The 501,332-nt window shown below is 47.7% G+C and overlaps 19 protein-coding genes, 2 long non-coding RNA genes and 1 other non-coding gene across 36 annotated transcripts; 11 read left to right on the top strand and 11 right to left on the bottom strand.

Annotated features, from left to right (window-relative positions):
* The first annotated feature begins 21,218 nt into the window (after window positions 1-21,218).
* LOC144935834 (stannin-like) lies at window positions 21,219-35,473 on the top strand. Its single transcript, XM_078862629.1, has 2 exons — window positions 21,219-21,519; window positions 35,042-35,473. The coding sequence occupies exon 2, from the start codon at window positions 35,134-35,136 to the stop codon at window positions 35,431-35,433; it is 300 nt and encodes a 99-aa protein (XP_078718755.1). The 5' UTR covers window positions 21,219-21,519; window positions 35,042-35,133; the 3' UTR covers window positions 35,434-35,473.
* Window positions 35,474-39,800: 4,327 nt separating this feature from the next.
* On the bottom strand, window positions 39,801-86,760 carry TXNDC11 (thioredoxin domain containing 11). Its single transcript, XM_078862644.1, has 13 exons — window positions 86,540-86,760; window positions 82,648-82,864; window positions 81,615-81,712; window positions 80,631-80,760; window positions 80,111-80,204; window positions 77,010-77,122; window positions 75,814-76,020; window positions 67,610-68,237; window positions 66,838-66,998; window positions 57,018-57,130; window positions 53,955-54,035; window positions 43,783-43,939; window positions 39,801-41,573 (listed from the first exon to the last, which is right to left on the bottom strand). Exons 1-13 carry the CDS (start codon window positions 86,692-86,694, stop codon window positions 40,830-40,832), a joined length of 2,898 nt encoding a protein of 965 aa, XP_078718770.1. The 5' UTR covers window positions 86,695-86,760; the 3' UTR covers window positions 39,801-40,829.
* Window positions 86,761-88,100: 1,340 nt separating this feature from the next.
* On the bottom strand, window positions 88,101-123,952 carry LOC144935820 (zinc finger CCCH domain-containing protein 7A-like). The gene is given in 24 exon segments (XM_078862608.1): window positions 88,101-92,073; window positions 93,341-93,501; window positions 94,549-94,697; window positions 95,788-95,896; window positions 99,969-100,074; window positions 100,737-100,870; window positions 102,498-102,580; window positions 102,948-103,129; window positions 104,324-104,424; window positions 105,231-105,442; window positions 106,012-106,179; window positions 107,049-107,154; window positions 107,793-107,836; window positions 109,096-109,152; window positions 110,079-110,589; window positions 110,740-111,325; window positions 111,327-111,477; window positions 112,565-112,616; window positions 113,684-113,761; window positions 115,452-115,610; window positions 116,627-116,824; window positions 118,679-118,718; window positions 119,902-120,006; window positions 123,935-123,952. Coding segments are annotated over 23 exon segments (3,636 nt in total). The 5' UTR covers window positions 119,970-120,006; window positions 123,935-123,952; the 3' UTR covers window positions 88,101-91,892.
* A 21,018-nt stretch (window positions 123,953-144,970) lies between these two features.
* On the top strand, window positions 144,971-157,108 carry NAGA (alpha-N-acetylgalactosaminidase). The gene is made up of 9 exons (XM_078862593.1): window positions 144,971-145,199; window positions 147,982-148,139; window positions 149,208-149,382; window positions 149,864-150,041; window positions 150,885-150,979; window positions 151,714-151,875; window positions 152,579-152,776; window positions 153,961-154,104; window positions 154,658-157,108. Exons 2-9 carry the CDS (start codon window positions 147,985-147,987, stop codon window positions 154,853-154,855), a joined length of 1,305 nt encoding a protein of 434 aa, XP_078718719.1. The 5' UTR covers window positions 144,971-145,199; window positions 147,982-147,984; the 3' UTR covers window positions 154,856-157,108.
* Window positions 157,109-159,013: 1,905 nt separating this feature from the next.
* On the top strand, window positions 159,014-182,127 carry WBP2 (WW domain binding protein 2). The gene is made up of 8 exons (XM_078862621.1): window positions 159,014-159,120; window positions 171,030-171,138; window positions 173,250-173,385; window positions 174,666-174,758; window positions 175,953-176,135; window positions 179,589-179,666; window positions 180,740-180,807; window positions 181,451-182,127. Exons 1-8 carry the CDS (start codon window positions 159,062-159,064, stop codon window positions 181,496-181,498), a joined length of 774 nt encoding a protein of 257 aa, XP_078718747.1. The 5' UTR covers window positions 159,014-159,061; the 3' UTR covers window positions 181,499-182,127.
* Window positions 182,128-184,784: 2,657 nt separating this feature from the next.
* Window positions 184,785-215,153, top strand: SPSB3 (splA/ryanodine receptor domain and SOCS box containing 3). The gene is made up of 8 exons (XM_078862567.1): window positions 184,785-184,888; window positions 201,974-202,176; window positions 205,858-206,020; window positions 206,963-207,150; window positions 209,092-209,194; window positions 210,829-210,954; window positions 212,029-212,105; window positions 213,511-215,153. Exons 2-8 carry the CDS (start codon window positions 201,991-201,993, stop codon window positions 213,844-213,846), a joined length of 1,179 nt encoding a protein of 392 aa, XP_078718693.1. The 5' UTR covers window positions 184,785-184,888; window positions 201,974-201,990; the 3' UTR covers window positions 213,847-215,153.
* Window positions 215,154-220,177: 5,024 nt separating this feature from the next.
* On the top strand, window positions 220,178-229,724 carry DHRS7B (dehydrogenase/reductase 7B). Its single transcript, XM_078862581.1, has 7 exons — window positions 220,178-220,397; window positions 224,507-224,694; window positions 225,060-225,157; window positions 225,377-225,596; window positions 226,780-226,872; window positions 227,076-227,228; window positions 228,587-229,724. The coding sequence occupies exons 2-7, from the start codon at window positions 224,520-224,522 to the stop codon at window positions 228,793-228,795; spliced, it is 948 nt and encodes a 315-aa protein (XP_078718707.1). The 5' UTR covers window positions 220,178-220,397; window positions 224,507-224,519; the 3' UTR covers window positions 228,796-229,724.
* A 15-nt stretch (window positions 229,725-229,739) lies between these two features.
* Window positions 229,740-240,548, bottom strand: LOC144935795 (structure-specific endonuclease subunit EME1-like). The gene is made up of 11 exons (XM_078862554.1): window positions 240,408-240,548; window positions 239,686-239,777; window positions 238,632-239,169; window positions 237,591-237,836; window positions 236,732-236,868; window positions 234,925-235,017; window positions 233,984-234,105; window positions 233,111-233,240; window positions 232,843-232,958; window positions 231,547-231,736; window positions 229,740-230,485 (listed from the first exon to the last, which is right to left on the bottom strand). The coding sequence occupies exons 3-11, from the start codon at window positions 239,125-239,127 to the stop codon at window positions 230,309-230,311; spliced, it is 1,707 nt and encodes a 568-aa protein (XP_078718680.1). The 5' UTR covers window positions 239,128-239,169; window positions 239,686-239,777; window positions 240,408-240,548; the 3' UTR covers window positions 229,740-230,308.
* Window positions 235,314-235,479, bottom strand: LOC144936881 (U1 spliceosomal RNA). Its single transcript, XR_013637503.1, has one exon. It is a non-coding gene; the product is annotated as a U1 spliceosomal RNA (small nuclear RNA).
* Window positions 240,549-243,654: 3,106 nt separating the features above from the next.
* Window positions 243,655-262,995, top strand: LOC144942213 (protein HID1-like). Its single transcript, XM_078868996.1, has 19 exons — window positions 243,655-243,804; window positions 244,540-244,719; window positions 246,001-246,117; window positions 246,671-246,777; window positions 247,449-247,562; window positions 248,140-248,374; window positions 249,508-249,564; window positions 250,652-250,792; window positions 251,201-251,291; window positions 252,022-252,173; window positions 252,511-252,589; window positions 253,440-253,604; window positions 254,287-254,408; window positions 255,638-255,731; window positions 257,781-257,824; window positions 258,782-258,847; window positions 260,410-260,501; window positions 261,862-262,020; window positions 262,935-262,995. The coding sequence occupies exons 1-19, from the start codon at window positions 243,655-243,657 to the stop codon at window positions 262,993-262,995; spliced, it is 2,226 nt and encodes a 741-aa protein (XP_078725122.1).
* A 1,758-nt stretch (window positions 262,996-264,753) lies between these two features.
* Window positions 264,754-283,878, top strand: NSMCE1 (NSE1 component of SMC5/6 complex). Of its 4 annotated transcripts, XM_078862534.1 has the most exons (9): window positions 264,754-264,941; window positions 265,790-265,930; window positions 266,575-266,696; window positions 268,534-268,611; window positions 269,455-269,601; window positions 270,425-270,538; window positions 271,154-271,295; window positions 273,525-273,614; window positions 283,673-283,878. In XM_078862534.1, exons 2-8 carry the CDS (start codon window positions 265,807-265,809, stop codon window positions 273,569-273,571), a joined length of 774 nt encoding a protein of 257 aa, XP_078718660.1. In that variant the 5' UTR covers window positions 264,754-264,941; window positions 265,790-265,806; the 3' UTR covers window positions 273,572-273,614; window positions 283,673-283,878. The 4 variants fall into 4 exon arrangements, with proteins under 4 accessions (XP_078718660.1, XP_078718651.1, XP_078718643.1 ...); XM_078862525.1 differs by lacking the exon at window positions 283,673-283,878 and having other exon boundaries at window positions 264,754-264,919; window positions 273,525-274,924; XM_078862517.1 differs by lacking the exon at window positions 283,673-283,878 and having other exon boundaries at window positions 273,525-274,924.
* LOC144954475 (radial spoke head 10 homolog B-like) lies at window positions 279,225-288,778 on the bottom strand. Its single transcript, XM_078885236.1, has 13 exons — window positions 288,541-288,778; window positions 287,974-288,040; window positions 287,571-287,639; window positions 286,388-286,561; window positions 285,679-285,764; window positions 285,061-285,181; window positions 283,613-283,789; window positions 283,370-283,493; window positions 282,108-282,241; window positions 281,215-281,404; window positions 280,448-280,559; window positions 279,969-280,048; window positions 279,225-279,232 (listed from the first exon to the last, which is right to left on the bottom strand). Exons 1-13 carry the CDS (start codon window positions 288,744-288,746, stop codon window positions 279,225-279,227), a joined length of 1,548 nt encoding a protein of 515 aa, XP_078741362.1. The 5' UTR covers window positions 288,747-288,778.
* Window positions 288,779-291,133: 2,355 nt separating this feature from the next.
* CEP131 (centrosomal protein 131) lies at window positions 291,134-312,872 on the top strand. 3 transcript variants are annotated; one of them, XM_078862502.1, is made up of 17 exons: window positions 291,134-291,365; window positions 292,083-292,218; window positions 293,713-293,933; window positions 294,716-294,856; window positions 295,372-295,497; window positions 296,848-296,973; window positions 297,365-297,481; window positions 298,475-298,577; window positions 300,132-300,333; window positions 301,785-301,892; window positions 302,053-302,170; window positions 303,217-303,291; window positions 304,345-304,487; window positions 306,563-306,740; window positions 307,169-307,365; window positions 307,862-307,922; window positions 312,736-312,872. In XM_078862502.1, the coding sequence occupies exons 2-17, from the start codon at window positions 292,086-292,088 to the stop codon at window positions 312,775-312,777; spliced, it is 2,091 nt and encodes a 696-aa protein (XP_078718628.1). In that variant the 5' UTR covers window positions 291,134-291,365; window positions 292,083-292,085; the 3' UTR covers window positions 312,778-312,872. The 3 variants fall into 3 exon arrangements, with proteins under 3 accessions (XP_078718628.1, XP_078718613.1, XP_078718621.1); XM_078862487.1 differs by lacking the exon at window positions 312,736-312,872 and adding an exon at window positions 308,178-309,062; XM_078862495.1 differs by lacking the exon at window positions 312,736-312,872 and adding an exon at window positions 308,178-309,062 and having other exon boundaries at window positions 292,072-292,218.
* LOC144935765 (uncharacterized) lies at window positions 309,756-312,068 on the bottom strand. Its single transcript, XR_013637346.1, has 3 exons — window positions 311,811-312,068; window positions 311,443-311,581; window positions 309,756-310,699 (listed from the first exon to the last, which is right to left on the bottom strand). It is a non-coding gene; the product is annotated as an uncharacterized LOC144935765 (long non-coding RNA).
* Window positions 312,873-313,531: 659 nt separating the features above from the next.
* On the bottom strand, window positions 313,532-320,271 carry LOC144953504 (regulator of G-protein signaling 9-like). The gene is made up of 7 exons (XM_078884396.1): window positions 320,195-320,271; window positions 319,620-319,685; window positions 318,767-318,790; window positions 317,584-317,645; window positions 316,595-316,708; window positions 314,836-314,951; window positions 313,532-313,623 (listed from the first exon to the last, which is right to left on the bottom strand). Exons 2-7 carry the CDS (start codon window positions 319,638-319,640, stop codon window positions 313,532-313,534), a joined length of 429 nt encoding a protein of 142 aa, XP_078740522.1. The 5' UTR covers window positions 319,641-319,685; window positions 320,195-320,271.
* A 763-nt stretch (window positions 320,272-321,034) lies between these two features.
* LOC144942143 (uncharacterized) lies at window positions 321,035-322,894 on the bottom strand. The gene is made up of 3 exons (XR_013639326.1): window positions 322,840-322,894; window positions 321,923-321,981; window positions 321,035-321,111 (listed from the first exon to the last, which is right to left on the bottom strand). It is a non-coding gene; the product is annotated as an uncharacterized LOC144942143 (long non-coding RNA).
* A 30-nt stretch (window positions 322,895-322,924) lies between these two features.
* On the bottom strand, window positions 322,925-327,607 carry LOC144952559 (regulator of G-protein signaling 9-like). Its single transcript, XM_078883354.1, has 5 exons — window positions 327,297-327,607; window positions 324,486-324,582; window positions 323,933-323,983; window positions 323,509-323,612; window positions 322,925-322,939 (listed from the first exon to the last, which is right to left on the bottom strand). Exons 1-5 carry the CDS (start codon window positions 327,312-327,314, stop codon window positions 322,925-322,927), a joined length of 285 nt encoding a protein of 94 aa, XP_078739480.1. The 5' UTR covers window positions 327,315-327,607.
* Window positions 327,608-328,795: 1,188 nt separating this feature from the next.
* CLEC16A (C-type lectin domain containing 16A) lies at window positions 328,796-363,600 on the top strand. Of its 3 annotated transcripts, XM_078862469.1 has the most exons (24): window positions 328,796-329,144; window positions 331,528-331,656; window positions 333,152-333,285; window positions 334,367-334,515; window positions 335,740-335,845; window positions 336,819-336,942; window positions 338,327-338,507; window positions 339,450-339,500; window positions 340,453-340,566; window positions 342,144-342,378; window positions 343,394-343,520; window positions 344,413-344,513; window positions 346,218-346,340; window positions 346,967-347,076; window positions 347,828-347,872; window positions 349,425-349,475; window positions 350,500-350,628; window positions 351,683-351,803; window positions 352,617-352,768; window positions 353,797-354,001; window positions 354,288-354,455; window positions 356,277-356,513; window positions 357,023-357,082; window positions 361,336-361,350. In XM_078862469.1, the coding sequence occupies exons 1-23, from the start codon at window positions 329,065-329,067 to the stop codon at window positions 357,037-357,039; spliced, it is 2,889 nt and encodes a 962-aa protein (XP_078718595.1). In that variant the 5' UTR covers window positions 328,796-329,064; the 3' UTR covers window positions 357,040-357,082; window positions 361,336-361,350. The 3 variants fall into 3 exon arrangements, with proteins under 3 accessions (XP_078718595.1, XP_078718588.1, XP_078718604.1); XM_078862462.1 differs by lacking the exon at window positions 357,023-357,082 and having other exon boundaries at window positions 361,336-363,600; XM_078862478.1 differs by lacking the exon at window positions 361,336-361,350 and having other exon boundaries at window positions 357,026-357,082.
* Window positions 363,601-364,942: 1,342 nt separating this feature from the next.
* On the bottom strand, window positions 364,943-407,813 carry TECPR1 (tectonin beta-propeller repeat containing 1). Of its 3 annotated transcripts, XM_078862454.1 has the most exons (25): window positions 407,760-407,803; window positions 393,976-394,344; window positions 393,259-393,441; window positions 392,338-392,460; window positions 391,452-391,574; window positions 390,722-390,896; window positions 389,848-389,948; window positions 388,376-388,477; window positions 387,614-387,786; window positions 385,757-386,118; window positions 384,425-384,546; window positions 383,943-384,101; window positions 382,671-382,820; window positions 381,892-382,043; window positions 380,719-380,846; window positions 379,423-379,516; window positions 378,336-378,432; window positions 377,107-377,186; window positions 376,312-376,368; window positions 375,174-375,351; window positions 373,442-373,592; window positions 371,732-371,824; window positions 369,747-369,853; window positions 369,059-369,178; window positions 364,943-368,002 (listed from the first exon to the last, which is right to left on the bottom strand). In XM_078862454.1, the coding sequence occupies exons 2-25, from the start codon at window positions 394,204-394,206 to the stop codon at window positions 367,901-367,903; spliced, it is 3,363 nt and encodes a 1,120-aa protein (XP_078718580.1). In that variant the 5' UTR covers window positions 394,207-394,344; window positions 407,760-407,803; the 3' UTR covers window positions 364,943-367,900. The 3 variants fall into 3 exon arrangements, 2 of the variants coding, with proteins under 2 accessions (XP_078718580.1, XP_078718581.1); XM_078862455.1 differs by lacking the exons at window positions 364,943-368,002; window positions 373,442-373,592 and having other exon boundaries at window positions 369,058-369,178; window positions 407,760-407,813; XR_013637332.1 differs by lacking the exons at window positions 364,943-368,002; window positions 369,059-369,178 and having other exon boundaries at window positions 373,442-373,584; window positions 407,760-407,813.
* Window positions 396,509-406,355, top strand: LOC144944621 (neuronal pentraxin-2-like). Its single transcript, XM_078872990.1, has 5 exons — window positions 396,509-397,021; window positions 401,043-401,259; window positions 402,309-402,556; window positions 404,106-404,285; window positions 406,131-406,355. The coding sequence occupies exons 1-5, from the start codon at window positions 396,509-396,511 to the stop codon at window positions 406,353-406,355; spliced, it is 1,383 nt and encodes a 460-aa protein (XP_078729116.1).
* Window positions 407,814-414,744: 6,931 nt separating the features above from the next.
* LOC144935624 (uncharacterized) lies at window positions 414,745-474,239 on the top strand. Of its 6 annotated transcripts, none has more exons than XM_078862449.1 (17): window positions 436,533-436,676; window positions 438,020-438,083; window positions 441,369-441,429; window positions 442,272-443,380; window positions 452,339-452,493; window positions 452,998-453,138; window positions 454,837-454,920; window positions 457,388-457,515; window positions 457,902-457,969; window positions 458,092-458,760; window positions 463,359-463,525; window positions 464,598-464,667; window positions 465,810-466,502; window positions 467,311-467,625; window positions 468,125-468,243; window positions 469,105-469,221; window positions 471,175-474,239. In XM_078862449.1, the coding sequence occupies exons 2-17, from the start codon at window positions 438,029-438,031 to the stop codon at window positions 471,583-471,585; spliced, it is 4,362 nt and encodes a 1,453-aa protein (XP_078718575.1). In that variant the 5' UTR covers window positions 436,533-436,676; window positions 438,020-438,028; the 3' UTR covers window positions 471,586-474,239. The 6 variants fall into 6 exon arrangements, with proteins under 6 accessions (XP_078718579.1, XP_078718575.1, XP_078718573.1 ...); XM_078862447.1 differs by having other exon boundaries at window positions 457,854-457,969; XM_078862448.1 differs by lacking the exon at window positions 436,533-436,676 and adding an exon at window positions 436,731-437,389 and having other exon boundaries at window positions 457,854-457,969.
* Window positions 474,240-487,203: 12,964 nt separating this feature from the next.
* LOC144942087 (tektin-3-like) lies at window positions 487,204-499,195 on the bottom strand. The gene is made up of 9 exons (XM_078868810.1): window positions 499,029-499,195; window positions 497,963-498,087; window positions 494,665-495,136; window positions 492,872-492,955; window positions 492,019-492,089; window positions 491,268-491,411; window positions 489,885-490,107; window positions 489,334-489,488; window positions 487,204-488,320 (listed from the first exon to the last, which is right to left on the bottom strand). The coding sequence occupies exons 2-9, from the start codon at window positions 498,073-498,075 to the stop codon at window positions 488,104-488,106; spliced, it is 1,479 nt and encodes a 492-aa protein (XP_078724936.1). The 5' UTR covers window positions 498,076-498,087; window positions 499,029-499,195; the 3' UTR covers window positions 487,204-488,103.
* Window positions 499,196-501,332: the final 2,137 nt, after the last annotated feature.

Below are 501,332 nucleotides of genomic sequence, written 5' to 3'. Positions count from 1 at the left end.
TCGATTGCGACGTCGCTTTAACAGGCTTTTTTTTTGTTTCATGAATGTTTAAAGATTAGCAAAGAGTGTACCTTGAGATTGCAGTGCACGTGTTTTGAGCAGGTTTGAAAATCTCAATAGCCTCGTCTGAAGAGGTGCATTTTACATGGGCTCCCGACCCTGCTTTTAGTATGTGATGTATAGAGCACTACCGCATGGCATAGCCTTTGGCTGTACATAAAAAAAAAGTTCCTTCACCCCGTTTTGTGTGGAAGAGAGTGAGTGGGTGGTTTTGTACCCTGTTTTGAACTGCTGGAGTGGAATCGCATGATTGAGTCTGCAAGGCTGTTCGGCCCAGGTCTGTAAAATACCACTTGTGTCCAAAATTTAATGATAAATTTGGCATTTTTTTGCCCAACTGGTTTTGAATAACAATGTTCCATGTGACGATGACATGTAGAGCCGACAACTTTGGGTGCCAGAACATCTCTTAGAGACAAGATCAAAGGTATGTATAATAATGGAGCAAAAGGTGTTCTTCAGTAAATGCTCATGGGATTCCTGCTGCGAGTGTGAATTGCATCTCTCGTGTACAGTGTAAGTTGTAAAAAAAAAATTCTGTCCTTTCAAATCTAACATAGTTCCCACGTGTGTAGGGGAGGGGAGAGGAGAGGTTCACAAGTGTACAGGAGGTAGGGCGGGCGGCACGATGGGTAGAGACCGAGAAAGGAGCATTTCTGTGGATGTTGGATCGTCAAGAGGAGCACCCCGACGTGGATCGAGGAGGAGGAGGGCTAGGAATGTGCTAAATGGTATTGGTGGTGGTGGGGGGGGCACCAATCGCGTTATGTTGGCTCGCGCGAACGATCGCCGCGTGTTATTACGTTTTATCCCCCCCCCCTCCGTTGCGTTTTTGTATGGGTGTCGGTGCCACTTTAGCGTAGCGTGTTTTTCGCAAGTCACACAAGATGCACATCGCCTGAAGTGTTATCTTGCAACTTTCTCACGGTCCTATAAATGCTTGACATCTCCAATACGCATCCTATATTGACTTTTAAAAATAAAATTTCTTCTTTTTTTTTTTACCTCTCCACCTCCTCTGTTCAGCTTTTGACCTGGCCCAACTAATGTAACCCCCCCCCCCCCGCTTTTGTGCGTTGTTAACAAGAGGATCGCGGAGACCTGCCGAACCTAAACGTTGCATCCCTGCGGTACTTGCTGTTTGCGTTACCGAAGGCCTCGCTCCCTTCCCCTCATCCACCGCCCCCTCTAGTTTTATGCCACAGCCACATGAAGCTAAAGTGTAGACATTTCATAAAAAAAACAGGTTAAAATGCCAAAAAAAGTTTTAGAGAGGGAAAAAACAAAAAAAATCTCAGCTGTCATTGGCAACATTTTAAGAAGTGTAGTCTTGAGTTTCACACCATGTTCTTAGTTTTAGCGCTTTGAGACAAGTGGCAGGGCAGATGTAAGTTTTGGAGCGATGGAGCTGACCAATAAAATAATTACTTTGCTGCACCTTGTTTCCTCTCTCGTGGGATGATGTAGGGCGGCGACTCGTGTTTACTCGGTTGCATTTTTTCCAGCTGGAAAAAAAAGTCGTGTGTTTGTGGAAGACGGCAGATTTTTCTAATAAAATTAGTATAATGTTAAAAATGTTTTTGTTTTCCTTAACTGTAAATACAGTTACAGTCTATTGTGCAGTATGTCCGTGCGTAGGTTGCTCCGTGTTGTTGCGGGCAGCATGCTGCTGCTGCTGCTGTGTAATACAACATGCAGTCTGTCGGCAAGGTTGCTAGAAACTGCAACAAATAAAGTGAAGAAATGAGGACAACTCTGTTTCATTCTTTATTGTAATGCCGTTTAGTAGATCAATCAAAACTCCCAATATCTAAACATTAAGGATAACATTCTAAAAAGCTAGCTTATTTAGGTGTGCTGTAGAATAGGTTTAAGGTTCTGTTCCTAGTTAAAAAAAAGCTTCAAACGTGTGAATTATCTGGGTCAAAGTATCGTCAAGAGCTCTCCGTATTGAATCTTTAAAATGCAATTGGTACAACACATTCCTGCGGAGGGAGCTGGTAGGAACGTTGGGTTGCTCGGTCAATGGCCAGGGTCAACGGCGGCGTGGTGTATTCCGCAAATATGCCCGACTGTGAGGGCGGGCACAAGCCGGCGTGAGTAGGTTAAACGTTGAGTTATATAAGAGCACCACGGGGTGACCAGCCCCTCCCTACCCTCCCCTCCCCACCCAGCCCCATCCTCCCCACCCAGACCCTCCCTGCACGACGGACACAATAATCCCCTGTGGGCTGGTGTAACCAGGAGGTTCCTTCCAGTAAAAGCGAATACTCTCATTGACAGTATTGTAGGTCCATACTCTAGATGATATTTGATTAATTTCTAGGTGATATAACGGGACCAACAGTTTTGCGCGTAGTGTTCCATCCTTGTTGGATATCCGTGCTGCTGTTGAAATTCCGTTCAATTGGCATCTTTTCGCCCGTGACAGCTGCAGCCTTGAGAGAGGAAATGCCACACGGGCCCCTGCCTTTAGCGAGAGGCAGCTGTGATTGACCTCACGGCTGTCACCACTTTTTTTTTCTCCACAATCCGCACTGCTTCTTGTTGTCACGGCTTTCCGCCAGAACATCGCTCCTACGTGAATGAGGCCCCCACTAACCCTTTCATGCTGTTCAACATCCCAACCATGTTACCCCCAATACACGTGCCAACGATGAGCCCGCAGTGCCCTGTTTAACCAAGACTGACCCTACAGTAAAGTGTGCACATTTGCGAACCGCCTCGATGGGACAGGCGCCCAATTACACTCTTGGACATCGCTTATTGAACGAGGCAGTTGTCGTGGTGTCATCTAAAATCATCAACCCCATTCCATTTGAAGAGGTCCGTCCCGAAAACGCGATCGTCTGCCCTGGCGCTCTCGGTGCGACCCTGACGATGTTTGTGTTCATCCGTATTGCTGCCACAGACTAATTCCTACCTGGTCAAACCGGTCGCGCGCTGCTCCCGTCATCCACGCGTCGAAATGATTATCCCCACGCCGAGCAAAACAACCGCCCACTTTGACATCGTCGTCCCGCGCGTGGAAAGGGGCTGGGGGCTGACCCCAATTTAACTCGCGGCGGCTTCACGAACGTGGCCAGGTTGCAGCAGCAGTAGCTGCGTGCAGTGCAAACGTTGAGGTCGACGTGAGGAGTCGCGCTGCCCCTTGATGTGTTCAGCCTCACGGCGGTTGTCATCCCCCTCCCCCCCGTGAGATGTATGCACGAATGTAGAGATGAAACCACTGCATGTTTAAAAAAATTGTCAGCCAGATTCAATCCGAGCAAGAAACTTCCCAAGGCAGGGTGGGCGTGAGCGACTTTTCAAGCTGATTAAATATGGCCCGAGAGGGATTTAAAACCAAGCAATGTTTAAATAATTATTTGGTGATGTTGCTGCTGTGTTGGAAGTGGTGCAAAAGTGCAACACAGTAGCCCTTAAAAAAGGACAACCATCGATTCGCAACGTATCGTGGCAATGTCCCGTCTTCATAGCGTGTCAAATTAGCATTACAATGTATGAAAGGCCATTGCCCGAAACGTCTTCTTTAAGGCCACGGTTATTGACGAATGTGTGGTTGTTATTTACGCGTGTGCACCGTTGCCAACGCAGCACCAACAGCATCACAAAATAATTTGTTCAGTCGTAAACCTTTTTTTCCACCAACACAGCATCCATATAAACTCCCCCCTAGCATCGTGGACGCAACTTGCACCGGAGAAGATCATGTCCTCCCTCGCGAGCTGCTGTTGTATACACGCCTGCCGAGCATTGCGGCCCATCGGAAGCGTTGTTGATTGGACTCCCGGTTGGACCCAGCACATGGGTGGCCCAGACAGACAGAGACAGAGAGAGATCGGGGGGGGGGGATGGTGGAGTGGGACCCCCTCCCCGCAGGTTTGCCGGTCGGTGGTCGATGACTGTGCGTCAGGAATGGGGGTGGCTCGTGTCTGGACATGCGCTATCCACATTCTCCAGAGGAGTCGATGTGGACGTGTCCCAACGTATAAAGAAATGCGAAAAACAGATCCAGAATTAAGAGGGGGGGGGGTTGTTTTTTTTGGCCAAGATCGCTTAAATTTAAATGTCGTGAAATCCGCCCCAACCCGACAGCCAATTAGTACGGTTCGTCACCTAAACAAAAACGTGCCAATGTGTTACTACTTCAGCAGAGGAAATGTCCCTGACCACGTGATCCGTGGCTCAAACAAATCGCTCGAGACATCGGTGCATGACGGCAAAGAGCAGTTTGAGCGGACCGCTTGTCGCAAGAGGTCACACGTTTGACGGCAGCGGTCCTTCGCTGTCCGTGCGCAATGAATGAATTGCACGTGATGAAGACATCGCACACGACACTCCGACAGAGTTGCTACCGCCTCCCGTCATGGTACCAGCCGCTGCTCTGCCACGTGGGCCGATAGCAGAAGCCCTCTCGGTCGCCGTGATGCGGGTTGGCGCGTGTCACGAACAGCAAGCGCCGTGCTAACTTTTTTATTTTAACTTTGGTTTTTACCAGGTAAGGCCTGCTGAGTTCAGAATCAAAATGTGTATTTATACTGGAAGAATCCGATGAGCTGTGAAGCAATTTTTTTCACAGTTGTCCAGTGTCGAGACAGGCCAGAACTTTACAACAACACAAAAACACGAATAGAGTGCAACATATAGGGCAGGTAAACAAATAATTTAAATATACAAGACAACAACTTTTTTCTCTTACGAGGTAAAGCCCACAGTTATACTGTATATCTCTTTTTTCATAAGCGACTTGGACACAAATGATAGCTGAACGAAGTGGCTTATCACGTGGCAATGTACAGCAGCCAAGTACTCTGAACGCGTGATGTCCATTCTAAACGTGGAAGAAAAAAACCAGAAGACCCGGAGAAAAATCCACGCGACTCCGGGGAGAACATGCAAACTCCAAATACACAGCAGCAGGCGTCAGGGTCGAGATCGAACCCACGACCTCCTGCACACCAGGCGAGGTAGCCAACACCCCAGACGACACGCGTGTCCCAAGAGCTTGGCTCACGACGCCTCTCGCCGGTGTCTCCGTGAGTCGACGGTGACGAATGCTGACCGTGCTGAGGCCTGGCACCAGAGAGGAGGCCCAGGCACAGGACATCTTTATCGCTCAACGGGGTACTCCAGTACAAATACAGATCCCGAATCTGACACCAGCCATGCTTACTCTTCGGTTTGTCGGTAAAGTCACGTAGGTAAAAAATTAATAATAAAACATAATTGAAATAATAATAGAAATACAATAATAAATCACGACGTTTCGGAGGCAACACAAGTCTCCGTCATCAGGTGGGACCGTCACAGCCAGATTTATTGTCTCAAGTGAGGATCTAGCTGTAAATCTAGCTTATTGATTTACCTTAGACACGACTATCATGTGTTTTGTACTGTTTGTTGCGATGTTCTTTACCCGCCCCTACTGAACATCTGTGAAAAAAAGCTTTATAGCTCATCGGATTCCTCCTCCAGGATGAAAACATCCTGATTCTGTTGGCGTGATGCCACGACGGCGAGTGTGCACCGCGCAACGCGGACGTGCCCGCCCGGCTGGCATGGAGCCCACGGTCGTCACTTGAGCCCAGCAATCTCCAATCTACGTGCTGGGAAGTTAAAGGCCGTTTAAATATATATCAGGGTAGGGGTAGTGGTATGGGTAGGGGTAGTGATAGGGGTAGTGGTAGGGGTAGTGATAGTGATGGGGTAGTGGTAGTGATAGGGGTAGTGATAGGGGTAGTGATGGGGTAGGGGTAGTGATAGGGGTAGTGATCAGGGTAGGGGTAGGGGTCGTGGTAGGGGTAGTGGTAGGGGTAGTGATAGGGGTAGGGGTAGTGATAGGGGTAGGGGTAGTGGTAGGCCTGGCCGTAGCTGGGGAGTGGGGTTGAGGAAGTAGCAGTCGCAGGATGGGCGAGGGGATAAGAGGTTGGTTTAAGGGAGGATCAAGGCTCATTGCCCGAAACGTCGCATATTATAAAAAAAAATCTAAGGCCACGCAGTGCTATCAACGTGATGAGCACACCTCAGCATTGGCATTTATATTCCTTCTAAACAAGTTTCTCAGAGGGCCTGGGGGAAGTTGGTGCTCGCTCTGCGTGGGTTTGAGGGATTAAACAACAAGAACGCGCTACGCTTGCGGGAATCAGATCCTCATAACGTAAATACAACAAAGTGTTCTTACACTTCAAAGGAACCGCGTAGAATAATAAACAGCGCACAATATCTTCTTGGTTCTTTCGTCGGTAAAGTCACGTAGAAGGGAAATAATAAAACAATAAAAATAAAACATAAGAAAATAATTCTCACGACGTTTCGGCCACAACGCAAGCAGCCGTCCTCAGGTGAAGAACAGGTCTGTCGGGGAGACAGCGTCTGAATGAAACACCAACTACGCTTGGAGCGTATATTTAAGCTGGGTTGGAAGGGGGGAAGGGCGCCTTGACAAAATAATTTGCATATCTCTCGCCGGTGTTTACAACGAGGCGATGTTTCTCGAATCGTCTCCGCCGCGAGAGTGCTTCTCAGGCTGCGGGGCCCATCACAGATCGTGAGCGCGTCAGCCCAAGACGGGCGCTCACTTTTAATTTGAATCGCAAGACGTTACTCACCACCCTCGCCACCCTCACCACACTACAGCCTGACACTCACCACCCTCACCACACTCACCACCCTCGCCACCCTCACCACACTCGCCACCCTCGCCACCCTCACCACCCTCGCCACCCTCACCACACTACAGCCTGACACTCACCACCCTCACCACACTCACCACCCTCGCCACCCTCACCACACTCGCCACCCTCGCCACCCTCACCACCCTCGCCACCCTCACCACAATACAGCCTGACACTCACCACCCTCACCACACTCACCACCCTCACCACACTCGCCACCCTCGCCACCCTCACCACCCTCGCCACCCTCACCACACTACAGCCTGACACTCACCACCCTCACCACACTCACCACCCTCGCCACCCTCACCACACTCGCCACCCTCGCCACCCTCACCACCCTCGCCACCCTCACCACACTACAGCCTGACACTCACCACCCTCACCACACTCACCACCCTCGCCACCCTCACCACACTCGCCACCCTCGCCACCCTCACCACCCTCGCCACCCTCACCACACTACAGCCTGACACTCACCACCCTAACCACACTCACCACACTCGCCACCCTCGCCACCCTCACCACCCTCGCCACCCTCACCACACTACAGCCTGACACTCACCACCCTCACCACACTCACCACCCTCGCCACCCTCACCACACTCGCCACCCTCGCCACCCTCACCACCCTCACCACACTCACCACACTCGCCACCCTCACCACACTCACCACCCTCGCCACCCTCACCACACTCACCACCCTCGCCACCCTCACCACCCTCGCCACCCTCACCACACTACAGCCTGACACTCACCACCCTCACCACACTCACCACCCTCACCACCCTCGTCACCCTCACCACACTCACCACACTCGCCACCCTCACCACACTCACCACCCTCACCACCCTCGTCACCCTCACCACACTCACCACCCTCGTCACCCTCACCACCCTCGTCACCCTCACCACCCTCGTCACCCTCACCACCCTCACCACACTCACCACCCTCACCACCCTCGTCACCCTCACCACCCTCGCCACCTTCGCCACCCTCACCACCCTCACCACACTCACCACCCTCGTCACCCTCACCACCCTCGTCACCCTCACCACCCTCACCACCCTCACCACCCTCGTCACCCTCACCACACTCACCACACTCACCACCCTCGTCACCCTCACCACACTCACCACACTCGCCACCCTCACCACCCTCACCACACTCACCACCCTCGTCACCCTCACCACACTCACCACACTCACCACCCTCGTCACCCTCACCACCCTCACCACCCTCACCACCCTCGTCACCCTCACCACCCTCGTCACCCTCGTCACCCTCACCACACTCACCACCCTCGCCACCCTCACCACCCTCGTCACCCTCACCACACTCACCACCCTCGCCACCCTCACCACACTCGCCAACCTCGCCACCCTCACCACCCTCGTCACCCTCACCACCCTCACCACCCTCACCACACTCACCACCCTCGTCACCCTCACCACCCTCGTCACCCTCACCACCCTCGTCACCCTCACCACACTCACCACACTCACCACCCTCGTCACCCTCACCACACTCACCACACTCACCACCCTCGTCACCCTCACCACACTCACCACCCTCGTCACCCTCACCACCCTCGTCACCCTCGCCACCCTCGTCACCCTCACCACACTCACCACCCTCGTCACCCTCACCACACTCACCACACTCACCACCCTCACCACCCTCGTCACCCTCACCACACTCACCACCCTCGTCACCCTCACCACCCTCGTCACCCTCGCCACCCTCGTCACCCTCACCACACTCACCACCCTCGTCACCCTCACCACCCTCACCACCCTCGTCACCCTCACCACCCTCACCACCCTCACCACACTCACCACCCTCACCACCCTCGTCACCCTCACCACACTCACCACCCTCACCACCCTCACCACACTCGCCACCCTCACCACACTCACCACCCTCACCACCCTCACCACACTCACCACCCTCACCACCCTCACCACCCTCGTCACCCTCACCACACTCACCACACTCGCCACCCTCACCACCCTCACCACCCTCGTCACCCTCACCACACTCACCACCCTCACCACCCTCACCACCCTCGTCACCCTCACCACACTCACCACCCTCGTCACCCTCACCACCCTCACCACCCTCACCACCCTCGCCACACTCACCATCCTCACCACCCTCACCACCCTCGTCACCCTCACCACCCTCGTCACCCTCACCACCCTCGTCACCCTCACCACCCTCACCACCCTCACCACCCTCACCACACTCACCACCCTCACCACCCTCGTCACCCTCACCACCCTCGCCACCTTCGCCACCCTCACCACCCTCACCACACTCACCACCCTCGTCACCCTCACCACCCTCGTCACCCTCACCACCCTCACCACCCTCACCACCCTCGTCACCCTCACCACACTCACCACACTCACCACCCTCGTCACCCTCACCACACTCACCACACTCGCCACCCTCGCCACCCTCACCACCCTCACCACACTCACCACCCTCGTCACCCTCACCACACTCACCACACTCACCACCCTCGTCACCCTCACCACCCTCACCACCCTCACCACCCTCGTCACCCTCACCACCCTCGTCACCCTCACCACACTCACCACCCTCGCCACCCTCACCACCCTCGTCACCCTCACCACACTCACCACCCTCGCCACCCTCACCACACTCGCCAACCTCGCCACCCTCACCACCCTCGTCACCCTCACCACACTCACCACACTCACCACCCTCACCACCCTCGTCACCCTCACCACACTCACCACCCTCGTCACCCTCACCACCCTCGTCACCCTCGCCACCCTCGTCACCCTCACCACACTCACCACCCTCGTCACCCTCACCACCCTCACCACCCTCGTCACCCTCACCACCCTCACCACCCTCACCACACTCACCACCCTCACCACCCTCACCACCCTCGTCACCCTCACCACACTCACCACCCTCACCACCCTCACCACCCTCACCACACTCGCCACCCTCACCACACTCACCACCCTCACCACCCTCACCACACTCACCACCCTCACCACCCTCACCACCCTCGTCACCCTCACCACACTCACCACACTCGCCACCCTCACCACCCTCACCACCCTCGTCACCCTCACCACACTCACCACCCTCACCACCCTCACCACCCTCGTCACCCTCACCACACTCACCACCCTCGTCACCCTCACCACCCTCACCACCCTCACCACCCTCGTCACCCTCACCACACTCACCACACTCGCCACCCTCACCACCCTCACCACCCTCGTCACCCTCACCACACTCACCACCCTCACCACCCTCACCACCCTCGTCACCCTCACCACACTCACCACCCTCACCACCCTCACCACCCTCGTCACCCTCACCACACTCACCACCCTCGTCACCCTCACCACCCTCACCACCCTCACCACCCTCGCCACACTCACCATCCTCACCACCCTCACCACCCTCGTCACCCTCACCACCCTCGTCACCCTCACCACCCTCGTCACCCTCACCACCCTCACCACCCTCACCACACTCACCACCCTCACCACCCTCGTCACCCTCACCACCCTCGCCACCTTCGCCACCCTCACCACCCTCACCACACTCACCACCCTCGTCACCCTCACCACCCTCGTCACCCTCACCACCCTCGTCACCCTCACCACACTCACCACACTCACCACCCTCGTCACCCTCACCACACTCACCACACTCGCCACCCTCGCCACCCTCACCACCCTCACCACACTCACCACCCTCGTCACCCTCACCACACTCACCACACTCACCACCCTCGTCACCCTCACCACCCTCACCACCCTCACCACCCTCGTCACCCTCACCACCCTCGTCACCCTCACCACACTCACCACCCTCGCCACCCTCACCACCCTCGTCACCCTCACCACACTCACCACCCTCGCCACCCTCACCACACTCGCCAACCTCGCCACCCTCACCACCCTCGTCACCCTCACCACACTCACCACACTCACCACCCTCACCACCCTCGTCACCCTCACCACACTCACCACCCTCGTCACCCTCACCACCCTCGTCACCCTCGCCACCCTCGTCACCCTCACCACACTCACCACCCTCGTCACCCTCACCACCCTCACCACCCTCGTCACCCTCACCACCCTCACCACCCTCACCACACTCACCACCCTCACCACCCTCACCACCCTCGTCACCCTCACCACACTCACCACCCTCACCACCCTCACCACCCTCACCACACTCGCCACCCTCACCACACTCACCACCCTCACCACCCTCACCACACTCACCACCCTCACCACCCTCACCACCCTCGTCACCCTCACCACACTCACCACACTCGCCACCCTCACCACCCTCACCACCCTCGTCACCCTCACCACACTCACCACCCTCACCACCCTCACCACCCTCACCACACTCGCCACCCTCACCACACTCACCACCCTCACCACCCTCACCACACTCACCACCCTCACCACCCTCACCACCCTCGTCACCCTCACCACACTCACCACACTCGCCACCCTCACCACCCTCACCACCCTCGTCACCCTCACCACACTCACCACCCTCACCACCCTCACCACCCTCGTCACCCTCACCACACTCACCACCCTCGTCACCCTCACCACCCTCACCACCCTCACCACCCTCACCACCCTCGTCACCCTCACCACACTCACCACACTCGCCACCCTCACCACCCTCACCACCCTCGTCACCCTCACCACACTCACCACCCTCACCACCCTCACCACCCTCGTCACCCTCACCACACTCACCACCCTCGTCACCCTCACCACCCTCACCACCCTCACCACCCTCGCCACACTCACCATCCTCACCACCCTCACCACCCTCGTCACCCTCACCACCCTCGTCACCCTCACCACCCTCGTCACCCTCACCACCCTCACCACCCTCACCACACTCACCACCCTCACCACCCTCGTCACCCTCACCACCCTCGCCACCTTCGCCACCCTCACCACCCTCACCACACTCACCACCCTCGTCACCCTCACCACCCTCGTCACCCTCACCACCCTCACCACCCTCACCACCCTCGTCACCCTCACCACACTCACCACACTCACCACCCTCGTCACCCTCACCACACTCACCACACTCGCCACCCTCGCCACCCTCACCACCCTCACCACACTCACCACCCTCGTCACCCTCACCACACTCACCACACTCACCACCCTCGTCACCCTCACCACCCTCACCACCCTCACCACCCTCGTCACCCTCACCACCCTCGTCACCCTCACCACACTCACCACCCTCGCCACCCTCACCACCCTCGTCACCCTCACCACACTCACCACCCTCGCCACCCTCGCCACCCTCACCACACTCGCCAACCTCGCCACCCTCACCACCCTCGTCACCCTCACCACACTCACCACACTCACCACCCTCACCACCCTCGTCACCCTCACCACACTCACCACCCTCGTCACCCTCACCACCCTCGTCACCCTCGCCACCCTCGTCACCCTCACCACACTCACCACCCTCGTCACCCTCACCACCCTCACCACCCTCGTCACCCTCACCACCCTCACCACCCTCACCACACTCACCACCCTCACCACCCTCACCACCCTCGTCACCCTCACCACACTCACCACCCTCACCACCCTCACCACCCTCACCACACTCGCCACCCTCACCACACTCACCACCCTCACCACACTCACCACCCTCACCACCCTCACCACACTCACCACCCTCACCACCCTCACCACCCTCGTCACCCTCACCACCCTCGTCACCCTCGCCACCCTCGTCACCCTCACCACACTCACCACCCTCGTCACCCTCACCACCCTCACCACCCTCGTCACCCTCACCACCCTCGTCACCCTCACCACCCTCACCACCCTCACCACCCTCGTCACCCTCACCACACTCACCACACTCACCACCCTCGTCACCCTCACCACACTCACCACACTCGCCACCCTCGCCACCCTCACCACCCTCACCACACTCACCACCCTCGTCACCCTCACCACACTCACCACACTCACCACCCTCGTCACCCTCACCACCCTCACCACCCTCACCACCCTCGTCACCCTCACCACCCTCGTCACCCTCACCACACTCACCACCCTCGCCACCCTCACCACCCTCGTCACCCTCACCACACTCACCACCCTCGCCACCCTCGCCACCCTCACCACACTCGCCAACCTCGCCACCCTCACCACCCTCGTCACCCTCACCACACTCACCACACTCACCACCCTCACCACCCTCGTCACCCTCACCACACTCACCACCCTCGTCACCCTCACCACCCTCGTCACCCTCGCCACCCTCGTCACCCTCACCACACTCACCACCCTCGTCACCCTCACCACCCTCACCACCCTCGTCACCCTCACCACCCTCACCACCCTCACCACACTCACCACCCTCACCACCCTCACCACCCTCGTCACCCTCACCACACTCACCACCCTCACCACCCTCACCACCCTCACCACACTCGCCACCCTCACCACACTCACCACCCTCACCACACTCACCACCCTCACCACCCTCACCACACTCACCACCCTCACCACCCTCACCACCCTCGTCACCCTCACCACCCTCGTCACCCTCGCCACCCTCGTCACCCTCACCACACTCACCACCCTCGTCACCCTCACCACCCTCACCACCCTCGTCACCCTCACCACCCTCACCACCCTCACCACACTCACCACCCTCACCACCCTCACCACCCTCGTCACCCTCACCACACTCACCACCCTCACCACCCTCACCACCCTCACCACACTCGCCACCCTCACCACACTCACCACCCTCACCACCCTCACCACACTCACCACCCTCACCACCCTCACCACCCTCGTCACCCTCACCACACTCACCACACTCGCCACCCTCACCACCCTCACCACCCTCGTCACCCTCACCACACTCACCACCCTCACCACCCTCACCACCCTCGTCACCCTCACCACACTCACCACCCTCGTCACCCTCACCACCCTCACCACCCTCACCACCCTCGCCACACTCACCATCCTCACCACCCTCACCACCCTCGTCACCCTCACCACACTCACCACCCTCGTCACCCTCACCACCCTCACCACCCTCGTCACCCTCACCACACTCACCACCCTCACCACCCTCACCACCCTCGTCACCCTCGCCAACCTCGTCACCCTCACCACACTCACCACCCTCGTCACCCTCACCACCCTCACCACCCTCACCACCCTCGTCACCCTCGCCACACTCACCACACTCGCCACCCTCACCACCCTCACCACCCTCGTCACCCTCACCACACTCACCACACTCACCACCCTCGTCACACTCACCACACTCACCACACTCACCACCCTCGTCACCCTCACCACCCTCACCACCCTCGTCACCCTCACCACACTCACCACCCTCACCACCCTCACCACCCTCGTCACCCTCGCCAACCTCGTCACCCTCACCACACTCACCACCCTCGTCACCCTCACCACCCTCACCACCCTCACCACCCTCGTCACCCTCGCCACACTCACCACACTCGCCACCCTCACCACCCTCACCACCCTCGTCACCCTCACCACACTCACCACACTCACCACCCTCGTCACACTCACCACACTCACCACACTCACCACCCTCGTCACCCTCACCACACTCACCACCCTCGTCACACTCACCACCCTCGTCACCCTCACCACACTCACCACACTCACCACCCTCACCACCCTCACCACCCTCGTCACCCTCACCACACTCACCACCCTCGTCACACTCACCACACTCACCACACTCACCACCCTCGTCACCCTCACCACACTCACCACCCTCGTCACACTCACCACCCTCGCCACCCTCACCACCCTCGTCACACTCACCACACTCACCACACTCACCACCCTCGTCACACTCACCACACTCACCACACTCACCACCCTCGCCACCCTCACCACCCTCACCACCCTCGTCACCCTCACCACACTCACCACACTCACCACACTCACCACCCTCGTCACACTCACCACACTCACCACACTACAGCCTGACACTCACCACCCTCACCACCCTCACCACACTCACCACACTCGCCACCCTCGCCACCCTCACCACCCTCACCACCCTCGTCACCCTCGCCACACTCACCACACTCGCCACACTCGCCACCCTCGCCACCCTCACCACACTACAGCCTGACACCACCCTCACCACCCTCACCACACTCACCACCCTCGTCACCCTCACCACCCTCACCACACTCACCACCCTCGTCACACTCACCACCCTCACCACACTACAGCCTGACACTCACCACCCTCACCACCCTTACCACACTCACCATCCTCGTCACCCTCACCACCCTCGTCACCCTCACCACCCTCACCACCTTCCCCACCCTCACCACCCTCCTCGTGTGCCGTGCCGGCCTTCCATAGGAGCACTTACCCCACCAAGTCTATTGAAGGCTATACGGGAGAGGGGGTGTCTCTGTCTGGGTGTGTATCTCCACGAGGGATACACAACAGCAATGAGAGTGTGTAAGTTGCAGTTGTATAATTAAGATGCAACCTTAAGAACTGTGATTGTGTTAAAGTGCTCTGCACGTGCTGCGTTTCGCCTGCATTGCATCCCTGTCGACCCCTTATCAGTGCCCTACCTTATTACTGACCAATTCACACCGTATTGGTCACCCCGTGCCGTTATAAATCTCAACGTCCATCTTACAAGGTACCATCACAAGCAAGAAACACGGACAGATAGACAAAATAATGTGCCCGTATTGAAACGGATGGACCTGAAAACTCAATTTCCCTGTTTGGTTCTTTCGGTAAAGTCACGTATGAAGATAAAATAATAAGATAAAATAATAAATTAAATAATAGCATACTATTATTTACTTTATTATTTTATCTTTATACGTGACTTTACCGAAAGAACCAAAGAGTAATTCCTGCAGTCACGAAAGTTCCAAATTTAAGATCAATTTCCCTGCACAAGAACACAGGGTAAACCGTGTGGGTTGACACGGTGTGTGGCATTGTAGGCAATCTTGAGATACAGGCGCATTTCCATGTTTGACACGTGCACAGAGAATTGTGCGAGTGAAGGTGTTTTCACTTGTGTTGCGTGCGTTGATCTGTCGGTATATTGTCTTACACTATCAGATGTGTGTGTGTGGTGTCGGGCGTAGTCAGGGGTATTTCTCTGCTGTGGTCGAGTGGGATAGATTGAAAGCTATTGAATGGTTTTGCTCCTCTTGACATGAATGGCAGTAGACCCTCGTGTGTCCTGCTGGGATCGCTTTTGTCAAGCGACATGCCTTGTTTATCGTTGTAAAGTGCATTTACAAACGCTGTGCCGAGACTGAAATGCACTGCCAAGGGTAGTGGGTGATGGAAGCTCCAAGATTCGCGATGTTACAGACAGAAAGTGAACACCCTCCTGGGAATCAAGGACGCGTTCAACTACCGTACCACCGATTAGTCCGTACGTACATTGAACTCCATTCGCACCATACACTAACCAACCGCGCTAATCGGAGGTGCGGGGAGACGGGCAAGACAACCAAAAACGAAAAGCAGTTCTAAATAAATGAGTTTTCAATCTAGATGTAAAAGTGCATTGCTCGCAGTTGGCTTCTTAATGTAGGAAGGAGCCAAGAGCGTTCCAGACGGCCACAGAAGCGCACCTGAAAGCGCTCGCGATGCGGTGACCGCCGTTTTTGTTCGACGACCAGCCACAAGCAGCCGCTGCTGCTTCGATGAGCCAAAAGCAGCTACGAGGAAGAGAAGGAACCCTACCCAGTCCAGTCTAAGTAAACCCACAATATACGGGGTGTCCCATAAGTCTGGAATCATAGGGGGGGATAACTCATTCATATTTGTGTTTGTTCCTGCAGGCCCAAGATGTGTCTGAGCAAGGAAGAACGAGTCCAGATAATTCTACTCGTAAGAAATCGGAGACTGTTGAATTTAACCGACTGCATCCAGACCACCGGCCAATGACACAGAGCTGTGTTAGCAAACTTGTTGCAAAGTTTATGGAAACGGGATCCATACAAGATTAACCGCGCAGTGGACCTTCGGAGAGTTGTATATCACGAACAACGGTGGACACATTGAGCACGTTCTGTGAATAAAGTCGTTATTATTGCCTTTTTTGTATTATTTTCCTATGATTCCAGACTTATGGGACACCCTGTATATATATACCGTGCACTCGCTCAGTATCAAACAGTGACAATGCAAACGGAAACATGGCTTTGATGAAACTCTGCACCGTGCAAGAATCCCGCTTCATAATAAATAATAGATTTCTCACAGCCGTATACAGTACGTAGACTACGCACATACCCTGGGTCTAGTCGGATTACCCATCTCCCACGGTCACGCACATGACCTAATACTCTCTAACACCACAATGAGTGTTCGTACACCCTCTGCTTCAGCACATTTAGACGATCCGAGGGTCATGCCACGCTGCGTCCGCGTCTCCCGACTTCTCGATCCGCGACATCTGTGCGTGTCACCAAATTAATTGTTGATCTTATTTGATGGCTTTTTCCATCTCTGGGCCTTTTACCCTCTCATCGCCCAAATCTCGCCTTCCCTGAAACTCAACATATTTCTGTCCAACGAGTGTAATGCCCCAATGTCTAACTCCAAAAAACTCTCTTGACCTTCTCCGCTCACTTCTTCCGTCGTACGGCTGCTGATGATGTTAGATGCAGAGCATCGACTACAATTTCACATTCAGGTGGTCAAGCACAGACAACCGCGCTCGGAGCAGCAGCAGCAGCGGAGTCGTGTAGCATCGCTGTGACGTGTCCTTCGTGTTTGTGGATCGGGGCATCGCGTCGTTACACGTTGTCTGTTGTGGATGACCACAGTGCCACACTGCTACCGGAGAGTTTGAAATGTTCCCACTGATGTATCTCCGTGATGCCTGTGACCACATTGCACGAACGAACTCTCAGGTTTCAAAGACCCGAGGGAACATCTCGCAATGCATGGTCACATTACGGATTTTGGGAGAGCATTTTTAAAATCTCTACCGGTCTCAACTAAATCCACATTCCTCGAATACTAACCTCCACAAATACATTTTTCCTTTGTATTTCTGCTGTTGCACAAGATGAAAATGCTTATCTGCCAATAATTATATTTTCAACAACATTTCCTAGTCCCACCTAAACCATGCATGAGGGTGTAGGAAGCTTTGCACTTTTAAAGTTAGATTGAAAATAATTTCTTTAGCACTGCTTTTTGTGTTTAGTTTTCTCGCCCCCCCCCCCCGCACCTACGATTGTCACAGTTGGCAACGTACGGTGCGAAAGAATTTCAACATACGGTACATACACACAGGACAGTGTCGCTCGTGCAGGATCAGCAGACCGGGGCTCTGGTGTGGCCTGCAGGATGCGTGGCCCTGGCGTGCGTGGGCACACGTGGGATTCACATCGCTGAAACTGGGTTAAGTGCGCATCCGCAAAGCCCCAAACTGAGCTTGCTTCCTCCACGTGGATTGTTTGCCGAGTTCGAGGAAGCGGAGTGGTGGGTGGGTGGGTGGGGAGTGCTCCCCATATGCAGGATGCTGGGTGTAGATCTCGTACAGAGAAGAGGGGGCATTGTGATTAACACCGGAGCGGGCATCCTGTAAGCTGCCGCCGGTGTACTGGTGAATACGTTGATCTTGCGATGCGGACGGCGCCAGTGCAATCTCCAGGCGCGGCAGCTGAATAAATGGGGAGAAGTTCCTTAAATTCCACCGCCTCTGTCCACCGAGCAGCGTTCTATTATTTATTTTTATTATTTCACCTTTAATACACTGTCGTTTATTTAGCACGTCCTACTTTATTACAGAAGGGGTTGCTACTCTACGCCTACTGTTATTAGGTAACTATTCGTATGCCAATTAAGAATACACGGGAATCAGAAAGCATGCTTTAAAATGTAATTGTCATGAGGGCACCATGGTTTTAAGTTGCCAGGTCCAATTATCCACTCAGTGTGCCCCATGTATGGCCCATGAAGAAGGGCCCCTTTCCCGTAACGTCACCCATTGTACGTGTTCCTATGAATGCCACACGGGCGCGGTGCTATTGTCGAACGGATTTCAGTTTCTTGTGCTTGGGGTCGTCCATAAATGACGTCACGCGATTTTTGACGATTTTTAAACCCCCCCCCCCCCCCCTAGGTGCGTGACGTCATTTATGAACGGCCCCTTGTCCAGCAGTGCCAACTCAACATCATCAGCAGCAGCATTACGATTTGATTTCTGGTCTATATTTATATTTTTTAATTTCAAAGTACGATCGCAGCGTTAGTGAAATGCAGCGTGTGCGTGTCGTGCCCCTTCCTCGGCTACGAACCCGTGGACCGGAGTTCGATTCCCGCTCAGGGCCACCAACACATGCGACTGCGATTATCTGAACCGGTCCCGGGCCATCCCCTAGGTCGATCTCAGCCTCAAATGAGTACTTGGTGCGGTGTGTAAAACATCGCCACTCGGGAGACAAAGGCGGCCGGGCGTGGTGCCGGGCGTGGTGCTGGCCACCCAACCCCTCGTGTGCCACAGTGCCGGCCTTCAACAGGTGCTTGCTACTCGCGACGAACTTGCCCCACTTGCCCCAATATTATTTGCAGGCTGCACGGGGGCTCTTTGTCTTTGTCCACCCGACACAGCCACGTGACGAACCCCTCCCTAGAACAAGGAGAGGAATCGGTGACAGCTTTTGCCTTTGCAGCAGCGGCAGCCTTTTGGAACAACTTCGTTTCCTCCCTTAACACCGTTAACATCTTCTTTCAATAAATACCCCGAAGCAGGAGATGAGTGCTGGTCACACGGAGGCCACATTTGCAAATGTGATTGGCCACTTTGATCCTTTAACTGTGGAGGTATCGATAGTTTGAGTGTTCATGTGCCATGCTGCTGTGTGGTGTTGTCTCGGTGTGGTCTGGGACTGTGTTGTTGTTTAATGATAGGTTTTTACCCTTTCAACTAGTACAAAAACTGACACCTTTATACAAGGCATCATGTTTGCAATAACCACAACACAAGCAGTCAAAATGCAAACAAAAAGGAACAACTCTGATAATGATAATGATATGCACTGTCCTTGAAGTTGATTGGTCCACACCCGAGACAGCTTTTCTTAGAGCCTAGTCTCCATTGGTGTTGGACCAGATGACACCAAAAGGCGTACAACTCAAAAACAGCGCACTATCAGAGTATTGAGAGCTTGGGGTAAGCATTTACAGTTGAAAGGGTAAAAACCTATCACTATATTTTGCCACTGATAAAGGAGGTCTCATTGTGTGTGTTGTTGTTGTTGTGTTTGCTGCCTTGCGCAATCTGGATTAATCCAACTTATGTAATCAATTAATCCATTACTTATTTATATTCGGTGACTTGCTGACCATTTTCTAGATGTTGCACTCCCAGCGTTGTCTGTACTGCTTGCCGTTGTAACTTTCTGACACGTGCCCCCCCACGGAACATCTGTGACAAAGAGCTTCACAGATCTTCGGATTCCTCCTCCTGCAGTCTCAAACCGCATCCTTCTAGATTTGAAGCTTTCGTGACTGCAAGGATTCACACTCTTAGGGTGTTTTCGGTAAAGTCACCTAGGTAAAAATAATAATATTATAATAATAAATGAAAATAAATAAATTACATCACGACGTTTCGGAAGCAACACAAGCCTCCGTCATCAGGTGTAACTGCTCCAGTAAAATTACTGTAGCGTGTGATTTTACTGGAGCAGTTACACCTGATGACGGAGGCTTGTGTTGCTTCCGAAACGTCGTGATTAAATTTAGTTATTTTCATTGATCATTATTTAATTTTATAATTATTATTTTACCTACGTGACTTTACTGAAAAAAACTGAGTAAAAAACCCATCCTGACCCCCCCCCCCCCATTGTGAAAGGGGGGGGGGGTTCACGGGGTACGCCCCCCAATCCGCACCCCTCTCCCTGATCACGTGACGCGCAACCCCTTCCCACCCAAACCGCGTCATGTGATCAACCCCCCGCCTCGCGCTTTCCCAACCGAGGGGGATGGGGGAGGCTGTATCGATTCCCGATTGCAGCTCCGGTTCTTAATCGATCAATGGGGAATCAACTTAACCGACGATTTAATTTCGTGAATGTTACATCGATAATAGCTGCTCCGTCGTCGCGAACTAGTGACGGACGTGCGGACGTTGTGTGTGGAATGCAGAAGAATCGATCGTTAACCCGCGCGACGCAGCGCTGCAGGGCGCTTGCACACGCGAACGCGAGAATCGAACGCAGCACTAGACGGCGCAAGCGGATCGATTCCTTCCCTCGTCACTTGTCGCGAGGGGTGGTGATAGGGATGGTGTGTGTGGGGAGGGGTTGGGGTTGGCCAGTGCGCATGCGCGGCAGCGATTTGCTACGTCACGCGTCGGGGTCTATATAAGGGAGGCGAGATCCAGGCCCGCCCACCACCACCACAGAGCCGGCGGTGAGCGCGTAGTCGAGAGCGAGTAGCGAGCGAGGCTTTAAAGAGCGAGGGGGGCGAGGAGGTGCGGCTGAGTCGAGGCTTGAACGGGGGTGGGTGGGCCCTCCACCTCTTGCTGTGCCACCGCAGCGGCCGTAAGGGCCATCGGTGAGAGAAGAAACAAGAACAACTAAAAATCGTCTTCGGATCGCGCGTGGAAGTCACCGAGGCGGCGGCTGCTGCTGCTGCTGCTGCCCCCCGCCAAGAGAAACAAAAGAGTCGAGGAGGAGGAGGACGAGGTGGGTAGCGCTACGGCAGCGGTGGTCGCAAGTGGCGGACCCTCGTGGTCCTTCAACTGGTGCGGTGGCGGTGCTGCGGTGTCTCCACAGACTCCGACTCTGTCTCGAGTCTGTGGAGCCGATGGCCGCGTCGAGTTAGAGCCGTGGGCCCAGCTGATTGGGGATGGCGACGGCCGCGGTGAACGTGTGTGTGTGGGGTGTGTGTGGCGTGTGGCGTGTAGTGTGATGTGTGTGTGATGTGGGATGTGTGTGGGGTGTGTGATGTGTGATGCGGTGTGTGTGATTGTGTACTTGTGATGCGGTGTGTGTGGTTCGGTGTGGTGTGTGTGGTGCGATGTGGTGTGTGCGTGGGGTGTGATGCGGTGTATGTGGTGCAGTGTGTGTGTGGGAGGCATGTGGTGTGTGTGTTTTGTGCAGTGCGTGGTGTTGTGTGGTGCAGTGTGATGTGTGTGGTGTTGTGTGTGGTGCAGTGTGATGTGTGTGGTGTGTGGTGCAGTGTGATGTGTGTGGTGTGTGGTGTTGTGTGTGGTCCTTCATCCAGCAGTGGATCGATCGCGGCCGATTCCGATCGCCGGCGCGCTCTGCAGCGGGGCCGTGGTCGTCGCCATTGAGAAAATCGTCGCGATGTGTTATTATTCAGGCTGCAGGAATCCCATGAGCTACACACGATCTTTGTATTAGTTGTCCAGTAGAGACCCCTTGAGTCATCACCACCGTCTTCACTGTTACGCATCTCTTAATAATTTCTCGCCTTCTCCCATATCATCTCTCACATATCACCATCTTCTACTCATTTCCCATTCATCATCGACATCTCCCACTCATCATCATCTCTCACACATCATCATCATCTCTCATCATCATTATTTCTCAATCATCATCATCTCTCACTCATCATCATCTCTCACTCATCATCATCACCATCTCTCACACATCATCACCATCATCTCTCACACATCATCACCATCTCTCACTCATCGTCATCACCATCTCTCATCGTCATCACCATCTCTCACTCATCATCACCATCTCTCACTCATCATCACCATCTCTCACTCATCATCACCATCTCTCACTCATCATCACCATCTCTCACTCATCATCACCATCTCTCACTCATCATCACCATCTCTCACTCATCATCACCATCTCTCACACATCACCATCTCTCACACATCACCATCTCTCACACATCATCATCTCCCACTCATCATCACCATCTCTCAGACATCACCATCTCCCAATCTTCCATCATCTCCCACTCATCATCTCCCGTGCCCCATCCTCGTCGCTTCGTCTCTCGGCTGTGAGACGCGGGACATCTCGTGGCTTAAACGAAGGCGGCTCACAGTGGCACGCGGGTGTCTCCTCGTTTCCCTGGGAGAGAGGAGATCCATCTGTGCGGCGCTCGCTTGGATTTAAAAGATTCCGTCACGTAATATCATTCGTTAGTCGTTCCTCTCATTTCTGAGATCGACTGGCCCCTGTCGTAGGAATGTGGAATTCCATACCCGTGGGCCTGGTTGAGTGGTTGCACATGACTTGATTAAAGCAATCCATTTAAATGTGTAACCAGGTGATAGAGCTCTATCGTTCATCACTACAGAACTACTACGACACGTGTGTGCCAAGGAGACGGTAGTGGGTGCGTGGTTAGTGAGACTGGCCCAGCCGTGACGATGTCCCCTTGCATTGCTGTGAGCCAGCGGCTCTGCAAGGACTTCGCTGCGGCTCGTGAAAAATATTGAGTTTTTTTGACCGAATTCAAGAAAGTCTCTTTGTTATGTTGGTTGCCGACATCTGACCATGGGAGGCCAGTTTACCATGGGAGGCCAGTTCACCATGGGAGTCCAGTTCACCATGGGAGGCCAGTTTACCATGGGAAGCCAGTTTACCATGGGAGTCCAGTTCACCATGGGAGTCCAGTTTACCATGGGAAGCCAGTTTACCATGGGAGTCCAGTTTACCATGGTAGACCAGTTTACCATGGAAGGCCAGTTTACCATGGGAGGCCAGTTCACCATGGGAGTCCAGTTCACCATGAGAGTCCAGTTTACCATGGGAGACTATGGGAGGCCAGTTCACCATGGGAGACCAGTTTACCATGGGCAGGCGTTGGCAACCTGCGGCTCATTAAGGACTACTTCGTGACATTGTTTATTAATTATTTTTTAAGGACCACCACCGTCTCATGCACATGGCATTGCGGCTGATGAAATATTGTGTGTTTTGGGCACATTCGAAACAAAATGTCTCTCTTTTGTTGCCGACCGTTGCTGTGAGCGAACGCCCGGCGCAGCAGTAGGCACATTGCTGATGCTGCTGATGCTGCTGATGCTGCTGCGTGTGTGTGTGTGAAGCGCGATGCTGGGGGTCGTCGTGGGATGAGGGCGCACGCCGAGTTCATGAGAGATTCGGACAAAAACCGCGAGAGAACGTGAGATGTGCTGGCAGGTCTCGCCCCTACCACTACACCCACGTTGATGTTACTCCATAGCATCGGCAGTGCATTCATGTGCACAGTTTCAGAAAACGTGAAATATAAAAATGTTGTGCAGCAGACCGAGCGTGGTGAAATTTGGTCGATTAACCCCCCCCCCTGCCACGACCCGCATTGGCCCTGGGAAGCACTCATCCAGCAGTGGATTGACGAGGGGCACTGCTAATAGTTGTAGTGAAACTGCGTGCACCCACGCATGTGCTGAGCTTGTTAATTGTGCGATTTGATTTGGGTTTTTATCTCAAGACCGATGCGTAAAACATTAACTGTAAATATTACGCAGTGTGATCCACTGGGTAAAAATTAAAAAAAACTCTACTACCGTCAGACAATTGTAGATTATTCCATCGGGGCAAAGTGCTCCTAAACAAATATATCCCTGAACCAGTGGTAAACATTTTCCACGTTCCTGTGGCGGGCACCACGGCACCAAGTGGTACCGGCTGTATAACTCGACCCCTGCACCAGGTTCTAGAATTCGCAACCTTTCCGTTAGCGCTTTGCGAGTGTGGCGCCCCCGTGCCGGGCGCCAGACCATGCCTGTCTGCCCCATACCGCTGCTGCTGCAGGCGCCCCTCTGCGGTAAGTGGTAAGCTTGTCACTACACGGCCGTGCCAATGCTCTGTGTGTGTGACACCTAAATGTGCCCCCCCTCAAGACAAGTGACATCCATGGAACATGTCGTACCGTAGTACGCATCGCAATCGCCATCACCCCGTCGCGTAAAACCCGCGCCCGATCAATTAGCATCGCAGTGAGCAGTGATTGGGCCGACTCGTGGGAACGCATTTGCAAACGGACGCCGCGACCCTCCATTCGGTCGTTACGCACCACGGTCGGGGCATTTATTTTCGCATCTCCCCTGCGCTTGTTGGCGATGGTCTCCCGTTACGGAACCAAGCCTTTGACGCCTGCCCGACATGTGGTTTTAAGTCGATACATCTCCCCCAGCGCCACCCCCAGCCAAGGCTTTTGTGTACGTTTTGAATTGGGCAAGCGGAAAGGTTGGGCTTACCCAGTGATGTGGCACTTAAAAAAATATATTTTACCAGGTAAGGCCCACTGAGATATATATCTTTTTTCAGAAGCGACCTGGCACAAACGACAGCTTGACGAAGTGGCTTATGGTGTGGAAATTTATAGCGGCCAAATACTCTAAACGCTTGTTTATTATAAATGTGGAGGGAAAAATCCATGGTGGCATTTGTCTTTTCTACTGGCCTCAACGCTTTAACGTTGTCCAACGCCGAAGCGTCAAACTCCATCTGAACAATAAGCTTGGCTGTACACAACACGGCAGCCACAAATGCCTGGCATTACCGCACTCGGTGTAAATTACGTTCCCTGGGTAAATGTGATAATTTTGATAAACGTGAGAAAACATGATATTAGTTGCAGGCATCATTTAGGCAGTGTGGGAGGTGGTGGGGGCGGGCGGTGTGACACCACTCGTGTGCATTGTAAACATAAGGTCCTGGGAAACAAATTGTCAGATGGATAATTATTGAATCCCAAAAAGCTGATATCCATTTGTATGTATGTTGAACTTCTTTCGCACCGTACGTAGCCAACCGTGCTAATCGGAGGTGTGGGGGAAGAACAACTTACTAAACACAAAATGCGGTTCTAAAGAAATTAGTTTTTAGTCGAGATGATATAAAAGTGGATTGCTCCAGTGGCTTGCTAATATCAGAGGAGCATTCCAGACGGCTGCAGAAGCTCATCTGAAAGTGTGTGATGCAGTGACTAAATGTCTTAATACCTTAGTCTAAATGGCCTTTTCCATGTTAAGCTGATTTGACGCCAGGGTGATTAATTATATTTATATAATGAAATACCTATATTATACCTTGTTGAATGTATGCATTATTGTATTGGTATTGGGCTCTAATTTCTATTTAAATCAAAATGGCCGCAAAACCTGCTAGAAAATTTGCCGCATTGCCGGAGATTGAGAGATTGGCACAGTTTTGGCAGAAAAATGCGACTCGCCAAAAAAACAACAACAACCGAAGACCCCTTTTTCTCGCGCAAAAATCTGCCCAGCAGTGCGAGATGGTAACGTGGTGCGATGCTCAACTGCGCGACCATCCCCATCGATTGCTGTCGGTGTCTCCCCGTGAGATGTACCCCCCTCGCAGTCCACTCGTGTCCAAGGCCCACGCGGTGTGGCCAGTCCCTCTGAGACATCCGCACTCACTCTGATATGGTCGCAGTCGCCCTGAAACGTCCACAGTCTCCCGGAGACGTTTTCCGTCTCTCTGAGACGTCTGCTGTCGCCGTGAGGTGTTTGCAGTCGCCCTGAGACATTTTCAGTCGCTCCAAGACTTTGGCAATGCGCCCTGCGACTGGCGAACGGTGCAGTGACCCCGGGTCGTGTTTGAGTGGCTTCCTCTCAAGGGGCAGCCCGACCTGCACCATGCAAAAAACTAATAATTAATTATTTACAGACGTCTGTCAGCCCCAGTGCTGGGTGAAGGCCTCCCGACCCACACAATGGAGCTCATCATGTGTGTTGTTTGACCACACTTCACGCTGGTGAGTTGGTTGGTGAGCGGAGAGGCCCGGGACCGGTTCAGATACCACTCGCCACCAATGCTAGCAGTGGCTAGGAGTCAAACTGGCTGCCAGGTTTGTCTTGCGGCGCATTAACTACTACAAAGACAAACATCCCCGTGTAGCCTGAGCAGACTTTTGGGGAAAGTGCTGTTAGCGAGCACCTATGAAGGCCAGCACGGCACACGAGTGGGTGGTTGGCTAACACCATGCCCCACCGCCTTTGTCTTCCTAGTGGCGATGTTTACACACCGCACCAGATACTCATTTGAGGCCGAAAAAAGCCTCGGGGAATTCCAGGGTCGGTTCAGATAATCGTCACCGGTGTATGGCCGTCAGCAGGCATCTAACTCTGGTCACTGGGTTCGTAGCGCAGCGCATATACACACATGCACATGCATGTGCACATACGTACACACACACACTCTCGCTGCTGTGGGACCCAGAGTGTGCTTGGAGACCACACAAGGAACGAGTGGGCCCTGTCATGGCCCTGCGGGTTTGTGGTTTGTCGTCGCTGCTGCTGCTGCCGCCGCCGATTCCGACAAGCGTCGCGGTTCCCAGCTCGAGTCAACACCCTGTCACACAAACAGCCGCCCAACCTCTGTGGCGCATCCCGCAGGAAGTAGCGAGCGAGTGAGCGAGCGCGGAGTGGCCCATTAATTACGATGCGCGCGGGCGTGCTGCTTGCGCGCGTCAACGGCAGACGGACGTGCCTGCGTTGTGGAATGCTTCAGCCGAGGGGACCAGAGAGCGGGCGGCCTGGGAGAATGGCGGCCGAGGTCGATGGATGCCGTTTTTCGCCGGCAGCCGGCCACGGCCGCTGGCTCCGAGGAGCGTGCGGCCCCTCCAGTCGGTTAAGGCTATACGGGGGATCTTTGTTGAACCTCATTCGCACCGTACATAGCCGACTGCACTAATCGGAGGTGGGGGGGGGAAGGATAACAAGCTAATTGCAAAATGCAATTCTAAAGAAATTAGTGTTCAATCTCGATTTAAAGGTGCATAGCTCCAGTGGCTTGCTAATGCAAGGCAGGGGAGGGAGGGAGCACATGCGCAACACTTTCTCACTGTGTCCCTGTCGTAGCTTTAAGCATCTGATGGTTGCTGAATAATAATAATTTAGTATCAGGTGTTTTTTTTATTTCACAGCAAACCCAGCTGAGGAATGTGTATTTATATATATCATCTTGTGGTTGTGAAGAAAATGTTCTTTTTGTTGTTGTCCTAAAAGAGTTGACAACGATCGAGTGTGGACGTTCCTGTGAGTAATTGAGTCTTCTACAACACGTCTCGGAATGTGCGAAACGTGTACATGTGAGCACCTCCCCCGTAAGCCGCTGCTCCCAAAGGAAGTGGGGGGGGGACGTGCAACGAGCATTGGACGAGAGGGGGAGGGGGGGGAGCAGTGGTTAGCGCACAGCGCTGTGAACTTGGCGACACGGGTTTGACTCCCGACCAGTGGCTAGCGATGTCTCTTCTTGAGAACTGCTTTTTGTGTTTTGTTTGTTGTACCCCCCCCCCCCCCGAAACCTCCGATAAGCACGGTTGGCTACGTATGGCGCGAAAGAAGTACTACATGCACGAGTCAATGCTGGCCCTTTCTTTGAGGAATCGGAATCTTTATTCGAACCGGCGGAATCCGATCCGCTACAAAGCTCCTTTTCACTGACCGGCACGGTGAAGTATGGTCAAGCGACGTACAAATTCCCGACGTTACATCGAGGCCTCCGTATAGCAGTGGATCGACGAAAGGGGCTGCGTGTGATCATTTTTTTAGTTTTACGCGGCAGCGGGCTGTGTCGAGGCTCGGGTTGCGCTTGGCGGTGGTGCCTGTGGGCGCCTGCTGTTGAGTGACAGCCCGCTGCGGCTCACCGACACGGGGGGGAGGGGGCTGGGGGGGCCCGGCCCGATCCGGTTTCGCTGACCGGAGCCGTGCCGTATGGCCGACTCGGCTCGGTGGTGAAACGGCTCCAAGCCCCCTTCCCGCAAGCCAAACGCGACGTGAAGACGGCGCGCGCGTCAGCGGTTTTCCGAAGGGGGAAGGCCGCACTTGGTCCGGAGTTCGTGCACCTGAGGTGGATTAATGGCGGCGGGTTCGCCGTTTGTTCCCCCCCCCCCTCTCCAGCGAAGTGCCGTTTTGTGGCCTTTTTCACTTGGTGATGTGAAGATGTTCCTATTCGGAACGCTCATGGCGAGCGGTGGACCCATCCTGTGTCGTGAAAATCGGCCCCCTGAAGAGGTCTACTTCTGAAGTCGCTTGCCCCCCCCCCCCCCCATGCCTCCGGTCCGCACCGTTTTTGTGTGCTCCCTCGCGAGCGTTCGCCTTGCGTCAATCTGACCGCAATGTTTTCTATAGATAGTCGGCATGAGCCGGGAGTAATTGGAAAGTAACGGTCACTTAGAAGCCGGTTTAATCGCAGGCGGCTGAAACCGAAGTTGGAAGCTCGGATCTGGGTGGCGGCCGCTCCACCTCAAACCCCAGAGCCGGCCACTTTCCTCTCTCCCGTCCGCCTGAGCAGTGAAGATGCCGCTTGCGCCGCGTGAGCTTGCCGCAGAAGACCGCGCGTGCTCGCTTGATGCCGCGTTAATGCGGTCCATACCCTCTCATCCCGATTGCGCTCTGAAAGCTGTGTGTGACGTGAATAAATAAAGCTTTTGTAATTCCCACTCGTTAAAATGCCGTGCCACTGGATGAACGGTGCCTGCACGCTGGACGCGCTCCAGGCTCGATGGGCCTCTGGTCTAAATAAATGGCCGTGGGCGACAGCTGCGGCCGATACGGGATGCAAACTGAGCCTTTGTCCCCCCCCATCTCTATCCCAGTGAAATGCTCTGCATTCTTTCTGCTGGTTTGGGGTGTTTGAAGTTGGGGGGGGGGTGGTTAAGTCCCTGGTGTGGGCAGCTTCCTCTTCGCAGAACAGATGCAGCTTTTTTTCCCCGTGCGACCAGAACTGGTGATGGGAACTCATCTCTGCGCGAGTTGAGTAATTTAATCGCAGTTACAGATAGTGTACCCAGATAAAGAAGAAAAGTCACGGGGCGTTTAAAAGCCGAGATTTTAAGATTACCAGCTTGCATAAGTTTGTTGTAAACTGCACGTAAAGAATTGCAGAAAAGCAATTTAATAAATGCGGGACAATTTTGATCCATTTAAATCAACGCGGCTGCAGTGCAGTGGCTTATTAACTCGACTTGCGGCAATTTCTTCGTAACATAATTTGCGTAGTAACAAGGTGAACGTGTTGCGATCATTCGCAGCTGAAAATGTCACGCTTCGGAAATAATTGCTTGCTGCCGTGCAGTCTTATCTGCAGTTGGGGTGCCGTTGTGCTCGTGAATAATCACGATCTCGGCATGCGGTGGTTGCGATTTGTCCCACCGCTCGCTCGGCGGAGAGACGAGATGGCCGTGCGTTGCACAGTGGTGTATTTAACAGCGGTGTATTGAAGTAACCCGCGAACAGTTGAAGTTAAATTTTGTGGGCGCTTAATTAACATGCACCGCGGTCCTCTGCCGGGGATAATCATTTGACGTTTCCTGCCATGCTGGAATGAATGCATTGATTGCATTCCTTCACTGGCGGCAGCGAGAGGCCATTTAAAAATTCATCTCTCTGCCGGGGGAGTCCGCGCACTGCAGGAGCGTTGCGCGTTACTACGCTGCAATAAACGCGAAGTGCTTGAAAATGAAGGCGGCGTAAGCCGTACGCTTATTAAACCTCCTAGATGGTCCCATTAGGGCGCGTTTACAGCGGTTCTCAATGTCCACAAGAAGTAATCTTACACGGGCCTCTTACTGCTCTTGCCTCTCTATCTTTAGAGACGGATGCCACTGCCCGCCCAAGGGCACCCGTGCGTCACGTAGGACCCATCGCATGGTGCACAGTGCGCGCGGCTCACCGCAGCACGCCTCTGCGTGTACGTTTGCACACGCACAAACTTGCGTGTACAAGTGCGGAAGCAATTCCAACGTTTGGATCGTTGTAAATGGGTAGCGCTTTGGCTGCTATCAACAGCAGCAAGATTGAATGTTCTCAGCCCTTTGAATACGGAGACGCTTGGCGCCCTGCACTGACCAGCGCGTGGTGACGCACGGGCAAGTCGCCACGACGATCCGCACGGCGAGCAGAGGGGGTCGGCTCTCATCCAGCAGCGGATCGACGCGCGAGCCGTAACGCGCGTGGACACACGGAGCGGGACGCGCCGCACCGCACAGTTCCCCCACCCCCCCTCCATTTGTGTGCCTCGCTCGTCAGCCGGCGCTCTCCGTGCTTGGGTGCGACGCCCCCCGCGGGGGATGAACGCCGCAGAATGCCCCGGCGGCGCGTTGCGAGTTGTTGCGCGGGCAGCATCCGCTCGTGTCTGCTGGTGAAACAAGGATCTCATTGTGCGCCGTTCGAAGCAGTTTGCTGGTTTTGCCTGTTCAGTGCGGAATGGTTGCAGAGCTTCGCTGCGGCGTCAGGAGTCGGGGGGGGGGGGAGAGAAAACAAAACGAACCAACTCTCGACGAGTAGCGACACGGCCGCCCCCCTCCCCCCTCCCCCTCCCCAGAACGGTCCCGACGCGATAAATCGAATTGAGGGGCGTGAAAAAAAACCCACCGCTACACTTAGTTGTGGCTTTAATTTACTCGCAATTATTTATCTTGCCATTGGAGAATTGGTTTTGCTTGTCAACTCGGTCGTCCGCTCGGCGGCGCAAGGAAGATGCACGGAGGGTGAGGGTGGGGGGGGGTGCTCGCTTGTCAGTGAGGTCCGAGCCGCGAGATTTCCCTTGGAAGGTGCAGGAGGGAGAAATGTTCTCGCAGAGTTGTGCAACGCGTGTGTCCCCCCCCCCAGCGAGACGATGCAGCTCAGCGCCGGCAGCGTTGCGTCAGCCCCCCCCCCACCTCCCGCGTTGTGGCGTCGCTTCATTTGCGCAACGCCATTTTCGGACCCGACGAAGAACGTGAGGCTGCCCGAGCCAAGGCAGACACGTTTCCGGGACATTTTATCTCCCCCAAAGAGGTCCGCTGTGGGTACGTTAGATCGGAGAAAATTTAAAATGGTAAAAGTCCAACATTTTAAATGTATTTGCAGTTATTGCTTTGCAATACGTGTTTCCATAAAACGGAGATAAAGTTGTCCCATTTGTGCAATGGGTTGGTGCTCATTTCGATCTGCCACATTCTTCAATGCGCACGCCCCATTATCCCTGGCTGTCAAAGTGGCCTTCCTGCTCTGGCAGGTAATCATGAAGTCTCATTTCCTACTGACATCGAGCGATCTGGGCAGCAAATCCCTGACAGAGAACACTGCGGTGTGGCGGTGTGTCACTGTTTGAGCCCGGCTCCCCCCCCCCGCTTCCCATGACGTCAACTCGCTACTTGCGAACCCGTTTAACCATGGGCGGCTGTAACACGGATTTAAAAGTCGATTCTTGGCGGTGTCCGGCTTGGCACCGTCCTCTGAGGCACCTCCCAGGCCTCTTTATCTCCCTTCTGTTTATAATTTTATCTTCTGGAAACGTGCCGTGCCGTTCTAATTGTTTGTCGCAGCAAGAAATGCATGATGGCGAAATAAAAGATTACGAGAGGAATGCTTGGTTCATGGCCCCTCGACGTTGTCAAACGTAGAGGAATGCTGACCGGGGGATATCCTTCGGGCAAAACCGTTGGAGGCAAACTTAAACGGAGCGTGTTATTATTAATGTCTGCATGTTCTTGTCGTCCGTATACTTTAATATTTTACCACTAGTTGGCTCCCGGTTGTGCTATTGCAACCAAAGAAATGAGATGAAGTAGTCGGTCCTTCCGAAGCCACTATTTTTGGCAAAGGCCACACTTAACTGACCCCAGAGGGTCACAGCAGACGTGCGCTGCTGCTGCTGTTAATAAACCGGACCCTTGCACCAACAGCCGGTGATGCTTCATGCCATGCGGCCCTGGCAGAACGCGCCTCGGATTCACGAGTGACCTGCGTGGAGGATGCAATCGGGGCGCCGCGGTAGAGAGATGTTAACTACCTTGCCTGGTATGCAGGAGGTCGTGGGTTCGATCCTGACCCTGACGCCTGCTGTACATTTGGGGTTTGCATGTCTCTCCCCGTGATCGCGTGGATTTTTCTCCGGGTCCTCCGGTTGTTCCCTCCACATTTAGAATCAACGTGCGTTTCTAGTATTTGGCTGCTATACATTTTCCACACGAAAGGCCGCTTCATTGGGCTATCAATTGTGGCTTCTGAAAAAAAGAGCCGCATAGCTCAGCTGGCCTTAGCTAGTAAAATAAAAAAAATAGTTTTAATCCCCTAAATGCTCGCATTTCCGGCCGCAAGCGTGGCGGTGGCGGCCTACCAGTGGCACGGTGAGAGGCGCGCGCCAGGCCAGCCGAGCGGGGACGCGAGCGAGCGGTGCTGCGAATGCGAAACCGCCCGCGGCGTCTTCACGGGGTGCCTGTGTCGCGTTGCCGGCGATTGGGGGGGGGGGGGGGTTTGAAAATGAAACCAAGTCCAGCCCTCAGTGCAGGGGCTCTCTTCGCAATTAACCCCCAGCCTCGACGCACAAGAAGTCCCCCCCCCAGCGCCGAACTCGATCCTCTGACCCTGCCGTCTGGGCGCCCTGCTGGTGAAGGCGGCCGCCCCCACCAGAGCGGCCGCCCCCACCAGAGCGGCCGCCCCCAATATCACATGACCACTACAGGCCTGCGTAGCGGAGGTGCCAATTGAAGCCGATTGCTAACTTAATCACGTGCGAGATAATCGAAACGGGCCCTCATCATTTAGAAAAATTATCCCCTCTCGTAGCGTTTCCAGCGTTCGACACTTTATGCCGGAGACGAAGATAAACTACGAAAGAAATGGGGGGGCCTGCTTCAGCCGCAGTGGGGAGTCCGCCCCCACCCGCCCTTCGCTTGGCGCCGCCGCTTTCGCACGTCGTTGGGGGCGGATTGAGATCTCTCGCTGCGGTGCACCGCGCCGGCTTCCTGTTCGACTCCCCGCTGCGGCTGAAGCAGGCCCCCCCATTTCTTTCGTAGTTTATCTTCGTCTCCGGCATAAAGTGTCGAACGCTGGAAACGGGGATAATTTTTCTAAATGATGAGGGCCCGTTTCGATTATCTTGCACGTGATTAAGTTAGCAATCGGCTTCAATTGGCACCTCCGCTACGCAGGCCTGTAGTGGTCATGTGATATTCAGTGGTGGGGGTTGGAGTGGCGGGCGGGGGGGGAGCACTGTTCACACTGGTATTTTATTATTTTTCTTTAAGCGCCGCTTTCTAATCTTCCCCCAGTATATCTCGGTCCTTCGAGTCCCGTCGCCATTGCCCTCGTTACTCTGGACCATCTTGCACGTCCACCTCTTGTCGACACCTGTCATCACCCCTCATGTCTGCGTCTCTGGCATCCTCCGACACCTCTCTCTGTGCCTTGTCTCACACTTGTCGCTCTCATCCATTCTTATCGGATTCGCTCGTCTGTTGACTTCATCTCTCGTATGAAAAGCAATTTAGCTCTGGCTTCCAGCCCTTTGCTCCGATGTTGTTCTGGGTCTGACGCAATGGTAAAATGTGATATTCAGGCCACCCCTTGTAATCACTACCTCTTTAATCGCCGTAAATTATTGAGGCTTGGCAAACAAAAATGCCTCCCAGTCACTGTCGGTTGACAATGTAATCCAACACGGATTGAGTAAAGATGTTTCCAATGGATTATTTATAATGTGGCTATTTGCATGCGTGTACATATTTAGTTGACCAATCGTGATGTGGCCGAAACCTAAGATGTAGATTGCCGGTCATTCGGGTTTTATACAAAGCAGTGTGGGTTTTGCTCACGCTAATACACCTGTTCCTTGTGGTAGTGGCTGTGGGGGTCATGGAAGTGGTAATTTGGAAGAACTGTCTTATTATTAAACATTTTTAAAAACATCATTACTGCAGCAGCCCGACGCCAGCGGTGACAATTCCACATTCTCGTGGTTTTTGGGGGTCCAGCCTTGTCCACAAGATGGCGGCTGTCGAATTCCCGACAAGTGGTGCCACTTGTATATACTCGCTTCAAAGCTGATGCGCCGAGTCGGCCCCCAGCGGGAAATTCAACGGGACACTTTCCGATCTCGATTGAACACCTTTGTCCGCAGTGCCACCCGCTCGGGGTGAAGCACGGGACCCCCCAGAACTGCAGCAGCCGCCAAACTGCCGCTGCGCCGTTGCCCCCAGTAGGTCCGCTCGCCGCTCTGTGAGACACCAAGGCTTTATCCGAGACGCAGGAGCGCCAACTGTGGCAATCTGGGCCTTCGTGCGTTTCGCTTCCCGTTGGTTGACTGTGCCCACCAAGCTTGCTGTTTGTCCGTGCCGGGAGGAGGAAGCCAAGGGAAGGGCCTTCCACCACCTGGATTGAAGGGACCCTTGTGGGTTGACCTTGGGAGGTGCATGCCGCCGCCCCCCACACTGCTCCCGCACTAAACACGTTGTTGTTGTCGTCGTGCGCAGGCTCGGAGCGAAGAGGAACGAGCGACCGAGGGTCTCGCGATCGAGAAGCGGACGCCCCCGGCGGGAGTCCGTAGCACTCGCACCAGAGAGCCATGACGGTGCTGGACCACAGCCCCACGACGGGCGTCGTGACGGTGATTGTGATCCTCATCGCCGTGGCGGCGCTCGGCACGCTGCTGCTCGGCTGCTGGTGCTGCCTGCGCCTGTGCCAGCGCGCCGAGCCGGCCGAGGACGAGGAGAGCATCGTGGGCGGCGACGGCGGCTACGTGACGCGCAAGGAGCCCTTCCTGCGGGGGCCGGGGGCCCCGGCGCCCGGAGAGGGCCACGGAGGAGAAGGTCCCCCGCGCTCCGCCTCCAAGACGACGCTCGTCGCCAACGGCGTCAAGAGCTGAAGAGGCCGGATGGGCGATGGGGTGATGTGGGGGGGGGGGTGATGGGTTGATGGGGGGGTGGACTCATGGTTGAGCGTTGGGGTGGGGGGAAGCCTCGCACGGCTGCGAGCAATCGATGAGATCAGAACGAGAGGGCGCTGTGCATGCCACTCCATCTTGCCTGCGCCTCGCACACGCGTGTGTACATTTTGACGGGTGCATTTTTATTTGCGTTGGCAGAGGTAGGCGTAGCGCCATGTTGCGGTGGTGTTGGTGTTGCTTGTGGTGTTGTCGTTAGTGTTGATGTTGCTACTAAAAGTGTCGGTGTTCGCATACAAAAAAAGTGTGTGCCAGTGTTTAATGTCGTTGCCGTAACATTAATAGCGAAATAGTCTGGGATTTGCACGCAAATCGGGCCGACACGGCCACGCGCGATGGTCGCCCAGCGGATGGTCCAACGGCTTCCCTTCGCACGTTGACGCTGCAGGGACGGATAGGAAAAGCCAGCGCGGCTGCGCCAATGAGGGGGGGTGGGACTCCAGTGGTGGTAGGCGGTCGCAATGGGACGCGACCTTCACAGGGATCGCAACCGCAGAAGCCCGGACCAGGCTGAGCAACGAGCGCCAGTTTTCCACGGTGCCCTTCAGAGCGCAATTGTTGATTTCTGTACAGGGTCTGCGAGGTTTCCGGAGCCAGTGTTGTAAGTCCCTGAGAAACTGAAAATTATTTTTTTTGAATACCACTTCTGAGTGTGCGTAGTAAATGGAAAATAACCGTGCAATCATTTCACATCGTGCTGTGTCGTAAGTAAAAAAAAAAATAATGATACTTTTTTTCGTATCTTATACCGAGTTACCGTCTTTCACAAATGGATTAATGGACAAATACATTTCGGACTATTGATGACGCTGCATGAATTGATCAGGGAAATGAAGCACATGTTAAAGTGCATTCAAGAGAACGAATGTGTCCGGTCCCAGGATGAATCATCGCGAGTCACCCTTAAAATTCCTGTTGATGGTTCAGTTGGCTGTCAGGATGTAGTGTGCAAGAGTGAACTCGTGTACGCTGCTTCACAGTAACCCCCCCCCCTCCCACGTCGATCGCTGCGCCTCCGTGCCGCAGAGAAGCGAATACGTTTCGCAGCGCGAGCATCGTCACTGACAAAGTGGGCAGCTGGTGAAATGCGAGGGGGGGGGGAAACAATCGATTTATCTGCAAGGGTGTAAAGTATGCGTGAGCCTTGTTTGCATTGTCAACCTGCAAAACATTGGCGCTGACTTTCATCGTTTTCATTCTTAATTAGTGCGTGCAGTGCAGGGGGGGGGGGGGTTGAAGGCCACCCATTCAGGCCGTGGTCACCAACCCGGCCTTTCAGAGCAGGTCACGGCAGTTGGCTCTGCTGGGCCTCACCGCGAACCCCATGAGGCTGGGTCAGCAACACGAGTTTATTTTTATGTTCGCTCCTGTGGTATCTCCCCCCCCCCCCACTAACTTTAAGGGCCCCGATTTTTTTAATGCACAAGCCGCTAACGAGCGTCTCGCCTGACGACTCGGGATCTAAAATGTGAATCGCTCCGACCTTGACCCGCTGGCCATCCCCGCCCCCCCAACCGCCCACTGCAGGAGAGTGGTGGTGCCGCGGTTGTGGTTTGCTTTGCCCTCACGTTTACAACGATAACCATGTGACTGTGAATGGGGGTGGCGGTGGGCCGGCGTCATCCACCACAACCTCTTCGTCCGCGCGTTGCGAGTGCTTTGTGCGATTATTTTTTTTTTGAATTAAAAAAAAATTTGGATTTGACCGATGAGATCCGTAGATAAGTTTATAAATCCGATTCAGATGGGGCAACACCAGGATCTGTAGGCAGGCACGCCCGCCCGCCTGCCCACGTGAACCAGCACGCCAGCCTCCTGCTTGCTGAACACCCAGGGTCACGCTTGGATTCACAGTGGCCCAAGTTGCAGCTGAAACCCGTTTGCTAATTGGGTAATGTGGGTTGTTTGACCATACTTCACCACGCTGGTAAGGGCTGGTTGGTGAGAGTTGAACTGGTTCGGATATCGCCCGTCACTGTCAGCTGTGGCCAGGAACAGAACTTGGGTTGCTGGGATCATGGTGCGGTGCCCGAACAGATGAGCCGCCAATGGCATTTAATGTCAAATTCTGCTTTTTATTTCCACCCCCCTCCCACCCCCCCATTCACTTGCCCCTCACCCCATTGGCTTCTGTCCTTGGGCCAGTGCACACATTGGTCCCACCTGAGATAGGAAAAATGCAAAGTGCTACCAATTTATATGGCCAGTAAGTTAATTGGTGATAACACTCAATGATCATCACATCCCCGTGCCATCTCTGGCCAGACACCAAAAACAACAAATTTCCGCAGTTTTTGCCGTCTCAGGTGGCACCAAGTGACTCGTCTGCTCCGTGCCCACGGGCTGCACAGTGCGCTTCACTCCGTTGCTTAAAACGCGAGGGATCGGGAGCAGGTTGACCCGCGGCGTAAACAACCAGCGCCCGTGTCCGGCGCCTCCACCTTGAGCGTGCGTCAGTATTACGATCCTACTGCCAGTGCTGTTCGCTTTGGGTTCTTGTCATGGATGCGGTTTGCTGGAGGCCGTCTCTCTCCCTCTGTAACCCTCTTCACAGCGGGTGAAGATGGGGGGGGGGGGGGTGTTCAACAGCCAGGGATGAATGGCACGGCTCTGAAATGTGTGCAGCCTCTGCTCTGGAGGTGTGGCAATGGGAGGCGGCCACTCCTGGCGTTGGTGGGTTGACATTGAAAGCCGCACCTGATGCGAAGAGGACCGCGGTTGAAGACGACCACTTGGCATTCACGGAGACTTGTTGCGTACATTCTGTTTGGTCACTTATCTCAAGTAGCTTCGATGGGGGAAAAAATGTGGGTTCTGTTTGAATGCACGCTGTGTGTGTGCGCTACACCGAGTCCCTGCTGTGTCTCCTGTTGTGCTTCCTGTGAACCGGATTGGCCGCGTGGACGCATGCTGGGCGAATCGTTCAATAGAACCTCGTCGCTGGACTGGGATATCATGGGTTTCGGTTTCCAGTCTTAACCAGCGAATTTGAAAGCGGTGCATGTGATGGGCATAAGGTAGCGTATTATAAACTCGCTTTGTTGTAATGAGATCCGTTGTGTGTAAAGAATGAACATTAACCCACGCGGCACGCGCATAGAGCTCGAGGTCATTGCTTTTTAAGGTGACTGCTTGGTTGGTTAACAATTCGCAAACTCGCCGCGACGTATCCGCGGCTAAAGTGGATGTTCAGGGGAGATGCCTGCTTGAGGGCTGCTTGATCCGAGCATCTGTTGTATACAAAATGTGTCTCAGACCCTTCAATGCTTGTAAGTTGTTGTGCATGAAGTCGTCCATGCTGTAGAGATGGGAGGCGAAGGTCGTAACACTTCGGCACTCGCCATTCAAGTTCTAGTGAACGATTTGTTTGTGTCACACTTGTGCATGTGTGAAGCAGTCTCGTGATGGCTGCGGGGGGGGGGGGGCATGTTATTAGCTGGACGTGTCTTGAATGGAAAAATCACTTTCTGCATGAATCTGTGCATGTTGCTCGCGTAAATAATTGAACGGGGCGGACGAATCTCGAGACTGCCGCACGGTTTCTGGGGACAAATCTGAATGGATGAATCCGATTTGGGTGGTCGAGCTTGGCTGTGATCGTGTCCGTCCCTGTCATCCCCGCGAGGAATCTGCCCGGAAGTGGCGTGTTCAGAAGCCAGCATTTGAAGGGCAGGCGACAGGGGCAGCACTGGAGCTGCTCGACTCCACCTGTGACTTGTCACGTGGTGCGTGTGCAAGTCGATGTTGTGCTCTGAATCCCCAGCGTTGTTGCCGGGCCATGTGAATGGAGGGTCCACTGAAGACTTTTAGCAATAAAGGGTCACGCGAGACGGAGGCTGGCCATTGCTTTTGAGGCAATGAACTTGTTTTATGATCGGTAATTATGAAATAAAATCCCCAAGTACCGTCAAACTGGCTTGTGTACTTATTTTATTCTGCACAATTCCCTGAATCAACATCTTGGAACCTTGTCCCCTTCTGTAAAGTATGGCTTCGAGTAAGAAGCAGGAAAAAAAAGCTTTTAAACATCGGGGTGGATTAGCACCACAGGCTGTGGTGTGCAGTGACAGGAATTGGAGGCAGCAACTAATAGTTGCCCCCCCCCAACCCCTTTGACAAAAAGAAAACGGTTTAAACATTAAAAAACACCTCCCCATCGTTACTGCAGTGTGTCCCTTTCACGGAAAGATTTTGATAAATCTCTACGACTCAACCTTGGCACGCTGGAGTTGCGTCCTCCTGCGGGGTCCCTTAGCTGTGCCACAACTCGCAAGCTGGGCCTTGTGGAATGTTTCCTTCTGCCCCACCCGGCTTGGGGAGGGGGGGTGCATGGTGTGGGCCTTGCGTGCCTAACGAGTCGAGCACAGAAGTCATTCCCCTCGTGTTTACACAAGGAAATTTGCATTTGTAGTGTCAATGAAACTGCATATGCACTACTGGCTGTACAGAGCTGGAGGTCGTACCAGGCAGTATGTGAGTGATTAGGAGGGGTGGGTGTGTGTGCAGTTGGGGCAGCAGCAGTGATTTTAGAGGTCAATTGCCATACAGCACAAAGGCAGAGAAGCTCTGGAAGGTCTTCAGCTTGGACATCGTTGGCAGGGCGTGGGAATTCCAGCAGCAGCAGCAGGAACAACATCCCACCGCTGGGAAGCCACTGATAATTGCTGGAGCAGAGTTAACGAGGAGAGAGAGAGGCCCCGCGGGAGATGGCCAGTGTGGTCCATGGAGGATTTGCACACGGGCGTGACGCACCTTGCAATTGATCTGGAATTAAATTGTGAGTCAAGACTGGACATTTGCGTCATGCGTGTGCCCTTTGGGAACTGGTCCACTTGAAGCCACTTCACTCTGTGTGCATACACAACGAAAATCCCCTGTATAGCCTTAACAGACTTTTAGGGAAAGTGCTGTTAGCGAGCACCTATCAAGGCACGGCACACTAGCGGGAGGTGCCAGCACCACGCCTGACCACCTTTATCTCCCCAGTGGTGATGTTTACACACCTCACCAGGTACTCATGAGGTTAAGACAGCATAGGAGAGGCCCAGGACCAGTTAAGATAATCGTCATTTGCTCATAAAACTGAGGACTTTCAAGAAAATATATAAATAAACAGTTAAGGCATCCGTTTAATCGGCCACATAAATTAGCATTCGGCCCCATCGACTCAATAGGGCCCCTTTCTGTAAATGATCGTTACTTCATTACGGCAATGAACAGACGCCAAACCTGTTTGCTAATTACAGACTTCCTGCTGCCGCCACGGAGGAGCAATTATTCCCCGAACTCGCGCGTGCACTCCGAACCCCTTGACACATTCAAGCACCGTCCAGTGGCTCGACACTTCTCTGCGCGCTCTCAAAATCCTCAGCGCCGCACTGCCCGGCGGTGTCTCTGTCCATCGAGCCGAGCAAAGACCCACGCCACTCGCCGGGGTCGCCGTCCTGCGACTCGCAAGCGTCCTGCTCCTCCTGCTGCTCCTCCTGCTGCGGCTGCTGCGGCTGCTGCTCGTGTCGGCTGCGGCAGTGTTCCTGCCGATCTTTAATTTCCTGCCAACGCCGTTCGTAATGATTGCGATGTTCGTCCTGCCCACGCGGCACCTGCTGCTGGGGTTTCTGCAGCTCTTTTCGTTGCTGCTGCTGCAGCTGCCGTTGATGCCGCTGGTAATGTTCGTGAAAGTGCTGCCGTTTGTTCTGCCGCCGATCGCCTTCCTGCTGCTGCTGCCGCCGAGCGAGGAGGGCGGTCACCTTCCTCTCCAGGGCGGCGATGTAGAGCTTGAGGACCGAGTTCTCGGCCGACAGGGCCCGCACGGCGCTCTGGAACGCCAGCGCCGGGTCCCCTCTGTGGAGGTCTCCGCGGAGGTCTCCGTGGCCCCGCAGCCCCCCCCAGCGTTGCCGCAGCCGCTGCGCCGCCCGGCCCAGGTGGCGCACGTCGCGACGCAGGCGGCCACGCTCGCGCCGCAGCGCCGACACGCGGCCTCGCAGCCGGGACTCGGTGGCCGCGAGCGCCCGCGCCGACTCGCGCAGGCGCCCGGCCTCGCGCTGCTGCTGGTGCAGCTCGGCCTGCGGGGGGGGGGGGGGGGGGCGACAACACGGAGAGTCGCGGTTGGAGACGGTCGGTCGCCAGATTCCGTGACTGTCGCAGGCCACAGCCCTCGCAAGGACCTCAGGGTGCCCCCGTCTCTCCCCATTCTCATTATTAATGAAGCAAACACTGCGGTTGCCATTCTAAGCGTTGCTGTCCCATGTTCTGCAGTGATCGCTCAGCCCGGTGCAACGCGCTGGCCTGTGTGTGTGTGTGTTCCATGATGCGGGGGCGACCTGCAGCCCAAGAAACGACGAAGGCTCTCCCTGCATCTTGGATTGCGTCTTCCTTTTAAGTGGCTGGGGGGGGGGGGTTGGGGCTTGGTAATGTCCAGGAAAGCGGCGAGGCTGGGCCACGCACGGTTTGGGAGGCTTCGGGTGCTGCCGCAGAGGTGCCAATGGATTTCAGCGGAGATTTCCTGCTCCGGTGATGTCCTGTTTACAGCCCTGAGCCAGTGCTGGAAATTCCACATCCCCTATGGCAGAGATGAGACCATCCACAGGACGATCACTGTCACGATAGCGAGAGGGGCGCCACTGTGGCTAGGAGATGTTAACGACCTCGCCTGGTATACAGGAGGTCGTGGGTTCGATCCCAACCCCCGCTGTATATTCTGAGTTGGCGTGTCTCTCCTCGTTGTAGTTTAGATTTTTCTCCGAGGCCTCCGGTTTTTCCCTCCACATTTAGAATGAACGTGCGTTTGCATTTGGCTGCTATAAACTTCAACATGACAAGCCACTTCGTTGAGCTATCATTTGTGATAGCCAAGTCGCTTCTGAAAAAAAAGGTACATAGCTCAGTGGGCCTTACCTGGTGAAATAAAAATGGTTTAGTTTGAGTGTGTTTTTTTGTTTACTTCCCAACAGAGAGCAGTACCTATTTTGTTGACCCAGGAGAGATGATGGGCTGAATTAATATCCAACCGGAATTTGACGTCGCGACCGGCTCGCTCTCACCCGTCACGCTTACTTACCTGGCCTTTTAAAATCCATTGCTACCACCGCAGAAGGCCACAGAGACTGTATTGCCAACATCGAATCATGATCCCGGATCGTGGCAACTCATTGAGAATGGCAATGCGGTAAAAAAAAAACAAGTCACTGGAAAGACAAACGAAGGAATTCCAAAGCCTGAATTTAAATGACGGGGACAGTGCAAAAGGATTAACCTCCCATTGAGCGGAGGTTCATTGGGGGTGTAGATATAAGCCCTTGGTCAGAGGACATGGCGGATAGAGAGAGATGAAACGGGAGATGGGATCTCGGAAGATCATGAAACATTAATTATCGTGCCACCAAGCCGAGCAGCTTCGGTTCCCCCGTGAGTTGCTCACCTCCTGTTTGCGGTTTTCGAACGGAGCAATTTGAGCCGAGTCTAAACAGCTCGAGGAGAAACGGGGCGGTGATTTATGCGCACGCAAAAAGAGCCGTGGGCACCGACGGGATAATGGCCGCGCTGATCGCCGCACGCGCAATGGAACAAGAATGGCCTGCGAGGCATTCAGAATAGTGGCGCATTGTGAACGCCCCCCCCCCACCCACACCCAGCCCCCGCTCGATTCATTAGCCGCCGGCCACAGGGCGCTCGAGGCTGTGAGAAGCTGCCCTGGCCGCACTGCCCTGGCCCCCCGCCGCACTGCTTCTCGTGTTCATCAGTCACTGAGCGTGCACGATGTCTCGTGGGTCCAGCGCGTCATCGGTATTCCATTCGACATGTGCGGAGGCCACGCCAAGTGCTGGGGAGTGAGGACCAGAGTTTGAGACGCTGCCATGTTGAGGAATCCTAACTTATGACCGACGTCCATGTGGGAGGTCCGCTAGATTACGTCCCCGGGTGTGAGGGGGGGAGCGTGTGAATGAGAGTGAGTGAATGAGAGCGAGTGAATGAGAGCGAGTGAATGAGAGCGAGTGTGCATGAGTGAGAGAGTGAGTGGTATTGCAAGCTAGTGCTGCGAGCATTGTCGAGAGTGTGAGTGGCGAGTGCTGTGTGAGCGAGTGAGTGCGGGTGTGGTGCAAGTGAGTGAGCGAGTGCTCTGAGTGGTGGGAGTGAGTGAGTGGTGCGAGTGAGCGAGTGCTACACGAGTGATAAGAGTGGTGCGAGTGGTGCGAGTGAGTGCGGCCTGAGTGCGGTGCGAGTGATTGTGGTGCGAGTGGTGAGAGCTGCGAGCCGTGCGTGTGGCGGCCGTGCCTGCTGCTGCTGCTGCTGCTCCCGCTCCCGCTCCCCGCTGGACGTGGAGGCCGCGAGCCGCTCACGCGCCGCCCCGCTCGCGTGCCGCACCAGGAAGCGGCCGAGCTCGGGCAGCGAAAAGGGCGCCTCGTCCGGGTAGCGCACGCTCATGTCCTTCCTGTGGGGACCACGGCACGGGGAGAGGGGCGTGAAGTGGGGCAAGAGGAAACGGGGAAGGGCAAGGCAGAGAGTAAGGCGGTGGCGGCGGCGATGGAACGGCTCTCGATCGGCCGCCGAGGGGACGTTCGCCGAAAAGCCGAGTTCACTCTCACCCCGTGACCTGCGAATGGAAAACAAGCGCGCCCGCTAACGCGCTCCACGTGACGACTCGCGTGGTGTTGCCCTCGTCGCGCGTTTTGCTCCACAGCTTTTGCCAATTATCTGTAATCACAAGCGCGGGCACGGGCGGGGTTGGCGGGGCAAGCCGGGCCGGGTGGCGAATTGCGCGAGGAGATGCCCACGCTTCACCCCACCCCGAGCTCTCCGCCACGTAGAGTCGTGGAGTCCACCATCCCACCCAGCCCCCCCCCCCCCCAGTGCCCCACTCCCCCGGGCCGCTGTCGACCGCAGGGGAAGTCTGCTATGCGAGAGTTTAGCTGTGGGTTCTGTGGATTGACGTGTTGCCAGCCACTAAACAACAGCTTTTCAACACTTTTTATCCGATTTAGTTTTCCCTACAATAAACACGTGGGCGTAAGTAAAGATTTACACTCACGTCCGTGTCACGAGTGTGTGTGTGTGTCGAGTATGTTTGGGAGCAGACGTTCATGTGCGCGGATATGCAGATTTATATCTTCTGCATCTACGTGCATGGCCAGGGGCTGATTGTGCCCATCATTCCTTCAGGGTCAATTAAATTCAACATCCGTTGTTTCATGGAGAGTCCGGCCTCTGCCATGGTGACGTGGAATTTCGACTGCTGGAGAAGAGTGCTGCTGGAACCTCGTTGGAATACGGCGGCGCCGTGATTCGGTTTGGAACGCACGATCAAAACCAGCGGCGAAAATAATTGAAGATGAGAATATCAAACTAAGTGACGATACAAGGCCCCGCTTCATGCGTGGCGTTCACACTAAAACACGTGTTTGCTATGACGCGGCTCTTCCATTCGGGAACACTTTCGCACAACGCACACCGTTATAGCGTGGAACGCACGCCGTTATAACGGGGAGAGAGAGACACGCAAACTCCGAATATACAGCATGCGTCAGGGTCGAAATCAAACCCAAGCCCAAGCCCTCCTGTATACCAGGCGAGGTAGTCAACATCTCCTAGCCACACAACTCACTTCATCTGCACCTATCCCACGACAGTCTCGCGTCCAATCACAGATTTGGCGTCCACGTGCCCCTTAAAATCGCACACTTGCAGCCACACTCAGCAAAGTCTACGGGAAGTGGCCACACCGAGCAACGGTAACTCGCTGGTGCCAGATCGCAGACCACGCCAAGCAGAAAATAAGTCTCTAAATAAATACGTACACGTTGCACCGTTCTTACAACGCCAGGGTTGTCACGTCAGCAGCGCTATGGTTAAGCTTCGTCAACGTATGTATCAATGTACATCGAACTTCTTACGGACCGTTAGGAGCCAACCGTGCGAATTGGAGGTGCGGGGGAAGGGCAACAAACTAGACACATGAAGCAGTTCTAAAGAAATGAGTTTTCAATGTAGACGATATAAAAGTACATCATCGCTCCAGTGGCGTCCTGCAGCTATGCACTTTTCCTGAATGTTTCTGTCTTCAGTCTACCATCCCCGGCTCGGCGGAAACAAAAACCAAAATCCACGCTGCAAAGAAACCCCCCCCCCCGGAGCCTTCTTCAGCGAGAGAGGACAGCGCAAACGCCACTCGTGCGAGTCGTTTGCGCGGTGCGCATTTCACTCGGGCGGGGCGAGCGCGGTGGGCACCGTGATTCACTCGCACGGGACGCACGGCTCCTCGGCGGGCGAGACGCGATCCGGGAGGAGGCCCTGGGACGCGTTGCAATCATCCCGAGAGCGAGCCGCGTGACGTCAATGAGAGTGGAGCGCGCTCGGATTACAGCGGCGGCGGGATTTGCGGCCGAGATTCGGTTGCCGCGTTTGGCTCCGTACGGAAGGACACTCGCTGCGCTGTGCCAGAGCGCTGCACTGTGACGGAGCGGCCACGTTGAGCGAGCGAGTGGCTGTGTATACAGCAAGGTGGGCAACGCACCGCCGTGATTTCGAGATTGTGGCAAACGCCGAGAGTGAAACCCCGAGCGAGGAAGTGCGAGTGGGAAGTTGTGGCGTGGTGCGATAGTGCACAGAGCCTCTCCCCCCTGGGTCAACTGAACCCGAAATCAGTCACAAAATAAGCAGACAATGCCTCACTGCTGTATGTCTCGCCAGATTAATCATACGTGCGTTCTAGACACATCCCTTCTGGGAGTGCCTCTTTTCAGCTGCAGTGGTTCAAAATAAGCAAACACTGGAACGGTTTCGATATTCAGTGTCTCATCAGCAGTCGGGCTTGCTTCAACTGAATGTGGGCGAGTTGCCTGATGTTTAAAGGCGAGGATCTTGTTAAGAACATGGGTCCTAGTTGGATGCAAAGCTATGGAATGCACAGGACTAAGTAACAACCAAGCGTCAGTTTTGGGCTCGGTCTGCAATCGCAATGAAGAGACAACAATGCAGCAAGGCGTAACCGTCAACTCGGTGACCTCTGGATAGCTGCGAGAATGACAAATGCCCTGCTCTCTGCAGAATAAGATTACAAGTCTCACTAAAGAATACGCCTGGATGTGTGTCTGCAAGGGGGAAGGGAGCGTAGCGGTTAGCGCACTGCGCTTTGAACCTGGCGACCCGGGTTGGATTCCCACTCATGGCCAACACCGGTAACGATTATCTGAACCGGTCCTGGGCCTCCCCTGAGGTCGACTCAGCCGCAATTGAGTATCTGGTGAGATGTGTTAACATAGCCACTGGGAAGACAAAGGCGGTCGGGCGTGGTGCTGGCCACCGACCCCCTCGTGTGCCGTGCCGGCCTTCATAGGTGCTCGCTAACAGCACTTGCCCCTACAGCCTGTTGAGGCTATACGGGGGATCTTTGTATTTGCCTGCAGTGTACGGGTCTCCTTTCTATTGGCCTAGCATCAACGCAATAATTCTTTGTTATTAAACACTGGTATGGGTCTGTGAGCAATGCTAATTTGCCGATTGAAAACACTGGCACACTCGGGTAAACAACGTTTTGATTTCACGACATGTGATCATTCGTAGCACACACACTGCAAATTAGATAATTGCCAACAGATACACACAGTTGTTTTTTCACTTAAAACTTTTTTTTCTGAAACCACCAAATTTGCTGCGTACCCCAAACGCCGGGGCCAGCGTTGGGAAAGCGGCCTGGCTCGGCCTGGCTCGGCCTGGCTCGGCCTGGCTCGGCCTGGCTCGGCCTGGCTCGGCCTGGCTCGGCGTCCCGGCAAAAAGCCTCCCTCTCCACGAGGCTGCGGGGAGACGCTGTCGCAAGCCTCTGACCGGCGCGGTTTGTTTTTATTGTAACACGGTCGCTGCGCCTGCTGAACTTTTCGCACCGTAAGTCGCCAACCGTGGCTATTTAAAAGGTGCATCATGGGGGGGGGGGGGAAGGACAATAAACTAAAGACAAAAAGTAGTTCTAAATAAATAAAAAGTAGTTTTCAATCAAAGTGGTTGTGATGGACAAGAGTTGAATTGAGCAAGGTTGTACGTATGTTGAACTTCTTTTGCACCGTACGTAGCCAAGCGTGGCTGCGGGAACATTGTTTTGATGAGCTATCTGGACTTGCAAAGGGATAAATACTTAAAAAGGTCCGCACAGATGGGTTCACAAGCCCGTTTGTCACACTCGCATCTCCTGGCCACCACCGCCGTTCAGTCGCTTTCGGAGCGTCACAGACATCGCGATCCGCCAACCCCTAGCGTCCGTGCGCTGGATGATCGGTGACATACTTGGCAAGCGCTCACAGTGCAGGGACCAGCTCGCAGAAGCAGCAGCAGCTGCAGCAGCGGCGTTAGCGGACACTCGAGTTTCCAATTCCCAAGAACCGAACGTTTTAGAAGCGATGCAATGTAGTCCCACATTTCACATTTCTAAATTAACAACATCAAATTGCATCGTTGCCTTCAACGACTGCCTTCACGTTAACTTGACTGATGTTCGGTTGATTTGACCTCAGACAGTCTGACCGTTCCCTGGTTGGAGCTTGTGCGGCGGCGTGGGTTCGGAATCGGGCCTCTCTCTGATCGCCGATGTCACCTCATCGCGCGACATCAAGTCCCATCAACATGCTGATGGTACACAATTGTCCACCGCAGTGAGGTCAAAGTTATATTCGGAGAGCCTCGGTAACCGCGACGATTGCACGCGAGCGGTGCACGTGCTGGTTTGCGCAATACGAAATGCTGCTTAATACAGAACAACGACACAAAAATGGGAGATTTTGCTGGTTGGCACTCGGGAGAAAACATCTGCGGGAGAATCAGGCATGGCGGTCGCGGACTCTAGACCAAAACACAGACCGGCTGCTGTGGTCCTCTCAACGGTCTACGCTACCGACTATTGGAAACCATTTTTTTATGATAAAAAAATCATACAAGTCGTAAAAATCAATCGATACATTCCCAGTGACGGTAACTTGATTAGATGCTACGATAGGATTACACAGGATTACCGTTGTCTGCCATTGGTAATCCGATTACAGTTGTGCATTACTTGTAACATATTACTCCCCAACACTGTCTTAAGTGTTATTATATTACACAGGGGGTTCTCGTAACTCGCAAAGCCACGAACCACAGAGAGCAGACTGATAGGTCAGAGCAGTGTGCAACTCAAGTGATATCTGAACCGATTCTGAGGGCTCCCCTTGTACGCATGTTCAACTTCTTTCGCATCGTACGTAGCCAACCGCGCTAATCGTAGGTGCGGGGGAAGAACAACAAACTAAACACAAAAAACAGTTCTCAAGAAATGAGTTTTCAATCTAGATGATTATTTTAAAGCACACAGCTCCAGTGGCTTCCTAATATCGGAAGGAAGAGCGTTCCAGACGGCCGCAGAAGCGCATCTGGAAGCACAAAAAGGCAGCACACTGACCGGCGTGGTGCAGTTAAACACTGCACCACGCCGGTCAGGGAGGCCGTTATCCAGCAGTGTACCGACAACGTAAAGTTTTGCAAATCGCCGAGGTTGATTTACGAAAGCAAACGCCGGAGCGTAGGCGAGACACGGACAGGTCGATTGTAGCGGACCTTGCAGTTAGAAGCAAAGTGCTCTCTGATATTAGCGCCCAGCCGCTGCCTGCATTGACGGACAACCGCGTAATGGTTCTGAACCGTCAGCAAGGCCACAACGCTTCTAATAAAACTGGGCGCAGAAATGCAAACGATTTTTGTTTAGGCAAATAATTTCGAACTCTGATCAAGTTAAGAAAATCCGTACTGATGAGAGATGACCAACAGGAAATCAATTCCTAAGAGGCCCCCCTACAAATATTTTCCAGGCCCATTCTCACGAGATTGAAATAAAAAAAGATTGCTTGGGTCAACATCCTGCCCCATTCTCCCTCCTCCGAGGACCGGTTCAGATAACATGCACACACAACTCCCACCCAAAGATCCCCCATATAGCCTGTAACACTCTTGGGGCAAGTGCTGTTAGCGAGCACCTATGAAGGCCGGTACGGCACACAAGGGGGTGGGTGGTGGCCTGCACCACGCCCGGCCGCCTTTGTCTCCCCAGTGGCGATGTTTACACACCGCACCAGGTACTCATTTGCGGCAGAGTCGACCTAGGGGAAGCCCAGCACCAGTTCAGATAATCGTCACCGAGTGTTGGGGGAGTGAGTGGGAATCGAACTCGGGTGGCCCGGATTTGTAGCCACCGTCTTGTCCACGCCACAGGCCTCACGGAGGTGGAGGCTGTGGGCCACGTGGGTGGGTGGGTGGTGGTCTGGGGTAAGTACGGCTTGATGACCCGCGTGGTGTTACCGTGTGTGCGTGTGTCTCTACACGTTTGGCATAATAACAGTTTCCCAAAACAGCAACTGGCATTCCACGTGGCCCCGTTAACACATGCAGGAATGCAGCAACTGCTCTCCGAGCCTCTTGTTTTCAAAAGGCCTATTCACATTCACAGACGAGTGCACCACAATGGGTTAGATTACACATTCAGGGCACTCTCACACCACAACTCAAACGCCTTTTTGTTTCGGGGGAAACCCGATTAAAACGCTACAGGGAGAAAATCTGCATATGAACTTATGGAAGAAAAAAAACCACTTCTACCGTAGATGACTCATTGTATCTAAGCCAGTCCATCATCCGATAGCACCCAGAATCCACACATCCTCTTCTAATATATTCAAGGCTCTCTCTGTAAACACCAATATTTCCGTAAGAAGCAAAATATCGACACCTTCCATTCTACTCCGAGAGAGTAGACGAAAATGCTGCCATTATGTTCCATTAACCTGTTGTTTGAAAGGTTAAGGTTCGGCATATCGTGATATCAACAAGCAGTATATATATTTTATATAAACGGTGTCACGCTCGTAAAATCTACGACGTGGACACCGTATTCCGTCACCGCGGCACCCGAGTGCGGAGTCTCTCCTCTCGTGAGCGAGGCCTCACACTTCCCGTGGGACGGCCCCGGACAAAAGGGCCAGGGGGCCCCCACACGGGAGCCGTCTCCTCCGCCTGCGGCTGCCCCTCCCTCCCGTTTGACAACCCACTCGGCACAATCGTCAATCGCACGGCGCACGCGACCTTAAAAGGACATAAATCGGCGACATTTCTGGCAACGGCCCTTCTTCATAGCACGTGAATAGAGTCCCCGGTAGAGAGACAGCGTGGACGATAAGAGTTTGAGACTGCACTTGCTTACATCGTCAGAATGTATCCTGATGACCAGATTTTTATATTCATACGAATAGTTACCCAATACACAAGTATCTATTTTGGCTGCCCATGAACTAAAGACGGTCACCGCATCGCGCGCTTGCAGATGCACTTCTGCAGCCGTCTGGAAAGCTCTTCCTTCCGACACTACTAAGCCACTGGAGCTATGCGCTTTTAAATCTCGATTGCAAACTCATTTCTGAGAGCAGTTTTTTGTGTTTAGTTTGTTGTCCTTCCTCCGCACCTCCGATTAGCACGGTGGGCTACGTACGGTGCAAAAGAAGTTCAACATACATACATATTGAATAATAAACAAACCCCGTTCAATCATCAAAACGTATTACTCCTAAATATTTTATATAAACGATAGTATTGTGGGAAGATTTGTTCACATGAGCACAAGGCACCATCCACCAGGGAGTGCATTCCTGGGCCGAGTCACCATCTCAATGCAAGGGGTTTAACTTTCCTACTTTCTTTGTTACGGTGTACGGGGTCAGGCCTACGGGGTCAGGCCTACGGATTCAGGCCACGCGCTGCAACACGATGTGCGTTGTTGGTCTGCGTATAGCGTAACGCATCACCATGAGATGTTCAGCCTTGCCCTGTATCTGTGTGAGGTACGTGTAGGGGTAGGCGAGTGTCCGTGTGTGCGGTACGTGTAGGGGTAGGCGAGTGTCCGTGTGTGCGGTACGTGTAGGGGTAGGCGAGTGTCCGTGTGTGCGGTACGTGTAGGGGTAGCAGAGTGTGTGTGTGTGGTACGTGTAGGGGTAGGCGAGTGTGTGTGTGTGGCACGTGTAGGGGTAGGAGAGTGTGTGTGTGTGGTACGTGTAGGGGTAGCAGAGTGTCCGTGTGTGAGGTACGTGTAGGGGTAGGCGAGTGTCCGTGTGTGTGGCACGTGTAGGGGTAGGAGAGTGTCCGTGTGTGCGGTACGTGTAGGGGTAGGAGAGTGTCCGTGTGTGCGGTACGTGTAGGGGTAGGCGAGTGTCCGTGTGTGCGGTACGTGTAGGGGTAGGAGAGTGTCCGTGTGTGTGGTACGTGTAGGGGTAGGCGAGTGTCCGTGTGTGTGGTACATGTAGGGGTAGCAGAGTGTCCGTGTGTGTGGTACGTGTAGGGGTAGGCGTGTGTCCGTGTGTGAGGTACGTGTAGGGGTAGCAGAGTGTCCGTGTGTGCGGTACGTGTAGGGGTAGGCGTGTGTCCGTGTGTGAGGTACGTGTAGGGGTAGGAGAGTGTCCGTGTGTGTGGTACGTGTAGGGGTAGGCGTGTGTCCGTGTGTGAGGTACGTGTAGGGGTAGGCGAGTGTCCGTGTGTGCGGTACGTGTAGGGGTAGCAGAGTGTCCGTGTGTGAGGTACGTGTAGGGGTAGGCGAGTGTCCGTGTGTGCGGTACGTGTAGGGGTAGCAGAGTGTCCGTGTGTGCGGTACGTGTAGGGGTAGGCGAGTGTCCGTGTGTGCGGTACGTGTAGGGGTAGGAGAGTGTCCGTGTGTGAGGTACGTGTAGGGGTAGGAGAGTGTCCGTGTGTGCGGCACGTGTAGGGGTAGGCGAGTGTCCGTGTGTGCGGTACATGTAGGGGTAGGAGAGTGTCCGTGTGTGCGGTACGTGTAGGGGTAGGCGAGTGTCCGTGTGTGCGGTACGTGTAGGGGTAGGCGAGTGTCCGTGTGTGCGGCACGTGTAGGGGTAGGCGAGTGTCCGTGTGTGCGGTACGTGTAGGGGTAGCAGAGTGTCCGTGTGTGCGGCACGTGTAGGGGTAGGCGAGTGTCCGTGTGTGCGGTACGTGTAGGGGTAGGAGAGTGTCCGTGTGTGCGGTACGTGTAGGGGTAGCAGAGTGTGTGTGTGTGGTACGTGTAGGGGTAGGCGAGTGTCCGTGTGTGTGGTACGTGTAGGGGTAGGCGTGTGTCCGTGTGTGCGCTACGTGTAGGGGTAGCAGAGTGTCCGTGTGTGTGGTACGTGTAGGGGTAGGAGAGTGTCCGTGTGTGCGGTACGTGTAGGGGTAGGCGTGTGTCCGTGTGTGCGGTACGTGTAGGGGTAGCAGAGTGTCCGTGTGTGCGGTACGTGTAGGGGTAGGCGAGTGTCCGTGTGTGCGGTACGTGTAGGGGTAGCAGAGTGTCCGTGTGTGCGCTACGTGTAGGGGTAGCAGAGTGTCCGTGTGTGCGGTACGTGTAGGGGTAGGCGAGTGTCCGTGTGTGTGGTACGTGTAGGGGTAGGCGTGTGTCCGTGTGTGAGGTACGTGTAGGGGTAGCAGAGTGTCCGTGTGTGTGGTACGTGTAGGGGTAGGAGAGTGTCCGTGTGTGCGGTACGTGTAGGGGTAGGCGTGTGTCCGTGTGTGCGGTACGTGTAGGGGTAGGCGAGTGTGTGTGTGTGGTACGTGTAGGGGTAGGCGAGTACCTGTGTGCGGTACGTGTAGGGGTAGGCGAGTGTGTGTGTGTGGTACGTGTAGGGGTAGGCGAGTACCTGTGTGCGGTACGTGTAGGGGTAGGCGAGTGTGTGTGTGTGGTACGTGTAGGGGTAGGCGAGTGTGTGTGTGCGGTACGTGTAGGGGTAGGCGAGTGTGTGTGTGGTACGTGTAGGGGTAGGAGAGTGTCCGTGTGTGCGGTACGTGTAGGGGTAGGAGAGTGTCCGTGTGTGCGGTACGTGTAGGGGTAGGAGAGTGTCCGTGTGTGTGGTACGTGTAGGGGTAGGAGAGTGTCCGTGTGTGTGGTACGTGTAGGGGTAGGAGAGTGTCCGTGTGTGTGGTACGTGTAGGGGTAGGCGTGTGTCCGTGTGTGCGGTACGTGTAGGGGTAGGAGAGTGTGTGTGTGAGGTACGTGTAGGGGTAGGCGAGTGTGTGTGTGGTACGTGTAGGGGTAGGCGAGTACCTGTGTGCGGTACGTGTAGGGGTAGGCGAGTGTGTGTGTGGTACGTGTAGGGGTAGGCGAGTACCTGTGTGCGGTACGTGTAGGGGTAGGCGAGTGTGTGTGTGTGGTACGTGTAGGGGTAGGCGAGTGTGTGTGTGTGGTACGTGTAGGGGTAGGCGAGTACCTGTGTGTGGTACGTGTAGGGGTAGGCGAGTGTGTGTGTGTGGTACGTGTAGGGGTAGGCGAGTACCTGTGTGTGGTACGTGTAGGGGTAGGCGAGTGTCCGTGTGTGTGGTACGTGTAGGGGTAGGCGAGTGTCCGTGTGTGTGGTACGTGTAGGGGTAGGCGAGTGTCCGTGTGTGTGGTACGTGTAGGGGTAGGCGAGTACCTGTGTGCGGGGAAGAGCAGCAGTGTCGGATACCGCTCCACCACAAACTCCCAGGGCAGGTCGTTGGTGTCACCGTTGATTCTGCAAAACAAAAGCAGCGACGTCACAACTCGACAGCACAACAACGCGGCATGGGGACAGCGCCGTGGTATCGTGGCACCGGCATAGCGCAACGCCAACGCCAGACAGCAGCACAACAACAACAACAACATCATTATGAACATAATCAACTACAACAACTTCAAACAACAACGCCGCCACGACCACAAACGTAACGCCACTACGCACGCGAAAAACACCAAGGCACAATGCGCGGAAATCCCCAATATCTCCGCCACGTCGCGGCCACTCGCCCTGCGTCAAGGGCGGCACGGTGGCAGCGGTGCTGCTCCGGCCTCGCAGCAAGAAGAGCATGGGTTGGATTCCGATACCTGTCAACCCCTTATCAGTGCCTACCTTATTACAGACCAATTCAGACCTTATTGGTCACCCCGTGCCCTTATAAAGCTCAACGTTCATTCTACAAAGTCCCATTACAAGGGAGAGACACAAACAAAGACACTTTTTTTGTTGTTGCCCGTATTGAAACGGCTGTACGCCGTATGGTCCTGAAAACTCAATTTCCCTGTACAAGAATACAGGGTCAAACCGTGTGGGTTGACACGGTATGCATTCCTGACTCTGACGCCTTAATGTACGGAGTTTCTGACCCCCGACTCCTGACCCTTGACCCCTGACCGCGTACCCTTGTTCTGCATGGGGGTCCCTCCAGGTTCTCTGGTCACCTCCGTACACATCTAGAAACGTGCGTTTAAGAGTATTTGGCTGCTGCTACACGTTACCACGTGGTGACGAGCCACTTCGTTGAGCTATCATTAGTGATAGCCCCAGGTCGCTTCTGAAAAAGCACCTAACCTGGTAAAATAGAAAATAGTTTATAGTTTTAGTTTAATGCTGAAATATTAAATTTCGATTTAAAGCTTTCGTGACTGCAGGGGATTCATATTCTTGGTTCTTTCGGTAAAGTCACGTAGAAGGGAAATAAAGCAATTATTTTATTATTTCCCTTCTACGTTACTTTACCGAAAAGACCCAAGAAGCTGAAATATTACTTGCAAATTAGTACTCAAATGGCATGACACACTGCAGCAGCAACATCGCCCCCTACTGCTACAAACATGGCAGGACCCTCGTGACTAAAGAGTCTTGAGACTGAGACTTTCTTGGGTAAACAAGCGTAGTAGTAATAATAATTGTTTTAAATAAAAAAGATATTTTTTTAAAATAACGTCACGTGAGAGAAACGTTCCATGGTAAGCGAGCGTCGTGTTGCCATCGACTCGCTCGCACATTAATAAAAGCTCTGCTACGTTTGAGCCCCAAAATTGGAACATGACAAATTAAATTTACCGTATCATTTGAAAATTAAGTAATAAACCATCAACATTTAACGCTTACCATACATGACGAACCATAGTGCAAGACCCCCCCCACCCCACAACCTATGATATCACCTTATTATAACCACATAGTTGAAATCACTCACTCACTCACTCCACTCAATCACACAGTCCTCTCTCGCTCTCTCTCGGAGCATGCACACATAACCCCCCCCCCCCCCCCCCAAAGACAACAGCCTTAACAGACTGTTGGGCCAAGTGCTGTTAGCGAGCACCTATGAAGGCGGCCGGTACGGTACACGAGGGGTGGGTGGCCAGCACCACCTTTGTCTCCCCAGTGGCGATGTTTACACGCCACACCAGGTACTCATTTGAGTCCGAGTCTTCCCAGCAGAGGCCAAGGACCGGTTCAGATAATCGTCACCAGTGTTGGCCGCCGTGAGAGGGAATCGAACTCGGGCCGCCGGGTCCGTAGCGCTGTGCGCTAACCGCTGTACCACCGCTCACCCCACCCCTCCCGTCGCCCACCCATTGCACAGTGCCCTCCCCACAACCCCCCCCCCAATCACACGGCGCTTTCCCAGCGCAGCACAGCTGGAAAACAAACAGCTGCGGGCCCGCTGGTGCGCCCCGGGACGGATTTGATCGATCGGTCCCCCCGCTCGTTACGCGAAAATTTGCTGTTTTCTTTGCGAACAAATTGGGCTAAATTCAAATTGCTCGTTGTATAGGGAATAAAACTAACGCTCGTTAAGCGAGACACGCCTGGGGTTTAATAAAAAAAAGAGTTTAATTGTCCGTGAAATGACCTCACTGCCGGCCGGCGCCCAACATCACGCTCCGTTCATCATCGTCGTCGTCGTCAATGCCATCATCATTTATTATTTACACCGCACCTCCCATGCAGCACGACTGCAGGCGGCAGAGCCGCGGGGCGTTTGAGATAATTGCTCGGTCAAGAAAGGATTGCAGACAGAGTACGATGTTCAAAAACAATGCGGTACGGAATGAGCGCAGCTGGAGAGCTAAACACTGCTCGAGACGCCTTTCTTGTGTGCACACCTAAACTAAAACGAAAACAACTATTTATTTATTTCACCAGGTAAGGGCCCACTGAGCTACCTGGCTCGACACTGCGCAAGTGGAGGCAGTAGCGAGCAAAGCGGGACACAGATGTATGTGAAGCCTGTTCCCCTAAAACGCCGCGTGTTGTGTTTATAAAGCTAATTGAATGTAACGCTATGAATGTATTAGGCAACATGTTTTTTTACAACGCGAATGCGAACTAGGTAGAACACGATCGAGTGAACGGAACTACGTCGCGCGAGTAGGAATAAGCGGCCGTACGGCTGCCTCGGCGTAGCATCACGCAAGGCGTCGGGATGCTGCTGGATGCTTCTAGATGCTACCCACGCGCCTCGGTCTTTGTTCGGCCTACCGACACATATCACGTGTCATCGCGGACTGTTGCTCTAACCCCAGAAAAACATAATATTTATGACAACGCGATTTTTCCACGACGAGGTGTTGTTCAGGAACGCAACTACCAGCGTTATAGGAGAACGAACTGTACACGAGTACGTAGAACTTCTTTCGTGCCGTACGTAGCCAACCGTGGCGTGGGGAGAGGGACGCCGATGGCGCTGTGTGCGTGCCCGCTCACCGGGCGATGCGCAGGTGCCCGTTGTGCCGCAGCTGTGACGCCAGCTGCAGGTAGCGGTGGCTCAGCGTGGAGCAGAGGCCGCACCACGTGGTGTAGTACAGCAGCAGCACATCCTGCGGGGGGGGGGGGCACACGCAACGCAACACGCGGGGCGGACGGAGGAGTCAGGCCGTGTTGCAGATGGAGACCGTGGCCAATAGGCAGCAGCAGAAGAACAAACTCCCCCCCTCCTGAATCCCCCAGACTCAGCTCACAGGGGTCACAGGGGTCGCGATTCCATTGTTAAAAAAAAACTTTTTATTTTACCAGGTAAGGCCCACTCAGCTATACGTCTCTTTTTCAGAAGAGACCTGACCACAAATGATAGCTCAGAGAAGTGGTTAATCACGTGGACATTTATAGCAGCCAAATACTCTAAACGCACGTTGATTATAAATCTGAAGGGAAAAACCGGAGGTCCTGGAGACAAATCCATATGAGAGAGAGACAGACACGCAAACTCCAAATATATCAGCGTCAGTGTCGGGATCGAAGCCTCGACCTCATGCGTACCAGGTGAGGTAGTTAACATCGCCCCGTGAGGATGGGGCGGCGCAACACCATGGGGCACTCCCCACCAGCTCCGCGCTCGTGCTGGGCTGCTGCTCTCAAGACCCCGGGCCCAGCGGCGAGCGATGTAAACATGCCTCCGCTAACTTCCTGCAGACGAATGCCCGCTTGCGGGCTTGGTGGCGAGTCAAGCTTGCGCTGCACGGGGACAGCTGCCACTGAGGGTGCTCTTCGAATGTTTGAGATGGGACGCAAGGCGCTTTGGAGTTGTTGAGGACTTTAAGCGCCATATAAATGCAAAAGATGATTATCTTCTTTGTTATAAAAGTTATTTTGCAAAGCATGCTGGGATTTCCTGCTCAGATGTTGTTGTCAAAAACACCGTTACCGACATATTATCATCGTGCACCAACAAAAAATTAATCAAATTGGCCCTTTCTAATGCGAAATTATTTGTTAACAATAAGACTGCCATTCACCAGTCTTGGAACCGTGCCACCCAAAGTCTAAGGGGAGCCCAGTTGCTGTGCGGAACAGCGCCGACACCACGGCTGCAATGTGCATAGGCGTGCCAGTGCAGAGGACACGCTCCATGTAAAATGGTTACAGCTTCATGGCGGCACGAGAAAGTGCATTAGCGTTCAGCAGAAAAGTGACCCAGGTCAAAGGTATCATGTAGAATCAGGTGTCCCTTTCCGCCCAGGATGAACATCCAGCACATTCCGAGCCTGGCATCGATACGACTCGATACCGACGGTACGAGTCAAGTAATAGACGTGTGTCCAGTCACGTAGGCAGCACTACACAAGAACGGCACAAACATGCAAAGACGAAAAAGATCCCCCGTATAGCCTGTAACAGACTCTGGGGGCAAGTTCTTTTAGCAAGCACCTATGAAGGCCAGCATGGCACACAAGGGGGGTGGGGTGGCCAGCACCAAGCCCGGCCCGCCTTTGTCTCCCCAGTGGCGATATTTACACACCGCACCAGGTACTCATTTGAGGCCTATTCAACCTAGGGGAGGCCCAAGACCGGTTCAGATAATCGTCACTGGTGTTGGCCGTGAGCGGGAATCGAACTCGGGTCGCCAGGTCAGACGGCGTCATATCTTCATCAGCTGCGTAACTGTGTGGAAACTACCTGGTCTGTCACTCTACACGAAGCGGCGGGTCTTCCTCGGCCACAGTTATGCCCTCCCTTATCTATGCTTGTGAAACGTGGACCCCTCTAATGGAACATCTGCACCGGTTAGAAACATTCAGGCTGGCCTGCCTAACCAGGCTGGATTGTGTAAAGAGTTCACAAATCCTTGAAAGATCTGTACACATTCCCATCGGCAAGATCTTCCAGCAGGCAAGGCTGTGTTGGCTGAGTTATGTAGCCCGCATGCCTAGCCAGCGCATGCTCAAGCAGCTTCTGTTTGGCAGATAGAGGGGGCTAAAACGGGCATGACACCTGCTAGAAAAGAGATGGTCTGATGCGGTACAGCAGGATCTAGAACTGAGTGGACTTGCCCAAGAATGGTACCAGCTGTGTCAAGGTCGGCCTCTATGGAGGAGGGCTCATGAAGGACGCTACTGGGCAGTTGGTGGCAGTCACCCTGCAACAACAACGGGGGGCGGAGGAGCGACGCTCACAAGAACCAGAAGAGCACCAGGAGGCTACAATGCAGCAAGTTGGCACAGTAGGGGGCAAAGCTGGTGCATCTGCCAGTCATCTCAGTCAGAATCATCATCAGAATCAGAAAATGTATTTCTAATGGAGGAATCCGATGAGCTCTAAAAGCTCTTGTTCAGAGATGTCCAGTAGGGGCGGGTAGGAAGGTCACAACAACAAACAGTACAAGAACAATTCATGGCACCTGGGTCTGTCCCGTGACCTCCTGTCAGCGAACCTTCGACAGACCTCACGTGGCCTCAAAGTGCACCTGGCCTGGCACAGGCGCGCTGGTGATGTGACCGCCACTTAGGTGGCGAATGGCGGCTGTTGTTCTGTCTGTGCACGTCTGTCTGTGTGTCTTGACAGTCATGGAAATGATAATACAAATTATGGGAGAAAATTACATTTTGTTTTGGACAAAAGTATTTTTTTTTCTGCTAAAAAATAAGCCGTTCATCTCACGTCAGACTGGATCCACAACGGATGCGGCGTCGCCTCAATCACCCGGCTTGGCTTGGCAGCAGCATGATCAGCCACTGCCATCCACAGCTGCTATGTTTATTTTTGCTTTACGAAATTCTTCATTCAGGTTTTGGAAAACAGCGTTTCCTATCCAAGTGGATCACTTACAGAGTTTAATATTCCGACCGCGTGCTGCGCAAATTGAACGGGAGAACGTGTTAGTGGCCAAATGCCACGCTTACATGGTTACATAACTTAAAATAACTTCCGTGGGATTAGACCGCTGAGAGCCCTCGTCCAGAGTCAGGTCAGAATCTGTGCAGATTAACGATCCGCTGTTCCCCCGGTCCAGATAGACACGGGTAACGGGCGAGCTATTTTGCTCACAAATAATGTGCGGCACGTCCAATTTGCTTGGGGTCAGGCATGGGTCAACGCAGCGGTTTGGAAACACGGTGTTCGCCTGCTGCCGTAACTTGAGATCCTCAATTACCTGAACCGCTCGTCACGACCGAACCGAGGGTTCAGGTGACGCCTCCAAGCCAGGTTCACGTGACCTCCGCAGCAACTGGAGCCACAACAATTCACTACTATAGAGAACAATATAAAAAGATTGATTGTTTGAACCAAACTGTGAACCTGTATCATGACGAATCGAATGGTCGTTTGTCGGGAACCCAATTTAGATTTAGCTATCCTTACTCATTACAGTAAAACCCAACGGCACCGCACACGGCACACAAGCACGGCTCCAGGGACTCTGGCTACCTCCGGCACTCCGGCTATCTGCACGATCGTGGCACTGCGGCACACAAGCCCGAGGGAAACATTTATCCAAAAATGACGTCACCGACGCTCGCCAGGGGAAACACGCTCGTGGTTTATTGTCAACAATGCAGCCCGATGCTACTTCAAGGGCCGAGTGTTTAAATGTGGAATATTTGACAATGTTTGATTTTGTAATTCAGAAATTTCACAAATTCTACTCGAATTGTGCCGTCAGTGTCACGTCAGAAGACCAGGGAGCTTTCCGCATTAAACTCTCGCAGCTAGCAGTGCACCATCCTGTGTTCACACAGCGGTCTCTGGAAGATGAAGTCACATGACTCGTACCCACACGCCGCTGCCGCCGCCACAGAGCTCACCGCACGGCAAACATCCGACGTGTTTTTGTCCTCGCGGCTACAGAAGAACGATTAGGTTGGCAAACTAAATTTTCCATCATATCTTTTATGCAGTTATTTAATGGGCAACTGGCTGAGGGCCATGAAATCACCACACTGGAGAATCCAGTTAAACTAGGAGCGCTGGACCACGTGCTCCGACACAGCAACAACCCTCTGCGCCACCCAGTCCAACCCCGGTCACTAAAAGAGTCTCATTGGCTAATGCACCCCTGCAGGTGACGATTCTCCGGCTCGCGATTTGACAAATAGTTACAATTCAGGGTCACGGTTCGATTCGAGAATCAGTTGTTTTCAACGCAGTGGATGCAGCCGCCTTCTCTTGTTTGGAGAGGTCACACGAACCCAATTACACGCAACGCGTTACGAATAAATTTTTTTTTAATATGTTTTCATAAAAAATACGTGTTACTGTGCGTACAACTCGATACGCACATAGCTAGCGTAAGAATTGGTTTTAAGCGACGAATCAGAGCGTCCGTTACCTGCTGACCCCCCATGGCCTCTCGCCGGCCTCGCGGATTCGTGGAACCCCCCCCCCCCACGGCGGCGCCCGTTAATGGCGACGCCGCTCCTAATGAATGAACCACGAGGAAATGATTAGCGATGGGCAGCGGGGCGCGTTGAGATCACGACTCGAGATTTACTCTCACCTCGTGCGGCTCCAGTGGAAGTTTCCACCGGTAAGCAGGGCTGCATAAATTACCGACTCCTCCACTGCCTCTCACCCGAGATGATCCGCGAGGGTCTCTCCCTAAGGCAAGCCCCACATTCGCCGGGACTTTTAGAGGGAAACAAAAACGAAATCTTGCTCTTTTTATCCATTTGTCCAAGATATTGAAATTGTTAAAAACGTCATGAACACACCTTAATATAAACCGTCAAAACGGCTACTTTCTACAAAATGTATGGCCCCATTCACAAGTTGGGCATTGCTCACTTTCATATATTGTTGGACAAAATGAGATCTCCACAATATCAACGGTGGAGAAAACTCAGGAACACGGCGTGAATCTGGACCCTATCTTCTTTTTCTTTCGCACCGTACGTAGCCAACCGTGGCTAATCGGACGATCGTGCAGCATACCACTTTATACCACTTACTCCTCACGGCAAATCCAATGTTCGGACCTATTCTTGCCGAGCCAACCACCCTCCAGAGGTCAACCCCAGTAATGCCAGCAGACTTTGCCAATGCCAGCGAATACTGCCAGCCATTGCTTCCTTCTACGCGACGGATCCTGCAGCGGTTGCGAGGCGAACTCCCGACCTCCATGCTCTGCTCCGTCGGCAGTGGCCTTTGACCGCAAGGCACTGCCCTCCCCGCTCGGTGGGCGACCTCTGGGAGCCACTGCCGTTCATTCGCTCGCAATTTATAACCCCACGATGTATTTGAAACCACCGTCTAGCCGTTTCGTGAAGAATGATGATCCGTGTGCCACTCGCTGCAACGCGTCGCAGTATTTATATTGCCGATGTTTGGTCAATTATTTCCTTTTAATAATTATAATGTCAATTAGTTTTAAAAAATTGCCCACAAAAAATTATTGCGTAATAACATTTCGGGGGCTAATTGGCGAAGCCACCGGATGCAGGAGAGAGGCTCAGCGGGTAGCGGAGTTTAGAAAATCACGGAGCGCGGCACTTCCTGCCTTCCAGGACCATTAAGGCGCAAGAGCCGCACGCTGTAAACCGGGGACGGACAACACGCGGGGAATACGCCGCAGCAAGTCGTGACAAAAATAATAAAAAAATTGCGGAAGCACAATTTTCTATTTTTCTTTTTGTACAAAATTTGAAAAGACCCCGGGAGGTAGCTCTGCAAGATCCACTTCCGTGGGTCGGTGTCCAACACCAAAGGGTTGCACGACAGAGCCGAATGGATTATTCGTCTCATGACGTGATGCCACTTAGCACAATCAGGATATAATTGCAGGTACACATTTTTTTTCCATGTAAATATAACTTTTAAACCGATATGTTCATTAGTCATGGTGATGGCATGCTGGAGACAGGGAGGGTGGTGGCACGGTGGAGAGGGGGAGGGGTGGTGGTGGCGGTGGAGACAGTGAAGGTAGAAAATAATCATCTGGTTTTCAAAAGTGTCCACCGGCACGCTCTGCATGGGCACCTTACCGCCCCCCCCATCTCCCTCCTGTGACAGTCTCCTGGCTTTGTTGGGAAGTTGGGACTGTGGGTCTGGGATGTTGAGACTCCATGGACTCATGTCTTTGTCGCGAGAACTTTTTGATGTCTGTGCTTTTTGTTTTGGTGCCAGTTCTGAATAAGTTTTACTTTTTTTTTCGTTAGTAGGGTTTTCATTTACTTGGTAGTGGCTGTATAGAGGATTTGGGTCCTGTGGGATTCTATTAGCATGAATGACGCTATATAAATGAAAGCTTTATTATTAGTAGTATTACCCGGACTGTGAAAGTGACCGCCTTATGACCTAACTACGCTTACCACGGACTGAACGTCTAACGCGGTAACACAACGCACGCAGAGGCAACGAGTGTCTCCGGAAATTGATGATTGGTTTTCTTTTTCGGTTTTGTCGAGTGGCAGTGAAGTGAGAAACGAATCCCTTTGGAGCGTTCTCAGCGCTCGCAACACCACGCGCCGTCGGCAACGTGCAGGGGGACATGCGAGTGCACGCACGAGTGCCTGTGAGGCACAGCCGTTTCAGACAAGCGGTCTTCATCAGCTAAGCCCAAAGCTGCGACGCGCGCACGTCACGCGCACAAACCCATCGGCACCGCGGCACTCCTCCCCCCCGCCAAGCCGTGCCAGCGTGGCGCACGACCGACTCTCCCCGACCGTTGCCCGGCCTCGCGTGCCACGCAGAGCTACGTCCGGTTGGGTTAACGTGTGACGACGACGACAACGACGACTCAGCCACCCGCCTGTCCGCCGTGCCACGCAACGAGATGTCACTCCACTTGGACGGAAACACTCAAAGCGAAATGTAAAAGTGAAATTGCTGCCAGAACGCGACCGCACGTGGGCCCGCCCGCGCTCAAACTGGTGACGCTGCTCACGCATCGTCGTCGCGGTCAATGATGCCTGTCCAGGAGGCATGGCTCGGGGTGATGGATCACAACACACGGAGGAATATTCATTCGAAATGGCTCCATCATGGTTAAGCAACCACTGCTCCTACGGCTGGGAGTGCAAGTACTGATAAGCACCAAATATGCCAATGGCTTTGCAGATGCACGATGAAAATATACGTTATCCGTTCAATCTAAATCTCAATTAAATTTTCATTAAACCCGGATCGTATCGCTTCATCTGCACTGAGCACTCTGCCTGTGTCAGAAGAACCAGATGCACACAGTGGCTGATTTATTTATATATTTTTCATTTTAGCCGTATTCGAGATATGTAAACATTCATTATAGATGTAACATAAACCATTTCCTGATCATCTGTCAGTTGAAACGTTCGGCCTTTCTTGCCTTTGAGCAATCCTATGTTTATGGACCAATTTTAAATGCAAAGGACTATTTACTGAAGGAGCAGGTCACTTGTTTTCCTGTATATTTATAGAATTGGGGAGAGTGGTGGGACAGTGGCAAGCACACGGTAAACACCCATAAATTGACCGAACACATCTTGATGTGGCAGGACCCTGCTGCACAACGAGTCCTTGGACTGAACGTAGCTCTCCTGAATAAATAATTAATTCTCATTATTATAAGTGTGAGAAACAGTTACGCAAGCTTTTTATAAAGTCTACTCAAACCATCAATTTAGCCTCATTAAATTAATGACGCAGAACAAACAAGATCACGGACAGGGCTGATACTACAAGTGAGACGGTACACGAACGAGACAAAAACATTCATAAAAGATTCATTGTTGAATGGGTTTGTGACCCTGTATTTAAATTCATTGAATGGGGGTGGGGGGGGAGATGATTACATGCCCCATGGGGGGACGTTTTGGCCAAACTCACAAAGTGCTCGCCACAAATGAACCACAACGCCTTGCTGATCTCAAGGGGCATAAACCATCGTCATGCAAACTCCGGTCCATCCTCACAGCAACAGCGGCTTTTGGCTGGCCATCGAACAAAGACGGTCACCGCATCGCATGCTTTCAGATGCGCTCCCGCGGCCAGTCTGGAATGCTCTTCCTTCCGATATCAGGAAGCCCCTGGAGCCATGCACTTTTAAATCAAGATTGAAAACTCGTTTCTTTAGAACTGCTTGTTGTGTTTGGTTTGTTGTCTGTCCCCTGCAAATCCGATTAGCACGGTTGGCTACGTACGGTGCAAAAGAAGCTGAACACACATACACGTACATACACACTCGCACGAAGGAACCCTTCAGGCCAAGGCATGAACCGCGCCCATTCTCGTAGAATTGAACTCTTCACGACTGTACAGGGAAAGCCTTCGGCCTGCGTGTGCCCCGTTCTTTATTGTGGGGCAATGGCTGCATTCCTAAACCCCCGCACCACCGATTAGCGCAGTTGCCTACAGACGGTGCAAAAGAAGTTCAACGTACATACATACATCCACGCCTCTCTTGAGCCCGAGTGCCAGCCCCTGTCCGGATATGCGTCTTTTTGTTTGGATTGCCCTACGACAACAAGCCTTGCCCCAATACTGGCACACTGCCTGCGCCTGCGGATTTAATTCCTTCCTGTATTTTTGGGGGAATTTTTGTTCTAGTGCCACCAGGGACCTGGCATAAAGCAGCAGCAGCAGACCCTTCCCACAGCCCAACTTCCGCAAACCCTGACCCCCGAAACCCCGGCTTCGTCACCCAGCAGCGCCGACGGCGACTTGTCAAAACACGTCGGTCATACAGCTCGTCACCACGGCACGTCCCAGCTTGTAACAACCAGACTGAAGAGTTTTCGAAGGGAACACTTTGTCTATTTGTAGACGCAGCCAGGTGGACTTGCCAGCGTTCTCAACTCATGATCACGAATTGAAATATCAGCCAGGAACCGACAGCCCTTTATAACTCCAGGGCTGATGATGCGACCTACCACTGTGAGAAGTCAAGTGGGCGGCTGCCTCATTAATAGACTGACCCCTGCCCCAGTAATGTGGAAATTCCACCCGTTGGCTCAGAGCGGCCGGTGCAGCACTCCGCGCTCGCTTGAGCAGCATTGGGATGCGGAGACAGCTGAGAAAAAAGCGAGGAAACCGCTATACAACAAACCCTTGATATTCGCGGGTTTGGCGATTTCAGTTTTTGGTATTCGCGACTAATTTATTGGAGCGCGATTTGAAATGGGCGACGTTGCATTTTAAATATTTCGCGGCCGGTGCCCGACTGGACACCATCGAATCGCTGAGCCCGAGAACCCGGTTTAGTCACAGCTGCCTGCCTGGATTCGAACCCAGGTGTCAGCGGTGCCGGCTCGGCACTTATATTTGACAATCAGTTTGATTAAACTGCTCCGAGGTGAAACACATCAATCGTACATCTTTGCCCGCACCTCCGATTAGCACGGTTGGCTACGTACGGTGCGAAAGAAGTTCTACATACACACGTATATACAAATATTATCTGTCCTCATGCTCACACGAACCCCTGCGCAGGGCTCACCCCCCAATCCGGAGCCGGCGACAGCCACTCCACATTCCTGTGGCTGGCAGCGGCATCTACGCAATAGCAACCTCAAGGAGCATAAACCACCACCACGCAAACTCTGGTTATCCTCGCAGCAGCAGCTTTTGGCTGGCCATCTAACAAAGACGTTCACCGCATCGAGCGCTTTCAGATGTGTTCCTGTGGCAGTCCGAAACGGTCTTCCTTCCGATATTAGGAAGCCACTGGAGCTACGCACTTTTAAATCATCGAGATTGAAAACTCATTTATTTATAACTGCTTTGTGTTTAGTTTGCCATCCTTCCCCACGTACACACACACACACACATAACGTACGAGACCGGTGTTAAAACTCAGGGCGTAAGCGCCGGCGCCGGCCATGCCGCGGGAACCCACCTTGGCCGGGTCGAGCACCAGCTCGCGGAAGGTGGTCGTCGTGACCTCGATCACGAGGGGCGGCCGCGCTGAGGTGGGGGGCGGCCGCGCCATGCCGCAGCCGGAGCTCAAGTGCCGCTGGAGGTTGCTGTGATGGCGGCTGAACTGCTCGACGAACTCGACTGCCGGCGACACAATCACCGCGGGCGACGCAATCAACGCGGGCGACGCAAATGCGCATTAAACCTCCGCGCAGAAGTGGACACACCCAGATGTTGTGGCTGTGATCCAGGCACGGGTTGGTGGATCACAGCCACGATTTGCGTAACTCCTAAACCCACTGGGCTGCCCCGAGTGGGCCGAGAAATGGCAGTGCGGCAAAGTGGGCATCACGAACCCAGAATGCGGTCCCCTCTTATGCATGGGCATTGCAACTTACAGGCCCCCTGCGCCAATGCAGCAGAGCACTTCGCAAGGCTCCTCCCCAGTCTCTGTCTCCCATAACAGGTCGGGCCACTACCGAGGCCCGAGTACAGAAGATGCTCGCAAAATCGGGCAGGCGCCGATTCTAGCGAGATCTGAAATGAACCTAAGAGGATAGGATGGAAACCTGCAAGTTCCAGGTGATATTGTGGCTGGGGTGCGGAAGGCAGGGATTGAGTGGTCAGGTCAGTCACCCAGCCGAGAGCAAAGAGCGTGTGGTTGTGGTACGGTTGTGGGGCAGTTGTAGGGCGGTTGTGGAGCAGTTGTGGTGCCACTGTGGTCGAAGAGAGATTGCGAAGCAGCTGCTCACCCAGCTGCGTGCGGTTGACCGTGTGATTGTGCCGCAGCACGTGGTGCTGCTCCTGCTCCACGCTCACGATGGTGACGAACGTGAGGGGGAGGGAGGGGGCCGGCGGCGACGGCGCCCCCAGCCGCTCCGCAAACTCCCAGTGCAGCTCCGAGTCCATGGCGTAGAAGCGCAGCGTGCGGTTGGTGCGGCACCGCAGGCCCCGCAGCGCCGCCACCGCCCCCGCGCCGTCACACGAGCCGCCGCCCAGGCCGCCGGCGAGAGGACCCGGCACACTGGTCTGCGACCCCGGCTCGGCGCGGCCAAGCTGTCGGCAACACAGGCTGAACCTCCGCGTGCCGTAGCCGTCCTGGGCCCGCAGGCCGTCGCAGGTCGCGCGGCCTCCCGCGGCGGGCGGCAGGGTCGCCAAGGCCGGGAGGCTGACGGGGCAGGAGGTGACCGGCGGCAGCGCGCACAGCTCGCACGCGACCAGGGGGCACCCCCACGGAGGCAGCAGGCAGCTGCAGCAGGGAGCCGAGGTCGCGGGCGGCTCCGGCTCTGCGCCGCGCTGCTTGCCGCGCAGGTGCCTCGTCAGCAGGGACACGGCGTCGCTGCACTCGCAGTTGTGGTACTCCAGGGCGAGCTCTTCTGCCTGGGACCACCACCACCACGAATTAATTAACAACACGGCACCAATACCCGCCCATTCGGCAACGAGCAACGGCGACGCCACCACGGCGCCTGTGCCAGGCCAACGACAGCACCACCACCGCCGCCACCAACATTTCTCAAAGATTTGTAATCTCTCAACTCATTCAGGGTTCTTGATCAGGTTTTGTACATGACGAATTTGAGGTGACCACACGGGAAGAAGCAAAATAGATATTGATAATCCATAAGAGGTTTTTGGGTTAGATCGCGTAAATGTGTCGTTAAAACCTGCCACCACATAACTAGTAAGGGTTGTCACGTAAACAGAACGTGGCCAATTCGTCACCAGTACAGCACACCGGTGTGTTGGAGAGCCAAGCCACAACATTTACAATCTGAGTACGACGTTTCGCCAGTAATTACAACTAGCTTCATCAGGCGACAGCCAGATTTGTGGTCTTACTGTTTCGTTCCTTATCTAGAGAGACGTAGATGTGTTGACCACGCAGCTGCGTACTTGCACAATGTGGTGGGGGGGTGATTACCGAGGCAACGTACATTATTGCGAGCCCTTTGAACGTGTCCTTCCTGTCTATTGTGTTTATTAAAACACATTCCTGCGGAGGGAGCTGGTAGGAACGTTGGGTTGCTCGGTCAATGGCCAGGGTCAACGGCGGCGTGGTATATTCCGCAAATATACCCGACTGAGGGCGGGCACAAGCCGGCGTGAGTAGGTTAAACGTTGAGTTTTATAAGGGCACCACGGGGTGACCAGCCCCTCCCCACCCAGCCCCACCCCTCCCACCCCCCATCCAGCCCCACCCTCCCCACCCAGCCCCTCCCCAACCTCCCCTCCCCACCCAGCCCCTCCCTCCCCTCTCCACCCAGCCCCACCCCTCCCATTTTTTGATGCACGACAGACAGACACAATAATCCCCTGTGGGCTGGTGGAACCAGGTGGTTCCTACCAGTAATAGCCCTACCAACGGTCATCCCTATTGAAGTACGCTGCAGCACTAAGACGATAGCTATCCGAACGGTTAAAATTATTTTGATTTCTTTCAATTTCGATAGATTCTCTAATTCGTCTTGGCCAGTAGTAGCTAGTTTTGCACGAAACTTTATCAAAATCAATTGAGTGTCCTTGTTGGCACACGTGTTCTGCTACTGCTGACAGTTGCATTTGGGAGTATTTGTGCCAAATTCGACTGGGATGCTTTGTTTTTCCAAACATCTGGCTAGTTTATCAGTTACTCCCGCAATGTACGGTATTTTGATCGTTTTAATTACTTGGGCAGTTTCAATGCCCTGGTTAGTTGATTTGTTTTTGGTATTCAATGCCCTGTTGATTTGTGCATCATTGTAACCGTTAATTTGCAGCGCTTCTTTAACATGTTGAATTTCACTTCTCAGACTGTCACCATCTGACACTTTCTTAGCTCGATGAATGAGCGTCTTGATAAGAGCAGATTTCTGTGCAGGGTGATGGTGTGACTCTGCATTCAGATAGGCGTCGGTATGCGTTCTCTTTCGGTAAACACTGCATGTTATTTTACCATTTCTACCCCGTCCGAGCAGAATACGTGACAACCCTTACTAGTTGGCTGTGTGGGGTGGTGGTGGGTTTTAACGACACATTTATATATTTACGTGATCTAACCCAAAAACCTCTATTATGGATTATACTGGTCGTGAAAGCCTACGTGTTCAACAGATATTGATAACAGATAAAATATGAACCGAAAGAATAAACAAGAAAACTTTTAATGCCAGTGTTAAAATATAACCCTGTGGCAAACATTCCATGAAGACATAAGTCAACTGACATGTGACAAAAATTGAACCAACATTATACTGAACTATAAAAAAAACTATTCAAAAGTTTGTTTTATTTTAACAGGTAAGACCCACTGAGCTATATAGCTTTTTTAGAAGCGACCTGGCTACAAACGATAGCTCAACAAAGTGGCTTATCGTGTGGAAATATCTAAACGCATTATTCTAAATGTGGGGGGGGAAAACCGGAGGACCCGGAGAAAAATCCAAGTGATCAAAGGAAGAGAGAGACACACAAACTCCAAATAACCAACAGGCATCATCAGGGTCGGCCTCAGACCCACGACCTCCTGTATACCAGGCGAGGTAGTTAACATCTCGCCACCGTGGCGCCCAGTAATAATATCTGCGGGAGATGAATAGATGGAAATGTGAAGGTCACAACTCCCCATGTCGCTGCTGGAAGCACAGTACGCCCTGCATCCGTCCTCCCGCTGAACCCTGCAAGTGTCGGAGTCAACTCCAGACCCTCTCCTAAGGCTACTTGCACTGAGAGAACACGACATGAATATTTGATGAAAGGGGAAAAAAAAATCGCACCAAGCGGGACAGTTCTTATAATAGCCTTTGCCAAGGAATTTTCAGTGCTTGCATTGGTAGGACGAGTTATCATCGTGACAGCCCATCAAAAGGGAATGGTTGTCAGCTACGTGATTTAGGTTAGAGTTGACAGCTCAAGTGGTTTGTGCTGTGGAAATAAAGCGTCTGGGCAGAGGTTGGGCCCAGTCATAGGCAGCCTCAACAGGGTCCCAGACACAACGAGAATCACCGATAAAGATGTCACGTGAAAAAAACAAATGTCATTAAAAAATTTTAGGTTGTATATTTGCGATAAATTTATATTATTGTAGGTTCTTAAGTAAACGCAATGGTTTGTCGTTAGAATCACGATACGTGAAGAAACATCCAAGTCTGTGCTCTCGGCTTGCCTGGGTGAAAATTGGTTGGGGTTCTGCCCTCGGTTTACCCCACGTGACTGGCTCACAGCCACCATCAGACTCGATTAACAGCCTTGGTTTTTTTTGATTTTCACAGGAAGACGTTCAACTCCTGTACGATGTTAGAATGTCATCATCTATCATACCATGACGGTTTGACGGGCAGAGTCCCCCCCCCCCCACCTACGGGCGTGATGTTATAATTGCAACTAACGTGATCAAAAAGCAGACGCGGCACGAATCCACACGCCTTGGTGCGTGGATGCTGCCGTTTGCGCCGTGCTGCATTGCAGCTCTCCCGAGGCGGCGCACGCACGCAGGTTTACCGATTGGTCGCCACCGCCGCTGCTGCTGCTGCTGCTCCTCCTCCTCACTCGTGGATGGGGTCAGCGAACTCGGCGGACCCGCGTGGCAACAAGCAAGTGAGGATGTCGGCACGGCGACCGCTCACTTAAACCGCACAATAAAAAATACATCGCGTAGCGATTCTCACGGATCGGAATCTTTAGCAGAATCGGAGTGTCTTTTTTTTTTATCCTGGAGAAATCCAATGAGCTACGAAGGCTCTTCTTCACAGATGTCCAGCAAGGGGCGCGCGCGGTCAAAAAGTTACAACAAACAATGCAAAACAACGATGCGAGCGGAAAGTATAGGGAAGGTAGGCAAATAAACATAAATATACTCAAACTAAACTATTTTTATTTTACCAGGCAAAACCCACCCACCCCCAGTGACAAGCTATTCCGTTTGGTTGAATTTCCACGGGGGGGGGCAGGGTGAGGTGGTGGGGGGGGGGGGCAGGGTGAGGTGGTGGGGGGGGGCAGGGCGAGGTGGTGGGGGGGGGGCAGGGTGAGGTGGTGGGGGGGGCAGGGTGAGGTGGTGGGGGGGACACCCCCACTCTGAATCCCTCCCCTCTAACCCGCCCCCTGTGAAAACAGACTCCGCCCCCTGTGAAAACAGACTCCGTGCAGCAGTGTCGAGGCCTCTCCGCGGCATCTCCCTCCCTCACATCTCCCCTGAACCCTGTGCCCGTCTCTCTCCGTTCCTTTTCCTCTCATTCACCATTCTTTCTCTTCCCTCTCCCGTTCTTTGCTCTTCTTCCCGTTCATTAATCTCCTTGACTCAGCTCCCCTCCCTTCCTGTGGTGCTGCCAACAGGTAAAATGTTGCTAGTTTAAGCCATTCAAGTTTTAAAACAACACGCCCTTCAGAGATATGCAAATGCACCGTCAGCCAAGGTGACTGAAGAACCGCACGATGCAGCATTAACCAATTGCCTGGCTAAAGTTCCGCTCGCAACGCCTCCCCCTCTGCAACGGGCCACGTCCCTCTTCTGAACGCAGCCGCTCAAAAGTGTGAATAATGAACGGTGTCACGACTCCGCTGGCAAGCGAACTTCGGGCGCCGGGAGACAAATTTTCGTCTCTTGCACGAGGCGGCGACGCTTCCCTAGTCGACAAGAACGCAGCGGCGTCCACGCGTACGGCTCGGACACGAGCGTCCCTCGCAAAAGGGACGCGACACTCCGGCGCGGGGGCCTCTCGCGCGACTCAACGTGGACGGGCTCGTCACGGTTCTCGTCCGAGACCCCGCCAGACATTGGTGAAAAAAAATTAACCCGTAAAAACAGAGTTTTTCACTATAAATCCTTTATATGCGTGGCGGCTAGAGTCCTTTCGTCCTCTGGCTTGAGATGGCTGCCACCTATGGGTCAGATGATTGCGTGCCACCATTAAGCAATTGGTAATTAAATATATTTTTTTTTTTCCTAAAAAGTGTAAAGTTATGGAAAAAAATTTTCACGAAAATAAATTGTCACGCACAACGAGTCTGTGTGCAAAATGTCAGCTCGATTGGATCACGGGAAGTGGGTTAAAAAACGACCGAAATATTTGCACGGTCGTAAGCGCGCAAGCAAGCAAGTGAACTTAATATAAAGGATTTCAAAAGCTTTGTAGCGCGTCTGATTCCTCCAGTCTAGATAAATAACTCCGATTCCGATCCTAGGCTCGAGGAGCACCAGGCGAATCGCAGGGTCACTGGTGCCAAACCCCAGCGGGAGGGTGGGAAGTAAGTTCACCGGGTCCATCGTCACGTCAAGACGAGAGCCTGACCACTACGTAAGGCGGGGGGGGGTGGCATTACATTTCCCCGACCCACGGAGGCTCAGACTCAGGGGAGACAGCCTGCGACGCACGGCCTTGTGTTTTGTGGGTCCGAGTCTTCCTCTGGAGAAATCAAAAGAGAAACAACCGCGACCCCCATCCGCACGCACCAGCGCACGCGACGGTGTCCGAGCTGACGCGCGTCCGGGAAGTGGCAGCTGCACGTCAGGATGTCCTCGCGTGGCCTTCAAGGCCACATCCTTCCGTGCCGCCACCACCACCACCACCACCCCTCTACATCTCCCTCTGTGCCACCACCACCACCCTCCCTGTCTCCTCTGTGCCACCACCACCACCCCTCTACGTCTCCCTCTGTGCCACCACCACCCTCCCTGTCTTATCTGTGCCACCACCACCACCCCTCTACGTCTCCCTCTGTGCCACCACCACCACCACCACCCTCCCTGTCTCCTCTGTGCCACCACCACCACCCCTCTACGTCTCCCTCTGTGCCACCACCACCACCACCTTCCCCGTCTCCTCCGAGGGGGCAAGATATAATCAATATTGACTTTTCAATACAGATTTGACTCGAGTCCCATCAAGAACTTTCCGCGATGACTGGTGCTATTTCAGCCGCAGAGCTTAGCGAGACCGAAACACAATCCAGCGCGTGCTGGGAGACGACACGGGCACGCATCGCCGCCGTGCGACGCGGAACATTTTCTGTGCACGCACCCTGCTTGGACGTCGGATGCGTTTCCAAGCACCCCGCCAAATCGCGCGCAACCCCAAAATAACCTCGCTTATGCCCCAGTGTAACCCCCTCCCCCGCCACAGCAGCTTGCTGCAGCATGGCGACGCATTCCAGCAAGACCGGGAACGACTCGGAGGCGCCAAGAGGAACCGCAAAACAAGCGGGGAGGGCAGCCATGCGGCGAACCGGCATCAAATTCCCTCCCAAACTCTGCCATCCTCAATATGCACGTATGTTCCGTACGTAGATAACCGCGCTAATCGGAGGTGCGGGGGAAGGACAACAAGCTAATCACAACAAGCAGTTCTCAATAAATGAATTTTCCATCTAGATGATTTAAAAGTGCACAGCGCCAGTTGCTTCCTAACATCGGAAGGAAGAGCGTTCCAGACGGCCGCCGAAGCACATCTGAAAGCGCGCGATGCGGCGACCCACCGTCTTTGTTCGATGACCGAGCCAAAAGACGCAGCGCGTATTTACATGTGGGAGGAAACCAGAACACGCGGTGAAAACTCTCGCGTGCCAAGGGGCAATAATTAATTCCATACAGGTGGAACAGACGTAGTCCACGTTCTGCTACACCGCCCTCTCCAGGCGGGCTAGGGCATAGTACCTGAACGCCCACGGGAATGGAGCTTTACAACACGATTGCGATCCACCAAACCTCAAGTGACGGTGGCGGCAAGAGATGCAAAAAAAAGAGAATGCAAAGATGATGATGATGATTGTGGAAGCCTCCATTTGGGGACGACACAAGTGGGCGTGCCGACCCACTCGCCCCACGCCTTGTCAAGGCCTCGCTGAAAAGGAGTCCTCGTCTCTAATGGACCACAGAGCAGTACTTAGATTGCGGATTTCGGGGAGCCATTCTCTCTTCATTTAGTCGCCCGGATAAAGTCAAGTGCTGAGTCGGCCCTTCGTTATCAATGTTGGTGCGGGAAGAGCGGGGGGGGGGGGGGGGTCATTTCCACCCTCCTCAACCCCCCCCCCCCCCCCCCCAATATTATTAGTGTCAGCCAATCAGTGAACTCGGTAAAACATTCTTTTTACGCAGGCAGTCCCTGGGTGACGGAAGGGTTAGAGGTTCCCGAGAATGATCCATAAACCCGAATTTTCCGCATGTCGGAAACTGAACAATTTTCCCCCAAAATGAACGATAAAATCCCATAGCCGCAAATAGCCGATTACCGTTTTCGTTTTCCCTCAGTACTGCATTGCGCTATTGTCTATTTTCTATCACGACCTGTATCATATCGCTGTACATATGCTGTGCACTTCCTACAATTCTTTCATTTCTTCGAATATATACCCTAACACTGCTCATAATTAAACTAATGGAACGTATACTGTGTCCAATTGTTTACGAATTAAAACACATTTTTTTTTATATATTAATTGTTAACAGAAAGCAGTCACTTCCGAATGCCCATTTCCCGTGCATTCAGCTGGGCCTAGACTTCTCCAATCGCTGTTGCTGGAGACCAGAAGCAATCGAAGTGTAATTGTGTTAAATATAATACATTCGGTAATTAAATCTTTACTTAAAGCTTTCGTGATTGCAGGAATTCATATTCTTTGGGTCTTTCGGTAAAATCACGTAGATAGGTTAAAAGAAAATAACAAAAAAACAAAAAACTACGACGTTTCGATTACAACACAAGCGGCCGTTTGTGTTGCGATCGAAACGTCGTAGTTTTTTGTTATTTTCTTTGAACCCATCTACGTGACTTTACCGAAAGACCCAGGAGAATCTTTAGGTGGAAACCGTTGCCGAAAATTCCCCATCGTCCGCGACTGGAATCGTGCCGATAACCATGCCACCTACTGGCCAGCACACAACACGAACAGAAGACAAAACCGCACAACGATCGGTGTCGCGGTGGGGAGCCGGGGGGCGAACGTCCGCCCCGCACGGGCGCGTGCGCGAACGAGCGGCGGTTACCATGTGCAGGAGCTCGTGGCCGTCCGAGCGCAACGGCCGGAAGGGCAGGAAGAGGATGAGGGCGGGGCCCTTGCGCAGCTCCGTGTTGAGCAGCAGGCTCTTGCGCCCGCTGGGCCGGAGCCACTGCAGCGGCGGGGGCTGGCGCGCGCCAGCGGCCCAGCGGTACAGCGTCTCGGCCGTGGCGCCCGCGCCAGTCTCGGTGAACACCTGCCCGGAACGCAGAAGCCCACCGTGACGACGACGACGGCGGGGGAAGCACTGGCGGACGGTGTGTGTTGAAGCCAACCGTGGTAATTCGAACAAAAACTAAACGATAGCCTCTTCTTGGTTCTTTCGGTAAAGTCACGTAGAAGGGGAATAATAAAATAAAAACATAATAAAATAATTCTCACGACGTTTCGGCCACAACGCAAGCAGCCGTCGTCAGGTGAAGAACAGGGCTGTCGGAAAGACAGCGTCTGACAGACCTGTTCTTCACCTGAGGACGGCTGCTTGCGTTGTGGCCGAAACGTCGTGAGAATTGTGTTTTATTATGTTTTATTTTTATTATTTTATTATTTCCCTTCTACGTGACTTGACCGAAAGAACCAAGAAGATGAATCCCTGCAGTCACGAAAGCTTTAAATCCAAATTTAAACGATAGCCTATTTTTTATTTTTTCAGGTAAGACCCACTGGGAAATTAAGCTTCTTTTTCAGAATCGACCTGGCCACAAATGATAGCCCATCGAAGTAGCTTATCACGTGCAAATGTATAGCAGCCAAATCCTTTTCAACGCGCGTTTATAAATGTGTAGGGAGGACCAAAAGAAAAAAACCACGCGACCACAGGGAGCGATACACGCAAACTCCAAATATACAGGCATTGTCAAGGGTAGGGGTCGAACCCACGGCCTCCTGTATACCAGGCGAGGTAGTTCACATCTCGCCACCGTGACGCCGGGGCCATGACCGGGACTACTCGCCACATGGCAGCTACAGCCTCCTGACCCATCTGTGCAAAGCTTTGAGTGTCAATCCTCAAAATGCGCCGGTTTTTTTTCCCACGTGAAGCCAAACACTCCAGTACGGAAAGAACTAAACCAGCCAATGTAGGATCCTCTTATTTAGGGCAACTTCTAAACATATGCTACAGGCCCCGCACTAGCTTAATCCGGCACTGGTCCTGGGCCATGTGACCGAGGCTGGGGGGCTCACCGCGGTGGAGTTGAAGAGGCGGGGCATGCACACGGAGCCCGCTCGCACGAGCCCCGCAAGCTGGGCAACGCCGCCGCTCGTCAGCACGCCGAACCGCATCGGCGCCGTACCGTCTGCCCGAGAGAAACAAAACCCGAGCGCAGCAGCGGTCACGCAGAGTGCGCACGGAACCCATGTGCAGCGGCGATCACACCCAGTGCAGGCACTCGCCATCACATGGTTTTCATTTTACACCCGCCCCAAACACAATTTAAATACACGTGAAAATTCACCGATGACTAAATCACCCGAAATTCAGCCGATCTCATGAGATCTCGGCAAACTAAGCCGGGTTGCGCCTGGTTAGTACTTGAGATGAGAGGCTGTGTGGGGAATACCAGGCGGCGTTGCAGTTGCCTTCGTCGTTAAAGTGGTCATTTTGAGCTTTTCATTTTACTTGGTCAAAACAGTGCAACCAAGCACGAGGGCCCCATTTGAGTCGGGGAATTAGTGCGGCGTGCGGCGATCAGCCGACCAAGCAGGACACCCGAGACTCGGACGGGGATGGGGGGGGCGACAGCAGCGTTCTTCATCGCAAGGCCCACCGCGGACCACTGGCGGCCCCTGGTGGCCTTGAGTGCGGCCCGTGACAATACACACAAAGTGAAAATACCCCCCCACCCCATCATCGTGCTGCTGTCAAACCCGCAATGGTTTCAAATGTGTGGCGGTCCTCACACTGATGATGTCTCATTGGCGAAACTGACTTCCCCCCCCCCACCTCTGAAAATTAGTGAAGAACACTGCTGTAGGATGAGACCATAGCGGTCAGATTTCAACCGTGAAACAGCCGCCGAATTTATCAGAGGCGACCAAGAGGTGCCTCTTGGTCGCCTCAAGCGTTGACGCGACGCGGCGGTGAATGCGATCCTGTTTACGGCTCACCGCGGTGACTCTGAGAGCGCACCCGATAATCCGCGCCAATAAATAAGCAGACGTCTCCGTCGCACTCCTGTCTTGACGTGAAACATGCCACCAGTTCTGACTCAACCCATCAACAAGCCACGGCTTTTTGGGAGTGCACAACTTCAGCAGCGTTGCTTCAAGTCAAGCAAACTCTGGACCAGTATTGTGTCTGATCAGCAGTCAGGCTTGTTTAAATAAATGCTGGTGAAGTAGCGATCTTACAAACAAGGAACCCTCCCTTTATACTATGAGGTCCTGTTTCATAAGAAAGTATATATAAAATAAATAACATCAAATAATCATTCACGTCTTTGTGGACAATATAAAAATATGGGCATCCCTCAATATTGTCGCCAGGTCGCTTCCGAAAAATAACGAATAGCTCAGTGGGCTTTACGGGACAGCTGCACGTTTGGCAGAGGTCGCAAGCGGGTACCCGATACCCGTACCCTACCCGATACCCGGCTACCCGTACCCGGCCGGGTACGGGTACGGGTAGGCCGTGAGTCACTGGTGAGTAGCCGTTTGTCACTCATTTCGGGTAGGGTACGGGTAGGGAACGGCTACCCGTACCCGGCTGGGTACGGGTACCCATTTGCGACCCTGGTGCGGCCGGGTACGGGTAAGGAATCAAAACCCATTTGCGACCTCTGACGGTTGGGCACGTGTGAACTTACGGCCGGTGGCGCCACCTAGCGGACTTGAAAACAATTAAAATCTCTACAGCTTTAGAACACTTAGCCCAGGGGTGTCGGCGACCAAAAATAACAAGGGGAATACACGACGGTGGTCGCCAATAAGTAACGTAGCGGAGCGCTCCTTCAATAGCCGGCGTGCGGCTACGGAGCCGCAGGTTGCCGACCCCTGATCTAGGCGATCAGGCGTCTCTCCACCGATGTGGACAAATCGCCTGCCCGAGTAGATGCCACAGTGGGTTCGTCCCCAACCCTGACCGTCTGCAGTGTATGTGGAGTTTGCATGTCTCTCTCTCTCTCCCCGTGGATTTTCCTCCAGGTCCTCCGGTTTTTCCCTCTACATTTATAAACATGCGTTTAAGAGGATTTGGCTGCTATACATTTCCACGTGAGAAGAAGCCACTTCGTTGAGCTATAATTTGTGGCCATGTCGCTACTGAAAAAAAAGCTGCAAAGCTCAGTGGGCCTCACCTGGTAAAATAATTTTATTTAATAGTTTTGATAGATTCTGTGTGAACTGCATTTTAACCCCGACCCCACACGCAGGCTCTTCTCAAGAGGTGTCGAGCCGGAGTTGGGAACTGGAATGCAGCTTGAAGACGTCCGAAGACCAGATGATGATTTCCTGTATAGATGTGCCATGCCTTTCCCTTACTCTCCATCTCCGAGAAGTGAGAGAAGGAGCATCACCTCGTGTGGCTAAAGCAACTCTGGAGTAGTCCTGTGACCTCATCTTCCAGAGCTGCCCCTTCTCTAACGTGGCCTGGTGCTGAGACATCTTCCAGACAAGATCGTTGGTATTCTGGATTTTCTGTTTGTACATAGTCACATAGTCACTTTAAGATGTTTTCTTGTTCATGTTTTGTCTTTTGTTTGTTGCGGTTGCACCCGATTCAAGAGCCGAATGGCTCACAGGGCTATACCTAATAAATGCAACTCAAAACTGAAACTCGGCGTGGTGCGCTGCTTTCTGCAAGAGCTTCTTGTGGAAGCATCTCACGACGCGACCCCAAACGGCACAACTGGAGTAAGAGTGGGACGGAGTCTCGTTGCACAGGTGGAACGTCGGGGCCACGTTTGCCGCGTGCTTCCCCCGTCTCTCCGCACACCACCACGTGTGTGTGCGCGTTGTCCCCGTCTCTCCGCACACCACCACGTGTGTGTGTGTTGTCCCCGTCTCTCCGCACACCACCACGTGTGTGTGTGTTCTCCCTGTCTCTCCACGCACACCACGTGTGTGTGCGCGTTGTCCCCGTCTCTCCGCACACCACCACGTGTGTGTGTGTGTGTGTGGTCCCCGTCTCTCCGCGCACCACCACGTGTGTGTGTGTGTTGTCCCGGTCTCTCCGCGCACCACCACGTGTGTGTGTGTGTTGTCCCCGTCTTTCCGCACACCACCACGTGTGTGTACTTGTGTGTGTGCGTGTGTGTACTTGTGTGTGTGTGCGCGCGCTGTCCTACCTCTCTGTAGTGACAGCAGGGCAGCACGGTAGAACTCCAGGTACCCCGGCGGTTGCGGAGATGCATTGAACTCAAAGAATCCCAAGATACCCGGCTGCAGGGGACGCAAACACAGACACAGGTATTCTAAAGACTACTCATTTGAAGCCGAGTCGACCTAGGAGAGGGCCAGGACCAGTTCAGATAATCGTCACTTGCGGTGGCCATGAGCGGGAATGGAACTCGGGTCACCGGGTTTACGCACACATACATTGCCACAGACAACAGCCATCATTCGCCACGTCACCACAGTGCATGTGTCACGTGAGGTGCCCCGTACAACAAATTAAACAGAAAAAGCAGTTCTAAACAAATGAGTTTTAAATTTAGATTTACAAGTTCATAGCTCCAGCGGCTTCCTCATATTGGAAGAGCCTTACAGTTGGCCAAAGAAGTGCATCTGAAAGCGCGCAATGCAGTGACCGTCTTTGTTCGATGGTTAACCAAAAGCCGCTGAGGGAGGGGTTCTGCCAGTGCTCACCTCCGACGTGGCGAGAAAGTCGAGGAGGTGGTGCGGCGTGGCAACGTGCGTGACGGGCACCATCACGCGCTCCACAAACGCCTGCAGGTAGGAGGCGAGCAGCGGGCCCTCGTAGGGGATGGGGCCGAGCCTGCGGCACGAGGAGCCACTCGCTCACGGAGTCACGACACTCTCCCGGAATTCTTACAGCGGCCGCCCGCCCGCCCGCCGCGGCAAAACTCAGGAGGCGTCACCATAACACGGATGTGTGTCGAGCTTGTACATAGCCAACCGTGCTAATCGGAGGTGCTGGGGAAGGACAACTAATGAAAAAAGCAGTTCTAAAGAAATGAGTTTTCAATCTAGATGATTTAAAAGTGAAAAGCTCCAGTGGCTTCCTAATAACGGAAGAGCGTTCCAGACGGCCGCAGAAGCGCATCTAAAAGCGCACGATACGGCGACCGTCTTTGTTCGATGGCGGAGTCAAAAGCTGCTGCGAGGATGACCGGAGTTTGCATGACGGTTTATGCTCCTTGACGACATCATTTGTGGCAAGCACTTTGTGTGTAATTAGTACGACCTGATACTATAAATGTATTCGTTCAGCAATGGGAAGCCAATGCAGCTCGGCGAGCACTGGACAGACAATTCGTGTTCCACCAGAGCAGAGTATTTTTGCTCTGGCCGAACAAGCCATGCATCAAACAGCACTTCAAACTCTCGGCTGTGACGAGTAACTGGTGCGGTGTCAACATCACCAACGGGGAGACAAAGGTGGCCGGGCGTGGTGCTGACAATCCACCCACTCATGTGCCGTGGCGGGCTTTCATAGCTGATCGCTGACAGCACTCGCCCCACAAAAGTGTTCAGGCTAAAACAGGGGATCTTTGTCAAAGTTGGTGCTAGCTGCAGCGTCGATGCTCCGTGCGTTAATTGTTGCTGTGCCACACAGGCAGGCCTCAGGGCCGAGATAGTGTGGACTACGGGGGCGGCTCACCGCCTTACCCGGTGTGGTAGATGTGGATCGCTGGGAAGAAAGAGAAGCTCATCTCTCGCCTGCATCTCCCTTTGGGCCACCAGCAGTTCACTGCAATAAACAGCACCTGAAAGCAGAGGTGGATGGGAACGTTCCAGCGCAGATTCTGATGTTGAGTTTATTCCCTCTAGTAACTCACACACTCACAGTGAACACTTTCCCGTTCTGAGATGTCTGCAAGTCCCAGGGTGGAAAGGGTTAACAGTGGTTACTCTCTCCTCACCTAAAATATCGCAAAGGGACCACCAAAGCCAGCCCAGTTGAAACAACAAATCACTTTCCCCATCTCCACAACAACTGCTGCCAAGCTGCTTGTTTTATGCCGGCATTAAATTATTGTAAAATGCTGCTTTGATCGAAGCCATTGCAGACGATTATCGTTAATCGCCTGCAATCGCCTCGTGCCAAATGATTAAGCGCCCAGCACCAATATACAGGCACATTGTTGTTGTTGTTGTTATTATTGCTGCTGCCATTTACAAAAAGCATGACGGCGTTTCGATTTTTTATTGGCGCGACAAGATACGTAAAAACCACAAATAAAGTTGACAAAGCGTACAAATTGTGGAAAAGAAATGTTACTGCCTGGCAGTCATTGTAAATGTGTCATAAAACCCAACTCCACCCGACGCAGCCCATCTGTAAGTTTTGTCACGTGAACAAAACGTGCCAATGGGTTACGACTTCAGCACACCGCTGTATTGGAAAGCAAACTCACGGCGTTGACAATATGAGGGCTGTGACGCTGCGCTGGCGATTGCAACCAGCATTGTCAGGCTTACGACACATTCACATCTCCGCGATCTCACCCAAAGGAAAAAAGCGTTGTTGCGAATAATATTGGCGGCGGAAACCTACGTAGGGGGCATAGCGCTCTCACCTGCGGGGGGCAAGGGGGCTCTCACCTGCGGGGGGCAAGGGGCTCTCACCTGCGGGAGGCAAGGGGGCTCTCACCTGCGGGGGGCAGGGGGCTCTCACCTGCGGGGGGCAGGGGGCTCTCACCTGTCCGGCGAGGGCATGTGCCACGCGGTCCACGTGCGGCACGGCGCGCACGCAGCGCGCGCACCATGGCGCGTACAGCACCAGCACGCAGACCTCGGCGTCGGCGCGCAGGCGCTCCGCCCAGTCCAGCTGGCCCAGCGGCAGGTCGACGACGCGCGACGCCCCGCGGAACAGCGGCGCCGCCGGCCACGCCTCCCGCTCCACGCTGCCCCCTCGGCTACGCGTGGGGCGCACACGCGGGGAGAGACGGAGGAGGGCAGGAATGCAGTAGGCACGACCGCTTGGGCACTACGTCGCTTTATCCCTGGTTCGACGGTCCGCTCGATGCCGCTCCCGCCGGCTAGGAGCCAGAATCGAACAAAGACGGTCAAAGTGCATCGTGCTACTTCAGATGTGAAGTCACGGCCGTCTGGAACGCTCTTTCTTCCGATGTTAGGAAGTCATCGGAGCCATAAATTTTTAAATCTACGTTTAAAACTATTTATTTTGAACTGATTTTCGTGTTTAGTTTGTTGTCCTTCCCCCGCACCTCTAATTAGCACGGTCGGCTATGTACAGTGAGAAAGAAGTTCAACATACATACCGTGTTGCCTGGGCAGGATTAAGTTCTCATATCTCATCGGTCTCCCGCATCTTATCTTAGATTTATATAGCGCCTAATTCCAAGGAACTTCACAGCCATTAAAAATTGTACATATGATAATGGTTGACATACAAAGCGGGGTTATTAAAAGTAGTGGTGGTGCAGTTACGGTCATGGTTTGGAGAACTGCTCGGACGGCAAAGGAGGGGTAGGGGTAGCTATAGGGGTTGGGGTAGCGATAGGGGTTGGGGTCGTGATAGAGGCAGTGATAGGGTTAGGGGTAATGACAGAGGTAATGATAGGCCTGGTCATAGCTGGGGGGCCAGGACAGGGAGTAGGAGTGGCAGGATGATAGGCTGGGGGAGAAGAGATGGGGGTTGTTTAAAGGGAGAAAGGTAAGCAGGTTATCGTGAAGATTATTGTTTTATGTGCAGTGGGAGTTGGTTCCATTGAAGGGCAGGATGGGATGGGACAGAGTCGTGAGGTACAAGAGAAGCATGAGAATGTGGGGCAAAACCATGGAGGGATGTAGACTCGAGTGAGACATTTAAAGAGACCACGATAGCACACAGGGAGCAAGTAGAGCAGAATTGTGGGAATTAGGGATGAAGGGTGTGGTTGAAAATTATTCGGGCTGGGGCGTTGTGCATCTGTTATTGGAGAGGAGTCAAGGCATCGGGCAGGAAGGCCGACAAGACGAGAGGTGGCAGGAGTCAAGTTCAGTGAAGACGAGGTAGTGAACCAGGAGTTTAGCAGCAGAGTGAGCTGAGGTCTAGAGGAAAGCAGGGATAAACACATTCCTGCGAAGGGAGCTGGTAGGAACGTTGGGTTGCTCGGTCAATGGCCAGGGTCAACGGCGGCGTGGTGTATTCCGCAAATATGGCCGACTGTGAGGGCGGGCACAAGCCGGCGTGAGTAGGTTAAACGTTGAGTTTTATAAGGGCACCACGGGGTGACCAGCCCCTCCCCAACCAGCCCCACCCCTCCCCTCCCCACCCAGCCCCTCCCCACCCTCCCCACCCTCCCCTCTCCACCCAGCCCTACCCCTCCCATTTTTGGATGCATGACGGACGGACACAATAATCCCGTGGGCTGCTGTAACCAGGAGGTTCCTACCAGTATAATCCTGAGGGGGTGAGAACGTCACAACAACAAACAATACAAAAACACGACAAGAGTGCAAAGTATAGGAAAGGTAAATAAATCACTACAAAAACTATTTAGTTTTTACACCAGGTAAAGCCCATTGAGTTACGAGCTTATTTTTCAGAAGCGATCTGGCCACAAATAATAGCTCAACTCAGTGGCTTATCATCGTGCGGCAATGAATAGCAGCCACATAATCTACATAACGATCTAAAGGACGCATGAGTGGAGGTAAAAGTGAAGCAGGGATGGGTCCAAGGGAGGAGGCTGTAGGGTGGGTAGGGCTTGGTTGTTTAATGATGAAAACTCGATGCGAGTGTTGAAACTATTAAAACATTTTATTTTATTTTACCAGGTAAGGCCCACCGATATAAATAGCTCTCGATTTTGGAAGCGACCTGGCCGCCACAAATGAAGTGCCTCATCACGTGGACATTTATAGCAGCCAAATACTTTAAACGCGTGTGGTTTCGAAATATGGTGGGGAAAAACCGGAGGACCTGGAGAAAAATCCACGCGACCACACGGGGGAGCGAGACACGCAAACTCCAAATATCCAGCAGCAGGCGTCAGGGTCGGGATCGAACTCACGACCTCCTGTACACCAGGCGAGGTAGTGAACATCTCCTAGCCACCGTGGCGCCCGAGGTGGCGATGTTGCCTGGCACGGCACCATACGGGGCAGGAGGAGGAGGAGGGGGAGGGAGAAAGCCCGGCCACCCCTCTGCTCTGTGGTGTCAGAAGCCACGTTTCACTCCTAGGGAGACGCCGAGGATGGACACGAGAGGCGAGCCAACCCCCCCCCCCCCCACCGTAGTAAGCAGACTTCAACGTCAATGCTTACTACCTCCTTCAAGCGGCCACTAAACAGAGTATTGAGTGGAACACTTGATGCGGCTGGGCAGCAGAGTCGAGATCAAACTTTTGCAAACAAAATCAATTCATCGGCTGCATGGGGGTATAAAACAAATAAACTAATAAACTAAAGTGGAATGACATCAGGGACGGGGGGAAAACCCCCGGCGGGCTACTCCTGCCGACAACCACCGTCAACTCCGCTCATTCGTCAAGATCCTGAGGACGGAGGTCCATGAACGTCGCTGGAACGTCGCTGGAACGTCGAGGCGGTGCGGCTGCTAGGAGGGAGGGGGGGAGGTCACCACGTACGGACCGCTTCTGTGTCAAAAGTCAATAACTCCACGTGGCCATCGCCAAGTCGTCCACCCCCCACGCGCCTGCGGTGCGGGGACCGGGACGCGACACCGCCGGTGACGATCATCCGAACCGGTCCCTGGGCCGCCTCCTGCCCCCTAGGTCGACTCGGCCTCAAACGAGTAAACGTCGCCAGTGGGGAGACAAAGGCGGCCGTGCGCGGTGCCGGCGGCACGTCATGACGATTCGCGTCGGTCTCCCTCTCTCTCTCTCACTCCACAAAGTTTCTCCCCCTCCTGTCTCTCTCTCCCCCACGTCTCTGTCCCTGTCCGTGTCCTTGTCCTGGCACATTTCCGTGTCTCTATCACGTCCCGTGGCCCCCCTACACCTCACCACTTCCTCTCCACCACCCCCCATGCAAACCACGACTTGTGTCCATCTGTGCGGCTACAGCCGTCCACGTGGGCTGGCGAATTCCACGCGAATTCCTCGCTCTGTCAAAAGCACCTCGGCACAGCAACCCCCCCCCCCCGTGTCACTGCGACCCGTGACTGCAGCTGGCGGTATAAAGTAAAAAGTACCCCCCCCCCGATACAATCGCGAGACGGCGCAAACTCGTGACCCACCAACCCTGACCCTGACCGATGGAGCCGTGACCCCGGTAGCGCTGCCGGCTCCCGTCATCACCCCCAGGTTCCGTTCGGACTGATGTCCATACCCACGGCGTACCTATCGCGTTCTCCCGTCTCCCCGTGCTGATCACCCCCCTGTTGCACACCTTGTGCACCCCAGTACCCCCACGTGTACCCCCGTGTACCCCCATGCTCAGGTCTCCCCGCCTGTGCCCCCCACCCCGCCAACCTCAGCCTTTCTTCCAGTGCCCCTCACCTGTGCACCCCTGTTGTACACATCTTCTTGTGCACCCACCCCCCCCCCCCCCCGTGGGCCCCCCATCTCCCCGTGACCCCCCATGCTCAGGTCTCCCCGTGTCTCAGTGCCCCCCCCCCCCACCTGTGCACCACAGCGAGCAGCAGAATCGCGGTGGCGGCTGCAAGCGCGGCGAGGCCGCAGAGCGCGGGGCCGCCCATGCGACTCCACAGAGGCTCCTCGGGCCCCGGCTCCACTCGCAGCTCCACTCGCTCCTCGGGCCCGGCTCCAGCGCGCATGCCGAGCGCGGTGGTGGCGGTGGTGGGGGGGGTTGACCGGCTACTAACCCGCCTCCTCCAGTCCCCTCCTCCTCCTCCCCTCTCACGACTCTCCCCTCTTTCCTCCTTCACGCTCACGCCTCTCTGGGGGGGGGCTAGAAACTAGAGAATCGTCGCCCCACGTGTAAGGGCGGGCGGGCGGGCGGGCGAGCGAGCGAGCGAACACGTGCGCGCAGCAGACGGCAGCCACGTTGGGTGAGGAAGCCACCGCGCGCGCCGCCTGCCCGCCGCTTATATAGCGAGCGGGCGGCGTGACGTCATCAACACGCCGGGCACGGCTTCCCCGCCCCGCCCCCACCCAACGTGGCCGCCCGCGAGTCGCGCTCGCCGATTGGAGGAGCCCCGCATAAAAACAACAATATTTACATATTCTTGTTTCTTTCGGTAAAGTCACGTAGAAGGGAAATAAGAATTATTTTATAATTGTTTCCCTTCTACGTGACTTTACCGAAAGAACCAAGAATATGAATCCCTGCAGTCACGAAAGCTTTAAATCAAAACAATATTTACATTCCCCGACTCCTGGCGATTCGGCAGCTTCCCATTGGACGAGAGGCGCGAGGATCGCGACAGCCAATCACGGAGCGCGCGAGCGAACACCCTCCCCCCCCCAAAAAAGTGGGCGGGGCGTGGAGACAGGTGACGCCCCCTAGCCCCCTCCCCCGCCGCCGTGACGCCACGTTGTTCAACTGCCCTCTAGTGGCAGATTTTAAGAATACAACTCTGTCTTCATTTGTGTTTATCGAAAGAACCAGAGTTGTTACTACAACTCTGATGATTATCTTGGCTGTCCGCCTGATTGGCTTGCGTCGGGTGGTTGCGGGTTTAACGACACATTTAAATTTACGCGATCTAACCCAAAAACCTTGACTATGGTATGGATAATACTGGTGGCGTGTTAAACTGTTTGTAAGTAGTTGCTCGGCTCGACATGACCCCTGCCAGCAGTCGGTGCCCACACACAATCTATGCCGAACTTCTTTCGCGCCGTACGTCGCCAAGCGTGCTAATCCAGGGCCGCCCTCGTTTAATGCGGTAGATGCGTTCCTGAACAGAGCCACGTTAAACGGAAATAACTTCCCAATAATGTAACGATAACGTTTGGCGAGATACGAAGCGAGGACGCGCACACACAGCGAGATGGCGGGACAAATATCGTCAGCGTTGCTTTATCAGCTGTGCAGCTCAAGGAAGTAGTTCGTCGTCGACCGCTCAGAAACCGCGTTATAGCGGGGCGAGTTCCGCGTTATAACAAAGCGCGTTCCGCATGGTGCAGTGTTCCCGAATGTTAGAACCACGTTCTTGCGAAAACGCGTTGTGAACGCCACGCGTTAAGCAAGGCCTTACCGTACATTGTGTCAAAACTGTAAATTTCAGCCAAAAGTTTTATTGTTTGTGAATGTTACATATCACACAAATCCATCATATATTACGATTAACAAACTCATTCCAAAAAGACAACCTTAGAAAACAGCTCATCGCAGCCCTGGCACTGGATAGGGTGGCGATCAATTTCCCCGTTGCTGGCCGAACATATGTTTACATTTTAACTTTCTAAACAATCAATACCTAAAACGGCAGGTTTTCACATGTTATTTTTGCTTCACTGAATTCTGCCAATTTAACTGCAAGAAATTAAATCGCATCATTCATAATTGATGTTTGGATTAGGCCACAATCGGTGTGGTCGACCCTCCACCACCCGACATATCCAAATTAATTGGCAAGTTAACAATCGTTTCGCGTGACAATTATTACTTTTACTTACGTGGCCTAACCCAAGAAACAATCACGTCAATCATAGTGTCTACAAAAACCTACGCGTTAACTGTAACCATAATATAATGCACATTAGTTAGAGCAGCCCTTGCCTTGTTGATGTGTTGTAATACTTAAGAGTTCACCAGGACGGGTCTTTAACGACGACCCCAGTTGAGATAACCCTTGCCTCGCTATCCTCGTTGATGCATTCAGAGTAAATAACATGAACATTGTTTCTGACAAGTGTGATTTTTGTTTGGGTTTATACAGTTCACTTTTTAAAATTATCAATCCGCTGCTGGATGAAGGCCTCCCCAGGCCGTCACCACCTCCCACAATCCACCTAACACCGACACACGGTCCTGAATTGACCACTCCATCTCCACGGTGGACGTGATTCATCCCCCTCCCTTCGCTGGTACTCTGTAATTATTCTTGACCATTGTCCATGGTCTCTACTAGCGACACTTTCCTGCGTTATAATTGTCTTCAAACTTCATGTTCTCTGATCCCATGTGTCCCATCATTCTGCCATGTAATTCCACGCATGTGTATCGTCTGTACGCGCTTCTTTGCACAATTTCCAAATATTCATATAATTTTCTTTACTGTCTATGTTTCTACCCCATGTCTTACTTGTCGTGGTAGTACGCATTGGTTAACACTTACTTCTTTAGGCACATTGGTATGTTGCTTCAAAATCAAGGTCAGCTCTCGTCCACCTATTTATTTCATAATTTTGGCTGCGGTGCACTTTCAATACCCTAGGTATATAAATATTTTGCTGTGTTTTCAAGTTGCGTCCCTCCAATAGATATCACCGATTCTTTAGAAACGTATTGTACATGTTCATGCGAGGCTTTTTGGGCGAGATCGCGTAACTTTAAATGTCGTACACCCACCTCCAACCTACACAGCCAATCAGTCAGGTTGGTCACATGATCTTTTGTTTAGTTCATATTAATTTTGAGCACAACTTCGTGTAAATAGATCACACTGCTGTCAATTAATCCTACCCAAAGCTATTGAAGAATGACAACAGTTCCACACCATTGCAATATTCAACTTCTAGATGCATAATCACAGCTTACAACCAAGCACACAGCCAAAGAAACAGACCGTGAAAAACTCCTAAAAGATGCACAACCATAAAAACATTAAACAATTCTACCAGCTTTAAAATAACCATGAAGGCTAAATTATGTGAATTAAAAACAATACAATCAACCAAAAAAGTAAACATGCTTTGGTCAAAACGAGAATGGCATGACATGTTTCTGCCATGTACTCAAACGATTGTGTAACGAGCACCTACTAAACCCATGTTTTAGACTAATATTGGCATGATGAGAACAAGGAAGTTCCATTCACAACTCTCACAGTGAGCAGTTCCCATCGAGGGCCACCGTGTCAAAGCACGGCCCACATGGTTACATCACAACACGACTTCCAATTCCCTTCAATAGATTTCATTATACACACTCGAGGTGTACGTTACATTTCCTGCGAGTGTTCATAATATATCAATACAAATTTTTACTTCTCATAGAATAAGCTTCATTATTTAAAAAAAAATGTAGTCATTGGTGACTGGACTGAGATGATAAACTCACTTAAGTATCAGTTTAATCACAGGTGACTATGTATGTTGAACTTCTTTCGCACCGTACGTAGCCAACCGTGCTCATCCACGGTGCAGGGGAAGGCCAACTAAACACAAAAAGTAGTTAAAAAGAAATGAGTTTTCAATTTAGATTTAAAAGTGGACAGCTCAAGTGGCTTCCTAATTTCGGAAAATAGAGTGTTCCAGACGGCTGTAGAAGTGCATCTGAAATCATGCAGTGACCTTGTTTGTTCAATGGTGAGCCAAAAGCCACTACTGTGAGGATGACCGGAGTTGGGGTGATGGTTTATGGTCCTTGACAAGATGTATTGTGGTTTACTTGTGGCAAGCACTCTTATGTGTGTAATGAGTACGAACTCAATATTCGAATTCCGGACTTCATTGGTGCTGCTCGTCCCATCACCCTTTGCTTCACCGCCTTCCCCCACCAACCCATGAATAACAAAAAACAAATGTTCTCTTCCAAAAATGAGTTTTTCGTTTGAACCAACTATAAAACGTTTTATTTTACCAGGTATGGCCCACTGAGCTGCATAGCTCTTTTTCAGAAGCGACATGGCCACAAATAAGTATTTGGCTATGTCTACGTGATAAGCCACTTCATTGAGCTATCATTTGTTACCAGGTCACTTCTGAAAAAGCAAATAGCTTGGTGGGCTTTACTCGGTAACATAAAAGTTTATTTGTATTTTTTAGTGATTTGCTTACCTTTACTATACCTTCCACTCCTATCGTGTTTGTGTATTGTTTGTTGTTGTTAAGTTCTGACCCGCCCCAAATGGACATGTGACAAAGAGCTTTATAGCTCATCGGATTCCTCCAGTATAAATACAAATTCTGATTCTGAATCGCAGCAGGTCTGGAGAGGCTACTACTGCTGCTCCTGGGCTGTTGATGGGCAAGCACGGAGGGGGAGGGGGGGGTCCAGTTTCTTTCCCAGGCTAGGCCGCTTCTGGTACACCTCCGAGTGGGCATGGAAACGAGGCGTCAGGTGGCAAGCCGGTGTGCGCGAAGGCTAATCTACCGTACACAGTTCACAGCAACCTATAGGGCTGGTGAGCAAGTTCAACTTTTATTTTCTGTAAGAGGGGAAAAGACGTAAATACCGTAAATAAAAAATAAATTGGTGCCCTGAACAAGCCACGAAAGCAAATGAATATTCGCTTTTGCGACCAATATTGTCCAAAATAAAGGGTTTTTTTAAGGATAGATCGTGGAAGTGACAAACCTCACTAATTAGCTGTCACGTGGTGGTGGCGGGTTTAACGACACATTTATACTTGCGTGATCTAACCCCCCCCCAAAAAATAACTTTATATCACGGTGGGGACATGGCACCATGCTCCAAAACAGGCGCACGCACGCAGGCAAGCAGCGCGCACATGGCACGAGCTGACGGGAGCCGGAGCGTGAGTGAAGTGCGGTGGAGATAAGCCTCCCAGGTCCATAATGCAAAATGGCAATCACACATTAAACAAATAAACTATAATTGTATATATCTCAAACGGCTTGATACGGAAATAAATCCACACGGATCGTTGTGTATTCTGCCAAAGTAATTCTGCCACGCGATTTCTTACCAGATAAAGTTCCCATTACTTCTTAGCCCAACCACCCGGTTCAATCTTGCATTTGAATACATTCTCTATGCAAAGCAAGATTAAATATTATATTACAATTAAGCTGTAAATATTGTCATCATTTCACTGATTGGCATGAAATAAGATGATATCCATTAACAATTTTAACGGGGGGGGGGGGTTACAAGCGAATACTATTTTGTTAAAAAGCTGTATTTTCCGAAATCCCCCCGCTCATCAATGAGCTTGTCGTTGATGGCCTTGGCGAGTTTGGACTTGAGATAATCCCGTCGCTCGATCCACTCCTGGAGCTCGGCAGCACCGTGCGCGTACTTGCACTCACTCTCTTCGGGACAAATGTTCCCGTGCTCAATCCTGCGGGGAGGAGAGTGAGCAGCACAAATGGTGTGGATGACAAACAACAACAAAAATTAATCACAAACCTCTTTTTTTTTTACAACAAAAAATAATCGTCGGCGCGGTGCAACGCATTTGATGCCCTGTTCTGTTACAGCAGTAGCAATTTTAACTATTAAAAAATGATAATACGCATTGGCAGATGTGTGGTGTGATCGACACATCCGTGGTTGACACAGAAGTGCAACAAGAACAAAGGTTAAAAGGTTACAAGGAGTGTACTTTCAACAATTAAGCGAGTTCACAGCAACAGATTAACCCTCGTTCGTTCGTAGGTGTTTAAAATGGTCGTGTTTGTGCATTGTATGAAGAATTAATAAATAAGTAATCAGGTGACATCCTATACTCATTAGACCTGGTTGCCAATGCCTTCCATGTTTCCACAGTTCAACAAAATTACTTGAGAAAAGCACGTTAACATCTTATATATCAATAAAAGGGAAATTTGTGATTATGTGTCTGTTCAAAATATTCAGCATACTTCCCGACATGCAACAAACTTGAAATTTGCCATGTGGGTACTTTCCAGACTGTACACCATGCAAAAATGATAAAAATACACTTTGGTATTTTTTTAGGGGGGGGGGGGTGTGCAATAATGCATATTTTTTGCACGGCAAGTGAGCTGTGACATCACATCTGTCATGTGACCCGCGCATGCATAGTGCTTCGCGCGCTGCGCTACGAACCCGGCGACCCGAGTTCGATTCCCGCTCACGGCCACCACCGGTGACGATTATTTGAACCGGTTCTGGGCCTCCCCTAGGTCGACTCAGCCTCAATCGAGTAACTGGTGTGGTGTGTGAACATCGCCACTGGGGAGACAAAGGCGGCCAGGCGTGGTGAATCCAAGTCCCGGGCGAAGTCGGGTAGTACAGCTAGTTAACAATAAAGGAATGTGTTTTATGAATGAGTGGTGCGAGCAGCGAGGACGAAGTGGTTCTTCAGGGGGAAGGATAAAGCCTCGCAGCGGACAGACCAAGTGCACCTGAAGGAAAGCATCCAGAGAGTAATCGTTTCATCCGGGTCAGCCGCTACATTCTACATTACTAGAGATGGGCAGATACTTGTGAAGGGAGAGCTTTCCAAGCAAGTGTGTTGCTGGATGGTGGCTATGCACCATGGATTGGTGTGTGTGTGTAGGTTGCTGGGTGGTGGTTATGCACCACGAGCCAGTGAGTGCGAGCGTGTGTGGGCTGCTGGGTGGCTGTGTGTGATCACGCACAACGGGCACAGAGAGAACTCCCCAGCAGGGAAGCGATGCTGCCAATTCTGCCCATCATCATCCAGGAAGACACGGTCGCGGTGCCGCTCCGACGTGATGTGCTGCTGCCACTGCTTCCCACCGTTACAGTTCTTGCCGCACAGCCAACAGTGGAAGCCGGTCTGCAGGCGTGGCACACAAGCAGCAGCAGGAGCAGCAGCACACAGCCACGCACACGGCATGAGCGCACCATGCACAACACCACATACGATACATACCTTCACGATTCCCAACAACAATAGCCGCAATTGGCTACCAGGGGGCTGTGACGTCACCACGGTGCCTGTACCAGGCCAGGTGCACTTAGAGGCCATGTGAAGTGTCGAAGGTTCTCTGACAGGAGGTCACCGGACAGGCCCAGGTGCCATGGGTTGACTGACTGAGAGGGCTGGCAGATGAATCAGCTGTGCCCCCTACTATGCCAACTTGCTGCGTTTTAGCCGCACGGGGCCCCGCTCGTTGTCGTCAGAGTCGCTCCTCTGCCCTCCGTTGTTGCTGGAGGGCGACTGTCTCCAACTGCCCAGCAGCATCCTTCACGAGCCTCCAATGTTCACAACAATACACGCATTCAACTGCACGCGTGAGAACCGATTACTAACACATTGTGCATGTATGTAGGCTAATGGGATATAGAAGAAAACTGCAAACAGACAAATGCGACGGTACGGAACAAAAAAAAAATAACTTCATCGGTACCGAGGTTCTGCACCATGGATCAGCCTATACACACACACGCTGATCCATGGGAGGGGGTGTGGTACAGTTTGCCACCGGCTATCGTAGAATGCGGTGGTGTCGTTACGGTTCTCTGCAGGTGAGTGCAATGTCTTTAAAAACAATGATGCCTATGTCTCTCTAAATAAAACTAACGCTAACCGCTTGCGCGTTCCGAGATTCAGCGGTGAACGGGACACCCACCCTGCCGCTTGCAGACGTCTCTGAACGGGAAAGGGTCAATGGTCTATTTATGTTCACATCAAAGTGTTGCGTGTGCACCTGGAGTAGTATAATCGACGTGGCTCAATATTATTTCGATCATGAAGCTATACAGTACCAAATTGCTCGTATTCGTCTGCGTCCTGCATAAAGACGGTCGCGTCTCCGCATTCTCCGAAGCGCCGGTGCGGCGAGGGAGTGAGTTGCGTGCCGCCGCGTGTGCCGCTGCTCACCGTGATGTCTGCGTAGTCGGTAGGCAGAGAGATGTGCTCCGAGCACTGGCCACTGATGCCCGACAGAGTCCCGCCCGTGGTGTCTTTAGCCGCTGCCTTGGGCCCGTGCGTTTCCATCCAAATTTCATACAGCTTCTCCGTTTCCTTAACTGGCGTCAAGAGACAGGGCATGGCGCCAGGGCCTGGCTCAGGCATCGCTGCGATGCTGTTATGCAACTCCAAAAACAGATGACCGCTGATGTAAAACAACAATTACTGTGAACTGGTAAACAGTGCTGAAACTGACAAAGCAATTAAAGGGCATCTTTTGGATAAAATAAGTGGAATCACTGCCCCTTGTGTCAGAACCTCGGTCCTAAACAGGTTCAACATCACACACAGGTCTCGGTAGACCTCGTGGAAGTGGCATCACTGGCAAATAACAGTGCCACCCTAGTAGGTTAGTTCATATTAAATATATTTGAATTGTATTGTCAGCATCATGCCATATGTTTAAGAATCCTTTTAGAAATCCTACAGTTTGTTCCATTTGCCAGAGAGTGGCTGCAGGTTTAACATTCTACTCCGAGACTGTTCGTCGCATGTATGTATGCTGAACTTCTTTCGCACTGTACGTAGCCAAACGCGCTAATCGGAGGTGCACGACAGTCCAACCAATATTTAAATTTCAGCGAACTGGAAATTAACCAAATTATGTTGAAAACCAAACTTAATAGAGAGTTTTTTTTTTAATGAGACCATTAGCGATTCGGCTCAGACGATCAAGTCGCGGGACTTGAAAATCCAGTTTAATGGGGAGGGGCCCACTCGGATTCTAACCCAGGATCTCAGCAGGACCGGCTCAGCACTCTGACCTCTGAGCCACCTGGCTACTTTAGGCAAAGGTTTTTTTTTTACCCTTAAATCAAATAGTTTTTAGTGAGCAATCATTATGGTCAGCAGGGGGTAGGGCGAGCACCGCCTGGCCACCTTTGTCTCCCCAGTGCTGGTGTATTCACACGACACTCGTCATTCATTTAATGTGTGCGGTAGGGTCAGCCCCTTTGAAGTTGGCTTTGTAAAAACCTAAGGGCTTCAAGCTCAGCGCATGCATGCGGTTTAACTCGGATTTGTAGATAGATGTTGAACTTCATTCGCACCGCAACGTAGCCAACCGTGTTGATGGGAGGTTTCAACCATGCTAATTCATGCAATGTATGCCCAGCAGCAACACTAACCGCCACCACCACCCACACTTACTATTACTCTCTCTCATGTAGGTCCAGACTTCCTTTTCTTCTTGGCTGTGAGCAAAGGTGCAGTTCCCCAAAAACGTGCACTTTTTACCCTTGGCCACATGAGCACACAACTGGGGAACAGGAGGGGAAACAACACAAGAAGCCTTCACTCTCCACGACGATGCTTTACTACACAAGGGCAGCTTCGCTACGCGAGGGCAGCTTCGCTATGCCAGGGCGGCTTTCCGTGAGCTGATGCAGATCCCAGACTCACATTGCCAATGTGCACGCCCATTGCTCAAACAATGACAAAGATCCCCCCTGGAGTTTTAACAGACTTTTTGGGGCGAGTGATGTTAAACGAGCACCTGTGAAGGCCCGGCACGGCACACGAGAGGGTGGGTGGCCAGCACCACGCCAGGCCACCTTTGTCTACCCAGTGGCATTAATTACACACTGCACCAAGTAGTAATTTTAGGTCGAGTGGACCTAGGGGAGGGCCAGGACTGGTGTTGGCCGTGAGTGGGAATCAAACTCCGCTCGCCGGGTTTGTAGCGCAGGGCGCTAACCGCTACGCTACCGCCCGATACTCTCATGGGCGTGCACGCACACTCAATGTTAGAAATGCCTGAATATCTATATATATAAAATCGCAAATCTGTCTGTCTGTGTGTGTGTCTGTGTGTCGCCGGACCATACGCAGTTTCATTGGACGGCGGTTGCCCCTGGCAACGGGTAGCGACGCATTCGCTGCGGGGTGGACGCCATTTTTAATTCCCGTTAAAAATATGCGCACGCATTAACACGCGACTCTGAGGTAAATTCATCAAAGTTTCACGTCCTCTTCACTCCCCCCCCACCCCAATGTGTGCAATTACTATTATAGGGTCGGTAGATAATACAATTATAGCGATTAGACAGTATTATTGTAGCGCGGGGGGGGGGGGGGTAACGGCCCCAGTACCCAGCCTCAGCTGGGTAGGCAATCTAGGCGAGGCTGGAGGCTCTGCACGGTACTAGGCCTCGACACCCCACCCGTGTCAAGCGACGACTTTGTGGTATAAACTCGATATACCCGGCGTTGCCCGGGGGGAAAATACTTTTAAAATCTTCTGAAAACTTTTAAACATTACATACCAATGAAAATACAACTGTGTAATTACTTTTAAACCCGACGCGCCAAGAATCGATTCTCTGAATCGCGCAAAGGAATCGAAGGTTGTAGATTCCTTTAGATTCGGACGATTCCCGTTTACTATAAGTTGGTTAAAGTCGATATAAACTGCTACGAACGGCAAATATCCGGCGTTGACCGGGGCAACTCTGTCATTCAAAATGTAAACCCCCAACATGCCAGGAATCGATTCTTTGAATCGCACAAAGGACTAATCGAAGGTTGTAAATTACTTTAGGATCGCGCTTCCTGTTTAATATAAGTTGGTTATAGAGTTGATATAAACTGCTACGAATGGGAAATATCCGGCGTTGACTGGGGCAAAAATATAATGGTGAGGGCGGTTGTGAGTGGCATTGTGAGTGGTGATTAGTGAGTGGTGAGGGGAGGTTGAGTGGTGAGGATGAGTGGTGAGGGAGAGTGGTGAGGGAGAGTGGTGAGGGTGAATGGTGAGGGTGAGTGGTGAGTGGTGAGGGTGAGTGTTGAGGGTGAGTGGTGAGTGGTTATTGGTGAGGGTGTGATTGGTGAGGATGAGTGGTGAGGGAGAGTGGTGAGGGAGAGTGGTGAGGGGTGATTGGTGAGGGTGTGATTGGTGAGGATGAGTGGTGAGGGAGAGTGGTGAGGGAGAGTGGTGAGGGTGAATGGTGACAGTGAGTGGTGAGTGGTGAGGGTGAGTGTTGAGGGTGAGTGGTGATTGGTGAGGGTGTGATTGGTGAGGATGAGTGGTGAGGGAGAGTGGTGAGGGAGAGTGGTGAGGGAGAGTGGTGAGGGTGTGATTGGTGAGGATGAGTGGTGAGGGAGAGTGGTGAGGGAGAGTGGTGAGGGAGAGTGGTGAGGGAGAGTGGTGAGGGTGTGATTGGTGAGGATGAGTGGTGAGGGTGAATGGTGAGGGTGAGTGGTGAGTGGTGAGGGTGAGTGGTGAGTGGTGATTGGTGAGGGTGTGATTGGTGAGGATGAGTGGTGAGGGAGAGTGGTGAGTGGTGATTGGTGAGGGTGTGATTGGTGAGGATGAGTGGTGAGGGAGAGTGGTTATTGGTGAGGGTGTGATTGGTGAGGATGAGTGGTGAGGGAGAGTGGTGAGGGTGAATGGTGAGGGTGAGTGGTGAGTGGTGAGGGAGAGTGTTGAGGGTGAGTGGTGAGTGGTGATTGGTGAGGGTGTGATTGGTGAGGATGAGTGGTGAGGGAGAGTGGTGAGGGAGAGTGGTGAGGGTGAATGGTGAGGGTGAGTGGTGATTGGTGAGGGTGTGATTGGTGAGGATGAGTGGTGAGGGAGAGTGGTGAGGGAGAGTGGTGAGGGTGTGATTGGTGAGGATGAGTGGTGAGGGAGAGTGGTGAGGGTGAATGGTGAGGGTGAGTGGTGAGTGGTGAGGGTGAATGGTGAGGGTGAGTGGTGATTGGTGAGGGTGTGATTGGTGAGGATGAGTGGTGAGGGAGAGTGGTGAGGGAGAGTGGTGAGGGTGAATGGTGAGGGTGAGTGGTGAGTGGTGAGGGTGAGTGTTGAGGGTGAGTGGTGAGTGGTGATTCGTGAGGGTGTGATTGGTGAGGATGAGTGGTGAGGGAGAGTGGTGAGGGAGAGTGGTGAGGGTGAATGGTGACAGTGAGTGGTGAGTGGTGAGGGTGAGTGTTGAGGGTGAGTGGTGATTGGTGAGGGTGTGATTGGTGAGGATGAGTGGTGAGGGAGAGTGGTGAGGGAGAGTGGTGAGGGAGAGTGGTGAGGGTGTGATTGGTGAGGATGAGTGGTGAGGGAGAGTGGTGAGGGTGTGATTGGTGAGGATGAGTGGTGAGGGAGAGTGGTGAGGGTGAATGGTGAGGGTGAGTGGTGATTGGTGAGGGTGTGATTGGTGAGGATGAGTGGTGAGGGAGAGTGGTGAGGGTGAATGGTGAGGGTGAGTGGTGAGTGGTGAGGGTGAATGGTGAGGGTGAGTGGTGATTGGTGAGGGTGTGATTGGTGAGGATGAGTGGTGAGGGAGAGTGGTGAGGGAGAGTGGTGAGGGTGAATGGTGAGGGTGAGTGGTGAGTGGTGAGGGTGTGTATATATGTAAGGTTATTAAGAAATATATTTTTCACCCGGGCAACGCCGGGTACTACTGCTAGTTTTCTGATAAAGCACTTGTAGAGCCAAAGGGTCTCCCGGCTGAAGCAAGCAATGATGGCAGCACTCATGTCTGCATGACACCATGAGCCGGCAGTGTTAAATGCCACGTTCACAAGGCGGAGTCGGTCTCTACTTAATGAATTACCACACAAGAGGACGTTTACAACAGCAGATCTGCATAAGCCAGGGTTCGGAGGCAACTTGCAGAACCCGGAGCCACATGCGGCTCGTTAAGGAACTACTTCGTGACATTTATTTATTCAGGACCCACCGTCTCGTATTCGCATTGCATAACAACTCGAATTAGGAAAAAATGACCCTTCTTGTTATTTTGGTTACCGGCCCCCTAGTATAAGCGATCAAAAAGTCAAAGCCAGACTATAAATGTGTTGATGGTTTCAACCTAATTGTGAATTCTTCTCAGTGGAAATGTGAGGATGTAGTTCTGAAAGAGCTAACTAAACAGTTTCTTTCTGTTTAAAATTTCGTACTCAGAGGAATTATGAGCCAAGTCGACCTCTCAACAAGGGTTTAAACTCATGACCGTCCAATCATGAATTGAGTACTCTAACCAAAGTACCACTCAGCCAGTCAGATTAAAATTAAACAATTTTTTATTTTACCAGATAAGTCCCACTGAGCTATGCAGCTCTTTTTCAGAGGAGACCAGGCCACAAATGATCGCTCAAAGTGTTTCATCGAGTGGAAATTTATAGCAGCCAAAAAACCGGAGGACCCGAAGAAAAATTCCACGCAACCATGGGGAGAGACATGCAAACTCCAAATATATTGCAGGCATCAGGGTTAGCATCGAACCCACGACCTTTCGTATTCCAGGTGAGGTAGTTAATTGAAAAGAAAGTGCGGTTTCCCCAATAGCCAAGGGCGGCACGGCTTGATGAGACCACTCAGCTAAGGCCAACGCTGTACTCACATCAAACTGCAGGGGCACATTTTTAGGATTTGGGAAGGGACGGATTTGTGTCCATTTCTTGCGCTCCGGTGACATGACCAGAAGAACCCGGCGCTCTTTGGACCAGCTGCAGGAAAACAAGCGCACACACACACACGGACGTAAGCATAGGTGCAACTATATAACTGTGAATGTTCACACTCAACAACCGCCATTCGTCACCAAGTGACAGTAACATTACCATAGTGTCTGTTCCAGGCTAGGTGCAACACAAAAGTAAGGATCCCCCGTATAGTCTTTACCAGGCTGTTGGGGCGAGTGCTGTTAGCGAGCACCTACAAGGCCATGCGGGAGGGCGTGTGGCACAGTTTGGCGCCAGCTATCATAGAGCGTGGTCGTGTCGCTACTGTTCTCTGCGGCGAGTACAATGTCTTTAAAAACAAGGAACCTATACATCTCTAAATAAAATTAACGCTGAGCGGCTTGCGCGTTCAAAGCTTCAACAGTGGCCGGGACCCACCCTACAAATTGCAGATGTCTCAGAACAGAAAAGGGTCAACATCTCACCACCGTGGCTATATCGCGATGTGTGTGCTCATCTTGGGAGTAGTAGTGTAGTGGTTAGCGCGCTGCGCTACGAACTCGGCGACCCGAGTTCGATTCCCGCTCACGGCAAACACCACTGACGATTATCTGAACCCTACGTGTGCCGTGCCGGCCTTCATAGGCGCACGCTAACAGCGCAGTCTGTTCAGGCTATATGGGGGATCTTTGTGTGCGCATACATACGTGTGTCTAGCCTTGGAGTTGCAGTACTTAAGCGTAGCTTCAGGCTCGGTCACCTGCCCGTTTCTCCAGCACTGACTGCACACACACTTCATGCGGAAGGGCATCTGAGAGCGCTTCACCTCCACCTTGGATATCTGCGGAGAGAGGGAGGGAGGGAGGAGGCAGGGCCAACCCAAGCGTCATTGCAGCACCTCATGTGGGTGTACTATCGACGCTCAGGAGCAAAGAGCATAAACCATCGTAAACCATCATCACGCAAACTCCGGTCATCCTCGCAGCAGCAGCGGCTTTTGGCTCAGCCATCGAACAAGGACGGTCATGTCGCTCACTTCCAAGTGCGCTTCTACGGCCGTCTAGAATGCTCTTCCTTCCGATATTAGCAAGCCACTGGGAGCTATGCACTTTTAAATCCTCTAGGTTGAAAACTAATTTCTCTAGAACTGCATTTTGTGTGTAGTTTGTTGTCCTTCCCCCGCACTTCCGATGAGCACGGTCGGTGTTTCGTGTTTCTATCGGAGGACATTCTCACTCCTTTTACTCCCCATTTCCTCCGTCTGTAACGACCTCGCATGTCTCTGTGCTGTTCACCTCTTTCCGTTGTTCTCTGGTCTAACACCGGCGAGACAAGGCCGGCCATAAAGGATACCATCTCTGGTTCAGCCCAATCAGTTTCAAGGATAATGCATACATCATCAAAACATATTTGTTTGCGGGTTTTACTACAAGCCAGTGTGGTCAATGCAGCCTTGATGCCTTGTGATAGGTGTCTGTTTGGTGTTTCTTGCCGTAAAGGTGAAGGCCTATTCGTTTGTTTTTCATCGCTCTGGTAATTCCATTCACCTTTTCATATCCTGGCCCCAGACCTCCCGTGTCTCCTCCGCTACGATCTAAGGCCTTCCGTTTCTGCCTGCACTCCACTGCAGCCCTCTCTCCCCCCCCCCCCTCTCTGCGGTGAGCCCACAGACTCGCTCATCGTATCACTCATCTCTTTAAAAGGCCAAAGATCGCCATGTAGCCTTGAACAGACTGTTGGGGCAAGTGCTGCTAGCGAACAGCACCTATAAAGGCCGGCAACGGCACACAAGGACGTGGATGGTCAGCACCACGCCCGGCCGCCTTTGTCTCCCCAGTGGCAATGTTTATATACCGCACCGGGTACTCATTTGAGGCTGCGTCGACCACCGATGTTGACCGTGAGCGGGAATCAAATCCAGGCCACTGGGTTTGTAGAGCGCAGCGCGCTAACCACACCACCACCGCTCCCCACTCATCTCTTCTCACACCTCACCTTCATCCCCCCCCTCCCCATACCTACACAACATCTTGAGAATGGTTATATTGAGAAGCTTTATAAAAAACTAAATTAAGTTATACCGGTACAACTGATAATGTAGAACTCGTATGTTGTATAATTCCCACATAATTGCTAAGCCACTTCGCTGAGTGATCATTTGTGGCCAGGTCTCAAATAGCTCAGTGGACATTACCTGATAAAAGACAAATAGTTTAGTTTTTTTGTATATATTCTGAAGTGATTTGTTTACCTTTCCTACACTTTGTTGTAACGTTCAGACCCGCCCCTACTTGACATCTGTGAAAAAAATAACTTCATAGCTCTTTTGACGTATAAACTGACGGCGAATATGCTTGCTAAAGCCTCGTGGTATTGTGGGAGATTGCGAGCAGTGCGGCGAGGTCGTGGCGGCACTGCTTGGGCTGCCCGCTCCGTGTGTGTGGGGGGGACAGCACAGCGACACGAACCTTGTGTGTGGGAGCTGCGAGTGCCCCGCTGCTCTGAGCCACGATCTTGGAGCAGTCCATCTCAATCTCCTCGTGGGAAATCCCTGCGGTGGCGCACGCATGCACACAGGACATTCACGATCACGCGTGCCCGCGGCTACATGTACTCGCGAAAATACCGCACGTCCTCCCGGTGATAAGCGACCCTTGGTGATGATTGATACCTCGACGAAGGCAGGACTGGCACGTGGAGGACAGGGTGAGGATGAAGGGTGAGGCAGCAAGGCCGTTGGGTAAGAGGACAGAGGTTAGAGGGAAAAGGCAGGGACAGTTTAATTGAATTTGGAGTTCACCGACACACACACACACTATGAGCGTGTGTTAGACCGAGGCACGCTCACAGGTCGTGTCGCCAGACAGCGTGGGGTGGTGCATCTGACACAGGGAGCGACGCAAGGCGGGGTGGGGTACCTGACTGCTGCTGCATCACCCAGACCTTGAGCTCCACGAAGCTGTGAGCGAAGTTGCATTTGTCTTCGCGCAGGCAGCCATAGCGGATCTCGTGCCGGCAAATGTCGAACTGGCTCAGCTCGTTGAGCGGGCGGATCTTCGAGTAGCGGACGCTGGTGCCGCGCAACACGTGCACCAGGCACCTGCAGCGCACACAGGAGGGCGGCGGAGAGCGGGTGGGGGGGGCAGGGGGGGGGGGAGAGCGGGGGCGTGGTGGGACGGGCACAACGCGAAGGAACGAGCGCGTCGATCAACTTCTCGGATTGGCATCGGCAAAGCCCGCTCGAAGTTAAAACTGTGAATTGAAAGAGGAGTCAATGACAACCACCGAAAATGTAGTTAAATTCCATCACAAATTGGCCTTGCCATTTCCTAGCTTGCCGGAAGGCAGTGCAGAAAAAATGTGGACCCCTTCTTCTTCCGACTGTATGGGATAGTGTTTCTATCTCGCATGTGTGGGTTTGCTCCGGGCACTCCGGTTTTGCTCCCACGTGGAAACACGCTCATTCAGTGGCCAATAACCCCTGAATATCGAGAGGGACGCAAAACTTGGGCAAATATTGGTGCCGGCTCGTCGCATGGCTGCCTTCCCGCTTGCCTCCTCCACGCGCCTCCCCCGTCCTCTCTCTATGAGAGTGAGCAAACACTGCGTGGCACGTTGCAAGTTGAAATCATGTTTTGGCATTGAGAGTGAAGATGCGTGTATGCGTGAGCGCCTATTAAAGCAGGCATGAGGGGTACAGTGTGGTCAGGTCCTTGCCCAGCTGTCCTACGGGAGACTCAGGGGGCAAGTCCAAATACCACTTCGCACTGATGTGCAAGACTGGCGAATTGCTGGGATCATAAGTGCATTGGGTGAACTGCCGTTTCCCCACTCCATCACTGCTCCCCACTACACTAACAACAACAACAGCCGCCATTTACCACTAAGTGGCGGTGATGATGTCACTACGGCGCCTGTGCCAGGCCAGCCACGCGAAGTTTCGAAGGCTCGCTGACAGGAGGTCACGGGACAGACCCAGGTGCCATGGGTTGACTGAGTGAGAGGACTGGCAGATGAGGACACTCCAACACACGCGCGCGCACACCCGCGCATATGCACGCAGGAGGACACGTACTTGTCTTCTTGGTTCTTTCGGTAATGTCCCGTAGAAGGGAAATAATAAAATAATAAAATTAAAACAGAATAAATGTATATATTATTTAATGTTATTATATTATTTTATATTATGTTTTTATTTATTTCTTTCTTATTTCCCTTCTACGTGACTTTAGCGAAAGAACCAAGAAGATGAATCCCTGCAGTCACGAAAGCTTTAAATCGAAAAGACACGTACTTGGTTTCATCGAAGATGTGTTTGACGCTCTGGTTGGTGCAATACTTGGGGTTTTCTTTACTTTCTTTACTCAACATCCGGGGTTTATTGTCAAAACATTCCTGAACACGAGAGGAAAAAAAACTTTATGTCAGCATTGATCAAATCATTAATTTCTCATTATTCCCTTAATAATAATTATAACACTTTGCCGGCGCTGTAGAAAGGCAGACAAAAGTTTAACTTCCCTGCAATACCACCTTGATCGGGACTACTCAGCAAAAACCCACAGCAATGGTCTCAATCGTAAGTTCAACAGAACAGGTTAACTCGTGGGATGAAATTAGCACGAATGACGCTATATACAATGAAAAAAAGTTATGAATGAATAAAAGCATACACATTGACAAAGCAAAATTTCTTCAACGGACAAAAAATAGAATAGGCTGGCAAGGACATCCGTCCCAGAGATGGAGAAACGACCTCTGCTGATATACATGAGGTCGTGGGTTCAATCCTGACCCTGATGCCTGCTGTATATTTGGAGTTGGCGTGTCTCTCTTCCCCATGGTCGCGTGGATTTTTCTCCAGGCCATCCGGTTCTTCCCTTCACATTTAGAATCAACGTGCGTTTAGAGTATTTGAGTATTTGGCTGCTATAAATTTCCACACAATAAGCCACTTCATTGAGCTATCATTTGAGGTCAGGTCTCTTCTGAAAAAGAGCTATATAGCTCAGTGGGCCTTACCTGGTAAAATAAAAAAGATAGTTTAAAGTTGAATTTAGTCACAGAACCGCGAGAGATGACAATTAATCGACTCGCGGGAGGCGAGGTAGGGATGGGAATCGTTTACAAGCCTGACATGCAGGAATGATGAATGACTGCGGGCCTACGCGCGCGTGCTAACGTGCGTGCGCGTGCAATACCTCGCATAGGAAGAGAAATATTCCATGGTGCTCCTCTAAAATCCCTTGCAGCGTCAACCGGACCCTCAAGCCGCCGGTTCCGCACACGGGCGCGAACAGCAGCTCGCGCTGCATCAGCCCCTTCCTCTCCAGCGTCCACACATCGATCTCCTCCTGGCTGTACGCGAACCGGCAGTGCCCGGGGAAGCGGCACGCCTTGCCCTCCGTGATGTCTGCGGCGACAGCGCGTGGGTCAGCGGTCGGCAGTTGGTTACGGCAGCGCGCCTTGGGCACGACCGCTACGCAGCGCCACGCACGACCCGGTCCGCACGTGTGCGCAACGTGCGTCGTCTACTGCACCACCTTCTGCATCGTTCATTACAAGCAACCGGCCAGGGGCCTCGGGGGGGATGGGGTAAAGTGAGCGGCACGTAATCAGAAGGCTGCGAGTTCAAATCGCGGTATCATTTGTATAAATCGCGAGCAATTCTTCCACGAACCATGCGATGCATGTGTCACGATTAAGAATCGGCGTGAATTGACGAATCGATGCGTCGTCACACGTCTGGTGACTAGGCTGGGTATCCAGGGCTGTCTGACCCGACCTTGAAGCCTAATGAGGCTTGCAAGAGCACCGTAGCAATGCAGCCTAAGCCTCGTTTCTCACGAATGAAACTTTGAACTCATCGTCGGACGAGCCAAGACTCGCAGCCTTGTGGGGATCAACGAGAAGAGAGCTCCTGATTTTGGGGGTCACGCGCTCCTTTAACCACATTGTAAACATGAACGTGTGGCGCAGTACCTTGACATATGTAGTATGAGCCAATATAGTTTATCATCTGCGGTCGGGGCCTTATTTTTTTGAAGCAGGGATCTTCTGAGTTCCGAAGCCGCCCTATCAACAAGTCCTTTTTACACTTGTGTTCCAGGTCCGGAAAATACTTGTAATCGTGGATTTCGGAAACCGCAGCTGCAACGAGGAACAAACACCAAGCGCGTGGCACGAACGCGTTAGACACGAACACGGTGGCACGCACTCGCGCAATACTGTCTCTACACAAGGTGTGTGCGTATCGCATCGTCGCACCGATCACTCCCCACCACCCATCACTCCCTACACATGCGCGCACACGTGCACGCGCAAAGACAAAGATCCCCTTGCGTAGGATCCTGGGGCAAGTGCCGACAGCGCACCTCCGATTAGCGCGGTTGGCTACATTACGGTGCGAAAGAAGTTCAAAGTACGTACAAGCTGCACTTGGTGGCAGTCTATCGCAGACGCACAACGGTGTCCCTAAGCGCTAGCGGCAGGGCTGCTTGAGCCTCGCTGTCGGTACACGCTCGTGTTAAAGGCACTTGAGCATCACGGGGAAATAAACACGTCACGCTGTGCCGGCTCTGACTGCACGCACGATATCAAGGCCGTATGACAATCTGACTATCCGCATTATTTATTCCAAAAACCAGTGAGTCGGCTGCAATCGAATCATTATTTTGGTAGATTATTTTAAATACGTTATTGCTGAATAAAGCATTTACTCAACTTACACAAATAACAAAAACAAAGTAATATTTTTGATGTTAAGAAGTCGTCTTATTTCTCCTACTTTGTAATGCAAACCGCGGGTGTGTGTGTGTGCGCGCGCCGTGTGAGCTGTGAGGTGTGTGTGTGTGAGAGCTATGAGGTGTACGAGAGCCGAGGTGTGTGCGTACGTGCGCTGTCAGTTCGGTGTGTGTGCGAGTGAGATGCGCCGGGTGTGCAGAGGCTCGTGTAAACGCCGCCAGCCGCGGTGCGCGACAACGGGCGGTGTGAGCGCCGTGCTCCCCGCGGTTCCGCACCTAAGGAGAAGAAGCACTGATCGCACGCCTGCCTCAGGTCGTGCGTCTCCGCCAGGGGGTTGTTGCCCATGCGCACGCCGGCCCAGCCGGGCCCCGCCAGACCGGCCTGCCACACGCCAGCCAGAGCACACACAGAGGCAGCACGAATCACTGTGAACTTCCGAGATGAGCACTCTTAACTCATTTTTTATATATATACAGCAAAACCTCGTTATTTCGGTATTTGATAATTCGTAATTTGGGATCATTCGGTACGGCTGCGCTTTCGCCATATTAGTAATTCGCCATTAGCCGAATGGTTGGACCGAATGGTCTAATTTCGGCATACACGTGGAGCGACGCCACACGCCACGACCAAAACAACGACTCGGTCTGGTGGCGGCGCGCGTGGTGAGCGTCAGTGCAGACCACCCGTCGCTTTGGACTTTAACTTGTTTGTGCACTCTGTGTAAGCCAACCCTCTAAAAAATGTCGTCTACACCTACATTAAGAAGTAATAGAAAGGGACTGAAGTAGAAATCCCTTAGTCTGCGAGACAAATACAAAGTTTGGGATAGAATTGATGCAGGGTGCGTGTCGATGCGTCTGGTGTTTGAAGAGTTTGTAAAACAAATTTGGAAAAAAAAATTATTACTATTGGGGCAGGAGGCACTGGGGAGTTTTTTTAACAAGTGGCACATTAATATTCGCACATCCCCGTCGGAAACGTGTTCTCATATATTCCGTGCAAACAGAAAAACTTACCACAATGTCGGCAGAGTTCATATTCGCCACCACATTCACCAACCCTGTCATTAGACGTAACAAAAAAATCGCATTAATAGAGAAACACTACTCCTGTTGACCGCTCTAAAATAAATAGAAGCATTACAACCTCTGAGGAACACTTATCTGCTAGATGTCAACTTCTAAATAAAACTAAAAAGCAACTACTGTTGCCAATACAAACATTCACCCCTGCACCCCATGTTGTGACTGTACCGCCAGACAATTAAGGACGCTTTCATTTGTGAGAAAATTAAGACTTTTGCAAAGAAATGTGTGCACAGAAACAAATGCACACACGCGCACACGCGCGTCCCACACACACGCTCACACCCGCTCATGCACTCAAACACACAAGTACATCCGTACTGATAAGCAACGAACAGAAAACACTTTTTTTCCAAACAAATTTGTTGCTAAAAAAAATCTGTACAGATATGGGCGCTGGTATTTGGTAAGCTGTGATAAGTTTCATCGTGCTTGGTTATCAAGGGGTTTTGTCCCGTTCGTGAACACAAGTGAACTGCAGTTGGGACGGATAGGCACACTTCCCAGGCACGGCAAAAAGTATCCGACAGTTGCTTTAAGAAATCGGCAGCAGCAGTGGCAGCAAAACTACAGGGACATGTGCTCCTAGAAGCCTCTTGAGTGCTGCCTGAGGCATGTGCGGTTCATCTGCTTTTTGTATCCCTCCCCCACTCCTCCGATTAGCACGGTTGGCTACGTACGATGCGAAGGAATTTCAACAACATACATACGTATGTACATCCGCGGAAAGTCACACATTGCTCGCGAGGCCCCGAGTGATGTTAAATTCATTAAGGGGTTCGAATAGCAATCCAGCGAAACTGCGCTGGTTCTGCGGGGTACACTTGTATGCGCTGTGTACAGCTCTTTCACTTTTCCTAAACACACTTTTACTTGATGTTGATCATCTATCGGTGTCCGATGCACCACCGGGATCGTCTATCTGGGCAACACGTGGCGCCGTCTGCGGTGGTAGCACAGCGTTGACGGGTGAACTCAACGATCCCGACCCTAACGTTTGTAATATTTTGAGTTTGCATGTCGCGTGGATTTATCTCTGGGTCATCCAGTTTTGCCCTCCACATTTATAATCGATGTGCGTTTCGAATATTTGGGCTGCTATAAATTTCCCAGGTGATAAGCCACTTTGTTAACATGTCAATTGTGGCCAGGTCGCTTCTGAAAAAGATATACAGTTCAGTGGGCCTTACCTGGTAAAAATATAAATAGTTCATAGTTTAGTTAGTTTATTTACCTTCCTGCAGGATGTGACCGGGCCATCCTTCAGGATAGAGCCGGCCTGGACCTCCATCTGCAAACAGAAATGATGGCTGTCACTACAGATTACAGATCATCAGTATCTAGCACAGAGGCCAAAGTGGAATGGCATCATATTATATGTACTGTCGGATTTGTTGTAGAGATTGGGCGAGGAGAAACAGGCTGGAATATCACAGCTCTGTATAACTCGTTCTAAAAAACACTCACCGAGAATTAAATAAATCAACCTCTTGCTTTGTATCTCGGCGTACGGGCGTGTCTTCCAAGTCTACTGGTCGACTGGCGTTCCACGCTCGTGTAATTAGTAGGAGGTGGGGCAATAAACAATAGAGAGCCCATGGTTAGCCCCAGAGCTCTACAACCAGCTGGGTCAGGCAGCTGTGTGCGAGAGCAACACGCCGGCGACGCTGACATTCCGGGTTCGAATCCAGCTAACCGCCTGTGGTTAATCCAGGATCTCAAGGATAATGAGCTCATGTCTCAGCAGTTACCAACGCTTGGGCTATATCGCCCATGATGCTGCATTTGGTTTTCACTAAATTTGGCATATTTTCAGCTTTTGACGACTCCCGGCTGTCATCCAAAGACCACCTATACACAGCGGGCAGTGCGAGTGAGATGCCGCACCACCTCGGGTAGACAAGAGGCAACTGAAGGGAGCTCGGGAGTAGTTCTGCGACGTCATCTTCCACAGGCCGTTTCTCTAAAACGGGAGGTGGTGTGCTCTTGGCAAATGGAATTTTATTCATCTCACCAGCAAAATAAAAAAAGCCTCAACACCTGAAGACGATTGCTTGTGTTGCGATCGCAACGTCGTGATTTTTTATTATTTTTCTATCTACGTTACTTTACCGAAAGACCCAAAGAGGAAGAGTTCAAATATGAATGAATAAATAATTCAATCAATACACGTCTGGAAGTGCTCAATGCGGGGCCCTCAATGCCGCTGGCTCTCACCGTAGGCGATGGGGCCGCTGCTGAAGGCCCCGGTGGCCCTCAGCACAGGCAGGGCGGTGGACACGTCATCCAAAGAGTCGAGGCCCCTGCAGGAGGAGGAGGTGGCCGCTCGTTCGGCGAATCCAGGGGGCATCTGCTGTTGCTGCTGCTGCTGGTGCTGCTGCTGGTGAAACTGCTGGTGAAGCTGCAAGTGCTGCTGCTGCTGCTGCTGGTGAAACTGCTGGTGATGCTGGTGCAGCATGGGCCCGCCACCGTGTGCCATTCCGGAATGCGAGAACATGGTCGGGGGCATTTGGAGACCGTGGGGCAGGCCCTGCTGGAGAGCGATATGCAGTCCCGCGTGAAGGGGCACGTGCATTCCGTGGGCCATGTGCAGGCCTTGTTGAAGTCCCTGGGGAATCTGTAGGCCTTGATGAAGCTGCATTTCATGAGGCATCGACAGACCCTGAGGAGGCGTGGGCAGGGAGTTCTGAAGGCCCGCAGGAAACTGCATGGAATGCGACTGTAGGCCCTGCAGCATACACAAAACAATCCGTCACATTGACCTTTAAAGCCCCCAAATAATGCTTGTCGAGTTTAAGCCATACGACTGCCGCATAGGCGGGCGACTGCAAGATCGAAGCCATCGTTTCGTGCTTTGCACAAAGGAAGACCCCGTTACCTGCATAGAGAACTCCTCAGACACCATGTCCAGCAGCTCGTCCAAGTCCTCTCCGATTATCTCATCCTCCGCGGTGTTGAAGGTCGCGCTCTCAGCCACAGCAAGAGGAAGCAGCTTATTGTCCCCGACCCCCACACCACCCCCGCCCCCATAGCCGTTCACCAGGCCCGGCGGGGTCTCCTTGACCGGCACGGCCGCATTGGGTGGCTTCTCCGCGGCGTCGCCGGGCCTCAACGGCGCGAGTTCGGGCTTGGTAGGAGCGCCGCTCTTCCCCGCTGCGGGAAACACCAATACTGGCTTGGGGGCCTCCCTGACGCGCACGCCGCTGGCGGTGGCGGCGGCGCTGGCAGCGGCGCTGGCGGCGGCGGCGCTGGTGGTGGCGGCGGTGGCGAAATTGCGCGTGGGGCCCACCTTGCTGGCAGGCCGTGTCTGGGCAGGCGTGACGACCGCGAGCCCCGGCCCGGCTTGATGCGGCGGGAGTGGCGGCGGCGGCGGCGCCGAGCCACCCAGTGCCCCCTTGCCTCCGCTGCCTCCCTTGTGGCCCTTGGTTTTGGCGGGGGCGGTGGCTGCCTTGCTGCCCCCCCCCACCACTGCCGCCGGTAACTCCGCTACCGCCGCCGCCACCACCGCCGATCGGTTTGGTGATGGTTTTTCCATTGCACTGCTGGCTCGGCAGGGTGGCTTTGCTCACCGGGGTTTCGTTTCGCGTTTCCGGAATGGGCTGCACATTTTCATCTTCTGCAGGGGGGCGGTCACCACACGCACAGGAGACAAGCGATGATTATTGAATAGTACAAAGTCCTGCCTAAAGACCCCATCACCTACTGAAAAAGCCCTTCTCTCTCCATCTCGTTCTCGATGCTAGTCTCATGAGTCTCTCGCTGTCCGGTTACCCGTCACTTCTTCTCTTTTATTTGCATGGCACTCCGAGATCCATTCTTTAGGGCACCTTATAAAAAAAGATCTACGAATAAATAGATAAATATAAGGTGCCCTAAACTGTTGGCTACGTGCGGCTTGAAAGAAGTTAGACATACATATATACATTATTATTATTATTATTATAAAAAAATATTTTTTCATACACGTGTGCTCATTAAGAATGGTTCAATGTTTCCAAGCACATTGCAAATGCAGGTTCCAGCCTCAGACGTTGCATGGGGAAAACACTGAAAACTATAAAACTATTTTTCTTTGATTAGGTAAGGCTCACTGAGCTAATACAACTCTTTTTCAGAAGTGACTTGGCCATCAGAAATGATAGCTGAACGAAGTGGCTTATCACGTGGAAATGTATAGCGGTCAAAAACTATAAACGCGTGATGTCGATTCTATATGTGGAGGGAAAAACCGGAGGACCCAGAAAATAATCCACACGAGGACGGGGAGAGCAAGCAAACTCCAAATATACAACAGGCGTCAGGGTCGGGATGGAACCGACGATCCTGCACACCAGGCGAGGTAATTAACATCTCACCACAGCAACTGGTCGTATGTTCAATTGAGGCTGGGTAAAACCCCTATCACAACCCCAACCCCTACCACTACCCCAAACCCCTCAACCTCTCCAGTCTGTTCTCCTGTCACAATAACTACACCCACCACCCTTTAATGACAGCAAGCCCAACTCTTCGTCTCAACCACTATCATCTTATGGACAATGTTACCCTCGTTTGTAAAGCGCCTTTGAGTAAGGCGCTGATGTAGAAATCTACACAATGTCAGGAGGATGTCAAGCGAGTGCTGCTGCAGCCACTGCGGGGGGGGTCTTTGACCCACGGTGACGGTGGGGGGCGGGGAGGCGGGCGGGGGGGGGCAACCTCACCTGAGATGACGTCATCAATGTCGTTCTTTATCGCCTGCCTCTCCCCAGAAGCCTGCACGCTCTCGCGTCAACGCCCAAATTAACCACGCTGCCGTCAGCTCGAAAGACGCAAAACCAACATTAGTAACATGCTATATTTTAAACGTAGACATATATTTAATATATATATGTATCTGACGGACTGTACAACAAATGTTTGAAGCTTTGTTTTTCAGAAAACATAACTGAAAGTCAAGTTGCATCGTAGGACTGTAGATGAGATTGCCGAAGGGAATCATTCGACCCCTGGTATTTTTACAGTTAAGGCCCACTGAGCTATACTGCTCTTTTTCACATGTGACCTGGCCACAAATGATAGCTCAGAGAAGTGGCTTTTCAAATGGACATTTATAGCAGCCAAATACTCTAAACGCACGTCGATTCTAAAAGTGGAGGGAAAAACCGGAGGGCCCGGAGAAAAATACACGTGACCACGGGGAGAACATGCAAACTGCAAGTATACAAGCGCAGGGTTATTCATAATAATGGTTTTTGGGCGATATCCTGTAAGTATAAATGTGTCGCAACCCTCCACCACCCGACACGGACAATCAGTAAAAAATGTGTCACGTTAACAAAACGCCAATTAGTTACTTCTTCGGCCCGCCGGTGTGTTTGAAGAGTAAATGTTGTGGATTCACTCACGCCCCAACATATGACAAAAAAACACCCCCCGGCGTGCCCGTTAACCAACAGCCTGTGGTACTTCAGCGTTGGCATGTGCTTCTGGCCCCAAAGCCTAACTTTGGCAGTCCTGAGCCAGAGATGGAAATTCTCAGAGAAAAAATTATGTGAAAGACCACACAATATCAGTTATGCGAGCGATACAACTAAAACAATACAAACATAACTGCGTGTCACATTTGTAGTCGTAATATTACGTGACATTTTTTTCTTAATTGCACGCGGCTCACTGCACAACCCGTTTTTAAAAGACGCCCGCCCAGTGGCCAAACCAACACGCCTGCCGCGACACTGCGTCAAACACGTCAGCACGTTCTACCACGCGCAGGTAACAACGGGTAGATGACGATGATGCATTTTTTGAGAGGCGCGTTGTTGACAAAGAACGGTCTTTACCTGGCTTATGTAGGCCTTGCGCAGACGCAGCCCCAACGCCTGTGCCAGCTCCTGCATCAGCGCAATGACCTGCTGATCCTGAGCATGCGGAGAACGAGCGACATCGATGACGAACAGAGGGCCCTACGCCAAAGTCCTTCATTGCAAGGCCTGTCGTGGGCCACTGATGTGCAAGGCCCCGGACAAAACACAAATGTGAACACGCCCCCTATCTTCGTGCTGTCAAACCCCAATGTTTTCAAATGTGTGGTGGCCCTCAGACCGATGTCTTATCGGCAAAAGTGGCCCCTCCTCTGAAAATATGTAAAGAACACTTCCCTATGGCATCTGCGTGGCTAGACAAGGCGATGGGAAAGTGAAAAGTGAACGCAACGTTTAAAATGTCATCCTTGGCAATGAAAATAAAGGCAATGGGAATAAAAGTGGGGCAGCACACATCAGCCAACCAAAGTCTCCACATCATAACTGGAAAACGACTTACACCAGCCCCGAGCCCCAACCCCAGAATGTTAAGTCAAAGGTCAAGGTGTTTGTGCTCAAATGGATACTGAGGTGGTGTTTGTCTCATAGTCGCCATGTGCCTGCCAGCAGAAATTCCATATTCCCATGGCAAGGCTAGTATCTTAATAATATGCCCAATAATGAGTTCCCACAAATCAGTAGTCATTTAATTGACTCCAAAGTGCTCATTGGCTTTGTCAACCTCCAACGGTTGGCTACGTACGGTGTGAAGAAAATTCAACATACATATGCGAATTCTGGACGGTTCCATCCGACCAGAGAAGACAGAAAGAATTGGCAAAGTGGTGTCACATACGTGCAGAGAGATGGCATAAAGAACAGATGACGCGCATCATCTGGTATAAAAAAAACTGTATAAATTGAGTTTATGCCCTTTACACAAGGGAACGAAAGGTTATGTTCAAAAGGGTAGTAATTATATTTTTTAAATTTCAGTGATATTTCATGGGAGGTGGCTGAATGACTCGGGGAGCTCACACCTTTTATAAAAATGTGTCAGCATCAGTGAGATCACAGGTTCGAACGTTAGTGTAAGACACGCGCGATTAAACGCATTTTTCAAGTGATGTGCCTTGAAGGTCTCAGCCCACGACAGCAAATACAAACCATGATCATTTCTTGTTCATTAAAACCAGCTAAACGCAACTGTCCAAGGGTTACAGTCTCTCCATATGAGATGTTAACTACCTCGCCTTATATACAGGAGGTTGTGGGTTCGATCCTGATGCCTGTATATTTGGAGTTGGCATGGTTTCCCCGTGATTGCGAGGATTTTTCTCCAAGTCCTCCGGTTTTTCCCTTCACATTTAGAAACGCCCGTTTAGAGTAATTGGCTCATATAAATATGCAGCTCTTTTTTAGAAGCGACCTGGTCATCACAAATGATAGCTCAACGAAGTGGCTTATCATGTGGAAATTTATAGCAGCCAAATACTCTAAACGCATGTTACTAAATGTGGAGCAAAAAAACGGAGGACCTGGAGAAAAATCCACGCGACCACGGGGAGAGAGCACATGCAAACTCCAAATATACAGGAGTTAGGGTCAGGATCGAACCCATGACCTCCTGCATACCAGGGAGTTAACATCTAGCCACCGTGGCGCCCCAACGCTTGACGAGCGAGCTCCTCGGACCGTTAAGTTCCCGTTACTGCGATGAGCTCTGCGGCTGCTGAAGGGGCCACTCAACAAAAGAGCGCTCCGCCCATCGTACGGACCCCCCCCCCTCCCAGAAGTCGTCCCTCACCTGCGGCATGAGCTTAGAGCAGATGACCACGGAGTCGTAGGCCTCGCGTACGCTGCCCATGGCGCGCAGCGCTCGCGCCCTGTGGTAGCATGCCTGCGCGTTCTTCTCGTTCAGCTTCAGCGCCAGGGCGCAGTCCTCCAGGGCCTTGCTGAAGTCGTTCTGTTTTCCGGGAGAGGAAGACGGTGGGGGGGTGGGGGGTAAAGAGATCTCTCGCTCACGTCAACCCCGCGTGACGGCCAGCTCCTCGCTGCGGTCCTGACAACCGTGCTTATTTATCGATTCGCCTTTTTGCGTGTTCAGTCGTCGCAATCGAGGACAACGAAACATTGTCGAAAAAAACCCCAAAATGCTCTGCCAACAAACGCGGTGACTGCTTGGGATGGCCAAATTATTTGCAAGCCCACACATGCGACAAGATTCATGTTTTTTTTGGTTGTCATTGGTGACCAGGCTGAGATGCTCAACTTACCACAAGATATCAGAATACTGATAACAAGACAGTGCATGGTGCAGTGTGTGTGTGTGTGCACTACTAACCCGGTGACCCGAGTTTGATTCCCGCTCACGGCCAACACCAGTGACGCTTATCTGAGCCGGTCCTGAGCCTCCCCTAGGTCGACTCAATCTCAAACGGGTACATAGTGAGATGTGTAAAAATGTCGCCACTAGGGAGACAAAGGCGGCCGAGCGTGGCACCCACCCCCTTGTGTGCCGTGGCGGCCTTCTTCTGCGCTCCTCGTTAACAGCACTTGCTTGCCCCAACAGTCTGTTTACCCTTTCCCATTCCGAGACATCTGCAAGTTGCAGGGTGGGTCTCGTTCACCACTAAATCGCAGAACGCGGAAGCGGTTAGTGTTCATTTCATTTAGAGAGGCATAGCGCCGTCGTTTTTAAAAACATTGTCCTCACCGCAGAGAACTGTAGTGACACGACCGCACTCTGTGATAGCTGGCGGCAAACTGTGCCACACGCCCTCCCGCATGAACTTGTGGTAGCCTCGGTACCGATAAAGCTATTTAATTTTAGCTTTTCTTTCGGTTGTGGCCCTGTGCCCAGCAACTCTGTTTAAAAGACAATCGGAAGAATAACTCACAACGTACGCGTACGTCATCGGAACGGGAAAGGGTTTAAGAGGAGGCTACGCAGGGGATCTTTGTCTTAGCAGCGTCTTTTACGTGGCGCAGGTGGCAGGCGGCGCGGTTCACGTGCAGACGCTCGTTCACGAAGTTGGGGCAGTGGAGGCCCTCCTTCTCCATGTACTCCACCACGTCCAGCGCCTCCCCGTACTGCCGCTGCGCCGTGGCCGCGTCGCCCGCGCGGTACAGCTCGTCCCCGTCCGCCCACAGGCACGACACGAGCTTGCGCAGGAACCCCTGGGCGCCGGCCGAGGAAGACGCAAAAGAGACGATTGGCGGCACAGAAACGGTTCGACGTACACGGAGGGGTGCGGGGGGGGGGCACGTTGGTTGGCGTTGCCAGGTTAGCAGTAAGCGCATGGCGTGCGCAGACATTGCCGTGACCGTATCTCCTGCGACTAGGCCAAGGGTCGGAAATATGCGGCTCTTTAAGAACTGCTTCGTGACATAATGTATGTACAGTAAAGCCCCTCTTAATGACCACCTCTGTTAACGACTAATCGCTGAACGACGAGCCTCCGTAGAGCACAATATGTTAACGACGGGCTGTTGTAGGTATAGTACATATTAATTAATGGATTGATTAACCATGTTTCTTTTAATATCACGTGTTTATAATGTTGTTAGTATCTTTATGTATTAATGTCCATTGATGAAATATTACAAAGTAAGTTTTTTTAGGTAAAAAAGGGTGACTTTCTATGCTTTCGGAACAAATTAAGCCTTAAACATGTATTTCCCTGACTCGCTCAACAACCAAATCACTTAACGACCGGTTTCGTGGAACCAATTACCGTCATTAAGAGGGGTTCTACTGTATGCAATGTATTTATTCACGTGCATTGCGGCTTTTGAAATATTGAGTTTTGTACCGAATCCAAACAAAAATGTCTCTTCTTGTTATTTTGGTTGCCGACCCCTGTGCTAGGCCTATAACGATTCAAACTCTGCCCCGCCCACCTCCACCTCCAAACCACGTGGGAATCAATGAATTGGCACGATTCGGTTAAAACGGTTTCATTTCACCAAATTGTCCGAAACATTTTTCTTCTATTTCTGTCCCGTTCGTAGAGATTTGTTCGTTCCTTTAGGGTTAAATGTCACATCAACACATCACCCACATATAATGTGCATAAACAGCATACAAGCACACTACTTTATAGTTCAAGCCACGTCCTCATGAAGCAGAGGTGGAAGGCTGCAGTTCGCTCCATGTTATTTAAATCTGAACTAAGGGCCTTTTTTATTGATTCCTTAAGAGGCAATATTTGGCAGTGTCCATGTTTCTAATCCATGCATCATAATGGTTAACCCCACACTGATCGGAAATGTACTTGCCTTAAATATACTGTGGTCTGTTACTCTTCATTACTAAATTCCATTTTCCAAATGCACTCCACCCTCCTCTCTATTGCCTTTTCATTTAATAAAACATTGTCTGAAAGAAAGCATTTAATAAACGCCCTAGGATGGTGCATCAGTTGTGTTCGTCTACCGATTGATTTGTTTGGCAAAGAGAATAAAATACCAGTGTACTTAGTTAACACATTCCTGCGGAGGGAGCTGGTAGGAACGTTGGGTTGCTCGGTCAATGGCCAGGGTCAACGGCGGCGTGGTGTATTCCGCAAATATGCCCGACTGTGAGGGCGGGCACAAGCTTGCGTTGTGGCCGAAACGTCGTGAGAATTATTTTATTATGTTTTATTTTATTATTTTATTACTTCCCTTCTACGTGACTTTACCGAAAGAACCAAGAAGATGAAAACTTCTCCGATGAAAATTCCACGCTTTAGTTTGACCAAGCCTTGAGTCTAAATTTAACCATTTGGATTATAACCACACAACTGACCAGGGGACTGATTGTAAGGTATACAACAAAATAAACTGGCATGGTGAGGTATGGTCAAATATATATTGTCAAAAAAACTGTAGGAGCAGTCGATATGATAAAGGGCTGTTTGTTTACTTTACCTTCTCATAGCATGCACATATATATTCTGCAATAAAATAGATTGCACCCTACCAAAGGAAAATCATATTTGTGAATTGTGTTATTGACATAAAACAAAACGACGATCCTAAGAAAACTACCTCATATTCACTGTCCGAGCCGTCAAAAGGTTGCGGTGATCTGAAAAACAAAAACGAGAACAAAATTCAAATTAAACACACGTAGACATTTTCAATTGTTTCACAACTGCAGGCATAAACTAAACGATAAACTAAATTGTAAACTAAACTATTTTTATTTTACCAGGTAAGGCCCACTGAGCTTTCAGAATCGACCTGACAGTCACAAATGATAGCTCAACCAAGTGGCTTACCATGCGGATATTTATAGCAGCTAACGACTCTAAACGCACGATTTTAGAGAAAAATCCACACGACCATGCAAAGTCCAAATATACAGCAGGCGTCAGAGTTGGGATCGAACCCACGACCTCCTGTATACCAGGAAAGGCAGTTAACATCACACATGGTAAAAAACTGTAATTTCTACACGTGGAAAAACCATTACTAGTTACAAAGTGAATTTCATCCAGCACTGTAGTTTAGAACAAGACACATGTTTTAGACCGCACACTTTAATCTCCTGGCATAAGTCGGAAAGATTAGGCCAATTTGTGCCAGCATCAAAGTCCAAATTTGCCAAATTTGAAATAATGTGCCCGCATATTCCCCAACGTAGACTCCACACACCAATCATCGCACCCTAACGGCAGACCAATACCCGGTCTGCAGGCCAGATGCCGAGTTAAACGTGCGTCACACAGGGACAACTGCCTCCGGGGGTGCCCTTTCAAACGTGTTTTGACGATCCAACGGAACGGAGGGCACGTAATCTCTTTAAAAAATTAACCCGTAAAAACAAAGTTTTTCACTATAAATCCTTTATATGCGTGGTGGCTAGAGTCCTCTCGTCCTCTGGCTTGAGATGGCTGCCACCTATGGGTCAGATGATTGCCTGCCACCATTAAGCAATTGGTAATTAAATATAATTTATTTTTTCCTAAAAAGTGTAAAATTTTTGAAAAAAATTTTCACGAAAATAAATTGTCACGCACAACGAGTCTGTGTGCAAAATGTCAGCTCGATTGGATCACGGGAAGTGGGTTAAAAAACGACCGAAAGATTTGCACGGTCGTAAGCGCGCTAGCAAGCAAGCAAGTGAACTTAATATAAAGGATAAAAAAACGAATCCGCTATCTCGCGATTGTGATCGGTAATTTCATCGGCTGCAGCGGTTCTCACGCTAATCCAAGCCACCGACTTCAGTTGCAAAGCATCCACACCCCCCCCACCGCCACACTCACTGGAGGAACCAGAGGCCCTCCTCAATGAGCTTGCTTCGCGTCGCCTTGTCAAGCGTCTTGCTGGACATCTTCACATCGAGGTGTCCAAGACAGTCTGTACAAAACCTGCCGTTTCAAAACAGCGACACGCAAAGATAACGGTTTGGTCAGTTTTGAATGTTCGCAAGGTCTGAATTGAAACGGGCAAGTGCATCGGTGCTCGTAAACATTTACAAACGTCATTAAAACACGCGATGCTACCAACAGTAGTTTATCGTCCTTCCCCCCACACCTCCGATTAGCACGGATGGCTATGTACGGTGCAAAAGAAGTTCAATATACATACAGCAACAGTACCTACTCTGAATTTAGCAGTTAAGCACCAAGCCTGGATTAAACATCCACCACCACAAATAAAACAAATAACCACTTAACACTGCAACTTGCGTTGATTATTCATCACTACAAACACAACTTTAATATCAATGATCTACCACAATGATAATTCCAAGGTCAATTAACTGTTATACCAACATTGCAGTACATTAGAAATTATTGCGGACAAAGTTAAACACAACACAGCAGAAAAGTCCCCGTTGCCCGTGGCCTAGACCGGTTTACATGCTAGGGGCCAGGTATGATGACGCGCTGCACATTATAACGTATCGGGGTGGTTTTGCTTTCCTGTGATGTCAGTCTCTAAATATCCCCGACGTGGAAACTTATAGATACTCTAAACTGAAATGTGATGAGCGTTGGTGGCCCGATAAAACAGTGGTTGGGTTATTTACAAATGATAGCTGGGGATAGCAGAACAGTAAAACCCCTCTCATGCGTGGTGATGCAGAGACACTTTTAGTGGGTCTTGTTATCTCATGAAATTACTTTGGTCCACACAATTCATCCATTCTTGAAACTCCCCGAAACTCATACAACAGCGGTGACTAAGAGGCTGAAATCAGCACCATTTGCAGACTACTTTCGAGTGACTAATACACAAATGAACACGGATCTAGGGTGAATAATTTTCCACCAATAACAGGAAGAATCCAACTGCAGAAACATAATTTTCTGTGGATCGAGTGGAGGTATGGATGGTAAGAGTAGTGGATTTAAGAAGAGCATCACTGAATGAATACAATCGCCACCCTTCTTCATGGCAAATAGCAATGGTGTGGTCCACAAACAACAATAATTATATTGGCAAAAATCACTCAACGCGTTTCCTGCTCAAATGAGCACTGATGCGGCGCTCACTTCATGTTTACATCTCTGAGCCAGTGGTGGATATTCCGCATTCGTATTAGGGCAGGGAAGAAAACTATCCAGGGGACAACGACTGCTGACTTCTCGACACAAAGCGGCGCTTATTTTTATTAAGGCCAGAGCGACCATCTTCTGAGTTAAACCGCAGGCCAGGATTTGAACTCGCAAACATTTAAGATTGCGAGCTGCACCATGAGCCACCTGGCCCTGGCTGGCTACTTGTTATCTCTCTGTTGTATAAATAACAAACAAGACAAAGATCCCCCGTATAGCCTTAACAAACTGTTGGGTCAAGTGCTGTTAGTGAGCACGTATGAAGGCCATCACGGCACAGGACGGGGTGAGTGGCCAACACCAGGACAACACCAACACCAAATGTACAGGGGTCAGGGTCGAGACCATACCCACGACCTCCTGTATACCAGGCGAGGTAGTTAACATCCCGCCAACGTGGCGTCCCGAAGTCAGAAACCAGATGACTTGCTGCTCAATCCCAGCAGCAGTCTCCAAGCTAGCCGTGGAAATGTGCCGTGTGTGGGAGGGAATAATCCTTGAAGACAACCAGCATTGACATTCCAGAGTGGTGAATCAACTTATCAACCCTGACCACGACGTCAACTCACGACCTTCCAACGGTGATGCCGAAGCATCCCCCGCACCTCTGATTAGAACGGCCGGCTACGTACTGTACGAAATCAGTTCAACATACATACAACATAAATGCCCTGTGCAGATAATTCTCAGCACAAGTCATATGAAAGTTTGAAACAAGGCCCTTTTTTCATTTCTGTGCCAGAAAATACACATGGAGACCAAATATCAATTCAAACAATTCAGTATGGATTGGGAATTGTGGATGCCTGCACGGCAGTGTGGAGAGGAGCCATTAAAAAAAACGGGAAATTAATGGTGCTTATAAATAATACATGATAAAATAGGAAGTGTAAAGGGTGTGGTAGCCAAAGTGGACGGCAATCTAACGTTCGGTTATTGACCACTAGAGTTGCTCACTTCTATTGAAGTCTTTTTGATAATCGCACGCAGAAATAAAAATGGGAGAGAAAAAAAACATTTTCCGTTGACCAACAACTTGCAATGACCGGCGTGGTGACGTATCGTCAAACGAGTCAAACAGCCCCCATGATCTACATGGCGTGGAAAGAAACCTTCATGCAGCAGTGTACCGAAACAGGGCTGTGTTTGTCATGTGTGTGTATAATATTACACGTGAAAATCCATTACTTGTATGCCATGGGTTGCCAACATTGCTAATACATTGGAATGCGCCGTGCGGTATGTATGTACATAGCCAACCGTTAATCATTATTGTGTGCCAATCCAATCGATTGTTGCTAAAATTGAAATTAATCTAATCATCAATTCCATGACCACTGGAATTGCGAGTCGATTCTGTAAACAATTATTATAAAAAAAATCAATAACCAGTTTACAACCCTATGCTGTGTATCACCTCAAAATAAACCAAGCAGTAAGTCAAACGTGTAAAGTGTCTGATCCAAAATGAATGAACAACACTCCTCATAGCAGTGCAAGACAAAATAATCCACTCACCCACACTATAAATCACCCCTGCTTATACCCACAAACACACTTATCCTTCTTGCGTCCTCCATACACAAACAACAAAGATAAAGACCCCCGTATAGCCTTAACAGGCTGTTGGGGCAAGTGCTGTTAGCGAGCGCCTATTAAGGCCGGCATGGTACACGAGGGGGTGGGTGACTAGCACCACGCCTGTCCGCCTTTGTCACCCCAGTGGTGATGTTTACACACCGCACCAGGTACTCATTTGAGTCCGAGTCGACCTAGGGGAGGCCCAGCACCGGTTCAGATAATAGTCACTGGCGTTGACCGTGAGCGGGAATTGAGCTCGGGTCACCGGGGGTTGTAGCGCAGCGCGCTAACCGCTGCACCACCTCTCCCTCCATACACATGCTGGACTAGCACACACGTAACGATGGGAAAAAAACAGTTCACCTCTTTAGCCTTTCATACCACAGAAGCTGGTGCTGTCAGCGAACATTCAGAATCAGAATATTTATTTATAGTGGAGGAATCCGATGAGCTATAAAGCCTTTGTTCACAGATGTCCAGTAGGTTCGAGAAAAAACGTTACAACCGCAAACAATATGAAAACATGATAGTTGGTGCCAAGTACAAGAAAGGTAAAGAAATCACCCAAATACAAAATACAACGAAACCATCCCCATCCTACCAGGCAAAGCCCACTGAGATATTCACTTGTTTTTCAGAAGCGACCTGGCTATCACAAATTATAGCTGAACAAAGTGGCCCATCATTTGGACATTAATAGCACCAAAATAATCAAAATATTCTCAACGATGCTCGCAAGTGTTTCGTTCAATGAGGCCGGCACGCCACGGGGGAGAGCGGCGGAGTCAGCGCTACACCTTCGTGTGTCCTCGGTGCTGACGTTTCACTACTGCACGCGGTGCGACTCGGTTGAGGCCTGAATGACATAGCGGAGGGCTCAGGATAGATACTCTTAGGTTTATTTCAGTAAAGTCACGTAGGTAAAAATAAAAAATAAAAATTATATAAATAGAAATAAAATTATAAATCACGACGTTTCGGAGGCAACACAAGTCTACGTCATCAGGTGGGACCGTCACAGCTGAATTTACTGTATCCAGTGAGGCAAAATTCCAAGAGACGAGCTCTTAAATAGTGGAGATTTACTAGATTTACTGTATCCAGAGTGGAGCCTTGTCGTGATGGCAGCAGGACGAGCACCCCCCGGACTTACTTGACTTTGCCCTTTGATTGTGCCGCCTTGCGACCGAGAGAGACGAGGGCCACTCGACTTCACAGCTGCTGGCCACGGCACTTGTGAGCCCGAACGAATCACGCCCGAGTGAGCCCCAGAACCTGCACGCAATTGTGTGAAACAAGCCCGAATGTGACTCATGAAAATGCTATTTGGCCCACATCATGTCGCAATCTCACCACGCCCGCATGGCACACGTCAACACGTGACAGAAGATTATCTCGTATTAACTATTCGCCTGTTGGCGTTCCTCTGGTCTGACACGTGGTGCGACAAGGACGTAAAAGAAGGACGTCTCTGGTGTAGCCCAATCAGTTTCAGAGGCAATCAATATATTATTATCGGAGAACTTTGTTTCCATGTTTTACCACAAGTACGTGTGGTTAATGCAGACTTGATCCCTTGAGAAGGGTATCTATTTGGTGTTTAAAAATCCTAACACATGTTGTATTGCCATAAAGGGGTAAAACCTATTCTCAGAAGTGTTTTTCGTTTCGCTCTTTGTTACAAAAAGTAATTATGGTAATGTATATATTTGTCATAATTGTTTCCAATTGGTTTTAATTAAATTGTGCTATTGGCACCATTTCCCAAGGTGAAGAAATTACCAATATGAAACTCTCCCAGAGAGCAGCCATTCCAGGAAATCACGAAGAAAGTAGCTTTAGTCCTCTGCATCCACACTTACAGGGTAGTCCAGATGTCTTGTGACCCCCCCCCCCATTTAATTCTCTAAAACTGTATTTTCTTTAAGGTAAGGTTTATTTAAAACATAAATTAATAAAACAAAGGGAAAAATAATTTTATTGTGGGTCACAACACATCTGGACCACCCTGTACAGGCAACCATTTTACATGCCCCCCGCACGCGGTGCATACCGGATGTTTATCAAACCGGTTTTTAAATGGTCATGAGCTGAGCTCACCGACTCACGAAACTGGAAATTCTGATTTAAATACCAAATCTCCTGGGCTACCCAGCTTCACCTGGACCACTAAGTTTCAACTGGACCACTGAGCTTCACCTGGGCCACCTAGCGTCACCTGGGCCACTTAGTTTCACCTGGGCCACTGAGTTTCACCTGGGCCACTGAGCTTCACCTGGGCCACCTAGTTTCACCTGGGCCACTGAGCCTCACCTGGGCCACTGAGCCTCACCTGGGCCACCTAGTTCCACCTGGGCCACTGAGTTCCACCTGGGCCACCTAGTTCCACCTGGGCCACCTAGCTTCACCTGGGCCACTGAGCTTCACCTGGGCCACCTAGTTTCACCTGGGCCACCTAGTTCCACCTGGGCCACTGAGCTTCACCTGGGCCACCTAGTTTCACCTGGGCCACTGAGCCTCACCTGGGCCACTGAGCCTCACCTGGGCCACCTAGTTCCACCTGGGCCATTGAGTTCCACCTGGGCCACCTAGTTCCACCTGGGCCACCTAGTTCCACCTGGGCCACTGAGCTTCATCTGGGCCACTGAATTTCACCTGGGCCACCTAGCGTCACCTGGGCCACTGCGTTTCACCTGGGCCACCTAGTTTCACCTGGGCCACTGAGTTTCACCTGGGCCACTGAGTTTCACCTGGGCCACCTAGTTTCACCTGGGCCACCTAGTTTCACCTGGGCCACTGAGCTTCACCTGGGCCACTGAGTTTCACCTGGGCCACCTAGCGTCACCTGGGCCACTGAGTTTCACCTGGGCCACCTAGTTCCACCTGGGCCACTGAGCTTCACCTGGGCCACTGAGCCTCACCTGGGCCACTGAGTTTCACCTGGGCCACCTAGTTCCACCTGGGCCACTGAGCTTCACCTGGGCCACTGAGCTTCACCTGGGCCACTGAGTTTCACCTGGGCCACTGAGTTTCACCTGGGCCACTGAGCTTCACCTGGGCCACCTAGTTTCACCTGGGCCACTGAGCTTCACCTGGGCCACTGAGCTTCACCTGGGCCACCTAGTTTCACCTGGGCCACTGAGCTTCACCTGGGCCACCTAGCTTCACCTGGGCCACTGAGCTTCACCTGGGCCACTGAGCTTCACCTGGGCCACTGAGCTTCACCTGGGCCACTGAGTTTCACCTGGGCCACCTAATTTCACCTGGGCCACCTAGCGTCACCTGGGCCACTGAGTTTCACCTGGGCCACTGAGCTTCACCTAGGCCACTGAGCTTCACCTGGGCCACCTAGCTTCACCTGGGCCACTGAGCTTCACCTGGGCCACTGAGCTTCACCTGGGCCACCTAGTTTCACCTGGCCCACTGAGCTTCACCTAGGCCACTGAGCTTCACATGGGCCACTGAGTTTCACCTGGGCCACCTAGCGTCACCTGGGCCACTGAGCTTCACCTGGGCCACTGAGCCTCACCTGGGCCACCTAGTTTCACCTGGGCCACCTAGCGTCACCTGGGCCACTGAGCTTCACCTGGGCCACTGAGCCTCACCTCTGCCACGGAGCTTCCTTTCGACGTCATTCCCAATCCTGTAGTAATGCCTCAATGGTCTGAATTGTTAATTTTACAAAAAAGGTCAACTTTGTCACAAACTAAACATTTACTTCAAAGCTTTCCACAACTTGTGCCCGCAGCCCGAGAGGCGTCAGAGTTTGTTGCATCTTGACATGACGGTACATGAAGGTGTACTGTTGCTATGGAGATTCTATTTATTTTCAAAGTTATTTGTTTGCCTTACCAATACATTACACTCCTATCGTGTTTTGAACTATTCTAACCTTCCTGGATATCTGTAAAAAAAGAGCTCCTGAATCTGATTTGAAGTACTTCTTAATCCAAGAATGTTGTTTGATTGCCAAAAAAAAACAAAAGGACCCAATTCAAATATCCCTCTGTAATACAAAAACCACCGTTCAAATGTGTGGGGGGTTCTCTCCTGTTCTCCCCTCAATGATTCCAACTATCATGATTCCAACTAGAAAACCTACAATGCAAAACCATAACACGACCAAGACGAAATCACAAATCATATGCAGACCTGTCCAGCAAAAACATCATATACCCCAGGATACAAAAAACAACATTCACATGAGGACGTCCCAGATGTTATGTCTGAATAAGTGACGCATTCTCTTCACAGTATAAAAAAATAATGTTTCTGGACTTGAATAAATAAAATGTGGACAAAATCAAAGCTCTGAGATCAAAATTAGTATTCAGTAAATGTTTACATAACAATGATATGCCTCAATTGTGAAAATTATGCTTCAAAAAATTACAAAACACATTCCTACGGAGGGAGCTGGTAGTAACGTTGGGTTGCTCGGTCAATGGCCAAGGTCAACGGCGGCGTGGTGTATTCCGCAAATATGGGCGACTGTGAGGGCGGGACACGGGGTGACCAGCCCCTCCCCACCCAGCCCCACCCCACGCTTCCTACCCAGCCCCTCCCTACCCAGCCCCTCCCCACCCAGAATTGTGGACAAAGGGTATAGCTAGCAGGCCATTAAAGAGATGGAATCAAAGAATCAACAAGAGGCATGAGTCCTTTGAACAGAAGGAGAAACATTTTTGAAGTCGATGTCTCACAAAAACTGGAGCCATGTTGCAGAGGAGTTGAACTCACTGCTCTAAGCACTCATTACACACAAAGGCCTTCCCACAAATCAACCGCAATAACTTGCTGATCTCGCGAAGGAGCATACACCATCACGCGGTCTCCCGTCGTCCACGCAGCAGCTTTTGCCTAGCCATCGAACAAAGACGGTCACCGCCGCATCGCACGCATTCAAATGCGCTTCTGTGGCCGTATGGAACGCTCTTCCTTGCGATATTAGGAAGCCACTGGAGCGATGCAATGAAAACTAATTTCTATATAATAGTTTTTGTATTTAGTTTGTTGTCCTCCAGCACCTCGGATTAGCACGGTTGGCTACGCACGGTGCTAACATAAAGGGCTTGCACTACCCTCCTCGTAGGTCGCTGGTGGCAGTGTTGCAGCCTGTGGAGTGACAGGAATGTGTTTTATGCTGCCTTACGGCCCCCAATTGGTGACACACATTTACCAACTGTTACAGCCACAGAACACGTTGTCCCCTGTCATCAAGCGGGTGGAGGGGGGATGTGCAGATTACGTGAGCAATTCTATTTCTGCGTATGGCAACAATATGTTAAATATGTAAATACCAATGTCGAGGTATGTTCGCCACAAGAAGGCTTCGGGGCAGGGTTTGTGTAATTTTGCACTTCCTCCCTTGAAGAAGTGCAGACAACAGTGTTTCTTGCTGTGGCTGCTGAAGCGTGATGAAGGGCAGGCTTGGGAGGGAGAACGCGAGGAGGTGGAGGGGAGATTTTAGTATTGTTGAACTTCTTTCGCACCATACATGGCCAACCGTGTTAATGGGAGGTGCAGGGAAAAAGGTCAACAAACTAAACACAAATAGCTATATTCTTGGTTCTTTCGGTAAAGTCACGTATAAGGGAAATAATAAAATTATATAAATGTTAAACAATACAAATTATTACGACGTTTCGACTGCAACACAAGCAATCATCATCAGGTGTGAAATCCACAGAAAGAAAATTTTCTTTCTGTGGATTTTCTCTGGATTTCCCTGCAGTCACGAAAGCTTTAAATCAAAAATAGCTATTTAAAATAAATGAGTTTCCAATCTAGATTTAGTGACATGTGATGATGTGGGAAGTGTGGTGATTGGGTGGGGTGTGAGATCAAAATAAAAATCGTGCAAGTAACTTGAAAAATAAATCTCTATTTTCACGAAACTATTAAAGACATTCACATCGAAAGGCCCTCTTAAACACGCGTGAGTGTGCCAGTCTAAATAAAGTGCCACGTGCAAAAGTCAACAATTCATTCCCACTGTACACCACCACCCAGACAACCTCACCCAACCCCGTCTCAGCAGAAATGTTCACTTGTCATCATGGCGACGCCACTATTGAAGATTAAACTATTGAACTTATTTTTATTTGGCCAGGTAAGGCCCGCTGAGCTTATACAGCTCTTTTACAGAAGCAATCTGGCTATCACAAACGATAGCTCAACGAAGTGGCTTATCATCACGTGGACATTTATAAAACCCGGAGGACCCAGAGAAAAACCCATGCAACCACGGGGAGAACATGCAAACTCCAATTATACAAGTGTCAGGGTCGTGATTGAACCTACGACCCCACCGCATACCAGGCGAGAGAGTTAAAATTTTGCCACCCCGACGCCCAAGATGATGGTGCTGAAGTTGATGACAAATGTAAAGCAATGATGATGAACTTAATGATGCTCAAACATTCTCACTCACTCTTCACAGCAACACCAAAGCTCCAGTGACATCAATGACACACAACTGTAAATCGCTCACAACAACGAGCGGAGCGCCTGGTGGCTAAAGCACAGCAAGTTGCCACAGTAGGGGGCACAGGTGAGGCCCTCTTGCCAGTCAGCTCAGTCAGTCAACACATGACACCTGGGTCTGTCCCGTGACCTCTTCATATCAGCGAGCCTTCAACAATTCCGGTGGCCGTAAAGTGCACGCAGCCTGGCACAAGCGCGTGTGGTGACACTATTGTTGTTATGTAGGCACAGCAGCTGCTAAGCAACTATCTTAATGACATGTACGACAATGAAGACCCACGAACTGCTATGGAACTGAGAAACTTAACGCATTCTTCAATTGCACTGCCCCAACAGAAAAAAATGTATACTGTTTATATAAGTCGACGTTTTGGGCAATGGTCCTTCTTCATAGCACATACATGGGAGAGGCTACATATAGATATAAGTGGATCACGAAAGTTGTCTGAAGGCGAACTGAATATAAAATAGTTATTTCTAATGTCCAGTTTGTTTTAAATTGGCATACGAAGTTACCTAATGGTAGCGATTGAGTAACGAAGGCGCGGAAACTCGGAAGAAATTAAAAGTCACTATCCCAACATGAACTTCTGAAGCATCCATCACTCGTGCGCACGAATTGCTAAAGATTACGACAGGCGAGTTTACGAATGGCGAAGTTAATAAAGGCACGGGAAGTCATGAGCGTGACTAGATTTAGAGGCTGTGGTGAGCCTTGAAAAGACTCGCCATGCCTAAGCAAACAGAGAGACGTCGTCTTCATGGACTACCACCACCAACAACAACAACCCGGGCATGATCAAGCTCACAACATCATGCCGCTCACCACCAACCCAACCAACCTCGCGAACATCATCACCAGAACCTCCTCGTCAACCACCGAGGTTGTGTACTCACAGTCGCGAGAAGCAGCAGTCAGTGGAAGGGGGGGAGGGGAAGAGGGGTGTGGACACTCGGGAGGGGCAACTGAGTCCGAGGCGCGCGTGCTCCCAGCGGTGTCGGCACGGCTCGGCTGCGGGAGGCAGGCGACGCTTCCCGGGCAGAGGCCTCCAGGCAAGGGGGGGGGCCTCGGGCCCAGAGTGCGGGATCCGCTCCACACCCCCTCGGATCCGCTTCCGCCGGAAGTGGATTCTGCGATATATCGTGCAATGCCAGAGCCGCGATAATCGTCGTTGTTGCGGTATATCGCGATATCACGATTTCGCGATTATCGTCGGTAGTGTTTTGCTTGAATGGTTTTGGCCTCAAGTCTTGCGTTTACTCAATTTAACACGATCGGAAGCAGGTGAATCTCTTCACAATTGCGGGAAATGTCTCCGATGATGCTGTTTGATGTAATTACAAGCGAAACGTCACGACACTCGAATTGTAACACATTCCTGCGGAGGGAGCTGGTAGGAACGTTGGGTTGCTCGGTCAATGGCCAGGGTCAACGGCGGCGTGGTGTATTCCGCAAATATGGCCGACTGTGAGGGGGGGCACAAGCCGGCGTGAGTAGGTTAAACGTTGAGTTTTATCAGGGCACCACGGGGTGACCAGCCCCTCCCCACCCAGCCCCACCCCTCCCACCCCACCCAGCCCCTCCCCACCCTCCCCACCCAGCCCCTCCCCACCCTCCCCACCCAGCCCCTCCCCACCCAGCACCTCCCCACCCAGCCCCTTCCCACCCTCCCCACCCAGCCCCTCCCCACCCAGCACCACCCAGCACGACGGACGGACGTCATTTATGGACGGCCCCTTATTGAGGTCCTGATGAACGGGAAGGGTCGACTGTTATAATGCACGGTGGTTAAGATGCCAAAGTCGTGGTCCTGCGAGCCACGAGGGGTCTTGAGTAGAAAGAGTTAGTGCAGTTTTGCTGCTCGTAATACAATTACGGCGTTTCGAGGTTTAGTGGAACTCACAATCATCCGTCGCCTCCGCCTACCCTGCACACCGACTCACTTTGCGTCGCCTATAAATAAATGTACTGTAGAGTTTCCTGTATTATTTACGTGCAGTATTTTTTATGATTTAGTTTTATAGTGTCCTGTATCTTATTGTGCCCAGTATAACGCGTGTTAAAGTTGTACTTGCTGTACACTAGTGTTGAGTACAGTATTTTAGTAATGTAATGGTGACGTTTTGGGTACGTCTCGGATGAAGATGCGCGCCTCCTTCACCAATCCCTTCGTTGTCTTTGTTTAACTCGGAGAGACAGAGAAAGAAACACATTTGATTTACATTTCTATTCGTTGTCGCACCTTTCATAAACGCATAAACTGGGGTATTATTGTACTCAATTGAATCTCAAATTTTAATCGAATTTCAAGAAGGAAAATCAATAACATCAATAACATCCCCGCTTGATAAATTCCCCCGTTGCCATGTTTACTGGGTATCAATATCGAACGAAGACAATTACTCACAAGGAAATGAAACGTTACGTACATTCATCTCTAAGCACTGATTCTCACACTCACAGTGCATGCAAAGAGTCGTAGGTGCAATAATCAATCATGTGTAAAATATATCGATTACAAACGGGGCCGAAACAAATGACTGAAAACAAAAGTGTGGCGTGAATCTAACAGAGAAGCATGAGGGATGATCGTTAGATTCCTATTAATAATTATATTGTATGCTGCATATATCGATCATCACATTGCCACGAATTCACTGAGCACTCAGGAATCAATTATATTTAGCAATGCGTATCGTGGTGCCACAGGGTTTGTACAAACCATCATATCCAACGTACAGAAATCAAAACTTCGGTCGTCGATGTGAAATTCACATCCATGATCCTCTTACGCGCATAATTCATAAGGATTATTTTTAAAGTCTTAGATTTAACGTTGGCCAATTAATCTATGCGGGTTTGCTCTGCCCCATTCCTTCAGTTAGCCAGCTCAGCAATGCAATAATTGTTGCCAACATTTTCTAAGTGGAAACAAATTTTGGACAAAATCCTCTCGATAAAAAACTACTGTATGCGTAAAAACAAAACTACATTATATTGTAAATGTGTTTCCATTTACATTTCCCAGAACATAACCTTTTGACGCTGGCATCCTGTCCGTGATGTCATCTTGAGGGCATTCTCTGACATGACGTCGGCTCAAAAGTGTCCGAGACGGAGTTCCGAAAAAGGAAGTGATGCGTCACCATGCCTTATTGCGAAATGATTCTGATGATTTCGAAAAATGCTCTCATCAAACATGCGCGGTGGTCACCTCTCTTGGCAGCCTTGAGCCGTGGAAACCCTCGTGGAAATTCCACGTTCCCATGGCCGGAACCAGTCGACGGCAGTGGTGGCTCCACTTCGGACAAAGGTTGTGCTCATGGCAACGATCGCGGAGTTGCCCGCAGAAGGTCAACTCCAGGAAAATCTGTCAATTGAAATGTAAATTCGAACATTATAATCCCTGGGCGGATTATCCTATAGTTGTGGATTATCCATGCTGGAGAAAAAATATATTTGAATGATCTTTCTTCACACACTGGCTTAAGTATTAGTCGCTCATCAACTCTCTGAGGGTCAGTGGTTCAGTGCCCACGTGATCACAAACAAGTTGGCAAACAAACCTTTTCGTTTATAAGAAGCAATGCCACGTCGATTAGATATGTCTTCACCCACAATGTACGGATGGGTGTACAGTATTTATGTATGTTGAACTATTTTCGCACCGTGCTAATCAGAGGTGCGAAAAACATGCTTTTATAGCCTAAAAAAAATGTCTTCACGTTTTGAATTAGTTTTTTTTATCCTGACCACACCTCCCCTATTGCCCCTGGATAATTGAGAGCTGACTAGGTCTTACTGCATAGAGTGTAACGTTTTAAATGGGATTAGCACTTTGAGGTCCACCAATATGTTACAGATCTTGAAATTGAGTAAAATAGTTTGACATTCATTTTACCTATCATTTTCAAGCAGCCCAAGTATAATAAAAAAAAACGTGTACACTGTAAGTTCAGAAAATTCATAACCAGCAATGTGCTTGTAAATTGCGTGAATGGGAAATGCGTGATGGTTTTCCAGAGTCGTGAACTTTTCTAAAATTTCCACACGTTCACCGATGTTCGTGATCACAAACAAGTTGGCAAGCAAAGCATGTGTGGCAAGTACTTTGTGTGATGTTCGGTGGACGCTCGCATTGACGGTGTAGTTTACAAGTGCAAGAGATGCCTCGACTGCAGCAGTAGACGCGTCACATCTCAAATATCCGGGTCTGCAGATTCCTCAACTGCAGCAGTCGAAGTGTAGAGAATGTATGTACGTTTAACTTCGTTCGCACCATTACGTATCCTTACGAATCAGAGGTGCAGGGGAAGGACAAAATAAGAAACACAAAAAGCAGTTCTTAATAAACGCGTTTTCAATCTAGGTGATTTAAAAGTGCATAGCTCCAGTGGCTTCCTAATATCGGAAGGAAGAGCATTCCAGACGGCCGCAGAGACACTACACTGAGATTGTATGAATAAAATATCGGTGGTGGCTGTGCATGCCTGTCATCCAGTACATGTACTGTGGAGGGAAGAATTGGTGGCTCACTCAAATGTTGCAAAACACCCTTCCCGTCAGCGTCGAGCTGCCATACCCTGGCTTGCCAGAAGCAGGCAGTACAGCAAAATGTGGACTCCATCTGATAACTTTTCATACTTTTGTTGTGACACAACGCCGACTGCTGTCCAGCAGCAGCAACTGCGGTGGACAAGTTAGCGCACGCGCCGTTGAGCATATACACGGCCGTGTGCCGGCAGGGCGGAGGAACTGGGGCAAGGGTCACGGAAGACCTCATTGGGAAGCCCCTGGACCCTCTGGTGGGTTCTAGAAGGGAGGCGTGGCCAGGGCGCGGCCAGGGCGGGGCCAGGGCGGAGCCAGGGCGGAGCCAGGCCGCGCCGAGGGGAATAAAAGGAGCGGAGATCGAGAGCTCCGGGCTGCCGGTTCTGGGAGTGAACTCGTCTCGTCTTCGCCGCCTCCATCGCTGCCGCCTTGCGTGGCCGGACAGTAGTTGGCTGTCTCGGTCAACGCCGTCGGTGTAACGCTGCCGTACAGGCCGGGCTGTACGGCAGCGTGGTCGAGAGAGAGGAGGCCGGAGTTGGTGTGGACGGAATAACGACCTCGTCTCCGACTGAGTGTGTGCGCCGCACACCACACGCACGCCGGGAGGAAGGAGGACACTACACTTGGATACTGGCAAAAAGGTCCCATAATATTGGTGTCCACCCCGAGATATAAATTCTCTGATACGTGCATTGTCTTTGTACTGTTCGCCTTTTGGCATTCTTTGGTCTAACACTGCTACAGGCCAATTAGTTTAAAAGACAATGCCATATATTATCAGAGCATGTTCGTTTGCATGTTCACCGCAAGTACGTGTGGCTAATGCAGACTTTATGCCTTGCAAAAAGTATCTGTTTGGTCTTTGAACATCCGTTGTATTGCCAGAAAGGGTAAAGTCTACTATATAATTATTTTTCCATCTGTTCCGCCTAAATGGGATAGAGCAAGGGTCGGAAACCAGCATAGCAAGAAGAGCCACCTTTTTCTAATTCGGTAAAGAAAAATACTCAATATTGCTAGAGCCGCAATGCACTGTGTGGTGAATACGAGACGGTGGGTCCTTCATAAAGAACTGTCACGAAGCGGTTCCTTAAAGAGCCGCACGTGGTTCTGGAGCCGCAGATTGCCGACCCCTGGGATAGAGTGGTGTTGTTGTTGTTGTTTGACTTGCATCCCACTGGGATTTTTGCACACAGCGTTGGTGTACGGTGTTTTTTTCTGCAATATTTTGCTGTCTTTTCTTGGATTTTCTGTTTGCACTTAGTCACATATTCACTTTAAGATGTTTTTTGTTTATGTTTTTTTTTGTTGCGGTTTCACCCGATTCAAGAGCCGAATGGCTCACAGGGCTATACCTAATAAATGAACTTGAACTTGAACTCGTTACACACGCGGGTTGCGCTCTGTGTGCTCCCGGCTTTCGTCCCACGCGCAAACACTCATTATTTGGCCGATAACTTAATATGTAGAGAACAGCAGAGCTTGGGGGGAAATGTGGCCCCTGCTCACCGCTAGGCTGCTGCTTCCTCACTCGTCTGTGTTTCCTCCTCATTCCGATGAGTCTCGGCCTCTCTTCCAGAGCAAGCAGATAATTGTGCGGTTGGCGCCGTGTTACAAGTTGAAATTGTTGTTACGAATCAAACATTTTACACGGAGCTATTCATGGCAACATTGGAAGTTTGTTGTTTTTCTAAAATTGTAATGGAGAAATGTAAGCTTCCAGAAAGGTGCAGAATAATGAGAAGGCATCTCAAAAATATATATGACAATCGATCCAAGCATTGAATCGTGTTCATTGTATATAAGCCCGACTGCCACTAGATGGCGATACATTGCAACAATAGAACTTGAGTACACTCAATGCTCTACATTCTTCAATAACATGAACAAAATAATACGTTTTACCTTTTCAGGAAATAAAATAGGTGTTAAGATGTTCAAACACCAAATAGATACATTTAGCAAGGAATCAAGTCTGCAATAACAACACGTACTTGTGGTGAACATACAAACAAACATGCTGTGATTATAATATATGCGTTGTCTTTGAAACCGATTGGCCTACACCAGAGACAGCAGCCTTCTTTGTGGTCTAGTATCACCAGTGTCAGACCAGAGAACACCAAAAGGCGAACTGGACAAAGCCAATGTACGTATCAGAGCATTTATATCTCGGGGTGAGCTGATATATAATGGTATCTTTTTTCCAGTATCAAAGTAGTAAATGCAGAACTTGCAAATTGAATCATTTTGATATTTGAACAGCTTAACACATGTTTTATTGCTAGAAAGAGTAAAATATATTCCTGTTTCATATTTTGATACTGGCAAAAAGGTCCCATGATATTCTTCAACTACGCTGCATTTTTAAAGAAAAAATATATTCTCTTTGGTTCTTTCGGTAAAGTCACGTAGGTATAAAAATAAAACAAAAAATAATATATCACGACGTTTCGATCGCAACACAAGCGGTCATCCTCAGGCGGAAAAAATAATCCAGCAGTGAAACTGCTGAACCAGCGAGAGAGCTGTTAAAACAAGATGTTATATATGTGGCGATGGACAAGCAGGCGGGGTCTGAGCTGGAAAGGAATTGTACGCAAGTACTGTATGTCAGTTATGTTAATGGGGGAGATTAGGGAAAGAGAGATTGGGGAGAGAGATTAGCATGAAATGAGCTTCAGTCGCCGTATAAGAGTATCATCCCCGCATATGCGCACAACAGCAGTGTTAATGGGAGATTAGCACTATGTTCATGGGAGAGATTAGGGGGATTAGCAAGTTAACGTCACGTCTGTGTGTAACACAAGCTGCGGCACTGCCAACTGCGCTGTGAGGCAAGCGAGTCCACGTAAGGGAATCACCGCAACGGTGGTCGCGCCAGTGAGACACAAAGCCCATCACACAGCCAGCACCATCGGTACATCGAGGCTAAGGGAACAGAGGTGGCCATGTTAGTGAGACCCCAGCTCGTTAATGCAGAGGTACCAAACAGGGCAATGCAACTCAGAGAGTAGGAGATAACAGCCAAACGGCAGGGAAGAATGGAAGCAACACAGCAAGTTACGACGTTGCTTGGTTAATAACGTCCTTCCAATGATTGCTAAGCTTATACCCATCTTCTCGGTTGAAATTTTATTTTACCAGGTAAGGTCCATTGAGCTACATAGGTATTTTTCAGAAGCGACCAGGCCACAAATGATAGCTCAACAAAGTGGCTTATGTGGAAATTTACAGCAGCCAAATACTGTACTCTGAATGCAAGTTTCTAAACGTTGAGGGAAAAACCGGAGGATCCAAAGAAAATCCACACGATCACGGGGAGAGAGACATACAAACTCCAAATATACAGGCGTCAGGGTTGGGATCGAACCCACAACCTCCTGTATACCCGACGAGATAGTTAACATATCACTTGGTAAAATACAAAATATATAAACTAGATTCAAAGCTTTCGTGACTGCAGGAACAACACCAAGACAAAGAGTTTGTCTTGGTGTGTGTCTCGCTCGGTGTGTCTTTGTGTCTCTCTCTGCATGTGTGTCTGCCTATGCTGTTCCCGTGTATGTGTTTTATCATTCATTCTTACCTGATAATAGTTGCTTGTGTTGCAACCAAAACGTCGTATTCTATTACTATTTGATTTTCTTTTCTTCGTGACTTTACCGAAAGAACCAAAGAGTAAAAATAAATAGTTAAATTTTTCCTCAATCATCTCAGTGTTAAACGAGTACCTGGCATGGCGTGTGAACATCAGCGTTGGGAAGACATGGCTGGATATGTGCTGCCAACAACACTGACCCTCCTGCGTGCCATGCCAGCTTTAATGTACAGTCTGTTTTCCTATAACGCGGTTCAGTAGTTTCGTTCCTGAAAAACTCCTCGTTATGGAAAAATCGAGGTATAATATATGCTATAGGATAACACGTGAGATGCATATGCAGGCTGAACAAAGACTGAGGCGTGTGGGTAGCATCTAGTACGCGGTGGAGGGAGGGGTAGGCCGGTCACTTTGGAGTTAGACTGATGGCCTTAATCTAAGTTGTCTTGTGGTTGTTGTTTGACTTGCATCCCACTGAGATTTTTGCACACAGCGTTAGTGTACGCTGTTTTTTCTGCAATATTTTGCTGTCTTTTCTTGGATTTTCTGTTTGCACTTAGTCACATATTCACTTTAAGATATTTTCCTGTTCATGTTTTTGTTTTTTGTTTGTTGCGGTTGCGCCCGATTCAAGAGCCGAATGACTCACAGGGCTATACCTAATAAATGAACTTGAACTTGAAATAAATCCAGCAACATCCGTCTTGTGTGATGCTCTGCCGAGGCAGCCGTACAACCGCTCATTCTTACTCGTGCGACGTAGTTTAGTTCACTCAATCGCGTTATATCCCATTTGCATCTGCATTATAACAAAAAATGTGTTCCCTATAATACATTCATCGCGTTGTATCCAATTCGCGTTATGAAAACACGCGTTACAGGGGAACAGACTGTATAGGAATACTGTAGTTGCTTCATCACATCCATGTGTAAGGACAGTACGGGGGGGGATGTGAGGACAGTCCGGCTCCCCGTGCCCGTGGTTACTAATTAATGTGACGGGAACAGTCGGTCACAGTGAGGCTAATATGGGACCAAAGTGGCCGTTAATAATGATTGATGCTACGGGCACTGACAGGGCCGCGTGAGAAGAAGCACGGGACCTAAACGGTCGTAAATTTTAATTATGACAGAGACAGACAGGACCAGGTGCGGGGAGAGAATGTTCGGGAAGAGGGGCGTGGCCCGGTCGTGAGGGGGGGATAAAAGCCGGCGTGGAACGGGGCTCTGGGCTGCTGCTGTTGTGGGGGAACCGAGGAACTGCCGTCACCGTCGTCATCTTGGAGCGGGTCGTCTCCATCGTCCAGGAACGGGCACCTTGTAGTCTTGGTAGGCCAGGGTTATATTGTCTCCGTGACTGCTATGCGTCCGCTCCTGTGTAGCTAGCCAACTACACAGGGAGCGTCGCGTAGAGTCACATAAGTTACCCAAGTGTATATAGTCACTCGGGTTACTCGTTAGGTTATCAGTGAGTCGGCGGACTTTATTAATCATAAAGATACATATAACTGAACAAGAAGGTATCTCGGAGAGCTACAGTACACATGGATCGACGCTTTTTGAGGCTAACCATTGCATTGTCTGCACGAGTCCACAGGTCTGGGCCATTGGCGGGCTTGTTTTTAATAATAATAATAATCACGTGCTTTTGTCAATTGTTCTAAAATACCTTTCAACGAATTCCCATCTTGCAAAGTGCCCCTTGGGGGGGGAGACGGCGAGAACTCGAACGATTGTGCACCCAAAATCTTGGCAAGCACTCAGTGCCTCGGCGAGATGGCGGATGTTTGCACAATGGATGTAGGCAGAGGAGAGAGTTCAGCTGCCCCTCTTCACAGGTCAGCAGAGCTGAGCCACGTAATCAAAGCACCCGTGGCTCTTTTGAGTCGGCGCGCTGCTCACCAGCACGTGTCAGCAGAGGGGTAGTAGCGACATCGTGAGCTCAGGGGGGTGGTCTGTAATGAATGGGGTGGGGGCCCAGTATTTGATTTGTCTCGCACAGTCGCACCTCGGCTATTATATTGTCCGCAATATATCGCCTCGTCAAATCAAAATAAAATGTGGAACGTAAATGAAAGCATTATCACTCAAAAACAATAGAAACCGCGTATTAAAAACGTGTTTTTGTTCTTTCACACAGTTGTTGAAAACAAATGTCACGGTGGTTGTCAAGGGGGGCCCCAACTCGTAGCTGAAGCCACCAGGTAAGGCCAAGGCACCCACTGCTCGCACGCTCGTTACGCTACTGCGTGTCAGCCCTGTCTAACACATAGGCTTGCGCGAACAATATTATCCATAATAAAGGTTTTTTTTGGGGTTCTATCGCGTAAATATAAACGTGTCATTAAACCCGCCACCACCCGACACAGCCAATTAGTAAGGTTTGTCACGTAAACAGAACGTGCCAATTCGTTACTATTTCAGCACACCGAGAGTAAACCCACAACATTTACAATTCGAGTACGACGTTTCGCTGGTGATTGGAACCAGCTTCATCGGGCCATAGCTAATTCTGGCTATCGGAGCCCTGTCTGTCCAATAGAAATCACACAAGACCGTGCTACACAGGATGGAACTATGGCTCCATCTCCCATCCCTAAGTTGAATTCCCAGCCACAGCTAACACCGGTGGTATGGTCACCAAGCAGTGCTGCTTTGTGCGTGTGTACTGGCACTTCTTAAGTTACACACCTATCTGTTGTATGGATTTCATAATTTTTTTTTATATTGGTAGTAGGGTTTTCATTTGCTTGGTATGTACGTGTTTAGCTTCCGCATATATGGGATTTGACCCTTATATATAATTCATGTACCGCGTTGTGGGATGCTGTTGGCATGAATTATGCTATATACAATTAAAGTATAATTATAGCCCGTGCTTTTGGCTAAATCGGTTATCTTCGTGCTCATGATTGGTGCTCTCTCTCGTTTATCAAACATTTTTATTTCACAAATACATTCTTCAGGCCCATCAGCACATTTCTCCAGTTTTCCTAAGCGTAAACTGTGCAATCATTATTTTTTTGAAAGTGTAAATATTGAATTATACTATAATTATTTGGTTAATTTTTCATTACGTTTGTGTGTAAACTAAATGGTTTTACGTGTTATGTTTCATAAAAATATGTATTTTTTTATTTTAAAAATGTAAGAGCTACTTAAATGTCTTTATTTATTATTTACTTTCAACATAAACCGATATGGCTGGTAGGAGTATGTGGGCAATCGTGAAGGGAACAACATGGCAAGCAAAAGGTTGGAAGCCACTGGTATTTATTCCTCCAAGTTAAAAGTGATGTATGATCAGGACAGTCGCCCCGATTCGCCGTGTACCCCTCGGGATGGCTCTGTGCATGGAGATTGTTTAGAAATGCACGCAACAAAAGTGTTCGACGGTTTCAAATAGTTACGAGCTAATCGCTGGCCTAAGTGGAAAACCTACAATAACACGCACACGTGCCCGGTGTCCGTAAACGTTCAAAGTTCACTCGTTTATTGCAATGCCTTGTGACGTTTATTATTTTATAACGCGGCTCGTATTTGTTGATGTTCCCCTGTTGCGACCACCGCTTGCCGTGGCACTCGAGTGTCTTGTGACCGATGCCTGTGTACGACGTCCCAGTGGCAATCCGGAATCAGAAATGTCCAGTAGGGGTAGGTCAGAACGTTACAACAACAAACAATACAAAAACACGATAGGAGTGAAAAGTATAGGAAAGGTAAATACATCAATCAAATACAACTTTTTTTATCCTACCAGGTAAAGCCCACTGAGCTCTTAGCTTCATTTTCAGAAGCGACCTGGCCACAAATGACAGCTCATCATCGTGTGAAAATTCCACGTGGTAAGCCAAGTCCACTGGCACTCCCATCTCGCCTTCACGGCCAGGCAGGCAGGATCAGGCAGGAATTCAGCCAATCCACGCACAAGGTATCAACCCGCCACACATTTCGATGGCGATTCTGGCCAATACCCGAAATGAACCAAAAGCGACATTTTTTGTCCGGTTCGATTTGGCGATGCTTCGCTAATCACAAAGGTTTTGGGTTATGTCGCGTAAATACAAATGCGTCGTTAGATCGCGTAAATATAAACGTGTCATTAAATCTGTCGTTAACGATACATTTATATTTACGCGATCTAACCCAAAAAGCTTTGTGAATATTCGTCGCGAAAGCCTACGGGATAAATCCTTAGCTAAGTTTACGTTTTATGAGCGTCACAATAGAACCCCTATTACATTCACTGATCTTCCATGACAGAATCTCTGCTAAAATTACATTCAACTGAATATAGACATTTTAACTTCGGAATAGCCCATGGAAGAATAACGATTAAATTTAGATTTAAAGCTTTCGTGACTGCAGGGATTCATCTTCTTGGTTCTTTCGGTAAAGTCACGTCGAAGGAAAATAATAATATATTAAAAATAAAACGTAAAATAATTCTCACGACGTTTCGGCCACAACGCAAGCAGCCGTCCTCAGGTGAAGAACAGGTCTGTCGCTGTCTTCCCGACAGACCTGTTCTTCACCTGAGGACGGCTGCTTGCGTTGTGGCCGAAACGTCGTGAGAATAATTTTATTTGTATTATTTTATTATTTTCCTTCTACGTGACTCTACCGAAAGAACCAAGAAGAAGAATAACGATTCTTGCACGAATCGACCAGTGTGACTATCGTAGGAATCGCTCAGCTCTGATAGAAGTTGTAACATTTCAGCTCAACTTACGCCATGAATAACAGACCGATAAGCATTGACTGTGTTTGTCACTATCACTGAGAATAAATATATCAATATCAATATTTCTGTACAGCATTTTGAGATACTATACAATAATTCATCAGAAGCGACCTGGCCACAAATGATAGCTCAATGAAGTGGCTTATCATGTGAAATTGTATAGCAGCCAAATACTCTAAACGCATGCGTCTAGGTTTGGAGGGAAGACCCAGAGAAAAATCCACGCGACCATCGGGAGAACATGCAAACTCCAAATATATGGGTGTCAGAGTCAAGATCGAACCCACGACCTCCTGCATACCAGGCGAGGTAGTCAACATCTCGCCACCGTGGCGCTCATACAGTCGCTCTGTAAATACAAATTACTGTATATTCTTCAGGAAATACAAGTTTACAGCGAGAGCCCTAATGGTAAGGTAACAGAAGGGCGGGGTTGTGTTTATCCAATGGATAAGACACTAATACACACTGGTGGTTGGTGCTGGCAGGTTATGTGGAGATGGTAGAGCACGGTCATCGTTTGGGCAAAGGACAGGGCAGCACTTGGCAGGATGACTTGTATGTATGTTGAACTTCTTTCACACCGTACATAGCTAACCGATCTAATCCGGGGTGCGGGGCGAAGGACAATAAACTAGCGGTCTGAGCGAATATCATCAGAATCAGAATATTTATTTGTACTCCTGGAGGAATCCGATGCGCTATAAAGCTCTTTTTCGCAGGTGTCCAACAGGGGCGGGTAAGAACGTCACAACAACAAACAGGACAAAAACACGACAGAACAGGGAAGGCAAACAGAATCACCCAAAAACATACGAATACAACTAAACCATACGCATCCTACCGGGCAAAGGCCACTGATGTATAAGAAGCAGCGTGGACATTGTGTCTCCGAGGATCACAACCCTCCCTTCTACTTGACTAACCGGGATAAATCTCCACCCTCCGGAATTTAACAGGCAGCCACTCAAGAGACAAATGTCACGCGCGGTCGTGGTGACTCGATGGGTGGAGCGCTCCTCTGACCGTCGGGAACTTGCGATGCCATTTGGACCCCATCATCCCCTCTGGCGTTGATAAAATATGAACCACTTTGTATGTGCGTGTGTTGAACTTCTTTCGCACCGTACGTAGCCAACGGCGCTAATCGGAGGTGCCGTTGAAGGACAACTAACTAAACACAACAAAGCAGTTTTAAATAAATTAGTTTTCAATCTCATGACTTTTTGAGAAGTCAGCAGTTATTATCCTTACGTAGGCGAGCCCTCACCTCCACTGGAATAAACTCCCCCTGTAACAGGGTGGTCCAGATGTCTTGTTACCCCTATTTCATTCTCTAAAACCTCACAAGACATCTGGACCACCCTCTACGTTAATCAGCCCGCTTCCTGAACCTCTTTCCGTTCCTCCTCTCTCCAAGCCTCACGTATTCTTCTCTATCGCCCATCCTCTTCATCTTCCCTCCCCAGGCCCCTCCACTCCATCCCGTCCCTCCCCTGTAGCCCTTTCGCTCGTCCGTTCGCTTCTCAGTCTGCTTGTCCTGGTGAAGGTCGCGGTCCTATAGCCATTTCGTGATCCATAATCACCCCTCGAACGCGGTCAGACATCCCTCAATCCTTGTAGCACGCCACTGCCATCCACGTCATTCTGTTGTGTCTCCGTTTTGAAAGCTGCGTCAAACGCCTCGCGTGAAGGCGTTTTACAAATATGCAATTAGATAAGAAACTAAACTATTTTAGCTTACCAGGTAAGGCCCACTGAGCTATGTAGCAATTTTTCAGAAGCGACCTCGCCATCACAAACAATAGCTCAACGAAATGGCTTGGCAGGTGGAAATTGTATATCGCCTTAAGGGGCCGTCCATAAATGACGTCACGCGATTTTGGACGATTTTTGACCTCCCCCCTGCAGTCACGAAAGCTTTAAATCGAAATTTGGGGGGTTGTTGTTTAGCTATGGGAGGAAACTTGGGAGGCAGGAGAAATCCCACACGGCACAGAGGGAGAGCATACAAACTCCAGCAACACAGACACGTGACCGAGTCCACAGTCAACCCCCACGATCTTATCTGGCTGTGCGCAGCGGGCCACCGACCCTGCCGCACGTGTGAGCCTTGTGAAGGTGCGGCGGGGGGGGGGCTCCTGGGGGTCGTGGGGGGCTCACAGTCCGTGGGGAGCTCGGGGGCTACTGGGTGGCTCATGCTCGTTGGGGGGCTCGGGGCTACTGGGGGTTCGTGGTGGGTTCAGAGCCCGTTGGGGGCTCGGGGATATTGGGGGGCCCGTGGGGGGCTCGGGTCTCGTGGTTGACCGCTCCGATTCATTTTGCACGCTTTCATTTAACTCACTCTGTTGTAATTGTTATAAACTCAAATATTGTAACTACATTTTAACCCACTTCCCAATGTGGTATCGACTGCAGACTTGATAAACTTATGTCATACTGATGACAATACTATATTCTATCATAAAAAAAAGAAATATATATTTGTAAAAAATATTTTTATGTTATGTTTCGGCTTGGGTCTAATTGTCTATGCTCAACTGACGTTGGCTGTAATTGCCCTACGGTCCCTTACGTGATGGCATGCTTCGGGACCACTTCCTGGAGTCGTGGAGTTCTTCCATTACTAATACATTTAATTAAAGCGTGTTTTTAAAAAGTCTTTTTAAATATTACTTATTCAATTCCGGAATCGTTTCACTGGCGCGTGGGTCACGCGCCCGGGCTGGGAGGGGTGGGGGGGGTCGCGTGACGTAACCCACTCAGGGGGTTCGTCACGTGACGAATCAGCTGATCGCACCACGTGGGGGGTGTCCGCATGCCGCTGCCGCTGCTTCCTCTTTAAAGGGCCGCGTCCACGTTTGGGGGTCGCAGCTCGGCGTGGCCACAAACTCCACCGCAGATTCTCACCAACAACTGCACCACCAACCTCCCTGCATCACCCAACACCTCCACCAACCTCCCTGCATCGCCTGCATCACCCAACACCTCCACGCCGCTCGTCGTCACCCTACCAGCAGCCTCTGACACCAAGCGAGGTGAGTTGGTGGCGCCCTGGTGCCCCGAGGGGCCGATCCGCGTGGTGGGCTAGGGGTGGTGGGGCTGGATGTGGTGGTTGTTGTGGTTGTTGTGGCACAGTAGAGGGTACAGGTGGTGCATCGGGCCAGTCATCGCGGTCGGTCGACCCATGGCACCTGCTGGGTCTGTCCCGTGACCTTCCTGCCAGCGGGCGTTCGACACTTCACGTGGCCTTAACGTGGCCTTAACGTGCACGTAGCCTGGCACAAGCGTCGTGGTGACCTCATCGTCACTTAGTGGCGAATGGCGGTGGTTTGTTGTGGGGAGCGGTGGTGCAGCGGTTAGCGCTGCGCTACGAACCTGGAGACTCGAGTTCGATTCCCGCTCACGGCCAACACCACCAGTGACGATTATCTGAACCGGTCCTGGGCCTCCCCAGCCTCAAATGAGTACCTGGTGCGGTGTGTAAACATCGCCACTGGGGAGACAAAGGCGGCCGGGCGTGTTGCTGCCCATCAACCCCCTAGTGTTCCGTGCCGGCCTTTCAAAGGTGCTCGCCAACAGCACTTGCCCCTACAGTCTGTTGAGGCTTTACTGGGGGAGTCGTTCCTTTGTCTTTGGTCGTGGTTGTTATTTGTTGACTCCCTGTCTCGCATAATGCAAACAAAGGAAACGCAATTTGGCGTCTGTGGGGAAACAAATCTTTGTAGCTCTTCGGATTCCTCCAGTATCAGTAAAGCTCTTTTGCACACATGTTCAACAGCCCCAGTCAGCGCTTTATTGGCAAAAGGGCCGTGCCGTGTACACGTTCATCGGACGCAATTTTCTTTAATGAAAATGGTTTCCGGTACGTTCCACGTTTTATTTTAATCGAATTAAAGCGGTAACGAAATATTGCAAAGAGGGCACCACGGAGCGAAGGCGGAGCGCCCCCTACAGCGTTAAATGTTCAGTTTAATTTCAGTTTCATTTATTAGGTGTAGCCCTGTTAGCCATTCGGCTCTTGAATGGGGTGCAACCGCAACAAACAAAAACATGAACAAGAAAACAACTGAAAGTGACTATGCCACGATGTGGTTAGGGAAAGAGGAGCCGCCACATACAGGGTGCGTCAACAATGTTGTAACGTATATGTGACTAGCCTTACTTACCCAGCTTAGCCCGGGACATGGATTCGTGTCTTTGATTAATACACGGCCTACGTGGAGGGTGAGGGGGGGATGCGTGACGTCAGCAGGCACACTGTGTGACGTCAGCAGGCACACTGTGTGACGTCGGCAGGCACACTGCGTGACGCTACCGCATGCGGGTGACATGACAGATGTGACGTCACCGCTCACTTGCTGTGCAAAATATATCCATTATTGCGCCCCCCCCCCCCCCAAGTCTATTTTTATACGTTTTGCATTGTGTACAGTCTGGAAAGTACCCACATGCCAAATTTCAAGTTTGTTGCATGTCAGGAAGTATGCTAAACATTTAGAACAGGCACACATTCACAAATTTCCCTTTTGTATATATATAGACTATCAGAAAGAAAAATATTCTCAGAAAGTGTTAAAACAATTTGAAGCACCCTGTTTAATAGCCTAGGTTTGACCGTGCGAGACAAATCAAATGTTGGGGGCCACACCTAACCGATTGCCGCACCCCCTGAGCTGATAAAGTCGTCACTGCGCCACTGATCTGTCGGCACCAGTTTGCGAGGTTTCGGAAGCAGAATATTTATGTATAGTGGAGGAATCCGATGAGCTGTAAAGCTCTTTTTCGCAGATGTTCAGTAGGGGCGTGTCAGAAAGTTACAACAACAAACAGTACACAAACACGATAGGAGTGCAAAGTATAGGAAAGGTAAGCGACACGCGTTTAGAGTATTTGGCTGCTGTAAATGTCCACGTGATAAGCCACTTCGTTGAGCTGTCATTTGTGGCCAGGTCGCTTCTGAAAAAGAGCTGTATAGCTCAGTGGGGCCCTTACCTGGTAAAATAAAAAAGAGTTTATTACAGTCTTGTAAATTCGATTATGCTGATGTGGTGCTCTCACCTGGTCAAGCTATAAACGTAAACTTTACCTTGTGAGCACTTAATTAGTGACCGTGTGGGTGATTCATGACCGTGCGGTTGTGCCCGTCCATGCATGAGATTCGTGGCTGCGTGTACATTGTTGTGTGTGTCATTCGTGACATTGTGTGTGGACATGTTAATGCGTGTGATCAGTGAACGGCGTATTTGTGGGTGTGCATGCCCGTGTGTGACCTTCATTTGTGACAGCATGTACACGTTTGTGTGTGATTAGTAAAAATGTATAGTGGGTAGCGCTCTGCTACAAACCACGCTTATAAACCACGCTACAAACCACGCCAATATCGGTGACGAATATCTCAACTGGTCCAGGACATGCCCTAGGTTGATTCGGCTTCAAATGAGTATCTCGTGCCAGAGATCGCAAACGGGTTTTGATTCCTTACCCGTACCCGGCCGCACCAGGGTCGCAAACGGGTACCCGTACCTGTACCCGGCCGGGTACGGGTAGCCGGGTATCGGGTAGGGTACGGGTATCGGGTACCCGGCCGGGTACGGGTAGCCGGGTATCGGGTAGGGTATCGGGTACCCGGTTGCGACCTCTGCCTCGTGCAGTGCGTAAACGTCGCCACCAGAGGGAGAAAGGCGGCCGGGAGTGGTGCTGGCCACCCACCCCCTCGTGTTCCATGCCGGTCTTCATAGGTTCTCGCTAATGGCACTTGCCCCAACAGTTTGTTAAGGTTACACGGGTGATCTTTGTTGTGTGTGCGTGCGTGCACAGGCCATGCTGCTGTTGCACGTGCTGTGTGCGCTGGTGTCCACGGTGTGCGTGCTGGGCCTGGACAACGGCCTCATGAGGACTCCCCCCATGGGCTGGCTCGCCTGGGAGCGCTTCCGCTGCAACGTGGACTGCAAAAACGACCCCGACAACTGCATCAGGTACCGTAACACTCCCCGATGTACGCCCTCCCATTCCGCGTGCGTTCGCTGTACCGTACACAACTTATTGATACCCGGTCCCGTTGTACGTACTGTGCGTACCTTGCCATGACGTACCCTCGAGGTTTCACGAACTTTTACCATCGAGACCCAAAGTTTTTTACGTTGCACGACGAACATTCAGGTGCCAGATGGTGTCCAAGCGTTAGTGTCCCCTGACCGGCTATAGTCCCTTTCAAGTGTACATGGACTCTTGGAATATTTCTTCCCCCCACATACCGTATTTATTTTGAGTGTAAACTCTTTTTTAAAATAAACAACTCCTAATAATACATATGATATAATGGGCAAAGTAATATATCAATAATATACTGCCTTTTCACACCGATCGTTGTACGGTACAGATCCGCAATGGGTTACCGAGCATCCCCTGGTGAGGTTCTGTACCACGTTACAATCAACCATCGCGAGTCGTAGTACAGCCACTACTAATAGGTTCTGGAGCACATTACCATCCACCGTCCGATCTCCTTGCTCCGATTTCCGTTCTAATTTTCAGGAACGCATCCCGGGCGTACCACGGGGTAACGCCTCGTAATTGGCAACAATCGTGGTAATATCTCAACTTACAAAAGCAGTCCCCCTTTACAGCCAGAGGAAGACCCCCCCCCCCCCCCACCGGTCAACATCCCCGATGCCTGCCACTCCACCTGGACGTGGCTTCTCTCATCGGCTCGTACCGCGCACCTGTTGCATTGGCAACACCCCATCTCCTCCAAGGGTGTGCTCTGGCAGTCTCCCGCCGTCTGTCTGCCTTTCACGCTTCCTCTTGCTCACTGCTCTGTCCTGCGCGCGTATCCCACCGGTCTCCACCTCTAGCAAAACAAAACTAAATAATTTTTTATTTTACCAGGTAAGTCCCACTGAGCTATCAGAAGTTCCCTGGCCACAAATGATAGCTCAACGAAATGGCTTATCATGTAGAAATGTATAGCAGCCGAAGGAAGGACTACAAATTGACCCGGTGACCTCGCTTCCCCTACCTCCCCCGTGCCCCACCTCCCCTAGCGAGCGACTCTTCAAGGCGATGGCGGACCGCCTGGCGGAGGATGGGTGGCGCGAGCTCGGCTACGTGTACGTCAACATCGATGACTGCTGGATGAGCAGGCAGCGCGACGCGCGGGGCCGCCTGCAGGCCGACCCCGAGCGCTTCCCGAGCGGCATCAAGGCCCTGGCCGACTACGTGAGCAGCGCCGCTCGCCGGCACCGACAGGCCCTGGCTGCCACGCACCGGCTCGTGTTTGTCTCCGTGTGTGTGGGTCTGTGTCTTTGTGCTTCTGTGTGTGTGCTTCTGTCTGTGTGTGGGTCTGTGTCTTTGTGCTGCCGTGTGTGTGTGTAGGGGTTTGTGTCTTTGTGATCCCGCGTGTGTGTGTGTGTGCGCTTCTGTCTGTGTGTGTGTGTGCTTCTGTCTGTGTGTGTGTGTGTATGCTAGGGGGAACGGTAGTGTAGCGGTTAGCGCGCTGTGCTACGAACTCGGCGACCCGAGCTCGATTCTCGCTCACGGCCAACACCAGTGACGATTATCTGAACCCGGTCCTGGGAACTCCCCTAGGTAGACTCGGCCTCAAATGAGTACCCGATGCGGCATGTAAACATCGCCACTTGCTAACAGCACTTGTTGAGGCTACAACGGTGGGGGATCTTTGGTGCGTGCGGGACGGCAGGTGCACGCGCGCGGCCTCAAGCTCGGCATCTACGAGGACCTCGGCACGCTGACGTGCGGGGGCTACCCTGGCACGACGCTCGCCGACGTGCAGACCGATGCCACCACCTTCGCCGAGTGGGAGGTGGACATGCTCAAACTGGACGGCTGCTACTCCAACTCCTCCGAGAAGGCCGAAGGTACCGCCGGCCACGCGGCGGGGAGGGGCGCGAGGATGGCAGGGCCATCCTTCCTCCTCCTCCTCTCTCCTTGGGACACGGCTAAAAGGAAGATGTGCCAATTCGTTACTTGTTCAGCACACCGGTCTGTTGGAAAGGAGGAATCCTGTTACAGGAGGAATTCTTCACATATCTGCCTACCGCCTGATGAGGCTGGTTGTAATCACCAGTGAAACATTGTACTCGAATTTATGGGTGCCGTGGTGGCGAGATGGTAAATCTTTTGCCTGGTGTTAAAGCCTACGTGTTAAGCTCTTGATGGTGTACAGAAGGTCATGGATTCGATCCCAGCCCTGATGCTTGCTGTATATTTGGAGTTTGCATGTATTTTTCTCCGGCTCCTCTGGTTTTTTTCCCTTCCAAATTTCAAAATATCAATATTTGGATGCTATAAATTTCGATATGTTGAGCTATCATTTATGGCCAGGTCGCTACTGAAAAAGAGCAATTTAGCTCATAGGCCTTACCTGGTAAAATACAAATTATTTATAATAGTTTATAAAAATAAACACGGTATTAGCTTAGGCCGCGTGGCGCGAAAATCGGAAGCACATTGTTGCCAGGTCATAAATATTGCCGTCTCGTCCTCGACTGAGTGTGGCTAAGATGTGAGCAGTGATGGATGCGGCCTGTTTGTGTGCCGTGTGGAAGCGGTCAGCCTCGGGTGGCCAAGGCCACGTGGAGTCGCGGGCCGCGTGCTGCCCGGCCTTGGTGCGGAGTGAAACGCGGAGACGCCACCCGCACCACCACTCCTCTCCCCATGTGATGGACTCCCTCCCTCCATCTGTCTATCTGTCTGCGCAGGCTATCCCAGCATGAGCCGTGCCCTCAATGCCACGGGCCGCCCCATCGCCTACTCGTGCAGCTGGCCGGCATACGAGGGCGGCCTCCCGCCCAAGGTGGATCCCGTCGCCCCCTCTAACACCCCCCCCCCGCCCCCACCACCAAGCTTACACCCACCTCATGGGTGCCCAAGGAACCGGATGAGTGCAGGAAAACGTAGGGAACGGTGATTGTGTTGATGAAGTTCCTGGGAGGTCTGTAGAGGTTGTTAGAAAGTGCAGTGAGTCTTGGCTTTTCTGAATGTGTGGCGAGTTATTTTTTTTCTTTAGGATAAGCCCAGAAAATGAGGTCGAGCTAAGGGATGCATCACATTAATGTTTTAAGAGGGGGCGCCGCAGTGGTGAGATGTTAACTACCTCTCATGGTATGCAGGAGGCCGTGGGTTGGATCCTGACCCTGACACCTGTATACTTGGAGTTTGCGTGTTTCTCGCCCCATAGTCCCGTGGATTTTTCTCCGGGTCCTCCAGGTTTTTCCCTCCACATTTAGAATCAATGTCACGTATTTAGAGTATTTCGATGCTATACATTTACACGTAATAATAAGCCATTTCGTTGAGCTATCATTTATCATGACCAGGTCGGCTCTGAAACATAGTTATATTGCTCCGTGGGCCTTACTTGGTAAAATAGTAATAGTTTTAAATAGTTTTTGTGTTTTCGTCTCGACTCTTCGAGGCTTTTGGCGTCAGCCGAGAGCCGAAGGGGCCTCTAGCTCTAGAGGCCATTGCTTGTCCGCTCGCTCGTCCAGGGGTTCATGGCATTTCCTGCGGGCGGTGCGGCAACTGCAGGTCAACTACACGCAACTCGGAGACATCTGCAACCTGTGGCGCAACTACGACGACATCGAAGACTCGTGGGATTCCGTTCAGTCCATCATGGACTGGTGGGGCGACCACCAGGAGGTGCTCATCCCCGCAGCTGCGCCCGGCCGCTGGAACGACCCTGACATGGTACGGCACCGCCCCCGCTGTTTTCATGGTAAAAGCTAAATTCACCACTGTAGGCCTCTGGTGTGCCAGTCCTACTTTTTCACGAAATTGCATATTTTTCCACCAATATTTGTGTCCCGTAATATCTGTCACGTGACAGTCGCACCAAGGAATTTAATTCTCATAGCTGGAATTTGTGGGGAAAAAAATGGGCACCACGTTGGTGAGATGTTAACTCCTTCGCCTGGTATACAAGAGGTCATAAGTTCGATCCCGACCCTAACGCATGTATATTTGGAGTTTGCGTGTTTCTCTCTTCGTGGATTTTTCTCCGGTTCCTCCAGGTTTTTCCTTTCACATTTAGAATCGACATGACGTGATTAGAGTTTTTGGCTGCTATAAATGTCCACGTAATAATAAGCTAATTCCTTGAGCTATCATTTGCGGCCAGGTCGCTTTAGGGGAAAAAGAGAGCTAGATAACTCAGTGGGCCTTACCTTCTAAGATAAAAAATTTTAATAGTTAAATTTTTAGTTTGTGCATTCGTTGGTGACTGGGCAGAGACTGACGACTCGCTACACTCGAGGACCCAGTTTAATCGCACGCAGGCAGCGGCTGAAACCTGGATTCGAACCCAGCATCTCGGCGGTGCCAGCTCACCGCTTCTCTCCTCGCGCGGGTTCCGAGCAAGAGCGCGACGGCTGCGTGCTGTTTTTGCCCACAGCTGATCGTGGGCGACTTTGGGCTGAGCTACGACCAGTCGCGCGCGCAGATGGCCGTCTGGGCCGTGCTGGCCGCCCCCTATTTCATGTCCAACGACCTGCGCAGCATGTCGGCTGCGGCGCGTGAGCTGCTGCAGAACCGCCTCCTCATCCAGATCAACCAGGACCCGCTGGGCCAGCAGGGCCGGCGCATCGTCAAGGTGAGCCGAGACGGTGGTATGTTCCTTCCGCGCATGGTGGTATGTTCCGTCCTCGCACGGTGGTTCACTCCGTCCCCACACAGTGGTACATTCCGTCGTATCCTTATTCATATTCTTGGTTCTTTCGGTAAAGTCACGTAGAAGGGAAATAATAAAATAATATAAATATAAAACAATAAAATTCTCACGTTTCCACTGCAACACAAGCAATTATCATCAGGTGTGTAATCCACAGCAACAAAATTTGAAAAAAGTGACGTTTTTTTCCTAACGTCAGCACTGATTGCTTGTGTTGCAGTCATCACGTCGTGAGAATTTTTATTGTTTTATATTTATATTCTTTTATTATTTCCCTTCTACGTGACTTTACCGAGAGAACCAAGAATATGAATCCCTGCAGTCACGAAAGCTTTAAATCACAATTCGTTATATCCTTGTCACTCTGTTGCCGCTACAACCATGGTGTACTGAAACCACGAACTTCACTCATTGGTTTTCACCACCCATTTTGAAGATTCGGTCCACCGGACTGGCCGAATCATCTCGTGCATCGGCGCCGTCTTCAACCACTGCGCCTGCGATTCACAACAACAACACACCCACTCAACCAATCGCTCACTCGCTCACCCACCCACTCACTCGCCACACTGCAGATTATGACACTTCTCTTTCTGCACTGCTCCACCTTGGAATTCCCTCCTGCCTACATTGTCTTTTCTCCTACAACGCGTGTTGTTTTCATAACGCCAATTTGACATAACGCAATGAATGTACTAGGGAACTAATTTTTTACAACGTGGATGCGAATTGGATATAACGCGATCGAGTGAACGGAACTACATCGCGCAAGGAGGAATAAGCGGTTGTACGGCAACATCGGTGAAGCATCGCACGGGGCGGGATGCTGCTGGATGCTTCTAGATGCAACCCACACGCATCAGCCTGCTTGGCCTGCGTTACACATCTCGTGTCATTGCGGACTGTTGCTTTACGCTATATTATTTATGATAACGCGATTTTTCCAGCATTTATAGGAGAACAGGTTGCACTAACGTCTCTCTTGCCGAGCTTTTCCAGTCGCCTTGCTCGATCCTGCCCGCCCCCCCCCCGTATTCTCCGGCCGGCCTCGGCTGACCCCCTCTGCGTGTGTCTTTGTCTGGCCGCTGTCTACCCCGCCCCTCCAGGAGAAGTCCCACATCGAGGTGTGGTCGCGGAACCTGACTGACGGTGCGTGGGCGCTGGCGTTTGCGAGCCGCCGCGTGGACATGCCGTACCCGTACAGCGCCACGCTGGTCGCGCTGGGGGCTCCCGCAGGCTCCAAGTACTGGGTGAGAGCCAGTACTGTCCTTTACGGGGTAGTGGTTGCCCTATGGATAGATGTGTCCCTGTCATAGCAATGTGTTAATCCCGACACTGGTTCAGGGATATATAAACAAGAGGTGAGCGTCGCCTCAATGCTCGTTTGAGCGATTCATCAGTTGAACAATTTTTTTATTTTACCAGGTAAGGTCCACTGTGCAATATAGCTCTTTTTTAGAAGCAACCTGGCCACAAATGATAGCACAAAGTGGCTGATCGTGTAGAAGTTTATAACAGCCAAATACTCTAATTGCACGTTGATTCTAAATGTGGAGGCGAAAACCAGAGGACCCGGAGAAAAATCCATGCCACCATGGGGAGAGAATTACGCAAACTCCAAATATATAGCAGGCGTCAGGGTCGAGATCGAACCGACAAGCTCCTGAATATCAGGCGAGGAAATTAACATCTCAACACTGACTCACTGATGGACAAATGATGAAGTTTCCTGTAATTGTAGATGCCTCCGCCCACCATCCTCCAGAGGTCTCACAGGTGTGTGTGTGTGCGTCTATTCCGCAGGTGATTGACGTGTTCTCGGGGAAGCAGATCGGCACCCTCAAGTCCGAGGAGAAGTTCACTGTGTCCATCAACCCCAGCGGCGCCGAGATGTGGTACCTGAACCCGACTGGTGCCGCCGCCGCCGCCACCGCCGATTGGCGCCTGTGGATGAAACCGCGCGCCCGCGTTCCCGTGCCACCCGGCAACGACTTGCTGTGATCGCAGCTCAGGAAGAGGTGTGGTGGTGGGCGGCTCGCTAATTCTCACTTCACAATTATCACGGTTCTCTCTGTGTCACATCACAATCAACCCCCAACACTTACTACTACTGCTATGTTTTATTATTTTTACCAGGTAAGGTCCCACTGAGCTATACATAGGTCTTTTTCAGGCAGTGACCTGGCCACAATTGATAGCTAAACGAAAGTGGCTTGTTATCATGTGGAAATGTATTGCAGCCAAATACTCTGAGTGCACATCGATTCTAAATGTGGAGGGGAAAAACCGAAGGACCTGGAGAAAACTCCGCGCCACCACGGAGAGAACATACAAACGGCAATTATATCGACGTCAGGGTCGTGATCGAACCTCTACTACCTCCTGCATACCATGCGAGGTAGTTAACGTCTCGCCTCCGTGGCTCCCCAAACTTAACCCTGCAGATGAAGGCGAGTGCTGTAATTATTTTATACAAATGTTTTGCCTTCAAGTGTAGAGGGCCACATGCCTGGAAAGTTGCATATCAGCGTTGTGCCCTACAATGCCAATCCAAGGGTCTGCCCAAATTACTCTTGCAAATAATGAGACTCCTCCTGGTCTTTGATTTGTCAGTTGAGTGAAACAAAAGAAACTTGAATTCCTGGCACAGTACCCCAAACGAGAACTCCCTGCTCATCCCTCGCTGTCAGTCCGTTGCAGCCAAGAGGTCCTGGGCCTTTACCCTTGGTCTCCTCCACCCAGCAGGTGCCCTAAGCAGAGAGAGAAACGTGGTGGGCATGGTTGTGATGCCCAGAATGCTGTAGCCGGAACCTGCCGTGCCATGCGGGCAGCCGCACTGCGTCTCGCTTTCTCGAGGTGGTCTCGAGGTGAGACAAAAAGCCATTTGATTTGTACCCTGAAGGTCACCTTCACTTGCTGTGCTCACCGTGGGATGCTGCGCTGGGAAATTAAGGTTGCCGGAACCTCCTGTGCCATGAGGGCAGCCGCACTGTCTCGCTTTCTGGAGGTGGTCTCAAGGTGAGACAAAAAGCCATTTGATCTCTACCCCGAAGGTCGCCTTCACTTGCTGTGCTCACCGTGGGATGCTGCGCTGGGGAAGTTAAAGTTGTGCGTAGATCTGTGGGGTACATTGCGCAAAAAACCTGCGTGGAATGTGGTGTTGCACAAGGGGAATCTATAATTGGTTAACTTGAGGTCACATGGGTTGAGGCCTGGGCAATGCTTATGCTGTACAAAATGGATGGTGGCTTTATTTTCTTGACAAATGGTGTGGGTTGAATTAATTAAATGAATTAATTCGTTAATAAAAGGTATTTAAAAAAATATTTTTTACAAATTCACATTCATACTGCCTCTTGATTGTTGAGTTTACAGTCCTGAATCGGATTATCCCTGCCTGTTGTGAATTTTCTAGCGTGGTGTCTTTGCCTGGTTCGATTGAGTCGTTTCAGTTGGAACATTTTGAACATGGCGTGGGTCGATTGGTTCTAGACCCTAAGCTTTTTTTTATCTTGACCCACTGCACATCGTGTGGTTAGAATGAGTTGTCATTGGCTATAACAGCCCAACAACCTTCAACTTTGTCATTATAATGTAGGAACAGTTTGTGAAAATGTCTGTCTGACGTGTTGAGCAAGATGTTGCCTCCTACAAAACTTCCTGTGGCATGAATTTTAAAAAATCCTGTTCCGATAATTACAGCGAGACTCCTAACTCACTAACTAATGCGAATGTTCACTCTCAAATGAGTGAACCCTAACCGTAGGCTTCCTTGAATGTTCACCGAAGCGAAACACCAAGAATCATGACCAACCTGGTAACAGCTTCCAGTGCTAACACAGATCATTCCAACCAATATTGGGATTCATAATAGATGTATGGGTTCGGCCACATAATGATCTGGTCAAATTATGTCGTGAATCTACCAGTGAGCTGAAATAATAATAATAATTGGCCTGTGGAAATGCTTGTACACGTGACCAGTTTAATTGGTTTGCCCGTGTCAGATGGAAGGTCTTCTGACATGACGGAATCGATGCAAAGTCCTGTACTTGTTTTAATACTCATCGCAGCATTAACAGCGTCTCTTCCTCCCATTTTCACATCTCACTTCTTTCAAGCCTAAACCAAAGATCGTGAATGATAAACTTGACCCAAACATTAGCGCTAACCTGATTTAAATGATTTGCACTGCGGTGACGCTTGTGTGGAATGAAAGTTGAAAAGTTAATGTGGTGAGATCGGCAAGCAAAATAAAGAGGCTTTTGAATTTTTGTAAACATTTCGTGTCGTGTTTATCTCTGATTTATTAATAATATAATATAAGAGCACTGGTAACTTGCGTGTGACTAGAGGTGCGGTGCCCAACTCTGTCTTGTTTTTTTACCAGGTAAGGCCCACTGAGCTATATAGATATTTTTCAGAAGCGACCTGCCTTTCATAAATGAGAACCCAACGAAGTGGCTTATGTGGAAATTTATATAAACGCACGTTTCTAAATGTGAAGCGAAAAACAGGAGGGCCCGGAGAAGAATCCACGCGACCAGACATCAGGGCCGGTATCAAACGTACAAACACGTTTAGGGTGTTGAACTTCTTTCGCACCGTACTTAGACAACTGCTATATAAAAATGAGAGCTGTCAAGAAACACTGCCCCTCATTTCTCCGCTAAAAATTAGAGGTGTGGCCCTTGCGTTGTCTCTGTCTGCTCACGCCACTGCTCGTGGGAAAGGCCTCTACTAGAAGGGAGTTCTCGGGGGTATTTGGCCTACTCTTCCGCACTGATCAGTCTTACTGATCACTGCATCGCACGCTTTCAGATGCACTCCTGCGGCTACCTGGAATGCTCTTCCGATATTAGGAAGTCACTGGAGCTTTGCACTTGAATATAAATTGAAAACTAATTAATGTTTTTGTTTAGTTGTCATTCCCACGCACCTCCAATTATCACGGTTGGCAAAGTACGGTGCGAAAGAAGTTCTACATATAAGGTAAAAGGTGTAGCCCTGCAATTGTTTGTTCACACCACTGTTGGTAGAAGGGCCTCCCACACTGCAGGGAGCTCTATAGAAGCGACCTCTTCCACGCTGGCATATTTAGCAGAGACCCAGGTGCCATTGGTTGGCTGAGATGACCGGCAGATGCACCACCTGTGCTCCCCCACTGTGCCAGGCTTGGTGCAGGTCACGGGACAGGCCCAGGTTCCATGGGTTGGGGGCCGTCCATAAATGACGTCACGCAATTTTTGACCCCCTTTCGTCACACGGCGTCACAAAAAGTCAGACCCCCCCTCAAATATGACGTCACAAAGCTCTCCCCCCCCCCCCAAATAAAACATGCTTCAAATCGCTTTAAACTATTGTCATTGTAGTGCGTACTTAATGTGCCGCTGCACTCTGATGTTGTAGGAGAAACATTTATAAAATAGTCTTTAATTAAGTAGAGCGTGTTGTCTATATTTATTTAAAGTTGCGTATTTTGATGTGACGTCACACTTCTCACCCCCCCCCCCCCCGTCGTCACACATCGTCACAAATGTCTGACCCCCCCCTAGGTACGTGACGTCATTTATGGACGGCCCCTTGACTGAGATGGCTGGTAGATGCACCAGTTGTCCGCCCCACTGTGCAACTCTCTGCGCTGTGCTTTAGTCACCCGTGCTCTGCTCGTTGTTGTGAGCGTCGCTCATTGGCCATTCGTTGTTGCTGGAGGGCGACTGCCTCCAGCTCCCCTGCAACGACATTCACGAACACAAAACATGTCAACACATTTCATGCCAACACAGCATACCAACACATAGAATGCCAACATACCAAGAAGAGAAGATGAATCCCTGCAGTCACGAAAGCTTCAAATCGAAATATTCCAAAACACATCATGCCAACAACACAGCATGGCAACAACACGTGCTGCGATGGGAGGCACGAAACTGGCGGGGGGAGGGGTTGTGTTGTTGGGGGGAGGGGCGGGGCTGCGGGGGTTGCGGGGGAGGGTTTTCGTGGGGGTTAAAGAGGGGCGGGGTTTAGGGGGAAGGGCGGGAGTTGTCAGTTGGGGAGGGGGGGAGGGGGTTTGGGAGGGGGGGAGGGGGTTTGGGAGGGGGGGTTGTAAGTTGGGGAGGGGGGCGGGGGGTTGTAAGTTGGGGAGAGGGGGGCCGGGGCTTGTCTCGTGTTGGCGCATGCGCAGTGAGTCCGCGAGAAGCGAGCAAGATGGCGTTGAACAGGAACCACTCGCAGAACGGAGGCGTCGTGGTGACCAACAGCGAGAGGTGTGGCGGGCAGGCCGCGCGAGTGTAGCACGAGCGACGTGGCCGTGGTGTTGTTGTTGTAGTCGTTGTGTTGTTGTTGTAGTCGTTGTTGTTGTTGTTGTCCGTACCGTGAGCGCTGCGTGTTACCACCGCGAGTGGACCGCGCCTGTGTTGATGTTATGCGGCGTTAGGGGAGCGGTGGCGCTGTGATTAGCGCAACCGCGCTCGCTGCGAACCTGGCGACCTGAGAGATTGTCCGAACCGGCCGTCTAGGTCCGCTCAGCCGTAAAATTAGTACCCGGTGTGACGTGGAAAACTGTCCGCAGCGGGGGAGAGACGACGTCGGTCGAACGTGGTGGCACTTAACAGCCTTGATAGGCACTCGCGGACGGTAATGGCACCAACATTGTTTACATGTCTAGACTGGGATCTCGGTGTTGTTCTGTGGTGTGGGTGCACTGTGTGTGTCGTGCTGTACCGACATCGCCACTAAGGGAGACAAAGGCGGCCGGGCGTGGTGCTAGCCACCCACCCCCTCGTGTGTCAGGCCGGCCTTAAGATGTGCTACTCGCTAGCAGCACTTGCCCCAGCAGTATGTTACGGCTACACGGGGGATCTTTGTATTTTGTGTACACTGTATTCGGTGCGTGGTACTGTGAGCGATGGGTGCCTTTTGGTGTAAAAATGGTCCAGCATGTGTTGTGTGTGTGGGTGTCATCGCCTCGCCTGTTTAGTGCACCTAGACTGGCACAATCCCCTTAGTGATGTCACCGCGACTTTTGAGGGGAATGACGGTTGTTTTGTCGGTCTGTGTGTACAGTAGCGTTGTGTGTGGGTGTGTTGTGAGTGGGTGTGTTGTAAGTGGGGGTGTGGGGGGGGTGTTGTGTGTGTGGGTGCGTTGTGTGTGTGGGTGTGTTGTGTGTGGTGGTGGTGTCACCGTTGTCGTCCGTACTGTTAGCGCTGCGTGTTGCCGCCAGCACCACGAGTGGACCGCGGCTGTGGTACGTGTTGATGTGTGCGCTGATTATGTTATGCAGGGTGGAGCGGTGGTTTCGTACAAAGCTTGACCGCCGTAGTCGCCCCCTGCGAGGGGCTGGCTGAGGTGCCATCTGTTGAAGTACAGAAGGCGATCCAGAGTCTGAGACCACGAAAAAGCACCAAGGCAAATTGATCTCCCAAGCGAGATGCTGAGGGAGGGTGGCGTTTCTGCGCAGACTGCCTCATGACATCATAATAACAGTCTGGACCACTGGATGAGTTCTGCTGGATTGGAAGGATGCCCTCATGGTTGTCCTCTTTTAAGAAGGGTCACCGCACAGACTGTAACAACTACAGAGGCATCTCCCTCCTCAGTGTGCCGGGAAAGGTCCTGGCAAGGATTCATTATTTTATTCAACATTGCCTTGCCAGGCACGCTGAGGCGATGCCATATCTTCTGTCCGGCTGCTATAGCAGAGGTACAGGGAATTCAAACAGGACCGACATCTCTGCTTTATTGACCAGGTCAAGGCATATGATACCATTAGTCGGCCTGGGCTCTGGGTTGTTCTTCATGCTTTTGGAGTCCCTGACTCTCTGCTCACAATCATTAAGGATCTTAATGATGGTGAGCAGGCCCGGGTAAAACTACATAGCTGGGAGTCGGAGCCATTCCCTGCTCACCTTGGGGTGCGACAGGGATATCCTCTGGCTCCCACATTATTTAACAGCTATTTCGACCACGTAGTTCGTGAAGCCTTCGATGGTTGTACTTGAGGAATTTCCATCTGGTACAGATACAATGGGAGGCTGATCGATGCCTCTGTACGGTCAAGGGATGGCTCCCTATTGGTCAGCCATGTTATGTATGCCGATGATCTGGTGATTGCTGCTCACTCAGAGGAGGGGAGTTGGAGGCGCTGCTGTTGAACCTGGAGCGTGCCACTAACATGTGGGGCCTTACCATCAGCCCCACCAAAACTAAGCACCTTTCTGGGTATTTTGTACCATCAGACACTCCACACCCACAACACCCAATTGGTGTTGGGGCAGTTGTGGGGAGAGTGGAGAGTTTTCCTTACCTGGGCAGTGTGCTCATGACCAGCTCCGGTTTGACAGCAGAGGTCTCACTCCGAATCAGTTGAGCGGCATTATCTTTTCATCGGCTGCATAATGCGGTGTGGAAGCTACCTGGTCTGTCGCTCCACGAAGCTTCGGGTCTTTTCGGCCATGGTCATGCCCTCCCTTCTCTGCGCTTGCAAAACGTGGACCCCCCCTAATGGAAAATCTTTGCCAGTTTGAAACATTTAGGCTGCCTGCCTATGATCCATCCTGCGTTTAACCAGGCTGGATTGTGTGAGGAGCTCACAAATCCTTGAAAGATGTGGACAAAGTCCCATCAGTGAGCTCCTACGGCAGGCAAGGCTGCGTTGGGTGGTTCATGTCGCCCGCATGCCCAGCCACCACATGCCTAAACAGCTTTTGTTTGGCCGGTTAGAGGGGGCTAAACGAGCGCGGCACGGGCTAGAGAAGAGATGAAGTGATGTGGTACAAGAGGATGTGGAGCTGAGTGGCCTTGCCGATGACTGGTACCAGCGGTGTCAAGATCGTCCTCTGTGGAGTAGGCTCGTGAAGGACGCTACTGGGCAGTTAGAAGCAGCTGCCCTCGAGCAACAATGGAGGCCAGAGGAACGACGCTCACAACAACGAGCGGAGCGCCGGTTGGCTAAAACATAGTAAGTTGGCAGAGTAGGGGGCACAGGTGGTGCATTGGCCAGTCATCTTCAGTCAGTCGATTCATGGCAACTGGGTCTGCCCTGTGACCTCCTGCCAGCGGGCGTTCGACACTTCACGTGGCTTTAACGTGCACATGGCCTGCCACAAGCGCCGTAGTGAGGTCACCGCCACTTAGTGGTGAATGGCGGTTATTGTTGTGTGTGCGTGTGTTATGTATGAGGTGTTGTATATGTTGTGTGTGTGTGTTGTTGTGCGTGGGGGTATTGTATATGAGGTGTTGTGTATGAGGGTGTTGTGTAGGGGGTGTTTTGGGGGTGTGTTGTGTGTGGGTGCATTGTGTATGGGGGTGTTGTGCCAATCGTCTCTTTCGGTATCACGTCCCTTCATAAATCCACTCCCATGGATGCGGTGTGTAGACGATGATGTGTGAGGGATGTCATGTTTATATACTGTACTACATATCTATTTGTGCCTGTGATGTGTTTATGTGATATGCGATGTGTGTGAAATTGGCGGGTGATGTGATATATGAATGATGTGGTTATGTGTGGTGAGTGATGTGTGTATTTGAACCGGTCCTGGGCCTCCCCTAGGTCGACTCGGTCTCAAATAAGTACCTGGTGCGGTGTGTAAACATTGCCACTATGGCAGGGGTCGGCAACCTACGGCTCCGGAGCCGCATGCGGCTCTGTACGGGCTGCTTCTTGACAATATGTACGTATGTACAGTATGTACTCAGATGCATTGCGGCTCTTGAAATACTGAATTTTGTACCGAATTGGAAAGAAATGGCTCTTCTTGTTATTTTGGTTGCCGACCCCTGCACTATGGAGACAAAGGCGACCCGGCGTGGTACCGACCACCCCACCCATTATTGTGCCATGCCAGCCTTTATAGGTGCTACTCGCTAACAGCACTTGCCCCAACAATCTTTTAAGGCTACATGGGGGAATCTTTGTATTTCATGCGCGTGAGTAATGTGTGTAAGAGATGCCATGTGTGAGTGATGTGTGTGTGTGTGTTATGTGAGTGGTGTGTGATGTGAGTGATGTGTGAGTGATGTGTGAGTGATGTGATGTGCGTGAGACACGGCGATGGTGAGGTTGCTGTGATGAGCTTAATCCTCTCTGGTCAGCACCACTGCCCTGTATGTGTGACGTCCATGGTTTTAGTTCCGCCTTATGTTCCAAAATGTGCCACAGTGGTGATTTCCACTCTGATATTCCTAAGAATGTGTCCGTGTGTGTGCGTGCATGTCTACATGCCTGAGGGTTTGGTGTGTACAGTTTATATTTAGAATTTCCACGTGTATGTGTGTCACAGGGGTTTGTGTGTTTTAAGGGGTGTTTGTGTGTTGTATTCATGGGGAGTGGTTAATACGCTGCGCTGTGAACCCGGCGGCCCGGGTTCAATTCCTGCTCACGTCCAACATCAGTGACGACTATCTGAACCGGTCTGGGCCTCCACTTGGTCGACTCAGCCAAAAATGAGTACAAAGGCGGCCGGGCATGGTGCTGGCCCTTGTGTGCCGTGTCGGCCTTCATAGGTGCTCGCTCACAGCACTTGCCCCAACAGTCTGTTAAGGTTATTCGGGAGATCTTTGTTTTTGTGTTTAGTATTAGTGTGTACTTGTGCAGTATCGGTGTGTAGTGTGTGTTTGGTATGGGTATGTGAGAACCACTACACTAACTCTACCTCTACATAAAATTCGCCTCCCATTTTCACAGCACCCCAGCATCACAGCTCACGTTATGTAAATAAACTTTGTACGGTTTCATGGAGTTTACTTTACGGAATTGAAACGTGAATGTTTATTTTGTATTATATTCTGTGACTTTTGAAAACATCCTGCAATGTGAAACCTGTTTCAACTCAGCACAAGGGCGTATGTATACAAAAATACACGTTTATTATTTATAATATTTACCTTCCAGTCAAATTGCAATCACGGCTAACATTGGTGGTAATTGGTAAATTTATTTCCCTGGGTACCCAATCTTTGCCAACTCTTATAGTGAAGCGTGCGCTAAAAGCACCCCTCCCCGTGACGGATATGGCATGGAAGGTTCCCCGCCCAGCAGTGGCTTGACAAAGGGCTGCACATGTACACGGTAGTGAAACTCCACGGTGCTGTGTTGTGATGGCTTGCAAAATGTGGGCCCTTTGCACATATTCTTTTCGCTCTTGATTTGAAGCTTTCGTGACTGCAGGAATCCATACTCTTTGGTTCTTTCGGTAAAGTCACGGAGGTAGTCACTCCAGCGTCTGCATCGTTATCCCCCACCCCCCACGTTCTGTACACTTCCTGTGTTAAAGTTGAGCTCCGTTGGAATTTGTAGGAAGATGTAGATAATGTAAGTACGGTACGTTTACATTTAAATACTGTACGATAAGAAAAGGCAAACAGGTTAAGGTGCAGCCCTGCAATTTCTTTCTCACGCCACTGCTGATGGAGGGAGGGGCCTCCACTAGAGCGAGCTGTAGAGAATTTCGAGAGGGAATATTTTGGCCTTCTCTTCCATGCTAGCCAGATGTCTTGGAAGAGGCTTTCTGATGCGCGACACCCCCCCCCTCCTTTTATTTTATATTACCCTGCATGAATCCAAATATGAATCGAAGTGTTTACAATTCAAGATATTAATATGTTCTATAGTTTTAAATATAACTTGTACAGTAAATGTATAGAATGAAGAAAAAATAATGAAGAATGATTGCGCGGCTGAAACCTCGCGACCTCACTGGAGAGAATGGCCAATAATTTGACAGGCTCAGTGCTGGCATAATAAATCACTTGGAGTGTAAACATCTTGACTCCGTGCAGAAACATTGACTTTAATCAATCGAGTCAGAGGCTTATCAGAAATAAGGTAGCCAAAAATGCTGGCATGGGGCATTTCCCCTGATAATTTTATCTTACTAATATGGCTCGTTGAGTGTGAAACACAAATAATCCCATGTCAGCAATCACCATCATCATTTTTTTAAAGATGTATGGACTGTATGCTCATTAATAATCATGATAATTATGCCATCGATTCGTTAATTAAATATTTTCTTACGCTCACAATGTGTGCGTCCAGTTATCCGTTGAGCGATTTGATAATTTTTGTATTCCTGTGATGTGTGCAGCCACTAGAGGTGCTACTTTCACCACATCGTGAAAAATAATTTCAATGTTATTCTCGAATCCATTCGTGACCCCCACATTTCGACAATTCATCAAAATCACGGAGGGGTAGTGAATCATTGCATTGCCTAATGCGATGTGCATCCCGTGAAACGAATATGAATGGGCTTGTTACGGCTGTGTAATGGTCGGCTGGTGCTCGAGGTCAGCAAATTGCTCGCACGGTACATGGCAGGGTGAATTTAGAGCAATAATCCACGGCGTAGGAAGGTTTAATTTGTAACAAGATGAGAGCTCATTGAGGCAAACATAGCCGTTGACAGAGAAATCTAGAACAGAATCTGAAGGGTGGACAAAGAATGAAAAAAATGAATAGGTTTTACCATTTCTGGCAATAAAAAAGGTATTAAGATGTTCAAACACCAAATTAATACCGATTGCAAGGCATCAAGTCTGCAGATACGTGCAGAGGTGCACGTTTGTAATTGCAGTGAGAGGATGGTGTAAAAAAATAACACATGGGACATACCAGAATGTACGCAAGTTAATGACTTTATAAACTGTCAATTAAAACTAAACTATTTTTTTTTATTTTTCCAGGTAAGGCCCACTGAGCTGTATAGCTCTTTTTCATAAGCGACCTGGTTATCACAAATGATAGCTCAGCAAAGTGGCTAACCAACACATGGACATTTACAGAAACCAAAATACGCATGATGTTGATTCTAAGTGCGGAAGGAAAAACCGGAGGACCCGGAAAAAAATCCACGCGACCACGGGGAGAGAGACATGCAAACTCCAAATATACAGCAGGCGTCGGGGTCGGGATCAGAAACGACCTCCTGTATGCCAGCCGAGGTAGTTAACATCTTGTCACCGTGGAGCCAACTGGACGGGACAAGTGAATTGGCTGGGGCAGGAGACTTTGCTCGGAAGGGATGATTGTTGGTCAACAAGAAATGCCTGCGGAATTATCACTTTCCTACACGATACTGAATGAGCCAAATTCTCTTGTTGGAGAGTATCTCATTTGTCGAATGTTATTATCATTATTTAGTGAGATCGTGCCGATGTCTCCTTTGCCGTCGGTGTGGCAACAAGTAACTGAGACGATGTGCTTAGATGTGATTGCTGCCCTGCGAGATTTGTCGTCTCCCCTCTGGATGGATTTGGCTGAGATTAGTGTGGGGGGCATTGGGGGCCGTGCCGGGCAATCCTCTCCTCACTGGGAAGTGTGAGCAGCCCACCGTGTGACGGAGAGCGACAGGACATTGCCCTCTTGCCTAATTTGCACGTGAGCCGAGTGAGTCAGCGCTGGGCTTTACCAGTCATGCGTTCTCAGAGCGGTAAAACCTAAGGCGGAATAGGCCTTGCTTTTGTTTTAACATGCATGTGCTCACCTTCAAATCGCATTTTATAATTCGATTTTCATGTTTGCATGTGGGTTAGGCCTGCAGGAAATTATTTTCACAGTATCACCTTTGGCTCGAAAGGCTTTGGCCATGTAGCATTGGAATTTTATCACCGGGTTTTGGGCAGGCCTGTGATGAATTTTGCCAAGTCCCTAACAGCATGACAACTTTACACTAAAATATATATTGCAGATGTCTGCCTCGCCTGGTAGACATGAGTTGCGTGGGTTTGATCCCAACCTGCTGTATATTTGGAGTTTGCGTGTCTCTCTCCCCGTGGTCGCTTGGATTTTTCTCCGGGACCTTCGAATTTACCCTCCACATTTAGAAACATGCATTTAGAGTATTTGACTGCTGTAAATGTCCACTTGATAAGCCACTGTGTTGAGCTACCATTTGTGGCCAGGTCGCTTCTGAAAAAAGTTGTATAGCTCAGTGGACCTTACCTGGTAAAATTAAAATAGTTTAAAGAGTGTTTAGTTTTTAACTTTGCCTGCAAAGCATTGAAAGCAACTCAGTGGCATGTTTAACCATTGTCTAGTTGAGAATACACAAGGCTGATTCTGGTATTTCCTACCGTAGCAGATTATAAACAGCATCGTTTCTAAAGTGAAGAGCCAACAGTGCAAATTCCATTTTCCCATGGTGGGAGCAAGTCTACAAATATGTGTTAGTACCTTCCCACAAAATGGTAATGATTTGTCGAGCCATGAGGGATGATGGGGCGAGTGGAACCTTGACAGGAATACAACTCATCACTTTCCATTGCGAGTCAAATGCCCTGACCATAGCAGGATGTAATGCTCCACATGTGCTCGGTGAACTACTAAACGATAATGTTACCGCTTAAAACTTGACGAATCGCCACATTGCTCAAATCATATTGACATTTTAACAAGTATGCTTTTGCGACCAATATCATCCATAATACAGGTTTTTTTTGGGTTAAATTACGTAAATATAAATGTGTCGGCTGTGTTGGGTGGTGGCGGGTTTAACGACACATTTATATTTATGCGATCTAACCCAAAAAAACCTGTATGGATCGTAATATAAATATAATGTTTTAGTCATATTTACTTATATATTCTCTTTAAATGGGAATTTTACTACGATTCATAATTAGTTTCCTTTTGGGTTAAATCATTTCGGTACAATGTTATTTGTTTTAAACTATAACCCTCCACCATCCAACAGCCGTTCAAGTTAGGTTGTCAACGTGAGAAAATATGCTGATTGATTTTGATCGTTTAGCACACCTGACACATGTTGAAAGGTGAGAGAATTCATTTGAGAATCTCATGCCAGAGCTGAGCTTCCTTTAACGCCTTGTGATCTCCAGCGAAACGTCGTGTACAAAATTCTCAATATATTGCTCGCTCTTCATCATTCAGAATTAGCTGAGAAACAAAATCAACCGGAATATTTGCCCGTGTGAAAACCTGATTTGATTGTGCTCACGTCGAGTGGTGGAGGGTTATAATAAACAAAACAGGGTTGGACTCGAAAGAAAGGGATTTTTACCATTGGTAAAAAAAAAACCTTAATAAACACATTCCTGCGGAGGGAGCTGATAGGAACGTTGGGTTGCTCGGTCAATGGCCAGGGTCAACGGCGGCGTGGTGTATTCCGCAAATATGCCCGACTGTGAGGGCGGGCACAAGCCGGCGTGAGTAGGTTAAACGTTGAGTTTTATAAGGGCACTACGGGGTGACCAGCCCCTCCCCACCCAGCCCCACCCCTCCCACCCAGCCCCACCCCTCCCACCCAGCCCCACCCTCCCCACCCAGCCCCTCCCCACCCAGCCCCTCCCCACCTTCCCCACCCAGCCCTTCCCCACCCTCCCCACCCAGCCCCACCCTCCCCACCCAGTCCCTCCCTGCACGACGTGACACAATAATCCCCTGTGGGCTGGTGTAACCAGGAGGTTTCTACCAGTATCAGCATGTACCAGTGATGGGTGTATGCATGTTGAACTTCTTTCTCAACCATGCTAATCGGAGGTCACCTTATGGAACAAGTGTTTTTCATGTGCCTTTAGCAGAACGTAAAGCCAGGAGTGAGTCATAGTCTTGTGAGGCTTGGTGAACCGGCCGAGGAATGTTACTCAAGTGTTTTCTCTCACACCGGAGTTCTTGTTTGCAGGTGAATATCATTCCTGTGCTCCCACTCGCACTCAGCTGTGCTTTATGTATTTTTTTTAAACGGTCTGTGGAAAGACTCTTGACATGATGATCACTCCGTGGTTGAGCATGTGCCGGCTGCTGCTCCAGTGGCTTTACAATAATAACAGGCTCAATTAATTATGTTATTTTTCAGTTTTATTTGGGTACATTTTGTACCACCCCTTCCCTCATCATCTTCCGCCCCCCCCCCCCCCATAAATAAATACCACGGACCCGATCATTGCCCCTATGTGAGTAGTAGGGTTAGTGAGCAGTGTTGTGATTCAACATTCATTTCTTTAGAACTGTTTTTTGTGATTAGTTTGTTTTCCTTCCCCTGCACTTCCGATTAGTACGTTTGGCTCGTTGGCTACGTACGGTGCGAAAGAAGTTCAACATACATGCATTGACCATCGTCAGAGGCCAGGTATAGTGTGGTCACCAGCGTGCAGGCAATCACGAGTTTGTGCCACGTGTAGCCCCAGTCCACACAGCAGGTTGCCACACTGCCGTGCTCGTGCTGCCAGAGTGCTTTTTAATTTGGCCTGCGAGCTGCGTTTGCGCGTCATATTCCTGGCGCTGTGCTCGCGCGTAAGGACGGGGCAGCACTGTGTTCGGCGCAGCAATAGTTACTAAGTGATGTGCACTGCCATGGCGATGATGTGGCTCGTTTAGGCGGTGCGCAAGATCACCCCTGCTTTTTGAGTAGTTGGCGGCTAGAAATTTCGACGTGATTAGCCACTTGGGCTATCATTTGTGGCCAGGTCACTTCTGAAAAAAAATTGCCGTATAGCTGAGTGGGGCCCTTACCTGGTAAAAAATAAGTCATTTAAAAAAACTTTTTTTAAAACACGCTTTTATGAAATGTACAAGCGATGAAAGAACTCCACGACTCCAGGAAATGGCCCCGAAGCTTGCCATAACGTAAGGGACCGTGGCCAATTACAACCAACGTCAGTTGACTGTGGACAATTAGACCCAAGCCGAAACATAACATATACAAAAGAATGTTTACAAATATTTTTTTATAATTTTTTTATGATAGAATATAGTATTGTCATCAGTATGACATAAGTATACCAAGTTTTCAGTCGATACCACATTGAGAAGTGGGTTAAAATTTCGTTACAAGATTTGAGGATACGACAACAACAACAACAACAGACAGAGTGAGTTAAATGAAAGCGTGTAAAAAATAGTTTAGTTTTAGTTTGTAAAGTGCGAACGACGGCAGACTTCTCGGGCTTGCTGAGCTTGCGCCCTTTAATATTGAATTAGCGGTCAGCTTTTGCCGTCGCGGTTTTGTGTGCCGTTTTTCGTAATGGGAATCGTTGAGCGGCGGGCTCGTGCACGGGTCGTCAAAGTTAAATCTCCATACACTCAAGCGAGCGTAGGGCATTGCTGCTCATCTCCACTAGAGACCTGCGATAGGAATGCGGAACGTCTTATTACTGACGATTCGGGAATCGACATTCCACATTCCTATGGCTGGAGATTTGTCACTCGTGCGTCAGAATCTTCATTAGGGCTCCTCCTTACTGTGACCATTCTATCTGCAAATCTTGTTATTCTGTGCAGACATTTGATAGTGCTTATTTTACTGGTAGGAACCTCCTGGTTCCACCAGCCCACAGGTGATTATTGTGTCCGTCCGTCGTGCAGGGAGGGGCTGGGTGGGGAGGGGCTGGCTGGGGAGGGCGGGGTTGGGTGGGGAGGGGAGGGGCTGGGTGGGGAGGGGCTGGGTGGGGAGGGGCTGGGTGGGGAGGGGCTGGGTGGGGAGGGGCTGGGTGGGGAGGGGCTGGGTGGGGTGGGGCTGGTCACCCCATGGTGCCCTTATAAAACTCAACGTTTAACCTACTCATGCCGGCTTGTGCCTGCCCTCACAGTCGGCCATATTTGCGGAATACACCACGCCATTGACCGAGCAACCCAACGTTCCTACCAGCTCCCTCCGCAGAAATGTGTTTAATGACATGTATGTATCCAATAAATCTTTATTTAGTCTGCAAACTTTTTTCAGTAGGGACCCTTGCCTTGGGAATTTTGGGCACATCCTGTGTGTGAATGAGTGTTTCTGTTGCATGGAAGGAGAAAGGCAGAGCATCCGTGAGCTGAGAGCGCACACATTGAGTGCCGCTGTGGCGAGATGTTTACTATCTCGCCTGGTATACAGGAGGTCGTCGGTTCGATCCCGACGCTGACGCCTGTGTATTTGAAGTTTGCGTGTCTCTCTCCCCGTGGATTTTCGTTTTCTCCGGGTCCTCCAATTTTTCCCTGCACGTTTAGAATCGATGTGCGTTTCAGAGTATTTGGCCGCTGCAAATTTTCACACTATGGTAAGCCGCCACCTCGTTGAGCCGTCATTTGTGATGGCCAGTTCGCTTCTGAAAAATAACTATGTCGCTCAGCGGGGGCATTACCTAGTAAAATAGAAAATAGTTTAGTTGTATTTTTGCGCTGACGCCCTTGCGTTGCTGTAACTGACCGCCATGGCTGCCTCTTGGTTTGCAGTGTGCTGGTGCACTACGAAAATGTGGAGCTCTCCTTCGGCGACTTTGTGGTCACACCCGACGTCTTCAAGGGGTCCAAGAAGGGGATCATTTACCTGACCCCCTTCAGGGTAAGTTACTAAACTTCTTCTTTTTCTTTGCCAATGGGGGCGTTCTAACTTTGAGGCTGACCTAATATTCACACATCGCCGGTCTGAATAGCATGGTTTAAAAAAAAAAATGTACGTTCGCACAACACGTAGGTTTATCCATAATGGGGGGGGGGGGGTTTGGGTTGTATCTTGTAAATATTTAAGCGATCTAACCCCCCCAAATAAGCAAAGAGTGTATACGTCAACAAGCAGAGCTGTGATGGGATGATCATGGACAATGAAGTGACCGCCACCACTCATCGCCATTACTTCCCACAGCTGCTGTGAAGTCGACGCTGACCTCCCAAGGCCCCTTATGCAGTTCCTCCTCAGTTGACTTTAGGTCTTCTCCCCCTTGGTCGCTGTGATCTGGATGCCACTCCAATGTCTGGCTCTGGGTAGACTGTCCTTCCTCTGTTTTGCACAGGTGTCCCACCCATCACAACCTCTTCTTCCCGATTCCATCGTCAGCACACTCACTTGCCACGTACATTTCTAAGCGTCAAAGTTTCTGGCCCTAAATCGTTGAAATTTGTGGTATCCTCTGCGTGCACCTACACGAGACCAAAATAACAAGCAGAGCCTTTTTTTATTCGATAAAAAAACTCAATTATTCAAGAGCTGCAATGCAATATGAATATGAGACGGTCGGTTCTAAATAAATAACTTCACGAAGCGGTCCTTAAAGAGTGGCATGTGGCTCCAGACGCACAGATTGCCGACCCCTGGTCTAGCCTCTGCTGTTCTAGCTTGGAGTGAGGGGGGAGGGGAGAAGATGAAAGTTTTTAGGGCGATACATCAACGGTGAGCGGCTGGTTAGAGTGCCTCTAAAGTTGTTGGCCAATTGAACGCGACTGAAGAATTTCATTGTTGTTTGGCCAGAGCTGAGCAGGTCTGCCCAGTGTAAAGTTGTCGAGGTGCCGCTCGCACTGAGCAGGTGAATCGCTGCGGTGGTGAGATGTTAACTACCTTGCCCGGTATACAAGAGGTCGTGGGTTCGATCTCGACCCAGACGCCTGTACATTTGGAGTTTGCATGGCTCTCTCCGTGGTCGCGTGGATTTTTCCCTCCACGTTTAGAATCGATGTGTGTTTAGAGTATTTGGCTGCTATAAATGTCCACGTGATAAGCCGCTTCATTGAACGATCATGTCTGGCCAAGTCGCTTCTGAAAAAAGCTAAAAAGCTCAGTGGGCCTTACCTGGTAAAATAAAAATAGTTTCAAATAGTTTTTTTTCCTCATTGCGCACACGTTGTTGGCTCCGCAAACGTCTGTGGCTGCCCGCGCAGCTGTTTGCGATAAGCCGCGGAGCATTCCGCTTGCTGCGAGCACTGTTTAGCAGGAGGCCCTCACCCCCAGCACCTCAACAAGTACCTCACACTCACTGTGCCCTCTGCCTTTTTTAGCCTTTCCCATACCAAGACGTCTCCAAGTTGCAGGGCGGGTGTCCCGTTTACCTCTGAATCTCGCAGTTCAGCATTCATTTTATTACAGAGGTGTAGCGCTGCACTCACTGCAGAGAATTGTAGCGTCACGACCGCTCTCTACGATAGCTGGCGCACACTGGCACGCCCTCCTGCATAGCCTTATGGGAGCCTCGGTACCAATAAAGTTATTTTGCTTACATTTTTCTTCTGCCTCCGTTCCAATGACGTACGTGTACAGAACGGGAAATGATTAGGTTAGGTAACAAATATGCCTCCTTCACATATCTGTCCCTCCACATGAAGTCAAATAAAATAAGTGTTACACCTCGCATCAATCGCAAGGAAACTGTATGACATACAATCCAGTTGACAAACTAACATATTATAAGGTCGCACATTATAGGTCGCACTCATTGCACACAAAGTGTTTTCCACAAATGAACCACAATACCTTCACACTGGTCAGTGTGACCAAGCGAAGCATGGTCGCGTATCCCCCACGAACCCTCAACAGAATGTTTGCCTCCTGTCGTTGTACTTATTTAAACGCAGGTCCCTTTTGAATAAGAGTCAGCCGGTGTCTCAATTGGCCTACTACGCTCGTCTCAAATGAATGTCGTTCGTCGGTCTCATGGAAGCCCGTGCACTGTGATTTGGACGCAGGTCATCTTCGTGACGAAGGGAAAGGACCCCATGCAGTCGTTTATGATGCCCTTCTACCTGATGAAGAACTGCGACATCAAGCAGCCCGTGTTCGGAGCCAACTTCATCAAAGGCACCATCAACGCCGAGGCAGGAGGTGGGGATCACCCGAGGCAAAGAGAGAGAGAGAGCCATGGCGCCACCATTTCCTTCTCGTTTCCTTTCACAGACTGTTTATTTTCATTAGGATTTTTTTGAAATATTTAATGAGGCAATGTCTGGTACCGATGCATCACGTTGTGACGTACACACCCTTAACACAAGCGAAACCGCTTGTGAAAATCAAGGGGATAAAAATACGGGGAACGGGCTTGCTGCCCCAAACCATACGGGGGAGAGGGGGGAGGGGGGAAAGGGTGACACGGGGAGAGAGGGATATACGCAGAACACACGCCTGACATAAATCAAATAAAAGGCGGCCTCAACGATCGTTGGGCATCTTAGGAAAAGGTTTAAGCCGTTGTGTTGCTGGTGAGGCAACACAAGAAGCGCCCGCTGTCAGCTGGCGACACATTCGTGGGGGGGAGATGTGCCTGTGTCCTGTGGTGCGGAAACAGTTGCGCTTAGTCTGGCTGCCGCTCAAGAGTCCGATGTCCCATCTCTTTATAAACTAAAGCTGTTAGAAATGAAGCTGAACAGGGCATGTGACAAGGGCGAGATGTGAACTACCTCGCCCCTGGTATGCATCCGTTCGTGGGTCCAATCCCGACCCTGAAGCCTGTATATTTGGAGTTTGCATATCTCTCCCTGTGGTAGCGTGGATTTTTCTCCGGGTCCTCTGGTTTATCCCTCCACGTTTAAAATCAACGTGCATTAGAGTATTTGGCTGCTTTAAATTTCCACACGATGACAAGCCACTTCATTGAGCTATCATCTATGGCCAGGTCTCTTCTGAAAAAGAGATATATAGTTTAGTGGACCTTACCTGGTAAAATAAAAATAGCATCGTTTTAATATCTTCTTGGTTCTTTCGGTAAAGTCACGTAGAAGGGAAATAATAAAATAATGAAAATAAAACATTATAAACTAGATATTATTTTATTATATTATTTTATTATGTTGTATTTTTATTTTCTTATTTTTTTATTATTTCCCTTCTACGTGACTTTACCGAAAGAACCAAGAAGATGAATCCCTGCAGTCACGAAAGCTTTAAATCGAAATCTTTTTAATAGTTTATAGTTTACTCTTTTGTGTAAGGGGTCATCTCAGACCTTCATCCCATCACGGTGGTTAACATGAGGTACGACCTTTACGGGATGTCAACCACGGCTACTTGGCTATAGGAACGTGGAATTATCCACCAGTGGTTCGACGTGTCCAAACTACCAGTGGGTCGGCCACGTCGAACACGATTGTCCCCTCTTGTCGTGGCAGGTGGCTGGGAGGGCTCGGCGTCCTTCAAGCTGACGTTCAGCAGCGGCGGAGCCATCGAGTTTGGCCAGCGGATGTTTCAGGTGGCAAAGCAAGGTGAGGGTGTGTGTGTGTGTGTCCCCCCACGCGTGTAGTGGGATGCATAGGGACTGCAGTGGTGCGTCAGTCCCACATTGGTGAGCTTACATTGCTTTGGGTAGAATAAGAAACTTTATCCTGGAGAAATCTGATGAGCTAAGAAGCTCTTTCTCTATGTGTCTACGTTGAACTTCTTTCACACCAATCGTAGCCAGCCGTGCTAATCGGAGGTGCGGATTGCTAATCGGAGGTGCAGATGTCCAGTAGGGGCGGGTCAGGGTTGGACGTGCTTCTGAAATCGTGTTACGCTCGCACAGAATCGACACCGCATACAGACCCTCCCCTCTTTCTTGGGTAACTCCACTCTTCCCCCTCTGTGCACATGTTTGAATGTCATCCCCTCCCGCACAAAGGGTTTTCTCTAGGTTCTCCAACTTACTCCCACATACAATCACTTCTTAAAAATAAAAATTGACAAGTATCCCAATGGAGGACCCTTTTTTATGAATCTTGAGACTCGTTCATTTATTCTACAGGTTTAGTGTTTTTAGGTTTGTCTGTATATATATGTATGTTGAACTTTTTTCACACCGTAAGTAGCCAACCGTGCTAATCGGAGGTTTGACTCCGTCATCCATAATTGCTTGAGGAATGTTGAAGGTCTCCCAGTGGACTGTGTGACATTCCAGAACCGCACTCGTCACACTCCACTGCTATCCGTACCTCCGATTAGCACGGTCGGCTACGTACGGTGCGAAAGAAGTTCAACATATATACATTCATTGATATTTGTATGCGGTGCAGTGTTTAACCGCAGCGGTATGCGACCCAGTAGACCGACTGTGGTGAGTGTGTGTATCGCGGGCCATGTTGGGGTCTCCGTTCAATCACTATTTTATGTTCAATGTCTGTTTCCTCCCTCCCATTGCTGACGTAACAGTTGTAACTGATGATGGTAGGTGTGCTGCTCAAGGATTTACTTTTCTCAGACACAACCCAAATACGTAACGATCTGTTGATTGACGTTGGTTCTTGTGTTCTTGCTGCATACGTCAACAAGCTTGCACGACAATCGGTTCTTTAAAATGAATGCAAGTCGTATGACCGAATTGTTGGCTCGCTTGGCGGCGGTCAAGGTGGTGAACCGCAAAGGGCGCCCCCCCACCACCACCACCCCCCCTCCACCACCCCTTAACTCCGCCGCTCTCTCAGCCTCCAGCGGAGCGGGGGCTGCCCAGCCGGTGGCGAACGGCGCCTACGGCTACTCCTACATGGGCAACGGCGGCTTTGGATTCGCGGCCGACCCCAACATGGCCTATGCACCTCAGGTGCCCACGGGATACCCCTACGCACCGGCGCAGCCCACCGGGTACCCCTACCCGCCTCCGCCACAGGGTGAGTGCGCCACACGGCCCTTACAACCTGCGCTGGAGCTCCGCTCTTGCCAGGCTACCGCATCTGGTTATACATGAGGTCGTGGGTTCAATCCCGACCCTGACGCCTGCTGTCTATTTGGAGTTTACGTTTCTCTCTCTCCCCGTGTTTGCGTGGATTTTTCTCTGGGTCCTCCGGTTTTTCCTTCCACATTTAGAATCTATGTGTGTTTAGAGTATTTGGCTGCTATATATTTCCACGTGATTTGCCACTTCACTGAGCTGTCATTAGTGGCCAGGTAGCTTCTGAAAAAGAGCTAAACAGCTCAGCAGTGGGCCTTCCCTGGTAAAATTAAAAACTATATATCAAAGCATTTAGTTTAGCTTTCCACAAATGAACCACAATACCTTGTTGATCTCGTCAAGGAGCATAAACCATCACGCGAACTCTGGTCATCCTCGCAGCGGCGGCTTTTGGCTGGCCATCGAACGAAGACAGTCGCCGCATCGCGCGCTTTCAGACGCGCTTCTGCGGCCATCTGGAACGCTCTTTATATTAGTAGGAAGCATAGTGCATAGCTCGGGAGCTATTCACTTTGAAATCTAGAATGAAAACTCATTTCGTTAAAACTGCTTTACGTGTCTAGTTTGTTGCCCTTGCCCCGCACATCCGATTAGCGTGGTTGGCCATGTACGGTGCGAAAGAAGTTCAACACACACACATTGCCGCTAGGACGCCACCCTTTCCTTGGCGGCGCCGCGACAGCTGTTGGAGTGGTTCTTAACTTGTCGTTAAAGGAAGATCCCATAAAATATCTAAAGTTTTATATAGATATGTGCTACCTTGGCTGTGTGCCCCGGTCATGCAGCCAAGAAACATGAATGAATAAAAATAATGAAAAGTGGAACGGTTAATCATTTATGTCACTGATGTCCCTTCGGTTCGTTTCAATGTCCCTGCTGCTATGTCATTGCAGCGCACAATAGAGGCACACATAATTGTACCTCTAAAAGTCTAGTTTTCCCATTAATTAAGCTTCAAACTTATACTAGATGTTCCAGAACACACAGTCTCGGTACATATTTATAAAAATAAAAGCTTTTTTTCTGCCTTTATTAAAAAGTGCTTAACCATCTCTATAACAGTCTCAAAGGATAAATCTACAAGATGACTAATTATTATGACTTGGGCCATGTTATGATCTTACCAGAGGTTTTTCTTGCCGAATGTCCATCTCCCAACACAGTCAAACAAATAAAAATGTCACGTTGCACGAGTTTTGCGCACCACATTTTCTTCTTTCAGCTCACCCAGTGAGTTGAACAAAAACAACGCTTTCACACAAATGTTCCAATGTAGGCTGCCAAAACCTATACGTTCGGTTAAGACGACTAACGCCAAGCAAAATAGCAAATGCCACATTGAGCTTTTGAACATTGTTTACGAACAAGAGAGGATGCAGAATGTTCCCTGATTCACTTTGGGCGTGAGTTCCGAAGCCTGGAGGAGTTATAAAGGTGGCACAGAGCTTGTGCTCCGGTGGCGATTTTCTTTTGAAAGCGTCTTTCCGACGTTTCTGGGTCAGAGTGAAAACCAGGGGAGAGCGGTCCTCGCCTTGACATCATCACCCCTCTCTCAAAACTCCTGGCTCTTAGTACTGCACTGTGAAAACAACGCGTCACTTGCTGTGCCAATTCCTTAACCCTTTCCAATGACGTACATGTACGTACGTGTACGTCATCGAAAACAGAATCGGAATAAAAACTGAAATTAACTTTATCGGTTCCGAGACTCCCACAAGGCCATGCAGGAGGGCGTTTGGCACGGTTTGGTGCCAGCTATCGTAGAGAGCGGTCGTGTCGCTACAGTTTTGTGCGGTATTACGTCTTTAAAACAACGGTGCTACTACGCCTCTAAATAACATAAACGCTGAGCCGCTTTCACGCTCCCGAGATTCGGTGGTAGACGGGACACCCACCCTGCAACTTGCAGGTGTCTCGGAATGGAAAGGGTTCACCTGGTCAAGCAGAAAAAGCGGAAGGCATGGAATGGAACGTGTGCGAGAGCACGTCCGCTACGGAGACGGAGCAATGGAATAATCTAGCTCGTGCACAGGAGTTGGGTAGATTATTACATCGCAGGATTGTGAAACGTGGCAGCGATTTGAGGAGGCCTTCATCCAGCAGAGAATTGGCTAATGATAGTGAACCTATGCTTTCAATAAACTTAGTCTAAATAAAAATAAACGTCACTTCCCATACACCTTGCATGTGTTTTTATAAACCATTTATTCAGGATAAATCAATACTGGGAATGATCAGTTTAAGTCGGGGGTACGTTCCTGGAAAACACGACTTAAACTGATACGATGTTAACTGATCAGTTATTTCTCATAAGAGTTAACTAATATACAGGAGATACATTCCAGCGCTCCATTACTCCGTAAAGTCTTAATAAATGACAACTTATACAATTTAATGAGGAAGAATAACACGCAAAAAAGATAAATAACATAAAACAATATAATCTCCATATATATAAAAGGCAAAGTTGTGAATATGTGTGTCTGTTCAAAATGTTTAGCATACTTCCCGACATGCAACAAACTGGAAATTTGCCATGTGGGTACTTTCCAGACTGTACACCATGCAAAAATTATGAAAATACACTTTTTTTTGGGGGGGGGGGGGGGAGCTCAATAATGCAGAGATTATTTGCACGGCAAGTGAGCTGTGACGTCACATCTGTCACGTGACCCGCGCATGTGGAAGCGTAACGCTTTGTAGTTTAGTGGTTAGCGCGCCGCGCTACGAACCCGGCGACCCGAGTTCGATTCCCGCTCATGGCCACCACCGGTAACGATTATTTAAACCGTTCTTGGGCCTCCCCTAGGTCGACTCAGCCTCAAACAAGTAACTGGTGTGGTGTGTGAACATCGCCACTGGGGAGACAAATGCGGCCGGGCGTGGTGGATCCAAGTCCCGGGCGAAGCCGGGTAGTACAGCTAGTAAGATGCATAATTAGGTACTTATAGTTACATAGAGACATAAATATTGAAATAGGGTATATTTCCTCACATTTACATGGGGGGCGAGGTGGTGAAGAGGCGAGTAGTGGAGGCATACATTGGGGGGCGAATGACAGCAAATGACGCAGCATAGTACCACTACGCTGCTCAAAGTAGTCCCTCTGCCACGCAAGAGCAGAGCACATGCAGCACAAAACACAACTAGGTGGTGAGCGATCGAGCAATGCACAAGTGATAAGAAACAATTTCGTTGACAATATGAAACTGATGGATGACTTGAACTGATAACAATGTCCCCTTATTTTCCAACGACGTTAAAAATGTAAGACGTAAACTGATACGACTTAAACCGATCATCGCCGGTATGTATAGTAAGAAAAATTGCACAATTAGGATGATCAGTCAAATGCTGATGGAGGACGATGTGTGTGTGTGCACGCTCGCAGGGGTCTACTACCCTCCACCCCCACCCTACCCGGGGCCCATGCCCATTCCCCCCAGCGCCCCCCACTTTGAAGATGCCGGTGAGTGACCCATGGAGTGTCGAAGGCTTTGGACTCGTGAGATGTTAAATGTTAACTCCCTCGCCTAGTATGCAGGAGGTCGTGGGTTCGATTCCTACCATGACGATGCCTCTATATTTGGAGTTTGCCTGCTCTCCCCGTGTGTTTTTCTTCGGGTCCTCCGGTTTTTCCCCTCCACATTTAGAAACGTGCCTTTAGAGTATTTGGCTGCTATGCATTTTCATGTTGTTAGCCACTTCGTTGTGCTATCATTTGTGGCCAGGTCGCTTCTGAAAAATACCTGTATAACTCAGTGGGCCTTACCTGGTAAATAAAAACATAGTTATTGCAGATGGCTCACAAATTGCTTGAATGCTGCTGCCTCTTCTGGAAACTGGCACAATAAATAACAGGTGAAATAAAGATGCATAATTTAATGTGTCACTCACAGGACCCAAGCCTATTAGGTATATTAATTTACAGTTCAAATTGTGGTAAGTTATTGCACTTGGGGTGTCCCCCCTGTGGATACAGAGACCGACTGAAGTGACTGCTGGCTGGGAAAAGTTTTAGAATGTAAATGTCTGTCTCATCATATGACATCACTTGCACAATTGAACTGTACAGTAAAAATTGCCTCGCATGGAGTTATTTTAAGCTGGTGGTCTGGATAAAGCTGAAGATATTTCATGCGTGCAAGACACATCTTTTCGTGCATTGAAATTCTAATTGGGAGGGGTAAAGAGCGTCAAGCTAGTAAGTGCCTCCTTGTGTTAACAGCCTTACAATCGGTGCAGCTCTTTAATTTATAAGCAGGTGTCTTATCAGCAGCAGAAGTGTCATTGTTCCTCACATTTTTCTGGAGGAGAGGCTTGCACTGAGCGTGAATATTTCTGTTAAACGATGATGCTCACTGCAAACGTGTCTCCACCGATCGGGGTGCTCCTTGCGTCACACCGTTATGATAACCTTCCACCGCTGTGCGAGCCATCATCCTTTTAACCAGACAACACGTGTGCAGAGTGTGCATGCCCTTGTTATGCCGCGCCCCCTCCGCCCCGTGCATTGACTAAGCCCACTGCTTGTCATCCCAGCTTCCGGCAAGGCTGCAGAGGCGGCTTACTTCGACCCCGCAAATCCCCACGCGGTCTACATGCCCATGGTACGGCACGCACGCACACAAACACACACACACACTCCCTTTCTCCTGCGAGCGCTCGCCGCATGTAAACTCCTCCTGCTACCCCTTTGGCCGTATTCTTAGTCACGCTTGGCTCACTGCACTATGTACCCAACGACCTGACTTCGATTCCGTGCCCCAGCTAAATTTAATAGAGGGATTCTGAACCATCCCTAGGCGTGCAGTCCCCTTCAAGAACATGGTGAGTTGTGGTTAAACAACTTCCATGTCCAACATGAAGTGGGGAGGCCTTCATCCAACAGGGGAATTGACTAAGGGTTGGAAACTATTTTTACATGCTGCAAGGCAATGTTCGTGATAAACGTGGTGAGTGCGTTCGTAATTGTACGTCACTCCCAGTGCAAGGTCCAAGTGTTTATATTTAGTATAGACCAGGGGTCGGCGACCTGCGGCTCTGGAGCAGCATGTGGCTCTTTAAGGAATGCTTCGTGACGTTATTTATTAAGTACCACCGTCTCGTATTCACAGGCATTGCGGCTCTTGAATTATTGAGTCTTTTTACCAAAAAAAAATGGCTTGTTTTGGTTGCCGTCCCGTGGTCTAGATGAACTCGGCCTATGTAAGCTGACTAATAGTGCACTGTTTTGTGTGTCTCTGATGGCAGGATCAGCCTCCTCCATATACTCCACCAGAAGATAAGAAGAAGCAGTAACAACCCAAGAGTGGACTTGGATCTTTCTCTGAAGTCTTGACTCAGTTTCCTAACGTTCTCTGAGCAATGTGGTTCTGTCAGTATGAGATATTCCTTTCAGATTTCTTCAATGTGGTAGCATCTGCATTATTGTAAGTTCAATTTTCAAATTTAGATGATAGGCATTAAAGAAAGTAAAGAAACGGCTTTGTATGACAGCAATCTGCACTTTGGATAATTGTGATCCCTGTTTGATGTACAGAAAGTAAGATAACGAATTCGGATTGGCTTGTATGCATTTACTTAACCTTTTCCTTGCATCTCTTCTATACTGGCTTATATAATTTATGTAAATGAGTAGATATTGTAATGATTGCTAAATCCTATGCCACCTATATTCAAAACACTGGCACGACTACCGTTGGTGTTAGCAGCGTGTCACACCTGTGATACATTCCCTTATGTCCCCGTTAACACGCGTGTGCGGGTGTGCATATCATGCCTATGGCAAAGCGTATTACACGTACGCCTATCGTCATGGGTTTGGCCTTCAAGTAGCTAAGGTAATTTTAACCAAAAATCTGTGGCTGATCTGTATTTGATGGCTAACTGTAATGTAAACAATATAAAATAAAAACATGTATAGGTCATACATCACAATTGGTCGCGTTTATTTAACGAGAAGTCGTCTTGTGCTGGACTCGGAACGAGATGAGTACTCGGGAGGGAAAAAAATGCCCCCGAGCAAGGAAGACCTTGCGGAAAATTGTGGCCCAATTTAACATGCAGGCTTTCGTGACTAATATCCATAATAGTTTTTTTTGGGTTAGATCGCGTAAATATATAAATGTGTCGTTGAAACCCGCCACCACCCGACACAGCCAATTCGTAAGGTTTGTCACGTAAACAGAACATGCCAATTCGTCACTAGTACAGCACACCGGTGTGTTGGAGAGCCAAGGCACAACATTTACAATCTGAGCACGCTGTTTCGCCAGTATTTACAACTAGCTTCATCAGGCGACAGCCAGATTTGTAGAGGTCTTAACTGTTTTGTTCCTTATATAGTGGTGTAGATGTGGCGACCACTCTTCTGCGCTCTTGCGCAAAATAGGGGGGGGAGATTACTGATTAAACGTACATTATACATGTGCATTATGCGAGCCTTTTGATCTTGTCCTTCCTGTCTATTGCTTGTATTAAAATAGCCGTACCAACGGTAATCCCTATTGAAGTACGCTGCCTGTCGGTGTCATTGGGGTTGGAGCTGCCCGGTGCACGCTGCATCTGCCTCAGGGTAGCTTGCCGTGTCGAGATCAGAATATTTATGCTGAGGGATGAGCTCTCGAGCTCTTTTTCACAGATGTCCAGTAGTGGTGGGTCAAAACGTTATAACAACAAACAATACCAAAATACGATGGGAGTGCAAAGTATAGGAAAAGTAAACATCACTTAAAAATATAAACAAATAAAACTATACTCTCTGGTTCTTTCGGTAAAGTCACGTAGGTATAAAATAAAACTAAACAATTCTTTTTCATCTTTCCGGGTAAAGATATGTGCCGGGTTGATGGGAATTCATGCACTGATTCACTATGGCCAATCGCGTCGTCGATCTGCCACGGCGACGATCGGTTGTGACCACTCGGCTACTGTCAGTTTATCTCACTACTACCTCTGACCATAATTTTTACTTCACGAAGTGTTGATCTGTCCTCCCCGTGTGTGCTACCACGGCCAGCGTGCCCTCGCCCAGCGTGAAATGAGTGCAGCTGCCAGCAGATATCACAGCGATGAGGTGCCATCTGCTCGCATTCCTGGAATAATTCGGATGCCTGCGTGCAAGGGCGAGGGATGATGGTTCAACGGCGTCCACGTCTTTACCGCAGAAAAAAAAAACGCGTGATAATGTGGGAGGGTGTCATTTGTATCGATGACCATGCGTGACAGATGCGATGTGCCGGGTGCCACGGTGGCGAGATGTTGACTACCTCGCCTGGTATGCAGGAGGTCGTGGGTTCGATCTGGACCCCGCAGTCAGATGTAAAGTTGGAGTAATCCCTCGTTCAACGTTGTCGATGCATTCCTGAAATGTGCAGCTTTATTCGAGGAAGTATTTGCAGTTTGCGGTGTCTCCTCGTGGTCGCGTGGATTTTACTCCGGGTCCAGTTTTAGCCCTCCACATTTAGAAACTTGAGTTTTTAGAATATTTGGCCACTGCTACAAATGTCCACGCGATGATAAGCCCCCTTCGTTGAGCTATCGTTTGATAGCCAGGTCGCTTTAAAAAAAAAGGTTCATAGCTCAAGTGGGGCCCTACCTGGTCAAATTAAAAGTTTAGTTTTTATCGGAGTTCGTGAGTTCAATCCCGCGCCCGACGCCTGCTGTATATTTGGAGTTTGCATTTTCTCTCCCTCTCCCGTGGTCGAGTGGATTTAGAATCAACGTCCGTTTTAGAGCGTTTGGCTCCAATAACATTTCCACGTGATGAGCCAATTCGTTGGGCTTACATGTGTGGCCAGGTCCCTTCTGAAAAAAAGTTACATAGCTCAGTGGGCCTATAAACTATTTGAATAGTTTATAGACAGCTGTTTCCAGTTAAAGGCCCCTTCAGTGTGTCACGTCACGTCAAGCTAGGAACTCGAGGGACCGCGGGGCTTGCCCTGCAGAGCGTAAACAAAGACGCTGATTGGTGGGCTGCGGCAGACTCCGCCCACGTTGTTTTCAGGTAGCCAATGAGAGCGTCGGGTGCGAGGCAGGGGGGGTGGCTTGTCGGATGCATGCGGGAGCCAATCACGCGCGGGGAGCTTAACCAATCGCCTTAACAAGGGAACACAGCAGGCGACGTTTTAGGCAATAACCCTTGTTAAGAGCGCGTAAAATTAGAAGCCGGAGAGAAGTGGATAATAACGCGTTGGAGACTTGAATTTTACTCCATGGGGCCTGGTGAGAATTAACATAAAAAAAAACATTCTGATGAGCAATGATTCCATTGACATGTTATTTTTGTCCACTTAAATCCACAGTTTATTTTCGTAATTATAATTAATGTGTTGAGTTAATTCTCCTGGACTTGTGTCGTCACGTCATGCGCAGAAACGTGTTACGCCGGTGACGTCACGCGCACAAACTTGCTACGTAAAATTACGTGAATGTCTGCGGTAGTGACGTCACGCCTCGGCGAAACAACGTCGCGCGCAGAATGTGGCGACGTCGCTAGAGCAGTGACGTCAAGGGCAGAAACGTGTAACCGTCGGTGGTTATCGACGTCACGTGTTGTGTGAATCGCGCGTGACGTCGGGTGGACGTGACGTCACGGCCGCGGACAGTGAAACCCGAGCGCGGGCGGCCCCCGGAGCTTCGCAGGGCCCCGCGAGCCGAGCGCCTCCACCCCGCGTCTCCGTCCTCGCGGTGAGAGCGCGTGGCGCGAGTGTGGATGAGGAGTGTGGGAGGGGGGGTCTCCTTCTCGTCCTCTTCGTCGCCGCCGCCGCCGTCCTCCCTCAGGGAGCGCGCGGGCCTCCGTTAAAAGGCGGCGGCAGCGCCTTTGAAAACCGCACAGCGCATAGGCTCCGCCCGCTGCCCATCGCCTCACCCCATTGGCTGGCTCGGTCGCGCGAACTCGCCGAGCCCGAGTCGCGATTGGTCGAGGCAACCTTTGCGCCGCTCGTCTCGTCCAATCAGGCGGCGCGGCGCTCGAGGCGACGCCTATGCGCGCTGGGAAATGTAGCGGCGTGGTGGTGGTGGTCTTAGTGGAGTTGCCACCCCGGGAGATCGCGACCCGGCTCCGTCCTCGGCCTCCTCTTCCTCCTCGAGGAACAACTCAGCCACGTGGGGTTGTGAGCATCGACTGCGCGAAGCTGCAGCTGGTCTACGCCACCGACGATACCGGACGACGTCTGTGACGAAGAGCTTCATAGCTCATCGGATTCCTCCAGCCGACATAAAGATTCTGATACGGCGCCTGGCCCTGCAGTCTCTACAGTCCGTGTCGTCTCTGTAGGGCGACAGGGGCATCTGTGCGCTAGAGGATGTGTGCGTATGTGTGTAGCAATAGCCCCACGCCGTTTTGTGTGTTGGGCTGCAATGTCCTTTCGTTGTCTACGGCCAAAGCACCCAATGTCGTCAGGCCTCGCAAGCATGAGTAGAGGTGCTTATATGGGCGGTCGTTCATTCGATGTGTTATAGACCGCGGTGCTGTGTGCTGGAGAAGCAGAGGGCAGTGTGGGAATATTTGTTTGTTTCTTTATGAGAAAAAGTGCTTAACCATCTCTGTAAAAGTCTCATTCTTTTAGGTTGAGCCACGCCATGATCTGACCAAAGGTTTTGCGTCACGGTGGCAAGATGTTAACTACCTCGCCTGGTATACAGGAGGTCGTGGGTTCTATCTCGACCATGACGATGCCTGTACATTTGGAGTAGTATGGATATTTCTCGGGGACCTCCGGTTTAAACCTCCAGATTTAGAAACGTAACGAGTCCACCAGACGAAGGTTGAGATGACACAACTCTTTATTTTCCACACGAGCTCACGTTGCGTGCAACTTCTCCACTCCAAATCCCACCAGGAAGCGCACCGCTCGCCTCCTGGGCGTTTCCCCTCTCTCACGCCCCGCCTTCTCTTTCCTTTCCTTTGTGACGTCATCTTTCATAGTAACCTGGCATCCCATGGGCATTTATACCCCCGGATCGCGTAAGTATTAACACTACAGCACCCCCCTCCCCATTTTTGAACAAATCGTCGTCCTCGACTCAACACAGCCCGTGAAAATCCAAGGGATTCAGGGTAACTCTGACGGCAGGGGAGAAAGGAGGGATGAAGGAAAAACTTTTGTTGAGTCAATAAACAACTTTTACTAGTCTGAAACTATTTTGATGGGGGACTGTTAATGTGCTGGAGACAAGTACGGGGCCTGATATCACCAATTCTCCTTCACAGATTTTGGTCTCCAACTGTTGCAAAATTCCCTTGCTTCCCCCATTTGCCACTATGAAGGATGATTGGACAGGTCTCAACTGCTGGGCCCTGTGGAGAAGCATATCAAACATGTGCAGGGTTATAATAGTCGCTGACGCTGCTGTATCGACCAGCATCCGGGCCTCAATTCCCCCCACCGAGCCTGCTACCACCGACGTGGCCGCAGCTGCTACTACTCTCCTTGACAACTTGCGCCATTGTGTACCCGAAGCCGGCCATCGTTGTGGTGAAAGATTGCGTGTATACGATGGTGGTTGTGAACGTCGGGAAATGGTGCGTATGAGAGTTCTGCGATGGGAACTGCCAAGGTGTTCGGGGTGCCGCGACTCGCCTGCTGTTTGTATGCGGGAGTGGAGAATGGCTGTTGTCGCCAAGTCGGCCCCGGTGGAGCAGCATCGGTGGCCCATATGGCCGTATGGCCGCATCGGTGACAGGTCACCAGGTTCCTGCTCCGGCTAGGTGCTCCGAGTCCCCGGGGCGTCCAGTGACGGTTCCTCGAGGTAGGGCCCCGAAACGTCCCCCTTACAGCCGCCAACATCTTTCTCCCGGGCAGCCCGATGTCCACCTCTGTCTCGACATCGTCTTCTTTATTCCGTGTTCCCCGAACCCCCTCCAGTCCTTGATGTAGGGGTTCCGCTATTTGCGCGAACAAACGTTGCGGCCTCATCACCTCTTTTGCGATCCACAATGAGGTCTACTTGTACTCTGCCGTAACTGGTAAAACTATTCTTGAAGCCTGCGCTAGCGCGAATATACGGTTGGCCAAGGCCCCCGCGTCAACGCCCAGGAAAGCAGCTTGCACTCGGCCCATGAGAGCGCTCCCTGTAGGCGAAGGCTGACTTCCCCCTCTTCCCGCCTAGAGTTCTGAAATCGTCTTTTCGCGCTGGGTGGTGGGTCAAAAATGTCTGTCATATCTCGATAAGCAGCTTGCAGGGTCGTCTTTTTCTCCGCCGGAACAGAAGAATATATAATTAAAGCATCATCTCTAAAGGCCCCTGGGGAGAGCTTTCAGAGCTTCAGGCTCTGTCCACTCTAGGTACGTGTAGGCCGCCTCGAATAAATGCTCCCCAGTCCCCTCCTTTAGCTACAAACTTCTCCACGTGGCCCAACCTACGTAGTCGATCAGTGCCCTCTCCTCGTTGCCACTCCGATCCCCCTGATGAGTAATTTTCTGCGCCCTGTGCTGCGGCTGCTGCAAATGCTTCGGACCGTTGTCCTAGCACTTCTCCGTGTGGATCCCACGCTACACTGCTAGGGCTCGGGGCGACCATTATTGCTGGGCCTGGCGTGTATCACACCAATTCCGCTCCGATAGTGGCCCTCGGTGTCGTTCCCGCCAAATTAAATTCTGCTCCCCCTGGAGGCTGCTCTTCTCCGACCCGATGTTGTTCAGCCCGTTTCGCGGGCTCCATTGCAGAAACATGCGTTTAGGGTATTTGGCTGTTATACATTTTCACTTAATAAGCCACTTTGTTGGGCTATCATTTGTAGCCAGGTGGTTGTCAGTGGGCTTTACCAGGTAAAATAAAAAGTTTAGACTAAAAAGTGTGCTACGGAGGCACGGGATTGTGGATGGAGAAAATGTTTGAAACTCTAAAAACAACTGCTTGGTTGTGAGGTCACCGGAAGTTTGTGATACATGAAGTCGGTTCAGGAACCCGTCTGTGTCGACCTTTGGGTATTATCTCCTCGCATGTGTGGCGAGGTTTTCTGCTACACACAAAACAGTTCTCAGTGGAATTGGCCAAGCAGGGTATTCCTGAAAAAGAGTTGACTCTGTGAGGCTCTCCTGCATTGTAATTACATTACACTCGACTTACGAACTTTGAATATGAACAAACCTGTCCAGTTGCCTGTCCCGACCGAGATTCGTAAGTTCAACCACCGCGCAATAGATGGCATTGGTGGAATCTACATCTGCAGAACATGAAGAATCATTGGCAACTATATATACAGGAGATTATACAACTTTTAAAGCCATTCCCCGTATTTCGTGTACATGCCATACAACATATTTTTAATCTACTGGAGTAAAGTTGGACTTACAAATAAATCCTCTCACGAACAAACCTCTGGAAGCTAACTCGTTCGAAAGTAGAGGAGTGCCTGTATTTACACGTATGTATGTTGCACTTCTTTTGCACCGTATGTCGACACTTAGCTCCTCGGCTGTAAACATTTCTCCACAGAATTATCTCCCATGTCCTGAGAATGAACCACTAGTCCTGGCTATATATGCCAGTCCTCTAATAGGACTGTGGAATTTTCTCCATTAGGCTTTGGACTGCCAACAGAAATGAGCACTAATCCAGTACAATCTGTGTGCTTGGGTTATGCTCAGGAAGAAGAGACAGTGTCCAGGTAAACAATCACTTGTTATATTTGTCAGCACCCGGGCGCTGTGAATTGTGTGACGGTTGGGAAGCGGGTAGCTGTGTGCATCATTCACGTCAAACGATTCCTAAATTTGATGTAAACGAGTGAAAAATCCGTTTCAGTGCGCACACTAATAGTGTTGGTAGTCACATTTGTAAATGAGCCCATATTTGTTGCATCTAAATTCTAACAATGTATGGCAGAGCCAAGTTCTATGGCTAAGGCTGATTATGAAAGATTGCTCTGCATTTGGACAGTGGTGGGGTGTTAATGAGTACAGTATACAGGAAGTCCTCATTTAACGCGGTAGATGCGTTTCTGAAAATTGCCCCATTAAGCAAAAAACGCGTTAAGAAAACACAATTTCCCCATACATAATGTAGCGATAAAGTTTGCCGAGATACGATGCACATACACACACAGTGAGATGGCGGGCAAAATAACTGAGTGGATGCAGCCGCATTACTGCGTACTATATCGTGCTGCTCGGCCGCACAGTTCAAAAAGTTCCACGTTATAATGGTGCGATTTCCGTGTTATATTGACATACGTTACGTGTTATAACGCGGCGCATTCTGCGTTGTGTGAAAAGTGTTCCCAAATGGAAGAACCGCGTATGCGAAAATGCAAATGCTATATGTATTCGATATGGCATTTTCCTTCCTGCAGGGGTCACTATGTGGTCGGAAAACATTCACCAGTAATGGTTTAATTGACTAGAACTGAGCAACATTAATCTTCGGTATAGGCTGGTGGTTAGTGCACTTACCACAGTGGCAGTGATGTACTATGCGCAATCATCTTATCTGAGGCTTCTGTGGCAGTCTTGGGCGGTCAAATATAATGTCCATCAAAGCTGTGCATTTTCCAAGGGAGCAGAACAATGCAAAGGCATTGGCAAGTGTAGGCTGTTGGCGTGTTGTGTACAGATGTATGTATGTATGTTGAACGTCTTTCGCACCGTACGTAGCCAACCGTGCTCATCGGAGGTGCAAGGAAGGATCACAAACTAAACACAAAGCACTTAGAAAGAAATTAGTTGTCAGTCGAGATGGTTTAGAAGGGCATAGCTCCAGTGGCTTCCTAATATCGGAAGGAAGAGTGTTCCAGACGGCCGCAGAAGTGCATCTGAAAGCGCGCGATGCGGTGACCGTCTTTGTTGCAAAGTTGCCTGCAATTATTCTAAATTGGAACGTATTAGGCATGAAACACATGTAATTGTATCAATGAGAATGTGTTTGTTACACTCCCTCTCGAATGCATTATGATGTTACCTTGTACTGTATAGTATGTCATTGGTTTGCTAAAATACTGCAGCCACTAAAAGGCGCCACCATTCGCTGCAGCTGCAACAAAAACAATTTTTTATTCCAAGTTCGACTTTCGACCCTGAATTGTAGTGGAACCACGAGGGGGCGAACTGCCGCGTGCTAATGGTTGTATCCTCGGTGTGCCTGTCATAGCAAGAAGACTGTGCTTTACCCTGTGGGGGGGGTTCTGTGTGCAAACCTTCCCCTAACCCCCACCGCCCATCCTCACCGTCTCGTCCCATTTGCTCAGAAGAGATCGGTTTTACAGGATAGAGGGTGTAGGTCCCTTGCAAGGTGAGAGGAAAGATGTTAGGCCAGGGTTCATGGTTTGAATTGAAAACTCATTTATTAAGAACTGCTTTTTTTGTTTAGTTCGTTGTCCTTCCCCCGCACCTCCTATTGACACGGTGGGCTACATACGGCGTGAAATAAGTTCAACTTGCATACATGTCACGCGCTTACTGTAAGCAGGGGGTTATTAAAGAGCACACAATGTAGGAGCATTGCTTCCAAAGCTGGAATAATGCCTCAGTCAGCACAACATAATCTTGATAGAATCCAGGCCAGAAATATCAATAATACTGGTAGGAACCTCCTGGTTACACCAGCCCACAGGGGATCGTGCAGGGAGGGGCTGGGTGGGGAGGGAGGGGCTGAGTGGGGAGGGGCTGGGAGGGGAGGGGCTGGGAGGGGAGGGGCTGGGTGGGGAGGGGCTGGGTGGGGAAGGGGCTGGGTGGGGAAGGGGTGGGCTGGGTGGGTGTGGGAGGGGTGGGGCTGGGTGGGGAGGGGCTGGTCACCCCGTGGTACCCTTATTAAACTCCACGTTTAACCTACTCACGCCGGCTTGTGCCCACCCTTACAGTCGGGCATATTTGCGGAATACACCACGCCGCCGTTGACCCTGGCCAAGGTGGGGGCGGGGGGACGTACTTGGTCAAAATTCAACAAGGGGTAGCCAAACAAGGTTGAGAACCACTGCTCTGATGGACACGTTCATGGAAGCCGCTTCTCTTCATCTCGCCGTGTGATTCGTGTGTTCCTTGGCGACACCGCTGCACAGCACGTTCCCTCATGTCTACAACGTGCACCTCGGCAATACCCAACTCTGATACTCCTTCCCCTCCTCTCGTCTTACCAACTGAGCGAATTACTTCACGTGTGTCGTGTTCATCCCCGGGGAACAAAGTCTGCGGCTGGCTGTTTATATTGTTACGGGGAATGGCGATGCAGCGCTTATTGCAGTGTGCTCTGAACCTAGCCGCCCGAGTTCAGTTCCCGGCCATGGCTTAACATCAGTGGCAGTGAAATCAAGAGCCAGTTCTGACCCCTCCTCCATTCCCCCAAGCCAGCTGACCTCATGCTGACGTCCAGTTTAATAACCCCCCCCACCTCTCTCTGTCCAGCGTAAAGTGTGTGGAGGCCTTCAGGAGTGCGTTGACAAATCGCTGTTGTCAATGTTGTTTACTTGCGTGGGGTTTGTGTGGGGCAATGTCATGGCTATATTAAGAAAACGTCGTTTTAGTTCCATATTAGGATAAGCAACTTCAGGGTTCAAAATCTAATGCATTAAGTCATTATTTGTGCGTACGTATGTTTAAATATGTTGACACTGCACGTGGCCAACCGCACTAATCGGAGGTGCAGGAGAAGGACAACAAACTAAACACGGAGCAGTTACAAATAAAATAGTTTTCATTCTAGATTTAAAAGTGCATAGCTCCAGTGGCTTCCTAATATCGGAAGGAAGAGCGTTCCAGACAGCCACAGAAGCGCATCTGAATGCGTGCAATGCACTGACCACCTGCTTTGTTCGATGGCTCAGCCATAAGCCGCTGAAATGATGACCGGGAGCTTGCGTGACGGTTTACGCTCCTTGACGAGATCATTTGTGGCGAGCGCTTTGTGTGTAATGAATTGTCGACAGTCGTGGAGGTGTTTTGATGTGTGGGACACGTGCAGCATGGAGGGGAAGGTTGGTTACTTGAGACGAATGTAGGTCAGCAACCAAGAAGGAGGAGATCTAAATCCAGCTTGTACCATCGTGTAAGAGGAGATCTTGGTGATCCATTATGTTCTATTCCTTCTGCTTATAGTGGAAGTTAAACTCGGTGCACTTGTCTCTCGAGGACGTCGTCACTGGTTCATGGGCGATCCGGTGGATCTGCTGACGTGTCTCAGAGGCATCACATCCAGACTGAGGCTTTGATTTGTAAGTAGAGATCATGATGATGTGACATTCCGATTGTTAGGATGCCACTGGAGCTATGCACTTTTTTAAATCTAGATTGAAAGCTCATTTGTTTAGGACGCCTCTGTGTTTAGTTTGTTGTCTTTCCCTCGCACCTCTAATTAAGACGGTTGGCTACATACGGTGCAAAAGAAGTTCAACATGCATACTAAAAACACTGCACCCCTCTCAGGGAAACTTCATATTTCGTTAAAATCAACAATGGCCGAGGACTAAAGTCTCCAAATATATGTTACGCGCACATTCCCACATCCCTCGGCAATCGCATTTTTGTTGTTGTTAAAGACCCGTTGACGTCAACGCAGTTTAATCGCTGTCATCCGCTAATAATCCTATCGGTGCCTAATTGCGTCGCGCCTAATTGCGGCGCGTCTAATTATCCCCGGAGCAGGCTGCGCGCACTGGGCCTCCTGCCTCCTTAGCAGGACATTGCCATGCCACGGGAGACAATTTCACCCTAATAACGGCGACCGGCAGCAGCGCCCTCGTTGACAGCTATTAATATCCCCGGCAGTCGGTTGTTAGGCGCCCGGTGTTATGGATACGAGTGGAGCTTGAGGAGATAAAGCCTCTGTGTGTCCGTGTGTGTGAGGGAGATGAGATCCCGGGAGGACCGGGCCGGGGGGCGGGGAAGACTCATGGGACTCGGCGTCTGTTGGGGCAGGGTGCGTCGGAGGCATGCCGGAGATTTGGAGCGTGCTCCGGCCTGCGCTGCGTTTGCGCACTGCAGCGGGTGTCTGCAGCAGTGGTTGGCAATGCTCGACCCACGCTCCTCTAAGACACCCTTCGTACAGTGTCGCTCGAACCGTTCACCCTTTCCCGATCCGAGACGTCTGCAGGTTGCAAGGTGGCGGGTGTCACGTTCACCGCCGAATCTCGGAACACGGGAGTGGCGCTAAACTGTGCCACACGCCCTCCCGCATGGCCTTGTGGGAGCCTCGGTACTGATGAATGTTATTTTATTTTAGTTTCTCTTTCGGTGTCCTTTTGATAACATGTACACGTACGTCATCGGAAAGGAATCGGAAGAAAAACTGATGACGTACACGTACGTACGTCATCGGAACGGGAAAGGGTTAAGAGAGTCCAGCCCTCAAGGTCTTTCTCTTCTGCTCTTGACTGACTGAATGTTTCTCTCAAAAAAACATTTGTGCATGCCTGGAATTTTTCCTCGGTGTGTAAGTCCCACAGTTTATTCACAGTGTCTTGAGACGTGGGTGCATTTAGATGTTGTGTTTCTATTTTACCTATTGTAATACAATGGAACGTTTGATTGCTGTTGAGTTGATGGGTGGGTTGCGTGACTATTTTCTCAGTTTGAGTCGGTGTGGTTGTGCACAAGCTGCCAATATCTAATGAGAAATCCACTCCCGTACTTTTGAGGGTGTTTTTTTTCTGCTCCTAATTAAAGGTAGTGTATTTTAATTGCATTGTTGGCATGGGTTGTCATGCGAAAAAAGAGAGGTCCATTCAGAGCTCGCAGCAAGCGAATTAATCGCACTCACTTCGTGTTGGAACGGTGACGTAGCAAATCTCTTCTCCTGGGCTGTTATCCTCCAGGAGGGTGAGCCTCAGCTTGTGACCTTTAAAGAGTGTTCACCACACGTCACTCGGAATTGAACATTTTAAAGCTCGTTGCTGGAAATTTACAAATGAAGTGCCAGAGACCGTATTTATATATTTTTGGTGTTCAGCCATGAGTGACCCGGCTAAGACTATAAACTCGCTGCACTTGAGAGCCAACTTTAATCACGGTTGGCTGGAGCCTGGATCCGCTTACTTGGCCTGCAGTAAACACAAATCACACACGTCGTTTCTCACTGCCCCTGAACGTTAGGATGAGGCTATAGTAGCCACTGTATGCCGGCATAAAACACACAAACACATTTAGAAGGTCGCAGTCATTGCTGCACCACAACACCTCGCTGATCTTGTCAAGGAGCATGAACCCCACCACGCAAACTCCCGTTCATCCTCGCAGCAGCCGCTTTTGGCTAACCATCGAACAAAGACAGTCGGCGCATCGCGCGCTTTCAGATGCTCTTCCTTCCGATATTAGAAAGCCACTGGAGCTATGCATTTTAAATCTATATTGAAAACTCATTTCTATAGAACTGATTTTTGTCTTTAGTTTGTTGTCCTTCCCCGCACCTCCGATTAGCACGGCTGGCTACGTGCGGTGCAAAATAATTTCAACATCCACACATACGTCGTTAACCATTTAATCTCGCACACATTATGCATCAAGTGCTTTGCATTATTAACGAATTGACAGGAGAGAAAGGCCTACCGTGTGTCTGAAAAACGCGTCTCCACGAGGAGGTTGGATGCGTCCCTGCACGTCGCGCTGTTGTCATATGAGCCACCTCCTGCGTCCACGTGCGAGCGAATTCCTCAGCGCTGCGCCCATTCGCTGTGTGGCAGCAGATTTCCCCCCCCCACTCTCCCCCACCACCACCACCACCGTGCCCCCCCCCCAAGCTCCAATGTGACTCGTGAGCACAGATGGGTCGTCGCCGCGCTGTTTACCTCCTGAAATAGGGGCTCCCCTAGCTGGAATACTGCCGAGCGAGCAGCAATGGCTCGCAAGGTACCACTGCCGCCGCCGCCACCGGCTTCGGCCGTCAAGAAGGCGATGCGCGTGTGCGGCCTCGTCGCGTTCTCCCTGCTCATGCTGGTGATGAGGATGTTGGCTCTGCTGCGTAAGTAGCTCGCGCTGTGACTGGGAGGGAGGGAGAGGGAGCGATGGTTTGTGGCGGTGGTGGTAAGGGTGGTCGGGGTCTCGTCAGTCTAAGGGAGGGCTGCGTTCCCTTCGTAGATCCACGTTTGAGTGCCGTTCCTGAGCCGGCTCAAAAGTGCGATCTGCCGTTATCTGGCGAGTGAACAGAAATCGCCAAGCCGTCAATTTTAGCTGCTGGTGAGCGAGTTGCTATCGGGAAAATCGCAACCTTCGTCGTCAACGCTGCCGTAAAGCGTTCAATCGAAAGCCGATTGAATCACCGCTCGGGGAGTGGCCCTTCTGAGCAGAGATGGGCCACTGCCCATAATGTTAGCCGTTATGCTTATTCCTGTGTTTCAGTGCTGATGATGATGGCGAGTTAGTTTGCTTTGTGCTTGTTTACCGCTACTTACAACACTCCCTTGATATCTTATTCGAAGCGCTCAAGTCGCTGTGCTGTATTCTGCAAGAATGTTGTGGGCTTGCCAGTTGCTCAACAATGTGCGGTTGTGCTTGACTGTCATTTTTTTGCTGTCGCATTAAACGGAGCGCAAAGGGTGGTCGCTGCCATTTGGCACGACTCTGCGAGTGAGTCCTCAATTTTAAACGAGGCCGATACAAGTGAGAGCTGCTCTCTTTAGTCTGCTCTCCACCTCGTGCACAGTGGAGCTCTGTGTGTGCAGTGCTGTCATGAGATATGAACAAAATCGCACGCAGTGGATATTCGGTAAGCCCTCGTTTCACGCGGTAGATGCGTTCCTGAATCATGCCGCGTTAAGCGGCGAGGAATTACTGTTCTGAATTAAATTTGCACTCTAAAATGGGCCAGCAGTCATCCCATGGTAGGATCAAGACCTGATCGAGGGTACGCCACTGTGGCGAGATGTTAACTCCCTCGCCTGGTATGCAGGAGTGCGTGGGTTCAATCCCAACCCTGATGACTATATTTGGAGTTTGCGTGCTTCTCTCCCCATGGTCGCGTTGACATTTCTCCGGGTCCTCCGGTTTTTTCATCCATGTTTAGAATCAACATGCGTTCACAGTATTTGGCTGCTGTACATTTCCACATCATAAGCCACTTGAGCTATCATTTGTGGCCAGGTCGCTTCTGAAAAAGAACTACATAGGTCAGTGGGCCATACTTGGTAAATGCAAAAATAGTGGAAAAATTTTAATATTCACTCACCGCGGTGAGATGACGTTCTATCTGGGTGGCGCTTGTTCAGCACTTGCTTGCATTGTGCTGCCACCTTGCCTTCAAATAAGCCATGTTGTGTCTGCCCCCTCTACTCCCTGTCTCGTATTGGAAACGTGTCTACCTCTTGCGCCTCTGAATAAAGCTTGGGTAACTCCTCCCACTTGTTTTCAATTGCCTCACCCCATTACCTAACTCCATGTTGGCTTTCACATTAGTTTTTCCGCTCTTGCCCTATAGGGTTATCTGCAGTTCACATCACTCGGTCAACAACAGGTCATGATATCCAATTACATTTTCTCCACGAGAAACACGAATTTGTATTTCATAATTTTACCTCTGCTGCCGTCTGGAATGCTCTTTCTTCCGATATTGGGAAGCCACTGGAGCTATGCACTCCGATTAGCATGGTTGGCTACGTACGGTGCGAAAGAAGTTCAACATACATGATACTCTACACACATTTTGTCACATTACTATAATAAGCCAAGAATGTGTGTGTCCCGTGCGTGACGTCACTACATCTGAGGCCCACCCCCTTCATTAATAATCATGAGTTGGTGGAGTTTTACACGAACGTTGAGGAAGGTCGGGCTGAATTAAATAATTTATTACGCAAAGACGCTTCAAATATGACGTTTCTTTACAGAAAGTGACGGTAAAAAATACATCTACGCAGCACACTGCTATATCCGTACGTGACGTCACTGCAAAAGAGCCCCCCCTCATTAATAATCATGAGCGGGTGAATCGCACAAGAAAACGTAAATGTACATCTTTAATATTTCAGCTTTCGTCCTAGGACGGGCAAACAAGCTAGTATAACCATAAACAAATATAGGAGTAATCCCCATGTGAGAAAATAAAAAAAAAACACTTTGCAAAAGAAGGGGTGTATTTGAACCTCCTTGCACCCCATGCTTCCTGGTGTGATATCATCATTGCATCACACACAGTGCTTACTCATCGCAAGGTGTGATACATCACAACACTAAATATAACCAAGTGACTTCATCCCTTGGGCAAGGCCACCTAAGTGATCCTATCACTCCCATAAAAAGTCAAAGTACTCTGATGTTTATTCCTGTTTTTACCCATAATTTGTATGCTTTTTTTTTGACAGGCCACGAGCGTTTTGCCCTAGATCACCTGCTGAGTTTGGGAGAAAGCCCCTTTGGGTCGGACTGTCTAGGCAAGAGAGGGAGGTGTAGGGATCTCTCGGGGTCTTGGGGCCCTTCCTGGCCTCCGTGTTTGTTGAGGTGACTAAGTTGGTCGTCTGTTTGGCCACTTTGTTTGTGGCGGTTGACGGTTCAAATCCAGCTGCCGCCTTGGTCAATTATTATTACTACCGCAAGCAAATAATAGCCAAGATCCCGTGATGTTCATTCGCAAGGGTAGGCCATTGTGTGCCGGTGTCATGGTCCAAATCATAAAAGAATTACCCGCAAATTACTCAATTGGGATTATATATATGGCAGTCGTCGCACCCTTCTGTGATAAACCTGAGAGGGCCCTCTTATTATTTGTGATAGCCAGGTCGTTTATGAATAATAAGTTGATACCTCCGTGGGCTTTGCCTGGTAGGATGGGGATGGTTTAATTGTATTTGTATGTTTTTGGGTGACTTGTTTACCTTTCTTGTACTTGGCACTACTATCCTGTTTTTGTACTGTTTGTTGTTGTCACGTTCTGACCCCGTGCCCCTACTGCAAATCTCTGAAAAAGAGCTTCATAGCTCATCGGATTCCTCCAGCAGTATAACTACAGATTCTGATTCTGAGAGAGAGTCCTTCCCCCTCAGGCTTTCTTGTGTAAACAAAGTGTAATCACAAATAGTCATTATCAAGCGGGCTGCGGTTTATCTCTGCCTCCGTAACGGTTACACAACGTCGGACCAATGGAGCAACGCGATCGCGGAGTCAACGGAAAACATTTTGCACGACGTTTTCGGTGTGCTCTGAAGTTAAGCGCTCAAAGCTTGTGCTGTTTAACTGAAGCTTGAACAAAGGCGCTTTACAGCAGAAGTTGCCATCGATTGATCGTTGGTGACTGCTGAGCAATGATAGGAATTTCGTTGGGGGGAGTTGCAAGCAAGTGAACAATATGGTCCGTGGATGTGCTCCATGCTGCTTCTTTTGCAATGTTTAGCTGTCATGAGGGAGCTTACCAGATCAGTTGTGCATGTTTTGGGGTATCAGTAGTGCGATTTGGTTTGGAATCTTGTTATTATTTTGGTTTGCCATACAATTATTACAATCTAATCTGTTGAGATCCAGTTCATCACGCTGTCATTTACTATTCGTAGGCCCGAGAGGGCCTTTGTTATTGAGCGTGGTCCGAGTTTATTTGTCACAAAACATTCCACGTGGTTGGGGGCTGCGAGTAATTGAAAACTTTACGGAGCCTGCCAACAACTTGCCGCGCACTGCAGTGTCACGATGAACAGCTGATCGAGCCACCGAATCCATGGCTTATTTGGAGCTGCGATATGAAGCCGGTTCTCCGTTTACATCACCACGGCGCACCACGTCTCACGGGAACCTCCCCCGCTCACCTGCAGAGTGGTCGTGACGCATTCTGAACGCGGCTCTGCTTCTCGTATGGCCATGAAGGAGCCTCCACTGTCTCAAGCTTAATACAGCGGTCATGGCGCCACAATGGCGAGATGTTAACTGGTATGCAAGATTCTAGATTTTAAGTTTTCGTGACTGCAAGGATCCATACTCTTTGGTTTTGTCGGTAAAGTCACGTAGGTGAAAACAAAATAAAACAACTAAATTAAATCACGTGATTTAATTTAGTTGTTTTATTTTATTTAGTTTTCACCTACGTGACTTTACCGACAAAACCAAAGAGTATGGTATGCAAGAGGTCGTGGGTTTCACCCTGACCCTGACGATGCCTCTATATTTGGAGTTTGCATGGATTTTTCTCCAATTCCTCCAGTTTTTCCCACCCCCACTTAGAATTAACATGCATTTATTTGGTTGCTATAAATGTCCACGTGATAAGCCACTTGGTTGAGCTATCATACGTTATTATAGCTAAGTCGCTTCTGAAAAAGAGCTGGATAGCTCAGTGGACTTTACCTGGTGAAATAAAAAAATAGTTAATACAGCCCCTTCAATGTGTCAGGTTAAACCAACAATCTTCGTTTTCAATAATGGAATAATCTTGCATACACTTTATATTGTGAACACGTGTAGGCAGTTGTGTTGTTTGCCTTTTTTATCAAATGAGGCTGTGGGGGCGTGGGGGGGGGTGTTATCGGTGGTTCTTTGGTAAACAGCGTGGGGTGTTTGGCATCTGAAACTCATTACGAACAGACCACTCGCGGCACACTCCGGCACCATCGCCCGCCCATCCAACCACCACGTACCACCCACCATCCCCGGCGTTAGAGCTCTCAAATCTCCCGTGTCATGGGCCGTGGTGGAGACTTCCTCACACCTTCAACGTGCTCGGCCTCGGCTTGGATAACCCGGGAACGCGACACTGCCTGCCCTCTGCCTTGGAGAGGCCGAGAGTCGTGATGTTCACTCTACAGAGTAAGACGGCTTCTTCTCTTCCATTCATACCGCTTACGCAGTTAACCCACAACACATCGTTATCGGAAACAAGTTCATATCTCAATTCGTATTTCACTCAAAACTGTTCACGTGCCAACATTCTAACAAGTGTATTCGTCACCACGGTGTAAAGTTATATCTCCAAGTGTTGTAAGTCACTCAATATTCTTCGCTCGCTCTGCTCTCAATAATGGATGCTGCCAGGAACATTAGCGTGCTATGTGCCTTGAGTTACGAGCTAGTGTCTGTGACATACGTACGTTGAATTTTTTTCGCACCGTACGTAGTCAGCCGTGCTAATCGGAGGTGTGGGGATTCATGTTACGATCACAGAAGTCTTTGTATCGCTCTGCAAGGTTGTGTTCATGTACAGGCGAGTGTGTGTATTGTTGAATGGAAAAAAAGCACATTTAACTTGCCAATCCATTGAGCCGCTAAATGCCGGGTGAACTTTAGCACATCACCAGGGCCCGCTGTTAGTCACTGTGTACCTCTCTGAGATTGTGTGTGTGTATAGAGCACCTTGGAGCTTAGGATGAGTCACATTTGCTCTCCGCCCCAGGTGAAACCACGTCGCCCTGCGAGGTGCTGAGCGCTTTGTTACCCGAGTGGCGAGACCTCGCTACGTAATGTGAACGATAATTGCAGTTGGGGCGACAAAGCAGATTGCGGCGATTACAGTCGCCAACTGTTACATTTTATAACAGTGCAATAGCCCGTTGAGGATGTCAGTGTGTTAGTGAGGAAATAAAGTAAAATATGAATCACACAATCTAACTACGTCATTGACATGGGCTTACAGTCGAATAATGTATCATCGGTAGGTTAACGGATTGGGCCTTTAAATTTCGATTTAAAGCTTTCGTGACTGCAGGGATTCATCTTCTTAGTTCTGTTTCTTCACCTGAGGACGGCTGCTTGTGTTGTGGCTGAAATGTCGTGAGAATTTTATCGGATTCGTACCCGAGTGGGCGCTTGTATGGAAGAGGCTTGCCTGACGGTGCTGCTGCCACTTGAGCTGCGGGCCAGGCTGTGAGTGAAGCCAGTCTGTGTCATCGGCTGTGTACCATGTGCTGCGTTAATTCACCCTTTCCCATTCCGATGATGTCACGGGGGGCCACGGCGGGCGAGATGTTAACTACCTCGCCTGGTATACAGGAGGTCGTGAGTTCGATCCCGACCCTTACGGCTGTATATTTGGAGTGTGCATGCTCTCTCTTCCCGTGGTTGTGGATTTTTTTCCGGGTCTTCCGGTTTTTCCCTCCACATTTATAAACATGCGTTTAGAGTATTTGGCTGCTATAAATTTCCACGTGATAAGCCACTTCGTTAAGCTGTCATTTATGGCCAGGTCGCTTCTGAAAAAGAGCTACATAGCTCAGTCATCAGATTGGAGCCGAAAGAAAAATTTGAATAAAATTACTTTATCGGCACAGTTTGGCGCCAGCTATCGTAGAGTGCGGTCGTGTCACTATGGTTCTCTGCGGTGAGTGCAATGTCTTTAAAAACAATGATGCCTACGTTTCTCCAATTAAAATTAACGCTAACCGCTTGAGCGTTCCCAGATTCAGCGGTGAACAGGACCCCCACCCTGCAACTTGCAGACGTCTCAGAACGAGAAAGGGTTAAATTCTATTATCCTGACTCCAGCACCTTGGGTCCCTAAGGGGGGGACAGGGCTGCATTGTTCGCACACCAAAGAACCCGTGCTGTAATGGGGGTTGTGTTTTCCAGCGTGTATTATTCCAGTAAATCGGTGCTCTGGTTAGAGCGCTTGGCTCACAGTTGGAAGGTGTCGCACATTCAAATTACCTGCTGGGGATTAACTCGGCCCATCATTCCTCCGAGGTGAATAAAATCTATACCGCATTATGGGAAGTCAACAGTAGTCGTTGTCAGGGTAATTTGTGCCTGCCATGGGAATGTGGAAAGTCCACCACTAGCTCCTGGCTGTAAACCAGGACATGACCCCACGCTTGAGCAGGAAGCCATCCCCGTGCCACCCCCGTGCTCTCCCGTGTCCCTCCAGTGCCCCTCTCCCCACCCGTGTCTAACGTGTGTGCGTCGTCTGCGTCACCTCCCCGCCCCGCCCCGTGCACCCTAGTGTTGTGGGTGCAGGACATGACGTCGCAGCACGAGCGGGTGCTGGAACGCCAGGGAGGTGCCGCCACGCAGACCGAGCTGGAGGAGGAGTCTAGTGCCGTGGCGGTGGCGGCTGCGTCGGGCTCATCTCCGGCGCGCTCGCCCAGCGAGTCGGAGCCCTTCTCCTCCGTGCTGCAGAGCTTCGCCTCCGACCTCGACACGCAGGTGCGCGCACTACCCGTCCTCGGCCTGTCGACGCCGGCTCGTCGGCGGAAGTGAGTCCTATGCGTTGTGGGCGCGTCATGGAACACGGGCCCCCTATGTCCCCCCCTCACCACCCACAGCGGCTATGAGATGTCAACTACCTTACCTGGTGTACAGGAGGTCGTGGGTTCGATCCCAACCTGGACGCCTGCTGTATATTTGGAGTCATCCCTTGTTTAACGCTGTTGATGCATTCGTGAAAAGGACAGCTTTAATCGAGGAATGACTGTTATGAATCAAATTTGCACTCTAAAATCAGCCTGCAGTAATGCTTTGGCAGGACAAAGACCTGATATGAGGGTACGCCATGGGGGTGAGATGTTAACTCCCTCGCCTGGTATGCAGGAGGTCGTGGGTTCGATCCCGACGCCTGTTAATTTGGAGTTTGCGTCTCTCCGTGGTCGCGTGGATTTTTCCCCGGGTCCTCTGGTTTTTCCCCTCCACAATTAGAATAAACGTGCATTGAGAGTATTTGACTGTTATAAATTTCCACGCGATAAGCCGATCCGTTGAGCATTCATTTGTGATAGCCAGGTGTCTTCTGAAAAAAAGAGCTACATAGCTCAGTGGGCCTCACCTGGTAATATAAAATAAAATTTATAGTAAAAGCAGCAAATAGCAAGTCGTGTTACACAGGCCAATGGGGAAACAGGGAATCGTCACTCAGCATTGTAAACATTTTAAAAAGCGTAGACAGAGTGATTCTACTTCCTATCACTCCTCTTCCGCTCCCAAAAAGTTCAATAAAATCTTGCTTCCTGAACAATGGGTTTTTAATTAACATTGGAGCACTCTTTACAATATGTGTGTGCACTGGGTTTCACTGTGTACCCCACTAACGTATGGTTCGTATGCTCGTAATATAAAAATATTTAAAAATACTTTTAAAAAAAATACGCTTTAATGAAATGTACTGTCCGAGCTGCCTCTCCCCCTGCCCCCTTCCCCCATCGCCCCTCCCCTCCTTCCACATCCCCCGCCTCTCGGCGTGACTCCCCGAGGCTTGCCGTGACGTAAGGGACCACGTGGTGATTTACAGCCAACGTGAGTTGAGCGTCGACAATTAGAGCTGTAAACGTGGGCAATTAGAGCCGTAAAAAAGATCGTTTAAAAAAAAATATTTTTAATTTACAATGATGGAATATAGTATTGTCATCAGTATGACATACCTATACCACGTTTGCAGTCGATACGACATTGGGAATACGGTTGAAATTGAGTTACAAGATTTTAGGATACGACAACACACGTAGTAAGTTAAATCAAAGCGTGTAAAATGTTTTAAAATATATGTTTTGGATTTTTATGATATAATATCGTATTGTCATCAGTATGACGTAGATATTTCAAGTTTACAGTCGATAGCACATTGGGAAGTGGGTAAAAATGTAGTTACACGATTTATTTTTTGAGGATACAACAGACGGAGTGAGTTAAATAAAAGCGTGTAAAATGGTGATAATTTTACAGCAACCTCTTACACTGGCCCGACTTGTCAACAAGCTGTGTGTATCTATGACGGTATCGCCATCCATCGTGCACAAACATTCCAGTTCGCAGCAGTTGAAACAAAACTCTGCTCATTGGACTTGTCCGCTCTTATGAAACGAACGCATTTTGACTTGGCCGCAACGTAACTGGCGAACGTGGTAGATTGTCAGCATGAAACCATCTACGGCGCTGTTGACTTGACGTGAACTTGTCATCTGAGAATCTGTTATTGAATTGTTCAATTGCAAACATTTGGTCTATTCGCAGTAAACAACTTGGGGACCCTGTAGGGAGAGTTGGATAGGAGGCCGTTCCCTTGCCTGCTGTTACAAAGGGAATTGTGAGCCTGACGTTTCGTTTGTGTTGCGAAGGGAAGTCAATTGGTGTGGCTCACGACAGGTTAATGTCATACGGAGGCTTCAGTGACCCAATATTACGATTTTTAAAATTTCTTTTTGGATAGATTGTGTCGGTATCACATCACATTTCTCTTTTTCTATAACCTTCCACCACCCAACAGAGCCAATCAAATCAATATTGTATAAAATCGTCAAAAAATGTTGCGTGCTCTTCACATTACGATTTGCTGATAAAACAATAAATCGGTAGATTTGCCCATGACATTACTACTTGTTTTGATTGTATTATATATGTATGTATGGTGCAACAGTGGCGAGGTGTTAACTACCTCGCCTGGTATGCAGGACCCTGATGCCTGTATATTTGGTTGTTTGTACATTTTCCCCGTGGTGGTGTGAATTCTTTTCGGGTCCTCTGGTTTTTCCCTCCACATTTAAATTCGTGCGTTTAGAGTATTTGGTGGCTGCAAATGTCCACGTGTGAAGCCACTTAGTTGAGCTATCGTTTGTGGCCAGGTTGCTTTTGAATAGCGGCTATATAGCTCAGCAGACCTTACCTGGTAAAATACAAATACTTAATAGTTACATCTCAAATGTCAAACCGTGACTCTGCAGGGGGGAATCGGTCTCTCATCCAGCTCTGTGGGACGGTGCTTACAGTGATGAGAGCGCAAAGCCCTGGAGAGAAAACAACAACAACGTCACATGATGCAGACAAGTGCCAGCAGATGGTGGAGGGTTATACAAGTATTCAAATAAAAAGTACATTAGACCCTATGCAATGATCTATTCCAAGAGTAACTCATGAATCCTGACAGGTTGTGTGGGCAGCTGCTAGGAATATTGCAAAATCACACCTGCTGCTACCTGCTGCTACCTGCTGCATCATCATCAGCCGGTGTTTGTGTTTTTGCGTTGTAACCGGTGTCGGTGTGTTTGGTCACTCCCGAACGTGACGTTTATCAGTCTTCGGCTATACATAGTTGCACACGCAGTTTAGACGGCGGTTTACGGAGTTTTCTGTTTTCTGTAAACGCGTTCATCAAACGGCGGTGCACGTCTGTGTGTAGCGCGTGTGTAGCAGGTGTTTGAGCTGGATGTTGTGTCAATTGTAAACCGTTGAGTAAGCAGAGCTGCGCTTCATTTGACCCTCGAGCGCGACGCAAATAGCGACGTGCTAGCGTTACGCAGCTTCCGTGCCCGTTACCCTCCAGATATAAATATGTCCGAATCGCAGTGTAATCGATACGTGCTTGGCAGACGTGCTGCTGCTGCCGCCGCCGCATTGTTGATTTAAAATGTAATTAAACATTTTATAGTATTGGATTCACCAAGGGGGTAGGAGAGGGCAGTGAAAAGAATGGAGAGTGTGCAAGGGCTTCATCGACTGTGCCAGCAGGTTCCAGGTTAGCCGCGGTTGTCGCAATCCGCTTGAGGACACCGCTGCTATTTCTTAGTTAGTTCTCCGAGCCTGTTGTTGTGAAAGTAGGATTTGGACGTGTCTAATGTTTTAGGGGGAACCGTTCAAGAGAGACACGCAAACTCCAAATACACAGCAGGCGTCGGGGTGGGGTTCGAACCCACGACCTCCCGCATACCAGGCGAGGGAGTTCACATCTCGCCAGCGCGGAGCCATATGTTACATGGCAGGTAGCATGCACTGATTTTTGCAGAAGGACGTAGCTTGCGATGGGATCTGCCAACATCCCCGTTATCCCCCCCTCTCCCCGTGGCGACGTCACCGTTGCGGCGTAGTCATTGATTGGCGGCTGTCGTTTGCTGTGCGCTACAGGACAGCGACTCAGACTCGGAGTTCCCGTCGATCCCGTCGGCCGTGCCGGTCACGGGGGAGTCGTACTGCGACTGCCTGGGCAGGGTGGAGCCGCCCGCGCGCTTCCCCGGGGCGCGCTCCAGCAAGCGCGCCCGTGACTGCCGCTGCGGCGAGGACGACGACCGTGCGTGCCCCCCCCCCCCCCTGCTTCACCGCCACCACCGGCATCGCCAGACATGCACGCTACACACACCACACACATGCTTCACACACCACATACGCACGGTACACACACCACACCATACACAGACCACACACATAATACACATGCTACACACACCACACACATGTTTTTTTGACACACCACAGCCTACACAGACCACACACATAATACACATGCTACACACACCACACACATGCTATACACACGTGCTACATACACTTCACACATCATACATCGCACACATTTCCACCACACGCACACATGCTCTCCACTTACACACTACATACACCACACGCTACACACGCTATACACATCATATACGCTACAAAAACTCTTACCACACACTCACCACATACACTCTCACCACACACACACACACATGCTCACCACAAACACTGAATGAATCCATGTTTAACACAAACACCAGGTCCCAGTGTCCACTGGGTGTGTATTACACAGGATCTGGGTTCCTAGAAATCCTGTGTACATTCGGTGCAGGAGGTGCGTGGGTCCAGAGTTATACCAGATACTTGTTGTGTAAGACACTGAGCTATTTTAGGAGCTGAGTACATGAAGGGCGCATTACACACACACATTGTTTTGGTTATACACGTCGATGATGTGCCAGTCCCCGGTGTCAAGCAGTTAGCGCGCCACGCTATGAACCCGGCAGCCCGAGTTCGATTCCCACTCACGATTATCTGAACCGGTCTTGGGCCTCCCCTCGGTCGATTCGGTCTCCAATGAGTACCTGGTGCGGTGTGTAAACATCGCCGCTGGGGAGTGGGGCTGGCCACCCACTCCTTCGTGTGCCGTTGACGGCCTTCATAGGCGCTCCTCGCTAACAACACTTGCCCCGACAGTCTGTTAAGGGCTCTACGGGGGTGATCTTTGTCTTTGCAGTGTTTGACTGGGTGTGGGATGACGTGCACAAGTCGGCGGCCGTGGCGCTGGGCTGCGAGAAGCGTGAGGTGAACTTCCACATGGACTACAGCTGTGGCACAGCGGCCGTGCGGGGCTCGCGGGAACTCTGCGAGGGGCAGCACTTCTGGGAGATCAAGATGACGTCTCCCGTCTACGGCACGGACATGGTATGCGGCACAGACAGATTACGTGACACGGACGTGGTACATGGCACGGACGGAGTACAGGTAGTCCCCGACTTACGATGGTCCGACTTACGATATTTCTATCTTACGATGGCGATAGCGATATGACAAAATTGTTAAATATTTTACATTTCGTGCGGCAGGCAAATGCAGCAGCGTACGAGGTACGATACTGTACGTTGGGACGCTGCCGGGATGTACTGTACACATATAGTTTATACAGTACGGTACTGTAAATTGCTCTTTTGCTAAATTATCACCATTTTTTAAGACTCCTGGGTAGGCTAGGTCTACAGGAAAGCCACCCACACGGATGCTTATCTAAAACCGGATTCCCACCACCATCCATCCCAGAAGAATTCCCTCATCAAGACTCTATATCATAGAGCCCAATGCATCTCCGACCATGAACACATTTACAGGGAACTCAAACACGTACGCCAAGCTCTTAAGGCTAATGGTTACTCCGACTACACAATCCGCAAAGCCATCACTCCAACCATCAAGAAAGATCCTGTTGAGGAGCCTTTCAAGACCATCACCTTACCCTACATTGCTGGGGTCACAAAAAAGATCTCCAAAATCCTGATTAAACACAAGATCCAGGTCCGATTCAACACAGTACATAAAATCCGTGATCTGGTACCATCTGTAAAAGATGTGATTCCAGACATACAGTACCCTGGCGTCTACAAACTAAGTTGCCTCTGTGGTAGCAGTTACATTGGGGAAACCAAACGACACGTCTCAGACCGCATTCGTGAACATAAAGCTGATCTAAAACACGGTAGGACAAACACCTCAGCCGTGGCAGACCACTGTTACAACTCAGTGGGCTCACATGACATTGACTTCTCCAAGACGGAGGTTCTCTGCAAGCCATCTGGCTATCATGAGAGATTCGTTCATGAGGCGATTCACATATACAAACACAGAGACAATTTTAACCGAGAAGATGGATTCAGGCTTAGCAATCATTGGAAGGACGTAATAAACCATTTCGATACACATTAGGGTGAGTTGAATAATACATAGTGTTATATTAAAATGTATAAAGTATAGGGTGGTTTACAGCAATACAGTATATAATTTAATGTTGGGTTTATCTATGGCAGTATATAGTACTGTATATGCTAAGAGAATAAAGTTTAGATGGAAGTATATTATATACTTCTTACGACGTAGAATTGTAATTTATTATTTGTTGTTAGTAACTCAGCTTATTGTAGAGTATAGTAAGTTTAAGTTTATATTGTAGTTTTCTATGTAGTTTTTACTTTGGTTTTCTACGTGGTTGTTTGGTAAATGCAGCTACATATCACTAACATTCCTTTCCTTTATTAACGCTGTTCCTTGCGCCCCCCCGTGGTGCTGTTGATCCTGCATAATGCATGGGCATAATGGGACTTTGAAACCCCTCCGCCCACCTCCTACGCATTGTCCATTGGTATGCTAAATTCCTCTTCATATGCACATTCTTTTGTTAAGGCGCTCCTCCTCGCAACACCTATATAAGCTCCTAGCTTGATAATGTTCTCATTCTTCGCCTGAGGACGGCTGCTTGCGTTGTGGCCGAAACGTCGTGAGAATTGTTTTATTATGTTTTATTTTTATTATTTTATTACTTCCCTTCTACGTGACTTTACCGAAAGAACCAAGAAGAGGCTAGGCCATTTTCGACTTACGATATTTTCGACTTACGATGGGGTCGTCGTAACGCATCTCCATCGTAAGTCGGGGACTACCTGTACATGGCATGGACTGGGTACATGGCACCAATGGTTTCGAGCCAGCATGGCACACAGCTCTGGTACCTAATGGCAGTGGCGCCGGAGCAGCGCATACCCAGCTGGCGTGTATCGGGCACGCCGGGGGGGAGGGGGGGGGTGCCGGGCTGACGTGCGCGTGCCACTGTCGCGGCAGATGGTGGGCGTGGGGACGGGGCAGGTGAACCTGGACCGCTACCGCCACATGTTCTGCAGCCTCCTGGGCAAGGATGACGAGAGCTGGGGATTGTCCTACACCGGTGAGTCGCACTGGCGGCGCTGCTAAATTGAACACTTGAATAATGTACGTGGTTACGTCATGAGGTGAAATGTTAATTTGAAACTCTGGCGATGAGTGGTTCTGCTCCACAATTACCCAGATTCCACCGTGTACTATATCTTAGCTGTGCTCATCACCCGATAATCACAAGAAATATAAAAAATGTTGTCTTTTAAAAAGTAAAAAAAATAGTGGCGGGAATGTAGGGGAGGGGAGTTGTAATCACTGTGTTGATCTCTCTTTAGTACTTAAGCGTGGATAAGGAACATCACACCCACACTGTGTTTGGTTTGTCCAAAGTGATTTTATATGGTTACTGTTACTTTCTTCACGATTTACTTTATGCAAACTAAGTATTGGATCATGATCTGTATGCATTGGCTGCTGGGGCAAACCATGTCAGCATGGTTATTGTTGTTTTTGAAAGTACTGTTAAATGTTTCAAAGTCATCGTCACAGCCCGTACCGACTGCTTCATCTCAACCACACTGAGTTCAATCACCACACTGCAGATTACAACAACACACCCACCGACTCACCCACTCACCACACTGCAGATCACAACAATAACACACCCACTGACTAACCCACTCACCACACTGCAGATCACATCAATAACACACCCACTGACCCACCCACTCACCGCACTGCAGATCACAACAATAACACACCCACTGACTCAACCACTCACCACACTGCAGATCACAACAACAACACACCCACTGACCCACCCACTCACCGCACTGCAGATCACATCAATAACACACCCACTCACCGCACTGCAGATCACATCAATAACACACCCACTCACCGCACTGCAGATCACAACAACAACACCCTCACTCACCCACCCACTCGCCACACTGCAGATCACAACAATAACACACCCACTCATCACACTGCAGATCACAACAATAACACACTCACTCACCTACCCACTTACCGCACTGCAGATCACAACAACAACACACTAACCCACCTACTCACCACACTGCAGATCACAACAATAACACACCCACTCACCACACTGCAGGTCACATTAACAACTCTTTCTGCTACTTCCCGCACATTGCTCCACTTAGGAATCCCTCCAAACCCCTCTTCCCCCAAGCTCTGGTAATAACCTTGCTCAATTCCGCTTGACGTGTTGGGCCTTCGGACCTGTGCTCAACAACTGTTTAAAATAAAAACTTGAAAAAATGCATCCATCGGAAGATTAGGGGATCCGATATGACTTCCTTGACAATCAAATTATAGCAACATGCAAGTGGTGGCGCATTGATCCCTAGAACTGGGCGCCACGATGGCAAGATGCTAACTTCCTCACCTGGTATACAAGAGGTCGTCAGTTTTATCCCGACCCTGACGCCTGTTGTATATTTGTAGTTTGCGTGTCTCTCTATCTCCCCGTGGTCGTGTGCATTTTTCTCCAGGTCCTCCGGTTTTTCCCTCCACATTTATAATTAACGTGCGTTTAGAGTATTCTGCTAATGCTATAAATTTCCACGTGATAAGCCACTCCGTTGAGGTATCACTTGTGGCCAGGTCGCTTCTGAAAAAGGGCTACATAGCTCAGTGGGCCTTACCCGGTGTGGCGCGTGTTTCCCCCCCAAGGCCTACTGTACCACAAGGGAGACAAGGTGCACTTCTCCACGCGCTTTGGCCAGGGCTCCATCCTGGGCGTGCACCTGGACACGTGGCACGGCACGCTCACCTTCTACAAGAACAGGAAGTGCCTGGGTGAGTGCGGCTCCCCCCCCGCGGCGTCCTGTCCCCGTGTCACACCGCCGCCCGATCTGCAACGTCGCCCAGCAATTCTGGCGATGATGGCGCTGGCTCGCGTGTATGTGTGTGTGTCTGTTGAACTTCTTTCGCACCGTACGTGGCCAACCGCACTAATCGGAGGTGCAGGGGAAGAACAACAAACTCAACACAAAAAGCAGTTCTAAAGAAACGAGTTTTTAATCTAGATGATTTAAAAGTGCATTGCTCCAGTGGCTTCCTAATATCGGAAAGAACAGCGTTCCAGACGGCAGCAGAAGCGCATCTTAAAGCACGCGATGTGGTAACAGGCTTTGTTCTATGGCCAGCCAAACTGCTGCAAGGATGATCTGAGTTTGCTTGACGGTTAATGCTCCTTGACGAGGTCGGCAAGGTATTGTGGTTTATTTGTGGCGAGCACTTTGTGTGCAATGAGTGCAACCTCAACGTTGCCGCGTATGGTGGCATGTGCCGCTAGACGGAGGGGTCACTTTGTGAGCGCTGTGCATGCTGCGTGCCGATTGATCACTGGCGATGGGTTTTGTGAACGCATTGGAAGATAACGCAAGGATGGTGCTGCTAAATCGTATTTCCAGTGCTTCTCTTTGAAAAAATCTGCTTCCACTAATCAGAAGTGGCTGTTGGTGGGGGAAGTCCATGGGGCACCGTAATGGGTACAACATAACCATGTACAGGAGCAAGGAAAGAGATCGGTTAGGCATGGGGTTAAAGCTACAGATTGGCTGCAGTGCTCTTATCCAGAGCAGCAGTGTCACACTGCAGCGCCACTGGTGCCACTTCTGTTGACACCGCTGGGGCAAAGCGGGACGTGTGCTCCGATCGGCACTCGTCCCTAGTCTGGTGGCTTGCCGGCTACTGACTCGGCTTATAGTGGACTACGCTTGTTTGTATGTACGGTGAACTTCTTTTGCACACCGCACGTAGCCAACCGCGCTAACTGGAGGTCTCTGCTCGTTGTCGTGGTCCGTGCCTCTTCCCTGTGCCCGCCCTCGCCGCGTCCCCGCCGCTCTCCGTGTGACCGCGCTGGGCTAGGCGTGGCGGCACGGGGGCTGCAGAACAAGCGCCTCTACCCCATGGTGTGCTCCACGGCCGCCCGCAGCAGCATGAAGGTAGAGCGAGCACCCCCCCCACTGCGTGTGTGCGAGATCTTGTTGTGACCCCCGTAGGCTTTGGATATCCCGCGGTTCAGAATATGTAGAATACGATAGAGCAGCGGCTTTCAGAGTGCGGTCCCCAATACCACCAGCGGAGTGATCCCCCCACAGGTGGTCCGTGGGGCTGTGATGCAAACGCCTAAAAGGTTTGAGAGACGCTGATATAAGTTGATGGAATCCCGGTGTACAAATTATATTGTAGCAATATGAATCTGCCTGTAGAAATTATTTACCAATTGGATCTCAGTGTACAAATATCATGAGAGTCATGTGACCCCCACCAACGTTTCTCACAACCTTGTTTCCAGTTGGCACAATGACCGGTATGAAACGATAAGAAAGGCAATCGCTCAAGCCACGTTCCTTGCGTTGGACAATCAGTTTGTCAGTGAAGTTATTCACTTCATGGTTCAGCTCTTCAACCATTCCACTCGTAATTTTGTGAATTCCATTTGGAGAAATTACTGAATACATTTAGCTCAATATGCATAAAAATATTAATGTGATACAATGCATTTTTGCTTATGTGCCACAGTGTACAAGTTATTGTATTCATCCACAGAACAAAAATCTTCTCTGCTTATTGGCGTTGGCCACTGTCAGAAAAAAATGCTTTATATGCACTAACATATCCAGCTGTTAATTGCGAGTGACAGTATGGAGTTGATTAAATCATACTTGTTTCAAAAGTACGTGAAGTTCTCCTTAGTAGGACGACAGTGGTGGCGTGAGAGGTCAATGATTGTTTAATTAAGAATGCTTTGGGGTTTCTCATCATTTTACAGAAGTTTTTGGTTTTGAAACACGTGTGTGTGTGTTGTACGTGGGTAACTGTAGTGTTGTCTTTGTTGTATGTTCCAGGGTGTTTTCACATTTAATATTTCTAAAACGATCCCTGTAACCATAAACAGTAATTTGCTGAATGAACACACAAAGCACCAATGCACCACAGACGCTGTCCAAGCGTTGGGCGCCAAGATGGCGAGATGTTAACTACCTCGCCTCTGGTGTACAGGAGTCGTGGGTTCGATCCCAACTCTTGACGCCTGCTGTATATTTGGAGTTTGCTTATTCTCCCCGTGGTCGTGTGTTTTTTTTCTTCGGGTCCTCCGGTTTTTCCCTCCGCATTTATAATTGACATTCGTCCAGAGTATTTGGCTGCTATAAATGTCCACGTGATAAGCGACTTTATTTTAGTTTTCAGTTGACCTACGACTGACAAGCGATCGCGGTCTTTCCCCTCTTACCGGCGCCGCTCTCTCTCCCACCCTCTCTGCATCACCTCCACTACCCCCCTCCCCACTCTCTCTGTGCGTCACCAGCGCCACTTAACCCCACTCTCCCTGCGCGCGACGCCCAGGTCATCCGCTGCCGCTCGGCGCCGACGTCGCTGCAGTTCCTGTGCTGCCTGCGGCTGCGTCAGCTGATCCCCGCGCACAGCGACGCGCTGCAGGTGCTGCCCCTGCCGCCGGGCCTGCGCCTCTTCCTGCGCAACAACCTGGGCTGGATCCTGTCGCTATGCACGCACGGAGCGCGCGGGGCGGACGACGGGAGCGGCGGCGACGACGACGGCAGTGGCGGTGGCGGCGGCAGCGACGACGATGACGACGGCGGTGGCGGTGTTGGGGACGCGGCGGGCGTGGCGCTGGGGGACCAGACCCGCGCGGCGCAGCGCAAGAAGTGTCGGCTCAACTGAAACTTTTTTTTCGTTCCCGCCACCCACCACCCGCCACCCGCCGACGAAGGCCGGGTCGACGCGAGGGCCGAAGAAGGCGTCCCCTTCTCTCCTGTTTTTAAAAAACAAACAACAACAACTCTGAAGGCGGGAGCATTGGTTTGCAGCATGCGGACCGGACTGCGCGTGGAAGAGGGGGGTGCCCGTGAACTTTGCTAATTGAACACGCCGTTTACAATGACGTTTTGCTCGTGGATGTTTTTAACGTATATTTTCTATTTTTTCATCTACTTACGCGGGGTATTTGGTCTTTCAAATCGTGTTTTTTTTCTCAAACTCCATCTCGCAGCCCCATTTTTTTCCCCCCGTGATTAACCAACAGGAATGTTCAAATGTAAATATTGTAATCTTTATGTCGTTGACATTTCTGTCGATTGGTAGAAAATGGAACTCGCGTTTGGGGGGCCAAAAGCATGGGAGCCAGAGGGGGGGGGGGACCCCTTGTCCACAGGGTGCGGAGACATCCACAGAGCCGCTGCCTTCCTGTTATCACGTTGTACTCTAAACACATTGCAAAACAAGACCCCTGCTAGGGTGCACGCGTCAGTGCCATATACGTTGACAATCGAGGTCATACGCAGCATCGTTGGAGACCTGGGGGCAGTTGCCATGCCCATTAAGGGGCCTTGAACGACCGAATTCAAATATCGTGTCGTTGGAAGCGCAATTGCTTGCTGCCAGTTGTTTCCTGGTTTATATAGTCTGCGTTTTACAGAATTTAAGTCTTTTTTTTCTTTCAACATTTTGGTCTCGAACTGAATGGCGACGTGTTTTAAGCGAGCACCTTTACAGGATTCCTGTCACAGCATTCTCAGATGAATGAATTTCCTCGTTCAAAATTTCCCAAACTTAAATTCCGCGCAAGGCCGCCCTTGCGATTCTTTTAACGTTCGCCAATCTCCTTCATTCGATGCAAGTTCAGTCGTTAAATGCCGGATGTGTCCGATGATTGGCAGCAAATTAATCCGATAATATGCACCGATTCGATGAAGATAGACCTTTGAACTTGCACTCCTGTCACCTTGCAGCACACGGCATGCACTCGAGATAATTAATTTAATTTCGCCCGCATCGCTAGGGATGCGGTCTACCAATCGTCGGGTGCACGAAGCGTGTAAATGCAATTTGCATTCGAATTGAGGGATTGGTTCACGAGGAAACGTGTGTGTGTGTGTGTGTACTATAGTTGTCATGAGGAAAGGAGTTTGGAAAATCCTGCCCTCTCGTGCATTTTAATTGAAATAAATGTTAATTTATATGTAAGTCTTTCCTTGAGTCGCAAGACGTTTTCAGAAGCACTCCCACATTATGTTCGGACAAAAATCCTGCCAAGCAGTTTGTTCCTCATTTTCAGAAGGGGGTGGGGAGGCAGGTGGGGCACTTTCGCCGATAAGACATCATCGGTGCGAGGGCCGCCATCACCGCCTGCAAGGGGTTGTTTTCACATTTGTCTATTGTCGGGAGGCCGCCAGTGGCCCAGCGGTGGGGCCTTGCAACGGAGAACGCCGCTGTCAACAGGGATGTTTCGTACGTGGGGGGTAAGCTGGAGAACCTGGGGAAAACCCACACGCGCCACGATGGTAAGTTGAAGCTGAAGATCGCAGAGAAGATCTGACGCACAACGAGGGGACGCCAATCGAAGTTCTGCCATCTCTTGGCCTCCTCAGTCCAGCAAATGCCGGGAGTGTTGCGACACACACCGATCCCTGCGTTGAACCAACCAACCAGCCCCTGCGCGTGGATTGCAGACTCCCTGCAGCGGCGCGCGCGTCGAGGAAGGCGAATGGGAGAGTTGTGCGGTGTGTAAATTGGGCCTCAATCTCGCTCGGAGAGGGGTGTTTTCAGAGAAGCGAATATAGATTTCGGTGAGCGACCTTTGGATCGGACGCATGTATGTAACTTGTTTCACAACGTACGGAGTCAATCGTGCCAAACGGAGGAGCCTTACTCCTGAGCACTTGCCACCCAGCTGACGAGCAATACCACGCTTCAAGCTCGGCCTGTGTAGCTGATGGTAGCCGTTGCTTTAACACCCGGGTGAGTATAGATCGTCAGGTTCCTTGTTTTGAGATGTTTATTTAAATGACTTCACGCCTGGTACACAGGGCGTCAATACATCCATCATACTGGTTTTCCATAATGTTCTTATTGGCATCTATTATTTGAAAGGCTGAGGTCAGGTGTCCACTGTGAAATGTTTTTTTTAGTATCTTGTACTATAAGGACACAGTTGCAAGGTTTGATGGTTATAGAATAGTCCTGACTATGATGACCTCTGGACTTTGACTTCTCAAAGTCTGTAGGCCGTACCTTTGTCGTACATTTTCACTTCGTACTGCTGCGCTGTTGCATTTTATAAAATCCATTTCACCGATTCAAAAACTTGGGGGTTTCATATCACAACAGATGCGAAGTTGTGAAAATTTTAATATATAACACCAGCTCGATTTCATTTTTGTGATGGGTTGAGTTGGTCTTGGAAGTGCAGAGAACCAAGTCAACAAATATATGAAAGTATGTTGAACTTGTTTCGCACCATACATAGCCAACCGTGCTAATCAGAGGTGCGGGGAAGGACTACAAACTAAACGCACAAAGCAGTTAAAAATAAATTAGTTTCAAATTTAGATTGAAAAGTGTATAGCGCCAGTGGCTTCCTAGTATCGGAAGGTAGAAGGTTCCAGATGGCCGCAGAAGCGCATCTGGAAACGCACGATGCCGTGACCGTCTTTGTGTGATGGTTATCCAAAAGCCACCGCAAGGATGACTGGAATTTGCTTGATGGTTTATGCTCCTTGACGAGGCCACGTCAAGTATTCATTTAAGGCCGAGTCAACCTAGGGAAGACCCAGGACATTATGATAACTTATGTCGGCCGTGACCGGGAATCGACCTAATGTTAGACGCGTGTATTTCTATCGGCCTTCCATCACAATGTATTCAACACTTCTCTCGTTTCGCCGTTATCTTTAGTTTTTTTGTTGTTGTGTTCCTGGAGTGTGGTCGTTGGGTGGCAATCTTGTTTTGGACAAACCTTCGAAAAAACTCTTCGGCGTCGTGGTCTTCTAGGACGTGCTGTGCACGCTCGTTTCTCCATCACAGAGTTGCAGTGTTTCGCAGGTTTCCCTTCGTGCCTTCAACGGCACGGAGAAGCGCAAAGCGGTGCCCCGACTCCTCCTGCTGCTGCTGCTGCGCACACGGGCAGAGTACGACCCGTAGACCCCTCGTCAATGTAATCGAGGCAGATGCTTCACGCAGCGGTACAACTTCGTTCACGGTGACAAATCCAGTGCCTTGGGTTCTTACACTGGGGGGGAGTTAGCAAAAGGACCCAGGTGGGTGTTAAAAGTCCCGGGAGGTTACAGCAAAATACGCGTGCATGGAAAAGTATAGGTTGCCATTTCGAAGGACAACGTTCGATTAAAAGGGCTTCTTGTTTGCACAAATTCCAGGATGGTGCTGCACCATCCATCTGTTGTTGGTAGCTTTTGAGTGTTTTTCGTGACGTGTGCTTCGTAACAACCTTCCACTGCATAGGCCAGGGATTCTAAAAACTCCCAGTCCTCACTCAACCAAAGAGCACCTTTTCACGCTGACCAATATTTTCCTTTCAATAACAAGCTGTCGTCTCTGGTTGCACGCACCTGAGATGTTAACTATCTCGCCTGGTATACGGGAGGACGTGGATTCGATCCAAGCCATGACGCCTGCTGTATATTTGGAGTTTGCATGTCTCTCTCTCCGTGGTCTCGTGGATTTTTCTTTGGGACCTCCGATTTTATCCTCCATTTAGAAACACGCGTTTAGAGTATTTGGCTCGTGTAAATTTCCACTTGATAAGCCACTTCGTTGAGCTATCATTTGTGATAGCCAGGTCGTTTCTGAAAAAGAGCTCTTTATCTCCGTGGGCCTTACCTGGTAAAATAAATAAAAAAATTTATATTGCTAAACATAAACACGTGTCCACCGTGGTTGGCAGGTGAGGACTGGAGTTTGAGAAGCCCTGTGCTCATCCCGAGTTTTGGAATTCCTCCATCGGTAGAAGTCCAGTCTCTTTCAGTGATGCAAGAGGTCTGTTATTAAAGTTGTGTCATGCCGGGCAGTGTAACAATGTGAACCCGCTTCATCTTCACTGCCCTGGGATGGCATTGTCACCAGGCGAGATCGAGGGTGTCCTGTCGGATGAGTTCCACCAAATCCCAGATCACGAGTGGATTGTACGGACGTTGAACTTCTTTCGCGCCCTACGTAGTCAACCGTGCTAACCGGTGTTGCGGGGGAAATGACAACAGACGAAACGCAAAAAGCAAATCGGAAGGTACCGGTTTTCGATCTAGAATTTATAGAACCAGAATAACTTCGTGTGTGTTGGACTTGGCACTCCTCTGGATCTCTCCCTACAAAGCACCTTACATTAATTCCTAAGGTCATTACAACATCACTTAACCCTCTTTTCGTGGTTCAAGGTCTCTAAAGGTCTCTTAAAGTTCAACGTGAAACATGCGAACACCTCCGCTGATGATGGTCTCTATTCGCTTTAAAAAAAAAAAAGTGTCCCTGCAGACAAGTAAATAATGTCCAAGAAGCGATGTTAATGTGAAATGTGTTATTCGTGCCTCATGGGAAATATCTTTACACATTGGACGCCCCATTATGGCTTCAATTAGCACAACATCCTGATAATCCCCCCTGCCTTAGCGAGCTGATGGTTAGGTCAGGAGACGCGCAGCAGCATCTATACCCATTCGCATTTTCAACAATATATATTAAACCAGTGGCGGCTCCTGCAAAATCTCTCGGGGGGCAAATGTCTGGATGATTGATAAGGATAAGGTCCACCCATGCAATGGATAAATTAACAGCTTAAGCATGTAAAGGCAACTTCACTTCTTTAATATTAATGAAAAATAAAGTGACTCTTACAATACATCTTGTTTGTTTCTATACTCACTATTAAAACAAACCACTCAAGTTTCTTTTATTAAAGATTCCACTAGGTGGCGACAAATTATATTGTTGGATGAAACGTGCTTACGTATGATGACGTAAGCACGTATGATGACGTAAGCACGTTAGGGCGAGCCCTCCCAGAAGCCATAGAGAATGCATTGCAGCGCCCCCGTTCGAAAAAAAACATCTTTGAATGTAAGTCTATGGGACCACTCGGGGCGATTCTCAGCTGGAGGGAAATCGCCCAAAAAGAGGCGGTACTCCACAGAACGTAGCATGACGCTGATTGGACTATATCCAGAGGCACAGTGACGGCTAGCGTGACTCTGTGGTTGAATGACATTGGTGGTGCGTCGCCCAATCGCCCTAATGAAGAAACCGCCCCTGTATTAAACGATACCGTTTCATTCATAGGGCGTCAAAATGCGACCGCATCTCCCGAGGCTTCACGGGAGAAAGAATAAGAGAAATAAAAAAAAGGCTTCGTGCATATGAACACACGTGGTCTTCCAGAACGGACCGCACAACAACGTTTTAGGACGCAACGCCCGATCCACAAATACGCATGAGACATCACAGCGATGCTACATTACACCGCTACTGCCCCTTGACGCGGTTGTCTGGCCTTGACCACCTTGAATGTGAACCGTACGAAAGTGGAAGAATCTGCTGCTGATGTGCCTGCATGACCGCTGTCGTTCCACTGCGCGGGGCTGAAGGGGCCTACGACCCCCCCCCCCCTCCCAGCGGGCTCTGCAGTGGCCGGCTCGCACCTTGGGGATTCCCTTCTGATTCGGCGAACGTGAGGACCACGGCACTTGACCTCCTGAACCCTTGCACTGCGAGACAGCTCCCACGTGAGGGTTCCACGATTCACAGCCACGGACGCCCAGAGGCACATCATCCATTCATTGTGCAGCTCGTATAGAAGAGGGCATTGCACATTAATACTGGTAGGAACCTCCTGGTTACACCAACCCACAGGGGATTATTGTGTCCGTCCGTCCGTCGTGCATCCAAAAATGGGAGGGGTGGGGCTGGGTGGAGAGGGTGGGTGGGGAGGGGCTGGGAGAGGAGGGGCTGGGTGGGGTGGGGCAGGGTGGGGACGGGCTGGGTAGGGAGGGGCTGGGTGGGGAGGGAGGGGCTGGGTGGGGAGGGTGGGGCTGGGTGGGGAAGGGGTGGGGCTGGGTGGGGAGGGGCTGGTCACCCCGTGGTGCCCTTATAAAACTCAACGTTTAACCTACTCACGCCGGCTTGTGCCCGCCCTCACAGTCGGCCATATTTGTGTGGGAGGGGGTGTGGGAGGGTTTGGGGGCGGTGTTTGTTACCCATCTTCCCCATAAGCAGCCAGGCGCGGTCATCAAGGTTGGGTTGTATCCCGTCGTGACGACAGCTCACCACCACGACAGCTCACCACGACCTCACCACCACCACGACTCACCACGGCCTCACCACCACTACCACTCGGGAGTTTCCACGTGGAGAGCCGCTCCGTGCAGGGGGTTTACCTCCAGACTCTGGCAGCAGCCGCTGCGGGTCCCACGCGCTGGAGACGACCGCCGGTAAAGTCGCTCGGAACCCGCCTCCCCCTCCCCCCTCGATTAACCCCGCGGTGTCGGGGTCGTGCGGGTCGACCACGTGGTGTTGGAGTCGACCACGTGGTGTTGGGGTCGGCCACGTGGTGTTGGGGCTCGCAGCGTGGTCAGGCTGAGTGCAGCAGCTGTGGCCAGGGCCCATGGCCCTAGCATCGACTGTAACTGGTGTATAGACTGTAGCTGTCTCATAGACTGTGGCTCTATCTCAGACTGTAGCTGTCTCATAGACTGTGGCTCTATCTCAGACTGTAGCTGTCTCAGACTGTGGCTCTATCTCAGACTGTAGCTGTCTCATATACTGTGGCTCTATCTCAGACTGTAGCTGTCTCATAGACTGTGGCTCTATCTCAGACTGTAGCTGTCTCATAGACTGTGGCTCTATCTCAGACTGTAGCTGTCTCATAGACTGTGGCTCTATCTCAGACTGTAGCTGTCTCATAGACTGTGGCTCTATCTCAGACTGTAGCTGTCTCATAGACTGTGGCTCTATCTCAGACTGTAGCTGTTAGACTGTAGCTCATGTCTAGACTGTATCCCACAGTGACCCACGTCTATAGACTTGTGTAGTGGCACTGTAAATGATACACACTAAAGTTGTACAATATCACAGTAACTAGGGTCTTTAATGTTAATTAGAGGAACGTACAGATTGTAGCACCCCCCCCTAATTAATTGACGCCTGATGTGTTTTAGCCTTCGCATATGAACCTCACAAAAAAATGAAGTTTTAGATAATTAAATCTGGGGGGGGGGGGTCACAAGACAACTGGACCACCGTACACAATAAACTCTAAGCTTAAGCTCTTGCACCCAGCGCAGCTCCAGTGTCGTCTGGTCGTGAACTCGTGACCTGTGGTCGTGTGCAGCTTCTTACACCCAACCACGACTCTCTCGTCTCTTTAGATGTTTCTTTAAAGTCAGAGTGCATTCGATGCTGCGGATGTGCAAAGGGATAAAATAATAAATTAAAATTTTGTTGCTATTTCATTTATACCTGATGACGATTGCTTGTGTTGCAATCGAAACGTCGTATGCTAGTATTTAATTTATTATGTTATCTTTATACGTGACTTTACCGAAAGAACCAAAGAGTAATTCCTGCAGTCACGAAAGCTCCAAATTGGGATATAGAGTTCCAGGTCGTGTGGGTGGGGTCGTGTGAATGGGGGTCCCGGGGGGTTCAGGGTCGTGCGGGTGGGGGTCAGGGTCGTGGGGGTCCAGTGAGTGGGGGTCGTGTGAGTTTCCACCGTCCCCTTTGCCCCCCCCCCACCTCCTCACAGGATTAGCGCTTGCCCCGGCTTGGCCACCGTGCCCATGGCGAGATGTCTTCCTGCATCCTCGCTCCCTTCTCCCTCTCCCTCCTGCCGCTCCCAGGCAGGTCACCTGTGTGTGGCTCGAACCGGCCCGATGCATCCAACCCTCGTGCACTCGAGTGGTCGTTTGAACTATCTCTGTGCACGGCGTGTTTTGTTTTATGTCACTTTGTCAAGGACTAACGCCACGTTCACCCGAGACCACTGGGAACTGGGCTTATATATTTGGAGTTTGCGTGTCTCTCGAACCTCGTGGTCGCGTGGATTTTTCTCCGGATCCTCCGGTTTTTCCCTCCACATTTAGAAACGTGCATTTGGAGTATTTGGCTGTTAGAAATTTCCACGCAATAAGCCACTTCGTTGAACTATCATTTGTGTCGAGGTCGCTTCTGAAAAAGAGCCGTATCGCTCAGTGGGCTTTACCTGGTAAAATAAAACGTAAGTTTAAATAGTTTACATTTTGGTTCTCCCAAATATGTTCTTACCAGTGAAAGTGTGTCACCCCGCACCCACCCCTGACTGCTATTTGTACCCCTGGATTAGGTGCTGTTTTGGTTAGGTCACAAAACCGAACGGTATGAAAGAATACAATTATACCGATAGCGAACTGGGCCACCCGTTTCACAAGTAGGCTTGAAGCTTCTCTTAAAATCAAGGTTTGAGTTGAAAATGCACGAATATGCTTGTACCTCAACAAACATTTTGTTAGAAAATTTTTTAAAGGGTACAAATATTCAGAAAGGGGAACCAATATTCTCAAAGATTGCCTCCTGGGGGGAATTAAAATTCACTTGCCTCCTCTGTTCAGCTCCAGAATGATGACCAGCAGGGCTCAAGCCAGCAAGCCCCGTGCTTCCTGAGCCACGAGGCTGTGTCGACTCGGTACCGACAGCGATCGGAGTAATTGGGTAGTGTGGTTCTGCGTGTGGGCGAGAAGCCTGGTCGTAACGTGTTTGCGATGATCTGGAAAATGAAGGTAAGGGATTGTGCGAGGCTGTAGATGAGAGTGCAGGGGAGCTGAGTGGAGATGTGATGATGGCAGCGGCGATGAGGGTGTCGGCAGCATCCGCGACAAGGGAGTGGCAGATGTGGGAGATGCTGCAGAGGTGGCAGTCAAAGGTCGTGCAAAGTAGTTCAGAGATGCGGGAAGAGCCTTTTCGGACTTTTTCAAGCCGAGGAAGGTTTTCGGTCGGATGGAAACTTGCAGGAATATTTAGATCCAAGTACTTTCAGGATGGAAGTCTTGTGAGCTTGGAAATGTATTCATAGAGAAATTGGCAAACCTGGTAATGCAGTGGACCACGGTTTATAGGCCGTGAAGGGTGAGTTTGGTCGATAGATTGATAGATGGAGACTTTTATTCGTGCTACCAAGCAAGTGGTTGTGTCCAAATGTGTCCATCAATCATGGATGTTATCAAGGGCTAGGATGTAGTTTCCAATATTTGCAGTTCTATCACGTTTCTCTGGGACTGCTCAATAACGTGGTGTAGACATTCTATGTATGTTGAACTTCTTCCACACCATACGTAGCCAACTGCGCTAATCGGATGTGTGGGGGAAGCACAACTAAACACAAAAAGCAGTTGTAAAGAAATTCGTTTTAAATGTAGATCATTTAAAAGTTAATAGTTCCAGTGCATTCCTAATTTCGGAAGAGCGTTCCAGACGGCCGCAAAAGCGCATCTCAAAGCGCGCGATGCGGCGACCGTCTTTGTTTGATGGCCAGCCAAAAGCCGTTGCTGTGAGGATGACCGAGTTCGGGTAATGGTTTATGCTCCGAGAAGTGCTGATGAACAGATCAGACACATCCAGACCTCTTATCTACACCCCCCCCTCTAAATTATTGCCTGCTCAACACTCGTATATGTGCATGGGTGTGTGCATGCTTGTGTGCGTGTGTGTGTGCATGCTTGAACTTACGGTCGTGAAAACTCGCTGAGGAACAGCACTCCAGCTCACAATTCTTGAGAGCCGTTTCACACAACCACCCGTGGAACTGGCAGCACTGCGCGGTGATGCGTTGTTGAACGTACGAGAGGAGTGCACGAGAATCGTTGGCAGCGATGTTCCCCCAGACACGTTTCTCAAGACTGAATGGATGGTTGGAGTGCCAATTTACTTGTTTCCCCAACCACTCGGTTTTTTCAATATATGTTTAAAAAAATCTGCTTATGACCATAAATGCACAAGAAGTGCACCTTATCCGTTTAGATTGTGGAAGCTAAGCAGGGTTGAACCATTGTTACGCTGTACTTCTACGATCCCACATCTATGCCCCTCACCTTTATCTCGTATTGTCAGATAACCTCTCTCCAGCCTGCAGTGCGGAGAAGCCCTCATCCACCAGATGAGTGACAGAGGGGTTTCTGCACGTGTACAATACAAGTCTGCAAAACTCGCAACGAATTTTACACAATGGAATAAAGAGGAGAGCTGGAAACTAAACTATTTTTAATTTTACCAGGTAAGGCCTACCGAGATATACAGGTCTTTTTCAGAAGCGAACCGGCCACATATGATAGCTCAACAAAGTGGCGTATCATGTTGAAATGTAATCGGCGCAAAATAATCTGAATGGACCTGATGAAAATCCACGCGACCACAGGGAGAGAGAGACATGCAAACTCCAAATATACAGCAGGTGTCAGGGTCGGGATGGAGGCCACAACTTCCTGTATACCAGGCGAGGTTGTTAACATCTTGCGACCGCGGTGCCGGAACCATCCCCGTGTGTCTGTGTGTCTGTGTTGTGCGCTGGCAGGCGAGGTTCTCCGATGCTGCGTGGGCTCGAGTTTGGTGGCGGAGGGGCGGTGGCCATGCCGTACCTCGTCGCGGGCGGCCTGGGTCTGCTGCTGCTCTACCGCCTCCTGCGCCGGCTGCAGCGCCGCACGCGCAGCCTCCACGGCAAGGTGGTGGTGGTCACGGGCGCCAGCTCGGGGCTCGGACTGGGTGCGTGTAACAGAAGACTCACGCTTCGCCTTGATCGTCGTCATTGTCATCATCGGCCATGGTTTATCCCTCTGTATGTTTGCTGAACTTATGCACCGTACGTAGCCAACCGTGCTAATCGGAGGTGTGGTGGAAGGACAACAAACTAATCACAAAAAGCAGTTCTAAAGAAATGAGTTCTCAGTCTTCATTTAAAATTGCATAGCTCCAATGGATTCCTAATATCGGAAGGAAGAACGTTCCAGACGGCCACAGAAGGACATTTGAAAGCGTGCGTTGACCGTCCTTGTTCGACGGCACTTGCCCCAGCAGCCCGTGTACCCTATATGGATCTTTGTCTTCGTGTGCCTGTGCGTGCGCGACAGCGTGTGCACGCGCGTTCCATGCGGAGGGAGCGAGGCTCGTGCTGTGCGGACGCGACCTGCAGAGACTCGAGTCTCTACGCGATGAGCTCTCGGAGAGAGTACGTACACTTGCTCCGCAGTCCACCACACACACACGTGACTCAGTGGCTCCGCTATCAATGTGCAGGTGGTGCAACTGCACCAGGAGCCGGAAAGGCCCAGTTATTCAGCTACAAGGGTGGGGGGGGAAGGAAAATGGATGGACCAGGGGGCTTCGTGACATTCCCCGCACAAAGGCCTAAACCAACCTCCACTCCGTCACTGTGCGTCACCCACAGGGCCCAGAGGACCGTGCCCCACGTGTGGTGCCCTTTGACCTGGGCTCGCCCGGCGAAGTGGCGAGGGCGGCGGAGCGGGTGGTGGCGGCGCACGGCCGCGTCGACGTTCTTGTGAGCGGCGCGGGGATCAGCTACCGCGGGGAGGCGGCGCTCACCGCCATGGACGTGCACCGCCAGCTCATGGAGGTCAACTACTTTGGCGCCGTCGCCCTCCTCACGGGTCAGTCGCCCCTCGCGCATCTACGGATCTCGGCTGTCGGCGACTCACGTGCGCTCGTGCATGCAGCAGCAGTCCAAGTCAAATAACGATTTGCTGCTGTGTGTGTGGAGGAGCGGTAGTGTAGCGGTTAGCACGCTGTACTACGAACCCGGCGACCCCAGTTCGATTCCCGCTTACGGCCAACACCAGTGATGATTATCTGAACCGGTCCTGGGCCTCCCCTAGGTCGACTCAGCCTCAAATGAGTACCTGGTGCGGTGTGTAAACATTGCCGCTGGGGAGCGAAAGGCGGTCGGGCGTGGTGTTGGCCACCCACCCCCTCTGTCTTTGTGTGTACCGCATCGCACGCTTTCAGATGCACTTTTGTGGCTGTCTGGAACGCTCTTCCTTCCAATATTGGAAAGCCACTGGAGCTATGCACTTTTAAATCCAGATCGAAAACTAATTTATTTAGAGCTGCTTTTTGTGTTTAGTTTTTCCTTCCGTCACCCCTCGGATTTAGCACGGTTGACTACGTACGGTGCAAAAGAACTTCAACACACGTACACATACGCATGTTGAACTTATTTAGCACGTAAGCATGTTTTATTTAATGCAGACTGCCTTGTTGTGACTTTGGTTGGTGTCGCTCCGTAACCCTGCGAGAGCTGTGCATGCTGTGCGTGCTGTGCGTGGCTGTGCGTGGCTGTGCGTGCTGTGCGTGCTGTGCGTGGCTGTGCCTGGCTGTGCGTGCTGTGCGTGGCTGTGCGTGGCTGTGCGTGCTGTGCGTGGCTGTGCGTGGCTGTGCGTGCTGTGCGTGGCTGTGCGTGGCTGTGCGTGCTGTGCGTGGCTGTGCGTGCTGTGCTGTGCGTGCTGTGCTGTGCGTGCTGGGCTGTGCGTGCTGTGCGTGCTGTGCGTGGCTGTGCGTGCTGTGCGTGGCTGTGCGTGCTGTGCGTGGCTGTGCGTGCTGTGCGTGCTGTGCGTGGCTGTGCGTGCTGTGCGTGGCTGTGCGTGGCTGTGCGTGCTGTGCGTGGCTGTGCGTGCTGTGCGTGGCTGTGCGTGGCTGTGCGTGCTGTGCGTGCTGTGCGTGGCTGTGCGTGGCTGTGCGTGCTGTGCGTGGCTGTGCGTGGCTGTGCGTGGCTGTGCGTTCTGTGCGTGCTGTGCGTGCTGTGTGTGCTGTGCGTGCTGTGTGTGGCTACTCCAGCCCTCCTGCCGTCGATGCTGAAGCAAGGAGAGGGGCACATCGTGGCCATTAGCAGCGTGCAGGGCCGCATCGCCATTCCCTTCCGTTCTGCGTGTAAGCATTTGAGCGATCTGCACGTCAACACACACACCGTGCATGCCACCGCATACGCCACCGCACACACACACCGCGCACGCCACCGTACACGCCACCGTACACACACACCGTGCACACCACCGTACCGCGAGCACCGCGCACGCCAACACAGACCAGTTTCAACACGGTGACGCAACCTGTCGCGCCGACTCTGCGCGCAGATGCCGCCTCCAAGCACGCCACGCAGGCGTACTTCGACAGCCTGCGCGCCGAGGTGGCCGACTCGGGGCTGAAGGTGACGGTCGTGAGCCCCGGCTACATCCGCACCAACCTCTCGCTCAACGCGCTCACGGCCGACGGGACGCCATACCACGGTACGGCAACCGCCACATGCCACGTGCCACGTCCCACACGCCACAGACAAAGAATCCCCCCGTAGCCTCAACAGACTTTTGGGGCAAGTGCCGTTCACGAGTACAGTCTGTTCTCCTACAACGCGGTGGTTGCGTTTTTGAAGAACACCCCGTTATGAAAAAATCGCGTTATAAGTGTGGTCCGCGATAACGCGTGAGATGCGTAATGCAGGCTGAGCAAAGACTGAGGCGCGTGGGTAGCATCTCGTAGCATCCAGCACCATCCCAATGCCTTGTGTGATGCTACGCCGGGCAGCCGTATGACCACGCGACGTAGTTCCCTTCTTTCAACCGCATTATATCCAGTTCGCATCCGCATTATACAAAGTGTTCCCCAATATATTCATCGCATTATATCCAATTCAACGTTATGAAAACATCACACGGTATAGGGGAACAGACTGTTTATAAATGCGGGGACAGCATCACGCCCGACCGCCTTTGTCTCCATAGTGGCAATGTTTACACACTGTACAAGGTACTCATTTGAGGCTGAGTCGACCTAGAGGAGGCCCAGCAGGACCAGCTGAGATAAATTGTCAGTGGTGCTACCCATGGGCGGGATTCGATTTCGGGTCGCCGGGTTCGTAGTACAAGTAAATTGCGGAAGAGAAAAAACCCAGGACAGAAAAATTAGTGCACCCTGGACACAAAATAGATGCAGCAGCACACGGAGACGTGCAGAACAAGCACAGCTCCTGGGCCTTATCCACACCCCCAGCTCAAAAGCACTGGGCATTGTCGTTTAGACCAGCGGCTCAGTTGAGAAAATGTGGCCAACCAACAGACACGGACTCATCAGTCCAGCAGTCATCCACAAATATGTAGAGGACTGTCACCTTCACGCGATCGTAATCCCCGGGAGCAGTTGCCTCAAGGCAACAATGATTACAATCTGTAAATGACTTGAAAAGCCATCGCAAGAGCGAAAGGAGTGGGCGAGCAGGCCAGAACACAATGGAGTTCTCAACACGCTTAAGAGATGTGCGTCGCGTGTACAAAAAGCTCGGCCTTATTCCCAAAACCGCCATCCATCACTGCCCGACCACGGGCGCAGTGCTGCGTGCGTTGCACTGCATGCATTGTGCGCTGCGTTGCTTTGTGTGTTGCGCTGAGTGTGCTGCGTTGTGCACTCCGTTGTGAGCTGCGTTGAGCTGCGTTGTGAGCTGCGTTGCGAGCAGCGTTGCGTGCCTTGCGCTGCATGCACTGTGCTGCCTTGCGCTGCGTGCATTGTGTGCTGGGTTGCGCTGCGTTGTGAGCTGCGTTGCTTTGTGCGCTGCGTGTGCTGCGTTGTGCGCTGCGCTCGCCGCGTGGTGCAGCGATGGACGCGAACACGGCGGGCGGGCGCTCCCCGGACAGCGTGGCGCAGGACGTGGTGGGGGCGGTGCTCGATGGCCGTGCCGAGGTGGTGTCGGCCGGGCTGGCGCCGACGGCCGCCGTCTACCTGCGCACCCTGCTCCCGTCCCTCTACTTCATCCTCATGGCGCGGCGCGCGCGCTCCGACAGGAAGAAGGCCGAGCAGGCGTGACGGCGCCGTTGCCCTCCTCTCCCCCCACAACACGCGGAAAGTTTGAGATGCTGACAAAGCAGAATGAGATGGAACATGTATCTACGTCCCATATGTTGAACTTCTTTTGCACCGTACGCTGCCAAACAGTGAATCGGAGGTACGATGCAATACGGACGAATGGAAGTGACCGAGAGACAATGAGGACAGAGACATGGAGACGTAGAAGGGGAAAGGCGCAGATGGAGAGACAGAAGCGTAATGTGCACATTGTGAATAGGGGCCGGTGAAGAGGGACTGGTGAAGATAACTGCTTTGTGTTTAGTTTGTTGTCCTTCCCCCACACTTCCGATTAGCACGGTTGGCTACGTACGGTGCAAAAGAAGTTCAACATGCATACATACAAGAGGAACTAGTGAATAGGGGCTGGTGAATAGGGACTCACAAGCTGCCCATACTTCCCCGTTGTGCTTTTGTTTTTGATGCCTGACGTTTTATGATTTCCCAGTGGGTTTATTTTCATAAAAAACAAATGCAATGCCAAGGTTATGCACAACTGGACAAGTATGCAAGGAAAGGTTATAGTGAACTCCATGGCATGTATCCTCAATGCCAGAAAGGTTGGCCGTTGTTCCAGATGCAGCCGTGTTTCCTACCCCGGTCACATCCATGTCAATCGTAAAACGAACATTTTAATATGCTCACAAAACGTATGCAGTAACAGTATCGCAAACTTTACAAAATGTACGATTAAATTCAATTTGGTGCTGCTGATTTTTACTTTGCCAAAGTTTAAAACACATAAGCTCTTTTAAATGTATTTGAAATGTCGCTTGGGGTGTCTGTAAAAGAAACGTTGACTTGAAATGAAGTGGCATAATATTGTTTCCAGACAATTCAAAGTCCATGGAACTGATTACAGAAATTGCATTAAATGCCGTAACGCAGAAAATAAAATCACTTGCTATTTTCACTTTGTCTGACGCTGCCTCCATTGGCGTTTTGAAAAATGCCGAGATTGACCGTTAACATGATTTCAGGTTTTTCTTAATTTATTGTTCATCGTTCATAGAGCACAAATGGGCATTTCATCACCGCTGAGTCCAAAGTTTTACACATTTTATGCCCGTAATTTAAAACAGAATGCTCTACCCAAAACATAAATCTCCTGGCATCACACGCCTAGGATGCCAAAGGTGCTGGTGATTCAGTGCTCTGGCACATCCACCACCACCCCGAGCTGCGGCCACGGGTTCCGTTCCTCACGCCTTCCCCACCGTGGGAGTTCACGGCACGAGCCCACGGTAGTGCAGCATCAGTCCTCCGCCTCCACCACGTTAGCAATGCTCATTTTAACACTTTCACTTTAGAGGCCTTTGTAGATCCACTGCTGGATTTGTGTTGTTCACGGGGCTTGCTTGATCATACTTCACCGTGCTGGCCAGTGGGTGTTGGTGAACGTATGTATGTGGTGTTGGCCACCCACCCCCTCGTGTGCTGTTTCTGGCCATGCTGGCCACGCTGCCCACCCCCCTCAGCTGCCGTGCTCGAGCAGCAGCTGAGGGTCGTGCGACGTCACGAGCAGGAAGACGCGGCGGCTCAGCTCGGGCCCCACGCGGCGCGACGTCGCCACGACGCCCTCACCACGCCGCACCAGCAGATCGGCGAGCAGGGCCACGCGCTCGCGATCGCTCCCGCAGCGCGCGTACGCCTGCAGGGGCACGCAGCAGTAGCAGCAGCAGTAGCAGCAGTAGCAGCAATAGCAGCAGCAGTAGCAGCAGCAGTAGCAGCAGCAGTAGCACCGCACACCGCATGCTCCGATTAGCACTTTTGGCGAGGTACAGTGCGGAAGAAGTTGAACGTGTATGCGATTAGCGCTGCCGTGATACCGTTTTCACGCTGCGGTATAACATTTCACGACACCACGGTTGTACAGACATTAAAGCGGTTTGCCGCTCAAGTGAACATTGAGGCCGTGCACATCTTGTTTCCAGCCCTGAGCCAGCGGTGGAAACTCCACATTCCTATGGCGGGGTGAGTCTCTCCATCGAACATCCACTGTTAACTTCCCCCCACAAAAAGATATATAGATATCTAGTTTATAAAAACGTAATTGTATTTCACATTTGTATTGTAATGTTTTTGTTCACTCGACATAACCCGACCTAGAGTCTTCTAATCCGTTGGAAGGGTGCCTGGCGCACCCTGTCCTTGCTAAACATTAACATTTAACATTCAAGCAAAAATACTCTGGGAAGCACAGATTAGAAGAAGCAAAAATCTAACCTAAGGGAATACAATATTGTCAAATATATTACATTACACCAAGTAGTAATTTTTACTTTACAAGAGATAACAGGCAAAATAACATAAAACATGACCTCATAACTCGCTGGCCTGTGACGTGGGCCACGAGATGGTGAATCGGTTCATGAAGCTGCCTGGGTGGACATTTGAGTATTGCCCCTCTCTACGCGTGGGCTTTCACTGGCAACTCCACTTTGCTCCTACACACAAAACACGCCCCCCAAAATGGAAATTGGCTGAATACCACTCCATTGAGACATTTGCCCAAATCCTTCTGAAAAAATCTGAAGACTCAGGAAGGCCATTTTGGATAATAATTCGCCGTTATTTACACGTGGCATCATTTCAAAAACAAAACGCGAGGGCCGCCAACACAAAAGCAACGCGTCGTCGTTAAGCAGCGCGGTTAGACCTGAGGTATCCCCTTCATGTCACCCCCCCCCCCCCCACCGTGGCCACACGCACCTGCAGGAGGAGCCGGGGGGAGGGGAACGCTCGCACGACGGCGCTCGCCATCTCGGCGCTGACGCGGTTCAGCTGCTGCAGCTGACGCTGCCACAGCTGCAGGTATCCGCGGCCGTCCCGGTCCACGCGCACGCCGCCCGCCCCCTCGCTCTCCACGCAGAACGCCAGGCCCGTCGCCTCCCTCTCCCTCCTGCACACGGCCCCCACGATTAATGTCGAGATAAACACACAGCCACCTGAGCTGTGCACTCTTAAATCATCTCGATTAAAAACGTTTTTTATAACTGCTTTGTGTTTAGTTTTTTTGTCCTTCCCCCGCACCTCCGATTAACACGGTTGGCTATTAAGTTCAACAGATGTATAGCAAAGACAAGGATCCCCCATAGAGCCTTAACAGACTGTTGTTACTATATACTCTGATAGTGCACTGTTCTTGAGTTGTACGCCTATTGGCGTCATCTGGTCCAACACCAATGGAGACTAGGCTCTAAGAAAAGCTGTCTCGGGTGTGGACCAATCAACTTCAAGGACAGTGCATAATCATCATTATCAGAGTTGTTTCTTTTTGTTTGCATTTTGACTGCTTGTGTTGTGGTTATTGCAAACATGATGCCTTGTATAAAGGTGTCAGTTTTTGTACCAGTTGAAAGGGTTACTAGACTGTTGTTAGTAAGTCTGAGCATTTCTTATTGCACTCTTATGAGTCTAGTCCACCATCACGAATTTGCACTAATCACACATGTTGTCAGCTCTTTGGAACAACACCGTTTTAAAGTCTCTTGAAAAACTAGCTGTCATATCGCCACACCAGGTTCACATGCGGGGGGTACAGCAGATCACCGTGGGCTGCAAATCGTAGACGGCATCGATTTGGGTCTATCGAGACCGGTACACGCTGATCTTGTAGACAAATAGGCACAGTTTGTAAGCAATTATGTATTTAATAGGTAGCCAGTGTAGCTTACTGGAATGGCACGCGAGGGGATGGGTGACCAGCACCATGCCTGGCCGATATTTACACACATGTAATTGTTTCAGGCTGAGTCGACCTAGGGAAAGCTTAGGACCGGTTCAGATAATCGCCACCGGTGTTGGCCGTGAGCGAGAATTAAACTCGGGTCACGCCGGGTTCGTAGCAGAGCGCGCTAACCGCGGCACCACCGCTCCCCACTCACACACCCACGCCTCACATGGGCATCGCTGACCCCAAATCGGATCGCATCAAACACCGGCGTTGATGTGCACAGCGTTGCTCGTGCCGTGAAAGCAAAGCGGAAACAGCTGCGCATCCCTCACTTGTAGGGAGCCACGGCGATGGCCTTGGTGAACATGGCCACAAAGTCAGCAAACTCCTTCCACGAGTCCAGGAAGCGCAGCGCCGTGCTGGTGTGCAGCTGCAGGTCCACGAGCGCCTGGGGGACGGACACACGGGGACCCACCGCACAAGCCTCCTCCTCTCTCCTCCTCCCTCCTGCTCCTCCCCCATCCTCCACCCTCTCCTCCCCCTTCTCCTCCTCCCTCCTTACAGACGCAGCACACACAGAGGATATGTGCCCAACCTCACCTCCTCCATGTCCACCCGGGACACGTCGACTTTAGCTGGCATTGCTCGCTTGTTCCTCCTCTTCCTCGCCATCTCCGCTGCAGTACCCTCCGCCGACTCTTTACTCGGCTTCTGTCCCTTGGTTTTCTGGCTGTTGCATTTTCAAAAGAACATGGTCACCAATGGAAGGTTGTGGGTTGGGTCCCAGTTTTCCAATAGACTTTAAAAGTGTTGTTCCAAAGAGATGATGACGTGTGATTAGTGCGCATTCGTGATGATGGAATGGACTGCGATAAGAAATGCTCAGACTTACTCAATAACAAGTCTGTGAAGGCTATACGGGGATCTTTGTCTTTGCTATACGCATGCTGAATTTCTTTCACACCGTACGTAGCCAACTGTGCTAATCAGAGGTGTGGGGGAAGGACAACAAACTAAATACAAAAATCAGTTCTAAAGAAATTAGTTTTCAATCTAGATTTAAAAGTGCATAGCTCCAGTGGATTCCTAATATCGGAAGAGCGTTCCAGACGGCCGCAGAAGCGCATCTGAAAGTGCGCAATGCGGTGACCGTCTTCGTTCGATGGCCAGCCAAACCCCGCTGCTGTAAAGATGACCAGAGTTCGTGTGATGGTGTATGCTCCTTGACGAGATCGGCGAGGTATTGGTCGTTCACTTGTGCCAAGCACTTTGTGTGTGACGAGTGCGATCTTCTAACAACGCATTCGTTCGGCAACCGGAAGTCAACGCAGCTCTGCGAGCACCGGACGGACACGGTCGGATCTTTTCGTGCCCGTTGGCTTTTCTCACACCCATGGAACTATTTCTCACACCCAAGTAGTCCCATGGGTGTGAGAAAGCCGTGCACCAGCCGACGTGCCCGTGGCCCCTCACTTGAAATACTTGTCGACGTCCACAACGGCCAGCGTGAGGGCGCAGTGTGGATGGGCCGCCATCACCGTGAAGACAAACCCCCTGAGTGAAAGGTGGCAGCCGCTGTCCCCGCAAGATGCCACCTGCTGACGACACGGAGAGGAGAGAAAAATCGCAAATCGCTTTCGCGAGACTGAAAAGGAACAGCACGTCGGTTGGTTAGATCCCTTCGATGAGCTTGCAACTAAGACTACAGTGTTGTTATAACTCACCCTAGAATTTTCAAACCGTACAATAAAATGTAATAAAAAGAACACTTAGGGACTTGGCAGAGGTAGCGAATCAGAAGCAACACAAATCACTGTCTCTGAATGCCTCACTGAGTCTCAAGACTTTTCAGGAGGGTCCTGCATTCAAATTCTTGTTTGGTTTAAAAAAAAAAAAGGCTAAATGTGTTTCACGTGAGAGTTAACTGGAGAGCCGTGAGAAACCCTACCCACACGAGGTGACTACACTGAAGAAACCCTGCAGAGATACGCTCATAAACCTCTTTTCTGTACTTTAATATCCTTGGCCCCCCTCTTAGCCCATTATGCATGTACATATTGTTGAACTTCTTTTGTACCGTACGTAGCCAACTGTTGCTAATCTGAGCTGGACACACACAGATAACGATGATGTTCGTATCATTCACCCGCCAGACACATATCTACAAACTTCCCAAGGGAGAGGGGGCAGCCCCAAAATATTAAGCTTTTTGGGCCCTACATTAACATAAACCATTCATTGTAATTTCTCTGTTAAATATCAATCAAACAAATACCGATTTTTTTTTTGGAAGGGGTGGTGGGGGAGGAGTTCTGTTCCCCGCCCCGCAACCCTCGGATCTGCCACAGCTACGTTCACCGTGCTGATGACCAGTGTGCAGCACAAACGCAGCGACGGTTTTGCAGCCTGCCCACCTGCTTGTGTGCCTCCACCATGGCAATGAAGTCCGGCACAGGGACCACAACCACGACAGGTTTCTCCTCTTCATCACTCTCCAGGCTGCTTGCCTACAGAAATTAAAATCAAGATAACACAAAATAATCGTTCGTGTGGTTGAAAATACAAGTAGGAAAATGTTTATAATACACCTCGTATTTATCTGTCCACGAAAAAAGTATTTTATTAAACCTCCCATTGGCCACACTTCTTTATGAGTGCATTTATCAAACAGCATTGGTGTAATATTACAAACACTCCAGGACTGGTTTTGACATTCAGTGTCTCACCAATAGTTTGAACTATCCGAACGTCCATTGGACCCCGCACAAAGCAACTTCGCCACTCTTTCTTTGACGTTCAATGTCAGGGGATAGCGCGAACGCAGTCCCCCACTACCACAAATTATACAGTCGAGTTTCCCGCATTTGGGGAAATCGCAGGGGTCACAACCCTCCCGCAGTGCAATGGAAGAGCCTCGCCCTGGGAGGACCACCTGTGTGATCATGGTGCCTCCCCTGTCAGGTAAGTATGAGTTGGGATGCTACATCGCAGCCTTTCCACGGCGAGGTGCTTTCCTCTACGCTATGGGAACCAATTCCTTTCAAGCAAATACACGGCTAAAATGTAGCCGCTCGTATTAACGAGTAAATATGGTAACATTTACTCGTTCAATATCTTTCTATTCAGTTTTTTGTGTTGTCTTAAAAATAAAAAATAATGCCGCATGGCATCATGGGATTTGTCTAAGCCCCTCCCCTCCATCACCCACGTGACTTGGCAGACCCAAGCCCATACAAAGATTATAAAAAAGAATTCTTACGAAGCGACGTCTCCGGAGACGAGTTAAAGGAAGAACACAACAAGAATAATGATTTAAAAAATGGCAATGCCACATTTTGGAGCAGGGGTCCCAAATGTATTTAACCTGAGAAACCATTTTTACACGGCAAAAAAAAATCCAACAGCTGATGACGACTGCTTGTGTTGCAATCGAAACGTCGTGATATTTTTAATCACTTTCTTTTTATCATTATTTTTTCTATCTATATGACTGAAAGAACCGTAGAATAAGCAAGGAAGGGAAAAAGCTTTTGTGGTATTTTATTTATAAAAAAAAAAATTGACATGTCCCATTGGCCACACAGCCTCCTGGGATTTTTAAAAGCACACTGGTGAATGCAAGCAAACTCAGAGACTGCTTTTGTGTGTATGTATGTTGAACTTCCGTCGCACCGTACATATCCAACTGTGCTCATCGGAGGTTTTGACGTTCGCTTTCTCATCAGCAGTCAGGATTGCTGATGAACTACCAGATGTTTATAGGAAAGGACCCCCACAAAGCAACTTAATCAGATGGCCTAATTTTTTTTATTACTTTTCAAAAAATCACCTCATTCTAACAATAACTGAATCTTCCTGGGGAATGTAACTCACAAGTTGAGAATTACTGGTTGAGGCGAGATGTTAACTACCTTGCCTGGTATGCAGGAGGTCGTGGGTTCGATCCCGACCCTGATGCCTGCTGTATATTTGGAGTTTTCAAAATATCCGTCCGTGGTCGTGTGGATTTTTCTCCGAGTCCTCCGGTTTTTCCCTCCACATTTAGAATCGACGTTTACTGTATTTGGCTGTTATAAATTTTCACGCGTTAGCCCACTTCGTTGGGCGATAATCTTTGGCCAGGTCGCTTCTGAAAAAGAACCATATAGCTCAGTGGGCCTTACCTGGTAAAATAAAAAAGTTTGTCGTTTTTTTTTTGCTTCAAGTAATAGAGAATTTCACCTCTGCCCTGGCGAGGCCGGGCAGGCTTCTGCGCCAGCCGATGCTGCGCTGCACATGGCGCCCAACGATGACACAACGCGACTCAAGGGCCTGCAATGCCGACAGCACCAAGCCTCCCCCCTCGACCTCCAGCACTCCTGGCACACACACACACACGTGCGCGTTGTATGTCAATTGCGAGCTCAACGGATTACGCATCCATACTACACAAATGCAGCACACCCACTCTGAAATAAAACAACTGCATGCATGAAGCGGCCAAGTGGCTCAAGGCGTCATGACGGCGAGATGTTAACTACCTCGCCTGAAAACAGGGCGTGGGTTTGATCCCGACCCTGACGCTTGTTGTATATTTGGAGTTTGCATGTCTCTCTCTCCATGGTCGTGTGGATTTTTCTCCAGGTCCTCCGGTTTTCCCTCCACATTTAGAATGAACGTGTGTTTAGAGTATTTGGCTGCTATTAATTTCCACATGATAAACCACTTTGTTGAGTTATCATTTGTGGTCGGGTCGCTTCTGAACATGAGCTGTATAGCTCTTGTGGGTCTTACCTGGTAAAATAAAAATAGTTTGAACAAAAGTTTCATTTTAATAAAAATTAGGATTTGCAACCATTGGATGAAGACCTCCCCAAACCGTGTCAGTTATGGGTGTTGTTTGACCATACTTTACTCTGCTGGTCAGTGCGGGTTCGTGAAGGGGACCGTCAGGACCAGTTCAAGTATCACTCGCAATCAATGCTCGCCGTAAACTGGGACATTGAACTCGGGTCGCAAGATTCGTTGGTGCAGCGAGTTAACCATTTGTGCCACGAGAAATATGAGAGTAAAATACAGGACGGGTAGCAGAGTGCAGCACCTGGGTCCACGCACACGGCCATGTGCTTCATACACTCCTCGGGCCGCTGAGCCTTGAAGAGGGCGGCGGTGGCCTGCCTGCCGGCCCTCTCGCGCTCCTTCTCCTGCTGCGCCTCCGCGCGCCGTGTGCTCTGCTCCTCCCGCTGAACCTTCTTGCCTCCCCGTGCCTCTTCCTCGTGCTTATTCTTCTCTTGCGGATGCTGCTGTCGTCGAGGCAGCTTCGACGTTGGGACAGAGGCTCCACAATCTCAACAAGAGCATCCACAGCGAAACACCCAGTGGTCACATCCTCATCCAGCGTTCAAGTCAAGTCAGTGACTGATGTCGCCTCACTTCTCACCTGTCTGTATGTATGTGCATGTTAAACTTCTTTTGCACCTTACATAGCCAACCATGCTAATCTGAGGTGTGGGGGAAGGACAACAAACTAAACAAAAAAAGCAGTTCTAAAGAAATTAGTTTTGAATCAAGATATAAAAATAAATAGCTCCAGTGGCTTTCTAATATTGGAAGAGCATTCCAGGCGGCCGCAGAAGCGCATCTGAAAGCGCGCGTGGTACTGACGGTCATCTGCAGCAGCTGAGATCCCTCAACTGTTGCAGATGACATCAGGCCTCATAGGTCTGATCTTACAGTACACTAGAAACCGGATATAAGCATACCCCTGGGAAGCAAATCCAACTGTGCCTATATTCAAAGTAGTGTGCTCATATCAGAAGTTTCCCCTCTTCTTACAACCGGCGTCATGCTTATAAAAGGTGTGCTTTTATTCAACTCTGAAGTGTTGCGGTGGTTGGTGGCCGTTCAGACACTTTGAGAAGCAACAGCTTCTCCTCTCTCAAGCGTTGTAAGAATGTCGTCACTAGCGAGGTCAAAATAACTCAACTACCATGTTGCGGGTCCCAATTGTTTATCAATTTTTGTGCAAGTACGCAAAACCATTTTCTCTTCTACACTTTTCCCACTCGTCCACTTGCTGGCCTCGTTAATAAATGCTTCTGGATGTTAGAGGCATTTACAGTTATTATTTTTGCGTACTCACCTGTTAACGTCTGGCAGCGTTTTCGCGTGAGTCCGTCTCTATCTGTCTCTACTCCCTGATGGTCCCTTGGCTTTCGATGCGAGAGGGAGATCGAGGGGCCTTCGTCACCAACAGACAAGGCCACTGGTCCCAGCAGCAGCTGCCCACTCTGACCGAGTGACGTCCCCGGCTCCCGCACTTTGGTCCAGCTCCCCGCACCAACGTCAACAATGTCCCCAACGTCGTCTTTGCTCAACGTGAGCCCGGTTCTAGTGCCGCCGCCGCCTCCGACCCCGCAGTCCTCCTGCCGCCGTTTTTTATCCAACCTCTCCCTGATCCTCTTCATAACGTCCTCATCAGAGTCCGAGTCGTCCTGGAGGAGATCGATGCTCGTCGCCCCGTCCTTTGCGCCGCCCGGCAAGGCCCGCGCGATGGGGGCCTGCATCCTCAGCCTCTGCGCGAGGGGGCCTACGGGCAGCTCGTCCTCGCTGGACGACGACAGCTCCAGCAGCGCCATGCCAGAGGGTGGGTGGGGGTGGTGGACTCAGCCAGGCGATCCCTGCAAACGGCACAGAAAATGGGGTGAAAAACAATCTTTGCTAGGATCTCGCGGGCACGCGCGCTACACCTACGGCTGGGTCCGTCTTAGGCAAGACCTCTGAGAGACCCCCCTTGACATTTGTCTTTGGTTGCATTGAGAGAAGTTCGCCGAGGCTCCACTGAGACCCCTCTCAGAGACAAGTCCACTGAGACAGAGCATACACTTGTACTGTATGCCGCTCAGAGAGACACGCAAGGCGTTATAAACACTGTACAGTATAACGTTAACAATGTAACGATGTGTATAACGTTTACAATGTAACGCAGTGTGTGTAACGTTTACAATGTAACACTATGTGCAATGTAACCCTGTGTGCAACGTTAACAATGTAACGCTGTGTATAATGTTTACAATGTAACGCTGTATGTGTAACGTTTACAATGTAACGCTGTGTGTAATGTAACCCTGTATGTGCAACGTTAACAATGTAACGCTGTGTGTGTAAGCACGTGTTGGGGGTGCATTGCAACTCACACGTGGACGGGAGTTCGGTTCAATCTTGCTTCACGTCCGCGACTTTGATCAGCCCGACACCAACCGAGCCGTGACCACCTCTGAACAAATCACTTCACAAACAAAGGCAAAGATTTACCCCCCTCCGTATAGCCTTAACACACTGTTGCTACTCGCTAACAATCTAGCGAGCACCTATTAAGGCCGGCAATCGGGTGGGTGGCCAGCACCACGCCCCGGCCGCCTATGTTTTTACACACAACATAGACACACAGACAGACACACAAGCAGAGAGAGATAACACAGAGACACACAGAGAGAGACACACACAGAGACACACAGAGAGGGATAACACAGAGACACACAACATAGACAGAGAGAGACAACACACAGACACACAAGCAGAGACTCACACATAGACAAACAGAGAGAGACACACAGACAGAGACACAGAGAGAGACACACAGAGAGAGACACACACATAGACACACAGAGGAGTGTGCTGTGTGTCTATGTGCGTGTTTTTTTTTTAAGTATTTTTAAAAATATGTTATTAAGTTGGCGTCAACTTCGTGAGCCCGTCGCTCGGCCACTGCCGTGCCCGTGAGGTGCGGTGTTTAATCGACGGCAGCTTTGTACACACACAATGTCGAGAGCACGGGCCCGATAACGCCAAGCGTGCCAGCAACAAACAGCACTCATCATCATCAACGTGGTGGTGGTGGCGATGTGAAGAGACGCACGATTTGTTTGAGGCGAGCGAGGTCGTTCGTCGGGCGTGAGTCGTCTCCCCGCTGTGTGTATCCGCGCTCACGCTGGTTAACTGGGGAGAGGTTAACCGCTGGTTAACTAGTGGTTAACCAGAGACGTTGCCCCGCGTTACCGCCGGGGTTAACCACTCGCGAGCGCGTGACGTCACCCGCGAGCGCCAAGCCCATTGGTCAAAAGCGCTGCGCCGAAATTGGCGGGAAGGAGAGAAAAAAACGATTCGGCAGGAATCGATTCACGACCACCCCCAGATGGTCAAAGATCGATTCGCGCGGGATTCTTTCAAGACGGGTTTTTTTTACGATTCGCATTTATTGTAGGTGCATTGTCCGGTTCGTGGAGATGTTCTCCAAGATGCACAGGGGCAGATAGGAAGCGTGTAAACGATAGTAGGATCCATCCGGTAAAATCAATACACGCGTATGATTCACCCGTTTTTGGATCGATTATTATACTAATGTATGCAAATCAAACGTTACATTTACGCCAATGAAGTTTATCAACGGCGACGTAGAAACGGACGTTCTCCTGCATTAGATGCTGATCTTTTGAAAGGAGAAACGGACATTATAAAGGAGACGAAAATAAAGATTAGAATCTAGAAAATCACAAATTCCATTAAACACTTTCAGGATCGAATCGCTGGAGGCGCGTCCAAAGTCACGTGGGGTAGCAGAGGAGGGGGTCCGAGAATTCCCATGATGCCATTAGGAATACTTTTTATTTTTAAAAACAAATCGCGCATAGAAACACATCAATAATCTCAAATAATCATCATCAGGTGTAGAAATCCTTCTACGTGACTTTACCGAAAGAACCAAGAATATGAATCCTTGCAGTCACGAAAGCTTTAAATCAAAATCTTAACACCTGTTTTGTTGGCAACAATGGTGGGGGTTTGGGGGGGTCACGCGCGGGGGGAGGAGGGGAGTCACGCGCGGGGGGTGGAGGGAGGTCACGCGCGGGGGGAGGGGTGGGGGGTCACACACGCGCCATGGGGGTGTGGGGGGAGGTCACGCGCGGGGGGAAGGAGGAGGGGGGGGTCACGCGCGGGGGGGGGAGGAGGGGGGGGGGTCGCGCGGGGTGGAGGGAGGTCACGCGCGCGGGGGGGGGTGGGGTCACACACGCGCCATGGGGGTCACGTGGAGCGGAGGGCAGCAGCCGGACGGTGCCGTGCGGGCAGCCGCGTGCGTGCGCCAGGTGCTGGGTGACGATTGCCGACCACCAGAGTTCGATTCCCGCTCACGGCCACCGACAACGTCAAGTGGCGATTGTCTGAACCGGTCCTGGGCCATCCCCGAAACGTCGTACTCAGCCTCGAATGAGTAGCCGGTGCGGCGGCCGGGCGTGGTATTGACCACACATCCCCTCGTAGCTGTCTTTAGCTTGTCCGTTACCTCACCAGAAGTGTACCAATTTAAAGAGTTCCCCAAAACTAATATCCGCTTTGGGCCAGTAAGCACCAAGAAAGCGAATAGCGAGCGATGTGATGATCACTGCGAGATATTTACACTGAACATCTGCGACAAAGAGCTCTGTGGCTCTTCGGATTCCTCCAGTATGACTACGAATTCTGATGTTTTTATTCTGACAGTGTGAGGAACGTGAAGCAAAGTGCAGTGTCCCAGCTAATGTGGTTATCTGATCATGTGAGGGAGATAACGCAAAGCGGAGTAACGTTGTCGATCACAAATAGTCAGTACACGTGATCGATATTGACAGTTTATTATATTTTCATTATTGCATTCTTCGTTGTACATTGTAATTCATGTATCATTAACATCGGTACTCTTAGGTTTTTTCGGTAAAGTCACGTAGGTAAAAAAATTAAAATAATAGAAATAAAATAATATTTTTATTTCTATTATTTTTATTATATTTCTATTATATTTATAATTTTATTATTTGTATAATTTTATTTCTATTATTTTATTATTTATTTTTACCTACGTGACTTTACCGAAAAAACCTAAGAGTATGAATCCTTGCAGTCACGAAAGCTTCAAATCTAGAATTAACATCGGTGTTGTGCTATAAAGGTGGTGCAGCTTGCAGCGTCCATGCTAACAGCGAAGGGTTTTTCTTTGCCAGAGTCTTGTGAACACGTTTGGTTTTACATACGGTGCCAAATAAGTTCAACATGCGTACCCAACACCCCGAGCCATCTAGCCTACGAGCCATGCTTCCCTGAAGTGTGATTTTGTTTCTGCAAATATAGGTCAGGTGATATTTCCACAATCACTTTTCAATTTCAAAGTCCGATAAACCAACAACACCTGAGCGAACAGGTGCCTTGCGGTTGCCTGGCTGATCGTTATCGACCCCAGGGGCCATCCAGACTTTGCAGTTTTTTCTGGATTTTTCTGTTTGCGCATAGTCACATAGTCACTGTAAGATGTTTTCTTGTTCATGTTTTTGTTTGTTGCGGTTGCACCCGATTCAAGAGCCGAATGGCTCACATGGCTATATCTAATAAATGAAACTGAAACTTAATCCATTTAGTACGTACACATGGAGGGGTGGTTAACCCCAATGTGTAGCTTGTCTATTGGGGGTCTACTGATAATGTTCGTACGCATAGGAAACGAGGGAGGGGGGTGAAGCCTAGAAAATAATTTGTCTACATTGGCCTTCAAATTAGTTAGATAGTCCGGCGATGGACTATGTTTGCTTAAACAAGTTAATATTGATTTAAAGCTTTCGTGACTGCAGGGATTCATATTCTTGGTTCTTTCGGTAAAGTCACGTAGAAGGGAAATAATAAAATAATAAAACATAAAACAATAAAAATTCTCACGACGTTTCGACTGCAACACAAGCAATCATCATCAGCTGTGAAATCCACAGCACTTTTTTCTAATTTTCTTGCTGTGGATTTCACACCTGATGATGATTGCTTGTGTTGCAGTCGAAACGTCGTGATAATTTTTTTAGTTTTATATGTTTATTATTTTATTATTTCCCTTCTACGTGACTTTACCGAAAGAACCAAGAATAAGAACACGTTAATATTATTATTAATCCCTGATCGTTTCTGCGTGGATTACCGTAAATATCGGCCGTTCTATAGGATTCAGGGTGGGGGGGGGGTGTAAAAATCCGCGTGCGTACAGGGAGAGAGAGGGGGGTAGCTGTCAAGTTTTGACAGATTTGTGCGTACCTACTCAATGGATGCCCTCTCCCCCCACTGCCCTGTGTCCTCTTGTGTCCTGGCGCACGCAGATGGCAGAGCTGGGCGACGAGGCATTTTGGAGGCCGTTCCTGGGTGAGAGCGACGCCGCAGCGCAGGACGCGTTCCGCTGCTTGACTGCGGGCGACGTGCGAGCCCTGCGTGACGAGCTCCCATCAGGCCTCAGCACGCTCATCCACAAGGCAAACTGCAATTCAGAAGCCATCAGAATCGTTGTCGGCCGTGAACAGTTTTCAGTTTCAGTTTTTTTTTCAGTTTCATTTATTTGGTGTAGCCCTCGTGAGCCATTCGGGCTCTTGAATCGGGTGCAACCGCAACAAACAGAAAACAAAAACATGAACAAGAAAATATCTTAAAGTGACAATCTAATGCCGCATGATAGTCTCCCCCAAAGTTGTTGCCATAGATTATTCTTTGTTGTGTTAGGAAATAAATTATATTTGCATTTGATATGTGCTTCAATTGTGGATATTGCTGCAATGACACTATGCAAGTCAGTGGTCAAATCTTGTGGGTGATCACTTTAAAAAATAACGAGTTGCCCCTGTCTTCTTGGTTCTTTCGGTAAAGTCACTTAGAAGGGAAGTAATAAAACAATAAAAATAAAACATAATACTTTCCTTCTACGTGACTTTAAAAAATATTTTTTTATTATGTTTTATTTTTATTGTTTTATTACTTCCCTTCTACGTGGCTTTACCGAAATAACCAAGAAAATGAATCCCTGCAGTCACGAAAGCTTTAAATTGAGAGTTGCCCCTAGTAAAAGTACTATTTACATGCTGATGTCCATGTTAGCCTTTCGGATCGCTCCATCTTGGTGGAGTCAATTTAAATCAGGCATTTTCTTCCAACATGCGTAACACCCGTTCTATTATTATTCTACGAAGATGAACCCTTGGATTTGTGTGGAACAGGCTGTGGAGAAACTGCGAGTGGCTGCAGAGTCTGGCTGCACGGACGATCAGGAACCAGTGGTGGTGTTGAGCTGCATCCGCCTGCTGACAAGGCTCCTGCCGTTTGTGTTCGAGGATGCACAGTGGAAGGATTTCTTCTGGGCCCATGCACCTACTCACCACAACGTAAATTTAAGTTGTGTTTTATTGTACGTACGTATGGTGAACTTCTTTCGCACCGTACATAGCCAACCGTGCTAATCGGAGGTGCGGGATTTTTTTTTTATTACGGTATTTGTTAGATTAATTTATTGATCAGTGGATGCCAAATGCAACGGGGAAGTAGAAGTAAGATACTCAGAGAGGTTTCTGTAATACCTCTGAGACCAGTGGCAGATCTCCACGGATGAACCAAAAATCTGTTTGGGGGGTTTCAAGTATCCATCGCCCATAGCAGCCATGAAATTAAGCCTGATGGCCCGACTAGTTTATCGCCAACTGGGTCATGATGGGCTGAGATCACTGCCATTAAATAGCGTGACACTTTGTTAGGAAATGTAAAAGTGGTCAACGTATTGACGCATTCCCTGACACCACTGTTTCTGTGCAGCATCCACCACTGGCTCAGAGCTTTAAACTGGAGATAAGGGCTTCCCATGCTCATTTGAGTGTGAAAACAATATTTTACAAAACTAGAACAGATTTAATATTGGTGGTGACAGTAAGTTGGACAATATGGTTAAGTACAAGCTGTGATAGCAAAGATTCTGAAAAAAATTGATATTATATTTTTAGACATGACTCTGTATATGAGGCCTGTTCTTAATGTAACTGATTTATCCTTAACATTGTTACTCTATACTGGCTGGCATTGTGTGGCATTTAATTTGGGTTAACATCAAAGGTTACAGCTGAAATTCACTGCTTCATTGGTACAAACCTAAATTTTGGGTTGCTGCACAAATGCAATTATGCCCCACTTGCCTTAACTGTACTGGTGCAAATAAATTGATAGAATGCCTGTAAAAATGTATTTAAAGCTTTCGTGACTGCAGGGATTAATATTCTTGGTTCTTTCGGTAAAGTCACGTAGAAGGGAAATAATAAAATAAAAAATATATAAAACAATAAAAATTCTCACGACGTTTCGATTGCAACACAAGCAATCAACATCATGTGTGAAATCCACAGCAAGAAAATTTGAAAAAAGTGGATTTCACACCTGATGATGATTGCTTGTGTTGCAGTCGAAACGTCGTGAGAATTTGTATTGTTTGATATTTTTATTATTTTATTATTACCCTTCGACGTGACTTTACCGAAAGAACCAAGAATTAGGAATCCCTGTTGTCAATTACGGCTGCTGGGAAAGTCGATTCAGGGCAGGAAATAATCAAGTAAACTTCAACTGGGCTATGCGCAGTCTACAATTATTAATGTGTGCTATCCTTTATGACTGAATGCATTGTCTGACAAATGTAGGTGGAGGAAGACACGAGCAAAGTCACGTCCCCATTGGCTGAGACCCTGCTGCTTGCCATCGCTGAGTTGCTCTTCTGTCCGGGCTTCACCGTGACACCACACAGACAGCCTGGCCCCGTAATGGCGCTGAAAAAGACTCGTCACCATTCACTGCATTCGTAGTTGTGTTGTGCATAAATCTAAAAAAATGTTAGAGAAATTATGACGTTTAAAACAATTATTTGGAGATTTTGTTTGATTTAATTGACAATTTTGACAAAAGTAACTATTGATATATGCAGGACAGATGGTTATATAATTATAATCGGAGCTTAATTATAGGGTGCCATGGTGGCGAGATGTTAACTACCTTGCCTGGTATACAGGAGGTTATGAGTTTGATCCCGACCCTGTCGACATTTGTATATCTGGAGTTTGCGTGTCTCTCTCCCCGTGGTCACGTGGATTTTTCTCCAAAACATGCATTTAGAGTATTTGACTGCTATTAATTTCCACATAATAAGCCACTTTGTTGTGTTAACATTTGTGGTCAGCTCGCTTCTAAAAAAATAGCTGTATCGTGGCCTTACACGATAAAATAAAATAAATGTATATAGTTTTATGTTAGTCAAGCTAACCTCATATTTAGTCAAGCTAGAGCTTCGAAGGGCGTTTGGTTTTTGTGTGGCAGGACACACCGGAGGATACTTGGCCACTTGACAGCTGTGAGTTCATCTGGGAAGCAGGCGTGGGAGTCAATATCTCTCCACCACAGAGCTATGTGCACGACACGAACAGGTGAGCAAATTTAGTTTTCCCTTTGTCATTTTAATAATTTATACGACACTAATCTACACGAGAAAACGTGTTTTCTTGACAGGCAAGCTGCCTGAATTTTAGCCCAGAATTGCAGGTGTATCGGCACACCTGCATGCTTTTATGAAGTCATTTTTAATGTTATACCTGATTACGTAATTTTATATCTAGGTGTTAGCCATCACACAAATCACATAGCAGTGATGGAATTGTGGGGCAACAATTTCATGCCAATATTTGACCCGAGCTTGAAGCTGACCCAGGGCTAGTGAGTAATTGGTAACTTAACCATGGATAAGAGGAGTATCACTGTGTGTCTTTAAGGTAATGCAAATGTTTGAATCGAATATTATTGTTGGATTTTGTTATGTAGGTAGAGTATACAGATAATCACATGGTATATGCTGGTGTAGTGCTAGCATAACAATGTTTAGATGCAATATATATCATATGTTTGTCAAAATCCATGACTCTTGCATGAGATCCAAGATGACTTTGTGTTCTCGTTATGGTATCAATTTGAATTATGGTTGCATCTGTGTCTCTGGCCTGTACAGAAATTTCAGAAGGGTTAGTTTTAATATCTTTTTAACTTTATTAAATACCCGTGATATCTAATTTGCAGATGTTCTTTATTCCTTTTGTATGGACAGGTTGGAAATACTAAAGCTGCTTTTGACGTGCTTCTCCGAGGTGATATACGAATCTGAAAATGACCCGCGGAGCTGCAATTCCTGGGTGAAATTTTTCTGCTCAAAGGAGAACAGGCAGGTGTTTGGCCATTTGAGGAGTGATCATAGTAAATATAATTTGCAGTCAGGTAAATAACTGAAGTTCCTTAAGAGTTGATTCGGTTACCGTGTGATAATTGAGCTTATTTAGCTGCTGTATCATTAATTTAGTTAACATATTACTTTTGTGCGTATTCCTCCCTTGTCTTACCAGATTTGTTTCTCAGAATTAATCAAATCCCAATACATGTTCTTTTTCGATTTAAAGCTTTCGTGACTGCAGGGATTCATCTTCTTGGTTCTTTCGGTAAAGTCACGTAGAAGGGAAATAATAAAATAATAAAAATAAAACATAATAAAATAATTCTCACGACGTTTCAGCCACAACGCAAGCAGCCGTCCTCACCTGCAAGCAGCCGTCCTCACCTGAGGACGGCTGCTTGCGTTGTGGCCAAAACGTCGTGAGAATTATTTTATTATGTTTAATTTTTATTATTTTATTATTTCCCTTCTACGTGACTTTACCGAAAGAACCAAGAAGACATGTTCTTTTCTTTCTTGAGTAATAAATTCAGTTCCGCTGTTTCCTCTCTCTACGTCCATGCGTTCACAGGCACACCCTGGCCTTGTTCACGTCTCTCTTGAACGTGGTGTTTGCCTACGACCCTGTGGGCTACGGGGTGCCGTACAATTACCTGCTGGTGCGCGACCACCGTGAGCCACTCGTTGAGATGGCCTGCCAGGTGCTGATTGCCGCATTGGACGGGGAACATTCCCTTCCTGGCTCTCCCTTCTTTGGCTTCTCCATCGGTGACAGTGAGAACCCACAGCTGTCACGGACACAACAGGTACCACGTTACTCTCATCTGTTATAAAAGGAGCCATGTCTCTGTGCTTGTGGATATGGGATTATATAGGGGTTGTTAAAAAAAATAGTATCACGGGTAATCGCATGGTAAAAAAAAAAACGGTCACCGGTTTGCCACACACGCAGAAACGTCTATCAACAAACTAAGGGAGCTGCCATTGTGTAAAGGTTAGCTAGATACTTAGTTTCAATCTCCAGGGGGGGGCAGTTGAAATAATGTGGAATGCTTATTCATCCCTTCGCCTCTGTGCACCCAGTGTGGGTATGTTGAACTATTTCCAAGGCGTCTGCTAAACATTTCAGAAGAAACCAAATTTCCCCATAGAGGTCCCTCTAGTGGAGGCTATTCCTGTCAGCAGTGGCGTGGACAAGCAAGCAAGGGCAAGATTTCACATTTACCTTTGAGCTGAGAAACGTGGGCAAATATAACTCAGGCCGCCATGTGGTTTTTACATTCACCTGTGCTAATCGGTGCATTCATGAATCTAATTGCCGGTTCCCAGCTTTCAGAACTCGTTATTCATTCTGAAAATGGTTACCGGGTTACTGATTGACTTTGAACAACCCTAGTTCATGTATAGTACAATGGTAGCCCACACCATTATACCAGCGCTTTTGAAATTTAGTTTGTAGGGCACATACATTTGTGTGATTATTAAAGCTGTTGGGTGGCAAGGTTGTTAAGAGACATCAGTTACTGCAAGTAGGTTCACGAACTCATCTGTGTAGAGGTTCACCTCATTGAGTCTCATTAATTTGAATAATATTTTAATTATATAATTGATATAAACGGCAAATGTAGCCTCCAAATCCAGGATACATTGACCCGTCATTCTAACATCCTTCATCTTGTCACACTTCACACCTACGGTGTGACATGGGCATCACTTAAATGCTCTGGGATAAGAGGCCAATAGGATGAGATGAGTCCTTTTACATTTAAAATAACCCAAATATTGTACGTGTTTCTCTCTACAGATTAAAAAAGACATTTCAAATAAAACACATTCAAACTAATATTAGCTGCTACATCAAGGAAAAACAGCATTAGAGAGCTTCACAATATACAATTGTGCACCCTTATCATTCCAACATTATCTTCGTGTCTTACAGCATTTGAACGGCAGCAATCTCTTCGTGACCTACCTCTCCAAGATTCATACTGATGAGGTGAGAGCGTTTTGTGGGGGTTGTAGAAGGGAATGCTATACTTTGGAAAAAAGAAAAGGTACCAGGAAGAGTGTGAGGAATGTTCGGTGACGGGATAGAATATTAAGAGCAGAATGGAAGTGGTGAAGGAAACTAGCGTAAGAACTAAGACATGCGGCCAGGAGAAAAGGAGGTTAGAGATGGTTAGTATGTCATGTGTTTGAGAAGAGGAATATGCAATAAGTTTAAAAGAGCTGAACCCATTTGTTTACTTTTTAGTATCACCTAAAAGGACGGAACTTAATGCTGTCAATTTCTAATTCTGGTCAATAAATGTGAATTTTGTAATTCAAATGGGTGCATTTTCACATTACTGTACAGTACTGTCATTTAATTTGCCAAATACATAAATTATTACACTATTGATATCGTTTTACCACCTCAGGAAGTCACCATGTATTGTCAGTAGAGAGAGAGAGAAGCTGTTTCCAGTATTTGTAAATGTTTTCAATATAACTGAAACATGCAGCTGTGATGATTTGCTCCAAAGTTGGTAATGGAGATATCAGCACACGTACACGAAAGATTAGTAGAAAAAATAATTACGTGCCATCATGGAGGATCATGGATAACATCATTGTTGCTGTGGAACATTGGTCCTGGTGACCCATAGGCTGATGAATTAAAACTATTTCATTTTTTGAATGTATGTTGAACTTCTTTCGCACCGTACATAGCCAACCGTGCTAATCGGAGGTGCGGGGTAACGACAACAAACTAAACACAAAAAGCAGTTCTAAAGAAATGGGTTTGCAATCGAGATTTAAAAGCGCATAGCTCCAGTGATTTTCTAATATCTGAAGGAAGAGCGTTCCAGACGGCCGCAGAAGCGCATTTGAAAGCGCTCGATGCGGTGACCGTCTTTGTTCGATGGCAAATGATATGTTGAGATACAGACTTTTTCCTATGAATCTATTCCTTTGTGCTCACATTTTTGCGATGAATAATTATATCAGCAAAGGGGGAAATAAACTCTCGTGTAATTCTATCAAAATAAACATTTTGTGATATAAAAGAAAAATCCCGATTTTTTTCTTGGACTAATTAGGACTTTCAATTCATCCTGAGTGGCCTGGTCCGTCTGCTCAACAACCCTCTGCAGCAGACCTACCTGCCATACTCCACGAAGCGCGTTCACTTCCATCAGGAGCTGCTCGTGTTATTCTGGATCCTTTGTCAACAAAACAAGGCAAGAATTTGCTAATTCCAATACAGTCAGTATAAGATTGAAGTGAAGGCCTTTGTCTATTTAAGTTCCCTCGTGCCACTGAAAGGTTTGTTTGATGTTTACACCAATGAACTCTCATGGCAAAATAGTTACAAGAAAAGTGTGCACTTGAGTGCAACTGCATAAATATGTTCCTACCTGTTTGAATTTAACAATATGAAACCGAATTTTTTTTATTAACGTAATAATGTGCTTAAAACTTGGAACAAATGCTAAAAAGTCAACCTCTTCATTCTTGAATTAGTACCACTTTTGCATTACACTACTTTGTCATTTGGACAATAAAATGAAATAACTTTTTAGAGCTGTATTGATATGTTTTACATGTAATCAAATTAAAACGTTATTTTGGTTTTGTTCTTGTTGTAGAATTTCTTGTCCTTTGTTTTGAAGACAAATGACATGCTGGGAATTGTTGTTCCCATCCTTTATTACCTGAATGATGCAAGAGATGATGATTGTAAGTCACTAGCTTATATACAAATCCAGCTCTGTGTTCCAGGTTAAGTCTTCAGATAAAAGTAGCGGATGTTATAACCTCCTCGATCCAATCATTGGCTACTTATACTACGTTTAAAATGTGCTTATTTTACGGAATCCTGCTCTATCGCTCATCATGATAATCGTCATACAAAATACAAACATACAATCAAAGTGCCCAAATGAGGAATGAAAATGTAAGGAAATCACAAACGGGAAATGTTACAATGCGTTTACATTATTAAAATGTCTTATTACAGTGTGGGCTTACATGGATATTACCAAGGCCCACAGATAATGGATAAGAGGAGTCCCACTGTAATATGTGGATCTTGTTTGTTGTTGTGATGCTACGATGGTGTATGGTATTGTGTTTATACACTGGGGGTGAGCGGTAGTGTTGTGGTTGGCGCACTGCGCTACGAACCTGGCGATACGAGTTCAATATCCCGCTCACGACCAACATCAGTGACAAATATCTGAACCAATCCTGGGCGTCCGCTAGGTCAACTCAGCCTCAAATGAGTACCTGGTGCAGTGTCTAAACATCGCTACTCGAGAGACAAAGCCAGCCGGGCGTGATGCTGGCCACCCACTCCCTGGTGTGTCATGCCGGCCTTCATTAGGTGCTCGCTAACAGCACTTACTGCAACAGTCTGTTAAGGCTATATGGGGAATATTTATCTTTGCCTTTGTTTTTACACTGACAGCTCAAATGGGGCTACTCTCCATCGGCGTGTTTATTCTGCTCATGCTGAGCGGAGAAAGGAACTTTGGGATTCATCTCAACAATTCTTTGTCCATCCGTGTGCCCTTGGGCATCCGGGTGTTCAACGGCACACACGCCGACCTCCTCATCATTGTGAGTTTTCACCCAGTGCAGGAGGATTATGCGTGGAGACCAAACCACATGATTTAATTTGGAGCTTTCGTGACTGCAGGAATTACTCTTTGGTTCTTTTGGTAAAGTCACAAATCTAGTATACCTAGAAATGTAATGTAAACATGTGAAGTGCCCCAAGATAGACGACATATCTATTGGGCGAGGCAATAAGTAGCCAATTCACAACCTAAAAACACCAGTACACCATTTACCAGAATGCCTCTTGATACGAAAATGACGTGACACTAATCATTTTAGCATTCTTTCTCGTGTGTTGAAGATAATGTTAACTGTGATGCACATGGTTTCTGCACAGGTGTTTCACCAAATGATTACAAGAAGCCAACAGAAGTTGCAGAATCTGTTTGACTGCCTCATGACCATTGTTGCTAATGGTAGGTAACCATGCTCATATATGTTTTGTTTGTATTTGTGGGAGCAGGGCAACATGATTACGTGGTGACTAAAAGGGGCTCTGGTCAAGGGTTACGGGGTGGCTAATGCAGTACAGTACAACTAAAAAAGGCAGATACTTCCCCATTATGCTAAATGCATGATTGTTTCAACAATTATCCTACAGAGCAGTTCTTTGGGAATCCTTAAGACTGTTTTTTTAGGAGGGCCGTGCTTGAGAATTCTCAGCAATTGGGTCACAGCTTTATTGACTGCATTCATTGAACTAACACACATTGCCGAAGGGGACACTTTCTCAATTGTTGGTGATGGAAACATTGGTACGTTTCTAGAAAAATGGGACAGAAAGAGGCATTTACCAACATGAATTGGGACCCTTTGACATTACACATCTGTGCTAGAAGTGCAGTTTTATGGGCACTGTGGTGACAAGATGTTACCCACCTCACGTGGTATGCAGGAGGTCGTGGATTTTATTCCGACCCTGACACCTGCATATTTGGGGTTTGAATATTCTCCCCGTGGTCACGTAGATTTGTCTCCGGGTCCTACGGGTTTTCTCTCCACATTTAGAAATATGCGTTCAGAGTATTTGGCTGCTATAAATTTCCGCATGATAAGCCACTTCGTTGAATTATCATTTGTGGCCAGGTCGCTTCTAAAAAATAGCTATTTTCTCTCAGTGAGCCTTACCTGGTTAAATAGATAAATTGTTTTTAGTTTCGTTTATTATTGATTCCTGCAACTGCATTTTTCCATGTTATGAATGGTTGAGAAGTGGTAATGTCATTCCTAATCTGTGTGCATTGTGTGTAATGTGTGTGTCTTTAGTGTCCCCCTTTCTGAAAAGCACGTCCATGGTCTCTGCCACCAAACTTGTGCAGTTGCTGGAGGTTTTCTCTTCACCGCATTTCCTTTTCTCTTCACCACACAACCCCAAGCTTCTTCGCTTGCTCCTGGAGGTTTTCAACAATGTCATACAATACCAGTTTAATGGTGAGTGGCTGCAGATGGAAATAAGTGGCATTATGTGATGCTTTAACACTTGCTAACATAAGGTAACGATGATCCAGTGGCGGCTCCTGCTAAATCTCTCAGGGGGGGCAAATGTCTGGATGATTGATAAGGATAAGGTCCACCCATGCAATGGATAAATTAACAGCTTAAGCATGTAAAGGCAACTTCACTTCTTTAATATTAATGAAAAATAAAGTGACTCTTACAATACATCTTGTTTGTTTCTATACTCACTATTAAAACAAACCACTCAAGTTTCTTTTATTAAAGATTCCACTAGGTGGCGACAAATTATATTGTTGGATGAAACGTGCTTACGTTTGATGACGTAAGCACGTATGATGACGTAAGCACGTTAGTGCGAGCCCTCCCGGAAGCCATAGAGAATGCATTGCAGCGCCCCCCCCCCGTTCGAAAAAAACATCTTTGAATGTAAGTCTATGGGGCCACTCGGGGCGATTCTCAGCCGGAGTGAAATCGCCCAAAAAGAGGCGGTACTCCACAGAACGTGACATGACGCTGATTGGACTATATCCAGAGGCACAGTGACGGCTAGCGTGACTCTGTGGTTGAATGACATTGGTGGTGCGTCGCCCAATCGCCCTAATGAAGAAACCGCCCCTGCGATGATCACTTAATTGTCATAACGTGGTTTGTGCAGGCAATTGCCACCTTGTGTATGCAATTCTGTGCAAGAGGTCCGTCTTCAACCACCTCGCCAACCTACCTGTGGACAAAGACTTCATTGAGAAAACCACGAGAAAGACTGAAGCTCCTCGTGGGGTAAGAGGAGTAATCAACTCACTTGCTAGCTCAATTGAGGGCGTGTCTGTTGTGAACTACACTGGAGTGCAGTTCAACGATCTTAATATGAATCGATCTGCAGTGTGTATGTATATTTAAAGGAACCAAAGGGTAAAGATGTAAAGCTGTTTCACAAATTGTGAAGCAAAACATTATATGTACTTAATAATGGTGACAAAATGTACACAAAGAGGGTCATTTACTGGAGACTCGTCGATAATTTGTTTGGATAAATGTAGAATGGTATTTAAGATGTGATAACAATACACTTACATCTTCTTGGTTGAAGATGAATCCCTGCAGTCACGAAAGCTTTAAATCGAAATACACTTACAGACAATTAATTATTTTGTGAGATTTTCCCACTTTTTAATGGATTGGTATTTGAAGTATAAGCCCTAGTAAGGACTGTGCTCACTAGTGACCTGTAATGCTTGCTCTGTGCAGCTCACCTGTGCTTTTATGCATTGGAAAAATCTTAAGTGAAAAAAATAAACACGTACTTGCACATTCCGCATGCATAATGTGTATAGGTTGCGAGTCCAGTTGCTGTGAGGCTCTCTTCGTTACAATATTTATTGAAATTTGATTTAAAGCTTTCGTGACTGCAGGGATTCATATTCTTGGTTCTTTCGGCAAAGTCACGTAGGAGGGAAATAATAAAATAATATAAATATAAAAAAAGAAAATTTTCTTGCTGTGGATTTCACACCTGATGATGATTGCTTGTGTTGCAGTCAAAACGTCGTGAGAATTTTTATTGTTTTATATTAATATTATTTTATTATTTCCCTTCTACGTGACTTTACCGAAAGAACCAAGAATATAATATTTATTGAGCTTAAGTTTTAGTGTGTATAAGAAAAAGGTTGCACATCGAAGAATTCCCGATGATGTCGGCAGTGACGAGAAGGAAACTGGCACTATTTGGACACGTATGTAGGATGGATAATTACAGGAAAGAAGTGTGTTGTTCAGAAGAATGGAAGGAACCGGAAAGAGAGGAAGAAAATAGCTTGACGACGACGATAAGAGATTGGTGCCAGAAAGATGTGGCACTACTTGAGCATATTGGCACAAGACAGGAAATGTGCAGTGGGAACCTACAGGCTTTCTGCCCATGGATGGTGATGATGATGTACATGTATAAAATATAGAGCAGGAAGCAGTGGCACTTGGTTTTGATGGGAATGTTTGTTCATTGACAGGACAAACAGCCGTCTATGAGCGTGACTGATTCTCCAGAGGCACTGCAACCCATCTTTCACGGACAACTTGGAACAAGGCTCAGAACGGTTCAAGGTGCCGAAATTGTACCGGTTGCTGACTTCTTTAAGTTAGGATTTCATATCTGTGGGCTTTTCTCCCACATGCCAAACACTCAATAAAGGAACTGGTCAAACAATTTCAATGCAGAATGCTTGCTGCTCAAGAGAGCCTCTTTAAATAAAGTGCATTAATAATCATGATACATTCTAGTATATCTGTGGAGTGAAGCATGTCTGTGGAATGAAGCAACACTGCTCCAGAGGTCCAATATCAGTCATGAATACAGGTCGGTGGAAGTCTATCGAATCGGTGTGATGCTCAACAATAGCGGTGTACTGTATCCTTCCGTCACAGTTTTCTCCCGGAACTTGCACACACCTCATAAACCTTTTGAACTTCTCGCAATTTAAATATGTAAGTGATCATCTTACTCGACACTCGTCAACACTGCCTTAAAAGAACAAATATATATACTTGGTGATTTTTTTAAAATGGTCCTTTTTCATAGCACATTTCTCGAAATGTCACCAATTATCTTCTTGGTTTTTTCGGTAAAGTCACGTAGAATTGAAATAATAAAATAATAAAAATAAAACATAATAAAATAATTCTCACGACGTTTCGGCCACAACACAAGTAGCCGTCCTCAGGTGGAGAACAGGTCTGTCGAGGAGACAGACAGACAGACTCTGTCGAGGAGACAGATAGACAGACAGACCTGTTCTCCACCTGAGGATGGCTACTTACGTTGTGGCCGAAACGTCGTGAGAATTATTTTATTATGTTTTATTTTTATTATTTTATTATTTCAATGCTACGTAACTTTACCGAAAAAACCAAGAAGATGAATCCCTGCAGTCACGAAAAATTTCAATCGAAAATCACCAATTATATATATGTTTACCTTTAAGGCAGTGTTGTTGACCAGTGTGCTGAGTTTTTTTTGTTAATCTTGCTTGTGCACCACTGACAATGCAGAATAATCATCATATCATTTGTTTAATGATTACTATAGTATTCGCAAAAAGGCCCCTTGTGTGAGTGCAACTCGACGAGGTTTGCCTGGATAGTGTTTATTATGCAGTGTTCTCACCCTTTTACAGCTGGTCCTGTCTCCGCTATTTTCAGTTGGGTGATGATGCCCTTGTCTTGAAATTTCACGTGACAAAATGTAGGTTAAATTTCGATTTAAAGCTTTCGTGACTGCAGGGATTCATCTTCTTGGTTCTTTCGGTAAAGTCACGTAGAAGGGAAGTAATAAAATAATACAAATAAAACATAATAAAATAATTCTCACGACGTTTCGGCCACTTCCCTTCTACGTGACTTTACCGAAAGAACCAAGAAGAAGAAAAATGTAGGTTATGATGTGTCTGATGCCATCAAGTGGTAACATCTGTTAAAGAAAAATATGGCTTTAGGATATTTGGTCCTAAAGCAATATTTAGGCACAAAGATCGTCCTGGAAAGGGCGCTATATTAATACTTAATATAATAGAATGTCCCATGCATTCTAAACATTTTTACCAAAAAATATTACTGACCAAGTTTACAGAATTAGTGGCTGGCTGCAGGATGAAAAATGCATAACTGTGAACAGGTTAAGGACCTTGAGTAAAGTAGGCCAGGAAGTGTGTGGTGTAGTGTTTGTGCCGATATTTAACGAGTACAACTAATAATACACTCACAGGATGCATTAGGGGCGCCACGATGGCGAGATGTTAACTACCTCGCATGGTATACAGGAGGTAGTGATTTCGATCCCGACCCTGACGCCTGTATATCTGGAGTTTGCATGTTCTCCCTGTGGTCGCGTGGATTTTTCTCCAGGGCCTCCGGTTTTTCCCTCCACATTTAGAAACGTGCTTTTTGAGCATTTGACTGATATATATTTTGACACGATGAGCCACTTTGTGACAAAGTCGCTTCTGAAAAAGAGCTACATAGCTCAGTGGGCCTTACCTGGTAAAATAAAAAAATATTTTTTCGAGTTTATTATTGGTGCTATTACTGGTTGTGAATGCAAGTTACAACAATGTATGCTTTCAAACTGGACGCTGATTTGTCTGGAATTGTGTGAAGGTGCAAGATCAGAGAGCAGTGGCCCAGGTGATGGGGCCACAGAGGTGAGTGTTTGTGTGCGTCCTTCCCAATGTGAAGCAAACTTGTTTGGGTTAAATGTAATGCTTTAAAAAGTTAAATTCTATACAGAATCATTGTTCAATAAGTGGTGATGTGTGTGTCGGGGGTCAATTCATGCCATACTCCTTAAAACAAACTTTGTTGGAAGTCAACAGTGTGTTTAGTTTGTTGTCCTTCCCCTGCACGTACGACTAGCAAGGTTGGCGACGTACGGTGCGAAAGAAGTTCAACATACAGATAGTAGCTGCCACCATAGAAACGTGGATTCAATTGTCAATTGAGCCCAAAAGCGTCGATAATGAAATCAAGCGGCGGGTGGTGGCACACTGTGGAGGCGGGGGAGGGTTGGTGGATCGCACAAATGTTACTCAACTTCCTTCCCCAGCGTCGAGGTGCCATAACGTGGCTTGCCAGGAGAAGACGGTATAGAAAAGTGCAGGTTAATATCATTCCCTCTTTATGGGAGTGCTGCCCCCCACACACGCGTGGGTTTTCATCAGGTGGTCGAGTTTTCTCCCACGCATAAACATTAATTGGCTGAAAACATTATGATATATAGAGAACGGCAGAGCTCGGGAAATTGTTGGCTCCAGCTCACTGGCTGGCTACCTTCCAGCTTGTCTGTAGTACCTCAGCGATTGCGAGGTGCAATTTGCACGTATGAACGTTGTACTTCTTTCGAGCCGTACGTAGCCAACCGTGCTCATCGGAGGTGTGGGGGAACGACGCTATCCAAAACTAGAAACATTGTTATTTAGTAACAGACTTAACGATTGGCCCACGCAAAGGTTCACACCACACGGCTACAGAACGGAGCATCGGGTGCTTGCGGGAATGCGTCGTTCATGTGCAAATTTTGTAACTTTCCGGGCCGAAGGCCGGAAATGTTTTTTAAATAGGGAGACTGACTTTATACACGTGTGTCATATTGCACCCTGCAGGAGAGCAAATTTAGTGGGACACCCGACTGCCTCGAGAGCACATCCTGGAAACCCACGCCCAAGTGGGTACGTACCCCAGCCAATAAAGGCAACATTAATAAAAGTGTAAAAGTTCCATGCATACAAATTTTATTTTGGGTTGCAATAGGTTACGTGGATATGGATGCATTCTATAACTAAACGTCAGTTACATGTACAGGGTTGTCCAGATGTCTTGTGGCGAGATGTTAAATACCTCGCCTGGTATGAAGGATGTCGTGGGTTCGATCCCGACCCTTGGCGCTTGTATATTTGGCGTTTGCGTGTTCTTCTTGTGGTCGCGTGGATTTTTCTCCAGGTCCTCTGGTTTTTCCCTCCACATTTAGAATCAACGTACGTTTAAGATTATTTGGCTGCTATACATTTCCAGATGATAATCCACTTCGTTGAGCTATCATTTGTGGCCAAGTCACTTCTGAAAGAGAGCTATATAACTAAGTGGGCCTTACCTGATAAAATAAGAAAAAAATGGTTGAGTTTTCTTGTTGAGATTGTCTTAAATTTGAGCTATAGATAGAAAATAAATGAATTTGCCAAGTGGACACCAGTTTGCATGAATGCAGCTGTTCAACTGACATCCATTCCTAAATGCCCGTATATTTGGAGTTTGCGTGTTGTCCCCGTGGTCGCGTGGATTTTTCACCACCCAGCCCCACCCCTCCCTCCCACCCCCCACACCCTCCCCACCCAGCCCCTCCCTGCCCCTACCCACCCAGCCCCTCCACACCCTCCCCTCCACACCCAGCCCCACCCTCCCCACCCAGCCCCTCCCCACCCACCCCTCCCCACCCAGTCCCTCCCTCCCCACCCAGCCCCTCCCCACCCTCCCCACCCAGCCCCTCCACACCCTCCCCTCCACACCCAGCCCCACCCTCCCCACCCAGCCCCTCCCCACCCAGTCCCTCCCCCCCCTCCCCTCCACACCCAGCCCCACCCTCCCCACCCATCCCTCCCCACCCAGTCCCTCCCTCCCCACCCAGCCCCTGCTTGCATGACGGACGGACGGACACAATACTCCCCTGTGGGCTGGTGTAACCAGGAGGTTCCTACCAGTAAAATCCTCTAATGCCATTCATCTACCCCTTGCGTGGGCTGACAGTTTACGTTACGTCCCACTCAATTGATAGCCGCATTATCAAATGTTAAGTTCTTGTTTTTACTTCGCAATGAAATGTAAACGATGAACTCAATGCACCAACATTAACGTTTAAATTGTACAAATAAATACCTGATTGCATTCTTCTTTTACAAGTTATCATAAAACAATACACAAGTACAATAAATGAAAAAAATCTGAGTGCATTGACAACAGTGAAATTCACTTAATGTGCTGTTTACAGTATAAACACGTTAAAAAAAAAAGTTGACCTATTATAAACAAAATTTTCATGTCCTATCTGCTCTTCCACCACCACCACCACAATGATTGACACTATATTCCCTTGTGCAACAGCTGTTTAGAATATCATAATTTATTCGTAAAATGTAATATATTTTACGTATAAGCTGTCAATAACTAAGACATTTGACGTTTAAAATACGTATTATATTAACGTAATCAAACATTTAATGCGGTGTTATTTAAACAGGTGAGTTCGTGGAAATCCAAATTGCCTCTGAACACGATAATGAAGTTGCTGCATGTGTTGGTCCCTCAAGTGAAAATGCTGTGCCTTAAGAGGTAAGATGAGAAGCACGCATATGTACGTTGAACTTCTTTCGCAGAGTACACATTTCATACGTACAAGTGGTCTCTTTTGTTAACACAGCTTATGCTCATTCGTGGTTGTGGTGAACGGAGTGGTTGTCTGACCAGCCTTCATCATCTAATTGAACAATATCAGGTTGTCATCGGATTTTTACATGAGGGCAACAAATATAATTTTTTTGCCGTACAGTAATATTGGTATATTGGATACTGGATTTATCAAGTATTTTAACTTATAATAAACCGAAAAACAAGGATGAAACCGATCCAAAGTTGTGTATCACTGCTACTGTCCGTATGCTACATTTGCTCAAATTTATTTTGATGGTGACCAAAGACAATGGGACCAGAATGCACTCTTTTTTTCCATATGCACAAAGGCTGCGTGTTATTATGCATTGTCGCATGTTGTTTGAAATTTAAACCGGGCAGAGATCGTGACAGAAAAAGGTAGCTAAACAAATAAAGAAAATAAAACAAGAGAAATGGGTGAAGGGAACTACAGTAAAGCTGCCACTACAGCAAAACCTTGGATTGCGAGCATAATTCGTTTCAGAAACGTGTTTGTAATCCAAAGCACTCGTATATCAAACCACTCGTATATCAGTTGTGATCACGTGACGCTCGGCAGACAAAGCGTATACACGTACTACTCGTATTGCAAGACCTCGCTCGTTTATCAAATTAATATTTATTTAAAACATTTTCTTGTCTTGCAAAACACTCGCAGACCAAGTTACTCGCAATCAAGGTTTTACTCTATATTGGAATAAGAAAGGGGAACGATAGAGATAATAAAAGCATAGAGATAAAGATAGAACAAGAGAGAAAATTACGAAAGGCAGAGTTGGGGATAGTTTTAAAGAAATTTAGAGCAATATGAAATAATCAAAACTGGCACAGAGCGATTATGGGAGAAATATGAAAGAACCACACATCGGAGCGCCGCGAGCCTCACGGTCACACACACTCTGTACGCCCTTCACATCTTCAGCAGCGCATTTCAATTGTCGTTTCACGAGATGGTACTTTAAACAATTACCATAAACATATATTAAATGAAATAAACACAATCGTGCTTTAAATTTCAACGTGATAAGCCACTTAATTGGACTATAATTTGTGGCCAGGCCACTTCTGAAAAAGAGATTTATAGCTCAGTGGGCCTTACCTGGTAAAATAATAAAATAGTTTAGTCGAACAAAATACTCTGGAAGCCATGACTAATATTTTTACGATTCGTGGCGTGTAACTTGTCCGTGTGTGTGCCACTGTATTTTTTTTGTACGTGTGATCGTGCACCTGTCCACGTGGATCGACATCTACGCGTTAGGGGGCTGGAGGATGAAACACAGATTCTTCGTTATCTGAAGCAGGGAAGCATGGTTGGGCTGCTGCCCGTGCCTCACCGCATCATAACCCATCGGTGTCAGCCCAACAAGGACACTGCTCGTTGGTTCAGTACCTACTTCTGGAGTGTCGTCTGTGACAGGTGTTCACTCTGCTTATACACGGATGGCATTTAAACACATTCCTGCGGAGGGAGCTGGTAGGAACGTTGGGTTGGTTGCTCGGTCAATGGCCAGGGTCAACGGCGGCGTGGTGTATTCCGCAAATATGCCCGACTGTGAGGGCGGGCACAAGCCGGCGTGAGTAGGTTAAACGTTGAGTTTTATAAGGGCACCACGGGGTGACCAGCCCCTCCCAGCCCCACCCCTCCCACCCCCCACCCAGCCCCACCCTCCGCACCCAGCCCCTCCCCACCCTCCCCACCCAGCCCCTCCCCACATTCCCCACCCAGCCCCTCCCCACCCAGACCACGCAGCATAAATATGCTGCGTGGTTTGGAGTTAATAGCCGGAGTCGTTCTCAGTATTCGTTGATTTCATTGTATAAGATTACAATGTAGGTCGAAACATCACAGAACAATTTTATGCCACAATTTACACCCCTGTATATAATATGGACAACTTTACACAATATTGTATGTTTAGGTATGGTATGCGTGTATTTTTCCATCTAAACATTGTATGTGTATGAACAAAAAAACCCATAACGTAATTATCTCATTCATGTTTGAACATTTACATGTTAGACATATTTGCATATACAATGATGAGCATTTCTCTGAACTTATTTCTCTTTTGTAACTCAAGCAACTAGAACTTGTTGTAAAAACATGCGGTAAATATTAAGTAATGTACTTTAGGTACTGCTTAGAACAAGTGAAGATAATTTTAAACGCCTAGAAAAAATTTATATTCATAGAAAATGTGGATATTCTTAAAATATAACTTTCAACTGAACATGCACCCTTCAACCACCACTTCTTCCATGCCTAGCCTTTTCAAGCACCCCTCGAGGTTGCCGTAACTGATGATGTAAGGTAATGGCTTTTCATTGCAGGAACATAGACCCACCCATCTGGCTTGACTCGAAGATAAAGATGTTCAAGGAGAACGTGTGAAGGCGACACCGAGCAGAGCAGCCTCGGTCGACTGGGGCTCCAACTCATTGTTCGGATGTCTCAGTGTGGACTTCCAATTTGTGCCTGTGGCAGATGATTGCATTGTGTTTCAAAATAGGTTTAGTTGATATTTATCGCGCTGGGCATATGAGCACAGAATAAAACTTGGATGTTTTTTTAATTCAGTCATGGTCGTTGCACTTGTAGACACCGACTGTATTTCTCCAATTTATTGATAAGTATATGGTAGGTGATATACTTTTAGACAAAGTGAAATGAAATGTCTGTTGGTAACCTGGAACAACTGTATTTTATTACCATAATAAGTAGAGAGGTTGGTGCATTAATGTGCAAGGATTTAACTTGTGTTCTCTTCCAAATACAGTTGCAAAATGTTTTTTTGCAGTCGCCCACCTTGATTGTGCTGCTAATGTCAACTACCGTATTCTCATTATTTGTGCACAGAATGTGTTCAGCACCCTTCATCATCATCGGCTATGGTGAATCTATTCCTGAATAAAGGCCTCACTAACCTACCACACCACTTGTAGAAAATTATTTAACGAAAGTAACTTTCCATGTTCTATTATGCAGCCTTCCCCATTCCACCCATCAGTTCCGTTATCAGCAGCACTCATAACAAATCAGCACCAAAACGATTACAATGCCAACGCAAGCTAGGACTAATTGGTGCACTTCAGGAAATCATTTAAGAAATCAGCAAACTCTATGAATGTAGGTTTTCATATTACATTTTATATACGTATAGTTAAAGCCAGAATTGGTAAATCCTAGCATTGCACCACAGCTTTAATGATGCAGTATCGATACAGAGTATAAAACCATGCATCTGCAGTTTTTACCATGTAGAAATACACCAGCGAAATTGCATTAACGGTTCAAATTCATATTTCAAAATGTGTTGGCTTTTGCTTTGCACGTGTTTGTCAAGGTTGTATTTTGTGGTAGAAAGGTAAATGGAGCAGTATTTCCTAGTCATTCAGTGGCATACTTTTAATCGGTCATTTCACTCAGATGTTTTTGTTAGCCAAATTATAGCTAAACCCATTTTATTAAAACCAGTTGATGTGGAATTCAAATTTCTTAAGCTGGAAGATGTGGCTTTCAAATTTGTTTATCTGAAATTTTATTTTCATCCATAATTCTGAAATACAGCACAATTTAGTGTTATGGTACAAAGATATAAAACATAAACTGTTACATGGAACAATAACATTGGCCACATCCTCCTATATATTGTTCCGTCCACGTTTGTACCGTCATTAATTCTGTAGCACGATTTGATGGTTCCCTGCTTTGTGAATAAACTTATAATTGGTGATCATTTTTGGGCATTTTGTTTGTTTGTAGAGTCAAGAATATAAATTGCGTAGGCCACGATTTCTCCCGTTTCCAATTCCCCACGGGATATCGGCAAAGCGGATGGCATAAATGTCCATGAGAATGATGTTCGCGTTAAGGGTGGATCTTTGTTTGAACTACATCTCAAGCCAGTCTGGTTTACGTAACCAATAACGCAATTCAGGTCATACCATTGTCATGCCTTTCACGGGGGGGTATTTCTGAATTGGGTCAAACCACTTTCATGGTTGTCACAGGGGATAATACATTTTCAAATACATTCCTCTGTTTTGTGCCACATTCCTATTTCATCTCCACACCGCCAAACTTGACAAATCCCATTTCGCCACAGACATTATGTCACAACCAAACACCCGCGCACGACAGAATGTGAGAGCAGACACGCTGCGTGTGTGTCTGCGAAGAAACGAAAGTGAGTGGGGTGCGGGTGGGGGGAAACCCTCTGATCTGACGACAGCAACAGCCGCTCAGAGTTCGACGACCATCGGACTGCGCCAAGAGAGTTCGACCACCGCTCGGGCACGTGACCACCACCGCTCGGGCACGTGACCACCACCACTCGGGCACGTAACCACCACTACTCGGCCACGTGACAACCACCACTCGGGCACGTGGCAAATCGGTCGCGCTGGTTCGTCTTCGATTCGTCGCCTCTCGCTCAAGGCGGCCTTTATTTTTATTATTTGTTACTTTAGGATATACAGTTACAGTGTACACGAGCGCGGCCTTTCATTCTAGCGGCCACTCGCAGCCTGATAACAACAACGACCGGACAACTCGCAAGCCTGGCAATGTTTGTAAGGCACACAGGTGTCATCACCACGGCGCTTGTGCCAGGCTAGGTGCACCGTGAGGCCACGTGGTGTGTCGAAGGGTCGCTGCTTGCAGGAGGTTATGGGACAGACCCCGTGGGTGCCATGGGTTGACTTGACTGAGATGACCGGCAGATGCACCAGCTGTGCCCCCCACAGTGCCAACTTGCTGCATGCCCTCTGACCTCCGTTGTTGGTGGAGGACGACTGCCTCCGATTGCCCAGCAGCAGTAGCAGCGTCCTTCACGAGCCTCCTCCACAGAGGCCGATGTTGACCACCGCTGGTACCGGTCATCGGCAAGTCCACTCAGCTCTAGATCCTTTCGTATCACTTGTCGTGCACGTTTAGCCCCATCTAGCCGGCCGATCAGAAGCTGCTTTGGCATGCGGGCTACGTGACCCCAGCCAACGCAGCCTCGCCTGCCCAAGTAGCTCACTGATGGGACTGTGTCCAGATCTATCAGTACCGTGCACGACCCAGCTTGGGTTAAACCCAGGATGATACCAGCCCTCGTGAATACGTGACTAGCATTTTAATTTCTGCGTTTAATTTAATTTGCTTTGTCCCATTGTTTTAAAAAAAATGTGTTGCCCTGCAGGAAGGAGCTTGGGCGTCATGGCAGCGCAAGAACGAATGAGTTCCAGCCACCGCTTGTTCCTTCAAAAAATGATGGCGCACGGGTGTCTGGACATTGCCAGCTCTGTCAAAGTGCACAATGAATGCTGCCGCCTGTTTAAAGGTGAGGGCGAAACTCAATAACTTGTTGGACGCATTTTCTTTTACGATTCAGTTCCGAGATTTTTTTTTAGCTGGGCGGTGGTGGCATGTCTGTAAGCCAGCCAAGGTTCTTCTAGACTCCGTCCACAAACTTTTTGGTTCCAAGAAATTGTCTACGATTACCCTGCACTTAGAAGTTCTCAAGCGGCTGTTTTTGACAATGTATTAACCCATAGGTTGACCATAACTTTAAGGTATTTTATTTCCTTCTCAAGAACAATCTCTAAGTCTTATTGGGCAGCATGAAACACAGCCTATGTATGGTTCTACAAGGTGAGGGCTGTTTATTTTTGGTGGCGTCGAAAACTTGGCAGCCAAGATGGTTAAATCAACGGATGCTGTCGGGCATCTTCTGATTTTAGAGTTGTTTTATTGAAGGGCAATTTTCTTTGTTGTCAATTGGGAGGTCTATGGTGAGAACATGGTCTCTGTGTTTAGCACATGTATGGAGCAAATGTGTAATTTATGTAAAGCGTCGTACCCAGTGGGAACAAATAATGACATCGAACTTTCATGATAAATATTTCACATTGGTGTTTTTTTTTCTCCCATGTTCTTATACTTTACGCAACTGAATGCTTCCCGAAATGCGTGTCCCTTTCGCAGAACATTATGCACATGACCAGCTGGATGCATTTATTGGCGTTATCAACAGCCACATCCAGCCCTTCTTCATGGTAATCCAAAAGGGATCCTCTGAGGAGGATGGGAAAACGCACTACGCCTTGGTGAGTCACCTGCAGACACTGCTGTTGGAAGAGCTTGGCCTTTTTGGGTGCCACGGTGGCCAGACATTTACTACCTCGCCTGGTATACAGGAGTCCGTGGGTTCGATCCCGACCGTGATGCCTGCTATATATTTGGATTTTGCGTGTCTCTCTCCCCGTGGTCACGTGAATTTTTTTCCAGACCCTCCGTTTATTCCCTCCACATTTAGAATCGCCGTGCGTTTAGAGTGTTTAGCTGCTATAAATGTCCACGTGATAAGCCACTTCGTTGAGCTGTCATTTGTGGCCAGGTCGCTTCTGAAAAAGCGCGAAATAGCTCAGTGGGCCTTAGGGGCCATCCATTTAATACGTACGAATGGAGGAGGTAGAGGGGGGTTAACCCAATTGTGTACGCTTGCGTATGGGGGGTCTACTGAAAATGTACATACGCATAGGAGACGGGGGGGGGCGGGTGAAGCCTCCATAATAATTTGTCTACATTGGCCTTCAAATGAGTTGGATAGTCCGGTGGTGGACTATCTGTTTGCTAAAACACGTGAATATTATTAATCCTTGATCGTTTCTGCATGGATTAAATATTGGCCGTTCTATAGGATTCGGGGGGGGGGGGTGTGTCAAGCGTACGTACGCAGGTGTGGGGGGGGGTGTAAAAAGTACGCGTGCGTACAGGGAGGGAGGGAGGGGTCAAGTTTTGACAACTTTTTGCATACGTACTAAATGGATGGCCCCTTACCTGGTAAAATACAAGTAGTTAACAGTTTTTTCCAGGCAAACTTTTTTAGACCGAGAGCCACCCCTTAAGAGGGGTGTAAAAGAGGGAATCTGTCTTTTGGATTGAATTGTTTTTAATCTCCGAGCCGTGGTATCAAATACAGCCTGTTCTCCTGTAACACCGCGTGTTGTCATAATGTGAGTTGAATATAACGCAATGAATGTATTAGGGAACACTTTATTTTATAATGCGGATGTGACTTGGATATAATGCGATCGAGTGAGCAGAACGACATCTCACGAGTAGGAACGAGCGGGATTATTCTCGATGCTATCCACGCGCCTCAGTCTTTGTTCAGCCTGCGTACGCATCGCACGTGTTATCGCGGACTGTGCCTTAGCCTATATTATACATTATTTATTATAACGCGATTTTTCCATAACACGGTGTTCTTCGGGGACGTAGCTACTACCGCGTTATAGGAGAACAGACTGTGTATGCGAGTGCGACCACAAATCCCGCTGTGGGCCTTACCCACAAAAAAAACGGACTGATTCGAATTTTAATGATATCCTACTTTTAGTTGAAAAGGTGTATTGTCATGGGACCTCCTTTGCCAGTACCAAAATATACTATTAGGGTTTTTCCCCTTTTTTCTGGCAACAAAACTGACACCTTTTGCAAGGAATCATGTTTACATTAACCACAATACATTAACCACAATACTGGCAAAGGAGGTCCCATGATGTAGCTGCTCACCCCGAGCTCTCATTACTCTGATAGTGCGTTATCTTTGAACTGTGTGCCTTTTGGCGTCATCTGGTCGAACACCATATGAGACTGGCTCTAAAGAAAGCTGTCTCTGGTGTGGACCAATCAGTTTCAAGGACAATGCATCAATTATCAGAGTATTGTTTTTTGTTTGCATTTGACTGCAAGTATTGTGGTTAACGTAAACACGATTCCTTGCAAAAGGTGTCAGTTTTGTTGCCAGAAAAAAGGGGAAAACCCCTATTAGTAAGGTGTATTGTCTTGATTTTCATGCATGTTTAGTTACGTGCACGACTGAACATACGTTGAATACAACAGCGTAACAACGTTGCTGTGCCTGTCTTCCTTTCTCAGATTAATATCGAACAAAATGAAATCACTCTCTTGGCTTCTGATTACTCAGAGGTTGAGCTTGAACTCTTCAACAAAACAGTGAGTGTGGTGGTAGAATATTAAGTTCCAGCATCATACTTGCACGGTTATCCCCTTCACAGCTTGCTCACAGGGTTGTAGACCAGACGGCAGTATCATCTTGTTCCAGCAAGTGCTGGTTGGATGGTTTCCACCTCTGCTGGCTGCCATGGACGAGCAGTGGCAATTCCACATTCCTGGAGTGTGAGCAAGTCTCTCCATGGTTGTGTTATTAATGTCATATTGTTGTTGATTGAAAGTAGGCCAGCGAGTGTCATTGGGAAACAAATCACAAGAAATCCATGTCACTTACAGTTCACTTGAGTTACATCCCGTGCAAATGTGCGGGCAGTGCTACTTGTTATAATATAAACGACAAATGCACTATTGTTGGGCCATGTGTCACTACACAAGCTACACAGGTGCTTTAACACGTAGGCTTTCGCGACCAATATTATTCATAATCAACGTTTTTGGGTTTAGATCGCTTTATTTATAAATGTGTCGTAACCCTCCACCACCCGACACGGCCAATCAGTAAAAAAGTGTCACGTTGACAAAAGACAAATTAGTTCACTGCTTTAGCCCACCGGTGTGTTGAAGCGCGAAAACACAACATTTACAATTTGTAAACCACAACATTTACAATTTGTAAATGTTGTGGTTTCGCGCTTCAACACACCGGTGGGCTAAAGCAGTGAACTAATTTGTCTTTTGTCAACGTGACACTTTTTTACTGATTGGCCGTGTCGGGTGGTGGAGGGTTACGACACATTTATAAATAACGCGATCTAAACCCAAAAACGTTGATTATGAATACACAGGTGCTCTTTGTTGTTCTGTGTTTGAGCAACGTGCGAGCAGATGGAGCTAATAGTCGACAGCGGAGTAGGTATGGCCTCCTCTGTGGACATCCTGAACCTGGTTGACCAGCTGCAGTGCAAGAAGATGAAGAAGGACAATGCCGAGTTGCTGCTGCAGCGCCTGGTGCAAGACAAGTGGCTATGCATGGTAACCCCTGTCAGAGCCATCACAAACAAAGACCCCCCCCCCACCACCGTGTAGCCTTAACAGACTGTAGGAGCAAGTGCTGTTAGCGAGTAGCACCTATGAAGGCCGGCACGGCACACGAGGGACTGGGTGGCCTGCACCATGCCTGGCCGCCTTTGTCTCCGCAGTGGCGATGCTTATGCATCGCAGCAGGTACTAATCTGAGGCTGAGTCGACCTCGGGGGAGCCCCAGGACAGGTTCAGATAATAATCGTCACTGGTGGTGGCCGTGAGCAGGAATTTAACTTGTGGCACCGGGTTTGTAGTGCAGGGCGCCAACCGCTCCACTCCTGCTTCTCACACTTGATCACATTGATTACAAGAGCCCCCAGCGGAGATACAGAGAGGTAGGAATTACGACCATCTCTCGTCAGTCTCATGACTTGTACAGTTATGCCTTTTGTTATTCGTGAGGGATACGCTTCTGAGATGCTCGTGAATACAAAAAAATTGCAGATAATGATCGTGATTAACCCTCAATAAAATGCATAAATAAGCTATTAAATACATGAAAATTATAATAAGACAAATAAACATTGGTTATAATAATTTGTACGGTAAATAAATATTTATTTAAAAGTATTAAATAATCGTTTGTAAATGCAGTTGTATAGAGTTTCCTGCACCTCTGATTAGCATTCCGCACTTCCAGTTAGCACGGTTGGCTACATACGTCATCGGAAGGGAGAGGTTTAAGCAACGCTTACTACTGACAACGCTTTTTAACAATTATTTTCAGCATGCAATTGTGTAACCCAGAACTGTGTGTGCATTTTTGTTGCAGGAAAATGGATATTTAAGTTTAAGCCCACGCTGCCTCATTGAAATGGATCCTTTCATTCGTAGCCGCTTCGGCAATGTTGAGATCTGCTACCTTTGTCACAAAATCGCTCTGAAGGTGGGTCTGGGTGTTTTACGCAGGCCTGTGTATGCGTATCTTTCCAGCGTAACCCTGTAATGTGACCGTCTGTTGTGCTAGTTTTATAAAAAAATCGCTTGTGAAAAAGAAATGGTTTTAATAGTACTGTGCGTCGCCAACTGCGCTAATCGGAGGTACGAGGGAAGGACAAGCTAAACACAAAAAGTGGTTTTCAAGTAATGGGTTTTCAATCTAGATTTAAAAGTGCATAGCTCCAGTGGTTTCCTAATATCGGAAGGAAGAGCATTCTAGACGGCCGCAGAAGCGCATCCGAAAGTGCGCGATGCGGTGACAATCTTTGTTCGATGGCCAACCAAAAGCCGCTGCTGCGAGGATGGCCGGAGTACACGCTGCACCTCGGTAACGTTTTTGCCAGACGTCCCCTAGAGTAGTGAGTTTAAATAATGAAGCTAGCTTGTGTGGAGATGGAAGTGCTGGCACACATTGACCTCCGCACCCCGAGCTGGCACCATTGAACGGTTGGCTCTTCTTACAGCCGTGCACATTTCTCAGTTTGTAGACAGACAGACGTACAGACAGAATTTACATTTTTGATGTTGCCCTCTGCTTCCACCCTTGCCATCTGAACTGCAGGGCCAAGTCTGTTCCAACTGTAGCGTGAAGGTCCACGCTCCGTGCTCTGCCAAGTTCTTCAAGAGGAATCGGTCTCGCGTGTGCCCTCGCTGCAAGAGTCCCTGGATCAACGAGCCTCGCGACAATGCACGTCCTGTACGATGTAAGTGTAACTTAAGAGCTTTCATTATTATTTCAAACATAAAAGCATCATAAAAATAAGAATAGATTTTGCCCCTTTCTGGCAATATAACAGGTGTTAAGATGTTCAAACACCAAAAATAAACCTTTTGTAAGGAATCAAGTTCACGTTAACCACACGTACTTGTGGTTAACATGCTAGCAAACAAAACAGGTCCCATTTTGTAGCCGCTCATCCCGAGCTATAAATGTTCTGATAGTGCATTGTCCTTGTACTGTCTGACACTCGTGAGACTAGGCCCGAAAGAAGGCCAATCAATGTCAAGGACAATGCGTATATGATCAGAGCATGTTTGTTTGCAATCATTGGAAAGATGTTATTAACCATGTAAAAAAGATTTAACTACGCATATTTGTACCATCTTATTTGACAGGTACTAGTCTATTTTACCGAGTTGTTGACATCCACCGTGTTTAACGGTGCTGCTATTGTTTTGGTTTTGGAAGCCAACATCGGCCGTAATCCCTGTGGAGGTTCTTCACCTGTACCTTCCCTTCTAGCCCCGCCCACCTTCCCTTCTAGCCCCGCCCACCCCCTTCTAGACCCGCCTACCTTCCCTTCTAGCCCCGCCCACCTTCCCCTTCTAGCCCCGCCCACCCTCCCAGTCCCCAACTGCCACATTTAGAGAAGCTCCTCCCCCCCCCCCTTAACCAGTATTTAAGAACTTGTCTCTTGGATTTCTCTTCACTTGATACAGTAAATTTGGCTGTGACGGTCCCACCTGAAGACGGAGACTTGTGTTGCCTCCGAAACGTCGTGATTTAATTTAGTTATTTTTATTTTATTATTTTATTATTATTTTACCTACGTGACTTTACCGAAAAAACCTAAGAGTGTTTGCATGTTCACCACAAGTGCTGTGTGTGGTCAATGCAAACTTTATTGCTTGCAAAAGATTTCTATTTGGTGTTTGAACATCTTAACAAAACTGTTTTATTGCCAGAGGGTAAAACCTATTCTTATTTTTTCATACTTTGACTCTGGCAAAAAAAGGCCCCATTTTGTAAAAGCATCATATTAAACTTCATTTTTTTTATTATGGTTATGAAAACTAACAGGAATCAAGTTTATTTTGACTGTAATGCAACAAACATCTCTATGAGTGTGGATATGAGGGCACTTGACGGTATCTCAATGGTAATTCTCTATTGTCACCTTCACTGGGCTGGTTTACTTACACTTGCACTGCTTGTTGAGAATTTGGAATGGACGTGTCCAGCGTGACACGATGTTAATATAAGATTCGGAAAAAATAACATGGAGCTACTGATAATATAATCTGCCCAGGTGTCGGTGTTTACGAGTAAAACGATGTGCAGTAATAGCCATCTCGGCACTGGATTCGCCCACTGGCGCACCGGGTTATCTTAAAATGTGTCACATCGGAGCTGATTTGTTAATTGTACCATAATGACAACAATAATGGTCCATACTTGCATTAAAATTCTCTCTACGCCAGGCTATGGTAGTGTTTCCAATGGATGTGACATTAAGGAATGGATGTCGGTTGAACAGCTGCATTCATGCAAACTGGTGTCCACTCGGCAAATTCATTTATTTTCAATTTATAGCTCAAATTTAAGACAATCTCAACAAGAAAACTCAACCATTTTTTCTTATTTTATCAGGTAAGGCCCACTTAGTTATATAACTCTCTTTCAGAAGTGACTTGGCCACAAATGATTATCATCTGGAAATTTATAGCAGCCAAATACTCTTAAACGTACGTTGATTCTAAATGTGGAGGGAAAAACCAGAGGACCCGGAGAAAAATCCACGCGACCACAAGGAGAACACGCAAACGCCAAATATACAAGCGCCAGGGTTGGGATCGAACCCACAACCTCCTGTATACCAGGCGAGGTAGTTAACATCTCGCCACTGTGGCGCCCTGATTTATAGCCACATTGTGGTTATTGGATTCCATTTCTTGAGGCATCGCATCCATACTTCCACAATGGGTGCATGATCGAAGGTTGGAGCTATGCGCAATTAACCAAAGCGTGTACCTGCTTGGAAGCAGTGCAATGACTATGGTGACTTGGTGTGTGAAATCAACGTAAAAAGCTTGAAAGTGTTAGAAATTAACTGATCTGAAACGGTCTTAGGGCTACAAATGTATTTTAAACAGCATTTAAAATTATAAATGTTAATACATTTTTTATCTGTAACTTGCTCTGTTATCCACAGACGATGAAGGCAAAGGTTCAACGTCTTCAGATGCCATGGAGCTATAATCCTGCACGATGTACAGAGGGTGCAGCAAGCTGTCGTTACTGTGTACGTTCTTGTGCTTTACACTTTTTGGACATTTGACACTTTTAAGTCATTATGTGGTTCTTATTCCAGTGAGTATTTTTCATGCAAAATATGTTACGACAAAAAATTGTCAAAATCAATCCTGAATTCAGTTCGCCATATGCAATAATGTATCTAAACAAACGATTCATAATTCGTTTATTTTTCAGTCAGATCATGTAGGTATAATTTCAGATTTAAATATAACCCCCCACCACCCGAAAGAGCACGTGGTTAAATGTGCCAAGTGAATTTGTTTTTCAGCAAACCGGAACATTGAAAAGCAAGCAATAATTTGACAAATCGTATACGCTGTTTCGCTGGAGATTACAACCAGAAGCTCAGCTGTGGCTGTGGCGTGTTGTGAATCTTAACATTGGTCTTGAAAGTCTTTGTATAAAATTGTCAACTAATTCATGAATCGACTGGACCGTAGTTTAACTTTTTGCTGAATCGCTTATTTTGAGTGTTGAAACTCTTTCACAAGCTCGTCTGAGGTGGCTTGCAGACAGCAGAATAGCAAGTGGGTCTTGTAAACCTGCCTTGGTTGACTTGTATCCATTGTTTCCTTACATGCATAGGGATTCTCAGAATGCCAATTTCTTAACACATGAAAACTAAAAAAAGGTCAACACATTTCTGCCGAACATTCCTATGCAAGACCCTTGTGAAAATATTCTTGAGACTGAGACGTTTCTTAATAAAGGCTGTTTAAAATCAACATTATTAAGAATACATCAAAGGGACTACGAATGTGGTCACTTCTTTTTCTTCTTGTCCTTGGCGGAATGTGGCTTCGAGTTGAGAGCAACTTTCACCGCAGACGTCGACTTTGTAACAGCTGGGGAGTTGGCGGGTCTCTCTTGCTCCTTGCTGGGAGGTTCATCGGGCCGCACCATTGCCCCATCCTCCCACGGGAGAGTTGCTCTCTGTTCGTTTAGTCCGTCTCGTTCCACAGCGTGCATTGCCTCCATCTCCAGAGCCATTCTCTGCTCCCTAGTACATTCAGACAGGGGACCCGTGAGGTGTTCGCGGGGAAAAACAAATATAAACGATTAATAGAAATATAGAAACGATTAAAACCAGAAACAACTAAATAAAATATGGAGGCTTCGCAAGATTGTGAGAGGGGGTAGCAGATTTGGGGAGACATTCATCCAGCAGTGCATTCATTGATCAGGGCCGATGATGACCTCTATCCATCATGAGAACTACATTTCACATCAGTATTAGGTTTGACCTAAATAAATAAGTGTTGCTCTTTAAATACATCTGTTGGAACAAACCAATGAAATAGCATGTATTTATACTCTTTGGTTTTTTCGGTAAAGTCACGTAGGTAAAAAATCTAATAAAATAAATGAAAAAAACTAAATTAAATCATTTATTAGATTTTTTACCTACGTGACTTTACCGAAAAAAACAGAGTATGAATCCTTGCAGTCACGGAAGCTTCAAATCAACACATTTTACATCTTTTGAAATCCTCCCCCGTTATATCCAGCTTGTGCTATCGGCATCACGTCCCGAGATGAAGAATTTCACTCTGATCTTTTGCGGAGAGCAGTACGACGCTTCACGTTAGAGAACGGCCCACAGAAACGAACATCACAGAGCTACGTCTGAGATCCCTTCGGGGAACGTCTGGTCCACACGCAGTCGAGGGCAGTACTTTACACTCGCCCTGCATATAAGAATCAGGTTCATTACACGATGGTCAAACTGATATAATTGTCAGAGGCAAAATGTAACCAAATGAAGTAATTATTTTTTTCGTGTAGTAATTGATGACTAGGTTGAGACCATTAACATACACGACTTGAGCACTGAGTTTATTCACAGGCAGCTGGCTGGATTTGAACCCAGGACCTCAGCAGTAAAAACACTTTCTATTTTTTATTTACCAGGTAAGGCCCCCACTAAGCTATATCGCTCGTTTTTCCAGAAGCGACCTGGCCGCAAATGATAGCTCAACAAAGTGGCTTATTACGTGGAAATGTACAGCAGTTGAATACTCCAAACGCGTCGTTCTAAATGAGGATCCGGGGGAAAATTCCACGCGACCACGGGGAGAACATGCAAACTTCAAACATACAGATGTCGGTGTCGGGATGGAACCCACAACCTGCATACGAGGCGAGGTAGTGAACATGTGATAGCTCTGATCTCTTGAGCCACCTTACCACCTCGTTGCACGTGCCTCTGTGTGCACGTACCATGCCTGCCGGACCTTGATGTTTTCATTGTAAGCACGATCAGCCTCCTGGTCTTGCTCCTTTTTGGCCGCAGCTTTCAGGGCCTCGTTACGTTCAAATGCTCCAAACAGTTTCTCCACAAAAAATGCGGACAGCTGGTTTTTCCAGGCATCTTGAACCACAGTATTATCATCATCTGCAAAACAAACATGAATTGCATTCTGCGATTCAAATAATTTTAATCGGACGTTTGTATACCATTTACGACATATGAATGTAAATAGCACTAACCTCCAGCCCTTTGTCAATCCACTGCTAGATTAGGGCCTGCCTACACCGTACAGGTAGTGGCGGTTATCTGTCCCTACAATTTGGTCAGTGCTGGTGAAGGCAGGGAGCATAGAAGTACAATACAACGAATATTCAGTTTAACACGGAGGCTTTCGCGACCAATATTATTCATAATAAAGGTTTTTGGGTTCGATCGCATTATTTATAAATGTGTCGCAACCCTCCACCACCCGACACGGCCAATCAGTAAAAAATGTGTCACGTTTACAAAAGACGAATAGTTCACTACTTTAGCCCACCGGTGTGTTGAAGAGTGAATCCACAACATTTAAAAAAAAATTTGAGTACGACGTTTCGCTGGTAATTACATCCAGCATCATCGGGCAATTTGCCAGAATAAAAAAAGTGCACGTAAAATTTTTTGGAAAGAGCATCGCGTGTGTATGTATGTTGAACTTCTTCCGCGCCATACGTAGCCAACCGTGCTAATCGAAGGGTGCGAAATTACTTTACGCACAACGATCGACTTTACGCACAACGATTCGTGGGACTCCACTCTCGGGTTGTAGCCTGTGATGACTCTTGCGTAGTGAATTCTTGCGTAGTGGACTCTTGACTCTTGTCCACTGGCAGAGCCATTTGCGGCTCTTCGAGTTTCCACCGGCCCCATCGCTGCTGTGGCTCCGATTCCCTCTGGCTCCATCTCGCACGTGCACCACTGCAGCTGTGAGCCAAGGGCTCCACAGCAGCTCGGCCATCCGACCTTTCCGGCACGCTCACCTCGGCACATAGTGCCAGAGCCTCAAAGAACTCCAGAAAGGTGAGCTATAGGGAAGTAAAATAACACGGAACACATCAATCCACCTCACGACCGTACAACTTTCCAGAGGAGAGATTTTGTTAGCGTGCCATTATTTTTATCGACAAATTACGTGTTTGAGGTGCGATGGTCATCGTATAATTGCACAAGATGTGCCACCACCCCACCTCGCCAACGCTCTACCGCCTGCCAGCTGCAGCACAGGCAACATGGGACAACCTCCAAGATCTGCCATAAACAGTACCCCCGCCATCTGGCCTCTGGTCAAATGGCGTAGTTTTGGTGTCCTTCCCCCGCACCTCCGGTTAGCGTGCTTGGCTACGTACAGTAAGAAAGAAGTTCAACATACAACTGTGGAAATAGTGTTACCCTCTGGGTGTGGGCAGGGTGCCTCATACTACATATGAATCACTTGACACCCTTGGGCACCGTTGCAAATGAGATGTTGCATCTAAAGGGATTCTCCAGGTGACATAACACATTTAACAGATTAAGTTTGAAAATATATACCATAAGAATAAAATGAATTTATATTCACGGATTAACCAAAAAAAATGTCACTGTGTTATTAATTTTGCTTTAAAAATGTTAAACAACAAGTAGTGGTTGTGTATATAAGGGATGTCAGTGGTCAGCCAGTCATCTCAATCGACCTGTGGCATCTGGGTCTGCCCCGTGACCTCCCGCCAGCGGGCGTTCGACACTTCACGTGGCCTCCAAGTGCACATGGCCTGGCACAAGCGTCGTGGTGATGTCACCGCCACTTACTGGCGAATGGCGGTTGTTGTCAGGGGCAGGAATGGAGATGGACAGTGGGTTAAAGGGCATGGAGAGGATTCCCACCAAAAGGAGGGGGGCAGTGGAGCAGGAACAGTGGAAGGAGGGAGGAGCAGGCGAGATACAGGAGGGGGGCTCGGGGCATTCTGGCGGGGAACGGATTGAGAGGGGGCTGTGGGCAAGTGGGAACTGGGGGAAAATAAAAGACGGACCCCCCCCCCCCCCCCAACCTCGTGTCGGCTCTACATGTGTATGAAAGCCAGCGTGTGATGGAAGTGGCCACAATTGACATACCTCGTATTGAAGATTGCAGGACGCCCCATCTGATATTGCCGGATTGTCCAGACTCAAAATCTCCACGACTTTTTCTGCTGAGAGTGACTTGGAGATGAGCTTAAATTCCTTGTTAAACATACATTTCCACACAGAATAGGGATATATGTGGAAAATACATACAACTGTTCATGAACATTGTATATATATATACACACACAAATAATAAATAAAGGTCTAAATTCAATAAATAACGTTAATCATCACAATGCTTTTGTGTTGCACCACACGGAAAATAATTATGATGCCGTAACAATAAAAGACTGAAGTTTAGTCAAAGTGTGTCCGTACTCAAGAGGGGGCAGTGAACTACATACCTGGTGGGCCCACAGCTGATGGTATACAATTAAATATTGTGAGGGTTATATTAACAATCCATAAACAAAAATAGGTTGGTAGAATTGCTCTGATTATATATATATGCTGCATTTTTTTGCAGTGTTTTGCTATAAATGTAATTTGTACCATTGGAACCTCCTTTGCCAGTAGCAAAATATGATAATTGTTTTTTTACCCTTTTATCTGGCAACAAAACTGACACCTTTTTTGCATTGTCTTTGAGTTGTGCGCCTTTTGGCGTCATCTGGTCCAACACCATGTGAGACTAGGCTTTAAGAAAAGCTGTCTCGGGTGTGGACCAATCAATTTCAAGGACAGTGCATACATTATCAGAGTTGTGTTTTTGTTGCCAGATAAAAGGGTAAAAAAACAATTATCAATGTAATTTGTATTCGTGTAATGTGAAGCATCTGTAATAGCTCGATCGTGGACTTGAACATCCTAGTGAATTTTCAGAGCTTAGATCCTCACCAGACCACTCCAATTGTGTGCTAAGATTTAATTTTCTACAAAAATGTTAACAACTATGAAAATCTAAAACAAAGAGGAATGGCAAGATAGTTCAGATGCTTCTTAAACCCAATACAATTACAGCGGTGAAAATCTTGTTATATTTTTTTCACCAAGGTTAAAGGTCATATCGGGTGTACAGAGCTAATTCCTGGTTCCTTTCAGTCAGAATGAGCTGTTAACTTCTGTGCAATGACAATTACTCAAGTGTTGTGACCGATATATTGATTTGGAAACATGAATGAAGCTTCGTATAAATATATATTCTAAATTTGTTGCAAAGATATCCATAATGTAAAGGACTGTATACCCTTAGACACCTAAACTTTATGCATCTATTAGCACAGACATAAAGAGTCATACCTAACGCACCCTCAGGACAGCGCATGTTTGCTGCGTATTTACCTGCAGCATCCACAAGAAGTTCCGTGCAGTGAGAATTGGTTCGTGCGGGGAATATAAGTTGGTTTTGCAAAGGCTGCTGTAGATATCCCAGCTCTTCGACGCGTACTCTAGAGCAGTCTGGGCACGCCAAGCCTCTCCAAACACCGATCCTGTACGCACAGTGACACGTAACCCTTTCCCATTCTGATGACATGTGTGTACGTCATCAGTTTTTCTTTAAAAACGAAATAAATAACTATCGGTACTGGCGCTCCCACAAGGTCATGTGGGAGGGCGTGGCACAGTTTGGTGCCAGCTATCGTAAAGTGCGGTCGTGTTTCTCCAGTTCTCTGCGGTGAGTAACGTCTTTAAAAGCAACAACGCTATGCCGTTCCAAGATTCGGCGGTGTACGGGACACCCACCCTGCAGCTTACAGACGTCTCGGAATGGGAAAGGGTGAATACAATCTGACACGCTGTATAAACCCAATGTGATTAAAGAACATGGCAAAGTTTTTCAAGAGCTAATTTGCTTTTCAAACAATGAAGCTTCTCCAAAGTGAAAAGCTCTGTTCATTGTGGAATTTACCATAACATAATGTTTTGCTTAACGTTACAATAATGTTGTGTGAAAGCAGAATATACTTCAGAATAGCAAAGGGAACTGGAGTGGAATGGGTAGTTTACCCCTGATGGTGCATGCGTGCGGGAGGATGACATTATTCATGAGCTGTGACAAACACCAGGCCAGTTCACCACTCCTGCCCCTGCACAAAACAGCACAAAACATAAAGCATTACATTGGAAAACTGGAAGTTAAATTTTAGCCGGATCTATCTGGGTCTGTGACCCCGAAAATATTTCCATACCCAGCACCCCACCACATGCAGTACATCTCTCTCTGGCAGCCGCTACTGGTCACATGACTACGCTGGAACAAAAACATTCAGTGAGGAATTAAACCTGGATATGGGTTAGGCTTAAAACTGTGTATCATATAAAACGTGTGTATTATATATATAGGTATCGGTGGATCACATAGACTACCGTATGATGAAATTGTGATGTAGGTATTAAATATTCTAAACAAGGAATCTGCCAAACATCACAATCCAAGGCTTTTGTGGATACATAAAATGACAAAATGTTGCAATCGGGAGACTTACGCGTAGTCCGTGTGATACATGTGGTATCCCAGGGTGGTCAAGTTGCTCAAGAATTGCCTCATGAGCAGTCGTTTATTAGGGTAGTGGATCTGATCTAGGGGTTCTTCAAAAGCTATGGGATACAAACAAGACGTAGCACGCATTATGCAGCAGGTTTATATTCCATCATAATAATGTCAGCATGCCATATTTGTATGCGTCTCACAAATATCCTTTGGGCCTACTTGTAAACTTAACAATCACGTACATGTCTGTGTCTAGCTTCCCATTCATCCTCCAGGTCATTCAATTAGTATCACCTTTGCAACTTCTGCATATTCTTGGTTCTTTCGGTAAAGTCACGTAGAATGGAAATAATAAAATAATAAATAATAAAACATAACGAAATAATTCTCACGACGTTTTGGCCACAACGCAAGCAGCCGTCCTGCTTGCGTTGTGGCCGAAACGTCGTGAGAATTATTTTGTTATGTTATATTATTTTTTATTATTTTATTATTTCCATTCTACGTGACTTTACCGAAAGAACCAAGAAGATGAATCCCTGCAGTCACGAAAGCTTTAAATCGAAATTTAACTTCTGCATAATTTGATTTCACTCACCCAGTTAATTCATCCTGTAGCTGATATGGATCCCCTTGCTGACACGTGCCAACGAGCCGACCAAGTGCACCCTCCCTGTGAAACGACCATGTGTTCCGTGTCCGTCTCTCATTGCAACTCCCAGTGTTTTTGTGTTGGCATCGCAATGTCCGTGAGTGCCTTACTGGAAAGCAGACGGTCGACCTGTGCCAAGGAAGGGCCCTCGACATGCACCCGACAGTCCTTGAGGAGACGCCACCACTGCATCCGACTGAGGATGAACGTGTTGTCTGGGGAGTGCGTTACACCCAGCCCGCTGTATTTGCTGTACGTTCTGCGCAGTGCAGCCATGTGCTGCAGCACCACCAATTGCACCTGGAGACGACAACAATGGGGAACACAAACAAAGCTTCGAATCTAATATTGGTCGCGAGGCTTTCGCGACCAATATCCATAATAGACGTTTTTTTGGGTTAGATCGCGTAAATATGTAAATGTGTCGTTAGCCCGCCACCACCCGACACAGACAATTAGTGAGGGTTGTCACGTAAACAGAACGTGGCCAATTCGTCACTAGCACAGCACACCGGTGTGTTGTAGAGCCAAGCCACAACATTTACAATCTGAGTACGACGTTTCGCCAGTAATTATAACTAGCTTCATCAGGCGACAGCCAGATTTGTGGAGAAGCCCACCTGTTTCATTCCTTAAATAGAGGTGTAGATGTGGTGACAACACTCGTGCGCTCTTCTTGCGCGAAGTCGGGGGGGTTAATGAATAAATGTACGTTAGCATGCACATTATGCAAGCCCATTCTTGTACTTCCTGTCGATTGTTCGTACTAAAATAGCCGTAGCAACGGTAATCCCTATTGAGGTATAGGTATGCTTCCAAGCAGCACTAAGTCTGTAAACACGAAAAGCAATTCTGAAACACAAAAACCGCAAACCTCTGCAATGAATGCGCTTTCTCTGGGCTACGCCACCGCCGCAATTTACACGTTAAAGACTTGATCTCAATGAGCTCTCAACTGGTATAAAGGATACATGACAATACTATAATCAGTTGTTACCAGTACCTGTGTGTACTCAGCCTCCCTCTTGTCAGCTGGAAACTTTTGCAATAGCCGTGCCAAATCCAGATCCACGTGTGAACTCTGTAGCATTGCCCCTCCCTCCGCAGTGCTCTCTTTATCCTCCAAGTGACGTTTTGCTGTAAACAAAACACATATGTTTTATCACAGTTGCTGAGCACAGACCCAAAAGGCCAACACCGTCAGGCGGTCAGCAACAAACGGCACTATCACAGTTGTAATCGCACGCTCCGATTAGCACGGTTGGCTAAGTACAGTGTGAAAGAAGTTCAACATACGTAAATACGTAAGAGATCAGAGCTAAACATTTATTTAAATGGGCGCCGATGAGCGAGTGATTGAAGTGAATCAGTGAGTGCTAGATGACCAATCAACGTCTCTGTTTTACATTGAATTAATTACATTTTCCACAACTATAAACAAAGATCTAAAACCAATTCAGGTACAGTATTATACAATAGTTGTCTGCACGTGCCTTTTTGGCAATACATATAAAGCGCACGGAACAGTCAGTTGATTCATCAAAATATCAGGTGAACGAGTAGATAAGTCGGTTTAACACGTAGGCTTTCGCGACCAGTGCAAGCATAGTGTACGTTGACTCAAGCAGTAATGGATACCCATTGACATTTATATGCATTTATGAGTGAGTGCTGCCTTCTGATGTGAGGGGCTCACAAGTGACGCCATCACATCCACCCCCTCTATTTAAGGAGGATTTCTCCACAAATCTGGCTGTCGCCTGATGATGCCGGTTGTAATTACTGGCGAAACGTCGTACTCAGATGGTAAATGTGGATTTACTCTCCAGCACACCGGTGTGCTGTACTAGTAACGAATTGGAACGTTCTGTTTACGTGACAAACCTTACTCATTGGCTGTGTCGGGTGGTGGCGGGTTTAACGACACATTTATATTTACACGATTTAACCCAAAAAAACCTCTACAATTAGTAGGTAAGTTTTTCTACGTATAAAACATTAACATGGCTGTCACAATAAATGTTACTATAAAAAAACGGCACAGCCACACTTTTGTAAAGCAGGAGTTTTAAGGAAGAGTGATTCCATTCTCAAATTAGCATCGAGGCAGTGCTCATCAAAATGTAATACCTATTTCATGTTATGCGATGTAATTAAAATTAAATGAAATAGGCAGGGTGGCAGGCACATTGGTACATCCTAATCGAATATGATGGTGTCAGGACCTGGCCTGTGGGATCTGGAATAAACATTGAGACTCCTTACTTGGAAGAGATGCATCTGCTCTTGAAAGTCCATTCTCACCCACAGTGTTTTGAGAACATCCTACCATTACGTCCCCCACAAAAGATCCTTCGTAGATTTGACCGCTCTTGGACGTAAACGTTCCCTGTAAATGAGACGAAAACATTGTGACGTTATTCCTACACGGCATAATTCATATCCACGAAACTGAGTGCGTATGTGTTCTTGAAGATGCATTGAGTGTGGTTGTTTTTCGATGATCACCGAGCCATGCTTGCGATCCTGACTCCACTCCCCCTTGTACCGTGCCCCACTCGCGTACAGAAACTCTCCCTGCCCGTGGCGGTGCCCGGCTGCCCACTCGCCATCATACTCGTTGCACATTGGATACTGGGAGAACCCAACACGCTTCACCAGCCACTTGTGTGTCCCCCTGCCGTCCTGCACAAGACACGCACGTGCACACTTTACGTTCGGGTTTGTTCACATCACAGCTGCTGGCCACAGGCCCAGAGGTCTGTAGTAATGCAAGGTGACCGGCAGCACAGAGCATGAATAACACAAGAGAGCATAAACATGAACACGTTTCGATTTAAAGCTTTCGTGACTGCAGGGATTCATCTTCTTGGTTCTTTCGGTAAAGTCACGTAGAAGGGAAATAATAAAATAATAAAAAGAAAACATAATATATTCTTTTATTATGTTTTATTTTTATTATTTTATTTCATCTTCTTGGTTCTTCCGATAAAGTCACGTAGAAGGGAAATAATAAAATAATAAAAATAAAACATAAAATATTATTTTATTATGTTTTATTTTTATTATTTTATTTCATCTTCTTGGTTCTTTCGGTAAAGTCACGTAGAAGGGAACCAAGAAGATGAACACGTTTCTTGAATCAGACTATGGCCGACGATGATGATGATGATGAATTTAACACACGATTTTGGAATAGCACCGTCCCCGTGGTCGCCCGCATGATCCGTGGATCAAACAAACCACTCGAGACACCGGTGCGTGCCACAAGAGGTCACACGATTGGTGGCAGCGGTCCTTCGCTGACTATGCGTGATGAATGAATGAATGAATGCATTTTTGCAGCACATTTGATTTTGCGAAATTAATTTTGGGTTTAACCATGTCCTGATCTGGCCAGATTTTTTTCCCTGAGTTCTGACCTGAAGATGTTTGATGCGATTTAAAATGAAACAGCCAATCGATACAATTTGTTGTGAGAATCGTTCTTACACTTATAGCAGCCAAATACTCTAAACTCATGTTGATTTTATATGTGAAAACCAGAGCAGAGAAAAATCCATGCGATCACGGGGAAAGAGACATGCAAACTCCAAACATACAGCTGACGTCAGAGTTGGGGTCGAACCCACGACCTCCTGTATACCAGGCAAGGTAGTTAACATCTCACCACCGCGGCACCCCCAATACATAACTTTAACCCTTATTCATTGTAACTTACCATAAAAGAGATCACACACACAGACTTGCTCAAGTGTATGGTTAGGATTTTGTATTACATGCTAAACTCGTTACAGAGTAAAATAAAAACTCAACGCATTCGTGAATGTGAAACTGGTCCCATTTTGTGCGATGGGTCTTCTTCGTACCACATAAAATTAGACATTTCATAAATGCCCTTTTACATTTTTGTGAAGACATCTTTGCAAGCAAGCTGAAAGAGTGAACAACCGTACCGGCTTTCCGTGCTTCCATTGGCCATTGTACTCCTGCATCGATGTGACCCACCTCATACAACCCTCCCCATGCCGTTCATTGTTCAGCCACTGCCCTTCGTATATGTTTCCTGAAGGGTACCTGCAGGATGAGAAGACAGGACAATTGTCAATTCAGAAATCGTCCTCACTGTGTATTCTTTTTCTCACTGTGTCGCTTTCCATCATTACGAGTTGCTATTTTGAGCAGCAGAGAAGATTAATTGATTATGAATGAGTTCATAATGTATTTTTTTGGGTTGTGTCGTTAAACCCGCCACCACCCGACACAGCCAATTAGTAAGGTTTGTCGTATAAACAGAACATGCCAATTCGTTGGATAGCAAATCCACAACATTTACAATATTAATGAGTTGTGCATTTCCCCCCAAAAAATTACACCAATTAGAATGTTATTCTTTTCACAAGACTCAATTAAATAATTTGTAAAGTTGAGAAAAATCGTATTTGGCAGTATTCTGAAAAATGTGAACTGTTTAAAGCAGATGCTACATTACGAAGTTATATTCAAATGTTTTGTTTTGTTAAAGTGCTCTCTAGATAACAAATAATGGAAAGGGTGCATTAAACTTTCGTTACCTTCTAATTCCCCATCCATGTCGCATGTTGTGATGCCATTCTCCGCAATACCAAGACTCCTTTTTCTCATCATAATACAAAATTCCCTGCGGAGTAAAATGATATACAACTTTTAAATACCAGCAATGCTCTCGAGTACTTAACACATGGTGCTTATACTGGCAAAGTAGCATTTTTTTTAATTGCAATAACAAATGCTGATTCAACCACATATTTTGCAAGTAATTAAAATAAAAAAACATCTATTTCCAACTCATGTATTTGTAATGTTGCAAACTGTACATGCCAGAGAGTAGTAAATGTGGTCAAATGTCCATTAATGTTTGGTGTAACTCAGAGATTGGTCTCGTCTGTGCTATTTATCGTGTGCTATATCCATTCCATAACAAGCAAACCACCCCATTATCTGTCAATGATGATGAGCTTCAACGCACTTCTGCATTCATGAATTAAACCGGTTGCTCCAATAAAATCCGCAGCAGCCAGAATATATATTCTTGGTGCTCTGCTTGCTATTGGCTGAGGCGACATCAACCGTATCACCTTTATATTTCAAAGATAACTCCACTAAGCCAATAAAAACACCACCTTCAACCATCGACCATTCACGGATCTGCATTTTTGATGGTATAACTGGGTTCACATTCGGTCTAGACTTTTCATCAACAACTTTCAATGTAAACAAAAAAAACCACGATGATAGCCTTACCTTGCCATGTCTCTCGCTGGCATACCATTGTCCACTGTATGAAACAAAGGGCTTTGACACGGTCAGGGTACCCTGCCCATGCCTCACCCCATTCTCCACGTTGCCAGTGTACTTGCTTCCATCTGGCCATTGGTAGGTGCCATTTCCCACCATTGCATTCAGCCAAAAGTCACCCTGTTGATGAGTCATAATGGTGAGATGTTGATATCCATAAACTGTGTGTTTTTAATTGGTGAATGCAATTGTATCATCTGCAGCTGTTGCTGCTGCTGCTGCTTCTGCTACACAACCCACTTTGTCTAAATTTTGACTTAAAACTTTCGTGTCTGCGGTGGCTCTTTAAGGACTGCAGTGCGGCTCTTGAAATTAAAAAAGCCTTTTCTTGTTGTTTTGGTTGCCGACCCCTGACCATAGAAGTCCAGTTTACCATGGAAGTCCAGTTCACCATGGAAGTCCAGCTTACAATGGGAGTCCAGTTCACCATGGAAGTCTAGTTTACCATAGAAGTCCAGTTCACCATGGAAGTCCAGTTTACCATATAAGTCCAGCTTAAAATGGGAGTCCAGTTCACCATTGAAGTCCAGTTCACCATGGAAGTCCAGTTTACCATGGAAGTCCAGTTTACCATAGAAATTCAGTTTACCACGGGAGTCCAGTTTACCATGGGCAGAGGTCGGCAATCTGTGCCTCTGCAGCAGCATGCTGCGGCTCTTTAAGGACTGTTTCGTGAGGTTATTTATAAAGGATCACCATCGCGTTTTGACATGCACAGCAGATTTTGAACTATTGAGGGTTTTTTTTACCGAATTCTAAAAAAATGCCTCTTCTTGATGTTTTGGTTGCACACCCCTGGTCTAGATCAAGCGGAGTGTCACAGTCTGTGAGCATTACATCTTTACTCACTGGTAACATTCATCATCTCGTTACCAGCCCACTCATAATGCACCGTTTGCCTCTAGTCTATGGAGACCGGGTGGAAGGGCTGAAGCAACAACTGGTGACACATGCAGTCAAACCCGAACAAAATTGAAAATAAAATTGTAATCAAGGCAGTGAAAACCTCAAATCTAAGTAAACAATATGGTATACCAATATGTACCTTCGTTATTTGTCACTAATTAAGTGCTGTATGCTTTGTGTGTATATAATGCATGAATAAGCAATCTGTATTTAAAAATAGTACCTCAAACTCCACACCATCTGCCCACACATACTGTCCCTTCCCATGCATCATGTTGTTGCAGAAGGAACCCTGTAACACATATGTCAAGCCATTAGGGGTCCATTATATCACAAACACAATTCCTGCTGGAATAATCATCATACATTTGTTCTAAGCGTGCAAGATTTCTTCAGGTGCAGTTTAATAATTTTAACTATGATTCATTAGAATAAAATGTAATTTATTTGCAGCGTCGGTAATACGCTATAAAGTGTGCAATTATTTAAATAAAATACTTTTATAAATAATACTTTGTTTTGCATAAATTGCATGTTTTAAAAGTTATATATATTTTTCGAATCGATATTTATGATTAGTTATCCAGCGATTGAATCATCTATTTATTCCATTGTTTTGTACTTACGCTATAGACATTACCACCTTGGTAAGAGACAATCACTTGATCTTCACTCTCATCTGTCACTTCGAATCTATAAAAAAAATAGCAGAGATGATGACGCTCAGAGATAAGCAATTCATTGATCCGCATAACATACGTATAAATGTATGACAATGTATAACGATATATAATCCGATGTATATTGTACAGGGTGGTCCTGATGCCTTGTGACTCCTATTCTCTAAAACTCATCTGGACCATAGTAATAGATGACGCCAAAAGGCGCTCAACTCCATGTGAGACTAGGCTCTAAGAAAAGCTGTCTCGGGTGTGGACCAATCAATTTCAAGGACAGTGCATACATTATCAGAGTTGTCTTTTTTGTTTGCATTTTGACCACGAGTGTTGTGGTCAAAATGCAAACATGATCCCTTGTAAAAAGGTATCAGTTTTGTTGCCAGATAAAAGGGTAAAAACACATTACTATATCTTGCCACTGGCAAAGGAGGTCTCATAATGCTCATCTGGACCACCCTTGCTTTGTTCTGTCCACTCGGGTTGACGTGAGCTGCTGCTTCTGCTGCTGCTTGCCTCTCAATGATGAGCGCTATGAGTGGCCTCATGTCTTTGCTGGGCACTTGCAGCTGGACCGCATCCCCATCACTCGCCAAGCCCTGCTCTTGCTCATGCTGATGTTGTTGTTGATGCTGCTGCTGCTGTTGTTGTTGTTGTTGCTCAACGTCTCCACCCTGCTCCTCCTCGTCTTGCTGGTGGTCGTCCTCATCCAGGGAGGGCATCGTCGCGTCTCTAAGGCCGAGTTGAGACTCGCCGCCTCAGCTCCTGAAAACGACAGTGACACAGGACGAGGCTTGGTGCGAAGAGAAGGCTGTTTGATCTGGTGTAGGACAATCGGTGTCGAAGACAACGCGTAAACTACACTATACTCTACATACCAGAGGTGGGACAAAGTCATTGTTATGCAAGTCCAAGTCGAGTCGCAAGTCATCAAATTCATGACTCGAGTCTGACTCGAGTCCAAGTCACATGACTCGAGTCCACATCTCATAGGTGGGACAAAGTCATTGTTATGCAAGTCCAAGTCGAGTCGCAAGTCATCAAATTCATGACTCGAGTCTGACTCGAGTCCAAGTCACATGACTCGAGTCCACACCTCTGCTACATACCTGTCAACCGCTTACCCTACCTCATTACAGACCAATTCAGACCTTATTGGTCACCCGGTGCCCTTATAAATCTGAACGTTCATCCTACAAAGTCCCATCACAAGGGAGAACCACGGACAGACAAATAGGTTTTGCCCGTCTTGAAACGGCTGTACGCCGTATGGACATTAAAACTCAATTTCCCTGTACAAGAATACGGGGTAAACCATATGGGTTGACACGGTATGTAACATTATTATCAGAGCATGTGTTTTTGTTTGCATGTTTTGCCAGAAGTGTGTGTGGTTAATGCCGACTTAATGCCCTGCAATAGGTATACATATTTGGTGTTTGAACATCTCAAACACCTCCTGTTTAATTGCCAGAAAGGGTAAGGCTTATTATAGTTTTTTTTTATATATACTTTTGATATTGCCAAAAGGGGTCCCGTAGATTCACGACATTATGTTCAGGCGGCTGTGCGTGTGCATATCCTGCAATGTGCATACTCACTGTTACGTACCCAGTGTATACTTTATATAGATGTGTACTCTGTGTACTGTGTGTACTGTGTACCAGCTAACCCGTGTACTCTGTGTGCTGTGCACCAGCTAACACGTGTACTCTGTGTACTGTGTACCAGCTGACCCGTGTACTCTGTGTACTGTGCACCAGCTAACCCGTGTACTCTGTGTACTGTGTACCAGCTAACACGTGTACTCTGTGTACTGTGTACCAGCTAACCCGTGTACTCTGTGTGCTGTGCACCAGCTGACCCGTGTACTCTGTGTGCTGTGTACCAGCTAACACGTGTACTCTGTGTACTGTGTACCAGCTAACCCGTGTACTCTGTGTGCTGTGCACCAGCTGACCCGTGTACTCTGTGTACTGTGTACCAGCTAACACGTGTACTCTGTGTACTGTGTACCAGCTAACCCGTGTACTCTGTGTACTGTGCACCAGCTAACCCGTGTACTCTGTGTACTGTGCACCAGCTAACCCGTGTACTCTGTGTGCTGTGCACCAGCTAACCCGTGTACTCTGTGTGCTGTGTACCAGCTAACCCGTGTACTCTGTGTGCTGTGTACCAGCTAACACGTGTACTCTGTGTACTGTGTACCAGCTAACACGTGTACTCTGTGTACTGTGTACCAGCTAACCCGTGTACTCTGTGTACTGTGTACCAGCTAACACGTGTACTCTGTGTACTGTGTACCAGCTAACCCGTGTACTCTGTGTACTGTGTACCAGCTAACCCGTGTACTCTGTGTGCTGTGTACCAGCTAACACGTGTACTCTGTGTGCTGTGTACCAGCTAACACGTGTACTCTGTGTACTGTGTACCAGCTAACCCGTGTACTCTGTGTACTGTGTACCAGCTAACCCGTGTACTCTGTGTACTGTGTACCAGCTAACACGTGTACTCTGTGTACCAGCTAACCCGTGTACTCTGTGTACTGTGTACCAGCTAACCCGTGTACTCTGTGTGCTGTGCACCAGCTAACTCGTGTACTCTGTGTACTGTGTACCAGCTAACCCGTGTACTCTGTGTACTGTGTACCAGCTAACACGTGTACTCTGTGTACCAGCTAACCCGTGTACTCTGTGTACTGTGTACCAGCTAACCCGTGTACTCTGTGTGCTGTGCACCAGCTAACTCGTGTACTCTGTGTGCTGTGCACCAGCTAACTCGTGTACTCTGTGTACTGTGTACCAGCTAACACGTGTACTCTGTGTACCAGCTAACCCGTGTACTCTGTGTACTGTGTACCAGCTAACCCGTGTACTCTGTGTGCTGTGCACCAGCTAACTCGTGTACTCTGTGTGCTGTGCACCAGCTAACCCGTGTACTCTGTGTACTGTGTACCAGCTAACCCGTGTACTCTGTGTACTGTGTACCAGCTAACACGTGTACTCTGTGTACCAGCTAACACGTGTACTCTGTGCACTGTGTAACAGCTGACTCCATGTACTTCGCGTGCAGCGTCCCTACCCGTTGCCGCGGCAACGCGCCACGTGACTCGCAATGGCCGCCGGCGAGGCGTCGCAGGTCGTCATGGCAACGCGGCCTGGTCGCGGGTCGCCATGGCAACGCGGCCTGGTCGAGCTGGCGGCCCTAGGCGAGGAGAAGGCCCCGAGTTGATCGCGTGGCGCTGCCGTCGTTCTGGTCGCTGAACAATTCGCGAGAAATTCGTCTCATCGCTCTCTTTGCTGTGCATTTAACGTGTGCACACACAACTAAGTGGTCGCGCAGTAAGTATGTTTGCCTTTTTATTCGGCTTACGGTAAAGCCACGATTTTATTACTGGACGGCTGTTGTACAGTGTGGTCCGGATGTATTGTGACCCCTTAATGAATTGACCCATAACACATAAAAAAAACATTTTACATAATCCTTACTTTTAAAATATACAGTTTTAGAGAATTAAATGGGGGGTCACAAGACATCAGGGCCAGCCTGTACTTAATCGCTCAAGTATTGCGCTCGGTTCGACCGTGGCCGATACTTTTTATTTATTTAAATTTATTAAGATATTGCTACCAAGAAAATCCCCCTTTGAGATGGAATTACTCGCTTTAAAAGGTTGTCCAGGATGTAATATGATGACATAGCAAACACGCAACGACACGTGTGTACGTATATCACGCCGTACCTATTGAGGCGTCAAGGGAGTGACGCTTTAATTTGCTATTGCTTTCACTTTCATGATAAATAACGATATAATTATAAAACAATAAAAATTATCACGACGTTTCGACTGCAACACAAGCAATCATCATCAGAATTTGTATTGGTTTATATTTATATTATTTTATTATTTCCCTTCTACGTGACTTTACCGAAAGAACCAAGAATATGAATCCCTGCAGTCACGAAAGCTTTAAATCAAAAGATAAATACTGTAACGACTTCACGAATCTCAATACCCATACACTAACGCAGCGATTAACATGTTAGAACAATTTCAGGAAATGCAAAGAAGAAGGACTGAGCGAGTCTCTGCGCAAGATTTACGAAGCGCAGACGAGAGAATTGACACCAAACGGAGAACGTCGCCTTTGAATCCTGTCACGGCGAAGAGTTCCAAGACCCCAAGAAATGCAGGTGATGATGTTGCGCAACGAATCTTAAATGACGTCACGCGATTTTGGACGATTTTTGACCCCCCCCCTCTCCCATCGGCGTCACAAAAAGTCAGACCCCCCCACCCCTCAAATATGACGTCACAAAGCTCTGCCCCCCCCAAAAAAACATGCTTCAAATCGCTTTAAAACACATTCCTGCGGAAGGAGCTGGTAGGAACGTTGGGTTGCTCGGTCCCCACCCAGCCCCTCTCCACCCTCCCCACCCAGCCCCTCCCCACCCTCCCCACCCAGCCCTACCCTCCACACCCAGCCCCTCCCCACCCTCCCCTCCCCACCCAGTCCCTCCCCACCCAGCCCCTCTCTGCACGACGGACGGACACAATCCCCTGTGGGCTGGTGTAACCAGGAGGTCCCTACCAGTACTATTGTCATTGTAGTGCGTATTTAATGTGGCGCTGCACTCTGATGTAGGATGAAACACGTTTTAAAAAGGAGACATTGGAAAGCTTAAATTTTGCATAAAATTCACTTAAATATTCAACGTCTGCAGTTCAAAAGCTGCAGATGTTCAGAATATTATATTGAAATTATCTTACAATTATAAAATATTAAAAGTAATTATAACTATAAAAAAATACTTGAAACTTTGTAGTAGAACGAAGAAATATGGAGAGTACAAATATAACAATCATATAATAATTCCACAGAATGAAAAGCCCTGGTAGAATAATTAGAATCAAAATGTTTATTAACAATCATTAATTTTTTTTTCAAAATATATGCTTCTCCATTCTGCCATGGAGAAGCAAAATGCTCCTTCATGGAATAAATAAAAGGTGACCTTAGTACATTTAAATAATCAAATAGTTAATAATGAAAATAAATAAAAATTAGTGTTATAACAATTCTATATTTATTTAAAGTTGCGCATTTTGATGTGACATTTCTCAAACCCCCTCCTCCCCCCTCGTCACACATCGTCACAAATGTCTGACCCCCCCCCCCCCCAGGTGCGTGACGTCATTTATGGACGGCTCCTTAACATACCTGTCAACCCCTTGTCAGTGCCCTACATTATTACAGACCAATTCAGACCTTATTGGTCACCCCATGTCCTTTATAAATCTCAGCGTTCATCCTACAAAGTCACATCACGAGGGAGAAACACAAACAAATTGACACTTTTTTTTGCCCGTATTGAAACGGCTGTACGCCATATGGACCTGAAAACTCAATTTCCCTGTACAAGAATATGGCAAAACCGTATGGGTTGACAGGGTATGTAATAACGCGCTTCCGATTAGCACGGTGGACTACGAAAAAGTTCAACATACGTACAATAACAGTTATGAAACATTCCCCCCCAATATTGCGTCGTCGTGTATTTAACGCTCACGAGTGGACGCCGATATGTACGTTGAACTTTCGCACCGTACGCAGCCAACCGTTGTTAATCGGAGGTGATTTATTCAATGGTTTTGTCTTTTCTTCTCTCTCGCGCCCCCACAAATAGGTGACAGTTCTGAAAGAGCGGCTAAAAACGGCGACACCTCGAGGGAGAAAAACACCCACGGGTTGGTCTGCACAAAACAAGGTTTGGGCGAAGAGGCGTCACCTCATGTGAACCCACGTGCCCGCGCGTCCACGCTTGGGGATCTTCTGGAGACCCTGAAGTTGCTGGAGGACGAACCTGATACATCGCCTAAGCCCGACAAGTACGCGTGGATTGACAAGGTAAGAGCCATGTTGCCCCTACTGCGATTTGACCAGTGGTTTATCGACAAGCCGTTAGGCTAACTCCCTACTCGCTATGTCTGAGATTTTAATGACTTGCGAACTCCAAAGGATTGTTGTGATTGCTGTACTACTTTACAAATTGCACATTTGGCTGCAGCTGGAATACTGTTGTCATATCTGGGGTGGAGCACTCAGTTCCTACCTCACTCTTACCAATATAGTTCAACTCAAAGAAGTCAGATTAATTGATCACGTTCCTTCAGAGTGGGCAGGTAGGAACTTGGTTGGACAGCGCATTCGTGCACGACAGACAAATATGCACGACAGACAGACAAATAATCCATGGTGGGCAGTGTGGTACTGTTGTTCCTACCTGTATAAATATCCAAACTCACTGGTTCACAACCGTCACTCGCTTACCGGCGGTCTGTTACCTCCGTATCACTCTTCTATCGCTGCTATCCCCATTAACTTCACTTGATGATACCTCAACTCATGTGAAGGACTCGGTCTACCCAGCACACTGCGGTTCTCAACTTGGGTGAAGTTGCTGATGGCCAATTAACCACGTCTAATGTGGCGTTGAAGTATACTCCATCATACATCTTTACCCAATAAAGTATTACTGCTTCATCTTATATATTTTGTGTCTATCACTTGCGTTAATTTTTTTGATTCACATATAACAGTAAAAATGAAAATGAACATTTTTGGTTTATAATTATTACTACAGCTAAGCACGGTTTGGTAACTACATTGTTTAACTGCCTGGTGTGCAGGGGGAATCGCCCATGGGCAGCCCTACTGAGACAGCCGTGCCCTCCAATGCCGCATTAACCAATCTCATGGAGACATTGGAGCAGATGGAGAAAAATGCGCAAGATATCACCACGACTTTAGTTTCACCACTTCCAGCAGAGGTAAGTCTGTTTCTCTGCATTACAGTTTTTACGTAAGCACTTCGTGGAAACATTCCAATGTTATATATTGTATGCTTGTTTTAATGAAATCCCACTCGGGTTACAAACGGCTGCAAAAAAAAACTTGCATATTAAACATGCACAATTTTGGTGAGGTACACGTGATTGCACGGGTTGTTCTCCGGTATAATCATAGAATGCAAAAACGGATAACCAAAAAGACCAGAAGATGTCCATCCCTAGCCCAGTGTTTCCTGGATACATGCCATTGTATTGTGTTATTGTTATCTCCACCATGGAACAGAAGGTGAGTGCGTCCTTGAATTCGTTGAGTGGGTAATCACTTTGATTTGACTTTTTTTTCTCACCGCTGCATTTGGCAATTTAAGAAATTACTTGGTTTGTAGCATCACGGTTATGCTTTTTGAACTGTGTTTTAGTTTGTTTTGTATATCTGCAGTAGAAGATTGAGCAATACTTTGACAATACCTGTACGGTATGTTTGTGTGCACCAGGTATGTGAAGAAAGATATTTTTCCCAGATTGAGCAAGAATCGGCAGAAGTGACAAGTACCTTAATAAAGATGAAACTGGAGCTGGAAGAGAAGAGAAGGAGTGTCCATATGCTGCAGACTGCTCTGGTGCGTTGTGGCAAAATGTGGCACTTTGTGCTATCGTTTATGTTTGTGAATGATAGATGTGTGCATTGTTTTAATCACACTTACAAGTTATGGAATAAAGTAAATGGGCATATGTGAGTACATAATGTGCAGAGGTGCATTGAAGACTTTGTGTGAGGAAATTACATTTCATAAGATGTGGATGCGAGTATTGGATAAAATATTTGTAAGGATAACTGCATTATAAGTATGCGAGGAGAAATGGTACTCCCAACTGAAAATGTTTTCTTGAGAAACATTTCAAGGTTAACTCCAATCAAATTGTCAGCAGCTCCTTCATCAATCTATGGTTGTCAATCATCGATGTTTTCTAATCCAGGATCCACCTCTCAAACCCCTATTGGCTATTCATCATCAGTTGTGCTTCCGTTAGAGTTGTGAGTAAATAAAACATTGACCTGATGCCAGCTTTTCAGTATCGACAAGAATAGCAATTATATTTTTTGTTAATTTCTTTTAACCTATCTATGTGACTTTACCGAAAGACCCAAGAATATGAATTCCTGCAGTCGCGAAAGCTTTAAGTCAAGAAGAATAGCAATTGTTATTCTGGACGATACAAGCCTGCTGACACTAATTTCAAGCAGCTGGTATCACTTATGATTAGGCTGGCCAAACCCCACAGGCCAGTTTATGCCATGCCAGGTTCCACGCATCCCAGAACCCACCACGATTCTGTCCATCCCACGATCCTGCTAAGAGTTATATTAAATTTCAGGGATTGAATCGCGATTCAATGCTAGAACTTATGAGAATGTAGTGCCTCTTACTCACCAGCGTGGCGAGGTATGCTCAAACAACCCTAATGACTGACGTGGTATAAGAGGCTTACATCTAACAGTGGATTGGGCTGGACGTTATTATTGATTGATTCTGTATGTACTTACAGCCAACAAGTAATTAAAAACAGAATGTTAACGGGTGTTGTCTGTTGTAAATTGGAGTTCTAAACTCTGAAACATCACGTGCAAATTTCAGGTTCACTTTACCAAAAGCTGATAAAAAAAAATGAGCTTCATTAATGTAAGGTTACCCACGTTTCCTTGCAAAAAAATGTGACATCTCATCGAACTGTGATCTGGTTAACTTTAGGCTACGTGGCTTATTGGGATGTGTAAAATCATCTTACTTCCTACGTGGAAACAAACATGAAAAGGATATTATTGTTTGCTTGTTTTATCACTACTTATATTTTACACAACAAAACTCACGATTGTTATGCCTTGTAGTTTAACTTTAGCGCAGTGTCCTTAACGTTTAACAAACACAAACCGATGTGTTTTTTGAAGCGGTCTTTCCATCGATATCTAGGCTCAGCAGAAGGAACTCACAGTTAGGTATGCAAAGGATGCTGATCGCGAGAGGCAACTTCAACTCCAACGACAAAAGGAGCATTATGAGACAGCCATCCAGCGCCACCTCTCCTTCATTGACCAGGTTTCCCCTCTCTTCCACTATAATTATCATCATCATCGTCATCATCGCTCTTGACAAATAAATGTTGATCTTAAGTAAAGCAAGCTCAGCATTATTCAACGTAAATACAGTAAGAAATTCAAACTGCCAAATCGCTGTTCGTGGTGCTGACGTTAGGAAAAAACCGCGACTTTTTTCAAATTTTCTTGTTGTGGATTTCACACATGATGATGATTGCTTGTATTTCAGTCGAAACGTCGTGAGAATTTGTATAGTTTTATATGTGTATTATTTCATTATTTCCCTTCTACGTGACTTCACCGAAAGAACCAAGAGTATGAATCCCTGCAGTCACGAAAGCTTTAAATAAAAATTCAGTCGTTGTTACATTGCTTTATCTCTTTGTGACTAGCTAATTGAAGATAAGAAGAACCTGAGTGAAAAGTGTGAGTCGGTTGTGAAAGAACTGCAGCACATTGACGGGAAGTATGCAAGACGCCTTCAGCATATGCAAGAGCAGCATGAAAAGGTTTTTGGCATTTCCCCCTACCACTTTATTATTGAACTTTGATACATTGAACAGTCTATGTCTCGCCTCCTTACTGACCACTAACCACCCTTTATATCCCAGTATATAATACGTGATGTATTGTTCTCCACTGAATTCGGCTGCTTGTATTCCATGGACAGTTTTACAAGTTAGTGTAGATTTCTTCAATGTTGAATAACTTATTTTGTCTTTATGTAACCCAAGTCGCCCTTGCAAAATAGGCAACCTTTCATATATCACAATGGGTTTCTTTTACTGGTAGGAACCTTCTGGTTACACCAGCCCACAGGGGATTATTGTGTCCGTCGTACAGGAAGGGGCTGGGTGGGGAGGGTGGGGAGGATGGGGAGGGGCTGGGTGGGGAGGGTGGGTAGGGGTTTGGTGTGGGAGGGCGGGGCTGGGTGGGGAGGGGTGGGGCTGGGTGGGGAGGGGCTGGTCACCCCGTGGTGCCCTTATAAAACTCAACGTTTAACCTACTCACGCCGGCTTGTGCCCACCCTCACAGTCGGGCATATTTGCGGAATGCACCACGCCGCCGTTGACCCTGGCCATTGACCGAGCAACCCAACGTTCCTACCAGCTCCCTCCGCAGGAATGTGTTATTTGGTTAAATCAGGGGTCAGCAACCTGCGGCTCCGGAGCCGAATGCGTCTCTTTAAAGACTGCCTCGTGGCGTTATTTATTTAGGACCACCATCTCTTATTCACCACACAGTGCATTGCGGCTCTCGTATTATTGATTTTTTTTTACCCAATTTGATCAAAAAATGTCTCTTCTTGTTATTTTGGTTGCCGACCTCTGGGTTAAATAAAGGATACTGACTGGCTAACAGGACAACAATCTGCCATCGTTTTAATACCATACAGCGATGGTATAACGATACGTTCCATAAGTATAGTCAGTTTATTTGATACCACTCTGAATACATGAACACGTATCATGAGACATTTATGCATGGTATTTGTTCCACAGGAGGTAAAGAGGTTGAAGGATGTAATGGCAGCAACAGAAAAACTGAGAAGAGAAAAGTGGATCGATGAAAAGACCAAAAAAATAAAAGAAATAACAGTAAAAGGTAACAATGCACATTTATTTTCTAATGTTTTTTTCATTGCACAAGGAAGAAAAATCATGCATACACATTGATTCTGTAATGCTTTCTGACATTTGGTTGTCAAAAGGATTTAATTGGCGATGACGTTATGTTTCAAACTCCACAACGAGATGATGTGACATGGCACATCCATGAATGGATTCCTTATGGCTGATGATGATCATTTAATTTCTCATAAGTCACTTTATGACATTACAAGAATAGTAATATGTGTAATCAATCTAAGGAAATACAGAAAAAAACTAATATTTTGATGTTATATCACACATTTTATTAAAGACATTTTCCTACTTGGACCATTTTAATAACTAATTTTTAGCACTCAAAAATTTAAACGATATGTGTATGAGTAGCCTGCTTGTGTAGAGGAGGAGTATTGTGAGTAGCCAATGAGGGTGCGACCAGGAGGAGGTGCGAGCGGGTTAATAATAATAGTTCAATTTATAACGCGCGCAAATTTGCAGACGTAGTGGCCGCAACTCAGAGTTGACAGTCAAGGATGACGCAACGTCACGGGTTACGTAAGGGGCTTTGGAGAGCACCTTCGGGAATATGGGCGGAGCCGAGCAGGGGGGAGGAGCCTCCCAAAGGGTTCTTAAGGGGGGGGCCGTGACGGAGGGGGATCGTCGTAGGGAGCGAGGGTAAGGATCGGCTGGAAGAGGGTCTCTCTCCTCGCCACGGAGCGGTGTTGGTTGAACCCCTGCTCCGGACAGACGAGTAAGAGAGCCCAAAGGGTAGTCGAGGGTTGAACCCAAATAGTGATCAGTGTCCGGGGTAAAGGACCGAGACAGAGTGCACCTACACGGGTGTGAGCGTAGGATGCCGAGTGTAAGAGTGTTTTATTAAACGGCAACAGCCCTTATAGAATTCCTCGTCCCCGCGTGGTTCTACTACACTCGTAATGCCATCCAATGGCTCCTCGCTGCCTCTACAGATGAGCAATGCATATGGTAATTTCTGCATGAGTCGTCCATTCCGTGCTACCAGAGCTCTTAAGATAGGTCCTACTAATTTCCGCAAACTGCCGCAAATTTGCCGCAAGGTAGTGCACATTTACTGGTCCTGTTAATGAACGTAAACTACCACATACTTATCACAAAGTACCACAAACTCCCGCAAATTTACTGCAAAGTACGACAAAGGACCCCCCCTCACCCACAGGCCCCCCACCAGTCGCCCCCCCTTATGGCTCCCCCGTGCACCCCCACCCGCGCGCCTTGCATGCCATCCCCCCCCACTCCCGCACCATCCCCCCCTCCTGCATGCCCCCACCCTTAGTCCGGGCTCCCCTCCATTCCCCCTCCCCCGCCAACTCGCCTCTACCCCAGTGCCCACCAGCACGGGTGAGAGGGGGTCCTTTCTCGTACTTTGTGGAAGTTTGTAAATCTGCAGTCGTTTGCTGTAATTAGTAGGACTGCACTAAAAAAAATGTTCATTCATGGACGTAACCTGTTTCTGATATGGCATCGGTTTATGACCGCAAAATGTGACATAAACGTATCTTCGTCATTCCAGGCCTGGAGCCAGAGATCCAGAAACTGATCAGCAAACACAAACAGGAACTGGCACGACTCAGTGGACTTCATGAAGCCGAGTTACAAGCGAGCGATGAGCGTGCTGCCAAGCGTTATGTGCAGCAAATCCAGGAGCTCCGAGCCCAACTGGACAAGGAAAAAGAAGCTGCATGCCAGCGGGAGAGAGATGTGGCACAAAAGCAGTGGGTAGTATTCCATCTCCCTGTTATGTTATATGATGGCCATCGTGTAGCTACTATGCCACCACTCTCTGGAACTCCTTCCCCAGGCAACTATGCATGGTCACCTCTCTCTCTGCTTTTCAGCCTCTCCTTAAAACTCTCCTATCAAACGCCGTGCTCTCTGGCCACCTTAATGGATACTTGTCTCCTTCCCTTTCATGGTCCTTTCTATTCTCTTCTATTCTTCCTATGCTATTCTGTGCTTTTGAGACGTTTGTTACATTTCGATTTAAAGCTTTCGTGACTACAGGGATTCATCTTCTTGGTTCTTTCGGTAAAGTCATGTAGAAGGGAAATAATAAAATAATAAAAATTAAACATAATAAAATTTAATTCTCACGACGTTTCGGCCACAACGCAAGCAGCCGTCCTCAGGTGGAGAGCAGGTCTGTCGAGAAGATTCTGTTCTTCACCTGAGGACGGCTGCTTGCGTTGTGGCCGACACGTCGTGAGAATTGTATTTTATTATGTTCTATTTTTATTATTTTATTATTTCTCTTCTACGTGACTTTACCGAAAGAACCAAGAAGACGTTTGTTACATTTCTAAGGCTCATGGCAAATTCAAGTTATTTGAGTTGTTTTTATGTAATGCCCCTGCAACCCTGCTGTGTACATTATTCTTCGCTTCCCTGCTCAGTCTACAATGCCAATTATTTACCGCAGAAAGCGTCACTGAATCTTTAAGCCCATTTTTTAAGATAATTAAAGATTATAATCTTTCCTTGCTTGTTTGGCAACTACCATTTATGAGCATTTGGCATTCAACAGCAAACCAGCGTACCCGGAAGGGAAGCAGCTGTAGAAATTACGTATTCCTGTGACAAGGGGGGCGGGTCTCCTATAGGACCACTCTTGATGTCCCACAAAGTGGTACTCAATTTAATGTTCCCAGAACAGATGATGGACAGAGTCAACTTGCTGAATATTAAAAAAAAACAAACCAAGATTGGATCTTACAACCTTCTGATTGCGAACTACCCGCTCTACCACTGAGCCACCTACCTGTGCTACAGTGAGATGTTAACTACCTCACTAGGTATACAGGAGGTCGTGGGTTCGATCCCGACCCTGACGCCTGTATATTTCGAGTTTGCCTCTTCTCCCCGTGGTTGCGTGGAATTTCCTCTGGGTCCTCCGGTTTTTCCCTCCACATTTAGAATCAACATGCGTATTTGGCATGTTGCTAAAAACTTCCAAGTGATGCTAAGCCACTTCATTGAGCTATCATTTGTGGCTGGGTCACTTCTGAAATAGAGCTATTTTGTGGGCCTTACTTGGAAAAATAAAATGTGTTTTTTTAAATACTTATTATATCATGTGTTCTGCAGATAGGGTCTTGTTATTTTGCGTTAGAAATTCTTCTTGGCTATGGCGTCATGCAGTGTGTCACGTGCTGTTTGGAATGAGAAGCTATGAGCAGGCGTTGATGGAGGAACAGAAAGCTCTGCACCAACAGAGACTGAGAATTGCCGCAGAGCTGAGCCAAGAAAAAGAACGACTGAGCGAGCAGGCTCACAGGTATGCCACAACGCAGCGCATTTCTGCACGACATTTAGTGTTCCACATTTAGTGTACACATTTTTCCAACGAGTCAATAAGTGATACCTATGTAGACACACATTCAAAGGTAATGCTTTTCTGCTTGATCGAGTCCTATTCTGCACCTGTGGCTATACAGGCAGAGGGCTGATCTGGAGGAACTACGCAGACAACTGGAGAGGAATTCTATTACAGCCTGCCAGGCACTAAAAGAAGAGTACCACCATGCCAAAGAAGAGCAGGAAAAACGACACCAGGTGGAGTTCAATGCCAATTCAAGAACTCTAAATAAAGCTCCTGGTCTCTGTGTGGAATATCCATACATATTATTGACCAGCCAGGTGGCTAGGTGGGTTGGCTTAGGCCATCATCACTTTGTGGGAAGTCAACAGTGGTTAAATTTCGATTTCAAGCTTTCGTGACTGCAGGGATTCATATTCTTGGTTCTTTCGGTAAAGTCACGTAGAAGGGAAATAATAAACTAATAAAAATAAAACAATACAATTCTCACGACGTTTCGATTGCAACACAAGCAATCATCATCAGGTGTGAAAAGAAAAGAAAAATCTTACGTTGTGAGAATTGTATTTTTATTATTTTCCTTCTATGTGACTTTACCAAAAGAACCAAGAATATCAACAGTGGTTGTCCTATGCAGAGACTCGCCCTCGCCGGAGAAATGTAGAATATCCAACTCTGGATCAGGGTTGTAAACTGGAAATGAGGATTGCCCCAATGCTCATTTGAACTTTCATATGGATTATCAGGGGAGTACCATATCACAATGTTAGAAAAAAAGTTTTTAATTATTAGGTTAAACCATAATAGTCATGACTTTAGATATTAATAAAGTATTACATTTGCACCTTCGATTAGCATGGTTGGTTACTTACAGTGCAAAAGAAGTTCAACATTCATGCATGCAAAATACAAGTATATGTACTTCAAAACATGTTTTGTAAAAAGCCCTTGAAGCACAATCTTTGTGTTTGTGTCTGGTTGTCTCACTATTAGGGATCTTGTATATGTAACCATAGAATATGTTTTCTCAATTAACATCGATAACAACGTATGGTATTTAAATATTTGGAGCACATGATCCACATAGTTACAATATTTGACCTATTACTACTAAACCGTTGCTAGAAATTCAAATTGTTGTCGGGCCAAAACATGAGTAACTTCTGTTGGGAAGATGGTGGCATGTTTAAACTATAGTACCGATTTCAACATTGACAAATCTGCTTGGTGTACTTTTTTCTGGCACACATGACGAATTAATGTGCCGGCGTTTCTTGTGTAGGTAGAATTGCTGGGGTATAAAGAGCGACTTGAAATTGAGAAACAGACTTGGGAAGAAAACTACAGGAAAAAACAGGTTTGAAATCCGCAACTAATCACAACACGGGAACCTCATTTGCCAGTAAAAATATGATAATTGGTTCTTTACCCTTCTATCTGGCAACAAGTTTTGTTGCCAGATAGAAGGGTAAAGAACCAATTATCATAATCACAACACCTTTTGACAAATTTGTTGTAATTCGTAATGAAGGTGTTTGGATGAGATCACGTAAATATAAATTAAGTCCAGAAACAGGGAGACTTCTTCACAATTTTGTCAAATCGCCTGATGAATCTGGTTGTAATCGCCAGCGAAACGTCGTACTCAAATTGTAAATGTTGTGGGTTTACTCTCTGACACACCGGTGCGCTGAAGTAGTAACTCATTGGAACTTTTGTTTATGTGACAAACCTTCATCTAATTGGCTGTGTCGGAGTGATGGTGGGTTAATGATACGTTTATATTTAAGCCATCTAACCCAAAAACCTTTATGTATAATATTGGTCGCGAAAGCCTAAGTGTTAAATCAAATTTGTTGTAAGTCTGCAGGTCATGGTGAGTAGTCATCTGTTCTATTAATGCAAGTTTATTACCACTGCCGACTTCACCAATGGAAACCTTCATCTCAGTGATTATTGGTTCAGAGTAACCGGCTGAGTGGCTCAACAGTGAGCGGCTCGCAATTGGAAGGTTGTGAGTTCGAATTCTGGTTGGGGGTTGACTTAGCCCATCATCCCTCTGGGGTTTAAAAGAATAAGTACCACTTTGTGGGGAAGTCAATAGTGGTTGTGCTATGAAAAGACTCATCCCTGACAGAGGAATGTGGAATTTTTACCACCAGCTCAAGGCTGTAAAAAAAGGTGAGCACCATCTGAATGCTCCTGGAGCAATAAATCACTTTGACAATTTATAACAATTTTTTCATTTATTTTTGCATTGTTTATAATTTAGATCCAGCAACATATAGGATTTGCACCTTCGATGAGCACGGTTGGCTACGTATGGTGGAATAGAAGTCCAATGCACATTTAAGGTCTGCACTAGATGATTTAAAAATGGCACGTGAAAACACCTCTTTTGGTGATGCAGGAGGCCTGGCTGCTCAGTCGTGAGCGGGAGTTGCGCGAGGAGGTTCGCAAGACTCGCGATGAGGAGATTGAGATGGTCATCCGGCGGCTGGAGGACGATGCTACAGCTGCGCGCCAAGAGTGTGATCGTGCAGCCGAAAACAGGTCGAGTAATGTGCGTTGAAGTGTTCCCTCGTTATCCGCGAACTTGCTGTCCGCGATTTCGGCTGTCAGCGGTATGCATCTGGAAGTCCACGTGACTACTGCATCGAGAGAGAGAGAGAGAAACTGATGAGATAAAGTGATGCATGTATGTATGTATGTTGAACTTCTTTCTCTCCGTACATAGGCAACTGAGCTCATCGGAAGTGCGGGTGGTGAGATATAAAATGTTGGGAGATAAAGTGATTAGAGATGAAGTTACGAGAGAGAACGTGATGTGAGAAAGTGTTGAGATAAAGTTACGAGATAAAGTGATGGGATAATTTCATGTATTGAATATGATATATTTATTTAAGGTAATTAATAAAAAATATACGTTTTCGTAGGCCCAGATAATTATCTGCAAAATGTGCTACTCACGACCATCTCCAGAACGTACAACTTGTGAATAACGAGGGAAAACTGTACTTCTTTACCCAGAAAAGGCAGACTGAATCTAAAGACTCGACATTGAGATGTTTGGCCAACACATATTGAATTGTATGATTTAAGCTATGGTAGGAAACCGCAGAACCCGGAGAAAAACCAATGAAGAACAGATGGAGAACATCCAAACCCCACGCGTGGAGACCACCCCCCCTCCTCCTCCCACAGTGGAATTGAACCCAGACTCTTCTTGGTGTGAGGCACAAGCGTTATCGCTGCACCACCCGGCCACCCAAACTGATTGATTTATATTTGATAACACTATGGGCCTTACAACGGCAGTAATAATTATCTATATAAAAGGTCAATTTGTGAATATGTGTGTGTGTTTGAAATGTGTAGCATACTTCCCAACATGCAACAAACTTGAAATTTGGCACGTGAGTAGCTTCCAGACTGTACACAATGCAAAAAGTATAAAAATAGACTTTTGTATTTTGGGGGGCGCAATAATGGATATATTATTCAGGGCAAGTGAGCGGTGACGTCACATCTGTGATGTCACCCGCATGCGGCATAGTCACGCAGTGTGCCTGCTGACGTCACGCATCCCCCCCCCCTTACCCTCCGCGTAGGCCGCGTATTAATCCAAGACAAGAATCCAAGTCTCGGGTGAAGCCGGGTAGTAAAGCTAGTTTACATATATAAGGCGCATTTCTTCCGTGGATCCCTATGCACCAGTATTAGGAGATTTGGTATCTCTAAATAAACATGATCCATAACCTACATTTTATAATAAATTGAGTGTTTACACTTTGTTGTGGTGGTGACAAGGGTTGTATTGCACATGCAATGTTATCATTTTAACACGTAGGCTTTTGCGACCAATATTCATAATCAACGTTTTTTGGTTAGATCGCGTTATTTATAAATGTGAAGAGTGAACTCTTCAACACACCGGTGGGCTAAAGCAGTGAACTATTTGTCTTTTGTCAACTTGACACTTTTTTGCTGATTGGCCGTGTCGGGTGGTGGAGGGTTTCGACACATTTATAAATAACGCGATCTAACCCAAAAACGTTGATTATGAAATGTTATCATTGTTCGTCACACTACCAAGGGTGTTAGATTGTGAGTTATTCTTGGGTGCAACCATGGGATGAAGCAAATGGGAAAAGGGAGTCAGGAATATTGTGAAGCAGAATTAAAGGACATCCCAGCTCGGTCAGTGCTAGAGAGTCTGCGGTAGGAGTTGGCTATACACGTTGGTGCATAGTGACGTCTGTGTGTAGGTGCTCGCTAACAGCACTTCTCCCAAAAGTCTATGAAGGCTATACGGGGGGCCTTTTTGTAGTGGTTAGCGCGTTATGTTACGAACCCAGTGACCTGAGTTAAATTCCTGCTCACCATCACCAATGACGATTATCTGAACCGGTCCTGGGCCTCCCCTTGGTTGACTCAGTCTCAAATGAGTAACTGGTGTGGTATGTAAAAAACCACCACTAGGGAGACAAAGACGGCCAGCCATGATATTGGCCGTTCACCCCCTCATGTGTCATGCCGGCCTTCATAGGTGCTCGCTAACAGCACTTTCCGTAACAGTCTGTCAAGGCTACGTGGGGGATCTTTATCTTGTCTTTGTCTCACGTCAGGCTGCGACGTGTGCGAGAAATACAAGAGGCTGAGGTGCGTGAACTGGAGCAAGCAGAGAAGAGGGCTCAGTCGAAGGCTGTTGAGTTGAGGACCCGCTTAACCCAGGTGGAGGGGGAGGCTGCCCGCTGCCAAGGTTTGCTGCAGCAGAAGGACGCAGAGTTATCTGAAATGAATAAGGTAACAATGCTCACAGAGCTAAACATGCGCAATCATCATCAGCCATGATCTTTCGACTGCTAGATGACGGGCTCACTACAATGTCACCAATCCTCATTCTCCTGCGATGCCACAATTCATCTTCTGACTGTGCCACGTGCTGAGTTCTTCACTCCATCAGCACGTTGGACGTTCTCATGGGCAACGTCTTTCAATTGGTTGCCATTCCATCACCAATTTCGATCTCAACAATCGGGCTGCAAGCTACATGCCTGGCCTGTCTTTCTGCAGAAAACTCATTCGAACGACCCTTTTTCCAATATGTCTCTGGGTCACCCTTAACCGAAGCCTGGCCTTCCAAATTCATCTAGAGAAAGACCCAAGAATAGGTCAATATTGTGTGCCTTGTGTATGATGAGGTGTTGTGTTGTGTGCCAACGCGAGTGCAGGTGAATTCACAACTGATGGAAGAGCGGAATCGCCTTGGTGCTGTACTGAGGCAGGAGTTTGCAGAGCGACTGGCGATGACGGAGGAAGAGAATCGGCACCTACAAGCTGAGATGACGGAGCTGAGAGCACGGCAGCATGCAGAGATACAGAGGGTTCATCAGGATAAAGAAAAGGAGTTGCAGGAAGTGCACCAGAGGTAAGTACGTGCAGACGAATGCGTAGCTCCACAAATTCCAAGTTGAGCTCAATTTTGCAGGTTATGGTCTTTTGCTCCGATTTTACCAATTAAAAAGTGTGATGTTGGAAAGTGATGTGGTTGTTGTCAATTTATGTGTGTTTAGATTTCAGCCTGTTAAAAACACGTACATTCTTAATGGGTTTGTTTAATTAATTCTGATACTCAAATTTACGTCATGTCAAAATGCAATATTTATCTCTTTAATTTCATCATATTTTAGCTTCTTGAGTTTTGGACACTGCTGCTAAAAATAACAATTCTAAGTTGTTGAATACGGTACAATGTAACTTTCGAATTTTCGTGGATTTTAATATCCATTGTTGATGCCCATTTAAGAAACCTTAAATGGCCATAATTATTTCAACATTTAATAATAAAGTCTTGCAATTGGTAGTTTTATTTTCTATATTTTTTATTGTAATGTGTAGTTTTTACATTTTGTTTTATTATTCAGAGTTAAAGCTGCCATTGTGAAAAAAGAAGAAATGGTGAACAGTTTAAGGAAGCAGCATGAGGTTTGTTCACTAAAAATATTAATGTTTTAAATCACACGCATTTAGTTTCATATTTTACTTTATATTGTCATAATCATAATCAAATGGTCAATGATAGGCGTGGGCTTATGATAATGTAAATCCCTCGGCTATTTGATGGATTACTATAGAATCCAATGATCGTTATTATAACAGATGATGCTGCATATTTCCAAGTTGAGTGCAAATGCCATGTGGTTCGTGGCACGGTGCTTTAACGGCAGTCGTGTGCTGCAGGCTTCTGTAAAGCGCGCAGAGCATCTTGAAGGCCTCTTGGAGCAGCAGCGGAAGCAGCTACTTGGGAAGTGATCTGCGTAAGGTTTCTATTGACCTGTGTGTTGAACTTCTTTCGCACGTAACAAACCGTGCTCATCGGAGGTGCGAACCTCATTATGGTTCAGTGTAGTTACAGGGAGGCTGTTTACTGATCCTATTTGATGGACCTTGTCGCGATGTTGGGATGACAATGTTTCACTGTGCCCCCCTATTTCCCAGGAACCCAGTATTTATTGAATTATAAATGTAAGTGGAGTCCAATAGTGGCTGCAGTGAAACCAATTTGTGTGCGTGCTTTTCGATGCCACATTGTATTGTGAGCTCACTAGGCATTTATAATTAATAAAGGCATTGAGATATTTATAATTGTTAAATACATTAACTGTGGTTTATGTTAAAATACTTTTACTGTGGTTTATGTATTTAACAATTGCATGTTTTGTATGTGGGAACATTATAGAATCTAAACATTTGTATCGTTGACTGACAATTTCAGTGTTGTTAGGATCAGATAAATGCATTTGATTAGATTTTTTAAAAACTAAACTCCTACTTCTATGACAAAAGTAAAGCAATTCTAGTTTTGAAGTTTTCGTGACTGCAAGGATTCATACTCTTTGGTTTTTTCGTTAAAGTCACTTAGGTAAAAATAAATAAATGAAAAAACAAGTAAAGCAATTTCAAAAGTGCCTGTCCTATGCTCTGAGCTTTCCAGAGCCATTCTCTGCTGGCCGTGTGGATTTTGGTGAGCTCAGTGACTTGATTCACATTACTACAGGTGGTCATTGTAAGTTGTGGTCCTTTTGCTACGATTTTACCAATAAAAAAAGAGCGTGATGTTTGAAAGTGGTGTGGTTGCTGTCAATTTACATGTTTCTAGATTTCAGCCTATTGAAAACACGTACATTTTAATGGGAGGGGTGGAGCTGGGTGGAGAGGGGAGGGTGGGGAGGGTGGGGAGGGGCTGGGTGGGGAGGGGAAGGGCTGGGTGGGGAGGGTGGGGGTGGGAGGGGTGGGGCTAGGTGGGGAGGGGCTGGTCACCCCGTGATGCCCTGATAAAATCAACGTTTAACCTACTCACGCCGGCTTGTGCCCGCCCTCACAGTCGGGCATATTTGCGGAATACACCACGCCGCCGTTGACCCTGGCCAATGACCGAGCAACCCAACGTTCCTACCAGCTCCCTCTGCAAGAATGTGTTAAGGGATTTGACAGGTATGAAGTAACGTCATCCATGAGCAGCGGGCATCTAACATTCAACCAATGAAAGTAACTTTTTTTTGGGTCACGATACACACGTGAAATTATACGCGAATATGTTTTGATGTATGAAATTATTTATTTTAGTGTAATGGCTGGAAGAAATAGGACAGAACAAACGAGAGATGCAAATCCCGAATCAACTATCGATTGTTGGCTACGTATGGTGTGAAAGAAGTTCAACATACATTAAAAAACGTTTCATGCTGTGAAGTCTCCACTTTATTTGAAATTTAAAATTACAATGCTAGACGGTACTGTTTTGAATTGACACACATTGCAGCATTACTAATATCAAGACTTGGAATATCATAAAACTTCTATTTATGCAATACCTCTCTACATTTAGTTACGTAAGTATGCATTCCTAATGAAACACTTTAAACATGGACTATAGAGTACATAATAGGATTAATTATTGTCTCGCAAGTTATCTAAAACCCTTAAACAATCAAACAGTTCCATTAAAATAACTGACATCACTTAATAAACACATACACACGAACAAAACTAATTAAAGATCATAAACAAATGTGCATGTCAGCATGCTTCAGTCACTATCAGTCTCATCGATCACAGCTGATATCAACACGATTTCCATCTGACTCACGTGATATGAAAAATGGTGATAATAACCGCATTAGTCACCTGATAATCCGGCAAGTACTTAACACATCGACATTTACGAATGTGAACAATGTGGAAATGTGTTTCCGTCACTTTGAACTCGGTTTCCTCGGATTTTGTAGTTGATCAAATTTCCAGATTTTGCATCTGCTTATTCGTAGGAATGTGCTCCATTTATATCATACACGACTATACCTGAACAAAACTATACAACCATGGTGACCAATAACTGATGCGTCCGAAAGTTGAAAAAAAATAACCCGGCAATGTTACTTGATAATTTCCCACACCTCCGATTAGCACGGTTGGCTGCGTATGGCGCGAAAGAAGTTCAACATACCTAATTGGGGTCTTATAGGGGTTAAACATGTTCATGGAATCAACTCTAATCAGACGGTACCCCTTCATAATTTCCAGTTGTCAACACTGGTGGATGCAGCCAGCACTATCATGCAATGTGGGAGTCCAGCAGCCCAAGGGTGGCTAGCCACTCTGGGAACCTCTCAGTGGGAGTGTGCGTTTCCTGCAGATAGAACTATAGCTCCAGCCAGCATCGTCTTGTATAAGTCAGACTTGAGGTAGCGTGGATACGAGTCCTGTCAAAACAAATCATTTCAAATGTTATTGTGTGAAAGCAATCACATTTTAAGATGCTTCCCAACGCTGTGAATATCTCCCGTTTACAGCCTTGTGCCAGTGGTGGAAATTCCTCTTTTTGTGGCAGGAGCAAGTCCATAGGACAACCGGTGTTGAGTTCCCCCACAGGAAAACATTTTATCAACCCTGGAGGGATGATGGGCTGAGTAAACCCCCCCAACCAGGATGTGAGCCGCTCGCCCTACTGCTGAGCCACAGGGCCATTCCCAAGGCGCTTTACAAAATAAAAATGATCAAACAAAAAGCACCCCTTTTAGAGTAGAAGGGGTGGAGGGGTTAGGGTGGGGATATATAGGAGAGAGGAGAGAGCAGCACTGTGATGCAGCCCATGATGGATGGGTATGTACCTAAATAACACATTCCTGCGGAGGGAGCTGGTAGGAACGTTGGGTTGCTCGGTCAATGGCCAGGGTCAACGGCGGCGTGGTGTATTCCGCAAATATGCCCGACTGTGAGGGCGGGCACAAGCCGGCGTGAGTAGGTTAAACGTTGAGTTTTATAAGGGCACCACGGGGTGACCAGTCCCTCCCCACCCAGCCCCTCCCCTCTCCACCCAGCCCCACCCCACCCATTTTTGATGCACAACGGACGGACACAATAATCCCCTGTGGGCTGGTGGAACCAGGTGGTTCCTACCAGTATAAGAGGGTAATCGAGTATATTTACGTGATACTGTGCTTACCTTCTTCATTAGCATGTAAATGTGTGTTTGGGCTGCCTCGAGAACGTAACGATGTGGAGATTTGAGCCCTTCCAACGTCACCGCCATCGTCTTCGCGTCAATGTTGATGCAGTGTTTAGCCCAGGGAGCTAAGAAGTCTCTAAAAATGGCAAACGGATTCATGAATGGCAAGTTAACGAACACAGATAGTTTAAAAGTTACCCGAAGCTGTTTTAAGAATTCAACACGGAAGCTTTCGCAGCCGCTCGTGCTCCCACGTGCGGGTGTTCTGGTTGATCTTCTTGGTTCTTTCGGTAAAGTCACGTAGAATGGAAATAATAAAATAATAACAATAAAATTAAAATAAAACATAATAAAATAATTCTCACGACGTTTCGGCCACAACGCAAGCAGCCGTCCTCAGGTGGAGAGCAGGTCTGGTTGGGCTGAGCAATGCGCGTTTCTTCTCTTTAAGCTTTGGCCACGCACGCAGCCCTGTGTGGTGAACGCGTTGTGTGGTGAACGCGTTGTGTGGTGAACGCGTTGTGTGGTGAACGCCTTGTGTGGTGAACGCCTTGTGTGGTGAACGCCTTGTGTGGTGAACGCCTTGTGTGGTGAACGCCTTGTGTGGTGAACGCCTTGTGTGGTGAACGCCTTGTGTGGTGAACGCCTTGTGTGGTGAACGCCTTGTGTGGTGAACGCCTTGTGTGGTGAACGCCTTGTGTGGTCAACGCCTTGTGTGGTCAACGCCTTGTGTGGTCAACGCCTTGTGTGGTCAACGCCTTGTGTGGTCAACGCCTTGTGTGGTCAACGCCTTGTGTGGTCAACGCCTTGTGTGGTCAACGCCTTGTGTGGTCAACGCCTTGTGTGGTCAACGCCTTGTGTGGTCAACGCCTTGTGTGGTCAACGCCTTGTGTGGTCAACGCCTTGTGTGGTCAACGCCTTGTGTGGTCAACGCCTTGTGTGGTCAACGCCTTGTGTGGTCAACGCCTTGTGTGGTCAACGCCTTGTGTGGTCAACGCCTTGTGTGGTCAACGCCTTGTGTGGTCAACGCCTTGTGTGGTCAACGCCTTGTGTGGTCAACGCCTTGTGTGGTCAACGCCTTGTGTGGTCAACGCCTTGCGTGGTCAACGCGTTGCGTGGTGAACGCGTTGCGTGGTGAACAGCTCAAAGCGCAGCCCAACCCAGTAAACCCGCGCCTGGAATCAAGGGTGGCACAGTCGGGTGTTTTACAATCGGGTTTAATTGTCTTTTTATATTAAACCCGATCATCTGAGATTGGGAGAAATCCGGTTTAATTGGTTCTAATTGCAGAACCGCACTTCTCAACGATGGGCTTCATCCATTCCAAGCTAAGGAACTCACTGGCGCCCACGATTGTGGAGGAGAAGGTCGTGTTCATCAAGACCAACCTGCCCGCCGCATTCTACGACTACCCCGTGCCCGACGCCCCCCCCCCCCCCCCGAGTACGATAGCAGCACCGACGAGGAAGCAGCCTAAGCCTTGGATCAGAGTTTCGTATTCATTAAACCAGGTTTTAATTCCACGAAATCGGGTTTAAATGTATTAAAGAAAAAACCCGATGCCTGCCGCTGGAAAAATTGGGTTTTTTCCACCCATGCCTGGAATACGTCGATGATTAAATATGAAAAGTCAGTTTTTTGTTGTTGTTGCTGTTAGGGGGCCGTCCATAAATGACGTCACGCACCTGGGGGGGGGTCAGACATTTGTGACGATGTGTGACGAGGGGGGTGGGTTTGAGAAATGTGACGTCACGTAAAAATACGCAACTTTAAATAAATATGCAATTGTTATAACAACACTATTTGTTACAACACCACTCCTACAACATCAGAGTGCAGCGCCACATTAAATACGCACTACAATGACAATAGTTTAAAGCGATTTGAGTCATGTTTTATTTTTAAAATGGAAATGTTTTTGGGGGGGCAGAGCTTTGTGACGTCATATTTGAGGGGGGGGGGGTCTGACTTTTTGTGACGCCGTGTGACGAGGGGGGGGGGGGTCAAAAATCGTCCAAAATCGCGTGACGTCATTTATGGACGCCCCCTTATCAAATATTGGTAAAAAAATAAAGAGCACACATCCTTACGTGTAAATTTGTTCAACTTTTGCATGCACCCTGGTGCAGTCTCCATATAAAAGGTCTTCGCAGGCTTCCCAGAAACTGAGATTTTCACCTGCACAGACAGAGTAAACCACTTTAATTCTAGATTTGAAGCTTTCGTGACTGCAAGGATTCATACTCTTAGGTTTTTTCGGTAAAGTCACGTAGGAAAAAAATTAATAATAAAAATAATAGAAGAAATATTAGAAATAAAATAATCACGACGTTTCGGAGGCAACACAAGCCTCCGTCTTCAGGTGGAACCGTCACAGCACGATTGCTGTATCAAGTTATAGTAAATATCAAGTAATACAGCAAATGTGCTGAGACGGTTCCACCTGAGGATGGAGGCTTGTGTTGCCTCCGAAACGTCGTGATTTATTATTTTTACTTAATTTGGAACTTTCGTGACTGCAGGAATTACTCTTTGGTTCTTTCGGTAAAGTCACGTATAAAGAGAAAATAATAAATTAAATACTAGCATACGACGTTTCGATTGCAACACGGGCAATCGTCATCAGGTATAAATGAAATAGAAACACAAATCTAGTGAACTTAGAAATGTAATGTAATACAACAGAGAGTCGTTAACATAACAGTCAACACCCGACCTGGTTGATTACGTTCTTCCCGAGAATGCTAAATTTGAGAGAGAGATAAAACACAGAACCAGAGACATATAGACAGACATATAAGCAGACAGATATCTGTGATGTCTGTCTATATGTCTCTGGTTCTGTGTTTTATCTCTCTCTCAAATTTAGCATTCTCAGGAAGAACGTAATCAACCAGGTCGGGTGTTGACTGTTATGTTATCCGACTCTCTGTTGCATTACATTACATTTCTAAGTATACCAGATTTGTGTTTCTATTTCATTCATACCTGATGATGATTGTGTTGCAATCGAAACGTCATATGCTAGTATTTAATTTATTATTTTCTCTTTATACGTGACTTTACCGAAAGAACCAAAGAGTAATTTATTATTTTATTTCTATTATTTCTTCTATTATTTTTGTTATTTATTTTTATTATTTATTTTTTACCTACGTGACTTTACCGAAAAAACCTAAGTGGTATAAACCACTTTAACACGGACACCACGTGGAGCCTTTCACTCTGGGCTGGCACAATGAGCTCACCATCGAAGCGCGCATTTCTTTTCATAACGAGCTTTTAAGCAAACACATTGAAGGTAATTCCAAGCGTCACGATACTATCACGGTTGCTATAGTAAATACAACGCAGACTCGCATTCCTCGGGGGTTACGCTGATCTGCTCACCGCTGAACTCCATGCACAAGAACTCCTTGAACTCCTTGCGACCGCGCAAGTCCTGAATCAGCTCTTGGAAGCTGAAGGACCAGCGCTCCACTCGCAGTCTCAATGGAACCTCCACCCTGCCGATAACAAAAGCATCAACCACAACTTACGTGCCCCCCCCCCCCCCCACGTTTAAATAATCACGTTTTATTTTTTTGACATTGCGAAATATTTTCTTTCATGCAAATTGCATTTATCAACAATATTGCTGCTATTATTATTAAATTATGTTTATTTTACCAGGTAAGGGGCTGTCCATAAATGATGTCACGCGATTTTGGACGATTTTTGACCTCCCCCTCCTCGTCACACGGCGTCACAAAAGTCAGACCCCCCTCAAATATGACGTCACAATGCTCTGCCCCCCACCCCCCAAAAAAAAAACATGCTTCAAATCGCTTTAAACTATTGTCATTGTAGTGCGTATTTAATGTGGCGCTGCACTCTGATGTTGTAGGAGAAAACATAAAACGTCTATTTAATTAAGTAGAACGTGTTGTTTATATTTTTTTTAAGTTGCGCATTTTGATGTGACATCACATTTCTCAAGCCCCCCCCCCTAGGTGCGTGACGTCATTTATGGACGGCCCCTAAGGCCCCACTGATACCCGTAGTTCTTTTCCAGAAGCGACCTGGCTATCACAAAAGACAGCTCAACGAAGTGGCTTATCATGTGGAAATTTCTAGCAGCCAAATACATTAAACGCACGTTGATTCTAAATGTAGAGGGAAAACGGGAGGACCTGGAGAAAAATCCACGCAACCACGGAGACAGCATGCAGGCGTCAGGGTTGAGATCGAACCCACGACCTCCTTCATATGAGGCGTGGGAAAAAACATCTCGCCACTGCGAATCTAGGCATTCATATTCGAGCTAAAATTAACTATGGTCAAGGTTCTCCAATTATCGAATGTAGCAAAATGATTAGTAAAATGCAGGCATCGTATATATAATAATCTGGCAGCAGGGGTGGTGGTGCAGTGGTCACGATTTAGCCTCTCAGCAAGCAGGGCCTGGGTTCGATTTCTGAAACGGGCTCCTTTCTGTATGGAGTTTGTATGTTCTCCCCCTGTTCTACTTGGGTCTCTTCCGGGTTCACCAGTCTCTTTCCTACAGTTAATAAATAATTTTTAAAAAAACTTTTTTTTAAACACGCTTTTATGAAATGTACTAGTAATGGCAGAACTCCACGACTCCAGGAAGTGGCCCCGAAGCTTGCCATAACGTACGGGACCGTGACCAATTACAGACAACGTCAGTTGAGCGTGGACAATTAGACCCAAGCCGAAACATAACATATAAAAAATAATGTTTGAAAATATATTTATAATTTTTTTCATGATAGAATATAGTATTGTCATCAGTATGACATAAGTATACCAAGTTTGCAGTCGATACCACGTTGGGAAGTGGGTTAAAATTGAGTTACAAGATTTGAGGATACGACAACAACAGACAGAGTGAGTTAAATAAAAGCGTGTAAAAGAGTCATGGCATTGACCAAACATCCCAACGTAGCAGGTTCCTCGTGTAAAAAAAAAAGTCTTCGGACTCAGTATAGCTTTCCTGGGGTAAACAAGTAAATGTTTATCGCTACGAATAACGTTTTAACGACTTGATATCGTGAGCGCAATGGTTGGCTACGTACGGCGTGAAAGAAGTTCAACATACATAGTATAGCCGACATACGTGTGGCTACATGGAAACGCTGGTACGCACATTGTATCGTTGAGAACCCAGTATGTCGTGTCATCGCTCATCCAGGGGTTATTGGGCAAACAACCGCTCAGCACGGGGTCCAGTGGAATGAACTGCTCACTGTATTTGAGGAGCCTGCATAGATTTGGACACAATTGTACCTTGCAAAACACGTGTTTTGTTTTAACCAAGTACTGCGCAGACGTTTGACTTCCATTCGAACCACACAGCGTCCTTTAAAAGAAGTATTTGACAAAAACAAAGTTACACGAGTGATACATCTTAAATTAATCAAGTGAAGACAATCACATTCGTCCTGGAATAACAGTCACTTTAGAAGCATATATACATAAAGACCTTAATCTGTATGTCTCAAAAACCTTAAGGGTACTTCCCGACAAGACAGAAAGCTGAAATTTGCTACATATGTAGATTTTAGGTCACAAGCAACAGGCAAAATCTGAAAATCCGAGAGTTTTCATTAAAAAACCCCCAAATCTCGATTTTAAGTGCCCCATCAACATGTTTGTGCGTGTCATTCAGAAACCGTTCAAAATATAAGATTGCGTTTTTTTATTTTGATAGAGCGTTAAACATAAAATGAAATTTAATCGAAAATCATTGTTTTAGCTTTGATTGTTTTTGAGATATTTCGGATTAAAGTGGTTTTCAACGAAAAAAATCCGCGTTTTATGATGTTCAAATCTGAATAATTCGAAAACGGTCAAAGATAGGGGTTTCTCTTCATATTAAAACAAGAACTGAATCTTTAAATCGAGCAGTTTCTGATGGGTACATCTTTAAATATAAGAAGTTGAATCATGTCGTCAACAATTTTTGTGTTTTTCTTCAAGGGTAAAACATACATATTTTAGGAAGTAGTTGTTAGTGTCTGATCGTAGATAAAAATGGTAAAAAAAAATCACGTGACCTGAACTATTATATTTATTGCAAACTTTTGCCTGGCGAAGACGAGCGTTATGAACTGGAATGTTAACAAAGACACTTACCCCTCAAGTGAGACGGATGGCTTCAATCTCGCTCTGCCTAGAGCTCTGCGACCATACACAATCTGGAGGGGTTGTGTGTGTAAGCAGGTGCCACGAGACACGGGGGACAGACAACGGATGAATGTGACCGAGTGTTGAGAGAAACAAACAAAAACACGTGGTTGTTATTCGTTCGAGTACTCATCATAATTCACAGCGTTTTTACGAGCATGTTTCAATAAGCATGGTGCTGCCACTGCAATTCCTTGCTCATGTCACTGCTGGCGAAAGGGCCTCCACTCTAGAGGGCATTTGGTCTACTGTTCCATGTTGACCAGATGCGTTTGGCAAAGACAAAGATCCCCCGTATAGCCTTAACAGACTGTCGGGGAAAGTGCTGGAGGCCGGAATGGCACACGAGGGGGTGGGTGGCCAGCACCACACCCGACCGCCTTTGTATCCCGAGTGGCGATGTTTTTACACACCGCACCAGATACTCATTTGAGGCTGAATCGACCTTGGGGAGGCCCATGACCGGTTCAGAAGATCGTCACTGGTGTTGGCCGTGAGCGGGAATCGAACTCGGGTCACCGGGTTCGTAGCACAGCGAAGCGCTAACCGCGTTTGACGAGGGGGTGTTACCCACACTTTGTCCTGCAACAGGTGACCTGCCGATGGACTAACTCCGTGAACCCATTTATATTGTTGGGTGGACAGAGGTGGAGGGATTTGAGAAACTTGCTCAATTCACCTGCCACGCCAGGAGATGTGATCGCATATAGTATGGATGTTTCTGCGGCCGTCTGGAACGCTCTTCCTTGCGATATTAGTAAGCCACTGGAGCTATGCACTTAACATTTTAAATCTAGATTTAAAACCAATTTCTTTAAAACTATATTCTTTGATCTTTCGGTAAAGTCACGAAAGCTTTAAGTCATTTCTTTAAAACTGCTTATCGTGTTTATGTTGGTGTCCTTCCCCCACACCTCTGATTAGGATGGTTAGCTACGTACGGTGTTGAAGTTCAACATATATGTATGTATGCTCAACTTCTTTCACACTGTACACAAAAAGCAGTTCTAAAGCAATGAGTTTTCAATCTAGATGATTTAAAAGAAAGTGGCTTTGAACCTTGTGGTATGAAAGACACTCCAGAAATAAAATAAAGATGTTGATTATAAATTATATGGAAAGAATACAATACCTGGTTTTTGTAACGTTCCGCAACCTGGGGGTAAATATGAGAGGTTACTAAGGAAGTGAATATTAAAAGGTTGATAATAAACCGTTATGCCACGGTAGCATCCATACCCGACAGAAGTGTGCTTTGTGAAACTCCAAGGTAGGGACGATGCTGTTTCCATGCACCTTTCATTATTAATTAGCAGTGTCATTCCCAAAATAATTTATGTTTTGAAGAGAGTATTAAATCTTCCTTAAAATTAATATATATTGACATTGTTGTACTTAAATGAACACTTGCTTTCTCATGTGTTGGTTATCATGTTCAATCACATGAGGATACTTGCCGGCTTTTGCTGATTTTTTCAAATCTTTGTTGTGGTGTATTATGTACCCCCAAATGTGGTCATCCAGAACAGACCACACAACGTGTGACGATCCAATACCCCGATGCTCAAATACGAAGGAGACATCACGGCGATGATACACGACTCCGCTACTGCTCCTGACGCGGTTATCTGTGGCTTAACCACCTGAATGCGACATTGTAGCCGTTGCTCTGCATCTACACCGGCAGCCGTACGTACGAAAGAAATAGAGAGATGGACCCTCATTGTAGGTCCTCTACTCTAGCTCACGCCCCTCGAGTGACACGGAGGGCTCGGCTCAGATGCCACGTGCATGTAGGCTGTCGGGGGAAAAAAAAGCACAAACAGAATGGTTTTTATTTGAAAAAATAGCACGTAGAGTGTTTAAGCACGTTATGTATGTTGAACTTCTTTCGCACCGTACGTAGCCAACTGCGCTAATCGGTGTTGTGACTTTAAAATCGCTTTTTGAGTATTCAAATGGAAAGCGGATAGCTTACCTATTACCTGCTCGCGATGCAAAGCCATCGTGTGCTTTACAGGTCCATTCAATGCATCGTTGTCAAGTCCAGGCTGCAATACAAAGTTACACGAGTTCTCCATGTTCAGGAGACGGATTATTGTTAATCCACAGTGAGTCACCTTTCTTTCGTCAGGTACCGTGAGGCAAAAAACAAAAACTGTTGCGTTCGGTAGGATATCTGGGCAGTTTGGGGCGGGGGGGGAGACCTATTGCCGAGACGGAGTTGGGAGAGGTGTCCACATATCCGACGACATAATCGATGACATTTCGGGCGATGGCTCCTTTTCTTCTTTGCACACACGTAGAGAGGCCGGAGGATCATCAGAGTTGAAGATTGCCACTTTACACCGTGGGGCTTGATGAAAATGTTTTGTTTTGTTTTCTGATGGCCAGTATTAAATTGGCATATCAATAGTTCCACTATTAGTAGCTATCGAGAGGTTGGTCTGCCATGCAATAGCATTCTAGATTAAAAAAATATATACCGTGTGTCAGTATAGTGATTGACACATGAAACCTTTCGCTACGGTCTCGGCCTGCAGAATCTTTGCGGACTTACCGGTGGCCGGGCCACCCTCCAGTAAGCCTGCTCCTGGCTGACCAACACAGCCCGATCCCCTTTTCTTCGTTCCTGCAGAGTCCTGGACAAACACACGCTCAGCTCCAATGCACGTGTTGTGTCGCGATGTCAATGGGCTGTGTACACTTAGCTGCAGGGGCAGACACGGTCCAGCAGGGGCAGTCGCTATATCCCGAGCCCCAAAGCAGGAGGGGGCTGCGGGGTGTTCTAGGATCCCCCGGAGCCCCCCCTGGAACTCTCTGGAAGGTAGGCGGGGCCAGGGGCTGACGCACCGGTGCTGGGTATAAAAGCCGGACCCTTGGAAGGGTCCGGGGCCAGTCCAAGACAGAAGCAAGAAGACCAGCTGGCTAGTACCCTGGGACCCCTAGCTCCACTGCCCTTGTCAGAACTGGGACTCTGTGGGCCAGTGGTGAGAAAACAAGTGCAGTGGGAAGCGAGTGGGAAGCACGTGGAAGCACGTGGGAAGCAAGTGGGAAGCAAGTGCTGCCCCTGCCTCCCACTTGCTTCCCACGTGCTTCCTATGTGCTTCCACTCGCTTCCCACTGCACTTGTTTTCTCATTCGTTCATACCTGATGACGGTTGCTTGTGTCGCAATCGAAACGTCGTACTCTATTATTTATTTTATTTTATTTCTACGTGATTTTACCAAAATAACCAAAGAGTAATTCCTGCAGTCACGAAAACTTCAAATCAAGTTCCATTCAATATACAATAAAAAGAGACATCCATACCATGAATTCTGCCCGGTATGAATTATCAATACATTCCAATATTTACACCGTTTCAAAGTGCAATGTTGTGTCAGCTCACACACTAACCGAATTTGCTCTTGAGCCTGAATGATCACAAAGTCCCACTTGTGGTGTTCACTCCTGAAGAGTTGGTGATACTGCACCTGTGCAGCAAACATGACATGCGTTGCGTAACCAGCGGTCGAAGTGGGGAGTTCAGAAGGGCCGCGATGAAACCAAATACGTTCTGCAGCTCCACGATTTTAACTTCCGAATCCATCAGTAGCGGAATCCTCTCGCACCTCGGAAGATGAGGCCTTCTGAAAAGTGCCGTCGTGCGCGTTCTGCGTGTTCTGAGAGGTGCTGGTATGGCGTCCATTTCCACCTCTGTGCATTATGTTCATTGCTGTGGCGTAACTTAGCGTGGGGGGCAGGCAGGGGGTGCATTGCCCCCCCCCCAGGCCAGTGGCTAAAGCTACGAATTTGGCGGCCCCCCTTAACAACCACCGTGAGATTATATTTCAACAACAGTGTAAAAAAACTAAAACTTATGTCAAGATGTGATTTGTCAAGAGGAGCTGCGACATACAGGGAGGGTGCTTCAAAAATGTTTCAACACTTATACGGGACTATCGTTTTTAATGGAAAAAGAACGGATACTACACTGTAACATTCTAACAAATGTATGTTAATAGCTTCAAAAAGTCAAAGAGTCTCCACTTGTTCACCATCATTTTCAACAGATTGCCTGGAATTTTCTCCAGGTGGTCTCCAGAGCCCGGAGGCACATTTCTTGCGGTATTGTTGGAAATTTTCAAAAGTGTTAACATTGTTTTGAAGCACCCTGTGACCGTGTAAGACAAATCAAATGTTGGGGCCCCACCTGACCGATTTCCGCAAACCCTGAGCTGATAATGCAGTTACTACACCACTAATTAAATAACATTCATTACAGTTACTTCAGTGTTCACATACCTTCTCATACTCTGCCAGTCGTCCATTAGTTAGAACATTTTTCTTGACAAGATGCACAGCTGTAATTAAAATATCAACAACAACAATGTCCCCAAACACATCATTAGAGCAAGGCGCCTGGAATGCCGCGGCATTTAACACGTGTCTTTCGCGAACAATATTATCCATAATACAAGTTGTTGTTGGGTTAGATCGCATCAATACAAATGTGTCATTAAACTGTCCATCACCCGACACAGCCAATTAGTAAGGTTTGTCACATAAACAGAACGTGCCGATTCGTTACTAGTACAGCACACCGGTGTGTTGGCTTTTTCTGTTTACGTGACAAACCTTACTAATTGGCTGTGTTGGGTGGTAGCGGGTTTAACAACACATTTATACATTTACACGATCTAACTAAAAAACATCTTTATTATACCACGAGATTGTTTGTGCAAACCACAGATGTGAACCCGCGGATAAAACATTTTTTTTTATTTTGCAAGATAGACTTCACTGTTCAACAAAGTTAATATCAATATTTATAACATTTTCATTATAATGCAATCTGTGGACCTTACGAAGATCACATCTCGCCACCGTGGCGCCCCTTAAATAAATTCAAAATAAATGCGCTGGAGATGAGACGTCATGTCTCTGAAGGCACATCATTTTATTCATTAATGTGTTTTGACTTTACGTCGGTTTGTTGACGGGAATTTACGGACCGTTTTCATACAGCTGATGTTCAGTAAATGAACACATTCTTATTATTATATTTTCATAGGCCCAACGGTGTGGCAACCCGCGGGAGGTGCATTGCAATCCAAACCGATTGAGTTTGACGCCCCCTGCCCTCGTGTGTCATCGTGGTGTCGTGCATCAGTGGAGTGCTAATCTCGTTTGAAGACCTGGCGTGCTCAGGACTGGCTCACCGTACTCCACGTCGCTGGCCTCTCGGTGTCTGTCTGGCCAGAAGTAAGGGGTCTGCCTCAAACGGGTCAAGAGGAAAAAAAGTGGTCAATATTGGTCAACCTTTAGACGCAGAACACGTGTGGTTTTGCAGCCAATATTATGATTCGTAATTTTGTTTTAATGTAATGCTTGTACACGTGACTATTACTCTGTTTAGCTGTGTTGGTGGTGGAGATTTTGTCAGAACATTACGTAGTCACAGATGGATTTAACACTCAAGTTACACAGAAATGATGACTTCTCGGGGAAGTAATTGTGCACAATGGGAAAAATAAGCACAATTGTTAAACAACCAAAACAAAATTGTTATTATTTAATAACAGATTTAATTGCAATGGGCGTTACAAATGTAAGTTAAATCATTGTAATGCTATGAGATGCGATATATGCACTTCTTTCACACCGTACGTAGCCAACCGTGCTAATCGCAGGCTACAGGACAACAAACTAAACACCAAAAGCGGTTCGAAAGAAATTAGTTTTCAATTTAGTTTTAAAAGTGTATAGCTCCAGTGGCTTCTTATAGACCATCACAGCTGTCGACTATGCGGTGGCTGTATCACAGATGTATTCCATCTATTGATGCTACACTGTGTGTGTGTGTTAAGGGTCATGTGACTCTTGTCTACCTGGAAGTGGTACAGCTTGCTTGGGTGAAAGCCGAGGCGTGCGGCTGGACGAACGGGGTACAAGTATCCATACTTCACCAGCAGGTTACAAAGGTTAGATGTTTCTGAGAACAGAATATTCCCCCGTCGGTTAACACAATTACGACGACGATAATGATATGTGAATGACTGTCGCAATGACCTCGAATAATTGACATCCGAGTGGAAGAGCACACACAGTTTTCAAACTCGGCTGCGGTCGGGATGGACAGCCAACTGTTTATGTCTCACATGAGACCTCGATTCTCTTAAATTATAAAATACCCTGATATGATAACCGTGAGCAACCACAAAAATTACTCAGAAAACATTTGATTACACATCTGGTGTTCATAGGAAACAATCACAGCATTCGAAAGATTTCACAAAATTGAACGCATCTCACCTTCCTGCGTGGTTTTCATGTCCCTTAACATCCAGTCCGCAATGTTATAGCCTAGAACAGATGGGAATGGCGCTTACACCGGGCTCCAGTCGTAGACAATTGGCATTTAAACCGACCCTAACACGCTCTCTACATGATGAGGCACTCGTCGGACAGAACAGTGAAAGCAAATGTTCATTTATAGACAGAAAAATGTATGTTTCTAACCATAACATTGGTCCCTCCGTCATGCCTTGCATGTGAAATTTATCACAGACAAATTCTCGAGACGCACATTTCAGAAATTTGAAGTGAAAAACCGGAGGACCCGGAAAAAAATCCACGCGACCATTGGGGATAACATGCAAATACAGCAGGCGTCAGGGTCGGGATGGAGCCCACGTCTCGGCGAGGTAGTTAACATCTCGCCACTGTGACGCCCCTAAGTTTCACAGAGGGGAGAAATTCAGTGTGGGTAGCCACACAGAATTCATGTGATTTAAGGGAGACTTGAGCTGATTTTTATATTCAGATGTTAATTGTTCAGGAGAGCATTGCATACGCATTGTGTTACCGATGCTTGTGTTGGGGATAGCAAAGGTGATAAAATGGCGAGTGAGCAGCGGAACTCCTGTCTGCTTATCCTGCATTCTGCAAACCAAGCATTCCACCTACAAAAACAGAGATGCACACAAATATGAATTCACACGCAATTTTATAAACAAAAAATTACCCACAAATGACAAAATTTGGATTACACACTGCTGCAACCATCGGCCCCTACTGGCAGACTAATTCCCGGTTGCAGACCAGGTGCTGAGTCACTGTGCCCACAGGGACAACTAATATCGATTGAGATGAGATGTGATATCGATTGATTATTGTGTGTCAAGTGCTCTCTGAGACGCCCCCGGCGTAGAGAGCGCTTACAGAATGTCACAAACGTCATTATTTACATGGCGCTTAAATGCCTCAACAACTCAAAAGCTCCGTTCATCTCATCCCAACAGTTCAAAGGGGGACCCCCAGTGGCAGATGCCCCTGTGCGGCCTTGCAACGATTGCTGCGTGTGAGCCCAGCTGAGTTACTGGCGAACTTTGAGCATCGGGCCAGCACACAACGGCCCACTCCATTCGAACGGCATCACAGGAACCCCCCCCCCCCCCACTTGCGAATGAGAGCACATACCCCCCAAGACATGGGATGCAAGGTGCTTTGAGTGTATGCATGCACGTATGTTGAACTTCTTTCGCACCGTACGTAGCCGACCGTGCTAATCAGAGGTGCTAAACACAAATAAGTTCTATTCTTGGTTCTTTCGGTAAAGTCACCTGATGATGATTGCATGTGTTGCAATCGAAACGTCGTGAGAATTTTATTATTTATTATTATTTTATTGTTTCCCTTCTACGTGACTTTACCGAAAGAACCAAGAATATGAATCCCTGCAGTCACGAAAGCTTTAAATCAAAACACAAAGAAGTTCGAAATAAATGAGTTTTCAATGCAGCGGTTTCTTATAGACCACAGGTGTAGGATATATGGGGGCTGTTTCACAGATGTATTGAATCTATTGATGCTACACTGTGTGTGTTAAGGGTCATGTGACTTTATAAAGTGTACAAAGTTTAGGAGGCATTTAAGCGATGCCATATATTTTCATGCCGTGTGGGTCTTGGGGGGTTATTTGACCATACTTCACCATGCTGGTCAATGTAGGTCAGTAACATTTTTCCGTTTATGCAACAAAATGCAATCTCATACAATCTGTTATCCTGGTTAATGCTGACATTTTGCAAAGGAAAGATGGATAATGAGGATTTAACACTGTAATATGCTGATGTATGTACCAGATTTACTTTTTCAGGTAAAGGCTAAAAGGAAACATGGAATGCAGCCAAACATAAATCTGTTCTATATAATACAAGTATGACTTATAGTTATTATTATGTATCTGCTGGAAGGTGTATTTGTTTGTGAGAATGCAGTCCGCTACGCAGGGCACAGAGCACGCTCTTGAGGGTGGTCTGCATTAGAACAGATTTATGTTTGGCTGCATTCCATGTTTCCTTTTAGCCTTTGCCTGAAAAAGTTAATCTGGTACATAAATCAGCATATTACAGTGTTAAATCCTCATTATCCATCTTTCCTTTGCAAAATGTCAGCATTAACCAGGATAACAGATTGTACGAGATTGCATTTTGTTGCATAAATGCAAACATTTTTACTGACCTACATGGACCAGCATGGTGAAGTATGATCAAATAACCCCCCCAAGACTCACACGGCATGGAGATGCCCCCCCACCCCATCCAGCAGTGAATTGCAGAGGTTTGCAGTTCGGATCTTCAGGCTGCCCTGGTTATTACTGAGGGTCGTACTAACCTGTTAACAACGTGCCGTGCACTTCAAGAGAGAGGACGTTAAAACAGCGCCTCACATCATGCAAACGAGTAGGCCATTGCTTGTCGGCGTCATGGTCAAAATTATTTTGAATTAAAAACTGTCCCCACAAATTACTCAATCAAAACATTATTTCGTATAGTGCCCTTCACAATAATACCGTCTCAGAGCGCTTCGCCTCCGATTAGCACGGTTGGCTAGGTATGGTGCGAAAGAAGTTACACATCAATAAACATTTAAAATGACACTACGGAATAGGTTAAACGTAAAAAATTAAACAGATTATCAACCCGCTCCCCGAGTGACCATCGCCCCCTACTGGCCGACTCGTGCCCACGTACCCCAGGGAGAGCTGCCGCTGGGGGTGCCCTTTCAAATGTGTTATTGATGAGATGTGAAACAGAGTCCGAATATTCATTTAGACTGGAGGAATCCGATGATCTATGAAGCTCTTTTTTTTACAGATGCCCAGGAGGGGCAGATCAGATTTTATCCCCTTAACGCATGTAAAGCGTTCAAAGGTGCCCCAGTGTAAAGGGTGATGTATCAAACACAAATCACGATAATCACATTTCCTGCCGTTATATATTATACCAAACAGCGACTCTACGATTACCAAGAACAGGCTGTGTCGGAGGTGCCACATATGAACCAACCATGATAAATAGTACTGCATTTATACCAATACTCTACAGCAATTAAAATAAAATTTCTCAGCACTTTGACTAGATATTGACAGCAGCTATCAAACCCATGTAATGGAAAGGTTTGAACAAAAAAAAATCCATTATTGTGCAGAATTGATCTTCGAATTCAGGCCACTACCGTATTAGCGAGCAAATTGAAAATAAATTCAACATGACAATCACCGTGCAAAGGCCAGATCACTCTTGCAAATGAGACTGATCCTTGCCTATTGGTCAAACAAAATAACCTTGAGACTTGAAAGGTCCTGCTGTGAGCGATAATAAAGCATCGGTACCTTCTTTGATGAAGCCATGCCCCGGAGACTTGGAAAGCCCTCTGGTTCAGTCACCCGTAACTCATCACCAGAGGACACCACTGCCCAACTTTGTGTCCTAGTCCCCACTCCACCACTCACTCTCTCCTCTCTAAAACAAAAAATTACGATCAGAGGAAACAAGAAGATGCTCGGTGTAGTCGGCACTTTGCTTCGTTCATCATTTCGTTTTTTTTCAATGCTTTGCTTTATGTGCCCCCCCCCTCCCCTTTTTAAATGAACGATTTCACAAAGGATTTCACGCTCTGCTCTCCTCCCTCTTGCCCCTTCCCTCTCTCTGTACACCCTCTCTCTACTCCCCCCTCTCTCTCTACCCCCTCTCTCTGTAACCCCTCCTCTCTCTACCCCCTCTCTCCCTCCTCTATGTCTATGTTCCCCCTGTTTTCTATGTAATTTTTTTTACAAGTGCTGCATCTGCACCCAGTGGGTGGGGAGGGGCTGGTCACCCCGTGGTGCCCTTATAAAACTCAACGTTTAACCTACTCACGCTGGCTTGTGCCCGCCCTCACAGTCGGGCATATTTGCGGAATACACCACGCCGCCGTTGACCCTGGACATTGACGGAGCAACCCAACGTTCCTACCAGCTCCTTCCGCAGGAATGTGTTAATGCAGTGGATGGGGATGGTAAATTTTTATTTGCATGTGTTTGGATTATTTGTTTACCTTATACTTTGCACTACAATCGTGTTTTTGTACTGTTTCTTGTTATAACGTTTTTACCCCGTGCCCTTACTGGACATCTGTAAAAAAAAATAGCTTTATAGCTCATCGGATTCTTCCTGCAGTACAAATGAACATTCCGATTCTGTTTACATTTATCAGTGAGTTCAATGGATTCGGCTGCGTCATGTTCCGGTGACGTCATGACGTCGCAGCGGTATCCGCGTCGCCGTCTGTCAACGTGGGGGCGACGTCATCACGCAGCGCGTAAACAAAAGACGTCACCTGCTAATGACCCCCCCCTCCCCCGATGACGGTGCACGGCGTCGCTTCGAACCGGCAGGCAGCGAGCAAAGCCACCCCCCCAACCCACCCCCCTAGCACCTCCACCCCCACCCTACCCCCCCACCCCCTCCGCACCCCCTTACCCCCTCCACACCCCCCACCTACCCCCACCCTACCCACCCCCTCCACACCCCCCACCTACCCCCACCCTACCCACCCCCTCCACACCCCCCAACCCCACCCCTTCCTACCCACACCCCCACCACACCCCCACCCCCTCCACACCCCCACCCCTACCCTATCCACCCCCTCCACACCCCCCTACCCCCACCCCCTCCACACTCCCCTACCCCCACCCCCTCCACACTCCCACTCCACCCCCTACCCCCACCCTACACACCCCCTCCACACCCCCCTACCCCCACCCCCTCCACACCCCCCACCCCACCCCCTCCACCCAACCCACCCACCCCCTACCCCCACCCTACCCACCCCCCCTACCCCCTCCACCCCGCCCCCCGTGCAGCTGCGGCAAACCGAGGCGGGCGACTTCTGCTGCCCCCTGGCGGGCGCGGCGGGAGACGCCGAGAGCCGCCGAGGGGGTTTGGAGCTCGCGGGTGACGATGGCGGTCAACGCGGCCGATCGCCGCGGCCTCGGCGGAGTCGCCGGGGAGCAGTAGCGGAGAGCGGCTCCCCTCCTCCTCCTCCTCCTCCTCCACCTCGTCCACCTCCTCGTCCACCTCGTCCTTGTCCACCTCGTCCACCACCTCCACCACCTCGCCATGTTCAGCAAATCCAGGAGCTGGATCGGCGGCGCGGCCTCGCGAGCTCCGAGGGCCTTCCACTCCCTGGAGCAGCTCAAGTGAGGCCCTCCCCACTCCACATCCCCCTGCCGGGGCCTCCACGCAACCCGGACCCTCCTCTACCCCGGGTGTCTCTCTCTCCCTTCCCTTGCTGCTCCCCAGGTCCAGGTCCCCGATATTCCCCTGCGCTGTCCCCTACGGAGCCGGGGCCTCCACACAACCCGGACCTTTCTCTTCCTCTACCCCGGGTCTCTCTCTCTCTCTCCCTTCTGTTGCTGCTCCCCTGTCTAGGCCTCTCCTCTCCCTGCTCGTGTTGGTGTCTAGCCGGGTCCCCACCACGCCGAGCTCCCCCCCCACTACCCCCGGCTCCCCACCTACCCCTGAGTATGCCCTGCCCGGGCCTCAGTCGACAGCACACCCTGACACAGTACACAGACACAGTACACCACACACACCAACCTGACAGCACAACATCACATACCGCAGTACACAAAGTACACCACACACACAGACACCAACCTGACAGCACAACATCACGTCACAGTACACCTTCATAGTACAACCTCACATACCACAGTACACCTCCATGGTACAACATCACATACCACAGTACACAAAGTACACCACACACACCAACCTGACAGCACAACATCACATACCACAGTACACCTCCATAGTACAACCCCACTGACACAGTACACCACCATGGTACAACCTCACTGACACAGTACACCTCCTTGGTACAACCTCACTGACACAGTACACCACCATGGTACAACCTCACTGACACAGTACACCTCCTTGGTACAACCTCACTGACACAGTACACCTCCTTGGTACAACCTCACGTCACACAGTACACCACCATGGTACAACCTCACTGACACAGTACACCACCTTGGTACAACCTCACTGACACAGTACACCTCCTTGGTACAACCTCACTGACACAGTACACCTCCTTGGTACAACCTCACTGACACAGTACACCTCCTTGGTACAACCTCACTGACACAGTACACCTCCTTGGTACAACCTCACTGACACAGTACACCTCCTTGGTACAACCTCACGTCACACAGTACACCACCATGGTACAACCTCACTGACACAGTACACCTCCTTGGTACAACCTCACTGACACAGTACACCTCCTTGGTACAACCTCATGTAACACAGTACACCTCCATGGTACAACCTCACTGACACAGTACACCACCATGGTACAACCTCACTGACACAGTACACCTCCTTGGTACAACCTCACTGACACAGTACACCTTCATAGTACAACCTCATGTAACACAGCACAGCGTTGGTGTACGGTGCTTTTTTCTGGAAGACTTTGCAGTTTTTTCCTGGATTTTTCTGTTTGCGCGTAGTCACTTTAAGATGTTTTCTTGTTCATGTTTTTGTTTTTTGTTTGTTGCGGGTATACCCGATTCAAGAGTCGAATGGCTCACAGGGCTCAACCAAATACAAGTACACCTCCATGGTACAACATCACGTAACACAGTACATCGGAATGTTGTGAGATAATTAATTACAGGACAGTTTTTGTGTTTAAAAAGACAACTCATTACATTCAACTTTGGTGCCATGGGTAGCAGCAACCTGCGTTTTCGCTATGAACCCGGCGACCAAGAGTTCGATTCCCGGCCAAAGATAACATCAGTGGCAAGTGATACATCTGAGACTGTCTTGGGAAGCTACTATCACCAACCTGCACTGGTGCAGTAAGGCCGTACAATCCTGGAGATTGACACGGCAGACTGTGTGGCCTTTAACCAGCAATTGATTGACAGATGGGGATACATTATTTATTCATCGTGTGATAATTGAATATCGCATTCAATCCACAGGTCTCATCTCCATAAACCAGTGTGCCCTCACATTGCTGTTGCTCCCAATAATTCATTATGCAAATTGAAGCCCCTTTTTTCTAAATATTAAATAAAGTCTAAATTATTTAATTTTAAAATGAGCATTGAGACGGTGCTCCTCTTCTGTTTACAGCCCTGAGCCAGTGGTGCACAAATTCTTAATTCCTTTGATAGGACGAATTTATCCATAGGGATGATGGGCTGTCATGCTCCAAACCAAAATTTGAATCCGCAAAACGTCCATTTATGAGCTACTCAACCACTGGGTCACCTGACTGGATATGTTTGTAAATGTTTCCAACCCAATTTCTTATTAGGCATGTTATAAATTTTTTTAAAATATTTTTAAACTTACATTTTTCTTGCGTATCTGGTGCTTTAGCAATGTAAAAGTCACGTGTAAAATCATTCGCTAAATAATTTGGCACGTTCACCATAATATTGAAAACTATGAACTATGTCTGTGACTTGTGTAAATTGTTTTGTGGCCAGATTTTAAAATGTATTATCCTGTGTACATTCCCTTATTAAACGTTGTATTGTTAACTGTGATTCTCAGATATCTCCATAATGTTCTTGCAAAGAACACAACCGTGACCGAGGGCAACCGCAATTTGCTAGTGGAGACGATCCGTTCCATCTCCGAGATCCTCATCTGGGGTGATCAAAATGACAGCACAGTCTTTGAGTGAGTGAATCACCGACTGCTAATGACACCGCTGCCTACTTTGTGTGTGGCATTTAAGTTGTGAGTTGTTGTTAAGTGCATGCAAACGTGATGCTGGGTCGTTATGTTAACAGCAGCGTCGTAATGTTAACGGCGGGTTTGCACAGTGCAGTGAAACGCTTCTTATCCGCAATGGAATAGACACCTACTTCTAGAATTGCCAATTTGGCAGATAAGCCAATAACATGTCTCTAGGAGTTTACAGCTCTTTAATTAACCTTGATTTGAACTGCTCATACCCAAAACAATAGATAATAGAGTAATTTAGCTTGCAGTACATTTCAACTGTTATATTTACAGCTTGTTTTTAATAGTTGCTAAGCACAGGCCCAGGTAAAACCACAACCCACAATTGCTCACACCATTGCCCGTGAAAGGGCTTTCACTAGAACTGCTGCTTGACTGTGGTGTACCCATTTATACCGATGGGCAGGTAGGTATGGAGGATCTCGCGCAACGTGCCCATTTTTTCAACTCAACAAATTATTTGGAGATATCGCATTGGCAAATGAAACACATCCGTCAATAACACTGCCTAGAAAGGAAAAAAATCTATGATCGGTGACGTTTCAGGTCATGGGCCCATCTTCATAGTACATACAGTGGTGCATTTTACGTGCATCGATCGTCAGATTATGTGCAAATGAGAGGTGTTTGTGTCTGAATCGTTAAATGACGTATTGGCGGTACACCAGTGCAGCATAACACACCGGTCCTCATAAAACAGTATACAATAAAAATTAGAATAAGCAAATCTGTTTATCAATCTTGACCCTATCGCCAAGTTTGACACAATTCAAAGGTGTATTCAGTGTACTGAGACTTACTTAAAAAAAAGGTCAATATTGACCATTGATTTGGGTCCGTTGAATCGACGAACCGTTCGACAAGTCTAGGGCACGGGGAGTCAAATCTTGCCTTTGGAACACGGAGCAGCCAATCGTCAACAGGCCGGGTGCTGCTATATGGAAACAAACTGAAGCTTCGTGTTCAGCCCCTCATGTAAACAGTCGTCTTCCGATTGCTTTGACATAATGTGAACTGATTTTGACGCACCACCACCCTGCAAGATCTTCTGACCGGGGTTCCGAGTCGCAGGAAAATAAAGAATTATTGCAGAAAATTCGATATTTTTATGATGTCGCCCACCGATATACCGCCAATACGGTCAAATTGTGATTTATGTGTTTGAATACATTATAGACTTACATTGTTTTTCTTTTAAAAAATATTGTCACCCAGGTCACTCTGTGAATGAGCATACCCTTCCTGGTCTACTCGAGCCTTCACCTGGTTAAACAAAATAAACTTGACACGTGGCATAATTGATGTGCATCTCAAGTGAAGCCTTGAGCTTGACAAATGGGATTGCTGTAGGCGTGCGAGCTCACAAAAGTAACTCTCGTATCGTTGGCGGTTTTTCTGTCTGCTGATCACATGTCGTCTCCGTTTTCAGTTTTTTCTTGGAAAAAAATATGTTCGCTTTTTTCTTGAACATTTTAAGACAAAAATCTGGAAGGTATGTTTGCGTGCAGCTTTTGCAAACGCTTAACATTCTTTTTGAGAACATCAGCCACGAGACATCCCTGTGTGAGTATTCCTCTCGTGTTCATGATCGATCGTTCACTGTTTGATATTGCCAAACCGCAGTAACTGTGGGCTATTTTATCACTCTCGTTTATATAAAGTCATTGTAAACCCCGGAAGCCACTTTTCACATTTAAAACCTCGAGGAATGCATATGCAGTGACATACAAACAGTTTAACACGTGGGATTTCGCGACCAATATAATAATTAATAATAAAGTTTTTTTTTAGTTAGGTCGTGTAAATATAAATCTGTCGTTAAACCACCACCACTCGACACAGCCAATTTGTAAGGTTCGTCACGTAAACAAAACGTGGCAATTAGTTACTACTTGAGCACAGCAGTGTGTTGGAGAGTAAACCCACAACATGTACAATTTGAGTACGAAGTTTTGCTGGTGATTATAAGCAGCCTCATCAGGTGATTTTGCCTGATAAGCTGGTTCTGAAAAAAATGTACTGCAGCTGGTTGTCATTACCAGCTAAACGTCGTACTCAAATTGCACAGGTTGTGGGATTACTCTCCAACAAACCGGTGTGCTGAAGTGGCAACTAATTGGCATGTTTTTTTACGTGACAAACATTACTAATTCGCTGTGTCGGGATGGAGGTGGGTTAACGAAACATTTATACTTACGCGATCTAACCCAAAAAAATCTTTATTATGAAATACAAGCAGGCATACTCAGCCCATATTCCCTGTGAGGTCGATAAAGTATCTACCACTTTGTGGGGAAGTCAACACTGTCTGTCCTATGGATAGACTCAGCCTCGCAATAGGAATGCGGAATTTCCACCACCAGCTGAGAGCTGTAAACAGGAGATGAATGCTGCCTCAATGCTAAATTTAGCGGGAGATCCACTTTCACAAACAGACAAAAAAAGCAACGTCGCCAACTGCGCCATTGCCACTGCTATTTAACAGAAATATAAAATCTGTACGTGGGTTTTAATGTGTGAGGCTACGACCCTTATTAGCCAGAGTACTTTGTTGACATAAATAAGTAAAATTCCAGAAATATTCAATGTAAAATGTATAACGTTCAATGTGTTTAAAGAAAGGTTGCTTTGTCTTTTTGTTCAGATTATCTGTTGTCGAACAACCACGTGAACTCGATCATTGTTCACAAGTTTGATTTTTCGGATGAGGAAATAATGGCGTATTATATTTCGTTTTTGAAAACGTTGTCGTTGAAGCTTAACAGCCACACCGTACACTTTTTCTACAACGAGGTAAGCCCATTTTCTCGGACTTTTAAGAGGAAATATATCGTGGGAAGAAACATTTTTCAATTCATGTGCAGCGCGCCTCATCATTTACAGCGATGCTATTACAATTCTGTGCCTAAACAAATATTACATCCAGAGGGAAGCAATGGTCTCCTAAACTGTCATGTCACACATTCTATTTTGGGTAAAATAACACGACACTCATCTGGAATCTCTGTCTCACTTTCAAATCCAACATACATTTTGATAAAACACATCGCGTTAGAAAGATGCGTACAGGCTTGACACAAACAGTTAACAACAGAGGTGTGCTCACTCACAAAGAGCAGGAAGGCATATATATCTCGACATTCTACCTTGGCAGATACGATTATTGTGCTTTCTGTTGCCTTGGCCGAATATGGATGTACACGCGCACACAGCGTGCTAATTATTTGAACGCGCCCTCTGAGCAAAGGCCCAAAACGTCCAACAAACAGCACCCTCTATTGTAACAAGATATCAAAGTTGTAATAGATTCAGGGAACAATAAAATATCTGTCAAATAAATTCACACAGACCTTGTAGCAGACTAATATCCAGTCTCGCTACACGTAATTAAACATATCTGATCACAGTGAATGTTTATGATAGTGCGCGGTTGCGACTGGTCTTCCTCGGTGTTGGATCTCGCATAATTCGGTGACCGCTAGTTGGCTCATTGGAGTTGTCTCAGGGGGTGGCCGCGTGGCGAGATGATACCTACCTCACCTGGTATGCAGGAGGTCGTGGGTTCGATCCCAACCCTAACCCCTGTATATTTGGAGTTTGCATGTCTCTCCTCGTGGTCGCGTAGATTTTTCTCCTGTTTTTCCTCTTCACATTTAGAATTAACGTGCATTTAGAGTATTTGGCTGCTATAAATGTCCACGTGATAAGCCACTTCGTTGAGCTATCATTTGTGATAGCCAGGTCGCTTCTGAATAATAGCTACATCGCTCAGTGGGCCCTTACCTGGTAAAATAAAAAGTTTAGTTTAGGACTCAACCCAGGGGAGGGCCACGGTGCCGGTGAGTGGTTACGCCTCGAGCACCAAATCCATTGCCTTCCCCCCATCACAGTGGCCATGGAAAAGTGGGCGTAGATTTATCAATTAGAAACACACCTTTGCATGCACCCAGATAAATTGGCGATTGATGCGACGAGCCGTGCTCTCTGTTCATGACCTCGTTGTGTTTCTTGCCCCAGCATACCAATGACTTTGCGCTCTACACAGAAGCAATCAAATTTTTTAACCACCCAGAAAGCATGGTGAGAATAGCGGTGAGAACCCTAACCCTAAATGTGTACAAAGGTGAGTACTTTATACTACGTTTATATTTTTTTAAACGAACATTTCGTGACGACAATGTGCATGTTTTTTTCTCTCGCTGTTATTGCAAATATTGAATGTCCAAGTTAATAACCCCTTCATTCTAACCTCTCTTTTTGTCATCTTGGTTTGTCAACCCCGTTGCCGAAGTTGCATGTAAGTCACTTTAACCTTTCCTCTTTTCACACAACGCCTGTAGACTATCACTGCCTGAAACTATACGTGCAACGATGCAACTAAATATCAGTCCTAACGCTCACGATGCATGCATCGAGTCACACATGTTAGAAACTATTATTTATGATTGGTTCTCGTATTGAATAGGTGCACTCGACAATTCACCCAGTTTAACACGTAGGCTGGACAATTCATCTGACACCTGCCTACACACTGCCTGACTTAGTCAAAAAGGAACAATGAAATCTGCTCGTGTGTGGGTACGGGATATAGCGGTGGCTTGGGGAGGCCTTTATCCAGCAGTGGATTGACCATGGCTAATGATGATGGTCTACGCAGCCTCTGGAGGTCGCTGCGGCCACCACAATGGCAAAAAAAATTTCCTTAAACAATATATCAATGCCAAATCATTGCACTTACATTTCTAAGGGGTTCATTGTTACATACCTAATTAAACCTAAAACGGTAAAACCTTTACAGTAAACATACATTTAATTTATCAAGGTAATGGCACGTATGCTACATTATGACTGTGATGTGTTTCTTTGGTTTTTATTGTTCTCTGGCAAGGTTACATGATTAAAACATGTAAAGTATTGGCGAATTAGTAAAACAAACAACGAAATGTACGTAAAAATTATTGTGCACCGTACGTAGCCAACCTTGCTAATAACCAACCGTGCTATTGTACGGGCAACGTTTATGTGAATGGCCGTTCAGAGTGAAGGACGATGCGCTGTGCTGATCTGGAGTTGTGCTTCTTCTGGAATGTGTGCAGTGGAAAATGATGGAATGCTCCACTATATTCGAGACAAAACTGCAGCGCCGTATTTCTCCAATCTCGTGTGGTTTATCGGGAGCCACGTCATCGAGATGGACAGATGTGTCACCTCTGATAAAGAGTAAGGTACCAGCGCAGTGTGCAATAAACGTTGACGCAATTACTTTAATCTTTCGGCAATCTGTTTTCTCTCTTAACACACGTTAGGTCAGCGCAACAACCATTTGTAATCCAAGTGCGGTTCTACGGTTTGGGTTTCTTCTTGAGCATTACCCTTGCCAGCTTTCGCCACGCACTAATTCCTTTAGCTGGCCATCGAACAAAGGCGGTTACCGGATCGTGCACTTTCAGATCTGTTTTTGCGGCCGTCTGGAATGCTCTTCCTTCTGATATTAGGAAGCCACTGTAGCCATGCACTTTTAAATCATCGAGATTGAAAACTAATTTCTTTATTACTGCTTTTTATGTTCATTTTGTTGTCCTCCCGCACCTCCGATGAGCACGGTTGGCTACGTATGGTGCGAAAGAAGTTCAACATTCATGCATACATACAATGCAGGCATTTTCAGGAGTTGATCTTGAGTTCAACTCCTGAAGTTCCCCATAGTATTGCGTGGCGAAAGCTTGAGAGAAGAAATGCTCAAAAAGCAGCCCAACTACAGAAACCCGTACTTGTTTTTTGCCTTAATGGCGTTTCACACGTACACATTTGATATATTTTTAGATTTTTACTCGAGCATTCTTACTCCGAGGTGCTGATGGCTGTAAACTCTTTAAAACAAATATTTTAGAGTGAGATGTGTCCACCACTGGCTCAGGGTTGTTAACCAGAGATAGAAACCACCTCAATGCCCATGTTAGCTAGAAAACACTTTGTTTGATAGGCCAGGTGGCTCAGTGGAAGCTTGTAAGATGAAATCCTGGTTCGGGGGTTCACTGAGCCCATCGTCACTCCTGGGTCGATAAAACGAGTACTACACTATGGAGAAGTCAACAGAGGTTGTCCTATGGGTACGCTCGCTCCCCGACATAGGAACGCAGAATTCCCACAACTGCCTCAGGGCTGTGAATGGGAGATGGAAATCCACGTTGGGCAGGACATCCACGTTGATGAGTTTGTACGTATGTATGTTGAACTTATTTCGCACCGTACGTAGCCAACCCTGCTCATCAGAGGTGTGGGGGAAGGACAACCAACTTAACACAAAAAGCAGTTCTAAAGAAATGAGTTTTCAATATATATTTAAAAGTGTATAGCTCCAGTGGCTTCCTAATATCGGAAAGACGAGCATTCCAGATGGCTGCAGAAGTGCATCTTAAAGTGTGCGATGCGGTGACTGTCCTTGTTCGATGGCCAGCCAAAAGCCGCTGTGAGGATAACCGGAGCTCGCTTGATAGTTTAGGCTCTATGACGAGATCAGCGGGGTATTGTGGTTCATTTGTGGTGAGCGCTTTGTGTGCAAAGAGTGCGACCTCACACTTTGTGCAATTCGTGTCGAATTCAGGCACAAGAACCGTGGACGTCTCAGCGACCTGGTAGCAGAGCACCTGGACCACCTTCACTATCTCAATGACATTCTCATCATCGACTGTGGCTTCCTGAACGACGTCCTCACTGATCACCTGCTCAATCGCCTCTTCCTGCCACTCTACACGTACTCCCTTGTGACATGGGATCCGCACCAGGTGCCTCAACCAGAGATGATGTAGAGTGCTCATTGCAGAAGCACGCCCGCATGCGTAGAGCACGATAAAGTCATTCGGGTCTTGGTAAATACGTAAGAGAATATCAATGTTTTGATTTCAAGCTTTCGTGACTGCAGAGATTCATATTTTTGGTACTTTCGGTAAAGTCACGTAGAAGGGAAACAATCAAATAATAAAAATATAAAAGAATAAAATTCTCACGCCGTTTCGATTGCAACACCTGATGATGATTGCTTGTGTTGCAATCGAAACGTCGTGAGAATTTTATTATTTTATTGTTTCCCTTCTACGTGACTTTACCGAAAGAACCAAGAATATAATATCAATGTTGCTCGTTTACGACATTCGCAAGATGCCATGACTTTTAAGGCCCCCCCTGGATTCAAGTTTGTATTATTTAACCAGGTGAGAACTCTGACAAGCAGGGTAGTTTCATTTGCAATAGTTACCTGGGATAATGCGGATAATTAATTTGTTTATTTAGCATGGTAGAATTGGAGGCTCTGGTAATTGGTTGCTGCTGCTTGGATGGTTAGCTTCACCGGAGGGGTGGTGGAGCGTCAATTGTGAACACTGAAGCCATTGCCCCGAGGTACTGAGGGTGATGGAAAACTTTACTTAATATTTTGTTGACCGTTGCGACTTCTTACACGCCTCGCTATTATTTGATGATTCGGTGGTCATTTTAAACTCACACCTGAAGTTAAATTCGTTTAAACAAAAAGGTTTTTAATAACATTTGACTTGATAGCAAATAGCACTGTTTTTTTTCGTTGATGTGAATGCTTTTTATATATATAGTAACTCTACATTTGGATTGTTAAGGACCGTGTGAGGACACGATCTTGAAAGGCGCTTTGTAAATGAAATGTTGATGGTCTTGTGACACTTGAGTAATACTTTTTCTTTATTTGTTTTTAGTTGGACTGGCCAAAAATTAGTCCCAAAGTTTCTCTTTACCTGCTGTCTCAGGTACGGCCTTCAACTTCATTTATATACGAACACGAGCAACAGTTGTCATCATCAGCTCTCGTCTATCCACTGCTGGATGATGACTGCCCCATGCTTTCACTACACCTCATGGTCCTGCTATGCCACAAATGCCTCACGCCTTGCACTTGAAATAATTTCATTTCTTCATCACCACTGATCGATTGCTTGGTCATGTTCTCTCCTTGGGCTGCTATTCCATCACCAGTTTTTGGGCGCCATGGTGGCAAGATGTTAACTGCTTCACCTGGTTTACAGGAGGTCATGGGTTCGATCCCGATCCTGACGTCTGTATATATGGAGTGTGCATGTTCAGTGGTCGCGTGGATTTTTTCTCTCCACATTTCCACATGATAAGCCACTTCGTTGAGCTATCATTTGTGACCAGGTCGCTTCTGAATAAGAGCTATATAGCTCATTGGGCCTTACCTGGTAAAATAAAAAAATAGTTTAGTTTTTAAAATAGTAAAGTTTTTCGTATGTCAGCCGTACTGCCTTCAAACAATGTGTTCTTCCCAAGCTCACTCTGTATGATGCACATTGATGCGGCGATTATTGAAAGTCGACAGTTCAACACGGTTCACTTTGTGGGAGTTGAAATACTTGGTTGCGTATAAGCGTGTTAATCAAGTGACTCCCACGTTTAAACCTTTTGAACTGCTCAAACGCACGTCTGTGTGACATGCGTACCACCATATAGTACATCGCAGCGCTTTTCTGGTTTTTTTCCTTTGCTAGGAAATTGGTTAAGTCACGTTCTTCGCCACCACATGATGCACTGTTTGCCGCCATCTTAGAAATACCCAGACTGCTTTGCAGCTGAGATTCCGATGATGCCACTACCGCTCCACATATTGTCAATGATCTCATTATTTTGAGCATATCCAGTAGAAAATGTGTATCTTTGACTCTTGTGTTTGTGATTGCAAAATAGGTGTTCTTGATCATCCATCACGGACCCTTGGTAAATTCTCTGGGCGCTGTCATCCTCAACGGAGACATCTCTGTCTTCAACTGTGAACCTTCGCCTGCACACACCCATGCCACGGCAAGTCCCATGTTCACGCGCTACGGTGACGAATTGCGCCACCTCTGGTGGTACCTGTGGTAAAGGGAACGGAGTACAGTGACTCCTCTACTTAGGAACGAGTTAGGTTCCACAAATCTGTTCGCATGTCGATTTGTTCGTAAGTCGAACTTAACTCGTGTCGATTCCAAACTTTGTACGGCATGTACGTGGAACAAGGGGAATGGCTTGAAAAGTTATATTATCTCCTGTAGATGTAGATGCCACCACCGCCATTTATTGCGCGGCGGTTGAACTTATGACTGTCGGTCCGAACAGGCAAATGGACATACGGACAGGTTTGTTCGTATCTCTGAAAGATCGTAAGTCGATGTCCGTAATTAGACGAGCCCCTGTAAAGCATTTTCAGCGTATGTTACATCTCGATTCATAAGCATGGTCTGTAATTGTGCTAATGAGCTGAATACATTTAATTGTGCGAAATCCTGCATGTAATGGCTCAATTTAACCACGCGAGACAGGAACGGTGACGTATGCTAATTACGCTTTGACATTACGGGTAATGCACTGCAAATTTCAGTAATTGGAAAAGCTGTTTTTCTTTCAGCAAATCAACTGCCTTGGTAATAGAACTACAATGACCATATTATTTATACTGCTATTAAAAATAAACTGCCTCGAGTTTCGTGGATGATTGCTGCCTGGGCTCTTCTGCACCCCAACAATAACTATTGCTAGTGGCTGTAGCTGCAGAGCCACCTTCCCTCCACACATCCTATTAGCGTGGTTTGTTACGTATGGTGCGAAAGAAGTAAAAAATACATCCTTCCGATATCCGGAAGCCAATGGAGCTGTGCACTTTAAAATCTAGATTGAAAACGAATTTCTTTAGAACTGCTTTTTGTGTTTAGTTTGTTCTCTCCCCCCCCCCAACTCTGATTGGCGCGGTTGGCTACGCACAGTGCGAAAGACGTTCAAAATACATACGTACGGGACGCCATCTCGGTAGAGGCACAGTGTCTGTGGGAATGGCAAAGCACACCCATTCCACCGTGTTAGCTGTCAAATAATGTTCATTTTGTGAACAAATTTAGATTTCAATTGTTTGCTTTCGATTGCTGCATAATTTAAGTTAGGCCCACCTCTACAGCCTGTTTTCCTGAATTATTACCCGGGATTGGAGTGGTCTGCTCAGCTGATTGCAGTCTCCTGCATCTCCTTTTGATTGATAACTGCATGTGGCCTGTGCTCGCCAGACCAGAGAAATGTATCCCACACACTATACAACCAGAATTGAACATGTTTACTAGTCGTGTGTTTTATATGATTGTATATTCAGCAGGCAAAAACAGTGGAATATCCACAAAGTCTAAATGCAACATTTATATCGGTTTGATTTATTAAACACATATAATGCCTCTTAATTTGACGTATGTGTGAATGTTAACTGTGTATATTCGTGTATGTATCATGTGCGAGTGTGAACGTGTGTGTTTCTGTGTGCATTTTGGTGTGTACGCTTGTTAATGTCTGCAATTGGTTTGGGCGATTGCGTGTTGTTTGTGTGCGTGCGTGTACTTTGTGTTTGCGCGTTGCAGCTCTCGCCCGGGGTGCGTAGATTCACTCAACCCACTGAGCCACTGGAGAAATCCCTGGAGATGAGTCGTGGTCATATAAGGAAGGTCCCATCCAAGAGGCCCAACTACAAGAACATCGGAGAGGATGAAGATGTGGAGGGGGATGCAGAGAAATCGGCCTGTGCTGAGGCCGAGTCTGTAGGAGCGGGCCTGGAAGGACACCCACGCAGCCAAGAGCCGGTGTCTGATGTGGAAGGTGAACCCATACGTTTTACTTTCCTTCTCAATCATAATAATCCACAATAGAGGCTTTTTTGGGTTGAATCGCGTAAATATATAAATGTGTCGTTAAACCCGCCACCACCTGACACAGCCAATTCGTAAGGTTTGTCATGTAAACAGAACGTGGCCAATTCGTTACTAGTACAGCACACCGGTGTGTTGGAGAGCAAAGCCACAACATTTACAATCTGAGTACGACGTTTCGCCAGTAATTACAACTGGCTTCTTCAGGCGACAGCCAGATTTGTGTAGAAATCCTCCTGTTTATGGATGATATTGGTCGCGAAAGCCTACGTGTTAAATTAATCATAATAATGTGTGATATTTCTATAGCGTCGTTCAGGCAACAGGACGGTGCATTGGTGGACACTTGTGCCTCACAGCATAAAGGACCTCCGTTCCACTCAGTTCAGTTTATTTTGAAGTACCCTGTGAGCTAAGAAGCTCCTCAGTCGGGTTTCATCAATAAAAACAAAACATTGCTTCAAAGACAGACATAACAGAGACATTTTTATTAGTAATACAGACTAATACATTTCAAAAAGGTAAGAAATTATATAATTTTTAAATATAAAATGAATCCAGTAAAACTTTTGAGTTAAGGAATAAAAAAAAAAGGTGCAAGATTAGTCATGAAAAGTGTCAGTGGTAAGACACTCCGTTTCCCAAAAAACACTAAATTGAAATAAAAAGATATATAGTTTGAACCTGGACCTGGTTCCAAATTGTAATGATTGTGAGGGTGTTCTGTGCTTTGACCATGGACTCGATGCTGCTTTTGTGGGACCGAGAATATCACTGCGTATGAAGTATTTTTGCTGTCGGAAAGTGTCTCTGTATATTTCTTTGGTAAGAATAATAGTTGAGTGCGCTTGGCATTGCGCACGGACATTACGCTTGAAACCCGCCTTCTGCGTTGAAGCCTGTTTGTTTAAACGTTTTCTTGGTCGGAGTGATTGGATGAGAATGTACTACGGTGTTGTGCACAGAGATTGAGATGAAGGTGATGGAAAGAGGAGGCCACGCTCAGTCGTCACCATCGCACATCACACGCCTCAATACCACGGATGAGGAGAAATCAGCTGCTGCGTCCAGACATCAGGCGCCGACCAGCAGGTACGCGCACACTTTTCTTTAGTTAAGTACAAGAACTATGGGCTTCCATAATGTGAATACATAATGTATGTTGATTACCATATCAATATGCATTCATTCATCTCCCCCCCCCCCCCCCCACTTCGCGCAAGAAGAGCGCATGAATGTTGTCATCACATCTACGCCTCTATTTAAGGAATGAAACAGGTGGACTTCTCCACAAATTTGGCTGCCGCCGAATGAAGCTAGTTGTAATTACTGGCGAAACGTGCTCGGATTATAAATGTTGTGGCTTGGCTCTCTAACACACAGGTGTGCTGTACTAGTAACGAATTGGCATGTTCTGTTTACGTGACAAACCTTACTAGTTGGCTATGTCGGGTGGTGGTGGGTTTGACGACATATTTGCGCGATCTAACCCCCCAAAAAACTTCTGTATTATGGTTGTTATTCAACTGTTTAACCTGGATAATCTGTTGAGATGAAACATCTTGTTTTGCAGCGGTAGTCCAGTATGTATGCACTTTGAACTTATTTCCCACCGTACATAGCCAACCGTGCTAATCGGAGGGTGTGGGGTGTGTTGGATGACGTACATAGCAAACGCGTAATGACACTTTGCACGTTGTGTACAGGTTTTAGTAAAAATACACGGTCGTTTTTATCACATGCATTTCCAACTGTTATACACGTACAACTTGGAACAATGGCTTACAAAACTCAAGGGGTTTGGGAGTTTATAATTATGCAAAAACATTTTCATCATTAACACGCGCTCGTATTTCAAACATAACTTCCCGCAGAGTCCTCATTGTTTTGTTTTGCCTTGAGCGTTGCATGCTATATCTATGTAGTTGTGCATGTGTTTCGGCATGTCACTGATGTGTATGTGTATACCTTTTGCTTTCCTTAGGCCATTCATTGACGCCATTTTTTCGGCTTTGGAGTGCGAAGAGGATGATTCGACTGCATTGTTTGCCCTCTGCCTTCTGTACGCTTTGCGACATAATAAAGGTTAGCAATTAAGCACAGGCGTGTCTTGCTTAACGAGCGAGACACGCCTGTATTACATTACGCATGCCGGCTGTGTCGCTATGTCGCTAATGGTCCAGTGGGATGGTGAATGTGGTTCGCAATGAACAACTTTCATTAATATGCCACCACCTTCCATAGTTGTCTCCTGCCCACGAAAAGCAAAAGTATGAGTCGGCATTCTCTCGGTGAACGCAGCCTTCCGGGAGTGCACGTTTCCAACAGCATTGGTCGTACACAAGCAATCTTTGGACCAGCTTTGTGATTGTGTAGCCGATGCGATGTGTTTTAAAAATACATTTGAATTTTGTGTGGAGAGACAAATATGGGAAGGTGGCTGATTGTTTATCAGTTTTCTTTCTAATATTCTCCACAATGAGACTAAATCATTAGTTGGTGTTATTAATGAGCATTTCGAACGTCGAGTTGAACTTCCAGTCGGGGGGTTGTCCTCGCTCAGCATTATTCTGGGGTTGGTAAGGTGAGTGACATGGTAGCACATGCGTGCAGTGTGGCATTCCCACTGCTGGTTCAATGCTACCAACAGAGATGACCCTTCTCTCCGATGGCTTGAGTAAGAATATAAATGTATTTACGTTTTATCCTCTGTGTGCACTAGTACCGTTGGCTACAGTTATGCCATTCGTATTTATAGGTTTGGTGTATTTATAGGTTTGGTGTGTTTGTGACCACATAGCTCTCATAAAATGTGGTTATCTCTACGGTTTTGTTTTACCGCACTGTGAAATCAGTGTCTTTTATGACTGGCTCAGCGGTAGAGCGGGTGGCTTGTGGTCGGAAGGTTATGGGTTTGAATTCTGATTTGGGGAGGGGTGGGGTTCACTCAGCCTATCATCCCTCTGTAGTGGATAAAATAGGTTCCGCTTTGTCGGGGAAGTTAACAGTGGTTGCGAGATGGAGAGACTTGTCTCTGCCATAGGAATGTGGAATTTCCACAACCGGCCAAGGACTGTAAACAGTAGCTGAGCAATGCCTCAATTCTCGTTTGAGTACGAAATCACTGCTGTTTGCTCAGTAAATTTTGCACATCACATGTTTTGTTTTTTAAAATAAATGTAAATTAAATGGGTTTAAGGACAGCATGCTATGTAACAATGTGATTGGAACAGCCTTTTGTCTGCTGTTTTGGAGGAAGAAAGATAGCAAGTGTTTAAAACATAAAAACTGTCCCTTTGATTTTCATGTATTTCATTAATTTGTATTTACTACTTGCCTTTCTTACGCGCTTTGCTGCGTGCAGCCGCAGTTTACTTTGCTCAGTCGGTGTTAGCCGCTGAGTGCGTGACGGGTTTCTTCTTCAATTCCGGTTACTCCGTGCCCCCGTGTACCGTTCACGTTCCTCTGCGACGTGCACCGATGCACTACTTTATTGTGGGTGATATTGGCACGTAAAATAAAGACCGATTGATGGACACCTAAGTTGCAACGTTCCGGTCAATTTCAAATGCTCAATACCATGCAGCTCTTACACAGAGCTGTGCTTTCACTCACACCTCACAACACGTGGGTGGAATTAGAAGCTTGTATGACTTAACTACCCATGGATTGGTGCACACTCGGGGGTCATCCCATTCCGCGCGGTGACATGCCGATTGGCATGCCCGTTCTCTTCAGTTGTCCCCACCCCCTACGGGCGATGACAGCTTGAATTTTCTTCTCCTGCAGGCATGGATCCTGTCATACTGGACAGCATCCAGATGCCTCTTGGCGACGGAGGAGCAACCCAGGACTACAGCCACTTGCTCGTCGAGAGGATCATTGTCATCCTGAACAAGGCAGCCATGCCCGGTGACCTGCCCCCTAAGCCACTGGGCCGAACAAATGTTTTTGGTCATCCTAGCGGCAGCAGCAGCAGCAGCGGCGGCGGCTTTTGTCTAACCATCGAACAAAGACGGTCACCGCATCGCACGGCGCTTTCAGATGCGCTGCTTCTACGGTCGTCTGGAGCCGCTGTTCCGATATTAGGAAGCTACTGGAGCTATGCACTTTTAAATCATCTAGATTGTAAACTCTTTATGGCCTTGTCTCATCAGTGTTAGACCAGAGAACGCCAAAGGGTGAACCGTACACAGGCAATGCAAGTGTCGGGTTGAGCAGTTGTATAACTGGCGTTGTCTGGTATAACACTGGTGAGACAAGGCCATAAAAAGGTTGTCTCTGGTGTAGGCCAATCCGTTTCAAAGACGATGCATATATTATTAAAGCATGTTTGTTTGCATGTTTGCAGACTTTACGCCTTTCAATAGGTTTCTATTTGGTGTTTTAACATCCTAACACCTATTTTATTGTCAAAGTGTAAAGACTATTCTTATTTTTTCATCATTTTGAAACTGGCAAAAAAGTACCATAGATAAATTCAATCAACTCGCACTCAACCACTAAGCTCCGTGCGTGTGGTGCGTGCGTGAGTGCAGACAGTCGAATTCGCTTGGCGACGCTGGAGCTCGCCTGCTTGTTACTCAAGCAGCTGGTCTCCACGGGGGCACACTGCACACTCAAAGACGTTCACCGCGCCTGCATCGAGGTACCCAGCTACACACGAACACGTGCACACATGCTTTTACTGTGTTTAGTTTGTGATTCGTATTTTGTATTCTTGGTTCTTTCGTTAAAGTCACGTAGAAGGGAATTTTTTTTTTCTTTCTCCATTCTACGTGACTTTACCGAAAGAACTAAGAATATGAATCCCTGCAGTCACGAAAGCTTTAAATCGAAAATTAGTATTTTGGTTTATCTTGTCCTTCCTCCGCACTCCGATTAGCACGGTTGGGTACGCACGTTGCCAACTCGTGATTGATGTACACTGATTTCGCCTAAAATATGTGCGTACCTACTGTATGCTATTATAGTTGGTATGCTTAGGCTTTTAAATATTTGTTATATATTTTGACCAAAGCGGGGTATTTACAATAGAGTTGCTTTCTAACTTCCACTTCGAATTTTAAACACTGCAGTCATATAATAGTATATTCACCACTATGTCAATGCATGAAGGTGCTGGGAATGTAATACACACACTTGCAGCTTGGCTCGGTGGTAAAGCTAGCAGCTCACAATCTCAGAAGGTTGCCAGTTCAATCCTGATTGGGGGTTGACTCAGAGAATTTTATTGTTTTATATTTTTATTATTTTATTGTTTCCCTTTTACGTGACTTTACCTAAAGAACCAAGAATATAGTTACTGCCTTGTTTTGACGATTTACGCGCTCACTGACGCATTTAAGTGCACACTCGTTTGGCTTGATGACACCGTTGTGCCGTTTGATATTTTTCAGGGTGCAAGGCAGGAGAGCGTCGCGCTGTTGCGTAATTTTTACAAGGTAACTTTGACACCCGTTCCACAATTGAAAAGAATTTTAAACAGATGATGTCACATCACAAAAAATTAACTTCATTTCATTATTTGTCGTTTGGTTTGTAGCTAATTAACCCTTTCCCAGTAAAAATGTATTTCCGATTCGGAAGAAAAACTGAAATAAAATAACTTCATCAGTGCCGAGGCTCCCGCAAGGCTGTGCGGGAGGGCGTGTGGCACAGTTTGGCGCCAGCTATCGTAGAGTTGCGGTCGTGCCGCTACGTTTCTCTGTGGTGAGTGTGCAACGTCTTTAAAAACAACGGCGCTGCTACGCCTCTCTCAATAAAATTAACGCCGAAACCACTCGCGCTTTCCGAGATTCAGCGGTGAACGGGACTCCCACCCTGCCACGTGCATTTGTCTCGGAATGGGAAAGGGTGAATGGTACTGGACTGAAGTCATGAGTCACACAGTGCTCAGTTGCATCCGCAGTCACCGTTATACCTTAAACCGCGAGTGTGTCTACTGCTTTTGGATATATATATCTTTTAAAATTTGATTCGGTAAAATATTTCATCTGGTTAATCCGTTCTGGTTGAACGCAAAGTGTCCAGGGTGTCAAGTGAATCATCGCATACACACATCATCACATGCGTACACACACCTTTTTTGAAAGCATACAAATTGTACAGTGTCCATTTAGAATAGGTATTGTGAGGCTATTATAGATATAATCACGTGCTTTTTTACATGAGAGTTTTTTGTGACATTTCATGCTAGGTATAAACTTAAGCTGTCTAGTCCTTGCTGTGTTTTGTGCATCCAAAGATCATCGAGACAATGAATTGTTACCGTGACAGTTGTTGTTTAAAACTCAGATCCAAATGAACTTTTACTTGAACCCAGAATTTTGGAGGTGTGGGTTCAAGTAATTTTGTGCATGTGCTGTTTGAGAGATACATCTGACACAATGCATTTTGGATATGCATAGCATTCACATACAACCAAATCTCGAGTTATTATTTAGAAATGTTATTGTTGCATTTTAGATCATTGCTTTTCCGCATCAGTCAGGGCCAAAATGCTGGTTATTTATCGGTCCGCACTGGGCACGGGTCACGCTGCGCGGCGATGTGGCTCTGCGGCAGCACGTTGGCCGCTTGACGCAGAGGTTTGTGGTTAGAAATCCGGCAGGCCGCCCTGTTTATCGCTGCCGGCGTAGTAACCACAACGTACGACACGCTGTCTGCTTCAAAAGTGGCCATTAAAGAGTAGACCATTGTGTGTCGGCATAGTGGTTCCGATTGTCAGATTTGGTAAAAGCGTACCTCTATGCGAAACACGACATATACTGCGAAAATTCGGAACGACTTGTTGAGACTCGGTGAAGCCCTCCTGGGTAAGCAAGCGTATTAATTATAATAATAACAAGAAGCCTTTTACATGGAGTGTCCTGAGGCCCATTTGTATGGAGGAGCAATGCAATTGAAACCAAATGTGCTTTAGAGGTCTGTATTCAATTTGACTGCTTCTAAAGCAGAGCTTAATGCGGTATAATGTTGATTCTTTGTTTTCAGGGTGAAGAGATATTTTTGGACTTGTTTGAAGATGAATGTAGAAGTTTGAACGTAAGAACATTCGCTTTTCAATAACAACTTGCTATACGTTAAATGTCACCTTCACGTTGAGAAACTCGCTTCCAACAGCCTGGATAACTTACTCGTGTCGAATGATTTTTGTTTATGCATTTAAATTTCTGCTTAGAGGACATGTTAAAATGTTTTCAATAGTTATGTATTATTAAACTGTGTAAATTATTTGGCGCAAGTACATAGCCAAATGTAATCGAATGGATGCGGTAGAGAGAATAGTTTTGCATTTAAAAAAAAAATCGCATTTGTGGATTGTCACGGCCAATTTCTGGTCTTTTTGGATTTTTGGATAATTTACATTTTGTACTTAACAATGTTTCGGTGCGAACAATCGTGACGTCACCCATTACCGCGAAGCACCACGTTCATTGGGAAAAGCGTGAGAATGACGTCCTATCGGTGACATCACTTGCGATTCATTTTTTTTCATCTGAAATTTAAAAAAATTTGGACAACCCAAAATTTCGTATCTAGGCCTGATTTATTGATATCTCAGATTCATCCGATATTCGGGAGCACAACCCTATTGCGGTACAATAATCTGCGACCAAAACACACGTCACTTCTATTCTGAGATTATCTGGAATGCCTATTAATTGCAGCATGTGGTTTAAGCTGGTAAATGGGATGTTGCGTATGTAAGGTGGAGAATGCTGATGAAATGGGGAGCTGACTGGGTGTCTCAGCGGCATAACGAGCGGTGGAGCAAGCGGCTCACAATCGGAAAGGATGCTAGTTCAAACCTTTGTTGGAGGTTGACTCAACCTATCATCCCTCCGAGGTCGATAAAAATGGGGACCACTTTGCGGGGGAAGTCAACAGCGGTTATCCTTTGGACAGTCTCGCCCCCACCATAGAAACGTGGAATTTCCACTAATGGCTTATGGACCGAAAACAGTAGATGAAGCACCACCTTAGGTGCTTGTTTGATGAAGATCTATCACTTTGACGGTTTTTGAGATTGAACATTTGGCTCTCGGGTATTTGTCTCCTTGTTCAGGCCAAGGCTCTGAATGTGGAGTACCTTACGATGGACGCCTCCATCTTGCTCCCTCCGACTGGCACTCCCCTCACCGGCATCGAGTTCACCAAACGGCTGCCGTGCGGCGACGCGGAGCGGGCTCGCAGGGTGAGGCCTGCGTGGGCCCCATGCGCAGCTGGGAAACTTTCGGTGTAGAAAGTACCGTCTCAGCCAGTGCAGGCCCGCGGCACGGATAACGCGCAGGATAAAAAAAATATTTGCAATGGGTTCATCGGGTGGCGCTACTTTGCGACCACAATACGCACCGATACCTTGCTAACACAAAACACACAGATACACTGTGAAATAGATCCCTTACTACGCAAAACACAAAGATACACTGTGAAATAGATCCCTTACTACACAAAACACACAGATACACTGTGAAATAGATCCCTTACTACACAAAACACACAGATACACTGTGAAATAGATCCCTTACTACACAAAACACACACATTGACAACGTGACACAAATGCCTTACACGCAACGTATTGACGAGAGGCATGGGCATGTGATCTCTTTGTATTTTGACCTCATAAACCTGAGTTGGCTGCCACTGTTCTAGCCCGTTGTATTTTATATTGAAAACTAACAAATGAATTGTGTGCTTTAAGGGCCATGTGAAGCATTCAACTAAATGTCTGTGTAATTACAATTTGGTACCGGGGTGCTCCGTTGTTGTTTGGGGTGCTTCCATGTGGTTGTATTATAAGGGTTATTGTGTTGTCATCTTCACACGTGTAGAATTTAGGTATTTGCTTGGTACATTAAGTCGCAATATGTATAGTTTTTATCTGTAAGTTGTGCATTGTCTCACATTCAAATGTCAAAATGTCTGCTCATTCGTGGGAGTATGAGACGGTGCTATCTCTGTTAACAGCCCTGAGCCAGTGATGGAAATGCCTCATAGCTATGACGGGGATAAGACTATCCCTCAGACAGCCAATCTTGACTTCCCTGCAAAGTTGTCCTCATCTACCCCAGAGGGACGATGGACTGAGTCAACATCCAACCAGGATTTAACTCACAAACCTTCTAATTGCAAGCCACCCACTGTATTGCAAAGCAGCCTCGAACATTAATAATATTGTAACAGTGATGTGCTTCATTTTCCAGTTGCATTTTTTTGCAACTGCTGCCGCGTGTGGTTTTCGACAGGCCATGCGAGTGTTCTTGATGCTGCGCAGCTTGTCCCTGGCGCTGCGCTCGGAACCCGAGATGCAGCTCCCCCTCACAAGGGCTGAAGATCTCATCAAAGCTGAAGACGTCTTGGACCTCAGTGAGTGACGTGGAAAACATATAGCGGTGTGGGGCGGGGGTTCCCCCCGGCCTCTCGAAAAACCCGCGGGCCACTGTCAATCCTCAAAAAACACTTTGGCGGACCACTGTGCAATAAATTACATGGCGTGTAATATAAATAAGCGTGCAATCGTTGCGCAGACCACTGCTCAGCACTTCTCCACGACATTGCGGAGCACCAGTAGTCCGCGGCCCGCGGGTTGTTGGAGCCACCGGTGTTGAGCGCGGCTCGGCAATGTCAGCGTTGAAGGGCGAGGCCGAATTAAATTCACGGCGGCCCACGTACAGGTGCAGTGAGCTATGTAGTTCTTTTTTATAAGTGACCTGGCCACAAATAAATACATCGGCGAAGTGGCTTATCCTGTAGCTATTTACAGCAAATACTCTAAAAGAATGCTTCTAAATGTGAAGTGAAAAACCGGAGAACCCAAAGAAAAATCCACGCAACGATAGGGAGAACACGCAAACTCCAAATATACCTAGCGTCAGGGTCGGGATCTAACCCACGACATCCTGCACACCAGGCGAGGTAGTTAATATCATCACGCCACCGTGGCACCCCATCAACCTTCGAGTGATGATGAGTCAACACCCTCAAAAATGTTAATTCCTAACCTTCCCGATTGCGAGTCACTCACTCAACCGCTGAGCCTCCTTGTGGGCCAACTTGCAGACCAGCCCATACTGGACACCTGGAGCGCATCGTTTTCCTCCAGTTGAAATAAAGATTTTGATGATTCTGACATTTCAAGCATTCTAACAGGTTGCATCCGTGTGCGTGTGCGCGAGCCAGATAACAGCGACCTGCTGTCGTGCGTGGTGAGCGAGCGGGACAGCGGCCGTGTCCGCCGGTTCCTCGTCGTGGACGTGTACCAGGTGCTGCTCGTGGAGCCCGATGAGAAGCGCCTTGGCTGGGGAGCTGTGCGCTTCGCTGGCCTCCTCCAGGTGCTGCCCCGGCCACCCGCAGACAGACACATGCTCCGTGCCGTCACTTTGAATCCTTTCTCATTCCGATGACGTACTTGTACATCATATAGTTCGGTGGACGTTACCTGGCAAAATAAAAATAGTTTAATAATAGCAATACGGTTGATAACATGAGTACCGCTTTGTGTGAACGGTGGTTGTCCTGCACGAAGATTGGCCCCAGGCACACTCGCCGCAAGGATGTGAAATTGACGCCAGCGGCGGTTCAGGGGTGAAAACGGGAGATTGGCACCGCGCGTCTTCATGTCATCGGACCGGAATGGAAAGAAAAACTAAACTAAAATAACTTTATCGGTACCGAGGCTCCCCACAAGGCCATGCGTGGAGGGTGTGTGGCACAGTTTGGCGCCAGTCATTGTAGAGTGCGGTCGTGTCGCTACAGTTCTCTGGAGTGAGAACAATATTTTTAAAAACGTCGCTCCGCCTCTCTAAAATGAGCGTTGTGCCGCTTACGTGTTCCGAGATTCAGCGGTGAACGGGACACCCACCATGCAACTTGCAGACATCTCTAAACGGGAAAGGGTTAATAACAATGTTTACAAATATTTCTTGTTATATTTCAATAGGATCCCAGTGCAGAGCAGAAACCCCGCCGCAGAGAGCGGGTACAGAAACTCCGCGGATCTTAGCCCTGAACACTGTGCACTTGAGTTTAAAGATGGGGGGGGAACACTATTTATAATTTCAACTTGTATCGTACAGCACAATATTCGCTCACTTGTCCAAGAGAGAGAGGGAGAACAATCCGGAGGCGCGATGAACCGCAGACAAGTGGGAAGGTAGCTAGGTGCTTTGAGATGCTTCCGCATTGACATGCCTAATATATTCCAAATCCTTATCCTCAAGTGAACAAGTGTAACATGAAAAAAAAAGGGGAAAAACCCTATTATTGTAACATGAAGGTTCATGTTCACTCTCGGTCGCATTTGAGAGTCCACGTATATTAACGTTCACCCCCTTCGTTGGACGCCGGTGTTTTGTGGCAGGACCTGCAAGTGACCGGCGACAAGGAAGACCACCGCTCTCTTCACGTAACAATCCACAAGCCAGGCTCTCCGGCGCATGCGCGGCCGCTGCCCCTCCTGCAAGCCACGTTCCAGTTCGACGACCACATCCGCTGCATGGCTGCCAAACAGCGTCTGGCCAAGGGCCGATTGCGCGCACGCCACATTAAAATGCAACGCATTGCCGGTGAGCCGACAACGCAGGACGAATTCCTACTCGAGCGACGTCGTTCCGTTCACTCGGCCGCATTGCATCCGCGTTATGCAAGAATGCATTCCCTAATGCCTTCATCGCGTTGATATCCAATCCACGGAATGACAGCGCGCAGCGTTCTCGGAGAGAACGGACCGTACTTGTGACGTGGCCGTGTCATAATTGGCCCGCGTCCTGCCATGTGTGTTTCCGTCCTGTTGTGCATGCGCGCGCTGTGTTTCCTTTGCCTCCTCCGCCGTCGCCGCGCTCGTGCCGTCAGCGCTGCTTGAGCTGCCGGTGCAGCCGTCGCCGGAGGGATCGGGGAACCTGGGATTCCGCGGAACGGGGAGCCAGGGGCTCCCGTTCCGGTTTTACGAAGCCTCGCGCCGAGCGTCCAGCGACCACGCGAACCCACGCTCGTCCTTCACCTCCACCGACAGAGTTCCTGGTATGAGCCCTCAACTCGCTTACGTCACCGCTGACAGACCGTGCTTCATAGCGGTGAGGGAGCTCCTAAATAGTAGGCGCACAATTACGGTTAACTCCAAAGGACCGAGCACTGATCTGAAAAGAACACAAGTGAAATAAGACGGCAGATCGTAAGATAGCTCCATTGGCTTTTGGACCCATGCGCTTAACCTTCAACAATGTGAGTTCAACCCCAATTAAGCTTGGAGAGCTGAATGCAGTTCAAAATCATTTGCAAACACCACGTTGTGAAAGACCCAACGCAAAAGATCCCTGGATTTGATTTTCCACGAAGCTCATGAGTCACCCTAACCCGCTTTCACTGCACAAACCATGGCACATGCAGATACCTGATGCACATATATAAAAAAAAAACTCTCCAGTACTGTGCAACTATGGTTATCTAGTATAGACCGTACAAGAACGTCTAACGACGCAATACCCCATCCACAAATACGAGGGAGACATCACAGCAAGATACACACCGCTACTCCTGACGGGGTTATCTGGCTTGACCACTTGAATATGAAATTGTAGTCGTTGCTCTTCATCTACATGAGCCGTATAAAAAAATAAGAATTGGCTTTATTTTTTTAGTTTGTGTTTCCGCAATGGTTTGTTGTTATTATTATAACCTCTTAAGGCTCTGCAACTGAGGTTGAAAGCATTTGACATTTTTCCACACGTGGTTATGCAATTATTTCAGTCTGTAGCGTGGCCGATCACGATAACTCTCGAAAAGATAGCACGACATGGAACAACCCTTTACTTAAATTGCTCTCAGTGACTCGCCTGACGGAGTACATGGGCAAATCAGTTGCCCAAAACCCGTTGCCCAAAACCCGTCGATACAAATGCTAAGCGCTAAATAGATTGCAGCATTTTCGGACGAGGAAATTGCGCCACACGGCTCTCCACGACGTTTCTGTTGTTGTTGTTGTTGTTGTTGCTGCGTGCGGCATCTCGTTGTGCGCTTTGGACAGGGATGGTAAGCAATGAATGACACGTGATGCAATCATTTTTTAAATGTTGGGAAAAAATTTAAAGAAAGAAATGAATATTAACAGTTTGCTGCTACTCATTGAAAGTTGGTACATTCATAATAGAGAATCATAATATTTATTTCTACTGGAGAAATCCAATGAGCTATTATAAAGTTATTTTTCAGAGGTGTCCAGTGGGGGCGGATGAAAACATTACAACAACAAACAACACAAAAACACAATAGGAGTGCAAAGTAGAGCAAAGGTAAATAAATTACTTAAAAATATACAGATGAAACTAAATTATTTTTAACTTACCAGGTAAAGCCCACTGAGGTATTAACTTATTTTTCAGAAGCGACCTGGCCACACATGACAGATCAGCAAAGTGGCTTATCATGGGGAAATTTATAGCAGCAAAATAATATAAATAATCTCAATGCATGTTTCTAAATGTGGAGGGAAAAACCGGAGGACCCGGAGAAAAAATACGCGCGACCACAGGGAGAACATGCAAACTCCAAATACACAGGTTGCGATTCGAACCCCCGACCTCCTGCGTGCTAGGCGGGGAAGATGAGATGACACCACCGTGGCGCCCCTTAAATAACTAAATAAAGTTTATGAATTCAAATTGCATCATCATTTCCCAAGCTTGGGAAAGGCAGTAAAACAACAGCAAAAACAGTCCCAGACAACACCAAGACAACAACACACAGTCCCTCAATAAAATTGTACATTCAAATTGTACGATCGAGACAAGTCGCGTCATGCAACATCTGTAGCCGCACCGGAATGGTTTTTTTTTTCCCCTCCAGGATTTGCAGTGGCTCGTCAGCAGAGCAGTGGCGCCTCATCGCAGGACAGCCCGGCGAGTTCGTCCGTGCAGGGGTCGGCTCACGGTTTGCCTCACCGCCTGGGAGGCGTGCTTGAGGGTAGCCCTCCTCCTCCCCAAAGGCACAGGAGCGTAGACAGGGCAGGGGCGGACAGCGGCACGCACAGCCGCCGTCAATCGGGGGGCAGCTCCTCCTCCGGCTGCTCTGCCGGCTTCACAGGTACAACGCACTTCAGTCCGTACAACAAAGCGATTCTTCAGAAGTTACAAACCGTTACTAATTTCGCCTGGTAAGGGCCCCCACTGAGCTGCATTGGTCTTTTTCCGGAAGCGACCTGGCTTTCACAAATGATTGCTCGACGAGGTGGCTTGTCGTCACGTGGACATTTATAGCTGCCAAATACTGTGAACGCGTGATGTTGATTCTAATTGTGGAGGGGAAAAAATCATGTGATTGGGAAACGCACGACAACTACTTTGAAATCCTGGCAGGACCCTCCTGAATTACAGTCTTTAAGACTCGGCGAGGCTTTTCCGTGGGTAAGCAAGCGTAATGATAATGACTGATCTCATACGTTACGTTTCACTCGGCTTAAAGCACCTCCGATTAGCACGGTTGACTACGTACGGTGCGGAAGGCAGTTCAACGTGCGTACATGCCTAGAGCAGTCGGGAGCTGTGTTGGCTGATGGCTGCTCTTGCCCTTGGTGATGTGCGGCACGCGAGGAGGAGGAGGAGGCCGCTAGAGTGGCCCCAGCGGGAGACCTCCCCCCCCCCCGCCACGGGCAGGTAGCTTCATTTTTACCGCAGTAGCGGCTTCGCTTCGAAAACAAATCTAATACGCTTCTTATTAATTTCCGTTTAAGTTTGACGTATTTGTATAAAGTTTTGATTTTTTTCTTTGGTCGGTTGGTTATTCGCATTCGGTGTTTTGCATCTTCTATGAACACTCTAAGTTGTCGCTTATACCTTTAGCTTTTTTCATGGGCAAAGAAAAATGTTCATTAACAAATTTGACCTTCCAAAACTTGGCATTGTGCCTCATCTTGGGTGTGCACATGGAGGGAATGGAAAATTCCAGGTTTTGAACCCAGATCGCTGTCCAATTGGATCCGTTATTAGTCATCGGGAAACATAGCAATCGTTGCCCCGTGCTGCAAAAAACTTAGCAGGGCCCTCCTGAAAGTCTTGAGAGGTCGGCGAGGCTTTTTGGGCAAACAGGTGGAATAAAGAAATCAATAAATGATACCTTGAAGGTCAGCGTCCCAACGTATTCAGCCTCAATTTGAGTTTTCACACGAGCAACAGAAAATTAACCCAGCAAAGGTCACATTTAGCCGATTTTAAATGAAGACCCATGTCCATTTTTCAAGAAGCCCGCACTGTAACTTGAGTAACTACTGGACACCTGTGAAAAAGAGTTTTAAAGCTCATCAGATTCCTCCAGTATAACTTCTGATTCTGATGGAGCTATAAAATACCTCTGTCTCTGCCTCGCAAGTTCTAAATAACACAGCCAAGTAAACGAAGATGACAGTACGGCAGTTTAATAATACGATGAGACCATCTCAATTATGAATAACCATAGCATAAAAAAAACTGTGAGCAAACTGCGAAGCAATTCGAAACAAAGTACGATTGATTCAAAAATAGCAGTCTTGCTTTCAAAGTGAACATTTTATTTTTACAAGCGAGTGAATGCCACTGCATTCAGTCACATCACGCAGCAAAAGCGGTCACCTTAATTAATACCGCAAGCGGTGTGGTATGAACCATAAACGTGTACCACACGTCGTCTGCTGCACAGGGGAACGTTAAAGATCCTGTGACGTTCGCAAGAGTGAGCCATTGGGTGGTCGGTGCCACGGTCCAAATTGACCAATTTTTTTTTTAATGCACCTGCAAATTACTTAATTGGAATGTATATAGCAATCATCGCTCCCCTACTGAGAACATCTGGCACGCTTGGCCAGGATCCCCCTGAAAAAGAGTCGTGAGACCCGGTGAGGCTTTGCCGAGTAAATGGGCTGAGCAGTTGTAGTGTGGGCCCCCGTAGATTAAAGATCTCTGCCTCCAATCACCCGTGCTGTCCATTTCACTGTGCTTAGCTCAAACATGCAGCGCAAAAAAAAATGCTGCCGATTTCACGCGAATCGTGCAAATTCTGATTGGGTGTCGATCGTAAAAAATGTACGCATTTCACTCAAGCACCGCTTAATTAGAAGCGACATTTGATCGACGTCAAATAATCTGAAAAGACACCAATTGAAAGCGTCATTTAAATATTTCATGATTGCACTCCGCTTCAAATTAATGTCACTTGGCGATTAGTTTCTATTGACTTCCAGATCAATCCAGTAGCTTTTGAACGACAGCGATGAAAAGCCGACAATTATAATGATTGGAATTTGCTTGAGAAAATAATTTACAATAAATAGTGCATTTATTTGTAAATTGCCAGAGTGGGCGTACACAGTGTGCTTTTTCGGTCATCCTCGCAGCAGCGGGTTTTGGCTAACTATCAAACAAAGACGGTCACTGCATCGCGCGCTTTCAGATGCGCTTCTGCGGCTATCTGGAACGCTCTTTCTTCTGATATTTGTAAGCCACTGAAGCTATGCACTTTTCAATAATCTCGATTGAAAACGTATTCCTTTAGAACTGCTTATTTGTGTTTAGTTTGTTGTCCTTCCCCCCCACAACTCCGATTAGCGCGGTTGGCTACGTATGGTGCGAAATAAGTTCAACATACATCTTAAACGAACCGTAAAATGTATAAGTCTTGGAGCTTATACGGCAGTGAATTGTCTGAACACTTGTCAATCCCGATGGCGAACCTGCGTTCGTTCCCCTGCCCACATCACTTTATTAGCCCAAATGTATTTATGGGTGTGGTGTGGGACTGTTGATGAGTCAATGCTTCCTCCAGGCGCATTATTTCATAAAAAAATAATTTGACAGATAAATTACCTTTCTAACCCGGTTTGGTACAGGGTTGTGGTGGTGAGTGGATTCCCCTGTAATTGTCTGATTCTGGGCTGAAGTCAACTTATCACTTTCGTGCGTGTTAAAACTCAAATTGGATAAAAAATATATTTGATACAAATTTGCCTCCCCGTGTGGATAATATAAACTTTTCTCAAAATTAGTAATTTAGATATAATTCAAATTGTGAAAACTTAACATCGCATAGTATACATTAACATGGAAACCCTCGCCTAGTCTTCGTTTACAGGAAGGTCTTGCCAGGTTTCTATTAAAGTCGCGGTCACTGTAACCCTAATCGCATCATTTTGCAGGTACATTTTCGGCATTGGTGATGTTTGGGCAATTGCGGTCACTTTGCGCATTTTTTTTAGCTGACGCAATGTTAAGTAAACTTGTTAGCTTCCTAATGCTTTTCATTATTAGCATCGCTGAATGTTTTATTTTTCTACGGTGCGTGAACTTTTTCATAAACAATCGGAAGGCTTATTTATGCTAGAGGAATCCGATGAGCTATGAAGCTCTTTCACAGACATCCTGTAAGGGTGGGTCAACGTTACAACAACAAACAATACATAAGATAACGGGGCACAGCATAGGAAAGGTAACCAAATCACAAAAAACCCACAATTTGTATTTTACCAGGTACAGCCCACAGAGATATTAGCTTTTTCACAAATGATAGCTCAACGAAGTGGCTTATCACGTGGACATTTAAAGCAGCCAAATAATCTAAATAATCTTGAGCAATCCAAATGCAGCTCACCGACATGAACGCTCTGCTGCACATGCCCCATTGCCTGTGGCGAGCAAGGCCCCAGTAATCCCTTTCATTTACAATCCCCACGGTCGTTCAAACTCCCTGATCACACGGATCAAAACCTTGGAAATCTCCGTTCTCCAGCGTTGAAGCGGTCATGAAAGTCACCTCCCCCCCATCGCCACCATCCCCCCCCCAACCACCCTGCGGTGTATTTCACAATTCGCTTCAACGTCACTCAAATGGCGGAATGGATACATTTTGGCTACGATAAAGGTCATTATTTGACCTTTGTTTCCCCCCCATGTAAAAAGTCCCGTTGCGTCATTGTTTCATTACAGTTCTGCTGTTATGTGGGTACAGTAGTCCCTCGGTTAACAGTGACATTGGCGTTGAAATGTTGATGTTGGGCACCGTGTTTACGTTATGCACGCAGGCGCCAATTTCGGCCAAGCCGAGCGTTTGGTAAGCAGGGGCTGAGCCATGCCCTTGGCCAACTCACGACGCCCATTCGTGAGCCGTTTCAGACCTCGCGACGTGCTTGGTTTATTTACATCGTGGTTTTTTCTGCTTTGGCAGTGGAAACAGATCTCTTGCAGACTCAAGTAATTCTTATATTCGATTAACAGTTATTTCGGTTTACAGTAGTTTTCATGGAACGAATTAAAAACTTAAACCGAGGGACTACTGTATTGTACATTTGTGTGTCTGTGTGCATTCTCAATAATAAGATTTATTTTACCCTCGGGATACATTGTGGAAATATGCAATTATCTTTTGGTCAAATTCAAAGGACCGTCTGTAAATAAAACAGATTTAGCTAAGGTATTATGTACTTCTACTTGTACAGCATGTGTATAAGGTAACATATATTCCTGCTTGCCTCTGCACCCTAAAGATTTGAAGTTTTTGGTCTGCTGCCAATTCAATAATCTTCACGAATTTTTAAAAAAATGAAATTGTTGCCAATCAATTTTCCGAGTCTCACGTTGGTTGAGGCAAACGTCAGCTACTTGTCACGGTGTCTGCTGTGTGCGTGTGTGTGGGTGTGTTGCACATTGTGTGTGTGCGTCTTGGACATTGTGTGTGTTGCATAACGTGTGTGTGTGTGCGTGTTGCACGTTGCGTGTGTGCGTCTTGGACATTGTGTGTGTTGCACAACGTGTTACACAGTGTGTGCGTGTTGTACAACATGTGTGTGTTACATTGTGTGTGTGCTACATTGTGTGTGTGTGTGCGTGTTACACATTATGTGTGTGTGTTACACAACGTGTGTCTGTGTGTGCATTCCGAGCAGCCGCAGCTGGCAACGCGGGCACAGCCAGGGTGCAGGAGACTCCGCTTGCAAGTGACGGCGACTCGGAGCAGCCCGAGACCTCCGGCGCCGCGCCTGCCCCGGCGTCGGAAGACGATTTCGCGTTGCCTCCCAGCTTGACTCTGAGCCAGCAACCGACGCTCTCCCTCCTGATGGACGACAGCAGCGACGGACTGAGCGTGGAGTCGCTCACACTGCTTCCGCCCACCGACCCGCAGTGCATTCACAGCCTCAGTCAGGCAGGCGCCGCACACCACCCCGAGCCTTCCTCCCCACTCCTGTGATACGCCTCTTGACACTTGGAGGCTTCGTCCCGTTTGGGAATTGTCATCGTTCGCATTTCCTCGCAACATTACTAGACTCGGCGTGCCGTGTAGGTCGCGCGCTGTGTGTATCTCGAGGTTTCTTGCCGTTTCCCTGTTCATTTTGCATTTGCACATGCCATTTTCTTTGTTATTTCAGGATTATGCGTCGGTTTATTTGTTTTACAAATGGGAGGTGTTAGGTGCAATTGCTGATGCAAATCTCGGTGTTGGAAGGAGGGGAAAGAAAATTTGCAGAAATGGGGCAAAGTTTTGTTACATTCTGCACTTTTTAAGCGAAAGGTGGCCCGCATTAGGGGACCACCTTTTGTCTGTTATGTCATGGAGCAAATACTCACGAATTACCTTTAGATTTAATTATTTGTATTAAAAAAGGGCCTAAATATATCTGGGTTTTGAAAACGTTAATTTTGCCACCCAGTGCATACAAGTGATTTGTTCATTAAAAATATATAAATATATTTTAACACTTGTACAGTAAGTAGTGCTTGGAACGGATGTTTGAACAAAATTTGGATGTAAATGTAGCCAACTGTTTTGTATTTGTAGAGTGTACATTAGCTTGTGATTTAATTGATTTTGAACAAAAACATTGATCTCAATTGTTGTATAGAGCGAATAGCCATTGGCAATTCGAGCAGCTATTTTGTTGAAACATCCACGAGAACAAAGTAATTGAATGTAGAGTCTGATATCTTTCTTCTCGCGGTGTGTGGTCTGTGCTTTCTGCAAGTTTAATATATTTTTAGGTCTTTTTTTTTTTAGGCGTTATTAAAGTAACTTCGGCCAGTGCGTGCTGCTGGTGCCAGTCTAATGTTGAAGCATTTTTCTCATTGTAACCGATTCCGATAAGAATGCATTTGTGTGGATAGCACCACTGCTTCCAGTGGTTTACTCATCACCAACAGTGGTTTTCATCCTTTCCCCAAGGACAGTCCATTGGCATTTGTAAAAAAAAAACATTCACTGCTGTGTGACCGAGTTGGTTTTGACCGAGTTGAGTGCAGATATATTTGGTGACCGAGCCAAGACTTACAATTCGTTTATATGGTTCATGGAAATCGTTAACACCAGGGAACAGACCTTTGACGTGAGGAATTCTGCCCTGAGCTAAAACCTTTTGTAACCGCTGTGTTGGCATTTAGCATCTTTAATCGAATTCAAAATGAGACTGACATTTAAAGATGCCAAAAATGTGTATAATAGTATTTTAACAAGTGGAATACTGATATAATCCAGAGCAACTGAAAATGTTTGAGATGAATATTGCCAGCTGGGTATCCTCATAGACACCATTGGGGAGCCTTATTTGGCCAATTTATGTAGAATAAATGTTTGATTACTGCCTCTATATTCGTAATGTCTGCATAGACTGAGCAGTGTGCCACGTAACTGTTGATGACAAGAGCCCCCAAAGGTTGAGAATTTACTTCCAAATAAATTACTGTCACCATATAATTATGGCTACTCTGGTCTAAAACTATGCCAATTTGTTCCGAGCTCTCACCCAGTTAAGCACAAGTGATTGGATGTTTCAGTGAAGTTGTCGCCTGCGTTTAAATAGTAGAAGTTTTATGCACTGGAAGAATGACATTAACTCTTTGCGGTGTTGCAAACATCTAGTTGCTTGTGGTCCACGGACGTGCGTCGTTTTTCTGTTATGTTCTTTGCATTTCAGAGTTCTTATCAGCGGCACCTTTAGCATTCTAATATTTCTATCTTTAGAATGACTTTTAGGTTTCTGTAAAAAGAAAACGTTTTATAAGCAGTTTAATACAAAGCATTTGCAGTACCGGATTCCCACGAAACAAAACGTCATCGGCATTGTTAATGTGTTGCTATTTATGAGCAATGAAATGTCTGGTAAATATGTAAAATACACTAGGATTTTGGTTGTACGTCTATAAGCAATAAACTACTGCATTATATAGTTTACTTCATGGCCTGCTCTCAACCGAGAAGTCACAAATGGATTTCCAGCTCAAATTAACATTGAGGCGGTTACCGTCCCCCATTTACAGCCCTGAATCAATGGTGGAATTTCCACATTCCTATGGCGGGGGGGGGTAAGTCTATCCATAGGACAACCAAAAGTCACGTAGGTGAAAAAATAAAATAAGAATAAATTAAATCACGACGTTTCGATTGCAACACAAGCAATCATCATCAGGTGTGACAATCACAGCAAGAAATGTTTTACTGAAGTGGGAGAGAAGAAAACATTTCTTGCTGTGATTGTCACACCTGATGATGATTGCTTGTGTTGCAATCGAAACGTCGTGATTTAATTTATTTATATTATTTTATTTTTTCCCTACGTGACTTTACCTAAAGAACCAAAGAGTATGGATCCTTGCAGTCACGAAAACTTCTGAATGATAGGCTGAATCAACCGCTGAATCAACCTCCCAACTATCTCTGCAGTGTGGTCGTGCTCTCAGATGCGTGTCCTCTCCTTTGGCTGCCAATTCCGTCATCAATCTCATCGACTGGCCATCGATCCTGATAGGCGTGTGTCCATCGCAAGCCCCACCTCTCGTTCGTGGTCCGTGACTCCGAGTTGGTTTTCACTTCAGGGGCTGCAGTGGAGCGAGGTTTCACGTTTGAATACGAGGTTTGGGATCTGTGAACTTAAGCATTTAAAAAAAAACCTTACCAGGTAAGGGCCTACTGAGCTGTATAGCTCTTTTTCAGAAGTGACCTGGCCACAAATGATAGCTCAGCGAAGTGGCTTATCTCGTGGAAATTTATAGCAGCCAAATACTCCAGACGAATCATGGGACCTCCCAAAACAGGTGTTAAGATGTTAAAACACGAAACTGAAACCTTTTACAAGGAATCGTGTCTGCATTAACCACAATATTTGTGGTCAGAATGCAAACAAAAAACTGATAATATATGCATTGTCTTTGAAACTGATTGGTCCACACCAGCGACGAGGCTCGAAATAAATCTGTCTCTGGTGTGGACCAATCAGTTTCAAGGACAATGCATATATTATTAGAGTTTTTTTATTTGCATTCTGACCACAAGTATTGTGGTTAATGCAGACATGATTCCTTGCATTTGGATGATTTGGCTACCTTAAATTTCCACGTGATGAGCCACTTTGTTCAGCTATCATTTGTGGGGAGGTCGCTCCTGAAAAAAGAGCTGTTAAGCTCAGTGGGCCTTACCTTGCGAAATGAAAAAAAAATCAAGTAAATTTGGGTATTTTACGTACACGACACAATTCCACTCATTCGTACACGCCACATGGTATCACATGTTGTATAACATGGATTTTATTCCGTTCATATTTTTTTTATTTATGCATGTTTACAAGAAAGTATGGTATAATACAGGGTGCCTCAAAAAAATGTTAACACTAAAGAGAATTTGCAACAATATCACAATAAATGTGCCTCCGGGCTCTGGAGACCACCTGGAGAAGATTCCAGGCCACGTGTTGACAATGATGGCGAACAAGTGGAGACTCTTGACTTTTTGAAGCGATTAACATACATTTTTTAATGTTCTTTTTCCATTAAAAACAATAGTAATCTTTGGTTTTTTCAGTAAAGTCATACGTAGGTGAAAAAATAAAATAAGAATAAATAAATTAAATCACGACATGTCTATTGCAACACAAGCCAATCATCATCAGGTGACAACCGCAACAATAATTTTTTTCTTCTCGCCCACTTCAGAAAAAAAATTATTGATGTGGTTGTCACACCTGATGATGATTGCTTGTGTTGCAATCGAAACGTCGTGATTTAAATTATTTATTTTTCTTATTTTTTCACCTACGTGACTTTACCGAAAGAACCAAAGAGTATGGATCCTTGCAATCACGAAAACTTCAAATCTAGGAAAAACAAGTCCCATATAAGTGTTAACATTCTTTGAAGCACCCTGTATAGGGGTACAGTTCACCAGAACCATCCTTGGCAACATTAAACCAGCCGCATGTTCGTGACATCACCTACGACACATCGGAAGCGTTTCTACATTACGTTTATTTAAAAATACTTGGAAGTTTAAGAAAATGTACATCTGACAAACGTGGGTGCAAAAAACACCCCTGCTCTTTATTTGCAAACTGTAGTAATTTCCACAGGAGGGTGAAATTAACGATTTGCACGGGGACGGAGTCCAATTCTCGCAGTAACTATCCAGAGCGGTGGTTCAAGAAGGCTCTGCTTTAGTGCTGTTGTTGGCAATGGGGATCAGTGCATGGACATCAGTGCATGGACATGGATTTCTCTCACGTGGGGCAGTATCGATTTAGGTTGTGCATCCTAGGGTTTTTTTTTTTACCGGGGCCAGCAAGCGCAAAGTGTATGTGAACAACAAGGGGGGCAATGCTGGCAGCCCGTGAACATGCACGGCCGCCCGTGAACACGCCGCCACCCACCCTCCCACTTTGTGTTTGCGAGCGTCACTTCATTGCGTTCTCGGCAAGTCTGTGCGGCACCCCTCTCGGCCTGCAGCAGAAGCTGGGAGATTCGCTAAAGGTTGCACTCCCCCCACCCCGGGATGGGAGGGAGGCAGAATCAGTTCTGCTCCCTGGCATCCTTCACATGTTCAGTTTGAAAGAATGTAACGATCGCTTCGACACTTCTACTGACTGCTGTGCTGTCGCTCAGATTGTTGACCGACGTCAATTCTCGGCATCTTAAAGTTGACGCAGGGGAGCGCTGGGATCGTCAAGTGAAGCGCATGAGGAGCCGATGTTTGGAGGGCTTTCCCCTCCTGCAAAACACGACGCAGAGCCTTACCTTGCATTTTAAAAAATGTGCATTGTTCGATACACAAGTACAGTACTGTAACAGCACAAACATCTACGCGTTATAACCCTTGCCGTGGTTATCACAGTATATTGAACCGTTGGTTACGGTCGGTGAGATTGACCACAGCAAATCAACCATTGCAAGATGCATATTTTTTATTCCCATGCATGGGGAGATGCCATTGCTTACAGGCAAGCGAGAGCTGTTAACCCAAAGTGCACAATGGAGCCACTTGTACTTGGCAATGTTCTGTGGGAACTGGCATTACTAATGCCAAAGTGCTCTAAATACATTCCTGCTGGTTTGGGCGCGTTAATGCCCCTTTTAGTTCGGGGCGTAAGTACGGGCTGCACTCCATGTCAAAGGTCAGGTTCTTGGCAACGTGTGACGCTTGAAGTGGAGAACGAGGGCTCTGCTCTGATGAACACAACCCCTTTGAGGATGCTGCCCCGTGCTCTTGGTTAAGGGAATGTTTGCGACGAGGCCAGACTGGGGAGGAGGGGGATCGCCCTGCTCGCTGTGGAGACATGCTACTGGCTGTCAGCAATTTTTTTTATTTTAGCAGGTAAGGCCCACCGAGCTCTGTATCTCTTTCTCAGAAGCGAGCTGGATATCACAAATGATAGCTCAACGAAGTGGCTGGTGTTGTGGAGATTTAAAGCAGCCAAATACTCTAAAACGCATGTTGATTTTAAATACGGAGAGGACCCAGAGAAAAATCCACACGGGGAGAACGTGAAAACTACAAATATACAGGCATCAGGGTCAGGATCGAACCCACGACCTCCTGCAGGTAGTTAACATCTCACCACCATGGCACACCCAGTGGGGGGCGGATAACGGGGTAGTAAACCCCCCCCACGCCCGATTTTGTTTGTCACAGATCGGTGGTTCCCAACAGGCGGCCCACAAGATCCGCGGAATTGCTTCGTGGAGCCGTGACGGATACTGCGGTTAAAGTACAGGGGGGGGGGGGTTAATTTATAAACATGTTATTGGTTGCATGGTGGTCTGCAAAAAAAAAAATATTGGGGGTTGACAGCTATTCACGGGTCCAGAAAGGATGGGAACCAGTCTTGAAACGGGTTTTTAACAAATGTAACATTTTAAAATAGATCTATAAAATGCGTCCTGATGTGTATTTCATTTGAGATACTTTTAATATTACAATGAAAAGTAATTTATATGCAGTCAATTTTGTTTGCGGAAAAATTTTTGCCCCCTCTGAAAATTTTGGCTGAGCGCGCCACTGGCTGCCAGCATGGAGGGTACGTGTGTGTGTATGTTGAACGCATATCGCACCGCATGTAGCCAACCGTGCTAATCAGAAGTTCTGGGGGTAGGGCAATAAACTAAACAACAAAAAAGCAGTTCTAAAGAAATTCGTTTTCAATCCAGATGAAAGGGTGGCAGTAGTAGGCAAGCAGCGGGTCGACAGGAAACGGTGCACTACGGTCGAGGCATTTTACTCCCAGGAGCAGCGTCTCCCTCCACACCTTGCAGCCGCGGTTGGGTCCAGTTCCCACGCACCGTGATGTAGTCCCACCCTCCCTGGGAAATCAACACGACGTGCACACACACACACACAAAGACAAAGGGCCCCCGTGTAGGCTTAACAAACTGTTGGGACAAACACTGTTAGCAAGCATCTATGAAGGCCGGCACGGCACACGAGGGGGTGGATGTCCAACACCACGGCCGGCCGCCTTTGTCTCCCCAGTGGCGATGTTTACACACCGCACCGGGTACTCATTTGATGCGGAGTCGACCTCGGGGAGGCCCAGGACCGGTTCAGATGTTGGCCGCGAGCGGGAAGCGAACCTGGGTCCCTGGGTTCGTAGCGCAGCGCACTAACCACTATACTTCCACTCCCCACACCAATACCCACCATTGTACACGCACACACACACGTACAGACACACGTACAAACACACGTACAGAGACACGTACAGACACACGTACAGAGACACGGGAATTTCAACTCGTGGGGGGCCGTTGACAAACGTTAATTCTTAACCGGTAATTCTGAGCGCTAATATGCATATAGGCCTAAATAATAAACATTACCTCAAGGTTCATCCTGTTTTATGATCATCAGTTTGCAAGGCTTACATTTTGCTTGCAAACTGAAGCCACTGTCAATGTATGAATGTTGAACTTCATTCGCACTATACATAGCCAACCGTGCTCATCGGAGGTGCGGGGGAAGGACAACAAACTAAACAGTTAAAAAAGTTCAACATACGTAGTGCTTAATTTTTATGTTAATTGCCTTTCTACAGGGATGACCAAAGCAACGAACCTTGGTCATCCCTGTAGAAGTGACACATAACATCCATTCATGTGCTATTATTAATAAGAAGCATTACCCGAAACATCGCCAACTATATATTTAGTTTTAAGCGTTATTGACCAATACATTGAGTTTTCATGTACAACATACATACGTCCACTCGCTTTACTGGCATATCCGGGCACGCCAGGAGATGGCGACATCGATTCCCACGGGTAGGGGAGGGATTGCTGGATTCACAGGTGTGCAGCAGAGCCACCTGTGTGCCGGTGCGGGCTTCATGCCCCACTCGCACCTCTCCCAACCCCTCTCACCCCAATGCCGTAATCCCAGGACTGTCCCGTGGGCGAGGTAGGGCCCACTCCGGTGCGACAGCAAACGACTCCCCGGCTCGTGCTCTGACTGCCCTGCACAGTATCTGCTATTCCCCACACCTGCACGAAGCACACACGCGCACGCGCACAAACACACACAGAGCAAAGACAAAGATCCCACATATAGCCTTAACAGACTGTTGGGGCAAGTGCTGTTAGCGAGTACCTATCAAGGCCGTTACGGCACACAAGGGGGTGGGCGGCCAGAACCACACCCGGCCGCCTTCACCAGGTCATCATTTGAGGTGTTGGCCGTGAGCGGGAATTGAACTCGGGTGGCCGGGTTCGTAGTACAGCGCGTGAACCGTTACACTACCGCTCCCCACACACAGCACACGCACACAGCATGCCACTGCTGCCACTGCTTCCACTGCTGCCACACCTTGACCTCAAAGTGAGTAAGTTGAGATGGGCACTCTCTCCAAATGTGTGATTTTTTTAATCGAAGGAGTGAGTGCATATGCATGTGTGTGTGTATGTTGAAGTTATTTCGCACCGTGCGCAGCCAACCAAGCCAATCGCAGGCGCGGGGGATGGAGAAACAAAACTAAACACAAAAATCAGTTCTCGAGAAATGAGTTTTCAATTTGGATTTCCAAGTGCCACAGCTCCCAGTGGCTTCCCGCACCTGGTTCTGTGGCCCCACAGACACGAGTCGCACGTTGGGAGACACCATCTCCCAGTCGGTTCCACACGGAGCCTGCGCTTCAATGCCACTTCGGAACCACAGCTGATCTGTAAAGTGCAAACAAAGCACAAGGCACGCCACTTACCCCCCCCCCACACCACCGCCCCCACTTCACGTGCTCTCCACCTCTTGGCAAGTGATTTAGAGGAATTAATCTAACCCCCGGAAACGAACACCTTTAAACGAAAGTGCACAAATATTACGGCAGTCTCAAAGCTCACGATAATTAACGCTTTGAGCTCAAATATATTGCAAAGACTAAGTATGTTGAAGAAAATGACCGCGATTCGTCGTTGCAACGTGACGTTGCGTGCACAAGAGGTGCGGCGTAACGGAATTGCCACCATTGATCTCTCCTGTTTGCTCTGCAGCAGTCGTTTTAAAGGCGTGGTTGTTCTCAGTGCTGGCCACCACTCAATATATGCAACAGATACGTGTTGGAGAAGTTGCCCATTAAGCGAAATTTCGTTTAGCGAACCCTATACAGTAAACCACCCTTGTTAATTCTACACATATGGGGCTCTGGCCTTGCAGAATTATCCAATATTCTGAATTATGTACAATGGTACCTCTCCCCAGTGCCTCTTGCACCAATAATAAAAATATAAAATGAGTTTTACAAACTCTTCAAACACCAGACGCATCGACACGCAACCTGCATCAATTCTATCCCAAACTTTGTATTTGTCTCGCAGACTAAGGGATTTCTACTTCAGTCCCTTTCTATTACTTCTTGATGTAGGTGTAGACGACATTTCTGAGAGGGTTGGTTTACACAGAGTGCACAAACAAGTTAAAGTCCAAAGCGACGGGTGGTCTGCACTGACGCTCACCACGCGCGCTGCCACCAGACCGAGCCGTTGTTTTGGTCGTGGCGTGTGGCGTCGCTCCACGTGTATGCCGAATTTGTAACATTCGGTACGACCATTCGGCTAATGGCGAATTCCTGATTCTGTATATATGCCGAATGTGCAGCCATGCCAAATTATCCCCAATTACGAATGGTCAAATACCGACATAACGAGGTTTTACTGTATTCCCATTGACTTCCCGTTAAGTAATCGAACACGCGTTCCTGTGGAAACACTTTCAGCCCCAAAGACGTCATGAAATCACAACACTTAAGAATGCAGCGAACATTTTTTAAAGCAAATATTTGATGAAAATTCGATACTTTTTTCCAGATAAAATATGAAAATACTAAAACTAAGTTGACGAAATAAAAAAAATACTCCACCAAAACAAGCCAAGCTTGGGCAATGGCGTGAAGAGCACAGAAAACTTCATACCTATCAATCCCCTGTCAGTGCCCTACCTTATTACAGACCAATTCAGACCTTATTGGTCACCCCGTGCCCTAATAAATCTCTACGTTCATCCTACAATGTCCCATCACAAGGGAGAAACACAAACAAATCGACAAAAGCTTTTTTTGCCCGTATTGAAAACGGCTGTACACCGTATGGACATGAAAAATCTATTTCTCTGCACAAGAATACGAGTAAACCGTATGGGTTGACAGGTATGAAACTTGTAGAGTATTTCACGGAAAACCAGTACAGTATGAAAAGTGCACCACCAAAAAAGATTTATTATAATTTAGAAAATTCAAGATTCCATAAACGCAAATTTTACGGAATGTATATCGAATTCCTTTTCTAATTTAGGAGTTACATTATCGCGAGATTGGTATATTAAGTTGTATAACAAGAGATGACTGTATTGAACAAAACAATTGTAATGTGATGTAGTCACTTAAGCAATGCAACATAATGAAAACATCTCCAGTGCACAGTATTCTGAACTTCTTTCGCACCGTACGTCGTAGTTAACCGCTCTAATCGGAGGCGCCTTCTTCTCATCGCGCCTTGGACACGGCCGATCACGTTCAAGTCACAGCAACCCCCTTGCGCGACTCAACTTACTTTGCTCATCCACTGCAAACACAGTAGATGGGCCGGCAGAAATGTGCTTGAGCTTCTGTTTAGTGGGTGCAGCAAGATGGATCCAGGTTTGTCCTGAACACACCGGACACATTTCAAAAGCACAACACAGCACAGTGCCGACAGACATATTCAGAATGAGTATTTAGACTGCAGGAGGAATACGATGAGCTCTAAAGCTCTTTTTCACACATGTACAGTCAGGGCACGGAGTTAGAACGTTTCAACAGCAAACGACACAAAAACACGATAGGAGTGTAAAAGTACAAGAAAGGTAAACAAAATCACCCAAACCCATACAAATAAAACTAAACAATCCCCATCCTACCAGGCAAAGCCCACTGAGGTATTAACTTATATTTTAAAAAAACAGCCTGGGCCACAAATTATATCTCAACAGTGGCATTTATAGCAGCAAAATAATCGAAATGGTCGAAATGCACCGGAATGGGCGCATTGCGTTGCACTACGCCACCTGGAGCCCTGCTCAACTGTGTAGAACAACAGAAGAATAAGTGCAGGCGGGGGGGGAACAAATAGATTTAACAACCCACAGAGATGCGCATCACGTGTCCACAAGCTCTGAGCCTTATCCACAGCACAGGCTCAAAATAACCGACTGCGTGGCCATTTTCATCGCCGAGAACCACCGAACTTGAACCGCTGCCGCTTGGGATGGCCAGATCTTCTCAACTCTTGGGAGTTGCTCTAAACGACAAAATCTATGTACGTGTGTTGACCTTCTTTTGCACCGTACGGAGCCAACCGTGCTAATCGGAGGTACGGCGGAAGGACAACAATGTGGCCATGCATTAAGTGCTTTTGAGCTGGTGGTGTGGATAAAGCCGACAGCTTCTGTACATGCAAAGCACACATCTGTGAGTTGTTAAATCTATGGGAGCCCTGTACAGAATCGAGACAGAGGGATGGCGGATGGCGTAAGCTAAAACTGCTATAAACTATTTATATTTTAGCAGGTAAGGCCGACTGAGTCATATAGCTCTTTTTCAGAAGCAATCTGGCCACAAATGATAGCTCAACGAAGTGGATTATCACCTGGAAAAGTATGGTCGCCAAATACTCTAAACGCGTGTTTCTTAAATGTGGAGGGAAAAACCAGAGGATCCGGAGAAAAATCCTCACAACCACGGGGAGAGAGAGAGACACGCAAACTCCAAATATACAGCAGGCATCAGGGTCGGGATCGAACCCACGACCTCCTGTATACCAGGCGAGGTCGTTAACATCTCGCCACAGTGGCGCTGAGCCACCTGGCCAGGGGGTAAATTCAGCTGGCGCCTCCAAATACCCCAAAAGCCTTTGATATCAGCCAGCCTCACAAAATGATTCACTCTCTTGGTTTGTCACTCTTGGGTGACTTGAAGTGGCGGGCTCAGCTGCTGTAACCGTACCAGAGGTCGCAAACGGGTTTTGATTCCTTACCCGTACCCGGCCGCACCAGGGTCGCAAATGGGTACCCGTTCCCGGCCGGGTACGGGTACCCGTTCCCTACCCGTACCCTACCCGAAATGAGTGACAAACGGTTACTCACCAGTGACTCACGGCCTACCCATACCCGTACCCGGCCGCACCAGGGTCGCAAACGGGTACCCGTACCCGGCCGGGTACGGGTAGCCGGGTATCGGGTAGGGTACGGGTATCGGGTACCCGATTGCGACCTCTGAACCGTACCGACTGGGTTGGCATCCGACACTCCGGTTCGCAGGAAGGCGGAGCCGTCCAGCGCCAGGGCCCAGACCATCACAACGCCGTCGCCGCCGCCACTCCCCACGGACACGGCAACAAACGGCTGGTCCGTGCTCACGTGCAGCCAGCTGCTTCCCTGCGTCGGCAACACAGAGGAGGGAGAGATCTCTCCTTTTGTAATGTCCCTCAAATGGAAGGCGCAGCCGAGGCTACCGCAGTAATTGCTGGGTTACTACACACGCGGCCTTGCTGCAGGATAAATATTATTCTTAGGCAGCAGGAGGAGAGTATCCACAGCCCTAGCTGCCTGTAGAGGTGCACACGATTTAATTCAACAGGAGCTTTTGGCCTACAAAGTATTGTCGGTGGGGGACATTTGCTCAGTTTTTGTCTTAATTTGGTAGATGTTTATCACGGTTTGTGAAATCGTTTTCCGAATGTTTTCCATCCACCCGAGTGCAGTGGTTCCCAGCCTGTGGTCCGCAAGGTCGTGGGGATGTGGTCCGTGTCACTGTCGCAGATCCTAAGAATGTTGTCTTCACACCACATTTTTTTTGCTACATGGCTGTCTGTGAAAGATTGAAGCAACTGCACAGTCGTACGAGTATAGGGGTGTGCCTGGTTACCTAATTCTAGCCACATTGTATTGTAGAATATTAAGTGCGGTGACCATCTTTGTTCGGCGGCGAGCTAAAAGTCGCTGTCGCGCGGATGACCGTGGTTCACGTGGTGATGGTTTCTGCTCCTCGACAGGTACACAACGTCTTCTACACACCGCTGCTTCAACAAAGAACAGCCTCCCCCCAGACGCACAAAACTGTCCCACCAATATTCTTGGTTCTTTCGGTAAAGTCACGTAAAAGGGAAAACAATAAAATAATTAAAACAACATTTTTTATTGTTTAATTTTTAACCATCATTTTGTTTATTATTTTATTATTATTATTTTCTTATTTTATTGTTTTCCCTTCTATGTGACTTTACCGAAAGAACCAAAAATATTAATCCCAGCAGTCACGAAGCTTTAAATCGAAATTTGCCCCACCAATGTCAACCTTCACTAAAACTCACCTCTCACGTCACCAACGATCACAGCTAGAGTGCATTCTATGCGAACCGATGGTGTGCACCACTTAATAGTTTACGCATTTATTTATGTGTTTGATGGGGAGTGATAATTATCACGTGATTATAATCATCGCGTGAATGTGTACCGTGCAAGTTACCGATGCATAATGTCTGCATGTGTTGTCATGGCACGTTTGCTACGCTACATGTCGGACGCACTTGCAAGTGAGACAATTGCATCTCAAGGGACTATTATGCAGGTGCAAGTGTATAATTAACAAATGCGATTTCATACACAATTCAGAGTGGGCTGAACACACTCCACCCTACCCTCGGTAATTCCTTCGTGTGTTTAGTTACTCTCCACCCCACAGCCCCTTTTTCCCTCCCCATTTAAATCCCCATCTCCACCTGCCCTCCCACTGCGTGGGTCCCCATTTGGCTGGGGCAACGGGCCCAAATTCTCTCCTTCTCGCCAAATTGTAATTTCTGCGGACTCTCTGTAAACCCCCTTCAATCGAAGTCCTTCGGCGTGACGTACCGGCCTCGTGTTTTGTTGCAACTTAATAAAAAAAATTTGAATAAAAAGTGGACTTGAAACCGCCCAGCCGGATGATAGCAGCTGCGGCCTTGGGGAACGGCGACTCACGGCGGGACTGACGCGCGAGACGCCCAGACGGCACAGCACGTCGCCCTTGCGGCTCACGGCCCAGAGGGCGACGGGGGAGTCCGCGGGCGCTTGTGGCGAGGTGGCGTTCAGGGAGAGGTGGCGCAGCGACAGCGGAGGGACCTCCAGCCACGGGCCGCTCGTCACCAACCTGCACCGCCTGCACACCGCCTCGTCACGCTCAGCGAAACCCGTTGCAGACACGATGCGTTCATACGAGAGCACTTGGCCGCGCATTTGCGTGGGATGTAACTTCACCGCGCGCCCTCGGCCGCGCACGCATTGAGTAAGGATTAGGTGCCAAGTGCGATGACGTCATCAGTGTCATTAAGCCCGATCGGCGATGTCGCCGCAGCGAAGCCACAGATGTTGTCATCACTGTGGCGAGATGTTAACTCCCTCGCCTGGTATGCAGGAGGTCGGGGGTTCGTTGCGGACCCTGACGCTTAATTATTTGGAGTTAGCATGTCTCTCTCCCCATGGTCACGTGGATTTTTTCCTCCGGGTCCTCCGGTTTTTCACTCCATATTTAGAATGAATATTTGGCTGCTATAAATTTCCACGCAATAAGCCACTTCGTTGCGCTATCATTTGTTGCCAGGTCGCTTCTGAAAAATAAGCTAATAGGTCATTGGGCTTTACCTGGTAAAATTTACTAAAATTTGTGATTTGTTTACCTTTCCTATACTTGGCACTCATATCGTGTTTTTGTATTGTTTGTTGTTGTAACTTTCTGACGCGCCCCTACTGAACAAATGTGAAAAAGAGCTTCATAGCTCATCGGATTTCTCCAGTATAAATAAACATTCTTATTCAGTGTGAGGGACAATGCCATCGTGGGGAACGAATTTAAATGGGGAACTCAACTTGCAGACTATTCTACCAATAAAAGATGTTGGTTCCCATTGGATGCTATTTTTCTAAATTTCAGGGGCAAAATGTTGTTAATTCGTAAGAGCGAAATCTTTAGGGGGAACGTCCCCACCAAGAGAAACATTTTTTTTTTGCGTTCGATGAATACAGAGCGTCACTCTACCATCTCTGCAGAGCAGTAAAAAAAAAATGATGCTCGTCATTTAATACTTTGCAGTGCAATTTTCTGGAGATCTAAAGCAATTACCTTGACCAGCGTCGCCTCCGCACAAAATCCTTGATGGTCTTGTATCCGTGGTACCGCCTGCGCACACAGAACCAGCCCGACAGGGCGAGTGTTGTCATGAGCACTTCCACTGCTGTACTACATCAGCCAGCCACGTGTTGCACCGATTCATAACCTACTTTATTTCTGTCACACGTCTGGAATGTTTATACATCTCGTATGGGGGTCGGCAACCAAAATATAAAAAAGAGCAATTTTTTTTCGTCGAATACGGTACAAAAATCAATATTTCAAGAGCCGCCAATGCACGTGAATACATACGTACACAATGACATCACGAAGCAGTCCACATAGAGCCGCATTCGGCTCCGGAGCCGCGGGTTGCCGACCCCTGGTCAAGTATGTGTACGCTACGTTTTTGCCATCGCAACATCGGTCGCATCTCATCATCTCACGATATCGCATTGGTGGTGCTCATACGAGGGACAACACATGTCAGGAATTGTAAGGCTCCATCCAAATCCAGCCGGGTCGTTCAGCGACAGAGCGAGCGGCTCGCAATAGGAAAAGTTAAAATCCTGGTTGGGGGATCACTCAGCCCATCGTCCCTCCGGGGTCGATAAACTGAGTACCACTTGAGTCGGCAGTGGTTGTCCAATGGATGGACTCGCCTCCCACCATAGCAATGTGTCATTTCAACCACCGTCACAGGGCTGTAAAGGATGGGTGAGCACCGATGCCTCATTGCTCATTTAGAGCAGCAGGAAGCGACGTGGACTCGCGACTGAATGGGTGAAAGCGAGCAGTGGCGCTTACGCTGGGAAGTCGGCGGCGTACTGCCATCCCTCGCGGTCCGTGCCCCCGGGTACCCCGAAATCCACCGCCCAGTCTGACACCTGCACGGTCACGAGCGCAAAGACAAAGATCCCCCGTATAGCCTTAACAGGCATATTGGACAAGTGCTGTTAGCGAGTTGTGCCTTTGTCTCCCCAGTTCTCATTTGAGGCTGAGTCGACCTAGGGGAGGGCCATGACCTATTCAAATAACCGTCACTGGTGTTTGGCCGTGAGTGGGAATTGCACTCGTAGCGCAGCACGCTAACCGCTGCACTACCGCTCTCCACATACACACACAGACACGTACATACACATACAAAGATAAAAAAACGAAGATCCCCCGTATAGCCTTAACAGACTGTCGGGGAAAATGCTGTTAGCGAGCACGACATGGCACACGAGGGGGTGGGTGGCCAGCACCACGTCTGGCCGCCTTTATCTCCATAGTGGCGATGTTTACACACTGCACCAGGTACTCATTTGATAATCTTCACTGGTGTTGGCCGTGAGCGGGAATCAAACTCGGGTTGCTGGGTTCGTAGCGCAGAGCGCTAACTGCTACACTACCGCTCCTCCCACACACACATGTACACACATGTACACACACGCACACACATGTACACACATGTACACACACACGTACACACACGTACATATACACAAGCAAACAAGCAGGTGGGCAAACAGCAACGAATATGTTGTGCACACATGCTGTAGTTGGCGTTTTCTCAACGCAGTTTCGGATTCCTAATTGGCATAACACTTTGGGTAAATAAGAGTTACACAATTGCCGTATAGAATGAATGTGTTGACAATAAGGTGTAGGGTTGCATCTGGATTAAGACTCAGCTGTCAGAGTAAAGGATGGAGAAGTTGTTTGCAAATTGTGCATATATGTTGAACTTATTTCACACCGTACATAGCCAACCGTGCTAATAGGAGGTGTGCAGACCATTGGTGCTTCACAAGGCTATGGAAAGTGGTCTATGCTACTGCCTACTGTACTACTATTGATATTTTATTCATGACCCATCAACACAGCTGGCTATTGGACTGAATCTGGTAATTGCTAGAATTGGTAAGGGTCATTTATATATTTGAAAAATGTTATTGGTGCACAGTGGTCCATAATTATTAATTGTGGGTTGGGAACCACTGGATTAAAGTGAGGCCTAGGATTTTAGGATATGGTATTGCAGGTAAATATACCCAGGTCCACTGTGGTGAAGGCGGCTTTGTGTGAGTCTTTGTACGCTCCTGCAGCCCCGTGATGTCGCTCCACATGTAGCGATCAGTCGGCAAGCCACTGTCACACGGGGGCACAAATGCCACGCACACACAAAGCACACACGCTCGCAAAAGTCCCAAAAAAGCCTCCGCAGTACGCCATGACTGCAGTGGTCCGCAAGGCTGTGGGGGAGTGGTCCACAGAACTACGGCAGGCACTGCAGGGACTCTTACGAACGATCAACGCATCAGTAACAACAAAATAACTCAACAGACTCGTCAATAACACTGTGGCTTCAAAATAACAAAAATATAGAATAGGTAAAGTTTTTTGGCAATGGCTCTTCTTCATAGCACACAGATATAGACCGATGAGATAGAGTGGATATAATAAGAGCTGGAAACTGCAATTTACACCACAGGGCCAAGTAAAAAAGTGTTTAAATTGGCATATAAATAGTAACATATTAATCAATAGCGACTGAGTAACAGGAAAACCCTTGAATAATCCAAAATGTATCACAAAATAAACTAATTTGTATTCAAGTTTACGCGAGAAATTGTTACTGGCAGACTGCACGTTCGGCAGGGAATTAGTTTTGTTGAGGTCGACAAAGCAACTATGAGCATCGCTCACTTTAGCGATGCATGACTGGGCCCAGCTATCACTTCACTCGGATTGGAGAGGCTCTTAAGAAACGTCGCTAAAGTAGCGGCGACGCCCGGCCGGGAAGCACGGGCGCAAAAATAAGACAAAGATCCCCCGCATAGCCTTCAACAGAGCGTTGGGGCAAGTGCTGTTAGCGAGCACCTACGAAGGCCGACACGGCACACAAGGGAGGTGGGTGACCAGCACCACGCCCGGCCGCCTTCGTCTCCCCAATGGCGATGTTTACACACCGCACCAGGTACTCATTTGAGGCCGAGTCGACCTAGGGGAGGCCCAGAACCGTTTCAGATAATCATCACCGGCGTTGGCCGCGAGCGGGAATTGCACTCGGGTTGCCGGCTTCGTCGTGCAGCGTAGCGCTAACCGCTGCCCCACCGCTCCCTGCACACAAACACACACCGGGCAGTGTAGCCAGACAGCGGGTTCCAGCGCTGGTTCTCGTAGATGTACACCTGGATCACATCCGTCTGGGGGTGCATGCCATCCGTGCTCCCTGAAGCACAACAAACACACAAAGACATAAGAGATGCACGTGCCTGTGCGGGTATGTGCGGGTATAGGTGTGCCTGGTTACTTAATTCCAGCCACCATTGTATTGTGGAAAATTAAGTTACAGTTGAGAAATGGCAGGACAATCTTATTGGTAAAAACAAAACCCTAACAGGTATTTACGTATGTTGAATTTCTTTTGCACCGTACGTAGCCAAACGTGCTAATCAGAGGCGCGGCGGGGGGGACAGACTAAACATAACAATCTGTTCTAAAGAAATTAGTTTTCAATATTGATGTAAAAGTGCATAGCTCCAGTGGGCTACACAGGCGCACGCAACGCGACGGTTGGCAGCTAAGGACTTTAGTGACACTGTACTTCTTCCCCCCGCGCATTTGGCTGTATTGTAAAGGACTGCTGTCACCAACGCCGTGTTTGAGTGCTTGAGCCTGCCGAATCCGATTACAATCACGTTTTTTTTACGAACTCAAAATTTCACTGAGGTTCGATTCATCTGGCTCAGACTGTAGCTGCCCAAGAATATGAGTTGAGGTGGCGAATCCACGATTACCCCAGCAGGGTTTCTAATCAAAGCGGGAACTTAATTTGAACGCTTGTGAACAGAAATGTTACGTAAACAGATAAATAAGAATATGGATATATTTACACCGTATATATAAATAATAACTCGCTTGGCCCAAAGTGTGTCTTTAACGATCCTTGCTGTGTGACTTGTAATCCTGTCGTGGATTCGATTTTTATAAAACTGGTCCACATTTGGGCCACCTAAAAATATGTTGAAGAAATGTAGAGACATCTACAAGTGAGTGGTCTTTAAGCATGGGTCTCAAGCGACCTCTCTAAAGCTGTAATAAACAAAAAAATCTCAAATTATCTGGACACAAAACTATCAGAAAAATGTATCCCTTAGGAGTATTTTGGTGTAAACATTCCACACTTTCTGAGTAATTAAAAGATTTCCCCCGAATACACCCTTGGGATGAAACATTTCATTTGCAAGTGTGTCTAGGGTGTCACTTAACACATTCGTAGTAAACCCGTTATTGCACTTCGAGGCTATGTTTGTACATCCATCACGTACAGACCAAGTGAGGTCGGACACATGTCCACGGTTTTAATTGAGGAATTCTCCGAATATTCTACGTCCCCCGTGATGTATTGCGTGGGTGGGCTGAGCGCGTTACCCTGCAGGAATCCTCCGCCATGCCCGCCCGTGTACACCCAAGCCGTGTGGTCGTAACCGAGGCCCCACACCACGCCACTGCCATCGCTCTCAACCAGCCGCAGGTGGCCACCGATCTGCCGCCAGAACCTGGGGAGACGCGCACAAACAAAGACAAAGATACCCCCCGTGTAGCCTTCACAGACTGTTGGGGCAAGTGCTGTTAGCGAGTTGCACCTATGAAGGCCGGCACGGCACACAAAGGGGTGGGTGGCCAGTGCCACGCCCGGCCGCCTTTGTTTCCCCAGCGGCGATGTTTACACATCGCACCAGTTACCCATTTGAGGCTGAGTCGACCTAGGGGAAGCCCATGACCAGTTCAGATAATAGTCACTGGTGTTTGGCCATGAGCGAGAATCAAACTCGTGTGGTTAATGCAGACTTTATGCTTTGAAATAGGTTTCTATTTGGTGTTTTAACATCTCAACACCTATTTTATTAAATGTAAAGCTTATTATTCTTATTTCATGGTGTTTCTCGATGATGCAGGCAGTGATGAGAAGGAAACTGGCACTATTTGGAAACGTATGCAGCATGGACGACATGGAAAAGTGAAATTGTGTTGTTTGGAAAAATGGAAGGAACCGGTAAGAGAAGAAGACCTACCAGAGAGAGAGGCTTGACGATGACGTGAAAGATTGATGCCAGAAAGATGTTGCACTGCTTGAGCATATTAGCACAAGACAGACTGAAAGTGGAAACAAATGACGAAATGTGCAGTGGACATCCCACGGGCCTATCTGCACCATGGATCGTGATGATGACGACGATGTAGATGTATGATTATTGTTTTTTTCCCTTTTATCTCGCAACAAAACCGACACCTTTTTTACAAGGAGTCATGTTTGCATAGACCACAATACCTGCAGTCATAATGCGTCATCTGGTCCAACATCATGTGAGACTAGGCTCTAAGGACAGCTGTCTCGGGTGTGGACCAATCAACTTCAAGGACAGTGCATACAGAGTTATGTTTTTTGTTTGCATTATGACTGCAAGTATTGTGGTCTATGCAAATATGACTCCTTGTAAAAAAAAGGTGTCAGTTTTGTTGCCAGATAAAAGGATAAAAAACTAATTATCATATTTTTTACTGCCAAATGAGGTTCCAATGATGTAGATGTATGCAGCGTACATATGGAGGGCAGAACTTGAGCCGGAGGAAGCCTCGGACGAGCACTCGCTCACAAACACGTCGCCGCGGCAGGTGACGGACCACACGGCGCGATGAGAGGGGCTCCTGGAGAGGCCGCGCGCCTCGCAGCACGCCGTGTTCAGCACCGCCAGCTGACGGCGCGGCAGCCGGCAAACCGAGGCACATACGCAGAGCACGGACACGTTAAGCCTGACCCGTTTCTGACGACTGTATGCGTGCGATCGGTTCTTTTTCTTATGGTTCCGTTCCGATGGCGTACGGTTAACACGGTTGGCTTACGCACAGTGCAAAAGAAGTTCAATATACATACATACGTACATACAAAAACAAAATTATAATAACTTTATCGCTACCGAGGCTCCCACAAGGCCATGCGTGGAGGGCACCCACCCTGCAACTTGCAGACGTCTCGGAACAGGACAGGGTTAAGCATGCATAGAGGTACCAAAGGTTTGCACAAACACACACCCAATACGCATTCTTACTCCAGACATCCTTTACAAAATTGTAGTCTCCGGGCCAGATGCACACCTTCACGAAACGACCGAAAGACATCACCTTGGCGATTTGCCCCCCCACCACCCCCTGCCCCCCCACCCCCCAACCACCCTGCCCCCCCCACCTCCCGCCCCCCAACCGTGTTGGCAATGGCGACCTTGGCAAGCTTGAACACAAAGTCGTAATGACAAATTTTGCCACGTCGTTTTATAGACGTAGCCTCGAAAACGAACGGGTGAAGGGAGAGTGCGGAAACTCACCCAGTCGTGCATGTCTTGCTCAGTTGCAGCAGCCAAGCGTATGGGCGCACGCGATTCCGTGCGCTCCGCCGTGTACACAGCGAAGGTGTGCCGATTCGTGTCCAGCACTGGCACCAGTGCCGTGATCTCGCTGATGAAGATGTGCAGGTACTGCGCTCAGAGACGCACAGAAAAGGCAAAGATCACCCCCCGCCCCCGTATATACTCGAAACGGACTGTCGGGGAGAAGTACTATTGGCGAGCACCTACAAAGACCGGAATGGGATGCAAAGGGGGTGGCTGGCCAGCACCACGCCCTGGCCGCCTTTCTACTGACGATGATTACACACGGCACCAGGTACTAATTTGAGGCTGAGTCGACTTAGGGGAGGCCCAGGACCGGTTTAGATAATCGTCACTGGTGTTGGCCGTGAGTGGAAATTGAACTCGGATCGCCGGAGTTCATAGCGCAGCGTAGCGCTAACCGCTGCACTGCCACTCCACATAACAGCGGTAGCCGCACAAGCACACACGCGCACGCACACACGCGCACGCACACACACCCAGAGGACACCACTATGCAATAGCAGCACCACCACAGGAAACACCGTGCATGAAGTAATCAACAATGGAGGGAACATGAAAAAGACCTTCCCTTTCTTTACGTGGAATTTTATTTAAAGTTCAGTATCTCCTGTGTCCTACTCTCCTCACAAGCACAGACGGCTCTCGCTCGTCTTTGCCTGTGAGCCTGAAAATTATCCGATCAAGGACAAGTGCAGCATCGGTGCAGACACCTCGTGCGGTTGTCCGGGTTGGGCCGCGGGCATCTACAGGAGCGCACACCACCACACACCACTGCACACCACCGCACACCACCGCACACCACCGCACAGCACCAGCCGAGCACCAATGCACCGATAACGACTGGACACGGATGCCCCCGTCACCCCCAATCTTCGCTGCCATTTTTCCACATATCCTTCACTCGCCTTTGAAACACCCTGTCCCCGATTGTTCCCCCTGCCATGATAGGGCGGTGAGCCGGAGTGCTCTCGTCCGTTCTCTGATCGCGAGGGTGAAGCAACGTGTCACGTCAACTGTTCGTTTGTTACATCTCGCCCTTCCTCTTGTTAGTCCTTTAATACCCCCAGCTCTTTTGAAAATCAATATTAAAAAAAAAATTGACAACAAAAAAGGACGAGGACTCTTATTTTATGTGGACGGCACTGCTGTGGCGGTGGAATAGGCGCTGGACTGCAAATCAAAAGTTTGTCGTGTGACGTCAGCCACCTTCTTGGTGGCGCCGACCATGTAGTGCAGGAACAGCATGGCTTCGGGGCGCTCCTCTGCGCCTTCCAGCTGCTCGAGCAGCACCGTGAGGTCGATCCAGCGCTGCGGATGCCAGTCTTGCCACCACGACAGCACGCCACGCCTCACCCACACCGTCTTCTGTGAGCACACCGCGCAAAACAGAATGGCTGTGAACCAGGGGTGGGTTAACTTTTAACAGACCAACAGACAAGAAGTACCCACGTAGAGCCAAGTATATTCATAAGTGTGTGTGTATATTGACAGTTTTCGGCACGGAACGGGAGACATTCATTATTCTTTACTACTGTGATAGTATGTTCTTACGGTATGCCCCTTCGACAGAGCCGCATGTGGTGGGTTAAAGAGCAGCATGGCGGTTTGGGAGACGCTGGTTGGCCACTGCTGTAAACACCGCAACCGGCATAAGCGTCGCCTCCCACGGGCGTGGAAGCTGCGGGTACCTTGTCTGTGGCCGACTCGTAGTCCTCAAAGTTGGATATCTCTCTAAGCGAGCGATCGGTCAACTGCTGCACGATGTCCCTCCTCCACGCGGGGTCGCGTACAGGTCCGCTTAGCAGGGAACCTCGGGACAAATGCACATCACACCACATTCTTATACGTCACACCACTATTTAAAACTGTTTTTTTTATTTAACCAGGTGAGGCCCACTGAGCTTTGTAGCTCTTTTTCAGAAGCGATCTGGCCACAAATGATAGCTCACAAAAGTGGCTTATCATCATGTGGAAATTTATAGCAGTCAAATACTCTAAAAACGCGTGATGTTGATTCTAAATATAAAGGGAAAAACCGGAGGACCAGGATAACAATCCACGTGACCACAGGGAGAACATGAAAACTCCAAATATACAGGCATCAGGGTCGGGATCAAACCCACGACCTCCTGCATACCCGGCAAAATAGTTAACATCTCGCCTCCGTGGCGTCCCGTCATATACACTTACCACAATACAGAATATATTCATATTTGTGTCATCAACGAGGCTTCATTACATCATGAACCAAAACCAGATATTCCATTTCTACAAACATCCGATCTGTGGCCTTATCACTCACGATCATGCCAATGCTCTGTCTGCGGTGCCTTTTACAACAGTGGATGCGGTGATTCCGAGCATCGTGCTTGGCGCTACGTCGTCCCGACGCTACTGTTGCCATGTATCGGGAGCGTGTCGGCTTATTGTCAGATCGTACCACACATTGCATCGCGAGTCTTCAATATTCACCATCCCGATTGCAACGTTTACCAAGTGCCCCAATATATTCATAACTTAAGTTGGTTCTCACTGTAAAATAATAACTTGAAAAAGACTAGACTGTACTTTGATGTTAACATGTTTCCTACATTGCTCCATAACAGCAAGTTGTCCAAGGCATCAAGTTGAAATATAAAACATACCACAAACCACCGCTCCAAGGACTATCCGGCCAAATGGCTCAGCGGCAGGGAGAGTGGCCGAGTGGCTCGCAATGAGAAGGATGCTCGTTCAAATCCTGGCTTGGGGTTGACTCAGCCCATTGTCCATTGTGGTTAGCTAAAATCAGTACCACTTCGTGGGGAAGTCAACAACGGCTGTAATATGTAGTCACTCAACCCCGCCACAGGAATGTGGAATTGCAACCACTGGCTCAGAGCTGTGAACAGGAGTTGAGCACCCCCAATGCCTCAATGCTCAGTTGAGCAAGAGAGCAGTTCGAATTTGTATTCCAATAGGCAGACCGGCAAATGTGTGCACATGAGAACATAACGCTTTGACGTGGTGTATTGCAGCACCTGTGGATTGGATGAACCACAGCGGTTGTGATTGGCTGTCGATGTCGCAGGCTCCAGTGCTCACCCAGGCCCAAAGGAGGCCTCTGTCCATATTGCCGAGCGTGTCGCCGCTGATGCTCCCTCCCCCCAAGGAAGACACACTGCCGGTATCCATACAGTCTTCACCGGGACCCGCAGCCAATTCTGCCCTCGGTGTCGGTGATCTGCTGCTGGGCTTGCTGGAGACAGCTGGCGCAGGTGTGAGGGAGCTCTCAGTGCCTCTGTGCGACTGCTGAGTGTCCTCAGTGGCCACCGACGTAGAATCCGTTTCGTTGCTTTCAGCGGCATCGTCCACACTGCTCCTCAGGTTCAGGTCAGCTAAACTGTTCAACGTAAACAGGCAAAACGCACATTTAACTAATAACCACCTCCGATTAGCAAAGTTGGCTACGTACAGTGCGAAAAAAGTTCAACATACTACATACAGATCATGGGAGGCTTATAATTATTAGGCCGAGGATTAATTTCTCTAATTTACTGCCATAGAAGCACTCTTAACGACGGTAATTTGTTCCACGAAACCGGTCGCCAAGTGATTTGGTCATTAAGCGAGTACAGGAAATACACGTAAAGGGTTTAATTCGTTCCGGTAGCATCGAAAGTTACCATTTTTCACCCAAGAAAGTACTTTATCATATTTAAACAATGGGCATTAATACATATAGATACTAGGAACATTATAAACACGTAATATGAAAATAAACATGGTTAACCAATGCATTAATTAATATTTACTATACCTACAACAGCCCATCGTTTACAGGTCGGTAAGCGAACACATTGGGCTCTATGGAGGTTCGTCGTTAACCGATTAGTCGTTAACAAGGGTGGTCATTAAGAGGGGTTCGACTGCATTATGCTTAATTACCCACAAAAGCAACACCGAGTCTCAAAACTATATTTCAGAAGGGTTTTGCAAATGTTTCAGTCGGAGGTGTTGATTGCTATGTGTTTTCCAACGAAGTATTTAAATTTAATATAAAAAAAATGGAATACTCTTCTTTGAACAAGATGATGGAATCTTTCATGTTCACTTTGAAACAGACGGTACATATGTATGCTTAATATACCCACAGCAATAACCAGAGCAGCCAGCCAGAATCGAATCACAAACCTTTGCAAAAAGCCACGAAATTATGCTGAAAACTATATTTTGTATTGGTTGACTTCCACATGTATCTGTGCACTGACCAAAAGTACGTGTAAACAAAGTGGTACCACCTCTACTAGCTTTTGTATACCTTATTAACAACAATCCAGGGGCCTTGGATATTCTCTAAATAAGCAAACAAAGTATCTCGGAATTTCATTATGCTAAAATAAAAAAGTTTCTAAAAATATATTCTTGGTTCTTTTGGTAAAGTCACATAGAAGGGAAATAAAATAATATAAAACAATAAAAAAATAAAAATTATCACGACGTTTCGACTGCAACACAAGCAATCATCATCAGGTGTGAAATCCACAGCAAGAAAATTTGAAAAAAATGGCGCTTTTTGATGATTGCTTGTGTTGCAGTCGAAATGTTGTGAGAATTTTTATTGTTTTATATTATTTAATTTCCCTTCTACGTGACTTTACCGAAAGAACCAAGAATATGAATCCCTGCAGTCACGAAAACTTTAAATCAAAATTCATAAAAATGTTTTTTTTTCAGAAAAAGCTTGGTACCAGATTAAAGGCACACGTTTCGTGTAGATCATTCATTTCAACGCCACTTGAGGAATTCAACATATTATGCTGAAGAGCCGCTATGGCACCCCTGTCGTTCAGGTGTGGGCACCTGCTAGAGGACCCTTGCCCATCAGGTGTGGTCACCTGTTCAGGCTGGTGATGCTGCTCCTGTGGGAGCCGCCTGCTGCCCTCTGCTCCACGCCCTCTTCCGCATCGCGCTCGCACACTACGGGCCTCCACACCTTCCCGCTCGCCTCGTCGGCACACACACCCTGACGGAAGTACACCGTCCGGTCTTCCCGACCCACCCCAAACACCTGGCACGCACACACAAACGCGCACACACAAAAATACAAAGATCCCCCATATAGCCTTAGCAGGCTGTAGGGGCAAGTGCTGTTAGCGAGCACCTATAAAGGCCTGCACGGCACACGAGGGGGTGGGTGGCCAACACCACGCCCGGCCACCGCTGTCTCCCCAGTGGCGATGTTTACACATCGCACCAGGTACTCATTTGAGGCTGAGTCGACCTAGGGGAAGCCCAGGACAAGTTCAGATAATCGTCACTGGTGTTGGTCGTGAGCGGGAATCGAACCCGGGTCACCAGGGTTCGCAGGGCAACGGCGTTAACCGCTACACTACCGCTCCCCACTTCTACACACACGCACACACTGAACCACAAAAATACTGTACGGCAAAGGTTATGACCGTGCTCTAGTGATTGATTGAAGCCGAACATGTAACAAAACAATGATGGCGTTACGTAAGTTTACCAACAGTTGCGTCTGGAGCGGTGCCATGTATAAAAAAAAATATCCATGCATCAAATAAGGGCCACTTCGCCGCACCGTATTACAACATGGGAAATGCACACACGTTGAACCGACAGGCCGTGCACACACACACCTGATCGTTGACCCCCACGCTGACCATCATCATCTTGCTGACCATAGACACCCAGCTGAGGCCAGCGGGACTGTCTGCGCACACGCCACGGCGGAACCACACCTGAGCACACAAACATCGCCACGGCGAACCACACCTGAGCGACCAATGATAGCTCAATGAAGTGGCTTATCACGTGGAAATTTACAGCACCAAAATAATACAAACGCACGTTGATTCTCAATGTGGAAGGAAAAAAAACGAGGACCCGGAGAAAAAAATCCACGCGACCACAGGGAGAGAGACATGCAAACTCCGATTATACAGGCATCAGGGTCGAGATCGAACATCTGAGCGACCAATGATAGCTCAACGAAGTGGCTTATCACGTGGAGCACCAAAATAATATAAACGCACGTTGATTCTCAATGTGGAAGGAAAAAAACCGGAGGACCCAGAGAAAAAAATCCACGCGACCACGGGGAGAGAGACATGCAAACTCCAATTATACAGGCATCAGGGTCGAGATCGAACACCTGACCTCCTGCATACCAGGCGATGAAGATAAAATCACGTAGAGCCAGCTGTGGAAATTCCACATCTCACGGACTCGCCCTTTCTCACGTCACTCTACCCGCCCTTTTCCATGCTCTTCACCCCAGCAACCAAGGCCTTCGCTCAGCCCCCGTCAACCTTCGCCCAGTGGCAGATCACTCCTCCACTGCTGCCCTCATCACCTGGAACTTGCTCTCCCCAGCAAGTTTGTGCTACATGCCCCTTGTTCAAGTCTAGACTCGAGATCTTGGTCACCTCTGCCTATGGCTGACTGTCTATGAAGTGTCTTCATTCGCACCCGACATCGAAAATAGAAACAGTGATGTTACGAATGTCACACTTTTTGAATAGTGCTTTCAGATGAATATAATTTGTGTCGCACTGCATTTTAGAGGACAAGTTTTCAAAGTTATACAAATGACGAACGCGTGTACAGATGTACTCAGAAGTCGGCGTGAAATGTGCATCAATTTATAGATTTAAATAGTTTAGCACACAATACAATTTGTATTTATGTTAATTATATGCTAAGTATATGTACGATTATGGAGAAGATGAACCTGTACAAATCAGAATAAAAAACAAAGACAATATAGTAAACACAGAAGAATACATTCTAGAAATAAACTTTGACCCCAAATCATGTCAATCAAATCGCCAGAGGTGTGGAATATTTACCGGTTGGCAGATGAACAGAACAATCATCCACTGTCTCAATGGATCTAAAGGCACACTGGGACCCAACAGCCAAATCGGTGTAGTTGCACAGAAACAGTATTGTACTGTAGTAATGTGGGAAGCAGTGGCATAGCGGAGATAAAGGCGGCCAGGCGTGGTGCTGGCCACCCATAGGTAGTTGCTGACGACACTTGTCAAAAAGTCTGTCAAGGCTATACGGGGGGATCTTTGTCTTTATAATGGTCACGTGATGTTGTCACCTGTCCATCGCTTGTGATACACCAGATGACCCGCGTGCCAACAGAAACCTGCACGACACCAAACTCGTGCTCTGGGGGGTCCACCACCACCCATCCTTCACCTGCAATCGCACAACATTGCGGCAGCAAATTAGGAACGGGTCAACGGACTACAACGTTGTTTAACCACGCGCATTGCAACGTTTAGAATTGAGCATTTTAGATATTATTGCATTATGAGGTGTAATTATACAATTTCCAATCGAAATTTCCTTTATCATAAATTATAAAATATTTTATTATGTTTTATTTCTACGTGACTTTACCGAAAGAACCAAGAAGATGAATCCCTGCAGTCACGAAAGCTTTAAATCGAAATAAATTGTTCTATCTTATAATAGGCATCTGTAGATTATAGAAACATCCAAAACCCAATTGCGTATCTGGGAGCTCTCCATTTCATAATTACAGTCTGTTATCCCGTAACGCGAATTGGATGTAACGTGATGAAGGTATTAGGTAACGTTTTTTCATAACGCGGATGCGAATTGGATACAACCCGATCGAGTGACCAGAACTACATCGTGCGAGTAGCAATAAGCCATTGTACGGCTGCCTTGGCGTAGCGTCGCACAAGACGAGATGCTGCTGGATGCTTCTAGATGCTACCCACACGCCTCAGTCTTTGTTCAGTCGACACATCTCACGTGTTATCGCGGACTGTGCTTTTTACCATATGTTATATATTATTTATTATAACGCTATTTTGCCATAATGCGGTGTTCATCAGGAACGCAACTGCCGCGTTATAGGAGAACAGACTATATATATGTATTTTTTATAATTGAATATGTCAGACAGGGGGGCAGCGCTTGGTGAGTGGCGGCGCGTTTACCCATCGGGTTCTTCTGGTTGACACCTTCACGCGCCAGGAGCTTGCCCTCCCACAGCAAGACCCAGACGAGTGAAATGGGCCCTGCGCTGACTTGCAGGGCTTCGCTCGGGATCTCCACCCCGATCCACTCTCTCCCCTCTGGGTTGGAGTGATGCACGTCATCTCGATAGAGCACCTACACACACACCACCGATTGGCACGGTCGACCACGTGCGGTGCGAAACAAGTTCAACGTCCATACATGCACGATGGTGGCGATGACGATGATGGTGGTGGCGATGACGATGATGGTGGCGGCGATGACGATGATGGCGATGACGATGATGGTGGTGGCGATGACGATGATGGCGATGACGATGATGGTGGTGGCGATGACGATAATGGTGGTGGCGTTGAGGAGGTACCTGCATGATGAGGAAGTGGGGGGTATTGACGTTGATGGTGGTGATGGTGGTGATGTTGATGTGCCCGTCTAGAACGCTCTTCCTTCCACTTTTAAGTCATCTACATTTAAAACACCTTTCTTTAGAACTGCTTTTTGTGTTTAGTTGTTGTCCTTCGCCCGCACCTCCGATGGGCACGGTTGGTAACGTACGGTGCGAAAGAAGTTCAACATGGAGGGCAGACTGACCTCCAGGCTGAAACTAAATTCAACAAGGGGTGGTGCAGTAACCAAACAAAACTTTAGAAGCTCTGGGATAGAGGGTGGCAGTTGGCGCTGTGTCCTCACCTTGCCCTCGGTGGTCACGGCCCACACGGAGAGCTGTCCGGGTGGCTCCTCTGCAAGGTCCCATCCACCCAAACAAACATCGTGGAACAAATCTTGGTACGAACCCTCCTCCTGAACTGGAATCTGAAATACAAAAAAAACAAAAACAACCTCGTGGATACGTGACGCGCACCAACAGCGACGTTTTTTTGTTTTTCAAGATCAACGTGCGGTCGTGGCCAAAGCTGTTGACGCTCACCACACCTCACCACCAATGCTTTCTACCCTCTCCCGCATCCTGCAGCTACTGCACAGTAGAAACGGCACATCCAAGATCTACCCTAACAGTTACACGCCATCGGGTCCTAGGTCTTTCCCCTTGGGACGCCCGACGAATGTAGACCACGCCAATGTGCGCGTCTTGGCGATCGTCGCGTCTCTCCCCCTCCTGCACACGCCCCGAGCCAGCGCAAGCGTTTTTGTCGAATAACATCGACAACACTCGCATGCAATGTGCTCTTCCGGCCCTTCTCGTGTTGCGCATCATGGCTTGTCACGAAAATCTTAGCATCCATTTCACGTTTGTTTTGCACAGCAGCAGGTATAATGAAGAATAGGAATATGTTTTACCCTTTCTGGCAATAGAACAGGTGTTAATATGTTCAAACACCAAATGGATACCTTTTGCAAGGCATCATGTCTGCATTAACCACACATGCTCGTGGCAAAAAGATGCCAACAACCATGCTCTGATAATATACTTATTGTCTTTGAAACTGCAAGGGTAAAACCTATTCTTATTTTTCATAATTTTTGATACTGCCAAAAAGGTCTCATAGACAAGCCGTAGGTATGTTTTCCAGCACAGAAGCCGTGCTCTGAGCACGTGCACGCAACCAGCACGCACCTGAGCCCACTTGTTGATGGCAGTGTAGCGACGGTAGCGGATCCAGCGTCGCCGCCGGACACACGAATTCCAGTGCTTTTTATGGGAATACGGAGCAGGAAAGTCTAAAGCATAAGTCCATCCCTGTACAGACACACACAAACAAAAAGATCCGATGTATAGCCTTAACAGACTGTAGGGGCAAGTGCTGTTAGCAAGCACCTATGAAGGCCGGCACGGCACACGAGGGGGTGGGTGGCCAGCACCACACCCGGCTCCTTTTATCTCCCGACTGATGATGTTTACACACCACACCAGGTACTCATTTGAGGCTGAGTCGACCTAGGCGGGGGGGGGGCATGACCAATTCACATTATCGTGTTGGCTGTGAGCGGGAATTGAACTCGGGTCACTGGGTTCTAAAACTAAACAATGTTTTATTGTACCAGGTAAGGTCCACTGAGCTATACAGATTTTTTTCAGAAGCGACCTGGCCACAAATGATAGCTCAACGAAGTGGCTTATCACGTGGACATTTATAGCAGCCAAATACTCTAAACGCGTGGTGATGTTGATTCTAAATATGGAGGGAAAAACCGCAGGACTCGGAGAAAAATCCACGTGACCACGGGGAGATCACGCAAACTCCAAATATACAGCAGGCGTCGGTCAGGGTGGGCATCGAACCCACGCGCTCCTGCATACCAGGCGAGGTAGTTAACATCTCGCCACCGTGGTGGAGCACGTTTAGGTAGGTGGGCTTGGTGGAAGACGGCGTTGGAGTTCGTGTAGGTATGTGCGCACACACGTTGAACTTCTTTCGCGCCGTACGTAGGCCAACCGCTGTTCGTCGAAGGCTGAACAAACAACTTGTTCACAACAAAAAAAAAAGTGGGCCGGTTTGGCTGCGAAAGGTGGTGGACGATGGTTGGGGAAACTCGCCTGTGCCTCCGTGGGCTCTCCGGCGATGCTGAGGAAGAGACTCCAATCGCCCTCCCACTCCCAGGCAGGAGAGGGCAGCTGCACCTGGGCCAGGAAGCGAGGGCCCAGTCCGTCCTCGGTGCTCCAGCCCCAGCGGTCGCTGGGCAGGAGCTTGGCGCCGAAGCCGTCCACGGGGTTCCAGCGCTGATCGGTCGAAAGGTTCCCAACCGCCGCCGTGGGGTATTGGGGGGGGGGGTGCAGCAAAGACACACAGACAAAGGTGCCCCAGCGGGGAGCCGTGACAGATAGTCGCGGGGGCAAGTGCTGTTGAGTCGACCCAGGACCGGGTTAGATAATCGTCTCCGGCGTTGGTGGCGGCCGTGAGCGGGGATGGAACTCGCCACACCGCACCCAAAACACCACCGCTCTCACCACAGCACAGCTCTCACCACACCGCCGTTCTCCCACCACCACACCGTAGCTCTCACCACACCGCTCTCACCACACCGCTCTCACCACACCGCTCTCACCACACCGCTCTCACCACACCGCTCTCACCACACCGCTCTCACCACACCGCTCTCACCACACCGCTCCCCCCACACCGAGCAGCAGCAGCATCGCCGTAAAGCCTCGCGTCTCAGAAGGAGTCGTCCCGAATCCACCAAGGAAGGCCCCACCCGGCCCCCCGGCCCACCGGCCCACCGGCCCCACTGCTCACCTGCTCGCTCGACTCACCTGGTTCTCGAAGGCCTCTTCCTGTACCCGCACGGGGATGTCCCCGGGCCGCACGAACGCGTAGACGCGATGGTCGTAGCCGATGGCCCAGCAGCCCTGCGGCCCGGCGGACAGTCGCTTGAGCTCCAGGCGCGGGTCAGGGCACGGCCTCCAGCGGCTCTCGGCCGGGGCGAGCGTGAAGGCGCGGCCCCGCACGTCCAGGGCCCACAGGCGGCCGCCGCTCCCCGCCATGACCGGCCCCTTGCCGCCGCCGTCACCCGCCTCGCTTGTTAAAGGCCGCGGGGAGTCGCGGGGAGTCGCGCCTGCGATGCCGGGAGAGGCTGCGAAGCTCAGCCCAGCAGGGGGCGCAGCGGGACCGCTTCCTGTTGCCTACAGACGGTGACAGATGGTGACAGATGGTGACAGACGACCTCGATGCGATTGATGATAGACCGATTTGCAAGGTGGTGACTGAGACTCTCCTCCAGCTGGTGACTGACCCCCAGCTGATCCCCAGATGGTGACTGACCTCCAGGTGGTGACTGACCCCCAGGTGACTGACCCCCAGGTGACTGACCCCTAGCTGGTGACTGACCTCCAGGTGACTGACTGACCTCCAGCTGGTGACTGACCCCCAGCTGGTGACTGACCCCCAGCTGGTGACTGACTGACCCCCAGGTGACTGACCCCCAGGTGACTGACTGACCCCCAGCTGGTGACTGACCCCCAGGTGACTGACTGACCCCCAGCTGGTGACTGACCCCCAGGTGCTGACTGACCTCCAGGTGCTGACAGGCTGACCTCCGGGCTGATTGATCTGCATGTGTTGAGTTGTTCTGTTAACTGGGTCCGTGCACCATCATTGCCAACAAAGCATCACCACCAGCACATTTGTGATGCTGATCTCAAGGTGATAGCATTGATCTCCAGGTGGTGATCGACTGATCTCCTTGTTGTCACTGATTCTTAGTCTGACGACAGACTGACCAAAGATGTGGTGGTGATTGATCTCTAGACAAACACGACTGCAATGGGGCGCCACAGTGGCAAGATGTCAACTAACTCGCCTAGTATGAAGGAGGTGGTGCCTTCGATTAAGATCCTGACGCCTGTAGATTTGGAGTTTGCATGTTCTCCCCGTGGTGGCGTGGACATGTCCCAGGTCCTCGGGTTTTCCCCTCCACATTTAGAATCAACATGCGTTTAGAGTGTTTGGCTGTTATACATTTACACATGATAAGCCACTTTGTTGTGCTATATCACTTGTGGCCAGGTCGCTTCTGAAAAAGAGCTATATACTTCAGTGCGCCTCAACTGGTAAAATATATTTTTAAATAGTTTAAATTAACCCTGCTCGTAGCTATGTTTACACAGTTGCCCAGCCTGGTCCTAATGTTAGCTATTGTCACAGTGACAGTGAAACCTTGAGGGCAGTAGGCCCTGAGACCAGCGTGGGCGCGTGGTCCGGGTAGCGGTGCCAATCACGGTGAGCACTTTAGAGACTAACCGCTTCGATGCTGGCACAATTTTTTTGCTCATCAATGTGGACACAACGCCGATGTAAATGTAATTGCCAGCGGAAGGATTGTCCGCGTAGAAATATTCAAGTCAGATATCCGAGTGTGAAAAATCGTATTTCAAGCACGCCCCGGAAAATGTTTAAGTTCAAGTTCATTTCAAGTTCATTTATTAGGTATAGCCCTGTGAGCCATTCGGCTCTTGAATCGGGTGCAACCGCAACAAACAAAAAAAACAAAACATGAACAAGAAAACATCTTAAAGTGACTATGTGCAAACAGAAAATCCAAGAAAAGACAGCAAAATATTGCAGAAAAAGCACCGTACACCAACACTGTGTGCAAAAATCCCAGTGGGATGCAAGTCAAACAACAACAACAACCACAAGACAACTTTGATTAAGGCCATCAGTCTAACTCTGTACTACAACAAACAAACATGGCCAAACCGAAAAACTGTTCGAAAATCACCAAAATAAAGCCATAAAAGCAATGAAACAGTGATCATAGGAACTGTGACAGAATTTTCACAATAAACGACATAAACAACATGTACCACCAAACTCTGCAGCCATAGCTGGCTGCATGAGTCATTCCACAACAGCAGGAGCATCAGTCGGAGTGTCAACATTTTTCAATGCACCTTTAAGATCAGCACACTCAATCAAAACACAGATCATACTTTGCAGCGATCATCTGGAGCGAAACATTGTATTTTAGGCCACTTAAGGCGCTGCGTTGAACACCGCCGAGTTTCTTTTTTTGTTGTAGGGGGCGAATTGTGGTGTATTTGTAACCATTATGAGGACACAATGTCACATGAGTGGCTTAAGCGGCCGATGCATTGTAATCCGTCGCAACCGCTGATCCGCATCTGTCGGCCCACATACAGTTCGTCCCGTTCCTGTCCACATGTCAGGGCCACATGCGAGAGAAGCTCCGTGGCAAACCAGGCTGCTGACCAGGTCGCTGGACACGTGGGCACCCAGGTAGATAGGTAAGGAGAGATAACGGGTAAAAGAAAAAAGGTGTGCAGTATGGATGAACGTATTTCAACCGGGATGCAAGCGAGAATTCGCTTCTTCCCGCTGTTTGTAGCCAACGTAGCACTACTCCTGCTGGCGGGAGCCGAAGCACTGGGGCAACAGGAGCATGCCCCCCCTCTGCGGCTCGTGTGTGAGCCTGCCCCTGCTGAGCCAGAAGCTGGCGTGGCGTGCCCCATGGGGCAGTCGGCATCGGGCGGTAAATTCACTCCCGTGGGTTCCACCGATCCACGCGCTCCCACGCAGCTTCAAGAAGCAATTCTGCAGCAGCGCGAAACCATAATTAACCAGAAGGAGGTCATCAAGGAGCTGACGGCAAAGCTCAGCGGCTGCGAGGGTGGCCCAGCGGGAGGTGCTTCAGGTGGGCAGGGAGCCGTACGCCCGGCTCGTATGAAGGGTCTGGCTCGCCCGCCCGTCAAGGAGACGATGGGTGACCCGCCAGGAGCCTCCACAGACCACCTGGCACGTAGCCTGCTCGCTCTTTCCCAGCGGATGGAGATACTCGAGGTATGGACACTCTATTTTTTGTCACCGGGGTGGCCCATCCACATGGGCCGGCACAAGCACGCACGTGGAACTTCAACGGATAGTTCACCGTTTGCGGTGATAATTGCGCGTTTGTATTGCACCGGTGTGGTAGATGCAGGAATAAGCTATCGTGGCAGATTTTCTTTTTAACTGGGGATGTTGGGTATGGTTGCCATGCGTATCGATCCTTTGTTGATGTTCATTTCGATGAGTCAAATCCTCGAATGTAAACACGACCCTGAGCATACGGATAGTTCACTCTTTTCCGGTAATAATTATATTTGAATGCCACGCATTTGTATTGTACCGGTAGAGTAGATGGGGGTATACATTATCATGGCAGCTTTTCTATTTGCTGGGGACGTTGGGTATGGTTGCCATGCGTATCAATATTCTTTGGGTCTTTCAGTAAAGTCACGTAAATAGGTCATCATGATGACGACCGCTTGTCTTGCGATCGAAACGTCATAGTTTTTTGTTATTTTCTTTGACCCTATCTACGCGACTTTACCGAAAGACCCAAAGAATATTAATTCCTGCAGTCACGTAAGCTTTCAGTCAATGCGTATCAATCCTCTGTTGATGTTCCTTTCGCTGAGTAAAATCCTCAATGAAAGCACTTCCCTGAACACGCGTGTGTTCATAATTGATTGCTGGGTCAATTTCGCCGTGTGAGTAAAATGTGTGTTTGGACACCCAGCTCCGCCAGACACAGCCAATTAACAAAAACAGATCTGTACGTGAACGAACTTGAATAAAATCGGCACGTTTGTTCACGTGAACACTTCGTTCATTGCCTGTGTCGGGTGGAGGAGGGTGTGCGACACACATTTGTGTCACGCGACGATCTGAGCCAAACGTTAATTTGTGAATGAACATCTTTGTAAAACGCGGCACGGAGGAAGCACAAGGTGTGTGACACATGGGGGATGGTGGGAGTTGGGGCCTTCTACAACACAAAATTAACAAGCAATCGTGGATTCTATAGTATACTTTGGTATAAGCTGTGTATTCCCCATGCATGTATGTTGAGCTTCTTTCGCACCGTACGTAGCCAACCGTGCTAATCGGAGGTGCGGGGGAAGGACACCAAACTAAACACAAAAATCAGTTTTAAAGAAATGACCTTATAAAATCTAGTTTTAAAAGTGCATAGCTCCAGTGGCTTCCCAATATCGGAAGGAAGAACGTTCCAGACGGCCACAGGGGCGCATCTGAAAGCGAGCGATGCGGTGACCGTCTTTGGTCGATGGCCCAGCCAAAAGCCGCTGATGCGATGATGAGCGGAGTTCGCGTGATGGTTTATCCTCCTTGACGCGATCAGCGAGGTACTGTGGTTCACTTGTGGCAAGTACTTTGTCTGTGTAATGAGGGCGACATTCTAACAACGCATTCGTCTGGCAACCGGAAGCTAATGCAGCTCAGCGAGCACCGGACGGACACGGTCCGATCTTGCAGTGCCCGGTCACGACGCGTGCCAAAGCATTTTGTACAAGTGTACACCTATTAGTACGTCATGTGTTACAATTTACCCGTTCACGGATTCGCCCTGGGCATGTAAAGAGTGGATTTTGAAAGATCAAGGATTATCTCCCTCCCGCACTCGTGTCACGCAGACTGAGAGAGTTGTTTGCAAGCGGCTTGGGTTCATTGTTGTGTGCCCTGTCTTAAGAAGTCAAACATTAAAATGTAGAGAATAGCGATGTATCATTTTACGCTCCCTGCAATCGGAATGCACGGAGCACCTTTCAGGTCTTGCCAGCTAAGTTGAAGTCAACGATTGTGTTTTTTTTCTCTCTTGCAAAATCTCATCATATGAAATAACAATACATGCCAATCGTGAACTGTATATTAAATAATTATTGTGATAGAATTTGTTGAACAAAGTCAATGATGTACGTATTGTAGTTTATGTAAGGAAATGGTGTGTGTTAATGACTGTATGTAGATGAAATGTTAATTATGTGCCTTACATTATATGCAGTACAGTCTGTTTCCCATAACACCATGTGTCGTTTTCATAACGCGAATTGGATACAACGCGATGTATGTATGAGGGAAAACTTTTTTTTAAAATATATATAACGCGGACGCGAATTGGAAATAACGCGGTTGTAACGGCTGCCACGGCGTAGCATAACACGAGGTGGGATGCTGCTGGATGCTTTTAGATGCTATCCACACGCCTCAGTCTTTGTTCGGCCTGTGTTACGCGTCTCACATATTATTGTGGACGTGCTTTACCCCACATACAATATATCATTTATTAGAACGCGATTTTACCAGAACGCATTGTTCTTCAGGAACGCAACCACCGCCGTGATAGGAGAACGGACTGTGTTGCATTATTTCATCTCAGTTTGGCACTCGCATATGTTTAATTTAATGTTGATGGGATTGATTTTGAGCAAATCCAAAAGCGGGCCACGTTGCCAAAAGTTAGGGGCAACCTGAGTCACCCAGTGACAACAAAGAGAGTAGATTATTTTGTAATGCTGGCTGATATCAAATTATTTACAGTATTTGGAGGCATCAGTTTATGATGACCGCTGCAACGTATGCTGACCGCTGCGACGTATGATCTTGTGTTTTGATTTAGTGTGCTGATTTTTAAAGGTGCATTTGATACTCCTACTGATGCGACTGCTATTGTGGAGTGACTCATGCAGCCAGCTATGGCTATAGGGTTTGGTGATACATGTTGTTTATGTCGTTTATTGTGAAATTTGTGAAATTTCGGTCACAGTTCCTATGATCACTGTTACATTGCTTATGGCTTTATTTTGGTGATTTCGAAAAGTTTTTGGTTTGGCCATTGTAGTACGGAGTTAGAATGATGGCTTTAATCTAAATTGTCTTGTGGTTGTTGTTGTTTATCTTGCATCCCACTGGGATTTTTGCACAGCGTTGGTGTACGGTGCTTTTTTCTGGAAGCCTTTGGAGTTTTTTCCTGGATTTTTCTGTTTGCGCATAGTCACTTTAAGATGTTTTCTTGTTCATGTTTTTGTTTTTTGTTTGTTGCTGTTGCACCCGATTCAAGAGCCGAATGGCTCACAGGGTTATACCAAATAAATGAAACTGAAGTTTAATTTCCCCTCGCCAGGTGGCTCAGCGCCACGGTGGCGAGATGTTAACTACCTCGCCTGGTATACAGGAGGTCGTGGGTTCGATCCCGACCCTGATGCCTGCTGTATATTTGGAGTTTGCATGTGTCTCTCCCCCTGGTCTTGTGGATTTTCTTCGGTGTTTCCCTCCACATTTAGAAACGCGCATTTTTATTATTTGGCTGTTATTCATTTCCACGTGATATGCCACTGCGTTGAGCCGTCATTTGTGGCCCTGGTCGCTTCTGAAAAAGAGGCCTTAACCTGACAAAATAAAAAAATTAGTTTAGTTTAGCGAATTAGCGAGCGGCTCGTAATTGGAAGGTTGCGAGTTCAAAACTGGTTGGGGGGTTGACTCAGCCTAACATCCCAGGGGAATTCAACAATAGTTGTCCCCTGGATGGACTCGACCCTGTCAAAGGAATGTGCAATATTCCACCAATGGCATCGGCCTGTAAACATACGAATGCTGCCTCAAATGCTCATTCGAGCAGTAAATCACCACGAAAATCCAGAAGCTCACGGTACACGTGAGCAACTAAGGAGCATATGTCTTGTGTGTGTGCGTGCGTAGGGGGAGTGGTAGTGGGGAGCGGTAGTGTGGCGGTTATTGTGCTGCGCTATTAACCCAGTGACCCCAGTTCAATTCCTGCTCATGGCCAACACCAGGGACGATTATCCGAACCGGTCCTGGGCCTCCCCTAGGTCGACTCGGCCTCAAATGAGTACCTGCGTGGTGTGTAAACATCGCCACTATGGAGACAAAGGCATTCAGGCGTGGTGCTGACCACCCACCCCCTCGTGTGCCATTCCGGCCTTCATAGGTGCTCGCTAACATCACTTGCCCCAACAATCTGCTAAGGCTACACGGGGGATCTTTGTCTTTGCGCGTGCAGCAACAGCAGGAGAACGTGAGCGAGCGGCCGGTGAACGTAGCCGGACTGCAGGCGCTGCTGTCCGAGCACGTGGAGCGGCTGGGAGCGCGTCTCCTCGCCCGCGTGCAAGCGCACCTCACGGGCCAGTTGCGCGCTCACAACGAGACGGTGGCGCAGCGGGCGATGCTCGAGGCACAGTTCGCCGACCTTGCGCGAAAGGTGTCCGAATTGGAGCGAGGTCCGTCACGCGCGCCGCGGCTTATTTTGTTGCGATGATGCGTGCGTCTGATTTTTGTGTTGTCCCAACCGTCGTGCAGGGCAGCGTAAAAATTAACCCGTAAAAACAAAGTTTTTCACTATAAATCCTTTATATGCGTGGCGGCTAGAGTCCTCTCGTCCTCTGGCTTGAGATGGCTGCCACCTATGGGTCAGATGATTGCCTGCCACCATTAAGCAATTGGTAATTAAATATTTTTAAAAAATCCTAAAAAGTGTAAAGTTATGGAAAAAAATTTTCACGAAAATAAATTGTCACGCACAACGAGTCTGTGTGCAAAATGTCAGCTCGATTGGATCACGGGAAGTGGGTTAAAAAACGACCGAAAAATGTGCACGGTCGTAAGCGCGCAAGCGAGCAAGCAAGTGAACTTAATATAAAGGATTTAAAAAAGGTTGCCACGTTTCGTCAATGCCAGCCCTGTGGTCAGTGGTTATGCTTGTTATTTAAAATTGATCCTTTGCGATGATGGGGCTTTTAACGAGGGCAAAGCAGTTGTGAATGTAAATGTTACAGTATGAACGGTGTTCTGTAAGCGCACCATATGTCTGATTGCAAATCTTGCGTGTGCCTTGAAATTTCACTTTCAAATTATGTATGCCCATTACGCGTGGCAACACGTTTGACTTTGACATAATTTGCAAATGAAAAATGGTATTCAGTTGCGTAATTTGGAGTCAGCAAATTATGCAGTGATATTTCGTAAACCATGAAAGAGTTATGTGATCTGAACTTAGCTCGTACTTATTAGTAGCTATTCATGAGCTGACTAGAACTAACGTAGACTTAAATTGTCTTTACGTAAGCCAGGCCGCCCTTGCACAGGAGGCAATGTTGTTTCATGAGTCTCGATGGGTTTATTTCAGTTTCTGGTTATATCAAGTGTATGGGCTCACTCACTAACAAAAACATGACACAACTTTACAATGTATTTTTGTATGCGAACTGCAATGCCTAGTTGCAAATCCTAAAGTGTTGTGATGCATGTGAAATTGCATTTCTTACAGCAGGAGTGTCAGGCCTCAATCCTCCAGGCGAGTTCAAACTATCCTTACCACTCCGAACCAACTATATGTGCGGACGCTTTGAAGAGACGCTGCCTGAGCTGTACGCAGTGACCATGTGCATGTGGCTTCGGGCCGCCCCTGGAGCGGCTGGGCTAGGAACGCCTTTTTCTTATGCTGTTCCGGGCCAGGCCAATGAGCTTGTGCTCATTGAGTGGGGGAACCATCCCATGGAATTTCTGGTCAACGATAAGGTAAAAGCCGTAACTCTGCCATTGCATAATCGTCATCGTAACAGAAGATTTGGGACTTTGCGTGCCAGCATCATGGTCCAAATGTTTTGAATTTGGGAGAAACAACGACTTGGAAATTACTTAATTGGGAAACACTTCGCCATCGTGATTCCGAAAATATAGGACCCTCTTTAAAAAGAGATGAGACTGAGGCTTTCTTGGGGAAACAAGCAATATCATAAATTACGTATTATTCTCGTCAATTGATTCTTATGGCGATACTCGGGGTACCAAATAATACAAAATGGCCGAGGCAGTTAAATATTTTTTTCTGGGACAATATTTTTTACAGGGGTGTACTTCACTCCGCGACTGGGGTACCAATCAATCCGAAATCAGTGCCACTCCGCGATGTCGAAACACAGCGAGGACGATTGCGCTGAAACCCTGAACGCTCGTATGCACCATAATGCATCGTGTACAGTTCGTCGAGATGAATCGATTGCCGCATCGCCGACCATCAGACTAAAAATTACTGCATCACGGACATTATGCGAGGTGGTACCAATATAAGGTTCAATTATGATTATGGCTCCATATCATATCTCAATGTGGGCAAAAGGAGCATCATTTTTATTAATGTACGGCCACGATTATAAAATTCTGATAAAAATTATTTGATTTTCAACGCTATTTCCAATATTGGACAATTATCTCCAATGCATTACATCATTACACTAGAGAAAGTAATTTTACCCTTGTACGATGAGGATTTCCCATGTTAGCAGACATATGTAGTCAATTTTACAAAGACAAGGCATTCCTTGCCGTGGTAGATTCTGATCTTGAATCTGCAAAAAAGATTCAGATCGTGACTCAAATCTACCAAATATAGAATTTAGGCACTCGAGCCAATTGGGATTATTCATGAAAAATTGGATGTGCCTCATGTGTAGCCCCGATTAGCAGGGTTGGCTACATACAGTGCTAAAGAAGTTCAACATACATGCATACGATATGAAAACATATATACAGTCGACCCTTCTGCATCGCGACTTTCCCCATTGCGGTTTCGATATATCGCGGGGTCGGCATAAGAAATGAAATGGGAATTTTTTGGAGTTTTGCGAAGGCCGCAGACGACACACAAAAAGTTTAGGAACTCATAAATGCATGAAATATATGTACAGTACTGTATAATATTAATGTGTTTTATCTTTTAGTACCATAAATATTCGCAATTTTTTTTAAAGTCAAATTTTGAAAAAAAATAAGTTTGCGAAAAGAACGCAACAGCAGACGACACACAAAGGCTGGAAATGTAGAGATAACCTAAACAAAGGTTAGTAACTGGAGGTGCTCGCTTCGCTCACCAAGGGGACCAAAACATTTTAAGCGGTTTTTCCAGATCGTGGGGGGCCTGCGCCCCTAACCTCCGCGATGTGGAAGGGTCGACTGTATTCACTTCGTAGATTGTATGCTTAATTGTTATTGTTTCACAATCTTGAACTGAGCTGTCTGGCTTGCGAAGCTCTGTGGCCTGACAACGATAATCCTTTGGCTCACGCAGGTTGCCCAGCTACCACTGTCTGTTAACGATGGTGGTTGGCACCATGTCTGCATAACGTGGACCACTCGGGACGGTGTGTGGGAAGCCTTCCAAGACGGTGTACGCCGTGGTGTGGGAGAGGGACTCGCTCCCTGGCATCCAATTAAGCCGGGTGGTGTGCTCATTTTGGGCCAAGAACAGGTATGGAAAATGACATCAATGAAAGAATATGGGTGGCACGTGTGCAGCCATCAATTGCAAAAAGTCAAATTCTGTGCAGAAATCTCACGTTTCAGGGCATCTTCTGACAGACCTCAGATGCGAACTGTTCTTTTCCCCCCCTAAAATCAAGCTGGCGAACCTATCCATTTTGTAGGGGAATTCCTAGGGTCTCCTCATATCTGAAAAACGGTGGACTACTTTAAGTTACGCAGCTGAGCAGTACTATGCAATACAGTATGCGGAATTATACAATAACGCGGCGGTGTACACTCACTTATTTGTCCCGCCATCTTATCGTGTCCATCGTATCTTGACAAACTTTGTTACATTATTTATGGGAAAATTGTTTTCACTTTTCACGAACGCATCTACCGCGTTAAACGAGGGCTTACTGTAGTGGTGAGCTCAGTGGTCAGTTTTGTAGTAATTTATTTAGAGATTTTAAGTCTTCACGAAAACATATCAAGTGTCCTTATATGGAGATATGTAATATTTAACAGATATAACAGTACACTTATTGGCTACCTGAAGACTCTGGCCTAAATCGTCTCATATACGGTATGAGGTTTCTATGACCATTAGAAACTGCCCAGCAGGGTCCTGTTCTTACCTCCCCAATTCACGAACCACAGTTATGTTGCATGGCCGCCACTATGTACAACTCACTCACGCTCTTTCCTCGATGGTTGGAGGGGAAGTGATAAGAATTTAGTATTTGTTCACAAGGTTACACTTATATTTGGACTAGTTTAGGCCAACCAAAGCCAATATATATACCGTATGTAATTTTCCGTGGTGTTATTTAACAAAGACGCAACTCTGAATTCAACTTAAATTCATGACTCCAGGACTGAAATTATTCGTTCGCGTTGACCCCGTTGGCATCACAACTGTTTCTGACGGCGGCTCGGGTGCTGGATCAACTTTCGAAACGGCGAAATTGGATGCGGAAGCCGAGTTGGGTTAGCCCAGCGAGGCTGCCTTGGGAACTTGGCCCGACTCCAGCTGCCTGATGTTGGAACTGGGCGGCTCGTTCAGCGACCATGGGAATGTGGCATTCATTTATGGATCTAACCCAAAATAACCTCTATTGGTCACGAAAGCCTACTACTTTTTGAATATTGTTTCTTGGGGTTATTTTTTGTAATGTAGATGCTGTATAAATTTCAAATTGTAATGACTATTACAAAACATTCTAACACTGAATAGTTAATATATACAGGGTGCATACACCGTCCCGCACCTCCGATTAGCCCATAGACTAACACTACCCATAAACTCCCTGACCATAGACTCAACACCACAGCTCCGATTAGCACGGTTGACTACGTACGGTTGTGACACTGCATTGGCAGTGGTATATAAGTGTAATGTAGAGGTAACTTCTTTATTACGATACACCACTCCAACAATACTCTGACAGCCTAGGGACACAGCCTAGGGACACAGCTTAGGGACACAGCCTAGGGACACAGCCTAGGGACACAGCCTCCTCCTAGCGTGCCTGACTCTGGCTACGCTCTTGGGTTCTCAGGCTACAATTTCCCTAGGGGAGGCTATCCGACCCGACCCAGCCAAGATGCGGGTCTAGACTCTGGCTTCCTCGGAACTCGCCCTTACAAGGACGTAGAGCCGGGAGTCCCAGAGTCCCACCACTGGCCCACACAGCGTCCCGGCCCTTACAAGGACAAGCGGGATGAGGGGGTCCCGGGGTATGGATTACTGCAGTCACGAAAGCTTCAAATGAAGATTGAAACCTTGCAAGATTATCGTTTTACCTGGGTTTTCATTCCCGATTTGGATTTGTTTTATTATCCTCTGCAGGACACGGTGGGTGGGCGTTTTGACGCCACGCAGGCTTTTGTTGGGGAGCTCGCGTATTTCAACCTTTGGGACCGCGTGCTGGCCCCTGCGGAGATGGCCTCCATGTGGAACTGCTCCAGCAACCCGTCTGGAAACATCCTTTCTTGGACCAGTGAAATGGTGCAGGTCGTCGGAGGCGCCGCCATGAGGCCTCTGGAGCCATGCCCTGAGCGTGTCTACTTGTAACCGCGAAATCGTCGCAACGCCATTCACAATGTGCACACTAAAAGTGCATGCCTGCAAATACAACATTTACAGTACTCCAAATTACGAGAAAACACCATCACAACAGGAAAATGCATGCAGACTTGAACATATTTGAGAGCAGAGCAGCGTTTAACTCGAATTTTATATAGATCTCTTTTATGTCAAATCGTTTTTTTTTTGGGTTAGATCGTATGTGTCGTTAAAAACCGCCACCACCCAACTAGTAAGGGTTGTTCGCTTAAACAGAACGTGGCCAATTCGTCACTAGTACAGCACGCCGGTGTGTTGGAGAGCCAAGCCACATCATTTACAATCAGAGTACAACGTTTCACCAGTAATTACAACTTGCTTCATCAGGCGACAGCCAGATGTGGAGAAATCCACCTATTTTTTTCCTTATATAGAGGCGTAGATGTGGTTGCAACGGTTCGTCCTTTTGGGACATGCTTGAGGGTTTCAGTCTACACCCAAAACCCTAGGTAGCATCGCTGTGGTTTAGATTATGGTGGGGCCCCCGTTTCACACGACGCCCCAAATGACCGTGTGCAGAATAAAAGACCGCTGCCAGTATATTCCAGATTTAGCGTTTACTTTGAACTTAAAATTTTTTGTCCAAGTTTTAAATTGTCAAATGGTAACAGGACTGCTACTTCTCCAGAGGAGTGCACACATCACAAGCAATTATACCAACCCAAATGGCCCTCGCAACAGCAAAAGTCACAACAACCCGACGACCACAGCGTCAGATTTCCTCCACCACGAACACTGGGGGGAGCAAGCGGGGGAGCAAGCGGCTGAGCAACCCCCCGAAAAAGGCACGCACGCAGTATCACCCAGCTCTGGAACAGATCAAACAAAACGTTGCAAGCACCACCTCAAAGGATCACCTCCCTTCCTCCCCACACGTTCCATCTGTCAACACCCCGCAGTCCTCACGAAGCGTTCCCTTCACGGCAACAGCGGGTGTGGTTCCCCGTGATGCCCTACACCTGGCTCCAAAAACGATGGGTGGAGACGACCCACTGGTGAATGGACCAGCCGTCCACTGCAGAGCCCCAGTCGATCGTGCCCACCGGCTAGCAAGTGGTTACACTGAAACTATTTTTGTTCCTGGGTAGTGTTATATCCTAATTGCTCATGCCTCAAAAGTACATAAAATGGCTATTATTCCCATAAACTTTGCTTTTGTGACCAGGACAGTGATATTTTGAAATGTACCCATTTTCAATGAGAAAACATGCGCATGTGTCTTTCGTTCACAAACTCCTGGTCACAAAAGCAAAGTGTGGGGAACAGCCATTTTCTATACCTTTTATGCATAAACAATTTAAACAATAACTCTTAGTACCCAGGAACAAAATTTGTGTTACATAGTGTTATCACCCCCAGGCTGGACTCCAAGGCGATGGTCGCGGTGCTGAACCACAAACACGGCTGGTTCCCAGGCCTTGGATGAGGAGGAGTTTCCCCGTGGTCGGTCGTCTCACATCTCCAGCACAGCAGCCACAGGAGGCCCGCAAGATGATGAGGGCCACAGGATAGAGTCCTCACCACTGCGGATCCGTGGCGGGCCCTTTTATTGAGTCACACCCTTGGTTTTTTTCCAAATTGATGAGCACGGCGTGCACATGAGTCCAAACAAACCCTCGTGCTCCCGAGCTGATCTAATCCCACACACACCAGCAACCACTTTCGCACAAAGCCCCCCCCCCCGCGCATCCCTCACTCCTCAATCAAGAGACACCCTGCCCCCAAAGCTATCACTCTGACTGCCACAGTGGTGGCTACATTTCTACGCTCTGGCGCAAAGTTGGGGGGGGATTAATGAGTTAACGTACATTATGCATGCGCATTATGCGAGCCCTTTGATCTTGTCCTTTCTGTCCATTGTGTGTTTTAAAATCGTCGTATTGAAGTATGGTGTTCCTGTATAGCCATGCATTAAACAATGTATTATTATTTGTGATTCGTTTCCACGCAGCACTAAGTAGATAGCTATCCAAAAGATTAAAGGAATGTCAGACTCATGTTAAATGTATAAGTCCTTACTATTACCCTCGATTATGTTACAAAGTAATTTCAGATTTTAGAGATTTTTTTAACATACCTAATATATTGTGCAATATGTACGTATGTATATTGAACTTCTTTCGCACCGTATATAGCCAAGGGACCGTCCATAAATTACGTCACGTGATTTTGGACGACTTTTGACCCCCCCCCCTTCGTCACACGGCGTCACAAAAAGTCAGACCCTCCCCTCAAATATGACGTCACAAAGCTCTGCCCCCCCCAAATAAAACATGCTTCAAATCGCTTTAAACTACTGTATTGTCATTGTAGTGCGTATTTAATGTGGCGCTGCACTCTGATGTTGTAGGAGAAAACATTTATTAAAAAGTCTATTTAATTAAGTAGAACGTGTTGTCTATATTTATTTAAAGTCACAAATGGCTGACCCCCCCCCAAGGTGCGTGACGTCATTTATGGACGGCCCCAACCCTAATAATCAGAGGATGTGTGGAACAAGTGCAACCTTATGGGGAGGCCCTGTTGTGGTGGTGATGGTGGTTGCAGAGGCCCTTTGAGGTGCGCAGATGAAACTGTTGCAGTGCCGACTGTCGCCACTTGGCGGACATGTCTGCGGGTGACGAGGTGCTGGTTCAGCCGGTTTGCAGATGTGGCTCAAAAGTCAGGACACACTTTTTAACAAATAACATCGGGTTATTTAATCTATTTTAACAAATGCTCAAACTGGTTGCCGTTAAAATGAATGCACGCATTCATTCTCTTGAAATGAAAGTAGGACTTAAAAAAAAGATTAGAAAATTTATATAAAACGAATTGAACTCGTTCGTCTTTCGTAAAAATATCTTTCAATTTTTTAATGTCATCTGAAAAGGAAGAAAAAAAATATATTAATCATGATAACAGATAAAATATTTACTTAAATAATAAACAACGGAAACAAATTCATGCTAGTGTTAACATTTTTTTAAACAAAAATCTGTGTCCTGACTTTTGAGATACCCTGTATAAAGAACAGCTCTGTTTCAAACTCATAATTCTTACACAATCAAGGTGCACGTAAATGCGTCCAGGCATTGCGATTGTATGGCAGCTTCCATTTATTTCTAGATTGAAAATAATTTCTTTAGAATTCCTTTTTGTGTTTCGTCTATTGTCCTTCCCCCGCACCTCTGATTTGCACGGTGGGCTACGTATGGTGCGAAAGAAGTTCAACATACATACGTGTGTCAAAAGTTATATTTTTCCAAATGTGGGATTTCCCTTACAGTTTTTAAAGTAGAATCTGCACATTGTTGTCTAATTATCCGATTTAACTATTACTTTGGACACTATTTATTTGAATGTATGTAGAATAGGGTACATGCATATGCATTAAATCAATACTTGCTGACTGGTTGAGTGATGTTAGTATTTTTGTCATCAAACACTACATACAATTTGGCATATTAAGAGGTTACAAATTGTAGAGTTACGGAAAAAGATTAATTAACCATTTGACCCCATCAAAGGGGTAATAGATACGAGTAATGTTAAACATTGAACAGTTCTTAATTATACAGGTATGGCCGATTGCAGGTAACAGTTATAAGGATACTCAGCGTTTAACATTGACTTTTATCCAAGAAGTAATCAACATTAATTATGTAATGAGAGAGCGCCATCTGGGGGGTGCCAGAGGGTAACGGAGACAGGCACCATTACGTAATCAGCATCCAATCCGAAGGGGGGATAATATCTGGGCCAGGGAGGACGGGCAGAGTCGCACAGAGAGGTTCTGGAACCATCGGGAACGGAAAGGTTCAACGAGGGGCCGTGGCTAGAGGTGGAGCCTAGCTCCGCCAGGGTGAATATAAGGAGAGGGAGGGGAGGACTCGTGATCGATGTGGGAAGCCTGGGTTCTGGACCGCATCGCTGCTCATCCCCTCCTCGCCACGGGCCAAGTGCAGATCTTCCAACGGAGCTCACCCCTCCTTCCGAAACGCCGTCAGTCAGCGGCGAGGCCGGGAGAATGAAGTGAACCACAGGGGTACTCAGAGAGGGATGCCTCGTCTAGGGTGTTGAGAAGAGGAAAATCACCCAGAGGGGGAGGGAGCAGAGCTGTGCCATACTACCGTTAATTATAGAAGCACTCTGACAAGCATCATTGTGGAAGTCTTTTATTACATTGGTGTCAAAGGTGGCCCTTCAAGACAAGGGTGAAGTATGTATAAAAACCTCAGGATGAAGAACCCGCCTGTTGCGTCTTCCGACGATGAGGAGGCGGAGACCCAGGACCTGCCGATCCCGGGATCTGTGGTCCCGGTCACAAGCACCACAGACGGGGAAGTTGCTGCTCCATCTTAGACAGTGCAGCGAAGGCGGGTTCGGAACCCGCCATTTCCGACGGCCGCTGCTGCCGTACGGGGCAGTGCCGATCGCGGCCATCGACTTCCTCATGTTAAAAAATTAATTGCAGCCGGTAGCGACTGGAGTGCCTTCACCTGGCATTTAGAGGGATCCTAGACGGTACCCGGTTCAATACAGGGAGTGAGCGTTTGCATCTTGGTGGACACGAGGGCTTCCGCTACGATTTTTTCGGATGTCATTTTTCAATTGTTGTCAATTCCCGTAACTCAAATACGGCCAGTCATTGATACTTGTGTTGCGGCTAATGGGGTCAGCATGGACACCATTGGCCAGGTGGATGCCCTCATTGTTATTGGTGATGTTGCCGTATCAGGACCGGTTTTGATCTCTAGGTCGTAAGCTGTGCCCTATTTGTTGGGTACTGATTTCCTGCGACGTATGCCCGTTAAGATCCTGGTCGATCAGGGTTGCTTGGAGATGCCTTCGGGTTGCAAATTATATTTTTTGCCCTCCCCATTGCTGCGTTCGCCACCGGGTGCTGCAGTTCAGGCCCTAGTTGATGTCAAGGTGGAGATTCCGCCGGGTTCCCAGATGCTTGTGCCACTGCGCTATCATAAGGGGATTGGATGTGTTGATTCGAAGGCTGGGGTCCTTTTGACCCCGTCTGATACCGCGACTCGAGGTCTGGCAATTTCTGGCACACAGACAATCATTCACTCCGAGCAGGCCCCGTTCTTGCAGGTACTCAACGGGGGGCCGGACGTTGTGAAATTTCCCGCTGGTACGGTGATGGCTCATGCCACCACCGTGTTTTCGGACCATGACGAGGTTGAGCCGCAGCGGTTGGTGCCGGATGAGCGAGGGGTTACCGTGTTGTGTGGGGAGAATGCTTCCTTATCCTCCGACCAACGGGGTAGATTGCGTGCCCTTTTATGCAAATTTTCAGACGTTTTTAGTAGGAACGAATTAGATCTGGGGCGCACAACCCTGTTATCCCACCATATTGATACGGGTGAGTCCAGCCCTATTTGACAAAACTTACACCGGTTGAGCCCGGTGGAGAAGGAATGCGTGCAATGGACGGTCAACGACATGCTGGCCACCGATATTATCTCCCCGTCTAATAGCCCTTGGGGCACGCCTGTTGTGCTTGTCAACAAGGACGGTAGCCTCAGATTCTGCGTCGATTTCCGGCGCACGGTATTTTTCCATTCTTGATCTGTCTTCAGGGTTTTGGCAGCTACCCCTGGACAACTCGTCAAAACCCAAAACTGCGTTTCGCATGCCTCAAGGTCTCTTTCAGTTCAACTGCCTTCCGATGGGCTTTAATTCGGCCCCGGCCACCTTTCAGCGGATAATGGAGCTCATTTTGACCGGCTTATAGTGGGACACTTGTATCATGTACTTGGACGACATTATTGTGTTTAGTCGCACTTTCGACGAACATGAATGCGCTCCGCTAACTTGAAATTTAAGCTGGCCAAATGTCACTTGCTGTAGAATTCGGTACGCTATTTGGGTCATATCGTTAGTTCTGAGGGCATCGCCACAGACCCTGAAAAGACTGCCTGTGTCCATGATTGGCTGACCCCCACGAGTTTGGGGGATGTGCGCAGTTTCATGGGATTTGCGTCATACTACCATAGATTCGTGCTGCACTTCGCTACAGTCGCTAGACCATTGCACGCGTTGACTGCTAAAAATCTGAGGTTTAAATGGGGTCTGGAGGAAGATGCTGCGTTTTCTGCCCTCCGTGAACAGCTGGCTAACGCGTCCGCGCTTGAGTATCCTGATTTTTCGCTGCCATTTCTCCTTGACACCGACGCTAGCGATACGACATCGGCGTTGTTCTGTCTCAAATTAAGAACGGTGTGGAAAAAGTGGTCGCGTATGGCAGCCGTGTCTTTTCGCCTGCGGAACGTCATTATTGTGTTACCCGGAGGGAACTTTTGCCCATTGTTTATTTCGTCCGCAAATACAGGCCTTACCTTTATTACAGGGAGTTTGTTGTCTGCACCGATCATGTGGCTCTTCAATACTCTTTGAAAATCGAGCAGCCAGCTGGCCAACTCTTTCGTTGGCTAGAAATTTTGCAGGAATTATCTTTCAGCATTGTTTACCGTAAAGGCTCTCGCCATTCCAATGCGGATGCTTTATCGCGACTGCCACAACCGCCTCGTTGCCCGTGTTTGTCTGGGACAAGTCGTTGTGGACCCTTGCCTTACATGCGCGTACGGCAATGTCTGCTGTCACCGCTTCTGAGCCTCTAGACACAGGTGCACCGGTTGACAGCGTGTTGCAGCTTCCTCACACCGTATGGATGCGCGAGCAGCTGCTTGACGACTCCTGAGGGGATCTGCGGCGTCGGGCAGGGCACACGTAGGTGACTTCTGCATCTGGTGAGGGTGGTCGGTTGACTCTTCACGATGGCCTTTTGATGTGGAGGGAGGAAACGTTGGATCGTTGGCGGGTTGTCGTTCCTCTTGCCCTCTGGGCCGGGTTGGTTCGTGCGCTTCATGGGGAGAAATTGTTACACCTTGGAGTTCAGAAGTCACTGTTGACATTGCAACGGGATTATTATTGGCCGGGGATGACAGCAAATGTCTCCAAATGGATCCAATCTTGTACGGCATGTGCTCAGAGGAAACCGCTGCAGCTGAAATGTCACCCGCAGCTGCAATCAATTTTGGTCTCGCGTATCAACGAGTTGGTGGCACTCGATGTCTTAGGTCCCTTTCCAGTCACATCTAGAGGGAACAAATTCCTTTTGGTGGGTGTTGAATATTTTTCTTGCTGGCCGATGGCTTGGCCGCTACCGGACCAGTCGGCGGCCTCCATTGCCAACGCGCTTTTGAACGGGTATGTTATGGATAAGGGTGCTCCCAAACAGCTGCTTACGGACCAGGGTCGGAACTTCACCTCTAAATTATTGCGCGAGGTCTGCGATGCTTTGGGCACTAAGAAAATCAGAACGTCGCCATACCACCCTCAGACAGGTGGAACGTCTGAACAGGACCCTGTCCTTCATGCTCTGTCAGACGGTGGATGCCAAGCAGGCGGATTGGGATCTGCATGTGGTGAGCATGCTCGCTGCGTATAGGATGGCCCCGCACGCTTCCACGGGATTTTCGCCGTTTTTTCTTATGTTTGGGCGGGAGAACGTACCCCCTATTGATGCCCAATTGGGTGCGCCGATTGCTAACACTAAATCTAAACTGCCGGAACACCGCCAAGACACAAGCGCGCAATTAACTTTGTGCACGATCACGTGTCTTGGTCCGTCGGCGACAGGGCTTAGCTGCATTGCCCTCAAGTTCCCGTTGGCACCTCCCCTGCATAAGCCCTGGCACAGACCTGTGGAGGTGGTCGAAATCAAACGTCCACAGTGTGTGCATATCCGGGCGGGCCACCGTTGTTGGTTTGTCCACCCCTTGCGGTTGAAGTCGTTTGTCCCTCCTCGGCTTACTCCTTCATCTCCACAAATTGGACTGCCGAAATCTGACGTGTCTGACCTGGGGCGGCGTGGTTATGTGATGATCGCCCGAAGGGCTCTGTTTTACCGCCCACAGTATCCGAGCCCCTGACTGCTGACATGAATTGCGACCCCGACCGGGCCGACCCTGCTGTGAAGGAGCCCTCCGCTCCGCTATTGCTTACCCTGCCGCCCAGCGTGCCGACCACGGAAAAACAGGAGGCAGTTTTTGTCGCCGGTCCAGCATCGTGGACTCGCTCCAAGATGCTTCGATTTCGTTGAATTCCCCACGCGTTGTTTTTATGCCCTTGTTTTGCTGCCTTTGTTCATTTATTATTTTGTTCATGGTTATATGTTGTTATGGGCCCTCAGCCTATTGGGTGCAACCCCTCTGCACACACACCACATGCTTCCCGCGCATGCGTCTCCTCATTACTTGGTTCATCTCTAGCCGGGACGGCTAGTCTTTTCATTACGGGGGGGGTGATGTAATGAGAGAGTGCCATCCAGGGGGTGCCAGAGGGTAACAGGGACAGGCACCATTACGTAATCAGCATCCAATCCGAAGGGGGGATAATATCTGGGCCAGGGAGGACGGGCAGAGTCGCACAGAGAGGTTCTGGAACCATCGGGAAGGTTCAACGAGAAGGCGTGGCTAGTGGCGGAGCCTAGCTCTGCCGGGGTGAATATAAGGAGAGGGAGGGGAGGACTCATGGTCGGTGTGGGAAGCCTGGGTTCCGGACCGCATCGCTGCTCATCCCCTCCTCGCCACGGGCCACGTGGTGGAACCTCCAACAGAATTCACCCCTCCTTCTGGCACACCGTCAGTCAGCGGCGAGGCCGGGAGAGTGAAGTGAGCCAACAGGGGTACTCGGAGAGGGACGCCTCGTCTACGGTGTTGAAAAGAGGGAAATCACCCAGAGGGGGAGGGAGCGAAGCTGTGCCGTACTACCTTTAATTAAAGAAGCACTCTGACAAGCATTGTCGTGGATGTCTTTTATTACAATTATGCAAAATAAAAAAAATGGTCAACATATTTCTAACTACATGACTTTACCGAAAGAACCAAAGAGTATGGATTCCTGCAGTCACGAAAGCTTCAAATCAAGATTGGTCAACATAGCCATTGAGTCATCTGGGAGTCAGATGACTAAATTTCAGTGTGATACAAAACCATGGTCAACGTCACTACTCTCTATTTCTACTGCAGTGTTTGCTAGGGCAGACTACTGTAATTAGTTTAACACATAGGGTTTCGCGACCAATGTTATTTTTAATAAATAATTGTTTTTGGTTATATTACGTAAATATAAATGTCTTGTTAACTCACCATCACCCGACAGAGCCAATTGGTAAGGTTTGTCCCGTAAACAAAACGTTGCAATTAGCTACTACTTCAGCACACGGGTGTATTGGAGAGTAAACCCACAATATTTACAATTTGAGTATCATGACGTTTCGCTGGTGATTACAACCAGCCTCATCGGGCAATTTGCCATGATTGTGATAAACCTTACTCATTGGCTGTTTCGGGTGTTGGTGGGTTAACAACACATTTATATTTCCGCGATATAACCCCCAAAAAAACCTTTTATAAATAAGACAGTGCCTATTTTGAGATTGCACTGTTATTACATTTGTTCGGATTTTTATTTTCTCCTTCAGCTGGAGAAACCCCTTAACAAGCCATACAGTAAAACGTAATGCATTTCATAATCTCAACAGTTATTGAAAAACCATGGCCTAAAACATGAAAATGCCATTCCAATCACATTCAAGTTTTGGGAATGGTACACCGGTTAGAGATTGAGGCGAGGAGAGGCAGGGTGGAGTCAGCCGTGGATTGGGATGTGATGGGAGACATTTTGCTGGTAAGGGAGAAAGCTTATGTGGAAATTGAAAGGGGAGTTGAAGGTTGATGGAGGGTGGAGGGTGACATGGAAAATTAAGAGCTTTCTCAGTAAACACGCAACGTTTGGCCCGTGTAAACAAAGTTTTTTGGCCCAACGTTCAATGTTTACTGGGTTTTTGAAAAGTAACTGGATTGGTAAATATTTTGTTTGGGGTTATGGAGAAAATCGCATGTAAAAAAAATTATCAAGTGTACACAAATGTTAAATGTCAAATTTTGAAGGTCAAATGTGAAGTACAGTACTGCAAACCTCTACGTGTGCTTCTGACACAGTGGGTTAATGGTGGTATGTACATGTCCTGTAAAATAATATTGCCACACGAAAACCCCATTCCTGTATTCCTGTAGTTACATTGACATACGGGAACGCAACGGTGGAATTAATTCACAATGGGTTTTAAAGCACCCGAATCTAGCTTCATCAGCCTCATAACTCCAGCTCAAATCAATCACACGCGAGCACACACCTTGGGAGGGGGTAAAAGGGAGGTTGAGCATTGAGGACATTGAAGTGTGTATAGCCTGTCCCTCACCCCACCCCCTAAGGGGTTAAAAAAAATCAATCAAATGCTCTCCAACAGTGGCAAGCCAGGACTGGAAGGCAAAAAAAATCAAGAGGAATGTAATAAGCCGAGAACCTCTTCCCCCCCCCAACCCACACGGCCACTCTCCCAGCAACTGTTATCTTTATTTTTTTCACTTGCGGCCAACTCCTGGTGGAGAGTACCAACGACGAGGGTTGGGTGGGGCTGGGTGGTCTGTGCCCTTTGTGAGTAATGTTTGCGGTTCGGTGTGTGCCGCAAAAAGTGAAGCGGAGTCACCAAATGGCAGTGTAAAAAAACTCCATTCCTATTTACTTCAGTGTATCAAGATCAATCCCGTTAATGTTTCCCCTCTCTCTCGCGCCGTCCCGTGTAATATGTAAACCAGTCGAGGTTAAACAATGACGTTTTGGGCGGAAATAATTAAAGAAACTGGACTGTTGTGTGACAACAAAGCGGGTTGTTGTTGTGTGTTTTATATAATCCATTTCAGTCGCCTTGTCATCCCAGGAACAGCCTGTCTCTTGCGGCTACCAGTTTGAATAGACCCGACCAGATCGAACTGGTTGTGACTCGTTTGGACAAGCCCTGCTGCAAGTAGAGCACATCGCTATCTAGGTGTGTTATGGATCTTCCTACACCGGCTGCAAAGGGACTTTTTGATGTTGTACGAAATTCGAGTGCCATGTTTTTGGCCTTAACAAGCAGTGCACACGGGGTTTAACGAAGTACGCTTACTGTATATGAATGCAACTTGAATTACACAAATATATAGCAATTACACAAACATGCAGTTCTTCACTATTGTACGGGAAAAAGCACAAGTATGCGAGTGTACAGTATTCACAACCAATGTTTTTAGAACAACATTTTTCGAAAAATTAATGACATACTGTATACGTGGCACAGTGGTTAGTCCTCTCTGTACTATGAACCAGGTTACCTGATTTATATTCCAGGCCTCAGCTAACATTTGTGGTGAGATATCAACTAATCTCGAGCCAAAATGTCACAACCTGCACAGAACAGTACAGTGAAGTATGGTCAAACAACCACCATGACGTGGTATGGAGAGGCCTTCAAGCATAAGTACTGTCAGAGATGAGCTCGACTCTAGGTTTTGTGGTCTGGGCTTGCATTCGATGGTACCTCATTACATATTTTAGACATGAACTGCATACTCTGACCTGTCTTGATAGTGGAGCAGATAGCATGAATACTCGTTGAAATGGTGATAAAAGCACCAAATTTGGCACATATATCATTACATAATAATAAAAAAAACAGCCACCTAACAAAGAGGCTGCTATTTATGGTTGTGGCCATTTTTGTTTCATTTTTCCAGCCATCTTTGTCCCACGACCTACTGTTAAATGATTCCCGTGAAAAAATGCACTTATCTTCACTATAACTACTTTAATGATTGTGACATGCTCCTTGACACTTTGAAGGTGACTTCATATCTGTGGTTCAGATGCTTGCTCTCGATGTTGACTGGCTTGCTCTGCAAATTGCCCGCAGTCTTTCTGCTCACTCTTGAAATGTTTTGTGATAAATGAGCTTGAACATATGTTCCCTTGTCATTTGTGACATCCTATTAATGTAATTCCTCATGGCATCAGTTCAGATCTAATTTACAACTAGATTTGTTTTAGACACGAGGCAACTCTCTTCTTCCCTATTTATTCTTAGGCAGTAAAGAGTTCAGAATGTTTTAGTTCTAAATCAGCAGTCATATTGGCTATTGGAGGAACTTAGGGTAATGTAGTTGATAAAAACTTGATAGATTATGACTCGAGAATGAAAATTGTTTAATCTCATTACACAGTGTACACCTACCATATAACATTTCAGGGTACTTATTTGCATAACGTGGCGTGTTAACACGGCTGACAAATATATTGTAAAAATATACAAAACACCTCTTATCCACGGTGATATGGGGGACCAATATTGCGGAATTTATTATCCCTGGAAATTGTATTCCTGTAATCCACAGAGTATAACATTGTGGATAACCCCGTGCGTAATAGGGTGAATTTGCCACACAATTCCTTTCTGCAATAATCAGGGATAGGTCATTCTCATCATCAGCAATGTATATATGCATTTTTTACTTCTTTCACACAGTACGTAGCCGACCATGCTAATCGGAAGTGCAGCAATCCCTCGATTAAAGGCTGATCTCTACCAGAGATTTACATATGGGTCCTGAGATGACTCAGGAGTCGATTCTGGAACCCCAAACCCACCGGTAAAAGGTGCATTACCTCGCGAGCCCGTTGCCAGCAGAGGGTTATTTCCCTTTCCTTCTCTGTTTTCAGCTTCAAGGGCAAAACGCTTCTCATAGATCCAATAGAGGTTTTTGGGTTCTCATGGAAGCGGACCACTGCCAGATGGATGATGTATCACCATTGAGGTTGATTTACAGCTTTCCCCTCCCTCCCAGCTTGTGATGTCCACATCAGTTTTCTTTAAATATGCTTTTAGTGTGTCCTTTTGTTGCATTTCCTCTGACCACCACAAGATCTCTGACCATGGGTGAGCTGGGAGCAGAGGGATTGTTTGGGGAGATGAGAATCTGGCATCTGCACACAATGTCCAGTCCAGCGAAGTTGGTGAATGAGGATCATTGCCTCAATGTTGACATTGGCTTTAGTGAGGATGCTGGCATTAGTGCGGCGGTCTTCCAAATTGATCCAAAGGATTTTCCGGATGCATCGTTGGTGGTACCTCTTCAGACTCTTAAGGTGTTGTCGATAGGTCACCCAGGTTTCTCAACCAAAGAGGAATGTAGAAATGACAACTGCATTATAGACCTGTATCTTTGTGTCATTCCGTAGGTAACGGTCAGTTAAAACATGTCGGAGCAGTTTCCCAAAGGAAGCACTTGCGCAATGGATCATGTGCTGAATCTCATTGTCGATGTTAGCACTTTGTGAGAGGTGGCTACTGAGTTAAAAGAAGTGCACCACTGTCTCCAAAGTCTGTACCTCGATGGTGATCCGTGATGGCTCATGTGCAAGACCTCAGGCAGGCTGATATAGCACCTTTGTCTTCTCAATGTCAAGTGAGAATCCTAGGCTTTGGTAAGCTTGAGCAAAAAGATCCAGTGTGCAATAAAATTTTGGTGTGGACTGCAGGATGAATTTGCCATGCTACTCCTCTTCATCCACAAAAAAATTGTGGGTAATAAAGTGAAGTGCTTCAAGGACACGTGTCCCCTCTCTGTATCCCCGTGCAACAAGAAACGGAGATACAGGAAAACACACACATATGCAGAGACACGCACAGACACAGAGACACACAAATGCATTGTGACACAGAGAAAGCGATGAAGGCAGTGAGACAGAAAACACCATTTTCTGTTAGTGGGCTTGCAGAAGAGATGATGGAGAATGGTCAAGAATAATAACGGAGTGGCAACCAACGAGTGCATCGCATCCGTGTGTAGGTACACCGAGGGGCTTGCGCGATAAAATCAGTTTATGTACAGGTTCTGGAAAAATTGTTCTATCACAGGATCACTGGAGAGCTGTGGCATGTGAAGGTCTTCATCCAGCAGTAGATTGACAACTGGTGTTAGTGGCATTGGAGCGCCAACCCACCAAGCAGCTGGAGATGAGACATGTTTCTAATAATAATCGTTTTTTTATTCTTTGGTTCTTTCGGTAAAGTCACATACATAGAAAAAAATAAAGTGAATAAACATAAAAAATAATACTGTAGCCTGGTTCTTAATCGGAGTGAGTGTACTGGCAGTCTATAATCTAGACTGTAGCAATGGTTATTAAGCTGGGTGAGTGTACTGGCAGTCTATAATGTAGACAACCTCGGTGAGCGCACTAGCAGTCTATTATGTAGACTGTAGCCTGGTTCTTAACCTCGGTGAGTGTACTGGCAGTCTATAATGTAGACTGTAGCCTGAAAAATATAAATAGTAAAAAATAAAAAACAAACAAAAAGCCACGACGTTTCGATCGCAACACAAGCGGTCGTCATCAGGAAAAGGGGGAGTTAACCTCTAAAGGCAAACTGTTTATAAAGGTTTGGAGATGGGCGTAGCCCAAGTGTCTCAGCAGCACCAGCAGCATGGGCGGGGCAGCTGATGCCCAATGCAGGAGACAACAACGACACCGGCAGTGGCACGGGCAGTGGATTGGCATCAGCTGCCCCGCCCATGCTGCTGAGACACTTGGGCTACGCCCATCTCCAAACCTTTATAAACAGTTTGCCTTTAGAGGCTAACCCCCCTTTTCCTGATGATAACTCTTGTGTTGCGATCGAAACGTCGTGGCTTTTTGTTTGTTTTTTATTTGTTTTTTTTCAGGCTACAGTCTACATTATAGACTGCCAGGACACTCACCAAACTTAACCAGGCTACAGTTTACATTATAGACTGCCAGTACACTCCGATTAAGAACCAGGCTACAGTATTATTTTTATTATTTCTTATTTTTTATTCACTTTATTTTATTTTTTCTATCTACGTGACTTTACCAAAATAACCAAAGCATATGAATTCCTGCAGTCACGAAAGTTTTAATTTAAAACAATAGTTTTCTATTAATTGTTTTGTTGCGTTTAAACAAAAAAATATGATTCTTTCAACGTGAATTGCCGAATGAAGATAACATTTTAAGTTGTTCATGTTAGAAACCACTGCAAGACAGTTTGATTTGTGCCTAGGGGGGTGGTCTCGGGGAGGCGGCTGTGAAGGCGTCCGAGTGATAGATGTCCCTTCATTCATTGCGATGAGCTTCGCATTTTAGCTCCGGCGTTTAAGACCCATTCAGGGCGGTGAAAACGGCGCCCATGGCTTTACTGACGATGTCACAACGCTAGGTTGCACTGTGCAAATATAGCAGCTCACGGCCTACACGTAGGTGGGTGTACGACGGTATGTGGCCGCTATTGTACAATATGCGGTGTCTTGGTTGCCTTAGCTAATTTGCTGAGTCGTGTCAGCTGATCTTTAATTATTATTTAGGCTTTTGGCAGTGTTGAAGGGGTGGTGTAGTGTGGACTTGAAGTTAATGGGGACAGCATTTGAGTGCTTTGTTGTTTTGTTTCGTATTGTTCATGAATGCCTACTGTTGGTAGATAAGACAGTTACTGTATATCACTTTCACGGGAAAGCCAATAACACGACGAGGTTTTTCTTAATTATAACACCATCTTTTCAGAGGTCACTCACAACAGCCCCACCTAGTGGAAATACCACGAGCCGCCACTGATGTTAGTGCACTGCATCACAAACTCGACACCCGAGTTCGATTACTCTTCTTAATGGCTAACAACAGTGGTGATTATCTGAACAAGTCCTGGGTTTCCCAGAGGTCGACTCAGATTGAGTGTTTGTTGGGGTGTATGGTTGTGGAAGTTTGAGTGTTGAGGTGTATGGCTGTGGAAGTTTCAGTATTGATGTGTATAGTTGTGGTTGAGCAGTCGTGGTTGAGAGGTCGTTGTGGTGAATGGTTGTGGTTGAGTGGTTGTTGAGATGTACGGTTGTAGTTGAGTGGTTATTGTGGTGTACGGTTGTGGTTGAGTGGTTGTTGTGGTTGAGCGGATGTTGGGGTGTATGTTGTGGTTGAGGGGTTTTTGTGGTTGTGGTTGAGCGGTTGTTGTGGTGCATGGTTGCATATTTGGAGTTTGCGTGTCTCTCTCTCTTGCCCCGTGGTCACGTGGATTTTTATCTGCGGGTCCTCCGATTTTTCCTTCCACATTTAGAAACATGCATTGAGATTATTTTGCTGCTGTAAATGTCCACATGATTAGCCACTTTATTTGTGTGTGTTTTAAGTTATTTGTTTACCTTTCTATACTTTTCACTCCTATCGTGTTTTTGTATTGTCTGTTGTTAAAGAGTTCTGACCCGCCACTACTGGACATCTGGGAAAAGAGCGTCATAGCTCATCAGATTTCTCCAGTATAAATGTTCAGATTGATATCGAACGATAAATATATATTATAACATTACCATTGCCATTGCATTCTACTACAGGACGTGATTTTTTTTATAACCTCTTAAATATGGTTAAATATTGTAACGATATGATAAAGATTAACATTGCATTGTACAATAACATTCTTAAAATGGTTAACATTGCGACTACACTTCAACTATTATGACGTACACGACATAACTGTGCTTAACTCTGCCACGCGTGCTCCATTCCCGCGTGCCTCTGCTGCTGCTACATTCCAGGCAAATGTCATGCCGGTGGACACCATAAGCCAGGGTGTCCACCGAATCATGCGCGAAGTTTTCTCTTCTCTCCTGAAAAGAGAAGTGCTGCTGCAGTAGTCAGTGTCGGATTAAGCTCGTGCGGGCATATGTTATAAAGGGGCCTCTAAATTTAAAACAACCCATAAATATTAAAACACATACATTTTTAACTTGCATAGTAAAGTAATTATATTTTTTTAATTTGCTATACAGGCAGATAATACGACAAATCGCTAATCTTAAACATCCAGTCGTTCATAAAAGTTCAAGGCAGTATAGTACTATAGTAATAGAGCAAGTGCAGAATCACTGAACCGGAATTGATAGCTTGAAAGCATTTAGCGCGGGGCCCTTGAAAGTGCGAGGCCCGTGGCATATGTAGCTACTTTTGCTACGAGGATAATCCGGCACTGGCTGCAGTAGGAGTAGGTGAAGTCACATTACAGCCGATTGGCTGGTGGAGCTGGAGTGATGGCAATCCAAAGCAAGGGTCGAGTACCCCGTGCATGTCCGCGAAATGGCTGCGGACTTAACTTTTCTCACTACGCATTTTCGGTGCGTATGCAAATCGCCTCCCGACTGTGCATTTTCACACAGTCCTTCTGTACTCAGGTCCCTGGTACGCTGTGTAAACACCAGCAATGTGGGCACAAAGAGAGCTTGGGAGTGGTTATGGCTACAAACCCTCTTGTGTGTCTTGTTGGGCTTAATTGGTACTCGCTGTAACTTGTCCTAGCAGCCTGTGAAGGCTACATTGGGGATATTTTTCTCTGTGAGTGAGCCTTTGTAGAGTGGAGAGGTGGTGTAGCGGTTAAGCGCACTGCACTATGAGCCCGGCGACCCGAGTTTGATTCCCGTTCAGGCCCAAGAGCAGTGATGGTTATACTGAGAGTGGTAATAGACAGACTCAGCCTCAAATCAGGATCTGGTGCGATGCATAAACGTCGTTACTGGGGACAAAAAGGCGGCCGGGCGTTCTGCTGGTCACGCACCCCCTTGTGTGCTTTTCCGGCCTTCATAGGTACTTGCTAACAGGACTTGCCCCTACAGATTGGTAAGGCTACACGGGGGGTCTTTGTCCTTGCCACTGTGAGGCTGAAGTACCCAGGAAAAGTAATTCTCATTATGTATATTTGAGGTAATGCCTACACTTATATTCATTTCCCGTTTATCTTACATATCAGAATCAGAATACTGCAGGAATCCAATGAGATGTAATTTTTTTCACATGTCCAGTAGGGGCAGCTCAGAACGTTACAAGAACAAGAAATACCAACACGATATGAGTGCAGAGTAGAGGAAATGTAAACAAATCATTTAAAATATATACAGCATACGAATCCAACTATTATTTTGCCAGGGAAGGCCCACTGAGCTATTAGCAATTTTTTCAGAAGCAACCTAGCCACAAGTGATATCTCAACGAAGTGGCTCATCACGTGGAAATTTATTGCAGAAAAATTGTCTAAATGCATATTTATAAATGTGGAGGGAAAACCGGGAAGACCCAGAGAAAAATCCACACGACCACGGGGAGAACATGCAAACCCCAAATATACAGGCGTCAGGGTCGGGGTTGAACCCCCGACCTCCTGCATCCCAGGCGAGGAAGATATCATCACACCACCGTGGTGCCCCTTAAAGAACGTATATAAATTCAAATTGCATTAGTACATCAATTATCAAGCTTGGGAAAGGCAGTAAAACAACAGTCCCAGACCATACCAAGACAACACACAGTCCTTCAATAAGTTCATAGTTTAAAATTTAAATTATCGATACATTGTTAAGATTTTAATTTACAGATCACATTGACAAATGTGCCTGTAGCCAGCATTATTCTTCTGCTTGAGAATATTTATTGAAGGAAGATTTATAATGTTAATGGAGAAATCAAGGCTGTTCCAAAACGTTGGTGATGCAGTGGCAAAGGCTTTGTCACCTATTCCAATTATTGTTCTTGGGAGAGTTAAAATTCAATTAGATGAACGTCTTAGGTTTCCTGCATTTGACAATGGGTTTAACGAATGAGCTAAGTATAGCGCAGAGTTGTCAATAAGAATTTTATGGATGAACAGGGCTCTCTTTAGATTTATTTTTGCATTCCACCAATCCAAAATATTTTTATTTCACAAATACAACTTTGACAAATAAAAGTATTTGGTTAGGTTTATACTAACCACATATATATGCATTGATTTAAAATTATTCTTATGCTCATGCATTTGAGCATGTGCTCATTGCATACATTAAGTCAGTATCTATTACAGTGGAACTCCCCTTATCCGTGACTCTTATTTAAAACTCCTATTATGTGTGGCCTGTATTTTTAAAAAACTAATTAATCGATTCTTGAATGTAATCATCACTGCAACTCATATGGAGGGTGGGGGGTTGCTGAACTGCCTCATGCATGTAGTCCTACACCTAACCTTGGATGTGGACATACAGAACTCCTAAATATTAAAACTCGCATACCATACTGTATTAGGCCTTGATTATGGGTGTTTAGGAATAAGGGGGTTAACATAATTACCTACACCTTGTTCTATATATACACCGTAAAAGGTTTTATCTACTTATCAAAACATCTCATTAATGTCTTAAGGAATCCATATTGTTAGCTTAACCACCCCTCCCCCACCTATCCGTCTCCCCTTCTTTGTATGGCTGACAAAATAATAGGGTCACAAAATTCTCAGATAAAACAAAACATCCCCTGAACATTGGGAGACGCTGGAGCCTTTTAAAATGCAGTTGCAGTGACGTATATTGTTATCTTTATAATTACAGTATATCAACATAAAAAAACCTCCACATGTAAAAAAAGCTCTGCAGATTTTGCAATTCATTTATAGCATTAAATATGGTAATAAGAAATGAAGAAACGTGAGAAGCTTTGAGTGCAGGTGCAGACTAAAGATAAATACACGAAGGGCAATTGCTGTAGCTGCTATATGAGCTGACACGTATCCTAATTTGTTAGATTTTTCTGTTCGGGTTTAAGAAAAAGTAAGCACTGTAGGAGAGGGCAGATCAGCGAGTCACGAGCACCATTTTGAGACGTGAATTATCATATTCTCACTCATGTGGTGAAATCTTTGCAGTCAGGCACACATGCAAGGCGAATTTATTGCAGGTTTAATGTAAATATATCTTTTCTTTTACATTTATTAGCTATGAAGTACTACTGTCTTGCAAAATACAAAACAGTCAATTGTACGAGTTCTTTTTTCTATAGAGAATTCGCTGTTGCATAAAATGTTATAGTGATATTGTAGTACTGTACATAATGTACAGATTTTTTTAAAAATGCAAACATATGCTTTATGACGATACGAGTGCTTAGACAGCATTATTTGAAATGGGTTAAAATATTTTAACCTGTTTCAACATCTTTCAAAAATAACATTTTAAACCATTATATATTTTAAGCCCGCTGTGAATTGCTCCCTGGTAGAGAGTCGCGAAAATCAGGAGAGGGAGGTTATTTATCTCCCAGAATAATGGGAGCCTGTAAGCCAATGCCGGTGGTGCAGCGTTCAACAAAATCCGACGTGGATCGTGGGGAGCTTGTCCAGCGCCACTTTGTAAGCCAAAAGTGTTGACTTAAATAACATAAACAAATCAAGCATAATGCGCGTCACCGTTACGATGATTTGCTCTTCCATTGCAACGATGTCTTGTACGGTCTTTAATATATAGTAATTCCATCGTACGTTTTTTTTAGAACACCGGTTCAGGTTTTGCTTTTCACCTTGAAAAAAAAATATCCCTCAGCCGGTTCTAGCCAGTTTCAGCTTGTATAAGCTAGCACTTTAATCCCCAGACTCCAAACTAGAGTACAGTATAATTACATTCTTTGATTTAAAATGGGTATAATAAAAATCCACATCAGTTGGGGGTTGAGAGGAAAGGGTTGTTTTTGATGGTAAGTTTAGATCCAGACGCATGAATACAGCGGCATGGCATATGCAGCTAAATATTCTGAGCTGCTCAGTGTATACGTGGGTATTGGCGCATTGAACATTTGCTTATTAGTATGTAACAACAGAAAAATGTGCAATTCAATATAATGAAAACATGAAAAATATAATATCCCTTAAGACTACTGAATTAAATCCTAGAATGTACAGGGTGGTCCAGATGTGTTGTGACCCCCATTTAATTCTCTAAAGCTTCATATTTTTAAAGTAAAGATTTTTAAAAAAAGAAATTAATATGCAATGGAAATATTTTAGGGGTCAATTAATTGGGGGTCACAAGTCATATGGACCACCCTCTATATTACTATAGTGTGATTTTTATTGGGATTGAAAATGTCCACAATTTCTACTACAGTTAGTAAACAGTTTTTTCAGGAATTTCCTAAATTACAGGTTTGCGAATAACTTTGATTCTCCAAAGATCACTGTCACATTAAAGATTTGTTTTCCCAAAATAAGGCAGCAACTTTGAGCTCGTGACGTCTTTGATGGTTGATATCCAGTAAGGAACTGGGTACATCCCCAGCCGTGGTCCCTAAAGACTGGGATCATAGTAATTAAAAAAACACTCCGTGTGTTAATTACCAATGGGGCTCAGGGAGAAAGGCTACGTGCCATAGAAATTAAGCACGTGTAATATCAGTTGATGAGAATTATAGCACTGATCAAATATGAATGTGTGTTCATTACAGTATTATCCCTGATTTAGTTCAATTATTTTTCTCATTAAAAGTATATGAATAAATCCGGTACTGTACTGTAAGCGCTTTTGAAAATGTATATAGTCAAACCTCAGCGAGCCGGACTAACAGTGAAGGGCCTGAGTCCGGCTATCTGAAAGTCCGGCGAACTACTACAAAAATGGAAATAAATTTCAATAAAATATAAAAAAAACCCTATAAATCCTGGCCAGAATGGGAAAAATCCTGTGGCGGCCGTGTAGAACCAGCCGATACCCTGTGAGAACGGCAGAGATGTGCTGATCCAAATCGGTTTGTTTGTCGTTGACCACCAGACATATGGCCAAAATAGTCTGATTCAGTCATTTAACCATTCCAGCCATTTGTGGGTAGTAAGGTGAAGCGCACAACATCTTGCTGCCAAAAGTGTTCTTTAATAAATGGGGCAAAAATGCCTCTGTTTGGTCAGCAAGTGTTCAGGAGGATCCTTTTCTACCACGTACCCATTTACAAAGACCCTGATGATGAGGGAATTCTGATGAGGGAATTCTTTTGGGATGGATGGTGGTGGGAGTCAGGTTTTAGGTCGGCATCCATATGAGTTGCTTTCCTGTAGACAGAGTGTCTCATTGAGCCATCTGGTCTCTTTTCAATTAGAATATCCAAAAATGGTAGCTTGCCATCCTTGTCCACCTCCATGTTAAATTTGATGGCTGGGTGTATGGATTTATGTGGTTGAAGAATTGGTTCAGAGCTGGTCGGCCATGTGGCCAGATGACGAACGTGTCTGAACCAATTCCTCAACCACATTCCATACACCCAGCCATCAAATTCACCATGGAGGTGGAAAAGGATGACCATTTTTGGATGTTCTAATCGAAAAGAGACCAGATGGCTCAATGGAAAACTCTGTATACAGGAAAGCAACTCATATGGATGCCTACCTTAACCTGACTCCCACCATCATCCATCCCAGAAGAATTCCCTCATTAAAACTCTACACCATAGAGCTCGATGCATCTCCTACCATCATCACCTAGCCAGTGAACTGAAACACGTGCACCAAGCTTTCAAGATGAATGGACCACACAATCCGTAATCCGTAAAGCTACCACCCCAACCATTGGGAAAGAACCATCTGAGGACCCAATCAAAACCATCACCTTGCCATACATAGCAGGGGTCACCAAAAAGATTTCCAAAATCTTGAGCAAACACAAGATCCAGGCTCGATTTAACACAGTACATAAAATTTGTGATCTAATCCCATCTGTGAAGGATAGGATCCCTGATATGCAATACCCTGGCATCTACAAACGAAGCTGTGTCTGTGGCAGTCGTTACATTGGGGAAACTAAGCTACATGTCTCAGACCGTGTTCGTAAGCATAAGGCAGATTTGAAACACGGTAGGACCAACACGTCGGCCGTGGCTGATCATTGTTTTAATGCGGTTGGCTCACATGAAATAGATTTCTCTAAGACGAAGGTAATTTGTAAGCCCACTGGCTATCAACAAAGATTCGTTCATGAAGCCATCCATATATACAGACACAGACACAATTTCAACCGAGAGGATGGGTACAATCTCAGCAATCATTGGAAAGACATCATCAACCAGTTTAAGTCATAACTGGCTGTGATGTTCCCATCCTGCCACCTTCCGATGCGATGTTAATTTTTATTATGTTTTCCCCGTTGGCTTCGGCTCTCCGATTTCACATAAACAGGTTGAATTTCTCGTGCCAACGTGGCCACCTCTAGACACCGACCTTGACGTCGCGGTGGCTCTGCAATCTTACATTAATATGATAATCTCTCACATTAACATAGCCACCCGCGCACTCGTCATGGAGGCCGCTCTCCAATCTTACATTAACATGCTAATTTCTCACATTAACATCACTAGCCCCACCCACTTCATTTATTACCCTAGGACTACACCCATTTTAAACCTATAAAACAGTCTGCATTCAGCAGCTTTCCCCCTCTTTCATCCTGATGTTGATCGCTTGTATTGTGATTGAAACGTCGTAGTTATTTGTTTATTTTATATATATTTTTTAAATTAATTTGTACCTATCTATGTGACTTTACCGAAAGACCCAAATAATATACATACATACATTTATACTGGATACAGTAATGGACTGTAAGGGAACCTTGGGAGTGTGAGTTGGTGAATTGCGGCTTGCTCAATCCGGGCAATCTGATACCCATTCCAATGCTTAAGGCCCTCCCAGGGAAAAAAAATGCTAAATCAGGGGTGATGATCAAGATCTGGCTCTTTTCGAATTGAAGAAATCTCTCATGGGTTTGAAGGATGCCTCCCTCACCGTGGCCTCCTTTACCAAACTGGAATCAGTGCATGACGTAACTAGAATCGGTGCATGGAGCTGGATGGCGGGTCGTCTATTTCTGCCATCTCCTTATGAGCGGCCTGCTGGATGGACCTCTCTTCTCCCGGTATGGCCGAAAACATAGCCAGACCATTGTCATTGAGAGCAATTGGTAGCGCCTTGAAGGCCTCCTCTTCCGACCACTCCAAAGGCTCTGTATGTTGCCTCTAACCGGTGTACACATACCTCTAGTTATCCATCAGCAGCCACCAACCTTTAAGAGGAATGAGTCACCAAGGCTGTCTGGATAATCTTGTCTCCAGCTGCTCGAGGGTGGAAGAAGCCAGGGACAGCAAAGACATCATGTGTATTGGTGATGGCACCGACCCAGGAACATAGCAGGAGTGGTTGGAACCGTTCCTCACTCCATCCTGGGGTTTGCTGCTTTCCTCTGCAATCCATTGCAGAAGGCAAGTGACCGCCTCTACTAGCAAGTCCACCCTTTATTCTAGCAGAGGTCGGCCATCCCAGGTGGCCCCTGATGCAGGCCCCGGGGTCATTAGAGCTGGTTCTAGAGCTGGCTCTAATGACTCCCATGGCTGCGGGGCAGTCACAGGCGTCGGCCTGGGGAGGAAGTCTAAGAGAAGGGGAATCTCTGGACTTGACTCGTCCAGCACCTCCATCTTGTCTCTCTCCTCCTCAACCTCCCAGACTTACTTGGACTCTCTTCGGTGGGGGTTTCATCGAGTAGGACAAGACATCATCCCAACGTTGCCACCAGATGGCAGGGAGTCCAAATGAGGCAATGTTCAGGTAAGGAGTTTATTCAAAATCCCTCACTAGAACACACACGCATTCGGAAGCAATCTCTCGATAACCCTTGTGTTGATGTCACTCCTGCATTTGATCCTCTCCCATTTCTTCTGGAATATCCTGGAACCTCCAGCCTTAATTAAGTTATTCAAGGCATCCTTATGTGCCCCTTACACTTGTATTTTGTATGTTATACTAGAATGTGATTGCCCTGTGCCACACATGGCAAAGAGCGGCATTAGCGGGGTTTTAATGTACCATGCTGGTAAGTCGGTAAGAGGTCAGGGTAAGCTGGGAAACTATCATAGGCAGCCTGGAGATAATGGAGGAGTCTTGTAGAAAGTTGCATGAAGGTGGCCAATTGAGTTTGCTTCTAGCTTCTTGCATCAATAACACAATATCTTGAGTATGATATGAATGGGGGAGAGCCAATCAAGTGGTAGTTGGGCTGGTTCATGAACAGGACATAGCCGGTTCCTGTCAGGGCTTTTTAACCTATGTGTTAAGAGTGCTCAGGACATTAATGCGGGTTGTGTCCTGCGTTTAACGGTCCTCAGGGAAAGTGGGACATGCCTTGGTGAGTTGTCTCATCTCTCGCTTACTCTATTGCAGTTCCCACCTGACAAACAAAGGACAACTGTGCTCTCCCCTTGCACAGGGGCTTCTCAACCTTGAGTGAGACTCATGTGTTTAGTGTATTTTTAGTCCGTAGGTACCCTTAGTCTATTGTTTTAATTCGTTAAGCAAGTACCCATTGTCACAGGAAGTTATTAAAGAGTTATTTTGTTGAAGGCAATGATGCCTCTGTTCGTGCTACATTACCCAAGTTCCAGCAGTGTTGTACAGTACATACTCACATTAGATCGGTGGCAGTGCTGATTTAGCTAACAACCTACTACTGACCACGCTGCCATACGGCCCGGCCCAGACACGACCCTGTCCGCGTTGTACCAACGGCGTCGACCGAGACAGTCAACTACTGTCCAGCTGCACAATTATCGGGCGAAGGCGGCAGCGATGAAGGCGGCGACGACGACAGCTACAACGAGATGAGTCCACTCCCAGAACCGGCAGCCCAGAGCTCTCGCTTTCCGCTGCTTATATTCCCCTCAACGTGGCTTGGCTCCGCCTTAGCCGCGCCTCCCTTCTCAAACCCATCAGAGGGTTCCAGGGGCCTCCCTATGAGGTATACCGTGACCCTTGCCCCAGTTCCTCTGCCCTGCCGGCACACCCGTGTATATGCTCAATGGCGTGTGCGCAAAATGTCCACCTGCAGTTGCAGCTGCTGTACAGCAGTCAGCGCTGTGTCACTATACATGTATAAACAAGGCTAGCTGGACTGATGTGATTTGTTTGAACAAAAATCTTGATTTTTTACTTGGATATTAAGTCTAAAAAGTGCAAAAAACGCTTGAAAATAGAGCCATATCGAAGATTTGCACCATTGTAACCTTATAATCTACTTATTTATTGTGAATTAATTGAACTGGAGCTCATGTGCTTGCACTTTCCTTGTAATTCGCACATTTTTTGTAGACTAATGGAATCACCTGGCTTACTCCTGTCATAATTCACGGCACATCACATTGGCACAACTTTTTTCGCGAATTACGGGACTACTTTAGCGATCTCCTACGGATTACAGGTTCCATGATATGGTTATGATTTATCACCTCTAATTACTGTATTAAAGTCCTGCTTGAAATGGTGTAGGTGAGTGTGAAATGGCGTCACTCAGTCTGGCCTTAATTGGGGGTGGGACACAAATTGGCCAGTCAGGACAGGCTAGGTGGTGTGGGGTGAGGGAGTAGTCAGCGGTGCTATTCGTGATTGGTGTCAGGTATTGCCAACAAAAAATAAGGTTTAAGATAACAAATTTTAGAGGTTCCGATTGGAGGACGCTGCATATGCCAAGTTGATTGATAGGAGCCAGGAGGCGACAGACGGTCTCTGGACTCCACGAGGCGACAGACAAATGTCTGCCGCCTTGCAACAGGCAGCTGATTGGCTGCTAGGGAGAGAGAAAGAGCCCGTGATGGTGGGAATAATTTTGTGGATGTAAGCGGGCGCCACTGGGTATGGGGAGAGACAATCTATGCCCACCACGACCAAAGGACTCCCGGAGCAGACCAGCGACGACTGCCGGGCAGGCGGCTACGGGACCAAGACTGCAGGTGTGTTGAGTTATTCAACATGCGGTTGGCGGTGACAGCCAAGTCCCGAGACCCTAGCCACGTGGAGTCCAGAGACCGCTTTTTGAGTGGATACATCAAAAGCGCAGATGTAAATGCAAACCAAGACACTACTGTTTGGTCCAGTGAATCCTTGAGGCTGCACACGACCATATTCTTAGGTTTTTTCGGTAAAGTCACGTAGGTAAAACATTAAAATTAATAAAAGTAAAATAAAATAAAAATCACGACGTTTCGGAGGCAACACAAGCTTCCGTCTTCAGGTGGAACCGTCACAGCCACGACAGCTGTATCAAGTAAATGAGAGATTGCAAGAGCTACTACTCCGTATATATAATGGTTGGAGAGGGGGAAGGGTCAAGTACGGCACACTTTTTATTAATATGGTAAGGTGAGGCTTAAGAGGCTGAGCCTTTGTTATGGAGAGGCACGGTTTGTGACTAAGCCTGGCCTACATAACAATAGTGTGAAAAAAGAAACAAACTAAACATGGTAAAACAAGCCTGGCTGTCTATCAATAACCTGTAATAGTTGTCTGTCAAATAAGATGGTCCAAATAAGTGTAGTTAAATCTTTTTTGCATGGTTAATCACATCTTTCCAATGATTACTCAGTTTGTAACCATCATCACGGTTGAAATTATGTCTGTGTTTGTATATTTGTATGGCTTCGTGTACAAACCTTTGATGGTAGCCAGGAGGTTTGCAGATCACCTTGGTCTCGGAAAAGACAATTTTATGAGAGCCCATCGAGTTGTAGCAATGATCGGCAACGGCCGAAGAATCAGTTCTGCCGTGTTTCAGATCTGACTTGTGCTCGCGGACACGATCAGAGACATGACGTTTCGTTCCACCTGAAGACGGAAGCTTGGGCTGCACACGACCTTGACCGCAGATTGGTGTTCTCTGGATGTATGCTGCCTCATCCTATCACCCAAGAGCGGGGCATGCGTGAGGGTTGGTACGAATGGTCGTCGTGTTTTCTGTATAAGTTTTATCACCATGGTGCTTTGTTATTGTGAACACACAGGGATGCTGTGTAGATGTGTGTTCTTCAAGTTTTGAGAAGTAGTACTTGGTGTTCTGTGATTTGTCGACGCGCCGTGGCGATACGCAAGAGTTTTTAAAAGTCTGTTATACTCAGTGTTGTGTAATTGTTGACACGTGGGGGCGTGATGTAGATGTGTGACGTTATTATCTGTCATTGTTTGATTCGCGTCCTTGGACAAAGTGTCTCAAGGCATAGTTAATAACTTCTAAATCTCGTTAAGACTGTGTATTCCTGATGGAGTTATTGTCCACTTTTAGGATGCCGTTAAAGCACTTTGCATTGGTACCCTCTACTATTGTATTGTAAAGGGCCCTGGATGCATTGTAAAGCATCCTGGAAAGAGCACTATATAAATCCTAAACAGAATAGAATTGAGGGAATTGCATGGGAAAGAAAATAGATCTGAACTCCTCTTCCATATTAATAAAAAAGAGCAACCCTCACACTGCTGTATTATAGTACTCACTTTTCACACAAACTAAAGCCACTTGCTTTAGCTTTGTAAATGTGTATTTATTAGATGTTTATGCTCACCACTATGGTATACATTGACATCACCCAAACTGTCTAAACTCATCAGGCCTCCGGAGCTGTACAGGTTTAGATCTGGATAGTATTTTAATCAATGACCATCATGCAAGTTAGTAGAGGCTCTGTGGTATGGTGGCTCTAATCTAGCAGTGAATTGGCAAAAAGGGATGGACATGTAAATGTGTATTAACATCTCACATCCAATATGAAACAAATCTTAGCGAGATTTTAATAAATCACAATTCACTAATATTCAGAAATGCATGTTTTCATGTTTCTAGGTATTGTGCAACCTTTTTAAAACTGTACGGGGGAAGAGGGAAATAAATACATGTAAATTTAACTCGGATAATTATCCCGACCACGGAGATTCATTTGCTGATGGTAAAAAAAGATCAACGCGTGAAAATATCGCATCATGTGAGCACCCAAATGTCCACAGCTGTCTTTGTGAATTACCAAAGCAGCTGCAACCAGATTGAACCGGTTTTCTACTCTTGTTTCCTGTTATTTTCCATGGCAGCAGGCAGTACTCTCTACCAGGGAAGGCGTTGCTCGTGTCAGCGTCCGCCGCGTGGCTATTATACTGCCCAACACGATGGAAAAAAAATAGCATCCACTGACTTTTTTTGTTGCATTTACGTTCAATGTACGTAAAAAAAGTGCTAATTTAGTTGTGTATTGCTGGTGTAAAAAGCCTCAGTACAGCTCGTGAAATGTACTGCATAATCGTAATTTATTCGGTTATGACATACTGTGTATAATTGTCTTTTTTTTATTACAGCAGATCACGAGCTTTTCAGAAACTTGAATAATATTAACTTGAATAATAAAAGCATTGTTTACCCAGGCAAGATCAAAGCACAGAGTACAGATTGACCCCAATTACACTCATGCATAAAAGCATCTGCAAAACATATTTATGTTATTTACCAAGGCTGGTTGCACTTAGCAACCTAAGTGTACTTTAACTGAAATGGCAAAGGGAAAACTAAAGTATGTTATGTAAATCTGCTTGTGGGAGCCTCCGGGTAGGGCATGAGGTGTAACTGTGTCGTGACATGGCCGCTCTGTTCTGTATGAACCAAATATTTGGATCGTTATCTGTTGCTGGCTGTCGTGTGCAGGAGACAGCAATAGCCTTGTACTATTTTTAAATGTTCTTGTCACCGATTACAGTGAGTATGGTTACCGAGTAACGTGGTTGGCGTTAGCAATGAGTCAGTTTCCCCATGTTCAGCATTTAAAACAACAAAGAACCAGCAGGGGCCATTTTGACTTGGAAGGAAAATAAGCTTAGTGACCGATAACGAATGTGACTCAATTCTTGTAAAGGCAGCTTAAGAGAGAAACAAACAAAAATCCCCACCATAACGTGAATGATTTAACTAACCCACACGAAGTGTTCGCTTCTAGTGAGTTGGCTAAACCGATCTATGGAACTGCTGCCAAATGGATCGTCTCTCTCGCTAGTCACGTGCCAACTCAGCAGCAGCACCACCACGTGGGCGTTGCCCTGGGCAACGCAGCGGGGGGGGGGGGGCAACGGGCGAGGGAGGGGGGTGAAGCAGACACGAGGCCTCATTATTGTTGCTTCTGAACAATGGCTATTCATCTTAACGCAGATCAATTATGTTAATGTTAACTGCCGCCGATTTAATGTCACACGACAATAATAGCAAGCGAGTGTTGTTTTTCGATTAAATATTGGTTCTAGCAACAACAACAACAAAAAACTAAATTTTCCGTCAACTGCATTGTGGAAGACGAGTTTAGTCCCCGGTTGCGTCGTTAATACCGATTCGATACCCACACCTCAAGCTCGGCATTCTCATTTTACAACCCAACACATAAGCCCCCCTCTTCCCAGTCTAACTACTGGCCCAGGGCTGTGGGGGAGGGGCGGGGCTGTGGGGGAGGGGCGGGGCTGTGCAGCTGCGCCTGTGGGGGCGGGGCCCCCGGTACTCTCTACCAGGGACCTCAGCACGCAGCCGGTGCACCCCTCTCGCTACCCCCCCCCTCCACCACCACCACGCAATGAAGTGGCGGCTTGTGCGGTGGTGCAGGGCGTCTCACTTTCTCCTGGAACGAAGACCGCGGGCTTCGTTAACAGGAGCGAGGTAGTTTTGGTGGGGGGGGGGGTCATTTGGTTCCGCCCATGGCTCCTCCGTGCTCCTGGTGAGCAATGCACACAACCACCAGCCCCATCCCCCACTCCTGGGGCTGTCATGGTCAGGACGTGGCCGGGCAAGGCGGGGGTGGTGGTGGTGGTTCACAGCATTGGGTGGTGATGGTGATGGGGACTGGGTGATGGTGGTGACTGTCTCTCTACGCCTGTGTCGGTCTCCACCGCCTGCCTCTTGGGGCGGGGTTCGAGCGATCGCGCGGGGCAACAACAACTCGTGGAGTGGTTGTGGGGTGGGGGGGAGGAGAGGCTTTGCTGGTCTGCTGTGCCCACAACTCCCTCCTCTTCTTCCTCGCCTGCTCCTCCCTTACCCCACGCTCTTCCCTTTGCTGTCCACATTCTTCCTGCTGTACCACCCCCTTCCTCCTCCTCGCTCCCCCCCCTACCATCGCTTGCTGTCTCTCCGATTCCTCAATCTCCCGTCACCCAACCTCTTCTCTTCTCTCGCTCCTCCTCCTACCCCCCAACCACCACCACCCTGGCCGTGTCTGCCGATGCTGTCCACACCACCACCACCACCCCCCACTGCTGTCGCCACCGCGTTCCTTCCCCCGTCCGCCCGCCGGCGTCACTCCGACTGTAGTGGTGGGGCGGGGGGAGCTCTACACCACCACCACCACCAACAACAACCAAGCAAGCAACCACCTTGCCTCGGGGGCTGTAGCGACAACAGGCGGCGGCTTTTGTTGTTGGCGAGAGCACGCGGGTGGGTGGTGCTTACGGCGGACGCTGGGGGTGGTGTTGGTGTGTCCAGGTTGTTACAATGGGGGTTGTGGTGTGGTTAGTAGTAGTAGTGGTGGTAGTGTTTGTGTGTGTGGTGCGCGTTTCGAGGGTTTTGTTGTTGATGTTTAAGTTGTTGCTCGGCTGTAATGCACAACTGGCTTTGTAGTTGAAATGGCACGTGCGTGTGCAGCTTAGTTGTGGAAGGTTGTGTTGTGTCGGAGTGGCTGTGGAAGCTGTAGTTTGTTAGGAGGAGGGGTGGTTTGTTACTGTAGTCGGGTTTAGTTGCGAGACTGTGGTGGTGGTGGAGTGGATGGCTTAACGGTGAGCGAATGTTCGTGGTTCCACTCTGCCCCCTCTCTTTTCACTCCGTCCTCCCCCTCTCGCGTCTCTCCGTCTCGGATTCTTCACTCGCGCTCTCGCACGGGGTGGTGGTGGTGTTGGTGGGTGGTGGTGTTGGTGGGTGTTGGTGTTGCTGGTGGGTGGTTGTGGTGTTGGTGGGTGGTGGGTGACTACCGACGGCATTGTGACCCGAGCCCTACGTGGTGTTTTTAAAGCCCGTCACGTTTGTTTTTGTTGTTGATGTTGCCTTTTGTCATTTTTGGGGGGGTGGTAGGCGGTCGTGATGGACTGGGAAGAATTATCGCCGAGGCACAAGCTTAAGGCGGCCATGGAAGAAGGTAAGTCGGATTGATGGAACTCACTCCCGTGTGTGTTGCGGTTGTTGTGTGGCGGTGTGTTGGTGTGTGTGTGGCGTTGTGGTTGTGTGTTGGTGTGTGTATGGTGTTGTGGTTGTGTGGTTGTGTGTGGTTTTGTGTGTGTTGGTGTGGTTGTGTGTAGTGTTGTGGTTGTGTGTTGGTGTGTGTGGTGTTGTGGTTGTGTGTGGTTGTGTGTTGTGGTTTTGTATGTGTGTTGGTGTGGTTGTGTGTTGTGGTTTTGTATGTGTGTTGGTGTGGTTGTGTGTGGTTTTGTATGTGTGTTGGTGTGGTTGTGTGTTGTGGTTTTGTATGTGTGTTGGTGTGGTAGTGTGTTGTGTGTTGTGGTTTTGTATGTGTGTTGGTGTGGTTGTGTGTAGTTTGTGTGGTTTTGTGTGTGTGGTTGTGTGTTGTGGTTTTGTGTGTGTGGCGTTGTGTTGTTGTGGTTGTGTTTAGGTGTGTGTGGCGTTTTGTTGGTTTGTTGGCGTGGTATGTGTGGCGTTGTGTTGGTGTGTGTGTTGGTGTTGGGGTGGTTGTGTTGGTGTGTGTGTGGTTGTGTTGGGGTGGTTGTGTTGGTGTGTGTGTGGTTGTGTTGGTGTCGGTGTGTGTGTGTTGGTGTCGGTGTGTGTGTGTTGGTGTATGTGTGTGGTTGTGTTGGTGTGTCGGTGTGTGTGTGTTGGTGTGTGTGTGTGGTTGTGTTGGTGTGTGTGTTGGTGTGTGTGTGGTTGTGTTGGTGTGTCGGTGTGTGTGTGTTGGTGTGTGTGTGGTTGTGTTGGTGTGTTGGTGTGTGTGTGGTTGTGTTGGTGTGTCGGTGTGTGTGTGGTTGTGTTGGTGTGTCGGTGTGTGTGTGGTTGTGTTGGTGTGTGTGTTGGTGTGTGTGTGGTTGTGTTGGTGTGTCGGTGTGTGTGTGGTTGTGTTGGTGTGTGTGTGTTGGTGTGTCGGTGTGTGTGTTGTGTGCCCCCCTCCCGTGCGGTAGCGGCGCGTGGTCGAGGCCACAATCCAAGCGCGTTAGGTGACGTCACCGTGGGCATTGTCCCCCCCCCGGACCGAACGTCGCGCTGAGCGTGCGACGTTAAGTGAATGCAAGTGGCGCTTTCCGGCGCGCTTAGATGATGCGTGTGTTAGATACGTGTGTGTAAGATGATGCGTGTGGTAGATACGTGTGTGTCATGATGCGTGTGTTAGATACGTGTGTGTAAGATGATGCGTGTGGTAGATACGTGTGTGTAAGATGATGCGTGTGTTAGACACGTGGTGAAATGAAGCGCGTGTGTTCGACACGTGGTAAGATGATGCGTGTGTGTGTTCGACACGTGGTGAGATGATGCGTGTGTGTGTTCGACACGTGGTGAGATGCGTGTGTGTTAGACACGTGGTGTGATGATGCGTGTGGTGTGATGATGCGTGTGTGTTTAGACACGTGGTGTGATGATGCGTGTGTGTTCGACTCGTGGTGAGATGATGCGTGTGTGTTCGACACGTGGTGTGATGATGCGGGTGTGTTAGACACGTGGTGAGATGATGCGTGTGTGTTCGACACGTGTGTTTGTTAGATGATTCGCGCCGTCTTTACGATACCGACGTTAATACGCCAGTAGGCTTGCGTTGCAGTCCGCCCGTTAAGGATGTTTGTCCGCAGTCAAATTCTGATTTTGAAAGTTGAAACGACGTCGTGTGTTACATGTACAGTACTGCGCGATGGGTGTGTATATATACACACCGCTGTGTGTACTCTATGCGACGTTCGGTTGTGTTTAAGTTGTGTTAAACATTTTGTTGGGTGCCAAGGTAAAAGCGCAGCCCGCAGATTAGATTCACTCGCCACTGCTGGCGGAAGGGTCTCCTCCACTCGGGGAGTTCCAACGGGAACCCTCTTGGAGAGTAAAGTATTTGGACTACTCTTCCACGACGATCAGAAGTCTTGGGAAGCGATCACAACTAGGCGCAAACTTTATGGTGGACAGGCAACTGGTTTATCGATGCAGCTGCAGCGTCGGTAGATTGAGTTACAAATCCACGGTGTTTAATCATTAACACCACGGCAGCATCCTATTGAGTGTTAACAGCGTGAGCTTGTATGATAAAGTACACTATATGTATATTAAGAGTATTTTATTCATAATTATTGATATGGTGTGTCGTATATGTTATGGTCCGTGTATGGTGTTGGGTGTAACGCATTACGTTACGTGAAGTATATTGCGTATTCTGTACTGTATACACAATGGCAAATAGCGGATAGTAGCGAAAAGGATATGTGGTGGGTAGCATGCACAGTTAACCTGTGGCAGTCGATTAAGCTTACTACGGGTTCTGAAAATCGACTACGATTGATAGAAAGTACATTATATGGTGTTCCATCGGCAGGTCGATGATGGTGGGGCAAAGTGTGGGTAATTCCATCTCTCAAGGACGTTTGGCCAGCTTAGAAGTTATGCCCAAGTTACCATCTCTAAGAAGCACTGTAGAGAGCCATCCTCCCAGCAGCAATAGCCTCTGCAAGTAATTGCAGGGCTGACTGACACCTTTACCTATGTTACCTGTAGTCGGAATAAAATAATCAAGGTAAAACAAACCGATTGAGACGAGACATCGAAAGCAACTAATGGAACTTTTTGTTAATCGTGATTCGGAATCGTGAAAATTAATCAAATACTAGTTGACAGTCCATTGTGGACCGTATACAGTGTATGATCAGATGTACAGCATTTGCTGTGTACAGTGTGTAGTATATTGCAGTGAGATACATCAATGTGTTGATAAAGATGTATTCTGACGCTCAAACACGTGCTGGTGCTATGCACTACTTAGGCAAATCACAATGTTTATGTAGGCGCGTTAGCAAAAGGTAACACGCAACTATATTAACAATACGGCATAATAAAAAAAACAAGTGAGACTAACATGAATTAGTCAATGGCATCGCTGCCCTGAATCGTTGGAAGAGTGGAATGTGCTCGGTAGTTGAATCGTGCATAGCATAGCAACATACACGTGTGTGTGTGGTGTGTGTATGTAAGTCTCACACTCGCGACCACGTGACCCTATTGCGAAACTGTTGAAGTCTTCAGTACTCTCTACCAGCTGCCTCTCGACCGCGTGATTACTCGATTAGGCAGTTGGTGACGTTTTTTTTGTTGTTTTCCCCATTCACAGTTTGCCGTAATTTATTTGTTCAATTGAGTGAAACATCTATAGTGTATATGATACGCGTGAGTGTTTGAGCGAGTGTATGAGTGTGTTATAATTCCCACCGTTCTGTTTTAACAGGAGAGACGATGGTCATACGGCCATGTTTTGTGTCTTTGTCCCGGACACAGGAACTGCCGAGGTATAGTTGCTGCCATACCAGGAACACCGTATGACTGGTTTTAAACAGTGTTTTGTTTCAAAAGTTTACGTAAAGGTATAATTTAAAATATAATTTATACTTCATTATAGAGTTTTTCTCTCAATTCTGGCTGTCGCCTGATGAGGCTGGTTGTAATTACCGGGGAAACGTCATACTCTAATAGCAAATGTGGGTTTATTCCCTAACGTACCGGTGTGCTGAACTAGTAACTAATTGGCATTTGTTTGTGCCAAACCTTACTAATTGGCTGTTGGGTGGTAGCAGGTTTTAACGACACATTTCTACATAATATAGGTTTTTTTGGGTTAGATTGTGTGAATATAAATGTTTCAATAAACCCGCCACCCCCTGACACAGCCCATTAGTAAGGTTTGTCACGTAAACAAACATGCCAATTCGTTACAAGTACAGCAATGACACGTTATGGCAATTCGTTACTAGTACAGCAACGACACATTTATGTTTACGCGATCTTACCCAAAAAACCTGTATTATGGATGAAATTGCTCACGAAAGCCTACGTTTTAAACTGACACATTTATATTTACGCTATCTAACAAAAAAAACTAATGGATAATATTGGTCGCGAAAGCCTACGTGTTATAATTTATGCTGTTCAATCTGTATAGCCTCTTAAACCTACAATAGGCACTTCATTATATTGATATTCTGGATTTTGACTTAGTATCTGCTGTACATGTATGTACTTTGAACTTCCGCACCGTAAATAGCCCATCGTGCATATTAATTTTTGTTTGATTTTAAATGAATTCCTGTATTTGATGCTAATTACCTTCTGTCCAATGTTGGGTCTCGTGCAGGTTGCATGATACGTCATGCTCTTCAGATGAGTTGTTAAAAGCAGTTGTCAACAAGGCAAGAAAAACGTTGCCTATTGGCAACAGAAAACAACTTTCCATTCTTAAGAATGCCTTAGTTAACCACATAGCTTCCACCAAGGAAAGCATAGCAAACTATAATTGTAATGGAGATGTGAACAATGATCTTAATCATGTTGATGAAAGTTTGGAAGATTTCTCTGAAGACTCTACAAAAAGGGCTAGCTCTATAAATATGGACGCTGAAGACCACCAGGCAATAGATAATGTATGTTCTGAGGATACGTCAGCCTTGGTACATTTGGAGCCAAATAGTTTAAACATACAAATATTAACAGTATTGTCAAAAGTGGACCCGAAAGAAATGGTCACTGAAAATGATTCCAAAGTCATGGTGAATGGAAACATGAGTGAAGATTCACACACTGAGGATTTTAAGACCGACCATGTATATTGCATGCATAATGAGGAAAACGTGTCTCAGCCTAATTGTGCTGAGGAAGGATCCAGTGAAAACAGTGGTCAGTTAAAACATATTGCCACCGAACATGATTATCAGGATTTTGAATCCGAAAGCCATACTATGGAACCTCAGGACATGGATAATCAAGATGTAGTTCCAAATAACAACTCTGAATCATTGGATAGTCAAGTTGAAGCTCATGCAACTCCAGAAAATCCAAATACATTTACAGAGAATGATATGCCATCAATTGACAAAGTAGGTTGTGCAAAATTGAGCAAATCTTCACAGCTAGATGAGCCAGATGAAGACCCAAACCTGAACGAAATGGAAACCGTTTGTCAAAAAAACTCTGAACTTATTCAAGCTGAAAATGTTGAAGAAGAAAATCAGGAAATAGCAGAAGGTGGCTCTAATACTGACCATGATCAGTTGGACACTGGTTCAAATGCAATATTGGACAAAACTAGTGAAGAATTGAGGAATCCGTGTATACAAGATGGCAATGATGAGTGTGGTGTTAACCCTATGGAAGAAACACAAGATGAGGAAACGGATAATTGTTCCAAAAGTAATGGTGAAACCATTGAAGAAGACAGAATACCCAACTTAACGCAGGAATACAGTGGTAAGTAATTTCATTTCTAATTCTACATAATTTGCTAGAATACATTGCATTAAACATTTTCAATATAAGTTCTTTCCATTTGTAAGAACGTGATGGCACATTCTTGTAATCCAGTACTGTGGAGGTAACAGTTGGTGGATCACACATGCTGTGAAACTACCTTCCCATGGGGGTTGAGGTGCCATACGCTGGCTTGCTAGAAGGTGGTACAGCAAATGTGGATTCCACCTGTTCCATCTGTACAGGATAGTGTTGCCCAATGACACTTGTGGGTTTTCTCCAAGTACTCTGGTTTCCTTCCACATATAAACCATTCAATAATTTGCTGAAAATACCTTATACTAGGGACCCCCCTATTCTTGGGTCTTTCTGTAAAGTCACGTAGATAGGTTCAAAGAAAATAATCAAAAATAACAAAACTACGATGTTTCGATGGCAATGCAAGACGACCGCTTGCATTGCGATCGAAATATCGTTTTGTTATTTTTGATTATTTTCTTTGAACCTATCTACGTGACTTTACCGAAAGACCCAAGAATATGAATTCCTGCAGTCACGAGAGCTTTAAGTCAATACTAGGTACCGCAGAGTTTAGTAGGAAATTTGGCGACTGCTCACCACCTGGCTGGCATTTCTGCTGTGGTTCCTCGCACCTCTGAGTCCTCACTATTTTGAGAGTTAGAGAATGTTAAAAGTTTAAATTAACATTAGTGTCCATATTAGTTTACATCTTAATATAATCTCCTAAGTTGCAGTCCTCTCAACAGTACAATATCCTGAACATATAATTATTTTCCTTTGAATACTCAAAAAAAGTACAATATTTAGTATTTGGCATCTTTTCTACTTTTTATTTCAAGTACTCTACCTTGTGTTTATCTTCCCAAACTTAAATATAACCTCGAACTTTAGTTCCTCACCTGATAAGTCATGTTGGTTAGACATCTTATATAACAATACAGTGGCGGAGCAGTAACACTTGCCTCACAGCAAGAAGGGCCTGAGTTTGATTTCTGACGTGGGTGTCTTTCTGTGTGTAGTTTGTTTTAACCCCTGTTTTGCATGGGCTTTCTCCGGGTTCTCGAGTTTAATCCCATAGCAAAAAATAAACAATGTAAATGGTATCGGCCAAAGATCCCAATGTTGAAATTTTTGCAGCAAATTACTCAAATACATGGCAACATCGCCTACTTAAAAACCTGTCAGGACCCTCCTTAAAATATTTTTGAGACTCTAACTTTCTACTATGTAGATTGGCATGCCTAAACTTCTCCAACTCGGCAATAAGCTGGGTCCGTAGTTGCCTACCTTATCATTTTCAGTTTGTGTAGACATTTCTACTGGTATTTTGTGATAAAGTCTGCACCTATTACAATGAGCATGCTCTATGCACGTGAGAGAACACGATCAGACTGAGAAGATGGGACGCATGAGCGAGTTGTACAGTGCATCTCGCCCTTTCCACCCGCCAGAATCGAGTTCAGTTGAGCCAAGTCAAAAATAATGATTGAAAATTATAATCATCACTGATGTAGCTGTGAGCGGGAATCGAAGTTTGGTTGCTGGGCTCGTAGCACAGCGCGTGCTAACCGCTTTGCACCCATGCATAGTGTGTTTCACTCGGCTGCGCTGAACTGAGTCAAAAACGACATTAGGGGACATTTTACGTTGTTTTCCTTAAAGTTATCAACGTGAATGCGAAACAATGTATATATCGAGAAGACATATATTGGGGATCCCCTGTATCTGAAAGTGCTGTACATAAACATAAAACTACACTCACAAGTATCGTTAAAATCTAAGTAAAATAGAAAGCTGATAATAAAACCCCGGTCACGAAGGGCGTTCCTCAACTCTGTCCTGGGCCCCATTTTGTTCTCTGTCAACTACTGAGGTAAATCTCAAATCGACTTTGATATAAAGGTTTTTGCTAATGACACAGCCCTAATGGTATCTATCAGATATTTGGATGATCTTTATTTACAACATCAACATCAGCAGGCTTTTGATTTCCAGTAATTGGAATTGGCTGCCCTTAGACTTTTCTTCAATGCAAATAAAGAGTTTTTGAGGAAATTTAAGCCTGCACATTTTCCAATTCATAATGTGTCTCTGGATTCTCAGAAAATTATACCAGTGATCCTAGATTTCTATATCTTTTTCCAGGCTCATACAGAACATTTAAAAGAAAAAAACATGTTTTTCTCCACAGAAAAAAACATTGAATTCCCATCTGTCTCAAATTGGGCATTATTAGAGTCAACAGTTTCCATATTTTTGACGACTGTGACATCATCTACAGACTGGTCTTAGAGACTTGTGTAGTGTGTTCACGTGAGAGACACCCTTGACTTTGGAGGCAACACGTTTATTCTATGACCACAATAGGGTAACTGCATAAACGTAACAATGGGATAACTATATAGCGGTAACCACCACGGGATAACTAAATAACTGGGTCAGGTCAGTTAACGCACTGCCTGACCCATGATGCTGACCATGAAGACTGAAGCTTGAAGAGCAAAGATCGAAGAGACGTAGCACGGCGGGTTCCATTCCAGTAGACAGCCTGGATCAGACATTGGGACCTCCCTTTTATGCCCCTCAGTGTGGCCCGGCTCCGCCTCGGCCACGCCCTCTTCTAGAATTCCCGAGTAGACTTTGGGCCTTACATCACATGTCCCTTCGGTCACCTTTGGCCCACATCCTTACTCTGTCCTGTCACGTGCCCTTGCCAGCCAATCGGGCTGCTACGTCCTCACATGCTCTCTCTGCCCGCCGATAAAACCATGCTCCTTCGGGACCATTTACCATGGCATAGCACACCCTGCTGGCAGAGAGGGCTACTTACACTCCAGTTTTCCTCTCTAAGTAACTGGCGCTATGCGCCGTAGTAACCCGATATACGTCATTATATCACCCCCCCCCCCCTTATAAAACACAGCCATCCCGGCTGATCACTATAGCTCAATTAACAACAATCTGCCTCCAACAATTTTCTGTTGAACAATAAACCCAAGTGGACTGAACAATATATATAATTACAGAAAATGACCTTAAAAAAACAACAACCAGAAAAAACTTCCACGAATATACAACAACCGACCCGACCCCTAGACAATATACACAACCCTACACCATAAGTGTGTCACCACCCATGAGCACTAAAATAACCCAGTTCAACCAGTAATACAATCCGGCTCGTGTTTGTGACCACCGACAGACAGTGCAGGGATAAATAGGACGCTGGAGGAGAGTCCTTTTGAACCGGACGGAGTTGAACGTGTTCTTTTTGCCAGACCCTTAGGCAGGGTGGCAGTGGGCTCCCCAGGGGTCCCGGGGACGGCTTGAAGATGACCTAACGGGTGCGGCCCCTCCCGAGAAGGAGAACCAACAAGAGAAGGAGTGGGTGATGGCCGCTTCATTCTCAATCCATATCCGGTCGGCGCAACCGGTGACTCCAAGGGTGCTAGGTGCTAGGATCCTGTGGGCGGAAAACCAGAAATCCCCTGAGGCATGACTTCAGTGGACACACGCCCCAGCTCGTCGGACACATCAGACACCCGGCCTTGGGTAGTGGAGATGAAGGGATCCCGCAAGGCGGAAAAAATGCTTTCAGTCGCGACAGATGTACAAACCGAAGCTGGTGACCGAACTGAATCTTTTATCACTTCGACCGGGCCCTGCCAAGGTTTATACAATTTTGGGGACATACCCACCAGCACCTGGGGGCAATGTAGCCAAGCCTTATCCCCCAGTTTCCATTTAGTTCCATATTCACGAAGCCCCACTAGCCTTTCATTAGCAGCCTGACGCAAGGCCCGAATTCCCTCGGGAAGCCTCTCGTGCTTCAGATACCCATTTAAGGGTAAGGTGCATAGGGTCAGGTATGTTTTTCTTACTCGGCTCCGTGTTTAATAGAACTTCAATTGGGGGTCCCGTTCCCTCCCATACATAAGAAAAAAACAGTGAGAATCCAGTAGAAGCGTGAGGGGCCATTGTATAGGTCGCGAGAACCCCCGGAACGTGCAAGTCCCAGTTGGACTGGGCTTCATTAACCTGCTGGCACAGCATAGACGTCAGCATCCTCTGCAATCGTTCCACCATAGCATCAGTCTGGGGGTGATAGGGCGAAGTCCGAACCTTCTTGTTGCCCAACAGATCACACACTTCCTTTAACAATTTCGATGAAACATTTTTACCTTGGCCCGTAAGTAGGCGTTCCGGGGCCCCCTTATCTAACACATAGCCATGAATGAATTCTTCCGTAATAGCCACAGCCGACTGGTCTGGCAGCGGCCAGGCCATCGGCCAGCTAGAGAGATATTCTACCCCCACCAATAAATATGTATTACCCCGCGAAGTGGTGGGGAATGGCCCGAGGATGTCGAGCGCGATGAGTTCGTTTATCCAGGACACACCAATAGATTGCAACGGTCGACGGCCCATTCTCGGCGAGCGCATTCCACACACTCTTTCAACACATTGTAGACATCCCCCGACATTCCGGGCCTGAAGAAAGTCTGAGGGTTGACTGTTTTCTGTACTTCAAGGGGCATCAATCGTTCGTGTGCAGCCCAAATAACTTTACCCCACAGAACAGTGGGCACTACAATGCTATAGCGTTGCATCTCTCCGTCCCATTTCATCAACAAGACCCCCTTTGAGAATCACAGGGGACAAGTCTTGTCAGCTCTTCCCACCCTCTACTCTCCCGACGCGGCGCCTCAGCTTCAATAAGGAGGCGTCCTCCGCTTGGAGTCGCCCCCATTCAGTATACGTGAGGCCGATAGTATTGTTGCACGCATCGGCAGTATCGGGGGGTGGAACGACCAACGCCACAACAGTACGAGGCAACCCTGTCTCCGCAGGCATGCACACTGGTTCCTTGGTGACAGTCTTGACAGTGCATCTGCATTACCGTGGCGAACACCTTTTCTGTAGGAGACCGTAAACGAGTAGTCGTGAAGGGACCCCTCTAGCCACCGGGAGAGCTGCCCGGATGGTTGTTCGACCCACAACGCATACTGGAGAGCCGCTTGATCCGTGCGTACCTCAAACCCTCTGCCATAGAGGTACGGACGGTATTGTATAAAATATACAATGGCCAACAACTCTCGGCGTGTCACGCAGTAGCGTTACTCTGCTGGGGACAGTACTCGACTTCCATACGCAACTATGCTCTCCACTCCATTCATAACCTGAGACAACACGGCACCAATTCCGGTGTTACTGGCGTTTGTGTCCAGGACGAAAGGCAACGAAAAATCAGGGTACCAATGGGGAGGTGTGTTCACCAGACCATCCCACAGCACGACAAACGCAGCCTCCTCCCCCCATAGAAATCTCTGGCCCTTAGCCGTGAGAATGCGGAGAGGTTTTACGATTGTCACGAACCCGGGCCTGAAACGGTGATAGTAAGAAGCGAACCCTACAAAACTACGCACCTCACCCACCGACTTGGGGGTATGCCAGTGTAAGCTGTGGAGGGTAGGCATAATGTGTTCAAAAAGGCTTACCCACCAGATTATCCGGGCAGCTGCATTCTGCACTAACTGGAGCTTCCACACCAATCCAAGTGGTATATCTGCGTAGAGGGCATTCCCATAATCCAGGTGTGTTGAGACACAGGCATGAAGTAATGATTTCAGGTCTGGGGCGGAGACGAATGGGCACAATTCTGAGTGACCTGTAAGCACATCGTGGTCAGTCCATAGGAAAAAAAGTGAAACAGACTCAGAATTCCTCATGGACCGAGGAAGGAGATTCTATGTCAATAATTCGCCTTCTAGTCTGAAAATGTAGATAAACTTGGGAATTGCATTCTAGTGCTGGAGTCAACTTTTCTTGTTCTCTATCCTGTTTCAGCACTAACAACCCTTAACAACCCTGAACCTGTCACCATAAATATTAAAATAATTTCCAACCTAATGTCTCCCATTTGCAATCCCCTCCCCACCAAACTAAATTGCACTGCCTAACCACGCTAGCCCAGTATATTAGCAGCTTTCTAATTTTCCTCTATTTAATCAGGTACCGTTTCATTACCTTGAAAAAAAGCCACTGGAACTCAAAAAACAATACAATCTGGTTTCCATCAAGGGAATTCTACTGAAAATGCTCTTTCATATGTTGTGAATTACCTCAGTTCAAGGATCACTTTCCCTAATTCCTTCGACCATCTTGACTGTCCTTTCCTCCATTCTTTCTGTCACCCACCCCTTATGGTTCTTTGAAACTTTAATCTCCAACTTTGCCACTGCCCTCCTTCCCCTCACTGGCTCGTTTGACCACCTGTCCCCCTCTACCCACACACTATTTCTTCCTTTGCTCATCACCCCCACCCTACTCTTCTCTACTCTCAACAACCTCCTTGACCCCTTTACCCCAATACATTCTTCCCTTTACTCTCACTTCAGCTCTTGACTTTGCCTATTTTCTACCAAGATTACTCTTTGATCTACCCTTCTATCTACCTCGTCCTCTAGCTCATCTCATCAACCTTTCCCCCTACGTCAAATCCATAATGACTGCGTTCACCATTTCCTCTGCAACTTCTACTACAGAACTATCTTCCATCATCTCTAAGGCCCATCCCACTTCCTCTTTCCTCGATCCCATCCCTGCTTTTCTTATACCCGGACTCCTTCCTCTAATTTTCTCAATTTAATTCCTCCCTCTCTGGTGTCTTTACTGCTATCTATTAGTCAGTCATTGTTGTTCTCCTAAAAAAACTATCTCTTGATACCTCTTCTGCCAACTACCGCCCCATTTCTCTTCTCACCTATTTCTCAAAACACTTGGCTTGTCTGGCACATTCTCGTCTTACTACATCTCCTCTAACTCACTCTACCCCAATTCCAATCCGGTTTTCGTCCCTCTCATTCAACTAAAACGTCTATTTCGGCTCAGAATCATCTGGCTAACTCTGCTCATGCTGGTCTCTCTTTTTACTTGTACTCCTTGAGCTGTCCTCAGCTTTTGACACTTGACCATCTTACTCTTTTATATTCTCGTTTGGTATGTTTGGCACACCACTTTCCTGGCTACAGTCCTATATCTCTCTATGCACCTCTGCAGTCTCATGTAATTTTGCTACTCCCCCCCCCCAGCCCCCTTCACTGTTGGTGTTCCACAAGAGTCTGTGCTCATTCTCATAGTTTTCTCTATTTTACGACTCATCACTCCTTCACTTAAGTTTCCTAATTCTTAATTCACTGATGATATCCAAATGTTCTTATTTTCCCATGACCTCGCTTCCCATATCTTATCATGTCTGGTTTCCATCCAACCTTGGATGTCACGTCACTGTTCATTAACCCTTACAAAACCCAAATTATATTTTTTCCTTACCTCACGTAACCCTCATCCCTGTCCCACCATCTCTTTCCCTCTGTTGATTTCCTGAACACAACTTTGCTATTATTTTTTAACGCTTTCCTTTCACATATCCGCGACTACCCGTACTTGTTTAACATTGGCAAAATTTGACCTTTGCTGAAAATCTCCTTATCCATTCCCTTATATTTACTCGTCTGTACTACTGTAACTCTTATGCTTGGTCTCCCCATACGCTTTGGTTCTTTCGGTAAAGTCACATAGGTATAAAAGAAAATAAATCGCGACCTTTCGGGCGCAACACAAGCATAAACAGTCTGCCTCAGCAGCAGACCACGCTTTCCCACCTGATGATGGACGCTTGTGTTGTGCCCGAAACGGCGTGATTTATTTTATTTTCTACCTACGTAATTTTACCGAAAGAACCAAAGTATGGATTCCTGCAGTGACGAAAGCTTCAAATCAAGATTGGTCTCCACATTTAAGTCTTTGCCCCCCTTGAAACAAATCCAGAAACCCTCTGCGCGTTGGTAATGACTCATCCAAGAAATTGATTCCCCTTCACGGGGAAGCCAAGTCGTTTGTGTTCCATCTGAATAACTCCTCCACTGCCTCGTGTGATGAAAATAATTTACTTATACATGTCTTCTTGGCCACAGATGTAATTGGTTCAGATATTAGTGGTTGAAAGGCAATTCATTAGTATTTTAACGTACATTTGAAAGAACAACTTTATCCATAAATGGACATTATTTACAGGTTAAAGAAGTGTCGATTTGATGCTAATGCTGAGAATGCCGTGTCATCAATCCACATCCCTGGAGGGCTTTTAAAAAAGTTTCTCATTGCTGAAAATGGATTTTGGCACCATGTTGGAAAAATTGCAGAAAACCGGTGGATAATAGGATGAATGTGCCATTGACTTCTTATCCATGACAAATTGTAAATGGGAAGCCATTGCAAAATGTAAGATGGGAAATAATGCGAATAATAGGAAGAATAGAGGTTCAGGAAAAATATAAGTTTTTGTTGACCCTATAGGTTCTACAGATAATATAGGTTTACAGATAAGGGTAATTCGACTGCACTAGCAACCATGTACAATCTTATATTCTGAGATTTTATAAGATTTGGCACATTAAGGATTATTTTGTTTTGTCGGAAACAATAAATTGGAGAAATGCCAATGAAGAAAATAATGTTTTGATTTAAAGCTTTCGTGACTGAAGGGATTCATATTCTTGGTTCTTTCGGTAAGTCACGTAGAAGGGAAATAATAAAATAATACAAATTAAACAATAACAATTCTCACGACGTTTCGAATGCAACACAAGCAATCATCATCAGGTGTGAAATTTTCTTGCTGTGGATTTCACACCTGATGATGATTGCAGTCGAAACGTCGTGAGAATTTTTATTGTTTTATTTGTATTATTTTATTATTTCCCTTCTACGTGACTTTACCGAAAGAACCAGGAATATGAAGAAAATATTGTTTAACAATGAAATAAATAATGATAATTAATATGTAGTTATTTAGCACTGGATTACAGCACATTTGATTTTTACAATGTTGATAATTGTAACAATGATGCTGAAAAAGTTCAATCTTTGTTGTAGGTGAGATTTGTCGGAAAAGAACAGCTCTGGAAGATGATACCGAGATGGAGCACATGCCAAAACGAAGCAAAACAACCACTGATGTAACCACGAGTGTTAACGAGGCTGCCTATAACCAGCAAGAATCTCCACGTCTCAATGGAATCATTAATAAGGTCACAAGGGTGAATGCTTTGTGTGCTCAATGAATATAAGAACACGTGGAATGTAGTTTGTGTAATGCACAAGTCAAGGTTTGAAATTGTCTATGGTGTGACTGGAAAAAGTATTTGGGGGGGATGATGTGGCTTATTGGTAACGTGTTCCATGTTGTAGAGGTACATGATAGGAATCCTGCAGACTCCTGGTTTAATATAGTGGGTTATATATGTATGTTGAACTTCTTTCGCATCTTACATAGCTTAACGTACTAATCAGAGGTGTATGAATACAGTGGGTGTCTTCACCATAACAATGTTCCATCTTAATTTAGAAATGTAGACATCATCCTCCCATATTGTGAAAATCTTCAGGACCCTCCTGCAATAGTCTTGCGACTCAGTGAGGGTTCCTGGGTGAACAATTGTCATAACTCTTACATTGTAATACAAAAGTTGAGTGTTTTTTCTTATTAATTGATGTAAAGTTTGGGCAATGATTGTTATGTTGAACTTTCTTAGACTGTTGAAGCTGCGTTCCAAAGGCAATTTGGTGACATCGACGGAGCCATGCTGATGAAGCAGGTCCGATGGATAAAATCGGAGGTCCGAAAAAGGGATAAGGATTACGAAAAATTTGAGAACCTGGGAAGCAAATTACAGGTAAACATGACTTTGTTATGTATGTTTGGAGCTGCGATAATGTGTTTACATTTATTTTTAAAATTAATGCACCTGACCATTTTGACACTGCTTTACTTTACATTGAAAATAAATGTAAGATTTTTACAAAAGATGTGCATATCTCAATCGTAGAGCTTATTGGTCACATAGTGTACATGAAACTGTAGATATATTTATGTGCTGGTGGTGGCCATGCTCGCCACTAATCCATAAATGTGTTGGTGGATCGAACAAATGTGAAATTCCATTCCTGTGGGCATCGAGGTGCCATACCCTGGCTTGCCAGGAGAAGGCAGTACACAAATATGGACTAATTTCATCTGTATGATATAGTTTTGCCCCCTCCGAGCCATTAATTTTCTCCGCGTGCTCCGGTTTCCTCCCACGTGCATGAACTCGCATGAATTGGCTGAAAACATTTTAATGCTTGAGAGGACGAAGCGTGGGCAATTGTTGGAGCTGGCTCATCGCTTGGCTGCTTTTTCCAACTTCTGTAGTTCCTCATGCTTTCATGCGTCGAAAATGTTAATCGTTTTCATGAATGACACTGTATAAAACGAAAAACTATTATGACTGGCAAACAGAAGCGAGACTATTTACTTAAAAAATATTAGCATGAAAAGACTCCTCGATACTTATAATATGGTAAAACCTTTGCTCGCTGGATGGATCGGGCTGAGCACTGCTGCGGCTAGCTGATAACAAAATAAGAATATAATAAAACCTAAATAACCCTATTCTTGGTTCTTTCGGTAAAGTCACGTAGGTGAAAACGAAATAAAATTAAAATAAAACAACTAAATTAAATCAAGACGTTTCGGAAGCAACACAAGCATCCGTCATCAGGTGTGACTTCTCCAGCAAAATTACTGTAGCGTATGAAGAGAGCTATTTAGAGACACATGTTTATATAGGGTACTAGGGGGGGGTGGGGAGTCCCCCGACCCCTTGGCTCCTTTCCCCCCCCCAGTACCCGATATAAACACGTGTCTCTTAATAACTCTCTTCATACGCTACAGTAATTTTGCTGGAGCAGTCACACCTGATGACGGATGCTTGTGTTGCTTCCCAAACGTCATCATTTAATTTAGTTGTTTTATTTTATTTTGTTTTCAACGATAACACTGATTTAAATTTAAGAGTTAGTGGCCCATTGGCTTCCCATCGCAATGAGGCAAATTGTTGATGCAAGTCTTGTAAACTGAACGGACAATACAATATTGTAGCCAGCCAACTTCGCAAGCTTGCTACGAGTAGTTTTCTACCTTTTTGACCTTATTGTATTATCAGTCAAATTCTAGAAATCACAAATGAAATAACATTAGCTTGGTTTTTTTACGGACTATAAGCAGGTAGTTTTTTCAGTGGACATTTATGCACTTGTGTAAACTCTTGCTAAAATGTTATTATGGATCTGAATTGTGACAATCCATTTAATCACCAGGGTTGCGTAAAAAGGTTTGGTCTCGTGTGTATTGGTGGAATTATGTTACATATTTTTTTCCATGTGCTGTCCATTTCCTGTTTAGTTGATGAATTATCTGTACGTTACTGGTAGTTAAATAGACCAAGTACTCTGGTCTTTGAGTTCTATATACAGTGATAAGTTAAATATGCTGCATAACAGAACATTTTCTATTATGCAAATAAACATTAACGCTTGCCACTATTGTTTAGTCCCAGCTGTTGTGCCTCGAGAAAATGTTGTCCTTGGCTATGCAAGTTGTGGGAAAACATCTTGAAACACCAAAAAATCAAGAGGTAAGCTTTTAAAATTTTTTTACGTTAACTTTTTTATCAATTGTTTGCAATTCATGAAGAGTTGGTGGACCAGACGTTGGAGCACTGAGATGGCATCGCCGAGGCCCCTGTGTGTTCTCTCATCTAAGGAGCTGCCTGTAATCCACTGGTGTTTTCCAGTGGAGTGGGTTGATGGTTTCGGGCCAGTCGCCAACGACTGCTCAACAAAACCCCCAACACCATTGGAACATCATTTGCCAGTAAAAAATATGATAATTGTTTTTTTACCCTTTTATCTGGCAACAAAACTGACACCTTTTTTTACAAGGAGTCCTGTTTGCATAGACCACAATACCTGCAGTCATAATGCAAACAAAAAACATAACTCTGATAATGTATGCACTGTCCTTGAAGTTGATTGGTCCACACCCGAGACCGCTTTCCTTAGAACCTAGTCTCACATGGTGTTGGACCAGATGGCGCCTTTTGGCTGTCTCGGGTTTGGACCAATCAACTTCAAGGACAGTGCATACATTATCAGAGTTATGTTTTTTGTTTGCATTATGACCGCAGGTATTGTGGTCTATGTAAACATGACTCCTTGTAAAAAAGGTGTCAGTTTTGTTGCCAGATAAAAGGGTAAAAAAACAATCAAAACTCCCAACGTTAATAACTTTGGTTGTGCACTTCATTTCTGCTAAATTTTTTACACAGAATCTGCATAATCGGCTAATCTGCATTGTTTGTCCGGAGAAACACCCTCCTAGGTCACTCCCATCAATTTTGATGAATGATGAGTAACTTTTTAAACGTGACATGCAGTTGATGAGAGCCATTTTTGTGCGGGGTGATGGTGTGACATTGCATTCAGATAGGCCTAACATTTTAAAAAAGCGCTGCAATTGAACGGTGACAATGATGCACAAATCAACAGGGCATTGAATGCTAAAACCAAATCAAATAATACGAACATTGAAATTTACTAAGTAATTCAAACTATTAAACTACCATACATTGCGTGAGTAACTGATAAACTAGCCAGATGTTTGGAAAAACAAAACATCCGAGTCAGATTTGGAATGGTACATAAAATTCAGAAATGTATATCTGCTACAAAAGATGTATTACTGAAGCTATCAACAGAAGGTGTGTACCGGATTATTTGCACTTGGGGACAAACGCTATGTTGGGCAAACAGGGTGAATGATCAGCACGAGACTAAAAGAACACCAAAGAAATTTTAAATACTCCTTAATACAACTGTCAGCAGTGGAAGAACACACGTGCCAACAAGGACACTCAATTGATTTTGATATTGTTGAAGTTCTGTGCAAAATAGTTACTACTGGCCAATAATAATTAGAGAATTTATCGAAATTGAGAGAATTAAAATAATTTTAATTGTATGGATAGCTACAGGCTTAGTGCTGCTTGGAAGCTAATAATCAAATAATACATTGTTTAAATGCATGCCTATACAGGTCACCATACTTCAAAAGGGATTACCGTTGGTACGGCTGTTTTAGTCCACACAATCGACAAGAAGTTCAAGAACAATGGGCTTCAATAATGTACGTTAATTATATGAATAACCCAAATGGCAATGGATACCCATCTTCATTTATATGTATTCACCTCCTCCCCCACTTCGTGCAAGATGAGCACACAAGTCTCATCACATCTACCACTCTATTTAAGGAACGAAACAGGAGGATTTCTCTCCAAATCTGGCTGTCGCCTGATGAAGCTAGCTAATTACTGTCGAAACGTCGTACTCTGATTGTAAATATTGTGGCTTTGCTCTCCAACACACCGGTGTGCTGTACTAGTAACGAATTGGCACGTTCTGTTTACGTAACACACCTTACTAATTGGCTGTGTTGGGTGGTGGCGGGTTTAATGACACATTCATATATTTACCCAAAAAACCTGTTATGTATGCAAGCCCTGTTTAAAACAATCTTACAGTGGATGGCTACCATGGGGGGGGGGGGGGGTGTAGTGGCAGATGGTGCTTGCAGGAGGAAGGGGAGTGGAACGATTTATTACTGTTGAATCTCAACAGGTTTCCCACTAGTTAGAATGTCTTCACTGTCATTAACATTGTCTTATAAAGTTAAAATTCCAAGTATCCATCAGCCAGATAGTAAATTAAAGTATTTCTGCGTGTGATTATCTTTTGCATTTGGCTCCAAATAGGGATGTCATACACTGCATTTAAGTCATTAATATCAGAACACCTGAACAAAGCCGCATCCCACGTGTTATGCATGTGTTGTGTATGCACATATGGAAATGCAGATGCTGCTTTTCAAGCCTCCGTTACTTTTTTCACCCCAAATAGGCAGTTGATAGGATCTGTTCTAGAAGACACAAATAGCTTCAGGCTTTCTGGGGGTTGTAGTTGGTATCATGTGTTGGTGTTCTTGGTATTGTTGGATTGTTTGGTGGATAGCTGTTGACCCCCCCCATGCTTTGTTCTTGGCAGGTATCAAGTGAAGCGCTTGTTGCTAGCCAGCCCCAGATTTCGATGACTACTACTGCCGCCACCACCACATTTGCATCACCATCTCCTCCCAGCTCCAATCCTAACAGCCAGCAACTCAAAAACAAGGGGTATGTCTTTCTTTGCCTCGCGTATAATTTTGACAACATTGCTTTACTCGGTATGGGGAACTCGTGAAATGTGTACACCGTTATCGCAGCTGGAGCACTTGACTTGCAAATGGAAGGTTTGATTTCGAATCACAATATATGGGGGTTTGTTTACCTCCTGCATCGATAAAATGAGTATTTTTGGTTATAGTCAGCTGTGAAATTGGTCATGATAAGATTAGGTGCTTGAATAAAGTGCTTTATTTACATGCACTTAGGTGGTGATGAAGCAATATTCACTGATAAATTAATGACACGTGCACATTTTTTTTTATCAAGTAACTCTTTTTAATCTGCAGGTTTACTGTTAGAGAAATGATTAACAATCTACGGGCTGTGGCCAACAGAATGCAGAGCAAACCTGGAATGCCAAGAAGTAGTCCTGTTTCATCTGTTGGAAGCAACCTTAATGGTGGTGAGTAAAAGATTCTTTGGATTTTAATTGAAATTGACTTTCATGATATGGTATTGATAATGCTTCAATGTGAAGCGATGTGTGCTCATTCACGACCTTCCTCTGTATGATTGTGTTTTAAGCTCCGCCTGGGCTTGCCTCTGGCACAGCGGCAATAGGGGGCTCGCCCCAGAGGGCACGGCTGGCAGTGCCGTTTCCCGCCCAGACGGTCGCCGGCTTGTTGTACAGGGAAGAGAGAGCCCGCGCAGCCACGTCGTCTGCCATCCAGATGTCTTCGAGCGCCATATCGGGGGATGAGAGGGGCCGGGCGATCCCACCATCCGATGTCCCGCCAGCTCTGGGCGGCGTGCCTGGCGGGGAGGAGAGGGTGCGACTGGTTGCGCGACCACACTTCACGGCGCCCCGCCAGGCAACGGCCGCCCTGTCTTCTGTGGGACAGATGCCCCCGGCGCTGCCGTCCGTTTCCGTGGCTCCTCCACCATCGAGCGTCGCACGGACTCCTCCGGTCGGGGCCGCGAGCCAAAACCACGGCTCTTCCAATTCTCACTCGACACAGTCCCTCGCCCTTCCATCTGCGCTCTCCCGTGTGCCGTCGTCAAACGCCAGCACCACGTGTTCGCCCGGCACGCAGCTGCCACACGCCGGGGCAGGTCGTCCCTCGGTGGCTATGCAGTCGCCTGTTGCGAACCGGAACCCGGCCTCGAGGTTCTCGGGCACGGGAACCACGGGGGTTTCGCCAAATGCACAAGTCAGAACGTCGTCGGTTCCATCGCATACCGCTCCAAGAGCAGGTACCGTAGCAGTTGCTCATTCAAAATAAATGTCTACTTTATATGTATGTTCAATGCATGAAGTGTTTTTTTTTCACGTAAGTACGGATGTACATTTGTATGAGATGTACCCTTCCCATGCCCATAAACTTTGCATGCTCACTACAGGAACAGTCCTGTACTAGTTTATGTAAGCTTTACAGGAACTTGCAGCCCTGTACTAGATTGCATCAGCTTCACAGGAACTTGCAGTCTTGTACTAGATTGTATAAGCATTACAAGAACTCGCAGTCCTGTGCAGCAGAACTTAAAAAATCAACGCTGCAATCCGTGAATCCCTGTGTGTGGCGGGTTACTCGCTGTTCCTGACTGCTACCGTAATTATGCCGGATAGTTGACCATGAAATCTCAACAAAACCTGTGAAGCTTATACAACGCTACATTGGCGGCGTGCGCAGATTTATGTTTTGTTAATACATTTTTTGTTAATCGCCGTGCTTTGCAAAGATGCCTCCGGCCCCTTGGTAATTAGCACTGGTTTGAAGAGTGTAGCTGCAATATAGAAACCCCGGAGGTGCAGATGCAGAGCTGCACATAGAACAATGCAGAGCTGCAGATTGACAAAAAAAGTTTTGCAAACGGAAAGGCCATAGCTGCTGAGAGAAGCGCAGAGCTGCAGATACGAATGCAGTTTTTGTTGTTGTTGTTGCTCGAAATGGGGTTCGTCTTGCGTCCACACATACCAGCTGTGGTTATGGGATCTGTTAAGTTGTATAGAATTTTTGTGATTTTTTTAATAGGCTGGATGTTTGAGTCTAAACTACACAAAGCCTTTTTTTACAGACCCATATGGTCGCTTTGCTCTATTTGGGGCTTTTAAAGTAAAATCCTAACCTCATCTGTTAATTGATCACGGATGCACCGACTGTTATCCGCCAATGTTTTTTGCAAATTAACCGAGTCGCACAGATATAATTCATCCTGGCGCAATTTTTTTGCGGATTACGGGACTAACCTCTGCGGTGCGTCGCAAATTACAGGATCGGAGAAATGATCCCAACATATCAGCACACATATGAGTTTATATAAAATTTATATAGCGACTAATTCTAAGGTGCTTTACAACAATCATTAACTTGTACATAAGATGATAGTGATTAAACTGAAGAGTGGGGTTATTCAGATTGGTGGTGTAGTTAAGGTGACAGGAGAACAGGCTGGAGAGTTTTTGGAGGGGTTGGGGCTGGGTTAGTGATCGGGATAGTGATAGGGGTTTGGGTAGGCATAGTCGTAGCTGGGGGTCCAGGACAGGGAGTAGGAGTAGCACGATGATAGGCTAGTGGAGAATAGATGGGGGTTGTTTTAAGGGAGGAAGATTGTTTTATGTGCAGTGGTAGTTTGTTCAATGGAAGGGAGGCAAGAATGGAGAAGGAAGGAGAGAGCGAGACTGGGCACAGGGCGAGGGAGGCACAGAGAGGGACGGCAGAGACTGAGAGCGTAGAGGATGGGACGGGACAGAGTAGGGACAGAGTAGTAACAGATCAGAGAAGCGAGGGAAGCAAGAGAAGTTGGGGCAAGACCATGGAGGAATGTAGACCCGAGTGAGACATTTAAACAGACAGCGATAGTAGATGGAGCCAGTGGAGTTGGGAATTGTGGGGGAGGTTAAGATGATCCGGGCTGAGGCGTTTTGTACATGTTGTTGGAGAGGAGTGAAGGCGTAGGCAGGAAGGCCGAGAATAAGAGTGGTCCAGGAGTCAAGTTGAGTGAAAACAAGCGAGTGAACCAGGAGTTTAGCAGCAGAGAGTGAGTTAAGGGGACCGATTTTACGGATATTAAATAGGTGAAAGCGGCAAGTGCGGGCAGAGGTGTGGTTGGAGAGGGAGGAGTTGAAGATGACCCCGAGGTTGTAAGCAGACTAGAGGCAGGAAGAGCGAGGGAGAAGGGAGGAGATGAGATGGTAGGACGGGGTGGAAGGAAGCAGGGAGAAGGGAAGAAACTAATTTCAGTTTTGGAATGATTGATGTAGAGGTAGTGGCGTTGACATCCAGGATTGGACAGTCGTTAAGCAGCTGGAAATGCGCGAGGCACGGTCAGGGGTAAAGGCAGGAAATGAGCATTTAATCTGAGCGTCGTCGGCGAAGAAGTGACGCGAGATACAGAGGGAGAATAGCCAAGGTCCCCTCGGACAGAGGCTTGGGGGAGAGAAGGGGAGTTGTCGTGGTTGAAAGAAACAGAGGAAGTGCATGAAGAGAGATAAGACAGGAGCCAGGAAAGGGTTGTGCTGGAGATACTTGGTTGGACTGGAGAGGGTGAAAGGAGTGTTTGCGTGATCAACTGTGTATTTGCATGCTGATGACGATAATTTGTTTTTCGTATGACATCTATTGTTGTGTATGACACTGTAGTGCAGTGGTTCTCGCACCACCAGATGATTCGCGACGGTCCTCTAGGTGGTCTGCGGGGCTGTGATGCAAATACGGGTTGAGCCAGACAATAATGACCTTTCGGTTTCGGACATGAGTTAATATATTACTTATGATATTTAATTTGAAAAGTAAGGTTCGGTAAACTTCCCTAAATGCCACCCCCGGCAAAAACACCTTAGAGCTGCGTTAAAGAAATGTTTTTTTTCTTTCCTGAATATGAATCGCTTTGTATTGCCTGTATTGAGAGAGAGAAGTGGAATGTGTTTTGTCACAACTAGTGTTTTGGTTCGCATTTCACTAAAGAGTTGGTAGGATTGAGGTTGCTAGAGATCAGTGGTTCTTAACCTTTTCTGCAGCCTGCATCCCTTTGGCTCTCAATCGTAAAAAATGTATAATATGAATAAATACATCGGGTTTGATGAAACAAAGTAGTTGTACCTGCGTGCCCGTGCTTAATTTGTGTTTTGGATGATTTACCTTAAAAAAATAATCTATGGCTCACACTCCCAGAAAGGGCATCTCGCACCCCCAGCGGGTGAGTGCATCCCAGGTTAAGAACCACTGCTATAGATCAAGCGAGAGTGCTTATTGAAAACATTGAATATCATCCAGACTTCCTTACATTCTGCTTTAGTCATTTGCTCGAATAAAAAAAATTAACTTTTTTTGTGTTCACATAAACTTTCATATTACAGTACTTGTAATACGTTTTATATGCACAAATTTGTAAATGTGCATGTTTATGTTAATTTCAGGTTACCTTGATTATCTATGATCTTTTACATAAACATATCCCTGCAGTGGAATATGACTACACAGACCAGGCTTATTTCGTATGGATTAATAACAGCAGATTAAAGGTCCGTTTAACACGTAGGCTTTCGCGACCAGTATTATTCATAATAAAGGTTTTTGGGTTCGATCACGTTATTATAAATGTGTCGCAACCCTCCACCACCCAACACGGCCAATCAGTAAAAAATGTGTCACGTTAACAAAATGGCAATTAGTTACTTCTTCAGCCCACCGGTGTGTTTGAAGAGTGAATCCACAACATTTAGAATTTGAGTAGTACGACGTTTTGCTGGTAATTACATCCAGCATCTTCGGGCGATTTGCCAGAATTGTGAAGCCATCCACCTGCTTCCGGTCTTAAATCGTGCAGGATGACGTCATCATTGATCAACTCCATCAGGTTTAGAGATCAGAGGCAGAGGTAAGGAGGGGGGTATTGCAATTATGTAATAGATCAGTTATCAGCCACTTAGCATGTGACTCTTCTATAAGGAATTGCAATATGTATTGTGTATTACTTGATACGCTTCCAGGCTGCGCCGAGTCTGTAGCTATCACAGTGGTTGAAATTATTTTTTTCTAAATTTCAATTGATTCTCGAATTAGTCATGGCCAGTCATTAGTTTTGCATAACACTTCAACGTTATCCTTTGGTGTTCTTTTAGTCTAATGTTACATCCCATCTGTAATGCAAGGACATTGATTTTGATAACGTTAAAGTGTTATGCATAACTAATTATTACTGGCCAAGACTAATTAGAGAATCAATCGAAATTGAGAAAAATACAATTAATTTCAACCGTTGTGGTAGTTACAGACTCGGCGCAGCCTGGAAGCGTATTAAGTAATACACAATACATTGCAATTCCTTAGAGGAGTCACATGCTAAATGACTGATTACTGATCTATTACATAATTGCAATACCCCCCACCTCCGCCTCTGATCTCGAAACCTGATGGGGTTCAACAATGATGACGTCATCCTGCTCTATTTAAGACCGGAAGCACGTGGATGGCTTCACTGTTCTGGCAAATCGCCCAAAGATGCTGGATGCAATTACCAGAGAAACGTCGTACTACTCAAATTCTAAATGTTGTGGATTCACTCTTCAAACACGCCGGTGGGCTGAAGAAGTAACTAATTGGTGTTTTGTTAACGTGACACATTTTTTACTGATTGGTCGTGTCGGGTTGTGGAGGGTTTGCGACACATTTATAATAACGCGATCTAACCCGAAAACCTTTATTATGAACAGATTAAAGGTGTATGCTATTCACGCAGTGTCTTGCTAACCACTTGTGTAGCATGGTGTGGCAGCAGTGTATGTATGTTGAACTTCTTTTGCACCGTACCTAGCCAACCGTGCTAATCAAACGTTGGTTGTATTTGCGCAGCTGTGCCGGTGGGGACCGGTAGTAGCAGCGCAAGCAGACTGCCCGGGCATTCGGCATCCGGCCAGGGGCTTTCTTCCCAGATTGTGCTGAGTCAACAACAGCAGCAGCAGCAGCAAGCTTCGTCGAGGAGTCCTCCAAGCAGCGGCACAGCTGGGACCTCCAGCCAGGTGAGTGCGTCTCTATGAATCAAAGCTTACGCGCTCAAGGTCATTGGAAGTCCATGTAGCTTTCATGTTGGAGTGGTTTCCTGCTAAAACGGGCGCCACGGTGGCAAGATGTTAACTTTCCTCGCCTGGTGTACAGGAGGTTGTGGGTATGAACCTGACCCTGATGCATGTATATTTGTGGTCGCATGGATTTTTCTCTGGGTCCTCCGGTGTTCCCCTCAACATTTAGAAACATGCGTCTCGAGTATTTGGTTGCTATAAATTTGCACATGATATAAGTGACTTGGTTGAGCTATCATTTTGTTGCCAGGTCGCTTCTGAAAAAGAGCTCTATAGCTCAGTGGGCCTTACCTGGTAAAATAGAAATAGTAGCTTTTGTTTAATGTCAAAACAGTGGGCTTGGCTGTAGGATGACATACAGTTGGAAAAAAACCACGTTGACAATGAAAGGGTTAGTTTAGTAAAAAAAAGTGGAGTTTGAAATTAGCAGTCAGGTTGCACTCATCTCCTGGTCACAGCCCTGGGCCATTGGTGGAAATTCCACATTCCGATGGCAGGGGTGAAGTCGCATCATAGGATAGCCACTCCACAAGATGGAACTTATTTTATCGACCCTGAAGTCAACCCCCAACCATGATTTGAACTTGCATCTTCCACTTGTGAGCCGCTTGCTCTGCCGTTGAGCCATCAGACCGGTAACTGTACCCCTTCATGAGAACAACGATTGTCGTTTCCGCAGACGGCGTAAGTAAAAGTAAGAGAGTGGAAGAAATAGTTGATGATTTAACCGGCTTAGCATGGTTAGCTACGTATCGTGCTAAAGAATTTAATACATACTATCGCTTTTGTTTTTCAGTGTACAAATCTTGACTTAAAGCTTTTTCGTGGCTGCAGGAATTCATATTCTTTGGGTCTTTCGGTAAAGTCACGTAGATATTTTCTTTGAACGTAGATAGGTTCAAAGAAAATATCTACGTGACTTTACCGAAAAACCCAAAGGATATGAATTTCAGTGTACACTTTTAGTAATATTGTGACCTTCGTGTTGATGTTGTGTTTTTGTCTCCTTTAGGCCTTACGGAGAAACTCTGCGACGTCAGACGCTGTCATTGATCTCACAGAAGAGGACGATGATATTCTAAGTAAGTTTGACAAGAGCATTCTGGTACTAACCGTCGCCCAGGACGTGTTGTTAGTCATTGGACGTTAACCATGGAGTTCTTGTATTGTGGAAGTTTTGAGCTTGGAAGTAATTTAAGGGAGGCAGTATTTAATTGGTTAGTATCCCATTAATTTGTCACTACATCATTGACTTTCCACAATGAATAACAAGTTCGGGTAAATAAGTGTTCGTTTTATGTAATATGAGTTCACGGTGGTTTGCTGAAGCGTAGCATTCCTTAAACTGAGTCCCAACCACGAGGAAGTCATCACAGGTTCATTAATAAATTAATATACGGGGAGGGGGGCTTATTGTAGCCATGGAAACAAAATAACAACTGTCGTTTGTCAATTGCCCAGTCGAGGTTACTGCTTCTCTCCACCACATATTGGGTGGTCTCGGTTTTAAAGATATTGCGTCTTATTAAACCCATTTTGATTGTGAAATGGTTATTTTTATATCTTTTTTTTCCCATATTTAATATTGTTGAAACATACAACTGAGTATCAGCCATGTCAAAAGTGATAACCTCTTGGATTTGAAGCTGTGACCCATGAATGGGGCTGAGCCCACCGAATTTGGAAGGATACGTTGATTGCGAAGCTCCTATCTGTGTTTTGTCGTTCGGTTGACTTCATCAAAGGAAGAGCGTCATGCAAACAAAAAAATGACCACAAGTATTGTGGTTAATGCAGACATGATTCCTTGTAAAAATGTTCAGTTTTGTTGTCAGAAAAAAGGGGAAAAACCTATTCTTATATTTTGGTACTGGCAAAGGAGAAGGTACCATGAAGTAAAGAAGTTCACATGTGTTGATGTGTGGTATGGTCTTGACTCTCCGTGGACGGTCTCGGGGACAGTTTTTATTTATGAGCATTTACTCCCGTGGTTTCGTCGTCAAATGCGACCGTAGAATCACAGCGTTGCCCGATGGCAACGCTATGAAAAAAATCATGGCGTCAAGAAGATGAACCGTTTGAATGGTCTGTTGAAATGTAAAAAAGTCTGATTTTGGTCACGTGTGATTATTCTCAAGTGATTGAAATCGAGCAATTTATTTATTTATTTTATTTGTGCAGTTAAGTAGTAACCGTTGTTGTTTGTTGTGATGTTTTTATGTAGTAACTGGCATGGAACGAGGCATGAGGACGGTTAACAGAAGCCAACCTGGTTTATCCAGTACGGCGAGCCAACAGCGCCACCTGCCGGGAGGACCCTCTAGTGGCTCAGCCCAGCCCAAAAATATGGCACCACCATCTTCAAGGAACACCCAGGTCCAGCAACAGCAGCAGATGCAGCAACAGCAGCAGATGCAGCAACAGCAGCAACAGCAGCAACAGCTGCAGCAACATGCTTCACCACAGCAGCTCAGAGGCACGCAAGGTCAACAGAACCAAGGAAGGGTTGGGCAAGGTCAACAAATTGTACCTACTCAGCAACAACAAATTCGAACTTCACAAGTACAGTCACAGCAGCACCGTCAACACCAGCCACCGCAACATCAGCAGCAGTTGTCACAGCTCCAGCAAGCTCAGCAGCAACATCATCAGCAGCAGCAGCAGCAGCATCCTTCGCAACATCAATCCCAGCACGCGCCGTCGCGCATCTCTCCAGCCACGCAACATGGCATGGGCCTGTCGCGGGCCCCCTTGAGCCAGGCGAACCACGACAGGGTGGTGGTGGGGCAGGTGCACTCGCAGCCGGCAGCGGCTCACCAGCAGCAGCAGCAGCACGGCGCCGGAAAGGCGCCCCTAGGAGCTGTTTCTCACACCTCCATCTGTGTGCCAGTGTCCATGAGTCAGCAGGTTGTTGACGGTGAGTTGTGTCCCGCTTGTTTAACCCTTTCGTTGCCAATGTGTTTTTTTTACAACTGCATGTCGTACTGCATCCAGCCCTCTGTTTTGAAATTAAACTAAAGCGACTTTTTATTTAACCAGGTTAGGCCTACTGAGCTGTATATCTATTTTTAAAATGCGACCTGGCCACAAACGATAGGTCAACCAAATTGCTTATCATATGGAAATGTATGGCATCCAAATACTCTAAATGCATGTTGATTCTAAATGTGGAGGGAAAAACCGGAGGACCCGGGGAAAAATACACACGACCACGGAGAGAACATGCAAACTCCAAATATACAGCAGGTGTCAGAGTCAGGATCGAACCTACGACCTCCTGTCTACCAGGCGAGGTAGTGAACATCTCGCCACCGTGGCGCCCTTCCATCCACCTCCACGCCCCATTAATGATATGGGTGAAGGTGGGGTGGCCCAGTTGGATTGTTGGTAAAAATATTTTTTTAAATCCAATCTTTGCCACGAGATGGCAGCACACACGTGCCTGGCCCCCAAACAAATCGACATTTGGCATCTGGATTATTGGTACCAGCCACAGGAGGAAGGGTGTCGCCGTGTGCCGAGAATCGATGGGAAGAGCCATGATTGGGTTGTAGAGGCTGCTGCATGATTGAGACTGTCACGTTGATCCTGAATGCAGCCAGGCGTTTGGCATGGGGCGTCTCGACATTGTTCAGTAGGTTCTATGTATTGTGAATAAAGTGGCTTGTACGTGCCACCCAATCTTTTAAGCAGTCCTTTTAACGGCCGTTGTTAATCTTTTGCAGGCAACATAGTAGTGCACGGCCGACAGCCCCTGCCTCATCGCCAACAGCAGCAGCAACAGCAGCAGCAGCATCTGCGACCACCCCCACCACTGCAGAGGGTTGTCAACAGCCACGTGGATACCTACGGGTCAATGGGTCCTCCACCACCGTACCACCACCAGCAAGGGGGCAATGGGCACATGTCTCTTGGGCCAGCGGGGACACACATGGGGCCTATGTCTGGCCAGATGATTCATCAGGGGCCACCCCCCACGCAGCAGCAGCAGCTCATCCACATCCCTATGCAGCAGATTCCTCCAAATGTCGCTCTTGCAGGTGAGTTGCGTGTTTGAACGTGAGTAGAATGATCCCGCTTGTGACCAAATCGACCGAAGTGTGCCTGATCTAGTCAGATCTCGGAAGTGTAAGCATGATGAGGCTTGGATAGTGCTTGGCATTGGCGGCCACCGTGCATAAAATAGGTGTTATGGGTTGCTGCGGGGCTACCTTGTCAAGAGGAGGCTGCGCAGCGATAATCCATTGTACTGTACTGTTACAACGTCTGCACCCCGCCTAAACTAGCCGTCATTGACCACCGTGGGTGAAGTGCAGTAAATAACCCCCCACGCGACGGGGATGCCCTCATCCAGCAGTGGATTGACAAAAAATATTGGTGTATGTGTACATATGGATATCCAAACCGAGTTGGTACATTTTGTGACATCTTGCCAACAGGGGGTAGAGGCTGCTCTTACTGGGATGGGCTCACGAGAACAGCAAGGTGTACGCTACGAGTGTGGCTATAACTGTGTGTTTTTGTTGGGTGTTTCCTCAGCCGTGAACTTTTCCAATCAAATGGGCATGAGCTCCGTGCCCGTTTACTCCTCGGTGGGGGCGATGCCAGTCAACGGCCAGCCTCATTACACGCAGCAGCAGCGGCTGGTGGTGCCTTCAGTAAGTTGGTCTTCAGTCTCGCTCACAAGCATTCGTAAAAAAATAAAATCCTCCGTGTGTCATGACAGACAATGTTATTGTAACTTAAAGATGCTAATTGTTACTATTACACGAATTTACCCAGGAAAGCCTGGGGCACCACGGTGGCGAGATGTTAACTACCTCGCCCGGTATACAGGAGGTTGTGGGTTCGATTCCAGTCGTGTGATGCCTGTATATTTGGAGTTTGCATTTCTCTCTCCCTGTGGTCGCGTGGAATTTTCTCCCGGGTCCTCCGGTTTATCCGTCGACATTTAGAATCAACTTGTGTTTAGAATATTTGGCTCCTATAGATTTTCAGATGAGCTTCCACTTCATTGAGCTATCATTTGTGGCCATGTCGCTTCTTAAAAAGAGCTATACAGCTCAGTGGGACTTACCTGTTTAAATGAACATAGTTTCGCTACACCGAGTCTCATGACTTGTTTTCAGGAGGGTCCTGCAAGGTTTTCAGTTGCTAAATACTTGCCAAATTACTCGATTGGAATATATATTTCAGACATTGTCCCAACTTAGCGAAAGCACATCTCTTAAGTGTCACACTTAAGTGGTGTGCTTTCGCTAAGTGTGACACACTTAAGCGGTTTGTGCTTTCGCTAAGTGTGACACACTTAAGCGTTTGTGCTTTCGCTACGTTGTCCCCACCTGAAGAAGGATGCTTGTGTTGCGCCCGAAACGTCGTGATTTAATTTATTTTAATTTTTTACCTACGTGACTTTACCGAAAAAACCAAAGAGTATGAATCCTTGCAGTCACGAAAACTTCAAATCTAGAATGATTTGGATTTGAATGGTAAAGTGTTGACGATGATCTCTTTCTCAGGGTCTTTCAACGCAGATGGTTAACGGATTGAACGGACGAGTGGCCCAGAATATGGTGCGAGTGTCTGCCCCTCCGTCTACCCACACTCAGTCTCCGTATCAAAACAGCTACATAACGGTATACTGCGACACCCACTACACACACACAATATACGAAGCAAATATTAATTTCCTTGCCCTATACCAGAGGTGGGACAAAGTCATTGTTATGCAAGTCCAAGTCGAGTCGCAAGTCATCAAATTCATGACTCGAGTCTGACTCGAGTCCAAGTCACATGACTCGAGTCCACATCTCATAGGTGGGACAAAGTCATTGTTATGCAAGTCCAAGTCGAGTCGCAAGTCATCAAATTCATGACTCGAGTCTGACTCGAGTCCAAGTCACATGACTCGAGTCCACACCTCTGCCCTATACCACAACATCCTTCACAGATGCCTGTTGTTCAGATTGTCATGCTGTCTTTATTTTATTAGCCATTCTCCAGAGATACGAGAACATTTGCATTGATAAAATGTCTACAAATGCCACGTTATATTCCCGTTGCGTCAATGGATGAGTGTTCACATCTCGGGTGGAATTCTGTTTCTTTTTTCGTTTTTATGGCTTCTCACAAGAGAGACGGGTCCGATTCGTTTAATCTTGCAAGCGTCGTCGTCGTTGGGGTGCAGGGGTTTAAAGCACCTGTGATGTGCTCTGTTCTCCCGCAGAGACCTCGATTGTGCAAACAAAATTGCAACATCACATGTGTTTTATATATTTATATTTTTTTTAATTCTTCACTGCACAGTGTTCAAATGAAATTCAGAACAGGTTAATGTGGTCTAAAGATGTTAACTGCAAAAGTGAGTTAATAAATGATGTTCTATATCTGTGTGAGAGCCATGAATATTGCATGTTCTTAAATTGGGTAAAATTATATTAAGGCAGTCCCCGCTTTTACGATACAATATGTTCCTGGGAACCTTGTAGTCGTAAATCGGACTGTCATAAATTGGACCCTTATTTTTTCCTATAGACAGTAGAAAATTGCTGATGCCTTTTTCCTTTTATCAGCCATATTTAACAGGGTTTAATCGGTGAAAATCCACAAATATACTTGAGAATAATAAAAGCTCCCATGCCAGGTCACATCGGAAAACGAACCCACTGTTAAGATTTGTTTGGAGTCATGTCAGAAGATGCGTCGTAAATCAAGTGTCTGCGTCGTAAACCAAGTGTCTGCTTCGTAAATCGATCAATGGTGGCATGATGTAAACTCGTAAATGTGGATTGTCATAAATTGGACCGGAGTAAATCATAGTGCATGGATGTCCACCCGAATTTTTGATTCGTCTTAAAATAATCGAAATTCAGAGCTCGGTTATGAAATGTTGGATGATCCGAATATTTGTTGTTTCGGATTAATCCAAAAACCGGAAGGGAAGTCGCTCGCATGCCGTCACGTCGACGCTTTTCCCATCGTAAGTAAAGCTGCGTGGCGTCACGTCACTATTGCTAGTACCAAGACATTTTACATGAGCACATGAAGCACATTATCTTAGTCTGTTTTTGTAAATACTTCACTGTGCAGTGAAGAATATATCCAAAATCGGAATTTTTATTTGTACTGGAAGAATCCGATGAGCTATAAAGTGCTTTTTCACACATGTCCGGTAGGATTGGGACAGAAAGTTACAACAACAAACAATACAAAAACACGATAGGAGTGCAAAGTATCATTTACTTGACTATTTCTATTTTACCAGGTAAAGCCCACTGAGCTTTTCTTTTTCAGAAGCAACCTGGCCACAAATGATAGCCCAAAGCAGTGGCTCATCATGTGGAAATTTATAGAAGCCAAATAATGTAAATAATCAAAATGTATGTTTCTAAATGTGGATGGGAAAAACCGAAATTGTTCTTATAAAAATCCAGGACTTTAAAATCTGAAACCAATTTATAAAATAAAGTGCAATATATAAAATCCATCTTAACACTTCACAAAAGGCAGTGTTGTCGAAGCCATTGCGCACTATGCGAGTGCATTGACATTCAAGAGTTGTGTCTGTAATCGTCGCGTCTCTTCTGCAGGCCCCGGTGCGTCAGAGCTACCCAGCGCCGTTGCCTGGGACCCCCCCTCCTCCCCCAGGCCTGCCCACCGAAGCCGCTGCCAAACTGCCTCCCCAGAGGCCCGTGTTGAAGCTGGGCCGTTCCGACAACCAGAACGCCATCGTGCTGCAGTGGAACGTGGCGGAGGAGAACCCCAAGTGTGCGCCCGTCGAGAGCTACCACCTGTTTGCCTACCACGAGGACCCCAACAGCCCCATGCCCTCTCAGTGGAAGAAAATTGGGGAGGTGAAGGCCCTGCCGCTTCCCATGGCGTGCACCCTCACGCAGTTCGTTTGCCGCAGCAAGTACTACTTCGCCGTCAGGGCCAAGGACGTCTATGGCAGATACGGACCGTTCTGTGAACCACAGTGCACTGACTTCAAGACCCCTTGATCGTTTTCTGGAGGGTGTTGTGTGTTGGCACCTTGTGGCCCAAAGTGTTGCGCTCAGCTGAACTTGTAAAGTGTTATTTTTACATCCAAGTAACTGACTTGAAGTTGATACCCCTGAAGCTATTCTTAGTGTTCTGGGAAAATAAAGCCCTCCATCTCAAAATAACTTATGTACATTTGTTTCACGAAATATGCTATTTTGAAACTGCCAGTTTGTAATGCGACTATTTTGTACCCCGAGTTGAAAAAAAAACATTAGAACGAGCAGTAACACTGCTTAACCTTCTTTATTTGCATAGCAAATCGCTGATAAGTGTCTGCTGTGAATCGATAAGTGTAGCATACTAGTGTTTGTATATTTTATTTTCTAAGTAATTTACATTCATCTGTACTTGTTTTTATATATGACATGACACTGCATTTTTATGACTAAGGCCATTATTTAATCTGTTTTAAATTAAAACAAAAAGCAGTAGCTTATGTAGACTTTACGGTAATAAATGTTTTATTTTGAAAACGGTATGTTCAATTCTGTTTGTTCCACTTTGTGAACATTTAAGGTGATGATGTGGACATTTCTGCTATCGAGGTGTTGCTCTCAATGAAGTGGTATGGAGTGCTGGTGTGTTCAACCAGGAGGTCTTGCGTTTTTTTTGTATTTTCACGGCAACACTTCTTATCTTTTTTGCTGTTAGAATTTCACTACTTGAGTACCCGTTTTCAAAGAGTTAATTTCATTCCACAAAGGTCAAAAGGTGTTGAGATAACGTGTGAAGGAGGAGCTTGTTAACTCTACAGTAGCACTAGCATCGGCCACAAGTGCCACCCAAGCAGCTGTATTTTGTTGGCGTCGGCGATGCCTCGAATGCGGGGAACCCCCGTGAGATATGGTGAGCGGAGGCCATCATTTTGAGGTCGTTGAAAAATGAGATGTTTTTAATATAGGGATAGACATTACAACGATCGAACACAAAAAGATGTTACATACATGCCGAAGGTAGGTTAAGTTTGATAACGTAAGCATAATTGAATTTTAGGTAAACCATCACCGTAACAGTAATGTAACACTTGAAAGTATATTTTAGTAACCCCATTTCTTCTGTGTAGAGTGGAAGTAGGAAATGGCACACTTTGTTACGTCTGTGTGTGCGAGCTGCAAAAGAGAAGCCGTTAATTTTCTTAGTTCCCAAAGTCTTGAGCAATTGGTGCCAAACCTCACCCAGTCAGTGTCTGCACTCAAATCTTATGTTGCTTAAAACTGGTGTGTAAACTTATACTGTGTATTATACAACATAGCAAACTATTATTTTAGTGGTAATACTTGAAGATGAAGCTTTCTTGGCAACGTTTGTGTGGTAATTGTTCTCGGTGACATAGGGTTAACAACTAAGGACTGTACTTGCAGTGTCTTCCGCTTATGTTTGCCATTAACATGCAGCGTGACCAAAAGCGAGCACGCGAAATGGTCCAAATTTAGTTGATCCCATGTACCATTTGGCTCCCAAGCGCCCTCTTAAGTCATGCCTGGGGGTGGTTGTGTCACTTTTGCTGTCGAAACGACTGCAATTTGCCCGCTGCCATTTGTAGCCACGGCCAGTGCCCATGGACCTTGGCCGTATTTAACACAACACAGCCTGGTGCATTTTGTGTAAATCCGCGTCTACATTGCAGCTCTCACCCGTTTATATGACTGGCAGTGTGTGAACCCCCCTGGATGCGGCTTCGACTTGTGTGTTGGAGGTGGAGAACTTGTGGCTTCGGTGACGGAATGCAGTGCTTGTGTTCTTGAGCGGCAGTCGTGTGCCCGAACCGATTGTAACACGTTCGCATTACCGGCCATTGTGTGTGGTATTTTGTAACATTCATTTTAATTGAGGCTTTTTTTTTGGACAGAATTTGACGATATCTATCCACGATATTCCCACTGGTTTTAATAAGCGGGCAGGGGGCCTGGGTTTGGCTTGAGTTGAAACATCGGCTTAAACGTTTGACCCTCCCTTGTTTTTGGAACTAATCACCACCCACATCGTTTTAGTAATCTTTAAACGACAGTGCTTTACATATTGCTGTATTTGTATTCACAGATAGGATATAATAATGTGTTTTAGTACTTTTTAACAATTGTCTTCGTTCATAAAGTTATTTTTGGTTAAAAATTTACCTCAAGATTTTTAGCAATTTTTTAAATCGGGTCGCGACTCGTGAGTTGGGGTCACACATGAGCAGATGCCCGTGCAGTAAAAATGCTTTCTTAGTGGTACACCATGGAGTGAAGTGTTTGAAGGTACATGTTCAGTATGATGGTGTAGAGGACTGGTGCTTAATAGTACAGTTTCCCCATGAAGAGTTCCTGCATTGGGCAGCAGAGGTTTGAAGTTGCATGGTAAATGTACTGCCTCCACCACTCGATGTAGAAACGTGTGTAAAAGAAACGTGTATGTGCACCTTTCCTGTTAATGTTTTTTTTAAAGTGGATATAAACAATTTTAAGAATACTCAACTTGGTTAGTGTGCATCCATATAAATGACTCAGTACGTTTCGGATTGGCTGTTGTACTGCAACATTAGAAAAACAATCTAAATTATTACATTTTTATATAGCGTCGTTCATGCAAATTGCATCTCACAAAGCTGGAAGGCTGTCAGGGGGTGAGCCGGCACCAACAATTGATATTTTTCAGCCGCCAATTGGTGTTTATACACGTCGAAGGAAACCAGAGGACCCGGGAAAAAAAAACCACATGCGAGGGAGCAACACTCTATCCCATACAGAAGGGGGGACGGATGATATCGGTCCACACTTTGCCGTCCAGCATTCTGCTGGCAGATGGCCCGGAGCATTGCACCTCGATGCTCGTGGGAAGGGGGTCTCGCAACGTATTTTTATTTGTTTGATCCACCAAGCCTCGCTTGCTTCCACAGTGCCGGATCACAGGTGTGCATAGCCATCACCGCCCCGTTACTTTGAAACGGCACTGAAAAAAAAGTAAACATTATTCTAAACTATACTCTTTGGTTTTTTCGGTAAAGTCACGTAGGTAAAAAAATAAAAAATAAATTGTGATTAATTTTTTTTTACCTACGTGACTACCGAAAAAACCAAATAGGATGGACCTTTGCAGTCACAAAAACTTCAAATCTAGAGTAGTCTAAACCTGTGGCAAATGATATGCGGAATTCACAGCCCTAACCTTCAGGCCCGATTAATTTGTAATTGCAGGTTTACAATTTGGCAGGAGCTGAAACTCAATAAACTCGGAGAAACGGTAAATCTCGTCGGTGATGATTATAGCCGATGGCTCGGCTCGGGTCACGGCGCCACTGTTTTTGTTTTATTCCCTTTGCGCCAATATTTGATTAATAACGTACATTTCAGCTGCTTTATATAGGCTTCAGTAGTTCGCAAACAATTTTAAAATTGCACGACGTTTGTCCAACCGTGAGGGTTTTTGGCACGAGCCCTGGCCTCGTGACCTGCGGGTTTTAGTGTTACCCGCACCTTGATTGTTGTTTGTTTTTTGGGCGGCACGCGCAGAGCCGTCGTCGTCGTCGTTGTTTAACACGTACCAGGCTTTCGCGACCAATATTATTCATAATTAACGTTTTTGGGTTAGATCGCGTTATTTATAAATGTGTCATAACCCTCCACCACCCGACACGGCCAATCAGTAAAAAAGTGTCACGTTGACAAAAGACAAATAGTTCACTGCTTTAGCCCACCGGTGTGTTGAATCGTGAAATCACAAAAAAAAAAACTGTGAATGTTGTGGTTTCACGCTTCAACACACCGGTGGGCTAAATTAGTGAACTATTTGTCTTTTGTCAACGCGACACTTTTTTGCCGATTGGCCGTGTCGGGTGGTGGAGGGTTACGACACATTTATAAATAACGCGATCTAACCCAAAAACGTTTATTATGAAAGTTGTTGTTGTTGGGTGGTGCGTGCGGTGCCAACGTCGTTCCCTTCTTCTTCTACTTGGTGGCCATGACGGGGAAACTTTCCTTCTTCTCGAGGAACGTGTAGAGCAGCCCGCTGATGATCAGCAGCGGCACGGTGGACCAGGCCAGGAAGAATGGCGTGCCGTTGTGGCCCGGGTGGAACAGGGTGACATTGAAGCACGGGTGGCCGCTGTGCACCAGCGTGAAGTTCTGCTGGCAGGCGTTGGCCCAGTGGTGGGCGTGCGAGCGGGCCGTGAAGATGGATGCACCGATGAGGGCACACAGGCCTGGGAGGCAGAGGTAGGGGTGGAAAATGAACTGCATTTGTCATGACGGGAGTGTGAACTGAAGCAAGCCAACGTGATGAACACCCGGTTGGAATTTTACGCCGCAGTAATGTTTTTGGAAACGGTAACATTTTACATTTCTGAAAGATACATTGATGAAACGCAAAATGCATGTCAGGATTTCATATATCCTATGGGCATTTGCAAGTGTTTTTTTCATATATGCACTGGATATAAAAATGGTCAAAATCGCATGCGGATGTAATTCGAGAGGTTTTTTTTGTTGCTATTGCATTCATGGTGTTGAAAAGGGAAATCTTATTTTTTTTCCTGGGGCCGCAACGAAACGAAGCCAGACCTCAGCCAGACCCTGCGCGCTTTCCCACTTCACAGGCGGAAGATCAAAGACAGCCCCCAGCTTTTGATAGGAAACCCAGACAGAGTGCGTCGACGAAAACCACCACCCATTTGTGTGGCTCACGAACATTGATATTGAACTTTCATTTCGTTTTTTTTACACACAAATCTAGCCATACGCCAGAAGTACAAGAGACTATTAATGTTGCTACTGATAGTGCATGGACCGCATCTCGGTTCAAGGGTGGTCCAGATGTCTTGTGACCCCAGTTTAATTTTCTAAAACTTTTTAAAGTAAGGTTTATTTAAAACAAAAGTGAATATTCAATTGGGAAAAAAACCTGTTAGCGGTCAACGCATTGGGGATCACAAGACATCTGGACCACCCTGTCTATCCCGTGTTCCTGTCAATGTGCGCATTACCAGCTGAGCACTGCAGTAGACCAGGAATGCAGAACTTCTTTCCGCATTTCATCTTCAAGACCTCCACCATGAACATGGCTAGCGAGGCCAAGGAGGCCAGGATGGCCAAGATCATGAACGCCTGCACCGCCTGCACCCATGCTGCACCACACACACACACGGATCGTAAGCGTCCATCCACTTTCACACGACAACTTAAAACCGTGGCTCTCGCGACGGGTCAAAGACTAACAAACGGTGACATTTTAATTTAAAGCTTTCGTGACTGCAGGGATTCATCTTCTTGGTTCTTTCGGTAAAGTCACGTAGAAGGGAAATAATATAATAATAAAAATAAAACATGATAAAATACAATTCTCACGACGTTTCGGCCACAACGCAAGCAGCCGTCCTCAGGTGAAGAACAGGGCTGTCGGAAAGACAGCGTCTGAATTTCAGACGCTGTCTTTCCGACAATTTCAGACGCTGTCTTTCCGATAGACCTGTTCTTCACCTGAGGACGGCTGCTTGCGTTGTGGCCGAAACGTCGTGAGAATTGTATTTTATTATGTTGTATTTTTATTATTTTATTATTTCCCTTCTATGTGACTTTACCGAAAGAACCAAGAAGGTGACATTTTATTCGTTGAAAATATTTCACCTGGAAAAAAATCGTATGAGATGGAGCGTCTCATTTGTAAGGGTGTCCATGGTGTCGTCACATACATAGCGAAGATAAAGTGACCAAATCAAAGGTGCTAAGCCACCATGGGGTGCCCAATTGTCAATGCGTGGCCAAACCAAAAACCAAATTAGTTTTTCAAGTATCAGCCACTGCTACCGTGTGTATTAGTGCCAAGGTTTTTGGCTCAAACGACAAATCTCGTTACTCCCTTCTTTCCTCTTAAGTAAATAGTAGCGAGGTGCAATGCCCCACCATCTCGACCCCCCTCTCTCCCCCTATCTCTCCCCCTCCTCTTCCCCCCCATCTCTACCCTCTTCTTCCCCCCATTGTCTAACAAACTTGGACTGCGCCCTCGCCTTTCAGCTCCACCTCGATCTCTACCCCCCCGTCTCCCCCTGTCTCTTCCCCCTCCCTCCCCCCATTGTCTAAACTCTAAAGCACTACTTGTACCCCCCTCTCTCCCCCTATCTCTTCCCCTCCCTCTCTCCCCCCTGTCTCTGCCCCCTCCCTCCCCCATTGTCTAACGCATTCGCTTTTCTTGTACTCCATGTACTTGTGGTGCTTTGCTCCTACATTTGCGCTGGCTGCCCCGCCCATGCTGTTGACACCGCACAGCTTTGCTCACTCTGGAAGCCCTTCGAAGTGGTTGCATTTGGAGGCTTGACCCCCCCTCTCTCTTTTCTCTCCGCATGATGAAGACCGCTTGTGTCGAAACGTCGTGGGTTTTTTGCTTTTATTATTTTCTATTCATTATTTAAATTTTAATTTAATTTTAGTATTTTTTATTTTATTTTATATCTCCGTGACTTTACCGAAAGAACCAAGAATATTAATTTTGTCAATTTGAAATAAAGTTATCATACGTGTCAACTAGATGAGTTTTCAATGCACACAATAAGGAAGCTGACATCCACCTTTACGATGTGATCAGAGCGAAATAGACTTTTGTTTTAAAACGTAGATTTGAATAAAGCTTATAAGCTGCAACTGATAATGCTTTAAGATTGTTTTTGTATTAAGGTAATTTATGAACATAAATAGCAAGATCAAGATTTTACTGTGGCCAAAGCCGTTGAATGCCCCACACCTCTCCAGCGCTTTCTACCCTCCACAGACCCTGCAGCTGCTGCCCTGCAGACTCTACACCTCCGATTAGCACAGTTGGCTACGTACGGTGCGAAAGAAGTTCAACATACATACAAATGGAAATGTTCCCCGTGCTCGTCTGTGCCTTTTCCGCCCGTCATTATGTAAAACGCAGGGATTGTGGCCTGACATCATCCCCACCATCTGCTCTTAGGTATACCCCGTGGTCGCCGGACTCGTGGAGACCACTCCAAATATTTGTCTCGGTAATTGTCCTCTCCTCCATCCTTATCTGAAGGCCCCACCCAGTGTCTAGCCATAGTGCCTAAGACCGCCAACCATTGCATGATTCCAGTTAACAAACCTGCACCATCTGAATACTCCCGAGTCATCCCCTGTGTTGATTCCTGGGCTTTATATTTTGTGAGCCCCATGAATTATTTGAGTGAATACATAGGGCCAATTTTTCGATTTAAAGCTTTCGTGACTGCAGGGATTCATCTTCTTGGTTCTTTCCCCGACAGACCTGTTTCTTCACCTGAGGACGGCTGCTTGCGTTGTGGCCGAAACGTCGTGAGAATTATTTTATTATGTTTTATTTTTATTATTTTATTATTTCCATTCTACGTGACTTTACCGAAAGAACCAAGAAGACATCGGGCCAATATCAAACACCATGTATAGGAGACAATACAGTCTTGAAAAATAACGTGCCTTTTATTTCTGTGCGGTTGCCTAGGTGTTATTGGCAATAACTCTCCATGTTTACATTTGGACCAATTAAGCTCTGTACAGCAAGCGTGTGTAAATATTCCACGCACTATCTTGGTGGATTATGAGTGACAATAAAAGCTCAGTTTCACCAGTCAACGCAGCAGCTTTTATTTAGCAGGCCATGCCCCTGCTGATGAAACTGAAAGTTGAAAAAACCCTCCTTGAGTTTGCCTGCTTATAAATAAACGCTGCTCGAAAACATTGATCCCAAACAAAGAGCCATGGGATCAACATGCGGATGTCGTGCGGAATTAGGAGTGATTCCCGATAAGTAATTAATGATCCCGTGTCAGTTGGACTTGTGCCGAACACTCGGTAATTTTTTATTTAAAGCTTTCGTGACTGCAGGGATTCATATTCTTAGGTTTTTTCGGTAAAGTCCCGTAGGTAAAAAAATTAAAATTAATAAAAGTAAAATAAGATAAAAAATCACGACGTTTCAGAGGCAACACAAGCATCTTGATACAGCTATCGTGCTGTGACGGTTCCACCTGAAGACGGAAGCTTGTGTTGCCTCCGAAACGTCGTGATTTTTATTTTTATTTTACTTTTATTAATTTAAAATTTTTACCTACGTGACTTTACCGAAAAAACCTAAGAATATGAATCCTTGCAGCCACGAAAGCTTCAAATCTAGAATTAATACTCTTTCGGTAAAGTCACGTAGAAGGGAAATAATAAAATAATATAAATATAATTTGTCCAGCGTGCATGATTCCAGGAGCGTATGAAGGATCCTCTACCCGTTAGCCGTCTCTAATACGGCACTGGCTTTCAATTTAGAATTATAGGTCTGGAGCGGCACCTGGCGACTTAAGATCTTGTGTGGCGAATGTCCGCACACGAACTTCTAAATAAATCAAGTGATGGAGGTTCAGTGACACCTGGTGGTTCGATTTGAGTACAGCTGCGCACTGCGAACACAGCATCAGGCGAGGTCACCAGCGGATGTGTAATATTTAGCGTTGTTAGTATTAATGACAACAGGAATAGCAGTACACCCTTAGCATGTTTCTAATGTTCGCCTTCTGTTATATTACTGTAATGGTGACGTTTAACAATCATCTTTTCTTTAAAGGAGCCTGGTACGTTTGTAGCTTGGTCATATATGACTCATACATTCCACGCCCTATTCAAAAGCTGCGTTTTAATACAAATTAAAGAGGTGACAAGACACAAACACACCATGGCTGATAATTGGAATTTATCTATTTAATAAATCAGAATATGGATTTATACTGGAGGAATCCGATGTGCTACACGGCTCTTTTTCACACATGTCCAGTCGAGTCGAGAATTATTAAGTGTGCTTCCTTTGATAAACGCAATCCGCCTTAGTGCTGATGTGTGACATCTGTACTTGACGCGCCGTGCAGTGTGTGTATATGAATTAGTGCCACGCGGGAATCATCTTATTCCGTCCGTGATGTTGGCCTGCACGCGAATTATGTGGCCGCATTTTCAATGAACAAAAATACACTCCTGCAAGGAAAATAATGTCACCACTATTTTTGCAAACGTCCTAAATCTCTATACTCTTAGGTTTTTCGGTAAAGTCACGTAGGTAACAAATAAATAATAAGAATATAATTGAAATAATAATAATTATTTCAATTATAGTCTTAATATATTTATATATAATTGAAAAAATAATTATTAAAGTCACGTAGGTAAAAAATTAATAATAAGAATTTAATTGCAATAATAATTCTTTTTATTTAAATTATATTCTTAATATTATTATATATGTAATTGAAATAATTATGATAATTTAAATTATATTCTTTTTTTTTACCTACGTGACTTTACCGAAAAACCTAAGCGTATGAATCCTTGCAGTCACGAAAGCTTAAAATCTCGTCCTAAATCTCTTTACACACGTGGCTTGACCTAACGAGGTCTAACACCGCAAGCTTGTGTCTTGTTGCTCAGGCCCTGGACTTTCATGGAGGCATGGAGTGGTGGATTAAATAGAGACAAATCAATTGATGATGATCATGGATGATGATGAATTCAGTTACAGAACGAGCAGGAAATCAGTCCACGCTATGACATGCAGTGTGTGGCCGCTTTCAACACCGTGAGTGTGTCCGCATGCCAAACGTTAGACCAGATGTCGGCAACAAAAATAATAATAAGAGCCATTTTTTCTCCTAATTCGGTAAAAAATAATTAAATCAATAGTTCAATTGCCGCAATACCATGCGAATAATGTCACGAAGCAGTCCTTAAAGAGCCACATTCGACTCCGGATCCGCAGGTTGCCGGCCCCTGTGTTAGACGTACAACATATTTTTTTTCCAAATCAGATTTTGAGAATTACCAACCGCTGACGTCAGCTGTTGTGGACACAGATCAACCGCGTGCTCGCCGTGCGGTGATGTAAAGCGGAGATAACAATGTGGCCCCTTGGTTATGTAAGCGGTGATGCAGACGGTGATGCAGGCTCAGAGTGTGAGCCCCCTTTATCAACAACACCAGACAAAGGTCACCCCCTGTAGCCTCACAGACAGACTGTCGGGGCAAGCGCTGTTAGCGAGCACCTATCAAGGCCGGCACGGCACACGAGGGGGTAAGTGGCCAGCACCACGCCCGATGTTTACACACCGCGCCGGGAAACCATTTGAGGCCGAGTCGATCTAGGGGAGGCCCAGGACCGGTTCAGACAATTGTCAATGGTGTTGGCCGAGAGCGGGAATCGAACTCGGGTATCTCTGCCGCATACCTGTGAACTCCTTGTCAGTGCCAACCGTATTCTTGGTTCTTTCGGTAAAGTCACGTAGAAGGGAAATAATAAAGTAAGAAAAATATAAAACAATAAAAATAAATGTTTGTATTGTTTTATATTTATTTTTATTGTTTTTATAATAATATTATTTTATTATTTCCCTTCTCCGTGACTTTACCAAAAGAACCAAGAATATGAATCCCTGCAGTCACGAAAGCTTTAAATCAAAATTTAGTGCCAACCTTATTACAGACCAATTCAAGCTTTATTGGTCAACCCGTGCCCCTATGCTGCCGGGTCCACAGCGTGGCGCGCTAACGACTGCACCACCGCTCCCCCCCCCCCCACACACACGAGCACACGCGCGTACACAGAATGCAGTGGTGCGGTGAGCGACGTCTCTCAGTGTACCCAGCTCTTGTGCGCCCTACCGTTCGAACAGCCCTGGGTCCCAACGCAGCAGGTTCCCGTCCGGCTGTAGATGCATTGTTGCCAAAGGAATCCCAGCACTTTGGTATTATTTGGCCCATAGTATTGATACCAATTCTGAAAAAAAAGTACCGCATCATCATCATCAGCAGCAGCAGCAGCCATAAACAATTGTTGGATGAAGGTCTCCCAAGGCCAACGCAAAACTACCTCAGCATGAACTGATTTCATCCATGGAGTATGCTTAGTTTGCAAAATCGGTATGCGGCAAAAGTGTTGATAAATCAGCAGCCCACCGCTTAAATAGGTGGCGGAGTTGGTAAGGATGAACTATGGTTATGCAATAACCTGGGGAGAAGTCTACAGGACTTTATAACTAAAAAAAAGTGATGTTCTGCTTAAATGAGCATTGGAGGCATTGGAGGCATTGGTGCTCATCTCTTGTTGAGTCCAGTCGTGAGCCAGTGGTGGAAATTCCTCATTCCCATAACGGGGATGAGTCTATCCATAGGACAAGCAATGTGGACTTCCCCACAAAGTGGTACTCACTTTATCGAGCCCAGAAGGATGATGTGTTTAGTCAACCCTCAAACAGGGTTGGAACTCACAACTCTAGTTGAGTTAAAATTCTGCAGCAAGTGTGGCAGGAGAGGGCTTTTACTGGTAGGAACCTCCTGGTTACACCAGCCCACAGGGGATTATTGTGTCCGTCCGTCCGTCGTGTTACAGTCGAAACGTCGTGAGAATTTCATTGTTTAATATTTTTATTATTTTATTATTTCCCTTCTACGTGACTTTACCGAAAGAACCAAGAATAAAATATAAATAAGGTTTTATAAAAAAGAAAGTAAAGAAGGGACCAACGCTGGGAAAGCAGGGAGCGAAACGGGGATTCAGTAGAATGGACGAGATTGCGATAGTTTGAGCGAAGTTTCCTTCAAGTGAACTCTCTCTTCTACACAGTAGGAGGTGGGTGTGGGGGGGTCATTTTCCCAGAGTAATGTTTATTTTTATTGTCACCTACGTGACTTTAGCGAAAAAACCAAAGAGTATGGACCTTTGCAGTCACGAAAACTTCAAATCTAGAATGAAGACTGTCAAAGTCACATTTTTAATTCTCGGAGCTGGAATTTAGTCGAATTAAGCGTGAAACCAAATTTAATGCGACGGTTATTTCTTCTTTTTCTCCTCTTAATGCTTGTCATTGTTAATGGCCAGGTTCACTCAACAACAACCCCGAGGGTTTCAATGACCAGCGGCTGAAACCCGGATTACGAACCCAGATCGTCGGCAGTGACCTCTGAGCCACTCGTGGTCACCTCACCGCGTGCCGAACTTAAGGCGTTATTCATCCGGAAACGTCGGGCACGGATCACGTGCCATCAATTCGTTGTTTTCTCACCAGTCACAAAGGTCGTCAATAAAAGCCTCGTGACAACCTACATTGTCCAATGTGCTGGCCAGGAGCAGCGCCAAAGCCAGCAGGTGGATGAGCGCCACTAATATCATCAGCTTCTTCATTTTGCCTGCAGCCTCGTTGGCCTGTGCTCTGCAGGAGACGGCAACGAACGCACACTCAATCAATCAATCAAACTTTATTACTATCGCACTATTCGCGCAAAAAAAATGCAATACGTCGTGCTTTACAGGCACGAACAATACAAATTTAATTGTAGGCAAAATAAAATCAAGTAATTGATATTCTAAGGTAGGTAAAAAAATAAAATTAAAATTAATACATTTTATTTGTATTTTACCTTTATTAATTTAATTTTTTTACCTACGTGACTTTACCGAAAACCTTAGAATATGAATCTTTGCAGTCACGAAAGCTTCAAATCTAGAAAAAAAAATCAAGTAACACCTGTGTAGCAAAGACATAATAAAAAAAACACATTCAGAAAATGCTAATTAAAAAAGTTTAAAAAAGTACGTTTGAAGATTTATTTTATAAAGTGTTTAATGATTCTGAAGCACTCAGACCCCCTGGCAGGCTGTTCCACAGATGAGGACCGTATACACTAAAAGCCGCTTCTCTATAGGTTTTGGATCCTGGCCTTTGGGACGACTAAAAGACCAGTACCAGAGGATCTGAGGGATCGTGTTGGTTCAGATCTTAAAAGCATGGGAGACATATATACAGGTGCCAGACCATTCAACGACTTAAAAACCAATAGAATACTTTTTAAATAAATTATTTCACCGACTGGCAGCCAGTGCAAGGATTGTAAAATGGGTGGTTATGTTGAGTGCTCTTTCAGGTTTTCGTCAGAACACGTGTCGCTGCATTCTGAATTAGCTGCAGTTTACTTATTAATGTCTTCGGAAGACCAGAAAGAGGAGCAGAACTTGTAAGGATAATCAGTCATGCGCAACCTCAATCAATGCCTTGGTTCAGATGTGTAAGTGTCATAGCTACATTGCATTTAGTTCTCAGAACTACAGTCCATGAAATAACCCATTGTGACACGTGGGATCTTTTTTCTGATCGTCAAGGAGCATCAACCACGCGAGCTCCGGTCATCCTCGCAGCAGCGGCTTGTGGATGGCCATCGAACAAAGATGGGTCACCGCATCGCGCGCTTTCAGATGCGAATCCGCGGCCGTCTGGAACGCTCTTCCGATATTAGGAAGCCACTGGAGCTATGCGCTTTTCAATCTAGATTGAAAACTTATTTCTTTAGAACCGCTTTTTGTATTTAGATTGTTGTCCTTCCCCCCGTAACATCCGATTAGCACGGGTGGCTACGTACGGTGCGAAAGAAGTTCAACATACATATGTACAAAGCCACGTTACGAGAGACCAATATCATCCTGAGGGTGGGTTGGCCATCGACATCGCTGAGATGCACTTTTGCGGTAAAGTCCATTGTTATAAGAACCAAATGATAATTCTGTGTGGTGAACAATATTCTTTGGGTCTTTCGGTAAAGTCACTTAGGTAGAAATACCAATAAAATATCGCGACGTTGAACCACAAGAATTTCAACAAAATTAACCATAGCCAATGTTTGCAATACCAACGACATTCATAATAACACAAACATAAATGAAAACAGCGGAAAGGGAAATGCAGAAAAACAATCCGAGGAGCACTCCTTTCTTCGTCTATCATTAACGACGGCTTTACAATTGAAGCCACAAGCTCACAGCCACCCACCCACCCGGCCAACTTTCTCTCTCTTACCTAGAGCGGAAGCAATCGGGGGTTGTTGACAATGGGACGGGCAACAACGGTGACGACGGTAGATCGACGGACGGACGGACGGTGGTGGCTGTGGCTGTGGAGGCCGCTGTGTGGGCTCCGGGCTCGGGCGAGAGGGGTTTTGAGGAGGACACCCAATTAACGTGTCCAACGTCACGGGGTGTACCGTGGGATCTCCAACCCTACGGTTCGCACGGACTTTTTTAATCGCTGGGTAAATTCCACATCACGTGCACCGTTTCCCACCGTGGAGCGTTTTTTTTTAATTTAGTTTTTGTTTAATAAGTCCAGAGCTTTTACACTGCATCGGAACGAAGGAGATATTGAGGTACGTGTCGTGCACACACGCATGTATGGGGTTCCTGTGAAGTGTGGAATGTGTTCGCACGGCTTGCTAAGGGCGCGCACAACACGTGTGTTTGTGTTTTGAATGAAAATCAACGTAATTGTCATATTTCAAAGGATCACCGTAATTGATTTAACAATGCTTGTACTGAAGCACGCCTTTAAATTACGTCCGGATCAACAACACTGTAATGGGTGTAGTTGATCGGGTAATGTACTCTCAGTTTAATTACTTCATTTTTCCTCATGCCCCTGCCCTCTGGCTGCGATGGCTCAGCTACGTTGCCTTTGTATTTTTTTTCGAGTGTCGTGACATCATGAAAACACGCAGAGCCACTTGTATATAAGTACTAACGAGAGAAAAACCAGGAAATTCGGTAAACAAATGCCTTCTATCCGTAGAATTACAGTGATGGTTACGCTGAAGACATGTATGTATGTTGAACTTCTTTCGCACCGTACGTAGCCAACCGTGCAAATCGAAGGTTCGGGGGAAGGACAAAGAACAGATGACGCGGGACACACACTTCTACACGCCACTGCCTTTATTAAACAGATTGTCAACACATACCTAAAATCCCGCAGTGCAAATAAAACCAGGAAAACTTGTTGAAAATCCGACAATATTTTTTTCACCTTTAAAACACGTTCTGCTGCGCTAGTGTGCGGGCATTGTGTGGGGAGAAAATACATCTATCTTTGCTTTCTGCTTCTTGCTGAAACGTGGAGGCTTACCAAAGTCATCGCTCAGAAGCTACTCTTCAGGGTCACGGGGCGCACGGTGTGGCTGGATGACAACAACTGCCCTGCCAAAATCGATTCCTTAAACTCGTGTAAAGACTCACGGGAAGGGGGATAATGCGGCCACGCTGCGACACTGATGACGGATGAGCTGCGATCATTGTCCATAACAGATGCTCACCCGGCTGCGCGTCGCTGCCACTTCAAGGTAATTTGTAACGGGGTTGCGCTGCATTTTACCTGGTTTCTTGTGTCCATGCAATGCGCACTTTTGACCAAACACTCAGGTTCCTTTTCGATTTAAAGCTTTCGTGACTGCAGGGATTCATCTTCTTGGTTCTTTCGGTAAAGTTACGTAGAATGGAAATAATGAAATAATAAAATAAATTTTTTTATAATTTGTATTTTTTATTATTTTATTATTTCCATTCTACGTGACTTACGTAGAATGGAAATAATAAAATAATAAAAATAAATATTAAACAATTAAATGTATTATGTTTTATCTGTATTTTTTTTATTATTTCCATTCTACGTGACTTTACCGAAAGAACCAAGAAGATGAATCAGGTTCCTGCCGACTTTTAAATCCTTTTACCGAAATACCGATGTAAGGTTATTTGAAATCGGTAATGCGGTTTAAAGGGTTTTGAAATTGGCACCCCGATCGCTTAAATTCGTAGGGTTGGCTGGCAAGTAAGGTCAATGTTTATGCAATCAGTCAGTGTCCATGGGTCAGCGTTCACATGAGTAATGGATCAGCGTTCATGTGATGGGTCAGTGTTCGTGCGATGCGTCAGTGTCTGTGTGATGGGTCAGTGTGTGTGTGTGTGATGGATCAGTATTCAAGGAATAATAGTTAATAATTGAAAGTCCTTGCTTTCCTTGAGGGACTAGAATGCCACGTCGCGTGATAGCAGTGGCCCTGTGTTGTGGCTGATGTTTTATTGCGTGGTGTTGTGAAGCCACGTGGTGCGGCGAAATCTCTGCGGTGCACAATTTGTCAAGCTTACTGATTTAAACGGTTAGGCTGCCGATTTTTAAACCCTTGTACTGCAAAGCGCAAAAAACTGCGGCTAATATCTTCTTGGTTCTTTCGGTAAAGTCACGTAGAAGGGAAATAATAAAATAATAAAAATAAAACATAATAAAATACAATTCTCACGACGTTTCGGCCACAACGCAAGCAGCCGTCCTCAGGTGAAGAACAGGGCTGTCGGAAAGACAGCGTCTGAATGTTTATTGTTTTATATTTTTATTATTTTATTATTTCCCTTCCACGTGACTTTACCGAAAGAACCAAGAAGATGAATCCCTGCAGTCACGAAAGCTTTAAATCGAAATGTGGCTAATATGTTTATCTATATTTGTTCAGCCAAAATTTTTTTCAAAGCGGTACGGTCCGCTTTGAAAATCGGGACGGGGTGAAAAGGGTAAAAAAAAATTGTCAGCCCCACCGCTGAAATAGTTAGTGTTGTAAAGCTGCGTCGCGCGCTCTGCTGCGTGTGCGTGGACGAGTGTGTGTCGCCACGAGACGCCGCTATACGTAGCCGATGAGGCGGGGAGTGCTGGGGAAGTTGCGGCGCATGCCCATGCACTTGTCGCGGTCGATGAAGAGCGAGTTGGCCTTGACCCCGAGGTCGTGCTCCAGCGCTGCGCGCGTGGAGGCGAGGACCTGCAACGCAGACTCGGCCTCCGCCTTGCGCCGCTTGAGCGCGCCGATGGTGTCCTGCAGCTCGTGCACCTCGCCCATCAGCCTGAGCAAAGCAGAGGCAGCGGCCGCTCGCTGACCGCATTTCGCTACTCGACGCCGGCCACACCACAGCCGACGTGACAAGACACTGTCAGGGAAATGTGCCGCCAGACCCCGACGCCTGCTGTCATAATATACAGCAGGCGTCGGGGCCGGGATCGAACTCACGACCCTCCTGTATACCAGGCGAGGTAGTTAACATCAACTAGCCACCGTGATGATGATGAGAGAGACACACAAACTCCAAATATACAGCAGCAGGCGTCGGGGCCGGGATCGAACTCACGACCCTCCTGTATACCAGGCGAGGTAGTTAACATCTAGCCACCGTGGCGCCTAGAGCTTGTTGGCTTCTGGTCTCCGCAAGGAGGGTTGATGGATTCTCTTAACTAGCAGTTAGAAGCAACAGCACGCACGGGTGTGATGCCTCACCAACAGGGCTGCCACCATGCTTCGTATGCGTATCACGTGACAACCTGGCATTACATGCACCGTCCATTTGGCCTTGTCTTGTTACAAAAACACTACGCACGCACCCCCGTTGGGATTTGAGACGTGAGCAAAAGTGCGTCGCCATAAACCACGCTCCGTGGGCTTTAGGAGCAAACCTTCGAGGAAGATTTCCGAACCAGGGCGGCCTCCATGCGGCGTGTTCAAGTCACGGAGGAGGGAAGGGTACCTTGACCTGTAGGGTCAGTGTGGCTTCTCTATAGGGTCGGTGTGGCTCTCCTATAGGGTCAGTGTGGCTCTCCTATAGGGTCAGTGTGGCTCCCCCATAGGGTCAGTGTGGCTCTCCTATAGGGCCAGTGTGACTCTCCTATAGGGTCAGTGTAGCTCCCTTGTAGGGTCAGTGTGATTCTCCTATAGGGTCAGTGCGACTCCCTTGTAGGGTCAGTGTGGCTCTCCTATAGGGTCAGTGTGGCTCCCCGATAGGGTCAGTGCGACTCCCTTGTAGGTCTAGTGTAATTCCCCTATAGGGTCAGTGTGACTCCCCTATAGGGCCAGTGTGAATCTCACTTGACTTGTGGGGCATCGCGACACAGTTCCACGTTGGGCCTTCGGATGCGCTCCTCCAAACGCGTCTGAGCCACCTTCAGGGGCGCCTGCTTCTCCTGGATGGCTCTCTTGATGTTCTCAATCAGCACCTCCGTCTGGAAGATCTCTTGCATGGTCTGTTGATGACAAACGCACAGATCTGTGTTTACAGGAACGCCGCTCTGTATGGGTGCAGTGTGTGTTCGTGCGTATTTGTTGAACTTCTTTCGCACCGTACGTAGCCAACCGTGGGGTGCCGGGGGGAAGGACAACAACCTAAACACAAACAAACAATTATAAATAAATGAGTTTTCAAACTAGATTAATACGTGCTTAGCTCCAGTGACTTCGTAATATTGGAAGGAAGATCGCAGCTAGCTACATACAGTGCGAAAGAAGTTCAACATACATCCAAATCAATTTAACACGTAGGCTTTCGCGACCAATATTATTCATAATATAGATTTTTGGGTCAGATCGCGTTATTTATAAATGTGTCGTAACCTTCCACCACCCGACACGGCTGTGCTCACCTTCGCCAGGTGTGTCTGCAGCTTGTTTTTGGTCTCGGCCGTCTCAGAGACACGGTTGGTGAAGGCCACGTTGACGGAGTTGAACTGCTGCCACATGTTGGTCGAGGCCACCTCCAGCGTGGCCTCCACGTCCTCGCGCAGCTTGGAGGAGGCCGCGCGCTCGCACTGCGACCGCACGATGTTGTCCTCCGTGAACTTGGCCCAGGACTCGGGCACGGAGATCCTTGGGAGAGGGGGGGGGCACGGAGGAACGACAAATTCCCCGCTCCGCCGCCACCACCGCCGGCGTCGTCTACGGAAGCGCTCGCCGCTGCGGCCCGTGACGAGGTCACGGGCGGAAAGGTCACAGACGAGCATGGGGAGCACTGGCAATTGAATGTATGTATGTACGTGTAAAGGGGAGCGGTGGTGTAGCGGTTAGCGCGCTGCGTTATGAACCTGGCGACCCGGGTTCGATTCCCGCTCACGGCTAACACCAGTGACGATTATCTAAACCGGTCCTGGGCCTCCCCGAGGTCGACTCAGCCTTAAATGAGTACCTGGTGCGGTGTGCAAACATAGCCACTCGGGAGACAAAGGCGGTCGGGCGTGGTGCTGGCCACCCACCCCCTCGTGTACCGTTCTGGCCTTCATAGATGCTCGCTAACAGCACTTGCCCCTACAGTCTGTTAAGGCTATACGGGGGATCTTTATCTTTGTATGTTGAACTTCTTTCGCACCATTCTGTCACCGTTTTTAAAACAATTTCCAGCTCCTTGAGTGAAGGTGCTCTATAAATGTAGTATAAAGCTAGCAGGAATTTTTCCGAGTGCAGAACCAAATTTGACGTGGATTGTTCTTGTCTGTGGTCAGTGCTGCACAAGTCGCATACCTACATCAACCGACTACAACTCGAGGTGCCAAATGAAACGCAGGCGGTCGACTGCATTCCAAGCCAGGATCCCAGCGGTGCCACTCGGAGCCAACCCAGCCACCTCTGTAGGCTGCGATGTGCAGCGGCTGGGTTAAAGTGTATGCCTGGCGCCCATCAGTCTACCAAAGGAACAGGGTGGCGAGGGGGAAAGGGGGCAAAGGGGGGAATTTGCCCCAGACCTCACGCACCAAGGAGTGCCCACAGCGGGCCTGGTTTTGCTCATGGAGCAAGGGGATCCCGCGGGGGCTTTCGATCCTGGGCCTGCACGAACCGTTGCAACGTTCCTACTGGACATCTGTGAAAAATAACTTTACAGCTCATCGTATTCCTCCTGCAGTATGAATGTTCTGATTCTGAACCTCTGGGTGGTTTCTCTACCAAAGTCGGCGGTGCCGTAGCCCCCCACCCCCTATTCTGCGCCCCCCCCCCCCACCTCCTCCTCCCCCCATCGTGGCGCCGCTCGGGCTTACGCGGGGTCCAGTTGCTCCACGCCTCGGAAGAAGCTGATGCCCTCGGAGGAGTTTCCCAGGTGCTGGCACTTCTCGTCGATGCGCAGGGCGTTGTGCTTGTCGCTGGCGTCGCGTTCCAGCTCGTGGTATGCCGCCCTGCTCGCGCTGACGTCACAACGTGCGTGCGCGCGCATGTCTGTTGAACCTCCTTCGCACCGTACGTAGCTCAACCGCGTTCGTCGGAGGTGCGAAAATCCGGCGACGGGGGGGGGGGGTGGAAATGCAGCGGAGGAAGCCGTGCGGGGAGCGTTTTTAGGCACCAGGGCCTGCTTCTCGCTGCTTTCAAAAGTCTGGGCGAAGCGATTTCCTCGCTCCAACGAGCAACGAGGCACCGGAGCACATCGCCTGTTCGCAGCCCTCAGCCAGTGGTGGACATTCCACATTCATATATATATATATCGTGGTGCGAGTCTATCAATAGGACATCCGCTGTTGACTTCTCCATAAATTGGTGCTAATTTGATCAAGCCTGTAGGGATGATGGGTTGAGTCAAACCGTTAACCCACCCCCCCCCCAAACCAAGATTTGAACTCGCGACCTTCCATTTGCGAGCCGTTCGCTCTACCGCTGAGCCACCCGGCTGGTTCTTACCGTGCTGGTCGCTTCGAAAACAAATCTGATGGCAATGCGGTGGTCAGGAGCCACGGACATGAAAACGAGTGGTGCCATTAGACACAGCCGTGCACGCGCCGTCACGAGAGGTGGACTTACACGAGCTGAGCGTTGATTTTGTTCAGCTTATTTCTCAATTGCTCTTGGGACCTCCGCACCACGTCCACCTCCTGACATGCACACGCAGGGCAGGGATGCACGCTGATCACCACAGACGACGCTCTTACAGCTTATGTGCAAGAGAAGATCGTGTGGAAGCTGCAGTGTATGAAAGTCAGGGTTTAGTCTGAAAGGAGTGATACCTTAAAACCCTTTCCCGTTGCGAGACGTCTGCAAGTTGCAGGGTGGGGTGCCGTTCAACGCTGAATCTTGGAACGCACAAGCGGCTCAGGGTTAATTTTAATTAGAGATGCGTAGCGCCACTGTTTTAAAGACATTGTACTCACCGCAGAGAACTGTCGCGACACGACCGCACTCTACGATAGCTGGTGCCAAACTCTGCCAGACGCCCTCCCGCACGACCTATTATTTATAATTCCGTTTTGATTACGTTCGTGTACGTCATCGGAACGGAATGGGAAGAAAGACTGGTGGTGTACACGTTCGTCATCGGAACGGGAGAGGGTTAAGGCTGAGGTGGGTAGCACTAATCTACGAGAGGGTCAATTTAGGTTGAGACTTATCAATGAATGAATGAGTAAGCTGTGGGTCTTGTGAGTTAATGGGACCCATTATTGAGTGAGTGAAGTATGGGACACATGAGTGAGTGATTGGGTGGGTGGGTGGGTGAGCAAGTGAGGTGAGCTATGAAACCTACGGGCAGGGTGAGTGAGTAAGAAGTGTGAAATCGGCGTGCGAGTGAGTTTAGAATCAGAATCTTTATTCATACTGGCAGAATCCGATGGGTGAATGGAACCAGCGGGTGAGTGAGTGAGTGAGTTGTGGGGGGCACCTGCAGTAGCTGTTTCTCCACGTCATCGTGCACCATGTCCATGCCCATGCGCTTCTCCCGGTGGTAGAGGCACTCCTTGCACACCTGGAGAGGAGAAAGCCACGAGTGAGCCCTACACGGCGTAGGTGCACACACAGCAGCGTATTTGGACTGCTAACATGTTCTGGTGGGTATGTATGTGTGTGTGTGTTGGCGAGCGGTGGCGCGGTGGTTAGCGCACTACGGTACGAACCCGACGACCCGAGTTCGAATACCACTCACGACCAACATTCGATGACCGAATGTCTGATTGTATTTTTTGTGAACTGCTTTTTGTGTTTCGCTTGTTGTCCTTCCTACCGTACCTCCAATTAGCACGACTGGCTACGTGCGGTGCGAAAGAAGTTCAACATACATACTCCCCCTAGGTCTACTCGGCGTTAAAGGAGTACCTGGTGCGGTGTGTTCACATCAGCACCGGGGAGACAAATGCGGCCGGGCCTAGGTGCTGGCCACCCACCTTTTTTGTGCCTTGCCGGCTAACAGCACTTGCCTCAACAGCCTGTGAGAGGTTATACGGTGGATATTTGTCTTTGGTTTTGTGTGTGTGGATTAGCAGGCGAGTTTTATTGTTACGTGTGCTCGTTGTGTGTTATATGCACAGCTCCCGACACCAAATGTCAAAGACGAAGATCCCCCGTGTAGCCTTAACTGACCGCTGGGGCAAGTGATGTTAGCGAGTAGCATCTATGAAGGCCTGCACGTGGCGATGTTTACACACCGCACCGGGTACTCATTTGAGGCCGAGTCGAGCTAGGGGAAGTCCCACGACCGGTTCAGATAATCGTCACTGATGTTGGCCGTGAGCAGGAATCGAACTCGGGTCGCCGGGTTCAGAGGGCAGCGTAGCGCGCTAACCGCTACGCCACCGCTCCCCCACACCCACCCACACAGATAGTCAGAGAAACGCACTTCCACTCTGACTCGGGGCACGAACCCCGCGGGCTGGGGACGCGAGGATAAACAGCGAGTCGGCTCAGCGGTAGCGTGTGAAGCGAGGCAGGTGGGGAGACGCGGGTTGGGAGTGCTTCTGGAGACACACTCCTGTGTGTGGGTGGGGATGTCCCGGGCAAGGAATGAGGTGTGCACGATGTACAGGGTGGTCCAGATGTCTCGTGGCTCCCAATTAATTCACCCTTCACAATTGTTCTTCTCGCCTTTAAGTATTAATTTCTGTGTAGGTGTGTGCAGGTGTGGCGGTGTGGGGGTGAACAGGTGTAGCCGTGTAGGTGTGGGTAGGTGTTGGCAGTGTGGGGGCCACCAGTTGCAGTGGAAGGAGGAGTCTGTTTAGTTCGGGATGTTCTGACGCAAATGAGCCTGGAAGTGCAGCTCGGCGAATGAAGATGCCGGCACGTGAATCTCACTGTGACGGATAACCCGGGGCGCCCAAATATCTCCATCATTCTATTTCAATTGATTCCCTCTCCCAATCGATTCGAAGTGCCCCCCCCCCACCCCAAAAAAAAAAACGCTCGAGAAAGTGACTTCCATTCGCCACTAGCAATCAGGTGTACACAGGTGTTGCTGTATGGATGTTGAACTTCTTTCGCGCCGTACGTAACCGACCGTGCTGACATCCGGGCGCGTCGTACTGCGGGCGTGCGCAGGTGGCATGCGGTGTCAGTGGTTCTGTGATGTCCCAAGCAGCGGGCACGAGAGGTGGGCGGTGGTGGAGCGAGCGAGGGGGCAGGGAGGAGGGAGGGGGTGCATTGCACCCTGCCCCCCCCCGCGGCGCGATGTAGGCGGGGCGGCACCTGCATCGGCCCCTCGGTCTCGGCGAGCGCGCGCTCCACGCGCTTCTTCATGTCGCCCAGCGCGTTCATCTCGGCGACGCTGCGCTGCATCTCGTGGCTCAGCTCCGCCCTCCAGAAGGAGATGTCGCCCACGCGCTCGCCCAGCCCGCGGCTGCTCTCGGCCTGAACGCGGCGCGTCGCCTGCTCCGCGTCGCGCAGCAGGCGAACCGTGTCGTGGCGCAGGCGCTCGGCGTCGTGGCGCGACACCTCGGAGCGCGAGTAGTGGCCCTGGTTGGCTCGCTGCCACTCGAGGGGCGTGAAGCGAGCCGACAGGACCAGAGCCGTGCGGCTCGCCGAGGGGGACCCCGCGGAGGCCAGGGGCGGCATGCGCGGGTGCTGCATCTGCAGGTGCTGATGCGACGGGGCGGTCATGACCCGCGCGCCGTTGCCCAAGGAGGAGCTGGCTGGGCGCCAGTGCACGCAGGGGTTGTAGCTGCGTGGAGGAAAAGAAAAAAGATTCAAACAACGCGCGTCCGACGTGAAGCTATATGTATAAAAATGATAACCAGGTAAGGGCCCACTGAGCTATGCAGCTCCTTTTTCAGAAGCGACCTGGCCGCAAATGATAGCTCAACGAAGCGGCTTATCATAATCACGTGGACATTTATAGCGGCAGCCAAATAGTCTAAACGCGTGGTGTTCATTTATAAATGTGGCGAGAAAATCCGGTGGACCCGGAGAAAAACTCACGCGACCACGGGGAGAGAAACACCGCAAACTCCAAATATACAGCAGGCGTCAGGGTCGGGATCGAACCCACGACCTTCTGTATACCAGGCGAGGTAGTTAACATCTCGCCACCGCGGTGAGATGCGGCGGTCACGTGCGCGACATTGTGTGCGTGGTATTTTGAACCTCTTTCTCAGCGTACGTAGCCAACCGTGGTTATCGTATCACCGTTCGCAAAAAGAGAATGGCATAACGTATGAGTTCGGTGGCAGGACGAGAAAAATAAGAAGACCCCGTGACGCAGAAACATTTTATTTTAAAATAAATTTTAAGGCCACGGCCAATCCACTGCTGGATGAATGCCTTCCTCTCCAAACTATGACCGAACACGTGCGTCAGCGCGGGTTGATGGACAGTAGAGGTGTTTCGATTTAAAGCTTTCGTGACTGCAGGGATTCATCTTCTTGGTTCTTTCTACGTGACTTTACAGAAAGAACCAAGAAGTAGAGGTGTTTCGGAGGTAATATAAATAATGGACTCGGTTCTTCTACATCGCAATTTGCACAAGACCTCAAAGCGCTTTACACTCTGGCGTATTAAGTTATGGCGAAAGCAGGCTGTAAGAGGGGGTGAGTTTTCGGACGAGTAAAAAAAAGCGTCTCAAACTAGATCCCCCAAGGGATGGGGGAAGGGAATTCAACAATCGCAGAGCCTATTCTTAGGTTTTTTCGGTAAAGTCACGTAGGTAAAAAATTTAAATTAATAAAAGTAAAATAAAATAAAATATTTTTATTTTACTTTTATTAATTTTGATTTTTTTACGAATATGAATCCTTGCAGTCACGAAATCTTCAAATCTAGAATCGCAGAGCCTGGCTGCAGACGGCTCCGTTTGTCTCCCACAGAACACCACACAGTCCGGCCTTTGGGAATAACGGGTTTAGACCAGAATTAGCAGATCTAAGTTTTTGCAGTGGAATATACAACTTGAGCAGAGATCAGTGAGATATTTATAAGCCAACCCATCCAAGGCCTTAAACGTGAGAAGAAGAACCTTAAAGTCGATTATTTCGGACATCGCCACCGATGGTTGTCGACACTGGGAATATAACTCAGGTGACTGGGTGCATAGCACAGTGCGCTAACCACTGCGCCACCGCTCCCCACCCGCCCCGTGACACCAAATCCCCAAATGGAAATGAGCCCTTGCACCTAAACTGTCCCAGATAAAGCCTCGACATCACTCTCCTACATTTCCCACTTCGTATCTACTGAATACATCTCTCTCCTCCCAATTCTGAATATGTATATATGTTCTCTTATCATGAATACATTTATCGAATATCTCATATGAATGATCTCCCTCTCATGTCCCATCTTAATGGATATTTTGCCTATCTCTTCTGAATACAGATATTTAATTTCCTATTATTAGATGTCCAACTATACACATGTGTGTAGGGAAGTGTGAACGTGCATGCTTGTGTCGTAGCATACGTGTGTGCAGTAGTGTAGATGTGCAGTGTTGTAGTTGAGTGGGTCAGCAAGTGTGCAGTGTTGTAGTTGAGTGGGTCAGCAAGTGTGCAGTGTTGTTGTTGAGTGGGTCAGCAAGTGTGCAGTGTTGTAGTGGAGTGGGCCAGCAAGTGTGCAGTGTTGTAGTTGAGTGGGCCAGCACGTGTGCAGTGTTGTAGTTGAGTGGGCCAGCAAGTGTGCAGTGTTGTAGTTGAGTGGGTCAGCAAGTGTGCAGTGTTGTAGTTGAGTGGGCCAGCAAGTGTGCAGTGCTGTAGTTGAGTGGGCCAGAAAGTGTGCAGTGTAGTAGTTGAGTGGGTCAGCAAGTGTGCAGTGTTGTAGTGGAGTGGGCCAGCAAGTGTGCAGTGTTGTAGTTGAGTGGGCCAGCAAGTGTGCAGTGTTGTAGTTGAGTGGGTCAGCAAGTGTGCAGCGTTGTAGTGGAGTGGGCCAGCAGGTGTGCAGTGTAGTAGTTGAGTGGGTCAGCAAGTGTGCAGTGTTGTAATTGAGTGGGCCAGCAAGTGTGCAGTGTTGTAGTGGAGTGGGTCAGCAAGTGTGCAGTGTAGTAGTTGAGTGAGGCAGCAAGTGTGCAGTGTTGTAGTTAAGTGGGCCAGCAAGTGTGCAGTGTTGTAGTTGAGTGGGTCAGCAAGTGTGCAGTGTTGTAGTTGAGTGGGCCAGCAGGTGTGCAGTGTTGTAGTTGAGTGGGCCAGCAAGTGTGCAGTGTTGTAGTTGAGTGGGTCAGCAGGTGTGCAGTGTTGTAGTTGAGTGGGCCAGCAGGTGTGCAGTGTTGTAGTTGAGTGGGTCAGTGAGTGTGCAGTGTTGTAGTTGAGTGGGTCAGCAAGTGTGCAGTGTTGTAGTTGAGTGGGTCAGCAAGTGTGCAGTGTAGTAGTTGAGTGGGTCAGCAGGTGGGCAGTGTTGTAGTTGAGTGGGCCAGCAAGTGTGCAGTGTTGTAGTGGAGTGGGTCAGCAGGTGTGCAGTGTTGTAGTTGAGTGGGTCAGCAAGTGTGCAGTGTTGTAGTTGAGTGGGTCAGCAAGTGTGCAGTGTTGTAGTTGAGTGGCAGTACGGGTGTGTGCTGATGACCGACCCGGCTGGGTGCCTGTAGCTGGCCCGCATGGTGCTGATGGAGGGCAAGAAGGGGCCCATGGCTGCTCGCGACCGCACGTACGTGGCCGCGTTCGTTGCGCCAAGCAGCTCCATTGAACCTCAAATCTAAGCCCCGGGGGGAGAGGCGAGGGAGGCGCGGAGACGCTGACACTTTAACAACGGCCGCTGCCACGAATCCCAATCGTACTTGCTCAATGCGGGAGAACTTCTTCACAATTCTGGAAAATCGACCGACGAGGCTGGTTGTTCGCAATGACCAGCGGGAACTTCACGCTACTCAAATTGTAAATATTTTTCCGAAGCGACCTGGCCACGAATGATAGCTCAGCAAAGTGGCTTATCGCGTAGAAATCTATAGTAGCAGCCAAATAATACAAAATTGTAAATGTTGTGGATTTGCTCTCCAACACACCGGTGTGCTGAAGTAGTCACTAATTGCCACGTTTTGCTTACGTGACAAACCTTACGAAATGGCTGTGTCGGGTGGTGGCGGGTTAACAACACATTTATATTTACGCGATCTAACCCAAAAAACCCATTTATTGTGGAAAATACAAAATTGGTATTCTCTGGTCTGACACTTATGAGATTAGGACATAAAGAACGCTGTCTCTGGTGTAGGCCAATCCGTTTCAAAGACAATGCATATATTATCAGAGCGTGTTGGTTTGCATGTTCACCACAAGTACATGGGGTTAATGCGAACTTGATTTCTTGCATAAGGTTTCTATTTGGTGTTTGAACATCTTAGCACCTCCTGTTTTATTGCCAGAAAGGGTAACACCTATTCTTATGTTTCACATTGTGATACTGCCTCGGCAGTGGTGCACAAGCATACATAACATACGCTTACAACTTTCATCAATACCATTGCTCTTAAATGAATTATATACTTAATACGAGACGTTTTAGGCAATTTTCCTTCTTTATGGCAGAGGCATACGAAGAATGGCCAACGTTGCATGACATCTTGTAACGTTAAAGAAGTGTAGAGGGCTCAGAGGGGGTCCCCTAGGGGCTCTATGTCTGACTCCGAAGCCACTTACTTCGTAACAGTCCGAGGTCCCGCGCCGGTGTCGAGACAGACACGAGAGGCGCCACTCCGAAGCCACTCCGACCACGCGAAACCCGCGCACTTTTGTGCTGGAGCTGAGTGCTGTTTGTGGACGGCAGAGTCACTGTTGCTATGAGCGCCCCGTGCCGTGTGGATGACTTCTCGTGGGAAGGTGGGTGGGGGTGTGTGCAGTGCGATTTCTGCTGCACGTCACGCGTTCTGCATTCACAGGCGCTCTTGGCTGGCGTGGTGTGTAATGATATGCGGTGAAGAAATGAGGCCCCCCCATCCATTCATTCATTGCATCATCAACTCGCCGGGGTGGTGGCGGGGGGGGGGCTCTGATGGCTCCTTTGTGCGACGACGTTCCTCCCGCCCTACCCACCTGGGGTGGCGACAATGGAGCGGTCCTCAAATATCCGGACGTCGTGTGGACGTGTGAGTGAATGGTCGTGTCGGTTCACGCGCGCGCGTGCGTGGGGTTCCTGCGGTGTGCCGAGCCAGTCACAACACAACTAAAACGCGTTAATTATTCACGCGAATTAAATGACTCATATAAATAAAACACGCGCGTTTTATTGTACATTTATTGTGACGGCATTATATTAAGGGTTTTTTCCCCCCTTCTGGATATCCACACCAAACGTCACCATTAATATGTCATCGCGCACAACGATGATCATTAACTCATACCAATGGCGCTTTATGGGATTCAAATTTAGAATGCGGGAGATATTAACTTACTCAAATCAAAATCGCCCTCTCTTTATTTACACAGGTTCAGTAAATTAATGGCTTCCGAAACAGAATCATTGCTTCTCTGTACGTGCTGACGATACATTTCTGTATTTGGACCAAATCTATCACGCGTAGCTTGTTTCGGCTGATATAGAATTCACATTGTGTCCTAAATCAATTCAGTTGACATCGTATATTTTTGGAAGGACATACGTATGCATCTGTTCTATCCATTTTCCACAGAACGTACGTGCTAATATAATGCCACGACTTATAGGAAAACTGCATACATACTATTAATCAGAAACCCAAGTACTACACCTCACATCCAACACCCATAGTGCAACTCGTGTAAAGGCATTGTACAATTCCTGGAAGTCAGTGACTGATTTCACAATTGTAAGTGTGCTCTTTATCAACACTGAATACGAGCGGCATGTGAGACTTTTCTTGTCCCAAATAATCTATTACTATTTATTTTACTTATTTATTATTTAGCCACGTAAGGCCCACCGAGCTCTGAAGACCGAGAGACACTGCTGTCCCGGAGACCATCGGATAAGTGAAGCCACTGAGAGAGAGAGAGGGAGAGACAGAGAGAGTCAGGGCTGTCCCAGAGACCATTGTATAAGTGAAGCCACTGACAGAGAGAGAGGCACAGAGAGAGTCAGGGCTGTCCCGAAGACGATCTGATAAGTGAACCGACTGAGAGGGAGAGAGAGCGCGAGAGGGACAGGGAGAGTCAGGGCTGTTTCGGAGACCACCCCACAAGTGGTTGGTCTTTGTGCGTGGCACACGGCCGCTCCTCAGCCAGTTGATCTGGCTCCCACGCAGTGCCGAGGCGATTCTCTCAGATCATCGGGTGGAGGTCTCTCTCACAGGGCAACGCTCGACCACACGGCCGTAGATCGAGGGGGAGGTTCCATGGGGAAGATGAACCATGCGACACGGGCTCTGCTCCCTGATGCGCGTGTTTAATTGTTTCTTTTTTGCGGGGTTAAATCGGGTAAATATAAATGTGTAGTTAAACCCGCGACCACCCCGACACAGCCAATTAGTAAGGTTCGTCACGTTAACAAAACCTGCCAATTCGTTACTACATCAGCGCACCGGTATGTTGGAGAGTAAACCCACAACATTTGCAATTAGAGAACGACGTTTCGCTAACCCCCCCCCCCACCAACCCCCCCTCTTTATTATGGATAATATTATGTCGCGACAGCCTCCGTGTTAAACTTAATTGCCTCTGTGTCAGCGGGGGCCTTGGGACTCGAGCGACAGGTCGCCGCCACTGCCGTCTCGCGATGAGAACGACGGCGCTCGAGGTCGACGCTACGAGGCCCCCTGCACGCTTCACGGGTTTCGCGTTGAGAGGTCGTGCGCGTGGATTGTTGTTGTTGTTGTGCCCTTCTCGGGGACGGAGATCGGAAGGATATATTTCAAATTCAGCGCCATCAAAAATGTCATCTTGCTGCCCTCAAAAGACCTCGGCAACCCGTATGTCTTCTGTGCGGCGTACGCATCATGCTCGTCGTTTGTGGCCGGCCAATGTTGTTGC

Source organism: Lampetra fluviatilis, chromosome 1, assembly GCF_964198595.1.
Source record: "Lampetra fluviatilis chromosome 1, kcLamFluv1.1, whole genome shotgun sequence".
Lineage (NCBI taxonomy): Eukaryota > Metazoa > Chordata > Hyperoartia > Petromyzontiformes > Petromyzontidae > Lampetra > Lampetra fluviatilis.
This window is presented reverse-complemented; position numbering and strand designations above follow the sequence as displayed.

Bases quoted from the DNA above. Each gene is read 5' to 3' on its own strand.
- LOC144942213 (XM_078868996.1), top strand. From the start codon at position 243,655: ATGGCAGAGCTGGGCGACGAGGCATTTTGGAGGCCGTTCCTGGGTGAG. The intron at 246,118-246,670 runs GTAATGGCGCTG...TTTGTGTGGCAG, and splicing joins CACACAGACAGCCTGGCCCC to GACACACCGGAGGATACTTG. The intron at 257,825-258,781 runs GTGAGTGTTTGT...TGCACCCTGCAG, and splicing joins CAGGTGATGGGGCCACAGAG to GAGAGCAAATTTAGTGGGAC.
- LOC144935795 (XM_078862554.1), bottom strand. From the start codon at position 239,127: ATGGCGCTGCTGGAGCTGTCGTCGTCCAGCGAGGACGAGCTGCCCGTA. The intron at 235,018-236,731 runs GTGAAATTCTCT...TAATTTCTGTAG, and splicing joins CCGGCCTCGCCAGGGCAGAG to GCAAGCAGCCTGGAGAGTGA. The intron at 234,106-234,924 runs GTGGGCAGGCTG...TGTCGTCAGCAG, and splicing joins TGGTGGAGGCACACAAGCAG to GTGGCATCTTGCGGGGACAG.
- CEP131 (XM_078862487.1), top strand. From the start codon at position 292,086: ATGCAAAGAAGAAGGACTGAGCGAGTCTCTGCGCAAGATTTACGAAGC. The intron at 292,219-293,712 runs GTGATGATGTTG...CCCCACAAATAG, and splicing joins CAAGACCCCAAGAAATGCAG to GTGACAGTTCTGAAAGAGCG. The intron at 298,578-300,131 runs GTAACAATGCAC...TCGTCATTCCAG, and splicing joins AAAAGAAATAACAGTAAAAG to GCCTGGAGCCAGAGATCCAG.
- LOC144952559 (XM_078883354.1), bottom strand. The intron at 323,984-324,485 runs GTAACACAATGC...CATCTGTTCTAG, and splicing joins TATCCCCAACACAAGCATCG to GCTATAACATTGCGGACTGG. The intron at 323,613-323,932 runs GTGAGATGCGTT...TTCTGTTCTCAG, and splicing joins CATGAAAACCACGCAGGAAG to AAACATCTAACCTTTGTAAC.
- LOC144935624 (XM_078862447.1), top strand. From the start codon at position 438,029: ATGGACTGGGAAGAATTATCGCCGAGGCACAAGCTTAAGGCGGCCATG. The intron at 457,516-457,853 runs GTATGTCTTTCT...TTTAATCTGCAG, and splicing joins CAGCAACTCAAAAACAAGGG to GTTTACTGTTAGAGAAATGA. The intron at 463,526-464,597 runs GTGAGTGCGTCT...TGTCTCCTTTAG, and splicing joins CAGCTGGGACCTCCAGCCAG to GCCTTACGGAGAAACTCTGC.
- TECPR1 (XM_078862454.1), bottom strand. From the start codon at position 394,206: ATGGCGGGGAGCGGCGGCCGCCTGTGGGCCCTGGACGTGCGGGGCCGC. The intron at 388,478-389,847 runs GTGACAACATCA...TTGTGTGCTCAG, and splicing joins GTATCACAAGCGATGGACAG to GTGTGGTTCCGCCGTGGCGT. The intron at 369,179-369,746 runs GTGCGGGAAGCC...TGCTTCGTGCAG, and splicing joins CTGTGGGGCCACAGAACCAG to GTGTGGGGAATAGCAGATAC.
- LOC144942087 (XM_078868810.1), bottom strand. From the start codon at position 498,075: ATGGAGCTGCTTGGCGCAACGAACGCGGCCACGTACGTGCGGTCGCGA. The intron at 492,956-494,664 runs GTGCCGCCCCGC...TCTCCTCTCCAG, and splicing joins AGACCGAGGGGCCGATGCAG to GTGTGCAAGGAGTGCCTCTA. The intron at 488,321-489,333 runs GTGAGATTCACA...TGCTTTGCTCAG, and splicing joins CGCGATGCCCCACAAGTCAA to GCTGATGGGCGAGGTGCACG.
- WBP2 (XM_078862621.1), top strand. From the start codon at position 159,062: ATGGCGTTGAACAGGAACCACTCGCAGAACGGAGGCGTCGTGGTGACC. The intron at 159,121-171,029 runs GTGTGGCGGGCA...CTTGGTTTGCAG, and splicing joins GTGGTGACCAACAGCGAGAG to TGTGCTGGTGCACTACGAAA. The intron at 180,808-181,450 runs GTACGGCACGCA...CTCTGATGGCAG, and splicing joins ACGCGGTCTACATGCCCATG to GATCAGCCTCCTCCATATAC.
- SPSB3 (XM_078862567.1), top strand. From the start codon at position 201,991: ATGACGTCGCAGCACGAGCGGGTGCTGGAACGCCAGGGAGGTGCCGCC. The intron at 206,021-206,962 runs GTGCGTGCCCCC...TTGTCTTTGCAG, and splicing joins CTGCGGCGAGGACGACGACC to TGTTTGACTGGGTGTGGGAT. The intron at 207,151-209,091 runs GTATGCGGCACA...CTGTCGCGGCAG, and splicing joins CCGTCTACGGCACGGACATG to ATGGTGGGCGTGGGGACGGG.
- LOC144935834 (XM_078862629.1), top strand. From the start codon at position 35,134: ATGACGGTGCTGGACCACAGCCCCACGACGGGCGTCGTGACGGTGATT.
- TXNDC11 (XM_078862644.1), bottom strand. From the start codon at position 86,694: ATGCGCGCTGGAGCCGGGCCCGAGGAGCGAGTGGAGCTGCGAGTGGAG. The intron at 54,036-57,017 runs GTGAGCGGGCAC...TTTGTTTTGCAG, and splicing joins GGGCACCTGCGCATCGCCCG to AATCAACGGTGACACCAACG. The intron at 43,940-53,954 runs GTACTCGCCTAC...TGGTCCCCACAG, and splicing joins CTGCTCTTCCCCGCACACAG to GAAGGACATGAGCGTGCGCT.
- CLEC16A (XM_078862462.1), top strand. From the start codon at position 329,065: ATGTTCAGCAAATCCAGGAGCTGGATCGGCGGCGCGGCCTCGCGAGCT. The intron at 344,514-346,217 runs GTTAGCAATTAA...CTTCTCCTGCAG, and splicing joins CGCTTTGCGACATAATAAAG to GCATGGATCCTGTCATACTG. The intron at 356,514-361,335 runs GTACAACGCACT...CATTCCGAGCAG, and splicing joins CTGCTCTGCCGGCTTCACAG to CCGCAGCTGGCAACGCGGGC.
- LOC144953504 (XM_078884396.1), bottom strand. From the start codon at position 319,640: ATGGCTTTGCATCGCGAGCAG. The intron at 318,791-319,619 runs GTAATAGGTAAG...ATTTACCCCCAG, and splicing joins TGGCTTTGCATCGCGAGCAG to GTTGCGGAACGTTACAAAAA. The intron at 316,709-317,583 runs GTAAGTGTCTTT...AAATCTATGCAG, and splicing joins CCATCCGTCTCACTTGAGGG to GCTCCTCAAATACAGTGAGC.
- LOC144954475 (XM_078885236.1), bottom strand. From the start codon at position 288,746: ATGCCCTCCCTGGATGAGGACGACCACCAGCAAGACGAGGAGGAGCAG. The intron at 281,405-282,107 runs GTACTGGTAACA...TGTCGTCTCCAG, and splicing joins GGGAGGCTGAGTACACACAG to GTGCAATTGGTGGTGCTGCA. The intron at 280,560-281,214 runs GTAAGGCACTCA...TGTATCCCATAG, and splicing joins GGTCGACCGTCTGCTTTCCA to CTTTTGAAGAACCCCTAGAT.
- NSMCE1 (XM_078862534.1), top strand. From the start codon at position 265,807: ATGGCAGCGCAAGAACGAATGAGTTCCAGCCACCGCTTGTTCCTTCAA. The intron at 265,931-266,574 runs GTGAGGGCGAAA...TCCCTTTCGCAG, and splicing joins ATGCTGCCGCCTGTTTAAAG to AACATTATGCACATGACCAG. The intron at 268,612-269,454 runs GTGAGTGTGGTG...ACGTGCGAGCAG, and splicing joins TTGAACTCTTCAACAAAACA to ATGGAGCTAATAGTCGACAG.
- NAGA (XM_078862593.1), top strand. From the start codon at position 147,985: ATGCTGCTGTTGCACGTGCTGTGTGCGCTGGTGTCCACGGTGTGCGTG. The intron at 149,383-149,863 runs GTGAGCAGCGCC...GCGGGACGGCAG, and splicing joins TCAAGGCCCTGGCCGACTAC to GTGCACGCGCGCGGCCTCAA. The intron at 150,980-151,713 runs GTGGATCCCGTC...CGGCAACTGCAG, and splicing joins AGGGCGGCCTCCCGCCCAAG to GTCAACTACACGCAACTCGG.
- DHRS7B (XM_078862581.1), top strand. From the start codon at position 224,520: ATGCTGCGTGGGCTCGAGTTTGGTGGCGGAGGGGCGGTGGCCATGCCG. The intron at 226,873-227,075 runs GTAAGCATTTGA...CTCTGCGCGCAG, and splicing joins CATTCCCTTCCGTTCTGCGT to ATGCCGCCTCCAAGCACGCC. The intron at 227,229-228,586 runs GTACGGCAACCG...CGCGTGGTGCAG, and splicing joins CGACGGGACGCCATACCACG to CGATGGACGCGAACACGGCG.
- LOC144944621 (XM_078872990.1), top strand. From the start codon at position 396,509: ATGGATGAACGTATTTCAACCGGGATGCAAGCGAGAATTCGCTTCTTC. The intron at 402,557-404,105 runs GTAAAAGCCGTA...TGGCTCACGCAG, and splicing joins AATTTCTGGTCAACGATAAG to GTTGCCCAGCTACCACTGTC. The intron at 404,286-406,130 runs GTATGGAAAATG...TATCCTCTGCAG, and splicing joins TCATTTTGGGCCAAGAACAG to GACACGGTGGGTGGGCGTTT.